Source organism: Brachionichthys hirsutus, chromosome 1, assembly GCF_040956055.1.
Source record: "Brachionichthys hirsutus isolate HB-005 chromosome 1, CSIRO-AGI_Bhir_v1, whole genome shotgun sequence".
In the NCBI taxonomy this organism is placed as follows: Eukaryota; Metazoa; Chordata; class Actinopteri; order Lophiiformes; family Brachionichthyidae; genus Brachionichthys; species Brachionichthys hirsutus.
Genome location: NC_090897.1, coordinates 13,140,902 through 13,709,105, shown reverse-complemented (window position 1 = coordinate 13,709,105; position 568,204 = coordinate 13,140,902). Strand labels below are relative to the sequence as shown.

The window sequence follows — 568,204 nt, the reverse complement described above, 5'->3', positions numbered from 1 at the left end:
CACGGGGAGAACATGCAAACTCTTCACAGAAAGGCCGCAAGTCGCATTCAGAACTGTGACCTTGCTGTGAGGCAGCAGCACTAACCACTGTGCCACCATGCCGCCCGTCAAGGAGTTTTAGATGACAAAAATATTAAGGTATGAGGACAAAGGGAGCGCAGCTCAATTTGTTTTCAAGCGGTTGGGAAGTTGCAGCCCTTTTAAGACTCTGTTGGCAGGGCGCCCCGTAACACAGCAGCCCAAACTGCTGGAGCCTCCCGGCCCCAGACCGGCAGAGAGATAGAGGATCCTGTTGGTTCAGGGGCCAGACGGCGCCAGACGGCGCCAGTCTTCTTCTTCCCTGACTGAGCCCTGGAGGCGTTACGACTGCTGAGTGAGGAGATGGTCCATCAATCCCAGATTCTACGTTCACCACTGGAATCCTCTGCAAAGAGAGTTTTGTCACTCCAAAAGATTGAATCTGGATCTACGTTTCTGTTCTTTTGCTACATTTACGACTCCGTTCGAGGTAAAGCCACGTCGGAGCCACTCGGCGCAGGAATCCGCAGCTAATTGGACTCCACACATCCGTCAGAAACGCTTCACAGCAAAAGCAAGCCAGTGGAATGCTTCTCATTACGCTGATTCATATTTAAGATCCAATGTTTGACTTGATTACAGGTCATTATTCAATCCTTCTTGCTTGGAGGGGACTTTAATGGTTACCCGGGCGCCTGCTCTCCTGTTCAGATCAGATTAGTCTGTAGTCAGTGAGGTTAGTTTCTGAGACCGACTGCTGCATCATACTATCAGATCGCTGTCCTCCCAGTCTCAGCCATTGTCTGTCTCTCCCTAGGTGCGTTTTAAACCATTTCTCCTTGCAGACCAGGCGTTTTTAGGGATGCATTTACCTCATTTCTTGGGACCGGATTTAAAAATGATGACTAACTCAAGGCTTCTTATCGGTTGGAGGCCGAAAACCAGTCAAAACAGTTTGAAAACAGAAAACACAACCTAAATCCATTACAAGCAGTGTCCTCATGAAAACATTCATTCATTCATTTTCCAACCGCTTTGTCCGTTAGCGGGCCAAGCTGGAGCCTATCTCAGCAGTCAATGGGTGAGAGGCGGGGTACACCCTGGACAAGCCGCCAGCTCGTCGCAGGGCAACACAGAGACAGACGAACAGCCACACACACACTCAATTTAGTGTCACCAATCCACCCAAGCTGCATGTTTTTGGTGGTGGGAAGAAGCCGGAGAACCCGGAGAGAACCCACGCAGACACGGGGAGAACATGCAAACTCCTCGCAGAAAGGCCACAAGCTGGATTTGAACCCGCGACCTCCTTGCTGTGAGGCAACAGCTCTATCCACTGTCTGATTGCCATTATATTGCATGGAGTAGTAGAGATTGGTGTTTATTCAAGCAGAAAACACACAAAAAACCTCTAAATGCCTTCTAAAATACCTGCTGCAAGGCACCAAACATCACAGGCGTTGATAGCCATATGCGTTACAGGCGAGATTCAACTTTAAAGGAGGCAAAAAAAAGGTCAACCAGCTCCGGGAAATGTCCAGCACAACCACCGCATCGCGTCGATTAAACCGAGGAGCCTCACCAGGGAAGCTGGGAGGCTAAAGCACATCATTCCCCTCCAGATTGTTTGATGTGCGCTTATCTACTGACTCTGAACCGGAGTCAGGGAGTCGTGCCGCCTCGGCTTCACCGAGACCCTCCTGGCTATTCCCATCACCAAACACAACACAAGGAGCTCAACGTTTAAACCCACCGACAACAGCTTCCAGGTCAGGCCTGAGTGTCTGGGGCGAAACGTGCCAATGTGGGAAGAACAGCCAGATCCCAGGAGAAGAACTCTTTCCCTAATTAACTTGTGTGTGTGTGTGTGTGTGTGTGTGTGGGTGTGTGTGCGTGAGTGTGTGTGAGTGTGTCACAACCCAGGATGTCTTCTCGTTATTTTTGCTTCATACCAACCAGTCACATGACGATGACAGGAAGTAGTTATTAACTAGCTGTTACTACTACTGGACTTTCGCCTTGTCCCGTGAGGGGTCGCCACAGTAAATCAACCTTCTCCACTTCACCCTGTCCTTTGCATCGTCCTCCCCAACACCAGCCACTCTCATGCAGTGTTGCCAAGTCCGCTTAATATAAGCGACTTTGGGCATCTTTTTCTGTGAAGTCGCTCATAGATACTGGTCGTCGCGGGTTGCGGCTTTCTTGGGCTAGTTTCTACAGCGTAGTTACCCTTGCCGAAGGGGAGGCGAGGGTATTGCAATTGGGTCCGTTTGTCTGTTTGTTTGTTTTGTCATGTTAGCTGGATGTAAAATGGGATTGGTTTTGATGCTTGGGCCTATACGATATGAAATATTCAAATCGAGGTGACCTATATCAGGCAAGGAATCTTGGCACACTGCAGGCGAGTGTCTTTCTCTGGTAGCCTTGCTGAGATGCTAATTTGGTTGTCCAAATATATATACACAAGATATATACTGGGGTATATATATATATCTAGAGAGAGAGAACTTTGAGATTTTCTGGGAATGTGTAATTAGAATGTATAAAAGTGTGTTTGCTCACCATGCACTGTGTTCAGGATGTATTGTGCTTCTGTTTTTGGAGTCATGATCATTAATCAAAAAGCCAAAGCAATACTCCCATTAATTCTGCTCCTATAACATCATTCACAGCATAAAGCACATGACCAGGAAATGTTCTATCCAATTACATTGTCAGTTGAAAAGTTACGCAACCAGCCGTCATTGGAATTCACACAGGCGGATACTAAATGTCATTGCACTGACGATACCTGTCATTTAGAAGCATGAATGTCATCGAGGAACTGAATCTGAGCTGATCACAGGCTTGCAGACTCGATCGGAATCAGACGTTACCTTCGGATCAGGACTCGGATACATACGCGTTTGTTACACGTTGGAACAGAGTGACCGTTCTCTACTCCACACAGAAACGACGTGTGCGGCATGATATCACTTCCTGTGACACTATTGGTTGAATGCAGGCAAAACACGGAAGCTTGAGTCTTTCTGCGGTGTGGAAGTATTCTGCAGTGGATGACAAAATCCTTGCGATTGAGGTGCTGTTCCTTTTATTTTAAATACTGTATTTGTATTTCATATTTCCTGTTGCTCTAGTCCAAGCCCAAAGTGAAAAAAGTATTTTATTAATTACTTAAATGTTCAAGCTACGCCACAGAAGTACTCTGTGAATTAAATGCCGAAATAAGATGATAAAATAAAAAAATAAGAGACATCCTGGAACCGTTTCTTCACTTTTCCTTAATAAAAAAAAAAGTAATATAGAAGCATCGGACCGGGATTCGGTATCGGTTCAAAATCAAATGCCTCGGATTCGGGGGGAAAAAAACCTGATTGGCACATCCCTAGTTGTGAGTTTCCGGTCCGGTCTCATCTCAGCTGAGGTCTCCTCTTAACTTAAGGACCAATATTTAAACTCCAGCAGCGGAACAAGGGAAGCTAGAAATTAGGTGACTTCAGGTGCTGCAAAGCAGGATTTCATAATTTTTATAAAATTATTTTCAAAAATCTGTTGATAATAATTTATTTCTATTTAAAATGGGAAATAATGCTTTCTCTGGATTTCGTGACAGACAGGTCTGAATTGGAGTCAGTGAGATCACAGAGCAGCAGCGGTCAAAGCATGAGCCCTATTTCAAGAGAATGACTTGGCTATATTGGTATAAAGATAAAGAGTGTTTGAAGTTACTTGACGATCTTGTTTGATAAAGTTTTAACACAAGTTCAATTTTAAGGTTTTACAGTGTAAGAATGGGTCATCAAAATAAACATTCATTCATTCATCTTCTGGACCGTTTAGTCCGTTACCGGGATGCGGTACAGTCAAATAAACACTTGAACAGATTTGTGTTTATTTGCAATAATATCATTTCAGTCTCATTATTAAGGAGAAATTTTAAAAAGAATCAAAATGAATTCCTATTCCAATGACACTTTTGATTCTGCTGAAGGAGAACTATCATCAGGATGTACAATAAAACACAATAAAACATAAATATACATGTATATGAAATATCACATTATTATTCTTGGTGTAAATGTCTAAATATGTAATTTTGTTTTCAGAAATATTGTCAAACAAAAAGTAATGAGGAGATGAATGTTATTTGTAATTGTACGTCACGTTGAAAAAAATCAGTTTGACATGAGCAAGCAAATTTTCAATTTTCTCATAATTTCACAATTCTCCAAATTGTTCGACTCTCTCAGAACCATTTTTGCAGTCTCAGTTTTATTATGTTGATTTTCAAAGATCAGATAGACTTGAGACCCAGCGGACCCTGATCTAAAGGGACACGGAAGATGCCGCGAGTGCTTTTGAACAGAATGTCATCCTCTCCTCTTCTCACTTCCATCAATCACGAGAACAACTCTGTGCCATGAAGGCATCCCCAGTCGTGACCTTAAGGGCAAAGAGTTATGCTGCATCAAGAGGCTTAAGAGTCGCGGCAGGAGAGTGAATATTAATTAAATCGCCGTAGTCCATGCCGGAAAAAGGTTTGGCAATTTCTTTTTTTCTCTGGCAATTTCAACCTTCTCTCCGAGAAATTAGATTTATATGCAACTAATTTGTAGTTATAAAAGGAACGTAATTGCCTTCTGAATTCTATTAAGACACGTTAATTTGAATAACACTTTACATTTAGGGGCTACAGAGAGTCATGCCTGTGTTCAGGGTGGGTGGTGGATCTACAGGATTCAGTCCCCAGCTGTTATTGCATCTTGACATGTATTTTTATTTACATGTCCTGTAATGGTGGATTAGCAAGGTAAAAAACAAAAAAATCAAAATAATGATTTTTCTATGGTGTAAAAGATCCAATTATACATTAATTTGCATCCATATTAATCAGATATTCCTACATTTTCTTATTTATTTTTACATGTTATGCTTATTTAAGAAGACATAAAACATTTATACCATCTTACATTTATGCTGCTTCTGTTTTGCAAATTTTTCCTTGGATTTTCTATCACTACCTTCTGACGCTCTGTTTTTGAGCGTGCATCTGAAAGTGCTTCTTTTGAAGGGCAACCGAAGGGATAGACGACCACTACCCCTCCATCCCCTAAAGACATGGAACACATCCACCCTTGATGGGAATGCACAACCTGAGAGGCACAGCCTCGTGGGAGGATTGTGTTTCGGCCAATGGCCTTTGGAGATTTGACTTTGGATACTTTGAAGGGTTGGTGGGACTGAAGAATTTTGAGAAACATAAATCCACGCCACCCTCCTGAAGCTCAGATTGAGGTGAGTATATTTTCCAATGCACAGGATAGGGAAACCTCGTTCTGAGCGGTGGTGGGCCGTCAGGGCCAGCAAGGCCTTCTCTGCTGGCCCAAAATAACCAGAAATCATTATCATATTTGTGTCATTTTAAATGTATTATCCCTTTAAAATTATTCTTCATATTCATGTCATATTATATCCCAGTGTGGTATTTTTAGGTTAGAGTTTTTATCCAATCAGAACTCAGCTAATTTCTGTCGCCAGGTTGTATGAAATCTGTCCGAGGCCTTCAGAATGAACAATGCTGACGTCTGTGCACTGTGAGTGAACGGGCAGATATAGCTGATAGATAGTTGCGAAAGCCAATCAGATCAGGAGTTGGCGACAGTAACGCCTTCTAGCTGGCCTCACGTTGAACGTGACATGTACACGTCCTGTGATTGGATACTCACTTGTGCAGCGCTGTTATTGTTTGTTTGTATGTTATTGATCAGATAGGGCGTTTTATAAATGTCATCATCATCACACAATACAACTAGCCTGAAAAGCTGGCTTGAAGGAGGCGCAGAGGAGCAGAAACTGGAGGAATATCGCTCGACTGCAAAAGCACTTAAAGAAATGTGGCAGGCGATATTAAACCTCCAAAAGCCGTAATGCTCTCATCGTGTGTGTGTGTGAGGCCACATCGCCAGATCAGCTTAGCTCCTCCTATGCTTGGTTTGATCTGTAAAGTCAACTCTGCTTCCAGAAGACCGGTCAGTGTCAATATCCACAAAGGATGTGAAAATTATTCGAGACATTCTTATCCGATTGCTGATATGATTGGTGATATTTCTGACATTTCACTTCACAGGACGACTGCCCCCCCCCCCCCCCCCCCCGCCGCCGCCAGACCCTCATTGGCTTGCTTCTTGTCATCTCATCCGACCTCATCCTCATCTTCCGGTCCAAGTCCTCCGTGAAATGAGGACAACTCGATATTTTAAATGGGTTTACTCTAGGCCAGCGACACGTGCACAGCTACCTTCTGTCACTGGCCAACATTAGAGACACGACTCATGCAAGAGAGAAATTGTTTGAACTGTAGTCATTTGCTCCACTTTTCAAAAGGTCACCCATTCTCTGCTGTTTCACCGGCGCAGCATGGGCGCACAGTTTGGCTTCAGAAACGAGACGATAGCATGGAGGGACGAGAGAGAGAGGGAGAGAGAGAGAAAGCACACAGGTATGTTTTATTGATCAAGCACGAGATGGGAGACAGCCTGTGAACACGGGATGAATAACGCATGAAATAAGGGGAAGGGAAACATACGCGACTGACAGGATGAGACGCAGGCCCGAGAGGAGACGAGTGGTTTACTGTACGCAGCGAACAGTCCCCAGACGCCACAGCAATCTGGACCTGGAGGTTGGGAGAGGCCTTTTTCTTTTCTTGATGAGTTTCTGTTTCTGTTTGTCAACAGCCCGACGCTCGAGATGCATTTGACTCATTTCAATCCAGGATCTATTGATCTGAGTGCAGGTGGATTATTAGAGTCCTGAAGCCATGTTGGAAGCGCTTCTTCTAAAGAGAAGACTGAAAATGAGACGCAACAAAACATGTTTATGTCTCTTTATGGTGAGTCTTTGCATGTCTCCTTGTGATCATTTTGTTTGTGTGTTTCTTCATAGTTATTTTGTTTCTCCGTTTTGTTTGTGTTTCTCTTGATGGTCATTTTGTGTCTCCATTTTGTTTGTGTGTCTCTTCATAGTTATATTTTGTCTCCGTTTTGTTTGTGTGTCTCCTGATGGTCATTTTGTGTCTGTTTTGTTTGCGCCTCTTGATGGTCATTTTGTGTCTCTGTTTTGTTTGTGTGTCTCTTGATGGTCAGTTTGTGTCTCCGTTTTGTTTGTGTGTCTCCTGATGGTCATTTTGTGTCTCCATTTTGTTTGTGTGTCTCTTCATAGTTATATTGTGTGTCTGTTTTGTTTGCGCCTCGTGATGGTCATTTTGTGTCTCAGTTTTGTTTGTGTGTCTCCTGATGGTCATTTCGTGTCTCCATTTTGTTTGTGTGTCTCCTGATGGTCATTTTGTGTCTCCATTTTGTTTGTGTGTCTCTTTTTTTGATTGTGCATTTGTTTTTTGTGATCTTGTGTCTGCTTTTAGTCATTTTGTGAATGTATTTTGTTTGTTTGTATACTTGTGTTTTTTTCTGTGTTTCATTTTGTGTGTGATTTTTATTTTCTTTATAAAATCAGATGTGTCCCTTCAGTCTGGTAATATGAACAAAGGAAGACAATTTCCTTTATGTGGCGAAATTCTTTTTCCATCTGACATACAATCGTTTTACATGCAAATTACTGGAGAGATGGTCGAGTGAAGGGCAAGTCACGTAGCAGCACCAGGGGAGCAACTCCTGAGCTTTGGTGCCCTGCTCAAGGGCACCTCGGCAGCACCCGGGAGGAAAACTCGCACTTCTCCAACCACCAGTCCACACTCCACGCTTCTTGGTCACATCCTGGTTGAACATAATCATAATCATCATGTATTTTTGCGTTATGCTACATTTTTTGGGGGGTAAACACCCCTCAGGTCCTTTCTGTCATGGTGATTTGTGACGACTGGTTGTCATGCGTTGTCTTGTGCTCATGTGTCTGCAGCAGTGTTTGCATCATTCAGTCTTTTTTTGAGTGTTTTGCACTTATGTAATGGTCGTCTGAGGCTATGTGCCCTGGGCCGTTAAGCCAAGGAGGCCACATACATTATCTTTAAAGACCCTTTTTCCCAGTCCACATGCACCTTACTTCATCACATGCACTGTAAATAGTTTTTACTGCTGTGAAGGTCAAATTAACCAACGGCGCCCAAGCCTCGTTTTTACTGCCGGAACATGTTCTTGGCTGTTTTATTGCTGCTGCACAGACTCCGTCTCTGCTGCCACATCAATATGCTGTGCCTTATATTGTTGAACGCTTTTGCACATTTTGTCTTACAAGCTATTAATTGTGTTTAATTTGTGAAGTTTTAGTGGCAGCTTTAACTTGTAAGGCCTGGGGTTGTATATTGTCATTTATTTTACCTTTGACTTATACCTTAATAAGGACGCTAATATCTGCCATGAAAACAAAGGTCCGACATCCAAAAAATCAATATGTGAAATGCCGCCAATATGTTGGTCATAGTGAAGGAGGCGGAGGAAATCGTTTCTATCTACCTTGGCATTTTCCTTACTCGGTACATTTCAGGAAAGGGGAGACACAACGCTTTATAAATAAACACAAGAGGTCTTATCTGGAAAAACAATGTACAAACAAAGGAATATAACAAATGAATATATCTGATGCATGCTATCAATCAGTTTGGCGTTCATTCCTGTTTCTCCCACTCTTCTTTCTTTGCATGGCATTTACATTTTTTTTTCAATGTTGTCCTGTGGTTATCTGTCTATTCACAAACTTCTCATGCACCACCGCTTGCTCATCTCTTAATCCTATTTGACCTTTAAAATAGATCCAAGGTGCTGTTGTTGTTCGTTGCGATGGTCTGTAGTGTCCACTTCTTGCTCCTATATATTATTAGCCGGTGAGACATTGATTGTTCGCTTTAGTTTTTGTTGTCAGGTTCGACTCTGTTTGAGTTTTGTCCTTCCATGTAGAACTCAGCTTGTGTGGATAGCAAGGTAGGAATTTCTTGAATTTACTTTTTTTGTTTTATCTTTGCTTTAGATATAAATTTAATCTGTGACATGCTTAATCAGTCAAGTCTGTTGCACAACAACAACAACAACAACAACAACAATAAGGTGTTTGACTGCTGTGACGGGATTTCATGTCCAGGTAACCAGGAAGGATGTGGAAGCTTGTTCTGCTGATAAAACATAAGCTGAAGGCAGAGCATGGATTCCAGTCACTTCTGATTCGGATCCAAGTCTGGATTTGAAAACAGCAACGTAATTTTTTCCCCGTTTTTTTTCTGGATCATCAGGAGTTGAATGACCTTTTTTTTTTTAAATCAGATGTTAGTCTTTAGATAGTTTACTAGTTGTTGTTGTTGTTGTTGTTGTTGTTGTTTTACAGTTGTGCCATAAAATGTGCTTCTTATTTTTACAGCACGATAGTAGTGGTTTTATTTGACCAAATATGTGAATCAACAAACGCCATTTGTAGCACCCCTGTGTCTTCTTTGTGACAGCCAAAGAAGCACTTAGCACCGAGAATAGCACAGTAGCTTTTGTAACAGGAAGAGAAATACACATTTCCCTTCCACCCTGACTGGCCTGTGAAATCTTCCTGGCTGACTTTCGGGGCCACAGGTTTGATTGCTCTGGGACTCTTTCTCTCTCGGGTCCAGAGTGTCTGAAGACAGAAACAAAGAGGAAAGAAAAAAAATCGAACAAATGCTCAAATGAGTTACACAGTGTTCGACCTCAAAGTGCAGTTCTTATGGGGCCATTTAATCAAAGTGTGTCTCCAGTGTACTTATGGGATGGATTATACTTGACAACCCAAGTAGGAGGGAAAAGAATTTAAAGAGTGACAGAAGGACCAGAGGACGCTTCAAAGACTCCAGATGAATCTTTGCCATGGGGATACTGATTGACAGTGGGGGGGTGGGAGGGGGAGGGTGCCTCAGGCCGGACTCAGGGATCCTGCTACTCGTTCATTATTCAGAACTGACAGAACTGTTCTCGTGGTGTATAAACCAATCAGCCACGACATTATAAGCACTGACAGGTGACGCGAATGACATGGAGTTGCTTATTAATGGCATCTGTCAGGGGCGGGACGGATATATGAGGCAGCCAGTGAACACTGTGTCCTCGGAGTCGATGTGATGGAGGCTGGGAAAATGGGCAAGAGATGATCACGTACTTCTTGTCTTGGGCGTGCGAGCATCAGAACTGGACCCCAGAGCGATGGAAGAAGTTGGCCTGATCTCAGGAATCAGATTTTCTCATTTGTGCATGTACATGTCTTACCTGGGGAAGAGATGGAACCAGGATGCACTACGGGAAGATGACAATGTTCTGCTGGGAAATCTTTCCCACGTCATTCATGTCCCGGTCCCAGTGCTTTTCCACCTGGCTCTCCTCCTCCTCCTCCTCTCCACCCAATTGTTCATCATCCTGCATGTTTGCCTTTCCCGTGTATCAGACTGCCTCCCCGGTATTGATCCTGCCTTCTTCAGATTACCCATCCTGTCTCCGTCCAAGATGTTACTTCCCGAGCTACGAGCTTGCCTTTCCTTACCATGATGATTCTGTCTGCCTCTCCCCTGTTCTGTGCTTTTGCCAATTCCTGCGTGTGCGATAATAAAGGTCATCACAGGCTTAACTGCCAGAGAGTCCTGCTTTTAGATCCAAGAGACACCAGCCTTGCAGTCGCAGACCAAGTCCACCCATTCATGGAGACGTCATTCCCTAATGGCAGTGGAAAGGTGGATAATCTGTCCCACCATACTGCAAAAGATTGTCCAAGAATGGCTAAAGGGACACGAGAGGACGTTCGGGAAGCTGGCATGGCCTCCAAATTTCCCCGATTGCAATCCAATTTAGCATCTGCAGGATGCGCATGGAAGCGTAAAGTGATTTGTTTCATGAAATGAATCTGTTTGAGTGTTTGAGATCTTCTTGGTTAGTTGATGAGAGACTAATACCCGAATGCTTTTACACAATGGCTAAATTACACATCGGACCCCTCTGCTAAAAGAGACAAATATCCACTCACGCCTTTTAGTTTAGCCAAAACATTTAATATACATTATCGCAGAAGACATGCACTTTGGCAGCACTTTCACAAGGTGCACCTCCCTAATTGTAGCTCTGGTATTGAAACACACACACAAAACCATAAAATAATTTAAAACAAAGATTCCACTTTCATTTTGTACATGTTCGTAATATCGCATCGCAAAATGCATCACAGAAATTAGCTTCTTTTTTTTTTGACACAGCAATTAATAACAACCAACCCAGATACTTCACTGACACTGTGCTTGTTGACAGCAGAAAAATTTAACTGGTGACTCTTGAGAATAAATGTCAGAGAGAGGGCAAGCATCGGAAAGAGAGTCCATCAGAGGAGGAGGAGGAGGAGGAGGAGGAGGAGGAGGAAGGTTCTAAATACAGCCCTCTGTGATGAGAAACAATCTATGCGCTGAAGAGGTCGATTTCTAGGCGTAGAAGGTCTCTACTTTCACCGACTGACAGAACATTGTCATGGAGAATACCAGACCCAGGATCTGCACAAACACAAGAAACACATGCACCATTTTATAAGAATCATATTACACTGTAGAATAATGACGCTTCTATCCTTGCCCCACCCACATCCCTGTCTTGGGACATGCAGGGGGACATCAGAAGGATTTAAAACTGTCCATTACTTAAATTCTTGAACTGAAGGAGGACGAGGGACCCAGAGAGGGCTGCCAGTCTAGACGAGGGGGGGCAGCAACAGCCAAACCAAAGGCTATCCCAATGGGAGGGTCTCACTTCTCTTTAAACTGACCTCTGAACTGTTCATGCGGGTATTATAAATGCAGCAAAGATACACACATAGGCATTTTACAATCCTTGCATAATTGTACATACTGTATAGAAATGGTAATGGGTATGACATAATCTCATTGGAATTAAACATTCCTCAATTGGCTCGGCTCGTTGGAGTCAATCATTTTGTAAGGATTGTGGTGTCAGATAATGGAAAGTACGTGTTGGACAAGAAAATTGAGTTCGACTACCTTTGGACAGAATTGATCAATTAACCCTTGCAAATCTAAATGCCATTATTGGATTGCATTAGAAAGTGCATCTGCACAAAATCTGTGCAATAATCATTTACAAGACCGCACAGATTGGGGTGTGTACACAGACAATGTTTACATCCACATTATGAAATGCATTAAAGACAATCTAAATATAAAAACATTGGGTTTAGGCTTGTGTAATACAAGCAGGGCTTTTGCACAATGACTTCAGCCAGTCCACAGAGGTTTGTAGGAAGTACTCCAGAGTCCAGTCAATCTTTACTCACCGCATGTCCTTTAAATGCCAATAGAGCTGAATGTACAGCAGAGCTGTTTAACGTTAACTTGGTATGATGCTGAATTTAGAAGAGGTCATAAAGTAAGGATTTCATCACTGCAGCACAACAAACAGCAGCTCGGGACCGACTGGTGAATTTATCGTCTGATTGTTTTAGAGTATTTACCTTAAATAACTCTACCCAAGACGAGTTAGAGTTGATTGCATTCCGCTGTTTCACTGTGAACAAAGATCTCGACAGAAATATTGTGGCTATGCTGCGGTGAAAAAACGAAACAGCGTTTGAACGCAGAGGAGACGAGTTGAGGTTTGTGTGTGGATCAGCCAACGCTCCTGTACCTGAGTCCAAAAAAATTAATATTTGTTCCATTTCATTGAGCTGGCATGATTTTTTTACTCCATACATTTTACACTACGTTCTCTTGGACACACTTCTGTGGTACAGCTGCTTCATGTACTAAGGACTTCAAATGCTTAGTTAGATCCAAAACAATCATATCACAGTTTTTTTTTTTTTTTTATTCCTGTTAAAAGACATAACTGCATTAAAATGGGTGTTTTTCAGTAAAGCACCCTGGGTCTGGAGTACTTTCACTTTATTTCCCCCCTGTTAATGATTCTATTCCATATTTAGCATTAGAATATTGTTAATTTGTCTTTACTACACATTAGACGTGCCTACTGCAGGGCCAGTCTTATTTAATTCAGCCTGTTATTACCTCATCATGTGCAGTATGCAAACATTCAAATGCATGAGGATGATACTTAAGCTTTTACGCCTGCAAGAGCATTCTGCAGTCAAACTGACTGAGCCAGGCTTTACGCTGTCCTGCTAGTGTAAGCAACATAAACATGCATTTTACAGTGAGGGCTGATAAACCACTTAAGCCCAACATGTAAATTAATCATACTTTATAAGTCTTTGTAATGAATCGTGCTGTGAATCAGCTGGAAATAGTCACAGATGCCAAAAGCAAGAAGCCTCTGGGTTTCATATGACTGCATGAAGGCTTTTTCACAAAATGCAATGAGAATCTGGAAGTGACTGAAAATGAGTCTGCAGCATGACGGGGATGCTGCCGCTCTGCTCGGACTGTTAAGTCATATTAAATAACCTTTGGATGGAATGGAGATAGAAAACTGTCCTCTCGAGTCAGAACCTACTATGTGTTCACAAGAGGCTTACATGGACTCCTGCTGCACAGAAGCCTCCTCAATACAAATAATGCTGTAAGTATGTGACACAAGTTTATTTAACACAAAGTTAAGGAATCAAGGACTGAGTTAGTGGCTGCTGAAACTAAAAACCATGACACGGCTTAAAATCGGTAAATACCTGAGTAAGTGCTGTGCATAGAGCAAAGATCCAAAGCGCCACCAGGTTCTCATTAAGCCAGTCCTTCACGCGCTCGTAGCACGGCTGTGGAAACAGAGTGAAAGAGAATGAGCAAACATTTGCTGACTAATACAAACTCCATGTATCCAATCCATACAGATGATGCCGCATTTAATGGGAGGCCTCTGATTGAGAATTGTCTCTGACTGACTGACCGGTCCCTGGGGGGGCAACGACCTTGTCTCCTAGCCTGAACTATTATTTATGGTGAAAATGTCCAGAATCTGAGCAAATCCATCCCGTCCTCTTGTCCCACAGCTGCAAACAGCAGTAATGTGACACAAAGGTACACACGTTTTGACATACGAATAGGCAGAATCATTCTGATACTGGTTGGGTGCTGAAGAAACATTTGTAAGATTGCTCTTACATTCAGCGAGATATTTTCCCCACCAATAACACATTTCAAAATAAATGTTCAAACATTGAAGAATGTCCTTAAGCCACACGAACCCCAACATGTAGAAAGCAGGAAACTGCCAGGTGCAGTGTCTCAATGGAACTGGAGGAGTTTCAGAGCTGATTCCTGGTGCAATCCCACCTCCCCACTGGACTCCCCTGTTACTCCTGCCGCACACTTCACTGCTGTCGTAAAACTGCCATACATGTCCTGAACTACTCTGACATACTTCTCTGCTCCTTCAGACTTCCTCATGCCAGTACCACAGTTCCTCTCTACACACCCTGTCCTAGGCGTTCTCTAGATCTACAAAGACACAATGCAGCTCCTTCTGACCTTCCCTGTACGTCTCTATCGATAGTCTCAATGCAAACATTGCGTCTGCGGTACTCTTCCTTGGCATAAAGCCATACTGCTGCTCACAAATACTTACGTCTGTCCTTGGTGTAGCCTCAACTATTTTTTCCCATAACTTCATTGTATGACTCATCAGCTTTATACCCTTATAGTTTCCACAACTCTCTATGTCTCCCGTCTTCTTGAAAATGGGCACCAGCACACTTCTCCTCCATTCCTCTGGCATCTTCTTCCCCTTTAGGATTGTATTAAACAACCCTGTTAAAAACTCTACAGCTAACTCTCCTAGTCACTTGTCATCCGGGCCAACTGCCTTTCCATTCTTCATCCTCTTCATTGCCTTTCTAACTTCACTCGGGCTAACCTTTTTCACTTCCTGGTCCACAACAGGTGCCTCTACTACCCTTTGCTCTCTCTCATGGTCGACATTCATTCAACACGTTGCCATCTCTACCCTTCATCACTCTAACATGCTGAACACCCTTCCCTTCTCTGTCTCTCTGTCTGGCCAGCCTGGACAGATCCTTCTCTTCCTCTCTACTATCTAACCTGCATACAGGTCATCAGATGTCCTCTGTTTGGCCTTTGCCTTGCATCTCGTCTCCCTGTACTCCTGTTTACTCTCTTCTGTCCTCTCATGTCCCACTTCTTCTTAGCTAACCTTGTTTCCTGTATACACTTCTGCACTTCCTGGTTCCACCACCAGGTCTCCTTATCTGCTTTCCTTCCAGAAGACGCACCCAGTCCTCTCCTACCTGTCTCCCTGATCACCCCAGCTGTTGTATCCCAGTCTTCTGGAAGCCTATCTTGCACACCCAGAGGCTGCCTCACCTCTTCCCACATGACACTCTTCTTTCTTCCCATTTATAATAATAATAATAATAATAATAATTGCAGGTTTTCAAACTATGATTGTGTGCGTGTCATCAAGCCTCAATGCAAGTGTGTCATTTTGTATTGTTTGTTACTAATAAGAAAGTAGAGACGTTTGTTTTATTTAAAGGAAACATTTCAACACAGTTTCAGCTCAGCTCCCAGTGATTAAAAATATTAAGCAAAGCAAGAATCACGAGCTGACACATATAATTGGGTTTTATTCTCACTTAATTCATTAGTAAACTTTTTAAGTCCGTAGTGATTTGTGAGATTTGTTTTTGGAAAGGATGCATCAGATTCATGACATTTTAGCCACATAAAACTGTCAGTGTGCTTCAGGAACTTTACGGCCAATTTTTATCACTTAGATCTCAATTAAACTCAAACTGAGGAGCTAAATTTAGAAATTAAGAATCAAAATGGCAATCTATGTATCTCATAGAAATGTAGTTTGAATTTAAAAAAGCATACAAGCATTAAAAAAAAAGGTTACGGAACTGTTTGTGAACTCTGAAAAGGGCCTTGTTAATTTCTGCCCACCAGAATGCTCAGTGGGATTCACAGGTTCATGTGAGGAGGTAAATGTGCATCATCCTGAAAACCATTTAATGGTTTCTGCAGAAATTATTTTCAGGAAAAGTAATGAAAATACGTTTTCAAAGGTCACGGCTGTCGATTCTGAAATTAAAAAAGCTGCAGCTTGACCAGCGCTTGACCTTTACTTTGACAAATTGACAAATTAAATTGGGTTACAAGTAAGAGGTTAGTTTTTAAAGATGAGCTGCTGTCTGATTAAGCTTCCTATGATGCCCTTTGTCTTTGATAAATGTGTGAAACAGTGTCTCCGACTCATGCAGCCATGACTTTAAACTATAATGATGCAAAAAGTAATACCAGGGTCTTCCTGAGGTTAGCAGTGATTCATTTAGCCTCTGCTAAGGAGCTAGATCACCTTCATTTACAGACCGCTTGTGTCTTCTTGTCATACCTTACATTATTTATAAATATGAAACAGAATAACTGAATAATCCGGGTTTTTTTCTATTTGGATTTCAACGGCAAAGCAGTTCAGAAGTCTGACTGAACTTCCCTTGATCGCCCATTTGTGGAGATTTCATGGAGGTGCTCTCACTCAGACAGCAGGTGGGTGACATGGTGGGAGAAAAGGACCAGCCAATCCAGACATCGCTTCTGTCCGTATCACGGATGCATCTGCTTAATTGTGCAAATCTCCAAGATGTTTCCCCCGCACACACACATATGATACTGTCTGCAGGGTCTAATTTCATTTGTACACACAGATGCAAGCATATGAACACATTGATAATTTTTGTTAACACATTTGGACTAGGATTTTGCATTAATTTTGTCCCACATTTTGAACATGTCTGCCATTCAATGGCAATTCAGCTCTTCCTGGTTTGAAAATGTATGCCTCAGGAAGACCGATCTTATCACAAATACAAAATGTATCATTGAAGAGCATTTTAAAGGTCCCACATTATGAAAAAATATAATTTCTCATTGTATTCCAGCAAAAAAACAAACAAAAAAACCCCCAGCAACCTGTGCCTGTCCTGTCCACAGATGACCCAGAAAAGAGAAAAAAACGCAAGAACAAACACACCCATACTCTCTACTGTTTGCTCCACTCACCAGAAAACATTTACCGTGAAGCAACATTCGAGTTTGCTGTGGACACAAAGTGATCCCAGTGGGGTTTTAGGAAATAAACTTCACATACTGTATGTTTCGGGGACTTCAGGGGCAAATATAAAGTTGTCAATAAGTGCCCTTGAGCAAGGCACCAAACTCTCAAAAACAAAAGTTTGCTCCCGGGGCACTGACACAAGGCTGTCCATCAGTCTACTATCTGTCTTCACAGTTGCATGCCTATAGGCCCTTTGTGTGTGTGTGTGTGTGTGTGTGTGTGTGTGTGTGTGTGTGTTTGTGTGCGGTCTGGCATATACGTGTGTAATATATAGATACTAGAGTGCAAAAATAATTTTCCCACTGAGAATATAAAATTAAAAAAATGTGTAACAGAGATTTGTTGCATGAGGCAGAAAAAATACATGAGTTCATGTGCATTGCTATCAAAGTTCATTGTTTTCACAGCTTGTGTTAGCTGTTAGATGTTCCTCTAGCTGACATACAGTAGAGATAGAGCGAGGGGGGTGGGGGGACAGAGAGAGAGAGAGAGAGAGGAGTACGTCCATCATCATATCTAATCATTTTCTGACAAAAAGAAAGAAAAAGCAACTTAATCTAATGATTCAGCAAATAATCCTTCTTATATTGACATCAATCAACAAAATGATACAGATTAAAATTACAGATTTACTTAACATAACCCAGTTTGACATTAAAATCTTTAGATGACTGAGAATTGTCTTTAAAATGGGTCTAAGTTGTCAAAATGCATTTCCAAAGAACTTCTACTGACTAAGATGAAGTCATTGAATCAGAACTTTACCATCACCAGAAGTAGGTATAGCACATTTTTTAAACAGATGTTTGACACACCGGAGCTTCAGAAACTGTTTCTACAGGTAGCATCTGGTACGTTTGGTGTGATATTTGAAAAGTGCCGATTTACCGTTTTGCAATTCTGAAATTGCTGTGATTGTCTTCCACTATCTTCACTCTGATGCACAATAACGGCTTTAGGACAAGTCCGAATGCAGCAAATGCCCCCAACATGTTTTGCCCTGACATTGTTCTGACATTTATTGTGCATTTCATATCTTCACATAAAAATTGCATTGATCAGCTTTCACGGTTAGCAGAGATGTACAGCAGCTGTTGTGTGGGTTTCTGCAGTTGTGTTTCAACTGCACAAAAATCTCAATGTTCTAAATTCAATTTCCCCAAGGAAGTAGATAAGGCGATTCATTTTCTTTAACAAGCAGAAATGGTTTCTCACTGGTGTCGCTGCACGACTTCATGACGTGACCCTGGGTAAAACATTGCTTTAGGGGCCTTTCCCAACAGTCTACAGGGCGAGAGGCAGGGTACATCCTGGACAAGCCGCCAGTTCATTGCAGGGCCTCCACCAAACCAGTGAGGTTTATTGATTTGATTACTCAAAACATCACAACAACAGATTTTCAGGAGAGGCAGCGCAAGGCACAAGTAATAATCCACTAGAATTTGGAGCCGAACAATGTTTTTAAAAAAAGGATTCTTCACCAGTAAGATTGAATAAGCTCAATTACTATTTATGGTTCTTTGTCCCCCCCCGTCCCCCCCGCACCCCAATTTTACCAACAATGCTTTGGCAAAAACTCCACAATGACATCCGCATAAGATCTGCCGCACATTCTAGTCTGATCTGGATCCAGATAGTTCAGATCTGGTGATCCTGAGAATGTTTGAATTTACTCATGGGGTATTCGCTACTACTAAGATGAATCACCCTTGTTCACTTTGCAGCAGGCAGCTGTTTTCATTGGAAAACCTGACAGACAGACAGTTCAGTCATGAACGCTGTGACGTTTTTAGGAGATAAAGGGATTTCACACAGGAGAACAACGCTAGTAGAAAACTGAATGCTAAACTAACATTTTCCAAGTGGGTGGAAATGTGATGAATATTAATTTTGCTCCTCGTCTGCTGCAGTCAAACGCCGACCATTTGACGTTTTCGTAACCGAAATATCGCCCATATATTACCACGCCTTCATGGTATTTGGAGATGTGATAATTTAGAGGGGACAGAATGCAGAAGAGGTTTTCCTCCCTCCAGCTTTATTCGACGTCTGACTCGTTTTGTTAAGGATATGTTTGTAGGAAGGACGCCGAGCGAACAGGTGTTTTATTTCACACAAGATCTGCTTCAGTTCGGAAATGGTAATGACACTAGTGCAAAAATAAATATGTGCACCAGGTCACAAGTAGGCGGACTGATTTCATTTCTGAATCAGTGTGTAATTAATACCAGCTGTCCCAACATATTAGCGCAGCACGCTCCGTTACCACCACTGCAACAGCCTCCAGTCTTGCAGCACTGGGCTTTTCCAGATCGCACTAATGATTATAAACTCACGTGAAAACCTATATTCGTGCGGCTCGGCAGAAGTGGGAGTGGAAATGGTTGACCTGTGTTACTTATCGTTGACCTTTGGGATGGAGCGGGACCCAGAAGAGGTTCACCACAGGGGGGTTGAGACCTTTAAACCACATTTGTTCAGCCTTTTAAACAATAAATTTCATGACATGTTGAACCCATCCGCTGTTCTCTAGGTTTTGAACAGAAACAATTTGCTGTGCAGCGCACAGAGAATTGTGCACACCTTCAACGCCTTGCAAAGTATGCATGAAATATATTTTACATCGGTCCATTTTCTGTCCAAATCTACTCATCAGAAGACGAGGATGGTGCGAGTGACTCCTTATGTAACAAGAACCGAGAAACTGAGGACTGCCCAAAGACTCTTGAAGGGCGTATAGAGGACAACAACATGGCCTTCAAGCCTCTCATGTGTTTTATCCAAAGAAGACAATGATGTGATTATATTTTTATATCGTCTGCAATTACAACACTAATAGATTCATATTCATACTGTATACTAGAAATCTCACATATTTGTTTAACTAAATGTGTGATTAGTTGGCTGCATGTTGCGCGCTAACTGTACGGTCCATTATGTGATTATTTGAGTGCGTAACCCTCGTTTGGTCATGTTTTTGTATTTATTGAATCCTTACCTGAGATGATACGAGAACGAAATTTCTTTGTAAAAGATACTCCCCAAATACAATCAGTCGGACCAGAGCAGCAAGACTCTATATGCTTGCCCCAGCATCTGCTCCCATCGCTTCACCCAGCTGGGTGGAAATTGACTGTGCAATATTTGTGCAGTATGTGAAAATTTTGCAAAATGACCTTTATCAAAATGCACGACATTTCACGGGCAGCTGTCTGCTTATTTTTATTATTATTTCATCTTACTGAAAACCCAACCGAGGAACAAACACGTGAAAGGTCAGAAAAAATATTCTATTTTTTGGAGGTAGATAAGCGGTACATGCATTAATGCTCTCAGTTCCACATCAAGTAAAGTAGAAGCAGAATTTGTCGGCGGTGTACTTTGGTTTTAATGGTGGAACCTACCGCCGTCCACCAGGTTCCTGGGTTGTCCAGGCCGCAGTTGTCGCTGTACTCCAGGCAGCAGGAGTCCGGCACACGGGAGGCATTGTAGACCTCAAACCAGTCTGTGTGGTTGGTTACGCCACAGCAGCGAAACTGCAACACAGAAAGGTAACGAGTCAAGAGAGACCAGCCTTTTATTTGAAGGCACTGGAATCATTATACACATAATAAAAACGTTGTAATAGAAGCTGAACTAATCTACCTGCCAAGAATAAAATGTACTGGACCAAATAATGTGTATGTGCTGAACACAGATTTCAGCTTTATCATCCTGATGCTGAGCTGCAGCTCGTTTCACGTCTCCTTTGTCTCCTTAAAGTCCTGAAATCATTTTTGAACTTGTCGGCTGCTCCCACGTTATGATTGGGATAGATTTTTGATAAGGCACAGTAGTTTTCACTTATAATTTAATCCAAAAAGGCTTTGTAAAAAAATAACGTGCCCCCCCCCCCCAATGTTTTTTTCATTCTGTGGACTTTAATTCCACACAGGAATAAATGCTGCTTGAGCTGCTGCAAAGAATCAGGTATTGTATGCTAATTTAAAACGGCATCGCTGGCTTAAACAATCGACCGTATTTATAATTTATCATCAGCAACACAACATATTCAAAGCTGACCTGCCTGGCGAGTTGAATAATTTGTGCTGCAGGTTTGAAACTAAAGGAGACTCGCAGACTTTCTCTCTTAATATATCTGGGACTGCTGCTCCACCGTTCTTAATCAGGCAGATGAAACCTGCTGTGCAGACAAAACAGTGCAGCGGCTTCAGGCCCTGACAAAGCATCATCTGCTGGTCTAAAATACTGTGCATATGAACGCATCCCTATTTTGACTGATATTTTTAACTTGTCCGTGGCACAGTAGAGGATTCCAGGATGATCTGAGTCAGCTGTTATTGTGCTCATGCAGAAGAAACCCTAACCAAGCGGTCTGGATAACGGACCCGTTGCGTTAACATCTGTTGTCTTGACACTTTGATTTAGAGCCTTATCAGTTTGCATCTAGAATTAGAATGCGAGTCGAGGATATGGTTTTATTGTGCCTAAGTTCTTGGGGTGTTGGTACCCTCACAAGCCTTCTGTTATTTGATTACACTTCAGTTTCTAATACTCTTCTCGCATCCAGATTGCATGGTGAGCGCTTTTGTAGAAAACTTGAACAATGAATGTACCGGGGGGGGGGGTTAACCCTAACCCTTAACCATTGGGGTTAATGTGTACTGTCTCCACAGCTATTCTCATTGTACATATGATTATATTACCTTTTCTTAGCAGTTTAGATTGTTAAACTTGAACAACACAGTAAGGGGGTTTGATTTCTAAGCATTATTAATTGTGCACAAATGGGACATTTCCTCTCCGGGGGTGCAACATACACAAATAAAAGCTGGACTCTAATGTCACTATAATGAAGGAAATATTGTGCAAGATGCGAATGCATAATAGGAACTGCTTGGGAAGGATGATATATTCTGCCTTAACCAGTGCTTTGCTACTTCACAAGAAACTTGCATCTTTCATTCCACACAGTTGTGGTACAGTCATCAAAGTTTGATGCCTGTATCGCACACGTCAGTGAAGAACATCCTAAGCATGCAATAATGTCCTGGTATGGAAATACGTGTGCACAGCAGGAGAGACAAAGGTGCATACTCCATCAAAATTACTGGGTGTGATGTTCAATGGTTCGAAGAAATCAATAAGGCCAGACCACAAAAGAAAGGCCCTGAGGTTGTAAAGCATCCATCTCACCCAACTAACAGCCTCTTCATATTTCACCCGTCTCCTAAGAGACAACTGGGTTCCAGATCAGGACATACTCAGCAGCAACGCGACATACGCTCAATTTAGGTTTTCACTCAGCAGCAAAGTGGTCCTTTAATATGCACTGAAAGTGGGTCACTGATTGTCCCCCTATTGGTGCTAGTGCACTATTATTGTCTCAAATGTTGGGGTTTTAGCTATTTAAGCTTCTGTTTCATCGTCATTCTTTAAATGGCTCTGATTCTTCAGAGCTCAAATCAATGAGTAGATTCATTTGTCAAGAACAAATCAAAAGCTGAATGTGTACAGAGTCACACTATTATGTTATCGCCTCGAGACGTGTGGCGTGTAATTCTAACTGATTTATTACGCTGGCATTTGGCATCATATGGACATTTTTTTTACTGTTTTCTATTCTATAAGCAGCCATTCATGGCGGGGTTTGCTGCAGGGATATCCGAGTTATCTTTTGGTTGACTCAGCATGTATAAAGACGACTGGGGAGGGAAAGCAGGACGAGAGCTCTCTTTTAATGGTCTTCATCTCAGACAGACTTTACGGGACCCCACTGATCACATGAGAAAAAAAAGCGCCCAAACAGTTGCTCATCTAAGCCGATTCTCCTCATTCCATCATAAACAGAAGAAAACTGCATAATAACACCCACACATGCACACACACACACACACACACAGATCTGCACAGGTCATTTGTACAGCGATGCATTTCTCAGTCAACACTTTTACAGAATAACTATGGATATATTATATGGACAGATTCCAAATCTGTTTTGAATATTGTTATTTTTATTATTGTTTATATGTTGTTGTTTTTTTGCAATGGAATTTAAATATATTTAAACAGAATATAAATAGCAGAATGAGAGCTGGGCTCTTATCTCAGAGAGAGTCTGGGATTTCTTTTGCTGTACATTTTTATTACTTAAGGTATACAACATGTTTTTTTCAGGTTCTGAGTGTTTTAGAACCGGATTTAGATCATCATGTTTTCAATTTCAAGTCTTACATCAGTCTGTACTATCATCCAGGCATTGGTCAAACCGACGTTGCCCTCGGTACCGAACAGCTGGAGGCCCTTCTTCAGATCCCTCTGGGCGTAGTGATCAATCTGAGAACAGGACAAAGAAGATGGTTTGATCAGAAATTAATTTAGATGACTTAAGAATTATCATTACTGAGGGAAGGGAGATGCAGGAGGCGTTTCTGGATTCTTTTCTCCACTTTGGTCAAGTGACAACAAATGTAATTTGACCCGAGGAGATAAATACATCAAAATAAATTCCATTCATATAAAAGTGCAGTCAATATCTTCAAAGTCAATCAACCAACTAATAAATTGCTGCCTCTATTCTAAATCTTATTCATTACTTTAATTTGACAGCTCTCAGCTCAGGGAGGCAGGAATGATTTTGGTTATATGATGAAACAGGCTCAGCAGGTGGGCTGCTGGGAAAAAAGCCTAGAATAGAAATTAATAACACCAAATGAACTTATTTCCCCATGAGGAAAGAATATTTTTTATTTATCTCACCAATAAAAACACACTGCATAAACAGCAATACACAGAAAGAAATCATCAGCAATGCTGCAAAATACAGTTTGACTTCATGCAGCGAACCGAGAGCGTGCAGTTTAATTAATATATATACACCTCACCTATAGAGAAGGATCCCTTATGCATTCTACATGTATCTCAACAAATGTTATAACATTAAATTCAAAGTGATAGAATCCGTACAACGGATGACATGGAACTTCGATTATAATACGATGACAGATGAGTAAAATATTTTTACCGTTACAGCTATTTTAAATGTTTGTAAATATATTGTTATATGAATGCAGATACGCATTTTAATATTAAACTAGTTAATCTCTAAGAATAATTAATACATTTGATTCTATATTTATCATATAATCATTGCTGGTGATTGCAGATCGGTTTTGGTCAGTGCTCCCTCAATAGTGCTGCCTAATGAGGCGTCAGCTAATTTGAGTTTTCCTGTGAAAACACTAGTCAACCCACTCAGAGGCTGTTCAGTGTGAGGTAGTTCATACGAGGACCTCTTAGAAAGCCTCAAGCAGCAACACCAGAAGCACAACACCAGCATTAAGACTAATAAACTGTGATAAACAGTGGAAACAAACACATCGTGTTGAATTAAAAGGGACTGAATTGGATTTGTTTCCGCTCCACCAACACACCGCAGGACAGCAGGTTACCGAGCCACTGTTCAGTAAAATAAACAGGCTACATGCTCATCCATGCGGATTTAGGTTAGAAGCTGCGGTGCAGCCGCACAATCCTAAACAAACGAGATAAAAACATTTAGCGTGATCAGCCTCTCCATGTGTGAACACATTCACGCGATAAACAAGCTTAAATGCGCTGAAGAATTGACGTGACTGAAACTAAAACGCTTTCATTTAAAATCCGACAAACAGCCAGGAGTCGGAGCTGCACGTAAACACAGTCAACACATATCCCACACAGAAGCCTCTCAGCCGTGTTTACATGACGGGGACAGTCAGCCTCATCAGACATCAGACTGATCTCACTCGACCTCATTCTCATCTACGTCGCTACGTCGGAGGGCTGGACTTGTTGGGGGGAAGAACCTGTTCCATTTTGGAGCGGATCCAGAGGAAGAGGTGGATTTTCTTTAACATTGTGACATCAAACATTGCTGAATATGACATAAAGAATATGGCAGATTTGGCCAATACTTGATGCCAAAATTGAAGCATGCACATTTTTTAAAAACCATAACTTTTTTGAAATGTTTCTCAATTTCCTTGAAAATTGCAAGATAAGGGTTGCTGCACCGTTTTACCCTTAAGCTTACTGAACGGCCTGAACCTGACTGGGCATTGTCCAAGAATAAACATCAAGGGGGGGAATCAATGATCATTTTTTTCATCGTGAGAACCCGGACTGCAGCATTTTGATGTCCTGACTGTTGGACAGGGAAGGAATACAATGAAAAGCACTCAACCTTAAAACCATGTGGATGAATTTTTCGGCCACTTGAGGAGAAAGGAAATTAGCTCCCAAACCTGCACTTCTCTGAAATGTCATTCCTATATAACTGCTGCGGCTAGTGTGCACTCTGCAGGAATCAATTATCTACACATACAGCACAGAAGGAGCCTCATTCACCTGGAGTTGTGATTCCTGATGGGTCCAATATTGCCTCCTCAGTTTGCTGTGGTTTGATTCCCATCGTGTATAAAGTGTAACATCTGGGCTTTAGCTATGCGTTCAGTATTGTGTTTGGTGCGCGAAGGAGCACGCTGTCCATATTTTTTAGAGCTAATATCCTGAAAAACTGTTGCCAACTGTTGAAAACAAGATTTGATGAGATATGTGAGAATAAATTACAGAGCAAACGTTCAGACAAATCAAATCAATGTGCTACCAAGAGGCTGTAAAATGTATTCAGCTGCAGCACAGAGAAATGAATCTTGCAGTGTGATGGACCCCTTCCTCATTATGCAAAGCCATTTGACGCCCATCCAAAACCCTTAGCTGAGCTTTAGATATTTTTGCGCAGCCATTTCCACCCAAAGATGTTTATTACACTTACGATTGCAACCATTGCTCATCCACCTTTTGCTGGAGCATCATAGGTGGGATCTCTCCAGGCCAGTGTCATCGCTCAGTCAAAAATCCTACTTTAGGATCTGTAAACATAATTACATAATAATTTGGAAGCCTCAAAGAGAGTGAGATAAAAAGAGAATTTAGAATGACAAGAATGTAATTTACTAAAGAATCGTGATTTCTAAGTAGGCCTGTGCTATGAGCTCCTGCATGAAACCAGAACTCTGTCACAAGGCGACGTACAAGGAATCTAGCACAGGAGTGCGTTCTGTCCCGTTTGAGTGGACCGGATGAAGCCCAAAGTTGTCGGAAAAGGGGAAAAAAATCCAAGTAGGTCATTAGTAAAGATTGTCTCCTGTGAAAGTGCAGCAAGCAGACTGCGTGTAAGTCACAGTTTGCTTTTAGCTCAATATTGATGTTGTCCTGGAGACTTTGTCGCCCTTTAGTTACACCAGGCAAGTCAAAGATGGGCCATCAATTATTTATATGGCAGGGATGCAAGGAAATATTTAAAAGATTTATAGAGAGGAGAGGAGAGGAGAGGAGCAGAGAGGAGAGGAGAGGAGAGATGTAAAAACACTTCAGTTCTTAAAGTGTTTATACAGCACAACATTATAACAGAAATTACACCGCGACACGTTCAAGAGCAGCAGGTCTGGACTGTTCTCTGGAGATAATAGATGGAGGTGGAGGAGAGAGTGGAAAAGAGGGAGAGGATGAGTCAGTAGGTGAAGGGCAGTATGTGTGAAAGAAAGTACACCGTAGGGCAGATGAAGTGGCAGATGATGTGATACGACTCAAAGGGGATTATGTTTGGAATAACAGGGAAATTGCTTCATTTTCACTAACAGGAAATCCATTACCCGAGTCACGAATGAAAGAGGAAGACATGAAGCGCAGGAGATGACGGCATTAGGGAAAAGTAGGATCTGTGATATTATTACTTGCAGATTTCCTATGGAACAGCTCCGTTGCAAAAAGCCAGACATAATAAATGATGGCTCATTTTGTGAAATGGGATTACTGAGTCTTAAACAAAGCAGGAGGATTTCAACATTAGGGATTCATGGATTCAATTGGTTCCTTAATGTCTTGAATGTAACAGTGTGATGCTGGCAGCTGTAAACCACAGCAGCATCCAAAACCATGCCTGTATTAAATGTTTCAGTTGTTATGAAGTTAAGAAGGAACCCGGCCAGAGCTTCCTGCTCCACAGAGCTCCACCCTCGCTACACTGCCTGCCACACCTCATCCGCATCACCTGTGCTGTTCTGGACACCTGCTGCTCATCTCCTCATCAGCGCCACTGCATTTATATTCTGCTCAGTTCCCTCCTCTCTGCCAAATTGTCAGTGACCTGTTCCTACTTTCCGGCACTCGTATTCAGATTTTGCTTTACATGTTTCCCTGCTCGTTTTCTGGACTCCGCCTGTTTGGATTTGTCTGGCTGATAAGACTGATTACCTGGTTTATGAACTCTGCCTTTCTCCTAGAATTTGTCTGCTGGAACATTAAAGTTATGCTTCTGGACTCCCTTTTCCTGTCGTGCTTTTGGGTTCTCCCAGTCTGTGCCCTGACACCCTGAGTTTCTGCCCTCTGCACCAGTTACTGTAGGTCTTCATGCATTCTCACAAATACCTTTATTTCCTACTTCTGAGGGAATCTTGGACCCTGACCCGCTTTGGACATTTTTGGCATTTAATTTGAATGTAGACATGCTCTACCCAACACTTGTGTTTACTTTCCCATTGCTTGCGATATGAGCTTAAATCCTCGGAACTGGTGGAGTGCATTTAGAATATGTAAGCAATTGAGAATTCTCCCCTCCTTAAGAAACAATGCATTTCATTCCCGTGTATCAGGACCCTTAGAGTTTTTTTTTGTTTTTTAGAAACTCCATAACTCATCCTTAAATTAGTGAAATGGGATGTGGCATTTGGCAGTCCTCCTCCGATAATAAATGGGAAGCCAAGTCACAATTCAGGGATTCTGCCTCCAACTTGTAATTCTGCCCCACAGCGCAGAAGTAACATGCTTGCATTATTTAAATTGTGTGACGTTTGTCTTCCAGTTACTAATCTTATTCCTTACATGGGGCAAACCATTTGCAATCCCAGCCAGGGTAAATCCATTACAGTTCAAATCTTCTGTTTCTAATTAGTTCCTGATTATAGCAATTGGCAAACCATGTGCGTAGAAAGTCAGCGCGACTAACAAGGAGGAAGCAGTGAATTAGCAGGATCATGGCTACAAAAGATGACAAGGCCTTCATCAAGGGTCGTGGTAAGCTAAATGTTTTTAGATCAGATGTTGGACAATAGCTCAAGGTTCATTCTCTCAGAGCTGCAGTGTACGTGCATCGTGATTCAGGTCTCAAGGGAAATACAGGTCGTCTAAATCCTGTAAATCGGAAAGACCTCAGTCTGTGCATAACAAAGAAAGCATGCATACCCAAAGTCAGCCATAGAGTTCCCAAAACATTCTAGTTCTATCTATGACTCTGCAAACTTTATTCAGGTAATATTATTATAGGAAATTATCCAACAGGTTTGTTGCTACAGCCCAACACATAATGACTTATTGTTTCCAGAATCACATCAGCTTCCAGCTGAGCAAAATGTGTGAATCATAATTATAATCATTACATACTGACAATAATTCATTTCCTATTGAGAATAGAAAATGTGGCAAGCAATGAAGGCTAAAAAGGGAAACCGGCTGAAAATAGCCTGACTTGATTTCCCTGATATTGTCTTCGCACTACAGAGAGGGTTTAATCTCCCTGCAGAAAACACAAGCGAATATAAGATCATCCAAACAAGGTGGTGTTTTCAAAAAGGATATGTTTGTTTTTCTAAATGAATGAATGCACTGGTCATCACTACCAACAGCAAAGAAAGGGATCGGACTGAGAGGACATGCGGATGCTGGCGCATGCTGCTTTTATTTCTCTGCAATGGAAAATGTCCCTATGATTTCAAGAAGGACTATAATCAGTCAGATTTGTTATCATACATTGCACGATATTGGTAACGTCTGTTCTATCACGGGTAGCTGGAATCCATCAGAGGATGACAGACACTACCGACAGCTGCGTAAGAAAAAACATATTTGACTAATCAAAAATATTCAACTCCACGTGCTGCCCGAGGAATCTGGGATATCGTTCAACGTCTTCATAGAAGCCTTTTTAGGGGCTGCTTCTTCCACCTGTGTAATATTGCAGCAAAACGCTCTTACTTTGGTTAGCTCTTTTTATTATAATCCATAATATATGCTCTAAAGGGTCTCCATCTGATCCTTAATGGTGCTGCATGCGTTATTGTCCGAATCGCTTTTTCACCACGGCGCACCATTCCCACCTTGAACATAAAAAAAAAGCTTTCCTCTCTTTCCTTACACTCTGTTATCCAATTCGGGCTGCGCACAACCCAGCCGATGCCGAGTGGCAGAATTTCCACTCAGGCTTGCTCAGTTTGGAACATTTGACAAACACTAATATACTCTAGAATTAAGGAAGGGAATATGCAGCCCCAGGAGAGAAAAAAAGAAAGAAAAAATAGCAGTCACAGCAGTGACATCAGGCTTCAAAAGGGCTGAATAAAAAATGACTGCTTTATCAAAGACAGCAGGTGAAAGGTATAATACCATAGTAGAATATAATCTTCCCCTCAAGTAAATAAAGAAATCCTAGAAACGAGAGGAAATCACCCTCGTGTTCCTGTTACATCCCTGAACAGACCTCAGACACAAAAAACAGACCCCCCCCCCCCCCCCTAAAAAAAAACCCAAACAATTTATCTCATGTTGTGTTTAAACTGAACTTCAAAAAGCTAATTGTCCAACAAATAAATATTTTGTCCGGTGGCATTTGGAAATTATTGGTTTACGAGATACAGCTCAATGTCACCAAAATCCGACTATGGGGAAAAATCATCCATTTCTATGCCCTTCTTCCCGAGCGAGAAGAAGAACGCACCAGGAACCCGGCGCCACTTCTTCGGAGGCTCAACTCAGAGAGAAACAAACGGCCCGTGAAGCTCACATGCACACCTCTCATCAGTTTAGAATCGCTGGTGCACCTACGGTCACATAGCAGGTTCCTAGATTGCAGGAGGAACCCGGGAGAACTCATGCATGCAGACATGGTGAGAAACAGACTCCACACAGAAATGCCCCAGGAAAGGATTCCAACCCAGAGCCTTGTTGCGAGGTGACAGTGCTAAGCATTGTCCCAAAAGAATGCGCTCTCTGAATGTTTTAATATTAAATGCATATTTAGTGAATGGTGTCTTCAGAAGCCTTAAATGTAATGTAGCAACAAAAGGCAGTAGCGAAGCACAGCACAGATCGTTGCACGTCTATATCGGAAGCATCTTCCCACTATTATCCAGTTTGGGACTTCAACCGATCCAATAAGTGTCAAATTTTCCTCTTGGCCAGTTATTTGTGAGCTGTCAATCTCTCTCTGCTGTTATTCAGCCGTCACTCATCACTTCACTCATGTGCGCCATCGTGAAGTCAGGATCTTAGACAATTTCATTGATTTCTAATTCCTCAACTTAATTAGCAGCGCAGAAATGTCACAATCCCTTGTCACATATTTTCCGAAGCTCTCCCAAATAAATGGCTTGTCTGTTGCTAATCATCTTAATTTGTCTCATATTAACATTACCCCACTGTGGGTGTATTTTAACGATGTGATTAGGTAAGGGTGCTTATCTAATTGCATTTCTTCAGTCTACATGGAATGAAAATTTCTCAGGCTTGTAATTTATTCAGACAGAGCTACCACATTTTCAAAACCTGACATGCTAAAATGTTTGGACGGCCGATGCTTAAACGGTAATGATGTGGAAAAAGTGCTGCTATCAAGCTTAAAATGGGATTTCAGTAGGTCTTGTGTGTTTGTACATCTGCTGGTAAAGATACTTTGCCTTCTGCATGAATGGTTGTATTTACGCTGTTCACCAATGAGTACTGTTTCCATTTCTCCCTCCTGATCAAATTACTTCAACAACTCCATGCTTCATCCAACAACATTGGAGCAGGCTAAAGAAGAAAATGCAGTGAGGTGAGAGAAGGCGGACAGCAGATGCTGCTCTCAGGAAAAATGATGCATGATGGGAGTTTTTACCAGGAGAAATTGTCTCACATTAATAATACTGTAGATTTGCATCTCAGCCAAGATGAGAAAGTTGGGTGATTCTTCTGAGGTCCCCGTTCAGATTATCATGAACAATAATTTTAACTCGAGCTACTTCATCACACTAATGAGGTACAAAATCTATCTATCTATCTATCTATCTATCTATCGTATTTTTGTTTTTGCAGCACATCACATTGTATTTGTAGGTGGATATAGGATAATATAAATGTTGTCCAATGGTGAAAATGTAGGTTAGTTACCACAGTAATGTGTAAAAGTCACAATTATTATATAATGCAAGAGCAAATCCTGAGGATGTAGGCCTCATATCATGCTGTGGAACTAACGCTTGCAAATGACCCGCTGCAGAGGTGATGCGTAAAACAGTTATCTGGCCTCGGAGGAGGGAACTGCAGCAACAAGTTAGGGGCGTTGGTTTGATGAAGAGGGAGGAGCTGGCAAACAGGTGAGGAGGAGGAGGACTGTGCAGCAGACTGTGACTGTATTCATTAAGCCGGCATCATAGGAGCAAAGTTCCTCCTCATTTCCACTTTTTGTTTCCTATCTGTTGGTTGTGATTGGTTGAACTCTAGAGCCTTCTCTCTAGAGTTCTGTGTGTCTGTTGCGTGAGTATCCGGACTGTCCTATCGCTTCACCTGCTACTCTTTTGATCCGTTTGCTTGGACTACCTTCTTTATTTAGCCTTCATGTCTTACCCTCTTTGGCGCATTCATTATATGTATTTGTTCATTTAAGTTACCGAACTGCCCCAGCTCTGCCTTTGTGATCTGCATCTGGGTCTCTCTTCTTGTTTCTCTATCCAAAAATGTGATATATATATATTTTCTAGCGTGTCTGAACATTCTTTTAAACTTACTTTATAAGAGTAGGCAATTTTTTAAGTTTTACAAATTGCACCCTCTCAGAGAGGTACAGAACCACATCTGCTTTTGTAAGGGTGGAAGTCATTATTCATTTTCATGTGTTGGCGGATGAGACCTTTGGTGACGAAATCTGACCATAGATCTTTATTTTTACAGCCGTATTGCCTCACCTTGACTTGTCCCAATGCACACAAGCAGATGTGACATCATCTCTCTACACATGCCCGACACCACCGCTGGGTAGCAGAGGAAATACATCACGCTGCGTTGGCTTAATATACGACATCACTTAGATGTGAGACCACAAATTACCCTGGAAGAATGGCCCAGGCTGAAGTTATGATGAAGCAGCGATTGTCCGAAAGTAAGATCTTAGATAAGAGAAAAAACTATTCTTCTTTTTTTAACAGAATAAAAAGTGAATTACTCTTTTCAAGGGCATTTGAACTACTTTACCTCAGGAAAAAAACTTTCTGTTGTTTCAGTGAAGCATTATGGACATTTTTTACAGTAACAGTAATAACGTAAAAATGGTCACTTAATGATTTAGGACGCACGTATTTTGAGGTTTGCCGGCTTTAACTGAAAATTCCACACCACCATCGATCTCACATGTGATATCAGAATATCGCACGTGAGATTTCTAGAACATTTGATTTTTAGTGGAGCCCTAAATATCTGGTTTGATTTAACAGCAGCAGCAAATATAAAGTAGAGTCTAAGTTCTTGACCTGATCTATGAAAGATGAGCGAGTGCATCCTTGACCGCTGAGTAAACAACATGCCCCTGTAAATAAAGCAAATACATCTATTTGCCTTGTAGCAAAAGCAAAAAAACACAATCGTTACAGCTCCCTTTCTGGCCAACCAACGCGTATGATTATTCAAAATAGAGATTTATGTCGTATTATGATATTTTTAGCAAAGCTCTAAAATGAATTATTTGATTGAACAGAGCCCATCTCACCCCAGGTTCCATTTAGCAGCTGTTCTGGAGTCTTTCATCATATCCTAATAAGGGAACCAGCAAATGGAGTTTTCCCATTTTAGTAATGGACTTGTGGATATGGGGGGGGGGGTTATTTGATCAAAGCACTCATCTTCAGAGTCAAAGTCAGATGTTTCACAGTAATGATCATTTGGAAAAGCAACTACTTTGTAACAGAGGCTGGTTTTACTTGAAGGTCCCTGAAGTCATCACATTACTACCATAAGACCAGAATGGATCTTATATGCATAGAAACGTCTAAAAAAACAAAATGTATACCATAGAAATATTTTTGGAAAATCCTTTCCTTTGAATACAGATATTACGAACTTTTCAAGATGTGGATGTAAATACTTGGGGTAAAGTTTGTACAGCAAAAAGGTGAATGAAAACTGCAGTGAAAAATCACATGGGTGGTGACAAAGAGCAGTTTAAGGGCGGACTTTTAACCCATCAATGTCAACACAAAGCCTTTTTGCTACAGGGCTTTGTTGTGCGGAGCGTTTGAAGTTTAAGATCCCGTTCGTTGCAGGAGGCACTGCTCTATCTCTCTTGGTGTCAAACGAGTATTGAATTTGAATCTGAAATCAAAGAGCATTCATAATTCACGGTTAGATATCTGTTTGATTGATGTCTTCCAAGCTGCTCGTACGGCACAGCGTGAACTGAGTGTGTATCTGTGTCTGAGCACCCAAAATCAAATATAGATCTTTGGCGGATGATAAAACCAGGCATATCAGAGTTAAGCAGTACAAAGAGAGAACCGGTAATACTGTTTATATAAAGATTGCTGATGTAATAAACCATCTAAATTAGTGTACACAGACAACTGTTCAATTATCGAGTCAGTTTTGGGATTATTCATAGAACAGACTCCCAGTCGCTGCTTTCTATGCATCCTTATAATGGATGGCCAATCATTTCCACCACTGGTCGCTATAGAAAGCCAACACTTTTGATTGGTTGGCTTCATACCAGCGGTTATTCCATTACTTGTGTTCCTGTTGAGACCTTTAAAAAAAATCACTACAGGCTGTATGATTAATAAATGAATCTTTAATTTGATCAATTTCCTAGCGCGAGTACCACCCATAGGCAGCATGATAAGTGGAAGGCGCTTTCAGCTGTGAAGAATGAAGCCAATGGAAATGTGCCTCAGGCATGTTATTCTAGGGCCAGTATGGGTTATTAGGTTTAATCATGGGATGTAAGTTGATGAGAAATTGACCTTATCTATCAATTATCACGGTAAACAGATTCTTCATGAGTTAAAATATTCATCAGTTCAGTGTGAGGTTTATTTTGTAAATTATAGCTTGGCATTTCGAGCAAAATTGATAATTAAGCAGGATCTCTTAAAGGACATGGCTGCTTTATCACTGTCAAGACGGTTCCACGCCGTGTCCGTGTCCTCCAATCAATATATTATTTTCAGCTCCACCCTTTTGACCAAATATGGACAGTTACGCCTTTAAAAAAAAAGCGATACCTGCTGTGATATTAAAATGGATGCTTCAACGTGGTCATTAGATTAGAGACTGTTGGAAATATGGAGGCTACTACCAACCAAAAGATGTCTGCAGGTGATGGCCGTGGCCTGAAACCTGTCTGCTTCATCCAGTGTGAATCAAAGCGCATGTGTTTTATGCGGCCTTTAAACTCATCCATTCCATTTCAATGGACAAGACTTCACTAGGATTAGCATTTATAATTTTATATAGCAGCTCTTTAGTCAGTATCTTGTTCAGCAGCCTATATGTTGCATTCTGTTTTTGTCTGTTCCTGCTCTCTCTCTCTCTCTCTCTCGCTCCTTCTCAACCCAGCTGGTCCAGACAGATGGCCTTCCAGCATTAGCCTTAGGTTCTGTCCAAGGTTTCTGCCTGTTAAAGGGACGATTTTCCTTGCCTCCGTCGCCAAAGTGCTTGCTCTTGTGGGTAAAGTTGGGTTCTGTCTTTCCCTGCTACACCTGTAAAGTGTCTTGAGATGACTTTCTGTTGCACTATATAAATACAATTGAATTGAAGTGAATTGAATCTCATGTGAGTTGAGGTAACACTGTCAGGATAAGATAATCAGGGACACACATCCAAAAAGAAATCCATAATAATAACATGGCTAATTTGATCGCTTTCACAATCTGAGCTCGTCCCATTAAAGTTGAATCCAAAATTCAACGAGGAACCACTTTGTGAATATCAAGCAACCGCAAGCTTTAAGTGGCTTTCTGTGTGTCATGTTATCAGTGGAAGAAGAGGCGCCCCTGCGCCCCAAGGCTTCATTATCCATGCATCATTGTTTCACTTCAACATGGCAAATGTTATCTGTTTGGTCCAACATGTGAATATTGAGCCGATGTCCAGGCGGTGCCTAATTGGAAGCTTAGCAGCGTGGGCTGTGAGGCTGATTCAGCGCTCTCACGGAGATCTCGCTTGTCGGCTTGTCTATCGCTTTTTGGCTGCTAGTTGCTCGCATTTCTCTTGTGTAGTTGGTACCGCACGAAGCATCCAAATTAACAGGAAGTTTTTTGTCATTTGTTTTGGAACTCGGGGTCATAAAGGGCGATATTTTATGCTGTTTTATGGATCTAAATTGACATTTTTACTTCATCGCACAGAGTTTAGTTCCGTATGAGCAAGCAACCGAGCCTTAATTACATAGCAGACTGAATGCAGAAAACATATGCTAGTAATCAAAGGCCAGCATAAATATTGTGCTAACAAGCATTTAATTACAAGGTTTGGGGGCTTTGTTTACTCCCAAATTAGCTAGACACCTCTTCTGAAACCTTTGGACTGCTGTCATGTGTTCCAGTTTCCTCTTCCATTCTCACTACTCTTATTGCTCTTACTTCTACTGCTGCTACAGCTACTAATTGAAAATAATACAGATGACACCCGATAATACAAAATGACAACTCTCATTAGATGCAAATTGTTGATAGTTCCTCAATATCGCTGTTGGGTCTGCCGTTGTTATTGCTCTGTTTATGTTTGGTAGGTTAATTCCCCCCTGAGGTGGTAATAACAGACAAGGCTGTAAACTCACGAACAGATGGTATAAAACACCCCTACATCAATTTTCAATATTGCCCTGCTGAGTCAGATTCATTTTTTATTCACGCTGACACTTAGCTTCGCGGTGGCTCCGCCTCGCAGGATGTTTTCATCATCCCGAGGAGCCAGCAAAGGGAAACTGTCTGAACTGAGCTGTGTTTGAAGCTACAGAGCTTTTCATCAGGTCTAAAGCACGTATAATAAACCGGACCACTGATCACGACCATCCCCACAGCCTTGGGTGGAGTTCATCAATAGTCGACTACTGCTGCACGCTGTTCAAGTCATCACCACACGAAGGCTTAGTGCACGAGAAGGACATCTTCAGTTTGTTCTCCGTCTGCAGGAGGGTTTCCTCAGGAGACGGCGGCGACGACCTCCAGTAAGCACGCCGACAGCAGACCCACAATGACACTAAACTACTGTTAAACACATTTAAAGGCTTTTGAGTTTACTGTCCTAACATTACTGCAGTGTGTGCTCTGATAATAATAAAGTCACATTAGTGTGCATGTGCCTTAACTTCCCCTTTGGGATTAATAAAGTATTCTGAATCTGAATAATACCAGCATCACCTCTAAGGACTCTGAAGGTTTTCATTATACGATGCCCTGAACTAAGCAGTAGTGCTGTGTGAGTGAGCCAAGCGTGTCGCGAGCAGTCCGTGTGGTGAATAGCAGCAGGAGTCCCAGAATCTACATTCATCAACATCAAAAGATTTGTTAGATGTTCGGGATTCCCTTCCCACATTTCTTTTCCCGTGCTTTCTTCATGCCTTCAGTAACGAACGCTGCATACTGTATCTTATGTCCAGCAATTATTTCCTCCGCTTGCGTGTTTCTTCCTCGAGCTAATGAGGTGAATAAGGACACAAAGAGTTCATTCGCTGCGACTTCATGGCCCGGAACACAATGAAACATCCCATGAAACGGATTCCCTCCTTCTTTGATGATAAGTGTAAGTTACAGAACATGGGAGAGGCACAGATGTTGTTTCATGTGTTTTTTGTATTGATCCAATTTTGGCTGATTTTGTATCTGTTGATTCCTTTGTTTGGAAGGAACACAGAGACTTTTGTAGCATAAGGAAATTAAGACATGGTAGCGGCATGGTGGCACAGTGGGTAGTGCTGTGACACTCACAGCAAGAAGGTTCCGGGTTATAATCCTATCTGTGCGGAGTTTGTATGTTCTCCCCGTGTCTTGGTTCTCTGGTTTCCTTCTACGTCCGAAAACATGCAGCGAATAGATCACTTCAAATTGTCCACCAGGATTTGTATGTGGCCCCGCAATGCGCTGGCGACTCATTCGGGGTGTGCCCTGCCCCTCGCCCATAGCTAGTTTGGATAGGCTCCATCAACACCCGTGGCCCATTACAGGAGTGAGGAATTCTCTCCTGTAACGTGCAAACCTGAACCAAGTGATTGAAGATGACTTTAACTTACCGGGTAAAGGTTTTTCAAAACATACTCAAATGGCCCAACATTAAGCGTTAAGCAGTTTCAATAATTGCTGGTGCCGTTTTAAAAGACTGGGCCATTTTAGTGAGCACAGAAAACTTTATCTTCGTCTACTTGGATCCAGAATGTCACCTGTAGTAAAAGATGTAGTGAAAATGTAGGTCCACATTAGAAACCTTTCAGTTCATTTGCAAAATGTCAAACAAAGTTTTTACATTTCTTTTGCAACATAATAAATGTACCTGTGGTTATAAATACGCTGATGCTACACTGTAAAGGTTTTGTGTTCCCAGCAGTGATTCAGCATTTACAAAGAGAAGAAGTCCTATTCTGATTTGAAAACAAATATATTTGGAAGTTCTGGCAATGGCCGCCCATTCTTTATCATGAGCACGTTCAGCTGGTGCAGAACATCGAGACCATCAATAACTTTACTGCATTCTGTTGCTAATCGCCTACTGGGTAGACAAAACTGAATTATTCAGAGGTTGAATAATGGGGTGCACCGAACACCAGGGAGCTCAGCTCCTCAGAGGAAAGACAACACTGAGCAGTGCTGATTGGCCAAAAAGCCCAGAACAATGTGCCATTTCACTGCAGATAAACTGAGATGAGATAGACAATCATGCAATTCCACCAGAATTCCAATCACAAATAGATAAAAGCTAATAAAAATTATGAGCAGGTCCCAAGGGCTCTGTTTCGGGTAAAAGAATGGATAAATATCAAAGTAGGTTGTTATTTACAAACGCAAACAGAGGCATCTGCCTTGGTCAAAGTCTCCAGGGATAACCGTCTCTATCCCAACACATGAATAATGGAGCACAATGGATTAAGGAGCTGCCAGTGATTTGTGATGGGGCTCTCAACTGTAAGCCAACTCCACATGCTAGCGTTTGAATACACTGCCTCTGGAAGGCACCCATAGACCGCACACAAAATGAAGTCACCACCTGCAGCATTATTTAGTTGATGCTACTAGTTCATCTCATTTTTGCTTTTCTCAGTCCTTTATTGAAGTGATCTTAGTGCTGAAATCATTATAGATTCTTAAGTTAGAGCTTTGTGAGAAAAATAGCCACCAACATATTCAATCAAAGCAATTTTGACAATGCATGAGTAACTGGAGTCACTTTTATTGTAGAAATGCACAAATATATTTCACTCTATTTGATGCATTGCGTTCTAGACATCTTTGCGTTTTTGACTGAACAAAACAGCTTCTATTTAACGAACCATTGATCAATTAATCTACAAAAAAAAAGCTGAGAAAGGCTAAACTAATTCTAAACTGAGGCTCAGCCTTCATAGGGTTCCTGTTCTGTGAAAGACTTCGTGCGTTGGTCCTGTACCAAAGACGCCCCACCCCAGGAGCCCTAAGGTCAACAGACCAGTGGCATAGACTTTTCAAGTAATGAAGACCCTGGAACGGCTGATCCTGGACCTATTGTCAGACCCTCCCTGAACTCCCTCCAGTTTGCCTACCAGCTCCTCCTTGGAGTAGAGCATGCCATCATCTACCTGCTGAAATGTATGTACACTCACCTGGACCAGCCCGGCAGCTCTGTGAGAATCATGTTTTTTCTCCAGTGCCTTTAACACCATCAGGCCGGCTCTACTGGGTGAGAAGCTGACGGAGATGCAGGTTGGAGCCCCTCTTGTGTCATTGATTACTGATTACCAGACTGGCAGACCGCAGTATGTACGCCTGCAGAGCGGCGTGTCAGACAGAGTGATCAGTAATACTGCGGCACCTCAGGGAACCGTTTTCTCTCCCTTCCTCTTCACCCTCTACACCACAGATTTCAACTATCGGGCAGAGTCCTGCCATGTTCAGAAGTTATCTGATGATGCGGCCATAGTTGGATGTATCAGCTGGGGGGAGGAGCCTGAGTACAGGGCTGTGGTGTCACATGGTGTAAGCTGCACCACCCGCACCACAATGTGGCAAAGACAGAGAAACTGGTGGACCTCAGGAGGACAAAGTCTCCAATGACCCCTGTTTCCATCCAGGGGGTCAACGTGGACTCAGTGGAAGATTATACATATCTGAGAGTCGGCATTGATAATAAAATGGACTGGGCTTAGAACACAGAAGCCATTAATAAGGCCTTTTCCTGGGGAGGCTCAGGTCCTTCCACATCTGTCGGACGATGCTGAGGATGTTTTATGAGTCTGTGGTTTCTAGTGCCGTCCTGTTTGCTGTGGTGTGCTGCAAACAGACTCAACAAAGTTGTCCGAAATGCAAGTTGTGGGTGTGAATCTGGACTGCTTAGAGACATGGATGGTGAGAAAGATGCTTCAGAAACTATGAAACATCCTAGACTACACCCCCCCACAATCAGCTCCTTGTACAAGAAAGGAGCACTCGGACAATGAGACTGAGACCTTCCCCCCCGCAAAAACTGAATGCCATGGAACGTTTTTTCTTCCTGTGGCAATTAAAATATACAATGCATCATTGAAACCTTCTATTGCTTTTTATATTTTTAATATTGCACATTTATGTTACTATTAATGCATATTAATTTTGATTTTTGTTGAGTGGAGCAATGATGCTGATGGAATTTCGCTCTGGGATTAATAAAGTATTCTGATTCTGATGATTCTGACTAACACTCCTTTTCGTTTTCACAGACAAGAGCTCCCCCTAAAACTACAATAGAAGTTGCTGTTCTTTTTAGTGCTTGACAATTTTGCTGAAATTGAATTTAACCTCTAATTGGATTGAAACACGCTTTGGGTTTTGAATCTATTATCGCAGAATGCTCAGGCTCCTTTTTATTCTAAGAATTTAGTTGGGCTCTTAATTCTTTTGCGAACAGTTCTGAGGCAGAAGGAGTTCTGCATTACAAAATAGCATTTAGATAATTTTTAAGGGCTGGAAGCCTGTTCTGAAGGAACGTGGACCACTTTTCAAACTTTAGAGACATTCATTGCATCCAATTCCCTGCAGTGGTCAAACTAATCACCCTAATTTTAAACGTATTGCTCATTGTCAAGATGATGCTTGTTATTCTGCATTTGATGGATGACTGTGGACATCTGTTACCCCTTATATACACAACTCTTCGGGGTATAATATTTGTAATGCCATTTAAAAATAACACGTTGTAGTTCTCCAGCACTCAAACCCTTAATTAAAATCGTCCCTTCAATGCATTATTAAAGATTTGGCTAAACATTGGAAGGAATTAAGAATTCATTTAATGAGAGCGATACAGAAGCTCATTCGCTCCCACCCCGTATCCTTGACGTGTATATTTACAGCAAAATCATCCAAAATGCATGAGCTGAGACAAATTGAGATTTAACAAGGGAGGAAAATGGGAGAAATCACCCCCAAACATTAGTATGAATCCAACACATTACTGTTTTATTAAACCATAATTTACATTAAATGTTTTGCCATCATTTCTTCTGCAACAAACAGCAAAGCTGGTCTAAATTTCAAAACATCCTTCTGATAAGAATCATTCTTCAAACATGACATCTTCTATCTCGTAAATCTAACTAACATGCATTGCATTTAATGCATTTTTAATGCCTATCAGTGTCTCCACTGCCACTTATTATCATCTGCAGCTGCAGAAGATCCAATGATACATATCACACTGAGAGCAATTAAGGTGTCTTACCTCGTCTTGGTAGATAAAGAAAAGCATGATGCACAGAATCTCCAGGAAGAAGATGAGCACAAGGAGGATGAAGAACTGTGGAGACACAAAGGGGGAGAGAAAGGACACCTGCGTGATGCTTCATTTATCAGGGACGAGGGAAAGACCAGGTGGGAATAATAGGCGCCGGATTGTGTGAGGAGGTGAGAGAAAAGAGATGACAACTGACTGTCGAGGAGAAAGACTAGACAAAAGATGGGCTGATTGTTCTGCCTTGATGTTTCAAACTGGGACAGAAGTGGAGATCGGACACTCACGGCAGGGGGGGACAGGCTATCAGAGGTGATACACAATTTTCCACTCTCCACTCCTGAATTAGTTAAAAGGGCCACGTTTTATTCCGTGATATTCCTCACCCAGCCCTCCTCTCTCTGTGGTGGCGGTGAGAAGGAGCTGTTTGATGGGCGATATATCTTCTTCCTGTGGGCCCGTGTGAATGCTTGAAACAGTTTGGCGCTCATCCATCAACTCCTCTGTGAGGACATGGCTCCGTCTCTCATTCAGCCTCATAAGGGGGACATGATTCGAGAGTCAATGGTATAAATGGGTCGTCAAAGTCCTGATGAAATGGCATGAGATTATCAATGCGTGTTTGTGGGCAAATACTTCAAGTCCATGGTTTAAAGATAGGCCACATGTTCTCAGCAACAACTCATTGTGACATTTCTTACATACCTATGATTAAATGTAAAATAAAGATTGGATGTTTTCCTTAATTAAAAAAAATGATATTAATGGGTTGTTGATAATAATCTATATTTTAAAACAACAACTGCTGCCTGCTTGTGGGCTCAGAAGATCAGGTCAGGAGGTATAATGTTCATATGGAGTCCGTTTTTTCCAATCCATGTTTGCTGAAGTAGTTTTAGTAGTTCATGTTTGCTTTGCATTGATAAATGTTCGGTCAAACATCACTGAATTAGTTTCATACTGAAGGAAATGGTTGAACATCCTGATTCACTGCAAAGTTTAGAGAGATTTAGAGACAATTAAATCATAGAAAATGAGGGGAAATATGACTCAGAGGAGGACAAAGATTTCTTACAAAAGCTCAGCTCAAAGAGTGACAAGGGGAGGATTAGCTTCCCCAAATTGTATCTGAATAAAATTACCTTGAACAAAATTATAATTGCTTTAGCTTATTGTGTTTTGTGTTATTGATGAGTATATCTTTATTTTTTTATATAATTTACCTTCATGATTGGAGAGGCAGCCTTCAGTCATTTTAATGTTTCCATGGGTGCAGTTATCTCACTGTGCAAAATGAGTGGGCATTTTTAAAGCTGTATTTATAAGCCAAACAGGACAGTGGAAACTCCACTGGTAATATAATTAAAGATTTAAATTCTGGAAGAAAAAAAACATTCTTCTGCGTGTGATTATTTTAGAATCTTCGCTTTGCTCTTTTTCTGTTTTTCTGATCGCCTGAGTTGAGTGTTGCTCTCAGGCCTTACTGCCAGTGGAAATAATCATTTAATAATTTATTAACTCTTTTTTTACGTAGACCTACGGTGAAAAAAAGAAAAATCAATTCATAACACATTTACTGATTCCTTAAAAGAACAGAAGCTGTATTTCGGAGCCAACCAGGACAGAATCGGCCCTCTATGTTTACATCTTGGTCCTCCTATTCCTAATGTAATTTCCTTTGAACACAAATATTCTGTTCAAAGTTCTGATGGAGATCAGGATTTATCAAGTGCAAGACACGGATGGACACACAAGGGTGAACAAGTCGCTCAATCCATCCAGCTAGAGCCCTGCTGACAGACAGCTACAGGTGGCACCACAACAGAAAGTAGCACGCCAAACACACACTGTTAAGGGAACCTGTGCTGCAGTATTGACTTGAGAACCACATCAATGAAGACAGGCCCAACCAAGTCACTGCTGTGCACATCCCAGGTACCGCTGAGGTTGAGCCTGCACACCTTGCCGGCTGTGATCACCTCTGTGATCCAGTGGGACAGCCCTCGACTGAGATGCTGGTATATCAAGACACTCCTGTGCATACACATGAGGAATTGGACCCTCTATGTGTGTGTGAAGCTCCCACAGATTCACCTGCAGCTTGTCCTCCTGGCTGTTTGTAGGGAGGCTGTTCAGAGGAAGACTGTGTTGCCCCCCTGACAAATAGCAAAATAAACTCCTCTGGCTTGTAAAAACAAATGGACTATAATAAATGTTAATAGTTTATGTTAATTTAACAGGGAACTCACTTGGAACTTTGAAGCAAACTTGAATTTAATGAAGGCAACACACACACACACACACACACACACTTCGTTTCCATATCCAGCTCCGTCGCTGCTACAGAGTCTTATGGAACCATCTCACTGAGTTCAAAGAGATTCCAAAAGAAATGCTGTTTTTCAAAGACGTCATGGCTGAATGTGTCTTATTTGTTTTCCAGGTGTTTACTTCACAGCAGATGCGAGTTTACGTGACTTAAAGGTACCAGTTATCCATCAGGTATTTTTTTGAAGAAGCTTGAATGATTGAATTAGTAACCATGGCAACAAGGTAGCAGCAAACTGAATTTTAAATGAATTTTAATAATGGCTTCATTTTTTTTTTTTTTTGCCGGTTAACTGAAGGAATACAGCACAGTCCACCGTGTATTGAGATTTAAGCCAATAAATGTGTCAAATTATGAACCACATTTCAGCAACCAACCAAAAAAATTAGCCATATTTTTCTTTCTGTGAAATTTCCTGACCTGCTGTTGATCCTTAAAGGAAAGTCTTTCCTACCGCAGTGTAAAAATCGACTTCACAGCTAGAATGTTATATATATATATATATGAGAGTTCTGGATCAGCACCTTAACCTTCCTACCTGACATTTTCCTGCAGTCAATACTTGGCCACATGAAGGCAGATAAAATCTTAGCTGCATTCAGAAAATATTACGTTATTAAAAAGACCAAAGTGAGGCTCTCTGCTTCCACACTGTTCCCCACACTAAACCATGTCATCCTTACCAGCTTACATAGTTGAGTCAACCAGTCTCAGACCTGTGGTCACGTTTACAGATGACCCCCCCTCCCCCCCTTCAGCATCAAGATATCTGTCATTAGATTTTGGACAGGGAGCTTAAGGAAATCTTTTTTTTTATTACAGATGCAGCTTCAGTCATAGACATTCTGTTGCATTAAAATGTTTTCATTTATTGCCCCGTGAGTCCTGTGCCATAGAATGTTAATCTTAAAATATCCACTGTATACATAAGAGAAAAAAGAATTTAACAATTAAGAAAGAAAAACATTTTTCTTTTTAGCATTTTATTTCTGTAACTGGTTATTCTACTCTGCTGTGTTCACTCCAGAGAGTAAAGGGATGAGAAACGGATGCTCACCGTCATTTGGAAAACAAGCATACCTATTTCCTGGGATATTTCCTCATTTATTTGCACTTAATAAGAATAGAATGCCCTTCAGATCAGTCTTGTTGGCATCATTTGATGGCAGGAGACTGCATTTTTGCATTTTTAATATACTACAAGAAAGTAGTTGAATTAGCAGGAGAAAGGTCAAATTACTCATTAACGGAGTTGATATTATCAAAGGCGTTGCAGAAATTAACTGAAAATTATGACGATCCATTTATGAAGCATGTTCAGAGGCGCACAATTATAGTTAAATCGAGTGCAGAGGAATTGTTCTATTTCTTCCTTGATTAAATGTAATTTATCAAAGGGTAAACAACTCCTCAGTTGCGTTAATAAAAACAAAAACAAAAAACACCAAACAGCTACTGAAAATAGGTATTCTGTGACTTCAAAATGTTTAATTGAGACATAAAATTAAAAAAATCTAATTTGCTCCAAATGACTTTGAAAAGCTGTTGACAAGATTAATGACGTATTTGTTTATGTGACAGACCAATAAGAAAATTGATATAACTCTGCTTCGATATTAATGCTAGTTTGTGTTTAAAGTTTTGGTAAAAAGATCGCATATCTCTAGTAGAATCTAAAATTCAAATTTGAGCTGTTTTGCGCTCTGTGCGCTCACTTGTCTGGCCGTGATAAATGATCATAAACAAAGACTCAGATCCCATTACAAAGGGAACAAAACAGACTCAATATGGTGTTCCTGGATTGTCATTATTCACACTGAACTATGCTCTGTTTGGAGCAGTGGGTTTCAGCATCGTAACAACAGGAAAGATTTATAGGACAACAAGATGAAACTAAATAGGACTGTAAGCGGGTCCTCTACAGAGGAAAGAGTTTGCAAACTGTCCATCTTTGATTTTCAAAGTCATTGCTGTGTACTCTTAGTGATGGAGACTCCACCTGAGAGAAAGTAACTACAATCAACTGAACTACTGTACCATCGAGAAAGAGACCCTAACAGCTAGACACAATATATGGGTTTCAATTGATAGATATAGACAAAATATACAGAATGTGTAGACAAATATGCAGATTAAATTAGAATATACATGCCGGTAGGTTAAAGTGCATTAACTTGTACTGGTGGACATACTATATGAATGATAATGACATAATAGCAGGGGGCGGATCATTATAGCTGTTGTTGTCGTAGTTGCATGTCTGTGTCCTTGTTTCTCACTCCCTCTTTCTCTCCAACTATCCTCTCCATCCCCCTCTCCCCCTATCTTTCCTATGTCTCTCTGTCTCTCGTTCTGGCCCCATTGGCACTTTATCGGAAAGTGACAATCTAATCAAATAACTGTGCATGCACATAATAAAAGATGGTACAGTTACAGATACCAGCCTCAGCATCACAAAATCATAAATTGAAAATACACACACACACATTTTCTTTACATTTTGTCACAGTTTGTTCTTTTTTTTTAAGGTTAATTTTTTGGTCTCAGTCTACAAGATTAAGTGTTTTTGAAGGTAAATCATTCTTTGGTAAAACTGCCAACCCCTCAGAAACAAAACGCCTCTGGCAGTGATGCATGGGTCGCAGAGTTGCAGCACTCAATGGCTCTTATGAGAACACCACCCGACCTAAAAAACATTCACTAATCAACCACCCGACATTATCTGGCCCACAAACCACCAGATGTATGAACACAGCAACACACTTGTCAGGTCGGAGACAAGACTAAACACCGTAGGGCTCTGCTGCTTCTCTTTCCATCCATCCATCCATCCATCCATCCATCGCCTACCGCTTTTCCGCTTTGCGGGTCACGGGAATTGCTGGAGCCTATCCCAGCTTGCTATGGGCGAGAGGCGGGGGCACACCCTGAATGCGTTGCCAGCACATCGTGGGGCTTTTCTTTCCACTCTTTCTATTTCCCCACCCACAGCAGTGTGAAGGTCTATGAAAAATCCTGAGCTGAAAGGTTGCCGGTAACAGCAAAATAAATATTGCATGGTAAGGTATTATATATCCATTTTGAATATATTTTATGAGGAGGAGAGAGTATTGAAAAAAAAAAAATCAAAATACAGTCCCTTAAAATGTAATCAGGTGCAACCATTTCCACTGTGCTCTGTGCAGTGCAAGATTCTCAGAAATAAAACACCATATTTGCGGTGCTATCACTTTGATCGCCTCATCAGAGATGATCAACATGACAGATTCCTTTTTGTCTCACTTTTCATCACCAGATGAAGATTTCCAAACAGAAAAAAATAACTCAGCCGTTTATTTTCTTGCCACAGGTCTTCCTGAGAAAGCCACTGAGATCAGAAGCACTGACTCATCATATCAGACCTATAACAAGAGAGCTATAAAACGATGTGACCTCTCACTTCAAGTTGTGCCGTGCCGCTGTCCTGAGGCCTTTTGTTCCACTGCAGTTATTGTACTGTGAAGGACGTTGAGCCACAGATGGTTGGTTTCTAACTGATGCCTTCAGGGAGGAACAAAAACCCGCAGGAGCCCGACCTCTCCAGAGAGCCAAATGGAGCTCCTCAGGGTTGGTTTTTTTTGTTGTTGTTTTTTTAACTAGTTTTATGTTTTCAGCTTGTTTTCTTATAGCAGTGGATTCCACAGCACAGAAAGCTGTTGCAATCAGTCACCATAGAGGCGGATGCACAGTTTACGCTCCGCGGGTAAGTAGACTTGAATAAATCGGAGGCCTACCAGCTTTTATTGGCCACTAAAGTGTAATGCACATTGCCTGCATTATAAAAGATTTGTATAGCACACTCCAGAGGCCGCGCTGTATATATGCTCACGTTATTTATGCTGTGTCTTGTTCGACCAGCGGCGCTGATATCCCTGATTAGCTGAGAATGATGACATAGCAGGGCTTCAGACTGAGAACTATAATCAAAGTGCAGCACAGGGATCGATTCCCTCGTGCTCATCCCATGCTATGATTTCTATGCTGTGATAAAGCTACAGAGGATCAGCCGTGTCAGACACAAAGTCCTCCAGCGCCTCTGAAATCAATACGTTGGGGATCTTGAGTGTGTCTGGAGGGGAGGCTTTGAGGCGATAACCGTGTTCTTTTATGTGGTGCGTCTGCTCATTTTTACAGCCTATGTATCTCAGAACCTCATAAAGCTGCTCGGTTGGAACAATCTGCTTCCATTTACACCGCAGTGATCTCACCTGTCTGACAAATGTGTGGGTGGATTAGGCCACAGACCTGCAGTAGATCCTCTTTTACCTTTGATGTGCATTACTATTGTGTAATAACACATCATTGTGTGAATTTTAATACAAACTTTAATTACTCTATACTCTGATTTAAAAATGATATTTCTGGGGAGATTAAGTGTCCCCCCCGCCCTTATAAGACTTATTTTTAAAATAACAGGAGAGGGTATTGGATTTCATTCCTTAACCTGACCTAATGTCATGACTGATGTGCTAGACTCAAATAATGAAAGGACATTAAAGCACCTGAAAGGCTTGTTTCTCTCCAACATAAGTTTTTGACAAAACATAATCCACCAGGCGATAATATCGTTACTATAAGGCCTTAAATTATATATTAGCCAGGAGATGATGAAGACTTAATTAAATAAGACAAGAGTTGTGAGATGCAGTGAGAATTATTTGCCCATCCATTTAAACATTGCATTAAAGCATAATTGAACAGTTTGGGAAATCTCATTCACTTTGTCCTCCCATTCATCTTTCTTTTAGTCGTTGCTCAGTTACATGAAGCTGGAGGCAGTGGCTGTCGAGCTTAGCTTATTTTAGCAGGGCAACTCAAGACCCGAAAAAGATGGAAAAAAACCTCACTGGATTGGTCTAAAAGCGAGATATATACCCTGCCTGTGGCACCCCTGAACCTACCAATGAAGATGCTGCAATATTTCTTTATTGCTGCCAAAAACCAAGTGCAAAAATGACTTTTGACTTTCAGTCTGGTTTTTTGGACTACTGGGGTTTCAGAACAATGTGCTGCAATGAGCAGTCCCTGAGTTTCCATGCTGGAACTATTTTTCAGCCTCGTACACCGTCTTACTGGGGGTCTCTCCTGGTTGCCTAGCAACCTCAGTGCAATGACAGTACTCTATGGATTTAACCCGAGGTACAAATAAAACTTTCTACAAAATAGTTGTTGCGATATAAGAACAAAACATTTCACCATGCTGACACTGAAGTTTTTGTCAGAATCTTATTTCTAATTTAAATTTCAAGATCAGCTGTCATAATTATCTTTTTCTTACAAACAAAGGTTTATATGCACTGATAAGACATTACTGGCCAAAGTAAGTGATATTTCTTTTTGGCAGATTTGGGCCTTTGGCCTATTCTCAAACAATTGCATGCATATTTTATGACATAGCTGCTACTCTATATGCTGGTGAATCACATGGGGGAGTTTTGTTTATGTCTGAGTGTTGGAAGAACTCCAGCAGTCAACTGACAATGTCTAGAAAGAATACCTTAATTTAATTTCCAGTTTTTGGATAATAAATAAAGTGTTTTAATTTCCACCCCTGCTAAACATCAAACCTGAGCTCCGAGAAGCATCTAACTATGTGATGAATATCTGTTTATACTGATTTCAACATTTATATGGAACCTAACGTGTTTGAAATAAACACGATTGTGCAATTAAAAAAATAAAAAAAGCACTGAGCTATTAATTCAGACCTGACAAATTGTGAAACACACAAAAAGGCAACTGAACAAAACACAACAGTAATTCCTCTGCAGCCTCACATCAATATCTTAATAACCTGTATCCTCCATCAGTGGTCACCATAGTTAGACCTGAAATTTGTCGTGAGAAACATTTCTTTTATGTTCTTTTTTTTCCAATCTCATTAAAGTGACAGCACAGGAATCCATTTGGTCACTGCAAGGAAAATGTCATGGATCACGCTCATGGTCGCTACTCAGACCTGCTCCCACTGAGCTCATCTGAGCCATTTCTCTCATCATTAGTGCTATTTGATTTTCTCTCTCATAATTATCATTTCTGATAAATGCTGCACAGTGTTGGCATGAGATTTCACATTATTAGTGTGTCAAAACACCTATCAATATTTAAGGGCCCTTGGAGTCCCTGTCTATCAGGTATGCCTGAAAAATTGGCATACAAAATACGTATACACAAATTGTATATAACTTAGAGCATCACTATTTTATGTTGAAAACTTCCTGTTCTCTTATTTGCATATTATTGGTTATATAATGATTCCTTTTCCCTGAGCGGATTCAAATGCCAGAAAATCTTCCCAGCAAAAAATATAATATCATTTTCTACAGAGATTTTTGCTGGTTCATTTTTGATATTTTTCATTTACTGCCTAACTCTGTCTTTTCCTGCTGAACAACACTGTTCCAAATAAAATATTAGTGTTGAAATATTATCATACTGACCAAAAGGAGAAAGGTTTGGGGTACTTTTTATAGTCGTTACTTTGTACACACTCTGTGCTTTGAAACGTGTCTGAAAAATGTGAATGACAAATAGCTAGATAATCCAATTATTCTAATTCACATTCAAAATAAGTTACTTTGACTGAAATGAGCACAATAGATGACATTAAAGCAAATAATCAGGAAAGAGAAAACTGCTACAGCAACCATATCAGTGGGTGTTCTGGTTGGGTCCAGGTAGGGCCAGCACGACTGTACCCCCTTAAACCACTCATAAACTGCACTGAAGAGTTCTCCCAGAAAAACAGGGAAGCCACGGATTCCACGCTGAAAATACAATTTTCATTTTATTATCAAGATGATTTACCTTTTTGGCTCCACAATAGCTGCTGTTATCAGAATTCAGCTGTCATTGATAATATGTTGACGCAATATTTCATTGAGTCACTTCCCCTTAGTGAAACAGCAACATATGGGAAATGTCAGAGGGTTTGCATGTTTTAACAATATTGACAAAACTAGTCAAGGGCAGCACGGTGGCGCAGTGGGTGGCGCTGTTACCTCACCGCAAGAGGATCCTGGGTTGGATTCCACCTTGGGCCTTTCTGTGTCTGCGTGGTTTCTCTTTGAGTTCTCCAGCTTCCGCCCACCTCCCAAAAACATGCAAATTAGGTGGACTGGCCACTCTGTATTGACCGTAGCTTTTTGTGTGTGGGTGAATAGGTGTTTGACTTTTATTATGTGGCCCTGCAACGAACTGGAGACTTGTCCAGGGTGTACCACTCCTCCTGTCCTTAGTCAGCTGCAGTAAACTCATGACACATGATTTTGGCTAAGCGGCTGAAGACTGGACGATTGCTGATGGTGCCGTCTTCAGAAAAATGAATGAAAACTAGTAATCTGCAGCAATTGAAACGGTGTTTGACTTGTTGAATGCTGTATTAGAAGAATCAGCTGCCAGGGTTTTGTGAGAATATCTGATCAGCACAAAGACAAATCTCCAGCTGAAAAAAAGCATCACTGCAGCCGACAGTGGTGGAAACAGCTAAATGCTCTCAGTGTCCCTTTATTTAGTAGGAACTCAGTGTCACTGCAGCTACTTGTAGTTGCTTCTTTTATGTAGGATCGACTGCTCATTTGTGTAATGTTTATATTTAATGATACAGATCTGCGTCGACTCACAGAGACTAACATGTGAATGGAACTTGCAATGCAATGGAATTTTCCACAAACTATCAAGTCTTTTCAGTCAAGTCAATGTTTATTATTATTATTATTATTATTATCTGTAATCAGTTTTAAACTCAAACAGATGCAGTGAAACAGTCAATGCTGAGGCTCTGTCATTTAAAGACAAATACAATCTCTTGGCTTTCAGAGTATACAGCAGAGTCTTTTTTATTTTTGTACAGAGATTCTATGCTTACATATTTTTGTGTGCGAATGAGTCATACTTGCTATTACAATAATAATCCATAGTCCTTTGAGACAACTCCCACCATCAGTTTAAGTGCTTGTTTTTGCGACTCCTGCTGATGTCATGGTTATGATGGATTAAAATATGGTTCATGCTTGTTCACGTTACATAGGATAAGGAGTGTTCAATTATTTTTCTTATAAACCTTTATTTATCAGTTATAATTATACCATTGCAGAAGTTATGTTTCAAGCCCTGATTTTGTCCTTTAATTTCTGTGGCAAATCTGCGATGAATATACTGCACAGTGATCGATTGCGCGATCAGTTTTGACGAATACATTGAATGAAAATAAACGTGTCGGAGTTTTCATTCACGCGATTCTCACTCTATTTTCCCCGGTAACGGGGCGTAACACTGACAGTTTTACTCTTCGTACTGACAACACGAACGAGAATGGCCTTACAATGATTGACCTTTCCTTACACAGCAAAACATTTCTCATCGAACCAAAGCCACCGGTCTCATTCGAGGAAACATCTTCTTCCACTGGTGGTACCGGATAACAATGGCTCTATAGTCAGCCGCCCTACACGGGGAGAAATAGGTGACTCGGGCGACCATCTGTATATAGAGAGAGGCTTCTTATAAACTGGTGGCTGTTGCAGCAAAACAATTCAATTTAGCCCTGCATGTGAGTGGAAAACTTTAGATAACAATGTAAAAATAATTACATTCAGTTTGTGTGAACTTTTGACAAACTGTGGAGTCGCATGTTGTCAGCTGAGAGACGTCTGTCACAAGGAGAGACATTTTAGAGCCATGCAGACAATCTAACATCTTAAACCAGATTATTGGTGTCTTAAAGCAATAGATATTTTCAAAAATGTTATTCCATAAAGTGTCTGAGACTTAAAAGCCCATCTCTTTCCTGCCACTTGACTTTAAATGTGGCCAAATCAGCCATGGATTTTTAGAGTGCCGCACATACTAGCATGGAGAGAGTTCTAGAGCCATGCATGTGTAAGCCCGATTCACACTTGACAGTCCAGTGTTTGTTCGATCCATCCGATATTCCAGCTTTAATTGTTTCGATTATTTAAAAAAAACAAATCTTTTACAAAGTTTTGTTGTTAGTGCATAAAAAATAACTTATTCTGTTCTGCTCTTTCACTACTTAAACGTGTCCTTCATATTTATTAGGCTGTTTGACGAGACCAGGCTGGTTCGACTTTGAGTTGCAAAATAATTTTAGTGCTTGGGTTTGTGTTAGCATTCACATGACTTGCACGGCTTTATAAATCCACTTTCATCCATCCCCATTTGTCCCTGGGAGGAATTTGTTCTTCCCCAATAGGTGCACAGAGAGATTGATGCCATCCACTGATCTCATTCAGATAGGGATCAGAGAATGGGATAAACCCCACCTCACCAGCATGCATGAATAGCATACCCTTTTACAAAGTCTGGGAAAAAAACTCCAAACTGCTTAAAATCAAGTTGACTGGGAACCAAATCAAATCAGCACGGAAGAGAAAATCAGTTCATGAATTCATTTCTCGACTTATTTTTCAGGAAAAGACATGAATGCATATTCGATTATTGAGAATGACACTCGCCTATTCTCTCCTTTCTAATGCGTCTTGATCACTGCTGCCACATTTCTAGCAGCATCCGCTCCATTGACAATAAAAGCTAAGAGTCAGCAGTTGTAGCCGATACTCCAAACCACTCAGGATCCTTGAAAAAGCCATTATCTCCCCACCTACACACACTTATAGTGGGGGGGTGATGTCATGTCTATCTTAATATCTTAATGTCTGTCTGCAAGTGTGAAAGGAATGTCTAATTCTCTCCAAGTTCACTTCCTGTGTCCTCTCTGCTTCTACTCTAATCACCATTTCCTCAGCACCACATACTAAGTGACACCAGGGGGAATGAGCATGTTTCAGGATGTTATTTAAACTAATATATAAATAATCAGAATAAGTAGAAATGTTGCAATGATAATATTTCAATTCAGGTGCTTTTCATGAGAAGGCATCAAGAAAAGGGTTAAAACAACACACTGGCGGAAAATTTATAGATGACGGTCAAGTACCAAACTGAATGGCGTCCTATACTGTACACGGGCTACCGAATTTATCATGTGAAATACAACTCGATGAGGGACGAGGGATCTGCTATCGTCACATCAACACAGAAAATAGCGTCAAAAAAGACTGTTGGAGAACGACTTACAGTCAGCAGCAGAGGACGGCTCTCTTTGACAGCTCCAACACATCCCAGACAACCAATCACCATGACGATGGCGCCCACCACGATGAGCAGGTTGGCTGCCGACAGGGAGGGAAGGGATGATGACAGCGTGGCAAAGTTTCCTTGGGTCACTGAGAGCCAGACTCCGACGCCCAGTATGCCACATCCTCCCAACTGCAGAGGAAGCGGAGGCGAGAAGCGGTCAGTGAGTTATCAACACGGCGAGCGAGCCTCGGCTCAAACAGAAACATAGACCGCCGCCCGGCCCCCTTTGTCTGTGTCAGTGACAGCGTGTAAAGAGTCAAGAGAAAGAGACCACAGAGATTTAAATAATGACAATTTGATTTGAATATCAGTCAGTATAAAAAACAAACATGTACAAACATGTCGGAATATTTGCAAAAATATCAGAACTTAATTGAGTGTTGATATTTGTGTATTTTTATTAATTTCTTTCTCACTTTTTTTAGATACTAATGGAAACCTCAAATGGAATCAAACTTGGTCATGCTAAGCTTAGTCTACCGACCCATCCAAGCAATGGATTACATTTATACAGCATGTAACTAATATATTGTACAAATACATTGCCACCATTGCATTATGCTGTCAAACCTGATCAGGCCCAGATTATTTTATTCCCAAGATTCCCAAAGGCAATGAGATTTTATAACCCACCATGATTATTGTTTCCCCCCCAAAGGTTTCATTCTATTTCCACCTTTAACACAAAATCGTATTTAATGAGCTCTTGAATTATAAAGTAGTCCAAGGCAGAAAAAAAATAAAAAATAATAATAATAAATTCACCGAGGCTGGTTTCCATTCACCAACATGACTAGGAGCTTCCAGTGGCTTCAAATTAAAGGTCGTTGGCTGCCAGTTATAACAGACCTGTATTCCGCTCCAGAATATATTCTCTAATGAAGATTGTCCATACTGGGGAAGACTAAAGGATAATAAACACAGTGTTGGTCCACTGTGTTTTATCAACGCAGCCTCTGGCAGGTGAGTTTAGAGCACCTCATGCTGACAAGGGGAGATGTTGATTTCCTTTTCCAGCAGGACCTGGCATCTGCCCCCAGAAATGACTGTGAACTGTTTGTTTGACCGGTTAGTGCTACCGTGATGTGATTGGTCGGTCAAATCACCTGACCTGAACCGTATGGCGAATCTGGGGTTTTGAAGATGAAGAGACGCCAGGTCAATATAGATGAAGGCTGCAATCAAATCAGCCTTTGACCTTTGTTTCCAGATTGTTTGTATTTATATAAGCTATAACCATGCTTAAACATACCGGTAATTCAAACAAAAAGGATTTACATATTTCTAATACAGTATATCTAAAGTATACGAAAGTTACACTGTTTGAAATAAATGAAGGGAAAAATTTACTTTTGTTGTTTTAATTTTCTGAGATGCACCTATAACAAAATGGGATTTTAAATTCTAAGAACAAGTGCATTTTCACTTACTGTGCACCTCTCAAAACTGATGAATTACTTGAGAAAACTTTGCATCCTACAAATGTAAGTGGAAATAAATAATTTAAATAACTGGTGTGTGATGTGAAACTGTTTACTAGCTTTATTCAGACATGACAGGGATGACAGTGACGGCTGCTTCATAACTTTCTGTTATGATCTGGCGCTACAGAAATAAAAATTAACTGAATTGAATTGAATTCATTTCAAACTTAGTTTGGTTTTGTGTGCTTCTGTAATAAATATTGTAATGCTATTGGAAATAATTCTGTTCATACGTTTTGACATATAATTTTAAAACGGTACTACTTAACATTTCCATCTCCAATTCTATTTTTTTCCCCGCATTAATTGCAATTTATTTGTCAAGTTAAACTTTCCAGCACCCTTGATCCAGTCAAACCCTCTGAATCAAAATCAGAGTCGTTTCAGCAACTCTTATATTTCACCAATGCGCTTTCCATTATAATTCAAAATATAATGGAATATCAATTGAAAATACAAACTAATTTAGGCCATTAAAGACCATTGACCTTTGTTTACTATTATTGTAGTTTTCACTTGTGAGTGAATATAAATACTGCATGCTGTTTCAAGAATGATAATCCTGCGTGGCGTAATACCCCCACGTCGACTCTCGCCTCTGCAGGGCAACAATTAATTCAACCTCATCTGCTAATTTATTTTTCTGTGTCTTAGTGCATTTATCTGACACTGGAACAGCTGAAAGCAGCAACAGTCTTTTTTTATGCTCGAGTAATCAGTGTTGAATATTATAACACAGCGCTGGTATCTTCCAACTTTTAATCAACGCATTTTCCAAAACCAAGTTCTTTCATGTCTCAGTTCATCCAGTGGACTTTGCTGCCACTGTGATCACAGTTGGTCCTGATTAGCCGCCCCTCCTGAAAAACAGCAGCTTAAATTGTTACAGTCATTTCAAGTAGTCAGACTGAGGCAGCCATCTGGACTGTCTACTGTCACAGCAGGCTTGTATTTGAGTGGATGAAAAGAACGCAGAGCAGAATATATGTGCAATACTCCTGGGTTTGTGATGCAGAATATAAGACAGGTGGATGCTTCAATTCTTAGTGCCTCGTTGCATTGCGTGCACTCCAGCTGTTTAGTGTAAAGACATATGAAGTTCTTGGGGTTATCTGATATATTCTGTACTCTAGATCTGCACGAGTTTTGCATTTGATTCATGAAAGTGGGAGAAAAACCTGTCAAGAAGACATATTCCTGTTTTCATAGCCAAATGTATTTGGTATACTGTATACATATATGAATATATGTAGATATATAATATTTATTTTACAGCTTTGGTTCTATATGCTAAAAATTAATCAGATTCAACATAAATATGTAACTTCGTTTCTAATGGATGTGCCCACAAGGCTGAAAATTGCATTTGAGTGTTTTAAACTTTGAAAGGTCATGACAGCTCCTCGATTTCATTTTAAAAACCTTGGAGATTAAATAACTTAAGTCAGACTATGTTGGCTAAAGGCACATCTGCATCATTCCTGAGCATTTGATTAATGTATCCTTCATTATTATGAATATCTACCCTGAGCCTCTGCTTCTTGCATCAACCTATGAGAACAAGGCAGAGCTGCCAGCATGTTTCTCTGACCTGTGGCTGAAACATGCTGCATGCTAAAACTTTCTACTGATGCATCACAAGTGAGAAGCAAAGCCTTACAAAAAAAATATGCTACCAACAAATATTTCTCATTTACAAATTAAGTTTAAAGACACCACCTATCAAAGGCTGAAGGGCATTTCCTGATTTTGTTTAAATGAGGTCAAATTATGTTAAGCCAAATGATTGATTGCCACTGAGCCACTTGAGGACGGTGAGTTCAATTCCTGAATCTTGATAGATTTTGTGAGTTAGTGTTGGAAAAAATACACACAAAAAAAAGCAAAACATGAAAATCATCAGGTTTCCGTGCACTTCTCACTTTTACTGCACTAGGAACGGTGATGTAAAAGTCGTCTCAGCCAAAGCGTAAAATTTTCCCTCCTGTTAGAGGGATATATAGCAAATCATTTTGCTTGCATTTTTCGCAATCGAGACAATGTGCCAAAATTCAGTGGCTTCAAATTGAATGGAAAGTCTCTCGCATCAGTGAAAAAAGGACATTTGAAAAACTCACCAGCATCATAAAAAGGAAAATGTCCCACATCGGGGCTTGCAGACAGGCACCTTTTCTAAGTCAGAGACTTTAGAATAAAACATGTCAGATGAAAAGTCCATCGTGAGGTCTAGTTGCTGCTCTTTATGCTTCTGTGCGTCCAGATATCTGTTAAATATCAATGTCTCAGCAGCAACAGGAAAAGCCCGGAGGCCTCCAAATGTTCAGCAATGAAGACATTTGAAAAAAATATTCACAGGATCTTGACTGAATCCTTATTTGTGCTCTGGGCAAAGACAGAATATTTATACTAAGAAGGTGGAAGGAGCCATGCCCAACTCTGCTTATTGGGTTATTTGTTTAGCCATAGAACCACATTCAAGAACTGAAAAGGCTTTGGGTATTTCTCAAGTGAAACTTAAAGCATATTCTCTTAAAAGCAGGCTGTACTGCTCTGCTGAGGGCTCCTTCCATGAATTACAGTTTTATCATAGACTATAGTTTCATTTTTCATTTCATTTTCTAACCGCTTACTCCGTTATCGGGTCGCGGGCCAAGCTGGAGCCAATCCCAGCAGTCAATGGGCGAGAGGCGGGGGACACCCTGGACAAGTCGCCAGTTCATCGCAGGGCAACACAGAGACGTACAACCAGCCACACACACACTCACACCTACGGGCAATTCAGTGTCACCAATCAGCCTAGGCTGCATGTCTTTGGTGGTGGGAGGAAGCCGGAGAACCCGGAGAGAACCCACGCAGACACGGGGAGAACATGCAAACTCCTCACAGAATGGCCACAAGCCGGAGACAAACCTGCGACCACCTCGCTGTGAGGCAACAGTGCTTACCACTGCGCCACCGAGCCGCCCATAGACTATAGTACTTTTTCTTATTTGTCTGTTTGGTGTAGGAAGCGGGTGCAGAATGAACCTTTGTCTGACTGTTATTAAAATCTACAGGATTTAATGTCACGTAAACTGAAATTAAATTCTTCTACACATCCAGAAGATCAGGCACGGTCCAGATTTAGTGAAACACTTAGGAGAGAAGGTTCTTATCATTCCTAGTGTGCAACCAGCAGTGTAAATGGTACATTTGTGAATGCTCTGTGTCTCTAGAGGACACATCTCATGGTCCTGCACTGTTAACTTTAGACCAGCCATTTCAGTTTCCTACTTTTCTGCTGCCTCACATTAACAATATTCTAATAATGTGTCTGAATAACATTGTTTAAGATCAGCACAGACATGCAAAGTGCATTTGCTACCAATATAATGTGTTCCCTTGGCGTGACGACGACTGTTGACAGAAGAGAGAGCCGGAAGGCTTCATTTGGTGCTCTAGAAGCAGAGCTTGCTTATAGTCCTTAAAAACAAGATGAGTAGAGTTGGGCCTGCGAGCTGGAATCCCTGAAAGGCATTTGCACTGTCCATGTCAAGTAAATAAATAAACTTAATTTCATGTGTAAAAAAATATTTGGAATTTAGCGATGGGTAAAATGCTCAAAACAATTTTTGGTGAGGCGTGACAAGAGATGGGGAGAGCTGAGAAATGCTTACATACGCCTGATCGGACTGTTAATAAACAGGTCAATGAGCAGGTGATAGAAGGATGATCGTGCATTTTACAGCTGGAGTTTCAGCGCTGTCCTTCAACTGAGCCACCTTGGAATCGCATCACATTAACACTGGCAGGATGCTTCGCCACAGATAGACAGCATAGAACACAAATCAATGTCATAAGCTACGACACAAGAGCTAACGGCAGTTAGTCTCATTGACTCACACGAGCAAGCAGAAATGAAGTAAAACACACATTATATGACAACATAGACTCACACAGATCCCCGAGGAGCTGCTAGGCCTAAATATCCACACAAAGCAATACACAATGAAATCCAACACACACAGCAGCAGCAGGCCACTGAATCGCAACGTCATCCACAGCAGCAGCAGCAACCGTCTAAAGGAATAAGAAAAAAAAGTCCCATTCCTGGATGCAGTCTGTCTATGGTCTTTAAAAAAAGCAAGAATGTAAATAAAAACAAAAATATGAAGCCTCGTGGCACACGGTTGGATAGAAAAGCAGGGTAAACATCCATCCAACTTATTGAAGCTGCTCATCATTAAAGACACAAACCCATCCTCCTTTGTTTTAGGGGCTTGTACAGGACTTTGGGTTCAATTCCAATAAAAAGTCTTTCCTGATTGCCGCAGAGGCCATCAGCATAAACAGACAAGCTGTGTTTCTAAGTTTAACGTTTTACTGGGAATAACTGCGAAGGGTCTAGATAAAACGCTCGTGATCAATAATTATGAAAAAACGGACTAGTCCATTACTCCGTCCCCCATATGCAATCAAAGCTCAGTGCAAATCATACATCAAAATGATCTTCAGACGCTATCAGTCTGAGCTCATGGCTGAAAAGTGTTCTGTTTAAAGAAACAAATTGTGTTTGCAAATCATGGACGTAGTAACCTCAGGATTGAAGATAAAAAAAAAGGGGCCATCCATATTTTTCATGAAGTCAAGTTGAAAAGCCACCATCTGTGATGTAAGGGGGCGTTTAAGTGCCTGTGGCATGGGTAACTTACACATCTGTCACAGACTTAAAAATAACAGATGTTCACCCAGATGATATGCCTGAAAGTCATCAACTGGAGTTTTTATTATTTTATTGTGTTTTTTTATTTCTTTTCTGGTACAACAAACACAAAACACAGCCTTCCAAGCTTATGCGAGGACATTCCGGCTGAATAAAGTAACTGCGTTGGGCCTCAGGACAAAAAAAATACCTGCCATAACATTTTTGTACTCAATTTCCTCAACAAACCCGTTAAACTAAGTCCCACACCTGCTCAAAAATGTGCATTAACTCTAAAGCTAGGAATATATTGAAGTAAATGAAATTCATTTTGATGTTAGATATTTTTGCACAAGTTTATTTTGCAATCTGACTGCTGGCTTTTTAACGTTGCCTCACAAAAACACGAAAACAAAATCTTCAATCTTCATATTCTAGAAAAATAAACCAAATAACATCCACGTTTGTGATTTTGTTAGCAAGTCAGTGTGTAAACAGGAATCCTGAGGCTTTTTTGCTGCCTTCAGATTGGGAATTTAAAGATGATAAACATCCTTCCTCTTTTTTGGCTACAAAGAGCCGACAACACCAAACTCCCCTCAAGTGCCGTGATCCCTGATTCTCTCAAAACGAAAGTGGAAAGCAACGCTTCAAAGAAACATACAAATGAAGCAGCTGAGCAGAATTTAGCTATATGACTAGAAGATAGTGTATTTATAATTAGTACTGCTAATGAAAGCCTGACAAACAACCAGCTTTAAGGCCGAGTGGCTGAACATATGTTACTCATATAAAATTGTTAATTGGAAATTCTGCACATTTTGTCAGCGAGCATAACTTCCCTCCGAATCAGCAAGGAGCCTATTAACACCAGCGCTCACTGTGCATTTTTCATTTGAATTAATTGATTGAGTATTACAGCAGCGACCATTTTAACAAGCAGTTATAAAATGTAAAAAAAACGAATGGAAAAAGCACATCACTGCCTCACACGACTGGGCCATAAATCAAAGGGCCAATAACGGAGCTGTGCTGAGCCCCCGTGCCGTTCATCTTGATTTTTGCATGATGTGTATCTTTTCCTCTGAAAGGCAGCGAATGCCGTTTTAAACACGACGGATGTCAAATGGCTTGATATTAGTGATATTAACCGGTTTGAGCTTCTGAATATTTGACAAGCATGAATGAGAATGTCAAAGCTTTGTAAACCTTAGACACGTAAGACAGTGAGTTCTACTTTTAAAGGCTCCGTGCAGCACTTTAAAGATTCATATGAAGCTGTTACAATTCATATATTATCTTATACTGGAAAGTACAACAGGCCATAAATCAGCCAGAACTGCTTTGCTGTATGGGGGAGGCTGCAGAATCAGAACTGTGCAGGGGTGCAAATACTTTCTCACTGTACTTAGTTAGAGTTCTCAGGTGTCGGTATACTATTTAAGAATCTGTTCTTCTGACAACTTGAAACATTTGAACACATCTTTCTATCCATTCTTTATTTATAGTGATATTATCCTTTCAAGTAACGAGCAGCTTAAAGCTTGCACTATTATTTTCTGACTAATGCGTTTGGGTAAGTAAAGATAGGTGGGAGGGGCTAGCTGTTACCCCTCTGGTGAAAGGCAGGAGTTTGAGTAGTATTAAATCTGCGTTAATTTAGAAGACTGTAAATCCAGTTTGTGCTGAAGACACTTTAGGTCAAGCTTCATTTAGAGATTGATTTACCAATGGTGTCATGATATTTAAATTCACCTAGACTTGATCTCTCATGCTGCGGGAGACGATTCCTGCAGACGACGCGCATGTATTTACTCTCTGAGGAGATTAGCGCCCCACCGTTTGTTTTTCCTGAACGCTGGTAATTTAACGTCTCACCTCGCTGCAGTAAAGTCAAAGTGAGCTCTACGGTGCAGGACGTTCACCCCCTGGTGAGTTTATTGTTGCAACTGTGCAGCAATTCTTTGATTTTCAGCTTTTTATCTTTGTTTTTGCCGATTCTGGGTCATTCAGATTCCAAATCGGAATTCAAGATTCACTTTGATTTTGCTTCACATACAAAAAATCTTTTATCTGGTAACTGACAACAAGTTTTCAGAGGCACCTTATAAATAAAGGGTTGGATATAGATGAAGCCGCCAAAACAGAACTTAATAAAAACCAGGATGACACCGTTTTATACTTTTATACATTTGCCATAAAGTTTTAGATAAGTGGCTTTAAAATAGAAAGTATGATATCATATAAGATGTGATGAAGAAAACGATTCCAATAAATCACCAGAAAGGACGCAGCGAAGCACACAACACACATCAATGATTAAAGCATGTAGAAAGCCCTGATTCATAAAAGATTACATAATCTAGCTTTCAGAGGAACGATGTGAAATGAGCTTTTCCGATCCCTGCTGTAATGATATGCGTCTTTAGACATCAATGGGGGTGCCTCCCCATTGCGAGCGTAATGGAATAGATTAAAAAAGATGTCTAAAAAATTAAAGGCATTCAGTGTTGCTCTCAACAGTCAAATATCTGTGTGAGCTTTACTTTTTCATCCTTGGAAGGCAACAAACCTCCCTGCCTCACCTTGAGCCTTAAAGGCCCAGGACCGCCTTTTATACAGCCTGATTGAGGAAATCATGTTGCCCGACTGCTATTGATAACACAAAGGCATCAAGGGGGTAATTGTTGTTCCACTTCTGAGATGTAATTAAGCGTAACATTGTGTACTATAAGTGTTATAAATTTGCGTTTAAAACCACAAAACAGTCAAGCAAGCAAAAAATAATTGGGTAACATGTTCTATCTGTCTATCCTTTCATCCGTCCATCTTCTGCCGGGTTGCGGTTGCGGAGGTAACAGTCTGAGCAGGGATGCCCAGAAACCTCCCCTAGCTCTTCCGAGGGGGGGGGATCCCGAGGTGTTCCCAGGCCAGCTGAGAGACATAGTCACTCCAGCATGTCCTAGGTCTTTCCCAAGGCCTCCTCCCAGTGGGACATGCCCGGAACGCCTCCCCAGGGAGGCATCCGTAGTAGATGTCCGAGCCACCTCAGCAGACCCCTCTTGATGTGGAGGAGAAGCTCCTCCCTGGTGACTGAGATCCTCACCCTGTCTCTAAATGTGCACCCAGGCACCCTGCGGAGGAAACTCATTTTGACCGCTTGTGTCTGGAAACGCGTCCTTTCGGTTACAACAGACCGATACAACTGCATCACTGCAACCACTGAACTGATCCATCTGTCAATCAGACGCTCTGTCCTTCCGTCACTCATGAACCAAAACCCAACGATACTTGATCTGCTCCACCTGGGGCAAAGACTCTCCACCGACCCGGAGAGGGCAAACCACCGTTTTCCAGGCGAGAACCCTGTCCTCAAATTTGAAGGTGCTGATTGTCATTCCACTCGTTTCAGGCTCGGCTGCAAACCGCCCCAGTGCACGATGAAGATCCAGTCGCGAAGAAGCCAACATCCTCTGTTAGGGCCCTGGTTGCGCCATATCATGTGACGTCATGGTCGTGCTTTTATTTTACTTACAGGGAATTTTGGCCAGTGACCCAGGGCCTGTTTGTAGGGAGACCCTATTAGAAGTATAAAGCCCCCCCCCCCCCACACACACACACACACCACAATAAGGTGGCAGTTCGAAGGGAAGATCCTTTCATCCACTCCTTATGGAAGGATAATGTGTATCAGTTTTTCTTGGACCCACACGCCCAGCAGACCAAACCCAACTCACAGAACAACTTCAGCATTTTTTTATATGGTACATCCACACAAACTCTTCACCTTGTTTTTGTTCTCTCTAATAAATACAGGACTGCTTTTCTCACTTGACCAACTGCAGTGACCCATGATGTTTTCTTGTAAGCAGAGGCAAAGTTGTCCGACCGATAACCCACAGGATGCACAACTCACGCACAGACACAAAAGCAAAGTAAGTTATCAGGCAACCTTGTGACCTCTGAAAAGCAATTATACTCTCTTTAGCTTTGCTGCAGTTTGAACCATGGAGACAAGATTTGATCCAAGAAGGTTACTTTGTTGTAATGTAAGTGGTATCTGTTGAGCACATTTTAATTTCTATTTCTGAGAAAAGGTTCCATTTCCAAAATGAGAACAAAGAAATAAAAGGTTTTAGATTCCAAAACGCCAAAATGCAATATTTCATATATCAAAACCTTTGAGTTGTTAGCCATGTTATCAAGGGTCCTGGATTTCCCTGTAGACTAAAAGGATAGTGAAGGAATGAATATTTAACGTGGAAAAAAACCTTCCTTCTTTTTTTTAAATCCTTCCCCACTTTGCCAGCATCACTGGTGCCATGAGCAAAAATGAAATGAGATTCAGCCTACATGTCATAAATAATTGAGGGATATTCAGAGACAACCGGCTAAATGAATGAAGGCGAAGGTCTGCAGACTCAAAATAAAGTATCTATCTATCTATCATCTATCTATGATCAGTGTTTAGCCGTTCAGCTAGTCACAGCGGTCGATGAAAGATCATTTGTGTCAAGAAAGTGTGGAAAAGAAAGTAACTCTTTGAGACTTAAAGACCATTTCCTGCGTCCCCTCGAGGCTTCATTAACTGATTTCTACCGAGCGCCGCGGTAAATGTGAGCCAATTGTTTCCTTTTCAAATGAGAGAAAGAAAATACAGTAAAAGCCAATTGGACTTTTCTGCTGTTTGGCCAAAGAGGTTACATTTGAAGGAATATATATGATAAGTTGGATGATGCCAAAAACCACTGAGCATATTTCCATGAAAGTAGCACATTTAGGATTTTATTTAAAACACTTTAAAACGTAAATCATTTCCCAGTGGGGAAACCCAGTGGAAACCAAAAAGGGCCACTTCTAAGGACATTATGGCAAACATGAGATTGAGTTTTGCAAAGCAGTGAGATTTCAGAACAAAGCGAAAGGCTTTGCAATTTTCAATAAAACATGAGAAAAGCATGGAATGAAATGTGTTTTTTGTCGGATAGACAAATATCTGAAACACTAGAAAAGATTGGAAATGACTGGCTGAGTTGTCTTTAATTCCCTTATTATATATTTCATCATGCCAAATGTCTTTATGTCAGGTCTTACAGTAATCCCAATAGTAACAAGTTGTCAGATAAATTGATTGCGAACGCACAGTGTCCCCATCGCACATGCAGAGAAGTGGAGGAGCAATGTAACACTATGCGGAAATGAAGCCCAACACACGCCATGCTGCCTCCCCCTCCTATCGCTTGCGGCCCTCTCTTTAGCAGGCGCCGTGCTTGCAGACTGTACGAGGTCAAAGTGTTGCAGCGTAGGCCCACACTCACCAACGTGGACATCCACTTGGTTAGTGTGGTCAGCCCCACATAAAAACAGTCAGCTGCTGCAAGAAGGTAACGTCTTATATTCAGTGAGATTCACACGCAAACATTCCCAACACAATTTGCCATTATTGAGTGCGAAGCTTGATGCGCTCAATCCGGCTATTACTGTAATACAATCTGCCCTCTAGCTAACGTCATTGCGCATTGATCCCAGATACCTTTCCGATTGGGAGCTTTTTTATTGATTTCCGGTGATGCAGGCAGGATATTAGCGTGCCCACATGTTTCACGTTTGTGTACAAAATGGGAAGTAGATAGCGATCAGCCGGACTTGGTGGAGCTGGAACAACAGCCAGTGGGTTTCTGCAGGAGAGGCGCGTCAGAAAATCAGAACGCAGCTTTAAGAACTAATTGTGAGTGTTTTTGAACCCAGTAATAATCAGGAGGGGGGGGGGCGGATCTCAAAGAATGCGCTGAATGTTGTACATTGTTCGTACTTCGTAATCACAAGCTCAGTTAATTCTAACTGCTGTGTATTTTAATGCATGATGCATTATGAATAATCTTTGATCTATTTTAAATGATTGCATGACTATGGCTTTGTGTGATTGGCTCACCTTTAATCAAGTGGAGGAATGTTGAGTTACTTGTTACACATGTTGATGCCCATGCAGTCAGCGAGATCTCACTTTTATCCATGCATTTATAAAGGCCATTTCTGATGAATGTACACATGCTGTACACACAGTGCAGACTGATGTTTGGTTTTCCCACCTTCAGGTAACAGTCCTGCTCTTTGACTCGTGTCATGCAACCCAACCACCTTCCTGTGCCGTGCATGAATGAGTGTTTCATTCCGTAAAAGCAATCTTATCTCAGGTAATAATCCCAGCAGTGAATACATTTCTCCATAAACGAGTTTGATGTTGCAAATGAGCTAAATATAACTGACATTTTTCAGAGACAAGGTTTCTGCAGCTAAGTACTTTCTTTGTGTTTTGCTGCTTTCCTCTTCGTAATCTGGTTTTCTGCCCTCAAACACAACCAAGTACACACCATTTTGCAGCTTTATATTCATGGGTTAACGCTGAAAACTGCCTCTGGCATCTCAGCATCCCGCTGACTTTGTCTTCAGCATCTGAGGCAGCCCGGCGCGCTCGCAAACAGTCAACAGCATTGCCTCTCCCCGCTCGTATTAGCCACTCCATAACTGGAGAAAAGGGCATGCATGGCACGCACACACTGGCCTACTTTCCCCCAAAAAAGGCCTGACAGCTTCGTCTCAACCTGGAATCCGTCATTCTCCACCAGCAGGAGGAAATAGTCTTTAACAATATGGTGAAGTCAGCAGAACGAGGGAGTTAAAGGACGTCGGAAAATAAGAAGAGCAGAAGAGGGAAGTGAGCAGGAAGTGCTTCTTGTGCAGCGAGTGATCTTGTTATCGGCGATATCAGATTTAAAGTCACTTTCATCCCTCACTCCTCCGACATAGCTCCAACCTTTCTATCTCCATTTAATCATGTTTCCATTTCATCAGAGCTCCTGTCTGTATTTAAATATGTGACACAATGGTACAAAATATTTGACAACAGGAGGCTTCGCATGCAGGATATCACTTTGACCCTTTCTCAAGAGTGAACTGTCAAAAATGTAATGAAATTACATGGGGAAAAAAAAACAGCTGGCATTGCTCTACTTACTTTCCTAACAATGTGCAAGTCAAAATGGTATTTAACCATTGTGTGTGTAGGTTTGTGTGTGTGTGTGTGTGTCTGTTTATCATCCAAATGAAATCTCTACTCCCTAACTGCATTACAATACTCATTACTCAGCACACACAGGTTGGAGGCTCCATACTGTAAATATAGCAATGCTGCAGATTCCTGCTTCTCTTCCAAGAACTATACTAACACATTTGTCCTGAGCAGTGTCTGCATTTGAGTGTTAAGTATATGCATTTTCAATTAAATTAAGCGCATTCATTATTAACCCCTGCTGCTCCGCCGAGGTCCGAAGGCGCGCTCACTAAATTATCTATCTGGGATGTAAACAAGGGGCACACGCAGACGCTGAGTGTCTTTCAGTCTCTGGGAGGGTGCCGTGGGATGAAAGGAATATACCTCCCTTCAGGTGTTTTCATGTTTTTCACACAAGCTAAAGATGAGAAATTGCATTGAGCAGCCTCCACTGTGCTGCGTAGCATCCTGCCGTCTTCTTCCCACTCTATTCTCTGACTGTGACACAATAAAATACTCATTTAGGCAGGAGGCATTGTTTGAATCTGGAATTTCTTTTGGCCATTTGCAATTTCTAAACCTGCAGGGAGTTTCTTTTTTTTATACAGGTAGAAGGCCCAAAGAAGTCCTGGTTTGCTTTCAGATCAAATTATTCGCTTCCTCATGGCTTTGTTCTTTTACTCGCTGGTGATTAGGGGACCAAAATCTGTATTAGCCTGAGACGGATAATCCTCCTCCGGAAAATGGATAGCCTCTCCTGGCATGCCCTCCCAAGAAATCGACAAAATGTTCTCTGTGTAACTGCCCTCCAGTGTGATGGCTTTTTTTTTTTTTTTATCTAAAGCTGCTATCCATCTAAATCAAATCACTGCAGGACATATTAAATTGTTTTGACATTTCACAACACAATGGTCAAGGATTAATGACATGACAAAAACAATTTGGTTAAAATTAGGGAGCTACAGAGGTTTGGATAAGAATGGAGTCTTCATTTTCTTCATCAACATATCATCTCAAGTATACAGGAGGCAATCATCGGCCCATGTTAAAGTGTTTCCTCCATGTGCAGACTTTGTGGCCCAAATACCACATCACCTGAGTTCCTATTGTGTTACGTACGAGAAAAATACAAATCAAAAACACTAAACTGCTGGTGGGCTTTGCCAGCCAAATGTAAATATGTGACATTTCGGGCATTTGCTGAAAGCACTAATGCTGATGCTCATCTTCTCGTGTGTTCAGCTCAGATTGCTGCTTAGAAGAGGATTTATTAGTGAGAGTCCACATTATGCAGCAGTGCTGCCTCTGTGGGAAAGTACAAAGCCACATCCTGTCGAAAAAAAGCCCGTAGCCTTCAGTGAATCTAATCGGGAAGTGCCAAGTCTAAGCAGCGCCTGCCCCTGCGCCTCCGTTACACCCCTAACATCACCTGCAGTCCAACTTATTATGCATCTAAAAGCGTGTTCATCAAATAGCTCAAACATGATTATGGACATGTCAACATTTTGGTGGTTTGTTCACCCATCAGAGCTGCAAGGCATGCCGCATCACGCATTTGAATTTGAATGCCATTCACGCCGCAGTTGTGTGAGACATTACAGCGCGTTTATGAAGGCTAAAAGAATGGGGCTGCTTCACGCAGCAGCTCATGGCCAGTTCTCATTCCGTTATAATGGTATTATGTACTCAATAAGCCTCCCAGAGAAGGCAGGTCACTACAAGTCTGTAACATACTGCAGAGCCAAAATGAACTGGCCGCTACCACCCTCTATAAATAAGATGAACCACAGAGGTGGGAGGGGACAGGGACAGACAAAAAGTAATCAATACGTCCCTTGAGTAGTCTGTCCTCCCCACACACACACACACACCTACATCACAGCAGCTGCCTGCAGGTTCGGTCTCACTATATCGACTGGGATTGGAAGGCCAGTGATTTGTAGCTGCGGCACCCAGTTTGTCAGACATGGTGACAGGACTCATCCAGTCCCAGGGCAAAGCCAGAATGGAAGCAGCAGCTCACACGCAGCGAATACGCTTCATCTTATTTCCCTAATGTCAGGTGCTAAAACTGCCCCATAAATCCGGCATTACACACGTGCACATCCGAAATGTGAACCCAGGTCGACAAAGAGCGAGTTACAATCATGCGTTGTTGTTCCGTAATTCGTGTTTTTCATGAGTAAATATTGTGCGATTGCTTTCCTGCGCCTTCAGCTGGTGATTTGTTTTTTTCTCCCATCCTGATCAGCCATTTTTACATTCATTATGCAGGAATCATCTTTGAAGAGAATGGCTCTCTCAGCCACCGATCTGTGGTGAAAATGTGCCCACATTGAGAACAGGCAAAAGTACATGGAATTCCCTTAAGATATCAGATAGGGGGGGGTACCAATCACACAACATAAAAATAGTGACTCTCTGATCAGCAGAACTAAATAAACAGCTCTATTTATTACTTATGAGGGATAATGTAGGTGCAGTGAGGTAACAAGCATATTAAACAGGAAAGGTCTGTTGGGCAGGATTTATTTTCTCCACCAGGAAAACTCTTTATTAAGTTTTATTTAATTTTTCATACACGAATGTAGTTCAACTCATTTATATCTGCTGAACGAGGAACACACACGGGATGGTATCCAACACAGTCCCACAGGAACCGCTGGTTTTACCTTGGTGGAAATGGGCAGACAAAAAGACAGCTTTGCTGGCCACATGCAAATAATAGCAGGTCCCAGTTGAACTGCATTTTGCTCACACTCACCAAAAAATGTTGGAGTCAACAAATGCTATTGAAAAGATTTGTGCAGGACCTTTTAAAACCAGAAGCAAGCAAAAGCAGGAAGCGGAAATGTGGACAAATGTCTCAGGTGTTACTGACAAAACTGGAATAGAACTAGACTTTTGTTAGTCTAAAAGTGGGAAAAATTAAAGCGTTAATTTGATTTTAAATCAAAGAAAGGTCTCCGGTTACAGATTTTCAGCCAAATGCAAACAGCATCTCAGGAACCATACAGAATACAGAATGCAAGATGTGAATGTAAATCAATAGAAGCAATCAGGCAGCAAAGACATCGTTATGGTAGAAATAGAAATTAAGGATATTTTGCACACAGGAAAACCGCCATAAAGCGAATTGCCTGAACTTCTCGAACGTATCCATACAATAGAATTATTCCAATATAGTGAACAATCCATATTAAAACCCTGAGGGTGCAAAGCATCTCAATAACGTCTCCAATAGATGAGAGAAGGCACGAAAAAAATCAACAAGTTTACTGAATCGCAAAATTACATCTAAAAATTGTTATAGTTAGCATTCACAGCTTAACCTCTATATTAGATCCTTCATTTTAAATGGATATCCTGCAGCCATTGAGATCCCAGGATGCCATACACTGACACTGCTGTGCACTGACAACATAAGAAATGAGATTTCTGTATCATTCCGGTTGTGCAATCTTTCATATCTGTGAGCTGTCAGATCTCATAGTATAGCTGAAGAAATGACAGCTTCTCACCAGGGACTGATTGTCCCCTAAGCACACCTTTGAATTGAACTGGACATAAATGCATTGATGGGAGTTCACGATTGATTTGTCTGCAAATTAAAGTGCACTTTGTGCTATAAAAGGCACTTCACTTAAATACTACTGTACAAGGGCAATCATCTGATCTAAATACACCCACAAAATAAGCACTGGTATACCAGTTCAGATCCCACCCCACCCCCCATGTTTAACAGTGGTGCCATTCATCCATCAATCCACTTCCTATAGCTGCCTGTTGTTTGTCGGGTCATGGCGGTGACTGGACTTTACGCTAGCTGGCAATGGTTGAGAGGTTGGAGACAAGCTGGACACGCTGGACACACCAAATCCACCGATGCAATGAGACTCCATGAGGAGCCCACAGAAACACATAAGGGACCTCATAGAAAAGGCTTAGATCTCAAGCGCCACACTGCCGTGCAACGGCGGAAGCCCTTCTTCCTTGCCAATATAAACTTGTGGATACAAGAATATCTCATCATTTCATGTGAACCGCTTTCACTGCGCTGTGGCGCAACTGACACAACTGATTTCTGAAAGGCAGCCATGTGACGCATCACAGCTCCCTGAGCGGAGCGCGATCGTTGCTCCTCGCCGGCCTGCCGGGGCAGAACAGGCGGCCTCTGAGTGCTCTCAGGAACGACCTGTGTGACCTCACCTTTCAAAACAGCTCATGTGAACAATGAAAGTCAAACGCTTTGATGACGGAGGTATCCACAAGACCCGAGAATATGGCATGACTCTCCTGCTTATATATAGACTGCTGCACAAATAAGAGACAAGTGCTAAAGATGAAAAAAAAAAATAAGTTCCCCAGCTGTATTGCAGTAACTATTTGCTATTTGGGGGGGTCCTTTATCGTTTCATGGTCTTTTTGTCCATTTTGACTCAACTGGATAACATTTAACAGTGATGCTGGATTGCATCATAACTTTCTGACAAAATCCGATATTTCCGCCCTCCAAGGTATTGAGAGACGTTCTGACAGCTGTTGTAATCTCACACGGCAGAAACGGGAACTCGGGCCTGTGGCAACTGGGCTGCAAGATCCACAGCACGGTGGCAGTTACAGTTCAGTATATAAATATTAACGCTCACAGAATAAGCGCATCTAATATAAAAGTAGCGACAAAATTCTACAACAAAAAAAAATCACTGCAAAATATCGTAAATCATGCTGCTAACTTATGTCGCCATGGTGTTCAGCCCTTCCTGCTGTAAATGCGGCATCACACCTGCTATGGGAAGTTGTGAATCTCCAGCACCGCCCGTTTCACAAGCCACCAGAAAAATAGTGTCCTAATTTTGTGTGAATAAAAAAAGACTTTAAAACCACAGTCTTCAGGTGTTCATCTGGTGAGTGCAGGCTCATTGAGAAAGCATCAGGAAGGCCAGTGTCATTTCATTTCTGTTAAATATCTCTGAGCTCATGGGAAGAAGATGAGAGATCATTTAAAGATTTGTGCAAAACTAAGTAGCCCCTTTAGACCTTTAGCGCTTTAAATCTCACAGGTACCAACAAGGGAAACACCTCTACTTAATCAGCTGGAGCCGAGTTTCCTGTCTAACTGCCTGTGACCGTGTAATTAATGGCTTCAGAGTTACACATCCTTTTGTCTTGACATTTCCATATGTTCCTGTTTTCTTTACTCCCTCATACAGACACACACACACACACACACACACACACACACACATGCATCTAATGGGAAACAGGCATTCACGATTTCACAAGCATACACGTATGCTTCCAAATGGGAATTTGCCCTTCTTACATGCCCTCTAGTTCATTCAGGTGGTACTAATGACGGACTGAAGTACCAATATCTCCACCATGTGTGAGACACTGGCTAAATAATTCTTCCTGAACGGACGCATGGACTAAACCGATGCTGCCGACCTCATGCAGCTACTCGACGGAATGTGTTTTCCGCTGATAAAGACGTCGCAGAGGAAAAGCATTTCAGCCACACACTAAGTGAAGCAAATATCTGACAGCTGAAGTGCAAGATCACACAACAAGGGGCGGGTGGAAGGTGAGCGATAGGGTAATAGAAAGTTCAATGGACAGTGACGAATGATACGTGAGCTCGGGGAAGGCAGCAAAACAAATCAGAAGCAGAGGACAGAGAAGTGGACGAGAAATGCCCTGTAGAGGACGGGTGGCGTGAGAAATGCTTGATGTGAGGTAAGAATGAGTAGCAAATAGTGTCCCACGCGAGCTCCGTGACAGGGAGAGAGGGGGAGCAGCTACCAGGAGGAAATGATCAGAGCGGGCCAACACTGCAGACGGAGGTGACAAATAGCCAGTGGCTGATCCAGAGTCAGCCTTCAGAGAGTGGAAGCCGTCCCTGTGAGGCTGCTGCCTTCTAGTGCCTCAGATGCTCCACATACTACAATCCCACCAACACAAATCTGATCCACCTTATGTTGCAAATCACGAACAGATATGCCATCAGGCGGTTTCCTCCAAGTCTTGGTTTGAATCTAGAGAGGCAGCCCTTTATACTCTGCTGTATAGGTGGAACGAAGGGCTCCGGAGGTCGCGCCGATGGAAGCGCACGTCTGACCATCAGAAATGGATTATTTTGCTTTCTTCAATCCAACTACGCGCTTTGTCATACACATGCAAAGTTATCAAAGGTGTTGTAGTGCTTGCTATATATCCGGTTCTGGGGTAGGAGACTCAGGCCGTGGACACACTGCCTGCCTGCGTGAGCAGTGTGCAGTCTGGTGTATCACAGAACCTCTTGCTTTTCACCTTGGCACCCATGGCAACAGATTAGAGCAGCCACACTGCCAGCTTTAGCAGCACGGTTCGTGCACATCTCACTCCTCACAGCAGCACTGCCTCATCTGGATATTTTGTAAACATTCTATTTCCCTTTATTTTACAGCTGAAATGATCTGTTAATCGCCACATCCATGCACAAGCATGCGGCCACAAAACGACGGAGGACATGTCACAGCCTGACATAGTCAAACCTCCTGTGGCCAGTAGCAAATTAAAAAAACGGATCAAGCGAATCACGTGCTATCGTGATCGTAAAAAAAATCATTGAGAGGAGAATGTCAGACGATGATCAGGGTTCACAGCCGGTTTAAGAACTTTGTTTCTCATCTTTCCCCATCTAATGTCCTGGCATCTGTTAAAAAGGCTGGTTTTCAAATCTTCTTTCATTCATACAGTTCTTGCACTTATCCAGTGCTTCATCTGCATGAAATGAAATGTCTTACTGAGCATATTATCACTGTGTCATTGGCATCAGCACTTTCTTCGCTATCATCTTATGGATGTGTCATTGCCAACACAAAGGAGGCATGAGAGGGTGTTGATGAAACACATGAACTTGTTTCCACATATAGAGGGAGGATAAAGGAGCCTTGCTGCTGCTCCACTCTGTTTCCATCACCTCCTCTGGTCCCAGTTGAATCATCTGATAACCATTGTTTCTTAATTGTGTTGCTTTGTTCCCTTCTTTGATACCTTAGACCCCCTACTCCCCCCCCCCCCCCCCCACACTAATCATTAACACCTAATTTTCACAAGCTCCACCCCCCTCTTGCTCTGTCACATCGCAACCTCGAGATCCTCACTTTCTTTCTCCTCATCATTAGCGCCTCAAATCCCCCTCCCTCCTTCCCCTCCTCACTTTCCGCACCCCTACTGAACTCCAGGTGTGAAAGCGATCAGGTGCTTTCTGCAAAAAAAAAATAGACTACCTCTGAGCAAAACTTTGCGGAGTGGTTTTAAAATATATTCAATATGAATTATTTTATGTCCATTAATGTGTTGCTTGCTTTGTAAAGATAACTCGGTGGGGTGCTCTATCTATTTTGTGCTTCCTGGCGACTGCATGACTGATGGAAACTGTTTTCTGTCAGATGTACATTGTGCGTATGAGTATTTTAAGTTCTTATTTTAAGTTTAAGCTTATGTTCTCCGAGTGGTTTTAGTTAGCCAGACTCGATTTCTCCCCAGAGTACTTCTGCTGTGGTTCATCTTCTTCCAGCTTGAGGGAATTGGTGGCTTGCAAATCCTTTCAAGGTTCCCTGCGACTGGATATGCAGGTAATAAGATGGAAGGGTAAGCACTGAATATTTCAAAAGGCCTGTGTATGAAATAGAACAGGTCAGAGCGGGAAACATGAGAGTAAAAAAATGTGACTGTGTGTTGCACTTTACAGAATCAAACGGCTTTGACTGTGCCAGTGAAAGGAAAATGGAGCACTGGAAAGAAGTGGAGGGTTCAAAAGGAGCACACTTTCTAATCAGGCAAGGGGCATGGCCATGGCATGCAGCTTTAATAGTGTTAGAAAAGCACTCTGCTCCTGCAGTCCAGGTGTAGATGATGTTTGTTTAATGCATTAGGGTGGGCATAAAAACTTAAACTAGTTTGACACTTGGCTTAACTGCCATTTAACTGAGAAGTGCAGTGATTATAAGAGTCTAATTTGACTCAGGAGCAGATATATTCCTCAGAAACGCTGGGAAAGCAGCGTCTGCAACAGGTGTGAGATAACTGGAGCCCATAATGGCTGATTAAACAGGAGAAGATCTCAGAGGAAATGAAGCGTGGTGAGGTCTGACAGGATGACAATCAAGGTTTAACTCTCATAACATATATGATGCCAGGACATTCTTAGTGCAGCGACATCAATGTCAAAGGACCAATCAGCCTCTGAGGAAACAGGTTCATGTTACCTAATGAGCCCGTCCCAGACAGCCCGATCACGCTGTCTGTCTCAAGCGAGATCCACAGCTGCAAATTTCTACATTCTATTTATTTAATATCCAACAAATGCACTTTTATGCAAGTCGATTTTCAGTTTGTTAAGGCACGTATGTGGGCGACTTGCAGCATTGCAAGCACCGCAATTTACAACCACCTGTATTTCCACATATCAAATGGGAGAGAACATAAATAAATTGGCATGGCAAGAAGAATAAAAGCTTGATGGCAACACAGATATGTGAAAATAAAACCAGAGTTCATGAAATAAAGAAATAAAAAAATCCTCCAGAAGCAGTTTTTAACTGTTGCCATGAGGCAACAGCAGCCACAAATGGAAAACACCACTTCCTTCATTTTATACAATTTTAGCCAATTTCCATTTTAGACCACAATTCTGGTGATTTTCTGTTTTATCTAAGGGTTAACGAGACACGACATGTTTTAAAATGCTATTAAGGTAATTCCTACATTCCTACTTTCACCAAAAATGTCCCCCCCTGTTACCATTTTGCACAGTAACAGGGGTAAGGCTGATGACCTCCTGCTGTGTTTATCACAAGTAGCAAATGGAATATGAATTGATTCTTCAGGGGGGGGGGGGTTGCCGTTACTTGTAATTTATCATACAGACATATCTGAAATAAATTCTTAAATAACTTTCTAAATCGTTCTTTAACACATAGTGGCTCACCCACTATGTAAAAAGGAGCATTTATTGAGCTTACTTGACATCCAAGGTGGAGAAACTAAATTAATTTAAAAAAATGCATTTCATCCAAACCTGCGGCAATTAGTTCGTTCATCAAAGTCATTAAAATAAAACTATCTCGGCTTCCAGCGTCTATATTTCAGCCTTTTATTTTTTTCATTTGTTCGAAAACACAACAAACCCTTGAAATCTTATCTGCAAAAATGAAGAGGGGGTTGTACATTAAAAGTAATGTCAATACTAATCAGAAGTACCTGAAAATGTCCTATTAGAACCTAATCCAAATAAGCAATTAGCAATTTTAGGCAATTCCCTTAAATTTAGGAATGTCGAGAACCAGAAGCCCTGATTTTATTATGACTGTCATCTTATCTGCAAGAAATATGCAGAATGCAGTTGTCCTACATCAGTCTGGTTTGTGAAGAACATATAGCTTTGTCACCAGCCTTTATTTGTATTACAGAAGATAGTCTATTTTTCATGCTTTATCGCTCACAGCACTGAGCGATTCAGACAAACATGACCCGCATCCTCAGGAAATATGCATATTTTATGAGTACATTTGGGTTTGAGCTTCATGTTTATCTTGTCAGCAGTTAACAAAGCTGTCTTAAATGCTGCTGAACCCTACAGAGTAACTGCACGTCCCAAACGCTCAGACTTGTCCCAGTGCAAAGAGCGGGTGCGATATGAGCAAATGTCCCTCGTTTTCCTTAAAAGATGGAATGTGCTGTGTTTGATCGGTACAAGCCTCCGCTGGGCACTTCTACGAATGACGACAGTGCAGGAGTACCTATTGGAAATATTCAAGCAGAACCCTGCTTTGTCACAAGATTGATTGGATGAGCATTTTGTCTCCGAAGAAAAGCCATTTCTCGAGCTGCTCGGACTGCATTATTGAGTCTCAACGCGAGTCTCTGCTCTTTTTTTTTTTTTTCCAAGCCAGTCAAGTGTGTGAAAACAGTGAGGTTGGAGATAACGCGGATACTTGGGCAAGGCACTCGAGTACTCAGTCATCAGGATGTGTCAGGTGCCGCAAGGTCGAACTGAATGTTTTCATTATGGTTTGGTGCGATAGATGCTGCAAAGGAGATAAATGTGACAACGATATTAATACATTTTTAATATAATCAAAGCCATTATGGACTTTAAAGAGAGGCGGGGGGCATCTTGTAGCCAGTGGGAGACATTTATAATCCAGTATTCCTTTGTGTCGTAAAATTAAAGAGGCTTTCTTATACAAAAAAAAGACTCAATTACCTCCACGGGCTCATGTTAGAGGAACCAGGAACAAAAAAAGACGACCGACAAACAGTGGTTGTTCTTTGTTCATATGCTTTTCGAACTTTGCTTGACTTGTGCATTTTGCTTTGTGAATGTATTATTTGGATGCCTCTTTTGGACTGTGTATTTATCATTTGGACTTCCATGACATTTTGGTTTTTGTATCATGCCTGCTGTGCTCCCTTTGATAAATTATTTTTATCTGAGATAACTTAATCTAAATCTGCATTTGGGTCCTGTTTGTTCAGCTGAACACACTTATAAGGGGTTTTATGTCTTCTGAAATAAACGCGCAAAAATGTGGGATTTGTGGGAATATATCATATTAATGTAGAGGCAAATTAATGTGTAATTGCATAGTTATAACACGTGCATCATGTAAATTGCTATTTACATGTTTTAACACACAATATTCTCACGTGGCTTTGGAAACCAAAATGTTATTCTTGTAAATGAGGTCAGATCTGCCACTTGCTAACGGTGGCAAATCTCACTGTCGTGTGTGTTTGCCAATGTTATCATGTCGAATCATTTTAACTTATATACTCCTGATGCGAGGAGTGGAGGTTTTCAGCGTGGCTCATAGCAACTATTATTGCAAAAGTGGTAACACACAGCTAACAAGAAGAGTGCAGCAGCAGCCTCCATCCATGAAACAGAAGGCCACAAAAGGAACCCAACCATTATTGGAGATAATTGGAGATTTGGGACTTTCGGGTGCAGCGGCTCAATCAGGCTCGAGCCACAGGCCTCAAACAGAAATGAGGTGTCGTGGAGGTCTGGAGCAAAACTGATGGAGACGAGGTTCCAAAGAAAATATTCACATGCCCATCTCCAGCTGGCAAGAATCGTTCTTTTGTTTTCAGTAAAAATTGACTAAATTCCACCACCAATGCCAGGTGAATTGAAACAAAGCAATCATTAGTGACGTCTTCTGAAATATCACTCTGAATTAAGGCTTTTCATCCGATCTATTTTCAGTGCATGCTTGAGTCATTAAAGCATCATCAAGGTGCTCCGTGAAGCAGCCGGCCATTTTTTTCCCTTTCCCCCTAACCGCCTGCTGCTTCCCCACCTGCTCTTCTAACCGCAACATTTCCGCTGCTCCCTCCTTCAGCCCCCCCCCCCCCCCCCCCAGTTCTTCTGGCTTTGTACTACAGCTCACCTTCCTTCCGCACAGATCCCAAGGTGCACAGGGATCCTCGGGTTTTTACACCCGTGCTGCTTGGACCCTGTGCTGCACCACACTGCAGCCTTGCTTGGGGTTTTTCTTTTTTTCCACACTGCTATATTCATGCCTCGATTGCATGAACAAGGGCAAGAGAAACCCACCACCACCCCCTCCCTCGCCTCCTCCCATTGTCTCCGTCTGTCTTTCTCTCCTCCAACACTCTGTGGCAGTTATCACTCTCTCTCCCCGCTCGCCATCTCCCAGCGGACAATCCTTTACCCTCCGTCCAACATCTGGATTCCTCATTGTTCCAACTGAATTTTCTTCTGTTTGCTTTCAATATAATACAGACACTTCCTTCCATATTTCCTCCTTCCACACTCGACTCGTCTCCTCCTCCTCTCTCGCTCTCTCTCTCTGTCAGTGATCTTGCTCTCTTTCCCGTGCTGTCTCTGAGTAGCATCCTTCCTTTTCAAAGCAGCACTGCAGCAGAACTGTCCTGCCCTTTTCAGTCTTCCATCGATGAAGTGACGGAATTTTTTCAGTGCCACTACACACCTCTATTTTCACTATTTTCATTCACTCCTCTTTCATTGTAAGAGGAGCAGGAGCCTCTATGCATTTCCTCACTGTCAATTAATGAGTGTGGGGGGGGTTGGAATCACATTTCAAGTGAAAGTCAAAGTTTTTTTATTTTTATTGCAACATAGAATTACATGGAATTTTAAAGGATGGCCGTAGCTCAAGAAAAGTATTTTAAAAATACCTTGCTGAAAAGAAATGTCAGGGTTATTTTTTCACTCACATCATTTAACTTAAGCATTATTCCTGATTTTTTCTATAATATTTTCTTTGTAAAATGACATTTATCATAGCTTGTCAGGACAATTCAGTTGTAATAAGTATCTTGCATAATTTCCTTACAGCACCATAAATGACTGGCTGCTAAAGAGCTGCACGCAGCGTCTCCAACCGAAAGAGGACGATTCATGAAAATAAATGAAGCAGCAAAAGGAACTTCTGTTCAGCTGTTCCTCAAGACAACAGAGGATCCTAAGGGCTATTTCGTCCTGTCCCATGATGCTCAAAGACCAATTGATAATTCTTAATTATTTCATGTCGAAGTTCTTTCACTGCTCCAGGCCTTTGGCATCAGTTGCGGCAGGATCTGCTCTGAGCAGTGTCCCTTTGTTGTTTATGTATTCAACTTCAACTACCCAGTATGGGCCAGGCCTCATCAACCAGGTTTAATGTGACATTAAAAAAATATATATACCACCTTTACTGAATAAGAAGCACATAATACAAAAGAGTAGATGCTACTTTTACTCTGTGTTGCACATCAATCGGCCACATCCTGCCCACGAGTGTCCTTTATGAATATTTAAAAATGTTCACCATTCAGATCGGTCAGATATGCTTATTCAATATAAATGAATTTTTTGTATAGAGTGTGTATAGAGTGTTTTGTGCAGAGACCTTAGAGCAATACAGCAATTATTCTTTAAAATACTTACTAGTGCGCTGAGTTTTATCTGAATTAAAGCAGGATTATAATGCAAACATTCACACTTGGCTCATACGTTGTCTTTGTTGCCGTGTGACAAGGTTACGTGTGTGTGCAGAGAGTCGTGCTTGAATGATGCAGTGCAGGAAATAATCCCCCAAGATGTTTTTATTGTAGTTCCTGGGCTGGTCTGGAGCTGCAGACGAGCAAACATTTCTTTTGTGACTTAAGTGCAGCTAGTTATGTATCGGTGATTTCTTCAATGTGTGAGTTAGAAGCTACAAATGAACATGTTCCCTGTATGAAGGAGCATATTTTGTGATTTGGGGTTGCATTTTGTTTCTACAGAATGCGTGTTGACACTCAGGAGGAAGAGGTTGATGTTTGCTTTCTTGCATCATTAAGTGAGGAATGATGACACTGTCATGGTGAATAATGTGAAGAATCTTAACTTGGCATTGAGACAGGGTTCATGACGAAACCGCTCATTGATTAGTGCACAATAGATGTTTGCTTAATCACGTGATGGATACTAATAAACCTTATTACTGGCTTGAATTTATCTGGACACATTTAAAAGGTCTACAGAAACACAGATGCTCCTGAAGATCTGCCGTAATATCCAAGAGTTCTTCATCCTGCAAGGACAGGAAGAAATTATGGTGCATGTAAGATGGAAGGTAAACTGTTATTTTCTTGTTTACAAAGGAGGAGGATCCATTTTTGGGGAGTAAAGAGTTAAGTCCATCTGGAATTAGGCATGAGAAAAGCAACCAGCCAAAGCAGACTTGAGATCAATTTTGTTTCAGGTCTCCCAAGTTAAAGAAATCCAGTTCCTGACAAACTTTTTGTTATCAAGGGAATTTTCCTCGATGACTAAACGTTTTTTAAAAATACAAATGAAACCGATATAGCCTTGTACAGCCAGAACCAATTTTCATCACAGAGATATGTGTGGTGAAGGCACGGCCTTAGCTGACATTTTTAATTCACCTGTTAAAAGGATGACTATGAATGTTTAACAACATCCACCCAGTCATTTTGTGTTACCCACTCATCCTGTGCAGTGTTGCGTGGGGCTGGAGCCTATCCAGTCTGACATCTGACAAGTTGCCAGTTCATCACAGGGCCAACACTTAGCGACAACCATCCGCCCATCTTCCCCCTTTTATCCGGGGCCGGGACCCCGAGGCAACAGTCTCAGCAGGGACTTCCAGACTTCCAGCTCTTCCGGCGGGCTCCCGAAGCGTTCCCAGGCCAGCCGAGAGACATAGCCTCTCCAGGGTGTCCTAGGTCTCCTGGTCCTGGTGGGACATGCCCAGAACAACCCCCAAAGGAAGGCGTCCAGGAGGCATCCAAATAGCCAGCCAGCCACCTCAGCGGACTCCTCTCGACGTGGAGTAGCAGCTCCACTCCGAGTTCCTCCCTGCTACCTGAGCTCTCCCCACCCCGTGGAGCAAACTCATTCATGTCCTTTCAGTCATGACCCAAAGCTCATGCCCACAGGTGAGAGGAGGAACCTAGATGGACCGGTAAATCGAGAGGTTTCGGCTCAGCTCCTTCTTCACCACGACAGACCAGTGATGGGGAAAGCTAGAATAACTTCACTGTAAGCCTTTTTTCTGAGTCAATCGAATCCCTGCAGGGATCTATGTGTGTGCAGAGAGCCGCTCTATCTACCATTTAGCTGAATTTAGAAAGAAAGACTTGTAACTATGCTCATTAGTTCACCGCTAACTCCACCAGCACAACCCACGCTACAAAAACGAGAGACCTCCCAGACTTGAGAAACTCGGAAAAATTCAAAATGTCATCACCTCAAGCGTAATATTCTTTTTATAGAGTCCAGAGGTTACCGTTGTTTCCTGTCTCCACAACTTTCCTGTGTCCTCACTGAGGGTGTGACTTTGGAGCCTGTAAGATTTATGCATGGACTCAGCAAAAGCGCTCTGCAGACCTATACCTGCACTGCTCATGCTGTGCACGTCCTCCGGACCTGCTCAGGATCGATGAAGCGCGTGGGAGCGGGGGAGCTGGGCAGAGCTGACAGATCTCAAATCAGTAGAAAGACAATTTCAATTGATCTGGCTAAGTCATTGCAGACAGATGTAACCCATTCTCAGCTCAGTCAACGGATTGGGTTCTGACCTACATTAACATGACAAGTAAACGTCTTCCCTCTGTTCCTTCTGCAGTCTCCCTGTGTTCTCCATCCCAGCCTTACTCGCCATTACACGTGTCTCACCCCCCCCCCCCCCCCCCTCGCCCTCCTGCAGTGTGGAAAAGCTGCACTTGTGCTAACAAGGTTAATTAAAAAGTATCTGCAAATGAGAACTCTTATTTTGGAGCTGTGGGGCACTTTTTCCAGCTCTGTGGTTTCTGCTGAAGACATTTAGTGTTCTGCATTATTGTATTATTATTTATTTTTTTGCTGCCCACTATTACAATTTTATGACTTTCTCTTATAATTACAGAATAATTATTCTTAGTATTTGTCCTGGAGTGTTGAAATCTTCAGAAATCCACAGAAGTCTCTTGCCTTTCTTCATTTACGAAGCTCATGTGACGAGACGTGGCATTGGTTTCATTGGTTTCCACGCTGTAAAAGGTGTGTCATCTGTTGCACACACACACGCACACACACTAACCTACTCGCGAAGACCTTGTTGCTGGGCTCAGAAAAAGACTTGTTTCCAAATAGGGGGCAAATTTCATGTTGGTCCGCCGTACAATTATATATATTATATACCGTATTTTCCGGATTATAAGTCGCGTTTTTTTTCATAGTTTGGTCGGGGGTGCGACTTATAAATCGGAGCGACTTATATATGCTTTTTTTTACAAAATCTGTGAGCGCAGAGACAGTAGCCTACACATTTCTATAACAGGTGTTACAGGGAACTCTGTGACCCATCAGAATCTGTCGCGGTTTCTGGAGGTTCAGAGTTATCTGTCACACCTGTTATCTAAAAACACAAATTAGAAGGGCTGAATGAAAATGGCACCGAAAAGAAAGTCATATTCCGCGGCTTACAAACTTCAGATAGTGAAATATGGAGCCGAAAACGGCAATCGAGCAGCAGAAAGAAAGTTTGGAGTGAGCGAAAAACTTGTAAGGGACTGGCGAAAAGCGGAGGTTACGCTTACTGAAATGAAGAAAACAAAGAAAGCTAATCGCGGGCGACAAGCTAGGTGGCCGCAGTTGGAGGAACGAGTTCACGCATGGGTGCTTGAACAACGTGCTGCTGGGAGAGGTTTGTCAACGGTGCAGTTGCGTCTCCACGCCCAGGTGGTGGCCAGGGAGGTGAATATAAACGGCTTTGCGGGAAGACCTTCTTGGTGTTACCGCTTCATGCAACGCAAACGCCTCTCTATCAGAGCTAGGACGACACTGTCCCAAAAACTGCCAGCGGACTTCCAAGCCAAGGTTGACAGTTTCCGCGCGTTCATTGAAAAGCATGTAAGTGATCACAACGTGACACCGGATCATATTATTAACATGGACGAGGTCCCCCTCACTTTTGACATCCCCATGGGCCGAAGTGTTGCAGAGAAAGGGCAAAAAAGTGTGAATATCGTTACAACTGGTCATGAGAGGTCACACTTCACAGTGGTGCTGGCATGTTGTGGAGACGGATCAAAACTGCCACCGATGGTCATTTTCAAACGAAAAACCATGCCAAAAATCCAATCCTCCTCAGTTGAAGTCGCCGTGAACGAGAAAGGGTGGATTGATCAAGAAATGATGAACTTGTGGCTTACAAAGTGCTACAATAAGCGACCGGATGGCTTCTTTAGAGCACGCAAAGCTCTGCTTGTGATGGATAGCATGAGAGCGCACATCACACCACAGCTAAAAAATAAATTAAATTTTTTCAACTCCATACCTGCCATCATCCCTGGAGGCTTAACCAAAATACTCCAGCCACTTGATATCTCCCTGAATAGGAGCTTTAAGTCAGTTTTGCGTAACCTGTGGGAGCAGTGGATGACGGATGGAGAGCACAGCTTCACGGCAACCGGGAGAATGCGCCATGCAACTTTCCTGGAAGTCATTGAATGGATCGACAAAGCATGGGCTTCAGTGACAACCGCAACCATCCTGTCGGGATTCAGAAAGGCTGGAATAATTGGAACTGCAACTGACGACGAGTCTGATGTAAGCGACGTAGAAGAGGAAGCGGCGTCTTGTCTACCTGCCGAGTTGGGGGAGTTGTTCAAAAGTGACACCGAGGATGAAGATTTCCTTGGATTTCGTGATTCGGAGTAAAACCTGATATTTTGGTAAACTTGTTAGCATGTTCTTTGTGCTATATGTTGTTTGGTGTTGGATTTTATCAAATAAATTTTCCCCAAAAATGCGACTTATCCTCCAGTGCGACCTATATATGGTTTTTTCTTCTTAATTATGCATTTTTTGGCTGGTGCGACCTACAATCCGGAGCGACGTATAATCCAAAAAATACGGTATATATTAATTTGCTGCAGATGCCGCATCCCAGCTGCCTATCGGCAAGAGTCGAGCGCTAAATTGAATTTTCTTCTCCAATGATATACCAAACTTGTTCAAATCTACAGTATGTATTTATTTATTTATTTATTTAAAGTGTCTTCTGGATCTGATCTAGAATGAGGTCAGGAAAAAAGTATTACATTTTAACATTGAAAGCTCCATTTACGGATTCAAAAATCAGTTAAAAATACAAGTCTGATTCACTTTTACTTTTCATGGTTGGTGTATAAAGATACCAAGACCAATCTAGAACCTTTTGATGATGATCCAGATCACCATGTGGACGGTGTATATCCAGTTAGGAGGGGAATGAGCTGCTTGGCGGAGGTCTGCGCCCTCTGAGTTTCTTATTGCCATGAGTTTTTATGTTCGGTTTATTTGAGGTTTTGCACTCTGACTCTGCTGATGAAGCTCTTGGTATTATCTGTCATGGCAACAGCCCCATCGGTGTAGATACTGATACAGTTTTTCCAACTTAATTTCACCTCTTCAAGCTGTTCAGTCATCACATGATACATTTCCATTCTAAATGTGCTATTGCTAATTTCTTTGCAGAATATAAAATTAGGTAGCTCCAACTCAAATTCACTCAGCTTTGGTTCCAGATACATGTTCAGCGGTTATTCCTCAATGGCCGATAGTGGCACTTCAGTGGAGCTGGTCATGCAAAGCTGGCATCAATATATGTGTGACATGTGATGTGGCACACCTCCCAGCCACATCTTGTAATTCATCAGCCACTAAAGATAGGAGTGTTTTCCACCTCTCCTCTCCATTCATTCATTCATTCATTCATTCTCCAACCGCTTATTCCGTCATCGGGTCGCGGGCCAAGCTGGAGCAAATCTCAGCAGTCAATGGGCGAGAGGCGGGGTACACCCTGGACAAGCCGCCAGTCCATCGCAGGGCAACACAGAGACAGACAATCAGCCTCTCCTCTCCAATATAGACAAAAACACAAATATTGTGGTCGTTAAAAGATTTGTCCTGTACAGGATTTGATTTGTGCTGTGCCGGATATCTGTGATATTCTATTGTCTCACTCTGTCTCTCTTGATTTGCAGCATGTGTGCACAGCTGAGTGAGGACTGACTGAACGAGACACACGTGCTCCTCAGTCACACCTCCTCAACTCCCTATAGATCCTGCTCTCATGGCCTGTCCCTGCCACATTATGATTCCATCTCAGTTCATGCAAGTCTTGTAAACACAATTATTTATTTATTTATTTGACATGTGCCTTTATTTATGTAACATATGCATTATTTATTTATTTGACATGTGCTCCTGTTCTCCCCTGTCTGAGTTTTGCTGCATCAGTCCTTCTTCTGACACTTGCAAGTTCTTTTGGTTCGTTTATCGAATACCGGTACTAGGCTGAGTATTTTTGCCGTATTTAGTAGTAGTGATGCCAGCCCATCCTTCGTAGTTTTTTAATCTTGTTTGAGTGTTTTTGTTGTTTATTAGTGACGCCAGCCCGTCCGTCATTGTTTTTTGAAATATATTTTTGGAACAATTTTTAGGCCCGAGCGCCTATCCTAGGCGTAAGGGGCTATTGCTTTTGCAACGCAGAAGACGACAAGTTGACGAGCGCAGCTCGCCAACCCTCGGCATCCAACTTTGCCATGCTGTTGAGGACGACCAACACACTCACGCACACACACACCGACACTCAACAGCACACACACACCCCGACACTAAACAACACACACGCACACACATAGAGATCCTCAAACACGAGTTGACGAGTGCAGCGAGTCAACCATCGGGCGACCAACACACCCACGCCCACACACACGACACTCAACAGAACACACCCTGACACTAAACAACACACACACAGACACACACAAACACGAGTTGACGAGCGCAGCGAGTCAACTCGTGTTTGTGTGTGTCTGTGTGCCCCCACAGACGCGTAGCCCTCGTCGAGACCATTCCGAAAATGTATTTTGTGTAGAAATCGCATACTCAGAAAAAAAGTTATATTGTTTTTGCAAAAATTCTTTATTAGGCCCGAGCGCCTATTCTAGGCGTAAGGGGCTATTGCTTTTGCAACGCAGAAGACGACAAGTTGACGAGCGCAGCCCTCGACAAAGTTGACGAGCGCAGCTTGTCAACCCTCGGCATCCAACATTGCCATGAGGACGACCAACACACTCACGCACACACACACACCGACACTCAACAGCACACACACACACACCGACACTAAACAACACACACGCACACACACAGAGATCCTCAAACACAGTTGACAAGCGCAGCGAATCAACCATCGGGCGACCAACACACCAACGCCCACACCCACGACACTCAACAGCACACACACACACACCCTGACACTAAACAACACTCACATACAGATCTTATGAAAATGGCATATTAGCATGGAAACGTCCCAAATTTGCCACATACATTCTCGCACACATGCCGGTTGAAAAGGCAATGACACCCAGGCTGCATTTTTTACGCTGTTGCCATGACGATGGCAACCCCTCCTATGGGGAGGGGTCCGACGCCAACTTTGTCGGACAGCCACAAAATTCGGTACAGACGTGCGTCATGTCAGGGCAAAAAAAACAAGTATTGTGGCCACGCCCCCAGACACACAGGAAGGCGGCCATATTGGATTGAAACTTAAAAACTCCTGATGGCAGATGGCCATGTAATCCAAATAACGATTTGACTAAACTGTGAGCTACTCATGCAGCTCAAATCTAAACACTTGTGAAGCACTCGGGACAAAAGCGGCGTGCGTCGGCGGGTCAGCTCAACGGCCTGTCGGCCGGCGAGGGCCTACAACGCCGCTTGCGGCTTTAATTCCTTTTTCTTTTTTGAGACAATTTACAAGAAACATTGTCCAGTTTGTGTTTTTACTAGAGCAAATATTAATATTAACTTCATTTGGCTTCCTCCTTGTTTGTTTTATATATATTGTCTTTTTAGTCTCTTTTAATTCAATATTTCCCATATTATCCTTCATGAAAACTATTTATTTTTAAATGGTAAACATGGTGAATTTAGTCACTTTTTCTGATTACTTGTGCAACAAAATACATACAAGTATCAGGGCACAGACAGGAGAAGAGGAATCCAGAAACTGTTCTTTATTAATCACACCGGGGAGTCAGTCCAAGCCAGCAGATGAATCTAACGGGTCAGGCACACAGGCAGAATCCACAGAAAACAAGAAACTGTTTTGGAATCTTGATTCTGTACTTTTGTGTGTCTGTGAATGTTATTTCTTGAAAGGTTCTATATAAATAAAGCGTATTAATATTAATATTAATATTAATATTATTACTAACAATCTGGCAGTGAGGTGTGGCATTAACAGAAGCTAAATATAATACGACCTGACGGGAGATGAGTTGCAGGTGATGACCGTAGCACAGGTGACTGGAATGAACTGATTGCAGGAGGTGTATCTGAGAGGACAGGAGAGGTTACTGCGTAGGAAAACATAGGCCCGCCTCCGGCTGTGACAAGCGCCTAGATGACGCAGCCTTATCAAATAAGAATAAGAATATCATCAAATGATTTAGTTCTGCAACAAAACTATCTTTTGAAATTAAATATTTCTTTGTAAATGAAGAAACTTTTCTTTGATCCATAACTTGCTAACCTCATTTTAAACCTAGACTACTTAACATTTATTTTTGGGAAACTAAAAGCAATCTCCCTTATTTAAGGTTGTTAAATAGATATCTAAATATCTTCTTTGATGCACATGGCGTCTACATCCACATTTTTACAGGGGATGAATATAAAATATTTTGAACGTGAACATTCTGATTTATTTTTATGGTTTCATGAAGGTTGATGATTAAACACAAATAGTCCAGTATTCCTAAAGAATAGTGTTATGTATTTGGTTCAAAGACATCCGTGAATTAATGTTTTGTATGTTTAATCAGATGGTTAAAAGTGTGAACAGGTTCATGCTTCGTCGTATACAAAGCATTTGGATAGTGTTAAAAAAGCAATGTGTAACAAACGTCCCGAGTGAGACATCATCTCAAACGGGGATCGTTTTTTCTATCAGCAGAGCGGGTGTTCTTCCCATACATAGACAATACATGCCGGTTTGCACCACCAGCCCACCCGGGAATCGAACCACCAACCTCTTGATCATAGGACGACCCACTCAACCACCTGCGCCACCATCCCCTACAGTTTTACCGACTATTCTGGATCTGATCCAGATTAAATTCAGTGGTAAGATAGAGGTCCCCCATCCTACATGACTGTGTCAAATTCCATAAACATTGTTAAATAATCAACTGAGATATTGAGGAACACATTTTGAAGCTCCATTGACTGCAATGTTACCAGAAATGTCAAACTGATCCAAACTGGATCATCACCAAAATGTACTCATCTGTTCCTGGTAACATCCCCAACATTTCCTGAAAGTTTCATCAAGATCCCCCCAGAACTTTTTGAGTTATTTTGCTAACGGACGGATGGATGGACGGCTATTTTGACTTTTTGCCTTCTGTGTATTTGAGTTTGACACCCTTGGTCTATGGCATATGTGTCAAACTCAAGGCCCGGGGGCCAAATGTGGCCCGCCACACCATTTTTTGTGGCCCCCAATAGCTTATGTACAGACATTTGTATTTGTAAAATGCTGCATCTTTTACGAGAAGGTACCATCCTCAAAATAGATCCTCAAAACAGTATGGACAAAAAGTTAAGAAAAGCAAAGTGGAGCTTATCAGTTCGCTACTTATTCATTAAAAATGCACTTTAATGTACATGGTACATTGCTTGGGTAGGAGAGGGTAACCAAATAACTTCAAAGCCACTCCACTTTTCAACCTTCAAAGACTTCAAAGGATCAATTCATTAAAAATGCACATTAATGTACATGGTACATTGCTTGGGTAGGAGAGGGTAACCAAATAACTCACAATGTTTTCGCAGAAATACGTAGGGGATCTCTGCTCTCTTTTCTATGCTGTCGGCAGCAACCCGCTTGCATTATGGAGCAAGACTGAGAAGAATGGCTGCATTAAAATGAATTGGGATGAAGTCCTAAAATCAAGGGCATTGGCCATTGAGGGGATGAACGTCAGCAGCACCTTCATGACGTGTCCAGCGGACCCCAAAGAGACATTGGGCATCAATCTCCCAATTCTTGAGATGGTTATAAAGTATTTGAAAAATGATTTCTCCTTTGAGGTCCAGGTGCTAGACGAAAATAACAATCGGCTGAGATTTATAGCTAGTACATTTCAAAAGGAACCAAAAACGTCCGCTTTCCTGTGTACATTGCCGTTGCTGCGGATGAAGGATGGATGGAATCAGATCACTTTCAACCTGTCAGATATGACGAAGAAGCTATTTGGGAAGAATTATAAGGAGACATTGCGTATTCAAATCAACGCAAGTTGTCATGTAAGAAGAGTGTACTTCAGGTCAAGCACGCTGAAAGACAATGAGCTGCCAGAAGAATACAGGCTAAAAGCTCATCCAGGAAAATCCCGGGAGCCTCCGAGTGGCCGGAAGCATCCGAGCGGCCGGGAGCCTCCGAGTGGCCGGACGCCTCCGAGTGGCCGGAAGCATCAGAGTGGCCGGGAGCCTCCGAGTGGCCGGAAGCATCAGAGTGGCCGGGAGCCTCCGAGTGGCCGGGAACCTCCGAGTGGCCGGGAGCCTCCGAGTGGCCGGGAGCCTCCGAGTGGCCGGAAACCTCCGAGTGGCCGGACGCCTACGAGTGGCCGGGAGCCTCCGAGTGGCCGGGAGCCTCCGAGTGGCCGGGAGCCTCCGAGTGGCCGGGAGCCTCCGAGTGGCCGGAAGCCTCCGAGTGGCCGGATGCCTCCGAGTGGCCGGGAGCCTCCGAGTGGCCGGGAGCCTCCGAGTGGCCGGAAGCCTCCGAGTGGCCGGAAGCCTCCGAGTGGCCGGATACCTCCGAGTGGCCGGTAGCCTCCGAGTGGCCGGAAGCATCTGAGTGGCCAGGAGACAAACACTCCTGGTCTGTGCCCTCTGAGTTTCTTATTGCCATGAGTTTTTATGTTCCGAGTGGCCGGTAGCCTCCGAGTGGCCGGAAGCCTCCGAGTGGCCGGATACGTCCGAGTGGCCGGTAGCCTCCGAGTGGCCGGAAGCATCTGAGTGGCCAGGAGACAAACACAGACGGCAAGCAGCGCTGATTCTGAAGGTCTCGGACAAATAGTATTTGCCACTGGTACTATGAAATCCGCCTGGCAACACAAGCTAGCTGAATTCTGATTGGATAAAAACTCTCACCTAAAAATACATCACTGTAATATAATATGACATGAATGTGAAGAATATATATATATATATATACTAGGGGTGGGACATTAACGCGTTAATTACAATTAATTAATAAGAAGGACGTTAATTAATTCAAAACATTAACGCATTTTAACGCAGTTTGCATGTCAAAAAACCCGGAACGTTTGTCAGTTACCCATGTTCTGGTACGCCACTTATACTGACGCACACAGTCCCAGGCTGCCTTGAGGACAATGGAGATGGGAGAGAGTACTCTGCTGGACGGTAAATTCATTTTCAAAAAACGACCGGATGGGAGAATAGACAAAGCCGTGTATTGCAAACTATGCAAAAAAGAGTTTGCCTACCACAGAAGTGCTTCAACCTTACGGTATCATTTAAATGCTAAACATGTCGCAGCTAGCACAGAAATGGCTCGCGCTAGCGGTTCTGGTCAGCAGCAACTTGACCAAATGACGAATGGATTTAGATGGAAAATGAGCAAGTCAACGTCGGAAACACTGACGAATTCACTCGCAAAGTGGGTTGCCAAAGACTGTAGACCACTATCAGTGGTAGAAGACAAAGGTCTACAAGATGTGCTACGGATAGCTGCGTGTGATGAAACCTTTGAAATGCCATGCAGAAAGACTATTTCAACTGTACGACACTGAAAATAAAATAAAATTAGACGCACTGGAGAAGGCTACATTTGTAGCTCTGACTGGGGATCATTGGACTTCTGTCAGCAATTGTAACTACCTCGGTGTCACCGCTCACTTTGTTGAGGTCACAGATGGGACATGGCATCTACAGTCTTTTGCCCTGACTGTACAGAAGACAAACACCAGACACTATGCCAGACATGGGCAAACCCAGGCCCGGGGGCCATATGCGGCCCGTTGGTCTCTTTAATCCGGCCCGCCAAACTTGTCCAAATTATATTATTAAATAAAATTGTATAATAATTAAACCTCAGTCATTTGACCTTTTTCCTGTAATGCTACCTGTAAAAGGCCAAATCCTTTAATGCAATAGCTTTCATGTGTCATTTATATTAGCTCACACAAATACTCCATCCATCTGTTCTTGGTCCGGCCCCTCTGCCAAATTTTAGAACCTATTGTGGCCCGCGAGTCAAAAAGTTTGCCCAGCCCTGCACTATGCAGAGAACTGCGCTGAATAATTTCTTTCTGTGGCAGAGGAATGGGGAAAGAAAAGAAATTAAAGCCGCAAGCGGCGTTGTAGGCCCTCGCCGGCCGACAGGCCGTTGAGCTGACCCGCCGACGCACGCCGCTTTTGTCCTGAGTGTTTAGATTTGAGCTGCATTAGTAGCTCACAGTTTAGTCAAATCGTTATTTGGATTATATGGCCATCTGCAGTCAGGAGTTTTGAAGTTTCAATCCAATATGGCCGCCTTCCTGTGTGTCTGGGGCAGGGTTATTATAGTTCACGAAAACTATAATTCAAAAAACATTTTCGTTAACTAGAACTAAATAAAAACGATAATTAAAAGAGAACACGAAAACTAACTAAAACGGTATTGTCCGTTCACAAAACTAACTAAAACTAATAAAAATTAAAGACACTAATCTCTTCGTTTTTGTTTTTATCGATTTTTAAATTGATTTATTTTGCTCGGAGTTACGTGTGCTGGCCGCTCCGTCCGGCTGTTCCCGTCACTGCTCGTTGAGAATCGGGTTGGTGACGTCACTACCGACGGAAGCCGGCATGAAGCGCCGAGCGCTCCGGCCCCGTGTGGGATTTGTTTATTACGACGGAAAGAAACAAGAAAGCTAACTGCGAGTAGCCCCCCGTAACAGAAGCAGCCCCCCGGCTAGCAGTTAGCACCGCGAAGGAGACAACAATAAGAGACTGCTTTTAACCTGCGCCGACTGGAGCCCCCCCACACACACACTGGGGGGGGGGGCATGGCTCGCTGCATTAATGAGACATGAGAAGAAGATGACCTGCTTGGAGCGAAGCCCAAAGTGAGGAGCCCCCTGATGGAGCCCCCCTGATGGAGCCCCCCTCAGCCAGGAGGCCCTGGAGATGGTCTGGATGAACCGTGGATTGGATTAGAGACGGACGACGAGGACACTGAACACGTTGGTGAGTGGTTCTAGTCCCAAATACATTAGTCTTGTTGACTGACCTTTTATGCTGATATAAAATGTAACAATAATCAGTGTTGTAAACTTTAATTGATATTAAAACCCCATAAAGTCCCAAAAGGAGAGGAAATAAATTATTTATTTTACTCATTCTGATCCAAAACCTAAAATGTCAATCACAAATTAAATGGGTTTTCCTGGGGAAACTAGTTTAGGGTGCTAACAGTGTAAGAAATTAAACATCATGAAACAAGTAACGTTATTATCCCTGCTGTAAAAACAAGGGTTACTACAGACAGTCCTAATTAATACATAATTATTTAACTGTACTATTCTTTGTGTGTTTTACATTTGTTTGTTCTTTTTGCTCAGAGCTTGACCTGCCAGATGGAGAAACCAACAAGTTACAGAGGATTCATGTCTGGCTCTCACCCTCCAGCTCACCCTGAACGCTGCCTGAAGTACCCAAATACTGACTCGCTGATATCAAGAGCCAGAAAGCTCGTCCACGCTGAGAGGAAATCATCAGCGGCAAATTAAGTATTAAGTCCGAGATTGTAGCACGTTAGCAGCTATGCTGCGGACTGTTACGGTTGGTTGTTTAAAATTACTGAATAAATGTTTTATATGTTATCTTTTGTTGAGTTGTATTATTTTATTATATTTTAATCCTGCATCTGACAAATAACTGAAAGTATGAAAAACTAAAACTAATAAAAACAAAACTAAAACTAATAAAAACTAAAAAATCCACTCTAAAAACTAACTAAAACTAACTGAATTAGAGAAAACAAATTCAAAACTAACTAAAACTAAACTATAATTGAAAATCCAAAACTATTATAACCCTGGTCTGGGGGCGTGGCCATAATTGTTTTTTTTTTGCCCTGACATGACGCATGTCTGTACCGAATTTCGTGGCTGTCCGACAAAGTTGGCGTCGGACCCCTCCCCATATGAGGGGTTGCCATCGCCATGGCAACAGCGTAAAAACAACAACATGGTTACAATTGTGTTTTTTGATCGGGACCACATGAGGGAATTTTCTGGAAAATTTCAATCATTTCTGGCAAACTATTTTTTAAATTCCCATTCAATTTCTGTTATCATTCTCTAGGGGGCGCTGTAAGGCTGATTGTCAAAGTTTCCCTAGTGTCCAGGTAGGAAGGGTCAATAAGTGTTTAAAATTTGGTTTGGATTGGAGTGTGTGTATGAAAACGCTGACTCTGCAGTTTTTATGTTTCAATCCAATATGTCCTTTGTCGTCGAGCTGCGCTCGTCAACTTTGTCGTCTTCTGCGTTGCAAAAGCAATAGCCCCTTACGCCTAGGATAGGCGCTCGGGCCTAATAAAGAATTTTTGCAAAAACAATATAACTTTTTTTCTGAGTATGCGATTTTTACACAAAATACATTTTCGGAATGGTCTCGACGAGGGCTACGCGTCTGTGGGGGCACACAGACACACACAAACACGAGTTGATGAGCGCAGCGACACACACACACACAACTATGTGTGTGTTGTTTAGTGTCGGGGTGTGTGTGTGTGTGCTGTTGAGTGTCGTGGGTGTGGGCGTGGGTGTGTTGGTCGCCCGATGGTTGACTCGCTGCGCTCGTCAACTCGTGTTTGTGGATGCCAGTGTGTGTGCGTGTGTGTTGGTCGTCCTCATGGCAACGTTGGATGCCGAGGGTTGACGAGCTTGTCTTCTGCGTTGCAAAAGCAATAGCCCCTTACGCCTAGGATAGGCGCTCGGGCCTAATAAAAAAGTCATGGAATGTTGAGTCACTTTGCAAAAGGGCAAAAATACAGGTAGTCGTGGACTTGGTCCAATTGGTCCTGAGGATTGTTCGTATGCCAATTTGGTCCATGTTAAATGAAATGTTAAATGGTCTGCACTTACATAGCGCGTTTCCACCTTTGCGGTGCTCAAAGCGCTTTACAATTAGACCTCACATTCACTCATTCACACTTCAGTGGGGGGGGGGGGGGCTGTTTTACCCTCAGAACCCCAGCAGTGTCCTGAGGGTAAAACTGGCCCCTCTCCAGCCACCAGCTCACATTCCTCATTGTTGTCATCATGTCAATCTCCTGCTGTCTTGAATGGGAGTATCAGCAGTTATAATGCCAAAGGTGGCGCTTTTCTTTGCTACTCATTATATATTTCCTTTTTGATCCAAACAGAATATGGAAAAACAACAACAAAGCAGGAGATAAAGCTGGAAACTCCTGCCTCGCTAATTATCTCTACGTCTCCTGGAAAAACATATACCGGTAGTCTGTTTCTGTTGAGACAAGCTGATGATCTGGCAGAGCAACGCTGAGCTCTATTTAAAGTCCGTCTGATTCACCCACCTCTCTCTCTCTCTCTGTGTTTCTGAAAAACTAGCTTGCATTTTCTCAAATGTGATGACATGTCATTGTTCTAATCAATGGATATATTGATTTTTGATTATTAAAAGAGGAGTCTTCATTATGTCATCATGTTACCCATGTTTACTGAATTAATAAAAATGTTTGACAGTTATTAAGATTAAAATGTTTTTGGAACACGTTCTTTCTGTGTGTCCAGCTTCTTCTCAGTTCTCAATGCATGTGAACTGGTAAAGTTTTTGCCATGTGTCAGTGTGACTGGTTTGTTTGTCTGCCTATGTGGCCCATTGATGACCTGATGACTTGTCCAGGGTGTCCCCAATGTCAGGTGAGATGGGCTCTGTAGGCCCGTCCGTCACTCTGCACAGGATAAGCAGCTGCAGAGGATGGATTGAAGTCTCAAGTCACAGTCAAGTTGAGTCTTTAATCAATTTGTGTCTGATGCAAATACAATCATGTCACTGAAAAGGTAAATAAAAAAGCAGGCTCGAGACCAATAGGGTGATTTTGTTGTTGTTGCATTTTGGTGAGACTGTGTGTTTCATAAATAGAGATGCAGATACATAGAAGATAAACTAGTTTCTACTGATGTTTTGAGATTTTCCATTTGCCATAATCATTGGTTGTCACTACAATCCAAGCTGGCATGAGCTCTATGTGGAAACTGATCAGTATTTTCTTTTTTTTCAGTCTTATGGGCAATTCTTAGTTTGTATTCAAGGTGAGTTGTCCTGCATTGCAGACTAATGTGCATAGCGTTCTGCCGTCTGTCACATTGTCTTCTCGCGTATAGAATGTGGAGTCATAAACAGTACAACAAATTGGACTGGTTGCAGAGCAGACATTATGACTTGTCACAACAAGAAAAGCACTCTGTGGACTTAATAGCAGCTCAGTTCCATAAGATGTCCCAGTAACTGTGACAATAACCTCTTAGCTGAATGCAGCACATTGTTAACACAACCTAGAATTTCACAGATTTTCTTGCTTTCTCTCTCTTGCTCTCTGTCATTTTGAACGCATATCTGCAAATCGTACATTTATTGCCCTTGGCACGGATTTATTATCGCCATGGGCCATTTTCTGATGTGGCTTTCGTAGTTTATTTTACATTACATGTTTTTTTTTTTCTGTCACAAATGATGTGATTGTCCTACTAATACATTTGATGTTGGTGCTAAATGTTCATTGCTATAGTATAACATTTATTTTTTACTTCTGCACATCAATGAGAGCATCTTATAGTTGACAGTCAGGTTGTGTTATGTTGACTGATCGTTGTACTTTCCTGGATATGTTCCTGTCATTTCAGCCAAAGATGCCATTACTAGAATCATCAGCTCTAAATGCTGCTCTCTGTTGCTGCCTCCTCAGAGATTCCTAAATTCTTTCTCAAGAGAGAACTGCAGTAAACAGAACACTCCAAGACAACTAAGCAAAAGATAACACTCAGAAATGTCTGCATCATATCTATTTATATAATATACGTTAGTGAGAAGGTGACTTTCTGGACGAGACACACTGTCAGACCGTCAAAATTATTGTTGTTATTATTGTTATTGCAATGCCGTTATTTGCCTCCTGGGGCAGCAATATGTTCAATAGTTCTGTGGAGAAAACCAACTCATAAGCAAGGAAGATGTTGAGCAGCATCTTAGATTTCTCCTTGATGCACTTAAGGCTAACTTTAACATTAATGTTCAATATTGATTGATATTTCTATTATGTTTCAGACAAGTTAATCAATGATTTAAGCTTCAAAAAGTCATAAAATTCTGAAGAATGGCAACTACAAATTCCAAGAGCTCAAGGAGTCGAAGACAAACCAAAGTAGACACAAGGTGAACGACTCTCACGCTGATGCTAGCTGGATGAGCGAGGCGCGACAAGGGGAGATGCCAGAATGCACGGCTCATTGTGTTTTACGCATGCAGATCTCGTTCAATATGTACACTGTATTTTATAGATTTTTACTGTTTTATTATTCCTAAGCTAGAAAATGCTTCCTTTATCAATAAAATAATGAAAATACTGCAAATGTAATCATTGATACACACCGCAGAATCCCTGGATATAGGGGGAAATCCACGATATATGAAGTCATATGCTCGACATGAAAATCTGTAATACAGTGACTCAGCGGAAAGTGAACCGCGATGTGGCTGTTCCTGTAGCAACACTGGAACAAAGACAGGCTTCTGAATGGAAGAGCTCCTCTGTCCCTACATGGAGGATCATAACAAAATTGACTTCTCAGGAGAAAGAGGCTCATCGTGGCAATGTAGTCTTTATCCCCAGCGGCAATACACACACACACACACACACACACACACACACACACACACACGCACGCACACAGTCTGTTAATAACACTCCAACACTTCTCTGCAGCGGTTTATCACTGACAGACGATGTGGAGGTGAAGAGGTCGCTCATTCCCCCAGGAAGGTGGCGTCTTGGCAGCCAGATTGCATTTCATAGTTCAAGGCTTCTCCCCATTACCAATCAGATCGCAGGTACGAAAAATCAAAGCCATCCCAGTTATGTAACCTCAGGGGCCAGAATATCTTCAAAAGTCTGTGACTAGTTATAGCGCAATGTGCGAGAGGAGTGAAAACACAGACGAGGCTGAGATCGCATCTAAAAATGTGAAGGGCAACCGTGAACACGGCCGTAAATCCTTCTCAGCACAACGCCGAGTGATCTGTGGTGAGAATATGAGCGTCAGGTTGATAGAGCCAAGGAGGCGACAAACCCTCCACATCCCCACGGCGAACAGATTCGATCGGCCAGATGGAGCCGATTGCCAGCAGACGGGTTGACTGAGGAGCGCTGTAGCGTAGGGACGAGGGGTAGGTGAAAAACTACAGCACATGATGTGCACAAAATACGAGCTCTAACAACGCCAAAGCGTAACCCAGCAAACAAGGCAGCGTACACCCACACTTAGAGTACGAGATAAGAAAGCAGTAAAAGCTGAACTCCCCCACACAGTGGGCTTTGGACGCCTAGTCTAGATGCATGAACTGCCTCTTACGCTCCCCTCTCCTGACTCTCACGGCACAGCCCCCCTCGAAATAACGTTTACAGAAATTGAGACATAAAGAAATATGAATGTCGACAAAGCTTTCTGCTTCTTCAAGGTGGCCAAATTTCACTCAGAGCGCTCAGAGCAGGGCAAATTGAAGATGCGAGACTCACCCAGAAAAGGAGGTTGAAGAAGACCATTCCATATCGCAGGGCCATCATGCAACCCTCAGCCATCCTGCAGCGGCGCAGTTCTAGGAGAAATATGAAGGAGAGGTCCAGGTAAAACACCACATACTTCTTCCCCTGGGCATAGCGCCCCTTGGATGTTTGCGGACCCTTTGTCGTGTGGAAACCAAACGCAAACGGTGGCCGCTTATACTCAAACTCCCCGCTGAATCGGTGAAACCCAGAAGTAAAAGGCGGCGATTCGGCTTTGCTGTCCAGTGACGGACTGCGTCGGTAGGGAGTCTCATCTGTGCTTGAGCGTCTCATTATGGACACCAAATGAGCCTTAAAGAGTCTTTAATAGTCACTCAGGTCTGAGCAGTGAGAGTCCACAGTGAGAGAGCAGAAGTTATTCCAATGAGGGCCGAGTGAGGTTTCACAAGGATTTCACCCTAGCCTCCCCTCCCCAGTTTATCCTCAGATAATTATGACCCCTTTCAAATCCTGGACTTTCTGATTTAATAAAACCATGTGATCACACTTGATCTGACTTAATCTGTCGATGATGATGATAATGATGATGATGACGCGCTGCCATTCACTTGACTGAAGTCCCTCTCTTTAATGCTACGGTGCCACTGCACTCAGCCGACTCTGCATAATCCTGTCCCAACACCTGCGTGACTCTGTGTATTTAGGACACAATCCCAGCACACACGCAAACACATCTGCGCATCCCCGCTTTCCATCTTGGTAATGGCTCAAACGCAGGTGTCATGCTCCAACAGAGAAGCTGGTTTCTAGAGTTTCATCCCACAACCGCTCAATCAGGACAATGGCTGTCGGGCTTCGACTCGACCTCTCCGGAAGCTTTGGCTGAACGAACCACAAAACGTCCTACCTGGGCTCACGACAAATTCCTGTGCAGCCGCTTTTTGGATGGGAGGTAAGGGCAGCCCCCAACCCCCACGCCCGCCGCTGCCTATCAACTTCTTTTGACTCAGAAAGGGCTCTACATCTGCTGTGAATGAAATGCTCCAGCAGAGGGTTCAGAATGCACTTGTGCCTGATGATGCGGTTTTGCTGACATGCAAAAATAAAATAATTTTAAACCTAACAAGATGGGGGGTGTTATGGATGTGAGAAGATGGTTGGAAGGATGAATAATGGATGTGAGTGGACCATGGTTTCGCTTCTTCAATTAGTATCCTTTTTAAATCCCTGCCTTGGCTTCTTTTGCCTCCGCTCCAACTTGTCTCTATGTCTCTGAAAAGTGTCCCGGGGTTGCTCTACCACTCGCCACAGCCTGCTCTGAACACATCTAGCACAGCCCTCCTCAACTCCCTCTTGTTCTCCTACTGCACCTCACTCCTAGCCCCTCACTGAGCTCCGGGTTTCAGTGCTGATGGTGGCTCATTAATTTCCAGAGTCTCATCTGTGAAGCAAAGTGTGTGGCGTCTCCTCTTCTTGTCTCTCCCTCCGCCGCTAGTGCATTTCTTTCCTCTCGTCTAGGTGGGCAAGGAGATCAAGGTGTCCACACGGGTCATCGCCAAACAAGAGAAGATGGAGCAAGAAGGAGAGAAAAAGAAAAGCTGCAGTGTTTGAGCAGTAGTCCGGTCGTGCCTCCTGAAGCGCCCTCCCCCCCTCTCTCTCTCTTTCTCAGAAGCTCCTGCTCGTTCTCCCTCCCCTTTTCTTCACCGCCTTCTCTCACAAGCTCAGATGCTCTCCCTTCAGCACGCACATTCACAAACACCCCATCCCTCCACAGTCACTGCCCTCAAAACCCGGCAGCGCGAAAGACAGGAACAGTCATTCATATTCTGGCCACACCCCAGAGGGAAGCTCAACCAATCCCTGTCTCAGAGCTCAATCCTCCCCTGTGTGTACGCCAATCATACCCCACCATCTACCAGATAACACACGCACACACACGCACACACACACACACACACAATGGACTCACACAGATCCACACAAAAAACCTGGTGTATTGTTAACGTACCAGTGATGAGACGACTGCTGCACTGATGCTTCCTCCTCCTCCTCCTCCTCCTCCTCTCTTCTCCTCTCTGCCGTCAGCCTGGAACTTATTTCTTATGCAGACGCTGTTCTTGCGGCCAAACCAGGCTGCTCTCTGTATGCTTGGCTTCACTTATGTTCCCCTCTGCTTCCCTCCCTGCAGAGCCAGACTTGGGACGTACGGTATCTGTGCAGCCACACTTAGCACAGATTTCCTCACTAAAACAACTCATCTAAAGTGTGCCTCTGCACTATGCGCACACTGCTGCTGACAGACACACAAAATAAGTGCATGCTCACCACAGCCTCGTAGCCGTACGGCTCCGCAGGGACATTTCGTGGCTGCAAGCGCATTGACGCCATTCATGGCTGAATCAACCATTTAATGGATTTCTGCTTTGCCTCCTGTGGAGGTTGCAGCTGATGATAGTGAATGTGACTTACTATATGTGACATTAACGTAAAGGGCACGCTCAAACGCTGGACAAATGGTGCTCTTTCCCGGAGCATTATTAGACATGAGGTCAGCCCAGAGGGATGAGACAGGTTTCGGCTTTTATTTTTGTAAAGGATCGCTGTCCAAAGAATTGAAATCTCATCAGCACGGATGCAGCAGAACAGTCCTCCAGAAATTCTGAGCTAATTCTGAGTCCCAAGGTCATCCCAGCTGATGTACTATCAGAGATGAGCATGAATTTATACCTCAGGCTTTGTTAACAACATCCTAACAGCAATCCTGAAAATACTGAAATGTTCCTCTCCGTCTGTTTTGTTGTGTTTTATTTTACTGCCCCTCTTACGCACAGATCTGCACTTTAAAATGACAATAGTGTGCATGCCCAGACTGCGGCTGGCGGCATACCCACCACAGAATAAGACCACGGTAGCGGTGCAGTGAATCTCCAGCATGCGTATAATCAGCAGAATCTGCACTACAAACAAAACCAGACATTTCAATGTTGTTTATTTGTTTGTTGTTCTGTTTGCACATGGGCGTTAGGCTTTAACCATGAAAAGCAATTATGAAACAAGGCTGTGTCATCATCATTTTGCTAATTGCTGTATTTTGTCCAACAATTATGGTATTTTCAAAAGTTTGACTTTATGACTGTGAACAAAAAAGACAAAAAGAGTTTTCCATTTGGATGTCAACCTATAAACAGCCCTTTAAGCACTTGAGATTAGAATTGAAAGCTCTTGTGGTTTTTACAAGTGGCACAGAACAGAAGAGTGATGTTTTGAAAAAACGGCTGACTGCTTTGGAAAATGTATCTGGATGATGCGCGGTAATTTGCCAAAGAAGTGTCGGAAGTGAAGTGGGACGCTTGTCCCAAGAAGAAGAAGAAGTCACCTGGTGCTCCCTGAACGTCTCACAAATGCTCTTTAGCCCAGAACACTTAATGCTTCTCAACACAAGTCAATCATTTAAAACCTATAACCAATGAGGGGGAAAAGAATGTCATATAAAACACAATTCAACTATTAAGCAGAGTTGTGCAGCTGGTACAGCATTGATATTTATTGCCATATTGTTTTGGCATATCCACATTTTGGTTTGAAACGGGTCCATTCAATCACCACTGCAGGCGCTGCCACAACAGACTGCAATGGCAGTATTCCTTGGAGGCAATTGTCCTCATCAAAACATATCAAAGTCTTTATGCTTCTGACATAATCAGATTATTGCTCTAAATGTGTGACTAGATTATCAGTGGCATTAAATCACTATCGGTATAGACTGTCTGTATCGTTAAAATTGGTTCTAAATCTTTTTTTTTTCTGAGGAAGCAGCTCGTAAAAAGGAATCCCCGCTGAATTAAAGCATCTGCAAAGTTCATCAGGTCCCCCCACCCCTGCCATCCATGAGCCTGCACATCCTTTACTTGGGACGGGCCCCCAGTCTGAGAATCCCTGCTTTAGCAGTAAGCACATCCACCACCACACAAACAGAAGTCTATCCCTGGGTCTTGCACATTCACCATGTACACATGCCCACAATCCAGCATACGAAACGAAAACGAAATCAGTGTGCAGTTGCACCCTGAGGTGGCGGCAGCTTTGAAGTCTTCAGCATGAACAAAAAACACAGCTGGGAGAAGAGATCTTGATAATAGCGAGGAAAACATGATGCACAGCAAGGTGAAGTTCCTCTCTGGTAAGACTGAAGGTTCAAAAAAAAGGACACACATGTCATCCCTTCATGAATCACCCAAAGGACATAATGCTCAGTGAGATGCACAAAGTGCCTGCTCTGCATGCTGGCCTTCATGTGGCCATCAAAGGGAAGGACACCACCCAGCCCCCCCACCCCCCCCCCCACCCACCCACACACACACACACACACACACACACACACTTAAAGCTCTGAACATCTCTATTAAAGGACAAAGCAAGCTACAAAGATAACTTCAGTGAGCTTATAGCAGCATTATGAACATGTGAAATGAATGATTCTATTCAACATGCAATGCATTTACAGCTGATGGTCTGTTCAGATTCCATCTGGCTCTGTCAAGCAACATTAGCAAGAAGAAGTAAATCGAAAGTTACAGCATCACAATTTAAGATTGAATCCATTATATGAATTCTTAATGGTAATGAAAGGACAGAAAGGAAGACCAGATTTGGTGGCAAATAAAGGTATTTAAAATATATTTTAATATTATCTTTAGATATATTGTTTTCTTTTAATCCTTCTATTATTTCATTTTTCCCCCTCTGTATCACAAAAAAGCATGAATTTCACACGTGTTCTGATCCATGATGTCCCCTTCACATACTCTCTGGCTGTTTATTCAACATGAATTACTTAAATGGATGCCAAAATAAGGAACAGTGTATCCACACTGAAGATATCCATTATTCAAGCCTTCACATTTTACTGTTCCTGCTTTATTTCTGGTCATGAATAAAGTAAAGCCCAGAATATGACATCCTGGCCAGTGCTTAATTTCAAAGAACTAAGCATTTACAAAAGCTCAGATGCAATTAAGAGTTGTGTGTGAGGAAGATGAGCTGAGTGAAAGCACATTTTCAGCCTGACAGAAAACGTCAATGAATAATCAGAGCCATGAAATTGAATGAGCTCCGATGAGAAATAAACACGTTTTGCACAAAACACGTTGACTCACAAGATGTTTGAGATTTGCTCCAGTGACAAAATAGAAAATTACGAGCAATAAAGCCAAAGTAGGACCATTAAAATCTGACAAATGTGAACAAGAGTTATCACCTTGTGGTTGTGTGCCACACAATCACTCAGGCTGCCGTTTGTCCCGGGGCTCGATCCTGCATGTACAGCTCTGAGAGATCACTGGAAATGGAGGAATATATTCTGATCAAGCGCTGCATCACATGGAGCGATGGCAGTCACCTGATGCACGTCACTACAAAACTTCAAACATGCATGCTGCTGTTAAGACATTTAAAAATCAAAAACATGCATAATAAAATGAATAAATACATAACAACACTTTACTGCTATTCATCCATATCCAGCCTATTGGTTCTCAAACTTTCAAAGTAAGTATAAAATCTTGATTGTATTAAAATAAAATTGAATGTGTGTGTGATGTTAACAACGTACAAATGCACACACGCACTCACACACACTTAAACACACTCTACCCCTGATTAGCACTATCTTCTGAGATATGATCAATTCCTCTGCAATAATTGGCTACGTACCACAGACTTTCAAAGTAGCTGTAATGAAACCACTTCTTAAAAATGCTTGCCCCTGAGGCCATTATTGAACCCTCCCTTTCTGTTTATAATCCTGCATAAAATTATAACATCCCAGTTGTGTGATTCTCTACAAAATTAAAACTCATTTCAAGTTTTTCCAGTCAGGTTTTGGAAAATATAATTTTGCACAGTCTGCAGTGGTTAAAGCTACAAATGGCCTTTTGCGATGATCAGATGAGGGATGTTTATCAGTTCTTGTTCTGTTGGATCGTAGTGAAGCCTTTGACACCATCAGGTCCTAATAGATAGATTAAACAGTTTTATTGCCATTAAAGGAACGCCATTTCGGTGGTTTAGGTCTTAGTTATCTGCCAGACCTGCCAAGAATGAGTATTCTATTTACACCTTAGTTAGCTACGGAGTTCCACAAGGCTCAATATTGGGGCCATTTATTTTCTTTGTTTATATGCTTCCTGTAGGTGACGTTATCAAAAAACATGTTTTCCCTACTATGCAAATGATAACCAGCTTTATTCATCCTTCAAGCTCAACAACACCAACAGACTAACTAAACTGCAAATTGGTTCATGCATTTGTCACTTTCAGACTTGAATATTGTTACTGCTAATAGGTCTATAGAGACCCTTCCGCTGATCCAAAACAAAAAGAGACTGTATTTCTACAGTTTTTGCTTCTGTGCATTGGCTTCCAGTGAAATTCAGAATAGAGTTTAAGATTCTCCTGCTCACATCGAAAGCACTAAATGGCCAGGCACCTCCACATCTGAAGGAAATTGTAGTTTTAGTGCCTTATCATCCCATTAGAATACAGTGCTCACAATATGCAGGTCTAGTGGTAGTTCCCAAGATTCCAAAATAAAGAAGGTAAGTAAATGAGACTATTTGGCAACTACCTAAAACCCTATGTAACAAAGAAGCAGGAATTTAAAAAAAAATGGCTAGGCTACTAACACTAAATTAGAATCATAAGTTATTACATGAAGTAATTGTTGTGCAGAGGAAAGGAGCTGTAATGCTGGTGGTGTGGCAGCAGATACCTCGCTATTGCAGAGTAACTGGCTTATAGCACAGCATTTTATGTTTACAATCTAATGTCACAGAGTCATCATATAGTCTACACAGAGTGCATACAGTGGAACATTATTAAATTAAATGCCTCTCACTTATTTTATGCCATTCCAATTATCATGCATCTTACGTCTCTACCTTATTTTCTTTGGTGTAGAAACCATAATGTTTGTTTTGAGTGTGGGACCACAATCCTAAACTAGAAAAATGCAACAGCCAGCAGACAACTTCATCCCTGTGACTCCTGCATATGTAAGGCTGAACAGCATACTACTGTTGACTTGATAGGTCGAGCTGCAGTGGAAGACAGAACGACCATTTCTCCCTTTATTTCTTTCATTTGTTACATATACATTGGATATAGTGCTTTGTATGTCACAAGCAGGCCACACTGTATTTAATTAAATACTATAACTTGCTGCTTTACCGCTATCCCTCTTTTTTTTTTAGAGTTTCCAATCGCAAAGGCTTGAGCTGAAGGAGTGTGATGCATTTAATTTTTTTTTTTTACTGTGCAGCAACAGTAATCAAAAGAGCACAGGTGCTAAAGCACCTGACACACCATGAGCATCCACAGACTGCTAAATAGCACCCAGGGGCACCCAGAGGCCCTGAAAGAGCCACAGCAGCATTCAAACAGGGAAGTGTGAATTGAGATTGACGTCTTCTATTCTACAAAGGCATAAGAAGATGTCACATTTGCAATTAAAACTCTGCAAACCTCTTCTGTAATTGTGGCTTTTGTCTGTATGCCTGTGGTCGTGTTATGAAAGTGTTTTATTTTCCTTCATCACCCTATTAATAAGGTGCTACATTTAATCTTAATTTTTCTTTTTCTTTTTAAATAAAGCAGATGTTCTCCGGAGAGAGACTCCAGATGCTGCAAGAGCAAATAGCTCACATAGAGGGATGAAGTGGGACGGCTGCATGACAACCATTAGAGAGTGATGATTGCATGAGGGCCTGAACAAGGAGGAAATATTCACCTTCTCATTAAGGTACACAGCCATTATGAGACTTTCGGTATGAGGTGGTTAACCATCAGGCGAATAAAAGTGTTTTCTTCTTAAGAGCAGCAGGGAAGATTGACGCCATTATTGTCTTCTGTCCATCTTGATTTTTCATTGTTTTGTATTGTTATCAGAGACATGATCTCTGAATTACTTGGAGTACACAGTATATATATAAAACATCCAGCTTGTCACGATGTCTACCCTTCATTCTCGTGACCTCTTTAAATGGGAAATTAGAAATTACATCATATAATAAAATATAGGAAACAACATTAAATGAGAGTAACATTGTTTCTTTCAGTTTAAATAAATGCACTATTATAGTCTGGTAAAACTTTGCCAGTTTCAATGTCAGATTTGGTTATTGTCGACATGCTAGGGTACACAACATGTTCTATTAGACATTAAAACACTTGTTCTATGATTATATTTCTTTTTTCTGGAAATGTATGACATTAATTCATACTTAGAAGTTGGTGTTTTTTTTTTCCCTGAGTGAAGAATTATTAGCATACTGAACTCTGGCGATCTAATAACATGGTTAGATCACCATGGTAACTTATCGTAGGTTATGTTTCAGATTGTCAATAAAAATAAATTTTAAATGGTTATTTTCCCGGTTACAATCTCTATGAGTTGCTATTGGCTGCTGTGTTTTTGTCTTGGTTGTGCTTTGTTGCTGGCCATTGCATCTGTAATGATTGTTATTTATCACAGATAAATGTTGTTTCAAAATGTCCAGAAAATGTCCATAATTGTACAGTAACCTAGTGTAAGACAAATGGCACCAGGATGCACTACAGGGAGAAAGCAAGCCAGTAAAGGCAGTGTGTTGCCGTGGGTAACGTTCTGGGTAACGTTCTACCACCCAAGTGCATGCTACTTTGACATGTGCCACCGACCCAGGTGTTGTTGCAGAGCATGGAAATAGTGTTCCTTGATGGCAGTGGCTTCTCTCAGCATCATTTCATTCCTCATATCTCAATTCAACTGAGCATCTGTGGGATGTGCTAAACCAACAAGCTCAATCCATGGAGGCAGCGCCATGAAACATACAGGATATAAAGGATCTGCTGCTAACGCCTTGCTGCCAGATGCCACCGCACACCTCCAGAGGTTTAGCGGAGGCCATGCCTTGACTCGTCAAAAAAGGGACCTACATGATAAGATAATTGAAACTTCGACTCGCACATTAACAAACAGGAATGAATAATCCAAATCCACGAAGCCCAAGAGTAAAAAAATAAAATAAAATCCACAACACCTTGCTCTCCATTTGTTAAATGTAGTGATTCGATAAATGCGTGTAACGTGATTTAGCATTAATTACCGCCGTTAACTCAGAGACTTAATTAACGTACCACTTCAGCAGGGGGATTTTACACGAGAGGATGCAGAGCAATGGAGCAACCACATAAAGCATGTGAGCGAAGCCATTGTTTATCAAGCCAGATGTTGGATGAGCCCACATGGTGTCTGTCATTGTGGAGCCAATATAGTAACATGTAATTATCCTGTATGGATCACTTAAAGCCAAACAGATATTCTGCATATGTCAGCAGTAGCAGAGACGCTCTGTACAATTTTCTGCATTCATTGGTTAAAGAATTCAGACAGAAATGAAGCCAAATGTTTGCATTCTTACAATAGAGTCCCCTTTGTTGTCTTAACGCACGTTAGCCTCGCAGCCTTAAGCAAAAATCACTCTGCTGGCCTTGCCTGCCACAGCCCTAACAGCCAACACATTGTTCCATGGGACTGAAAAAGGGTCCATTCAGATAGTTTATACTGCTCCTGAGCAAGGACGTTTATTAATGACAATGGGATCATCTTTTGACAGCACGCCAGACCAACAAGTGCTTCACAATGCTCTTAAATATGTACAATAGCAATGAATCAACTGGGCGCTTATATGATGTAAACCAGTAATAAACCTTCGACTTGCTCTTCCACCTGGATAGAACTTTGTGGTGTCTTTAAGCTCACTGGTTTGTTTTTCCAGTCAACAGCTTCACTTTTGGTTCACTCTCACTCAAAGGCAGACACATCCACTTGTGATCCGATCCACAGCGGCCCGAATAATACAGAAGCCACCCGGGTGCCACAAATCTGCTTTGCTCTTCTGTTAGAAGGTTGAGTGTGGCCCACAGTTTGCTGATCTTTGGGTTTGTGCTTTGAAGAATTTCCATTGTTGGCTAAACGGCATTACCTTTGGAAATACCGAGAATTGCATCTGTGTGATAAAATATTATAATATAACTTCCTTCTCAGGTTTTCCCATTTTGACACTCAGTGTACGAAATGTTGAGAGAAAACGGTGTTGGTTATCTTATGGCAAATTAAGAATATGTCGGCTTTGGAAAAAGATATATGAAAATTAAAGCAATACACTATTGTGCACTGCCTCCCCAATCAAGAGTGAAGTCAGTGCCAGTTAACATTAAAGGAGATAGATAATGCTGTCCACCAATCTCAGACTCTCAGATGAGAGGAAGTTGAGGGAAAACTGCGTTTTAATGTGCTTTACCTGTCATGAAACAAAGTACTTCATTGTCAAAGTCATTTCAAATCAAATGCAAACAAGTTATTATTATCATTAAAACTGTGATGGAGCCTTTTTAGACAGGCCCGTTCATTAGAGGGAGACTGGAAGTCTTTGAACTCCTATTTGAGGAGTTTGATTTGTGACGTGTGACATTTGACAAAGAGAACGTGTCAAGAAAGAATAAAAATGCTACATTTGAAACGTTCACTGCATGACCAAAGCATTCTCCAAAGCTCCAGTGGTTTGCTGGTATGCCCCCTGATGACTCAGGATGACTCCTGCTCAAATTGGACCACTTTATTTAGAAATAGCAATAGCCAAGTCGCCGCTCTTCCAGCAGCACCGCTGGGGAAATCAGTCACGCTTCATATGTATCATCCGGCCATTGCCGGATCATCTCTGATCTCTGAAATCCACCTAAATAACTTGAAGTACTGTAAAATACATAATTTGACACCCTAATAGTGCACTCGAACTGCCAGTGACATGGAAAACAGCTGTGCCATGTCGCACTAATATGAATACATCACAATAAAGACTGTTAAAGTCCAAGAACACAATGTCTCACATCTGTGTGCGCTAATTAATGAAAACAGCCTGTGATTAATATTTCCTCTGTTAAAATCATGAAAACTTTGATTAGCGGCTTCCATTATTTACGGGCTGTAGCTCTCGTTAGGTCATGTGACATGCTTGTGCCGTGATCAGGTTATAATTTCTTTCTCTTTACAAATTGACGAGGAAATGAGATTCAGTCCCTGCATTCGTCAGCATCTGACACGGTGACAAAATCTGCAACCCCTCATTTATAACTGTGGATATCTGCATTTATTTGTATTATTATCACCATTGATTCATTAAAAACGTGTCCCCCTTCGGCAGCTTTCTGATTGATTCCGGCCTCTTTTCAGCATCCCTGAACAGTAGAGTGGGAACCTCGGCGCATGCAGAGTGCATGCATATGTGTCACATCTGTCATTTGCATACTGCCGTTAATCCCTTCCAGCAGGAAGCTTATTACCACGCTTGCCACTCAAACAGTGCCTGAGAACAGAAATACATTTTTAGGTGGACGTATTTATTGACATAAAGGAGGGGGGGGGGGGGGGGGGGGGGATTCACCTCCAGAGGTAAGACAAATTACGTTGTAAACACAGATCTCATACATGAAAAAAAAAAAAACATTGCATGTTAGCATGTTGTCAGGGACACTGCTGAAGCATCTGCCACGCCTTCAAACCTTGTCTGCCAGCCAATCAGCTACGAGTCGGCTCATTCTGCCACACAGCTGTTGCTTGTTTCTGATTTACCTGAATATTTAAATACCGCCTTGCTTGCCTTTTATCTCTGCCGGTTGTTTGAGCCCCTGTCTGCTTCGCGTCCCGCCTTTGTAAGTTTTTGACTTTTTGGATTATGACCTCTGGCTGTTTCCTGATTTATGCCTCATCTTTAAATCTGATTACAGACAGTATTTGGTATTGAACTAGACATATCCTAAAAATACCCATCTATTCATCAACAGATTAACAAAATCCTTGATGATGTGGCAAATACAAATTTACTGGAAAATTTGGACGAGATGTATTTTAAGATATCATTGCAGGTTTTTTTTTTTTTTGTAAAATGCGCATCCAGTGGTGTTGAGGGAAGATGTCCAAACAAAGCAGAGTGAAATCTGATTATCGTAGTCAGACTGACACACGTCCTTAAATCTAATTTCAAATCAGGGGCTTAAATCTGATTTGTGGAATCCATGTGCATACCTGATTTCCAGCATGAAATGCATGCCATGCCCTAAATGGAACTTGTCCCGGCTATGATTGTCGCATTGGAATTGCTCATAATACAGAATATATTGTTGCAACTGACTATATTGAATATTACGTGCTTAAAATACGTGTAGGCGGAGGTCTAATCGCAGTGTTTCACGAATCAGAACCATTGAACTGAAGAGAAAATAAATATTATTGTTATTATTATTTGTACTACGGTATTTTTTTGTGTCACAGATAAAAATGTGTTTGGGCCATAATGAATTGCATAAAGCGTCTTTGTGTGGGAATTGAAAACGTCAATTTAGCTGAATGCGTGCATAAAACATCAAGTTTGCTTTTAGCATTTGTGTCAGTCACCACTTTTTTAATCATCAAAAGAAACATTTAAAATAAAAGCACTATAGGATTGTTCCATTGGGGGCACAATTACATCTGTCCTCCTTCATTCCCAGCATTAAGAGAGTATTAAATTAGAACACATGCAGTAAACAAACAAAAACAAAAAAACAACGCCCAAATCCTAGTGTGAATAATCTCTCCAGAAGCGTGTGCAGACAGGTGGCTGTGTGTAGGCAAGTCTGCTTGATCCAGATGACAGCGAGCACCAGAGAGATCACCACTGATAAGGTCCTCAGAGACATGAAATAGCTCAGATCAGCTGCATCAACTGATGCACAAGTGTGTGCGTGTTTGTGTTGGCGTGTGTATGTGTGAGCCTCTTCTTTCCCCAAGAGTCTGGGAACGTTGTGCTACTGATAGCGTCTGACACAATGCAGCTGGCTGCACTGTGAGTGCAAAGGTCTGCTGGCGTTAATGTACTGCTTGTACCCTGATTGGCTACAAGCAGCAGAGCTGGTAATGTTTATTCATGTCAAAACTCACATCCTGCATCAAGCATGAATCCTGCAAGGCGGCTAAAGCGGCTGTAGATGAGACAGTTTGAGGTCTTCTCATCTACAAGACTGGGAAGGCGCAGACCTCCGCCGAGCACCTCAGTGCCATCATATTGTTATTTATACCAAAAAGGATTGTCCGACATTTATTTATATCTATATTTTTTGATTCCTTAATCATGAAAACAAACCTTCAGCAACCTTTAGAAGTTATTTACACAAAGCACACTTGGAGGATTCTTCTGGATCTAGATCCAGAGACACAACAAACCATTTGTCCACTGCTAATTCCACAGTGTCCTGGTAAAGGCCAGCAGAAACAGAACCTCCTTTGCGGAGGTAAGCAGAGAGATATTATTGAGGGTGTCCAAACACGAAATTGTTTTGTTCTGACAATTTCCCCCCGAGTTCACCTGGATCTGTCTCCTCGGGTATTAAAGACAGAACAAATCCGTTGGCATGCTCCGATGTGGAATTGATTCAGCTATAAGAAGACGCTTGTTACAAATCTCTATCTTTCATATTACATGGACAGCAGTCTCGATAATATCCGCATCCTGGATCCCATCGTGATGAAATTCGGTGGTGAGGTAGACGCCCTCACCTAAACTCAAAGGGTGCCCAGTGGTGTGTGTATCCAACAGTCCCTTTTAATCAGATTACACCCTCATCCAAATTCACCATCGGCATCAGAATAGTAACCCTCGGGGTTATGTTAAAGTAAGTGAACAAATAAATAACATGGATCCACTTATTTCCGAGGATGTAATCCACAAATCAGCGGTTCCGCTTTTAACACATAGCCCACTCCTCCACCATGTTAAAATTAAGAATAGGTTGAGTACTTAAAGTGCAGTTGTTAAAATGCTGGTGGGGAAAAGACAAATATATAATGGTAAAAATAAGAGACATCTGTTCTGTTCTGATAACCTTCAAAATGTGATCAACAAATCACAAAAAAAGGGCTCCTGAATTCATTTGGATCTGTTCTGAATGTTAACAGGCTCATCCTTTCTACATGCTCAACCCTTCTATCAAGTTTAATCAGATCCATCTGTCATTTAACATTAAGAGGGTTTTTTTTTTTTTTAACATTTCGAACTTTAATATCACCAATAAAATTCTTGAACCACCAAATGTATCTGAATCCGACAAAACGTCCTGGTTTCTTTCCTGCCTCATTCAGGTTCATGACATGTCAGCATGTAGGATGAGGGACACGTTCTTCAAATAGCTGGTGAAAGGATTCTGACTGCATCTTTTGTCCAACTAGGAACACTAGTATCTGTCCTGATAGAACAAAATGCTGTGTCGGCGTTTAGATGTAACACGTTTTGTCCTCTATGATTCCCTGTTTGTAGTTTCCACATCTTAGCGTCTAAATTCTGGGATGGCAACAACTGATGAACCCTATATTCTGACTGGTGTACTGGTATAATATTAATAATCTTGACTGAGAAGATCATTTTTAAGAGGATTGACTGCACTATCCTGGGACGCTGTCTCGTCTTTCTTCGTTGAGATTTGCAGAGCTCTTTCATGGATACTTAGACAGATCAGGAGCGGAGATACGTTAAATGTACATTTTTATAGCCTATGAATGCAAACTTTTTAAAACCTACAGTTAGTATAGGAAACAATAATTAGGCCTTGATATCGCTCTAGGGATATAAACTTTGCCACGTACAGTACTCCCGGGCGTAATCTCTATAAAACAATGTGTGAAGATGGAATCTGAAGGCCTGGGACCAGATTAGAGCTTTGGTGGAGTTAAAAAATGTTGTTTGGCATCCATCGGCCATTTGAACACGGCATTGATTACATTGAGGAGTCTTTGGTTGTGTGCAGGTTAGCAGTCCGTGTGGCGCACGAAAGAGGCAACAGTATGAGGCCCATGTAGTACATTTGTAATATGCTGAAATATCCATTGAGTAGTTATCAGTTAGATTTATACAGTGTGCATGATAGATAGATAGATAGATTATTTATCGAGAATGGAAATTCTGTTATAATAATAAGGGTTCTTATTCCAATTCTATTATCACATTCAGTTTATGGTCCACACAGCACAGTAACATGTTAGAATCTGGGTTATTTATGCTGCTATTAAAAATATATTTTAGGGACTAGGGTCGTAATAATAAAGTAATTAACGGGTTGTGTACTCAGCAACCACAGTATATTTACAAATGTTGACTTGGCTTGATGAATGATGATCGGAGGCAACAGCTTTGCTATCTGGCACTCCTTGAGGAGTGGATATTCTTGGGCGGTCTGACAAGCACGCAGCACGCCTCTACCAACACAACTGTTGGCTGAGCATTTGCTGTCTTGTGCGAAAGAACTATTTCATTGTTAAATCGTGCTCTGCAGACGCACGCTGCCATGTGAGAGCATGGTGAGTGTAAGAAATAGCAACTGTTATTTGTGGAAAGACACCAATGAGGACCCCCGCATGCTCCCTAGCCGCATTCTTCCTTATTTTTTGATCCAACCTCAAAATTAAAATGAGAACGGAATAGATGAGTGTAAAACTGTAATCAATCATGACAGTCTGGCGGCGTTCTGTCAGCTGCCGGGGACCACCTCTGGAGTTAAATACTTGATGTTTAATCTGCCACACACCCGAGCTGGAACATCCACTCTCCCTCTGAACTCTTGCAGAACATAGTTTAAAATTATAATCCCGTTTGCTGACACTGAAACTGTGACAGGAGCCATCAAGAGAAGGCATGCACCCAGAGCCCAGGCTAAATTCAACCCTTTGCTCCTTTCCAGGTTTCCTGGTGCAATTGAAAACTTTTCAAACCAAATTTATGGTAATTCACTACGAGCACCTGCAAAGTTATGAATTTGCACCAATTCTTGCTGTAATTGAGAATTACAGGAACTGTAGATATACAGTCAATGTGTACATTTACAACAAAATACTGGCCATCGTTACATCAGCAAATTACTGTGCACTTACAGTATATTACCGTATGTGCATTTGAATTTACAGTACGTATCCTAGCAACACTAGTTACTCTTTACTAAGATTGCAAACAGACTGAACTCGAGTGAAGGATTTTCTTGTCTGACCGAGCACATCAGATATTACTACCTGAGTCAAGGTGCCAGCTGCTCATTAGGAACGAGACCCGTTCCCATGACTGTCTTCACACAAGTAGGTCACTTCTCTGCCTCCTGCCTGCCCTCACTAAACAACAGAACTACTAAAGACAGCAAAATATATATATAATAAAGAAAATCATTCATTCGTTTATTAATCTTCTTAACTGCTTAAACCGAAATCTGTGTCGTGGCTAATGAAAATCCTAAATACTCAAAAAATGACTTTTGACTATTTGACCCGCCAGGGGTTGCCACAGCAAACCAGCCTTCTCCAATTCACCCGGTAGTTTTCACACGCTTAATTATGGGTAATGTGTGCTATTATCACTATTCTAGTAATAATCTTGGGTGGCAGGAATGGCCATAAACTAACAAATGGGAATAAAATCTATCCTGACGCCAGCCCAGGTTTGGAAGTCATTGGCTTGGCTCAAAACTAAATAGCATTCTGCCCCATGTTGGCTGCTAAGGAGAGCATAGTTTACCTCCAGCAGGGCAGTCGCTGCACCGTGTGATGCACTAAGAGCTGATTTAAACATCTCTAATATGTTATTAAATTGACGTTAAAGAGAAACCTCCCTGTATAAAACGTTTGATAAAAGTGGAACTTTAGGAATTAAGCAAAAATTAGTTTAATCAATAAAAAGTTTGATTTCTTCAAAGTGCATCAGACCACAGCATGTTCAAAAACAGATGGGAAATGTCTCCTGCCATCGGTTTAATTAAAAACAATCAAATATAGAGCTCAGCTGTGTCATCATCAAAGCGATTTGTGGCTGGCTTCAGGTGGGAAATGATGGCAGGTGTGAAGCTGCTGAAATGACGATGGATGTCCCGACTGGACAGTAAGACTGAGTCACAGCGCCGCTGAATAAAATAAGTGTCTGAAAGGATTGGGAAATGATCATATGATGCTTTATTGATGCTTCACAGATCATTTAAAATTCAGGTTATAGCTGATCTGCAAGACACAGTTCAACACATCCAAATCACTCCATCCTATTAAAAGTCCAGCCTGTCTTTGTTTTACAAGAAACTGCTGCACTTTAGCTTCCCGGATAACATCTGTATTTGGATCAGTTCATTGGCTCTAGTACTTTCTTTCGTAACAAAATAGAAATGATAGAATAATATCAACCTTCTACCTCGGGGGTAAAATTGAAAACTTGCGTACTAATCTGTATCCCAAGAAATAACAATAACATTTTCACATTTGCGACGTAGATCTGGAGTTGTAGTTTCCGTCCCTGTGTATGAGCTGGGATGCCATCCAGCGCTGCTTTCCAACACTCACTGCGGCTTGAACAGTCGCATCAATATTCAGACTTGCAGCCGAGACTTGTTTCCAGTATTGCAGATCAGTGAGCTGATTGTGAGAATGGATGATGTGTTTTCTTGGATGAGTGACTTTTGGAGGGGAGATGAACGATCTGGCTGAGATGCATGTTGGTGATGCAGACTGAAGGAAGAGTTTTGGGAAAATTACAAATTAAAAAATAGCATCAGTAGTGACACTTAAAATGTTTTGTTTATCAACTTGGAGCTGCAGCAGTGACTCTAGTACTGCTATTATCTGCATGGAGGGAAGAGACTCTCCAGCATGAGCTCTACAACAGGTCTCCATCTCAAAAGCAACTAGCTGCTCTCGGCTAATAAAACCCAGACAAAACCACATGAGCTAAAAAAACAGAGAAAGTAATCACAGACATTTTGTTTTCAATCAGATTTGCGGTACTACCAGTTATTCTTCTGCAGCACTCCTACAAGATGGTTTCTACAACATTAAAGGTCCCATATTATACTCTTTTTCCACAAGTTAACGCAGTTCTCAGGCACTTCTATGAAATGTCTGTGACAGTCTTTTGGTTAAAATAGCAAACAGATGCTGCAGGACAGCGTCCCTCTTTTCTGTTTCAAACAGCTCTGTCAGAAAAGCCTCTGAAAACAAAACACAATGTATGTATGTATGTGTGTGCACGCACAAATTGTGCACGTTCCCCCTCTGTGACATAAACAAGGTGATAGATTTCTGCGAGATGCGTTTCAGTAGGTGATTACAGAACTACACAGGATTGACTTGATGGTTTATTTTGCTGTTTTTGGGTTGATAAGGACCCAAAACCACCAAAATAGTGTAGAAACATGGGAAAAGTGAGTTTTCCATAATATTTCTCTTTTAAGGTAAGTCAGAAGTATGCGAACAATCCAAGGTTAAGGCTGCTGCACCCCAGCGTGGTCGGGCAAAGCAAACGTACTGTAGCTCCTCGGGGTGAATTATTCATAAAGGAATCTCAGGTTATTAATGCAAAGACCAGGATTTTCCAGGCTGTTTTAACGCTGCACAGGTTTGGATTTTAACATCTCACTTTTTTTGCTTTTGGGGAATAAATCACAAACAAGGTGTACAAAGTCAGAGCCTTCACATCTCTCTTAACGTAAGGCAAACTTGTATGAGTAGGTATACTCCTTTATAGAGAAAGGACGAGGAGAAGGCTTTAACAAGACATTTATTCTCTTGGCGCTACTGAGTCCCTGTCAAAAAACACTCTTCAAACATTCCTGCACCTCGACTTGCCACTGGAGGAAGCAACACAAGTATTTGGGTAATGTATTTTATTTTCGTTTCAACTTCCAACAGCTTTGTTTCCATGGAAACTAATCTGCAAGCTGTGTCAGTAAAGAAGTACCTTGTGAACTTTTCAATGAGAACAAGTCACTGTGGACTAAGGGGCACCAGCCTGTGAATGCTAATTATAATCACAGACCTACATACGGATACAACAAATAGAGCATTTGGCATTTTGTCATCCATGAACAAGTACCTCTTATTTATTTCACTGGAAACACCAAGCATATACGCGTTGACAGATTATGGGAACTTGGGAAGAGAAATATGAAAGCTCCGTGTCTCTTTCTAATCAGTTTACGCATCCCTTTGTACCATTTCTTTGTTTGCTTTGCACTTGTATTACGTCGTAGCTATTTTGCATCTCCTCGTCATCATTTTTCTTTGTACTTCTACATGTCTTGGGTTATTTTGGAGTCGGCTGTCCACTTCTGTCCGTTTTGTAACCGTATTATCTTTGTGGGTCCACAGTGATTGAGTCTGTTCAGTAAGCCATCCATGTCTATATGATGACGAACAAATCACCATCTGTGTGTGCTTGCAGGTTTATCCCGGATGGAGAAGGCCTGACAAAGGGCACAGCAATCAAGGCTGCAAAGGCTTCTGAATCAGGGTTAATGGCAGTGCTGGGAAAATTATTTCCTAACAGGGGCTAACGATGTGTGGCCTCAGCCACAGTGCACTGATTGCAGATATAATGATAATTACATGGATTATCCTAAAATGGCATTAAAACAAATGTTTTATTTGCTTATATTAGCAGTGTGTGTGTTTTTAAGAAGCAAATCAGGAAAATTCAGTTCTGTTTACAGAAGCTGAGATAACAACAGGCAAAAAAGATGTTAAACTGAAGGGCGTTTGTCACAATGATGATTTTCTTTCTAATCAAGGAAATGCAAAAAAAAAAAAAATCTTCTGAGGATAAAAGTTCAGTTGGCAATAATACATTTCTTCATTTACAAACTTCTGAACGATTAAACTTCACCTGAACAGAAAATTTAAATTTGTTACATTTGTGATCTACTCGCAAAAAATCAATAAAGATTAAATAACCTTTCAAGCGTATTTATTTGTTTATAAATAAGTTAAAGAGCTGAAGAAGAAGTATTGAGGCAATAATAATTCATCTCATTATCTAGATGTCTTTTACAAAGATTTAGATCGATCGGTTTTGCTGACTTCTGTCAACTTGAAAGCAAGACATTATTGTCGAATGAATAACAAAGTATAAAGAAAGAGAAGCGTCTTACATCAGGTCCAACGGAGCCGCAGAGATAATCTAGCATTCGAAATAAGAGTCTGAAAGATCACAGCGGATGGCATCATTACGAGACAGAACTACAGAACTACAAACCCCACAGCTTCTTGTTAGTATAAGATTTCAAAACAAACTAAATGCTTGTGCTTCTGATCAAGAGCACAAGCACAAAGTCTGCTCGATGAAAAGGAAACAATCATTCGAGTGGTGAAGTAGCCATGATATAACTGGAGACTACAAAAGAGCAGATCAGAAATGTGGGTAATAAATATTGTAAGTTGCATTTGAATAAACGGCAAAATTTTTAGCTCACATTTAACAGCAAAATAATGTACAAACTGTGAGCATGACATAAAGTGTGTTTGTGGCATTTGTTTCAATACTTGATTCAATACTTTTAGCATTTCACAATGTTGACAGTCCTTTTTTTGCAATGGATCCAGCCTTTTTAGAAACTTGTCGCTGGTACCAAATTCAAAATGGGTCTGTAGTTTTAAGAATGTTGTCTTTGTGCCATTTTAAACATGGAATTTACATGTTTTGCAAATCAACACATTCTGTTCCTATATTTGTATTTTGCAGAGCTTCCCAGGAAAATAAAAGCACAAGCTCAATTCAATCCTGCAACGGTTGTTCTTGCGTGTTTTCCTGTGGGGGGGGGATATGACGACCTTTCGTTAACATGGCATGGTTGTTAGGAAACGGTCATGAGTTCAAGTCACAACACCATTAATTTGTCGTTCAGCGTTTCCAGTCATAAATGTGATAATTTAACATCTAAATAACTGCAAGCGAAAAAAACAAACAACTAAATTTATTTATAGCAATGACTGGGATATTTTTTACTTCTTGCAGTCATTTAGACGTTATATTATCACATTAGCAGTAGCAGTAGTAGTGGTAGTAGTAGTAGTAGTAGAGCTGTGAACTCGGCCTTTAATTTGCCCCCTCATCACAGAGCAAACATTCACGTTTGCCGCAGCACAACTTTACAGCGAGACTCGACAAACATCGCTTATCAGACCAAAAATGCATTCATTACGGTACTATTTATATTTGCAATCATAAAAAAAGAGATTCTGATTTCATTTTGAATATTAAGTCGTAACACAAAATAGTAATGTGTCTGTCTGTGTGATGTGTGATAGCTGCTCATGTAGAAAATACAAATTGGGTGTCTTAAACAGTTAAAAGAAACTGAAACAGACAAATGGAACACGCTGAATCCATCCTTTTAGCCCCAAATTTAGACACAATTTAAATGGGACGTTGTCTAAAATAAAAAATTAAGAAAGATTAAAGCTGTGTTCAATATTTAATTATGCATACTCTGTGTCGATTGCCAACGTCAAATCCAATTTACTTTGTATTCAAAGTGGCACACTTCAGGAGTTTGGAAAGTTTCACTTCAGATCTAGTAGACGGGTGCTCTCCATTTTCAAGTCATGAATATTGATTTCCACTCAGAGGCTATAGCATGATTCACATCCATAGAGCCAGCCTCAATGTAGTTAGAATAAATCTATTAAGATAGACCGCCAGAAATGAGTCGAGCTCTTATTCCGAGGCCTTACGTTCATTATTATTGGCTGCTCAGATGCACACAAAAAAAAATTGAGTAATTTCAAGAGACACAGATGCAAAGAGAAAGCTTTGGCAGAAAAGAGAGACAACGTTCACCATGCAAACAGAGGCGTGCAGGAAATATTTACTTAGCGGGGTGCCGACGCGGTTAAAGAATTCCCCATGCAATACAAATTGCATGTTATGCGAAGAGCAGTCTGCAGTTGCACCACCGAGAAAACTGCAGACTTTAACTGCCTGCTGCTATATTTATCTCCGACGCAGAAATCTAAGGAGCCTTAACACAAATATATATGGGTTATATAGTTGGCAGTGTCAGTCGGGAGGAGGAAATTATGGGGGACAAAGGCAGATATAGGGTGTGATAAAAGGGAGGAAGCCTTAAGCAATGTAGTGAAGGGGAAACACGTCCCTGCCTGTAATTTTTGTGTGTGAGTGTGTTTAAATGGGCGTGAGACTGGGAGTCAGCAGCGGTGAAAGAGGCGGCTATGGCTTGTGGTTTTCACTCAGCACTAACGTCTCAGCAGGGTCCTCGAAGAGGAAGGAGAGGAAGGGACAAAACAGGCCTTTTATTGTGAGCAAGGTCATGCTGGTGCTTCACATCCTGAGAGGGCGGGCAGAAAAATTAAACAGAGTACGCAGTCAATGAGGAGTTTCTGTTGCTATACCGATGAATGTGAAATACAGGTACACGCTGGTGTTGTCGCTTCCGACGCAGCTGAGCTCCAGGACCACGCTGAAATCAGTGTGTGACACCTTCCAAGAGATCTGCTTTATAAGATCGAATATTGTTGTTTTTTATTGAGATGTGTCTCGAGATAATTCAGTGGTATACAGGATATCCTGCCAGTTGGTATTATTTCAATAAATCTGGCAAATAATAATAAAGAAATATTACCGTATACATATATGTGTGGAAAAACTATGAATACCCAGTGTAAGCATTCAAGTTTAATACCTGTATTTTGTCTAATACTTGTGACTCTTAAGTCCAATAGTTAATTATTAATTATGTAAAACTGGACATCCTCTGCTACCTTAACACGTAATTCATAAACTCATGCAATTCTATTCTACGAGCAAAGATTAGACAAGCGAGCTCAATAAATGGAGCTCCTTTGCACACTTCTCAGTCAAGCCTGGCGTCACTGACTGGGGCATCAGCTGTTCATCAAATCTATCCAGTAACACAGTGACATGAGTTTGGTCTAAATGTGGGCCGTAAAACTTGTTTATTAGTCTGTCTGTCTGTCTGTCCCTCCCCATGCTCTGTACTTCTCCTGTTGCCCCCCCAGTGAATAGTTGTACAGTCTTAGTGCACAAAGGAGTCTCTGAATCTGTCGTTTTTGCATGTGGGGAGGAGCCGCCTTCCACTGAACCGGCCCCTCTGATTGCTGATGACAGTGTGCAGAGGGTGGCTGCCATCGTCCATGATGGTCAGCAGTTTGTCCAGAGTTCTCTTCTCTGCTACTGTCACCAGCGATTCCAGCTCCATCCCGACCACAGAGCCGGCCCGCCTGATCAGCTTTTCAATCGGGCCTGCATCCTTCTTTGAGGTGCTGCCTCCCCAACAGAGTACAGCAGGACGCTGGTGACCACCGACTGGTAAAGCATCAGCTCAGCTCCCTCAGGAAGTACGGCCTGCTTTGGCGCTTCCTGTACAGGTGGTTGGTCTTGGTCTTTCAGTCCAGTTTTTTGTCCAGCCACAGCCCGAGGTATACTTGTAGGAGTCTACAGCCTCAACCCCCTCGAGCTGCACTGGTTGCACTGGTTAGTTCCCTCACCAGGCTCCGGTACTCGTCCTCCCTGTTGTCCCTTATGCACCCCACGATGGCTGTGTCATCTGCAAACTTCTGGCTGTGACACATCTCTGAGTTGTAGCAGAAGTCCGAGGTGTACAGGGTGAAGAGAAGCGGGACTAGCACCGTGCCCTGGGGTGCTCCTATGCTGCTGATCACAGTATCCAATGTGATCTCCTTCAGTTTGACAAACTGTGGCCTGTCAGTGAGCTAGTTGGAGCTCCATTCAACCAGGTCTCTTTACACATAATCCTTTGCATCACCCCATCACCCCCTAGTCTTTATGGATTCACCAACTTCATCATTTCATCAGCCTCAGCAGAGTAATCAGCCATCACCACCACACTTCAACCAGTATTTCTTTAAGGACCAAAGACTTTCACGCAGACTAATTACATCATCCACTTGTCTCTCGTGATTGAAATAGTAGCGGTACCTATGCACAAGGGACCGGTATTACATAAAGCATGTGATTGCAAGCTTCTAAAGAAAAGAGGACTCCAACAAAATGAGGCTGAAGACAGCCAGTATGAAAAATACTGCGGGAACAAAGTGAGACAAGGCCTGCTGAGATCTGGCAAAAAATAAATGGGAAAAAATAAAGAAAAGGAACATAGACCTGAGGGAAAATTGGGTGAGGGAATTTAGAGGAAGGCGCTGCACTCACCGCATGTGCGCACACACGAACTCACACACTGGCAGGCAGCAGTACAATGCAGCCTTGTCACATTCACTTTCAGTGGCGCTACTGTTAAGGCCAATCACCCAGAGTGTTGCCACACCTAGAGGAGACCACGAGCTGGCCACAGAGCTACATTTAGCCAAGCATCGGCTCTAACAACTGAAGAAAACCCTCAGCACCTCCGCCCTTACACATAGTTTCTCTGCTTCAAATAGCTGGATATGTGTGCATGTAAAGCAGGGGCGAGTCAGAGTCCTTCTGAAAACTTGATCAGCAGCGGCTTGACCGCTGTTTGTGTGCAGCTGCCGACCGTCCACAGCCATCAGCGCTTCGGTGCAGGCGTGATGGAGCTGGCGAAATGTGGGAGGACACGGGGAAAGGAAGCTGCCTCTTCCGCTTTAATGTCTCTCAGCACATCCTGGAATGTGTCACGGCAATCTGGCTGTCGCTCCCACGAGTAGTTTCCTCCATCGAGCTACATTTTTCTGTTCCACATTCCCAAAGCTGCTGCTAACAATGATTTCCACAACTGATTAATCAGTTACTGTTGACTAAAAATGTATCTCAGAGGTTAAAAATATAATCAGGAATAAAAAATAAAAAAATGTAAATGCTCATCACAATTATCCTCAATCCATTTCTGCATGTACTGCTCATTGTCAGGGCGTGTTTTATTTAGGGGCCTACAATGTCGCCTGTATGTTGCTTTTATGACCATAATGCCAGAATTCAATCTGGCCCCTGCCAGGGGAGAACAATCTGACACGTGTCTGCTTAGTTTGCTCGGCCAGTGGCCCACAACGTTGCAACGCTTGATGCAAATCAGCGCATTCTCACAATTTCAGTTATCAAAAGATTGCTGTGATTACCGCTGTATCCACACCTGCATCGTGTTTCATACGTGCCCTAAACCCCAGTTTGTGTGTCATTACTGAAAATGCAGGAAAAGATCAATCCCATAATGCTAGGATGAATCTGGGCCAAACATTGACGGGGGTTTATTTTCCTGGCCTCTACGCCTCATCCTATCGGTGATTTTGATGGAAAATTTGTCCATGGCTGCTGACTCATAAATAAACCAAGCAACCAACAACAAGTCCCCGGGGGGACGGGGGGACGGGGGGGTTGGGGGGACATAACCTCTTCAACAAAGGCAAAAAAAGAATAATATCTCTGAGTGTCATTTCTGCTGTTTGTTGTCAGTAGTTCCCAAACTTTTCTTGAGTAAAAAGTTCTGAAAGGAATCTTGTTTTTAGACGTTCTAATTACAGCGGGTGACTTGACAACCAAGCATCACTGTGATACTTATGGAAGGGAGGACCCCTCAAACCCCCTCAAAGACAGCTGAGGGTCATGTATTGCTCCGACAAAAAGAAATTATCTCATCATTTCTTCCTCTCACAAAGCAACAACTAATCCTTCAACCCCACAGCGATCCCCGATGCACAACATAAAAACGTTAAAAATAACTCCGCCCAATGCAACAATCCCACATAACACACAGTCCCTTGTTACATTTTAAACTAGTCAGATTTAGATTTTGTTTTTTTTATGCTGCCTTGTGTAGGTGCTTCTAGTACTTTGAATAATTAATATTTGTAGCAGCAAGGATGAACTGAAGCATAAAACCTTCAACAAATCAAAACGTTTCATTAGAACCAATCGGATCATATAATGACATTTATTTGTGTTTCGTATGCGAGCAGCAGTTCAGAGGACTGGAATATGAAGACCTCGAACTAGTCACTCTTGAAAGAAGGTTTTTTTTTCTATTCATATCGTCAATTTGAATATTTAGTCTTCATGGATTGCTGAGAGCAGTGGCTTTATATGCAGAGGGGGGGGCTTTTCTAGGAGAGTGAAAATCATTTCAGCTTCTTGGTGCGGCAAGACATCGTGTCCCATTGTGGTCACTGTCTGCCCTCGCAAAATGCCAGCTCTCCGTCTACAACACAGTTCTTTATGTAGGACTTTTGAGAGAGTACAACTTTCATTTGGAGAGACATTTCATGAATGCAATAACAAGGAGAAAATTTATGGAAAACCAATATATAGCATAGATTTAAAATATATATATATATAATAATAATACGGCCTTATTGCCTCCATTGAGGCTCAGATTAATTTTTAATGTGCTCTACATGTAATATTGAGCAGAGTCATGAGGGAGAATTTAAGGCCTCTGCCACCCGAACATAAAGGCACGTTGTGTGGCTGTGAATTCCTCTGTGTTTTTAAAATCCGAGGCTTTGAAGAGTCAGTGAGGCGGCTTAAGTTCTTGTAACCCCTCCAGAAGAACAAGAAGATAAAAGGAAAACTAAAGGGAGGGAGATGGTTGAGGAATGTTTGGTATTCTCAAATGTTATTCTTCTCCACAAGTTTACTTTTGTCTTTAATCAAGGGGAAACATTTCAAGCCAATCAGAGAGGCTCATTCAAATACATCGCTATATGTCCAAAAATATACACTGATAATAAAAAATAAATAAATAACTGAATACAACTTAGAAAGTTGGGTTTTGCTGTTTGGTGCTAGCGTTGGGAATGAAGTAACATTCCCTAAGTTCCATATTTATTAACGTCACGTCTTGAAAAAAAGGCACTGGCATATCTGTTGTAGCTACAAAATAGAATAATATCATAGTAAGCACAGAGAAATAAACCAGAGGAGAAAGTCCAAAATAAAGACAAAATAAAATATTGAAATGACTTACCACTCACTTATTTCACACTGTACACTCTCCCTCGGTTGCCCCTCTCCTTCTCTGGGAATGACAAAACTTCCCAAGTTGTCCCAGACTCCCTCTCTCTCCTCTCTCAACGTGGGCGCACATTGACCGCCCGTGGCTCGCGTGACAGTAGAATGGTGCCATCAAGTGGTCAATAAAGCTACAGCACTTCAAATCAACAATATATTCAAAGGGTAAAAAGGACAAGGCATGACAGGAAGAAAAAAACAACAGAAAAAAAATGAGCAAACACGAATCCCATGACATACATAACTCAATATTACAAATCTAAAAATGTACCTCATAAATCAACCGCTGTACTTAAAATAAAAACTTTAAACAGGAGGGGGAAATGAAGGAAATATCGCATTAAAAAGGATTTAAATGCCTTTCTGATCCGTTTGTCCAGTTGGCTTGTGTCACTGGCTTCTATCCTGCACAAGAACTCTAACATTTCACTGCACATGTTGAACAATCTCAGCTTCCTTATCAAATTCCTTCCTTGCTTTGCAAATTGAGCAAGAGGAGAGAAGATGGCTGAAGGGGATTTGAACCCATGACATTTTTGCACGTAACTGAGACAGGAACTGCTCAACTAAGTAAGGAGAAAGGGTAGTCCTTTCTTTACTTTAAGAGATGAAGGTTAGTCAATCCAGAACATTTCAAGGACTCTGAATTTGTCTTGAAGTTCAGTTGCAGCAACCAACAAACGGTGAAGAAACTTCTTTTTGCGGATGACTCAAGTTTTTTATTGGCAGCGACTTCTCTTTGTGATTGTTCTGCACGAGACAATAAAATCTGAACTGAATGACCGACTGATTTTTGCGAGATTCATACCGCAAAGTTTGGAACAAGACAAATCAAAAAAACTGTAGTGTGTGTTTTTTTTTCTCTCTCCTGGTTTGAAGGGCAGCTTTTCAGCTTTTCTGCATCCTCCCTTTGCGGCGCGTTCTCGGTGATGATGCGCGCCCCCGCCTCTGTGACGGCCCCACTTCCCCTCACGTGTTTTCTGTGTATAAAAGGGGCTCCGGTCCGCTCGCCCGTCATGTCTAGTCATTCACCGGACAAACGCAGGAGGATGACGTCGACCCTGGATCAGCTGAGGAAGTACACCGTGGTGGTGGCAGACACGGGAGATTTCAATGGTGAAAAGTCTTGTTTTGGCACAAGCTAATGCTAGCCGGTTAGCATGCTAGGCTACCTAGCAGGGGAAGCTCTGGGCTGACTGTGTTGTTATCACCGCGTTATACGGGGGTTGTTAGCATCATTCTCCGCTTCGGTTAATGCTAAATAAAGTTTTAGGCTAACTACCTTCTGTGGGTTTGGCTACTTTAGCAACAGTTGCTACTTCCGGTTGGGCGCAGTTCCCTTGCTAGCTAACTATTCACTTTTTTTGTTCGGCTCAGAATCGTTTTGAACATTAGCCCCGGTGAGAACGCGTTCTAAGCGGATACAACGCAGCTGGTGTTCGGAGTCGGTGCGTTTTATGTCATGCTCCGGGAGTGTTCCGTTCACGCTACCGGGGGGACAGGTCTCTTACTCCCCGTCGGGGCAGAACGAGGAAACGTGAAATAATCTCGCCGGCAGTTCCTCATCCACGGTTTGCGGTGTCAGGATGACGTGACGGAACTGGTGCGTGACCGTGGGTCCATGATCGGACAAGGCGTGACGGGGAACCTTTCGGCTCATTTTGCACGTCGGTTTCGGTTGTTTGGCATAGATTTAGTTTTTTTAATGTGATAATGTGTCGTTGCACAATCCGACCATTGTAATTTGCACAAAGTACACAGTGAATACCTGTCTGCGTCCTAGTGGAGTAGTGCGGCGAGTATTACACACGAAGCCTAAAGTAACGACTTTAGGCTGTTTGTGTGTTTGTGTGTGTTTGTGTGTGTGTTTGTGTGTGTGTTTGTGTGTGTGTTTGTGTGTGTGTTTGTGTGTTTGTGTGTGTGTTTGTGTGTGTGTGTGTGTGTGTGTTTGTGTGTGTGTTTGTGTGTGTGTTTGTGTGTGTGTGTGTGTGTGTGTGTGTGTGTGTGTGTGTGTGTGTGTGTGTGTGTGTGTGTGTGTGTGTGTGTGTGTGTGTGTGTGTGTGTGTGTGTGTGTGTGTGTGTGTGTGTGTGTGTGTGTGTGTGTGTGTGTGTGTGTGTGTGTGTGTGTGTGTGTGTGTGTGTGTGTGTGTGTGTGTGTGTGTGTGTGTGTGTGTGTGTGTGTGTGTGTGTGTGTTGGTTGCATTTACTTCCATGACAACTTTGTTACTATATATATATATATGTGTTGGCAGTGATAAGATATATATATGTATATATATATGTATATATATATCTTATCACTGCCAACACATATATATATATATATATATATATATATATGTGTTGGCAGTGATAAGATATATATATACATATATATATATCTTCTCACTGCCAACACAAATGTTATTCTAACCTCCCTGTTCAGATGATTTGATGTTGCAGCGTTTAAACCTTTGTAGGTCCCACCGGGCTCTGGACATACCAGACCCCCCCCCCCCCCCCCATCTGTTCAACTGGGTGTCTTGCTGAACTGCTGATTCCTGGTATCGAGTCCGATCCTACAGGATGATTCTTCCTTTCTTTTTTTTGACGGGGCTTGGGAGGAAGCGTTGCAGAACAGAGGCGGGCTTTGGTCTCGGGCTTTATCGCTGGTGGAGCCGGCTGGACTCGACTGCTGCTGTCGAGTGGCGGCAGAGAAACCGCCGCTCACACATCCCAAATGAAACTAACGCAGTCCTTCAAGCCAGCGGCCCCCAAACCGTCACGCCACACATTTTCCGAGGCGTTGACCTTTGACTCTTCTTTGTTTTTCTGCAGAGATCGATCAGTACAAACCGAAGGATGCCACCACTAATCCGTCTCTCATCCTGGCTGCCGCTAAGATGCCCGCCTACCAACACCTTTTAGATAAGGCGGTCGAATACGCCCGTTCAGAAGGCGGGTGAGTCATTCCGTACAAAGCCACTAACCCAATCCCCATCACAGTGGAGCCGCCCTTCAGGTGGATTACATCAGCGGACAAACGTCAGTCTAAATAGGAAAGAAAGGGAACATTTAAAGTGGCCTTGCACATGTTTGCTTTCTCAATGCAGGGGTTGACACACTTCCTTAATTTACTGCGGGCGGATGATTGTCTTGCTCCTCACCACCCAAGCCGGGCAGCTCTTGTGTCTTTTCAGTTAGGGATGTTATTGGACTCGCGTTAAACACAGAAACCGTAACTGCAATCTGCAAATGCTGCTGTCGTGGTTTTGAACAAATGTCGTTTGGATGTGTGCACCTTACCGTTTGAAGACCGGCCCTGTTAAATATCAACCTGATGTCACATATGCTGTGTCCACCGTCATAAATGTCCCTTTTCAACACTGTTAGCCAGCATCCTGATGTTCCCATCCGCTGTATATTTAGGACTGAAGAGGAGCAGGTGGCCAACGCCATGGACAAGCTGTTTGTGAGCTTTGGCGTAGAGATCCTCAAGAAGGTTCCGGGCCGAGTGTCTACCGAAGTCGATGCCAGGTGGGTGCAAACGCGCCGCAGGGCGCTCAAGAAGAGACGAGGGACATTACTCTGCTTCCTCAGGCTTGAACTTTTTCCTGAATGACATTTGTGGTATGAGAACTTGTTAGATTGGATCATTTAACCTTCACCACTGGAATGGTTTCAGGTAAATGTAAGCGGTACATGCAGTACAACGGCGAGTACACTTGTCTCTTCCGTCAACAGGCTGTCCTTCGATAAAGACGGGATGCTCGCCAAGGCCCGGAAATTCATTGCTCTCTACGAAGCGGAAGGCATCGGGAAGGATCGCGTTCTCATAAAGCTGTCATCGACCTGGGAGGGAATCCAGGCTGGGAAGTAAGTAAGCACCGTTTGTCTCGATCAGCATCATCGCGAACGACATGAGATGCCCCCCCCCGCCCGCCCGCCCCGTGAACGGCATGTTTGCATACAAAGTCAATGCAAATGAGCGATAGAGAAAAGAAAAAAAAAATCTCTGCAGGTGGGACAGAGTGTCTGTCGTTGGTATCCGACCAGTCGAGGCATCCAACCAAAGCAAATTAAAAAAACAAATCTGTTGAATGGAGTCGTAGCGAGCGACGGGTTACTGAGGCGCCAGGCAGCCGCGCGCCAGACAGCCGCACGACAAGATGTGGGTTTGGGTGAAGGAATCTGGAAGGACCAGTAGCAAACAAAGGATGTTCTGAAGCCAGGACACATGCTTGGCTGCTTCATCAGCTGAGCAACGCAACTCGACTAGTTGGGTCAGTTTGGGGCCCAAATAAAGCCGCATTAAAGGAAGTTGGCCTCATTTAATGTTCGGGGAGGAAACCGTTTGTGAATCAAAGGTTTGTGACGTCACACTACATAAATATATATTTCTGCCATGATTTGAATGATATTTATAATATAATAGTGACGTTTAAATGGCGTGTCGCCTTGCTGTATGTGATAATATTTTTACAAATCATATTGACAATAATGCAGTGAGTGGATTACTAGTCTGTGATATCAGTGACCACCTGCCAGTCTTCACAATTTACAACAATGGCCGTAGAAATATCCAGAATGACAACAAACCACAATATAGAAACCGTCCTACAGATGTCACCCGAACACGATGAAGGGTGTTGCGAATGTTCCGCCGCTTGCTCTGACAGTCATACGTCATCGTCCGGCCGTGTAATCGCCCCACCCTGCCTGATGTGCGCTCCCACCTGAGAGTTCAGCTGCTTCCGTCAGTTTAATGACTTCTTCTTTTTTTTGTTTTTTTTTAAAGCGGTTGTTTCAGCTAGTAAGTCTGTCGTCTTAGTTGTTATGTATTAGCCCTAAATGAAATTATTTTATTCTATTGACACTGACGCAGAATGGCACAAAATCAATAAGCAGGAAAGACACCCGACAAACACCGTTTTATCTGGATGTTAGAAATCATTGAATGTATATTTTACAAGGTATAAAAAAAAAATATTTAAAGCCTGCATTAAGAAAAGGGGGGAAAATCCGGATTTTGTTGTATCTGGATTGTTCTTAAAGTTTAATGAGATCTAAATCAGACCAAGACCCATCTTTGGATTTTATTTTCCATCAAGTTCCAGACACAGCAGTTTTTTGGTAATCCAGCCGACAGTCAGACAAACAAACGGCATCAAAAACACGAGCTCCTTGTCGGAGGTCAAGTGTTCATGTTGATTGTAGATACTCGGCAGCTACAGATTTTGATTACATGTGGCCATGTTTTCTTTTTGCAGGGAGCTCGAGGAGAAGGGTATCCACTGCAACATGACCCTGCTGTTCTCTTTTGCCCAGGCTGTGGCCTGCGCAGAAGCAAATGTGACGCTTGTCTCCCCTTTTATTGGGCGCATTTGCGATTGGTACAAGATGAAGACGGACCGCAAAAGCTCTGAGCCACAAGAAGATCAAGGTAATTTCATTTACATTTCTGTACACAACAAAGGGGTTTTGGCACCATGCTTGATCATTCACAACTTCAGTGATGAAATGACAATCCAACAAATAGAAATTTGAAATTCCTCTGTACATTACAAATCTGGTTTGTGCCAATACACAAAAAGCTTAATGTATATATTTTTATAAATGTGTATATTTATATATTAGGGGTGCAACAATGCATGTATCTATATCGAACCGTTCAATACGCCAGAGGAATCGAACAATACACAATTTTATATTAATTTGGTAGACTTCTGGCGAGCTGCTCTGCACTGAAGGTTCAGCGTCGAGCGAGCGCAGAGCCACTAAACGGTGACGCCTCTGTGTTCTTGCAGTCCAGGCTGCTGAGACGGAAGCTCCAAGTGATGGTGACTTCTTTACCTGAAATTGAAGGCCCTCTGCCATCCTTCAGATCTGGCGTTCGGGAATAATTTGGTTTTTGTGTCAAGTATGACCCTGATGGAAAGCGTGTTGTGGAGAAAAATACAACGGTATGTCGCAAGTGTAACACGAAACTACGTCGGTGGAAACGCAACAAACACGACAACACATTTGCGCTGACATCACCCCGGTGTGAAAACGAGTGGCACCAGACAAAAACAACAAGAAAACAAAGTAAAAATAAATGTATCGTAGGTATTTTGAAATCATAAGAAAAGTGTTCTTAATTCATGAGAGGATTTGGTGCCCTACACGGAGAAGATCTCAGACGCGCACAAGTTGTTATTGTTTAAAAAATAAAATCTCCTTAAAACGAGCAGAAATTTCAATTCTATTTAGATTTTGATATTATCCAGTACAAATGCTCTCTCCAAGGAAACCAGTTCAAAACGCACGACTGTGCGCCGGCTGCTCTGTGGTTCCACCTGGGAAATGGAGAGTTTGCTTCATCCAACTTTTTTTTTCTCCTCGTATTACAGAAAAACTGATTTAATCCCAGTTCCTTAACAGTGAAATGTGCTCCAGGTCTCTGGTAATGCACGAGAGAGACATCTCACAGTGCTGCCGAGCATTCACCAAGATTCACTCAAGGCTAACGCTAGTTAGCATACTGTAATACGACTGAGATTATTCGAAACCTTGCTGTACTATCAAATGTTGTTCTCAATAAAGGATAAGCCACGTTTCTATTCTCTCATCCGGGCTCTTGGCATGTTTAGTTACTCGTCTGTTACGGTTGTCAAAGTGGAACGACGTATTAAAAGCCGTCATGAGGCAGAGCCTTTGGAGAAAGTCAAAATATTAAAAATCACCCATTTCACCTGCTGATTGCACAGATTATATATTTATTTTTGTGACACAGTTGTTGTGGGAATTGTATTAAATTCAGCCTTAGAATTCGGTCACACATCTGAAATATACTCCAATTGACACAAGCCTCATTCATGAGAAGCTTTTTGTCCATCCATCTGGTAAGTGTGCTTCTGTAGCATTTTGCAAAATGCTGCTTTTTAAAAAATGTATTTATTTATTTTTTGCATTTCCACTTTATTTCCACCTCTTTATCTAAACATTAACTTTTTTTATGGTTTGATGTTGGCTTGTTCAACATGTAATGCTTTCGGGTTTCTCTTCTCTTGCCATAGGCGTGCTGTGTGTGACCAAGATCTACAACTACTACAAGAAGTTTGACTACAAGACCGTGGTCATGGGTGCCTCCTTCAGAAACATCGGTCAAGCGCTAGCCCTCGCCGGCTGCGATCTCTTCACTATCCCCCCCTCGATTCTGGCACAGCTCCGCGATGACCAAAGCGTCGTCGAGAGGATGCTCAGTGTGGAGAAAGGTGCTGTTCCGTGATTCAGAGGCTACTTTCATACCTCATTTACTTCGGTTTTATTGCCCCTCTGCTCAGAGACTGATCGGCACGCTCGTGTTTTTGTGTTATCTGCCCCTCCGTCTGTTCCAGTGTCAAAATGGTTGAGCTCAGGAATGCTTTAATGGAATTTCTTGAACTTTTTGCACTGATGTCACATTTGATGAAAAGAGCGGTTTGAGATCACTTTCAAAACGTATTCAACTGAGTTCTGAAGATAATTACAGTTAAAGTTCACACAAATATCCACCTGACTGTGGGTGAGAGGCGGGGTTACACCCCAGATGCGTCGCCAGCGCATTGTGGGGGCCACACATAGATGGACAGACACTCAGACCTGTGGACAGTTTGGAGTGATCACTTCACCTAAATTGCATGTTTTCGGCGGTTGGGGAGAACCCACACAGACACGGGGAGGACGTAAAACTCAACACAGATAGGATTTGAACCTGGTACCACCTTGCTGTGAGGCAGCGGCGCAACCCACTGCGCCACCTTCACGCAAATGTCCCAGAGGATAAAATGGCGTGCCTTGGGGATCATAAACACTTAACTGATCATTGTTTTACAAAAATTCAAATGTTTTTCTTATTTCATTTGTTGTACATCAGCAGCCCTGCGATGCTGATGTATTATATCCGTAATATTATTAGTTGAGGCGGCTCGGTGGCGCAGTGGTAAGCACTGTTGCCTCACAGCGAGATGGTTGCAGGTTCGTCTCCGACTTGTGGCCATTCTGTGTGGAGTTTGCATGTTCTCCCCGTGCCTGCGTGGGTTCTCTCCGGGTTCTCTGGCTTCCTCCCACCTCCAAAGACATGCAGCCTAGGCTGATTGGTGACGCTAAATTGCCCGTGGGTGTGAGTGTGTGTGTGGCTGGTTGTCTGTCTCTGTGTTGCCCTGCGATGAACTGGCGGCTTGTCCAGGGTGTCCCCTGCCTCTCGCCCATTGACTGCTGGGATTGGCTCCAGCTTGGCCCGCGACCCAATGCCGGAATAAGCGGTTAGAAAATGAAATGAAATATTATTAGTTGAACTAAACAAAGGCTAGACGGGGGGGTATCGTTCACCTCAGTGGCGCCTTCTAGAGGTGTTTCTGAATTCCTTCAGATTCACTGTGATTGATTTCAAACTAATTTGTTTCCATAGCCAAGGCCAGCGATCTGGAAAAGATCCACTTGGATGAGAAGGATTTCCGCCGGGAGCACAACGACTGCCCCATGGCTGTGGAGAAACTGTCCGATGGCATCCGCAAGTTTGCTGCTGACGCCATCAAGCTGGAGAACTTGATCAAAGTAAGGTTGTTTATTCTTTTTGTGTGTGTGTGAAATGTATTTGTTTCCATGCTATTAGTATAGATATTATTTTTGACTAAAGCTGTGTATTATAAGCTCTACAAAGCTCTCGTTCTATATCTGTTTTGTTTTTCTATTGCAGGAGAAAATGCTCAGCAAGAAAAATGGCCAGTAATAGAGGGATTTGGCATCCGACCCAACTTCAGCAGCCCAGCCGAATGAACCTCGTTCTGCTTCATGACCAAACATAGGGATGACTACAGATCAGACTTTACTCTGTTTTACTCTTATACTTATAGAAATCTTCAGCAGAAAGGAAAAATTTAATAAATGAGACTTTCATTATTGTATTTTATGGAAAGGACCAGCAGCTGTACCAACATTCCTCAGTCTTTTTGAATAAATAAAAATCTCAGTTATCACAGTTGTTGTTTTTTATTTTTCCGACACAATTTTTGTTTGCCAAACGACAGAACTGAAACCGGGTCACACACACACTGTAAGGGATAGCTGGTGCTGCTAAGGTGACTAGAGATGATATTTTTGGTACGGGCTTATCAGGCCGGTTTATCGCCATTCCATTTCTTCCCAAGCTTGACTCCACCTCTGCTTCCTCAGCCTTAAAGTAGCAACACGTAGGATGAGAACTCAGTACCTGTTGGGTTCCAGAAAAATATACAGTCAGGCATCGAAGCTCTTAAAGGAAGTACATCTGAGGTAATGGCTTTTCTTTAACTTTTTTTTCCTAGAACATGTTGGCGTGTGTTTTCACATCCTAGGAGATTTTGGCCTTGACAGAATGGTCGGTTTAAGATTTGGGTTTTAATTAACTTGGCAAATAGCAGCGTTTTAAGCATGTCGTCTGACAGACTTGCTTCTGACCATGGCTAGCGTTAAAGGTTAAGCGTATTGATCAACAAAATGGGATGATTTACAACAATTAAACAGCAAATGTAAATTATTTTGTATTTTATTTTATCAGGGTGCCATAAATGATCATTTTAAGCTATTTTGGAACGTAAGGTTTTACACTGTCCCACCTTACCGTCCTCAATGCTCCTGAGATGTGTCCGTGTTATTGTTGAGCCTATGATGGAAATCAATTCACTTTAAAGCTGATCAAGTTGGTTGTGAATGATTGTCCCAGATTAACCTACTAAATGAAATCAGGTCCTCTTCGGCCCATCTGTCGCTTTTCTTTTCAAATGTAAATAAAGATTAACATGAGACGCTTTAGAGATCCAGAACGGTTCCTGTTAACAATAATCTTAATCTTGAAGCAGTTTTTTTTTATCTGTTGAAGTAACTAAGGTGTGTTTGAATGAGCATACATTATTTCTAGATGAATTTCTAGATATATTTAGATTTCTTTTTTCTTTAAATAGAAAAACGTTTTAAGACAAAGATTTGTAGAAAATGAACATTTTGCACAATAACAAAAAAGAACAAATCATGTTGAGTTTCTCATTAAAAAAAACCTTTATCTAGAAACGGCAGAAACAACCTCTATAGGTAACAAAAACAAACAAAGAAACTCTGACGCGCAACTTAGAACGAACGCTATTGCAGGGAACGCCCTGTTTACGTATGTCGCGCTGACGTTCGAGCATTCTTATTTTAAGGTTCGATTGTTCTTACTACTAATAAAATGTCCATGACCAAACTCATAAAACATAAAACATCTTGAATATCATGTAGAGTCTACATGATATTCAAGATGTTTTATGAGTAGCAGTACTCTACATTGTAGACTACTGCTACTCATGTACTGCTGCTCCTCAGCCTCCTGCAATGTGTAGATGTGGGCCTAAATTAAAACCAGGTTTCAGTCTTTACTTGCTGTTTCTACATTTGAAAGAGAAATGCTGTCATTTTTGGTCATTACAGGGTTTTTTATTTTTATTTTACAAGCTAAACAGCACTCAGAGATACAAAAGCATCGCAGTTTTCCCAGTTTTATATAATCTAACATCAGATTGTCAGCTGTTATTTGATCTTAAATTGTGTCTGCAGTCTGTAGCGTTATGATTTGTTTTCTTAAAGATCTTTCCCTACAGTTTTAGTACCTGTTTAGACAAACAAGTCAACACTAATAAAAATAAAATAATAATAAATAAATAAAAAACAGCACCTCCATGTTTCCTGGCCGTACAGCTACGACCAATGCTGTGTCAAACTAACAGAATGGGACAGTTTTCAAAACCTTTTTCCACATATGATTAATTAAACAAAGGCATAACACTTAATCAGCTTCTACAACAACTTCCTAAGTGAGGATAGGAAAAAGACTGAGCGGTGTTTTGCTGTTGTTGTTTATTTATAATGACGCTAAATAGGATCATCACAGTCAAGGCTGGGGCGCGCTTCACCGTTTTATAAAGCTCATGTTCGGAACATCATGTTAACCTACTGGTGGTAAAAAATAGACAGCAAACAAAGCGACAGCGCCGGTTCCTGTCAGCTCGAGTCAGCCAGCACCTTCTCGTCACCTCCATCACAGAAGCCAACAAAGCACTCATTGCATTCTGAACATATCAATGCATGGTCCTGAATCACGCTTTGTTGTGGTTTACAAGCCAAACGGCACCGCCCCATTCCTTAAATACCTTAATGTCATTTGCAAGGAGCAACTTTAACATCAAATAATAAGTCCCGAACATTCTGTGTTTCTGTCTCCCAAAGGTTCAGAGCTGCTGATCTCGAGAAATCACGATGATGATGATCCTGTTGCAAGGCTTGACCCTGTTCTTGTTGGGCCTGTCCTGCGAAGCCACTTCTCTGGGGTTTGCTGTCTATGTTGTGCCCCAGGCGCCAAGTGGTGGGAACATGGTAGCTCTCTGTTTATGTGTCTTTGGGTGGATAACCCTTTAGATTAAAATGAAATATGACTAAAGTAAAGAAGATTAAAGTGATCACGTCACAACCGTAGCATTTTTTTTTCTATTCATCTAGAAATCCATGACCATCCAAACCAGGAACTTCCTCATTGGCACTCAATTTATTTCTGCCCCCCCTCCCCTCATTCAAATCATGCATTGTTTTATTCAAACATAATATTGATATATAATTTTTTGCTTGAAGTAAAACCTATTCAGGAATTCATAAAGCAAATTGTTTTGTTTTGTTTATTTATTAATAAGACTTATTTATTAATTAAACTTGTAGATTATGCTTATGTTTAGTCTACGCAAGACTCAAATGGCTCTTTCCAGGAATAGAGAACCAGAATTCAGTTTGAACTTGAGCATGAAAGCCATTCATTGGCTTCATCTTTCACTTCCCTGTTCCTGGGGATTAATTTGCTATTACGTTACATAAAACATGAATGCATCACATTACTAATAACAAAGTAGAGTATTTATTTATTTATGTATTTATTTGAAAGGATAAAACCCATTGAGATGAAACAATCTCGTTTTCAAGAGGGTCCTCAATCAGAACAACAAATATACAGCAGTGCAGTCATGCAAGGGTATAAGTATAGGAACAAAGTATAGTAATCACTATTCATTCAAAGATGTAATGTTTTACATATGGACTATAAACATCATCAGCCCTCAGTATTTCAGTTTTAGTTTGCGTCTTGTAAAGGATCCTATTGATCACTTCAACTACCGTATATGCTGCAACCAAGAAATCAGATCAGGTCAAAGTAGAGAAGTAGTGAGCGATCGCTCACTCTTACGTGAAGTTCTTAAAATAATCTTACCTGTAAAGAAATTGTTCGGTCTACATAGGTTATATACATCTGAAGAATTCACAATGAGGTTCCCCCTCTGGGACACTGACGCTAAATGTCATGTGTCATAAAAAAAAAATGTTCCTCAATTATTTCAACTTCCAATAGTCCCATAATCCCCATAGTCCCATAATCCAGGCACCGCAGCAATGTAAGGCTGAGTTCAACCTTAGTGTGCTTCACCCTCAGCTGAATTCACAGTTTCAGTGTCGAAATCAGCGACTGCTCCTGTGGGGTCTGACGTGTTGCCTCTATGCTTCCAAAGGTGCGGGCTCATTTCTCCGTCCTCGCTGCTTTGCCTTGCCCACCTTTAGCTGGATTGTGTAGTAATTCCGAGGACTGTGTCCTCCACACTACGTCGAGACCTTTAACTGGCATGACGCCTGGCTGGTGTCTGCGGCAGTGGAATGAAGTCATCCCGGGCACGTACAACAGAACCATCACTTTGGGGTACGAGTCTCCACGAGCATCTTAAGTTCATATCTTTACACCGTCATCTCCTTTATTGCATTTTCCTCAGGTTTTTGTTGGACATACTACTTTGTATTTAAGAGTTAACTGAAGTAGGCCGTGCGTCCTCCGAGCTTCTGCTTTAACACCTGACGCGCTCCATGATCTCTTTGTTTTAACTGATGGGTTATTTGATGAGATCCAGTCGCTCATATCCACACTTTTTCCTTCCACACTCCAAGGTCCAACACAGAGATTTTTGTCACGATAAATGCTGGACCGGTAATTCGGGAAACCACTGGAGAACTCAACCAGCCTCCTTACGTTGCTCTCCCTCCTCCACTACGGTAATTCACCTGCATTATCACCAAGAGACCTCCTCGGTCATGAATGTTCTCTTGAATTTAAATAACATCAGATCCATAGCGTAACATAATAGAATGTGATTTGACAAATTGTGGATTGTATCACGGAAGGAGATGGAGAACAACAGCAGAATAGAAATACTGTGTAAGTTTAAGTTGCAAAGCAAGAAATGTACGTGATATTTATTTAAAGAAGTTGAGAAGAGTTAAAGCCTCGTACATCGACGTCTGAATATATTTAACAGAATTGTTCTCAGAGCTTGATATCTAATAAGTTATCACGATAGAGTGTTAACCACTTCAACAAGTACTTTGACATCTTAAAAGATATGCTAAATAAACCTTGTATTGATTAGGTAATTGCCACTACTCTCATAATTATTAATACGCCAATTGCCATGCTTGTGGATTAAGATGTGTATAAAACAGTAATTAATCTTATCAATATGGGGGGGGGGGGGGGGGGGGGGGTATTTCTTCACCTGAAACTAGAGAATCAGCAAATAACCACCAGATCAGCTGTAATGTTGTCGTTGTTGTTGTTGTCGTTGTTGTGAGTGTCTTTATGACTGAAGGGCTTTGTTTGTTTCTGTCTGACCCCAATGGGATCAGGGGTCGGGAGAACTGCCCTCAGCACTTCGTTTTCTCAGTGAGAGACCTGGAGAGAGACAGGGTGCGATGCCGCTTCGCAAATGGCGACCGGAGCGAGTGTGTTGACTGCGTTCCGCATACTTTCATCGAGCTGGATGAGGTGAGTCTCAGTTTGATTTGAAGTAGTAGCTGCACAAAAACGATGTCATCAATAACAGAAAACAGATCCATTTTTTTAAAAATCCACTTCTTTTAGTTTGATTCTGTAGTTGTTTAAAGAGGAATAAAACTGATATATTGAAGTATAAATACATAAAAGGCCATAATTAATTACAACGCTGGGGAAACTTTATTGTCCATAAATGAATATAAATCTATTTTTACCTCCACCAGGGCAGGATATGTTTTCACACATGCCCGTTTTGTGTGTTGGTTTGTCAGCATGATTATGCAAAAACTGCTGCGCAGATTACCGTCAAACATAGTGGAAGGATGGGTTTTGGATCTGAATCAAATTCCTGTGCCATTTTACCCAAAGGAGCAGAATTATATTTCTTTAACATTGTGAGAAAAAGGTGTGCGTCAACATTTCTTTATTCCTCAGTTAAAAATGGAACTCGCTGAACGAAACCAGGCGTACAGTAAATTGCAGTTGCAGTGCTACCGGTTTCATTTTGAGTTTAACCAATAAAAACCCAAACTACGTAATCATATAATCACAATAACTTTTCCATGTGCCACAGCGACCTTTGCAATCATCTCGAATGACGGCTTGAGTCTAACTCAGCAATGAAGAAAAACTAGATTTGACTGTTTACTAGTCTCTGATGAGGACAAGGCATGGTAGGGTAGGGTAGGGCCAGGGCGCCAGCAGCAACTCACTCAACAGGCCTCGCCCAGAAGTCTGCTGACACCCTCCTCAGGAGGAAGTTAAGCTATGCTGAACGTAGCCTTACTGAATAACTCACCCAAGCCTGTTTTTGGACCTTTTACAAATACATAATTTGGACATTAAAATTCACGCTTGATGCAGACGCTGTACTTTAGCGCTCAAGCATCTGAAATTTGCCAGAATTTTCAAGTCCCACGTTATTTCCCGCAGTCACATGCCGCACGCTCAACAGGAATAAAAGCTGGGTTTTCCCCTTTATTGTTCAACCATTAAAAACTTTATTGTCTTTCAGTTGAAACCTGTTTGAAAAAAGAAGGCACTGGCCCAAAGGCTATGATGTTTTAACATAGTACTAGATACGTGTATATATTATGTGTACTGTATGTTAACTAATATTCGTGCAAATCTTTTACCAGGACAACTGCGAAATGACATTCAATGGAAATGCGGTAGCAGGACAGTATTTCATCTACCTGATTGCAGAGGACCGGATGGAGGCACGCACAATGAACGACCAGCCCCTGAGCGCTGTCCCCGTGCACCTCTCCCTCACTGGTGGGTCACGAAGGTGGCAAACACATAGTTATGGAGAATAAACATAAGACAGCACTGCTGAGGTTAGATGTTGAGTACAAGTTGTGTACCAGGGGTACTTTAACAGGACCGGTCTCGCCTGTCCGCTTTTATCTTTTGAAATCATGCAGACATTTCACCTTTGCGTTCTTCCTCTAGTGGAGGCATCAAGCACCAGATGCAGTGAAGAACCTCTGGCAACCAACGACACCCCTGAGGATAGAAGCACAATTCAAGTTCTACCCTTCGAAGAAGCTACATTTCCAGTCTCCTACAGATCCGTGAAAGAGAAGTGCGTCACGAAATATATATACAGTGTGCTCTGTATTGTTCAGTCAAAAACTCACCAGTGTTAAGTTTGCATTTTGGAAATGATATTTCCAACGTGTCAAAACACCTTTGTGGAATTACCAGGGATGTGATGATGATGAATATATTTATTACAGGCTCTTTCAAAAATACATGGTTAATAAAATAACATTCGCTCCTCTCTTTGCAGTATACAGGAGGCGGTAGTTGTTGGGCCGCCTGAGCTCTACAGGGGCGCGTTAAAAACAAGCGGGGACAGGACAGCGGCGACCATAGGCTGGGTCCGCACCCTGAACATGCTGCCCCGCCTCTTGCCCGTCTGCTTCAGTACCAATACAGAGAGGTATTTTATATATGTATATATATATATATGAAGGGACTGCATAGACAAATAGTATAATGGAAAAGCAGGATGACAAGAGAGGAATGGATTGACATGTGGTGGCAACAGACAATCCCTCTTCCCTTCTCCTTCATGACTTAACAGCTTTATCCGAAATCCGGGTGGTGGGATCCACTGGAGTGAATCCCAGCAGTTTACGAGCGCACCCTGGACAAGCCCCCAGTTCATCGCAGGGCCACGCATTCATTCATTCATTCATTTATTCATTCATCTTCTTTTAGCGCTTTGTCCGTTACCGGATCGCGGGTCTTGCTGAAGCGTATCCCTTAACTCCTAGCAACATGCAGACTCCTCACAGAAAGGCCCCAGATTGGGTTTGAACCTGTGACCCAGCACCAGCTTGCACCAGCACTTCACATGGTACCAGTGTGATTTCAGTGTGATTTTAAATCCAGTCCTTGATGATGATGAGTTTGGCTTCCACTGACCGTTGTAACATAATTTTGTTCTCAACAAATTATACAATAAAGACTGTCAATTTAGATAATTTGCTCATTCAAATTCAGTCCCCTTAAGTTTTTCTTGTGCAGCGTATACTGCAGGACCCACTTGTTTTGGGGTGTCACGGCATCCTAATAAGAGCAGGTTCCTTGGATGTCACACCCTACCCTTGCCCATATTTCCTCCCTGTGTGGATATTGTCTTCTATTCAAAATATACATGTATAAATACTGTCACAAAAACACCTGCTTGAACATCATGAACAAAATCTTTTGACTCTAAGACTGATTTGTCATTCTTGTCTTTCCAGTCTGCAGTCACAGTTTAGATGTGTGTGGTTGGAACAAAGTAAGACCTCAAGCTTCTTAAAATCATCATACATAAATATCCAACTTGTGCTTTGCTACATAGCACGATAGAAGAGTCCAGGCCTCATAGTAGGTTGCTGCATTTTAACCATTATGCCTTTTTCTTCTTCTTCCTCTTCTTCTTCCAGGTATAGCAATGGCACCACCTCCTGGAACAGGTTTCTAAAATACTTGCAACACTTGCAAGATTCATATTTTAAGTCTAAAATGAATATTTTATTTGCATGAAATGATGCATCGTTTCTCTAAAAAAACGCTGCTTGTCTACAGAGCTGCTTTGCAATGACGGAGAGATGAGCCTGTTACTCCCTACCACCTCCATCACTAACGTCAACCTGAACGGACTGCAGCTCAACGACCCCAACTGTCCGGTTACCATCAACGCCACACATGTCACTGCACAAATCCCCTTTAACAGCTGTGGAACAGAGACTGTGGTAAAAAGCTGCTTGTTTGTCGTTCTCATTATCCTATTATCTCTTTTAGACTCATTTTTGCTGAGACAAACGTAAAGTAAGAGGTTTTATTCATCAGGCAACCTTCAAATTCCAATCAGATTTTTTTTTTTTTAAATCATGGCAGTTTGAACATTAAATGCTGTTTACTGTGCTGCGTTCAATTGCATTTAGGTTCTACAGCTTTGGGCGAGAGACACTTCCACCCACCTTGCCTCCCGTGTCTCACACTGGCGTATGAATGTAAATGTCAGGTCGTCATTGTAAATGATAAATGAGAGGTTCTCAACAGACCCTCTGATGGTGAATAGGATGGTGGTTAATCAGTGTGTGTGTTCAAATAGGAAGGGCATGTTCACCAACACAGCAAAAGTCTTTTCTGATTGGCTCATGCGCCATATTGATCCCTTGCCGCTCGTTGGGCATGCCGGTATGGCTGCAGCTTTCTTCTGTAGCATCATCCACTGTGGCATCCATAGCAATGCATTGCCATCTTCATTTGATATGTTTATGTACAAGTTGTGCTTGTTTTCACCCCCGAATCTCTTTCCTTTTTTCCGCAGAACACGAATTCCGAGTTTGTTTACACTAACACCTTGCGAAGTGCAATTCCCAGCGGTCTGATCACCCGCGAGCGCGTCCTCTTGGTTCCTCTGGCCTGCAGGCTATCTCGAGTTATGGCCACGGGCCCCGAGTATGACGTCGGCTTCCCCGCCGAACTTGAGGCCTTTGGTGTAATTACCAGCAGCATAACAGTCAGCCTGCCATCGCCATCGTCAGCGGCTGCCAGGCTGCAGCGCCAGTCAATCAGGATCACTGAACTGGATATCACTGTGACGGCTGACAACGAAGCTCTTCCAACAACTCTTATGGTGTCCAATCTTATAGCGTCTGACCTGCCGAACTTTGCAACAGCCCTATTTATGGTGGAAAGAGGGTGAGTGGCGATCAAGAAGGTTTCCATTTGAAGAGAAACAGATGTTGTCTAAAATAATCTGAAAACTGACTGTCTTTCAAGCATATCATAGAGTTTGGTCACTTTTCTTCTTTTCTTTTCAGATGTTTAAATTCCGTAGCACGATTAGTCTTAACAACATCCAATTCGGCTACTTACCGCTTTCAACTCCCCAGTCAAATCACAGCATCAAAGGTCTGTATCCCCATTTGAAACAGTTCTGCAGTTGCATTGCGTTAAGTTCTCCAACATATCGCTGTGAAGAAACTTAATTCCTCGTATTGTACTCATATATTTGCCATGTGAAAGCGGTCATTTTTATTCCTCTCATGATTTGCTCGGTGGTACTAAATGATTTACTGATCTGAGTGGTTAAAGTACGCCAGCGATAGACAGTTGGTTCAACAAATCCCATGCCAATTATTGCTTGAAGATCTATTTTACAATCGGCTTCTAAAATTACCTGAGATAAATGGCCATAAATCCATGTTTCATTTCATGCTCATGATGGGATCTGTCTGTTGGTTCTGACTGATCTCCAGAATTATCTTTACAACTATTGGATGCATTGCCATTCAATATTGCGCAGTCCATTGTCACATCAGGAGGATAACATTGTGGCTTGACTTATTGTAGAAGCCCGGGTGATTCTTCGGCTTTTCCTTGAGCAAGAAAAATCCAAGTACATTTCTGCAGCGTTCTTTCATCTAGAATCTTGTCTTATGTGATGCATTGTAATGTTGTTCAATGTTCATGAGCTGTCTATTCATAGTTCTAACTTGTATCCATTCATTATGTGTTTTGCAGATGTATTTCAGGGCCACAATCAGTATCTGCTTACCTCTCAACATCAGTGAACCATGCCCGGAGTTGTGCAATGCCACGAATAATCCGACATTGCTGAATAATTACGTTATGTCCAGACTAATGGTCGTCAGCACTAATGGTGTTAATATTGTGGCTGAACCTCCTGGACAATCCGTAAACATCTTCAATTCTTTCGGAAATTTTACTTCTCATGGTAAGATGTTATCTTACAAAATTGCTTTCTATCTATTACATTGATTGACGTGATCCTTCCACCCTCCAGGGGTCTCTTGCTTGCTAATAACACTTTCAATTTCATGCTGGTGCCTCTGGAAATGCGACCATCAGCAAGAAGATGGACTTTTCTTAGTTATTCTTAAACCTTATATATATATATATATATATATAGCCAGGTGGTAGGACAACAGCTGAGTTTTCAATCTTAATCTGCCACTAATGGGTACATTTACCCAGCACTATTCATCCAGCAAACAACTGGTTAAAAGGAAAATCAGTTTTTAAAGATTTTTCTTTCTTCAACTTGCTTCCTAGACTAGACTAAATGTAGATTTTCTTGCACTTATTCTTTACCCTTTATTGCCAAACGGATCATATTTGATACACATGGCCTTTCAAGATTTCTTTTTCCCGCGAAAAAGCTGATAGATGCAAGCCAACACATGCATCTGCATTTTCCATGAAAACAATTTTCAGATTTTGCAAAAGTTACATAAATTAGAGCACTTGTATAGAAAATATGTATTTTTGTTTGTAGACAAATTTGTCCCTATTTGCAATTCAATATGTAAATCAAATAATCTGTGTGCCCTCTGTTGCAGCTCCAGAGCGTGCCTCCGCCATGGCAGCAGGTGTGATTCTGACAACTATCAGCATATTCCTTCAAAACTTCTTCCTTTACTAAGCCTGCTGCTGGACGAAGATCTGAGTACACCGGTGTACAACATATGAAGATCTGTCTGCTCGCTTCAGCTTGGCTCCAAACTGTTTCTAACAAATAAATGCAAAAAATCATTTTAACTATGTTTATGTGTAGATATACTACATGTATATATACATATATATATATATACACACATTTGCTCCCATTTTCTTTTTTCATATGTGTATTGATCAGAAATTTTACCAACTGAAGAAAAACTTATTTTTGCGATGTTACATTTGTTTACCAGTTTAGTTGCTTTTCCTGTCCATTGAAAACCAGGTGTCCCCAAATTTGGTTCGAAATTTTTCCAGCCATACTAAAATTTTGATTGTTTCTTTGTAGGCTGGCAAAAAAGTTATGTGGTTTAAAAAAAAGTTGTTTGGTTCTGAAATGGCTGTCGCGCGAAAAACGTGCTACTCTTATTATGCATTACTGTACACATTAAAGTACACAACAGTATATTAAATTACAATTAATTCATCATTGTTATTAATAGAGAAGACAAAGAAAAAGAACAGTATCCAGAGATGATTGGATATATTTATATGCATGTAAAGTAGTGCAACAATATTTTGAACACCTTATACAATACTTTAACAACATTTTAGCTCATCGCTTGTCATCACATAAGCAAGTATCTTTTCTGAACATACTGGAAATGCAAAAAAGATACTGGCTAAACAGTTCAGAGAGTAATGAGGCTACACCCCCTCAGACCAAAACAAGACTTCTACTCCATTTTCAAAGGTCTCTTTCCAAAACAGTGGTGATGGAGACTTTTCCATCTGTGCAATCTGTGTGAAATCCCCAAAAACTGTTCGATTTCCTACTGAAAACATTTGTTTTTCGAAACCCTTTCGTTTTAATTTAGAGAAATAAAAATGGCACTCGATATTTCCACAGTAAAATGTTTAAGACGATTTGAACATTATTGTATTTTTTTTATGGATTTACATTGTCCAACATGTTTCACACATTGTAATGTGGCAGACCATTTTTCAAACCTTGATGAGGTTTGTAGCAGAGGCCTCACCCTTCAACCCAGTTTTAATCTGTCAAGTATATGAGTGGAAGGTTCCAAAAATAGTTATCCTTCAATGTTCAAAAACATTTTTTTAAATAAAACCCCAAATATTCCAGGCTTAAATCCATTATCCAAATCCGCTTCAATGTTTCGAGGGTTTTTCCTTTCTACATGGCCAGCCTTTGTTTCTAAATTGCCTCATAATTCAACCAGTACCTTTTTGTGTAATCCTGCTATCCTGCTTCCCTGGGAAAAACAAAGACATATCTGTACATAGGACATATTCAAAAGGACTAAGACTATGAAAAACCCGAGTATAATAACCCTCAAATTTGCTCTGCATGTAATCCAGCATTTGAAATGTTGACCAAATCTACTCTAACAGTTTTCCCAATGCCTTAACCCCCAAAATCTCTCTTGAGGCCAGGTGAGGCTTAATGTGTTGGGTTGTGATTCCTGGGGAAGGGATTGAGCTCTACCATATGTCATGCAATATAGTCAACTGAGAGTACCCCTGAGTAAATGTGCGTCAGGAAAAAGGAAAGCTTGAAAATATTTAAAATAATAGTGACTTTAAGATTATTATAACATTACACGTGGAATTATTCATAATTAACTCCAAGAGGAAAAATACAATAAAGTTAGTGCTTGCATTCAATCATCTACTGAATTAATTTCATCTACACTTTGGTTTGTAATTTGAGGACTTGAAGCTTGGCCTCATACATTCTAGGATATTGTCACATCTGCGTGATGGCCATGGTCAAATTTATTTTTAAAGCATATTTTAAAAAAAAGTAAAAGTTAATCAAAGTGTTTTACAGGCTCAGAGGGACCAACAATACAAAGAAATACATCAACAAGAGGGAACGCAGAATAAAAAACATTCGGTTGAACTGGAGTACCGAGCGGCCATTGGTTGGTTCACTGCCGTCACACTATTTGTTTTCATTTGTGAAATCGGACCAATCCCAGTCTGGACTGGGCGGAGAGGACCCGCCTACCGCTCCAGCCACGCCTCTGTGTTCGCCGAACACGGCTCCATACATACAGTGTGGTTAGCGACGTAGTCATTACGTTAATACATTTAATTTGCGACCACTTCATAGAACTTCACTTTTTTCTTTTTGCCACGGCTCCGTGAACACGGGAGTAACGGTTTCCCGGTTGGTTGCGCGGCGCCGGTGTCTCGCATCGTTGCTGGTGGCCGTCCTGATTGGTGAGTGAAGGAGTTAGCTGGATAGCCTGTACCGACGGGGGGGGGGGTTGGTTGTTGTGCTAACGTAGCTTATGGCTGATATATATCCTTATCCACTATACAGCGATGCAACTCCGGTTGCGTTTCTGTGGTAAGTCGAGATTTTATGTGTACGTTCGTCTTCCGACTCGACATTGCGGCTTCGGTAGCGGCTACATTAGCTTGCAGCGCCGACAACTTGGTCAAGCTAGCAAGCCGAGAGCGGCGAATGAACGTTAGCTGGCATGCTAAAGACGAGCCGCTTGATCGTGCAACATGCATATTTGTTGTTAGTTTGTACTCGCTACGCGAATCGGTTTTTGTAAATTATATAAACGTTTCTCTCAGAAAGGTCGTCGGTGTGACGGCGAGACCCTTTTCTTCCGAACTTCTCACCCAACTTGATGTTAATGTTGTGTACAAGGGATGCTAGCTTGTTAGCCAGATCCCATCCTTCCCGAGCTAAACCAGTTAGCCTTGCGCGGCATTTGTTGCCGACTATTTAAGTCTCCAAGTGTAGCGGTTGGCCTTTTGTTACACACCGATCTGACGGCCGCGCTACCGGGCGTGATGAAACGTGGCCGGTTTCTTATCGACGTCTTGCCCGAATCGCCAGCGCGGTGACAGTTAGCAAGCGCGTTGAGCTCGTCGGGATTTTGCAGTAACGTAGGAGGAGCCCCCCCCCCGACCGAGTGACGACAAACCGGCGTACAGGGGCTCCGTCTGCGTGTCTGCGTATTATCCTCGCGTCTACGGGCGATAGCTAATCCGCTCGTCGTAAAACCTCGAGTTCAAACGATAGCCGCCGCCGTCCATGAGACGGGTGAAAGCGCTCGGCTCACGGACGGCATTACGCTCGGTGTTCGGTAGAGAGGGGGAGGGGAGGGGATGAGAGAGAGAGAGAGAGAGACGCCTACATGACTGCAAAATGTTGGCTGTGAGAGAAATGTCAGTACGTTTGTCAACTAATGTCGACTTCTCTCCCGCCTGCTATTTAAGCGTCTCGTTTCGCTAAATGCTACGTAAAGCTGGATTTTTCGTCAGGCGCTGCCTCGGCGCACGCACTGGCGCAAGGCAGGCAGCGGGGCTCAATGGCTTCCGTCTGCCGACCAGCTCGCCTTTACGCTTGCTTAGGGACGGTCAGCAAATTACTTTTCATCATACACGCGTATGGAAGTTGCTGAGAACTCTTAGAGTTAGACAAAGGTTTGCGGTCTATTCGTTATTGTGTAAACGTCATTTAGTTTGTGTTGTTGTTGTTTTTTATGTACTGATAAATTACTCTGAAGGTTTGCTGAACTCGAATGACATTTTTTCATATTTTTTTCCTTTGTCATTTTATTGTTCTCTTGTTGCCACATTGATTAATACTTTTTTATATTCTTGTGGTTCGTATTAACCAAACACGTATTGAATTATGACTTTTGAGTGTATGCAGCCAGAGAAACCTTTTTAAACTAACATTAAATGTATCTATTTTTAAAATGGACTTAAATCAACTCTCCCGATTTCCTGACATTAAATCTGTGAAAAGTTTTTTATTATACTGTCAAATTAATTTACACCTGAAGTATTGGCACCCTTGCCTTAATGTTTATTCCTAAAGATATTGCTAATACATTTGTTCTTAAATAATAATGGAATATTTTCTGAATTTCATGCACTTGCAAATGCGCCACCATCCATTTGCTGTCTTTTTGTGCTTTAGCCCCTTCGAGCATGTCCATACGATGAAAAGGCATGCGGAGGACCAGGAACTGATATTTGTGCCTCAGCAGCAGCAATCGCGTTGCCTCCCCATTCAAGGTATTGCAGAAGGCTTCCAGCACCAGGCCCTCACCCCAGGCCCGACACTGATAGAGGCAGCTGTGGATAACATGCAGCCATCGACTGGCATCCAGTATTCTCTCCCCCAGGGCTACCAGGTAATGTTTTATTCTACGTGATGCAGGAATTGCTCCTATGCTCAGTTGGATATTGCTGAGAAATCTTAAAACCATCAATAAAGGAATTCACAAGACTTGATTTATTTTTCCATCTTTGTTCATGTGGACACTTTAAAATTCATTTTGTCATTGGAAGCTGATTAAACAAAAGTGAAACTGTTGTTTCTATGAACTGAATGTTGATGAAAAAGTGTGAATTTTGTGGCATCAGAATTACAATATTCTGTTTAAAAAAAAATAAACCACGCATGTAATTGTAAGTCTGTGACCTCTGCGAACACAAGCACCCTTAAGCTTTACCAATGTTTTATTTAATCTAATGTCTTCCGATAAAAGGTGCCTACAATGTCGCAAAGCTCAAGTGGACATGGACACAATACATCACCCCTTGTTGGACCCCATCCACACAACCTAGCAGTTCAGTCCCAGGGCCCATCAGTGGTCCAGGGTCACGTCCATCCATCCACGCCCATGACCTCGACCCAAGGACAGCAGCAATTCCAGCGACTTAAGGTGCCACCTAAATTGACTTGCTCAGAAACAGGAAAAGGAAAGCTGATAAACTGGTGACTCTGCAACCACGGATTTATAAATAAGGCCATTATTTTCTCTTTATTCTTCGTAGGTCGAAGATGCCTTGTCCTATTTGGATCAAGTGAAGCTACAGTTTGGGAATCAGCCACAAGTTTACAATGATTTCCTTGACATTATGAAAGAGTTCAAGTCACAGAGGTAAATTCTCCATTGAATTCCTGTGCCAAATGCTTTGTGCGTAATTTCGTGTACCCGGTTTTTTGTTGTTGTTGAATCTAATCCTAAACTGCTGCCGCTCATTGTGCTTCCGCAGCATTGACACCCCTGGAGTGATCAACCGTGTGTCACAGCTGTTCAAGGGCCACCCAGACCTCATTATGGGGTTTAACACGTTCTTGCCACCGGGATATAAGATTGAGATTCAAACCAATGAGCTGGTCAACGTGACAACACCAGGGCAAATCCACTACATCACCCCTCAAGGTATTTCCGTTCATAACATCCCCTCAAGCGGAACATCCAGCCAACCTTCGAGCCACCCTCAGCACCAGAATCTGCCACCGGCTGGCCAGCACGCTGCCGCGAGCACCGCCCCTCCTACCCCCGCCCAAACCGCAGCAAGTAAAAACAGCAAGGTAAAATAGAGGTCGCTATTTTGATCATTTGCATAACGGCTTTTATATAAACATTGATAATTTACCTTTTTTTGTAATCCAAGTTTGAACAGACTGGTTTGAGTTTTTCCACATTGATCCAACAAAGTAAATAAATAGTTTGGTTGTAAGGCATAATCTATTACTGGTAATTCTAGTTACTGTATTACTTTCTCTGAAGTGTTGCTTTCTTTCTTTCTTGTGACTGCAGTGACATTTATATTCTCTTACTCCCATTAGCCGATTCAGTCTCCGGCCCACGCGCCCACCAGCCAGCCCAATCCATCGATCCCATCTTACGCCTCGCCGCGCTCGCCGTCGATTCAGTCCCACACGCCTGTGAGCAGCACGCCGTCCACTGGGCCGTCTCTCCAGAACAACCAGCCTGTCGAGTTCAACCACGCTATTAACTACGTTAACAAGATCAAGAACCGCTTCCAGGGTCAACCGGACATTTACAAATCCTTCCTGGAAATCCTGCACACATACCAGGTAGGACAATATAGCATATAAAGTAGTAATAACCTGTGGATCAATGGGGTTCAGATCAGCCAAAGAGAAAGGGGCATGGTTCTAAACTTGTGAGGATAATAAAGCATCTCGTAAATTGTTTGATGATTGATTTGTGCATATCTTTGCAGCTTTATTTCATTTATGGTTTTCATAAATTGTGGCCCTCACATTCCTTAATGTATGGCGCTTTGGGTATTCATTTTAAGGCCATATCGCCACCCCATTTTACACATTTTACAGAAGGAGCAAAGAAATGCTAAAGAGGCGGCAGGCAGCTACACTCCAGCACTGACTGAGCAGGAGGTCTACACTCAGGTGGCGAGACTTTTTAAGAACCAGGAAGACCTGCTGTCAGAGTTTGGACAGTTCCTGCCTGACGCAAACAGCGCAATGGTGAGTCTCTTAAGACGTTCCTCTTGGTCCTTTTTTATTGGGTTCCAGACTTCTGTCTGGTTTTCTCTTTTGTCAAATCGATCGGCACTCGTATATTTTGATGTAGTGTCGCCGGAACAATTCAGGAATATGCTCGTTTGTTTACGCCTTATTGTACATACGAACGCTTTCTGTGCTGAGAATTATGATCTGGAATGCTCCCCTCAGCTTCTGGGCAGGACCACACCCGACAGGGCTGAGTCTGTGCGTAACGATCATGGCGGCACAGTGAAGAGACCCTTACTGAACAGCAAGCAGAGGCTGAGCCAGAACGGTCTGCCCATCAGGAGACCCGGCGGCGTGGGAGCCACGCCAGTCGTCAAGGTACACGCCTCTACAGCAGTGGTCCCCAACCACCGGGCCGCGGCCCGGCACCGGTCCGTAAGGCGTTTGTTGCCTGGGCGCACAGAATGAATAACTAATGTATACAATTTCCGTTGTATCGATTATTAGCGTCTAAACGTTGTTTTATTTTGACAAACCACCAGATTTTCTCCAACGTAACATCCACCTGTGAATTTTTATGCGTGATGCGTTACTAAAAACAGACGAACTAGTGAAAATTAAATTAAAAAACAAACATCTTTGGAGAGCTTCTTTGGTAAGGGGAAAGTCCAACTGAAGAGGAGGAAGAAAATACATTAATTTAACAGACAAACCCGGAGTCAGACTTAAAACTCTGGTTTATCTACAGCTGACTGGCTTCGTTAACGAGCAATGAAGGGGTCAAAATGGCTTCAGCACATAGAGACCAAGAACCCTGGAATAAAAAACAAGAATGTGGAATTTATGGAAGAAAAAAACCTGAACATGAAGGACAAGCGATTATTGCGACCATAACTAATGGCGAGTAGATATTGGTGTAATAATTGTTAAATAGTTATTGCAAGTGTATAATATAAAGTTTATTGGTAAGATTATATTGCTTTTTTTAAATTTAATTACCCCCCCCCCCCCCCCCTGGTCCGCGAAAAAATTGCCCGCCATGAAACCAGGCCGTGGCAGGAAAAAACGTTGGGGGCCGATGCTCTACAGGATGGGAGGCACGAAGGTCCTTTACCTTACGTTTGTGCAGATCAGGGTTATAATAGTTTTGGATTTTTAATTATAGTTTAGTTTTAGTTAGTTTTGAATTTGTTTTCTCTAATTCAGTTAGTTTTAGTTAGTTTTTAGAGTGGATTTGTTAGTTTTTATTAGTTTTAGTTTTGTTTTTATTAGTTTAATTTAGTTTTTATTAGTTTTAGTTTTTCATACTTTCAGTTATTTGTCAGATGCAGGATTAAAATATAATAAAATAATACAACTCAACAAAAGATAACATATAAAACATTTATTCAGTAATTTTAAACAACCAACCGTAACAGTCCGCAGCATAGCTGCTAACGTGCTACAATCTCGGACTTAATACTTTATTTGCTGCTGATGATTTGCTCTCAGCGTGGACGAGCTTTCTTGCTCTTGATATCAGCGAGTCAGTATTTGGGTGCTTCAGGCAGCGTTCAGGGTGAGCTGAAGGGGGAGAGCCAGACATGGATCCTCTGGAACTTGTTGGTTTCTCCATCTGGCAGGTGAAGCTCTGAGCAAAAAGAACAAACAAATGTAAAACACACAAAGAATAGTACAGTTAAATAATTATGTATTAATTAGGACTGTCTGTAATAACTCTTGTTTTTACAGCAGGGATAATAACGTTACTTGTTTCATGATGTTTAATTTCTTACACTGTTAGCACCCTAAACTAGTTTCCCCAGGATAACCCATTTAATATTGTATATTTATAATGAAGCCCAATATTAGATATGAAATCATGACATGACAATAACGATGATTTCAGTGTGACAATTATACATTTCAGGTTTTAGCAGATGGAGGCTCTAACATTTGTGATTGGCATTTTAGGTTTTGGATCAGAATGAGTAAAATAAAAAAAATATTTCCTCTCCTTTTGGGACTTTATGGGGTTTTAATATCAATTAAAGTTTACAACACTGATTATTGTTACATTTTATATCAGCATAAAATGTCAACAAGACTAATGTATTTGGGACTAGAACCACTCACCAACGTGTTCAGTGTCCTCGTCGTCATCCCCATCAGGGGGTTCCATGAGGGGGCTCCTCACTTTGGGCTTGGCTCCAAGCAGCTCGTCTTCTTCTCATGTCTCATTAATGCAGCGAGCCGAGCCATGCCCCCCCCCCCCCCCCCCCAGTGTGTGTGGGGGGGGGGGGCATCAGTCAGTGCAGGTTAAAAGCAGTCCCTTATTGTTGTCTCCTTCGCGGTGCTAACTGCTAGCCGGGGGGCTAGCGACCTAGCTCTCTTGTTTCTCTCCGTCGTAATAAACAAATCCCACACGGGGCTGGAGCGCTCGGCGCTTCCTGTCGGCTTCCGTCGGTAGTGACGTCACCAACCCGATTCTATACGAGCAGTGACGGGAACAGCCGGACGGAGCCGCCGGCACACGTAACTCCGAGCAAAATAAATCAATTTCAAAATCGATAAAAACGAAAACGAAGAGATTAGTGTCTTTAATTTTTATTAGTTTTAGTTAGTTTTGTGAACGGACAATACCGTTTTAGTTAGTTTTCGTGTTCACTTTTAATTATCGTTTTTATTAGTTCTAGTTAACGAAAATGTTTTTTCAATTCTAGTTTTCGTTTTTTCGTTAGTTTTCGTTAACTATAATAACCCTGGTGCAGATCCAGTCACGTAGCCTTCACCTACGAGCTGTAGGCTCCTCCCACACCGGGAGGCTGGAGTCACCTGGGTTGGGTGATGGTTGTGTTGTTTGTTTCCCACAGTCAGGCAAATCAGGCGGCCCCACAGTGGCGAGAACCCAAAACTGTACTTTTCAGATACATGGATGACACGAAGTGTTCACAAAGTATTCACAAAGGACAGCAACATGCAGCTCACTAGGGGAGATGTCAGGGACAACAGCTCTGTGTTTTTGGACTGCGTAATGCAGAAAAAAGAACCCTCCGCAACGCAAACTAGAAGATATCAGGCTAAAAAACAACCAAAGAAGGTAAAGAAACGCACGAAGAACACACGCCACTGTGTGGATACCCCAACTGGGCCTTTGTTAAAGTCACCAAGACCAAAAACGGACAACAGAGAGAAGGGAGGCCAACGGAAAGATGTTCTCGTACCATATGTGGAGGGGGGGCTAATAACAGATCTCTAATACATATCCCAGGCAGACACTCAGATGTAAAGGTATAAGCAGTTCGGTGCCGCGAGGAGTGAGAAAAGCAACCACTCCTCAAGCAGGCGGTGCAGCAGAGCTCATCAGACACTTCAGGGCGGGACTCGGCACTTGAAGGGCACCTTGAACGGCCATCGTTCAACAGAGGAGGCGGCCTTCACCCATCGGCTGTCCTCTGTGTACAATGCACCCTTGTGCAGCTCAATTTGACCGACTGTGGGAAGCAAACATCATCGAAACGGTTGCCAGGCGACTGCAACCTCCCAGGTGTGGGAGGAGCCTTCAGCTCGTAGGTGGGGCCTACATGACTGGAATTCAACAACTGTCTCTGTGAGGTAAGGACCGCCACGACTCCCTCTGGGTTAACTGTCTGGAACTCCCTTCCATCCAGTCGGCACGGAAGAAGCCTCTCGGACGAGCGGTGAAATGTCTTCAAGCTCTTCTCTGTGTCGGGAGGATTTTTGGTTTTTTCAACCAGATGAGACCTGCAGAGAATCAGTTCATCTGTTTCATGTGAAACCGTTTCATGCCTCTGTCTTTAAAAATTTGAGCGTTTGTTCTCTTTTATTTCTTTGAATGCTTTGATGCGTTTGTGATAGTTTTTCTGACATTTGCTCTGCAGCACGCGAACGCTAATGTCGTCACTTAACAGACGACGTGACAGATGACGTGCTGCATTTACGGGAGAAATAAATGTTCCTTGATCATTTCATGTTGGTCTCCGTTGAGTGTGCTGTCAGAAGTAGCACCAGCATAAACGGCTAGCTAGATAACATTTATCATTGGAGAAAGTGCTCCATTTCCAAAGTAACTTATTTTTCTCCTCTGCAGAAAAAACCCAAAATAATGGGAAAAGACTACAGCATCAGCGACGTCAGCAAACACAGCACCAGCACGGAAACCATGTTCTTTGAGAAGGTCGGCGTTCTTCTGTTTAATACCTGTCTTTTGTTTGTCTGACATGATTACCTTCGCCGAAGGGGAGGCGAGGGTATTGCAATTGGGTGCGTTTGTCTGTTTGTTTGTTTGCTTGTCTGTCTGTTTGTCTGTCCGAGCGCATAACTCAAAAACTAGGAACCCAATCGACTTGAAATTTTTACACAAGCAAGGTTCTGTCCGTGGCTCGGTCCTCCCCGAGAATGGCGTTGATCCGGATCTGGATCCAGATTCTAGAATTACTTTTACATCTGGAATTGTGCCTGTGCTGTAAACTGCCACTTTAAGAGGGAGGGACACAAATGGCATGATGGGAAAAAGAGTCCAGAAGGAGTCTTGTAGTACGTTCCGGAGCAGCAAGCTAGAGCAGGTTTGGCCCCTCTGATCCGGAGGCCCTGTTTACTGTCTCACAAGATCCAATAGTCTATTGGAGGCGAGGGTCTGCAATCCCTGATTGTTGTTTTCTAGTTAAGTGATGAAATCATCTCAAGTGTCTGCTTTTCGTTGAATTTGTTTTTGCTGTCATTAAAGGTAAAGAAGACTCTACGGAGCTCTGAGGCGTACGACAACTTCATGAGATGCCTTCACATTTTCAACCAGGAAGTCATCTCGCGTGCTGAACTGGTGCAACTAGTCCTCCCGTTCCTTGGGTGAGTTTAAACATGCAGACTATTGTCTTCATACAGTTGAGTTCAGAACTAATATTTCAGTAATTATTGTTGTTTTTTAAGACCTAGCATTGTATCGTTGTACTTGTCAGATGTGGAATTTGAATAATATTCCTTATTCAGTCGGGTAAACATGAGTGTTGCATATACTTTGTGGCTTTGACAGAAAGTTTCCAGAGCTCTGTACGTGGTTCAAAAACTTTCTCGGCTACCGAGAATCCAGTCATGGGGAATCGACCCATGCCATGCGTTTGCCCAAGGAGCGTGCGACAGAAGGCATCGCCATGGAGATCGACTACAATTCCTGCAAGCAGCTGGGGTTCAGCTACAGAGCACTGCCCAAGAGCTACCAGCAGCCCAAGTGCACGGGAAGGACGCCGCTCTGCAGAGAGGTGAGTCGCCTCTGTGGACGCCGCGTCACAAAGTCGGGCTGTATCTGACTCGTGACTCGCTCTGTCCAGTTGGATTTTGCCGTTTTATTCTTTTGTCCAGGTCAGCAGCATCCTAAACCATCAGCCTACACGAGTGTCTAGTTTTTAAACTGTAGGACTCGTGGTTGCTGACTTTCTGTCAGCTGTCATGTGAAAACGCATCTCCACTGCCCCCCCCCCCCCCCCCCCCCTCATTTAAGACCTGTTGCTCCTGCTGTGCTCTTTTTATAAAGGACACAGGGAAATGATCCCACTGATAAAGCGTTTTAAGGTTTGGCTGATTGCTGACGTTGTTCTTGATCTTTGCCTGCTGTGAATTCTGCATAATTGCAAAACGAAAACCTTCGCCTGAATCCACGCGCCGCGTTCTGCCGGTCTTATTGCAGGTGCTGAACGACACGTGGGTGTCTTTTCCATCGTGGTCTGAGGATTCTACGTTTGTGAGCTCCAAGAAGAGTCCGTACGAGGAGCACATTTACAGATGTGAGGATGAGCGTTTTGAGGTGAGTCCACTCGCACTGCAGGGAGGGAAACTCGGTCCTTGATTTATATTGTCCCGATAAATACGCTGCTCCAGAGTCCACAGCAAAGACGCCGATTTGCATGTTCATTTTAAACCATTTCCTGTAACCTTTCGTTTAATCAGGCATCAGCAAAAATCCCTCATTACTCTTTTCCCTGTGGCTCCGCCCCCCTCAGCTGGATGTTGTGTTGGAAGCCAACCTCGCCACGATCCGAGCCCTGGAGACGGTGCAGCGGAGGCTTTCCCGCATGTCCTCCGAGGAGCAGCTGCGCTTCAAGCTGGACAACACAATGGGCGGCTCTTCAGAGGTCATTCACCGCAAAGCTATCCAGAGGATATACGGGGACAAGGCCCATGACATCATCGACGGTCTCAGCAGGAGCCCAGCTGCGTCCGTCCCCATAGTGCTGAAAAGGTCTCTTGTCTAATTTGAGTGTTTAGTGAGCAGCTCTTAATTATATGGCATTCAATAGTCACTCTTTTTGTGTTTCAGATTAAAAATGAAGGATGAGGAATGGAGAGAAGCCCAACGAGGCTTCAACAAAATCTGGCAGGAGCAGAATGAGAAATATTATTTGAAGTCGCTCGACCATCAGGGCATCAACTTCAAGCAGAACGACACCAAAGTGCTGCGCTCCAAGACCCTACTCAATGAAATCGAGATGTTATACGATGACGTAAGCGAACACGAGTCGTCGGGGTTGCTTTGGAGATGTTATAAAGATGTTAATAATTTCCATATGGGATTATTTATTAAAGTATTCTGATTAATGGGACTTTGTTTACCTGCTCATGTTATAAAGAGAATGTTCTCCCTTGTCCAGAATTCTAATGTCTAATATTAATATCTGTGTCTGTGTCCCGCAGCGGCAGGAGCGCACATCAGAGGCAAACGCCGCGCCGCCGCCGAGCGGCCCGCACGTGACCGTCGCCTACGACGACGGCCAAATCCTGGAGGACGCCGCCGCCGTCATCATTCACCACGTCAAGCGGCAAGTGGGCATCCAGAAAGAAGACAAGTACAAGATAAAACAGATCATCCACCACTTCATCCCGGACCTGCTGTTTGCACGACGGGGCGAGCTCTCTGATGCGGAGGAGGAGGAGGAAGAAGAAGAAGAAGAGGAGGAGGAGGAGGAGGAAGACGACACGGAGATCGATCAAGACGGTCCCAAGAAGCACAATGGCCTCCCCGGCAGCAACCCGTCAAAGTCCAAGCTCCTCTTCGGCAGCGCCGCGGCCCAGAAGCCGCGCGGCACCGATGACGCCTACAACCTCTTCTTTGCGAACAACAACTGGTACATCTTCTTTCGCCTGCACCACATCCTCTGCTCCCGCCTGCTGAGGATCTACAGGCAAGCCGAGAAGCAGATCGAAGAGGACGCTCGCGCGCGAGGGTGGGAGCGAGAGCTGCTGGCGCTGAGGCGGGAGAAGAGCGAAAATCCCGCAATCCAGCTCAAGATGAAGGAGCCAAGTACGTCGTTTTAATATCTGTTACCCGTAACGTTTGACGTACCGTAATCACCGCGTTGGGAGGATGAGGGTTGGACGCCATTCCAAAGCGCAGCCATGCCGCATCCTAGTTTGTGATTCGCCGACTGTTTTCTTCCCGCAGTGGACGTCGACGTCGAGGACTATTACTCGGTGTTTCTGGAAATGGTGCGCAATCTTTTAGACGGAAACATGGAGCCGAGCCAATACGAGGACTCGCTGAGGGAGATGTTCACGATTCACGCCTACATTGCCTTCACCATGGACAAACTGATCCAGAGCATTGTCCGCCAGGTCAGCGCGTTAATGTGCTTTTGATTTATGTACCGGAAAGTGACTCCAGAGTAGTTTAACGTAAAGGGCTGCGTGTCTTTTCTGCTCAACATTATCTCCGCAAATGAGATTTGACCGAACTTTAAATGTACAGAATGATCATTAAGTTCTTACATTAATACTCAAATATGTCAATATTAGCTTTTTTGTTTTTTAATGCAGTCCAGCAAAAAAAAAAAAGGAAACCAGAACGTCGGGTGTGGCTATATTTAAAAGTCTAAGGTGGACGGTTAAATTGTGTTTTATCCAGTTGCACCCTGAACCTGTTTCTTCCGCAGCTCCAGCACCTCGTCACGGACGACGTGTGCGCCCGCGTAACGGACGCGTACCTGAGTGAGTGCGCTAACAGAGCCACCGGGGGCACGCTGTCCACGCAGACGTCCAGGGCCGCAGCCGAGGGGGTCTACCAGCGCAAAGCGGAGCATCTCACGTCAGACGAGAACTGCTTCAAGGTAATGGCGGGTGCAGAAAGTGTCGCTGGGGGGGGGGGGGGGGGGGGGGGGTCCAAATCTGTCGAAGCTGCTTCCTCTCATTGATTTCATTCAATCTAGCTGACGTTCGCAAAGCGCCAAGGGTCTTTAAGTCTGGCTATGGAGCTGCTGGACACGGAAGAGGAGACCTCTGACGAGCCGGCGGACGGCGAGGTGAGACTCTTACAGCGCTCTAATGTCGTTCATCCACCAGGGCGGCGGTTTATGTTGCACAAACTGTAGGTAGATCAGATGCATTGTAACGGATTTTGTCCTCACAATATTGGATTCGGAGGTATTAATGTAGATCATCTGGGCGTCCCATTGGTTCAGTTTCACCTAAATCAGATCGGGGCATTGTACGGCCCCAGGGCCGCAGACGGCCCTTTGGTTGACTGGCCGGCCCGTGTAAGGTTACCGGTAATTGGAAATTACAAAATAAAACATTTTCTAATCTTATCTCATGCATGGACAGTTCAATGTGATGTGTCTTTCTTAATGAGCACAAAGACAATATTGTGATGTCTTTAGGATGCTAAGAACCTTCACAAAACTTTCCAACAGTATATTAAACTCGAAATGTATTTCAGAGTGAATGTGACTGAAAATGTTCACTGATATGAGTCACAAATGGTAAAACAGTCACATTTATTTTACCATTGTTTTGAGAAATTTAATTGAATGAATGACATTTCATTGCTTAATTCTAACATATACTCTTACATGCTTTTAATGTAAAGAAATACAATTAATATTATGTAGAATTGAGTTCAGCCTTTTGGCCCGGCCCTCCAGAATATTTTCTGTTTCTCATGTGGCCCCATGGAAAAAAATAATTGCCCACCCCTGATCTGAAGGCCGACAGCCCTGTTGGTTCAGCTGACCTGCGAATAAACAGTCAGTAAATGCACAACAGCCTAACTGTTTTCTATCTTCCATCAGTTCTCTCCATCCTCCTGGCCACATGGCGACTGTAATAGTTGTATGATGTAGTTACCGTAGATGTACGTTAGAGGTTAGATGTGCTTCAGAATCTGGATTCTATTGTTATATCTATATTATAAATGTGCTTTTACGGCTCCGTCCACAGAGGTGGTCAGACTACGTGGGCCGATACCTCAACTCGGATTCTGCGTCCCCGGAGCTACGCGACCATCTTGCCCAGAAGCCGGTGTTCCTCCCCAGGTGAGGCCCCCCAGCCATATCTTCCCCCCCTCTTGTCTGCACGGTTTAAGCATCTGTCCCGAGGCGCTCGTCAGCCGGGCAGCCACTCCACCGCTGACAAGACACGCCAGCTGCCAAACACAGTTTCTATTCGGAGACCGAAGCGGCGGCGGCTCCGCGCAAGCCTCGACTGAAAGAGTGTTTGTGCAAGTTTGAAAAGAGAAAACGTCTCCAGTCTGTCGAGAATCCAACGCGACTCCCTCACCGTCTGACCTCACGTGGAAGATAGCACTTTAAATTGCCATCTTTTTAACAAATGGAATTTATTTATTCAGTGATTCAGTTCATTTTAATGGAATATTTTTTTTTTTTTATTGACAGTGAGGTTTTTTTTAAAGAGTTCAGCTTGATCATGGCGGCGGGAGGGGTGAATTTTCTTCTTGGCAGACAGGTACAAGAAGTCATTTGTTGCGATCGTCCGTGTTGTGTTTGAATTATTGTCATTGTGTAACAACTAAAGAAAGACAATTGGATGCCAAACCTGAAAGCGAGACATTTCCATTTGAATTCTGCCATGTCTTTGACCCGAGTGTGAGAGACGGCCGCTCTTGTTTGGACCTGAGGACACAGAAGTCAACGCTTTCCTTTTTCTACCTTCTTATGCTCTTTGCTTGTGACGCTATTCGGTCCTGTGTGCGACTTAATCACTGTTTGAAAATGTACATGTTGAAATGTCCTTTTGTTTAAGTCTGTTCTACTCAGTGTTATGTTTGTAATCATTTTAAGTGCAAGTAGCGCTCTTCCATTGCAACCTTTTTTCTTTTTTTTTGAGGGGGGGGGTGAGATCTATTTTGGGTTCGACACAGATGAGTGCTTATAAGTTTTTAAAAACTCTGGTCAAGCACATTGTCTGCAACACATGTACAGAGGAGCAGGACTTGTAAATAAAATGATTGTCTAAATTGTGTGTTCATGTCAGTGTTTTTCTTTCCTGCCCCCCCCCCCCCCCCTGGCTTTGACCTCTGGTTGGGGGTTGAATAACGTGTCGCTGATCTTACCGAAGCTGGAACCGTTGAAATCATTATTCTAAAGCAAGATTGGCAATGTCTTACTTTTACTGTTGTCCTTTCATGAGACAGTTTTTTATTTATTTATTGTATCCTATGCAGGACTTAAATATGTTTTATTTAAAGTCATTATTACATTTTCACTGCTGTATGGTTCCATGTTGGCCGCACCGCATTTCGCTCATCTGGGCATCCATCGCTTTCGACGCTTCTCTTTTTTCTCTTTGAGATTTGCTGCCGATTCCCACATTAAACATTCCCGGTCTGAATGAAACGCACAAACGTCTTGTTCGTTTCTCTTATTGAACCCGTTGCACATGTTTTGAGAATCGTCATTGGGCTCGCCCACATCTTGTCCTTCTTTTCCATCCAATCTATGCGGGATCATGCAGCACAAAGAGGTCGAAAGACTTTGCAAAATTACTTCCTGTAGCGGTACCGGTTCTGGCTGTTTGTGTTCCACTTGTCTCGTCTCTCCATCTCACGATCGCATCGCTCTACGTTTGTCGGTGATGTGCACGTTGAGTTTTTGACTGGCATCCAATCAGGCAACCATTTTTCTAGTGTTGTTCAGTCTCTACTTGAATTTGGCCTCACTGTCATGTCTTTTAAGTGGAGCCCTGAATGCAAATAAATGCTTCACGGCATTCTGTCCCGCCCACCTGTCCCCTCGGTGGTAAGTACTCCTTTAAAACTTTCATTCAGGTGGGGGGTGAATAATTGCATTTCAATGCCTGCACATAAGGAGGATCAATTTCCAATTTAGAGAAATATTTTTATTTTGCCAAGCATATTTAAATTTGACCTGCGTCTGCAGTGAGGGCGCAGTCTGGAAATACTCCGACTGCTGCTCTTATAGATCCACGTTTCGCACGGTTGATTTGACTTCCTATCTAATTCTGTTTCTTACAATGCATGGGTTTAAATCTAGTCGTTTAAAGGGACAGTCCTCTAAAATTTGACTTTACTACGACGCAAAAGTGGCTCTCTGAGGATAAGTTAAAGTGACGCTGGACGCGCCGACACCATTTTGCCACGCTCGAGTGAAAATAAGACTGGACAGATCTCAGAAATTTGTGCGCACTTTCCCGGTAAACGCTTTGCGTGGACGTGATCGGAGGGATCTCTCTGGTGTCGGTATTGTTCATGGTCGTCCTTCTGCTTTGGCCCATCAGAAATTTGAGGCGGATCAGGAAGTGCCAGAGAGGATGGGAGCAGCTGCGACGGGAGCGAATGACCGAGATGCGGGACGGCGAGAGCGAGCCGAGGATGGCGTGCGCGTTCAAGCTCAACTCCTACAAGATGGTCTACGTCTGCAAGTCGGAAGATTCCATGTACAGACACACAGCACTCACGCGGGCTCATCAGGTAGGTCCCGTAGACGCTCCTTCTTTCCGCTGGTACTTTTGGACTAGCGTTCTGGTGACTGAGCCGTGATGGATGCCTGTTGACGTCTCTTTCAGTCGCACCAGCGGGTTAACACGTACCTGCACAGACGCTTTCACGCCTGGCTGGACGTCTGGCTCAAGGAGAACGTGACCTCTGACATGGCTGCCGACGGCCACAGGTGGCTGATGGGTGACAGCCAGGAGGGCATGCGGTCCTGCACCACCACCCGCCAGCCGGAGCTCCTCCATTACCTCCGCGTGAACAAGTACCGGGTGAAGTACGGGACGTTGTAGTCCTTTATCCCGAGAGACTCTGCCAGGGATTACTTTGATTTGTATATATTCTTTGTTCCCGGACTCCGTTGCCGAAACGTTCTGGAGTCGATCCATAATTGTTCTACCTTTCTTTTATGAATGAGTCCTAATAGATGACAGGAAGTTTGTTCTGACTTTGCTGCCGGTTTTCTGTTGGCGCCACCTGATCATTTTACAGGCCAACAATCAGCATCAGTATTTCTCTTTGTACCCGCTCCGTTAAAACGGGTGCTGTCCGGCTTCCGCGTGTAAACATGTACCCCCCCACCCCCCGATCGTTTCCCATTCTGCTGGTCTATAATATATATATATATATATATATATATACTGTTTATATTCAACAGCTATGGCAGCAGCTGGGTGACATCGATACAACACAGCTGTGTGTGTATCGAGTGCAGTAATTTATGAACGCCCAAACATTTGTATAAATATGTATTTTATTAAATCAGATGTTACTGATGTGTAGCGCCCCCAAACACACACACACACACACACACACACTGTCGATCTTCACCTGAGGTTGTACAGATTAATTGATTCAAGCTCTCATTCCTTCCTGGTCTGTGAAGAATGTGTTTAGTAGAAACACAACCCATTTTCTCTGTGGTTTGACCCCTTCTGTTAACGGCTTCATTCTTAGCTGCGGGTTTTAAACTGATTCAAATATTGCTGAGCAGCGGTTTCGCCTTTTTAGAAAGTATGTTTGGGTAGTTTTTCAAGAAGCCAGATTCATTCTTATGCGTTTTTAACTTAACCGAAAATCTTTAAGCCTGGTATTGACGACAAACCCCGACTCCAAAGTAAGGATTAGGAAACGAAGCCAGGCGATCGTTTCTTTCAGTCACAGCGAATCAAAGCTGTCCGTCTGTAAATCTTTTTCAATTACAAATGTGAAAAGAAAAGCGTGTAGACGTCGCTTCCTTTCTTTTCTCCTCTTCAGTTCGTCAGATCAAACTGGAATTGGCCTTGCAGATATTTTTATTTTCATCAGTTATTTTTAGATTCACTGTGTTTTATATTGACCAGCACAGGAAGACCTGTGGAGTTGATTGTACATACAGGATGTTTGTACCTCGGTTAACGTGACTCTTGTCTGGACTTGATGATATTGTACATTTGAGTGTTACTATGATGCTTCACATTAAAATATCCTCACAAAAGACGGCGGCTTGGTCAAACATTTCTAGACCTTTGGGCAGAAGCAGCTTTTTGAGGGCGACATCATTCACCTGGCGGAGGCTGCACGGTTTGATGTGCGAACGGAAACTCTTTCTCGTTTTCATTATACGGAGGCTAAATGATGATCAGTCACCGCAAATACTTCTGAGCGTTACCAGGATCTGCAGTCGCTCGACAAACACGCAGATTTCTACAGCGTGAATCGAAATCATTTTATTTATTGGAGGGGGGGGGGGGGGGGGTCTAGACAGGAGCTGCCTCTTTTTATGTACCTGCAATCAAATCTAAAGTCTGAAGAGCTTTTTTTGCGTTTGCTGACAAAGTGATCCTGTCAACACAGACACCGATGAAAATATGAGCAGCAGTCGATTTCACCGCCGCACCTTTCAGAAATTAAAAGAAGTAATTCCTTAGAGTCATTTAATTTCCAGTGGTAGAAAATGTGCAGTAATTTTCAATACAAACATGGGATTGTTATGAAGATGCAAAACATGAAATACCAAAATGTAGTTTTTAGTTTTGTTTGTTTGTGAAAGTGTTCACGTTGACGGTTCGGATGCTGGAAGACCTTTCTGCTATACTCTGATGTAGATCCTTGTGCAAATCACGTCATCGGCGCCGAGGATCTGAAACGAGATTGTGCGGAAGAAAGAAAAAACGAAAAAAAGATTATGTGATGTCATCATCAGCAAGTTTCTAAGTCGTCACACTTCACTAGCGTGTTTGACGTTGAGATGAAAAGTCAAAAATCAAATGTTCTGCTTTCTAATCAAAATGAGAAGAGTTTTTCAGGTTATTGTCCTTAGATGTGTGACATGTTTAACTCGGCCTCGTTCATTGTAACCCTGAATCAGCACTGATTCCGTAGTCGACACATCTTCTGCTGCTCCGGTTCATTTTCGCCGGTAATCCCCTAAATGCTGGCCAGCGTGATCCTCATTTGACACGGCTGCCTGCTAATGAAGCAGATGCGACGAAATGATATGGAAATTGGGGAAGAAACACAGGATGCCTCGGGTAAGGGGTGGGGGCGTGTCCAAAGATTTATGAGGGTCCCAGGGGCCTCGCATTATGACCGACTGCAGCGCCACACATCATCATTATCTCTGAGCAGGCCTTCACTTTGAAAAATGGAGCTCAGACGAGGCCATCTGACTCGTGGCGTGCGGCTCCATTGGCATTTCTCAACAACTTGATCAATGAGAACAATTAAAGAGGACGCCATGGCGGCCACGTGGTTTCATCAAGCTCATCATAGGTATAGCCTCTACTGGACTGCATAAATCCAAAAATAAATCAATCCTGAAACGTAAAGGATCCATAGTAGCTCTGCATCCTCAAGATTCGATTAGTTTCCCACCACAGCCTTTTCTTTTTTTTTTTGAGGTGATTTTCTGTTCCCAATGAGGAAGTACCAACAAATAAAAGGCTGAATTAAAATATTTAAACTTGAATTTTGAGTAGATTTTTTTCATTTGATCTTAGAACCAGCATCGACATCTGTCAGCATTCAGCAGCACGTGAACTCGGGGTGACGAGAGCGCCGAGGGATCGGTCTGTCTGCTCCATCTGGGCTCCATCTTCCAAGTCTTTAACGCTTACGTAATACACGAGCGCAGTAAGAAGAGGCGTGAGTGAACTGACAGGACAACAGGGATATCGCTCATCTCCTCACCGATAAAGTCGTGTTTTCTTTCCAGCGATTCAGCCCCACATGCCTTGTGCATTAGATTACAGGCAACTACAACAGAGGGGGGACAGACGAACACACCCTCATCTTTAATAAAAACACATTGAGCCTCTTTTCAAAGCTTTGTTGCCCGGTTTGAAAATCTGAATTCATTTCAAACTATTGCCTGACTGACGGCTTTATAGTATCTCCACCGCAGCCAGACTAAACTCAGCTCTGCTGCTCATCTGGCTAATAAACCCCAGCAGGCCCAGATGTTTGCAGAAAAGAATTATCTTTGTTAGCGATCTCAGATCCAGTGTTTCCAACGGGTGCAGGATCATTGAGGTTTTGTCTGACAGCAAGCATGTGGGAGTTCTCTGTGGAACTCCAGAAAAGTTAATTCTGCAAAAAGAAGCAAATAATTTGTGTTCTTTCCTTGTGATCCTGGAGCCAGATCAACTTTAAATGATTGGGGGGGGGGGTTGATCAGACATCTGGTTCACGTTAAGATCTGAGTGAAAATAAAATGTTTTAGTATGGATGAGAATTCTTTTTGCATCTGAGGTGATAAAGTCATGAAAAGAATCATTCCATCATGATAAATAAATGTCTTGTTTCAAGAGATGTTTATCCACGCCCTCGTTTGGACAAAGAAAGAAACATTAGAAAGGGATGGTGTGTGTGTGTGTGTGTGTGTGTGTGTGTGTGTGTCCCGATGAGAGTTCAGAACATCTCCACGGAGGTACTTTGTATTTTGTTAAAAACATTTGACCGGATAATTCGACTGTTTCACATCCGTCATCAGCAAACACCCGGTTGTGATCTCTCTACTTCGGGTTTCTGCCCCTTTCCTGATTCTGATTTCTGACGTCAGCATTTTCCTTCAGGTTGTGCTTTCGTCACAAATTGAGGATTGTCCCTTGGACCACTCAGATCTCTGATCGGCAGAAAGAGAAACGGTAAAGACGACAAATTCCAAATTTGACACCTCATCCTCTTCCAGATGTTCCAAACATCTGTTGTTTTATCTGTTGGGAGATAATGAGACTGGGAGTCATCCAGCCTTCCTGTTCAGGCTGTTTGGGCGGGGCAGTTTGTGTTTTTTCCGTGTTTTTTTATAATACAGGAGGGTTTTTTCTGAAAAGAAGGACTAAAATTTGTAAAAGAACTAATTTCAAGCCTGGATCTTTATACACCCGAGTCCGGCACTTCACTGTCTCTTTCTGTGTTTGATCTTTCACCATATGTGTGGTTCAGCTTCAAGCCGCTCACCAGTACGAGTTCATCCCCTCTGAGTTCCCGGCTCCAGAAGGTCTTTGGGCCGCTCCCACTCGGGAGAGTCTGTTTGCAGTGGATCTTGTTTTCTGTCTCCCACGTGGCCAGGCTCTGTGGAGGGGCGAGCGCGCAATGAGGTTTCATGTATCTGTCACCTCTGTGCCACCTGGCTCAACGGCACATCAGCAGGAAGGTGAAGTTACAGACGAGACAGCAGAGCGACTTTCTTCATCTCCTGTATCTCCTTTTTTTTTTTTTTTAAAGAAACCGTGTTTTAGGTTTCTGAGCAGATTCTTCATTCCCCTTAATTCCAATAGAATAAATCCCCTCAAGCTTCACACACGATGAGGTTTGGGTGCCCCCCCCCCCCCCCCCCTGCTCCCCCGCCCCCTTTAACATTTTTATTAAATTAAAATAAACCATGTGAATATTTGCAGTTTTGCAGACCAATCAAAGTGATGTGTTCAAGTGCAAGTGGGAATCCCCAAAGTCGTTGCTTTTGTCATGCAGGTAAATAGATAGCAATGAAATGTTCTGAATTCATCATGAGCCGCTCACAGTTTTTTTTTTTTTATTACATTACCTTACACTTTCTCCCATCCACCGTCTCCTCGCTAAACTCCTCCCCTATGAGAAAGTTGATCTCTGTGGTTCGAACCGTGGTGGAGGTCTTGATGTAGAAGTGCTCGCCGTTCTGACTTATCTCCACGTGGGGCTTGGCTGCAGCTGCTGCCGCTACCTTCCGCAGCATGGGGTTCACACCTAGGAGCAGGTAGAAAGCTTCCTGTCACGCTGTGGATGTGAACTGAGCGAAGATCCGCCCCTCTTTCAGTTTGACTGATTTACCCAGGGTTGAGTTATCTATCCCAGGTGGGTTGACCCCAGGCAGGGTCAACCTAAGCAGTTGCTTTTGACACGGTTTCCTGCAGCCACGCGCCAAAATGAAAAGCTGAAAGCAAAGCCTGTGCTCTGATCAGGCGGAAGTTTGACCCATTGATCCCGATGTCAGCCGTGAAATATACAATGCAAGTATGGTCTTCAGTTATTCTGTGCTTCAAGTCTCTCGCATGCGTCTCGGAATGGTCCTCTCATGGTATCGAGCTCAGACCCTGGGTCATTTTAAAAAGCCTCTCTCACTTGAACACAAACCATCCAAGATAAAAGAAGAAGCTTGTTCTCACCCAGCACTTTGAGCAACTCTTCAAAATGGTGGCTGCTTTTCATTTTCCAGGTGCCTTCAAAATTGGGCATTTTTCTTGAGGGGTGCGTCAGCTACGTGTCTCCTGCCGTCTGTCTCTGTCCCTTTCTTCAGGCTGTCTCTCCCTCCATCTGCCTCTGCGCTCCCTCCCTCCTTCTCTCCTCCCTGTGTGTGTGTGGTGATCCCATTCAGCAAACCAAACCTCCTCCTCCTCCTCCTCCTCTTCCTCTCACACACACATTCTTCATGGCTTATTTTTCGCATCGTGCCTCCTAATGAACGAGCTATATTAAGGATCGGGTTCGGTAACAGGCGTGTGATCTGATCAGAAATAAATGTATTTATACAACACAAATAGTTTGAAACCCTTCAGGTATCGGTTTTAGGGGGGGGGGGGGTTAGTGATTTCATAGACGTCCACTGCTGGAAAAGGCTTTTTAATCTACTTCCCTTTCATGTAGAGGAATTTGGACTGCATTCTAAAGGGTTAGTTTACCCTAATAAGCAAAAATAAAATGCATGGAACTGTATTTTATGTTTATTTGGTTTTTTTTTTTGATCTATCCACCTCTGAGAGCTCTAATCTAATCTGTGAATATAAAGAGATTGAAATAGTTTGAGGAGTGGCAGAATCCACATTCTGCATCCTACAAAGTCGTTTTAGCTCAAAAATGAGCAGCTCATATTCACAAAAGACAAAGGGCGGAAAGTTTCTGGCTGCCGGAGCCTCGTGTTTTCGTTGCGACATGCAGAATGCAGAGTTTGAACCCTCGAAGCTTCCAGTAGTTTACACAGTGGAGAGATCGTTGCATGTCCGTTACAAGTTATGTCTGTGTGTGGACATCATCGTGTTATGATAAGGCCGATTTTAAAAGATGTGAAGCCTTTAAATTATTTGAATCGGTGTGAAATAAATTCCCATCAAGCTTCAGTCACACACACACACACACACACACACACACACACCCCACGTGAATGAGAGGCCCTTCCTCTCACCCCGGCCGACTCAGATTTGTTCCCTCGCTGACGGCCCCTCATCACTCTTTTTGACAAAGTGTTTTCCAGAGACTGTCTGATAATTAATGTTTGGAGCACTCCGTCATCCCAGCATGAGCTGTCAGCTAAAAGAAACCCTCCGCCGTCGTCTCCAGGCCCTCCCAGTTGGGTTCATTCATCGGTAGATCCTTGGTCTCGAACTGCAAAGAGAACGTTTGAGGGACAGTCTGAGCGTGGAGCAGAATGTGAGGGACCTGAATCATCTGATGCCCTTTATAAAATACTGAATTTAGGGTGTTGAATTCACAACCTTTAACTGAGCATGTAAAATATGTTCATTACGGACATTATTTTCAGTGTTGACCTTAGCAATAGAAGATGGGACCTGCATTGGGTCGTTGCCTTCACACAGATCCAGCTCGAAACGTCACCTTAAAGTGTTTACGTGTGCGCATGTGCCGCTTAATCCGGCACCACTGATCCGTCCCTCATCAGGCCCCGCTTCAATGGCATCAAATGGATGTTCAAACGTTTCCTGAAAATATTGTTTGTTTCCAAATCTGAAACCTGAGAGTTTTGTTTTACTCCTTGGGCACTCGGGTGACTAAAGTCGTCCTCCGTTTTATACGGCTGAGCCGAATCCGGTCGTTCCTCTGACTTAGAAAACGCTCATCCATACTTTCATTTGCTTGATGCCAGATTACTGCAGTGCAGTTTATTCTGCACTGCAGGCCTTATATATACAGTATATCGTGTATGTTTTTTGCCTGTACAATTCTTTACATTTTGATCAATTATATTTTCTTTCTTTCTATATAAGAATGGCGAAACCTGTCCTTAGATTTAAATCTAATGTGAAGTGGGGAAACTCCATTGAGTGAAACTCGCCCTCTAGTGGCAACATCCTGTAATAGCAGGTAGTCTAAAAGTAAGTTTTACTAGTTTTACTGCTGCTAATACACATCTGTGTATCCACTCTTGATGCTGCTGTTTTTGTGATGTGTTCTGTATTCATGTTTTTTTTTTTACTTTTTAGGGCGTACGCTACCGCATAGCCTTTATTATTGTCGTTACTGTTGCATGTTGCACGACTTCACCGAGAAGCATTCCTAGTCTGTGAACCCTCATTGACAATGGCAATAAACCGATTCTGAATCTGAACTGTAGGCGAATTTACAATTTTATACAATGTCTAGGGCAGGGGTGGGCAAACCTTTTGACTCGCGGGCCACAATAGGTTCTAAAATTTGACAGAGGGGCCGGACCAAGAACAGATGGATGGAGTATTTGTGTGAGCGAATATAAATGACACATGAAAGCTATAGCATTAAAGGATTTGGCCTTTTACAGGCAGCATTACAGGGAAAAGGTCAAATGAATGAGGTTTAATTAGAATACAATTTTATTTAATTATATCATTTGGACAAGTTTGGCGGGCCGGATTAAAAAGACCAACGGGCCGCATATGGCCCCCGGGCCTGGGTTTGCCCATGTCTGGTCTAGGGATTACTTTCCATCTGGAGGCGAGTAAAAACAAATCATGGACCTTCATACAAACACAACATCAGGTATCAGTGGCTGCAGGTTCAGATTATTTTGCATAAATTCATGCCAAGCAAGATGGATTTAGTATCTAGAAGAATAAATCAGACAGGGTTCATCGGTCCTGTCATCACAGACATAGAGCGTTCAGCATACACACTGAGTTGGGTTGTAATTAATATATTTGTTAGATACCACACATTTCATAAAAGTGATGAAGCAGCCGTGCAAAAACGTGTCGTGTCTTTGTCTTAGTTTATTTTTTGCTAAACTAAACTTCTCAACCATCGACCATCCAGTCAAACATGACCGAACGTTCACTCATCAAATTTCTGAACATTGTAAAACCAGCAATGAAACACAAACCCCAGTAAAAGCACAGAGAATTTACTGAATGTTTTATTGAGACGACTCATAACATTTGAGCTCTGAGTTCCCGCTGAAGACCCGTACGCTGTTCACCGACAGTTTCTGACAGTTGTGCAAAGATCAGAAACTCCCGACGCGTGAAAGACAACCACATCAGCCTTTTTCTTTACCCACAGATAAAGACCGCCTCGTGTGATGATGTGCAAACGTGCCACTGCATGAAAGTGTATCAGAGCTTCTCCGTCGTCTAGTGACGGAGTCAAACTCACTAAAAAAGGAAGAAGCAACTGGACTTGTTCCAAGTTTGGTTGAAGACGCTTCACCTCTCATCCAAGAGGCTTCTTCAGTTCAGTTCAGCATCTTCGTTTTGGCTCTCCGTGCTCTACCTCGACCTGGATGACCGAGAACCTACGCAGACATGTCAAACTCTCCTCATTACTATCAACAAGAACGTATTGAAAGAAGGAAACCGCATAAGTCAAACCACCTGAATGTATTCATCTTAAATAAAACAAAAAATAAACCTCACAATGTGAAAGTTTGGTCACCGAGCCCACCAAATAAAGAAAATAAATTAGGTATTACCCATTTCTTTAAATCATTATTCACAGAGTAGACAATTACAATTACAGTTTGTGCAGGAAAGAAGAAAACATTATTGCACTCAAATATTTATGACAGCCCCCCCCCCCAGTCTCCCAGGTTAAACATACATTTCCTGTTTACCCCACAGCCAATGAGCCATTTATTAACCACACAGATTGCTGCAGCGTTTTCTACCATGCCAGACAGACAAAAGGGTTTTATGTTAAAAATGCTGATTTACAAACTAAGTCATAATGCATGGTGGAGGATGTCTGTCGTTTAAAAGCATTTATAAAACTGCCATATTTTTAGAGCCATTTGTCTTCCCACCTGCACTGAGCAAATAAAAGAAGAAGCAGACTGTCTGTCACACCCTAAAGGCAGAAACGTAAAATAAAAACTAAAAACCTCAACGACACAGAGATCAAGAATCCAGTCTGGCGAGGGTGAGGAAACGAACTAGGATTGATTAGTTACTGCCGACGTAAGATTGATCAAAAGCGTTTAATGGCCCGAGGCTGCTTGGCGACTCAAGTTACTACGGTGACCAACGGGTTAGTCGCACAAACTAACGCAGCCTCCCTGCAATCACGCGTTTCTCCACTGAAGATTCCCGTGTGTTAACACATTAACATTTTAACTAAGTACAAAAACAATAACGCTTCCATTTGTCTGCATCATCCAGTGTTAGAACCTCACCCATTCACCATCCATCCCGTCTTAACAGCAACACAATCCAGTGCGACGCTGACACACACACACACACACGTGTTCAGTGTCCTGTTGCCCAGACGGTTCTTTCATCATTCCTTTCATCCAGTGATGTAACAGGATCCGAAGTGACGCCTACGACGGCGTGCGGTCCACGTTTTCCCCCCCGTCCAGGTATCGTCTTACCAGTGTCTCGAGTCCACCAGCTCCGGCCGCAAACTCATTTTTTTTAGGGTCTCGTAGCCAACGACAAGGACGATGGCAGTGGGTATGGATGAAATGATGCGTGCGGATAATCCTTTGGTCAATCCCAAATAACCCTCCTCTGCGATCAGCCGCCTGTACGTCTCGGTGATTGAAGTTTGCCCTTCGACCTACAAACGAATAGATAAATACACATACAGTACATTGTGGTTTGATTTGGAAACACAAACGAGAATATTACTTAAATGTAATATCTAAACTTTGTGTTTTTCACACGGAGGTCCTCGAGTGGCGCCGTGGGAGACGGCAGCCTCTCCAGTTTTAGCTCCTTTTTACCGCTATCTTCTAACTTCTATATATATTACATGGATATCTTTAATATTTATAATCTGGGTGCTTCTGATGGGCTCAATGATTGCTGGAACCTTTATTGCCCTGAGAGTCTCTGTCTGCCTCTCCAAAGTATTTCTGTATTTCTGTACTTTGGGGGGGAAAAAAAGATTAAAACTCATGAATTGTCTCCAAGTATATCGCAATTTTGTTCAACTAAACAACTTTCCCAACACAAACAATAAGCTAAAGAATCCTTTGAAGCTTTCAGCACCATCAGACTTTCCTCTGGTAATATGCCAGCAGCATCTCAAACATTTGATCTTCCTAATTCCCCTGGATTGAGTTTTGTTTTTTTCTCATTTCAGTGCAGAAAATTACCAAATGATTCTGTCTGAGCGTTTATGTTTTAATCTACGCATGTACTTTGTCTCAGCTACGGTTGTTTTGAAGTGCTTTATAAATAAAGTTGAGTCGCGTTTACCTGTACGCGAGCTCTGACCACGTCCATTGGATTCGTGACCGTTGAGGCAGTAACAGCAGCCAGAGGTCCAGCCATGGCTTGTAGAAGCAGATGAGGGCAGTTACTGGGGGCCATCTTAGAGAGCTGCTCTGTAGAGTATGACAAATATGAATACCTGATCAGCCACTCAATACATCTGGAGAAGTCCTTTCAACTCACCACAGATGCGGAAACAAAACAAAAATTGAGTTTGATGTCTTTAGAGACAGTCTAATTAGAGTAATTCTTAATAATTTAAGAAACCAAAAGCTCCTCACCTGCATAGAAATGGTAGAAAGGCCACCAGACAGCACTGTTTGGGATGTAAGTGAGCAGAGAAGCCCCGTATCCTCTGTAGAAGCCCCAGAGACCGTCAGCGGCAAAGATTTGAGCCACAATGTTCCTGGTTTGCCCAAACACTTTGTTTTTTACAGTCCCTGCGTTGGAATCGAGTCGAAAGCGGGTGAGGTGCCCCCCTTGGCCCTGCATCATGAGATGCTGAGCGACAACATCAATGGGAACGGTGATGCTCTGAGCGACCAGAGAGGCCGAGCCGCCGGCCACCAGCGACTTGACCGCGTTGCTCTCGGAGTACTGGGAGACGTATTTCCTCACCAGTTCATAGGTCGTCATGTACGTCTGGCCTGAGATCAGAGTAAATGTATTGACCATAAATCCGCGATAAAGGCCTCGAACACCCTCCGACCGCAAAATCTTGACAAAGGCGTCAAAAGTGCCGTTGTAGAGGGATCTGCCCCGCTGCACCTGTAGGCGGGTTCGGATGAGAGTGGCCGGGTAGACGGTGGCCCGGATGCTCATTGCCATGAAAATACCAAAAGAGTAGAACTTCTTTTTGTCCATGTCCTCCCACTCGATGATCTGGATGTTCCCTTTCTGATGCATTCTGCCAGCAGGGAGGCGTCACCTCACCAGCCTGCCGGCGTAAACAACAACAGTTAAGGTCAGGGGAGGTCAGTTCCCCTGGAAGCGTGCGTGTTGTTATACATACGTCAAAGGAATTGACATCCCCATGACAACCGAGCAAACTTCAACCACTAATAGCATGATGTGACATCATCATTAGCTTTAAAATAATGTGCGAATACAAATCTGGAAGGTCACGAAAGTCACAATAAAACAAATGTTCAAATGTTCATCCTCACCCTCTCTCTCCACAGCGGTGCGAGTTCAGAGGTCACAGAGAGAAAGGCAACATCAATGGCGAGGAATGATGACGTAGTTAACGTGTTCTTACAAATGTCGCCTTTCTGGTCAGGCCAACAGAGGAAGTGGATTCCCCCCCCCGAGCAGTCGTATCTTATGCCCCCCAGTTTAAATCGGTTCAACAACAACAGCCGCTTAATCAAACGTCGTTAGCCAATATTCAGTTCGTCCCCAGTTCGGTTGCAATGATTTGATGAATCCGCATATTCTCGGGCCTACCTGTTTCTCGCTGATGTGTACTTCAACGTCAAGAAGATAAACATGCGAGCATCGGCATTACGCTAGAAGATAAACGTCCTGAAAATAATACACCACCAAATAAACCAGCTAGCTATCAAGTCGCTTCCTGTTTTAATTTAAACGCAAGTTGGGCAACCAATGAGGGAGGAGGATTTCTTATTCGTCTTCTTTTATTACAGTAGCACGAATCATTCCGTTATTTCAGTGCTGCCACCTCAAGGGCCAGCGGGAGAGACAGGACAGGATATAACGCCGATATACGCAGGAGCAGGGCGCTAATACGCAGCAGTTATAACTCATATTTACTTTGTAATTACTGACATATATCATAGCAACTATACCAGCGACAAGGGCGAGGCAGTGAGTGAACTTTACCAGGTCAAAACCGGCAGCATCCTGATGTATTCCTCGTCACAGCCGGTGATTTCATCCACATAGTCCTAAAGCTTTCACTGCTCACATTAAACTGCAAGGGGCCATACAAGGGGAGCCCCGCCGGGGTCTCCCCCATCACACGCCATCATGGTGAGACGTGCAGACTGGGGGGCGAGAGGGGCCTCCCTTGATATCAAGGACTCCTTAAACAGCACAGATTGAGACATCTTCAAGCACGCAGCGTTCCACGACAACCACACAGACATAGAGGAGAATCCTGCCGAAGCTTGCATTGCAAAATGCACAGATGTAACCATCTAACTGGCAGCAACAGGTGCTCAGTCTCCCTGGCATGGCATTCGATCCCTCACAGTTCTGCATTTTAAGGGACTGTACCAAGGAGCTCATGGAAGTCCTCACAGATATTATTTAACAGCTCCCTGAGCTATAAGTTGTTGTCCCTTTATGCTTCAAAAACGCAAACCATAATCCCAGTCCCAAAGACTCCTCGCCTATCCGGCTACAGTGACTCTCATCCAATAGCACAAAATGTGCATACATACACAAAAAGTGTCATTACCTCATTATAAAATGTAGCATTCCAGTGTTAATCCATTATTCTAGATTATCGTTATGAATACCAAAATAACAAATTACATTTACTTTACCTTGCACTTTTTAAATGTACTTTTTTTCCACTTATATACACTTTACCGTAGATTTTGGTACCTTTATTCGAGCCCCTCCATAGAATGGCTGACATTCTGGACCAGTGATTGGTCTTCCTACCGACAGGGGGCGCTACTCGACGTCGCAAGTACAGGAGCGTCCTCCTCCTCAGCCCTGAGCCCTGTGTTTGAGTGAGGAAACGTCAAACGGAAAGTAGTGGAGCTTTCGGGTTGTCGTAATCTGTTTAACGTTAGCCCTTTTCACACAAGGTATTGTGTTAATATTTTACTCTCTACTACAGCATTTTATCATTTCTACACGGTCGCGCATAAGTATAGTCTGACTGTGTGAAATCAAGAGTTTGTCATTGTGAACTAGCTAGCTAGCCAGCATGCTAATCACATAGCTTGCCCAGATATTGCAAATTCATTCAGCAACACTTCGCTTAGTTGACATGAGAACATCTGTGAACGACGCTTCAATTAATGCGTGTCCAGATAAACTATCAGTAATCGACAGTATATAGAGAGCAATATAGTTAATTTATTTTTAAATATTCAATTTACAATGTAGTATGTATGCTAATGCTACAGGCTATTCGGGTTCTGCTGCTTGATTGTGATCTTGCGTATTAATTGCTCTTTAATTTTAATATTAATTTTCAGGACAGTTCCTGTGAAGTGGGAAAATGGTAAGTAGCTGTTGTACTCTCGTGATAGTTTGTCACGTTTTCATCAACTGATGTTTTCTGTTGTTTTTTTGTAGTCTCGTAGATATGATTCACGAACAACCATATTTTCCCCAGAGGGTGAGTTTATTTTTTTATTTTTTTATCGCCTCGTTAACAACAAATGCATTAAAACGACCACAACTCGGGCCACAATTCTAAAATTTGGATAAAAAATATTAACTGTGGAAATTCTAATAATGACAACAAACATTAACAATGAATGTTGAGAGAGATTGTTTATTTGTAATCTCTTTGCAGGACGCCTGTATCAGGTGGAGTACGCAATGGAAGCCATCGGCCACGCTGGGACGTGCCTCGGGATTCTAGCGAATGATGGCGTGCTTCTAGCGGCAGAGAGACGCAACATACACAAACTGCTTGATGAGGTGTTCTTTTCTGAGAAGATCTACAGGCTCAATGAGTGAGTGAAGCAAATCATCAAAGAGCTCGTTCGTTCCTTTTGTAAACTAACTTTGCTCTCCCGCTGGAACATTTCTTTTAGGGACTTGGCCTGCAGCGTCGCTGGGATCACATCGGATGCTAATGTTTTGACAAACGAGTTGCGACTAATTGCACAGAGGTGAGTCTCAAAACCTGAACGGCCGGTTCGGCTGGGATGTTAGGCGTTGTTTACAGACAGGCTTCCAGTCCACCCATTTTTCACGTGTAAAACGAACCTTGATTCAGTGTAATTTGTCTTCAGATATTTGTTGCAGTACCAGGAGCCAATACCCTGCGAACAGTTGGTGACTGCCCTGTGTGACATCAAGCAGGCGTACACGCAGTTTGGCGGTAAGCTGTGCAGCAGTGGTTCTCCTTCGCCGTCGCCACATTACCTATCTCAACGTATAGAATGTGTGCGCTTCAGCGACGTCGACTCAAAGACTCTTTTAAAGCACGTTAGATATTCTCAGTTGCTGTTAAAACTCGGATGTGTTTCAACATTCGGCGGGGGTTGTGTGCTTTCACAGGGAAGAGGCCGTTTGGAGTTTCTCTGCTGTACGTCGGCTGGGACAAACACCACGGCTTCCAGTTGTACCAAAGTGACCCCAGTGGAAACTATGGAGGCTGGAAGGCAACTTGCATCGGCAACAACAGCGCTGTAAGTTTAGCTCCGATGAGCCGAGAGGAGAAGAAATATCAGTTACAAAGTTTCATCCTGTTTACTGGACCAACGCTCCCATTGCACGGAAATGATATGAGATGAATTCAGGAGGTTTTCCTCATCTATATAGAATAAGAACTGCTCACAATCAGAGTAATGGACACCTCACCCGCCTTGTTGTGATACTAATAGGAATACATTTGTCCTTTCATGCCTTATTTTGTCCGGCTTTTGATTTTGCCTTGTTCTTCTAGATTTCTCTAACTATAGCTAGAATGGTTGGTCTACTGAAATTATATATACCAAGGCCCGATGCCAATCACCCCCCCTGAGCCCGAGCTCCTGCCCTCATCCCTCTGTGTTGTGTGCTCCCATGTAGGGTAGTGGGTAGAGGGGTAGTGGCCATCTCGCCTTTCAGACATCCTGCAAACACTTTTTTTTGCAGGATGCAAATTAACATGTAATTGGATTGTTATAACAACCATTAAAAAAAAAAACTTTTTTAAAGCAACATGTGCGTATAGAAATGTAATTATTTCATGTTTTCAAGGTATGTCAGAGCAAACCAGCAGAAAAGAGATGTGCTGCCAAACCGCTGTGGGAGTGACCCGACTGTTTCGTTTGTTTGTGCATAAACGTCTGGGAGTTATCTTAACCGATGATGTGACAAGAGGCATCCTGCTTCCCAGATAACGGTTTCAACCACCACCCCTCATTACTCCGTTTAGAGGGGCAGGTCAGAAAGTGAAGGGTAGGATTAAAAAGAGAGGAATTCGGATTGGGCCCAACTATCAGAAATATAAAATGTTCAAATTGAGGATGAAGGATGAAGCAGAACAGTCTGTCCATCGTGTTTATGCTGTTCCTCTGTGTGTGTTTTAAATACGATGGCTTCTTCTCCAGGCTGCCGTGTCCATGTTGAAGCAGGATTACAAGGAGGGAGCGATGACTCTGTCCTCTGCTCTGGCTTTGGCTGTCAAAGTCCTCAACAAAACCATGGATGTCAGCAAACTCTCGGCAGAGAAAGGTGACCTTCAAAAGTGCATTCTTTGCTTAATTATCATGACGTGGAATTCAATTATCGCTGCAGCTCACGATCTTGACTAGCATTCGCTTACCGTGTTAAGAATGGTGCATCAGTAGTAAACGTCTGAAAATAGCACCAGAAAATACAATTAATTCTGCTGAATGTCTCAGGAAGGAGATTTATGAAGACTCTTCCTTGTAGAGACGTTATTATAACATGTAGTCAGCAGTTTAATTGTCGATTGCCTTGCTGCTCACAATCCTCTGGGTTTAGGTCATAACTCAATGCTGTTTGACATTGACTTGCAGTGGAGATTGCTACTCTGACACGCGAAGACGGGAAAACGAAAATCAAGGTGCTGAAGCAGAAGGAAGTCGAGGAGCTCATCAAGCGACACGAGGCTGAAGAGGCCAAGGCAGAGAAGGACAAAAAGGAGAAGGAGCAGAAAGAGAAGGATAAATGAGCACAAAAAAAATATTTTCCCCTAAATTCCAACAAAATCTCATGTTGTTGTATCTTTTACATTAAAAGTTTTGAAACTGATTCAAGCGTCATCCGTGTCCTTGTAACGAGGTAAAGGGATTTCACGCTTTTATTCAAGTAAGCAGGAAAGCAGTATCGCCAAATGTTTTAGTTCTGCCCTGAGCCAAAAGAGAATCAGAAGACGATCCGAGGGACTTCACTGGTTCAGGATCCAGAAGCATCTCTAAGACGCAGTTCCGTGCGATGCAACGTAGAACTCAGGTAATAAAAGGATTTCAATTCAGTGTAAAATCAATGGTCAAACGTAAGAGACTTTGAAATGCGTGTAATGTGTGCCCTGCTTTTGGTCTGTTGTAGAACAAAAACACTGACCGAGGTGACCAATGTTCACTTCCCCGTTCCACGGTTGTTGCTGTTTGGTGAGCAGAGTGTTTTGTTTGCTGTTGCTGCCACCTGATGGCGCTGTCGCTGCTGTGGATGCACCTTTAAATATAAAAGAACAAAGTCCGTTTTCTCTTTGTGAGCTTTTATCAAGATATTCAGAAAACCTTTTCTTTTTTTAAAGGAAAACGCAGAAGTAGGTTAAACATTTACTTTTGTATAAATTGCAATATAAATAATTTATTAAAGCGATTTCCCTTTGGGATTAAAAGTATTTTGATTCTGATTATTTAATTAAGAGAATAATAATTGACTGTAAATGCAGAATGAGTCAGTACGGGGTCAGATTAAAATGAAACTGTTTGGTACTATTCACCATTTGATGGTGGTGATGTTCCCTTTGTTGATGCTGACGTCATTCCTTCCAGTGGTCGAAAAAAAATTCAGATTTTTAAATTTCCTTGTAGAAAAAGAACATTGATCCACAAGAAACACGTTTTAAGGTTAAACACAGAATTGTTTTTGTCATTTTGAAATATATTCAACGCCTTTAGAGTTTAGTGCTGGTTTAGGTTTTTATTTTAAAACCTGATGTGAAAAATTGGTTTCATCACAAACTAATATTTATCCTTAAATAATTTAGAATTCATCGAAATGACCAGTTGTTTAGTGCCAGTGACTGAAGCAGACATTCCTGACTCTGGACTTGAAAGCACAGCAGCATCAACATGGAGGCAGGGTATCAAAAATTAAAGGTTTTCTGACTGTAATTTCATTTAATTCATTCCACAACTAAGAAATCTCGGAAAAATAGAAATATTTGTGTTTCCCCTGGCATGTTGAGAACAACAAATACACAAACCCATTTAAACCTCACTCGGTGTCACACGCTCCCAGTCGCAGTGTTACCAACATGACCTTGATGTCCTGAATTGTAGCTTCCAAAGACACTTTTTTCCCCACAATGTCACATCCTGTATTCACAATTTATGATAGCAAGGCTTCAGAATATACAATTCTAATCTCATTCACATGAAGATTTAAATTTTCCTGTTGTCTTGTTGCAGGTGATAAAGTAACATCTGTATTTCCCTCTGCATTTTATTAATCAAAGAATATATCAAAAAGGTCTCGGCTGTATCTACCGGTAATCAAAATGTTGCGTTATCAACACATTGGCCTCAGACAGCTAATTTAACCTAATTTTACTGACTGTAGAAACATTAAACTGACGATTAAACAAGCTGCAAACACTCGATGTCAGAAATAAAAACCTGCTTTAATCTGCTGTAAATCAACAACCCCAATTCATTTAAAGGACAGACACAGTGAGATCATGGCCTTCACATGAGCTCTCGCAGCACTGAGGGGGAGGATCTTGGTGTCCCACAGGAACACGGATGTCCAGCCCCCTCCCCCCCTTGTCTTCAGTTTCTCCAAATCTGACAGAATTAGGAGAACGTAATATACTTTCCAGTCTCCATTGACAGTATTTTGTCTGCAGCCTTTTCGATGTCTTTAAGGACAATTCTGAGCATGTTGGGATGTCTCTTGCCAAAAGGCCCACCACAGTCCACTGTGATGATACAGAGCGGGAGAGCAGGGCAATCAGCAGCAGCGTAAACACGGCCCCAGAAAAGCACTGGAATGTCTCTGCAGTGGGAGCTGGAGCACGAGGTCAGCTGGAGGCCAAGGCAGGTGGTGTGCATCAGAATGGAGGCTGACATGGCAGCATTAACTAATCCAAACAAGAGACAGGCGCTGTTATCATGCCGCAGAAGAGGAGGAGGAGAGAGAAGAGGAAGGAGTGAGGAGAAAGACAAAGGGAGGGGACAGGAACGAGGAGAGCGTCTCTACAAGGCAATCGTCTTCTCCACCCGATCCCTCCCCGAGTGCCAGAGGGGGGGGGGGGGGGGGGGGGGGGGGGGGCACCAGTTAGCATCGGAGGCTAAACATGACATGAGACGTGCGCCCATTTCAAAAGTTTGTGATCTCGAGCTGGTAACCGATCATCAGAGTTGTAGCAAAGAATCACTGGAGGCAAAGTCCGCGAGGGTCGGGGGGGGGGGGGATCAGTCTAGACTAAACTGATCCACCATCAGAGTCAAATATATTTTAAAGGATTTCTTGTTTAGTTTATTTGTTCATTCTTATTTAAAGCTGGAGATTTACCGGTAAGTATATTTCATCTTGTGAATGCCTTTAGTAGATACTGGACCGCTAACATACAACACAGTGTGGCTTTACATGATGATGATGATGATAATGATGATGATGATGACTGGTAGTAGTACACCAAGTACACAGTGGTGAGGCCAGCCATGATGGACGGCTTAGAGACAGCGGCTCTGAGGAGAAGACAGGAGGCGGAGCTAGAAGTGGAGGAGATAAAGATGCTGAGGTTCTCCTTGGGAGAGACCAGGTTGGGTCGGATTAGAAAAGAGACAATAAGAGGGACAGTGAAGGTTAGACGTTTTGGAGACAAGGTCAGAGAGAGCAGACTTTGATGGTTTGGACATGTCCAGAGGAGAGACAGGGAAGTAGTGAGGGAGGACATGAGAGTGGCTGGTGTTGGGGAGGACGATGATTTGCTGTGGCTTGTGGGTGATGGGAACAGCCGAAAGAAGTAGTATTATGCAGTATCAGAGTATTTGTAGTGAAAACAATATCTTTAAATAATGAAAACTTTAAACCACAGCCAGGAGACGTGCCAGCAGAGTGGATTTACAGTAAATGTCTTTGACCTGGATGTGATGAGCATCCCTGACTCAGCTGAATCGAGTGTTTGAGGTTTTAGCAACAGCATATTATTATTTTTCGAGTCAGTAATTCTAATAAACCCAATAAGTAATAATGTCAATCATTATCATCCCTCCAGCAGGACAATAACAATACAATGACAATAATCCAGTGTAATCCTGAACCACCAACGGCACTGCATCCACTTTGAGCTTTAATGGCTCGAGGCCGTAATAACACACCGGTTATTGGCTCATACTGGATGGTTCCTGTTATCAAAAGTTACACAAGAGTCATTTTCCTTGATGAGCTACGCTGTAAACTGGTGGTTTGCCTCGTGCACGTCGACGGAGGGAGGGAACTTACCTACTTACCGACGGCACCACTTACCAACCCACTCCCATTGAAAGCCAAGGCCATGCACTGGTGTGTGAAATCTTGACCTTACTGAGAATCGGGAATTAAATAACCTTCTCATCCATGACAGTAATTTTGTGAGCAGCCTGCAAATCCTTGAGATTACAGCCTTGCTGCTGACCAGCAGATCAAGACAGTTCACTACAAATGGAGCGGGCCTGCAAGAAGAAATAATTACAAGCGGTGCTGCGGGTATTTCCTATTATGGAGCGGTATAAGAAGCTGTTCTTGCTGCTGTCACATGACAAAGGCCTCAGTGGAGGGTATTGTGGGCTATGTATTTGCACAGCCTTGATATAAAATGACAGGATTATTGTCAAAGTTGTCTTGAAGTTTAAAGACTCATGATGGTTTGAGGAAAAAGCCATCTAAACATTTATAAAGTGTGATTGGAGTCTGATATGAAAAAAGCAAGAAATGTTTTTTTTTGTCCTTTTTCGTAATGCTTATTTTTTAAATGGACACAATTGTTGCTGCAGATGTGATTTCAAATGGTTCTTTTATTTAAATTCAGCTCCACAGTAAACAAACAGTCACAAATGTGATCAAAAGCAGAAATACTGAAAGCTTCGCTCAGATGTGGGGGAAAAATGAGATCTGGAAAAACAAGTTAAACCTTTACATACACCGAATTACATAAGGAGCCGATACAAAGTGACCACGAGAACACAGACCTTCTCCAGCAGGTGTTCTTCCAGCTCCCTTAAAAATCCGTCTTCTCCTTGTGACCTCGGCCACCTTGACCTTCGCCGGCTGCTAAGAGTTACCCTCAATGGGCCTTTTGTTTTCCCTGCAGCAGCGCCATTGAAACAATACTCTGATTTATTAAACATGTTATATTTTGTTACACACTCACACCTGACACTGACAATGATGTCACATTTTCGTTCATCGTTGGGAGGAGATTTCGCTTCAGATTCTTTTACTTTTTTTTTTATAGGACAAAACGCACAAGGAGTCTGAGCATATGCATGAAATATAATGCAGTGCAACGCCTTTATTCCTCATGCGTCATCAAGGTTCGTAGCTACGTGTGAGCAGTCACATGACATGACACTGACATCACCAAAAGTTTTAAGAAAAACTTTTAGAAGTTGTGTCCCACGCCGCCATCCATTGTCGATGCTGGAACATCTTTCATTGCCCCCTTTAGATAAAACACCCCCCCCAGAAACTCAGTCTGTTACATTTTTGATTCGCGATGAGGTCTGAAAACAGCAGGCAGCCCCTAAATTATTTAACCGTGGGCATCCTCTTAGGGGAAAAAGCAGAGTTGGGCTGAGTTGTCAAAAGTAACAAGCCATGACAGGCCTGTGCATCGTGGGGGGGGGGGGGGGGGGGTATGCATTATGAATGGTGCTAAGTATGCCTTAGCTGGAGGAGATGAGTGGAAGTGATGGAGGTTGCGATGGGATAGCGCTAACCTATTGGCCACCCGCAGGTATCAAGCTCCTCACCCGACGCACCCCTCAAACAGAAAATCCCTTTTCCATTTGGTTCCTCTATTATTGCACCGGCCTTTCAACACAACACCTGCCACAATCCCAAAACGTCCCTCTGAAGTACAGAACCACTTTACCCCCCCCCCCCCAAAAAAAGCATGCAGTCGCTGCAGGACGAGGGCAGAGAACGACTAATAGCTGGTAATAGTCGGCACTTACCAGCAGCAAGGCGGATTTTAGATAACGTCTGCTGACGATGTTTGCAGCGGGGAGGCCGGTCCCCATTTTAGTTTAAATTGAATATAACCGCATGCACTTTATAGGTGTTCTTGAAACGCCACTGGAATATGACCCCCCTCCAAAAAAATAGTAAAACTGCAGACAGCATGAATCCCTTAAATACATTTAAAAATGTGAAATAGGTGCAGGTGTGTTATGTTAATGTAAAGATATCAGGCAATCAATGGCGGGTCATCGACCTTGTTTCCTTGTTTAATGTGTCCATAATGCAACTCGGATTTACTTTTTAAATTCTCTTATTTTCCTTCAAAGGAGTAGCAGTAATAGGTAACATTTTCTTTTTCTTTGCAGCCATTAAAAGTAATCAAACGCATATATAGTACCTTTCATACTAATACTGCCATAGGAAGATAATCCATGGTTACTTCAGATTCGTGATAGCATCTATAACTGTCTCTGGATTCACATAGATGTGTTTCAGCCCAGAATCGCATTGAAAGAATAAAGAAATGAACGTTCCTTTCTCTCACTTTGCCGAAGCAGACAGGTTACAGTTTTCCAGGGTTTAGTGAAGGAGAGTAAAACCTTTTGGAAAAATGCTCTTCAGATGATGAAGTGTTTTTGTCAACTCCAGCCAGACTGGCCTATTAAGGTTCTCTTTCACCATGAGACGAACAATCCACAGCTTTAATTGGATAAAATGTTTTGACTTTGGACCAAGTCAAACAATAACTGAATAATGTAACACCACACTAGTCATAAATAATCATGCTTTTCATAGAACACGCCTCAGAAACTGCATTAATGACCGGCTGTAGGTGAACTCGACACACCCCGGGCCGAATTAGTACTGTTCAATCAAATCACCACTAAATAGATCTGCTCAGAAGCATTATTTTTGCAGACTGGGTCTCACCAGTGGCAAAAGAAGGCAAAACCAGAATAAATTACAAAGATGGGCGGAAAGGGTGGTAACGGTTACCAAACTATTTCCAATGCTGCGGGCCTTCACAGATCCAAAGTGAGACTCAGTATCTACAGAATGAAGGATGAGGACTTGGACAAATAGTGAACCTTCCCAGAAGTCATGGCGGCTTTCCAAAATCCCGCTAGGAGGAGTGCAACAAAGGCTCATTTGGAAAGCCACAAAAGATTCCAAGAAAATATCCGATGATTTGCAGCCTCTGACCTCCAAACAGCTCATAGATGATATTTCTACTCTTCCTGGGACACAAAGGCAAAAAAATAATATATAATAATAATAACCCATAGAGAGGGGCTAGCGGAAGGCGAATGGGGGGGGGGTCCCATTATATCTATTACAAACCTGGATGTTGGCGCTAGCAGCAGCAACATCACCCACCGTCCCTGTCCCTGAATTGGGGTGGGGGGGGGGGGGTCCAGTTCTGCACTGGTTTAGTTACTAAAAGCTTTAAAAGTGTGATAAGAGATTCAATCTGACATTGTGCCACGATTCCTTGCATTCATTGTTTTTGAACGCGGCCTCCAGGACGTCTTTCTGCTGGTTCCGATCCTTCAGGTCTCCTCGTGAAGCTGGCAGGGAACTCCCACTGGAATCAAAGCGCTGCTCAGCTGAGGCTCCTAACCAGGTTTAATATTTGATGAACTTAGTTCCACTCACTGCACGCTTGCTTCTGCTGAATGCCTCCCAAGACCTAAATGGCAACCTACATTTCCCTTCCCAGTTAATGGCTGGTTGTGTTTCATTGCAATGCGTGACAATTCAAAGCTATTTACGATGAACACGCGGTGAGAGACGCTTGAGGAGCCACACCAAAAAGTGGACGTGCAACGACATGCATGAACCGTTGTGTGTTCTGATTGATTGTTGAAACATTTGACACATATCATGTGGTCCGTCAGATGAATGCAACAAATGTTCTGACCGCTAACACCAGCATTCAGAACGCTTTGTTCTCTCCCGAAGCGTACAACAGACCAAAGTTACGGTGACGTCACAGTTTCAGTTCACTAAGCTTCTGAATTACTTTGCAGGCTTATACTTCATTTGATATCCAACAAAATATTTGATACAAGATATCTAATTTACGATGCACTGTGCACGCTCTTGTATTGATGATGGGAGAGTTAGGTCACTGTGCACCGTCTTCTCCAGGACATCCCAGAGATTCTCGGTGGCGTTCAGGTCTGGACTCTGTGGCGGGCGATCCGTGGCGAACAGGAACAAGAACTATTGACACCTACGGGCACGACGTAACATATTTCCCCTACATTGCCTATTTCGGGAATGTAGGAGGTCCCAACAATGAAAGTGTTACGGCGGTTGTCTCGCTGCCTCTGCGTTGTGTTGTGTAACGAATAATGAAGGTCCACACACGGATGGGTTCTCACGTTGACTGGACTGGATTTAAACAAATAAAATGTACATTAGCAGATCTCGGGGACCGCTCTTCCCAGCGTGTTCAGACACGAAGTGCTGGGGGGGGGGGGGGGGAGCAGGACTGAGGGAACTTGGGCAAAAACGTAGGATGGAGAGCCAGGAGGGACAAAATGCTCCAACCCATAAATACCCCAAGATGTACATTAAAACAAAAATGAAATAAAAACAAAACAAGACAAATACATACAGAAAATAAATAAATAAATCCCCTTTATGCAGGATTTTACTGTACTCATATTTACATATTTATTGACGCTTACAAGACTGTCCTCGTGAATATGAGTCACTACTTTGACTGTGGTGGCACAATTTGTATTTCTCATTAAATCCAACTCCCACACCTGAGCTGCAAACATGCATATGGGATCTCTGTTTGAGAAACGGTCGCTACAGAATCTGAGTCTGCCTGCTCATCTTTTTTTTTTTAACATTAACAAAACAGAAGCAGTTCTATTCAATAGGCTGTTAAAAAAAAAAAAAAAGAATAGTGCAATGACTTATAATTATAAAAATAACAGTTCTATTCAATAGGCCGTTTAAGAAAAAAAGAACAGCGCAATGACTTGAAAATAAGAATTGAACAGTGTCTGCCTTCGGAAACTAAGTTTGCGTATGAAAAGAGAACAATCTGAATTCTTTAAATAGCGCCGGTTAAATGCAGGAAGGACTATTTAGATTTCACAGCTCAGGCGGAGGATTAATGGTAAGCAACAGGGGCATGAGGGAGAGTGAAGATGTTTCATATTAGGTGAACACTGACTGAACTGCATCACATCCAGGTACAAAACGTCCTCATCTGCTTCTCTCCAGTGTCATAAATTGGAGCTGTCACCATCCATGCTCAGGTTTCAGGAGGAACAAGTGGAGTAAAAGCCTGATGTTTATGTAGAACTGATTGATTTAGTGTCTCTGAGAGAGCCTGAACTCCGCGCCGCTGCTATAACTGCCATGAGACGAGAGCCATGCCTCAGCACACGGTGCCTTTAATGTGTGTTTGCATTGGAATCCCTTGATTGATGCTCTGTGAGATTTACACATCAACACACGCAAAGGTTGCTCTACGCTGGACACGAATGTCCCTAATGAGATGAGTTTTTATTATAATGCAGTGAAAAAATATAAAGATACAAAAAATACATGCACGTCACTCAGCTTGATATGCCACATCATCCTCAAGTTTCTCTTTTCTCATTTTAGATAAGAATGTCAGAAAAACCTAAAGCACGACTTTAGGATAAAAATTGTCATCCCTCATTTTTGTCAGACTTTATGACTGACAAAAACGTCATTTTTCAGTGAAGGTCCTTTAATGAGATTTGTTTTTCTTTTCCTGCTTATTTGTAATGAAATATCCTCCAAAGTGACGCGTTATTTATACGGAATAAAAGATCGTGTTAACATTAAATCTGAGCATGAAAGAATTTCCCCGTGAGCAATAACCTCCTGCAGCATCAATAGCTGTCAAAGTGTTGACCTGAAATCCAAGCCGCGTGAGATGAGTTTGATTAATTATCTGATGATTTTGAATTTTACATGTGAAACTGAGCTATTTCTATCCATCGGGCTTCACCTTGTCACGTTCCAAGTGGTCTATATTTATGAGTGGAAATCAGGTCGTTTACATTTGATAAAGCGCTGCTCCAAAGCAGAATTACTGTTAGGTGAACAAAAAGCATCCAAACATGGTTGCTGCAGGGCGGAGGGCATTGCAGGCACGGGTGGGTCTGATTGTTATCTGAAGCTCTTCCTGTCATTGAAATGCCTGCGCTGGTTGAATCTACAGGCTACTACACAATATCCTCAGAATGGGGGGGCCAGTATTATGCAAACACGGTAACATAGAGCCCTCGTGTTCATCAACAAGAGAAGCCAGCCTTCTTCTGAACACCCTCAAACGTCCAGTTTTATCAAAGCGTGTGTCTGCTGCACTTCGAAGGCTGATTTACTACAATACCAGCTTCAACTTCGGAGTTGAATTGTGGCGTTTGTGGCTGCAGGCGAAGTTAACTATCGAGTCCTTCGGCTCAGCAGCTGCAGGTTCGTTCAGTCGGTGTGGACAATGTTAAAAACCCTCCATGAAACAGCAGGACTGTCTGTCCTCTGATTATGGCAAAAAAAAATACTTAGATGACATAACTCTTCTGAAAACACACACAAAGGCCCAGTTTGAAAGTGTAACGGAACAGGTCCCTGCAGGTCCAGGTCCAAACAGCTGGGTCTGGGAGGTGGGCAACTTGGACTACAGGTAGCCCAGAGGTTGCAGAAGTCGATTAGCGGTCCTGGAACCAGAACCAGAACTAGAACTAGAACTAGAACTACAAGGCAGTCTTATTGAAAATCATTTGATGAAGGACACAGAAAAAATAAATTACCTACAAATCGTCAATATTCAATGGAACTATTTATATATTGCAGTGGTTGAGTCTGGGTGAGTTCTGTCGTGCAGCAGTTACTTATTTACTGATGTTTAGGTAGGAAATGGTTACCGTTTGAAGAACGTTTGCAGCGTGGGTTGAATGTGCCGCATGGTTAGTGAAAGTTAACTAAGGAGGAATAAAGGTTACACCTGGTTATGTATGACCCCGAGTAGGAGAGAACGATAGATAACCCTGGCTGTGATTGTGTCTCACTAAGTTAACTTATTGGAGTTGTTACCTGCATTAGGAGGCGGAGCTTAGGGGTTCATCCCTCTCAGTGGGATGAACCCCATATTAGATGGGATTCCACAACGTGTTTACATGCCGACAGAACAACAGGGACGCACCACGTTTAGTTTGTTATTGTAATGACTGATTTCAATTGAACGCATCACAACAGTGACATCACACAACACAGATAAACATGGGCTTAGATTGGCTGGGGCAAAGTCCCGCCTTCAGGGGACAGAATGACGTGGGGACGAAGCAGGAAGCATCTTCATTCCAATGAAGCGCGGGCACGAGAGCTGTGTTGGAATCTCAGCGCTGATATCCGAACTAATTTTACTGATCTGTTAATTATATAAATGTCTTAATCTTAACCCACATTCTCCTCATTGAATACGCACCCACAACAGAGAACAAGAACCAGAAGAGGGTTTGGTAAAACCCTACAGTGGTCACTTCTCTGGACAAGTGGGGCTCGGATTGGGCTCTGGTGTTTGAGATTGGAGGTGGGCTTTCTGCCATCCACCCAGTCAGAGTCCAGGAATGATACTGGTGTATTTTATATTATTTTTCTATTGGCTGAACAATAAAATTGGGTGGGCAACACACAAATTTGCTGCTGGCCTCAACTTGTTGGTGTTGGAAGGGTTCAAAAGTCTGAAGCTGGGATTTCTCACATTAATGTTTGCAGCTTGCAGTTTTATTGTTGTCACTCTTGACATGTTGAATTCACAGGTATTATCCTTTATTATTTAAAGTAAAATATTAAAACAATTCTCTTCAAGTAAACGTTTGTCCTTCTCTTGCACATGTTCTGGTTTATAGTATTTGAGGAAGAACACGCTTTGCAGTATCCTGCTACACTCAAATTGCTCTACTTTGTAGATAATTCTATTTTATGAGATCAAATGTTTAACAGCGTAAAAGTTGCTTTTACCATCATTTGTAAATCACGACACGTTTTTGATGCCACTTTGTCAGGAAACTATTTCCTGCATGGTGACTGAGAATTAAGAGATGTAGAAATGTGATGCAGTGGTGTGGTGCTAATGTGACTATCATCTATACAAACAGTTACAGCACATTTTATTTATGGGAGGGTTTTCAGATGTTCCTGTTTGGTTCTGATGAAGGGTGAAGACGAACTGGAGATTACAGCAGAATAAACAAGCGTCACACGGAGCTGAAGCTTCTTTAACCTTTAAATAGTTGGAAGTTGTAGAGATTTGATATCAAACGTGTGCCTCGCAGGAGCACGACGAATCATTCCCTCTGGTTCACGGTCCCTTTTTAAAATGCTCTTTTCCATGATTATCCTGTTTCCCTGCTTTTCCCAGCCACTTCACGTCCCTTGAGATGCTTTCAGCAGACTTTCATATCCCACCATGCTCTGCTAGCTGGGAATCTGCTGCCCTTTGGTTTAAACAGCATGACCCATGTGTCCCATATTCCATAAACAAGCAGGAAGTGAAGACCTCGCTGCAGAGGGGAGGATGTTGTGAAAGTGTTTGTTTTTATTTTGTCCATGCCACCTCTGAGACATGTTTGCTTTTTGTTTTTCACGTAGGTGTCACTTTAAAAGTCTTTAAATCCTGACTTTTATTAAAGGGCCTGTGCTTTATGGGGATATACTTCAGCATTTTATTTGTGTTTTCTTTTTTTTTGCATGTTTTCTCATCTTGAGAGGAATCTCTGTGGAATTTCTTCGTATTTTCTAGTTGCTCTCCATGAGAAAATGACTATTTAAATGCTCCCAGTGGGTCTTTTCTCCAGCATTTCCTCTTGGAAACGCAAGGAGTGGGAGTATTGCATTATTATTGTAGGAAATACTTTGATTTATATCTGTTTCAACAAAGTTACAACATTAAGACCAAGATCATCTTCACCCTGTCATTTCTTGAAGATTCAAAAGGGCATCTAAGAAAGACACGAGTAGCCAGAATAGAATATTTATATATATATATATATATATATTCCCGAGTTGCAAACAATATGTAACACGCAGTCTTACAGTAAAATACTTTTAGCTTCTATAGTTTCTGCTGTGTGTGAAACAATAAACAGTCACTGCTGTTTATCCCAGCAGCATCCCAGACTGCCCAATGTTTTCTAAGGCTTTTTTTCTGTTCAAATGATTCATGCCTGGTTGTAGTCAGCGGTTTACATCATCAGCGTAGCCTCATGCAAGCGGCCTCGGCAGTAAAGCTGTGAGCTGTTTCTCAAAGCTACCCAAAGCGTGACCGATCGGACAGAAAATGGTTTGAAGACGTTCTGACTTCCAGATCGTTATGGTTACTTTACGTTGTGGTTAAGATTCCTGTATTGTTCAACTGGATTGTAACAGACCTTTGCAGCGCTTTGAAGGGTCAACAGGAAATGGCCATCTTGACTAGAAAGCACTCAGGGAGCGTACGCCTCTGCCAACAGGAAGAGTTTCCAGATCAAATCAAAACAAAGTCTTAGAATAATTGTTCATTGGACAAAACCGTCACTGAAACTATAAGCAAGTACAATACCATTAAATCTTTATTTATATAATACAGACGCATTTTAACAGAATACCAGCATCCACACACAAATCTTATCAGGAAAAATTGAAAGCACACTCAAATTACATTTCAAATCATAAACACTTTTATGCATTTCTTAATATTTTTCTGTAAATAACAGATCCCTTCACAGAACACGGTCAGAATGCATGAATAATGTCTTTGGAAATAAAAGACATGTTAATTCGTCAGACTTTGAGACGTGTTGTTTCCCTGTCATGAATGAAGTGGACGTGGACGTCCATCATTCATTTTCCAACCGCTTTGTCCGTTATCGGGCCAAGCTGGAGCCTATCTCAGCAGTCAATGCAAGGCAGGAGGCGGGGTACACCCTGGACAAGCCGCCAGTTCATCGCAGGGCAACACAGAGACAGACAATCAGCCACACACACACTCACACATACGGGCAATTTAATGTCACCAATCCGCCTAAGCTGCATGTTTTTGGAGGTGAGAGGAAGCCGGAGAACCCAGAGAGAACCCACGCAGATTTTATGCTCTAAAGCATTTATTTATTATGTTATCTGGACTTGTATTCAGATATGCAAGACAAGAAATGCAATTTACAGGGACAATTGATGCACATTTGGTCGCTGGACATTTTTTGATGTGATTTTGAGGGCAAAGGCAGAGTCTTTGTGGCAACGAATATTGAACATGTAGCAGCCAAAAAGACACAGACACCCCCTAAATAATCCAATTGGGCCGAGCCCGTCAATGCATGCGTTTTCAAATGATCCTGATACCTGGGTGATGTTTGTGTTGATGCAGTCGATGGATAAAACAAAAACTAAATCTAGTAAAGACTCTCTGGTTTCTGTAACAACGACTGAATTGCTGATGAAACAACTCGGTCACCTCTTCCCTTTTGTCTTCTAGTGAAAGACGCCGCCATGAACGCTCCTTCTTATATATTCTGCAACGACCGTCGCTCCACTCTGCTGTTCCACTCAACTTCTGACAGAACTCAACACATATGATGCGTGTATTTTCGTTCTGGTATATGAGGGCTGATTGATTTCCTGCAGATGTGAGAGATTCCTCACCATCCTTCTGTCCTTGTCGACTCTCACAGCAAGTGTGACAATGTCTAACAAGTGTTAGAAAAAGAAAGACGCAGATTGAACGTGGCAACCAAATGGATCCGGTGCCGTCACTTGGTAATTGGGTCTTCCAGATATTATCGGTTTAAGCTTCAATAAAAATCCCTCAGATCCAGTTTCAAACCCATCATGCCTTTTGAGCGTATAACATACATGCATGCCTCTGATTATCTGCAAAGTATTCATGGAGGTGGCTATTTATTGGGCCAAGTATTCACCAAACGTCACAAATGCACCGTTCCTCCTCTCAGTGTGTGGGTGAAAAAGTTTCCTAGGATCTCCAAATGGATGTTTGACTGGACCGCAGAGGACGGGGGCAACACGAGTTAAGTGCTTTAGCAGCGGGCGACGCTAATATGCTTGGACAAGCTCAGTGTGGCGTGAAGCAGAAGAGTGCTGTATGAGGTGACTTATGGGACAATGGGGCCGCTTTTCACAAATAAAACATGAGGCTTATTCAGAGCCTCCGAGCTCGAGTCTCGGTTTCTGTCAGGTGTTGGTGGGCAGAAAGAGAGGGGGCCGAAAATCTGATTTACCGGTAATCTGAGGTATTTGGACTATCTGGTAGATACAATGATGGTTAATTCATTGAAATATATCACATTATTATACCCAATAATGTCCCGTTTCAACTTTTGCCTCCTCTTAGGCTGCTTTAATGTAGACAAAACATCTGGCGGTTTCATGCATCCGTTATATATATTATATATACATATATATTAAGTAAAATATTAAGGCTTTTTGTGTCAGCACTTCATCACATATTCAACTATAGAAGACGTTCACAAGATGTCATGAGAAATCTGATTTCAATTTGTTGAATTTGAAATAAAAGTAAAAAGCAACGTGAAGGAGAAATATGAGATGGCTGATAGGGCAATGAACTCACAGAGTAATATGTATTATTGATATTTTATCTGAAGCCCATCTCAGGGTCAAGATTAATCGACAGGGAACTGACCTACTCTCTAATTACAACATATTAATTGAACCAAAATCCTCCATGCAAAATTGTGTTCGTTGTTTCAGTTTCTTCTCATATTTGGCTTCAGCTTGACTTTTTTCCCCCGTTTATTAAATCAATTCACATCTTGTTGCCTCTGAAATGAATAAATTGAATTTATTTTGTCACAGAAATACATTCTTTCGTTAAACATGTTAGAAACAACCAACACAGACTGCTGCAAAGCTATTAGCAAATTAGACTATTTATAAAAGAATGTTTTATGCAATTATATTTCAATTAAATGTTCTAACAATCCATCACACATGTCGAGTATCAATTAATCCATCCATCCAGCATAGTAATATAGGAGTACATCCTCACATAAAAATATTTGGCAGGAGTATAACGGTTCAGTGCTTCCTGGTTTCCAATGATTGTTTTAAAGAAATTTAAATGTTAACATTAAAATGCTGTTTAAGTGACATGATGTAAAGCAAACACAACCTAAAGCTCAAAAAGTTCTCATGAGCTTTAAATACAGTTTTTTTTTATGATTTACTTTCTGGCTTTACTATTAAAAAAGAGTAATGACGCAAATATATACTTTACATAAATAATATTCTGATACAATAGGAATTTATTTTGTTTCAAACAAATCCATCATTAGATGTTTACAAAGATGTATTCATATTAAGATGTAAATAGAACAGCATTACTAAAATAATGAATGCATTAAACAATCAAAATTGTATTTCTAAACCTAGCATCAGTGGTATGTGCTACAAATGTGTTCAAACTCTTTATATCTATATGGAAAGTCTTTTGAATTCCTCCGACTTGAACAGATTTTTACATAATAAGTATCAGAATCAGATTTTATCACCCAAAGCCAAGAGGTGCTGCTTTGTGATGGTTTTATTTCTGCTTTGATGTTGTACAGTATTTAGTAGAGAATCTGTGGTTGAAGTACATGAAGCCGGAGGTCGACTATACACGGAAAAATAATGGCACAGACTGAACGAACTGTACGTGCCTCATAAATTATAGTGAACACTCTACAGCACAGTCAATATTTCACGGCAGTGAAACATGGAGTGTGAAATATGTTGGTCCTCAATATTTTTAAAACTCAACAGCTGCTGACTGCAGGCTGGAACTTCAGACCTCGATGCAACAAAGACAGCGTCTCCCTGTCCGGTGAAACGCTTCACACTAAAAAAAACGTGATCTAACAAACGCCAAAAGGATGACACACATGCTGAAGTACATCAAACACAAATCATCAGTGGTCAATGCGACATCATCGCATCCTTTATTTCAGACAGTGGAGGCAAATGAACAAATCCATGAGGAGAAGACATCTTAAAGGCTTTCAGTTTCCCAACATATATACAAACATTAAAACATTTAGACCACAGTCCAGGACAGCAAGACACTGTCATCCTGCATCGCCTCATCTGACCAACAGTCCAAAGGTTAAAATCATATGAAACAAAGAAAAGTTAAATGTTTGACATTTTATTTTTCACAAATTACAGAATCAATCAATCCAAAAAGGATGTGAATACGTTTTAGCTGATTGACAAATCAGTTCATTTTAGTGTGAAGGACTGTAAACTACCTTTTCATGTACCGGTAAGCTATAAAATTACTGCTGCATTAAAATACAATTATGGTCACTAACACAGACATTAAAAACATATATTTATCATTTATAACGCTTTGTCCTAATACCGCTATTCTCCTACATTTACCGAATCGCTTCTTTCAGCATATATTTATTCATCACTTGAGTTCAGTGTGTCCAGAAACAAAGAGAAAACACAGCAGTGTCTCTATTTTTAGATCAATTCACTGAGGAACTTAACAGAGATATGTCCATCCCCTCCTCCTCTCCCTGCAGGCCTGATTGTGTTCGTATACAAAGTCAGGAAACAGTCTGGCCTTGTTGTGAGGAAACGCGCTGCATGCTGGGCTCGGGTCCAGGGCCGAGCCTCACAGCAGAGCCAGAGGCCCGTTCTCCATGCGCCATGCCATTCAGCTCCAAATGATTAAACCACACGCAGGCCTGGTTTATCATCAGCATCAGCATTATTATTATTATTATTATTATTATTAAAGCTTAGAGCCGTTAAAAGGAAATTACATTAACACCAGTTAAATTATTTGCAGCTTCCTTCTCTCTTTCTACACACGTGTGTGTTTGATATTTATTTCATTATAAAAAGCTTTTATTATTATTATTACTATTATCATCGTCAGGAATAAGCTCTTAAAGTATTTGTACAATATAATAATAATTTACACCTTTAATTAACCCTTTTTTTTGGGGGGGGGGGTTATCAAAATGAAATACATTTAAGAGCTACAGAGGAAAACAGAAATAAATAGATTTATTTTCACAGAAAGTGTCCCGCAAACCGCACAGAATCCGGTTAAATTATGATTGCTATTATTAATTATTATCTTGTGACCAGGCTTCTTTTCTTTACCACTTTTTTTTTGGGGGGGGGGGAGTTAGACGACAACAGAATCCTAAACACCCTCAGTAATCGTTCCATAAAGGTGGCCGTGAGACGCGTGTGATCTGACCTCGGCTCCGCGGGTCCCATGGAAACGGCGCAGGGGGCGGGTCCCCCTGCAACAGCTGAGGCGGATCTGCACTTTGATTACTGCAACATAATTGATGACCTAATTGAAAAGCTGGAGGAGGAGAGAGAGAGAGAAAAGTTTGCTTGTTCTCCCCCCCCTGCACAATCCCGCAGCTGATGTGAGCGCAGAGGCTTTCTGTTTACACGCGCACTTCTTCTCCCCCCCCCACCCACCACCCCGCATCTTTCACCTCCTCACGCACGGAGCACGGAGCCCACCTCCTCACCTTTAGTTTAGCGCGTCTTGCATTCCCTTTCGTCTCTTTTATGAATGATTCTCTCTCGCCGTGCTACTAAGACATCCACGGATCCGTCGCCTTCACGTCCTCGCCTCGGCACGTCTTCTGTCCTCAAGTTCAAACGCCACCGGGACTCCCACGGCAGCTCCGGACGCGCTTGGGGGAAACGCCACCCGGCGAGGAGAGCTCTGATTCTCGGCGCAGCAGCAGGGGCCACCGTGGAGACCGTCGACATGAGTCTCAAAGCCGACGCAGAGCCCAATAATAACGTCCCCATCGAAGAGGAGGTGAGTTCTGGGTCGGGTTCAACAGTCCGGCTGAAGAATGTGTGAAGGAACGGCGTCGACGCGTAACTTTTCTCTTCTGAAAGTGCGAGGCAGGAGACGCGACGTTAATTTAAACTGATATTTAGCATTTTCGTCAAAAAACGTCTTTGAAATTGATTTTTCCCTTTAAAATCTGCAGTGACGTTTCGTTAATAATTGGCAGCAGGTGTGCAATGATTACGCACAAGCCAATTTGGGTAAACTGTCTCCCCGTGTTTGTTTGTTTTGTTGTTTAAAATCTGGCCTGGTTTTAAATCAATATCCTAATCCAGAAAATGTAATTTAATTGAATGTTGAAATACCTTAAATGAGCAAAAGGATTTAGAAAACGAAAAATGTTCAATTCGGAATGGCGAGCGCCTTCCCTGCAGGGCTGCCAAATTAAAGCGGCGCGTTTAATTTAGTTCACTAAAGGGTTAATCCCGCCGGTTCTCTGGTCTCAGGTCATAAACTTTAAATTAATAACGTTTTTTTTTTACCCTCACTAAATATTCAGTCGTAAAAAAAAATCTGTTTTCAGTTGAATGACGGAACTATTTATTTATTTTACAGCTGGATGCGTGGCCATCTTTATCTCCTCCTCTAATGTCTCCTTTTGGGGGACACTGGGGGGGGGGGCTTTTGTTGAGCCTCCTTTGTTCCATTGTCTTTCTGGAGCCAGTTGACTTTTCTTTGTCTCATTTGTGCCTTTTATTTTATAATTTATTTAATAACGATCGAGGGCTTTGATTAAGCATGCAGGCCAGATATTTGAGAGATCCTTAAAAATAGACTACTTTGTTTATCACAATTTGTTTTTGTTCTTTTTCTTTAAGAAATTCAACTTCAGTTTCACTGCAGTTAAGCTATTAAAAATAAATGCCTGGACCCGATCGTCTTCGGTCTGGGATCAGCCCGGTTAGCAGGAGGCCCAGCTGGGCCGGCTTTAAATATCTAAGCACTTGTTAAGGGCTGAGAGTTGCTGCTGTGCAGCACCTGAAAAATGCCGGAGGCCCGGCGGGTTTGGGGCTGCAGGTCAGAGGAAGGAAATGGTGTCACGCTGTGCACTGTTGTTCATTGCTGTTCGTCTGGCAGTTCCATTGTACTGAGGGCTTCCCCACCGGCTGGGAACTAATGGGCCTCTGCTTCTCCCTCTGCAGTGATCTGTGCACGGCAAACCCCCAGAAAGCATCTTATGTTCACGGTTTAGCTCCTAACAGGCTAGAAGAATGAGGGGGCGCCTCTAAATTAGCCTGTTTGTAGTCAAGAGCTCTCATTCAATGAGACGACTATTAAATCCTGAGCAAATGTAGATATGAGAGGGCCGTGGGTCCTGGGCCCCGTCTTGAGGTTTAGGGTGCAGAAGGGGGCTCACAAGAAGGTTCAGTGATGGTGAAACGGCAAAGGGAACTCCACCGTGATCGCTCAAAAGCAGGTTTTTCAGATCCGGTTATGATGCATGAAATGTAAACAGAAACTTGTATAATGCTACATTTTAAAAATGTACCAGCGCAAAATGTTCGCCGTCTGGGGCCCGCAATAAGGGAGGGGTCCTTTCGTCTTAATATCCTGCACAAAGTGTTGAGTCTTGAGTTGAATATATCTTTTTTTACACATTTCTCATAGCATAAGGTACTTTAAATATCAAATGCAGGCGTTAAATATGAGGTTGCAATGAAAAGTACACCGCTCTACTTTGCTTTGTTACCGTTTTAAAATAATTCTAAATAAAATCTTCCAAGCTGCATGTAAACTAATATTGTTGCAAGAAGAACAGGCTGTTATCTGGTACAAATGGATGGGGCAGGAAGGAGCCCATTATTGGGTGTGGATATGGATAAGAAAAATCCAAAATGTTTTCTCTCCTTATTCCGTGAACATGACTCGTTCACCTTATGTGGAAGGGTGCTGAAAATGCGAGTCGAATTGTTCGGCCTTGCTGGAGAGTTGTTCTGCGAGGTGGTATACTAGTGCCCCTCTGCCAGCACCGACTTCATCTGGATTCTAAACGTTTCGCACACTGGCCTGTTTTGGATTCAAGCCTCCTTTTCTCCGGGCACGGTCGGTGATCCCCCACAGAGTGGAACGTAGAACCTGCTTCAGGAAGGTTAATATCATCTCGACCATTGAACTACTGGTGAATCAGGGCGTCATAAATGCTGAGTTCAAATGTAGTGGATCATTTAATTATCCTTAAAATGGCATACCTTTTTGCCCTACATAACTAAAACAATCACTTGCCCATAACAATGATTAGGAATGATGTCATTTCCATGTCAAAAAAAGCTTCAGTGTTCAGATGGAGCCAAACAGGACTGCACTTTAAAATCTAAACACGTCTGTGTTCCTTTACTCGTGAAAGGATTTAAGTCCTGTGGGTTAAGGAGGAATGATCAAGCGTTTGTTTTCGGCACATTGTTCAGGTCTTGTCCCACATGCTGCTGCTTCTGATGGAAGAAATCACATTTGTGCTTCGATTGCAGGTCCGGACGCTGTTCGTCAGTGGCCTGCCGGTTGATATCAAGCCACGAGAGCTCTACCTTCTCTTCAGACCTTTCAAGGCAAGTCGCAGCCAAAGTGTTTCTGAGGAAAGCAGGTTATGATGCGTGGATTGCGTGATATACGATTTTGTGATTTGGCTTACTGTAAATAAATGGAATAGACTTGTCAAAGTATTCTGATCCTCCTTGGAAATATAAAGATGGAACCTGGAACAGGATCATGGAAAGTTGTTGTACTAATCTGCGGAGGAAGAACTTTCTACACGTGCGAGTAGGAAATGAGGGGATGGCTGCAATCCAGGGCGAAGGTATTCTTTGGTGAAGCCCTGTAAACTGAAGCTACAAACATTTAATCAGTGCTTTCATTGTAGTTAAATTCCCCCCCCATTAATAGCAGTCCAGATATTTTCTTATGGAAATGAGGCCACATCTCTGTTTGCCACTGCCTCCACTTTTGATTGGCCTCCCGTTTCATAAACATCCCTCCCACCCGTGTCCTACCTAACCAAATTGGAAGTGGTGTCCCTTGCGCATGGATGAGCATGTGGAATGTGTAAATGAGTAGCCCTCGCGATTGGCCAACCGGCCCACACTGACCCAGCTTGCCCACGGTGTCGGGACGTTGTGATTGCCTTTCCTAACAGATGGTGAAATCCCTGAAATGCTTTGTCACTGTAGCGCTACCTTTTGCCTCGGCAGTCGGCAAACATGGACGAGTGAGGAAATGGGGTTCAATCTGATTCACAGAATGGCTGCCTTCAGGATACCAACTGCATACTCTGAATTACAGATGATGGGGGGGGGGGGGGGGGGGGGATCTGTTTTGGATTGTTGCACAGGATTTATCACGGCTAGTGAACGTTATTCAATTTTTCCATGACTGTAAATCAGGATCAGAAGTGATCCCATCTATCCATACTCCAGTCAGGCAGAATTCCCCATCGTCTCTCAGGAATTTGCTCATGCTTGAGCCAGCCTTGTGCTCTTTATCTGTAGAACCAGCGGCCCTGTTGGGAAGTCGTACTTTATCTTTACAATCTAATGCACAAGAAATAACCCTGAAACGCCAAAAGCCTTTTCCTGCTAGAGTTGAGGATACAATGGTCTTGGTTGAGAATGCACCTGATTTGCCTCATTTCAACTAGATGCCGGTACAAATTGTCACAGGAGGATCTGAGATCGAAGGGAAGCTGCGAGCAGGCAGGGTGCTCTTGATGCAACCAAAAGTTCATGCCTGACTTCCTGCATGTGACTCCTGAATGGATAATTGTCTCTTTCTTCCCCGCAGGGTTATGAAGGGTCACTGATTAAGTTAACATCAAAACAGGTGAGGCCTTCCGTGCGTGGAGGAGCTGCCGTAATGCCACGCTAATAGACTGAACGGTTGGCTCCACGTGATGTGTGACGTAAATGTTGACATGCTCCTCCCGGGGGTCGAGTTGTCACCGTCTTTCTTCTCTACCTTCCAGCCTGTTGGGTTTGTAACCTTTGACAGTCGTTCTGGAGCAGAAGCTGCAAAAAATGCATTAAATGTAAGCATCGATTATTTTTCTTTCTTGCTGTTCAATTTCCCCGTTTTTTTTTTTTTTTTTTACCTTTTTACATGTTTGTATTTTGTTCTAACCTTTGCTTAAAGCCAAATATAAAGTGATTGGGGATTTAAAAACCTTCTTCCACGTAGATTCTCTCAAACCCATTTTGTCTCTTATAATTCAATGGCAGGGCCATTTTTGGAAAGAGACCAGAAACCCGTAGCCTTACGGTAGTTTACTTTGACCTTGATACACATCCCTCCCTAGTCTGGTATAGCCCTCCTTATTTTGCATATCACTGCTTTACTGTAATACTTGTTCTCTAGCCACATTTGTAGTGTATTTGGACACATTTTTCAGTAGTGTAACCCCTTATTTTGTCACCCAGTAGCCCACATTGGCAGTATCTAACACTTCTCTCTCATAGCTTAGCCTTCCTTATGAGCATCACCTCCTCCTAGACACACCAGCATTCACACAGACGCACACATACACCAAAATACTACTCACCTGCATGTGGGCACAATGCTTAGGGCACAAGAACACAAGCAGGGTTAAAACCACCCGAAAGGAATTACTCCGTCTCGTCATCGGCCCTTTTCCTCGTCTCCCTCTCCTCCTGGCTCCTGCGATTGGAGGGAACTCCTCCAGTCACCTGTGAGGAAAAAGAGATGCAAGCATGTTGAAATATTTCAGGGGTGTATCCTTGCGTCTGCCCATTTCTCCTGACGGTGATTTTAACCATGAGCTTAAGAGTCTTAAGAGCTGAACATCCCAGAGACGCTTGAAGGATGCATCCTGAGTATTGAAACATGGCTCTAGGAAAGGAGGCCATGTGAGACTACTGAGCTACAGCCCCTCGAACTTAGTCCGTCTCCCTTACATTGCCATTTCCCCCCTCTCCCCCCAGGGTATCCGTTTTGACCCCGAAAGTCCCCAGACCCTGCGCTTAGAGTTTGCTAAAGCCAACACGAAGATGGCAAAGAGTAAGCTGATGGCCACACCGAACCCCACAAATATCCACCCTGCTCTAGGAGCACACTTCATTGCACGGGACCCATGTAAGTTGTACGGCTGCACCACTCCAGGCTCTCATCCACTCTCACCCTCGGCAGTTACAGTACTCGGCTGCTCTATTGACCGTTAACTGTCTAAAGTTATGATGGCATTTACGATAAATGGCAGGGTTCATAGACGGTGTAACTAATAAAGAACTAACTCACCTCCACATGCATGCGTGCGTCATCTCGATTAAGACGGCTGCTCTGCTCCTGTCCAGCTGGGACGCTCCGGTCTCACAGGCTTTAGGCAGTTGTCTCTCTGCTCTCTTTGCCTGAAAACCTGCTGAAGGTTTGGGTTTCGGGTTTGGATGAAGGGGAAGAACTCGTGGGTTGGCAGAAAGCGGGCCGGTACAAGCAATGGCAGCATACAACAGTGGATATTACACTCTGTGGCACTTGTGGAAAACGTCATTATTCCTGAGTTCTTACAGGCTGGTTAGAGACGGGAAGCTATTCTGTAATAAACCTGAAAGCCACGCTACGAACACAAAGCAGCAACAAACTTTATTCCAGGATGTCTTGGTTACTTTCAGCCTGATTACTTGCATGTTGCTAGACCGCATGTTAATGAGGTCAGCGAGCTTTCTTTCCTCTCACCCTGTACCCCCCCCCCCCAGATGATCTGACCGGGGCGGCACTGATCCCAGCGTCTCCTGATGCTTGGGCTCCGTACCCCCTGTACACCACCGAGCTGACCCCGGGCCTCCCTCACGCAGCCTTCACCTACCCGGCTGCCGCAGCCGCTGCTGCAGCCCTCCACGCCCAGGTGAGGGACCCACCGGTGTGTCTACTAATCTCTATTTTTGTAAACCGTTTAGTCGATGCTGACATGGGAACGCAAAGTAGATCACTGCACTGAAGTACGCTTGAAGACTTAATCTTCATTTGGCTGCACGTATTGTGCCCGGTCTTAATTCTGTGAAAGAGGGGACTCGAAGGATTCTACAATCCAGTCACAAAATGTTTCTTTTCTTCTTTTTTCTTTTTGTCATTTTGAAATGAAACTATTTGAACTCCTGCTCGGTCATTAGTGGGAGAGAAGCGTGCATCCTTGCATGTGATGTAGCTTTGTGCTCGTCATCTGGCTGCTGCTGTCTTTTGGCTTCCTTTTAGTGGAGGAGTCTTGACACACAGGTATATATATCTTTCCTTTAATGGAGATCCACGTGTCACTGTCTCCCGAGTGCTGGAGGTTAAAAGCTTCTCTTACTGACAAAGTGGCCCTGTTTTGGACTGCAATGCAAAAAGAGTTGGGTAAATTGAGCCTGCAGTTTGATCCCCACTAAGACTTGTTGCCTGATTCTCATTTAGGCTGCAGCTGCGTTTCAGAAACAACTTTCTTTCAGTGAAAATAAATCGGGGAGTCCTTTATTTCTCAATTTGGTGCATTAACATAAGACGAGTTCCATCTTGCTCGTCTCGGCTATGAATAAACATGGTGGGGGGCCAGAGATTGTAAGTTGACCATTAATAAGCGTCCCACTAGTCCAGTGGGCGGGGCCCTCGGTAACGATAGCGATGGGAAATATTTCTCGTCGGGTCGTTTAAAGTTCATTGTGATTCAGCTTCCTCCGGGGGAGTGCTACACTGCAAGGCAGGCGGCTGCTGCGTGAGCCACTCTGTCAGGCGGCGGAAGAATGTAAGGTATTTGGAGAAATGGTCAGACCAATAGCTTTCTCTGGAGGTGCCAACTTACTGTCCATGTTTCTGTTGGAGCATAAGATGACTGTGTAGCCACACAAAGGGGGGGGGGGGGCGGGCACTTTCTAATTGCAATCTGATGAAAGAGCCATATGTGCCGGGTTCCCATCGCACTGACTCTCGGCCTTGTTTGACCGCACGGCACTGAAATGAAAGCGAGTCTCCCGGTTCAGAGTCTGAACCGGATCACCTCCTGCGTATGGAGCAGTTAATACTGTGGAAAAAGGTACACCGGCATGTGGAAACGCATGGAGAGGGTCAACGCTCCACAGTTCCATGCTTAATTACTCCCACTGTTGAGCGGCTACAACCCGCATTCCCATGGCTCCAATGGCCGCAGCTTAAAGGGACGGTCCTCCCACACTTTGTTTGATGGTCACTGTTTGTTTCTTTAGATGCGCTGGTACCCGACTCCCTCTGAGACTTCCCAGCCTGGATGGAAGTCCCGGCAGTTTTGTTAGATATTTGGTGAGTAACCTTTGATCCCTCAGTGTTTCTAACTTTACCAGCCCCCACCAACTGTCTTCTAACTGAAGCATGACGTAAACTAAACCATGCTTGATGACACCAACCGGTTAGTGACTGAACTTTTTTTGTCAACAAATTCCAAGATTAGATTGGAACAGTGTGTTGGCCCATCTCTCCATCTGACTTCTGCAAAGGCTGAGCGCCATACACACACGTCCATTTATCCTACTAAAGGCTAATCTTTGAAAACAGGCCATGGAAAAAAGAGTTTTAATTTTCATGCTGATGTTTGTAGCAACAGGAAGATGAGATTTCCACCATGTAAACTCCAGCTGTTTGTTTTAATTGATCCAGGGAAAAATAGAGTATTTATTACCAGACCTTCAGGCTGACGCGCAGCTTGTTGGATTTTATTCCTGTTGGAAAACTAAACACGTCTCGAAAACCTGAGGGGCCTTATTTCATGACGATGCTGGGAACTTGAGTTTGAGGCGGGTATTCTGTTGCCATGGCGGGCTTAAAACAATGAGTATTCATCCACAACTGAAAATGGTCCCTGGCAAACACAATTTAATACATTTTCATTCTCCACAGTTTTGAGAGCAGCGCACTGACTTCAGGCTAGAACCACCGAGACGATGGGGCAGTCGAATGTTCTTTCATTGTGGCTTTACGATTAGGACTAACTCCTTCTTTCCATTTCCTTCAGGTCTCTGGAAACCCCACCTTTGTCCGGCTGAAGGGAGGTTTGCCAAGCTCTTCGTTAATTTAATCAGGTTTATTTAATGGACAAATGTGCATTACTATAAACAGTATTTATAAGTTCTCCCAATTGTCTCTGGGGGGGGGAATTTGAGACCATCTTGCTGTCGACAATCTGAGCTTTTCTGTGGCAACAACTGCGGTACCATCTTAGCACGTCAATAAACCCTCATGCAAAGCCCAGTCAAACTCCATGGATCATAATTGCTGAGGAAAATTGAAAAAAAAGAAAATTGTTATCGTTGTTGAGCTAGTCCTTCCGTAGGTGACTGCTGCTCCTGGGAAGTTTAGAAGTGTTAGGAGTCATTGCATGTTAGTCTCTCTTGGCATGAATTCGGAATGCGGAGTTCTTTGTATCCTAATTTTCTTAGTGTTTGTGTTCCCTCTTTACCTTGGCCTCGACAGCAAAATATTTAGTTTTCCTGTAGAACCTTGGTCTTACCTCTGTGAAAGCTAGGCTGTTGTGTAAATGGCTTATCTCGCATGGACCTTGTGAATGCATCCCTACGTGCTGACGGCCCCAGCCCCTGTGATCATATCAATGTCTGTCATTATTTGAGTGGCATAATGTATATTCATGCATTTTTATGCAACTTAATGAACCTGTATAAGTTGGATGTTTAGACGTCTCTTGTGTTTTTGGTGTTACTTTTTGATCCTATAATCCAGTTGTTGTAGTTTTAAAGAGGAAAAAAAGTGCAATTTGTTTAAAGAGGAAGGGGTATCTGTTTAAATGGTATTCTGAACGTGGCTCTTGCCAGTCTGCTAAAAATGAGATTGCTGTAAAACCATCTCTCAGAATGTTCAACTGGACTACAAATGTCAAGGGTTGCTTTGGGGGAGCATTATGAAATGAGAAGCAGAATTAGTGTGATGGATGAATTTAGTTTGTGGTTTCAAACATGTATGTCTTTGTATCTGCTGTGCATAAGATGTAAAAAAACAAACATAAAACCCATCTTATGAATAAAAGTGGTGAACGCATTTGTTTGGGCATCTGTTATTTATCACTGGCGTCAGACCTGGTGCAATCTAAGCAAACACAATGTACACACAGGAGTTGTGGACATCAGATGTTGGAATCAATAATTCAAGGATATTTTAAATTTGTGACACACCACTGCATCGGCCCTGCATCACGTGTGGCGCTGACCTCCACACTCTGCCCTCATAAGCTGGTAAGATGCTCTGCTCAACCATGAGGCTCCTCGGGGACTCTAAAGTGACTGTTCACTACACAACCGGCTGCTTTATAGTGCTGATGGCGTAGACGGCCCCCACAAGGGGCCACAGTTTGAATACAGCAGTGTTAAAATCATGATTAAAGCTGATCGGCTCGCTGATCGTTCAGTAAAACTCGCTTGGCTTGTTATGGGATTGTTCTAATGTCTTCATTCTGTGGCTGAGTGTGAGGTTTAATTCAGCTCGAAGCATTTAAAGACATCACATCACTGGCCTAGAAACAGGCCTTCTCTAATAAGTTACCCTAAGATTAAGTTATAATTTACTATCCAGGGTTGAAACTAAATGTTGTGAAGATCATATTTGTGAAAGTTTGCCCCTTTGCCCTCCAGGACGAAATGGGTCACTACACATTTTATCAGAACTGCTTGGATTGACATAAAATCAATCGAGTGTCAAGATGATGGCTCTACGGCCAGAAACTCCGCTTTCCTCTGCTGTTCGTGTCTGCAGCGAAAGGCTGAAAGACACACCTTAAGAGTATAAAGTTTCTATTTTCCATTTATAAAACACTTCATGTATTTAAAGATCTTTATAGGCTGTGGAGAATCAATGGGTTTCTATAACAAAATTCAGAAGTCGCCATTGTTGTAACATTGGCTACAGAAATTATGACCGACAAACAGCTGATCATGTAATCTGATAAAATAAATATGAGGTCTCAATATGCAATTATATTTTAAAGCATCAATATTGCAAATTTCTAAATAGGAAATAATTACTGATTGTAATTCAGAGAAAGCGGAAAAGTCTTGTAAATGTTGCATACGCGTCATCAAAAGAACAGCGCTGCACTATGATGGACATGCAGAATGTAAGGACCGCTTTATGTTCAGCAGTAAAACGGGAATTTATGAAGACGCCGAGCAGGAGATCGTCTAATGCTGGATTGTGTCGCCCTCTACTGGTTAGATGGCCACACGACCGCTGGAACCAACATCCTGTTGGACACAGTTGACCTTCATGATGACAAATTAAAGGAGGTAGAGGAGTCAAGCGAAGGAATGAAATGAGTCAGAGTGGGAGGAAGAGTCCAAAGATGGGAACACAGAGGCAGTGAATCTGGACAAACCTGTTACATCACTAAATCTTCCCTCAACCACTAGGGGGTCCCCTTCAATCCAACGTGTGTCCTCAGAGCTCTCTCAATAAGATTATAAAATCATTCCAAATAATACTCTCTTTTTTTAAGCATCTTTTTTTAAATGAGGTTGTTGACGAGCATGTGATATATCCTCTTAGGAACTATACCTACTAGACGGGGTGACACCCACAGAACATTTCTATCTTCAAGATCAAATTGCATGTATTTCTAAGAAACGGGTTATTCTAGTGTATGTAAACAAAATTATAGACCTCGAGATATAAGGGATTAAAACCTCGCTTCAACTCCTCCACAGTTGGTTTGACTGGATTTACACGTTTTTCAGAGAACGTTAATCCCTCGTGGTTTTGCTGCCACCAAGCGGACATTCTGTGAATTACCTTACACGTCTCCCTTTCAGAGTAAATCGTTCATCTTTTTTTTTTTTTGCAGTTAACCTTCGTCCTCAATGAACTTAAAATGTGACAATGAGCCAAAAACTTCCTGTGAAATTCGTCTTCTTAATGTAGAGACATTGAACTCCCTGCTGCTACGCTGCTGCGAAGTTCTTCTGTGCTTCATCATGAAATTCAATTCCAACACTAGATCTTGTTAACACTTTTTCCTCAGTGTTATTTTTAAGTTACAAAAATGGGATGAAAGTTTTTATTTTTTTATTGAAGAAATCATAAATGAACAGCAGTTGATCAAATTGTTATTAATTTACGGATTTAGAATTAATAACATAAAAGCAGATTTATTTAACATGCAATTTAGGTCAACTGGTTACTCCAAATTGTCCATGTAGTGTATGAATGTGTGCGTGAATAACCGATTGTCCATCTCTATGTGGCATCGCGATGCGCTGGCGACGCATTCGGGGTGTTTTTTTTTTTTAAATCATATCTCTTATGTGGAGATGATGATGATGAATATATTTATTAGATAGAATGTTAGAGTCGAAGTACAGTCACACAGTAGCATGTATTACAGTACAAGTACAGTTAAACATCCTGTCTCAGAGGAGCATTTCAAAAAAGCCCTTGCGGTCTTTTTTCCGTTGAAAGTCCTTAGTACATAAATCATCGACATTTAACAATACAAATAAAACTAATATTAAATTACTCAATTGATGCAAAATAATAATAAAACAAAGATAAATTACTCCGCAGATGCAAAATAATAATAAATTAAAAAGACACATACTATGTACAACGTAGGTGGACAAAAAGGGGGTGGGGATTGATCCGGAGAGAGTCGTGATGACTATCTCCGTTTCTGCCCCCCTGAAAGGTGAATTTTTAGGGCCGTTTTGAAGGAGGCCAAAGAGGTGCATGTTTTGAGGGCAGGAGTCAAAACATGCACCTCCTTGGCCTCCTTCAAAACGGCCCTAAAAATTCACACCAAGACCCCAAAGCATGGAGGGGGGGGGGGGGGGGGGGGGCTTCAGGAATTGAGTTTTCTCAACAGCAACCCCAAAATGCATTTTTAATGATCATCCAAATCATGTATGAATCATTAATCCTTAAAAGATCTATTAGCTAGAATTTAGGGAACAAGCAGACCCCATGCAGATCGGGTTCATCACCAGCCTCCTATCTGTTTAAGGTTATTTCATCGCTGCACACCTTTATGGAAGCAATATAAAAGAAAGTACACTATGGGTCTTGAATGTTATGAGATGTATATCTGGTACAGAATTGGGGCCCGACTATGAATCTATGAAGCGCACGGTTCTGCCTCTAAACCAAAGCACAACATTTTCTGGTTTTATCCTTCATTCCATGTTACTTCAGAGGGTTTTGCCTTTGTTTGGGATACATTTTAGATACTTAATTCTCTTCATGGAGTTTTTGACTGATGTGAAATTGGGCCCAGGGAACTGTCTAACTTGGTATATTAATATTATTATTATTGTATTATATAATTATTACTGTTTGTTGTGGCTTTCCTGCCCTATCCTGTTACGTGTTGAATTATTCTTCTTTAATTTGATTTATATTAATATTTGCTGGTTTGAGCAGTGACTGTTTTTCCCCATTTCGTATATAACTTTAAATTAAAATACAGTGAGGGAAAGAAAAAGATGTCTTAGTTGTTGTCCTTTAACTACAGCTCAGCTCCTTGTTTGCAGCTTCATCTTGTATCTTAAATGGTGCGTGTAATGGAGGTAACTTTTAGAATGGATTAAAAAATAAAAAAGTTAACATGAACTTTAATTTTGGATCAAACCCAGAAGACATTTTGCATGATAGTGCATATCAATGGAATCCATATTTTACAAGACGAAAAAAAAAAGGCCAACATAAATAAATGGTAAAATCTGGATATATATATATATATCCTTCCTGATGGAAGGAGGGGAACAAGTGTTTGAAGTTCAAACTCTGACGGAATAACAGTCTTTTTAAACGGACACGCGATTTGTAGTTCTGGGTCAGACGCGCGCCCGTGAACGGCCTCGCGCCCGATCCCATTGGCTGAGCGCACGTTCAAGGCATTGAGGCTAATTGGGGGCCGGCGGACTTGATAAAGATGCCCCCCCAGCCCGGGCAGCAGTCGTTGTGCTGGGAACGTTATTTCTTTTAGACTCGCTCCGCTAACATGGCGTTTTCCCTGGTGAGTGAGACGAACATTAAGCCGCTAAAGTGAATTAGCTCCGGCGGGCTACTTGAACTTTCGGTGCCTCCTCAAAGTGCCTCCGACGCGGACTCTTAATTCGACGTGTAGCGCTTCTTTAAAAAGATTCCTAACCACAATTAGCCTCATTTTTTAATTAATTAATGGTTACAAAATGTGTTGATAATTCTACTGCCGTTTGAGCTTCTCCCGGTTGAGCTAAACTTCCCTCTCCCGGTTCCCTCGCAGAGAAACGAGCCCCGTAGGCCGGAGGACCCGGACTCCGAGTCCCCGGCGCTGTCCACCTGCAGCAACGCGGACATCTTCCGCAGGATGAACACCATGCTGGGCAACGCGCTGGACTTCACCGGGGTGTGCACCACCCCCAACAACGCCAAGGGGAAGCCCGACGCGCTGTGCGGTGAGAGCCTCCCCGTCGTTTCACACGGGCCGCACGAACGCGTCTCCCCGTGAGGCTCGAACCCACACCCACGCAGCCAGGTGCGTGTGTGGGTTCAATCAGGCATCAGACGCGTTCACTTACTTTGTGCTTCTAGCCGTGACTACGTCATTATGGGCAGCAGGGTGGCACAGTGGTTGGCACCGTTGGTCGCAGGTTCAAATCTCTCCGGGTTCTCCGGCTTCCTCCCGCCACCAAAAACATGCGGCTTAGGTCCAGGTCGTTACTGAAAGAGATAATTAATTCTCGATTGGCTTGCCTGGCTGGTTTGAATTGGTTTATTGATTAACGGCTACGTGGATTCTGCCTCCGGCGTAGAACCTGCGGCCTGTGAAGAGCTGCTAGCTCTTTATCTCATCACTCGCTGTCCCGCTCGCAGCGTTCCATGTTGGGTAACTGCTTAATTTCGTTGCATCGCCGTGTGTGCTGAGAATAAAGTTCTGTTCTAATCGGGTCGGTAAGCGTCCATATTGGACTGCAGGTTTCCTTTCTTGTAATTTCCACATTTGGGAAATGACTGATGACCTCAGTGACCTTGGTGGTGAAAAGTCTCGTCTGGGTCTAAGCGGCCTCTCTCGCTTTCACTCTGTTGAACGTGCTTCATCATCATCATCATCATCATCCGGATGCCAGCAGCTGATTCATGCTGCGCTGCAGCGCCGCGGTAACGCTGCTCCTTCTTCCAAGCCTAAGACTCCAAGATTTAAGGTCAACATAGCTCCTCAAACGGGAGACAAGGTTACATGAAAATAGTTTAGACTCGCCTCGGCATGAGCTGTGTGTGTGTGTGTGTGTGTGTGTGTGTGTGTGTGTGCGTGCGTGTGTGTGCGCTTGCACGGGTGTGTGTGTGCGCGTGCGTGTGGCTGCTAACCACGCTAAATGCCTGGCGCGGCCTTTGCCCTGCCAGCCCAGCTTGGTGTTGCTGAGTCAGGGCTGAAGCTAGCAGCTAGCGGCTAGCAGCTGGATGCTTTCCAGGGAGGCGCTGGCGGTGCGAATCCCCCGGCGTGTGATTGGTCGGCTGCCTCGGCCACGCCGTTGCTCTGAGTGTCCTTTCCGTCCCTCCTAACTTACAGAGCTAGCAGGCTTGTTTTTCTGGTGAGCATCCTCAAGTCTGAAGTTCCTTTTAGAAATCGAGTCTGTTGAGTCATTGGCTGCCTCCCACTGAGGCTCTGCCGCCCCCCCCCCCCTCCCTCACCCCCTCCCTCCTGTCAGCTGGCTCAGGAAGCGGGGCGAGACGGAGTGAGCTCGTCCTCCACCGACTGAGACGATGCCGTGTCGCGCAGGGAGGGGGGGACGTCCATCGGCAAGCCGCTAGCTCCGATAGGAATTCTTTCATTAGTTGTTGGGCGAGGGGGCTGGGCTGGGGGGGGGTGGGTGGGGGTGAGCTGATGTCATTGGCGGGGGGGTGCGAGTGCATCAGCAGCCATGTCACATGCTGCTCGGTGGGTCAGTGATGCGGACGGAGACGCATGGCGGTCTCACGGAGGACAGAGGCGGCAGGTTAGCTCCCGGCCATCCAGGGTAGGGGGAGGTATGGAGACGAGGGAAGCCGTGTGTCGTCTGTTGAGTTAGATCGTTCATTCTTTAGCTAGTTCGGGTTAACGAACTTGTAACGGCGACTAAGTAGTAGTTCCTCGCTTTCTAACGCTTCCTGTCCCTCTTCTTCTACGCTTCTGATCCGGATCTCGGACCTGGTAGAGTTGGAGCTGGCCGCGGTGGGCAGCAGGAGGATGCTGTTCCCTAACTGCGGGGGCATGCCCGGCTCTGACGAGATGCCGCCGTCCAGGGGCGCCCCCGGCGTCACGGACCTGGGCCTCGGCCTCCAGTCTCTCCGCTTGTCCGGGTGGGACAGACCCTGGAGCAGCCAGGAGATGGACGCGCACACGTCCCCGTCCCATGTCCAGACCAGCTCTCCATCCAGTAAGTACCGGCTCATTGTTCAGGAATAACAGCTTCAGGTTTCTACCGTGATGTCTGAGAGGGGGGGGGGGGGGGGCTGTTCCATCTCCTTTTGATTGGACTCTACAGCAGGTTGTTCCGGACGCGAGACGTTCTAACTTTGTTTTTGTAGCTCGGTTCTTTCCGTCGGAGGGAACAGACTCTGGCGCCGCTTGGAGGATGATGTAGCACTTTAGCTTTCGCTTCGCTCCCAGTCCATCAGGAACAAACGCTGACGCTGCTACCGGGGGTTAAAAATAAACCTGATCGGGTCATAATGATCCCCACTAGTGTCCGTCTGTAGTTATCCATTTAGAGCTTTCTATAACGGGGAATTCCTTTGAGCCTCCGGGTCACTGACGGAGGTCACACAATGCACATGAGTCACCAGCTGACCTGCTTTATCAAAAGGAAAGCGCCGGATGCGTTGCTGAGATTCATGAACGGCAGTAATTGTGTTAAAGGCAAGGATTGAGGCTGTTTGGTGCGTCGATAGCTTTGTCTGGTGAGCGTTAAATAAACTCGTTACTGCGCTGACCTGAATCAGCTTCACCATCCGGTTTAATTTGCATATACAGCTGCAAAAAGAGCAAAGATTCAAATTGCAGCTTCGACCCAGCTCACTGAGGCTCTGTGGATTCTGCAGACTCATCCCGCGTCACACTGGAGGCTAACGTCGCCATGGATACCTGTACAGTTCATTGTTGACTCTCTGCCCCATTTCCCCAGTGCTCGGTCCGCTGAATAGCCCCTTCAATAGTTTCCTTGGGAAGCCGCCGGGCTACCTTCCGCCGGAGCCCTTGAGCATGACGGCCGACCTGCTGGACAAATACCCGAGCATGGCTCGCATGGCGAGCCGCCTGGACTCCAGCTCCTTCCTGGATTCCCGTTCCAGCAGTCCTGAGGACTCTGAGACCAGCGGGTTCAGCTCCGGGTCGGACCACCTCTGTGACATGCTGGTAAGGCCGGGGTGCTTATTCTGGGATGTTTGTCAAAGCTACGTGCATTTCTGTTGTAGGAGCCATAAAAGGATCTCTTGCGGTTGAGGCAGACGATCTGCAGGCTGTAGCTCCGCCCAGCATGCACGGACTGATGGGGGGGTGGGGGGGGGGGGGGTGTAATGGTGCAGTAGCAGTGTTGGCAGAATCATTGGCGTACGCTGGCAGCGAGCCTGCAGTAAATGCATAAATGGCAGATTCTGGGTCCCAAGTCGCTCTTCCAGGCTTTCAGCCATCAGTGAACGGGCTCTGTGTAGGAACGCGTCTCGTGTTTGCTGAGGTGGGGAGGTGGTGAGCTCTATCCGGTAACGGCAGCAGGCGTTGGTGACCTGGCAGGCAAATGTTACTCCTTAGTGGAGCCTCCCTCGGCACCGTGCGGCAGTAATCCTCCTCCTCATGGACTGCTGCAGCCTCCGGACGGCCAGGTGAAGCGGTGAGGTTGAGCTCAGGCCTCAGATCTTGCTCTTGGGCGTGTGCCGGGCCGGTGCCGGTCCTGCTCCTGATTGGCTTCGTCACTAGAGGACGGTCAAACCGCTCCGCCGTGTCCTGAGGTCTGGACGTGTGTCTCCTGCAGACGACCCTGCGGATTTCCCCCCCCCTGCCTTATCTCACTTCCAACATGCAGAAGGATCTGCTGCGTCTGGGCTCTCGACTGGACCCGCAGGACTCCAGCTCCCCCCTGACGCCCCCGCCCACCACTGCCTCCTCATCCGGTCCTCGCCGCTGGCGTTCCGGCTGTCTCTGGGCCGGGACGGACGTGCTTGACCAATCGGACGAGGCCTTCAGCATTGAGAGGGAGGCCCGCCTGCACAGACAGGCTGCAGGTACCACAGAACACCGACTGCTGGTCCGATCCGGTACTACAGTGCAGCTTCGGTGCTCGCTGTGGTGGTTGGAGCGGGATCATTGATTAATGGGTCACATTGGCAATCGTTTCAGTATATTTAAAGGAAGGAACAAACGAGTGCGCGTACCTGAAGTATTTCTGCTGTGTCATGCTTTCGTCATTTGGACATTAGCCACTGAGGTGAACGTGATGCTGCAGGACCAACAATCTGTAGATGATAAATTACAGTCTGGGCAGGATTGATTGATTGATGATTGGCAATCTATGATCCAGAATGCAAAATGATTTCGTTTTTTAGATCGACTTTGGTAGCAGTTTGCACATCAAGATTATCTAGAACCGGGTCTAGGCCGGGCGTCCGGCATCGCGGTATCGTTTAGCTCCCAGCTGATTGGCTGGCGGCTCTGGGACTGACACGACCTCTGAATTGTGACTTTTCAGCTGTGAATGAGGCCACGTTCACCTGGAGCGGTCAGCTGCCCCCCCGGAACAACAAGGACCCCTTGTACTCCTGCAAGGTGTTCCTGGGGGGCGTTCCCTGGGACATCACGGAAGGTAGAAGCACAAACGGAGACCTGAGAACGTTCGGCGGGCCGGCCTCCCCCATGCCGGATCATGAACGCTCTCATCCTCTTTCAGCCGGCCTGATCAACACCTTCAGCGGCTACGGCCCCCTGACGGTGGAGTGGCCGGGTAAGGATGGAAAGCACCCCCGCTGCCCCCCCAAAGGTAACGTTGCCAAAGGTAACCGCGAGCTGGTAGGCTACCGTTCCCTTCATGGTGTTTTGGTGGCACCGGGGGGTGAGCACACGGCGAGCACGGCACGCTGGGTGACGCAGGGGCTTAGATGGGGTGTGGACACGGTGACGGCTGCGGGGGGGGGGGGGGGGGCGGTGACGGCTGCGGGGGGGGGCGTGGTTGGGTTTCTGGTGATCATTACTCATTGATTAGACTAAAGGGACGTCTGCGCTGCTGGAAGGGTGAAACTTTCCCGGTCCAGGTTTCTACCTGCCTCACAAGCAGGATGTTAAACCTCCATGATGATGCAGCGATAATGAAGGTAACCTATTGATCACCTCCACTATGAAATGGCCGCTTTTCCTTGACCTTAAGTAAAACTGATTGGAACCGTTTGAAACTCCCGATTGTCTGGCTTTATCTAACAAACGGCCAGACGGCTAAATGGAAAGAGTCGCTCTAAAGCCCTGCTGGGTTCTGAAGTCGGCCGTTGCCGTGGGAGCCCCGTGATTCCTCCCTGAAGTGTTTTGTGTTTAGGCTACGTGTACCTGGTGTTTGAGAACGATAAATCTGTGCGGGCGCTGCTCCACGCCTGCTCCCAGGACCCGTTTCACCCCGAGGACAGCAGAGAGTACTACTTCAAGATGTCCAGCCGCAGAATGCGATGCAAGGACGTGAGTGGAGACGAGATGGGAGTGTGCTCGGTCATCTGGGGGGGGGTTTGACATCTGAACGGTTGATCGGACCCTGACCCGCTCGTGTCCTCCCGGTCCAGGTGCAGGTCATCCCCTGGGTCATCTCCGATAGCAACTACGTGCGCTCCCCCGCCCAGCGCCTGGATCCCAGTAAGACGGTGTTTGTCGGCGCTCTGCATGGCATGCTGAACGCCGAGGCGCTGGCCAGCATCATGAACGACCTGTTCGGGGGGGTCATGTACGCCGGCATCGACACGGACAAGCACAAGTACCCGATCGGTGAGGACCGCCCGTCTGTGAGGCGTCTGTCCGTCCACCGGCGGTCCGTCTGACCCGGACTCTCTGAACAGGCTCTGGGCGTGTCACTTTCAACAATCAGCGCAGTTACCTGAAGGCCGTGTGCGCAGCGTTTGTGGAGATCAAGACCCCCAAGTTCACGAAGAAGGTGAGGCGCGTTTGTTTATGGCTGGATTAAGGTCGGCATAATCCGACATTGCCAACGGTATGATGGGAAATCTTGCGGCCAATTTTTCGCACGTTGAAAAATCAACAAGTCTGTGTGCATGAAGCACAAAATGGAGAATTTAGTGTGTGATTTAACTCAAATGGTTTCATTGGTCCTCTGGTGGGATCGTTGTAAGAGCCGCAGGAGCAGATTATAGTCTGGAAATGACCCTAATCTGTTAAATGTGTTCAGACGACGCTCTGAAATGTGACTTCCTGTTCCAGTTTAAACTGAGCGCTCCTCTCACCTGTTGCTCAGGTACAGATCGACCCCTACCTGGAGGACTCCATGTGCCAAGGCTGCCTTCGTCAGCCCGGGCCCTTCTTCTGCAGGGACCAGGTTTGTGTCGGAGCCGGTCCGTCCTGCTCGCCGGCCAATGAGAAAGCAGATTCATGCGAGCGCCACGAGATCATCTGGTTGGAAACGGGTCGCCTGCTGTCTTCTTATTGGGCACAATTCTATTGCACATATTTTGAATCCATTAAAATGGGCTGCTATGTTTTTACGTCATTTAGTTTAAAGATGTTTCAAAAGTAGATGAAGGATAATTTGGGTTTATTTTAACTATCATATAAGCAAAAGCATCAACGGCTTGGAGTTAAGCTCACGGCTCCGCCTCAGACCCGGAGGATGTCTGGGTCGTCTGTTCTGATTGGGCCCGCGGCTCCGCGCTGGAACCAGCTTTAATAATGATGCAGCGCTCCCATTCCGGCTGCTGGAGTTACTTTCCGTGTCTTGCCTCCCACCCAGGCCTGCTTCAAGTACTTCTGCCGCTCCTGCTGGCACTGGCAGCATTCCATGGACATCCTGAGCAATCACCGGCCCCTCATGCGCAACCAGAAGAACCGGGACTCCAGCTAGAGGGGGCGGACCCTGACGCCGTGACACGCCGGACAGCGCGCCCCCCCCCCGTACGGGATGAGGCAGCGCGCCAAGGAGCACGAGTGCCAGGCGGCCCCTGGTTCTAGGGCGCCGTGGCGCTCCACCAGGCACGGGGATATCACTGTAGGAAATGTTCACTTTTGCACTTGCTACATTTTTGCTGTTCACAGTGGCGCTCTGACTGTTGGGAGGCGAGGGGCGCTTCACACGCAGACAGGAAGTCGTCAGCCTAAAGTTAGAGGATGGAGATACCTTGTTTTTGTTTTTGTTTACATGTGTTGCATCGTGAAGAGCAATCGTACGAGTCTCATTGCCGTTCGTTGGCTGACGCCATACAGTGCCTTTGGATTTTTATTTCTCCCTCCCCGACCCCCCCGCTGGCGCCGGTTGTTCCTGTGCACGCCAGCTGGTGTTTCTTACTTTTGGGAGTTGACTGTTGGGCTTCATTTAACCGTCGCATTTCAGACATTTTTACGCAGTTTTTTACTCATTTGTACACAAACGGTTTTAAGTCGTAACATGAACATTTTGAACAGAATTCTTCCAGGTGGCTGTTTGTGGGAGAACCCCCCCCCTCCCCCCCTTTTTTTAGTTTTCCTTATCCTCATACATTTCTCTGCCTTATTTTTTATTTGCCCTCCCAAATTTCCACTGAAGGGTCGTACTTTAAACTTGTGACCGTAGTACTGGATACACTTTAGCTGGTAACCCACCAGGCCCCGTTCAGACGAGTGAATTGTGTGTACATAGTTCCGTTTGCACTTTTTAATTTGCACACTTGGGGGTGGCAGTGGTTTTTAATCACTTTTTGTACATCAGCAGGGGGACACGCCCACGTTGGTCCAGCTGCTTGTTTCCTGTTGAATGTAAGAACTTCCACAAGCTGATAAACTGAATCCATCAGAGCTTGAGTAGACACCCCCCCCCCCCCTCCCCCTCCAGTTGGACATAAATGCATAAGCTGCGTGCCAAAGACGACGTCTATCAGTTTGTTTGGTCTTGCTGCTTTTTAGAGTTCTGAAAGTCTACCTCATTGTGGTCTGCCAAGTTTGTTGCTACTTCCAGTTGTGGACGATGTTCTGATTGGGCACAATAAAGGTGTTTAAGCATTACTGGACGTGTCTGGACTCCTTTAGAATCCGGTCACCGAGTGTAATCCATGTTTTCATCACGTTGACCTGCAGCAAATGAATCCTTGCAGTTTCACGTCACTTTCGTACGAGGATACTGGATCCAATCCCGAGTGGGAATGTAGCCTCTCAGATCTCGACACTAAATCTGATCAATGCCTGCAGCGTTTGGACGGCTCTAGAACCAGATTCAGATTTAGGCTCTTGCATCCTGGCGATCCAGGAAGTTTAAAGTCGGCGGGCTCGGATGTCTCGACATCACTCGCTGCAGGTGGATGGCTTCAGTTTCAAACGCGCCTCTTTGGCCTCGCAGTCGGATTAGAACTAAGACGGTTCTGGTAAATGTCATTTAGTGTTTCTGAGGTTGGTTCTAATACGGGGTCAGCAACCTGAGACACACCCGTGTGTCATGTCAGGCCTGCGAGGGCGTCTATGCTGAGGATATTAAGAGGTAAAGTACACTAAATGTTCTGAGATAGTAACTAGACAAAACTTTAATGCCTATTGTAAGTCATTACAAGCTGTAGAAACAGGATTCATAAATGGTCTAAGTGTCTGTACTTTGAGTATATCGTAAGGTGAAACGTTGCTGACCGCTGCTCTGATCTGCTTCAGGTTGACCTGCTGAGCAGCCAGACTGCAGACACGTCATATCTACTAGGTATGGGATAAAGGAGGCCAGTTCATCGTCACGTCTCTTTATTAGGATGATTCTTACACATTAGGGTGACTTTACAGCCCTCGTGGCGTCTTGAAGTTCATCCCAATGGTTGGCTGAGCAACCTGAAGGTTGGGAATACCACCGAAGTCCTGCAAGAGGAAGACGTGTGATTAGAAACATGGCGGTTCTGTAGTTCTATCGGAGCAGTAGCTCCAACTAAGCCTCGGCGGTGACATTAGCTTTTATAAATACTGTTCACGGCGCCTGCTTACCGCGGGTCCAACCCACAACCTCAGCGTCTGCATTAAAGCGATCCCTGCTGAAGAATGTATCTCTGCTGCTACGCAACGCCGCGGAGAACCAAACGACCAAATCTAGAGTTCTCTCGTCGATTTTAATCTCTGGCTTCTTCCTCGCTGTCCTCGTCTTCACTGACGCTGTAAAGGCTGAACGGAGGAGGTGATCGCTGCTAAAAAAATCAGTGCTATACTAAATAGCAGAAGCCGGGTGCCGCAGCCGATTCACGTCATACCCAGAATGCCTTGCGACGTAAACAACATTGGCGGCCCCCAAACGACAGATTTTATATCTTATAAGAGATAATTCTATATTTTTGTCTATGTATTTACGTAGTAGAGGTAAGTTGTGTTTCTAGACTGATTTGTCAAAACAGTCAGGGATCCAACCTGAGCATGTGTGATACATGCAAAAAATAATTCCACTGATTAATGTCCGGCCTTTTCCAATTAAGTCTGATCAACATTTGTTTTAACAGTGAAAATCCAAAAGCTGGTTGATGGTTTGACGCTTACCAGCATCTTGAGCATCTCTTTGGTGTCCGAGTCCACCTCGATGAGCTCCTGGTCCAGAGCAGAGATCTACAGGAAGAGACGAAGGACAAAATGCCTGAAACACCTTTCAGAAATCTAAGTTTGGCAGCAGTGGCATGAAAATCTGAGCTTATTTAAAGCATGACTCATCAAAACCAAGATGCAGCGACACCCAAAGCATGACTAAGGCTGTGCGTTTCTGAACCGAAGACGGAGCTGACCTCTGGGACGTAGTTGTCCCTCCTCTCCCTCTCCTCCTCCTGCAGCTTGATTGAGATTCCTCTGACCGGACCGCGCTGGATCCTCTTCATCAGGTGGGTCACATACCTGAGAGCCAAACAGGAGCACCCGACGCGTCACCAATAAATCCTGCAGGTTATCGTCAAGGAGGGCGGGGCTTCTTAACCGTCCCTGTGATGGGTTGTTCAAACAGCTGAGACATAAAGTTTGGATTAAACGACACGCCTTTCTGCTCGAAGAGTCAAGTGGGTCAAATGTTTAATATGGGTGAACAGCTGCTGGACACTGTGCCTGGTCCTAATGGTGACCCTGAAGGTCAGGATTAACAAAACCAGATTAAACTGCAATCTCTCTCTGCAGCCCCGCGAAAACAGCAAAAAGAAATAATCATGTCTTCCCAATATCACATCAAAGAGATTCGTCAAAAACGTGGACCACGTTGATGTTTTGGTGGCTTTTTCTGAATTAAGTCTTCAGGTTTGGATTTTTCCAGGTGCAAACCCTGAGATACTGAAATACTATCATTCAAAAACAAAATGAGTCTCATTGGATGTCCCTACGAATCAGAATTCTTCTAAATAGCATTTCTGAAAGTTCAACTTTTAAAATTGGAAAATACAAACAAAACAAAAACACAAGTTAAAGTTAAATAAAAATGTCAACATTCAAAACATATTAAACAGTATTTTATATCTGCTCTGTAGAAGAAGAACCTGCAGCCGGGGGACGACAACCTGCAGCCGGGGGACAACAACCTGCAGCCGGGGGACAAAAACCTGCAGCCGGGGGACAACAACCTGCAGCCGGGGGACAACAACCTGCAGCCGGAGGACAACAACCTGCAGCCGGGGGACAACAACCTGCAGCCGGAGGACGACAACCTGCAGCCGCGGGACAACAACCTGCAGCCGGAGGACAAAAACCTGCAGCCGGAGGACGACAGCCTGCAGCCGGGGGACAACAACCTGCAGCCGGGGGACAACAACCTGCAGCCGGGGGACAACAACCTGCAGCCGGGGGACAACAACCTGCAGCCGGGGGACGACAACCTGCAGCCGGAGGACAACAACCTGCAGCCGGGGGACAAAAACCTGCAGCCGGGGGACAACAACCTGCAGCCGCGGGACAACAACCTGCAGCCGGGGGACAACAACCTGCAGCCGGAGGACGACAACCCGCCGCTACAGGACAACACATTTTGCTTACCCTGCAATCTTGTTGCGCAGAGGCTTGCTGGGGATGATGGCGATCTCCTCACACACCCTCTTGTTGGTGTGGAAGTCGCTGCCCAGACGGGTGTAGTATTTCTCAATGATCACCCTGGAGGCCTTCTTGACCGTCTTGGTCCTGACTCGTCCCTGCAAAAACAAAAACGACAAACTAATAATTATATTCAAGAGATCAATATACGTCTACTTAAATAGGATTCCATATTAGCGGTGAAATTGGGAAAGTTTCGAACGGGGAGAGTAATACTTCTGAAAAATGGACTCATCATAACGCAGCTGGAGGCACATTTAGATTTCATCAACAGATGCAGTGATAATATTTGTCTGTAACGAGTGTTGATGGCGCTTCCGAGACTCGACTTCAGAGTAAATAAAAAAAGTAATTCATTACTGCAAATAACACAATTCAGGGACTTTTGTAATAATAATAATGTAAACATAATGTCCATAATTTTATGGGTTCCAGGGATTTAGAAAAATAATAAAACTTATGTCCGACTCTTCATGGCTTTCTTGAAAACGTAAACCCAAATGAGATTTAAAAAGCCGTTCCAGTATTTTAACATTTTAAATAACGTTCTGACGCTCCGGCGGCGTTTCAGCATCCGGTCGCCACTCCGTGCCGGAAACACCGACGGCTGCTTTTGTTTACTGCATTAAATCCCTCCGCAGCGCCTGAAAGCGGAGCCGGAACTATCTCTGATCCGTTTGTTTTCACACTGAACTCTGGAGCCGCATGCTGGGCTGACAGCCAGTGAGGATTGTGAAGGATCGTGAGGGCAGATGACGCGACTCGTCTTGCTTTTTACCCACCATGTTGACCCGGGCCGGCGGAAGAGAAGCACCGGAAGTTCCTGCCGGAGGTTTATAGTTGATGCACCACCTCCGCAGCGAGCAGCGACCACTAGCGGTGAGGCTCGAGAAGTGCGGCCACTCTTGTTGAAATCGAAATTGTGCTATTAATGTATAAAGACATAAAAAAAATATGCCACCTGCCATTTTAATCATATTTCCTGGAAAGCAGCAATTTAATACTAAAGTAATGTTAATTTGTATTCGGGATGGGGAGGTCATTTAAAGCGACAATCTTTCACTAATTGTAGAAATATTGTAAAGATTCTAAAGGAAATTGCGTTATTTGGCCTGGATTTAATCTTGAATGTATGAGTTTTTTTGTTTTCTAAAATGCTTGATTAGTTTTGCTCATAACGTATCTGCTGATTTTTAACCTACAACTAAATGCAGTTTATTTAAATCAGTTAAACTTTCGAGAAAAAGAAACCACTAAATGAATGAATCTTAATCCTTCCTTCAGTGAGTCAACAGTTTCCATTCTGTAAATCACACGATGGGTCTGCAGTGCAATACAATTGAAAAATTACATATATTTTTTTCCAAAAGTTGCCTTTAACAGAGTCAGAAAGCCCATTCTGGCCTCCAAAAACTAAAATCTCACCCCGACATTGTGTGGGGAGACATTACTACGTAAATCACTAACTGTAGGCACCCTTTCTATTAAGATAGAAACCTGAGGCTGTTCAAAATCATTTCACAGAGGTCATCCCCAAGGTGGAGAGATCTTTTATTTTACATAAAAAAGGGTGCAAACTGGAGTTTCCCTTTAGATGTGGAGGGAATAAAAAGTCATTTTATACGTTCATGAATGAAACATTGCATTTCATGAATCCGAAAAGGAAAAACAGGCATCTCAGATAAAAAGGCCCTTCACCGTCCTGCAAATCAAAAATATGAAACCATAAAAAGGAAATGTGGGTCCTTCATTCTTGAAGCCCTTGAATAACTCGTTCAAATACATTTCTTGAAGTGACATTCAATATTTCAACGTAATATTTATTTACAGTTTTAAGATTTCTCTTAATCATAGCTCTGGAAAAAAAAAAAAAACAATGCAGAGGGGAGGATAAACTCTTGGAGCTGTACAAATTGATTTTCCACAGTATGACAAGAAAAAAAAAATCAGATTATACATTATTTCATACGGACTCCCAACAGAAGGAACAGAGAGTAGAATTGTGAACTCTGTACAATTTACATTTTTCAAATAATCACCACAATATTGCAGTAAATATCACCTTAAACCTCTCCCTTAAAGAAAAATATACAGTAAATCCAAGACAATTCTACAGTACAGCAACAAGGGAAAAGTGCCAGAGAACCCATAAACACCTCAGCCGCTCATTCACACGTTAACTGTCCTTTGATTTACACAGCGTCGACACACAGGAATGAGAGTTACGACAATCGAAGCCATCGACACAAGTCTGATCGGAATAACGTGAAATAAAAACGGAATGTCCTGTGAAGACACTGAAAGTTCTTTATTTTACACGAGGACTGGAAGCCATAACATCTCAGTGACTCAAAAGTATAGGAGCCCTACAGGTGAGAAAATTCACCGCTCGCCGTCGTCTCCAGAGAAGCCATGCAGATACGAAGCATACAGAGCACTCCCTATATCGCTCTGCACGAGGCCCAGAGAGGGAAAAGCAAATGCATCAGAGTTCCATACGTCTATCTACCCACTCCAGCCGTCGTGGAGGTCAGTGACCCGCAGGTTAAAGATGGCGCTAATCCTCCAAGGACCAGTCCACAAGCAAAAACTCTGAAACAAACCTGCTCGATAAAATGGTTCCGGTTGCTCTTTGATTCACAACAACAACAACAAAAGGAAACCAACTAAGCACTCCTAACACTTTAAGTCTTTAACAACACTTCTGGTACTCGAACTGAGTCATGTTACTCTGAGATTTCAAAAATAATAGCGGGCACATCAAGGACAAACGGTGGAAAAACAGCCGGTTAAACAAAAGCAAACATTCAACTTCATATTTTCCTGGCACCGGTGGAAGGCATGGGGTCGTAGTAGTCTCAGGAATGGCACTCTGGGATTTCATGGGAACATCAAGGGCTAGATAGTCTGGATATCCTTCTCACTACACAGAAATACTTTCACCATTTCTCAGGCTGGCTTTATGGTGAGAATCACAAGCAGCAGATGTCACCGGTTCGGAGGCTGGGAAATCTGGGAAATCATGGTTTTCTCCAACACCAGATTAAAAACACATCACGGTGAATGTTTCAGAGACAAAAAAAGGTGATTTTAAGCTCCAAACCAACAACGTCGAACTAAACCTCCTCTTGATGGAACCGACCAAAACTCTCACCCGAATGTGGACCCCCCCCCCCCCACTAGCAGAGGAGACAAATATCACCTGGTCCAACACATTCGAATCACAAAAAGCATCTCAAACAAATGAATACCTGTCATTCAAAAAGGCCCGTTTCCCACCATTCCCATCAAATCCTATGCGTGGACTTACTAGAACAATGGCCAAGAAAATAAAACAAAACAGAAAAGGTCCTGTAGATTTTCATATTCAAGTACTATCAAGAACACAATAACTTAGACCCTGGAGGAACTGACACGAGTGAGACGAAAACAAAGGCTGTACAGCGTAAATACGCACAACAAGCAGGTTTACATACTCGTGCTTCAGTTTGAAACGTCTACTCTGGATCTCTAGAGAAGAGCGAGCAGGTCCACAAAATGCCAAATCGAACTAGAAGTGGCTGGTTCGGGACTTGCATGTGTGCGTGCAGAAAGGAGACAGGAGGCGGCACAGAGGGAGGAGTGGGTGAGGCTAAAAATACATTTAAAGTGTATTCCCTGCACACTGTAGGGAAGGCCCAGCATACGAGGCAGCTACGATTAAAGTAATAAGCATGTTTAAAACACAGTATTAAGGAGGCAGGGTCTGAAAGCTGGAGTCAGCAAATGTAGTGCAGTCGTGGTCTCAAGCTTTTTGTTGCCCTTCCTCATAAAACAATGGCTATTTGAAAGAAAAAAAGTTTAAAAAAAGAAGAAAATTTCACATTGACAATACGAACTAAAAACAAACCTCGTGTAAGGTGATTCACACTCTCCGGAGGACAGACGAGGCGACATAAGGATATTGTTTCAAGGCAGTCCTCCATGACACTGAACTGAAATAACAAATGTATGGCCTTTAAGGTTCTCTCTGCGTCGAGGAGAGGATCCGGGGGGGGGGGGGGGGGCAGGGACGCTTCAACACTATTACAGGTTCCACCAAACCTTCCGTTTGGCATGGTCCTCTCGGGAACGAACCTTCCGTGTACAAGGACGCTCGTTATCTTCCACAACTTTTACCATAAAAGGCGACGGCGGACATTTGCCCCCGCCAATCTTTCCAACGCCAACTTGGGTTTTCAACTGGTTGGATGGTAGGGGATTAAGGCATTGGAAGGTAGCGTAGCGAGGCTGCGATTATTGGTTTCTTTTGTCACACTGCACCAACGTCTAGCAGTATCTACGGCCGTGGAGTCCATGTTTAAGCCCGACATGAAGATCAGGGACATTTAAGGCCCTCCTACCCTCAAACACGATTCATTTTGGTCTCCACGTGTTCCTCATTTAAACATTGGTCTCAACTCCCCAACTACGATTTCCTTCCCACGCACATGACAGATTATATAAATGCTCCAAAAAAATCATTTACTCTTCTGTCCATACATTCAGTGTGTATGTTATAGAATTAGTAAGAAACCTGGAACAACCATGAGATAAATAGCATAAATAGCATTTTCGCCCCCCCCCCCCCAAGCTGCTGCTCGTCATCACAAAGCCAACGGGAGCGAGACGACGTGACAGTCAGAGATTGTAGTGTTTTTGACAGCGGCGTGGTCAAACCAAGCAGCGGGAGCAGAAATCGTCCTCAGAGAACGTAGTGCAGGAGGCGTCTCTGGTCTTCTGTTCTCAGGCCCAGCTTGCAGCGCCAGGGCTGACCTCTTTGGAGGAAAATAAAAAGTGCAGGGGCCAAACGGCAGACGGAACCTCTTTGTGCCCCCGTGTGAAGATTGGCAGTTACACTCTTCGCTCCTTGCGTGTTCAGGTTTTACATTCAGTCCCACGCCAGGAAACACCAAAGCGGCTTCGTGTCTACATGAGTTAGCACACAGACCGGGGGGGCGAGCCTCTCTGAACCAGGACTTGACAGAGGGGGGGGGGGGGAAATGAAAATAATAATAATAAAAATCTTTGTAAGCAAAGGTGGTAAGATTCCACAGGAAGATCCGTCTCTCCCTTTGCGAGGAGAGAAAGCAGAGTGAAAATTGCCGTAAAGCTTTGAGAGAAAAAAAGTTGGCCGCCTTGAATAGAAAATTGATTCTTCCCTCGTCAGTTCCAACAAAAAGGTTCCCCGTTCAGATGGCTGGCCTGCGAAACAGAAACACCTGAAAACGGACTTTCATCAAAGACACAAACATCTTTTTACAACTCAAACCATTTTTTTAACGGGTCCCTCAAGAGAACAATTCAACCGAGAGCTTTCAGCTGCCTCCCTCTTGTATTCGGAATGGGACCTTTTTTGATTTCTGAAATCACAATCAAAGGAGCCGGACACTCGGAGCGTTGCAGGTCAGCTGGCGGACGATCATTTGTGCCTTGGCGTGTTCTTCTTCCGTTTTCGCCTGAAGAAACAGCAGCACCTGCAGACAGAGGCAGAAAAATGAAAGCAACACGGAGACGAGAGAGAACAAAGGATCTGAACGCTTCAGTCGGTACGTCGAACGGCAGGAGAACTCGGTCTTCTAAATCCTGACAGATATAAATGTTGCTGATCATGACGACGCGCACGACAGCCGGAAAGAGCTCCGACTTGTAAAACACTAAAACACAGCGGGTGCTTCCTCACCGAGCGTTTGCGTACTTATTCATCTCCAACGTTCTAAGAGCAGAAGCAAGGCAGAGAGGGCAGCGACTGCACGCTGCTGCGCTGTTATTCTGAAGCAATGATTCCCTCCCATGCATAAAACGGATCAGTGCACACACACAGACAACATGGCGAGCCCGAGAGGCCAGTAAAAACATACAAAGACAAGAAACACAGACGTGGGTCATGCCATAGGACAGCGACTGGGTGCGTTTAAAATCAATCACGGTTTAAAGACGTTAGTCTGAAGTAGAAAGTAGCAATGTCTCAGTTCTTACACATACTCCAGGAGCCCACAGAAAGTACTCGCTAGTACCTTCTGTGGGCTGTGTACTGCCTTGTTTATTCACGTTGCCACTAAACATTAGGCGGTGGTCGAGACCTGACATTGCACAACGGAGACTGTTCACTGTAGCACCAGTGGGGTTCTAGTTAACAGCTGTAATTAACTCCACTGGGCCCGGTCTGGGCTGGTCCACTCCCTGTCCCATGAGTCTGATGTGGACTAGCAGAGAGGGACTCACCACAGGTTGAGCATTTTCACGCAGCTACAGAAGAGGAGAGAGGAAAAAGTGTCCAGAGAAAAGTACGATTAGTACAGCAAGACCAAGGTGAGCGGGACCGGGCTCATGCTAACCACACACACACACACACACACACACACACACACACACACACACACACACGCACACACACACACGCACACCAAATCAGAATCAACCACGCAGAGGGAAAGTCAGGCTGGAAAAGTTAAACAGAGGAAGTCCGAGGCCTACCAGGAAGTACAGTTTAAGATAAATAGTGAGATGAGCTTTTAACATCCTTTACAAAATACCTCATTAACACTTTCCAGTCTACATTTTCATGGAAAACAATGAAATTAAATGTCCCAATCCAGTCATGAGAACGATAAACTTAAAACAAGACGCAGCAGACTGCTCTTAATGCTATATTCAGCTGCGTCCTGCGTTGCTGAGCGAGGAGCTCGTTTCCAGCCTTAAATGCACATGAACACATGAAAGATCAGAGTATATGCAGTATTAATTATTAACCTGTCATTCCCTCGTGCTCATAAGATAAATATAAACTGCATCAGATGGATGGTGTTCAGGATTTAGATCACGCTTCTATCAACTTGAGTGGAGAGGCATCAGACTGGCAGTAAACACACCAATCATCCGGTCAAACAATTCTGTGAATGAGATAAGAGGAGGAAGGCCAGTCGTCTGGGCAGAAGTAGAAGGCCGTCGCATTAAAGTAAGTGAACGTGAGATTCCTGAGGAGAAGAGCAGAGGGGAATCGTATTCTTGCAGTGGCTTTGATAAACGGAATATGTATGATGAGCGTTAAGAGCTGGACTAAACCTATCAGAATTTACTGTGATAATTATTTACAAAACAATGGAGCGTATCAATATTTTTTTTTTTACTCAAACCTCAAATTTATACATAAAAGTATTTTATCAGCACAGAGGTAATATACATTTGGGTGTTTAATAAGATTACGGCCGCATACTTGGTTTTAGCATTAAATCTGAATTGTGTGTTACGCTGCTCGATAAAAAAAAAAGGCACATTTATTTTTCATGTCTAAACTAGAAGAATCTCTCAAGAAGAATATAATTTAGTGAGTTAAGTGTTGGGGATACGCAGCATTCATCGCTGATGAGTGACATCGGAGTGACACGTTCTCAGCCGCTGGGGCAGGTGCGCCAGCTCCACCCTCGTCACGAGGCATCATTGAGCATATTTCTGATGCAGCACCACGATCAGAGATCGTCAAACGGCGACACCTGCATAACCCGGACTCATCCCGTGTGCCTCAACATGCAGCTGAACTTAGCAGCCTGAAATCATTAAAGTTTCCACCACGGCCTCACAACAGGGGGCGAACCAGGCCGTCCTCCTTCCTGAGGAGTTTTCCAACATGTTGGTCTTGCGTTAACTGCCTCAGCGTCGGTCTTTGTAGTTTATAACCGTCTGCATCATGGTGCTAAATTCTATTTATGTTTTTATCAAACTAAATTAATCTACTGTCATTTTGCCCAATCCCAAACTGCAAAGGCCTAATGTTCTCCAGTGAAGTGTTTCAGTCTGTTCTGCTGAGTCAGTGAAGGCTACGGTAATCGATTACTGCTCAGTAACGATGATATATTTGCTCTGACTGATCAGGACTTTACACAGGTTTGTCTTTCTAAAACAATTTTAAATGCTCATACTGAGCGCTGGACAGCAGCAAAGATCAGAAGACTAGGGAGGCAGACAGTGAATAAGAGCAGCAGGATGACAGCTGGAGGGGGGGTCACAATTCCACAACATGGAAACAAGTGGGAGAGGTAGAGAGGAAGAGTGGGGAAGAGAGGAAGCGACGGAGGGAGCGGGAGGGGCAGGTGTGCAACACGTACTTGGCCTCGTCGACCGCCTCCACCTCTGCCTGAGCTGTGATCGGAGCGCTGGAGTGAACTGCATTGGGATCGTCTGCATTCAGCTCCCCATTGGTCGAGCTGACCACCTAGAGCACAGACTGCCGTTACTTCAAAACGCTTTAGCCCGGAGCGCAGCGATGGAGAGCTGTTCCTACTAAAGAGAACAAAACAAGCCATGTTACTTTTGGAGCCTCGTCAATGGAAGCGAGTGAAACGGGAACAACGCACGCACAAAACAAATGAAAGTAAATAAATTAAAGCAGATTTGTGAAAATTAAACTGGTCCCAAATGACAAGAACCGACTAGTGTAGATTTAGGATCTAGAAAAGCGTGCACTGTGGTTCAAGCAAAGAGTAGAATCTTGACCCTTGCATTTCCCCTCAAATATCCTCCCAAGACCCAGCCCGTTAGCATGTCCTCTGTAGTGGACATTTGTCCATTACAGAGGACGCACGTCAACGGACTGGGTCTCGGGAGGATACTTGGTACGACCGGAGGTGGAGGTTTCATCTTAAATCGTCCCATGAAGTAGTCAAGAGATCAAATATGCCAAAACTAAGGCTGCCATTTTCTAACATTTCACAATCCGCGGTGGGTGGCACCAGACGACATGCATATGGTGATGCAGAAAAATAACACTTCCCAGCCGGGGGTAAAGGATGTGGGAGAGGTTTATGGTCGTCGATCTGTCTCACACACAAAGCTAAATCCAAGACAAATAACGTGTCCCTGACACGACGTCTGGAATCTGCATTTTTATTTACTAGCCAAAAATATGATGGTAAACTATGAAATCCAATAACATTCAGGAAGTACCAGAAACCCCTGATCGATCATGTTTATAGGGTTGACATGAGAAACATGAGCCCTTCTGCGGAACCAGGAAACAAAATCTGAAAGTTTATAATGTCAAAATGCAGAATAATTTGCGAACGACACAAAACGTTTGGAACGTTTTCACAATGTTTGACTTCATTGAGCATTTTATATTTTATTATTCTGTATTTCACATCTAAACATGCATGTTATGCATCATCCCACGTTCAGACCTATGAGACAGATCTGACTCCATAGAGACAGGGTGGGGGTTGTGGGTGAGGGGTGTATACCTGCACTGAGCCCCCGTGCCTGTCCGCCGCCAGGTGGGAGGTCAGATAGGAGGAGTTTGCTTGGCGTGTGGGCTGCACCTCCCATGCTCCTCTTCGATCTGAGGCTGCTGTCTGCTCAGTAGTCGCAGGCGTTGGTGTTTGGAGGGGAAGAGGTTTGGGGAGGGTGATGGCGGGGGAGGGGGGGGGAGTGATGGAATAATTGTGTTAGGAAAGATGGATCATTGGGTGTGAGGCCAGGTAGCATGCAAAGCAGAACGAGAAATGATGAAGAAAAAAAAGGAGTGAATCAAAATCAAAGCTTCAGCCACAGAACTAAAAAGTCGTGAAGCGCTCACATTCCAAACAGATTCTTGATAGTATTTATCAGTATTTATGCCGATAAATACTAATGTGTACAGTTCCCCTTCGGCATGTTTCATTTTATTGCTGTGCAGCAAGCGAACGATTCAATCGCCTCCTCTCTGGACGCCTCTGCCAATAGAATTAATTTTACTTTCTGATTTTATACATTTGTAATTCATCTGCCTAGTAAGTTTGTTTGACTCAATATAAGATGATTGGCTTAAATGTTGTTGTTTTTAATCATATTGAACAATGAATAATGCTGAAACACAGCTTCCCCTCATTCTCACGTCAGGCTGAAGGTGACATTGGGACCCGAGCCCTTTCTACACTGTATTTTCAGGAGGGCCCATTGCACTATTGCACCTCGCTCTTCTGTATTAACGTTACAAAGACATAATGCAGGGTTGAGGTTTAGGGCTCAACATTTCTGCGACGCGACACCGGCTCTGTTTAAATTAACTTGACTCAGCAATCGAAGATGGGAATGTCTGCTTCCTCTCAATGTCACGGCTACAACAAAAAGGTTATGGCTGCTAAAGCAGATTGGCCATTTGATTATCACTGCAGAATCTCCTGCATCTGACGCGTGCAGAAATTACCATCTCTGAACAATCAGTGAGCCATTTGATACTAATCAAATCAATGTCCATATAAAAAGACCCAGCGAGGCGGCAAGAGGACGGAGATGTCACGTTTTCATGACGCATGTCTGAGGGCTACAGCCGGGTGATTGTAAACCTTGCTAGCTGCAGGGAGAAGCTAACTGATAGAAGAAAACAATGGACCAAAATTGCACTTGGAGCCTAAACCTGACCTTCCAAAGGATCCAGAGGAAGCATTATGCAACAATAAATGCTGGGTATTGCAAAGTTATCCTATGATGTAGGAAGTGCTCTCTAAAAACACCACATGTACTACATGTACGCTGTTTTGCTTGAGAAATGCAGGCATGGCGCCTAAAGTTCAGATGGTATTCCAATTTTCTGGTTTCATTTCGCCTGAATAAAAGAAGGTGGCACAGGGAAGGGTCCTCGGTGGTGGTTTTGAATGATCGCTATGTAAAAAGGGCTCAATTCTTCGATACAAGGCACACGTTTGGACCTGAAACATACATTCTGGGTTGTAGGCCTTGTTCGTCTTCCTTTTACTGGAACAAAAGCCAGATTAAAGCCGCACAAAGTCTCACAGAACTAAAAACAAACCTACCTGATTTCTAATGGGTGGGTGCTGTGAAGGCCGGTCTCTGTGAGGATGGGTCTCTCTGGTGACGGCAGACGCTCCAGAGTCTATATGAACAGACCCCACTGGTGTGGGCTGAGAGGGACAATCATTTGAATAAGGCACCGTCACGCTGCTCAGAGAAACGTTTGTGCTCCTGTGCATTACTTACTATCTGCCTGCCAACCCAGTCATAAGTGTAGTCAAACGTGTATCCTTTCCGCTCAAACAGCTCCGTGAACAGAGTCCTCAGATATTCATAGTCAGGCTTTTCAAAGAAGTCCAATCTTCTCACGTATCGTAGATAGGTGGCCATTTCCTCTGAATTACACAAACATCACAGGTTGGTTTTTTTTTTAGACATAACTAATGTGTGGCTGCTTACGCTTTACAGTACCTGGGAAGTTTTCACAGAGGACCTCGATGGGAGTGTTTCTTTTTGTGTCTCCGATCTTTTGGTACCGTTCTTTCAGCGTGTCGGCCTGCAGGAGAAACAGGAAAGTGCTCTTCAACCACATAACTTAACATTTTAGATACAAAAAAAACAAAACACATTGTTATGTGGCTATAGAGCAAACTGGTTAAAGGAAAAAGAATGACTGTTAGAAAACACAGATAAAGGACGTTGTTATATTTATGCTATCTAATATGATTTCAGGCACTGAGTCAGATCCAAGTTAATGAAAGAAATAATAATTTCTACATAGAATAAACTTGATTTCCTAACAGATCCTGGAACAGCTCCAACGACTCAGCGTACCTTTAAGCCTTGCCACGGCAGACTTCCACGAAGGAAATACATGAACATGTGGCCTAAGGCCTCCAGGTCATCTCTTCGGCTCTGCTCTAAATCAATGGATTCGAAAAGCAGCACTTAAAATATAAACACTTTAACAATAAATTACTAAACAAAAACCACAACTATAAAATCTTACCTTTGCCTAAATGCGTGTTAATGGACATATATCGAGCAGTACCGGTCAAGCTCTTATGCTCCCGGTATGGAATGTGTTTTTTGGTCTCAGGGTCGATGTATTCTTTGGCCAGACCAAAGTCAATGATGTGGATAATGTGTTCCTTTTTATTCCCTTGCCGTCCGATGAGAAAGTTTTCAGGTTTCACATCTCTATAGATGAGGTTCTTAGAGTGCACGTACTCCATTCGAGAAATCTGGGGGGAAACAAACACAACAGATTCAGCAAACACACACACACACAAAAAGATCCAATGACAAACCAGAGGATGTCATCACAACCAAGACAGAAAATTGATATTCAAGATGCCAAACCACCTGATTATAGTGGCTCAATTCAATGGAGGTACTGACTTATGCCCCCGTCCATGAATAATGCCTGCTTAAAACATATACCCCTACCTTGTTTCCCCCCTTCTCTCTCTAATGTCTCAACAGCAAACTTATTAAAGTATCATGGACATTAATGATTGGCCTGTAATCTGGTTTTGTGTGTATCTGATGTTTGTGGACAGAGAAAAATACACAGAAAAAAAGACAAACAAAAGTCTCGACAGTTGATCACACTGTAAAACCCACAGTCCAGAGCATGGTGAAATCTCGATCGGTGCCACTGATGGCAGTTTGGCATTTAGATATCAAATGGTATCTGTATCTTTTTCTAAAAAAGTACTCATAATGGAGTTATTATTTGTTTACACGGACCGACTAATGATTAATTCACCATGTTGTACAGCTGCCATAGAGATCCATTATTAGTTAGTGGTTAGAATCTAAGGCTAATCAGGCCTATCATTTAAATGCAAACTATACTGCAGTAAACAATGCAAGCAACAGAAATTATGATCAGAACAATGATGCATTTATTTTAGAAATCTTAACCAAGTGCTCATAGTGGTGAGCATCCATAATGCGACATGTAACTGAGAACAGCTACACGATGGGAACATGATGCAATGATGGCAGCAACGAGATCTTTCTTGTGGGATTGATCATGAAGGATCTTGACTCCCTGATACCCAGCTCTTTTTTAAGGTGTGGTTTGATTAGGAGCTTTTTAAATAGTTACAATGAAACATCTTGACAGAACTAAGAATCTCAAAGAAAGATTGGACAGCAATCTGAAAATAAAGGCTCTATTGTTCGCTGATATCTATTCAACAAAAGTCACCAACGATTGTTTTAACAAGCCATTTGTAATTGTTTGTTGGTTTCAAACGCATTTTAAAATTTGGAACATCAGTCATATGCCGTGCATCGAAGCTATTTTATAAGAAGCTGATGCGTCATGTGATGCTCTGAACTCACCAGCTGAATTGCAATCATTAAGACAGTCTTCAGTGAAAAGGTTCTGTCACAAAGGTCAAAGAGGTCCTCCAGACTGGGGCCGAGCAGCTCAAGCACCATGGCGTTGTATTTCCCACAGGGTCCAAAGTAAAACACCTGGGGCACACCTTCAGCTGAAACACAAGGCGAGAGATATTAGAACACAGCCCTGTGTGGGGGCGACATAAATCACACATGCACATTTATAGTCAGTCTTTCTTGTTCATCTTTCTACTACTTGTATGTGTAGAAGACATGAAATATCAACAGGTTTTATAATATTATAATAATAATAATTAGTAGATGATGGGCCTAACTGAACTGCGTAAAATACCTTCGATATGTTGCATGTGCTAGTTGGAACCCAGAGAATAAGAGCGGCTAGAATGTTTATTATCTCTGTTACTTTTGACAAACGATACTTGGGGTTCAAGGTGAAGCAAAGAGGAACTGGTCAGATAGAAGTAGAGGCACCACAAGGTTAGTGAGGTGAGAGAGCAGAGGAAGCAGCTAGGTAAATATTAACCCTGAAGTAAAACGACAGCGCTCACAAACAGAACAGGCTAGCTCCTCTGCTGCAGGCTGAAATCTAATCTTCATCCTCGCCTCCCAACTCAATCAGGTCCGGTCGGCTTTTGTCACTTTAATTGCGACACAATCCCCTTCCATCTGTCACTTTGGCTCTTACTTTATTTCGGTCTCTGGACTTTGGTGTGTGGTCAGTATAATGCAACAGTGATAATGGAAGGTCTGATCTTGGAAACCGTGCATGCGAGTTGCTTGTGACATTGGCCATTCGTACGTGTAATGTTTAAACTACTGATGCAAAAAAAAAAAAAAAAAAAGAGTCAGATTTACTGACCACATCCTGAAATTAAGTTTCAAAGAACAGGAAACCAGGTCAGATTGATAATGGCCCCTGGAGGGGCATGATTCAAAGCTTGTCCCTGCCTGATGCCAGTTAGTCCTATTAAAAACCTCCTCTCAAGAGACTTCAGAGAAATGCTCCCACTCCAATCATGCATGCCTCGTTTTATCAGTCTGCTTAAGCTTAGTTCATGGCCTGAAATATCATAATGGGATAGCAACAAAACAAAAAACAAGAGCAGATATAGCTATCCAATAGTTAGTCTTTAACATGGAGCATCTACCAAATACTATTAAAATACTGCAGTGGCTTTGTTTGTCTTGTGTATTTGGAAATTCAGATATGGCAACTCTTAGGAAATGGCCCGAACAGAGTTGAACCATCTTCTGGATTTTGAGCTCCCTACAGAAAGACGTCTGACTCAACGCGTGGGTCTGTGTCCCATTAGCGATCATTACATTTAAAATGCAATTCATGTTTGATTTACACTTAAAGGGGAACATCCGATGAGGTTGACATGTATAGAAATGTGTATGTGAATGAATGATATGCCATTCATCAACACATGGATATAGAGCCCCATACATGTTTAGAAAATGTACGTTTACTTAGACAAACGTTTATTTTTATTGCTTCTTACCCCTGAAATGTTTTCACGTGAAGCATTAAGACTTCAATTTGAATTAATTAGGGTTTTTTAAGCCTTTTGGTAGCTGTGCCATAAATTATAAATGCATCTTAAAAATGTATGTATTAAATGTTCTAAGAAGCCACGGTGAACCCGTTTAGTTGCTTTATTTACATGCTAGTACTGTGTTTTGTCTCTGCATGTCTGTCTCTCGATGCTGTGGACACAACATTTCCAGACATCAGCGGCTAACTAACTCAAAGAAAGTGGTAAGAACGGGGGAGGAAATAAATACCAAAGTTATATTTAGAAATATTTTATTCTAAAAATAAATATATACGATGACTGTCAATGGAAATAGTTTGAGTATTTTTCTTCTTCTCCTGCACACAGAGCATGCTTTCTAGAGTTTAAGAGTCTAATTCTGCTCGAGTAACCAAAGCAGACCGATACTGGGAATGCTAAATTTAAGACTCAGTACGTTCACACATTTGTGTGAATACGCTGCTTTAGGTATTTGACTTGCAGATTGGGCTACACACTGCGGCGTTATAGGTGGTGTAACTGCTGCCAGTGAGCGTATGGACAGGTAGCAGTCATGCTGGTCTCCATCCTGTGTTCCTGTGGGTTGCTAATTGTACCGTAGAAACAGGTGAAAGCCTTAAAAACCCTGTGAGTCTGTGGGAGGCCTAAGAATCTGTTGAACTGAACTTGCTATAAATAAGTGAACATGTTTTTTACATTTTCATTCAAAACAAGGTTGGTCAAGCTTTTTACTCACGAATGATAAGCAGGGATCTCCAAATTATAAACCAATGAAAACGTAACAACCCTCGGGAGAATCTCCGCTCGCTGCCAAATTATACACGACTTGTACAGGAAGACAGAAATAATGAGCAATGCCTGGATATAGTCGCTCGAGCTGGTCTTCAAGTCGTTTCTAAAGTAGAAGTTACAAAGTTGAAAAGCACGAGGAAAAGACAAACACTGACAGGATGCAGCAGTGAGCGAAAGCTTCTGGGTAAAGGAAATACAATTTGCAGGTGTCGTTTTCTAAATGCTTCAGACTATAATAAACGCTTTTGAATGTATGAATACAAAACAAAGTAACTGGAGCTTGCATGTTCTCTTCGTGGTTTCCTTCCACAACCATCGACTCCATCCATGATTCCAAATGTACTCCAAGTGTCAGGGTCAGAGTGTTCTTACAACAGACATCTGTGTTTATCAAGCCTGTGATAGGACACTCACCTGTCCTGTGTGTGCTGTAATGAGCACCTTTAATAAGGGAGTGGTTTCCTGTCGAGCTCTGGGATCAGACTGGCATCAAAACTGAAGGACAGGTGGGGAATCATGTGGATACACAAGATTCCACACCCTGTTCCTGACCAAAGTTCCATTATCTGATAATTACCATTATACTAATGACATTCTGTTGAAGATCCACCTTCCAAACTCCACTGTAGCAGAATATGCTGTGGGCTAGCCTAGCGTGATGAATTCAAGCACTGCACATTGCTGCTTGACTCTGGTAAAGAGTCAACCTGCATTGAATTCCCGAGGCCACCAGCAAACAGCATCGCAAAAAAAGACACAGCCTAACAAGCACACCGAAGCACGTATTTTCTCAATCCAAGCCCAATAATGATTCAGACAAATGTCATTGTATCTAAGGTCTCTCCTTGACAGGTGTGTCTCATTCCTGGGCGATCACATGCCGATGATTTGGGTTGGTAGGCCAAACCCTTCCAGACACAACATGACGTCTGCACTTCACCCTGAAACTGTTTCTAATGGCTTGTAATAACATGAAGGCTTTTCACGTGAAGCAACATGCACAATCCAGAGCATCAGCCAAGTTTGGCAAAGCAGCACAAACCTGATTGTATTTGTATAAGGGCCTTGAGGAAAGACCCATCATCTTACCGGTAATTAGACAGTCAACTTTATCTAGTGTTTCAACTTCAGATGATCCCTCAGTCTCATTCAAAGATCCTAAAACACCAACACAACACACAATTTCTTTAATTGCCTTGAAACAGCAGCAAAAACAAAAACACACACTAAATTTCCAAACGAAAGATTCACAAGTAACGAGCACGGCCTCAGTGCTACGTAGAGCATAGATATTCAGGTTGTAAAACGTCTGACTAATTCCATATCAAAAAAACAAAGGAAATGTAAATCTGAGACTGCTTAGTCACGATGGGACAGCAGCCAAAATAACAAGACATTGCAGAAAGGGAGTATTATCACGAAACACCAAAACCTCCTCCAAAGCTGTCAACATTAAAGACAAATATGAAAGTTATAGCGTCCTATAGTATGTTTTTACATTGTAGATTTGGTGATGTGGAATCAATCAGTGAAATATTTAATAAAAACAAAATCCAAGCACCTAGTAGCAATATTTACTGCGACTTCCGTCAAATGCACATCAACTGAACAACTGACTAGCAGAGTTCACAGGGGTTTGATCTGATTGAGTGTGTAAAACAGTCAATAACAGGTAAAACAACAAGATCCGTTTTAACTAAAACTAAACAATTAAATACCTATGGACATTAAATATTGTCTCAAGATAATAAGAAAGGATGAATGAAGGAGGGATGGAAAATTCCTTGTTCTTCATTTGTGGTGGGGGGATAGTTAAAAAAAAAGAAAAAAAAAGAGGAAGCTCCCTCAACGGCTGATAAGACAAAGGTTGTAAAACTAGGAAAGGTCGATACTAATATGCCTTCTAGTGTCTCACAATGCCCAATCTTTTGGATCGAAGTTCTATTCTTAACACTGATCCACGGTCGACCTTTGGAAGAACAGATATTGTGTATTAGGCCTTTCGTTTACATGTTTGTGAGACCTCGTAGACGTGGGCCGTGTCCCAGGGGAAACGTTTTGTCCCAGGTGTCGTGTTTCCCGATGGGCTCTGCCTGCCAGTGCCTTCAACGGCTCGGTAATGCGCACCCACCCTTGAGCAAACACTTGATTTTGGACACCGTCTTCTCTTCAGCACAGCAGTACCTCATAATCTGTGTCTCGTAAAACCAAACCAAACAAATACACAGTAAATATTTGGAAGGTTGCTTCATTCCAGATTGGGACGCCTTCATTAATACCCAGGGGCAGTTGGTTAATGCGCCAGATACAACACCTAATTAAGGATCCGGGTCAAGCCACATTAATTCATAAAGACTATTGCGCAAACGCTGCGACAAACCACATCGGCTGAGAGGAATGTGGCGCACCACACAGCCGAGATGAAATGAGGCCACGATATCCCATCTGGAGGAGAAGACAGAGGCAGGTTAGTGAAGCAGACCCAGCCTTTAAATATTTAATGACTTTCCGCACAGTTGGCCTTTTCCAGCCCCCGCCTTTGCAAAACAATAGCCATTATATTCAGTCTGCTTATCATATGCACAACCAGCTCCTAAAGGCACATCAAGGATCAATGTATAAAGCAGAAACGTGGCTTGCATTTTCTGTGCCAAACGCTAACATCATGATAAAACTGGTTTGTCAGGAAAACCTTCAATAACTGCACAAGCGGCACGAGCAAAAGAGCTTCAGCTTAACATCACGCATATTTTTATTATAATGAATTTAACCAGGGCAACAAGCAACTACTAAAAATATTTTCATTGTTACATTGCTCCTAGTGTTGACTTGTGACTTTAGACCACTGATAAAACAAATAACCATTAACCAACTAATTATACTTACAACAGAACAGAGGTACAGTAAAAAATAGCCACTCAGTACAACTAATAATGTCCTAAAATGATCACTGGTGGTAATGGATGAAGTAAGATATCAGTTACCGGATACGAGGAAAAATGTTACAGCAGGCATAATAAAATATCATGTAATTTAAGAGCATCTGCTGATGTGGATTAGTGCTGACCTTTGACACCACGACCTTTAAAGTGACAGCAACTTGGCTTAGCTACATGCAGCACCACATCCATGCAACGTAAGCAACATTGGTGCAAGATAAACCTGCACGAGCAGTCCAAAACATGAAAGCATTTCTCCAATGTGGCCGTGAAAGATTATTTTAATGATAAAATGGGTCAAATGACTTTTTTTTAAAGGGGGTCACATGCAGTGATGTAGCATTTAGTGCTAGAAAATCCCCCACAAGTTGATAAAGACTCAAAAAGAGAGAATGAAAGGCCGACAGCACACAGATTCCAAACATCAGCAGCTCTTTATCCCCAGTATGTCCCTGCATGTAAAAGCAATGATTCCATCACAGTCGGAGCCTTGACTAATGCTAGATTTCTTCAGCATCAAAGGCACTAACTTTTGACAAACTGAATCAGAACAGTTTTTGCTATATTTTAATATTAGGTCCGTGTTATCATTTATTTAATTTAAGCAGTGAATTTTTTCTGATCCTTAAAGATTTAGAATCAGACTCATTAAGTCAGACCCTTCCTCTCCTGACAAATTTATCCAAAATCTGCTCGTACACTTGAGAGTAATCCTGCTGAAGATGCATACAGATTCCTTCCAGAAGGGCAGTAAGTACCTCGGCTAACGCCCAAGTCTTCCAAAATTCAATCAAGCCAGAATCACTGATTACTCTGTAACCACCATTGACTTTTAAAGTTTTCTAACAGCCAACCTTTTACATCGTGTGAATCAAGGCTTTTATGTGCATCTCCACCAACCTGTACATATATAGATAGTAAACCCCTTAATATGGTTGATCATTTTAATCGAATGCTTTTTGAGCACGGTAGCGTAAACCCCACACATAAATGATTCCCACTAACGGCCCCCACACCAAAGTCAAACGTGCTCGGCTCTGGCCTAAAGCCAATACTCCCATCAAGCTTCAAATAATCCCATTTGGGTTGAGTAAACCTGCTGGAAATCCAACAGACAGACAAAGGTGAACGTGTGGCTGGAGCAGATAAACTCCAGAACATTAAAAGGACGGACCCCTTGGTCAATCTATTAACAGAGGCTGCATCAGTTTCTGAATATTGATGCAGGATTGTAACAATGAAGTCTGTTCAGTGGACAAGACAAGACATGCATCTCTTTGATTGGCTTTCAATCCACACCTTCCATATCAAAGAGCACTACTGGTATCATCAAAGCATTCAAACAAGAGCCTTGGAGATTAAAATACATTTCCTGCCCGGCTAAATCGCAATATGTAACCTGCGTGCAGTAATCAGTTGTCGTGGAAATGATGAAATCTTTACAACGAATCCTCCAAAACGGCTAAATCACCGTCATGGCGCCTCTCTCTCACACACACACACACACACACACACACAAAAGAAAAAGGCCCAGCTAACAGACAAACGAGTGAGCTTACCTGTAGTTCCCAGCGTTTTGTAGAACCGGTACTCTAAATGCAACTGTGGCGCCCTCGACTTCACCGGTTCCTGCAAAGTTAATAACGCAATAAATGACAGTGATGTTATGACCTACAACAAAACAGCAAAAATAAACGAGTAGAACCGCTTTCCACTCGATTAAACAATGAAGAACAAAAGTGTGGTTTGTAAAAATGTCAACATTTTTCTGATTGCGTAGTATTGCATTTCAGCTAATAGGTCTCTCAGTAGAAGGAAAGATTTGGTTTGATGGGTTCTTGCATAATGTAGGGATTGTCCAATAATCGACCAGGACAAATATCGGTGCCGATATTCAGCATTTTGACAAATATCGCCATCGGCCTCGTTTTAAAATATGGCGGTCAATAAGAGATCAATTTACAACTGACTTATTTTGGCTCTGTCTGCAGTCACTACTCCCACCCACAGCACCATCTGATTGGTCACACGCAGCGCTACGGCACGGGTAAGAGCCAATCAGCAGTGACAGCTGTGCACACACAGCGTTCATGCAGATGGCGGAGAGGAGAAAAGGTTGTGAAGAAACTGTGGAAAGCAGATACTGCATACGTTTCAAAGTTAAAGCAGCAGACACTGTTAGTCGCTCCAGACGTGTCTTTAAATCACTTAAAACAAGATTGCTGATAATATTAAACATGTTTAAAAGCTGTAAAACAAAGTGTCGGAGTTTGTATGATTCAAAATTCTCACACAAATATTTTCCCCACTTGTACTGCAAATGAATATCGGCTCCAAATATTGGTTATCGGCCTCCTAACAATCAGTATTTGAACACTGGTGGAAATACAAGATTTAATGAAAGTACAAAACTAAAACAATAGATTTGCAAATTAGTTGTTTTGACAATTAATGTAGTACTAATTAATTAATAATGCTACATTTTATTGCTTTAATGGGCTATTAAAAGGTCTTGTTATTAACTTCCCTGTGTTAGCAGTAATTTCCTATTTATGCTGGAAAAAAGGTAAATGAAAATTAGTTTCATATTTTAGCCCAACAAATATAATTCTCAATCAACAGTATTGATCCCACATTAAAAGGACAGCACAATGCTTATGCATTGGACAGTGTACAGAGCTAAAGAATCAAAGAAGGCATTCACTTACCAGTTTAATCGCTACATACTCGTTGGTGTACAGATTTTTACCTGAAATAAGAGGAAAATACTTAATATTTAAAAATGTACGCGGTGGTAGTCGAGTTTATTAAATTATAACAAAGCCAAGCATTTTTATTAGGTTTTTTTTTACTCAATTTTGATTTATGTGGTACATGTGGACCAGTTAACCTCAAAATATTCTATGAATTTCTCACCCGTTACAGTAACAAACACAATACTCCATTAAAGGTCGTTCTTTAATGGTGCCATCGCCTCATGCGCTCGCTCCAACTCACACTATGGTACATCTAAAATGCCCCAACAAGAATCACGTACAGTTACTAGAACAATTTAACGCAATCGTTGGCCTCAACCTACCAAGTTTCAATTCACCAAAGTTTCCACAGCCGATCTTCTTGCCCACACGGAAATTAGGCCCCACCATGAGAACACCGGAAGAGCTGGAGGAGCCAGACGGTCGTGACGAGTGCCCGCTGCGGCTTCCCTGGGCGACTTTTGCAGACCTTGTGGGCCGCTCGCCATATTTATCTCTCTGTTGATCCATGGTGTGAGCAGCGCAGGTCAGGTGCAGCCAGGAGTCATGTACAGTCAGGGCTCCTGGGCCGGGCCCACCACCGCCCTGGTCACTGGCACTGCCTCGCTGGTTCAGTCACTGTCATGAGCCAAAGCCTTGTGCAGCGAACCAACACTCCTCCACGTCCTCACCCCGTCACCTCTAGCAAGCGTCGAACAGGCAGATCTCCGTTCAGCATTCGCCACCAGGAAGGAAAAAGGTGAACGATCTGTAACAAACAAAACACGAAGGAATTAAAGACGATGAATGCACACAGAAAAATGTTAGTGTGGCACACCGTCTCACAGCCCTTATTGTTTTTATGAAACGCATGAAAGACGTTGGCTGATCTTTAAGAAAACCCATAAATACCACAAAAACTCTTACATAACATGTCGACAAAATGAAGAGACTCAAAATAAGCCTTGAACAATCGTTTCATTGACTGAATCTGATGTTCCCAGTGGCCTCAGTCTCTGGTATAACAGGGCGACTAACAAATCGCTGAATATTTTCTAAACTTAAACTCAATATAAAAGACGGCACATTTTAATCCAATAAGTGCTTACGAGCAGGCAACGGGGACACGACTGGCTTCCAGTCACATGTTGGCACGGGTAGAGATAGCCATCAAGCTAACGTGGCAAACAGCCGAGTATCAACACCAAACGTAAAACACTTTGTGATTGTAAAGCTGAATGGGATTCCCCACCAGCCACAGCTATAGCCTGCAGACAATATCAACAAGGAATGTTATGTAAACAATTATATATACAGTATACATACATACGTACATATATACATTGTCTGCTCATATTGAAAAGATCTTTTAACTTGATGGAAACAGGTCTCTAATTTCAGAATAACTTTTTTGTTCATCCTAATCCTCCTACTATGGCCAAGAATGATGCAGGTATTACATTCTGTGAATATGAAACATGCAGTTTGGCGAGTAATTTCAATACCACAAAGATAAAATATGCATCAGCTGGGGACTCCCTATCCATCCTCAGCAGGTTATCCGTCCATCTTTTTGCTTCATCTTTATTGCTTTGTGGGTCACGCGAGCTGCTGGAGCCTATCCCAGCTTGCTATTGGCGAGAGGCGGGATACACACAACCTGAGTGCAATGCTGGCGTATCGCGGGGCCGCACAGAGACAGACAACCACTCACGCACACACTCGCACACTACGGACAATTAGAGTAATCAATTGACCTAATTTGCATGTATTTGGGGGTTGGAGGAAACCAGAGAACCCGGAGAAAACCCCATGCAGACACGGGGAGAATATATGAACTCCACAGATAGCGCCGTCAGCAAGAAGGTTTGAATCCTAACCACTACGCCACTGTGCTGCCCTTTTGGTCTACTGAGAATTCCAGCAAGATGTTTTACTGGAAATTATCCAATTACCAGGACAGTGACTTTTCACTCCCAATTTTTTTTTATTTATCCAATTTACTCTGAAAAATTATTTTTTATGCTTTCAATTAAGAAAAAAAACCCAAAACAGCCACTAATGTTTTCATGACAATGCCGTAATCCCTCAGCATAGAAAGGCTGCTGTTGAAAAGCGTGTGTGTGTGTGTGTGTGTGTGTGTGTGGGCAACTGAATGACTCACTCAGTATTACATGCAGATCTACGCATCAAAGACAACTAGTTTGCTCTCAAGGGCAACTGTGCACTGCTGCCATTACATAAAATCAAGAAAAGAACAATGCGGTTATAAAGCATGTTTACAGCAAGGACAGATGGTCAACAATACATTTTCATTGTGCAAATTATAATTTGTAGGCCACTACAATCCAGTTTGCACCCTCATTACGCACCCTGTGTTATCTAAATGCTTTTCAGAGTATTGTTAAAAACGACAGAAGAAAACAGCAGGCACACTTCGGAACCATTTCATGTTATCTAATTTATAAAATGTACTTTCAAGATTTGAATTTACCAGCACAGAACTGTACAGGAACACCTCCGTTGCTGATACGGCTATGCAGAATAAGATGATCAACATTGCAGATGTAATCTGAAGGGACATCATCGTTTCTGTACACAGTTTCTTTCAGCATTTAATGCTGCCACAATTTGTTTTACTACCAGGAAAACATTACCACAGCCACGCTGCATATCAAACATGCTCAGACATGCCAGGCTCGAGGAGAAATAAACATCAAAGTGGGACAAGAATATGTATCCAATAAACGGGAAGTACACTTTATGCAGAGCAGCAAAAGATTGTTTCTTCTATGCTCATCAATAAACACTGTAACCTATTAAAACTAAAGGAAGTGAAAAAGACTGGTTCATGAAGCCATTCTAATGCCTCATTTTGAAATAAAAGCAACCAGTTTATTTTTTATTAACCTTAATGAGGATTGAAACATGAAGAGCGACGTTCAACAATCGTCTGACTGCAGGGGACTTCACTGTGGAGCACAAAGTCTTTCAACATAACAAAAACCATAGACAGCCCATGATTTCACTTTTTTTATATATAAAAAGGGATTCTGAGCAGGAAAAACGCTGCTTCAAGGTTTTTAAAGCACGCATGCTACATTCACCTAAGCGAGGCACAGAGGAAATAATGATTAATAGCATCATCACAAATCACAAGGCCGACAGCAAAAAACAAAACTTCCCAGATGCCTGAACAGAAAATTAATTAATTAAAAGTGTTAATTTGTCCACTGAACAAACACCACCAGACTGATGTGATGAATTTTCTTGAAATTTGCTGCAATTGTCAAAAGTGTAAATATTAAACACTATGAAGCAAGACAGAAATATTTCATTGAATACCATGGAAACTGTCAGTTTCAGTAGAAATTAAACCGACTGATTAATTTAGTACCTCTTGTGTGAGCGTTTGTTGGATGTGCACGTTCCTTTGTCAAGGATTAAAATCATGATTGGAACACATTACCTGCATAGCGGGATGCTGTTTGTGAACATGGCTGAACTAGCCGGACAGGTTTCCTCTTAAGGGACACTTAATCCACATTTCTGACAAACATGGTGTCTGTCCTCAAAGACAAATCCTTACTTCTTTAAGGGGATGGAAATAAATGCTATCCGTCTCGCTTCTCTCTCTTTTCTTCTGCTGCATGGGTGAGTGGTCGCCCCCCCCCCCCCCCCCCCCACCGTGCCGTCTGACAGGCAGTGGAGGAGAAATGAATTTTAGATAATGAGATTGTTCTTCAATTTTAAGTGATTAGTGTTCAGCTTAATTCAGCCTAAAATATCACCTTTGAGAATGTTTTCACGAACTAAAAATTATTATTCCAATGCCAGTTTAGAGAACAGATAAGCTTACTGCTAAAGCAGATTTCCTTCGTCTGACAAAAAGGACCAGCTCATATCTGTAGCCGTCTAATTGTTCAGACCTCAGCAGAGGAGGAGGTTCGACTTGCCGGCCCACTTGCAAATAAAAACGTAACTGAGTCCTGATCTCCAGCGATAACTGGCATCTTTGTAAATGTTAAGTTTCTTCACAAACAAGGTGAAGTATAAAGTGTAGTTTGCGTATAAATGTTTTATTGACTAAACATTATGATGCAATTGCAAAAACGTCTGCTCCATTACGTTGTAAAGACATTAGGACATAAGTGATTAAGTGAAGAACAATTCAAGCACTTCACTGGACATTTCGAGCGGAACATAACCTGCTCCTTTGGTTTTGATGCAATGCAGGGGATTCCCAGTCCGTGGGGGTGCCACAATTCCTGATTGAGCCAAGGATACACACTTTTTGGCATCCTATAAAAATCTATTTCCCTTGGTGTGTTCTCAGGACTGTTTTGATAGCAGGTGAAAATGAAATGAATAAACACGTTATACTCTTATACTCTGATGTAATGTGCCGGTATTAATAAAATGAATGCATATTGTCAGAACTGCACTACTATGCAGGAATAAAAGGAATCAGATCATTCAGTCTTAAAGAAGAGTCGTTATTGATTCTCAGACTACTCCTGATAAAAAAGAAGAAGATGAGCACAATTTGGGCTGTTGAGAATGTTGGAGAAATGCTGACGCTCCACCATGTCAGTGCTCTGGTTTAAATGGATTCCCACTCATCACGCTTTCTTTGAACTACAGGTATAAATACAATGATTTGCTGACGTCATTTTGACGTGTGGACATAATGTAATTCAGTTTAACTGAAGCATCCTTTTCTTCGGTGAGTAGACCACATTACTTTACTCTTTCGTTCGCTGCTAATTCTGCATGAACAATAAATGTGTCATATTACTGACGATGCTCTCAAACCTGAAATTAAAGACAGTCACTTCTGCTGATCTCATGTCTCTGTCATCACAATTTCCAGACAGCTGTATTCGACTATTTTATTTCACAGTGCTAGACTGACTGGAAATTGAAGTAAGAATGTGGCATAAGATGTTTTAATACATACCATGTATATAAAAATATAAATATGTAAAACATATATATATTTAAATATATTTTACCTGCCAACTGTGGCATTAAAAATCCATACAGCCACAGCAGCAAAACAATTGCTTGACGACAGTAGCAATCAAAAGCATGGAGGAGGATTAGGTCGTTCATTCATAGTTTTAATAGGAGTTACACGCTATCAAAATATCTCAATATGAGAAATTGATTTGTTTCTAGCTGATTTGCATCTATTGAAATGACTAATCTTTTGACACCTTTTATTTTTTTCAGAAACATGAAAGGCGCCGAGTGGATTGATTAACCTTCAGAGGAAAGATCATCCTGGGAGGGGGGCCTGCCACTGGCGCAGACTCATACTGTGGCCGAGCCAGCCAACAGCTGCCCATCTACTTACCGCCAGCTCTCATGAACTTAACTGTGGGGTATTTAGAATATCTATAGCTGCTCTTATCCAGTAAATCGCAGATGAATGGCTGCTGTGGGGACCCACATCAATGACAGTGAAATGTTATTAAAACCTCTTACAAATATTGCATGACCAAGACAAAATATTTCAAGACAAGTACCTGTAATAACTAATTATTTAACATCATGCAGTGATGAACTAATGAAGGACAAACTATTGGCCACAGCTTTGTCCACCATATCGTATCTTTTCACCAAGTTTCCAAGATCTGACAACTAATTTTGTGCAATCCTGCTGAAAAACAAACAAAGCAATCTACCAAACAACCAACAGACAAGGGCGAACACATGAGCATGGCAGAGGGAATACGTGCAACACAACCCTTCTCTGCCTGCCTTTTCCTTCAGGAGCGCTCTGAAAAAGTGAATTCAATACCCATGCACTCCATGTTTGTAAAAATGATTAGGTCATAGAATCGAAATTGAACAAATTAAAAGCTAGAAGTGGTTTACACTGCTTTATAAAAGCATGCTACTGTACAGTTCAGATCCAACTATCAGCCACTGTTATAAAACTCAGATGTCTTGGCAATTGAAAAAGGTTAATTTACATTAAATGACACTGGTCATCTGATTAAAAATAGGTTTAAAATCAATCAATCAAAATGTGATCTATTCTAAATCGCAGATGTTTCTGGTTCTCCCCTATCTTGGGCATTGAGGCAGTGATAACAGTCGATATTGCAGGAAGTGTAAAGGCAGCTCAGGCTAACAGAAAGATAATGGATCCTTTGTAAACAGGCCTCCATTTGAGTCAAAGTAGGGGAGCGAGCTAAACGCCGACGTTTCGTGGCCAAAGCCTGTATCGGTAGCGTAACATCGGCGACGGCGTCATCGATCAGGAGGCGAACAAACCTGACTTACCTGCTACAGGGCTAATGTTAGCCGACAGAATCTAGCCAACATTAGTAGTCTGTCTCCAAAGATATGCGCGGCACAAATATTGTCTGGTAGCCCCAACACCGGCCTTGTTCGCGAAGAATAAATAAAGCAACCGGGCAGTTTGTTTGCCTGAGCCGAATAACGCTTGAGCATTCACCGACTGGCGGCGGAGTGACAGCTGGACCGCAACAAGGAAATTAGCTCCGTTAGCAATGAAAATATTAGCTAACAACCAAAAGCCCGAATGTTGGTTTGCTAGCTCACCGCAAACAAACACAACACACCGGACTCACCTTCGTTGGGACGAATCCCAAAGCCCACGGTCACGTCACGGTGCTCGTCACGGGAAACCGGAGGTCAAAGGAAGCGCTCCTGTGTCGGCTTCACGCTAACGGCGGCGAGTCAGATGTGGAAACCTCTCCATTCCTCGCTGTTTGTCTGCCTTTCGCGACTCGCGAAAGGTTCGAACACACCGGATGTAGAAAAACGGCACCGCCCGCTTCACCGCGCACACTTCCGGGTCACGCGGGCTAATAAAGCACGGTACAAATGCAGACAAATGTATAAGGTTCCATAACCTTATCAATTAAAATGATTTATGTTATAATAACAGAGCAACTAGCAAACATATTTGTAGATGATTTTTAAAATAACTTGATCTTGTGTTGGTCGGTGCAAGAAAACCTGGCCTTGAAAAATAATTCAATAGAATTTGAATTTGCTCTATTCTTAATCACTTTTTTTTTTTTTTTTTACAAGATTACCATAGCACACTTTAAACTAAAAAAGTAGATTTGTTTTCTTGATGAGACACCTAACATGGAGTTTTCAGATACACTAATGTGTGGGATAATATCCTGCAGGAGGCTAGGAGTTCATCTTTCAAGTTGTGAACATATTTTTAAGAAGTGAAAAAAATACACATTAGAACTAATACTGTAATAATACTAATACTAATACTGTAGAACTGCAAGATAGTTAATATCAGTCCATGCCCCCGTCAAACTCGTCCTGAACAGCTGGACAAAGCTAACTCAATGTGCTGGGAAGACTGCATTAGTTTGAAGCCACGGTAAACTTTTCAACTGTTTCTGATAATAAAAATAAACAATCATGAAAACACAACCCAAAACTTAGTCAACTGTCTTTATTATGTACAGCTACTCGTAGTGGGAAACCACTGTTCTAATGTAAAGTGGTTACAAAAATAAATCATTCTTACGAATGGCATGGTTGAAAACTACACTTACAAATGCTGATTTAGAAAAGAATGTCTGTGCTTATCTGCATCATTAAGTTAATTTATAAAAAAAAAATACATGGTTACTACTATTGTCAGACAGTAGTGTCATGATTCAAGTATTGAACCTGTGTACATACATGTCTGTTATTCACATGGGCAGTAAACAATCTCTTACAAATGATTTTTCATGCCCGTTAATCTCTGACACGAGAAATCAAAGTACTTAAAACTGTAGTGGACAAAATGCAATATTATAATAAAGCAAGTTTTGCAAATACACTATGATATAAAACACCAACAAAGTAGTAATTGCATTTTTATTTGCGGCTGGTACTCGCTGTAACCTTGCATATCTGTTCATTATGTAACAAGCACGTAATAAATTCACCTCTGAGGTTTATTGTCATTTCAATGATCTAATATTTACTGGGTGATCCACTGTAACAACGTTCTGATACTCAGAGTATATAACCTCATCATAGTGGTCTTTCCTCAAAAACTGCTTTTCAAACACAATGAACAACGATGCAACAAAAGGACATTTTCTGACATGCACAATAGAGACTGGAATGACTTACAACTTCTAATGTAAATTATAGGAAATATGATTGTAGGGTAGTACCTCTGTTAACACTTCAATATAATAGTTTAAGCAAGAAACCATTTCCCAGGGTCAGAAGGTGGGGATTAAAAATACAACGGTTAGTCTTTGCTTCTTGCTTCGTATCATTTTAACAGTCAATAACATAAAGGAGGAATTATGCTGAAGAGATGTTGTGTAAATGCAGCAGTTTATATCAAAGAACTGTACAGGATTGGAGAATACACTGCCATTAAGAAAAAAAAATATGGATGGAGTCTTCCGTTTTCAAAACTGTCCTCAGTTCCTGGTCAAAAGGAAAAGTGTTCGAAAAGGCAGCTGGGTCTTCAAAACGTTTCCCTCGTTATTACGCGATTGCCTTTGCTTCGGGAAGGAATGCCTCCCAAAACTTTATAAGCTGGAATGCAATCATGAGAAACAAGTTAAAAAATTAGGTTGCTATAGCAAACAAAGTACATTTCAATAGTTCAATTACCGGGAATAATAAGATTCATTTCAAGTAACAATTTGGTAGCCATGAATAAAAATGGGGGGGGGGGGGGGGGGAGCTCAGCGGGCATGTTAAAAATAATACTTGAATAAAAGATAAAGTGATTACCCTTTGTTGAGACTGCAGCATTGCCTCCAAATATTTGACGATCTGACTCTTGAAGTCCTTGGCTTTCTCTTTCTGCAAAGATTTACACATCTTCTCACATCTCAGTTTTTGCCAATGCAAAAAATACCTAACTTCACCTCCTTCCAAAGTATAGGGAACAATACAATTTTTAACAAAGCCACTATTGTTAGTTTAACATTGTGTTTGAAATTCACCTGCCTGTCAGTCTAGTTTAGGTGCTCAGAATGCAGAGTCTAAAATCGGTACAGCACAAAGTGATTTGTTGGTAATCTGGTGGAAAATGGGTCCAAAGAGCCAAGTTTTAGGAGTAAAGTAAACCAGAGAGTAACTCAGATGTATCAAAGCATATCAGCTTGAAGCGTGAAGCTGTGTTACATCCATCTATTGTTAAGTTTTTATGCTAAAGAAAAGTCATTCCTGTTCAGAATTCAAACCATACGGCTTATTTTTTTAAAAAGCATTACACATTCAGATTAAGGGCTCCGACGACATTCTCTGATCAATGCAGAAATGCCATCAGTGAATCTGCTTGTGATGGTAAAAAGACATGAAGTTGTGAAAATACCTCAAATCTAAGAACCTCTTTGCGTACGGTCATTCCAACCCTGTCAAAATCTCTCTCGTACTGAGTGGCTCTCGCTTCCCACTGAGGACGTGCATGGGAAAGGAAACCACAACCAGTCAGAGCGTCTCCAGCGCTGGATTTCACATTTTAATGCATGAATCCTCTAAAAACACAGCATGTGATTTCAAAACAAATCTGTTCATGTCCTTCATGAGACAATGGTGAATAATCTCAGCACCCGTGGTTCAAATATGTGTCTGTACGATGCACATGTATTCAAATTAGAATCATATGAGAAGCAGAAAGTGGAACCAGCAAAATAAAACAACAACTCTTGCTTGATGAAAGACGTGAATGATTAAATTGCTTCATCTTAATTGTTATTCTGTTCTCGCCACTGAATTTTGGCTGCAAATAAGAAACTGCGAATATTACAGGAAGGTTATGTAAAACATATTTATTTATTTATTTTTTAAATCGAGTGTAGGAATGAACTTCCAGGTCAAAGCAGATGTTACCTCAGATATCTCCTCTTTGGCCTGCTGGAGTTTCTCTGGTTTGTTAGCCCACAGCAGCTTAGCCTCTGCCTCTCTCTTCTTCTGGAGGGTGCTCTGGGCCTCCTGCCATCGCTGCCACGCCCGCATGCGCTGGTCAAAGCATCCCTGTCAACAACCCGTTTAGATTTGATGACAACAGTCACACAACACCTGGCTGTTACCCTCACTGAACCGCGAAAGAGCCACACATAACAGCACGACGGCTTACAAATGATTGTTAAAGAGCGCCTTTACAGTTTTTGTGTTTCATCTAAAGCCTTGCAAATTAAAAAGTTCAGATTACTTTTTTCAATTTCCAGATTGAAGTCAAGATTTGTCACTCACTAGTGCAGATGGGATCCCGCCCAATCCTTAAAGAAATTAGCGGCTTTATAGATCTAATCGGTTTAAGAAACACCTATGATGGAGGGTGCCCACCTGATGACCCCAATGAAACCCTTAGCCCCTTCTATCCAGCCCTGTGATGTCTATAATCCCTACCCATTTATCAAGGTAAAAAGGATCGTAACATCCAGTCCCATTCCGGTATGCAGTCAGACAAGTTCGGCTCAGGGATGAGGATGCCCCAGTGCACTTTGGGTAATGACACCATATCCTGTGTTTGTAAAACTTCATCTTTCCAAGATAAGGGTGGTTTAAAATTACTTAAAAGATATCAGAACTAGTACAGTTTTACTCTCACAGGCATCAATGCTTCTGAAGAAGCGTCACTTTTAAGTGTTGCCATCAGCAGTTCTGCAGCAGCGAGCTTACCCGCACCGCACCCAGCAAGCGTATGTAATCAGCCAGCAGCTCCTCGAAGGTGAAGAAGTCACTGGCCGCTTGCTCTTGATGCAACTGTTCCATCTTGTCCTCCACCTCCGCCAGTTGGGACAGAGCCCGGGACAGGGCTGTGTTGTCCTCAGAGTTTCCCAACATGGCCATGCTTTTAGCAAACACCGCCGTGTTCCCACACAGCTCTGGGTTGGAAGGAGGAAACAAAAGTCAAATGCACACAGCTGTAACATTTTCTTAAAGTTTTCCGGACATCCATCCATTTCCTTCCGCTTTGCGGGTCGCGCGAGTTGCCGGACGCTATCCCCAGCTTGCTATGGGCGAGAGGCAGGCTACACCCTGAATGCGTCGCCAGTGCGTCGCGGGGACTTTCCGGGCAAAGACGAGTAAAGGAGAAGACGAAGCTCACCCTTCCTGTGATTGACCAGCGTGTCGACCAGAGCGTGAAGCCTCCTCAGCTGCTGCTCCTCACTATCCACCTCCTGGAACTTGTCTTCAAACCACTGAGACACACAACAACAACACAAAATAAAACAGGCCAACTACCCCAGCATAGTAAGAAATTAAAGCATTTGTTTTGTTACACTTTCAAGTAAGACATACTGATACAGATTTAAAACATAAACATCGACCCAAATAATCAACCTATTGAATTTCACTTCCTGCTACAAAATGTCTGTTAAATATTTCATATTCATCTTCAGTCACTAAAAACAATAAAGAGAGGAATAAATTAAACTATTGGGAGATGGAAAAATATCTCTCTCTCCCAATAACTTGAAACAAATTTCACAAGTTGGCCCATTTCTGGGTTAAAGTTTTAGATTTTTGATATTCTGACAGAATTGTTTAACATGGACTGATGCAGGCCACATGGAATGCAAACGGCGTCACCAGGAGGCCTCTTACAGTGTCAGACTCGTTCATCTTGATGGTCATCTTGTTGACAGCATCTGAGGCTCTATTGATCATTTTGAGGAAGCCAGCTCCACTCAGTGTCTTGGTGCTCACTGCTCTGGGTAGCTGAAAAGACACACACACACACACACACACACACACAGCTCAGGGTTCACAGCTGAGACACTTTGGCAAGACGTCATTATGAATCATCTACAACGCATAGTGACATTCCAGATAACTAATCTATAATGAGAATAAAGAGTAATATCGGAAAATAAAACAATCTAGCAAACGGATAAAGCAGAATCAGAAAGAAATGATGAAGTCACGCTTCGGCCTATTGCTACAAGAGGATAAATCAATAGCTTATCGTACTCACATCTTCTCTCTCCAAGAACTCACGGACATCAGGATCTTGTATCAATGATGGGTGAGACACAACTCTCTGAAGATATCTATGCAGAGCAAAGCGGCAGGCAGAGGAAGCATAGATGTGAAACATGCACATACTGCAGGCATGAGGAGAAATATAGTTAAAAGGCCTTGTTGTCGTGCATCACGGATTCGTGTACGATAGCCCTGTATTTGTCTTAAACATAAACACAGTTGTATATAAATGTTACTTTCCATCTCGGCGGTAATGCCACCATATGAAACGTGTGGATCCTTGCCTCTCAAGAGCTGCTCTTCTTCTCTCGACAAACTCCACTGATGACGGATCATCCATTCCCACTTTCACTTTAGTCATTCCTGTTGATCCAGGCGACAGCCATAAGAGAAAACCAAAAGCAACAGACTTTAATACGCATATTTTGAAAAAGGGACATTTGGGCGCACACCTACGACACTTTTCTCGGGTGGCGGTGGAACGATGCAGCCCTGAAGGGACGGTTTGACCGACAGCTTCTCAAAAAGACCCAGGAAGTCACTGTAACGCCTCCTCACAGAGAAGACCCTGCTTCTGAACATGAGCAGGGACGTCTGGAAGCAGAGACAAGGACAACAGACTAAATCGAAAAGGCTTCAGACTTACAGATAACATTGAAGATTGAGGAGCCAAGTTAAAAAAGCAAGCTACTTTATCAATGTAAGCTTTACTACAGACCCTGGTGGATACTTTGTAGGCCACATATGCAGTCATGCCGTCTCCTAGGAGGACAGAAACATAGATACATTGACAAAGAGAATTCATAAGGTTTAAGTACAAAATGTATTTGCTAAAGGATCGGAATATTTCACAGAAAACAAAACGAGGAAATTCCGGCTGCTGTCGAAATTATAACACCTGACTCAGAGATGAATCATGTTACACCATCTTTACCACTGAAATTCAATGAGTATTAAACGGGGCATCTTGAACAGATTCATTCCATGGATTTTCCAGGCCAAATTCCCTTAATTTTTTAAAGGTTTTCCTTAAAATAAAGATTGGCTCCATCTCAAAGACAGCTCAAAGAAAGAGGCTTGAATGTTTGCTCATTTCTCAATAGACCTGTAACAGACAAATCAAGCTACTGTTGGCTTTAGCTTTCTCACGCTCATCATTTGACCTCAAAAGGTCATCCAAATAGCTGAATTAAGATACCGTTAAAAATATCTAAAGAACTTCAGGCTACATTCTTGCACAGCATGTTAATTTAAACTCTCATTCAAGGTTTCCGAGGTCCAATGGAAACCCTGTTATTACCGTTTACCTCCGCCGAGACGGTTACGGTATGTTTTTGATGGTGTTTGTCTGTTTGTTAGCAGGATTGCAGAAAAACTGCTGGATGGATCTCGATGGGGAAAACAAATCTGAAGATGGGTCTTGGTCTAACTAAAGTTTGAGAGTGATCTGGATACAAAAAAATCTGGATGTTTTTCATTTATAATGGAGGCTTTTTTTTGAAAGAAATGAGCTGGCAGCCGGGAATGAGCTGCTTGCCAGAGGTTTTTGTGCAATCCGAGTGCTTTTCTAGTTGATTTTGATTCAATTTCATCTCTAATGTCCATGGACAGGAACTTTCACAAAGCAATATCGTAGATTTATCAGACAAAAACAAAAAACAAAACTCAGACTGACCAACTCTTTCTGGGTTGGTGACAGCAACATCCACATCGAAGCAATCACCGGCTTCTTCCTCTTCCAACTGCAATTTACAAGAACACACGTCAGAAACTTCACTGTGAAAAAGACATCACTTTCCCTAATTACACACGAGACGTAACAAGACCGAGCACGCAATATAATCTATCCAAGTTCCAAAGAACGGGAGCTCAGCCGAGGCCTGTACCTGCTCCAAGGAGGTGGACTGCATGGCTGCAGGGCTCTGAGTGAAGGCAGAGGCAGGACGGGGCCCAGCGGCGGTGGAGACCTCTTTGCGATCAGCGCTTCCAGGCTCGTCCGTGTTCAGCTCCGCGTGCACCTCTAGGTTTAGAAAAAAAAAAAGAGTGATGTGCGAGAAACTTCATTAATTCAATCAAAATACAACAATCTGACTGAACGCTAATTCTATGCCTGCGGTTGTGTATTTTTGGGAGGGCGGCCGGATTAGTCTTGAACTTTTTTTGAACCTTTATTTCTTTAAAGCTCACGTTCTTGCATTTCTTTTTAATCGTTCATTCTACAGCTCGACTTTGACACACACTAGAAGGGTCTTTACACTTGGCTGCTGCCTCTGCAGTCATGAACTCAGGGGGGGAAAAAACCCAGATCACAGATAAAAGCATCTGAAATAATCGTCCTCTGTGGGTGGCTGAGCTCTGCCTCGGTGATAGGGAGAAGAGCGAGGTTATCCAGGGAGCCAGTAGAAGTGGTTAGGGCGCCTCCCTTTGGAGGCTTTCCAGGCAGTGGGAGGAGAAACCTGGAGTAGACCCAGAACTCCTCAGAGGATTTCTTATAGTCAGGCATTAATGTGTGAGTGTGAGTAAAAAGGTGAGACTAACTTATCAGTTTATATTCACTGCTGGACAATTCAATTCACAAATGATTTGTTATCTGATTTGAATTCTATACAAGAGATTAGAATCTGTAAAGTTACTAGTAATTAATGTCAAATGAATGCAACAGAGTTAAAAAGTATATAATAAAGTTTTGATTTCAAAATGATGCAAACTAACAGAATACCCACGTATACACAGGAAATTACTGTATTTAATAAAGTACACTAGTTCAATCACAGTATAATTAAGTATAGTACTCAAGTACTACTACTACTGTACTTCCGGCTTGTCCCATCAGGGGTCGCCACAGCAAATCAACCTTCTCCACTTCACCCCGTCCTTTGCCTTCCCGTTCTTCATCCTCTTCATTGCCTTTCTAAGTTCACTCGGGCTAACCTTTTTCACTTCCTGGTCCACAACAGGTGCCTCTACTACCCTTTGCTCTCTCTCATGGTCGACATTCATGCAACACGTTGCCATCTCTACCCTTCATCACTCTAACATGCTGAACACCCTTCCCTCCTCTGTCTCTCTGTCTGGCCAGCCTGGACAGATCCTTCTCTTCCTCTTTACTATCTAACCTGCATACAGGTCATCAGATGTCCTCTGTTTGACCTTTGCCTTGCATCTCATCTCCCTGTACTCCTGTTTACTCTCTTCTGTCCTCTCATGTCCCACTTCTTCTTAGCTAACCTTGTTTCCTGTATACACTTCTGCACTTCCTGGTTCCACCACCAGGTCTCCTTATCTGCTTTCCTTCCAGAAGACACACCCAGTCCTCTCCTACCTGTCTCCCTGATCACCCCAGCTGTTGTATCCCAGTCTTCTGGAAGCCTATCTTGCACACCCAGAGGCTGTCTCACCTCTTCCCTGAAAGCCACACAACACTCTCTGTTCTCTAACATGAAAAACCTGACTAATAATGTTTCTATATTCCAACACATACATGAACTAAAATGACCCCGACATGAAATAGACGGAAGGTTCCCTTAAAATGAATGCTATGTAGCATGACCAAAATATAAATCAAAACCATCTCACAAGACTGGATTATTTTCAGATAGTTTTAACAGTGTAAAAAACATATTTTAAGGGTTAAAAGGTCAACAGGAAATGTTTGCGAACCAGCAAACAGGTCGTTGTCCTCGTCAGAGTGGACTCCGTTGGGTTCGGCGGGCGTGCTGCTCGTCTCCTCCTCACGGATCCGGTCCGGCTGAGAAACGCCTCGGCTCACAGCGACAGGGGTTCTCTGGCGTTTGTAATGAGACACAGACATATTCATAAAGATGAATAGAGTCGTCGTGGCCACTTTAGCATTCTTACGGACTTCGGATGAAGGCAGGTCGGATCAGATAAAGAGGCAGACAAGTGGCTCGTTCACTTAGAGCTCATTAGCTTCACGTAACTGCACGACACGCGGTGAACGTACGTTATTGACGAAGATGTCTTCTCCTTCATCGCTGTCTTCGTCTGCAAAATTAGACAGCCCTGCTCCCGGTGCTTCTGTTGCAGGGAACGGAGGAGGATTCCGGTCTGAGCTGGCCGCCATATTCCTTGTTGTGAGGGGGGACTGACGTAGGCGGAAATGGATATAGAGACAAGCGTGAAACCCAATGGTGGCAGCGACGCCTGCTGGCCACTGAGCAACACGACAGATAAAATATCAAAATATTTACAGTACAGACCAAGTACAAAAGATTGACCATTTCTGGACTGTGTGTGTGTCCTTGTTCAGGAGACCCTTTGCAGTTTCTATGGTTTCATTCAACATTAGATTAACATGTTAACGGGCAGGCTTTCACCAAAGCCTTCTGCAGCTTTTTGTTTGGTCAAACGACTAAAATAATTGCAGGAATTCAACTTGACATTTTTCTTGTAATTAGTATTTTTTAAAAGGTTGGGTTTATTCTGCATCTGCCAAAGAATCAGCTTCAAGTTCAGGAACGATAAATAAGAACAAACCAACTGATTTATTTTGTTAGGAGATTAGCTTCAGCGGGTTCCCCCTGTGGACAGAAACGCTTCTTTGAAACTTACCTGTGATCATGACATCGAGCAAGTCTCGGTTTATTCTCATATTTCATTGGATTATTTATTAATTAAATGTTGAGGTTCATTCAAATGTGTTCCAACCTCATGTGCCAACAGATCATTGAATATCACCAAACAGCTGCTCATCAGTCACCAAGCTAGTCCAATCCAGAACCGGCTGCTACTTGCTGGAGGACTTTTCTCTGGTGTTCCTGCACCGTGTACCTAAACCAGCCTGACACACATCCAAACCAACATCTCATCGGGACTTACATCTGTTAATCAATCAATCATTTTGAGCTATAAAACATCAGGAAATTCCAGAATGTAAACAAAAACCAGCAAAAACACATGTATGAAGTAAATATGAACCATTGTTGAGTATTAGGAGGATTTTTCCCACTTTGAATATTCCGGATCAGCTTTATCCGTGCTCTGCTGATGAATGTTTGCAACTCATCCTGACCACCGATGAAAAGAAGACGAGTAGAAACATTTAACTTTGTTAGTATTCATAATAGTTTGTATACACAATGTATAGGAGCACCAATAAAAAAAAACATATTTTTCCCACCAAACCTTTCTCAACATTTTCTTTTTAAAAAGCCACCGATTTTTTTTTACATCCCCCCCCCCCCCCCTACAGAAATCAAAGAAAGCTCTGTACATGAACAAGCAACAACAGAATTCCGCCGCTCAAATTCATATCATCTCTGAAGCAGAAAAATAAACATAGAAAACAAGACCAGCTGCCGGCTGCTTACCTAGGACACTACGATACACAAACAGCTTGTCATACTTTTAACACAAGATATGTAAGAAATGTACTTGTCAAAAATTGTGAAAAAGTGCAACACAGGTTCAACTGTTTACAACTCAATAGATTATTTTCCAAATGGAGTTCGGTCCTTTTTCTCTCCCACCCCCCCTTTGTTTTCAGTGTCCCCCCCGGAAATGCGTTCCTCGTTTGTGTCCATACTTAAATCCTCTTAGTTATATTGACATTCATGACGATGCACATTTATGAGAAACATGGTATTCACAAAAGTAGAGCAAATCACTATGATTGCAAATGACGAATTCTTTGGGTAAGAGGGTAATGAAAAACTAGTTTCTGAAATGAACCTTTTTTTTTTTTTTTACATCAGATATTGAATACAGAACAAACTTCTTTTTATTCTCTTTCTTTTTCATACAAAAACCAACATGTAAAAAAAAAATAAAGAAAATCTGGGAGTCCCATTCAAAAGGCCAACCTCTTCGCGTCCCTTAAGATTCGCAGAAGACCCACACGGCGTCCGATGAAGAACAGCAGGAAGATACGGCAAACACACACTCCGCTCCGCCGAGGGGAAAACACACACACACGGTCCACAGGTACGGACGCCTGAAACCAAACACCGGTGCTTTCGGAAAACGACACACATTCCTGGTATAAAAGATATCCGTCTGCTGCTGATGGACTGATTGATTGACCAGGAGCCATGTGAGGTCTTTTTTTTGTTTTTTTACGAGGGGTTGGGGGTCAGCGCCCTGAGTCCTACTGTATTAACCCTGACCTGTGAGGAGACACGACTCTGTCGTCGTGACTGCCCGGCATACAAACACGCTGGTAAGGCTTTTAAAACGGAGCTCCCACAACAAAGAACTGAAAATGACGAATGCACTGTGGAAACACTCGAGGTTTCTCTCCCCTTTCCAGATGAACGCTGCGCTTCAGGGCTCCTTTTTCATCCCTAATAATAATAATAGTAATGATAATAATAATGAAGTATGGGAAACATCAGAAAAATGAGCCAGTTAAAAGAAAAACACACACACCGTATGTACATGTTTATGAGGATACGTGTGTAAAAAATAATACAATATCTTAGAAAGTAATAAAAACGGCACAATACATGGCACAAGGGGGTAAAAAGTAAAATAGATGACGGCCGATGAATAATGTAGGCTTGTAAAAGCAGGGCTGATATCTAATGTTCATTTCACTGAAACGGCCCAGTAGATATACAAAATGCACAAAGGAGGAGCCACCGATCAAACCAACACTGTGTGGACGGCGCCGCAGCAGCGCCAACATCAGAACCAGCATATTGCTGGACTTTCTCCTTAAAACCCACAGCACGGATGTTTGTTTGTTTGTTTTGCTGAGGAGGAAAAAAAGACAAAAACAAAATTTCACAATCTTCCGGTTAAAAGCGACCCATGTTTTAACGTTCATCGTCTCTTGAGAATGGTTCTTCATAAAAGAGGAAGCCTTTTCCCTCCCTCTCCTGGCAATCTCCTTCCTGAGACTGAGCAAGGGAAGCTGGAAAAAAAGTTCCCAAATGTCAGTCGCTCGTTTATCTGCAGGGTGGCGCGAGAGTTTTCTGGGGCGTAACAAGGCATTTAGCGTCCATCAGCCTCTGCCTCCCCGGGTTTATGTTTGTGTGTGTGTGTGTGTGTGTGTGGACGACAGAGTGTGTGTCTGTGTGCGAGATGCTCATGGCGCTGTGGTGATGGCGTTCAGGTCTTTCATCAGGCCCTCGAGGTGGGCCATCTCCTCGGTCAGCTCGTCGGGCTCGTAGCTCTGAGGGAGAGGAACAGGGTTACTGCGAGGGGCGGGGGAGGGACAGGGAGGGAGGGAGGCAAGCACCTGGAGGGAGATAGGAAGGGAGGGGGGGGGGGGGAGGAGAGCAGAGGAAAAGGAAAGGAGGAGAGGGTCAGTCAGGGATCCGTCACAGAGGAAAGGGGGATGGTGGCTGGGATGAGGCGAGCCGGGGACGGGTCAGTGGGACTGAAGAGCCGTGAAGGAGGCAGCCGGCAAAAAGCAACACATCCAGAACCAAAGAGAAGCAGATGTCAACAGACGGCCAGCAGCCAATCACGGATTAGGAGGCAGAAAATGTAAATAAAATCATTTGGGTTAAGTGGCGGAGAATGGTTGTTAGGTGGAGTGATTGAAAGGCAGCCGACAATGACACAAACACACAAAAAAAAGGTGAGTTTGAAGTTGGACAGAATAAAGAGAGAGAAAGAACAAACAGAAAATGTGGTTAAAACCAATCCAAATTGTACAATCCAGTGCCCAAAGAAAACCTGACATGGATTCGGAAGGAATGTGTGACCGGCAGAACTTTACAGCACAGCGCCGAGTAATCAATCGCAGCCTTGAATAAACAGAATGCAATGCTACCGGCGGCCAGCGTGGGGCGCTATACTCACGCTGTCTACATCCTCCAGCATCTTGCTGGTCTCTGGCACGTCAGGGGCGTTGGGAACCGTCACGATCAGCGGTGATCGTGTTCTTCCTAGTGTTCCGATCGAGGCCGTTTTAACGACGTGGGGGTGAGAAGGGGGCCCTGGAGTCAACAAACACACAAATTCACCACAGTCATTGAAGGCAGCACAGCTTCATGACTGAGACTCTTCGCCTGTCCTCTTCTCAAACGAAGAACCTAATACTGATCTTTACTCCTGAGCTCCCAGTGAAGCGTGCGTTTCCTCTCACCGGTCTGGGCCAGGAGGGGCGTGCTGGGGAGGGCGGACGACTCGTAGGATGGATGGCTGCCGGCTGGGATGGCAGGTACGGCGAAGCTCTTGAGCGGGTGGGCGTGGGCGTGAGGGTGGGCCGTGCGGAGGGGTGGCAGGTTGCTGGAGTAGCTCGGTTCTTCCTCTGTGGTGGTGGAGCCGTGATAGCTGCCCTCGGGGTCAGCCATGATCTCTGAGGGGCAGGAAGCCTGGGAGGAGGCCACGGCTGGAGGGAGGGGCTCTGAACTGGGGGTATTCCTCACCGACTCTGGAGAGAGGGCAGAAGGGAGGGATGAAGGAGGGATGCCGAGCAGATGGCTAAACAGATTTAGATTCATCCAGTCCTCGGATGGTGATGGATCAGTATTCCGAGTCTGGGATATTCCCAATTCATCCCTAAGAGCAGCAGCTTTGAGCTTTTTCTTTTTTTTTTTTACAGGCTCGTTACACTTACAATGAGAATGCAGCAGAGCTCAAACAATCAGGAATCAATCAAAGAACATTTGATAATGGTTGAAGTCTGTTTCAAGACAAATTCATTGATTTCAGCTTCTCAGATGTGAAAGTATTCTTTGCTTAATCTGTGTATTTTAAAATCTGTCAACAGGTTCTGGGAAATTGTGAGGGAAATTTTCACAGGTTTTATATCTAATATATATAGAAAGGATAACCTCATAGATATTGGGGGTGCAACAATACATGTATCTGTATTGAACCGTTCTCGAACCCGTATCTACTTAATTTAAAATGTACTTTTGAGTTGAAACAAATTGTGGTAATTTCAACAAACTACAAAAAAAAAGAAAAAGCATGGAAATGTATCTTTTTTGTATCAAAAAAGTATCGAACCGAACCGTGAATTTTGTGTATCGTTGCACCCCTGATAGATAAGCAGAAGCCATCACCATTTTACAGCAATAGAAAAGGACATTTCACTACATTGATAACATGTTTAAAATGACATACTTTGTAACAATGAACCAAAAAAAAAATCTACAGAAGTGATGCTCTCATTGTCATATTATGAGGGACAAACTTTAGCTATTGCTATGCAGTGCAGTCAAATGATGGGGAAGCGGCGCTGCACAGGCAGATGCACTGCGGTCTCATTTACATATAAAATAAAAGAAAAACATGTTAAAATGACTGAAGGCATCCGTAGAGAACAAAATGAGCTACGACAAAAAACAAGATTTATTTTTTTGGTCATCCGAGCCCTAATCTGTCTCTGCAATCAAACGTCTTCAGCATTGACCGTAAAACTGGGGACAAAAATCAGTTTCACTTGGTCAAAACTGAGCCGAGGAGACTTTCCCGAGGGCAGACAGGCCAGAGAGGAGTGGTCAGCGGCATTTTGGAAAATATGGGCAAGATGGTAGCAGCACGTGAAATCAATGAATGAATACAGCCAGACGCCGCGCCGCTGCCCTGTCCCCCCCTGTGCATTTCTCCTGTTGTCCAGCAGGGTGCAGCGTCTCACCTGCGGAGTCCACCCTGTCTAGATGGGAGATGGGGGTGGCACAGGCGTGCGGGCGCGTGTGCCCGCCGCCCTGGTGGTAGAGGTAGCTGCGTGTCGGCGACGCCAGGCTGCCCACGTGATAATGGTGGTGATGGTTATCAAGAGAATGGATGGGGTGTGCACTAATCACAGCTGTGAATGGATATGAACATGAACACGCACGCACGCACACACACACACACACACACACGACATGAAGTTAAATCAGTGTAATGATGAACGGGAGATAGACATACGCAAATGTGTGAGATAACAAAGAAAAACAACGCAACATGGCCGAAAGGACATTTAGAACAACAGAAAGTAAATAAAATATTTTGTGGGAATAATAAAATGGACTCCGTAGAAATCGATAGTCATAGGAAGGTGCGGTAGCGTCCAGATTTCACGAGGAGATCACAAGCACACACTTACGCTGAGGCGGCTGAGCATCGAAAGGCATCATCATTTTAGGCCTCATCCCTCGCCGGCCTGCTAGTGCAGACATGCTGTCCTCTGACTCGTGGCCTAAAATGTATAATGGAAACCAGCCAATCAGAGAGAGAGAGCTGCAGCTCTATTATGTCTTGCGGACGATTCATCAGTCGCTCTCGGGATCAATTTTCCGTGATTGATCTTTTTGTGTTCCTGAACGCCACACTCAGCATTCGTCTCTTGTGCTCTAATGGCCTTCTAGCCGTGCAGGAAGACGCGGCGCTGGCAGGGCGGGACAAAAATAATGGGCATCACGTGTGGTAAGCATGAAATGAATCGCATGAGAAACTAACAGCAAACAAACGTGTTGACATGTGAAACAAACAGCCCCCCCCCCCCGACATTTTCCTCCCGTTCAGCAAACCAAACTGTACTTTCCTGTCTGCCAGCCAAACTGCAGAAGTTTGTGCTCGGCAAGGGTGGGGGGGGGCATTTCACTTTGATCTCTGTTACCCGCGGCATCAAATCTGAAGACTTTCCCCTTGGGGAAGACTGACCACGGTAGGAGTTGCGACGCTGTTGCAGGTGGGGGTTGCTCTCCAGGCCGCTGTCCGCCGGCGTGATGTCCTGAGAGCTACGAGGGATGGGCGTTTCAGTCATGACCGGGTTGGGGTCTGGCGATTTGTCCATGGGCTTGAGCTCCAGCCTCTCGTGGTGAATCCACAGATCGGGCGGCTTTAGGTCTTTGGAGTTTCCCTTGTATTTGTGGGAGCCGTTCGAGGACTTGGATGCCGCCCGCTTTCTGCGGGAGGGAGCGACAAATAATCACGACACAGCGACGCAATTCACAGAGAGGAGGCGGCCAAAGTATAAAGGTGTTTAAAAAACAAAAAAAAAAGCTCTTTTAGGAAAGAGGCTGGAGAATGAAAGGCCAAAGGGCCGAAGCGTCTTACTTTTTCTGGTGGGATGTGGTGCGCCGAGTGCACAGGAAGGCCCCCACCACCACCACGATGATGGTGAAGGCTCCCACAGAGATGATGATGACTATGACCAGGATGTGATTTTCACTGTTGCCTCCCACCCCTGATTTACCTCGAGAGGAGAAAGACGGGATAAGACTAGATGCATTCATGAACTGCCTTCCTTTGCCAGGTCTGTGAAGGTCTGTGATTTCCATCCCTCTGATGATGGCTTTAGCTGCTGCTTAGGCACCACGTGGGGAAATCTTACCAACTGCAGCTCCAGAGTCGTGTGGATGTTGGCTTCCTGGCAGTCCCGGCTTTGGTGGAAGGTTTGAGGCTGAGTGGAAATATATAAAAAAACATTGTTCAACAGTTCTTTTACGACCTCTTTCGCTGCCAAACGTCTTCCTCTGTGCCGAGACGCAACATAATCTGAGAATGTCTACAGGCGTGGATACATTTTGCCATCATGCAGTGCAACTTTTCATTGGCCCACAAGACGGGAATCTTTACAAAGAGGATGCATAAAGCACAGAGTCAGCAGTGAGAGATGAAAGTGTGGAGACGGGAGGGGGGGTGGAGGATTTACCTTGGTCATTAGCCATTTTGTCTGAGGACTCAGCTTAACAGGCCAAAGCAGAACAGGGAGTGAGAGACAATAAAAAGAAGAAAAAAAACAGGTTAGCTGAAAGGAGCGGCGAGGGAGGCAGAAATGGCACACGGGGACGGAGAGATCGAAAGAGGGAAGTGCTGTAGAAGAAGAAGAAGCAGTTAGAGAAGTATCAACCAGCCTTGTTAAAAACAAAGGACACATTCCACCAAAACCAGAAAATGCACATTTGATTTTTGATGCAGCCGGATGAACACAAGATAAAGTTCATTCACTTCAAACTGACACTATTTTATCTTTGCAATTTAGGTTTGGAGCAAAACGGCCAATGTCCACTCTGTCCACGTCTCTGTCCTGGAGAGACTCCCGCAGAGAATCAGCACCAGGAGAGTTCTTCCAAACCGGACAATGTCAATAAGCTTTAAGAACTTCCAGCAACGTGTTAGCCCTCGTCATTCTGGAGCAAGCTTTCCTGCTATCTCTAGCTGTTTGACTCACTTTTTGGAGTGCGGAAATGCACGGCCTCGGACATGGGGCCCATGCCCTTTGAGTTCCGAGCCTGGATCTTGAAGTAGTAGGTGGTGTCCAGCGTCAGCTCCTGGATCTGATGGGTCAGCCTGTTGCCCACGACCGGCTCGATCACCCAGTCGTGGACCTCGGCATTCACGTCTGTGCTGTAGTAGATGATGTAGCCTGGAGCAGGAGAGGTCAAGGACAGACGCGGGTCCATGCAGGTTCAAAGTTCAGTCGATGCAGTGCAACATGAAATCAACTGGAATCATTGCGTTCTGATTTCAGCCTCCGGTGCAGCGATCAGACGGAGACGCCGCTTCCTCTGCGACTGATACGGCCGTAGCGCAAATAACACACGTTTCATTTTGAACTTTCAGTTGATTCACTCTCCCGACATTTCACTGAGCGTCAGAACAAACGGATCTAAATTCTTTAACCTTGAGATAAAACAAATCTGAAATCTGCACAGACCATAAAAAGCAAAGAGTCTCCTTCCGGATCAGGAGAAATCCACCCCAGCTAAAGCTCCGTGAGCACGGCACGCGAAGGAGGCTCACCCGTGATCTTCCCGTTGGCCTCGGAGGGAGGCTGCCAGTTGACGATAATGGTGCGAGGCTTGTTCTCTTTGCTCACCACGGTCACGTCTTTCGGGGAGGAGCTGGGGACTGTGAGGGGGTGGAGATAAGTCATCTGCATGTCTTTCCATGCACAGAGTTGAACACTGCGTGTGCACATTTCATGTTTCTGTGACGTTTATGTTGTACACATCTCGTAAGTGCTCCTGCTGCCCTCAAAAATGATGACCCAAAGTTTATTCCCTGTTTATAGATGTGTGTGTGTTTCTAGTTTACGGCCGCATATAGACACATATTCGCACACAACCCCCCCCCCCCCCGGTTAAAAACAGCAAAGCTTCCCAAGTCTTTTTAATAGTATAATAAATCTCAATACAATAATGCTTATACAGGCCTTGTTTCAAAGAAAATTGGCTTTTGTTTTTAATGCTTTATTGTCAGGCGACTTTATGATGAGCAATTACAACTTACAATGTGGTGTGAGCGCCGACGCTGCGCAGCGGCAGGAATCTCATACGGACGCTCAAGGGAATTATATTTATTCAATAGGAATGACCGAAGGAGTTTAATGCACCATATGTCACTACTAACACCGATAACGACAACAGGAAGTCGTGCAAGAGTTTAAGACTAATGGGAAAACCAAGCAAAAGAAAAATGTATTTTTGTTCCATCAACTTGAGCAAGAAGGTGAAGTTCTGTGGCTCTACGGCTCCTCAGACCCAAACCTCAGGCCAAAGGTCTGCAAATCAAGATATAAGAAATACTGAATGAAAACACGAGTATTAGTATCACGATGATTAGCATCATTGTCATTATACAGATTATTATTATTATATTATCATCAAAGCTGTGATTATTATTATTATTGTCACCATCATAATCCTTATCAGCATTATTATAATCATTACCCTTATTCTATTATATAATTAGGATAATTAGTCTAACTGGCAGGGAAGCATGGTTAGTCCATCTTACTTGCGGTAAACAGCAGAGCAGAGCTGAAATTATGTTCCCTCATCACCCGATTGGCTGCAGGTTTCCATATCATTTAGATTTAATGAGAGATCTTTTGATGAATACCTTTTTTATTCTATCAATTATACTAAACTGTGCAGTGACAGCTTCATTTTCCTCAGCTGTGTCCTCTCCTTCCCTCTGAGCTGCAAAAAGCCAAAAGTTACTCCCGGCCAGCCGAAAGCTCGCTACGCTGGACAGGTTGGTCATTTATTCATTGTGTGTGTGTGTGTGTGTGTGTGTGTGTGTGTTGGCTCCTACTGGTCTCAAAGGTGGTGCCCTGTGCGGTCATGCTCCAGGTGCTGGTGCGGCGGCCTTTGGTCACCATGACGGAGAACTCGTACAGCGTGTTGGGCTTCAGACCCGTCACCACGTGGTTCAAGCTGGTGGTGTTGGCCATCTGTTGCCGAGAGACCGGGAATCATAAACAAACACACAAACAAAAGGAGAGATGCGTTTTGTTATATTGAAGATCAGATTCATTAAACTCTCCAGCGAGACGACAGTCTATAGGTGGATTATTTGCCACACCAGTAAAGATCGCTCTGCAAAGGGTTGAATGCTTTAAAATCATTAAAACATATAATGAGGCTGTGTAATTATTCTAATTACTGCCGCTGTGACTCAAACCAGTTTGAGCATCCACTAATGCCAGCAAGACCTGCCTCGTGTGTGTGTGTGTGTGTGTGTGTGTGTGTGTGCGTGTGTGTGCATCCTGAGCTCCACGCACAGAGAATGCATCGTCAGATCTATACCCTCCGTTTGCAGTTTGCCTTGTCCTTGTTGAATAATTGATCCTTTATCTGAGGTCTGCTCGGTCACAGGTTTGCACACACGCGTACAACCATGAAGACAAACCCAAACAGCACACACAAATCACAGTCAAAAACAGTATTCAAGGATAAATAATGAGAATTTAGCTGCTGGTCGAGAATCACCTTTAAAAATCCCAGCAAATCAATGTAAAATTCCACCAACTCCAAAAAGCCAGCATTTGAATGCATTAGCCGAGCAACCTAAACGTATCGATCGGCCATCATCCTTTCCTTCCTCAAGCAAATATTTACTCATTTCTGTCCTGCTGGTGATTCTGATTACCATTTTTCAATATCTCCTGGGATTTTCTGGACCGCACTAAATTCTCCAAAAGACCTCCTCCATGCATGCATGAAGACGACTATAGAAAACCTCAACAATGATTCTGAAATGGTTTCTGCAGTCTACATAATAATAAATACATTAAAATCGCACCTACTACAAGTCCGGAGTCCAAGAACATGCAAATATTTGTCATAAGTCTCCAAAACTCTTCCATGTAATGGATCAGGATTCGCCCGGATGCCAGTGAATGGAAACCAGATTTTCACCGATCAAGCCAATCAAACTCCATATTCAATGCGTCATCTCAGGTGTGATGTCATTCCCAGGTAAATGGGTAAATAGGTAAATGGATGTAATAATAAGATTGGATTCATGAAGCTGCACATCTTTGATGGTCGCTCGTGGCCTGATGGAAAAGGGCCAATCACTGACGCCGTTACTAAAAAAGAAAAAGAAGCACGTTTGTTTGTTTGGCTGTGATGGAAATAGATTCACCAACTGCCCTCTGAGGGGGGGCTCCGGCAGGAATCAAAAGGTTGGTCAATCCCAATAACTGTGAGAAATAATCAGGATTATAACTTCAAGAGATGATTAAAATAATCCTAAATGGCATCTTAACTGCTCGACACCCCGTTCAAAAGAAGACCGTTCATTGCATAAATTAGCTGAGCCAGCAGAATGAAAAACGGCATTCTAGTCATCCTACAGCCTCAAGATCAGATCAAGCAGAAGCCTTGTTATTATGCAGCTCCTCACTAATTCAGATTTCTGTTAACTTTAACCTCTCCACCAAGTGAAGGGAGAATTTCATCCTGCAGAGAGAGAGTGTTTCTTTATGATGCTTTGAATGTGGGTGAAAATAGGTTACAAATTGTAGCAATATACTCCCGCTGTGCTTGCTAACACTTTGCTATACTGTAAATCCTTGCATGATATTGGCTTTTATTTCCGTCAATAAGTGCGTCAATCATTTCTCTGGTAAGTGTAGGTGAGAGGAGCTGCACAAAGTCCCACAGCAGCGAGATCGTCACCGAACAAAAGACACAACATGTGTGTTTGATCAGACTGGATAAGGATTTGAGTTGTCCTAGGCTGAAACTTCAAACTGTAAATACACTACTGTAGTTTTAAAGTGCTGATTTTCAGTATTACACTGTGTATTGGAATGTAAGAATACATTTATCATTGAAGTACTAGCAGAACAAAATGTGATCTTCAATAAAAAAAATATATCCAAATGCAGATATTAAGTACCTGGGAGATATTTCAGAATCAGAATACTTTATAATCCCAGAGGATGGCATTCAGTTTTTGAAGAGGGGTTGTATATTATATTATTATTATTATTCATTATATTATTATTTATTTGTGTATAAATATTATTCTAAAATACATTCAATTCTTTTTTTAGGTTATTATCTGGCATGACGAGTTCAAACTCCCGCTTTGTAATAAAAAGACTAATTCTGAACTTTTACGAGACATGAAAGGAAGTTGGAAGATTTCATGGAAAAAAAAACACATTCATCTCAGACAAAGTAAGATAGCAAATACAATTTTAGAAATTCTCTCACTATAAAAAGAGGTGCAACTTCTTCTTTCCTTCGTATTCGCCTGCATATGTTGTGTGCGTGTGTGTGTTCAAAAAGAAAAACTAGTCTTGAATAAATCAGCCGTAAATGAGTCCTTTTGAACCAGGAAATGTCAAGAAATCTCCATCCTGAATGAACGAGCCGAACAACGAGGGCGTGTGAATCACACAGGAATCACTGACCTTCACTTTCGTGTTCGCAGGGATGTTGGTCTTCCAGCGGACCGTGTAGAAGCGGTTATCTGTGATCTTCTGGTTCTTGGGCAGCGAGTTGTCAGCCCACGTCACTTTGATGGTGTCGTGGCTCAGTACGGAGGCCTGAACGCCCACGGGAGGCATCATGGGAGAGGGGTCTGGTACTGGGGTGTATGGAGCATGGAAGAGTTCGTAGAAGTCAACATCGGGGTCAATGGGGTCTGCATGCCAGGCAGGAAAACCCGCACGCATGCCCACAAATTAAAATGACCAAAATGAAAACATAAAGGAGAAGGATGGTGTGGAGGATCGGACAGGGGATTCAGAGCAGGGTGGAGGGAGGAGCCAAAAGGAGGAGGATAAGGTTAATGAGGTTAAATGAAGGACGACGACGAGGGAGGTGGGGAAAAAAAGAGGATGGGATTGGGAGGGGTGAAGAGAAAGAGAGAAGACTCTATTAGAATAAATCAGACAGACCTCTACAATAAGATCTACAGAGGCGTCGATACAGTGTGTGATGTTCTACCAAAAGCTACTGTGTCGCTACACAGAGAGAGGAAAAGGCAATATCCATGAGAGAAGATTACAGCAAATGAAAACTAGAGCGCAAGCAGATACCCACAATCCTGCAGACAAGCACGTCAGACTGGCACATTAAAGCACCGAGCTCTTCTATTCAGGCAGAGGCAAAACTGAATAGTGGCTAAACTGAAGAACACAGAGTGAAAACATCTGATTGGGCAGTTCCACAGGTAAAAAAGGCTCTTTTGTAATGGAATCATCACAAAGTATGAAAGGCGTATCCTTAACCCTTTATAGCCTAAACTATGAAATAATTGTCATAAAACTAAAAGTTTTGGAAAATAAGGTCTTAATGGAACCTTCTGACAAATTTGTCAAAAAGTAAATAAATAAATAAAAATCTACTTAAATTTGTATAAAAGTGCTCTAATCTATAGAACTTTTGCTAAATCCGGAATCAAACTTCTGAAGTAGAAGTCTCAAAAACCCGAAAGGCAAAATATGATAGGTTTGGGCTTTAAAGGGTTACATTTCCACTAATGCATGAGCACATAGTTCAATAATTAGAAAACAATTTCAGTGTGCAACCCGAGGGAACTTGATTATTTACGCTACAGCCCATAATATCACCTAAGGATCCAAAGAACTTGGAAAAGTCTCTGCAGTGAAAGGAGACAAAAACCAACAACAAATATCTGTGGAATTTTACCACATGAACCCAGGAAGAGTAGAGAAAAACATTCTGTTCATCTCCGTAGCAACAACGTTAAGACGAGAAGCAGAGATTCTAACGACATCCATCTCTTCTGGGTCTCAGCTCAACCCGGGATGGACTGACTGAAGTGTCCTGTGGCCTGACGAGTCCGCATTTCAGATCGTTTTCAGAAGTTGTGAACATTGTGTCCTCCAGGATATTTATGTACTGACATTGTGGTAAACAGACATTTATCAGTACTGCAGTACTGACCTAAAAAACCTGTGAAAGAAAAGGGGATGTCGCAAAACTGTAAAGCATTTTAGGAACGTCAAGGCTTCAAATTCATTGTTGATGTCTTCTGTTTAACTGACATTTTAAATAATTGTTTTTTTTCTTCCTGGGGTTTTATTATTTTATCGCGGCTTGAAATTTAACAACAAAAATGCGAATGAATAAAACAATCCGATCAAAATATATTTCCCAAGTCAATAGAAGTAGAATAATATCTGATGATTGAACTTTAAGAGCCCAATAGAAGATTGAACGTAAATAAATGCTATTTGTCATGTTACATAACAAAAGACTTCTTTTTACATTATGTGTCTTTACTGTGTGTGTTTACATGGAGAATGTTTGTGTGTAAGCTGCCTGCCCATCAGAGCGCACAATGTGTGTGTGTGTGTGTGTGTGTGTGTGTGTGGCGTTGGCTCAAACAAGCAGCTTCTAGCCAACATACTAAAGGGCAAATACTTCAAGACGGCCTTCTGGCGACGAGCTCCTCCATTCTCGGGTCGTTGAGATGGAAGACAAATAGCTTTGGTCGGTCACCCGCAGTGACACTCCTCCATGAACGCTTGTTGGCCTCTTCTCCTCTGCGCCGCGCTCCATTTGGCATTCCTTTGTGCAGAGCTGTGCATGTTATAAGCTCAAGCTGAAGCCTCCGTGTGTGTGTGTGTGTGTAGGTAGAGCTGCATTTCTTTGTCCCGCTTTAAGAGTCTGTGTTGCTCGAGTTCTCTGCAGGAAGGATGCTGACATGCCCTTGAAAGGTTTCTTTTTTTTTTTTTTTTTGGAACAGATTCAACCTCTCATTTAATTATTTTCAGTTTAGACATCATATTGTGATCTTTATCCGTTTGATCGAGTCCTCTCTCAGCCCCCCCCCCCCTCCCATTCACTAAGTTTCTCTGAGAAGTTTAAGTCCTATATAGGTCAGCTCGTCTTTTTTTAAAACCCGACTTGAACAAACTGGCAGGAACGGAACGAGCCCCGGAGGATTCGGGCGGGCTTTGGTTCTGCTTTGAGAGGAAGCGTTTGGATCCGACGAAGGGCTGCCGATGTCACCACGGGGGGTCTGCCGGCGTGTATGTGCACGTCATGATGTGAAGAAGCGGAAGCTGTGTAGAGAGTGTATGTCATTGTGTGGGTACGTGACTCCGCCCCCCCCCCTCGAGCTCAGCGGTGGAACGGCGCTGATGCAGTGGAGGGATCAAGGCTGAATGGGGAGGTGGGTAGGTAGATGGGGGGAGGCCCACATCCCGGGACAGCCGAGGGAGCACGGGCCGGGATTCTTCTTCCTCTCGTCGAGATCATCTGTCAGATCCCACGTCTCGTTATTAACAGAGCAGCCACGTGAAATTTAAAAGCTACGACTGACAGCTAAGCCGGTTTGTCCGACGCGTCGTCGTCTCCTACATTTAATCCTATTGATGCCCTCTGGCGAGGTGGCCTCTCTTCAGATACACACTGCCCGATCACATTGGTCCCGACTGACACAGGCATTGATGAAAAACCGATCGGGAATTGGGAAGCCACAGTTTTCCGGATTTCAGGTTAGACAGAGCGCAGATAAACGCTGGTCCGAGTCAACCCTACCTGACTGCGGTCTGGTGATGGCGCTCTCGTACACGGGAATCCCCTCACCCACGTTGTTGAAGGCCTTCAGCGTGATCACGTAGTGGGAGCTGGGGTCTGAAGACAGGAAGGTAAAGGTTAGGAAGAGCGAAGGGAGAGAGAGACAGGATCAACCGACAAAGACGCAAAATCGATCTGAAACTCTCCAGACTCCAAAATGAATTCAGATCCTAATCGTGTAACTGATGCGTTCACTGACAGAGTTGGCTGCGTCACCCCCACCGGGTGTTTTCACTGCTGCAACGGGAAACGCCGTGATCACACACTGTGTGAATTTCAGACAGGAGAAGAAACAGATGGCAACACAAAGGCTGTCGCTATATCTATTGCAAAATACACAGGTCTCACTTGAATGTTTCGGTTTTTAGGAAATAATATTGTTCTGAAACACGTCATTTAAATCAATTTTATCGCATTTTGATACGAGAAAATCACTCAGAGAGCGCAGACCTCCGCCAAGCAGCTCATTCACACCGTCCACATGGTGATCTGGATCATCACCAAAAGGTTCTAGATTGTTCTTGGTATCTTTTTACACCAACCATGAAAAGTAAAAGTAAATCAGAGGTTGATTTTTTAAACTGATTTTTTATGTTAAAATTGTATGTATTTTCCGGATCCGGATGGAATTTGGTGGCAAGATAGAAATCCCCACCCTACATGACTCTGTTAAATTCCATAAACATTGATCAATAATCAACAGAGATATTGAGGCACAAATCTTGAAGCTCCATTGACTCCAATGTTAATGAAAGTTTCAAAGCGATCCAGAATCCAGGATCTCTTCTGGGTCATCAGCGAAGTCGAATCAACTGGTCCTGGTAACAAGGTCTAGATCTGTCTGTAACGTTTCCAGTCATCTTTCTAACAGGCAGACAAACCTACGCCGGAGGAGGCAAAATGATTGTGTAATTACTGAAGAAAATGATCAAGATGTCCTTCCTCTTCCATATCGCTCACCTGCGAATGAAAGTGAGTGTGTTTTGTCTCAACACTTCTGGCCTTTAATTATTGCACCTGCTTCAGTCTCGTCTGTGTAATTAGCTGCTCGGGCGCGTGGCGGAGACGAGCTCATTAGTTCTCTAAATGCTCGCAATGAGGTGCAGATGAATCGCTCATTAAAACCGGACTTTTATTCAAATAGACATTTGTAGCTTTCAGCACGACAACTTTTCATAAACGCGTCTCCGTGGTTTCATCAACATCCGATCGGTGTTATCTGACAATCAGACGACATCTTCAGTTCAGTTGGAATTCAGTTGGAATCAAATCAACGTGTCAGTCAAAAGATGGAAGCACTTGCACGCGCGTACATTCCTACGTGTTCTTACCGAGGCTCTCGATGGTGTAGTAGCGCTGCTTGTAGTCCACCTTGATGGTCTGAGCATGAGGGCTGCCGATGCCGTAGCCGATGCTGTACCCGCGCACCACAATGTCCTGGTTCTCTGGTGGCGTCCAGCTGACCACGATGCTGTTGACCAACGGCCGGACGTGGAGAGAACTGGGCTGGTCTGGAACACGTGATTCTGAGGGAGGGGGTGGGGGGGTGGGACAAAGATCTCAGGAACGATTCATCAAGAAATGAAAGTTGAAATTGGAAACCAACTGACTGCTTCTCGCCGAATCCAAAGGAATAACAAAAGCTGATGTTTTTTACCATCCAGGTCGCTCTCGAACGTCTCCGCTACGGTCCACTCGGTGGCTGGGCCCGTGCCATTCACCGTCATGGCTGACACCCGAAAGGAGTACTCCGTCCCACGCTCCAGACCTGGACGGGCAGCACGAGAGTCCAAGTCAAAGCATGGGAATGTAAACCGAGCTGAACCGAATCTCAAGCAGCAATAAAAACATTCCACTTTAGCCACAAGCCCCCCCTCCATATAAGAAACCTGGCTTTAACATGATCATTTTCCGGCACGCTCCGCTTGGCTAGTTCGGACTTGCAGACGCAATCAATCCTTTGAAAGCCCAAAATATCTTTAGCAGACGACTCCTGCTTCTGCACAGTTTAAGGAGAAAAATCCATACCCCCCCCCCCCCCCCCGAGACCAGGGAGAAGGTTCTCGGTGCTGCAATTAACTTTATTTTCCACTCGATGTCTTCAGAGAAGTGATTGAGATTCATTTTTCTGCATTAGATTTTGTTGGGTCTAAGATTTGTTTGGCGTTGACAACTTGTAAAAAAAAAAAAAAGAAGACCGGCTAAAACTTGTGGAGTCCGGACTCGGCGCTTTCAAGCCTGCTTCAGAGGAACCGTTTCACCGCTGGGGGGGGGGGGACTGCTGCTGACAAATGATGTGCTGCTGTATTAATTTTCATCATCATCCTATTGTCCCATTTGCACGCTACATGCTAATCCTGTAGTCTTTTCTCGCTGTACCCACTACTCTGGATCACCCTTGGGGGGGGTGGCAGCTTCTGAAAGCTGTCTAACTATCAGTGCCTCCAAGGCTACAACATCTCCTTCTAAACGCTTTAGAATCAACAAACACCCACCCCCCGTTTGCCCCCCAGGATCATCTCAAAAATCCACTTTAAAGTGGGTATTCTCTTTGATGCGGCACACAGCATGAGGCAGAGCCATTTGAAAGTCGCTGAGGCAACATCCAATATTAATCGCCATCAGTGTGTCTGGTGATGCTGCGCTTTCTTCAAGCAGTGGGAGTGGGTGAGATTCAAGGACAGGAAAAAGTATCACACCATCTGAAATCAGTTCTATAAGAGGCAGACGTGGACTAAATCAGCAGCCAGACTGACTCCAGATCAGGATTTTAAATAAAGCAGCCCCCAAGCAGAGATGAGGTGGCTTCTGAAAACATGGTTTCAGAGTATAATCACCAAAAAGGCATTCAAACAGCGCTTGCTTTGTGGATCCACCGTTTAAAACAAACTTCATAATGGAACGTAAAGCGTGTGACCTTCAGACAGGTCGTCTTTTAAGTCAAGGGCACAGATGGGGCTGATTTGATGGAAGTGGTTTTGCCTTAAACCAGATCAACAGTGTGAACGCAGCCCAAAACATACATTTGGTGACGTTAAAATATCAAAACCTACCTCAGGTTTCACAAACAACACTGGTTTATATAAACTGTATGAAAAAGTGAGATAAGACAAATAACATCCTGCCTTATTTCCTTTTTTTTGTTCCCTTCCAGTTTTCAAACACACCCCGCGTTCACCTTCTGGAGCTTCACACTGAATACGTGGGTGTCGCCGAGATCGACATGAATAATGCTCGACGCAAACTGCTGTTAAATCTCATCTCCACCCACGCACACATCTGCAGTAATAAACACGCCGCAATCCCCCACAGTGGGCCGACTTTCTGAGAAACTGGGTTGAAAGCGAGTAAAAAAACAAAAAAAAACAGCTAAATAATCATCATCCGTCACAAAATTAGTCACAGAAAGCATCCGAGACTGATGAGGCTTCGTGTCGAGTTATTGTAGCCCAGCTGACTGCTGAGTCAGCGGCCATTACCGCTGATGATCTTGAAAAGCTGGGTGCCTCCAGTGATCTCGCTTGCTTCGCTCCTCCTGGATCCTTTCCGGTATCGGATCTTGTAACCAGTGATCTCTCCGTTCTGGCCATTCAGGGGCGGGGGCAGCCACCGCAGCATGATGCCCTGGGGAGAAGCACAAATGCACTTTTAGTGAACGTGTCGCCATCTGCTCTTGGGACGGCAGGTGGACGGGCGAGCACATCTGTGAGCAGGTAGCGTCGTACAGCTAACAGACCCTGGCGTGAACGCTGACGCCAACGTAACCCAGAAGGTTGATCGCTCTGTCACCAGAAACGGTCTCGCCTGCCCCTCCCTGCAAGACACCTGAGCGTGACTGACAAGGAGAGAAATGCACGAATAGCATCCCGACGGCTGCGTGTGGGATCAGAACCCGGCAGAGACACGCAGGCAGGGATATAAATGCAGGAGCTTTGCTGGCGGGCCAATGCTGCACTGCTGCGTGAGTTTAAAGAGGCGGGCGGGTAGCCCAGCGTGGGAGAAGAGTTAATTAACACTTCTCCAGTTTCACACTGATGCACAAACCCTGAATACATGTAGAAGGGTGCGCGCGCACACACACACAAACACACACACACACACACACTCCTCTCCGCAGCAGTCAAGGGAACGGCACAAATTAAATCTGTGTTAAGTGTGTTTAATTATTCACTTGATCTTATCACGTTATAGATCTGGACTCAATGTGTGTTTTGCTTTCCTCCCATCTTCTCCCTGATCAAGAAAACCTGTTTTGGAAAATCACAGGGGATGGCAGCCGGCAAAAGTAAAAGAAAAAAAAATACAAATTAGATCCCAGAAACAGGTTTCCTTGCGGGTATTTGATGTGGGGCTTCTGCTCCAAGAGGAGACAGAATATGAATCACATGTTAATTAGTCCCCCCCCCCGCCACCGTTCCTTTCAGCTCGGCGCATCTAATGTCTAATTGTACGACTGCTCTGCAGCTACACTCTTGTGCAAGAATTACCGACTTAATGACATTTACATTCAGAATCAAACGCTGTGACAACAAAGGGGGGCGGGGGGCGGGGAGACAACTAATTTTAATCATGTTTAGGAATAAAGAGACCAGTTGTTTGTTTTCTACTCTTTAATGGGCTTATCCGGGACTCGCTGGGAAGGGACGGCAGGTTCAAAAGACAATTCTGCTGCAATTCCCTCACGTTTAACGTTTGCGTTAGCGTCTACTCGCCACAATCCTCAGCCTAGGATCCCTCGGCGTGGGTGGCCAGCGCCCACTCAAGCTGGGAGTGCATGATATGATTGTGCACAAGTTATTTTTCGACTTTGCTTTGACAGCTCTCTCTCTCTCTCTCTCGCCACATCCAACAGCAAAGGGCTAAAAGTGCCGGCTCTTCCACCGAACGCTCGCACATCCCGAGGTTTTCTGCATCTTCTGCCTTTTGCACTTTTCTGTCTCAAGTGTCCACGAGTGAGAAACATCTTTTCATCGAACTTAATCCATCAGTCGGGTGGAAATGCACGGCAAACAGGCCTACAGCTGTCTGTTTGAAGATCAAATGGGCGAACGCCGAAGCTGCCGCGGCCGGTTTCCCCTTTGAATCGGGAGTCTGTTGTGATGCCTGCAGCCACCGCAGCAGCCTTATCTAATGAAGAATGTCATGCAACAACAACAGCGTGTTTACCGGGGATGAACCGGATTCAACAATGGAAGTTCAGGAGAGCACGAGACACGAGCGCCGCCCACTGGGCTTTGAGAAATGAAAGCAAGGTGAAATTAATCTAACATCTTACCTCAGTCTGCCCCCCCCCTCCCCACCCCACCTGCACCTATTTACAGCAAAAACTACTCAACACATTTGCCCTGAAATTTACTGGGAAGATGGAGAACTATCAACTTGCACCCCCCCCCCCCCCCCAGAAAATATCCTCTTTCAATATCGATCCTGGCTGTGTATTCGATCCGTTGTCCATTTCTAAGTTGTGTGTGTGTTGTTGTTTTTTTAGCAGGAATATCTGAAAACTGTTCAGATGCCACGTCATGGCGGGATGGGTGATGGAACTAAACGTACACGTGGGGCGCTCAGCCTCGGCAGAGATACTCCATGGGCTTCCCCGGGGGCTAATCCAGTCATCAATTTATGCTCCAGAGCAGAACATGCTGAGAATTCAATGCCGTTTACATTTGCTTGACATGCAAATCAACAAGTCAATACTTCCTTTGATCTTCAACCAGTTATCTAACCTCATTATTCTTTTGTGCTTATGTCGCCAGGCACTTGGATATGTCTTCTTGTCCAGAGTTTGGACGCATGGAGGATGATGAAGATGAAGACGCCTGTCTAACAGATGAGTCTCCTGGCTACAAGCGAGTGGACGGTGCCTCTCTGTGTGTGTGTGCACGAGTATTTATGGTTTTGTAAATACAAATCCATGTGCAGGCACTTTTGGTGAGTAAGTGCTTCTAAGTCCTCAACAGTAAAGCAGCGGATTCAGGTCCACTGGGTCCGATTCGGTCCGGAAAAAAAGTCTCACCTTTGAGTTCTGGACCTCCAGGGTGAGGTTTTGAGGAGGAGAACTTGGTACTGCGAATAAGCAAACAGACGAAAACAGGTCATTTCATTTCGTCAGTGTAAAACAACCCCCATTAAAATGACAATCTACCGTAGAGCTAAACAGACTAATCGATTACTTGATTGGCAGAAATGGAATCTGCGTCTTATGTGAAAGCATAATAAATATTTTCAGAAGCTGCCCTGCTGGACTTTGTCGTTAAAGCGACTGACCGTCGGACAGGGTTCGAACCCCGACGTCCCCGGTGGAGACCCCTGAGCCGTGCTTGTTGATGGCCACCACGCGGAAGCTGTACTCCGTGTTCTTCTTCAGCCCAGTCATGGCGTACGCCTGGACGTCTACGTCCACGTCCTGAAAGAGACGGAAACGTCATCATCACGTCCCATAACGCCTAAAAGCGTTCATGTGACTCCCAGTAACTGCAATTAGGTCTGCAAAAAAAAAGCACCTTTTAAAGTTTTGACAGTTTTCTAAGCCCTTCTTGTAATGTGAGCTAGAAGAAAAAAACTATTCAACTTGTCAAAATGAAAACATGTGATGCAGGGAAAATGTTTTACTCTCACAAAGAATGAAAGCAGACGTATTTCACTGCTGACAGCATGTTAATAAATGCAGAAACACCCCCGACTGGAGCATCGAGTTTGGCTCCAACTTGCTGTAAATAAGACAAGATCCAATTAATTTACAACCCCGCCAATTTCTCAAATACAGGAGCGCTGCAAACTGTGACGCCCGATCCATCCTTTAATCACACTAACAGCTCCATTTGTAATTCCGTGTAAGAAATCTTCCACTGAGATGCAAATGATACCTTCTGTGATTTCAACTTTTTCGGCTTTTCAAACTGGCCACGCTGCCACATGCCCAATTACTTCAAGCCAATTTGCATTCAGCTCTTTGCTTGTGACTTTTTGGAGTTATAAAAAAACCCCCGGCTGAATCTAATCTCGCTTCCAGAGCGGTCCAATCACAACCGTCTGTCTGTCACCGCGTCCTCCCTGACACGGTTTGTCCCGGACTTCCTCCTGCCCCTTAATATTTCCCCCTTTCAGTATTTGAGGTGTTTTCCCTTCCTTTGCCCTCTTCATCCCGCTCTTCTCGTCTCACCTCCTTCACCTCATCTCTGGCTGTATTCGCCAGGGAGCCGATGCACCGCGACTCAGTACCCTGCCGGCGGATCATCTATTATCATATTAAGGGCTTTTTAATGCCTCGCTGGCTTCCTCGCCGCTGCTGCAGGGGCTACCTTGGTATCTAGCCTGTTGGATTCCACTCATGTGACACAGTCAGACCCCAGAACTGGGACAACTCATATTTTACATTTTAATTATAGAACTTTGCGTCTGATTTATTGTCTGATGTCCTGTTTGTTCTTTGTTGATGCTGCTCTTTGTGCCTTTTAATTGCCCCTCTGGGATAAATAAAGTTTTGGAATCTGAATTTCTGCTTCTTCTTTTTTTGCCCAATAGGTATTTTCAATAAAGACGTTGCCAAAATGCAGAACAAAGAGCGATTAGGAACCCCGTCCCTCAACAGAATTTACGTTTGACTCTGCCGTCACATTCTTATTACTTTATCTAATGAACCCTGCAAAATCAAGTGTCAGCTACATCCAGCGTTTCCCTTACAAGATCAATTATGAGGAGTGCTGGTGATGCAAGGAAATGCGGTGAAATGTCAAAACACACATTTCTTGATTTCTTTATCCATTTGTTTCATTTCTGGACAGTTCGTCTTTATTTCCATGCAGCTCGGTGTCTTTGGAAATGTTTTTATTGTAATTGAATAATGTGTCAGAAACACTGGGTGGCTTTTCAAAAGCTTTCTGAAAGGATTTGTGATGTGCCGGGTCCAAGATACCGGTAATCTTTACGGCTATCGCCGTCACGCCGTAATGTTCGGTAAGCGTTACGAAGGCGAGTGAGGAAAGGTGGCAGCCTACCTGCTCGGGGCCGGCACCTTTGTCTGTGTAGTACAGCTTGTAGGTGAGGATCTCTCCGTTTCCCGTGATGGGCTTGTCCCAGCTCAGCGAGACGGTCGTCGGTGAGTTCGGCACCACCCGCAGGTTCGGAGCAGGCCCAGGGACTTGGACTGATTAAAAAAAACGAGAGATTAGAAAGCCATCAGTCCAAACCGTTTTTATTATCTCTGCATCCGGGAAGTCGGGCGAGCCGCGCCAACCGACTGCAGCCTCGTATTATTCTACGCCGTGCACGCGCTCCCTGTGGGTTAACTTCAGCTCAGCAGGCTGCAGCTCAGAGGAGGCCCATTTGTCCCCTCCGGATAGAGCTGCCAGCCATGTTGATTTCCTCACTATTCCCCCCTGACAAATACACTGAAGGTATGCTTCAACAGACACATCACCGTGCAAGCCCGTCTTCTGACAACATTTGCCTCGGGCTTATATTCAGTGTTCACACATTTTATTTCATTGCATATGGTTAAAAGAGACAGGAAGCGGAATGTATTAGGGGCCTGAATATATATCAATATGTACTCTGATTACTTGCTATGCAGTATGAATATCTGGGCAAAAGCTCTTACACTAATAAAAACACTTCTTTTTTCTTTCACCATATATATTTAATACAAAAGAAATACAGCGAGAAAACGGACACATCAGTTACTTTCCAGGGTCAGGATGTATGTCTGCAGTCGACTTCTCTGAATGCACAGGTAAGACACACGCAGTTCACCTGCCGCTATCTATCAGTATCAGGAGGAGACCCTTCCTTTGCCTCTAACCGGTTACGCAGCCAAGTCTACGCCGCTCATCTAGAACAAACGAGAGCGGAAGGTAAAGCTGACAGTCGGTGCGTTACCCTCTAATGGAATACATTCAGATGTGTGTGCCGGGAGATGAAGCTACAACGACAGACTGTACATCACTGATCGTTCCTGATTGTGCCGTGTTGAGTCCTGCTCACGCAGAGAGAGTTCTTATTGTTATAGTCCGCACTGGCTGTGTGTGTGTGTGTGTGTGTGTGTTAAGCCTGTCTCACTAGAGACGTAACACAGGAGCAGCGGCACACACACACACACACACACAGCTCAGATGGAGGTCAACATTTTAAGCCTCAACTCACAGCACATTGTCACTCTATAAGTACACACACACACACACACACACACACACACACACACCGATATTCTCAGGAGTGAATGGGCAGACTGGCCTTAAGGTGTGCTGTGTGTGTGTGTGTGTGTGTGTGTGCATGTCTATCCGTCTACCCTCCCTCAAAGGACACAGAAGAACAGCAGCTGACCTACAAAAACTGACAGAGACTGAGCCGCAGCCGAGTCTGGAGGTGAGGGACATCCACCCCGACAGCGTGGCGGGGGGGGAACCCCCCCTCCCTCAAAGCGCCTTCTAATGTGGGCGAAACAGAGCAGCAGCCACGGGCGGGCTCAAATGAAGACCACCACTTTGTTGGCCATTCTTCAAATCAAAAAGACTAAATTAAAATCTGGAACACTTGTTTTAAATATTTCTTACACATTAAGACATGGCATAAAAGCCCCCCCTACCCACCCACCCACCCGATCTCTGCTGGGGAGGAGGGTTGACTGGCAGTTTCAGCTGAAGCTTGAAGCGACAAACAGAGGGCTTATAGAAAAGGCTGGAGAGTAAAGAACGAGTTATTTATAGGAAGAGACCCCCTGCCTGTCTGGGTGGTCTGACTGAACAGCATTACACAGCGTGTGTGTGTGTGTGTGTTTGCATCTCTATTTGAAGTCAGGCAGGGCTGCATGTGAGTGAATATTTATTTGCACGTGCGTGTTTCCTTCGAGTGCATCCCTGCTCGCCTCTGCACCGCCGAGCCGAGCCCGTTTCTCACCGGCCGGCTGGAGTTGGGCTTTGTGTTTACCGAGCAAACAGAAATGTACTTTGTGTGCGTCTTTACCTTCAGCCTGGGTGGCCACTTTGAGCGCTGCAGAGCTCTCTCCCTGGCCGTTCCCGTTGTGAGCCACAACCCTGAAGCGATATTTGGTGTCTGGCATGAGGCTCTGGATGGTGACCTGCATCTCCCCGGGACGGCTGGTGTTCACCACTCTCTCCCTGATTCACACACACAAGAATTTTCATTCAACAATAAATTCAGTTTCTTGGATTTATAATAAACCAAAAATCCTAAAATGTGGTTTTATTGCAAACTGTGTGTGTATAGGGTGAAACCCGATTTACTATGACGGTCCGGACACACAAAAGACTGATGGAACATCGGAAAACTGGCTCCCACTCTTTATTAGCTTGATGTATTTCACTAAAAATAACTGAAATTCTTAGAAAAGACGAAACGTTTTCACATTGTTCATTGGTATAAACTACACTAATGTACTTGTTTTCCTTTTTGATGACGTGACAATGACTGAACTAAAAAAAAAAAAAAGAAAATCAGATAAGCTAAACACTATCTAGAACAAAGTTGAGCACATACACACTTGTGTATTATACCGAAACTTGTATTTGTGCTTTCTGGTACTAGAATGTTAATTGATCTGCTCACTAACAGAAACACCAGAAAACAGCGTGGACGGTGAAAAACATCTGAGAAGCTGGACTCGATTCGCGATCGTTGCTTTTACTTTGTAAATGATTAAAACGACTCATTTCTGCATGTTGGCTAGCGTTTTAGCACCCATCTGTCTGCAGAAGCAGTCGGATGGCTCGTTTCAGAAGAAACGTGTGCACAACCACACTCGTGAGGGCTGAAAGTATTTGAACGCTTCATGCACTTGCACGTTTATTCACGTTTAAAATGGTTTCATGCAGAATAAAACTTCTCTGGAAGTAACATGAAGCCATTTTTGAAAGGAAGACAGCAAAGAGAGTGGAAACTCTGAGATGACATTGTGGGACATCCTCTCCCTGCGTTATCCATTTCCTCAGTTATATTTCATTAATCCTCTTCAGAAGAAGCCGAGGAAAATGTAGTGCAGCGCAACTTTAAAAAAAAAGTTAGACATGAAAAGGCAACGCTCTGACAAAGGAAGCTTGTTTCTTTTATTAATGAGCACTTACTGCTATGATAACTGCTTTCATTTGATATTTTCGGAGTCGGGTGAGATGCTTGCAGGAATATACTGCATGTATTTAATGCCCTGCTGACTCCAGCAGTAATGTGCATATATTAACCCCCTCCTGGTAGAGCCACAATGCAGCTCAGCAGGTGCTCTACCTGTTAGTCCCCTCCTGGCTGTAGAAAACCGAGTAAGTCAGCTCCTCTCCATGGGGTTCAGCTGGAGGGCGCCAGGTCAGCTTGATGAAGCGGGTGGAGACCAGAGATGCCACGACGTCTCGGGGGGCAGAGGGAGTGGGTCCTGCAGCACTGGCTACACCTCCGGAGCCTGGCGTTACATGGTCAGCAGTGTTAGGAGTCAGTGAGGGGGGAGGGAAAGAGGGCAGGGTAACGTCTTTTGGTCGGGAGGGGGGAGAGAGGGAGGGAGGGATGGGCGTAGGGATACGGGGAGGGGCAGGAAACAGTGGCAGCGTAGGAGGGGATGAAAGAAATGTAACGCAGAAAAGGACAGGCCAAGGAGAAGAGAGAGGTTGAAATGGAAATGACAGTGGGACGAAAGAAAGGAAGGAAACAAAAAAAAGGGAGAAAAAACAAAATAACAACAACGTAACAAAAAAGACTGTTGGCGTGACAAGGAACCACAGAAATAAAACACTTCTACTCAAAAAGCTAACAAAAGCACAATACAAGGGGGACTAGACATGCAGATCTACACACAGCTCTCTAATGCCAGGGTGGTGGGAGCAGAACATAACGTCTTCCTGCCAATCATTAGCCTTTTGTAATGATTGGTGCATTTATTTTTGTAGCATAGTGATTAACCACAATAAAATAAAAAAAAAACAGGACAGCAATGGAAAGCTGCCCGCTCTGACTGGAAAGGTCACCTTCTAGCGTCTCACATGCACACAAGAAAGCTGTCTTTGCTCAGTTAGACTCTTAGTTCAGACACAGTGAAACACACTGAGGAGAGGTTTCTTTAAATCCTTCTGCCGTCACATTCCACAGCCCAGCCACAGAAATGTTGGCGATTTCATTTGGTGTGTTTTTTTGGGGTTTTTTTGCATTTTGGAGGAACAATCTACGGTGAGAGTCTGTGAGATCTGCTTTCCATTTGCCTGGCATGTGCACAGAAAAAAATAAAAACCCAACAACATACGACGTTCCCATTTGCTTGGAGCTCAAGGAAACGGGCTTGAGGGTGAGGTTGAAGCTCGGCAAAGAGTATAATTACTGGAGGTAATTACTGCTGACACTTGTCTGGCAGTGGACTGAGCAAACTTTCCCTTCAACATGTGTTTATATTTCAGAGTTTATCACTGGGGTGATGTGACAGACTCACAGCTTTCTTAATTACATGGCACACACACACACACAAACTCTTTCATCGTTATATGGTAATCAAAACCTGAATTTGACTTTTACATTGAAAGTTGTTGGTTATAAAGGTGTGTTTACACATCGACGGTCAGCATCTTGGATTCAAAGTGAAATGAAATGAAACATAACCATCCGTCGGGTTTGGTTGAACGTTAATCTGGTTGAAAGCTTCACTGCAGACATGAACAGGTTTGTGTTTCAGACGAATCTGGCAATACGACCCAGATCACGATACGAGAGCTGCGATTCGATGCGTAACAAAAGATCACAACGGCGTAAGAAAGTCAGTGTTTCATAGGTCCGTCATTTTGGGGATTAGAGATGTGAAATGCTCCTCTGTCGATGTTTTATCTTACGCTGCTGAGTGGAGTGAACAACTCAAGCACCACGCAAGGAAGTATATTCACAAGCAGGATACCACACGTGAGTATACTTACAGAAGTACGGTAGATCTGGGCACACTGGAGGGAAAGAGCGATACAGCCGAAGGTGGATCTCAACACTGACATCTAGTGGTTGGAGGTTTAAACTAAACCAACATTAACTCGAGCCACAAGCCTTTGCACGTAAACCATCCATTAAAAATCGCTCCAACATTTTTGAGGGAGATCTTACAGTACCAGAAAGGAAACTATTGCAACACTCAAATCCACAAATATGTTCTTACACCACGATAATATCTTTACTTCAAACCTTCAGTAAAATCAACTCTCAGACGGTCTGATTAGACAGAAGAACTTGTTCCCGTTTCTGCATGTCTGGGTGAGAAAAAGGTTACCCTTCATTCAGTCACTATGGATAGTGACAGCCTCCAACAACCTAATTGATGGAGGTCAGCGCTTGAATTCCAAAAGCAATTTTAAATCCACTTAGCTGGAATAGAGCCAGAACCCAATTTAAACATATCATAGTCTTAACACTTTGTGACGGCAGTGGAAACAAGCAGATGTTGAACAATTATCCTCCTTCATAAAGTGATGCACACGCAAAATATAAATGTCTAACACCACAGTGGTGCCGAGGTCATCGCAGCGTCAACCTTGAAGGCCGTTTGTGGACGAGGAAGCACTTCATGCATTAATAAAAAAAAATGTGAACACACAAGAGAAAATAATCCACAGTGGATTAAATGCAAAAAGAATACGCAGCTCATATCGGATGACAAGGTGGTCAAGGAGACAACGGCCAGCAGACCACAGACGCATAAGAACCCGCATTAGACACAGAGGAGCCACAAAAATACAGAAAACAGACGTAATTCATCAAATATGGAGCAAACAGGAAGGACAAGGATGAAAAGACTGAACATTGGACGAAAGCCGGCCTCTTTATAGAGCACTGGATCCACTCACATAAATGACTCTATTAAATAACCTACATCCATAACCAAATGCTATGAAGTTTATAACGGCAGCAGAGCCGGGGAGGGAGACTACATTCAGACGCTCACGTAAAATGTCCTGCACGGACGCTCATAGTTTATGAATGAATGAAGAGATGAGAGAGAAGATAGAGCTCTGAAAGCGCTGAAAGCAGAAATGAGTGACTTCATTTCAAAGACGGCTGTAAGAGAACTGAAACTGACAGAAAGAATAACAACGAATGCAATTATTGATTTACTTGACTGATCTTTGATCAGATGGGCATCAGTTCAATCGGCCAATCATATCACGATGGGTTTAACAAATATTACATAAGACATTCTTTTAAAAGGCGTCCAGAGTATCTTCAATGCCTGCCAGTTTTACATCACCTTGAATTCAGCCATCATTTCTCGTATGACACAGAAGAAGGCCTGAGCTTCAAGACACAGACTGTGTGTTGTCCTGAAAAGTTACATTTGAAAAGAGCACTTTTCCTCAATGAAATAAACTGGTGATTCGGCCGGGCTGTGCTTTTTACGCATAAGGCTTAGACTTACACCTGAAGACATAAATGTGATGGAACAGACGGAGCTACTGGAAACGGGCCGCCTCACAGCTTTGCTTTAATTCTCTGTGCAGCTCTCGGAGAAAAGAAACTGAAAAGAGAGGCGAGATGTTTCTGCTTTTTTTGAAAAGAAAATACAACAGGGAGTGTCAAATGTCCGGCTAAAAATACATTCTGAAATCAGCCTGGTGAGAGATGCACTGAGGAGGGGAGCTAAAAACCCACTGGCATGCTGGGTAGTTTCCTGCGTCTTTCTGACAACCTGTCTCCCGCATGCATGCGGGAATTGTTACAGTAAGGAGGAGTCACTCACTCACTTTGGCTGCCAAGCGCCATTCATAGCTGATTAATGGCATCATTAGTCTCTGTGCTGGAGGTAATGAATGGCTGGCATTAAGGCATAACGAGGAAGGTTACTCCAGATCTGCGTCATAAATCTGAGTAACCAGCACACAAAACAGTAAAGACACAGACCGGCAGAGCAAAGCATCGATCTTAATAATCGATTGAAGTAAAAGTACGTTTCTAAAATTAAAATAACTGGAGCAGAGTTGGAGTTCTGATTAAATCCTTGAAACTTTCATCTTCTGCTGGTAACTGAGTGAAGCTATTCCAAGTAGTTTTTTTTCATCATCCAAGCACACAGATAAAAGAGTCTACCTCACTGCCTCAGACCATCCACCTCCATCAAGAGGGGAGATCTAGCGCATGCAGATTTCAGCAGTGTGAACACGGGTTTTCCGAGGGGATCGTCATGCAAAATGGATTTCCTCAGCATTTGTCTCCCCGTCTAATTTATCTCAGCAATGACGACGGCATTAATGCACAATAGCATTGCGAGATTGAAAAGAGCGAGAAGGAAGAATGTGTAAATAGCAGAGTGCCAAGCCATCTAGAAAGCCAACGCAGAGACCGAGATGTGGACTTCTGAACTTCCGCAATTAATTACAATGTAACGATACTGTCAGCAACGGGCCAGCACTTCAACTGATGTTCTCAAATAAACGCTTCCGTAGAGCAGCCACCGACCACTAAGCGTAATTTCCTTCCTACATTTTTGTGCCTCTCACCCGCCTTCAAGGTGAGTCTGCAAAGATGAGAAACCCCGGCCGCCCCTTCCTGCACGGAGTGATAAAGACGAGACAAATGTTTCAAGTAAAGACAAAGTGAGATATGAAGGGAGAAATGGGGCGAGCGAGGAAAAGGCCTGTGCTCTTTTTGTGTTCTCATTTCTTTTTCAGCAACTTGCCGGCGGTAATGAGTGAATTTTTTATTTTATTTTTTTAAACACAATTTTCAACAAAGACAAAATGCTTGAAAGGCAATAAACCAATAAATGAAAAGCAGTTTCATAAACACAAAAAAAATGTGAACGTTCAGAAATAAGCAGATAAGAATGTACTTTGTATTGTGTACTGGCTTATGATTGGATGAGGAGGAGAACCGGATTGATGAAGCATAACAAGGACCGCCCACGTCCTCCCGCTGGGCTAATCAGAAGCAGCGGAGATTAAAGCTGCAGCTCAACTTCACAAACCAACCAGGCTTAACCGAGCACTGATCGAGACCGACTGTGCCTCTGATTCTCCCAAATATTTCACGCAGAAGCTCCTCGTCCTCGTTTTCTAGGGCATGTTTGAAAAGGTGCTGCCTTCCCCGCCGAGCAGAATATACTTTAAGTCATTTAAACACATTTACATGATAGTTCCAAAAAGGAATTCATGTCTAACTAATTAAATCTGGAGCTGTTCAATTGAACGTGCTGATGGCGTGGCCCGCGGGTGGGGGTTGGGGGGGTGTCTTGGTTAACGTTTTCACATTTACGAAGCTTGTGTGCCTCAATTATCTCAGACCATGACAGCGGCTATAAAGGGTTTGGAGTGGATATATTCCTCCACGCTCCCTTCAGTCCTGCGGTGGCAAATAAAAGTGGGCTATGAGAGGACCCTGCTGATAGCACCATGGTGAGGCAGCAAATACTTAAGCAGGGGGAGCGTTTGTTCTTCCGAGAGCAGCCCCTATCAGGCAGCTAAAACCTCCAACAGCCCGAGCACGTACTTGTTCATAATCCAGAAAAGGTGTTTCTTTGAAGCCCTGGAGCAAGCTCCTCCTAAATAGCACAGTTTGTTACATTTTACATTTATCTATCTGGCTTTTCACATATAGAATTAACGTTCAAAGTCCCTATGGTCTCACACAAGCAACAAGAAGAGATCTGTGTGTGTGTGTGTGCGTGTGTGGCTTCCATTGGAAGTAACGGTGCGCACGAGTTTCCATCCACTCCCGGCACTCCAGTTCTTTCTTCTAGTATGTTCCGGGTAATTTGGTTTTCATGAAAGAGTGACAATCCATACTCTCAGTAGTCAGAATAAATGCTAGGGAAGGTGTTTAACGTGTGTAAAAAGGCATTTACATTCTACAGGGACAGAAAAGCAACCCGATGTGGAAATGACTAGAGCAACTGTACATCAATAATTAATCATCCATTGTATACACATGCAGTATCCCTCCATCATCATGAACCACTAGTGAGTCAGTTTGGGTGTGATTCCTCTGATCCCCTGAACTCCTTGCTTTAACGCTCTCACAGAAACATGCATCATCATAAGCAAAAGCTACTTGCCCAGGCGTGGTTTAAAAATGGCGTTCTATTATGCTAAATGTATGTATATATATATGTAATGCCCCCTAGCTGCCATCAACACTTTCAATCATACTGTACTATCACATGCTCCATATGCTGGTCGGGGGGGGGGGGGGGCTCCTGCATCTGTCTTTCGCACAGGGATGTCGCACATTTCCAGAGCATTTCAGCACGAATGCCTCAAGCCGGAAACATCCGTCTGTCTGTATCGCCCTCTTCTGTGTCTTTTCACACCAGCATCAATACATCAATACATCAATACGTCAATACATCAATACAATTCAACCTTTCCCGGGGAACAGATCCTGGAATTAAGTCATTGATTTCAGGGTAGCTTCTCCATAACATTGTCCGCATGCAGTTACATTTCACACAGAGTGCACGAGCAGGACAACCGGTAACATGCTGAAAAGGTCAGCTAGTATAGCCCCCCCCGCCCCCCCCTCAGGTGATTCCTGCTAATCAGACCAGTAAAGCATTCACCCTGGGTTTGACCCGCTACAGCTCTACGCACGCGGGCAGCAGGGTGCCCTTAAAAAAACTGACGTTACTCACTATTCCACTTTTAGATAATGGAAACGGGAGCCTCAGTGGAGAGGAGAGGGTGGGGGCTAACAGGAAATATAAAAACAAAAAACACGTTTGGTGGCGTCTTTCACAGGGGTCATTTGCCAGGAGAGGGAGGAAAGGGTGTGAAAGGAAAATGATGGTTTTTACCATGTGGGACTTCCAATTACTGCACCCAGAGGACCGTCCTTGGCCCACAGCATCAGATCCTGGATGTGTGTGTGTGTGTGTGTGTGTGTGTGTTGAGGTGAATGGTGTTACATGCTAAATGAGGGTACATATTACAACAGTGCATAAAACAGACAGGAAAAAGCAGATCTCTCATATACTTGGGCCTAAAACAGGAGTTGATGACAAGACTGACCTTTAACCCCCCCCCCAGCTCTGACGCAGGGACTGCGAGCCATTTTAATCCTTCATGGACATTCTTCTTTGAAAAACAAGTGCAACAGAGGCGCCATAACATTTTTGCATTCAGCATTGGGGCGACAGACCATTGATAAATGAGCTAAAGCGTTTCACCACGGTCGAGTAAATACAGGCCATAGAAAAGTTCAGCCCTTACTGTGCGAGCCTCATCTTGTAAACACACACACACACACACCATCCCTGAGAGACATACACACACTTTGCCATCAACACCCATACAAAACGGCAATTTGCAGGAGGCTGATTTCAGCTCTTAACAATCAATTTAGGTTCCAATCCCTCTGATCGGCTTCCTGCAGCACTCAGCGGGAGAACAGATTTACTAATCACCATCGCTGACACGGCGCGTGTGCACTATCCAAGATAGTGCACGTCTTTCAGTTAACACGCTGTGCACACATTTTAGGGCGTCATCATGAGATTTGAATTTTAATGCATTTTGTTTGAGGCGAAATCCAGTGGAAATACGTCCACATTTACATATGATTCATTAATATTCGCCATCAAATGCCCCCATTTGTGTTTCTGTTGCCTTTTCAGAACTGCTGCCATTTATAAATCCAACTCCAAATAAAACAACATTATCATACTTGTCCAATCAACCGTAATCCACCAACAGAATACGATACAACGCTGCAAGTTAAGATAAAGCATTTATTATAATAGCTCCCACAGTGAATAATACCCCCCCCAGCTATAACATCTAGATGGAGAGAAAAGGTGAACTTGCTGCTTATTAATGTTTTTTTTTTTTTTTAAGGAAAGGAATTAAATGACTTTTTAAGTTAATTGTATCCCCTAGCAACACACTCCTCTCCCTCTTGAGGGCTCTTTGTTTCTACTGCATCATGCAAATGGACGCTCAAGAATAATTTTGTAAATACACTACAAACAAAAATGGTTGGTTTAAATCAAGAGATCTCCATTAGCAACTAAACACCGCAGTAGATGCAGGATGCCCAGTACTAATAGTGTGTGTGTGAGAGAGAAAGAGAGAGAGAGACTGTGATGTAGCAGGACAGGAACTCTGCGGAAGCAAGTGACAGATACCTTGACGTGCCGATTGCAGGCCTGAATGAACAATGAGCAGCAGGCGGACCAATCACAGAACATGATCCTGGCGTCCCTGCAGACCTGCCCCCATACGGGGCACGAGGCGTGACCGTACATGTGCGCGTGCGTGCATTCCTATAGCATGATTCGCACCGCTGCCTGTTGAGGGTGAACTGGCGGCGCAACGCCACGCCAGCAGCAGCAGCAGCCACGCCGCAGATCAACACACGTTCACCGCTGGTGGGCCGGCCGTGACCCTGATACCACATGACGGAGCGCACCACAGTCCCAGAAGCGGGGCCTGGGGGTTTTTACTCAGTTCTGGTTGGACGGAAAAGGCTTCCTGCTCTCACCTCCTGATTCGAAGAGGGAATAAAGGCGGCGTGTCGATGCCAGAGCGGGATCCTGTCTGAGGTTTTATCTGCTCCATGTGCGTTTGGGGATTTGCTGAAACACTTTTCACTGCTCGACCAACAAGGACTTGCAGAAACTCTTTTGTTGTTGAATCAGGATCCAGTTGCGTCTTATAATATATATATATATAATTAAAGTGTCTCTCTTCTTTTGCATTATTTTAAATACAATAACAACTTAAATAATAATATTAACATATTGCGTCAGAAGAGAAGAACAAAAAGAGCCTTGGAGTGTGCACATTAAACCATTTGGGCTCGCCTGCCGCCACACAGACAACAGTGGATCTCGGCTGCCGTTTCCCATCCCCTCGTGTGTGTCGGTCGCTCGGGTGGGAATTCTTGCTGCTTATGTTGAAACAGCGCAGCTTCAATGTTTTGTGTGTCTGTTTGCGTTAAATGTTTGCAGCAGATTGCAGCTCCATTTGCAGAATTCATCTCTAAGGAGGCTCCGTACAGGAATTTGAACATGATGCGGGAGAGTTTGGAGCGTTCTGGTTTCTTGTTGGTCTCGCATGCGAGTAGAAACACTTTTAGCAAGCGGGTCTGTCCAAAATCATTTTCTTGGCCCGAGTTGTGTTTAGTTTATAGTCAGCTGGCTACAATAGTTTTGGTTGACAACTTTGAATTCTTAGCTTGTGGGTGTTTCTTGCACAAAGCTTTCCGATGGGTTTAATAATATTTTGGTCCGATTCTATTACTCCAGGATGGTAGAATATACCTCAGTCATGATTAATTGCTGACAATGCACTCAATTATTCAGTCTGAGTCAGGCTCAAATGAGACAGGATTTAATGACGGCGTCGCCGTTAGCCACTAAAGGACATCAGCACTTTTTTCATTCAGTCGTCACCAACATTCATGATCTGAATCCATTGTTTAACGTTGTTGAACACCTCAACAGAAACACTGCCAGATGAAATCTTTCACCCGGTCGCTGCTGTCGTACAGAACCGGAGTCTGCACGCCACCGCACCGGTGTAAACGGGTGACATCTAAATAAATCCTGCGGGAGGTTTCCCCACACTTATGGATCCTTCTGAAGGCGTAATCGTTATCAGGCGTTAGGTGTCTTGGCCCTGATCATAGCAGTACCTAGTCGTCTCTAAATACGCCCGGAGCCTCTTGGGTTCTGTGTCGTTTCACACGGCGGTCTGGAGTCTGCCACACTTCATCGATTCGCTAATGAAGTTTCATGTGCGACTCGCCAAACACACCCTGAAGTTTCTCCCTGTTCCTGCCAGTTTGCCGGGCGGGCAGCTTTGGGAACGGCACACTTGTCCACCATGGCAGCGCGTATAAATACACAGTGATGGAGAGAGAGAGAGAGAGAGGAAACCCAGGAGGCACAGGGAGCACTCAGGCAGTGATGAGGCATCTCCTTTTCTCGCCGGGGGGGTTGGATCCTCTAATACGAGGGGAGGGGAGGACTCTTCTGTTAGCTGCCACACAACTATGAGGAGGGGAGGGAAAACTAATGGCAGCATGGCGGGATGAAGGAAGAGATGAAGGTAGAGGAGGAATACAGACAGAAAGGGATGGAGAGAGAGATGAAAGTGACGGGGGATTCAAGGACGGCTTGTCTGTTCGAGCTTTGGAGTTAACAAAAGAACTGAGTGCAAACGGTGCATTCAGTGCCTGAATCTGTCCTCATAAAATCACCTGAATAACAGCGAGAAACCTTTAGGATGACGGATGATGGGAGGATTAAGACGACAAATGGATGCAACAGCATCAAGCATCAAGCCTAGGGATGAGAATTGAGCTCTACTAGTCCAATTCCGTTTTGGATTCTGTTCGTTATCGATTCTCTTATTTACCCTCATTTGGAAGAAAGGAGAACAAACGGGTGGATTAAGCACTTCCAGCGTCTGAGCCAGTCAGACTCGGTCTCTCGTCGGCGTCGTCTAAATGTAATGCGTGAAAAGGGTTTTCATTTAACGTTAACAGTTAGTAAGAGCCGGTTTTTCCAATCAGGCAAATGGCGCCGACATGCTGGGCAGCGTTAGTTACCTGCAGGAGAAGATGTGCTAAATTTGCTGCAGCTGCTGGCTTTAGAATCTCTCCGGAGCTGATCAAAAGCGACACATTCGTTCAAAGTGATCGCACGCTGTGAGAGCAAATGCTTTTGCATATTGCTAGTGTTTCCTCCGTTTGATGTTGGATCCACTTTGCATGTTTTGCAAGTTGCTCTGCTGTCATCCTTTCTTGTGAAACAAAGCAAATCTTTGGAGCATTTGTGCCGCCGAGATGACATTTCTCCTCCTGCCTTGGCTGGTGAGGGACAATTCCAAATTGAAACACTTGGAACCGGTCCTCAACTTTTCGATTCCCACCCCTAATCAAGCCACCATTTGTGTTATCTCTTACCTGAATTCAGTGAAATGCATTCTCCACATCCTGCCATCTTAAACAGCAGATCACGACATCCAAACAAGCTCTCCGGCTCTCCAGTGAAGTATCGGATCGGGCACGAGGAGGCAAAATGTCTAAACGTCATGCAGGTGAGCCGAGGGAGTGGAGGAGAGAGCGACGACAGACACGTTTCCATTTCGGGTCCAGCACGACGTATGGAGGCAGCAAAATGATGCGTTCACATGCAAACGCAGCACATCTCTTGAATTTATGCTCAACATAAAAAGCAGCTGGGAGGGCAAACAGCAAAGCGAGCGCATCCACCTCTGTTTCGTTCGTTCATATTAAATCTATCTCTTATTAAGCTGTTTCTGAGGGGACGGCATGTAATAACAGTTCATAAGCCGGTTTGTGCCCTTGGGTCTGTTAGCGTTAGAATACAAGCAGGAACCTTCCTATGATGCATCCGTTTCTAAAATAAAAATGGTTCATGCATTTCTCCCATCTTTGAATACAAAACAAGCTAACCTAAAAGCAAAGTATAGATGGAACTAAAAAAATAATAAATAAAAACATGCCATCTTAATAAACCTTCAATATAAAGCCTTGATTTGCACACAGAGAACTGAATAAATAAATAAATAAACAAAATGGGCCCCGTCTCCTGTAAATCTAATGGAAACTCCTGTGCACTGAGAACATTTAAAACAATGAACTGAAGTAAGATTAAAATCTGTGTAGTTTCTGTAAAAATAAATAGATGTGGAGCCGGAGCCAATCCCAGTCCAGACATTGGGGAAGAGGCGGGCTGACCATTAGCAAGTTGCTAGTTTCCAAGTACACAAAAGAAATGTGTTTAAATTTTACAGTGGGGGGGGGAAGTCGTGCCAAATTACACCGCTTTCCATTTTTGTGGCTCAACGTAATGACTTCCAACAGAAACTAGCTCCACCGCACAAACTCGAATGTGGCGGTTTAACAAGGGCATTATGAGGTAACTGAACAGGCCTGCATTACACGGTGTAATTAGGCTCCCTCGAGATCCACCTTTGGCATTTCTGTTCCAATTTAGCCACATCTGTTTGCAACTTTTGGACCCAGACTCCACACGGCTTCGGAGTGAGCAAGAAAATTGTCTGAGATCCTATTTTTGAACTTCACTCGCCCAGTAAACTATGTTTTTCGAGCGAACTGAGGCGAAGCTAAATAATGCGCAAATTAGTCATTGGAGATCAAAGACAAGAGAATTGACACCAGGCATATAGTACTACAAATACCTGTTTGAGTACTTTATATATGTTAACAGTTGACCTTGCTCCATTCATCAGTGGCGCCGTATTTAACTGCAGCTGCCAGTGACAAGATGCAAAGATTATAAGCGCTAATGAGTATTAGCCAAATTGAAGATGGCTGAGTGATTTCCCTGTCGGGTGAAGACAACTTTACCCCTGTGGCAAGTCGCTGGCTCATTTCCATCGACTGCGAAGCGGCCGTTAGACTGACAACGTGCTTCCCGGGCTCCGTTCCAGGATTCAAGGGGGATACCTGGCTGTGGCGAAACACACGGGCTGCAGCAGAGGAGCAGGAGGGGTGCGAGGAGAACGTGTGAAAGTGGACAAAGACAGCCAGCTGGATGGTGGGGGGGGAATTTAAGGGGAAATATTTCAAGGCACAAAGGCCGAGGCAGTGTGTTGGATTCTTAGCGAGCAGGTGGCCACGAGAGACAAGGGGAGAGGAAGTAGCCTAGAAAGATCTCAGATTGCTGTAGAAGTGTATACATAAACCTACTCCATGAAATACTAATATCCCAAACTAAGGCATGTCTTTATGTGTATAAAACCAACTTAAATTTTCTTTGAGAAACGACATCCCACTAATTATGAGCTAAAAAAAGGATCTGTGGTCACACGACTAACCTCTTAACAACAGTGTCAAGCAACTCATTGAGCTGCAGGGCATCATGTCGTCCAATCAGATGAGGGGCGGGGTCAAAGATTATGGCTCAAGAGTAAAAGGTGCCTTTATAATGCCTGTCATCTTGCTGTTTTACCGTCAGTGCCCTTGTTGTTTTCATTGTTCCTCCATTATCTTGTTTTTTAGGGTTATTTATTACATTTCACTAAATTGAATTTACCTTGAATGTTTTGTAGCTTTCTATGTTTTTAAGAGGTTTTTACTTTACCCTGTAGGCTGGATTAAGATTATTATGACGCCTTAAATGATCTCAGCTCTAAATTGTGTGGCGTTTTATTTAACGATCAAAGGTAATGAAACAAAACTACCTCAACCACGAGGATAAAAGAATCACATTTTCCTCCAATTCCAGGCATTTGTTTTCCAGTGCTCCTGGCCACAGCACTTTGTGTCTGCTTTTGTCCTCCCTCTGAAGTCCACCCTGGGTTTAAGAGTTAAAATGTCTCCCTTTGGCTTTAAAGGAAAAACATCCAGCGCTACAAGGCTGTGCTGGGGATCTGCAGACGTTACCAGAACATGTAGTAGTCCTGTTTAGGATAAAGCCCCCCCCCCTCCTTTGGAATTCAAATGCCCGCAGACATTGTTTGGAAGAGCTTTCCCCAAAGTCGCCACCGTATTTCTGAAACAGGAGATGTGGAATGGACCTTGTGCATAACCAAAAATGGTTTGCCCCAAATACAGGCATGCAGCCTTTGAGTCCCGCGTGGTTTGACAAGATTCCAGTGGTTTCATTTCACTGTTGACTGCACGCTCATGCACTCGTCACACACCTTCACACGTCTTCTAGAATCCAGCCAGGCCTTTATAAATACGGCAGACTGTATCGAGAGCAGGAGACCCACCCTCTTACAAGCTGGCTTGTTGTTGTTTTTTACAACTATATTTTTGCAAAGACTGTTTCTTTTTGTGATCTTCATAAAAAATCCTTAAAAATATATTGGACTTTTCAGACCTAAGGGTGCCTACTACTAACGACTATTCTTGGAGTTAGCATTTCTGGATGTTGCCGTATTGAGAAAGATAAAACAATGATCGTTTTGTTAGCTGTTAACGACTCCAACGCTGTAATTGTGATCGCTCACCATGATCCAAGATGATGAGCTGAGCGCTGGACTGGATGTTGCCGACATCATTTTCTGCAAGGCACTGGTAGAAACCTTCATCTGACTTGACCAGACCCAGAACCTGCAGGTTGTGCTCCTTCTATAAATAAAATGGACGCTAATTAGACTTCTACTATTAAAAACAGCAATAATACTTTTTTAACTAATAATCATCTTTATTGCATATCCCTTTTTTAGAAAAGTCATGCAGCTAAAAGTGATTTACAACAAGGAAATGCATTAACGCATTAAGTGCTTACCATAAAGACGGATAGAATTTAAAGTCAACTCTATAATACTCTATAAAAGCAGCCGTGCAAAGAAACAAGGATATTTAACAGGAATAAATTGAACGAAAATCCAAAATTTAAGAACAAAAAATAACTTACAATTATTTTGAAGTAGTCACTGGGGATGACAGCGTCTCCATTCTTGACCCATTTGACAGTGGGGGCTGGTGACCCTGAGACCTCGCAGCCAAACACAATGTCCATGGACTCGTGGGCATAAATGTTGGTCGGCCGCTTGACAAACTGGGGCGGAACTGGGGAATCCAGAGAGGGAGGAGAGGCAGAGGTCATAAAAACAGGAAACAAGAACACATCAGTGATGAGTGAATCTAAAATGTTTGTGTCCAGGGATATAGAGGATGAAAATCAATCTGTGCTGATGAGGACAGATTATAATCTCAATCAGAGTGAAAGCAGCTCGAAAGAGACACTGCGTTCAGTCCTGTGGGTTTTGAAGACATCTGAGACGATACTCAGGTACATAGATATCTGGATGAGGGAACCCGACTGCCCTAAAGTCCAGTTAAAAAACCCCGCAAACAGTGGCATCGAAGAACACTTCATGTAATCATCTTCCCCAGGACTGTGACCTTTGCTAGGCAACACTGGAATGGTTTGATAGGAGACGTAACAGCCTGTGTCCTTATTATACCCAATGAATGGGTGAAGACAACGGCTGCACCCAGCACAGTGTGTACGCATGCTAAACTGAGAGCTCGCCCTTCTCTCTTCGTCCTGGTAATAAGGGGCACAACGGAGTTATTTGATCTGCTGAAGCGATACAGCACCTCATCAATCCGCCCTGGAACGAGGTCACTGGGAGCGCGGGGGCCAGGCCTCGTCCTCCCGCTCTGTAATTGGACTGTATGTGCATGTGAGGAGAGACGGCATAAGACAGACATCGTGTGTGTGTGTGCGTGCTCTGCTTTCGTGCACGCTCAGATAAACGGCCAACCTGGTTGACCACGGTTTAAATAACGGCATTGTTTGTGCGCTGCAGCGCGCTGAGCTTCACCGCCAGCCTTGCGCCCCACCCCCCCGTGATGGCGAGCGATTAGGACGCTCTGGCGGGTTTCCACATGGGCTGATGGGATATTAGCCGCACACAGTGGTTCCTGCTTCTTTTTCTGGCTTCATTCAGCAGGTTGAGAGGTCGAGTCTCCCACATCTGCTTAATGCAGTGGGTGGATCTTTCATTCTGACATCAAATTGATGTTTAACAGATTATGTCTCATTTAGTTGGGGCGACTGTCAGCAGCAGCTACGTCATCTTCACTTGCAGTCACGGCCTCAGGGGACACCGCTTGGTTGTTCTATGCTAATGGTACTAATAAAAACCTCATTCATAACTTGTCAGGGAGGCGCAAGTACAGGTAGACATCCATCTCCAGATCACGAGCAACAGATGATGCTGCGCCAACAAATAGCTTCCTCTGTATCCTGATCGAAAAACCTCAGGGGCAGAACTTGTGTGTGTGTGTGTGTGTGTGTGTGTTCTCAATGATGCAATGGGATTGTGCCTGGTTCCTGAAAGGTGTTTGAACATCGAATCTCAGGATAATCACGTTAACAGCGTAACTTTGGGAACACAATCATCTAAACAGTTGCAGCAGTGGAGGCTGCAATTGAAACAAAAACCTCACAATTAGCAATAGAAAATTAAACTTCACCATTCAGACATTGCATGGTTGAGGCTTTGAGCAAGGAGTACGCAGAAACACAGCTACGACACATCAAAAGGCTGCGTTTGGTTGATATTAACCTTGCAATGTGCAAAGTACGGAGAGTGCAATGGGTTAAATCATTGATTTTAACCTCTATTAAGCCCCCCCCCCCAAAAAAACCGCAATTATAAATGGCAGTTATATTTATTGATATCATTAGGAAGGATTCAGCCCCGGATTCCAGCATGAGAGCTCCGCCTCATCCTCTTTCCTCCGGCTGAGAGCGGCGTCAAGCAGCACTTGATGCAATCCGCAGCGAGAGGGAAGAGGGGGGTTGGGGGGGTGCGTGAAAGCACTGCAATTATTTGTGTGATCGCTCCACTGATGGCACAAAGTTTTCATCCCTGCTGCGAATTTCCCAGTTGCCGGATCTTGGGTGTTGTGGTCGGCTTTCATTTCCCAGAACTCTAGAGTTATTGTTGCACGGCGACAGAGGAGGGTGTCCCCAGCAAGAGGAACCACAGACAGCCGAGCAGGATCTCATCTGTAGTGTTTCATCAACTTTTCGTTCAGTGCCTGCAGAATTTTTCTTCCATCTTTATTTTTTTCTGCCACTTTATCATCTGCTTAAGAAACATTTAAACCTCCTACAGTTCCTCCAAACACATTTTCACCACGGAGCCAGCTCTCCGAGGGATGAAGATATTTTGCGGGTAACGTTTGTCTTTACCAGGATCCAGTCGCTGTCTTTTTATGTGGGAGCTTTAAATATTACAGACCCCCGGACTTCAACTCGTGTGCTGAAGTTCTAGACTTGGCTCATGGTTCAGTTTCTCATTTTGTCAGCTTGCTAGCTGCATTCAAATATTCATAGTTTAAATTAGGGATGACACGATCTGTTTTTTTTTTGTCCAAGTCATTTGACTTTGAAACGATACCGATACCCGATTCGATACTTCTATAATAAATAAAGAAAATAAAGAAGAGTGAAGAAACGGATCCAGGATGTCCCTTATTTTTTATTCTATTCATATTATTTCAACATTTAACTCTTAAACAGAGCACTTCTGTAAAATAGTTTTTTCACTTTGGACTTGGACTAGAGCAGCAGGAAATATTAAATACAAATATTTAAAATAAAACAAACAGCACCTCAATCGCACGGTTTTTGTCATTCACGTCAAAATACTTCCACACCGCAGACGTACTCACGGGACAAGCTTCAAGCTGCGTCCCTGTTTTACACCGGATGACGCTGTTCAACCAATAGTGTCACAGGAAGTGACGTCACGCTGCACGCGCTGCCGTTTCTGTCTGGAGTAGAGAGGTCTCACTCTGTGTCACCGCCGCCGCGTAACTCCAGATATGATAGAAAGTAATGAAAATAACGATCCATATATATCCGAGTCCTGATTGGGAAGCAACGTCCGATTCCGATCGAGTCCGCAAGCTCGTGATCGGGCCCGATTTCCGATCGCGAGATCGGATCGGGACATCCCTAGTTTAAATCGTAAATGGCTCAGATGCCCCGACTACAAATGAATGCTTCAATCACTTTATTTTTTTCTCCTTCATTTTGCTTTACAGTGTGAAATGTCACTAGACGATGCCCAGTGGTCTTTGAGTAGCTGCAGACTGTTCTGTTAAATAAAGCTCTGTATGAGGACAGCTGGACAGAGCCAAGCTTTTCTGTTCTCTTTGGCAGGGACACAGCCTGCCGCACTGCCTTTCTGTACCTGTCTGTAGTTTCACCGCCATACAGTGTAGCTGAACATGTCGAACAGCTGGATTGTACCCAGAAACCTTTGCTCCCCTCGCTTCGTCTCGACATTTCTGGCCTCTGCTGAATAATGATAAGTCAGAGCAGGATGGAAATGAGGCTAGCGATGCTTGTAGACTCGTTAACTGTGTGATTGTCAAGACTGCCATCACCCTGCTCCGTGTGTTGATGCACCTGCGTATGTGTGTATATACAGAGTGTGTGTGCGCAGAGTGGCGTTCCCTTCGGTATGTGAGCTGTGAGTACCGGTAACCATAATAATCACAGTGTGGCATCTTCTGGTCTTTGCCTCTGGTAGAAAAAAATATTGGGTTTAGTTTTGTGCGTCAGGTCCTGGGTGTTAAGACACCAGTGAACTAGTGTGTGTGTGTTTGTGTGTGTGTGTGTGGATAAGTCACGTTTAAATATGAATAATTTTAATGTGGTTGGGTTCATGTTTCTCTCCTTTATGACTGGTGCCACATCTAGATGTGCTAAGCTGCCCTGATAGAAATACAGTATGTGGATGGATTGAATCGGTTTGCATAATACAAGTGCGTGTGTGTGTGTGTGTGTGTGTGTGTGCACCCGCGCATAAATGCCTTCTTATATATGCAAACATATGCCTCATCAAATCTATGCTCTAAATTTGTGCATGTCTGTTGTATTCATGTGGATTTTTGCATATTACTCTCGAATGGCTCTCTCTCATATATATATATATATATATGGGAAAATATTGTGTGTGTCTAGTTTGTGTGTGTGTTGCTGGTGACAGGATTTGACAGTGAATGCTATCCTCCAGCTCTCTTTATCTCCGTCTACATTTCACCAGTCAGTTGAGCATCGTTTCCCCTCAACTCTTAAAGGGGACATATTGTGAAAAACTCACTTTTCCCATGTTTCTACACTAATATGGTGTTTTTGGGTCCTTATCAACCCAAAAACAGATAAATAAACCATCCGTCAATCCTTCGTAGTTTGCGTAGGTCTGTAATCACCTCCTGAAACACGTCTGGATGAAATCTCTCCCGTGCGTGCGTGCATGCTTGCTATGAACGTACTTTAGCTTCCGGGTTTGGAGCGTTTCTGGCAGAGCTGTTTGATACAGAAATGACGGACTCTGTCCTGCAGCATCTATTTGCTATTTTGACCAAAGACTAGCACAAATATTTCATATAAGTGTTTGGGAACTGCATTAACTTGTGGAAAAATGGTATAATATGGGACCTTTAATCTTCCTTTACCTCCCTGTCTATCTCTCCATCTTGACCGCCCTCCCCTCGCTCTATTCCTCAGGGCAGAAATGTACCATTTTGTCCAAATGGAGTTCAGACATTTGGAACATATTGGACTGGGCAATGAGTAAACACCTAAATATAACCAAGGAAGGTTGGCCTAATGCGAGTTAAACATGCAAAGCTGAACACGACTTTCAAAAAGATGCAGATGTGCGCTCTCTAGATTTCAGCTCTTGGTAAAAACTGAAGCAAATTTCTGCAAATTGACATTGTGGATTTTATAGATAGTGGCGTTTTCGACCACTAGCAGTGGTGCACAGGAACATAATGAGCGACAGGCTCCAGCATGTTTGGATGTTTTGTACATTTTGATGTAAAGCATATGTCCCTCTTATTGCCTCAATTCTAATCCTAGCATTCTGTGTACTGCTCGGGGGGGCAATGTGCACGCAAAAAATGTTCTGGTCCTATTCAGCCAAGCTGCTAATAATTCTATATTTAAAATACAAACAAAGAAATATTCAACTATTCAAGCCATAATAATTTTTACTGGAGGCTTTTGCTTTAAAAAAAATATAAATCTTAAAAACAGCCTTTACCAAATTTGGATGTCCTGGGCTGTAAGTGGTGATGAAAGCCAAATCTAAAGCCAAGACTGAAAATGTCCCTTCATACATATATGGGTAATGACTCCAAACAGAGCAATCTGAAACATAAATACTGCTCTTTACAGAGACAGAAAAACAATAAAAGTAATGTAGTGGTGTAACAGAGGGAGAACAAAGCCCATCAGAGATGAAAGAGCCCAAAAGACTCTGACTCCACCCCTTTGGGGCTGGTGTCTTCTGTTTAGCCTGTAGCTTTGTAGAAAGAGCTTTAACACAGACACACACTGACTCCAGTGAACTACTGAAGAGGGCCAACAAAAGGTCATGTGTGCATCTCACTGGTAAAACAAAACACCATAAGATCCATAGAGGGATTCTGGAGAGATTAGTTAAAGCTTCACTGGTCGGCAGGACAAAAGAAACACTGACTAGGGACAGAGAGAGGAGGAGAAACCAGCCTCCATCTGCTGCTGCTGAGAAAACGCTGCATCTTCAAAGCACATCGCCGTTGAGTTTTGGGTTTCTTGAGTGGAAAGTTGCATTATAAGATGTTTGGACAGCCAGCAGTCATCTCGGTTTCAGCGATTTGAGCAGAAGCTGTTGGACAGTCAGGGTTTACTCTGAGGCTAGAAATGCAGCAGTTATTCAGTTTGGTTAGTGATAAGGTGTTTGGTTTGGTTAGTGATAATATTTGTGGTTAGTGATAAGGTGTTTGGTTAGTGATAAGGTGTCTGGTTTAGTTAGTGATAATGGTTTTGGTTAGTGATAATATTTGTGGTTAGTGATAAGGTGTTTGGTTAGTGATAAGGTTTTTGGTTTGGTTAGTGATAAGGTGTTTGGTTAGTGATAATATTTTTGGTTTGTGATAATGGTTTTGGTTAATGATAAGGTTTTTGGTTTGTGATAATGGTTTTGGTTAATGATAAGGTGTTTGGTTAGTGATAAGGTGTTTGGTTAGTGATAATAGGTCTGGTTAGTGATAATATTTGTGGTTAGTGATAAGGTGTTTGGTTAGTGATAATGGTTTTGGTTAGTGATAAGGTTTTTGGTTTGGTTAGTGATAAAGTGTTTGGTTTGTGATAATGGTTTTGGTTAATGATAAGGTGTTTGGTTAGTGATAATGGTTTTGGTTAGTGATAAGGTTTTTGGTTTGGTTTGTGTTAATGGTTTTGGTTAATGCTTCCCGTGTAAAATGTTTCTGGGCAGAGTCAAATTCTCAGCTCTAAAAGATAATTACGTCTCAAACTCCAATGTCAGTCATTGTGAGACACTCCTGGGTAATCTGTGAACCAATGACAGGCATCAAGTTGTTAACCACTTTAATCTCAACACAATGCGTGACGGTTTGGGTGTAATAACTGATGTATTGTTGAGTGTATACAGACTACACAACTAAATTATTGTAAGCGGAAATGAGTAAATATTGTTTATTTTTACTTCAATGGGTCATCAGCGGCTTTCATTTGGACAGACTGAGCGTTGTCGATCGGCAGCTGCTGCCCATCGCCTGTGAAGGTGGGTGAAGGTGGGACTTAGTGTTTAGCACAGCAGATGTAGCAGCACGGGAAAGACAAACAGCAGCTCTGGTGAAAAACAACAGGAATACACACAGCACTTCTCAAATAGTACCGGGACATCTGAAAAAACAGCAGGCTGATGACTCTAAACTGATGTTCATGGGAATCAGGCCCAAACCTCCAAACAGAGCCTATCACAAAGGCTAAAGGTGTGTTCCTCTGGGTGTACTGACTACTTTTAATACCTAAATGGAAAGTTTCTTTTTATGTCACCCATTAAAATAACTGCTCCATGACGCTGGTGGGAGGGCAGGGAGATGGGGCAACGGCAGACTAAAATACCCACTTCCTCCGATCACACGTGGGGTTTTACCACGTGCCATTCATCAGTCTATTATTGCATTATCAGACTTCAAATGTGTTTGAGTCTCGCATCTTTTTCTCTCCTGGTAGATTAGTGCAAGTCGCACGATGCCTGCAGTTGTGACACATGGTCGATGTCAAACTATATTCAATAACAAAGGAAAAGCCCTCCCCGCTTTGTCCGTTGTTAGAAATCTCAGCCCACAGGAAAGAAATGCAACTTTTACAAGGGGCGGGGCTTTCCTGCACACAAGCAAAGCACATGGAGAGAACAATTAAGCTGATGACATTATAGCAAGACATTATAGACGAGGGCTACAGACTCTGTGAACCCAATAACGCTGGAAACATACATGTTTGTGGAGAACCTATTTATGTCCGACACACACACACACACACACACACACACAGGTCTGGCCTCATTCCTCCTCTTGCCAGCTCTAATAGAGGGTGAGATGTCGCAGCAAAGCTGCAGCGAACAAAGACACCGATTCACCAGAACGCGCCGTGCACTCCCAGTTGTGATGTAAGTGGAAAGGTAAGCTAAATGCTACCGTTAATAATATTGTTTAGAGCGTGACGTTCTTTAAAACGGCATGTCTGGAGCTCGGCCGCAATAAAACAAGTTTGCCATTTGCGTCACTGCACTGCCAGATTGTGCTCGCGTTTACATAAACAAAGGCTGAAACTGCGCCGACACCACGGATCCTTTTTAATAAAAAGATATGGAATATGCTGCTGCTGGATGCAGGACTGCTCGTTTCTTTTGCAGCTGCTGACATTCTCTCCTCGGCACCGGTTCTGTGCATCATTTCACCGCTGCACAGATGTAGGCGTGTTTTGTACACAGATAAAAAGCTTTGCAGGCGACACAATGAACATTAAACCACTTTTATAGTTTCAACGTGTCCAGATTGTTCCGGGGGGCCTCAGAATAATTGCTTAGGGCCTCAGAAGTGTGTCATAATAAGGGGTGTTAAGCTCTTATCATTAGGGTTCATTGCTAAGTTACCTTGAAACTGACTTTATTCATGTGTAAACGTCTAGATCAATTCCAGGAAACTGTTCCCCCTGAACAGATCGTACCCTTCTGATTTGTCGTGGAGCCCAGGACGGCTACAGAGCGTTTAGAAAATCTGCGGTGAAAATGGCGCTTTCTGAGGCTTACGTGAGGTAGAGAATTATGCTCATTTATCGATGTTTTTTGTATTCTCACACCATCCATCCTTCAGCGGTTGTGATCTGGCTTTCTACCACGTCTTTATTAGCTGTATGTCAGCAGAAATGCTTTATCCTCTTCTGTGCCTGCCAAGAGTTCGTATTTCTTCTCTATTGTGCCGCAGTTGAAAAGGTCACATGACTGCAAGAATTTGGTTTAAAGTCATGAAATCCCGTCTTATCTCTTCTCATGTAATGAAATCTCAAAGCACGTGGGGAGTAAACGAGGCGCCACGGTCCGATGAGCAGCTCGCCGTTGCAGCTGCGTGAAATCGAAGCTGTTGAGGACTATTTGTTTATCTTTCAATGTGTCTATTTTGGGATCTTGGAGGAATTCTACCATTTAAATGAATAGACTTATTGTTTACTGACATTATTGTTGATATGTTTACAGGATGAAGATCATTTCAATAATGTCCAATTGCTGTGTAATGGCATGGTGGGCCACTTAGAGCGTAAGAGAGGCTGAGCGTGTGAAAGTGGGCAGTGAAACTGTGCAGCTACAGACTCAGATTCATTTCAGAGTCAACGAAGCAGGAACAATCTGAGCACACCAGACTCAACCTGAGGCCCGTTTCCTCTTGGCCTGGGTTTCTGGTACAAAGCTGCATAAACTCAGGGAGTCTGAGTGCGTGTCATCGTTTCATCTCTTCCCCGATGAACCGTAAACTGAAAACACAATGTCTGGTAAAAATCCGGAGGAACATATTTATTAACATCTACAGGAAGGACAACAACAATTTTAGTCTTCAACAACCGATTCCTTGCTATACTGTTACAAAATAGGACAGCAAAGCTGCAAATGAATTCTGAAACATCAGTGTCTATCTTGGACACACTGACTCTAGCCTGGAGGTAAAAACCTTCTGAACTTAATCTCACGACTCCAACATTAGCTAGGTGGAGGCTGAATCATCATATTAGCTGTATTTAGCTAAAGGATAATTAAATATACAGTAATATCTCGACATATGAGTATAATTCGCTCCTGGACTGAGCTCGTAACTCAAATCGTTCGTATGTCAACTTCATTTTTCCCATATAAAATAAATGAAAACAATTTAATCCGTTCCGGCCGTCGGAAAAAACTCAAATCAACGGTAATAACGATGGAAAAAAACTTATGTAATTGCTATATAGACACACGTGCACACACACAAAATTATATAATAAATGATGTTCAGTATTACTGTAATATAAAATGTGAGTTTTACCTTCAAGACAGACAATAGCAATAACAGCGGTGAGCAGAGCGAGGAAGAGGAGGGAGAGTTGGATGATGCGTAGACACTTTATTCCATAATTGTACCTTACACGCACACACACATACACACACACACACACACACACACATAGACGTAATAGTTGTACCTTTGTGTTCTTAATAGCATCCTTCTGTTTGAGGATTGTACTTATCGTCGATGTACTCCGCTCCTACTGGCGTCCCAAATCACTCACGCGGACACCAAGGTCAGGTTGATCGATGATTTCATGCTTCATCTCCATCGTCATCATCACGTGTCTATTCTTCTCACTGCCATCCTCACCGCTCGCTTTCTTTGGACCCATCACTTACAAGGAAAACTCACAGATCCAGCCAAAATCACGTTGATAATGGAAACGCAACACGGGAGACGCAGGAGACGAGCACGGAAGGAGGTGAACGCCTGAACTGAACGACTGAAGCGCGCTCGCAGGCTCGCTCGGATGTCGAGGTATTACTCTATTGGTTATTAATCATTTGTCTGTACATATTATTTATATTTTTATGACTTGACTGTCTTGATGTCCGTCACCTGGTCTACAGTTTGACAACTAATAGCTAAGATTTAAAATTATGCATGAGTGAATACATGCATGCTGTAGAGTAGGTACACACGTGACCTTCCTGCATGCATCAGTGTGTTTGCACACACACCTGCGTGCCTATGCATGTCTCTCCCCACAGACAAACACCAGCTGCATCACAAACCTCCAAGCAAACTCTGAGCGAATCGTAATGATGTTTCACCACATCACATCCCATCCGACTCTACGCATCCCTTCATAAGCACCGTCCGGTGTTTATGAAAATGTACTGGCTGTAAACACACAATGCCCTCCAGTGTTTTACATGCCTACAGTTATATTAATATGTAACTACGTATGTCTAAACAACAGATAACACATAGAAGTGTAGATAAAAAAAATGTAAGCATAATAAAGGTTAATTTTAACAATTCTGTATCATTCACATGCCGTTTTGGCTGCGGTGTGATGACATATGTGGATGCATGTGGACGGAGGGAAGGGTTGTTCCTTTGAAAGGGAGTCCCTCCTCCATAAAACGACTGGGTTAAAACTCGTAATACTTTTGTTCAGCTTCTGATTCATTTTAAACTCCATTTTTGGGGGGGTCGAAAACACAGAGTCCTTCGAGAACTGAGGTTCCGCTGAACTTCCTTGTTTAACATATATTCAACATTTCCTTGTTCCACCCAGGAAAGCCCCGCCCCTCGTAAAAGCTAACAAGGTAAACACGATGGCCGACAATGCCAATGTTGTCAACTTGATTTTGGCAAAGCCATTTTATCGTCTTCCTTATGAGGAGAGACGTAAAGTTAAACAGATCATTTCCTTGAAAGGAAACAGAGTGCAGAATTTACGGATAAATAAATTGACACATTTTATGATGTATGCGATATCTTCCCCAGCAGCTGCCACTGGAATCCAGTGATTTATAGGTGCGTTTTTTTACGAGCATTCTACCTCTTGAGGGGATCGATTGACCTTTCGGGTGTCAAATCTATTATGGGAGCAAATCAATGTCACAATTTGGTTTCACCATGAATCTGGATGAAACAAATGCAATTACACCCGCGGGTCTACAGCACGCCACCTAATCAAACTGCTGCGCCGTATTAAAATGACTGATGTCTGGTGACAACAGTCAAAGAGCGACAATCAATCCTCCACAATCTTGTCATGCTGGACATGGAGGCTGGCTGGGGGGGGGGGGGGGGGGCACGCTTGAAGACGAGACGGGTGAAGCCAGATGTTGTCCTATGACCTGATCCGATTTTCCATTACTGTCTCCTTTAATCATAGACGGTGACAAGAAATGATGAAAGGGTGGTGGAGAGCTGATGAAAAGATGAAAGGATTTGGGGATGGAGTCACTGCACGAGGTGCGTGAAATGCAACGAAGCCTCGGGGGGGTTCTAGTGTTATTTTACAGCAGATCCTGTTGACGCGTTTCTCTTGGGGAAATCATTGTAACAACACGCAATGCTAGTGCAGGCTTTCTGTTTGCTGCTTCACCTGTGCCAAGCCTGGCACTCGTTTTCTTTCATCCTGACTAATGTGAAGGCATGCCCAGGCAATGTTCAAGCGTCGCTAACCGTTAGCAAATGTTCAGCAAAACAAGAGACCCTGCTCAGTACCTGGACTCCACTGAATTCATATATTTTACTCTTACACCTTTACTGTGTTCTATGGGGACATTTGACTGCATCTGACCCCTCCCTGCCAGCAGCCCGGAGCAAGTGCTGAGTGAGTCGAGATCAAAGTTTGAGTCATCAAATATCTGCTGAGGAATTTATTAGGATTTCTCAACACGTGAACTGACAATAATCAATATGATCTCTCTTTTTTTTTTTTTTACCAAAGTAGTTTGAGCTACTTCTACATTGCTCAAATTGACCTGCATATGTGGTGTAATTTATTTTTAATCTATTGTTATTTTCCATCTGTGGCGTTTAATTTTTTTTTATTTTATTGGTATTTTGCATCAATTGAGTAATTTAATATTGGTTTTATTTTTATTTTTATTTGTATTGTTAATTGTGGATGATTTATGTACTAAGGACTTTCAACAGAAACAAGACCGCAAGGGCTTTTTTGAAATGCTCCTCTTAGACAGGATGTTTGACTGTATTTGTACTGTAATACATGCTACTGTGTGACTGTACTTGTACTCCAACATTCTATCTAATAAATATATTCATCATTATCACCTACATTTCTCTGAATTTCTATTTGAATAATTAAAATTGTGGTTTTCATTAATACTAAACAAAAAAAAAGACAAAGCTATGCTTTCATCTAATTTATCGAAATTGCTTTGCACCAGAATGAGACTGATCTGGAATCTGAAGTGTGTCGTTTGTACGTTGGTAACAAGGAACTCTTAAAATCTGAGTTACCAGTTTTTGGGAAGGAGGAGGTCGGCAAAGAAATGTGGGAAAAGATGTGTTGATCATTGGTTCCATTTTTACATGCTGCATGCAAACACATTACTGAGCTTAATCATAGCATTTATTATAGAACAGTCCTGAACAAATGAGCTTCTAACTTTCAAAGTGGGGCTTTGAAAGCGAAGATTAGTCTGCATTCACTCGGGACGTATCAGCTGGTGCCAGTGAAAGTGTGATAATTAACACTCATTGAAAAATATGTCTTAAATTCAATACGCCTCAAATTCAAATGTGCTCATCAACGCTGACTTTCAGAGTTGCGACTGCATCAGCCACCGTGCTCTTTTACAGATTGACCCTAATTAGATGAAGAACGAACATGATTTCAAGCTGAAGCCAACGAGCAGCGGCATCTTTTAACTCTTTTAAGATGCCTTACAGCAGGAACAGGCCTGATAAGTTCACGTGACTGCATGTGAACGCAGCACAGGGGTGTGCTGGGGGTCTATTTCTTAGTCATTAAAAGACTCCCAGCTATTGTTTCCATCTCATGTCTTTCTGTCTTTTGCTTGTCCCCTTGTGCATTCAGCTCAGATCTTCCTGCTATTCCTGTGTAGGGTGGGGTTACATGTAATAGGACACACACACTCACCGCGTGCTGCCTGCACACACTAAATCCAATGCTCCCCCCCCCCCGTAAACACTGTAGAGCTGAGGCCGTTCTCTCTTTACATTGTTAGCACGCTGGACGGAGTCTGCTCATTTCATTTCGATCTGAACCGCCTGGGCTTTTGTTTCAGGTTGAGTTGAGGGGCTCTTAGGGCACTTTTATAAAAGCATACCCAAACAATAGCAGATGGAATCAGACGATGGAGGTGGAGTGACTCATCTCTGCATCCTCACTATTCTCGAGTGCATTCATTTTAGCTTATGCGGTTACTTTGTTCCTGATTTACTCTGGAAAGCCATTAGTAGGAACTTTGATTGGCTGCCTCTCAACTGCAAAAGCTTGTTTTAAATCATTTCACTGCGCTGGCTCTGTGTCTCCATAAATTCCATCTATTGTGCACCCCCCCCCCCCCACAAAAGGAAGCAGAAATTGAGTTGGCGCGTACCTTTTAAGGTGAGCTGGGCCTGTGCTTCAATGGTCGCATTGCCGTTATCCGCCATGCAGGTGTAGATGCCGGCATCCTCCTTTGTGAGGTTAGAGATCTGAAGGCTGCCTCCTCCCAGCACCTCCATACGACCCTCGCTGGAGACAAGGAGGAGCAAAGAGGGTGGAGTAGGAAGAAAAGGAGTTAGTGAAGGTGCAAAACTGGCCAAATAGAAGAGAAAAATGATGCCAATGAATTTTAAAATGATGTATCGCAACAGACTGAAGCAGCAGCGGCTCCATTTACAAGAACTCAAACAACTGCTGAAGAAATTAGAACTTATTTCTTTCTTATCCATTTAATACCAAAACCAAAAATAGAACCGCCCATCTTTATTTATAGTATCTCCATGAACCAGAGACACCCCCCAACCCCAGCTTTGATTTTCCCAATAGGCCCCGGGGGGAAACAATCTGTGGTCAAACGATCACTGGAGCATGATAGTAGGAGGAGGCTGAGAGGAAAGGAGGCAGAAATCAATAGCTGAAGGAGAGCAACAGAGACGAGGAGGAGCAACGGGTCAGTTGAGGAGGATGAAATCCAAAGAGGCCCGCAGGAAATGTGATGCAACCGAGGAAAGCGGCACGAGGGTGCGATCAGACCTGCAACTATGATGCACCGCGGAAGGCAGGCGGAGTTTGAAGCAGCCGGCTGACAAGCCTCCACCGAGCTCCTGCCCCCCCCCTCGATTACTCCTGACTTTTGGCAGCTTTGGCCTTAAAGGCCATCTGCATGCCTGCGTGAACTGAAGCAGAGCATTCGAGTGGCACTCAACCCGATGTCTGCACAATGGCATCCCTGTTTCCCTTCAAATCACGTCTGCTTGGTAAAACTAGATGTTTTTAAGAGTGTCAAACCATTGATAGTGAACCCGTGTGTTCACTGCAGCAGGCTCATGCATTCGGGTCAAACAAAGCTCTCGACCACTTAAAAAAAATCAACGTTTGAGTCCTGCCTCAGTTGAAACTTGAGTGTCAAAAATCACAGCGTCCATTCTGACAGCAGATTTTCCACAGAGGAGTACAGTATAGAAGGCCTGACAGAGAACACTCTGGATTGCCAAGCTGCAGGAAACCATATTGATAAAGTCAGTAGGTGAATTTTTCATTTTGGTCTGAAAGTACCAGATGTCTTGCTTTGACACCAACTCGATAGAAAGTTGGTTCTGCTGTGAGGCTCTGCATGCAACATTCCTCTAAATGACACCCTGAGCTCTCTGTGGCAGCGATCCCTGCAGCTCGTCTCCACACGACAGCTATTCATGCTGTGGACTTTATTGCAGCATTGACAGCTCGTCTTTTACATGAGAGAGGAGCGTACAGTACGGATCAGCCGACCAGCCAATCTGTCGTTCGGGCTTCGAGCAAAGCCAATCTGCGCTCTGATGCCGGCAGCTTAAGTGGCCTGCAGAACAAGAGTCTGTTTCTGTTTACAGGCCATGAGGGAGGGAGATGGAGTCAATTGGTTCGAGCTGAATGGGCTCATGACATCTAACGTGGTTCCGAGGGATTGCCATCCCACTTATGGTTCCTTTCAATTAAGACCAAGCTGTAAGGATATGGAGGGAATGGCAAGTGTGACGCCAATTAAAACTGCAAAACGTAGAATGCATTCGCCTGCAAGGAGCTGCTGGGTCACCACTGAGCTGGGACTCTGAGCGATCGCTCTGACACCCCTCAATGAGATTCAGTCTGTTCCCAGGCTTGGGCATGTGTGAAAATAAAGAAACTCAGTCTAAACGTTTTTCATCATCTCCAAGTTTTTTTTGTTTTTTTTAAAGGACATCAACATCCTTCCTATGATGCTCTGCTGTGTGAAACTGGCCCAAAAGAGTTGTTAAGCCCATCCTGAGGTCTTGAACATAGCTTTGCAGCTGCCAAAGAGAGGCGTTTGATAGGAAAATAACACATTTGGTACGTGCGAGCGGCGACTCAGCCGTCCGTAACTTTGGACTGGTGGCAAGGTCAGTGCACCTGGGCAAGGGGAGACGGCAGATCACTCAAGAGCTGTGGGAATGTGCATGCGTTGATGGAGGAGGTGCAGAATGCTGTCACAAAGCAATCATTGGTGCAGTGACAAACGCTGGACATGGGTCATGCCAACTGAAGCACAAGGGGGGCGCATGTGAAGACAGAGAAGGCAGGGGACTCATTAATAAAGCATGGAGAGGGAAGGTCTTTCAGGATTGGGCTCTCTTTGCTCTTTCACGGCTGACCCTCCCACTAGCTGAACCGTTTCTAGCTGCTCTGTCACGTATCAGGACATCTTGTTGTTCTGTTTGCACTGCCGTGAGTCAAAGTGGAGGCAATTTGAACAATGCACCTTTTGACTTTGGTTTAAAAACTTGGGCACTGGGATCTAGCTATCTAGAATCTGAGGGAGCAAAGGACTAATAGCAGATTCAGGTGAGAAGGAAGCGAGCGTTTAAAAGACACGAGCCTTTATAACATTTTGTTTTTCCTCCAGCTCATGATGGAAAGCCACATGGTCCCCGAGACAGAATCAAACTCTGACATATATGACTATATTTGCTTTTCTTTGCCTTTCAGGGTCCTAAGAAAATCATTTCATTAGTGCATCTAAAATAAAGCCTGCAGCCTGAGCTTCGTGCTGCGTCATACATACGCCATCCGGTTGAGCCGAAAAACCAACTCGGTCTCGGTTGACTTAAAAAAAAAAAAAAAACATAAATCACAATCAAGCATGCGCACAAATAACTGTACTTTCGGTTCCCGTTGCCAACAACAACAGTGTGTTCATTGCGGGTAAGAGAAAGTTAAGTAGCCCAGTATGGCTTTACTTCAAAAAAAACTCGATAAGAACGACACATTTGCAACATGCAAATTATGCCCAGGACAAAACAGAAAGTTGCAGCAGAGTATGGCAACACAGGCGAACAAACACGCCACATCGAATTGGTGCACCAGATTGAAGCGATGCAGCTGAAAAAAAGCTCTCGACTAGAACGCTCTGAAGCATAGGTAAGTTCTCAGAAAAAAAACTCTCTCAACACTGATGTCCATATCGCTAGCGTTAGAATTTATAGTTTGGCCGGCCACCATGAGCCTTAGGTCCTTTTCAAGGTTTCTGTCTGTTAAAGGGAAGTTTTTCCTTGCCTTCATTTCCAAAGTGCTCGCTCTTGTGGGTCAAGTTGGGTTCTGTGTGTCACCTGCAGGTCTTTGCCTGCAACACCTGTAAAGTGCCTTGAGATAACCTTCCGTTGTGATCTGATCTGGCGCTATAGAAATAAAATTGAATTGGATTTAATTTCGGAAGTTTCGTAGAAGTAGCTGTGTCTTATCGAAGTCAGCTTTCCAGGGAATTGTGTTTTATTGAGATTTTAACACGGTTATCACCAGTCGTCAGCGTGTAACATAACAAATAACAGAATGTATTAGCAGGTAATACATTCAGCAGGTAATACATTCTGTTATTTGTTATGTTACACGTTTCTCACAGGTTGTGAGCCATTTACAAATGTATTATTCAATAAAACCAAAACCGAGATGCAACTCTCTAAGAATTAACCAAACTGAAACCGAAAGCGAGGGCCAATTCCCACAACATATGTCAAAGAGGACAAATAGCATATATCTGGTAACGTGCTGCAGATGAGTCGTTTCATGGTAGGACAGGGTTAGTCCAGATCCAGGGCATCCGTATATATAGAATCATATTTTTACTTCCAGTTCAGTTTTAGCATTCAGCGGTAAGTTACAGTACGTGCTACGAGTAGATTTCTTGGTATCACCCGTGTTTTAGAACAAGCACAATAAGCAGCCGACTTGAAATTCAACCAGCGTCCAAAAGCCAATTTATTCAATCTTATCCTCAATTCTCTCTTGACAATAAAAACAAATGACCAGCATATGGAGAACAGCATTTGTTATGAGAGGAGATTGTGTGTTTGTGATGTGGTGGAGACTGAGACGTGTCCTACAAGATTCCAGAGGCTTCCCTTCAAGATAACAGTGTTGCTTGTCTCAATGTCTCAGGCCCCAAATCCCTGCAAAGCATTAATCATTTCACTGGCGTTCTGCAAGATGTAAGCAGAATTCTAATCGTTGAGCCCTCCTGTGTCTCTGGATGCCTAAACTATACCAGACTCTCTCAATGTCATCAACTCAGCCCACCATTGTTGCCTCATTTCACAATTCACATGGTCTAAACATGCATTTCTTTTAATGAAAGCAGAAAAAAAAGAAGACTCATGCAGAGTTGTGTTCGTGGATGTTGGAGTTGCTCTAATAATAACTGACTACAATGATATCTCAATGCTTGTTTCAGTAGATATTGGTGCATTAGAGTGATATAGAGTTTAGCAGTTACATTTTCATTCTTCCTTTTTATTTTATTTAATTAAACCTCGGCCTGTGAGAGAAACCGCCCAGCATGAAACCGATCCTTGGCAGGTAAAAGATCGGGGACTCCTGGCTTAAGCCACCGCCGCCTGTTAATGCAAAATCTTCCTGACTGAATGATGAGTGAAGAAACACCAGCAGCCTCACCGCCAAGCTCATTACAGACGGTTCCAACGCATCATCCTCACCTGTAGAACCTCACCTGATGCTCAGTCGCCGTTAGAGCCAGCTCTACTGCCAACTTGTTTCGCCATCAGTGAACAAGTTACGAACTGTTTCTGGAGTCAGCTCGAGCCAGCCAAGTTACCAACACACAAAAATGCACCCCAAAAAACACAAAAATAAGTGCGTCACGACAAGAAAATCAACACAAACTGTCACCAAGTATTGCAACAGATGAGAATTCTACTTGAATGCTTCCACGTAAACACGTTGTTTTAGTAGGCACTATTTAATATACCGTAGTAATAATGCTGAGCGGGAATCTATTTAAAAAATTTACCAATATTTTTTTATTGAAAGAAAATAGCTAAAAAATAAAGCTCTAATTTTTGTCAGTATCACAGACTTCAACCAGCTTCATACTTCCATTCTGACATCCTAGACAAGTGCTCTGAGTACTCGTATTATTTACTAAGTACATTAATGCTCTCTCGTATAGTAATACTCTAGTAAACTCCACTAAGAACTGCTTCCATTCGCTGCTGTTGAAAATTAGTCTCAGCCGAGGATCAGATATTAGCACCGATAGGCTAAATGCCCATTCCCACGGTTTTTAATAACAACAGGAGCTATTCTCTGTGCTCTCTGACATAATTGTGCTCGATGTCTTACCACCGGCTTGAAAACAGAATAAAAAAAATTAATGACAGAATCAGACAAAGCAGGCGTTAATAATGTAGCTGCGCATAAAAGGTCGGTTTAAATTTGAGTGCCACTTTGTGATTTCACACGGAATTACAGGCAATTACTGACAACAGCATCTGAGTGTGCCGGTAGAGACGAATGTTGAGATCATTTGCTCAGCCGTCTTTTTCAAGAACAGCGGAACCAATTCCAGAGCCATCACCAATTTCAATCCGTGACAGGAAAGGGCTGATTGGCTGAATTCCACGTCGTTGCCACACCCTTTGACATCGTAATGCTATTTCTGTGAGTTGCCAATGTTACATTGATACATGGTAATGCCTAACATTACAGTAATAATACATGAAGCTTCCATGTTGTGATTGGAACAGTTTGCTGCTGGCAGTGCTCAATATGAGATTTCAAGCCTACTGTACGTTCCCACTGCTAAACAAAAATCCACCGAGGCCTACATTTTATAGGCACCAGGTTAGAATGGTAATAAACTACCGTATTAGCTATAAATGTACACATTTCCTTCACTAATTATTGTGTGCCAACTTAAAAACTAAATTTAGCAAGGAGGGGAAAGGCAATTTGGACTCTGATCAGAGGACCAGAATAGAAGATTAAGAACTCTTTACTGTCATATGTACGCCACACATCAGTGCACACACACACACACACACACACACACACACACACACACACACACACACACATGAAATGCCATTTACACCCTACTACCATTGGGTCCCAAGTCCCAACCAACTGAGCCCACTGCCGAGATGGAAAACTAACAAGCACCGGTAACTCTTATTATAAAATATATATACAGGTAACAGGATTTCAATTCCAACCCTCCACCGTTAACACTGTGCCATGTTCTATATGGTTAAATGCTATTTTATGGCAGCCAGCAAATAAATAACACAATGAGATTTTTCTATTTTAAAACGTTCATTACCTTTTCTTTTTTTTTGCACCTACAGCTTGAGTCTATGTGCAGATGATGTATTATTCTACAGCTCCAACAGGATTTGCCATGTTAAAACCCAGACCTTATCCCCTTTCCTTCGAACGCTTGCAAAAGATTTATAGCGACTTGTAATCGTGATGGCTTCCTCTGATAAATAACCTCCACACCGGCGAAGGCACGTTCGCTCCTCTCGTCAACGCCGTGGTGCAGCTCGACATCACGGGCGCGACGACAACATACGTCCTCTGCCTCTATTGATGGACGGCAAACCATCATTCAAGATGTATATCGCCACCTGCAGGAAGGAGCTGCTGCCTCTGCCAATCAGGTTTCATCATATAAACCCAATACAGGATTAAAAAAAAAACTGATCTCAGAATGATGACTTATCTCGAGTTTTTTTAAATCTTCCACGTGGTTAAAGCTCCAGACGCTACAAAAATCACTCACCATTCACAGGTGTGCGTGCCTGTGCATATACGTGTACACATGTGTGTGCGTGTGTTTGAATGTGAATGATATTCCTGGTGGACCTGTGTGTGTGTGTGTGTGTGTGAGGAGGGTTTATTTCCCACACCATGCTCCTCTCTTCATGCATAAGTAAATGCATATATACACAATCATATTTAAATGAGGGCGAGACGACAAGGAGGAGCAGAGATGGATGACTTGGAGGCTTAGAACGGAGGTTGATTTACATGCTCTGTCAATCCCCTGTTGCTAGACGACATACATAATTCATCCGTTTTATTGACTGCTGGAGAATTCTATTAGGTGATAGAGCGACACTCCCAAGAACAAAAAAAAAAAATGACTGTCATTTCTAGTGTCTTCAGGAGCAGCATGTGTGAGAGATCCGATGTCCCGCCTCTGTGTCCACAGGTCCAAAATATGCTGAATCATCAAACTTTAACAGAAAACAAAGGCAACATGGGTGAACACAAAATTAAAATCATTTTATTTAATTAGATGTTAACTGGATATTGCTGTGGTGGAATTTTAATCCACTCTTCTATGCAGATTAAATGCCTGAACTACTCAATTGAGGTTCATGAATCACGACCGGCTCCGTTTCAGTTACTGCTATTTCTTTTCGCATAAAACTGTACTAATACTACTACACCTGCATAGCTTTGACTACAACTCATCAAATAATCAAGTCGAGTTCAGCCAATGTTGCTAGGCAACAGACACTGCGCTTCATGGGTATGGATAGGAGGAGCTGGGGGGATGCTCCGTAGACCACACCCTTCTCATTTACATTTAGCAGAGTGTAGTGAGCTGCAAAAAATAATAATAATAATAATGCTTGATTTTATATACCGCTTTTCTAGGCACCCAAATACGCTTCACATTGTGCATTATTCATTCACACCATACTTGGTGGCGGTGAGCTACTACTGTAGCCACAGCTGCCCTGGGGCAGACTGACAGGAGCGAGGCTGCCCATTTGCGCCATCGGCCCTCCTGACCACCACCGACATTCACTCGCTCACTACATTCACACAGGCAATGTGATCTCACAGATCAAAGGCTTCAGATGCAATCTAAACAGATTACTGTATACAACACATACTGTGCATGTACAATACATACTATACATGTATACAACACATACTGTGCATGTACAATACATACTATACATGTATACAACACATACTGTGCATGTATACAACACATACTATATATGTATACAACACATACTGTGCATGTATACAACACATACTGTGTGTGTATATACTATACATGTATACAACACATACTGTGCATGTACAATACATACTATACATGTATACAACACATACTGTGCATGTACAATACATACTATACATGTATACAACACATGCTGTGCATGTATACAACACATACTGTGCATATATACAACACATACTGTGCATGTACAATACATACTATACATGTATACAACACATACTGTGCATGTATACAACACATACTATATATGTATACAACACATACTGTGCATGTATACAACACATACTGTGTGTGTATATACTATACATGTATACAACACATACTGTGCATGTATACAATACATACTGTGCATGTATACAACACATACTATACATGTGCTGTATGCCCATGTATATTCAAGGAGAAAGACAGCGCTCCAGTTCCCACCCAAGGGGCGATTAAAAATTCCATCATTATCGTCTTTATGCACTTGAACATCTCTCTTTTCAATCCCTGCACCTGTTTCCCAGTAAGAACTGACCGGGGTGTCTACAACCACGTTCCAAAATCACATCAAGGATTCCCGATAGTGGCCGCTCAATCGGACATTGTGGCTATTCTAAAGGACGAAACATTGTGCAGTGTGAACCCAGCTTACATTTAATGTTGGCGTGCAGCGGAAACGTCCTGGAAATGAAGACAGCAACACAGAAAGAAGTCAACCTTTCATCAAGAGAAAGTCTGACAACCACCTGTTCTAATTTCCATTTCCAAGTCTTTCTCTGTTTCCATCTGTCATCAAAGAGTCCTAGACAGCGGTATGGACAGATGATACAAAAGAATCCGCAGAGCATTTCTTCTGTCGGGTTAACACACTAAAGAAACACTTTGAAGACTTCCCGAAATTCCTTATACGACACATTTTCAAAACGGTTCAAAGCATTCCGCTGTGCCTTAGAAAACACCTTCAAGTGCATCAGAGAAGTCAGTCAGGAGGATGAGGCAATCACGAATCATCTGCCTAAAACCACCATGCAGTATCTGTGCCTTTCTGCCGTTGTGATAGCGATAGAAGGGGAAGAATGGAGCTGAGGCTTGTGTAACAGGGGCTGAATGTGATTATCCCTTCCGTCAACGAGCCACTCTCTGCCTTCACACGGACGCTTTGGAACGAAAAATCTCATCCCCCCGTCTGTGGCTTGGGCACGCCCACTTTCAAGGCCCTGTGTGTGCTTTGTACCGAAGATCAATTGGGCTCTTTGCATGCCACACCAATCTTTAATTGACAGCAGCTCTTCTGTCTCTCGTGCAACGCCTGAGAGGGACACGAGGCTCTCAAGGAGAAAAAAGAAAGTTCTGTTGCTATTCTTACTAATTGTCAATGCCGCATTAAAATCAAACCAGCGGCCATGGTAATGTATCCCCCCCCCCCCCCCCCCCCCCCAAGATCCATTCCTGCTCTGAAGGCAGGAGCATGGAGGTCCACTTCAAATAGGCTAAAGCATGATTGCTAATTACGAATGAAGCCACCCTGGGGGAGGAGGTGGGGTCTTATAGTCTTTTGTAATTAATATGCGTAGGTTAATAAGGAGCTTTTAACCAGCTCTCATTGGAGGTTAGAGCTACTCAGATAGTGTGTGAGACATTTAGCTCGATACGAGGCGCCGTGCTTCGAAAGCTAAGGTTGGAAAGTGTAATGATGTTCTCACTCACACCACTCTGAAGCCTCGTGGCTACCGATGTGAGATTTCATTTCACTCAAGGTAGAAATCCCATTCTGGGGCTGGAGTGAGATGAATGAGTCCGATTTAGGCTTCATTTTGTTGACCCCCCCAGAAGATGCAAACTTATTATTCTGCAGGAGTTGGGCAAACAATGTGTGCTCTTAATTGGTAAGAGTCAAACTTCCCAGGACCAATGGCCATTCTCACTCCAAGGGATTTGAGCGGCTCTGGCTTTGGTAATTAGAGTCAGGAGCTGTGACAATCTCTCCTGACTCTTAATTTGTGGACTTTGCCTTTGGCTGGCAACCCCGTTGCGGTGTTGTCTTGGGATTGATTAAAGATAGAAATAAAGGATGAACCCCGGCAGAAACATTTTCTTCTTTTACATCTGAAATGGAGCAAAAAACCAACGCATGAGAGTTCATGTTCGTACCTGTCTTCTATCAGCTTGTCTGCAAACATCCAACGGACGTGCGGTGCAGGGTAGCCAGTGGCGACGCAGGGCAGCAGCGCGCTGGTGCCCACCACCTTGTTCACAGATAGCGGCTGCACCAGGAACTCCAGCTTCCTCTCCTCTCCAGTCTCTGAGATGGGAGAGAAACAGGTCAGGGTTCAGGCCGGGGTAGGAGAGCAGTGACCTTGGGAATAATGACCATCGTCTGAGGGAGCAGAAGTCTCAACTCTTCAGAAGTTCAGTGATCCATATATAATTCAAGCTAAACTAAACGCCATAGTAGCACATTGCAAATTATAGCAACATGTAAGAGCCCCCCTTCAGCAACAGAATGACAAACCGCCAGCCTTTAATCATTCTAGGATTCTGGATGAATCCTGACTCCGCCCCTTTTGCTATCCCAACCAGCCGAGTGGAAATCTATGCAGTAACTTTTGCATAACCTGACAAACCACCCAAACAAATAAAGAGACCGGTGTAAACGTCATCGCCTGGAAGGCCAAGGTGACCAAACACACTTCACATTCAAGCTGCTTCATTTTGATTTGGCAGAAACGGAACCGCCCTAAAAGCAACTCTGTCATTTGAAATCTGGTAGCGTCCAAACAAAACGTTTGGGCTTTAAAAGTTGTCCTTCCTGCTGGATGCGTCGGGCCTTTTTGCCACTCCACCACACAACCTTGGAGGCGAGATATACCCCCCACCCCACTGGGGTCTTGTTGATGTTGATTTATGACCACTAAGACCTCCTCTGTGCTGCCAGGAGCCTGGTGCTTAACAACCCAGCAAATAAAACTTCTACAGGGGAGAGCTGAGAAACTGCCACAATGGAATTCAGCCCTCTTTGGAGCTACGGCTGAGTTACTGTTTGCTTCACTGATAAGCCCAGTGGGAGTCCCATCATTCAACCGTCTCTGACAACACGACAGATTCCTTCGTGCCGAAGGTAATGAGCAACCCAAAGAAGAGAGCATGTTCCACAGTAATCATCTGATGCACTGAACTACGTTTTAATTTCAATTTACTGCACAAGAGCTTTTACAATGGAAAGATGATTACACCATGGCCTAACAACTCAAGGATGTGAACATGTTTGATGAGCAGCAACAATTAAGGCGATGCAGGGATAATGCTTTTACTTCTGGGTCACAATGGGAGAGCAGTGCAGAACAAATGAGCAATCGTTACCTGGCGCAACCTGGAGCTGAGCCTCATCGCTGGACTTGGACGAACCCACATTTTCCACCAGACAGCGGTAAAGGCCGGCATCTCCCTCCGTGGCGTTGCTGATCACCAAGGCTCCGTTGGGCAGCTGGATCAGCCTGGTGCTCGGCTCGAGCAGCTGGCGGTCTTTCTCCCACCGGATGAAGGGCACCAGATCTGGGAGGACCTCGCATGCCATGACCTGGCAGCTTCCGAGATGCACAGTGGCCGGCGATGGCTGGCTGGTGAACCTGGGCGTCCCTGAGAAAAAAAGGATTCATGGTCATGATCAGAATGAGCTTTCCTTCTCAACACCTGCAAACACCTCATGCTCCCAATGCAACGTCTACATCGTGTGTACAAATACACAGTAAAACATCCTCATCAGCATCTGGATCAAAATCAAATGATGCATTGCAAACTGTTTGGCACCTATTCATTATTTTAAAATAAAAACCTTGCTGTCAGTCATGGATTTATTGTGAAATAGTTAACGTGTAGAAAGCAGATTTTCAGGAGCTGCAATACAGACGTTATAGAATTAGCTGAATTTGAAATGATCATTCATTATTCAACTTGAACCTAAGTACTCAACTGTATACATTTTCCTTTGAAAGTACTTTTTTTTTTACCGAACAAAAATATAACAAAAAATATATCTATATATATCCAGGCTGAAGTACACAGAACTCAACATCCTGCAATCCATAATCAGGAGTCGAAAGGGAAAATATAATCCAATCTCCAACCACCTCCGACCTTCTGCGTACAAAGATCTCCACACACACCCAACCCCCCCCGACGGAAGGTCGGGTAACACAATCGCTCATCCTCAGTGGAGGATGCTAATTTCCCCACATAGAGCAGGAGATGCGCAGAACTCATTTAAAATGGCTGGAGCCACAGGCTGTTTGTGCTGCGGCACCCCGACTTTCATCTCCGCGCAAAAATAATTACTCCCAGCATCTGAAGCCATTGATCAGAAACCAACGCTCCCCGGCCCGCTCGGCACAAACAGTAAACAATGGCATCAATTTAGAAGAACTTGGAACGTGCAAACGGTATTCTTGGGTTTATTAGTCAGGGAGGAAGAGTTGTTGGTTTTTTTAGACTGTATCCTTCTCCAGTGTCGAGCATCATGCCGGCTGCCTCTGGAGGGTCCGTCTCCTTCGTGATGTATGAGCGTAGAGGAGAGAGGAAATAAAAGACTAAGGGTGAACAATAGGCTTGTTTCAGCACAGGTTTATATATTTATGAATGCGATTGCCTGTTTTCAGTGTGTTTCTTACACAGGCAGCGATGCTGAGGACTTGTTGAGTTACCATCTGCTCTCTCAGCAGCGTCTCACCCTCATTAAATCCCCTACAAAGAGCGGCTCTGCGGTAAATCGCACTTCAAGACGAGGGTCCGGCAGCACCAGACTCTCCTCTGACCCGGCCCAACACGCAGCTTTGCTAGTCGATGCCAGTGCTGATATGTTTTATATGAAAGCTGCCAGTCAAACCTCTGTGGAATCAGGGTAGGGCAGGGAAAAGAAAGCCTCGTCTGAATCACGTTGCATTCAATCGTTGGATACAACAAACATCAGGCATTCAACTCAGCTTTATTTTATTTAAAGGTCCCATATTATGAAAAACTCACTTTTCCCATGTTTCTACACTATTATGGTGCGTTTGGGTCCCTATCAACCCAAAAACAGCAAAATAAAACACCCAGTCAATCCTGCAGAGTTCTGTAATCGAGTACAGAAACGCTTCTGGAAGAATTCTCTCTTACTGTGACATCACAGTACGAAAACGTGCACAAGATATGTGTGTACATGCATGCACATTCATTGCACGTGCGTGCACGCAATTTAGTTTTCATTTTAAGAGTCTTTTCTGACCGAGCTGTTTGAGACAGAAATGACGGGACGCTGTCCTGCAGCATCTGTTTCATATTTTGACCAAAGACCGTCACAGATATTTCATAAAAGTGTCTGGTAACTGCGTTAACTTGTGGAAAAAGAGTATAATATGGGATATTTAAGAAAAAAAAAGAATTGAATAAAAGTATGAAGTGAGGTTCGCTGTCATAATGAAGCTTTGAATCTATCTTAGACGTTCATTCACAGACTCTCTGTGCAGCGAGTCGGCTTCGACGGAGTGGTACTCAGCATTCTTTTTATTTCCCTTGGAAAATTTGACACTGGCCCAAAGTAGACTGTGAAAGTTACCTGCGGACACGCCAAGAGACAACAGACACAAACAGATGGCATATTTTCAGAGGACGGGAATCGCCTCCTAACTCGGGCCCAGATTGTTATGAGGACTCTCTGACTCCGACTCATCCTCCGGCCTTCCGGCCCTTCAGCCTCATGACACCTCCACAATCTCTGAGCTCATCCGCTTGCCGTGTCCTCAGGGTGAATGCGGGTGAAGAGAGGTTCGCAGGGAACCGCAAATGCACGACTTATCGTAAGACGTCATTCAGTGCTGACGGAGAGGATGCTTCGCATTATGATGTGTTATGTATGGGAGTGTCGAATGATGTGTGCCGCGATGTGGAACTAGCTGAACAACACAAAGGCAAGCAGATGAGAAATCTCGAGTGCCCGTGCCAACACTATCGATTGCAATTAATCACAATTCTCCATTTGAATGGACTGGCTGGGAGCTTCATTCTCCACGCCCTTGCTCAGCACCATCGACTGAAGTACTGTAGTGCCGATCTCAACACTTATCACTCGAGTGTGATGAGGCCAAGTGTTTCAAAGGAAGCAAAAAATAAATAGAAATGAATGAATGTGTCCATCAGTGGACGGGGATGAGCAGGAAAAAGAAGCAGCGCTGCAGAGAAGACCCAAAAGGAGCAACCGTCTCGCCCACCTCAGAGCAAAAACAGATGCAGTCAAATCACACAGTTGGGTTTCTTCTATTCGTAATTAAAATCCAGTATAGAATAACAATGAGCAGCCTAATGAAATATGCAGAAGGCTTTAAGAATGTCCCTCAAGATTCAGCTGAATTAGTAACCGGCTGCCTTTCACCTTGGACCAGAAACACGACTGTGCCACATGATTCCTATTTTCAAGACGAGTCGGTCGTCATAAAGTAATTATGGAATAAAAACATCTTTATATTGTGAAGGAGGACAGAGAATTATACCTCGATTTAAAGAAGACTGATCGTGTAAAAAAAAAGAAGTAGACCAGAGTGGTCCCGGCTAATGCACCGGAATAATCCCATTACTTCCAAGCATCCGCTTTGTTCCGCAGGACACCTAAAAGCCTGAAGGACAACAATCCGACTGAATGAGGCACTTTTACTGTCAGACACGACAGTTTATTTGTTAAGCTTTAATCCTTTATTTTCTATTACCATAGAAATCGCCCTATTTGCGTGATAAGAGCTGAACATGCTAGCAATTTCACATTAACACTTTCAACGTAATTTAAATATTGCTATTTTTTTTTGCAAATTTCCAATGTGACACATCATTGAGCCCTTGAGCTCTGGCGGTGAAAGAACAGTCAGGAAGTCATCGGCTTTACGACCTATGCGACTGTTCGACTTTACGGCCGCACTGGTTACGACAGACTGGAAAGCAAGCGAATAGAGTTCTCTGGAATCAGCGCCAGCATCCCGCGGTCTCACCCTCGCGATGTCTACCAGGAGGAAACTGTCTTCATTCCACAGTTATAATATACTTAAGGTGATTTAACACGGGCCCACTTACGACCAGACCCTCGGAACCGAACGCGGACGTACGACTACCTGTAAACTCTTCAGATGCACATCTTTACATTGGCAGCTAAAATCTTGAATGTCAACCATTCCTGTTGCTATTGTAGGGTTTTACCAAACCCTCTTCCGGTTCTTGTTCTCCGTAGTGGGTGCATATTCAATGAGGAGAATGTGGGTTAAGATTAAGACATTTATATAATTAACAGATCAGTACAATTAGTTCGGATATCAGCGCTGAGGTTCGATCCTGTTTCGTGTGTGAGTCTCAGGTCCGAACAAAGGGCCGCTCTCCGCGTCCGTGTCTTTCTATGTCCATGAGTCCGTCCCCCTCAAGGTGGGGGTCCCGCCCCAGCCAATCTAAGCCCATGTTTATCTGTGTTGTGTGATGTCACTGTTGCGATGCGTTCAATTGAAATCAGTCATTACAATAACAAACTAAATGTGGTGCATTCCTAGTGGTGTCGGCATGTAATTACTTTGTGGAATCCCATCTAAATACGGAAATTCCCTACACTATCTAAGAATTAAATACTGAAATAATCTAAATCAAACTTTCATGATCCTCAAACTATCAAAAGACACCTCGTTCTTTTGAGGAGGATAATAAGATAAGACTTAAAACATTTATTGATCAGTTCGATAGTCATAACTTTAGAATATATATACCGTATTTTCCGGATTATAAGTCGCGGTTTTTTTCATAGTTTGGTCGGGGGTGCGACTTATAAATCGGAGCGACTTATATATGCTTTTTTTACAAAATCTGTGAGCGCAGAGACAGTAGCCTACACATTTCTATAACAGGTGTTACAGGGAACTCTGTGACCCGTCAGAATCTGTCGCGGTTTCTGGAGGTTCAGAGTTATCTGTCACACCTGTTATCTAAAAACACAAATTAGAAGGGCTGACTGAAAATGGCGCCGAAAAGAAAGTCATATTCCGCGGCTTACAAGCTTCAGATAGTGAAATATGGAGCCGAAAACGGCAATCGAGCAGCAGAAAGAAAGTTTGGAGTGAGCGAAAAACTTGTAAGGGACTGGCGAAAAGCGGAGGTTACGCTTACTGAAATGAAGAAAACAAAGAAAGCTAATCGCGGGCGACAAGCTAGGTGGCCGCAGTTGGAGGAACGAGTTCACGCATGGGTGCTTGAACAACGTGCTGCTGGGAGAGGTTTGTCAACGGTGCAGTTGCGTCTCCACGCCCAAGTGGTTGCCAGGGCGGTGAATATAAACGGCTTTGCGGGAGGACCTTCTTGGTGTTACCGCTTCATGCAGCGCAAACGCCTCTCTATCAGAGCAAGGACGACACTGTCCCAAAAACTGCCAGCGGACTTCCAAGCCAAGGTTGACAGTTTCCGCGCGTTCATTGAAAAGCATGTAAGTGATCACAACGTGACACCGGATCATATTATTAACATGGACGAGGTCCCCCTCACTTTTGACATCCCCATGGGCCGAAGTGTTGCAGAGAAAGGGCAAAAAAGTGTGAATATCGTTACAACTGGTCATGAGAGATCACACTTCACAGTGGTGCTGGCATGTTGTGGAGACGGATCAAAACTGCCACCGATGGTCATTTTCAAACAAAAAACCATGCCAAAAATCCAATCCTCCTCAGTTGAAGTCGCCGTGAACGCGAAAGGGTGGATTGATCAAGAAATGATGAACTTGTGGCTCACAAAGTGCTACAATAAGCGACCGGATGGCTTCTTTAGAGCACGCAAAGCTCTGCTTGTGATGGATAGCATGAGAGCGCACATCACACCACAGTTAAAAAATAAATTAAAAGTTCTCAACTCCATACCTGCCATCATCCCTGGAGGCTTAACCAAAATACTCCAGCCACTTGATATCTCCGTGAATAGGAGCTTTAAGTCAGTTTTGCGTAACCTGTGGGAGCAGTGGATGACGGATGGAGAGCACAGCTTCACGGCAACCGGGAGAATGCGCCATGCAACTTTCCTGGAAGTCATTGAATGGATCGACAAAGCATGGGCTTCAGTGACAACCGCAACCATCCTGTCGGGATTCAGAAAGGCTGGAATAATTGGAACTGCAACTGACGACGAGTCTGATGTAAGCGACGTAGAAGAGGAAGCGGCGTCTTGTCTACCTGCCGAGTTGGGGGAGTTGTTCAAAAGTGACACCGAGGATGAAGATTTCCTTGGATTTCGTGATTCGGAATAAAACCTGATATTTTGGTAAACGTGTTAGCATGTTCTTTGTGCTATATGTTGTTTGGTGTTGGATTTTATCAAATAAATTTTCCCCAAAAATGCGACTTATCCTCCAGTGCGACCTATATATGGTTTTTTCTTCTTAATTATGCATTTTTTGGCTGGTGCGACCTACAATCCGGAGCGACGTATAATCCAAAAAATACGGTATATATAATGTGCTACCCAAAGGCACAACAAAATATTATAATTATAAATAATGTATAATCCTATCGGTTCTGTATTTTACTGGATCCGACGGCCCCCCGAGGCAAAAAAGAAAAGAAACAATTTCAGGTGCCTCAGTGATAGCTCTATCCCTGGAAGAAGAGTACGTCGGAGTGTGAACACACCCAATCAGTGGCAATGAAACCTTGAGCTTTCGGGTGAATGGATGAGTGGCAGAGTAATCGGGTGGTGCAACAAAAGACAATAGCGCCTTTGAGATGCGATGGCTCAGAGAAGCGTGTGCGTAAGGTAAGCTCTTAATGTGTTCCCTGCTTTTAAAGTCCCTCCATACAATATGTACTTTGCTTTGTTCGGCCGAGCCGATCCGCTCTGCTCACGCTCCCTTTGCAGGCCGGCTGTAGCAGAAGTGATAATTAATTCCTTAATTGAAGGTTTCATCGCTTCAGGGGAGAATGTTTCTGAGGTCACGCTCCATTACAGCAACGCGCCGAACGTACACACCAACAGCGCATTCTTTACAGCAACAGGGTTCTAAACGTACAATTAAGGCTCGTCTCCAAAGAAACTGATAAGTACAGATCACTTCATTAAGTCCCTCCTTCATTACAGGCAAACCAATAATCACAGAAGCACCACGTCCCTGCAGCGATGTAGAGCTTAAACACATCGTTGGCTCGGTTACTTTTCAATGGGGATGTCCCGATCCGATCACGTGATCGGAAACCGGGCACGATCACGTGCTTGCAGACTCGATCGGAATCGGGCCTTAGCTACCGATCAGGACTCGGATATATATCAATAGTTATTGTCATTACTTTTTATCAGATCTGGAGTTACACTGTGGAACAGAGAGACCTGTCTACTCCAGAGTAAGACCTCTCTACTCCAACAGAAATGGCAACGCATGCGACATGACGTCACTTCCTGTGACCTCATTGGTTGAATACCGTCAAGCGGGGCAAACCACGGAAGCAGCTTGAAGCGAGTCGTGCCAGTATTTATGCGGTGTGGAAGTATTTTGAAGAGGATGACAAAAACTGTGCAATTGAGGTGCTGTTCGTTTTATTTTTACTATTTGTGTTTAATATTTAATAAGTCCAAAGAGAAAAAAGTATTATATCAAGCTACGCCACAGAAGTGCTCCGTTTACAAGTTAAATGTTGAAAGAAGATGAATAGAATCAAAAAATAAGGGACATCCTGGATCTGTTTCTTTAATTTTAAAACTAATTTCATTATAGAAGTGTCGGATCGGGACTCGGTATCAGTTCAAAGTCAAATGACTCTGACTCGAGGGCATGGAAACCTGATCCGAACATCCCTACTGTTCAATCTGTGGTTAGTTGAGATGATGATGATGTTTTTTGCCATGTTTAACTTTTCTTTCATACATTTTGGAATAATAAATAAAAAAACAGCAGCATTTTTTGGAAAAACAATAAAATACAGCAAAAAAATAATAATAATAATTTCTGAAGAGAGGAAAAAGAATCACACATAGTTTGACCTGTTCGGATTATTTCTTTTCTGTCCTTGTAATGTTTTCATTTCAAAATATTCTTCATATTGAAGCCGCGAAAAAATAAATACAGGATTTATTTGACTGGCCAACATCCAATTTCAGAGTTTGAATATTATTTTTAAAGCTAAGGTAAAAATACAGCATTCAGGATCTTAATTGATTTCTAAGAAATGACTGCAGGATGAAAATGCTGCAATAAAATGGCAACGCTTCGGCCTCATTTATTAATAGACTAATGTGCATGTGCAGGTCTGTGGGCATGAGCACCGGCTACACCCTGGAAAGAGATGGGCAGTAAATAACGCATCAGTTCCATAAAAACAAAGTGCGGTGCTGCTACTTCTCCTTTGCTCTGTGTTGTTAGACTTTAATTACGTTCTTTTGCTGAACCCATTTGAACAAATTCCCCCCGAACAGAACAAAGACGACTTTGTTCATCCCGTTATAATTCTTAATAAAGGCCCTGCAGGGTTTATGGCATGCCGAAAAAAAGCTGATTCTGTCAAATGCAGCCAGAAAGGGAACTTTATCTTTGAGGGGCGTTTCTATAGTGATGCTCTTGAATGGCTATGCATGTTATATGAAAGCCACAGTGTGGATTCTTAACTTCACATGCCAGGAAAGAGTTTACTGTTGCTACTTTTGATGTAATATGCATAAGGGATGTGGTCTAAAATGAGGTTGACTTATGGATCCCACACTGTTTACTGACGGTTTGCATCGCCAGATGTGTGTGGGGGGGGTATGTATGTAGTAGTTTATGAGATACTGTGGGTGCTCATCTATAAATGCAGAAAAACATCCAAGATGGATATGTAAAATCAACTCAGAGAAAAGGAAATAGTTCACAAAGTGGACTGGCACGAAATCATTCATGACCACCCAAGACGTTACCTCCTGACCTGCGAGCAAAACCCACCAAATTCAACAAGGTAAAACCAATATTGACTTCGGCAAGCTGGGAGACGGAAGCTTGGAAGGACACAGACGGTTTTGAGCTTTAAAAAAACAAAGAAGCTTAAAGGAAGATTATGGATGTTGACCCTACGGAGACAAAGACGCCAGTGAGGAGGTATTGTCTACTCCCGGCATGGGCAAACCTTTTGACACGCGGGCCATGAGGGGTCCTAAAATTAGACACTGGGGCCGGGCCAAGAACAGATGGATGGAGTTTTTGTGTGAACTAATAAAAATGACATTTAAAAGACATTACCTGAAAGGATTTGGCTTTTTACAGGAAGCATTGTATGAATATGCAAGGCTCATTGCAAATTACAGGGAAATGGACAAATGAATGAGGTTTAATTATAACAAAATGTAATTTAATTATATACGTTTAATTATAAGTTTGGAGGGCCGGATTAAAAAGCCAAAAGGGCCGTATATGGCCCACGGGCCGTAGTTTGCCCGTGCCTGGTCTACTCGAATCACTAAACAACTATCAAACTAACTTTCAAAATGCTTTCCAGGCAAATACCAAGAGTTGGACAAAAAGACGATCAAGTAGACAAAAGGACAAATAGACATTATGGCTGAAAAGCCATAATTGGAAGAAGTCCAATAACACGTCAAGAATATGGAGACGCATGCCCGAGACCGCATGACTGAAAAATACGTGCGCATGAATGGAATACTAAACCCTTCAACGAATCAGTGGCAAAGATATGTAGGCTACCAGAGTGTTTGTCTGGCGAGCAAATTTAAAATGAATGGAAATAGAACCAATTAACTGCCTCTGTGACTGCAGACCTACTGATACGCGTCATAAAGAAACTTAACACGAGATTTAAAGAGAGAAATACTAATAATTAGTGCAGAGGGAAGCATTTGAAATGGCAGCTCGGAGGCTCCTGAAGACGTTCGCACTGCCCTGAAAGGCAACAGCAATCCTTACCCTGCCGAGGGGGGTAGATTGACAAGAATGAAATCAGGGTTAATTGCTGACCGTGTGTTTTCGAAACGAATAAAGAAGTCACAGGAGCACTTCATCATGCAAAAAGCCTGACGTGCAGAACAGATGAAGTCACGCGCAGTCTGGTCGTATCGACACACGAGGTCGGCTTATTTCGCCAACGTGCAGAGGTGTCTGCCAGACCCGGCACGCTGGCGGACCGTTAAATCCATTCAGATCTTCACTTGTCAGATGTGTTTGCTCCTCAACATCAGTCTACTACTGCAGAGCGATACAATAAGCAATCAGCCCATCAGAGGACAGACCGAGGCTTCAAGGGGAGTCAGTATTTACACTCGTCAGACGGACGACGGAAGATGGATGGGAGGCGGCCCCCGTAAAAAAAAAAACACCTTGCGGTTCCGGGACACAGCGGGGAGAGCCTCTCCTGACCTTGGAACCGGAAGAGAGAGAACAGCAAACACCTAAAGCGACAGCTGGTGGCCCAAAATGACAACCTCGAGACAAACAACGGCAGGAGGTTGGCATAAAAAGAAAAAATAATATGCTGTGTTGTCGTTGAAGACAAAGAGACCAAGACAGAAGGTTACTGACGGAGGCAAGCCCAAGATAACGCTGCACGGTGAACATCTCTGATAGCTGAAGAGTAGTAACACCTGCTGAGCAGTTCTGGGTGCAGGCCAGATGTTGGAACCCCCTCCCAAACATTTACAGTTAGAACCGGATGGGCCGGCTTGGACCTGCGGAGATTGCTGCTTTTCTCTCTCTCTCTTTTTACCATTTCCCAGCATTCTTTACTGCTGAATGTCTCTTCTATTTCTATATGTTAATCAAGACAAGCCCCGATTAAATCAGCAAACAATGCGTCTAGACGGGGAAATGTCACGTCAGGATGAGGCACGGTTTGGCAACAGACGGAGTACAGCGAGGCCGATGGAGGGAGACGGAGAGAGACAGACACATGACAGAATCAGGCCAGCGGCCACGGGAATGTCAACCACCGTTCAATTCCATAACAGCCTCTTATTTTGTTCGAGTTCAAGTCTTGTCCCAAGATTTTAAAGGACAAATGGTTCGGAAATCCAAGTTTCTCCTGGTTCTCGATGCTGGTGGTAAAATCCCAACAGCTCAAAATCTAGTCCAATGCTTATTTACCATGAACACGCCATTTGATGTCAAGTTGCAGGCAATGAATGAAAGAATCAGATGCAATAATCATTTATAAATGATCTGCCTGAGAACTGGCATAAAGTTATTTTTTCTCACCAAGAAGAATTGTCATTAAAAAAAGCTAAAATTAGAAAAATATTTTTTTGTTTTTTTTAAACTACGATGTGATTGTCAAAATTGCAGGTTAATGCTCAGTCCGTCAGATGACAGGCAATGTTTGTCCTAGAATGATTCTTTCTATGGAAAAAGTCAGTTTTATTCTGGCCATGTATTTTTTGTTTGTGTCATGTTTTAATGTAAAAGTCTATTCTCTGGGAAGACAAGCTCCGCCTACCGCTGCCGGCTCAGCTCGAGATGGGATCCCGACACCGACAGGAGGAGAGGCGTTTAGGGGGGAAACACATTTTAATAAGCTTAGAAATGGAAATGTGTGTCACGTTTCCCTTATTTACATTTTAGCTACAGCTTTTCCGGAATATGAAATTTGCACGTTTAATCTCCGTGGTGGACAGTAAACAGTTATTTTATTTTTGTCGTATAAAATGAGGACCTTGCGAGGTTTCCGTTTCCGTAAAGGAGCAAAAACAAACCCTGCTGTGCTTGGATTCATTTGTTTTACTTGACACGGCGTGCGCTGCAGCGTGACTGCTACACTGAGATGTCCATGCCGAGCCAGTGTAACGTGCAGCCTTAGTCGACGTGTAAGCATTTAATCTCTGCTTTCAGGGCATCGCATTCCTGCTTCCCATGTGCATTTCACCTGTTCACAGTCAGACCTCGGCTGTTCTCAAACCCCACAGAGAATTCCACGAGGGAATTCCTTTCATGGAACCGAGCTATAGCTGAAACAGAGCTGATCGCATTCGGGCCCGTTATCATATTAAGGTGTTTTAATATTGCTCATTCCTATTCCATACGAAGGCGATGTCAATCAAGTCCAGCGGCGATGGCTGCCACAGAGAGCGTCCGTCTCTGGCCTGTCCTCACGTCTTTCATCGAGTGCTTGGCTCCGCCTCTACTGGAATGAAGGGCCTCTCCACCCCTCTACGAACGCAACAGGCCATCCAGATAGAGGAGCCGAACACACCACTGTCCTGCTGTTAATGGACGCGAGCTGAAGGGGCAACCTCTCCATGTTCACCTCCCTCCCCTTCACTTTCTCCTGCCCCCCCCCTCATTTCTCCTGCCCCCCCTCCATTGCTGCATCCGCCTCTCCGTCCCAGCCGCTGCGCCGTGTTCTCATTCCCTATCCTTACTCTCCCGAGTTGCATTCATTCACTTCCCAACCTTTTTTTATTTTATTTTTTTATCACCCATCCTCTTTCATCCTCCATCTTCCCACCACACATTTCAGTGTGTGTGGGGGGGGGGCTTTATAGTGTGCCGGAGCGGGGCATGCTGCTACTGGTTCTTATCTGCGGGATGTTGGCGCATCTGTAAATGCCATCAGCAACACCGTTGCTCTGTTTACGCTCCAGCCCTGCAAGGGCAGCTAAAGAGCAAATGAGACGTATGGAGGGTTTGGACCAGAAGAAAATGGAGTGTCATCCCATGTAGAAGTAATGGAGTGAGGGGCGGAAGGAGAATCTCTGGGAGGCGTTTGAGGCAAATAAAACCAAGCCCTCAGAGAGACCTTTAATTTTTCCACAGCAACCAGCAATTCAACGGGATTATTGAGGAGCGCTGGCATCTATCTCATCAGCATGGCTGGATGACGGAAGACCAGCGGGTTAAACCGCCTCCCTCACCGGCCAACGAAAGCATTCCCTGTGGGAGCGACATCCCAAGTTTCCTGACCTATCATTTAAACTTATAGTGATGTGACGCGGGTTCGAAAGCATCCACTAATGCTTGGAGAACAGCAGCACGGGTTTGGAAGTTTTCTGACAGGCGCGCTGATTGGCTGCTGAGACGGACGGCCCTCTCTGACGCCTGGATATGCATCTCTTGCACATAAATGTGGGGCCAGCTGCTTGTTAGCAGCAGATGTTTGTGCATGCTCAAAATGCGGTGCAGACTGATGATGTCACTCGACATCGCCACGGGCGTTCGTCGTTGCTCGCCACGTCGATGCTGTGACGGTAAACGAACCTTACAACCGCACAAACGCGACATCCATGGCAGTGCTACGTCAATAAAGGGTTTAAACGCGGGATCAACAAAAGGGCAACGGCGCCACTGATGAAACAATAAATAGAGCTGGATCAAATCTGAGGAACTGAAGGTTCAGAGAAACATGGCAGACTGAGGATCCCCTCGGGGATCCGAGTAAATGTCACAAATTCTCATCAGGATTAACTACCTTACCGACACCTTGACACCAGCCCAGTCGACGTCTCTCTCACCTTCAATTTAAGAGGCTGAAACAAGTAAACATTTGACATTTTGCCTGAAAAACGGCTGAACTGATGAACAGATTATAAAAAAATAAACTGCAATTACTTTTCCATCGATCAACTATTCAATTAATAATCATTGCACCCCCCACACACACACACATGAAAAAGGCAGCAGGAGGCAGCGATCCGCGCTGCATGACCATCCTACGGTGTGCAGCGTTTACTGCGTTGCCCTCAGTGGTCGGTTCTTGCTGCACACGAAGTAGATTTATTCACTATTTATTAGCAGTGGGAAAGATAAGCTGAATATATTTATGGATGTGCAGAACAGCGGCGGTGGATTGTCTCCGAAGCAGCAAAACAAATACGGTAATGATTGTTTCAGGAACAGTGAGGAGAACGACAACAAAGTAACAATAAAGCTAATCTAATCAATGGTTCGGCCCTAATAGAACAGGATCCAACGGATCTCCGGAACACCTGGAAAGTGCGCCTGTGTGGCGTCGCAATTACTGCCATCCAGCGGTGAATTACCTTTAAATGAAGCAGATGCTAAACAAAATCAACCTCTAATCAATCTTAATTGTAGATTGCAAGTGTGATCATTTGCGTGTCGGGATATTGTGTGTTGTCCGACACGGAAACAAGGGGCTTGTCTCAGATAATGTGCGTCAGTGAACGTGCAATCGCCGTTTCCGGTGGGCGTGTTTCCATCCTGTAAGTGCACAAAGCTTGAATTAACAATCAGGCCGATATTTATCTTTGACCTTAGAGCACAAATTGCTCCCTAGCACTGACTAAAAAGCACACATCCCCCACAGGATCGCTTCAGTTCTACAGCTTTCATTTGCATCTGTCAGATCTATCGTAAAGGAAAGTGCCAGCCGGCCGTCTTTCCTACGTGAACCGTGCAGACAGAAAGAAATAGACTTTGAGGACGTTCTCTCTCTTCGTTGACGGGCAGCCTGTGGCTGCAGTTCAAACGTTTGGGAACCGTCCTCCAGGAAAAACACTGACTAAACAGGAAGAAACTAAAAACCCAGGAGTTTAAATGTTGAAAGTTCAAACACTCGCGGTGATACTTTTCTCTCTTTATATATGGAGTTTAATGTGACTTCTAGTTCAGCTACAAATGACCTAGAAGTCAAAATTAGCACCACTCTCTAAAAGGGTCTTAACAAAAGACACGTCACTAGGATGCAGTGAGATTGAATGAACAACCTCCAGGAGACGCAGGAAATGGTTCTATGCTCCAGACGGACTTCAGGCTCACGCTCAAAGCAGCCCAGAATGAATCTGTGTTTGCCAAAAGGCTCTACATCTTTTATCATTTAATGAGTCGGCAAAGTTTCACGAAAGAAAACTCTTTGACTGACTAATTAAGTTTGCACACAGACAGAGTGGCGGTGATCAATATGTGGATGGGGGGGGGGGGGGGGGGGGGGGGTAAGAGAGGCCATTGGGGGGCTGCTGAAGCCGGCAGAATGACGAGCTGCAGAGGAGCGACTGACTTCTGACCGCTCGTATCGGTGGGGCAAGTCTTTTGATTTGTTCCACCGGCTCGGCGTGTCGCTGAGGAGGGCAGGAAGTCGCTACGGCAACGGTCCAGGAACAGGGACTTTATCTTCTGTAACAGCGAACACAACGCAAATCGCTCACTACCAGGCTTATCTAAACACGTTACTGGAGCTGGAGGGGCTCCTCCGGCACCGTCGGGGAGTTAATCCGACTAACTGATAAACAAAAGAGGGGAATCGAATTCATATAATGATTAAGTGTTAGTTTACCTGACAGTCAAACAAGGGCAGGGAATGACTCAGGCCCCTTTATTTAAGCAGACATATCAGTCTGTGTCAGCGGAAGTATCGACGGCTCGAGTCCTCGGTGTGAACCGTTCAAGGTTTTTATTCCAGGGCAAACAGGAAGGGGTTCCATTCAGCTGCCAGTTCTAATTTCCTCAAGTATATCCGAAAAACAAGTTCTTTTTTTACAAACCTTTCTACTGAACAGTCAAGTAGTAAAGTTGGGCCTTTTAGTTATTTTAGGATTATAGTCGTTTTGAAAGCTTCCTACGCCGTGATTACAAGTTTGCTTTGTTTCTGGAGCAGATTTGAAATATGACTCAAAATCCCCCACGTAAGTGGGGGATTTTACTATTTGGGAACTTTCATTGCCTGGATTTTTTGTTTGTTTCCATGGTTACAAATTGACTTTCGGCCCATTCTGCAGGTGGGGTTTCATCGCCTGTGTAGTCGGGAGATACAGCTTTTGAACATTGAACTTTTTTGTCAGATATGCAATAAAAAAGAATCTTTTTAAACTGCACTCCGGGCAAATAATTTCTTTCTGACTGCGTCTTTGATGAATTGCTCCTTCAAAGGGTCATTTTACTGTTAGAGTTGGAGCTAATTACTGTGCAGGAGCACAACTGAAGATTGCTTTCATTGATTTGCTTCTTTCACTTCCTCAACTAATCAATTGCTTAGTTTGTAAAAAAAACTTGTGTTCTTCACAATGTTTAAGCCATGATAACAGAACAACCGTCCCATCCCATCAGACTAGGGGCGTAAGGGTTCTGCATATTCGGTTCGGGCCACTTGCGTACCTCTTTTTACGGTTTTATGCATTCAATTTATTAAGTGATTTTTTTTCTGCCTTTTTTGTACCGAAAATTTACCGAACCGAGCACCTCAGGAAACCAAACCGGAATGACATTTTAGCGAACCGTTACCCCCTACATCAGACACATTAAAGCTGGGCTCTGTGCCGCTGCAGGACGGGTGAGGGCGTCGTCAGCGGGACGAAAGGCAGCTGCACGATAGCGCGCATCAACAAGAACAGCATCATCGGCAATCAAGACTCCTCAGGCTGAACCTCAGTGAGTCAAAGGCCTCCACGCATCCCTGAAATCTAGCATCAGGGCGCTAGCGCCAACACACACACACATGCATACACACACTGAATTTGACACCACACAGCTTGCAGCCATGCATTAAAGAGTGTGAGGGCGCTGTACGGTGTGGATGTGAGAAGTCTGAACACACACACACACACCCGACGGCTGCTGCTGGACAGCTCAGTAAGGACGGACACACACACACACTCTTTCATAGCTTCTCTGCATTCCCTGCATAGCTCAACAGCACAGACACTTTCATGTTTTTCTAGAACACTTGTTTGTCTGCCCTCCTCGTGCCTTACCTGCATCACGCAGGCCGGCCCAAGCAGCTCCACCAACACACTTTATTCCAGATAAAAACACGCAAAGCGCTCCATTCATTCCCAGCGTTCACTCGGATCCCGGTCGCAATGCAAAGAAGCGTGAAGCAAAGAAAATAAAAAATGGTTCCCATTTACATTTTCCCACCAGTAAACGAAGCCTGTTAGAGAAAGTGAAATCCTTTCAACCTGAAGAGCAAGTGAAGAAAAAAGAAAGAAAGTAGAGGAAGAGAGAAATGCTTTTTGAGGCGTCACCTCTAACATCACTCCAGCTCATGGTCCGATCGCTCCACAGAAGGAGCCGTTAGAATCAAAGATGCTCTCGGAGCACTTCATGCTTTGGTTTCTTTGGTGCATTCCATCTGTGAGGCTCTCATTCAGTACAGAATGTGCAATGAAACACAGCTGACGCCATATTTCTGCAGCCCCAGCTCAAGCTGCTTGGAGTAAAAGATGCATTTTCAACATATTTTATTTACATCCGAAGGAGCTGAATCCATTTGCTTTTCTGTAACCCTGGAATCGCACATTTCCCTCTCAACAGCTCCACGGAATATCCCTACAAAACGGCACATCACCGAGTGATGATGCCTCAGAATTCAGCAAACAAGATAGCTCTTAACAACATCAACATAGCAATGCTTTTTGCTACTCGATGTAAATTATTCTCAAATAATAAGACTTGCAAAAATCTGGATTACAAATGTTCAGCTTCGCTTTTCATCCAACATTTCTCCGAGACACGGGAAGCCATGGAAAAGCCAGAGTCAACTCTCTTTCAGCGTTTCAAATGCGCCCTAAGACGCCCCCTTTATCTTCGAGACGTGGGTGCGTTTGAATACGATAACCCAAAACAGCCTCGTGCATGCTCAGACAGGCACTGGTAGATGAAAGGGGAATGTGGAGGAGCACAATGATCCCAAGCTGTGAATGTATCCCTATCTGGGAAGGAGACGAGGACGGTGGCTGTCAGTCAACACTTCCCAATGCACAGGGAGAAAAACTGAGCGCGAGACTCTCTGTTAGACTAACCCGGATTTGGATAAGAGGCTGAAGACAAAGGCAATTACAGATTGTCTGACATTGAGGAGCTGAAAACCAGTCGTGACAATCACTCATTCTAACACGAATCATTTTTCGAAGCATCATTTTCCCGAGTTTGTTGCTAATGCAGGCAGGAAACCCGTCGAGGGTTCAGGTAAGGAGCAGCGCTCTGCTGACCAGCAGCCTGATTATGAAGTATACCAAGTCGTCATGTATCTATGCATCATTTGAATTCACACAAAATTACCAGTATTAAGTCCATTCGAATTGTGCAACCATAATAATAATAATAATTAAAAAAAAAAAACATACACTTCAGTGAATCACACAAGCAGCAATTCTAAATTAAAGGAAAGCCCAAAATCATGCTACTCACGCACAAGTAGATATTTCAGAGCAGAGTAAAGCACTTCTAAAAGACAAAACACTCGGGCTGATTAACAAGTCGTGCCGGCAGCCTACGATTTACGATAGAACTGATACACTTTTGCTTTGTTCTCACCTTCATGGCCAAAATTCAGCTATTAATAAAATAACACAGCGGCAAAGAGACCAGGTCGACCCTGGGTTATATCCTCGGTTCTTATTCATCCTGGGTTTCACTGTTGGGGGGGGGGGGGGGGGGGGGGGGTAATATTAGCCCACAGCTGGAGATGAAGCGATGAAATTGTGCACAAACATACATGCACTCGTGCTCATATTGAAGGGCGATATGTCGCAGGAACTAGATGCACTCGACGTTCGCATGCAGGCAACAGGCGCTGAGCAGAGATAGGCTGCCTCCCTCAGCCTCTGCACCCACCCAGAGGACCTAATCAGACAGTGAATACACATAAATCGGAGGCTGTCAACCCCCCCACCACCCCCACCCCGCCGCCGTCCTCCTGAGAGAACAAGAGATGGATCTTTCTCTTCAGCTCCGTCCACAGATTTCCCACATCCTATTTTCTCAGCCATTCTGCCGGCGAGTCCTTCACGGCCTCGTCTCAGCAGCCGTCTCCAACAGCTCGCATCAGTTTCTTTCTTTTTTTACGTTACATGAAACGTTTCCATTTTTCAGCTTTGTACGTGATTAATGCGCTTCAGTCTGAGTGCGACTTCAAAACAGCACCCCCCCCCCCATCCATCCCTCCTCTCGTGTACCACGGATGGATGGAGATCAGGACAATGGAGCGCCTCTGTAACCCCCGACCCTGCTTCTGGGTCAGAGCCATTTGTCATGGAAACAACCAATCAGCAGCCAAGCAACAAGTAATTGGCCGTTCAAAGGAAGCGCCTGCACCTGGATACGTGCTGCATACAGCACAGACTGAAGCAGGGAGGGTTGGGCTGAAACCTGCTCTGAAACATCCTTTGTTCTGGTGGAGGGGGGTGGTGTGGACACATCGGGGACACAGCCAATGAGAGACATCCTGGAGCAGCCACCCCTCCGCCTCCTTTAAGGCTAATGCCACCTCCAGTTCCTGGTAACCTCCGATTAGGGATTAACCAGTAGCTGGAATACATGTATTTTCAGAGTTTACCATATAGTCCAACCTCCTCATGTCTTTTTTAATCCCCTTCTTCCACCTTCCCGATCTTACTAGCTATACAACTTTGTCTCATTTTGCTAGATGCCCTTTGTACCGATGACGCATTGATGTGAACACATTGCCGCACTATGGTCACGTCAAACATGTCATCCTGTGTAACAAGTTGGGCATCGGCCTGTAAAACGACTCCACAACCGATTTAAACTGTTTATAAACAATCTTTAAAAGTGTTGGATAAAAAGTCAAATATGTATCATCACCGTCATATATTAAAGAAACATGGGCGATTAAGCTGGGACAACACTGTTAAACACATCGATGCAATCTTGATTTACAAAATCTTCCATGGCAGAGCACCTCCATTACAAGAATGTGTCAAAATAAACTCAAACACATCAACAAGAACAGGCTCTAGAGGCGTCTGTGTTGTTCCATTTAGAAAAAGTGCCTTTGGTCAAGCCACTTTTTCTGTTCGTGCTTCTCACACTTGGAATTCTATCCCAACCACGATACGTGAACTCCCGACTCTGATCTCTTTTTCCGAACAATTTAAAGCATGGCTATTGGAAGAGCAACATTGTAGCCACACCCATGCCGAAACTTATATATTTGTTTACCGTTGGCTAATTGTTGGGGTACAATCCGCAGTTTTTCTGATAGTCATCATCCTCATTATTATTTTGTACTATTTAGTAGAACTGTTCTATTTGTTATGACTGTTGTTTTATTGATTTTGTGGTTTTATGTTGTTGATGTCAAAGGGACTAAAGATGGAAATTAGCCATTGGCTATAATCTTACATATTTACGTGTAAACGTTCATCAATATGTATTGTCCCTGTTTTAAATAAACTCAAACTCAAACTCAATCATCATTATGTGCTCGTGAGCACGTTTTCACAACATAAATATAAACAGCAATTAATATCAGGGACATGAATGTTATGACAACCTGCGCCTGGAATAAACTTCTCCTCCTAACGTCACTGTGGCAGAGGTTTCCCCGGTGAAAGGAGGGAGGCCTGGTTGTTTTTCAGATTTAGAACGGTTTGTTTGCCATTTTTGTACCTTTTGACCTGGAAGCCGCCCCTGTGGGGGGGGGGGGGGGGGGGCAGAAAAACAAGCGTGAGAATATGATGCTGGGGAAATAGGTGAAGATGGCATGTAACCAGGATCAGGTTCAAGTAAACAGCTCTTAAACTAGAATGCTCCATCACTAAAACCGGAGCGATCCGATACCAGCTTCAGGGCTAAAAACAAATCCTGTAACTACTGGTTGTCGGAGGTGATGCTGCTGCTTCATGCCAAACTAAGTTACCCTCAATGGCCTCGTGGAAACACTCCCAGAATTTGGAATCATATGTTTAGCCTCATGAGGTATCAACTAAAACATGATTTTCCATCTGCATATAAATCCCTATTTTTCACAGATGAATGAATGAATGAATGAATGAGTCTTAATCTGCCATATCTCAGCTTCATATTGGTGGCATTTCCATACTGTGACATTATTCATATTCCCTCAATCCAAATGCATATTTTAATCTCCCAGATCCAGATTATGATTTATATGGGATGGCCATGCTTCAGTATTTTTTATCCTGATTGGCCTATTAGTTTTAAGTAATGGGTAAAATAAAATAAAAAATAAAAAGGGTCATATCTTGCAGTTTTGAGAATCTGCATCCGTACCAAAATCCATCTTAAAATTAAAAGGAGCTTTTGCAAAAAAGTTGACAGAAGCAATCTTTTTAAATGCTTTTGAAGCCAAGGATTTCTTATTTCCAACAAGGGATAGAAGAAGATTAAATGCTTAAATTCACAAAACTTTATAGATATACAGTTCACAAGTAAAAAAAAGTAAAAAACAAAGTTGTAGCGCAGAAGTTAAAGCACTATTCATACGACACAATTCAACAGCTCCACAAACTACGAGACTCTGATACAACCCCAACAACAACAACAAAACACACACTGGTGGGCTGAATATTACGAGTCTGTGATGGTACAATTTATCGCACGGATTACGTTTAGCTCACAAAACATATTTCACAGGCCAGGCAGAGTTTGTGAGTCGGAGGACACCCAGCGGAGACACATCAGTCTGAGCTTAGAGACAAGCATCCAGCCGTCTTTTCAGACAACATCCGATTAAACGGTGTTAATGAGGGGTCGGCGTGGAGCATTAGACCGCATTTGTCTAGAGATCGGCCGCATTCCCTTCGTTTGAGTCACTAAAAACTCAGCTGCCAGTCACAATATGAACGGAAGCCAAATGAATTAATCAGCAGTATGACCAACAAAATATGTCTGACGACTACACACAAAGACCGTCCACGCAGCGGAGACGCAATCCTGCCTTTTCAGATTCAAGCTGCCATGCCCTTGGGGATTCAGCCTGCAGCCAAATAAAAAAAAAACAGATTAAAACACATCAAAAAGGGGATTAAAGAATCTGCTGACACCCGCAAATCCTTCAAAGGGCGTCTGACGCTATCAAAGGATGAGCCTGCTGGAATATGAGGCGGCACACACACACACACACACACACCTACACAGGCGCAGCAGTGTTGGGTTGTTAATTTCTACAACCGTGAGGAGGGAGAATTTAGACATGGGTAAAATTAAACTATCACTCTGGTCGTCTTTACATCCCACAGATGCCCAAAGGTGAGCAGCAGATGGATCGACGGAGAAAAACTAAAAGACTCGTCTCCGTCCAGAGAGGTCAGACGGCACGGAACAGACTGCAGGACAGCGGGAGGGAAGGCAAATGTATTCCAGTTCTTCTTCTATTGTCTCATTTAGGGCTTTCCCCGCCAAGCTGTGGCGAGGTGGGGCTCACCTCAAGCAATTCCTGAGGAGTTCAAAGCGTGCCGGCGGGAGGAGGGACAGCTGTGTGGGAGACCGGTCGACACTTAAGATGGGATTTCTCATTACCCGCGTCTCGCTCCGTGTCCTGGCCATCACCGCCGCTCCCTCTACTGCCTTATCATTTTTACTCCTCCTCCTCCTTTAGTCCTAGAAAGACTCAAACAGAATACATAAAACAGGGCTCCACCAGGCCGCCCCCCCTCCCATCTTTTTTTGCCTGTGTTTCAACAGTGTGTGACTGAGCACACAGGCGAAAGCATACAGTCTAGATGTATGACAAAGCAAGAACAAAGAAAGCACGAAGGAGGGAGAGACGGCGCCGTGGATGCACGGACGTGACTAAAGGCAATGATCACACACACACACACACACACACAGATCAAATATTCAGCGCTCACTGCAAAGCAACGGGAGGCAGTTATTCTTTTAATCTCTCCGTAATGAAAACTGTGGCAGTTTTAAGCCGGTTTTCATGAATGATTTCAATATCAAAGGTTTCACAATTGTTATTTTACATATTTTCAATGTTTTAATGAGACAACACACAGCTAGGAGCGACGCGCCGCACGGCGATGTGACCGCACGGCGTCTCACAATCCATCCCAGATATTACCCTGGTATTTGTCAGATATGGTCCCTGCCACGCCAGCCAACCGTGACTCATTCCATCATTACAACGGGGAGGTCACGCCCACGCCTGAACCATCGTTCCCGGCTCTGACGGCGGCCTAATGGCCTGCAATTAACCTTTTTATTGGCCTGCTTTCAGCCAACTAGAGATACAGCAACGCGCGTGTGTGTGTGTGTGTGTGTGCGTCAAGGGATTAATGGGTTCAACATGAACATAACGGTTGAAGCTTTCATGTCTATGAATTTCCACGAGTAAAGTGTCCCCTTCTCCCCTCTTCAAGTAGAAGCGGATTTATTCTAACGTCCCATCGCGGCTGACCGGGGCAGATCCCGCTGGCTGTGAGGCTGGTTGTGAGGCTGGTTGTGAGGCTGGCTGTGAGGCTGGCTGTGAGGCTGTCTAATGGCACAACCCTTCTTGACAGAGAAACGAAATAAGTCCCAACTGTATTCAGCTTTGGTGGCAGGTATTGATGAAGTGCCAGGATGGACTGGGTGCTGTCAACGTGCGGTCACAAAGACTGAAAGACAGCAACGCATATGCAAAAACGTCAATTTGGATAAGGTGCATATGTCAACATGTCGACCAACACTACTCCGAGGATCAATCAAGCAAGAAGTTCCCCCGATAAGTTGCCTCAGTTTCACCGGGAAGTTTCCAAAGCTCTGCGCTGCACCATCGTCCTCAATGGCTGCGTCTACATGGACAAAATGTCTTTAATCCGATCAGAGTTCGGATTAAAATGATGATCGGATGCACTGTGTTCATGGACCCTAAAAATATTGATCCGATTAGGATCATGCATCACACTTTCGATTGGGTAAATCGAAAGTGGGTAAATAATGTCAAAATTATTTTGACATGCGCAATTTATACTAAATATACTGGAAATAGTAGAAGAAGAAGCCATAGCGACTTCCGCTGTAAACAAAACATCCCTCCGCCCCTTTTCTGCTGGAAACGTTAGCGTTATTTTGTGCATTTTCCCCGTTTGCAGTGTTAGTTTCCTCCTTTATATCTCCGGCAACGTGTTTGTCTCAGATATTGGCCAGTTCTGTCTTTCCCTCGCTCTGCTTCAACTAGCTTCCGGGAATAACAGAAGCGCGTAAAGCTGACATCACAGACATGCGGCTTGTATTGAAACATCGGAGGAAGTGTTTTCATGCGCCCAGATCGGTATAAACCACCCCTCTCCATCGGGATAGAATCTTGATCGGATCGAGCATGATTGGGTCAGACTAATCCGATTTGGGTCCGATCAGGCTTTTAATCCGATTAAATGTCAATGTAAACGCAGCGAATTATTCAGGGAAAGCATTTCGACCTCGCACATTTCTGTAGCTAAAAGAGCAACGCTTGAAAAAGATGTACCGGCAAAGTCAAAGTCACGTTCTCTCTGAAGTAGCACACTTTAGCTCGAGACTCTAAACGCTTCATTGAGTCGCTAAAATACAAAGACGGCAGCCTTAAATAGGGTCACCTCTCTCAATCACGAGACTAATGTGTAGACCTTTTGTTCGGGAATTGACCAATGAAGCATCATTTTTCTCACTCCCTGAGAGAAGAGAGAAGAGAGAAGAATATTCTCCATATTTCCAATGTCAACACATCGGTGGGACGTTCGCACAGGCACTCGGCCCCCGAGATCGCTCACACCGTGCCGTCTCCTCGTCGATGAGAGGCCTTTCCAGAGCGTCTTAAAATCCGGGCCGAGCCCACATCAAATGCATTCTCTGGCTCCTCCAGCTGCAAATTGAATTCCGGGCCATGACTTGACTCAAAACACCTCATAATCATCGCGTCGCTGGCAGTTATCAAACTGAACAAGGTCACATTGTGGGATTCGTATTGGGGAGAGCCTTTTAAAAGCATTTAACTGGTGGGACAAGGCACTCGGGCTTCCCGGAAGGAGCTGGAATTTATAGAGAGAACAAAAGGTTCGGAAATTCAAGGGCAAAGAAACAATCAAGGTAAAAAAAAAAAATGCAGCAGGAATGTCTTCTCACGTCCGCAGACATCGTGTCGTGCATTTTTGATATGAAGGAGAAACATTTAAATACAAAACCTTTCAAATACAAAGGAAAGATTGAAGGAAGAACTCCTTAAAATACAGGACTGTAGCGTTGCTTATATTGCGTCTCAAAAGGAACGGCTCGCTCAGAAAGAACAAACGAATTACTATCCACTCATCTTCCTGCTGACATCAGCATTTCTGGAGCTTCTCTGTGCTGCAGAATGTTTCCTCCACATCTTAAAAGTGTGCAAAAACAACCAGAAATCAAACATAAACTCACTTCATAGAGCTGAAACGGCATAATCCAAATCTCCAGAGGCTTCAAGGTCCCATAATGATTTGAAAAGATCCCCCCCCCCCCAAACTGCTCAACAGAGACAGATTATTCACACCATTATTGGTAAAACACCACAAATGTACCGTATTTTCACGACTTTATGACGCACCTGGTGATTCGGCGCAGTCTCATTAACAGCTGATTTTTTGGTATTTCAAACGTACAAAGGGCGCGCGGATCAAAAGGCGCCGGCATGATAGGTGCAATAAAGCAGGAGCAAAACTGAGTTTGGTACTCGCATCTTTAATCATCATCAATCAAACAAGCATACAAGTGCGCGTTTTGAAAAATAGAGCCGGAGCAAAACAGAGTCATTAATCAAACCCATCAAAGTCCTCATCCTCTGTTTCCGTGTTGCGCTAGATCTCCGTCAAACATGCCGGGCTCCCTTTCTTCATTGTCAGTCATTTTCCGTGCCGTGAAGCGAACAACAATGCTAGCAGACAGTTAGCCGAAGCAGCTACAATCCAGTCAAACTGTGGCGCTGCGCTGCCTTCCACTCTGAGTGGAACTGTGTTCTCCTCCTGTCGTCCAGCGCTCCCACGCAGCCCGCAGTTTAACGTCGCGCGGTTGGAGTTCTTTGGTTAATCCACCGGGGATGACGATGATAAGATAGCTTGCTAGTTAGCCCGTTAGCTTGCTTCACTCCGGTTTAGACCGTATCGGTGAGATCGGCCCGCACAGAGTCGCCGATCGCAGGAGCCGGGCTGCTGCAGGTCTTCTTCTTGCTTCCTCCTCTTCCTCCATGGATTCATTAATGCTGGATTCTCTCTCCGCTGCTCTATTCCCATGTTCTGCTGCGGGACCGGCAGCCTCGGCAGCCACTTCCGTCAACACGCCATAATAGTTTACTATGGTGAAGAGCGTATCACTCCGCGAGGCGCCTGACTGAGTCCGCCTTACAACAACAAATAGGCCGCGCGGACCAATGGACGCGCTGCACATTTTGAAAAAAATCTAAGACTTTTAGGCGCGTCCTATGGGTGTGAAAATACGGTAGTTTAACACCCGACAGAACATCTTCTACTCCAGCAGAGAGCTCTGTTGCGTGACCCAACGTCCGGTGAGCAGTTAAACGCCGCGTTATGCAGGATCGTCCAGCGGCGTTTAAAGAGGGCATGGATAACGTCCTTTCACATTGGCGCTGCTGTATGAAAGGCACGGAGTAATTCAGCCATGGACGTTCTCGACTGTCACTAAAATAAGAAAGGTCAGTGGACTTTGTGGCAGGATGGCAGTGAGAGAATAATGACTGGATTTAAATAATTGACGAACTAGTTCTGTACACCATACTGTTAGAAAGAGCTTTCATAGCTCCCATAATATCACCTTAATTTGCACACACTACATATCCCTACAGTCCCTGTGCTTAATTAGTCAGAATCAGAATACTTTATTAATCCCAGACGGCAATTCCATCAGCAACAAGACACAGCAATACCAAATTGACAGTATGCACATTGTGCATTTATAGAAGTAGTAAACTATAATAAACTATAAAAAAGCAATAGAATGTTACGATGATGCATTGTATAATTTAACTGCCACAGGAAGGAAAGACTTTCTATGGCTTTCTATGCCCCCCCCCCTCAATTTTTGAGGGGGGGGCTCAGTCTCTTTGTCCAGGTGCTCCTTTGTTGTACCAGGAGCTGATGGTGGGGGTGAGGGGGTGTAGTCAAGGATGCTTCGTAGTTTCTAGACTAGATACCCTCAGTCTGCTGCCCCAGCACACCACAGCAAACAGGATGGACTAGATACCCTCAGTCTGCTGCCCCAGCGCACCACAGAAAACAGGATGGACTACATACCCTCAGTCTGCTGCCCCAGCACACCACAGCAAACAGGATGGACTAGATACCCTCAGTCTGCTGCCTCAGCGCACCACAGCAAACAGGATGGACTAGATACCCTCAGTCTGCTGCCCCAGCGCACCACAGCAAACAGGATGGACTAGATACCCTCAGTCTGCTGCCCCAGCACACCACAGCAAACAGGATGGACTAGATACCCTCAGTCTGCTGCCCCAGCGCACCACAGCAAACAGGATGGACTAGATACCCTCAGTCTGCTACCCCAGCACACCAGAGCAAACAGGATGGACTAGATACCCTCAGTCTGCTACCCCAGCACACCACAGCAAACAGGATGGACTAGATACCCTCAGTCTGCTGCCCCAGCACACCACAGCAAACAGGATGGACTAGATACCCTCAGTCTGCTACCCCAGCACACCAGAGCAAACAGGATGGACTAGATACCCTCAGTCTGCTACCCCAGCACACCACAGCAAACAGGATGGACTAGATACCCTCAGTCTGCTGCCCCAGTGCACCACAGCAAACAGGATGGACTAGATACCCTCAGTCTGCTGCCCCAGCGCACCACAGCAAACAGGATGGACTAGATACCCTCAGTCTGCTGCCCCAGCGCACCACAGCAAACAGGATGGACTAGATACCCTCAGTCTGCTGCCCCAGCACACCACAGCAAACAGGATGGACTAGATACCCTCAGTCTGCTACCCCAGCACACCACAGCAAACAGGATGGACTAGATACCCTCAGTCTGCTACCCCAGCACACCACAGCAAACAGAATGGACTAGATACCCTCAGTCTGCTGCCCCAGCGCACCACAGCAAACAGGATGGACTAGATACCCTCAGTCTGCTACCCCAGCACACCACAGCAAACAGGATGGACTAGATACCCTCAGTCTACTGCCCCAGCACACCACAGCAAACAGGATAGACTAGAGACCACAGACTCATAGAACATCCTCAGCATCCTCCGGCCGATGTTGAAGGACCTGACCCTCCTCAGGAAATGGAGGCTTCAGTGTTATGCTGGTAGGATGAACTGGTTACACTCAGGTGGCCTCTTTAACTTGTCAATCTGCCAGATGCTATAAAAACCCATCCGTTCTATAATGGGCTGTAAATATGGGATATGGGCAAATGCCTTAAATAGCTATGCTGATAAGTGGAGCAGCCCTTACCTGCTACTGAGAGGCGGGCCGTGCGGCTGGAGACGGAGCCCAGGTTGTCGATGGTGGCGACGCACTGATAGGTGCCCTCGTCTGGCTTGTTGTGCTTGGAGTGGACCACGTGGGTGAAGAGCAGCGAGCCATCGGGCAGTATTTGTCTCCTCTCGTCTGAAACCAGGCTCATGAAGGTGCCGTCTTTCTTCCACTCGATGCGCATCGCCGCCGCCGCCGCGTCGCTGTGAGCCGAGCAGTTGAGCAGTGCCGAGTTGCCCCGGATGGCCAACGTGTCCTGGGGCTCCACCGTGAACCAGAAGGGGCTGAAGGGCTGTGCTGCTGAACCTGCAGGGGGGAGGGGTGGGGGGGGGGGGGACAGATCTTAGCCGGACGCTCTACAAAGAGATATGAACACATTCTATTGTAATACCTTCACGTGTCTCCTTTGCTGACTACAGGCCACTTTATTCTAAACATGGTCAAGTCTTTTAAACACGTTCTTTTTATATTTTCTTTAGCAGTCATGAGTCTGTAGAATACAAGGAACTGCAAACATGGCTGCTTCTGCAATTCAACCACATGGGAAGTGAGCGTAAATTCCCATCTCCTGAGACGCCATCGTCTTCGACGGCCCAGTGAAAGGACACAACAGGAGAGGAATGTTTCCAGAGCAACACATCCTTTTTGTCCACGCTATCTTTTCAGCCGCTGCGCCCATCCCAGAGTCTGCAGAAGGCTATTCATTACGGAACCACAGGCCCTGTTGGACTGGGACGAGAGGAACGGACAAATTTAACCCAGTCTTAGCCTCACTGGCAAGCAAATGCCACATCTTGCTTTAGCCTAAGTAGAGAGCGGGCGGTGAAAGCGTAAACACTGAGCGTCACTGTCATTTCCTGTCATCAAGCATTAAATGACAGCGTCGCCCCGACGTGGATCGTGCCAAAGGCAGAGTAAGTGCAGCGGCTTTGCATTCGTCCTCATCCATTATTCATGCACCCCCGCCCTAATAGTCACACAGTGGCATTGTTTAGATAAATAACTCCAATTACCAGTTCTGCAGGGACGGAGGCGAGCTTGGGAAATAATTAAGAGGGAATGAAGGCATTTTAATAATGCAGCAAAGGGAGAGAACTAGAAGGCTGAATGTTAAATGCACTTTAAAATATCCTCGCTCTCTCCCAAGGAAATGGAAAGTCTCCAGGGGAGAGCGAGGAGCGAACGGAGGGAAGACAGAAAAGGAGAGACGATGTTATGTCGATGGTTCAGCTATTTAACTACGAGAAGGTAATTCCTCTACCTTGCGGCACCGAGTCCCCGTGTTGCCTGGTCCATTATAGGGCTTTGCATTTAGTTCTCTTGAGAGCACAAACATTTGCACATTTTGAATAAATAGTCTTTTTTTTTGTTTGTTTCTTCTACATTAGGGAGTCAAGTCAGGACAACACGCTAGTCTGGCTATAATGTGAAATTGTCTTCTTGTAATCCATTGATGAAGACCGGAGTAGGAAAACAGGAAGGAGCGTTCTCCTTCTGCACCGATGGACACTGATGGATGTCGGCCACTCCGGCTGGACTATGAAGGCCCGGCTTCGAGCCGCCCCTTCACCAAATACAAGATCACTTTTGTTGCCATTCAATTAAGGGACCTTAGGGGGAGGAGGTGTGAAGCCTTTATTATTATTACAAGGCCTTCAATGGTGCATGTACAAAACAGCCACCTTGAGGCTGGTCCAGTTTCCGCTGGATCTGCTGATGCACAGCGTTTATACACACAATCCCTTTAGGCACAGAGCTGGCTGTGAGACTGGAGCGACTACGGTTATAAAATACTCCACGCCCTCAGCCAGAAAAGCCCATTTTCCACTGTAAATCTTGGAGGTAAGTGAGTACTTTTAAATTAGACTGGAGCAAAGCAGCTGATTTCAGGAAATCAATAAATTCAGAGCTGCCTGCTCTACACAGCGGCCCGAATATGAAAACCGCCAGCAAAATGCATTCTCACTGATGGAGTACATGACAGACGGAGGGAGACCAGAGTGGAGTAGCAGTGGGGGGGGGGTTGTCAGTCCTGCAGACCAGAAGAGCCACGGCACGCTCAATCATCTCTGCTGTACTGCTGGAGCAGCGGAGTGCGGGTCGGATGGAGCTTCCAGGCTCAGCTTCAGCCGCTTCCTCCATCTGAGCAGGAAGCGGAACAAGCTTGAAGGTCCTGACGTCCCATCAGAGCCGAAGCAGCTGCCTTCCGCAGCTTTTCATCCCCTCCATAGGAGGCGGTAGCCTGGGAGGGCTTAGCTTCGGTGCTAATGTCGGGCAGAATGGCAAACCATCTGCTTGGAGTTGCAGGAAAAACACCAACAGTCAGTCGAGCAGGGCAGGGGCAAGGCGGGGCTGGGCGTGGGAGCAATGGGAGTGGCTTGAGATCAACTACAATTCCAACTCTTGTGACAGCTTTTTGTTTTTTTTATGTGCAGGTACGGCAGAAACGGAAACGCAACAGATTGTACGTCACGGCGTTACAGCGCAGGGAACGCCGCGCTGTGAGAGGACGCGCACAACCGAGCGAGATCCGATTCATTTCCCCCACGACGTTTCCCTCTTGTAACGAATGATACGGTTATTGGTTACAGAGCGCACAAGAATCAAATGAATCATCGTTTGAATGCTGCGAGGAGAACAAACGCATCTTTATGCCAGAATTCATTATGGGTGAACCCCACTGCAGGCTTTTAACAACACAGCTGCATTTAAAGAAGGAAGAGTGTGTCAGAAAGCACATTACAGTGTGGGAAGTCTAATCTCCTCAGCCCCCCCCCGCGGTGCGAGAGCCCCCCCCGTAAAATAACGGCTAAACCAGAGAAGAGAAGAACAACGGCCCAGGACAGGGAGTCATCTACTTCAGGGGTCCCCAACCACCGGGCCGCGGCCCGGTACCGGTCCGTGAGGCATTTGTTACCGGGCCGCAAAGAAAGAACAACTAATGTATACAATTTCCGTTCTATCGATTATTAGCATCTAAAAGGTGTTTTATTTTGAAAAACGACCGGATTTTCTCCAACGTAACAATCGCCTCTTGATACGTTGCTAAAAAAAACAGCCGTGAACTCGCGAAAATTAATAAAAAGAAACAAAAGTCTTTAGAGAGCTTCTTTGCTGAGGAAAAAAGTCCAACTGAGGAGGAAGAAGAGGAGGAAGAAGAGGAGGAAGAAGCGGAGGCGTTGACCTCCAAGAAGAGAAACGAGGACTAAGACTTAAAACTCGGGTTTCTCGGTAAAACAGCTGACTGGCTGACTGGCTTCGTTAACGAGCAATGAAGGGTTCAAAACTGCTTCGGGACATAGAGAACAAGAATCTGGATTAAAAGACAAGAATGTGGAATTCATGAAACAAAAAACCATGAAGGACAAGTAATTATTGGGACAACCATTTATGGTGAGTAGATGTTGTGTTATTGCAAGTGCATAATATAAAGTTTATTGGTAAGATTATATTCCTCTTTTTAAATGTAATTATACCCCCCCCGGTCCACGAAAAAATTCACGGCATAAAACCGGTCCGTGGCAGGAAAAAGGTTGGGGACCACTGATCTACTTGATGGGTGGAACCTGTTACCTCTGTCCCAAATCCACTTTGTCCAACGGGCCCGTGAGTCCGGCTGTGCACGCTCCCTCATTCGCTGCCCGTCTCTAACACCCCTCGTCTCTGAGATGAGACAGCAGGACAAATGGAGCTGTAACTCAGTGCATAAAGCACATTTTCAGATGCTGCAGGGCTTCCTGTCTGGTAAGCTGCACTCAAAGTCAGAACAGTCCAAATCACTTGTGGGATGGGGGGGGTATCTTTTTCTCCACACGGTCAGCTTCTGATTCCTGCTCTAATACTGCAGAAAAGGCAATGCGGAGGAGTGGCGAGGGTCAGCTCTCCACACAAAGACCCCCTGTTCTCTCCTATTCTACGCTTGGCTCAGCAGCAAGCCTCTTCCCCTCATTGAGCCGCCGTCTGGAGCCGCCATATTGACTACCCCCTCCTTATTGAGTCACAGCAGGCAGAACAGACCACTCTCAAAACGCAGTCCCATTTTAATCAACAGAGGCCCTTCTGTGACTCGGACGGCGGGACGTGGAAACCTGGAACATGCTGAAAAGTAAACACGCTTAACCTTCATTTACAATTACTGGAACACGGCAATTACATCGCTCACATATTACTGAAATAAAAAGCTGCATTTTGCTCTTTGCTCCTGTTGCGTAAGGAATACCCAGACATCAGAACTGAAGACGCTTATAAAGTAACGAGGAAGAGCATGAGGCCACTATCAACCCATCACGGATGGATGGATGGAAACCTTCCATACAGATCAAGATGCAGGTGGAAGGATTGCAATATCTAAAACTAACGTCTGCTTTTTCTGGAGAAGATGTGTTTGAGAGCTGCAGCTCCCAGAGTAGCGCAGTATGAGGTATGTGTACTGTATCTGTATGCACACTATTAGTTGAACATCTATAAAATGAAAGGTTGAAAACTTAAACGGGACATATGAAAGACAACAACAACACTTTCCCCAAGTTCCTACACTCATATTTTGTATTTTTGGGTCATTGCAAACCGAAAAACGACTAAATTAAACCATCCAGTCAATCCAGCGTAGTTCTGGAATCAACATGTCTGGTTGCATTCTCCCCCCGTTGTGATGTCACAACGGGTGCACGTTCACGAGATGTGCGTGCACGCTCCCCGTGTCTGCGCTGCACACGGCCACGCTCTACCTGTGGCTCGTGCATGAATCCATTTGTCGCCCTTCCATCCTCGGCATCAGCGTTAATGATGCTAATGCAGATAGCCATCTCTGCCTCGCTACTTCCTGCCACAGAGTGTTGGACGGTTTTCAATGGACAAACTGATTTCACCAGCAGAATCGGGAGCAAAGCTGGTTTTCAGAACTGCTCGGTTAACACGCCTGAGAAAAGACTAAACAGCAAGCTGAGGGGAAAATAAAGGAAAACTAAAAAGTAACACGGATAAAGTGAAGCAAGGCAGAAAAATCGGGCCGGTTCCAGCCGGCGTGTCCACTTTAGGAAGCCTTTGAGCGGCGATGCCAGATATAATCCCCGACATGCCTGTGGGAGGTCACTATGATCTGGGATACCACAACCCACTGACTCTGGTATTCCCAGCATTCCCAGCAGCACTTGATAAAATGAGTGTTTGAGGGCAAGCCATGAAGCGCTGGACAAAATGTTTGGGCTGCCCAGCACACACTGGGCCGTCCTGCACTGGCACCCGTTCAACTGGGAGATTTAAGGGGGGGTCCAATTTTTCAGCTCACAGCTCTTTGTCATCCAGTCTGCTTGCTGCCTTTGTAAAACTCTGGAGGCCTGGAAAAAGCTTGACTGAGTCGCTGCAACGACATCGGCTTCGGTTTCTTTTTAAATCAATGCAGATAGATCCTTCTCAAATTATTTACTGGTTAATGGGATGAGCAGAATGATTGTCTGGAAATCATCCAGGATCTCATTTCATCTCTTCCTCATCCGCTTATTCGGGGCCGTGTCACGGGGGCAGCAGCCCAAGCAGGGAAGCCCAGACTTCCCTCTCCCCGGCCACTTCCTCTCGCTCTTCCGGGGGGACCCTGAGGCATTCCCAGGCCAGCCGAGAGACAGTCTCTCCAGCGTGCCCTGGGTCTTCCCCGAGGTCTCCTACTGGTGGGACGTGCCCTGAACACCTCACCAGGGAGGCGTCCGGGAGGCATCCCGAATAGATGCCCGAGCCACCTCATCTGGCTCCTCTCGACGCGGAGGAGCAGCGGCTCTACTCCGTGCTCCTCCCGGATGACTGAGCTTCTCACCCTATCTCTAAGGGAGAGCCCAGCCACCCTACGGAGGAAGCTCATTTCAGCCGCTTGTACCCGCGATCTTGTTCTTTCGGTCACTACCCAAAGCTCGTGACCATAAGTGAGGGTAGGAACGAAGATCGACCGGTAAATGGAGAGCTTCGCCTTTCGACTCAGCTCTCTCTTCACCATGACGGATCTGTGCAGGGTCCGCATCACTGCAGAGGCTGCACCGATCCGTCTGTCGATCTCTCGCTCCATTCTTCCCTCACTCGTGAACAAGACCCCGAGGTACTTGAACTCCTCCACTTGGGGCAGGATCTCCTCCCCGACCTGGAGGATGCACTCCACCCTTTTCCGGCTGAGAACCATGGCTTCGGATTTAGAGGTGCTGATTCTCCTCCCGGCCGCTTCACATGCGGCTGCAAACCGATCCAGTGAGAGCTGGAGGGCGTGGCCTGATGAAGTCAACGGGATCACGTCGTCTGCAAAAAGGATGTCCCTTATTTTTTATTTTAATTATCTTATATCAACATTTATCTCTTAAACAGAGCACTTATGTGGCGTAGCTTGAACATTCAAGTAATTTAAAGTATTTAAAATAATATGACCGGCACCTCAATCGCAAGGTTTTGCTCATCCACGTCAAAATGCTTCCACACCGCAGACGTACTCGCGCGACTCGCTTCAAGCTGCTTCCGTATTTTGCCAGCGTTCAACCAATAGTACCACAGGAAGTGATGTCATGCCGTACACACTGCGGGCTCACTCTGTGCCACCGCATAACTCCAGATCTGGAGCTATGCGGTCCGATTCCAATCGAGTCCGCACGCTCGGGATCGGGATCGATTTCCGATCACGAGATCTGATCATCCCTACTGCAAACTACAGGGATTCTCATTCCTCACACCACTGCAATCTTTCTATTCAGAATGATGGCGTACGGTAATATAGCAGTAATTAATTTACAATTAATTAATACGCCAAGCCAGGGAAAATGTGGAAACTAAAAGTCAGACATGTCTCATCTCATGGTGGACTTGAGGAAGACCTCTTCAAATCCACCATGACCTGGCAGACAGAGAAACAATTCAATTCTGATCGATATTTACTTTCATCAAAAATATGTTCATGGTCCAAGAGGCCAATTGAAATGCTGATAACCTGAAGCGTCATCAAATCAAAGGTCAGTTAATAGAAAGACTGGATGAGAAAAATACTGAAAATCCCACCGAGATAAAAAATCGAGCCTTTAATTCAAAAACCCAGGACAGGAGATTAACCTCAGACGGATGGTTGGGCTGCGACTTAAACTCGTAGCATGCCGCGTGTTGAGCAGACAAATGGCTCCCTCTAACAAGCAGGGAAACGGCCCTGCATCGCTTCGTGACTGATGTCTCGCACTCACTCATTAGCGCGGCATTAATTTTTCATCAACAATTACAGCAACATTCGGAACCCGTGTTTCTAAAACATGCATATTTGTATTCCTCTGTCATGGCTTTGCATAAGTCTCGATTAAACCGCTTCCGAGTGGCGCCTCGCAACTCTGGCTAAACTCCGCTAACGTTGCTCTTATGTAAGAGCTTGTCCCGTGGATCATATGCATAATGTATATTTGTTAAGGAAAGAAGAAAGAAAATTTACAAGAACACAACAGCAGTGTGTCGGAGGAAGAAACAGAGATCCAGGAGGGATTGGGCAGATGGGGAACCCCCACCCACACACACACACACACACACACACATCTCCCCAGGTTGTGACAATTAACCAGCACTGATTGAGGCTCAAATTCCCCCTTCTTATCAGGCTCCCCACGGGGCCCCTGATGAAGGATTGCCCCGCTGAGACGACAGCTACAGAGATGCACACTGTGAGAACTGGTTCTGGAGATGGTCCGTGGGTACGGTGTGAGGGAACGTCAAGAACATCGCCTCCAGGTGCATAACTGGAACGTTAAAGAGCAGCAAACTAAAAGGTTAAAACATCGCCTAATGACAGTTTCTGTGAGCTGGGCTGACCTTTGCTGTTGGCAAGAGAAAAGTCAACTTAAAAATATCACGGCGCAGCAAAGGTGAGGCTTTAGAGCGGAATCAAACTCTCCAACCAACCAGCAGAACGGCCAGAAAACGCAACACGGATCAAAATAAGTTCAAAATCCAGCGTAAAACTTTCTGATCTTCACGGCATTACCGAGTTCGGCCGTGCAGGGATAAGTTATCCGATACGGTGGTGAAACCAGCCATCAGAGGGCAAACACGGCCAGGAAGTAGTTGACATCCGGGGCAGATTGAGCCGAGTTCCTCCTTTCTCTCTGAACAACGGATGAGATCGCCATCGGAGACAGGAAAGCGCATTCATCTTGCCACCCACCAGCTCCACCCCGTCCCCACTGGCCCTGACCCCAGAGAGCATCATGTGGCTGGAATGAGATCTCCTATAGACTTTTTAATGTAACACAATAGTCTATTCTCTTGCCCCTAGTTCTCGCTAACACACACACACAGACAGAGAAAAAAAAAATCGATATAATCCGCTATGCCTTGCAAAGTCAAACACCCAGCGATTTTTCAGGATTGGATTTCAAAGTCTGAGTCGCTGCCTATTTCCTCCTTGGCTGCTGTCATTTTTGTGGCTTTTTTTTTTCTTAGATCCCATATTATACTCTTTTTCCGCAAGTTAACGCAGTTCCCAGACACTAAATATGAAAGATCTGTGACAGTCTTGGGTTAAAATAGCAAACAGATGCTGCAGGACAGCGTCTCCCTTTCCTGTCTCAAACAGCTCGGTCAGAAACGCCTCTGAAACCAAAACTAAACTAAATTCATTGCGCTTGCAATGAAAGTGCATGCATGTGCACACACACCTTGTGTACGGTTTCGTACTGTGACATCACAGTAAGAGAGATTTCTTCCAGAAGCGTTTCTGTACTTGATTACAGAACTCTGCAGGATTGACTGGATGGTTTATTTTGCTGTTTTGGGGTTGATAAGGACCCAAAACCACCATAATAGTGTAGAAACATGGGAAAAGTGAGTTTTTCATAAGCAAAGAACTATCAAAGTTGAATGAAGCGCAGCTCCACTCCCACAAGGTGGGGAGACTGGAGCCCAGCGTCGACCCAAGGAGCTGGAGCTGAACATGCAGCACGTCCTGGAGGTGGCGTCCAGCACCCAGCTGATGTCAGCCTCCGACTCGGGCTGCTTTGAGCGACCGAGCGTGTCCAATCGGCCTCCGATAAAGCTCGCTGCCAATTACAGCTCCAGACACAAAAACATTTGAAAACGATCTCAATTTCCGTCCTTGTCAAGATAAGCATCTGCATGCAAATGCTGCTAATTACGGCAAGAAAGGCGAGTCAGCCCCTTTTTAAAAGCCTCAATGAACAATTACAGACTATTACGCTGGCCCATAGCGCTTACAAGTCTTCCTCTTCAGATGGAGAAACAGAAGGTCTCGACATGTTCTCCAGTCTGTGGTCTCGCCCCGGCAACGGCTCGACATCAGAGCGCCTTCCTGCCTTCGACCCGGAGCACACCTCCCCTCTTTAAAACAGACTTATAGACGCTGCACACCCAGCGTCTCTTGGTCTCTACACGGCGAGCTCGCAGCTTCAAAGCGGTCGGTCGGCGAGGACGTTACCGTTAAGCGACCTCCTGATAAGAAAAGAGCAGCCAGTCGTTGCATGTTCGCAGCGATTCTGCACAAAAAACCATTTAACACTGGAGAAAAGGAGATGAAAGGCTTCGAGCAGACACTGGAAGGAGACTCAATTACTGCTTTACTTGAGACGGGATGACCCCCCCCCCAAAAAAAGAAAACCTTAAAATAAATGTCCCGAGCTCTGTGGAGAAGCTGGAGCCCAGGAGGGAGCGCTATCTGAAGACAGCGATAATGGTCCCGTTAAATGTGGTTAAAGGGGTTAAGCGTCGGCACCAAGGGCGTAGTTAGACTGCGAAATGAAGAGACCGCCTTCAGGTCTCTGACACGTTAGAACTGTGGCCATCGAAGCCAGAAAACAGTTTGCTTTGTCTCGAAGGAAGTATATTGGGAAAAACAAGGATCTTGAAAGTGCCGTTTCTGAAATGGTAGAACTTTTTTTTTTGTTAAGGATCTTTTTGTTTATTTTTTATTTTCTTTGTCAAGTGAGATAAAAACTGCCAACACAACTTTTTACAGCATTATGAGTTACACGGCCGGCTAGTGTGTAGGTGTATTTATCACATGCTTTGTGTCACTGCTCCCCTCATTTGTAGCTATTTTGTTTTACATTTAAAAAAATATACAAAATATAATCTGACTCTTGACTGATATGAATTTAAAGCTCTCTATTGGTTCTGCTCATTATTTACCGGTGTGCTCGGCGCAGTGTGGCGCACCAGCGGCACCAAAACTAAAAATAACTTGGACATTGAGATGAGCCTAACCAGATCATTTCCACTATTCAAATCTATAAAAAAAAACGACAGAGTTTTGAAGGCTGGCATTTCAGTAGAATAGTAAGTGTGTCTGTAAATCTGTTTATACCAAACACTGAATGAGCCACAAATCTAAAAAGGAAAGGTCTGCTCCTCCATTGCATTTCTTTGTTCGCACCTTTGTTCCATTGCAACCAGCTTTTCTCGTCTTCGCCTCGCTGGCGACTGTGGAGGCCTGCGTCGGTCTCTGGGGGTGTGGCTACAACAGAAGAGCTGGCAGGACGTTGTGGATTTGGGAAGGAAGGGTAAGCGACGCATGGCGTGACCCCCCCCCCCCCTCACCTAACAGCAAATTGGTCACGGAGGCTGATTCTGACATAAATGCATGTGTGTGACCTGCGCTGAGATTCCCTGATCCCGTGTGCGACGCTCTTCCTGCCGCTCCATCGAGGCCGAACCCTCATTATGGAGGGAGCTTATCTCCGCTCTCAGGCACAGACAGAAGGAGCTTCCCAGCCCGGTGGCAATGCTAATGCGGATCATATTGCAGGTGAGGAAGAGGAGCAGCGACAGCAGCAGGGGGGTGTTTTTTTTTTTTGTCCAATAAAGACAAACATTTGGAGTAGGACACGGCGTGGTGAATGTCGCCGTATTCCAGCGTGCCTCTGAAGAATTCTGGCTTCAGTCCGCCTGACTTAGATGAAGTCTGAACGTCCAGCGGCGGCGGGGACAAATTCACTCAATCAGTATGGGCATCATGTCTGTCCATTCGTCCAACATCACAGAACACAGCTTACGTTCTTTATAGATTTGGACCATCCATCCATTCCTTCCTGCATCCATCCATCCATCTTATCCGAGGTCAGGCCATGAGGATTAATGAACAATCATGGAATCATTCACCCCGACTGTTTATTCCTCTCGGTCGGTGTGAATTTCCGAGCTACTACAGACACATCGGTCCTTTCAGGTGGAAGCTCCACCGTTTGTTGCTGCCTTCTGTTTGTCTTTATGCTTTAGACTAACATTAGACTAACTGGCTCACTCCAAACCAAAACAAACATGCGTCCAATCGACGAGCGCCCCTTTCAACCACGTGATGCTGCTCAAAAAGTTCGCTTCGCATTAGAAACCACAGTGCGAAAGCAGACATTTCAATAAATTATAAATGCAACAATGTTGGGACCTTCAGCTGCCCAATCAAACCGAGTCCTCTTGGGCCAGTGTGAAAACGACCCGAGTGTCCCACCCTATCCACAACCAAAATGCTGTGGCGTCAACACGTAACTGGAGGCCTTTGTTCAGGTCACAGTAGCCAAAAGGTCTCTGAGGGATTCAGTCATAGAGAGGCTGAATTGTCAATCTAATTGTGTCATATTTGTGAAAAACGCTTGCAATACCGGTTACCTGTGTGATTTGGTTTCTGCTAAATAGACTATTTTGCCAATGCAAAGAGGGTTGAATAGTTATTTTTCCAACATGGCCTCCAGCTGTGCGTTTCAGAGATCGAAAGGCCTCGGAATGAAGACAACAGAAGCATTTCTGGTTTCCTCTGCAGCAATCACACGGCATCATTAGAACCGAGTTGACAGTCCACAACAAAACAGAGATATCTACGCAACAGCCAGCGTGCCTCAACAAGTCAGATAGATGAATCCTGTTTCCTGTGCACTGACAGATTGTATCGCGGATCTATCGTGCAGTGTGTGTGTGTGCGTGTGTGTGTGCGTGGTGACTTAGCCCATCAAAGGGCGTCCCCCCTCACCCCGTTCCGTCTTTATCCATCTGCCCCCCCACCCCACCCCCATGAAAGCACAGGAAGCAGAGACTGCGAGTGTTTGACACAGACTTGTGTCGTGGCAGATTGCATCAGAGCAGCCGAACTTCCCTTTTGAGTGTTCGAACCTACAACCCCCGGTAGATCTAAGCAGATCTATGCGATCTCTGCTGGAGCGCTCTGGTCCCAGTCGCACTCTGCTGGTCGACTCTCGTGTCCAGCGACCGGGCAGAAATCGCAGAGAGCTCTGGGACTCTGACAGCTGGAACGAGGAACGATCGATGGAACAACTTGAAACAATCAGGCGGCCCCAGATTGGTATATTTTTTTCCGCGACGTCGTCCCCACCTCCTCATCTCATGGCCTGCATATGAAGTCATCTCACCAATCTGATCAGTGAGCCCTATATCAATAAAATATGATGTCATTCTCCCATATTATTCTGCATACACTGTGGCCTGGCGGTACATAAATAATTCACTGGAGATGCATTGGATCGGATCGGGGCCCGTGTGTTGCTGAGGCAACACTTTTCTGTCACAAATAAGCCCACAGATAAGCTGTAAAAACTTTATTGAGACCGGGCTTTGAAGTTGCGGTGAATTGTGCATAGCGCTGACCCTTCTCAGCACATCCCTCCCCAAACAAATGCTCCCCCCCCCCCCCCCCCGCCCACCCCTGACGTCTTTCCTCCGATCCCGATGCGTAATGAGGGGGATGTGTGTGTGTGTGTGTGTGTGTCCGCCTGAGTGTCCGAGTCTCCGAAAAACGACGCTGGCGAGTAAATAAGCAGCGGAGTGGCGGCGACTGATGAGCAGTAATGATTTGTGCTCAGTGACTCAGCAGCCGCCACGCCGGCCCTGAACCCTAATCTCCTACACAAGAATAAGGCCCCTGTGTGAGTGTGTGTGTGTTTCATGGAGCATGCATCAACACGCTATGAATGTATAAATACACAAGTAGCTGCCGCCCCCCCCCCCCCCAGTTGGCTCTGCGTGAGCAGGAATATATGGCCGTGTGACAGGTTAAATAGAGAACACATCTGCTGGGACGTATTTGTTTCAGTCACGCAGCTCAGTCATTAGCAGCGACGAAGTGGCTAAACTGCACGAAAAAGATATTAATAGCAATTATATAAAAAAAAAATAGTGGATTAATGTGCAGCTGTGTAAGTTACACAGTCAAAGCAAACACACGCGGCTGCAGCCGGGCGGCAGCGGCGTCCAGACTCCATCTTTGTCGAGCAAACAGCGGAACGGCGGCGGCGGCGAGATGCAAAGTACGCAAAGACTTTAATCTGTAGGAAAGCAGAAATACTATTAGTCACCACAAATAGTCTGGGTATTTAATAGCTTGCCTCGACCAGAGTGCTTCTCGATGGGCTCCCCCCCTGCCCGCTCCATCACGTCCGAGTGTTTCATTCCATTATTAACGGCGCCCTAGCAGGCTGCAGGTTAGCCGAGAGGCAGGACGGTCGTTCCCGGTTCGCGGGGGCCGCCTCTGCCCCGGTTTACACGCTCGTGAGGATTGTGATTGAACGCTCGCTTGGTAATCGCTCACAATTATTCCAGTCGTGCTGACACGGTTGCTTACAGATTTGCACGTGCACCCGGGTGCCTTTAAAATGCACATGTATTCATGTGTACGAACAGAACACAGGCGTAAATCCACGTGCGGTGGGTGGGTGGGGGCTAAGTGGATTGGAAATTCATGGCTGTGGTTGGCAAAGAAAAGGGGGGTGGGGGGTGGGGGGGGGGGGGCTGTGATTAAACCGAGCTCTGCAGGAAAGCCGGAAGAGTCCACATTGAGACCTGCTGTTGTGCAGCGATACGAGGAGCAGCGCACCCGCCGGAATTAGCCGGGAACACAGAGCGTAATTATCTTCATGGGCAGGTAACGGCTCTACTGTGGGGGGGGGCTGCCGGTGTGGGGGGCGCCTCAGACCAAAGGAAACAGGAAGAGAAAACAAACAGCGAGGGAGGCGAGTTGGGCAGAAATGATGGGACTGCAGGGAGCCGTCCACAGACGCGTCCCGGTGGAGCGGTATCAGCATTAAAGCCGTGAGGAGCGCCATTAACAATTAATTACAGGTAGCAAGAATTGGTTTCGCACAGCCCCCCCCGCGTAAAGTCCTTTTAATTGCTTCTTTTGTCCGACCAACGGAGCAAAACTCAAAGGTTTGTCCTCACTGAGGATTCAGGACTCATTCGGCTGAAATTTGTTCAAGTTACGGTTTCCCTACGATGCATAAGAGGAAAGAGGAGGGGCAAAGTTTACCTGCAAATGGATCCGCCGTCCCCCGAGCGTCGAGCCCCCGGACAGGTGCAGCTGCTTCTCTACACTGAGAACGAATCGAGTTTAGGCCTTGGCGTTGCGCCGAGTCTTTGATAAAAGGATTTAAGAAATGATAGAAATATTTGAACAGCTCGTTGCTAAGTGTTTTTAAGGGGGGGGGGGGGGGGCTCCGCGATGCACAGAAGGAGCGAGGAATGAAAAAGGGCTTTTAATGGCTTCATCTGACTGCCGACAGGACTCTGGGTCGACTTTAATGCACGGTGGGGGTCCAGGGAGCACCTTTGTTCAAGCGCTCAGGCGCCGGCACTTTGGAGAAAAGTGAAACTATGAGAGTAATTTGGCAAGAGCGGTGTGTGTGTGTGTGTGTGAGTGCTTTCAGATGGAGAGGGGGGGGGGCACGGGGACTACTTTTATCCACATCCATTTAGTTCCTGTCATGAGCGCAGACAGCACAAAGGGCGAAGAGAAGACCCCCTCTGACTGGGGGGGGGGGGGGGGGGGGGGATTATGGTAATGACGGAGCAAAGCTAACCGCCGCTGCTCTCGCCCTGAATAACATCAGGCAAAGAAATAAAGGCATAAATAAAAAAAGACAACGCTTCACAAACATCACCTGCAGGCACAGAATGCTGGTTTCCAGTCTCGCTAGTCTTTCCAACCGGCGCGAACCTGTTCGTGCGACGCCTCTAATTATCTCTTGACGCTCAGTCTATTTTTGGGACCAACCGAAGTGGCGGCGGCGACTGCGCGCCATGATTGCTTAATACTGTATACATGAAAGGCCTGGATGAGTGATGAATCCATCCATTAGCGTGGGGCTGCTGGCGTGCTACAAGGAGCCTGGGCTGTTTGCTGGGAGGAGGAGGAGGAGGAGGAGGAGCGCCTCGTGTTGAAAGGCAGGGGCGATAATTGCTTTTGGCTCTTTTGATGTGCAGACAACGCCATAATCCGTCCTAACCATATTAAAAGGACCCCCATCTTGGCCGGGGAGGGCCGTCCAGCCCTGAACCAGGGTACACGTAGTGCACCTTTGGTCTGTTTCGTGCCGTCAGGAGACAAAAAGCTACCAGTTTGATTAGCATTAACCAGGTAATTGCACTGTGGGTTTTTGCACTTTTAAAGTTCACTTTACCCGCAGGTCTCCTCATGTCTGATCTCGCCCCCCCCACCCCCACCCCCTCCCCCTCCCCCTCGGCGCTCGTCTTCGTCTTCAGCGGTGGACGCCAATCAGAGGACTGACATCGATCATGGAAGTGAGAGGCTTAATGAAAAGGCTCAAAACAGTTCTTGGAAGCGTTGCGGCTTGTCAGGCGAGCGGGAGGACAAAGGACTGAGATGGGGGGGGGGGGTGACGCCATGTGTCCACACCCCGGGGGTGGGGGGCCCGGGACAGTGATCTCACCGTCCACGGAGCCAGGCACTGGGCGCACCGTCGGAAGCGGTGTGGCCATGTGGCAACAATTGGACTGTTTAGCATGCGATTTGCAAGTTCAGGGCTCTGCAGCAAATACTTCAGATGAGGTGCCCGACCTGATTTTAGAGAGCAAATTACAACTTGCATTTGTGTTTCATCAGCTCACAAGGGGGGGCGGGGGGGAAACAGCTGGCTTGATGCGAGTAGTTGGTAATCGTGGATTCAGACACCTGGAAGGGAGTTTGACATCAAACGGCGCTCAGTCAGCTGATTGAAAACTGAAACTGTATCATATCAAATGTGAAACGCTCGCCTTTCAAATTACAGTTGTTAATTCTGAACAGTTACAGAATCTGACTGCGTCTATGGGGAGTAGACTACAACCCCCCCCCCCCCCCCCCCCAACAGTGAAGCAGATGAACACGCATGCTCCGCGTCTGATGCCGAAGACAATCACGCTGCCCTCCTTCTGTGTTCTCTATTCTGAGACACACACACACACACAGGCAAACAAATCAAACATTGATAAAACACACACACTTCATGTTCTGACATCTTCTCACGGCAGCGCTAACAAACATTTATGCTGTCAGAGGAACGGCTGTCTGATGCAAAGCGATTCTGTCTCGAGCTAACACATTGCTGACGATACTTTATTACAGCTGTAAAGCTGAGTTTGACTGGTTGGTGTGTCGTCCTCCCCCCCCCCCCCCCCCCCCGTGCATCCCAGCAAAGCGCCTGCAGAATGCTGCCTCTGATTCACGCGAAGACATGAGAGAGATAGTCGCCGCAACAAATTGAAGAATAGAATGGTATTGCCGAATTTGGATTTCCGCAATATAAATGTGTGTATTTTCACGAGGTACATGCACTGTGACCTTCACGCCTGTAGATAGGTGCATGTCACATTCACTCGCCGTGCAAACGTGCTCGCCTGCCAACATGCACATCCCCCTCTGGAAGCGACGCGACATTAGCATCCAGTCGCGTGCCGAGGTCCTCTGGTTCAGGAGCGTGTCGCTTGATACTAGTGGTATCAATGAGCGTTTAACGAATGCACAGACATTTAAACATTTAAACATCAGATCCGCTTTTAAATGTGCGCGGCCATCGTCTCCGAATCAAATACGGATTCACAACGTAATCTTACAATCACACAGGTCTGGTGTGTGTGTGTGAAATAGAGGAGGATGGGGGGGGGGGGGGGTGGCATGCTGGCAGTGTTGCAGGAATCGAAAAGCGTTGCCATGGTAACCATCTGGCAGTGGAATCCTCTATGCAGTAACCAGAGAGTTACTGCACCCTCCCCTCACCGCTCTAGCCTCCGGCACGTTTGTGCAAGGATCCAACTGGGGTGGGAGGGGAGGGGGGGGGGGGGGGGGGGTCTGGCGTCAATTGGAGGGGGTGTCCTTTGAACAGACTTCCATAAGCAACCAATAGACCCCACGTCAATTAGAAAGCCCCCCCGCCATCTCAAAAAGCAAGTTTCAGTTTTCATCTCCGAGTTTGCCTTCAAACCTCCGTGTCAGACACAATGAGCCAAAACAGGAGCTGGAGCCTGTTGACAGACGGGGGGGGGGGGGTATAATGAGTAGATGCGTGTGTGTGTGTGTGTGTGTGCGAGAGCGTGCACATGTACACACACCACCCATTCTCACAGCAGCCCCCTCCTCCGTCGAACACAGGTGGGTATTGTCTGCAGCGCGGGGCGCTGATGGCAGCCCGCCAGCCAGAGCAGCTCATTCACCGGGCTGGCCCCGCTCCGGGCCGGCTGGCAGGACGGGTCCACCCTGGCAGAGCAAACGCTTTTAACCGTTTCCTGTCCATCACGGCTGATTGTGAAGACTTGAGCATTCACACGAGTCTGAATTAGACTGGGATCTAATGTTGCGGGAAGCATCCTCAACACACCTCTGGTCTCTGCCAGGTCATCACCAGAAGGTTCTAGATTGTTCTTGGTGTCTTTATACGCCAACCATGAAAAGTAAAAGTGAATCGGCGTTTGTGTGTATTTCTAACCGGTATTTTTGAATCCATAAATTGGGTTTTCAATGTTGATTGTTTTTTACATTTATTTTCCTGACCTCATTCTGGATCGGATCCACAACACACTTTTCATGATAGTCCATACCGGACCCCTTCATGACTGTGATTCTTGGTGAGTGAATTGAAAACATATTTTACAAGATACAGTGTGGTATCTTGAAAACGCCTCCATTACAAGTAAATGGGAAAATCCTGTTTTTGTTGTTGTTTTTGTCCAGACGGGTATCAGAATCGCTCTCAAAATGTATTGAGCTCTAAATTCAACTAAGATCTTCAGATCTTTTTTTTTCATCAAGATCCATCTAGCAGTTTTTCCACAATCCTGCTAACAGACAGACAAACGGCGTCAACAATACGCACAAGAGGAACAAATAAAGCACGTTTTAGTCAACAGAAAGGGTTACTGGATACAAACAGATCAAACCTCCTCCAAATCAAATATGCTGGAGGTGCCATGTGTCAATGCCAGACATTCTTGAGGGGCCCAAAGCCAATGAAATAAATACCAGCTACTGTCAGACATGTAGTAAACAGCAGCACGCTGCTTCACGCCACTGAGGATACACACACATTATCCTAACGGCTAACAGAGATGGAGTGTTCGAACACAAGTACATTCATTTACAAAAATCACAGTTTAGAACGAGACTTAAAACGGCCACAGATCCGATTGCTCCCTTCTCATTCTCAGACGTGGTCTTAAAATCGGTTTGAGAATATTAAAGTCAAGGTCGCCTCGGAAATGAGCAAACCGAAGCATGACCTGCATCACTTTCGGATCCTTTCTGCTGGGTGAATTATGACATTTATACTTTAACGGCAGCACGACGCTTACAAAAAGGGCAAATGCGGAGTTTAAGATCCTGACAACTGAACTCAGACGACTGTCGGAAATGTAAACGCGCACCGACGGGGGCGCAGCACAGATTTACTACAGAACCTTTAGACCTGCACGCGGCAGAGCCGGAGATTCAGGGGATTTGTACAGATACTTTATTGATTAGCTGTCAAATTTAAATGTTAAAGGTAGTAAGGCCATCATTTCAGATCAATCAGCAGGACTCAACGTCAGCCTCTGATGTCTGTTGGTACGTGGGCAGCATGGCGAGGCTGCAAACTGCTCGATGGGCGCTGCTGGAGGCGTTTTAAGATTAAGAGCAATGCAGCAAAAAGCTAAAGTGGCCCTTCTGACATGTAGCTGGGTTTTAAGTTTAAGCAACATTTGATGCAAAAGCAAATAATATGGAGTTCGTTAGATTCACTATTCACCGGCCCTCAGAGGTAAAGTGGTAGGTGTGGGAGGGCGGCACGGAGATGGAAAGGCCCCCCCCTTTTTGACTCTTCCCAAAAAAATAGAGGAAGGAAAAATAAGTCTAGAGGGAATTTGGAGTCCCCCCCCCCCCAGCTTTAATTACAGGCCTCTTGTCAGACAGATCTCTCTCCAAGAGCTATAAATTGGAGGGAGGTGGTTGGAAAAGAGGCTGAGCAACTCGTTCCCAGTCTCTAAGGCTCTTTGACTTTTCACTTCGCAAACACACAACAGGCTGGAGCACATAGAAAGCTGTGAAGCCATTCACATAGCACTTAAAAAAACATAAAAACGCTCCTTGAACTGAAACGGCAGAAAAGCTGCTGCTTTACATTCAAACAATAATTCAGCAAGGAAAATACAAACCACCAAGACGAAGCTCATCCAGCTCCTCGTGGCGTGCACCCACAAATAGGAGTAAAATACCCCCCGACAATAATGAAGGTGTGTGTCATTGGTCTAGTAGCATAATGCGTAGGCCTGAGGGCCACGCATCAAATACAATAAAGTCCTCTGTGGAGAATAACAAACACTGTTGACATTCACACCGACGCGGCTGCGATCAAGACAAATGTCCAGACTCCTTTGCAACATTTGGCCCCCGGGGACCCGTGGTGCTCGTCGGCTCGCTCAAATAAGGGCTGCAAAATGAATAACAAACAGCCGAACGCTGCAGTTCAGCGATTTACGGCGACAGAAACGGAGCGACACTAAAGGTCTGTTCAATTTTCAATTACCCCAGACGCCAGCGTTCGGTTTGACAATTCCTTCCACAGTAATCTTTGGTACGTGAATGGGCCTGCTGTCCAGTTCAGAATGGAGAGGCGGGTGGAACGGGAGAACTAATATCCCATAATAACCAATTCTGAGTGACCAACAGCAGCTCAGCTGATAACATACAACTAGTACAGGTTTTACTTTACAGTCACCTGTAATTATTACTTAATTCATTACATTTCCTAAGCAAAGGAAAATGAAAGCAAGCCAAGACCAACAAACCGTCGCTGCGTTGTGAAATGCTGAAATTGGAACATTTGAATTGCATGTCAAAAAACTAAATGCACACAGCTCTGAGAAATGTGTTAATGCTTCTGTGTTCGGAAAAAGGTATGAACACACTGAGAAGAGACTTGAATCTTTCATTTGGTAGCTTTGGTGTTTACATTGTATTTATTTAAATATTGTGTACTACAAATTGGTCAAAATGCTGGAAAATGGCCGACACTTAGGGGATGGCTGGCATTGAATGAGTTAATGAGATCTGATCTGATGCTGCAGTCGTGACGACGAACGGTTTACATGCACAAATGATGGTGCATGTCTGCTAAGATGGTAGGGGGGCCCTTTGAAGCCCACCACAAGATTATGTTTGACACTGCGTGCCGCAGTCCGTCCTCTGAACGCCCCCGTCTGCCGCTACAGCGCGTCCCAAAGCGCCACGCTGCCAGCCTGCTTCTCCGGATGCATGATGGCCTCTGGAAGCCAAAGGGCCCGCCGCCCCATTACAGCCGGGGTCTGGCAGATTGGACCAAGTTCACTTTGGCAGCCCACTTGAACGTCAATGTGTCCAAAACCAGAACCGTCAACAAGTCTTCATTCCGGTGAAATAATGAAACAATGAAATAATTGAAATAATTAATAATAATAAAAAATAATTCAAAATAGCTGCTGCTGTCCACCAGTAAAGATCTTTGTATTGAGAAACATTTAGATTTCTTCCAATAAGAGCACAGACGTGTTGACACGGGCAAACCTGCGGGCAATAGTTTGCTTTGAGACACTAATAAATCTGAGCTACGAGCAGCTTCCAGCTCGGTCCTCGAATAACTTATACTCGTGTCTCAAAGTATTACTGCACAAGAAATGTCACTTTTTCACATGCACAACTGGCTTCGTACTGAGGGTGCATGGGCAGCATTGAAACGCACGTGCGCCTGCATTCACATGCACTTCAGCATCATTTTCTTTTCGTGCCTAACCTTGCCTCATCCTGTGGTGTCCTGCTTCACCGACACCCTTTCTCCTCAATCATCCACTCCTTCACGCATAGAAAGTCAGCATCCCACGTTGAACAGCCCGGTAGCCGGTAGTACAAGCCCTCAAGTCGGGAGCACAGCGAGCCCGTTTTAAAAGCGTAAGGTGTGACAAGCACTCTGAGCACTTTTCCACCGATGTACTGGTGTACCGGCCTATTTTTTGGGCAGGAACACCTTTTGGCATGTCGAGGCGCTTCCTACTGTGAAATCTCTCTTCTGGATTTACCGCCTAAGAATGTCCTCACATGCATCGCCCGTCCCCCTCCCCGCAACATGCTCTCCGGTGTGCTCGAGGTCCCCAATGCCCCAAAGCATGTTCATTTGCATCTCATTACCTGCTGTAGAACAAACACTCTGCGTGGGGGTGGGGTCTCAAAGTGGGAGCAAATTGAATATGTACAAGCAAGCTACACCGCCTCTTAATGAGGGCTGAAGCAACTGTTGCCCCAATGATCACAACGTTGTCCTTCGGCTTTGTGGGGTGTATCGGGCGGCGGTGAAGGACGCCCGTCTTTCCTCTCTTCATCCAACCCCCCAGGTCTCGTTTACCTGAGTCTGCATCGTGTCTTTTCACAGCTTTTGTCCTCTCTTTGAGAAGGAGGCTCTCCGACTGAGAGGCAGCGCTATGCATACAAACACAGACAATCAGACATTAAAATAAAATACGTGCTCTGAATGGGAACGCGGGCAAACACATGTAGCCATGAGCACACGTGGAACGGGAAGCACAGGGAAAGACACGGATCCGGGAATGTGTCGAACGGCTCGCCGTCCTAAACCGTACACCAGACAAGGTCGCCCCTTTGAAACATTTGCACAGACACACTCCGGCCTTCTTCCTTCCGGGACTGTGTTTCAATCAAGGAAATAATGTTGGATGTTATCCAGGGGAGGGGGGGGGGGGCATAGCTGTGTGAATGAGACTGACTGTATGTGTGATATTCACTTTGACCAAAGGGAGTTGGAGTGAAGTATGGCGGGCACTTTGCACGCCGGTTACACGCCATACAATAAGGAAAAAGGCAGAATGGCGTGTGGGGGGAGATAATCCACCCTTTTGCACAAACAGCGCTGCCCCTCTGGCTTCCGGGTCCTTCCTCTTGTTGACAGGGGCCACGATGTCACTCAATATCCGACCTGACAAGCACGGCAAATCACCGCGACGAGCCGAGTGTCAAGAGGAAGTGGGTTTATTTGCTTGCTGAGCCGAAGCGAGCCAGGTGGGAGGGGAAGGCAAGAAAGGGAATGCGAAGCCGGGCAGATGGAGACTCCAGTAGAATAGAACGGGGAAGTGGAGGGAGTAACGCGCAGTAAACGTAGGAGCAAACAATGGAGGCGATGAGGGGGGTCTGAGAGCTCGCAAACAAACCAAAAAAAAGATCTCAGCAGTGAGGTGTGGATGATCTGAAGAGCGGCAGCTGATACCCAGGGAGGTCTCTGAGTCGCCGGCTGTCGCCGTACGAGTGGGCGTGCATGAGCTTCACGAACAGGGATCGCGGATGTCTTTGTCACTGCAGGGTCCGGAGCTCTCCATTTCACATCCTGCCATGTGAAAACCACAATCTCTTCAAATACCCAACCCGTGCACATTCTCCCTGAAAGGAAAGGGAGGCGCAGCGGAGGAGCCGAGCAGTCTGCACGCCGTTGAGCAAGTTTCTTTGTCTCCACCCGCCAGTTTAGTTCCCCCACAGAAGAAGAGTGTTGGTTTCGAACCCCCAAAAGGGACGCTGGTACACTTTCAACGAAGAGTTCTGCAGGCTGCTGTTCTTAACGGCCCGTTATGGCAGCCCCTCACACAGTCAATTAACCAGATTCATTAGCCAGCTGATGTGTCTGGTTCCAGAATCAATTTGGCCCTCGTCTCTCTGTGCCGGTTTGAGCCAAATAAAAGCGCCGCATAAAAAAAGCTGACACTAATCACACATAAATAAATGGCTCGCATTTCATGGTCTGTGTCAAACCATTCATTTCCTCGTTTCCCTGGATGTCTATGGTGGCTTCCTTTTTTTTTATTCCTCATTCCGCTAGTCAGCTCCGAGGGAAAAGATGGAACGTGTGTGCACTGACGGAGTGCGAGAAGTGCTCAGCATCCCCTTCCACTGGTGCACATCACAGAGGAAAGACTTTAGAGAACAGTTACAAAAGTTAATTAATTAGAGATCCGAGGAAAAAGTTCAACTTCCCAAATTAAAAAAAGGCTTTAAATTCCCCAAATTTCAAAAGGGCTCATCTCCAGTAAATGGGAGATGTACTGGATAAATTCTGAGTTGGCTTTCGTGTACACGGCTGAAAAGCATCATCGGAGAGAAGACGAAGAAAAAACACTCACACAATGAGCCCGAATTCTTGTAGACGTGGAAATTTAAAAAAATTAAAATTAAAAGAACTTGACACAAATTCAGCACTCGATTGTTGTTTGAAGAACATTTTGAAAAATACATTTGAGCAATGCTCCAAAAAGACAACGTGATGCACAGATAGAGGGACAATAAAGACCCTCAGTAATAACTCCTACTACTACTACCCCCCCCCTTCACTCCTTCCTCGGCACACGTTTTGAAACTTGGCAGATAAGAGTGCAATGATGGAGCCGTTGCTGGCCGTAATGTGATGATGGGAGTCGTTTCCAATTTGATAAGCATTTATCACCCCTGATATCCTCACAGCTCCGTCTCAGCACATTCACTGGATTTACTAACGCATTAAGAGTGTTAAACAGAATATCAAATATTCCCAAAAATAAAGTTACAACTGAATTCACATAAATAGGAGCGCAATCACAGAGCCAGTGAAGGTTAGAGGATAATGTGCTGATGCAATAACACCCAGATTTGTAGCATCACATTACAGTAGCCCTGATTGTGCACCAGTGCAATCTGTTTAGCCCACATTACCTTGTCGAGGCTCAGAACAATCCTTTTCGAGGATTAAAACGAGGCCTGCGGAATAGCATTAATCTGACCTACGCGAGTGGAGCGCCATCCTGCAGACAGAGTGAAGGAACCAGAGAGAACCAGCAGCAGATTATAATAATGCCATTTCTCTGAACTCCATTTGGCGCTGGCCTGCAGGGCTGAGGCATACTGCGTAAGTTATGCTGCCATCATAATGAGAAACGCTGCAGGGCCAGCCAACTTTGAGACACTACATATGGCTTGCGCACAGAAAGACACACGACCGGGCCTAAACGTGAGCCCGTCCCCAAGCAAGCAAGCCAAGAAGAGCCAGTGCGCTCGGGTTCTTGTTTCCCTTAATAGCAACAGGGTCACCTCGAAAGCTCCGCAACGCCAGCATCCTATATTTAGCCAACTGCTCGCCGGTGGCCAATAACATATTAATACAACCCTGTTGAAAGCCGGTTTGCTTAGGTGTTAAACTGATCCTCTGAGGGGCTGTTTTCATTTGGCATCAAGGCGGCTCACCGACAGCCATGCAGGTGTCCAGCAAGCACTAGGCGAAGAAGAAGAAAGTCCACGAAGACTTCCAGGCATTGCTTAGAAACTCAAATTTAGTGCATTCGTTTCCCCATTCGGTCCTGTCCAAAAAAATGTCCACCGTCTCTGACTAGTAAATCAACTTCACTGCTTGTTCATGCTTTAAATTTTAAAGCCAAGCATTAAGAGTTCATCCAAAGGCCCCTTTAAATGCATCTCTCTGCTTGGAATAGGCAGCAGCCGTGGCCCCACCGGAGAGGAAGTGTGTTCTAGGCTAAGGAATAAGAGCAGATGCTTAGAAGTGAGACATTAAAAGTTCCCCTTTTCAAATGAAAGTCTTTAACTTGCTTAGCTTTGAAGATAAATGGTGCCTGTGTGTAATTTGCCTCTAAGTCAACTGTTGAGGAGTTGGCATGGATAAGCTTGTTTCCCGTGTGGAATTAAACATGGAAAATACACAGTTGTTCATGAAGTAATCGGGAGGGAGATGGGATGTATATATATATATATATATATATATAATATAATATAATGGCTGCAGACGCAACAATGGCTTAGATCCGGCACAGCAGCAGCACAAAAGGCAGCCTCCCTCTGTGTCAAGATAGGCTTCCCTTTTTCCACAGAATGAATGCTTCACAACAGTAATGTCCACCGTTATTATAGCCGTAAACATCAGCCTACACGTCGCTAGCAATGGAAACATCATGCTCATTATCCTCTCCCGTGGCAGAGACAATAGTGCAATGCAGGGAAGCAAGGACGGAGCATCCTATTTTCTGGCAGCCTATTACACGGGACCGTTTGCAGCTTGTTGATGAATAAATCATTTCAATATGGCCAATTAGACGCTGCAGCTTTGAGCTAATCAAATCCAAGACCCCACCCCCCACCCCGCCTCCCCTGCATCCATTAGAACGGGTGAAGAGCAGAGGGCGAGTAAGCGATGCTAAACATCAGTGACCTCTGCCTTCCCGCAGCCACAGTGCAAGTCTGTTCCTTTGACTGCCGCCTTTGGTTTGGAGCAGCGCTGCGTTCATTCGTTCGAGCTTCAGACATGCAAGAAAGAACTAGAGCTCCACTGGATGAGCCCAGGAAGTTGAGCAAACAAGTGTTGCTGTAAAAGACGCTGAATCTAGGCGGGCTACCCCAGCTGACCAGGGGACAGAGTCCACCCTAGAAAACCTGCTAGTTCATCCATGCTCACGTTCACATCTGATTTCCGGGGAAGCGGTCACAAGTCGATTGGGTCGTACAGTCGGCCCATGTTTGTGCTTTGGGAGTAGATGGGGACAGATACTAATGCAGCCGAGCTAGTCAGGCTTTGGAGGCTTGAGCTGAGGAAGACGAGCGGCTGAAATCATGGCTGATCAGGAAGACCACTGACCACATCTTATCAGAGTTGAAATCACAGGCTTTCATTTTCCCTGAGCAAAAAGCTAATATGTAAAGAAAGTAAAAGAAATTACGACTGCAAAACAGTTTAATCCCTGCTTTAATCCAGTTAAGTGAGCATGTAAACACAGGATAAGACATTTATAAGACATCAGAAAAATGCTATGCTAAGGATATTGTTTAAAAAATATATATATATATATTTCTATGACCCCAGGCGGGCTCAGAGTCTATTTGTCACGCGGCCCAACAGAAAAACAGCCGCTACATTCCTTCTCAATCTGCTACTTGTCTTTCTTTACACCATCTTCCATCCCTCTGAAGGAAAAACATCCCAACTACCTCAACGAAACGTGTCTGTCGGCGTTCAGCAACCCACAACAGAATTTATCTGACACTGGCTGGTGTTGATTTCCCAATCTGGAGGCAAAGCTTCAAGCACCTCTCACCGTCTCCTCAGCCACCTGCCTCTTTCCATCGCTCGAGTCTTGGCCTTCGTGCCAGCTCAGTTAGCGGCGGTGAGGTGATTGGTATTAATAATCCCAAGCCTCATCAATAAATCAGAGGAGCCGGTACTTTAAGAAGGCAGGCGATGGTCCATGCACACTTCTCAAGATCACAAAATCAGCATGATGTGAACGTTGGGGGGGGCAGAGAGAAAGAGCTGTTCTTCAGTGATGAGGAGGGTTGGGGTGGTGGCCTCTTCAGTCATCACTGTAGAGGAAGGGTTTAGATGCAGGGATGAGTGAGGAAAGACAGTGAGCAAGACCATTAGCCAGAGAGGGGGGGCTAATTCTGAGGACTGATGGAGACTGCACAATTGTTGAAGTAAACTATGCGTGTGGCCATGTGTGTCTGTGCGCATTATCACCCCCCCCCCCCCCCCCCCCCCCGTACCACCACTATCACCCCCATCCCTAACATGCACACACTCCCGCTGAATTCCTAAGCAGGGGGGAGTCTGCCTGCCCTGAACCAAGGCCGTGAATTATTTATTGTAGGCCCTCTGCAGCGTGTCAGCATCTCCATGGGACGAAATGATATTTATGGAGCCCCCTGGGCAAGGGTGAGGAGGGCAGAATAAGGGGTGGGACAAGGGGAGGAGAAAGGCACTAAAACACACACACAGGTGAGTTTATATACTGTCTGTAGTACACAGAATGTGAATGGTGACAGAATAGAGGCTACAGTCGAGTGCAAAGGTAAAGGAAGGCACCGCTGAACTGCACTGAGCGGTCACGGAGGCTGTGTCAGACAGGAAGGAAGTGGCAGCTATCGCCGCAACATCGCAATCCGACCTTGAAGAGGACAAGCATTCCCCGTTTCCTTCCACCAAGGAAGAAGCACAAAGCAAGAGCTAATAGGATGGAGGGACGGTGAGGCCGCTCATTAGGGCACAGCAGAGGATGATTCTGCAGCGCCCCATCAGGATATAGATTACTAATCCACCGGTTTCTAATGAGCCGATCGCCTTGAGCGCTGAACTCCTGGGGGGGGGGGGGCTGTATGTCATAAGGATCAGCGCCACTCGACCACTAATATACTCACCTGAGCAGAACACACCAGCTCGTACGCCGGCATTGCACTATTTTAAGGACGATGCAGGAATGAGGTAAACAACATAGTTATGTAGTACACAGTACGCAAACACAACTAACCCTTCTCCGAGGCTGGAGGGGAAGCAGAGCGGCAGAGGGACATTCCAAAAACCGAAGCAGAATCCACCAGATTCCCCAATTCAAACTCTGGAAGTTTGAATTCTCCCGGAGTTTGCCCCTTTCTGCCCCTCAGCCAAGAATATATTTTTCCCACCGGACGGAACGTCACAAACAGACTTCTTGGGTTTCCAAAATGGCGTTGGGCTACTGCGCTGCAGCCCGCTGTGGCGAGAGAGTGACGGAGACAGATGAGGGTGAGCAGCGGGAGGGAAACCGGTATCAGGCATGAACCCAGTAAGCAGCTTCACCACTGGTCCCTGTGCAGCCCCCGCAGGCTGCCGAGCAACACGGCGCCCAGTGAGGAGGTGAACAAAGACATAACACACGTGTGTGTGTGTGTGTGGGCGCGGACTCCAGCACCAATCGAACCTCATCTCTCCGTTGCATGTCCTTTATTCCATGCACCCCTCACTTAGCATCTGCATCCCATCCATTAACCCTCTCACCAAATCCACTGGCAGACGTGGAGGATGCTCAGATACTCAGAAGCGTGGGTTGAAGCTTACACAGGGGTTGGGGGTGGGTGGGTGGGTGGGGGGGGTTACGTCAATCCTTGGGTTGTAAATGGATGCCAGCGAGGAAGGACGCAACTGGCATTTGCGTTTCGCTCCGTGTGTTGGCGGCGTCTTCCATCTGCGAGGGTGAGGCGTCGTGGCAGTGGGAGTAATGGGATTCAGTTAATGGCTAAATTAATGGACAGTCTGACACCAGGTTGTTCTCTTTGTATGCGCGTTTACTGTATTTGTGTTTTGGTGTGTGTGTGTGTGTGTGTGTGTGTGTGTTAGCCTAGCCAACAGGAGGGCGGCTCCTGGGTGATAATAGCCTCCCACAGCCTTTACGAAAACAGTGAAGAGAGAGGACAGGAAAGGTAAAGCAGGGGGGGGGCAGGAGAGAGGTGCAGACAGGAGATAGAGGGAGGGGGAGGATTAAGAGAATGGGACAGTGTGTACATGCATGCCAGTGAGAGGCTGAGCACTGATAGCGCCTCTGGATGAGTCGTGGGGGGGGGGGGGGGGCAGACATACTAGAAATCGCCACCATGCCACAGAGGACAATGCCTCCCTCAGCAGGAATGTCTAGAACAACAACAACCCGGGCCCGGCTCACTCCTGGATCCGCTGCATGTGGGCAGGGAATGCCAGGAGCCGGAGCGGACTTTGCCGCGTTCTTGTTTCCACTGACCCCTGAATGCATCGCGATGTCTGACATGTAAGAATGAAAGGACATCTTCATTCTGAACTGGCTCATCCGTATCATCATCACTGCTGCTCTGCAGGTCTGTTTGTACCCATCTTCATATCAGACCGCGGAAGTCGTCTTCCTCTTGGTGGTGGGTGGTGGTGGGGGGGGCAGTGTTGTGTGTGGCTTGCTAACCCGGACTGAGGAGCGCAGCATGCTTATCAGGAGCAGCAACACCAGCCCTGATAACTGTCTTTGTTTGGGGGCCACAGACTGCTCCTTTGTGTTGTGTGTGTGTGTGTGTGCATGTGTGTGTGTGTGTCATGTTAAACTCTACGCCCGTCAGCATTACTAAAACATTACTAAAGCATTTGTTTCTATTTTTATTTGCAGACGGAACTGCTTTTGTGTCTGAGTGTGTTCACGATGCGCACAGAAAGAGCCATTTCCTTGAGGAGAGCGTGGGGGGGTAGTTTGGTCTGCTGGCACTTCAAAGTCGCCGTGGCTGGCTGATTGGCCGGCTGATTGGTTGCCTGATTGGCTGCCTGGCTCATCAGTTGCTTGAAAATTCCCTGAGGGTGCACAAACCTCACATTTGATTACAAACCCAATAACGCGAGCTTCGTATGAGCAAGGCGAGCGGCGTCCATGGTGCCGTTACACAAGTGATTACGCTCGTGCAGCCATACAGACACAAGTCAAGCGGCTTGAGGAGGGGGTCGACACACGGGTCGAGGGAGGCGACGTGCAGAAGCGGCTCTGCGGTCTGTTATTCCATCCCTGACTGGTTGAAGACGGACCAACGTGAGCAGAAACATCATCCCTCCCAACCATCCCGCTCATAAATCACTTTTCAACCATATCTGAGCGTTTCAACGTCATCCTGTATTCATTTCCCAGCCCCAACAACCCCCCCCCCCCCCCCCCCCCCGGGTCCTGAGATGCATGTATTATGGCTACATTCTCTGCCAGGTTTTCTCCAGCCAGTGGGATGACCATTAATTATGGCCTGCTAATGATCGTCTGCACCGACCCCCCCCCCCACGGCCTGGGTCGCCATGGAGACCTGTAGCAGGGTAGCAAGGAGCCTCTCACTAGGAAGTGGATGAGGATAATGATTGGGGGGCGGGCCTGACCCCTGTGCCTCCTGTGCCACTTGACTAGGCATAGTGCTTATTCATGGACAATATCTTTGGTGACTTGATTCACTACCAGGTCCGGGGGGTGGGGTGGGGGACACAAATAGAGAAACCTTACCAGGACACCCCAGGTTCGTGTCTTGGGGCACATTATGCTTCTCTTGTCAGAAGGCCTGGTTGAGCCGGTGGTTCCTGGTAGGTGCACCATCATCCGGGACATTTCCATCCATCCAACGTTCATTCATTTAGAGTGAATAATCCAGACAAGATCGGATCAGGCCCGGAGGATCAGGCCCGGAGGATGCTGCAGCAGCCTCGTTTTCTGCATTCTTGCTGCTTCTTCTTTTTGTTTTCAAGTCTCAATCTCTCTGGGATTAAACACCACAGGTACTGATGCAACAGGATATTGAAGGGCGACCTGTTGCCTGCCTGCTCATGTCAAACTGAAATGGAATAGTTTTGCAATGTGGGCTATTTTATTATTATTTTTTTACTTCACCCACCAGCCTGAGGAGGGGATTTCTCTCCTTCTTATCTCATCACTTCATACAAACACAAATGATTTGTGCTCAGCTGCCTCCAAAAAGGAAATGATAAGTCCGACCCTAATCCCACGACATTGTCGGGAGCATATGGCAGACGGCAAATTCAATATGAATGGAAATGAAGCTCAAATTGGAATATACACTGGAAGGGGGGGGGGGTATTTTCCTTGTGAATAGGAGATATGCTTAATTTTCAGAAGAACAATTGAAAAAGCGTCGGAGGGCGTCGCCTGCTCCTGCAAAGGGAGTGTCTGCTGCTGAGAGCTCAGCAAGGCCACTTGCTGCACAGAGAATAAAATCCCCCCCCCCCCGTTTCTATGTGCCGTGTTCTACACAAGGTCAAACATCTCCAGCACAGCTCGGGGGCTGGCTGCAGGGAGATGATACGGCAGCTTTATTTACATTCTCATATCACAGTGTTGTTCTGGGAGTAGAGTTTTCATAAAAACACGCTCGTCACTTTAAGTGAAACAGTTTGTAAATGAAAAACAAAATACGGCACTCCAGCTCCGAGAACATAATTCCGCGTTTTGATGCATCCTTCCCTCCATCCCATTTAAACACCTTCTCAATGTCAGACAGCCTCTCCACTCTAGTGCTGCAGCCGTTTCCCTCTTATTAATGGCCGTTGTAAGGTGGAAATAGGATGACAGGAAGACAGATTACCTTCGGGGGGAAAGGGGAGGACGCTCCCATGCGGAAAAGGAAAAACAAATCCCAGTGGGCAATGATCCCACGTAAAGAGCCCACCCCACACCACCAAATCACACCCCCTGCGTGGTGCGTTGTTACAGAAGCCTCGGCCACTTCTTCAATAGCCACTGGTTGGTTGCAGCTCAGCACAGTTAAGGTCAGATCATGCGGTCGGGCACAGGGAGCCTGAAACGCCATCACCCCAGCAGGAACACATTTCTCAATAGCATTTACAGCCACGTTAATCTACACTAACAATATCACAAACACCACAGAGCAGATAAGGATAACCCAACGGAGGAGGACGGGAAACATGATTTGTCCTTTGTGCTGTAAACCTGGTCTTAACCCGTCAACAGGAAGTCCCGCCCCCGATTGATTTTTCTTATTGGTTTGACCGTGACGACGCGTGACCGGGCCGAGCTCCTGATGCCATGAGCCCTAAAGCCTTCCGCAGCATCTTTGAAAGAAAATATATCACAAGCTACAGAGAAGAACAACACGACTGAGCGGCAGAGTCGCGACCGCCGCCACCTAGCGCCAGGATCAGGCTGTCGGCGCATATATTTTCTGTATGGTGGTGAAAGGGTTAGGGTTAGGGCGCCATTAGTAACTTGGGTAAATGTACTGCGCTTATATTATCCATGCTCCTCCCACACACGTGATGAACAGTCGTACGATTTCCATCCAGGCTCACGGGGAATGAAGGACGGCTGCAGCGACACAAGAACACAGCCGATGAAACAAAGGGAGCTGCTCTCGTGTCTTTGCTTGTTCCAATCACTTTGAGCAATGGGTCCCGCAGATGCTAATATAAACAGCTAATAATAACACGAATTAAATCGAGATCGCGTTTGCTCTCCGCAGTATTCAGAGTTTTACCAAAACTACTCATGATATTTCTGCTGGATTTATTGTGTCATTTGTCCCTGACTGCTGGTTTCTGTCAAAAGCCAACGCCCACATCCAAACCCCAAAAATAAACCAGCTGCGAAACGGAGCCCGAACACCCTCGACCACCGGCGGCTCCTCGTCAGACAGGTGGATCCGTCTGTCTGGCGACGGCAGCCGGCGCCGCAGGCTGTGTGCCCAGCGCCGCGATGATGTATGGACACCTGCCACGGCTCCTGGCTAGCTGAAACTGGGATGGGGCGGGGGTGGGCAGATGCTTTGAGGGGCAACTCTAGGGGGGGGGGGATGGGGCAAATAAAGCAAAAGAGCCAGAGTGCTGTATCTATTATTTATGGCAGTTTGGTGTACGAAGAAAGAGATCTAATGCGGCTGCCGAGGTTGTAATGCGTGCGTAATGGACAAAGACAGATTCCCTCACTGCGCCTCCTCAGCCCTTCCCGTTCAGCGTTCCTCCTCTGCATCGCTCCTCTGTTCTGTCCTCCCACTGCTCCTCAAAGAGCAAAGAGGTTGCAGCTCGTCAGCGGACAGGAAGCCATCGGCGGGGCGTGGTAAACCCGGCAAAACGGAACCGCGGCGTCCAGATGAGGCTTCTACTAATGCGCTGACTCAGAAGGGGAAAACGTGTTTGCAGTTGATTTAATAGAGCCCGAAACACATTTATTTGTCAAAAGGTTGAATTTGAACATTTTAATTTGTTCTTCTTCTCCCTCTCTCTCACACACACACACACACACACACACACACACACACACCTAAAGAGATATACTGCGTCACCTGCGGCTGCAATAGAAATGATTATTTCCCAAATATATTCACACTGAATGTGTTTCTCCAGAAATAAGATGATAATGAGGGTTCATTTCACAACGTGGCTGCGTCGTGTGTGCGTGCGTGTGTGTGTGTGTGTGTGTGCGCACGTGTCCTTTTACATCGACCTCTCAACAGGCCTATTGTGGGTTTTTCCTCTTAGGTGTAAGGTCAACACTTTGGCCTCACCTGATGTCAGGAACAATGGGCCAGCGGGGGGGGGGGGGGTAAAGGAGTAAACGTTCCTCCGGGTAAAGGAGAACCGATTCACCCAAGTCTCTGTAAGGCCATTTGGAAATAGCCCTTTGGGCCAAATCAGCTGGGACGGGTCACATGACAACACCACCATGACGAATCCAAGACAATTACTCACGTGGTGGTGTTTGGGGAAGGGGGGGGGGGGTGTGACAGAGAATGATGAAGCCAGCATCAACACAGAGCTGATAAATGGAATACAAGGAGCAGCTGACCGGAGGAGGAGTCAGAGGGGGGGGGGCTGTTATTGATTGTACTGCCTGTGTCCTCGTGGTGGGGAGGATGCCATGGGGAGGGGGGAGGATTTGTGACGGATGGAGGGCAAGGTTCGCCCCGCGGGCAGCAGTTAAAGCCATGTGCCCCCTGAGAATTCACCAATGAGCCTCCAGTGGGTCGACCTGAATATTTGATTGGCACACACGACCAGTTACTGCGCCTCCAAGCGGATCCAAGCGGATCCGATTCCCCCCCCCCCCAACCCTCAAATAAACACAACAAAGCATCTGGGGCTGATTGAAATTCGAAAGCCAACGTCGGCGCCACAGGCATAGATCATGATGGCGGGGGGGGCAGTTGCTCGCCGGGGTCCTATTAAAAACAGATACTGAATCCCTTAACAACTCCTAAATTAGTTGCTTGGAAATCTGCTGGGAAACGCGGAACCTACCGGCAGGAGGACGGGCGGCGTGGCACGGAGGGCAAGCAAAGATCACCATCCGACAGAACACTCGGGCCGACCGACGGTCCCACCAACCAATCCGACGGCGTCGGGTGCGCGTCTTTGTTCGGCCGAGGCAGGATTTATCGCCACCTCTGATCTCATTTCCTTTTCATATGCCACTAAACCCCAGGTAAAGCAGGGATCTGGGATACAGGGCGAGTGGCAGGCCCACTCAGATTGGACCGCTGGAATTAATCTGGGGGGGAAAATCCTCAAAGCTAACCTGCTTAGCTGTCACTTAATCTGGGGTAAAGCAAATATCAATTACACTAAGCCCAAAATGTGGGCCGAATAACGATGGGTCTATCGCCCAACAATGACATAAGAGTTTGACTGACACACACACACACACACACACACATTGTCTAACGAGTAGAGGGACTAGTCGGAACCCTAACCCAAGTCCCGACTACACAACCAATCCCCTGCGAATGCAGGTAATCTGAAATGGACTTAGGGCCCAGGAGGCCTTCTCAGGACACAACGCCTTGCACAGGACTGCGAGTCGTAAGCAGGCCGACATCGGCTTCGCACGGCAGGGACGGGTGGCTTACGGTTCCGCCATCGCATGCTGCGTGTTAAACGCAAGTCTACATCTAGCAGCCATCAAACAGAGAAACCGGCTCGGTTACGACTGTCGCCGCAGCCCAGGAACCAGCATTACGCACTGAAGCGCCGCTTTATTGGCGCCTTCCCGACCACGCCCACCGCTTGCTGCTACCTTGGAGCTATTTTTGACGAAGCGAGAGAAAAGTCTGCTCCTGTCAGCCAGCCTGGTTTGGTCCATTAGGAGCACAATGAGCATCCTGCGCGAGTCCAGTTCAGTTCCTGCCTTTATTGTTGCGAGTGCTGGCCTCATTTAAAGGGGGGGGGGGGCCCAGACACTATTTACTCAGCGGGGAGAGACACCAGTCCCTCGCTTCCTAATGGCTTCCTGCATTTCACACAATTGTTTCCCCCTCAGGAAATCTTCTCCGTGCAGACTGCTGGCCAGGAAAACCCACAACGCAAGGACGCCGCGTGCTAATCAGGCGTCTGTGAAAATGATTTTTAAGATGTTAGATGTGAATTCATCTAACATTGTGAGTTTCTACTGGGCGGCGCCGTGGCGCCGGGAGCTTCTTTCAGATGTCCTGGCCTCCTTGTGCATGTAAATAGAGAGGATATAATATTAGGAACACTCAATACGCCACTCCAACAACAACCTCCATAATACGCGTGCAGCTATGAAGACTTCTGATCAAGCCTCCCCCCCCCCCCATCATTGCCTCTGCTTTGGATCACAGCAGCCCCCCCCTCCCCCCAATGCAGGTGTGCTGAAGCGGACTGCAAGTGTTAAAACACAAAGACCACAAAGCAATGCATTTAAAAGACACTGGAGCATTCTGGGTCCAGAGCCCAAACGCTGCTCCAGTTCACCGGCGTTCAGCGAGACAGTCTGGGGCGTTCTGGGCAGCGAACCCGTTACCTTCCAGGGACACCAGGCATTTCCTCTCGCTTCTGACCTCGGCCATGACTTATGCTACATGCGTCAGCGTGACCTTTGTGTATACATTGATTTGATATTGCTCTAGAGCAGGATAGGCTCCCACAGCGAGGCAGGACAATAATGGAACCAATCTCCATTGCAGATCAGGTTCCACAAACACAAGTTGGTACATTTCATTTAGAATCTTCTGTGTGTGTGTGTGTGTGTGTGTGTGTGTGTTTCTGATGCTGCATATGAGAGGGGGTTAACGCAGTTAAGCTTCTGCAGCGTGCATCAGCCAGCCGCAGGCATGTGTGGGACTGGCAGAAACAGCCCGTAAAACCAGCCCTCACCCTCCGCCGAGCATCCAAGGAATGTTCTCTTTGCACTTCCCCGTCGGCGTCGAGCCAGGAGGGGCTATCCACGCCTCCTCTTTGAAGTCTATGCAGGAGAAGGGCAGTAACAGTTCCCCGGATCCGAGAGGCGAGCTATTGGCAGGTAAGACAATTTCTTTCACGTTAGAAATTGATTACAGACGCAGCCAGAGTGGCGGCCCGGCCACTGCACAGCTAGGCAACCCATGCATCGCCCCGCGGGGCGCACTTGAACCCCTGACCCCTTCCACCATGGTCATTTGGGGCAAAAAAAAGGGGGTGCGTGACATGGCCTGGCCCAGAGACACTGCCCTGCCAGGCTGGGAATGCAGTGTCACCGTGGGGGGATCGGGAGAGGGACAAAGAAAGGGAAGAGGGGCTGCACCGCTTCAGGCCTCAGTGGGCCTCAGCTTCATTATTAAGTCGTCCCCCCCCCCCGTCACTCTGCAACAAAACACGCCCCCACGGACTCGCAGCAGCCAATAAAACCAGAAGCCTTCTTTTGAGAAGGAATAAAAGTGTGGAGCTTGGTCCCCGTCTTAATTAAAGTACTTTCATCTGAGCGAACTGCTGCGTCCCGTTGAACAAGGTGGCGAGTGGAGCCGGAGGCGGAGCCGGAGCGAATAGAACCGCTGAACGAGGGCCAGCGAGTCGAGCCCGGAGCCGGAGCGAATAAAGCCGCTTTCACACATGCTTAAATCAATGACGCTGGGCGAATCTTGAATTTGAAGTCGCTGCATTTCACTGCAACATCAGACGGCATGCGGCACAGTTGCACAATGCATTTCAGTCATTTGCAGTGTGTGCATGTGTGTGTGTGTGTGTGTGTGTGTGCGTGTTTGAGTGCCCTTTGAGTGAATTTGTTGAGCAGGTGCCCTGAAAGCTTGAATGATATACTTATGCACTCAACACTAATTCGAGCCACTCCAAGTGAAAAACATATAAAAGAAAGAAAGATAAATATTTTGCTTTCCTCCCAAACCAATAATTTGATTTGGTTGGTGCAGAAAAGAGACACAACAGAATTAAAGGCTTTCATTAACCCTTTGAGTGCCAGCCATTTTCAGCTCAGCTGTGTGCTAAGTGCCCCAGTTTTCGCTCATTTATTGGCCGTTGAAGAGAGGCAGATTCCAATGTCAGGGTTGGCAGTGAATGTTTGGGTTCTAAAAAAACATCTCTAGACGTCAATGGCATTGAATGAGTTAAGCAAAGAGGTAAATAAAATAAAATAATACAAAAAAAGAATTCCTGGCTCCTCTTTCTTTAATTTGAGGACTTGCTCCTTTCTAAAGTACACTTTTTGGTTTGTCATGGGAACGCAAATGAAGCAAATGAAAGAATCCACTGAGGGATTTATGACATTTAAGATTAAATAATGAACCAACCAACCAGAGGACCAGAACAAATAATCAATTATGGATATAACCGTTGTTCTAGTGGCAGTTTTGGTTACAGAAAGTGCATTTAATTCAGCCCTGGAAATAAGATAATTACTTCCTGCCAACCAAACACGACATTCACGGTCCCAGCACGACAGAGGAGACGAATGAGCAGACGCGTTTAGCTGTAGACATTAATGTCCGTCTCCTTGTGCTCTTGATGGGACGCCTCATTAAGGAGCTGTTGGTAGCAGCTGGCTAGCTATCCTGTCCCATTGCTGCTGCGCCATGCCAAAACCTCTGCCCCCGGCACGCCCAGCCCTCCCCGCTCAAACACGTCCCCCGTGTCTCGTATCACATCTGTGTGTCGGGGCCCTGTAATGGAATGCCGCTCGCCTGCTACGCCTCCGCAGGTGCTACCTGCTGGTCGCCCCCCCCCCCGTCCATTCACGAAGCCACTCGGGCGTTGGGGCTGAGAGGCGCGTCATAGGCTGAGCTGCAAAGGTGGGAGGAGTCAAGGTGAGGAAATCCGAAGGCAGCGATGGGAACTGGCGCAGCCGCTTCAAGGTGAGAGGATATCCTCACCTCCAGGAGCTCGAGGCCCTGCTCCCCACCTGCTGGGTTCACCTCGCCAAGATCAGCCTCCTCCTCTTCCTCCTCCATGTCCGACAGAGGAAGGTCGCGTCCGTATTTAGACGGTGCTCAAGAGACTCCCGCCCCAGATGCTGCTTTCAGGTTGCGCGTGGCGATTGCAAACCAACTGCAGGCCGCGGCGTGATTAGGCACGATTAGGCACAGTCATCCCAAGAATGTCATAAAACCGCACGCGTTTCTTAAACGGCCAACGATTCAACAAAGTCACGATTGTACAATATTCATCCTGCATTGTGCAAGCCTGCCAGTTCTCTCACCGTCCGCAATCTTCACAGTCAAAGATTGTGAAGTGAAGCCTCGTCTTTATCAGACGCCGTAAAAATATAAAGACAGACGATCGTCTCCCACGAAGGTCAGGGACCACAATCTGAATCGCTACTACTGCTATCACGATTGCTTTGGTGTAATCCTAAGAATTAAGAGCACTTCTAGTTTTTCAAAGAAATGTCTTATTGTGAAAAAATAAATGCATAAAGAATGAAAACATATTCACAACTGCATTTTAATAATAAAAGAGGCCCCCATACATCATATGCAGTTTAATCACAATGGCTGTATGCGAAGGGATAATCAGCCATTTGCACGTCGTATTCCACTAGAGACTTTATATAAGCACCTCATCATCTTTTCTGAGAAGGGACGCAAATGTTCTAACTAAGAGCCGGAATCGAGAGTACAGCCAATTCCATGACATCACAGCAGCGAGTTTACTTTAAGCAGCACTTTCATAATTCATCTGGATCTTCTGACCGCCGTTAGATTCAGATGTGCTCGGAGCTGAGGAGAAGCAATAACGCAGCGAGGGGTCTCAGCAGTCGGCGGAGCGCCATGGCGACGCACAGGAGTCTCTATCCGACGCTGAACTTTTCAAAGCATCGTTTCACCAGCAGAAAACACTCATTAATGCCGGGAAGCTTTTTTTCGAGGGGCAGCCACAGCAGCAGGTGAACTCAAAACAGAACCTGGGAAGCCGACTTAAGATCGGAGACGTTCGCTGAAATATTCAACAAGCACCGAGCTCAACTCTAAATCTGAAGTCGTTTCAACTTGGGGTTCAACAATCCAGAAAACTGCTGCGCCATGGAAAAGTACTGCGTGGGGGCGGGGGAGTGAGACGCCAACTTCTATTCTATTCTTACTGAGTCCTAAATTGGGTTCTCTTATTTCCACTACAGAACCCAGACAAAATCAGCGCATGGATTGAAATAAAGCCCAAGAAACGCAGAATCACTGTGATGCTAATCCTCAAAGTTGCAGCAGCTCATTATCTATTGAAAAGATGCCTTAATTAGAAATCTTGGCTGGATCATTGGTAATTAATTGGGTTGCTTAGCATTGCCCCTAAAAAAAGTGAGAAAACTCACTCAACAGACTTCAATTAGCTGCAACATTCCTCGTCTTTATCTACGTGCAACGAGAGAATTCCGAGATCTTTGACAAACCGCACACGGGTGGCAAAGTTTTCCAATCCAATGATCTCCTCCAAAAGCTGTCATTTTGTTCTGCTGCAGCAACTCCAGTCGTTCAGTGATCAACCCCATGATTTCACCCAAATGTTCATTAAACACGTTCCACAACAGAATCACAAAGTGACACGAGGTTGCCGACTGTCCCACGGAATGCGCCGGCGGCTGAGCGGTCTCGCTGCTCCTCGTCCTCAGAGCAAAAGGAGGCGAAGGTTTCTTTTCAGCCTGGGATTAAGTTCAAGCCGGGGAAACTCCCTCAACTTGATAAAACAGCTGTTCAACCCCAGATGGGTGGCATTCAACTAAACAAACACCCACCCAAGCATTCACACGTCCCACCAGGTCAAAAGCTGCCAAGAGACGCGGGCAAAAGCACAAGACGACGGCGTCCGGCGTTCACAATCCTCCCTCTGTGACCGGCTGCGCCGACACCCGGCCCGGCACATGAAAAGTTCCTTTGAGCGAATGCCGGCTGAGAGGGCTCTATGTGTTTCTGAGTGATTGATAAGTTAGGAGTTAGGGCGGCAACGGGAAAAGGTAGTGACTGAATCCGACCTGAAGGTGGAATCCTGGAGCACAAAGGATCCATTGCAGGACTGGTTTGGGAATACAAGAGTTAAACCAGACCTCTTTTTAGGAGGCAATGTAGCCAAACAACTAACATATAGAGAGAGAGAGAGAGAGAGAGGAAGCTGCAATAAATGGTTTGCTTGCATCCTGTTTGCAGCATAAGCTACTCAACGAGTGCATTACACTGTGATCTTCACCATTAGGAAGGCTCTCGGGTTAATTCATCGCACGCTGGACGTCCTCCAAAAAGACGCCGGAGAATAAATTCATGTCTGAGAGCTGCAGAATGTTGGAGCTTCCAGCAGGTACAGCGTACGCCAATGACGGTTATTCATCAGCCTCTCGTAATTAAATGACTATGGCTGCTGCCCGGAAGCAAACTCGCTGTTGAATTATATATAAATGGTGTATATTTCGGGCTTTTAAAGCTAACCGTTTAGGAAAGGAGTCAAATTTTAGGGATCCGTAAAACATCTGCAAAACATTTTAGTCTGCTAATTGTGACGTTTGCCGTCGCTCGAGTTGTTAATCGGTCTTATTTCAGAGTTCATACTTCCTGTTGGAGTCATTTAACTTCATTTAGCTAATGAATGTTGTTCCGTTCTTCCTTCTCTCAAGTGCAGCTATTTTGTCAGGCAATGCCTCGGTGGAAAACAGTCCAAGAGCTCCCGTCTTTCACGCCAAGAACAGAAAATCGTGCAGCTCTCCTTCAGAATGACTCCAACTCCGACTTGTGTTGGTGAAAACAAAAAACCCGACCGAACTGCTCAGACCCTGATTTGGAAAATATAAACATTTAAACCGTCGGTGTCTTGTTCTAAACGGAGATGCTGGCCCCCGGGGCTGGAAGAAGCAGTTCCGTGTCTAATAGAGCCTTCCACTCATTAGTCCTTGACAAGCCCAACTTGCACTCGCCATAATCCTCTGCAGCTGCCGCGGCTGACAGCGAAAACCAAGACGGGAGCTCGCGGAACCAAAATAGCTGGAGTCTGAGGAAAATTTGCAGAGGGGAGAACCTCGTCACTGTGGTCTGGCTGGGCCATTCTATCAAGAGTTTTCTCTGGAGGCCCGGGGAACGGACCTCTTTGCTTACAGTACGCTACTTAAGCCTAACGTCAATGCACTTGCTGCGGTCACGCTGCAGTTAGGAAAGACAAGCACGGAAACATGGCATCACGGCTAACGGAGCTTTCCTGTACGCGGTGAACAATGTCACACTGTCCTGGCGAGCGTGACCTACCGGTACTGCGGTCCAGCGGGTCATAAATATTACAGCATGAGTCATGCGTTCGTGCAACCTTTGCTTGTAGGTCTTCTTGGTTTGCACCTCTGGTTTGTGCACCGGCCGACCCGCTGCAATGTTCGACACGCCCACAGTCGAACATTAAAACACTCCAAGACATGCACGCAGAAGGTTTTAGGTCAACGTTTCCATTAGCGCTCAATCTGTCCGTGCTTTGCTCACGTCGCCCAGAGGTCAATAAGCTTGAGCATCATTCAATCGCAGCAGAACAAGGAAGCATGGAGAGCACGACAAATGACAAGTTCAGCATTTGGTTCTATTAGAAGCTTCCAGTGTTGCATTTTCAAAACCTGAGCCAGAGGAAAAGTACAAACAGGCGAGATGGGCTCGTTTCCCAGACACATGTCTGGACATCAGTAGGAATTGTGTTGAGGTATGGTCCCTCAGCTCGCTATTACGTCTCAGAGGAGTCCTCACACAAGGAAGTACGGACAGCTTTATATCCTCTTGACACAGCAACTTTTCCCAGAATGCTGCTTTCAGCTTTTGTTTGACATGAAGGAAGAAGAAAAAGAGAAACGGAGCAGCCGGATTGCAAAGGTACAGCCCTCAGCGTGGTTTTAGTCACGGCAGGGGCCCCTCCGTTTACGCCGCTTTCCGAAAACCGACCGCTCATAACATCAAATAGGCAGGCCTTCAAAGCACAGTGAAAACTGTTGGTTCAGGACAACATCGAGTCTACGCTGGCATTGCACCACATTAAATGAAAGGGTTTCCCTGTGTCCAGGGAGCAGGGATTCCCCAAGGAAGTTTATTAGTGGAAGTCTTTATTCTCTACCAGCACAAACAATATGTCCAGATGGAATCAGTTGGACCATGAAAAGCTACTACAAATATGAAGATGTGCTTTTTTTTTTTATATATTAAACTAAATATAGCCAGGGAGATGAAAATATCTACAAAGAAATGTTCTAATTCACAGACAGCTCCAAAACACTGGAGCAGAATAATCCCCAGAGTTAGCATCCACTGCTAAGCGCTGTGCTCCTCCTTCAGCTGCACATGCAGCAACTGCATGGCTTGCTCTTTTAGCTGGAGAGCTAGCTGGCCGGACTGTAACTTTGGATGAGGGCGTCGTCATGGACACCAGATAAGCCGGGTTCACCAGACCGTACCTATAAACATTTCATCTTTTATCACAAACTTTATAGAAACTTGCAAATATATACAAAGGAAATGAAAGGAGGGTGCAAAATAAAGGCTCCATTCAATATCGCACTGAGCCTAAACGAGCCTTTAGCATCACATTCAATCGCTCACGTCTATTCCTTTGCCATTTGTTAGCAATATTTTAAACTAGCATTCTTTGCAAATTGCATCGTTGGAGGTCCACAGTGGCTGTGGCTGTGGGAGAAACTTAATATGGACCCCGGGAAGGTATTTCAAGGCCCAGCATGTGTGGAGAGAGGCTGATATACAGGCTGCAGAGAGACACAAGGAAAGCTTACTTGAGTAATGCTTCTCTGCACCAAAGCAGCAGAAGCAGCTCTAACGGAGGCAATTTCATCTTAGCAGGGGGACGGCAAAAGCCATGGACTCGTCCCCGATCTGCTATTGGTTTTAAACCATGAACCTTTCGTTTCTTTCCACTGAAACAATCACAACTTCAGCGGCAGAAGAATAACTGACCAGGGCTATGTCTGGTGTTTAAGGGTCTACTTAACAGCAATCGATAGGAAAGAGGGGAAATAAATACTTGAGTCAAATTCATAGCGTTTGGAGAGCAAATCTGTGCTGCTTCACGCCGGTGCGGCGCCGAATACAGAGACGAACGCGACTTTGTTAACGTTTGATTGTAGTGAATGTCCCAGCTGGGCATTAGTTCCACTGTAACGTGAGCAAATCGGCAAAGCTGAGAGCCTCGTTTGTTGATCTAGAAGCCAATCCTCCAATCGGTCTGGCACGAAATTCAGCTGAACTCTAAAGCGGCTGAGTCGCTGACTGCCCCCCACCCTAATCCAACGCCCCACCGCCAGAGACATGCAACAGGGGTATCGATCCGTCTTTCTGCCTGCCAATTATGTGTGATAAACTGCTCTGACGGTTAGGTCAAATTACTCCAATAATTGCCGTCGCTTCAGACGCTGGATTATCTGCGGAAAAGCAAGCAAGAAAACATCAGAAATGAATTGTTGTTTTCTAACCGTCTAATCACACACACACGCACACACAGGAGAATACTGAGCACCGAGTAGCTGAGCCTCCATGGGCATCACGCTACATCCCGATGAGGTGGGCTTCATCAGTGGAACAGAGGAATCAAATACTGGGCCCAGTGTACTATTATCCATATCTGGGTGAAGTGGGGTGGGGGGGGTCATTAGGACTTCATGAGCGATTGGAGGACATAAATAAATGATCAGCAAGCAGCATGTATCCATTCAGCAGAGGCCGCCGGTGACCCTGCAGGACAGCAGCTCTCATCTCGCCGTGAGATGATCGGGACATCTGGAGGTTAAAAACTTTACAAATTTCCAAATGCCTTAAAAAAAGAAAAAGAAAAACACACACAGAGTCAAATACCGTCAAATAATGAGGGTATTTATTACCTTCTCCCCTAAATCTGGGCTGCAGGACCACCAGGGCTTTCCAAAACAACAAACAAGGTGGCGTGTTATGTTCTTAGCAGCAGAGTCCTCGGAGAAACCCTTAAAAGGCACCGAAGAAAACGGCAGTTGTTTATAAAGCCGGAGCAACCTGAGGTGGTCTGTGAGGATAACCCCCTCACACACACACACACACACACACACACACACGGTCTGAACAAGAGCGCTGCCAAACGTTTACGCAACTCAGCAAGTTATTTGCATTGTCCGGAGGGAGGCTATCAGCACAGTTCCCTCCCAGGTGGGGGGGGGGGGGGGGATTAGAGATAAGATAGAGCCCAAATGGATTTACAATCCTCTAACGGGCACAAAAGTCAAATTGTTGAGGTCTTTTTGTTGTTGTGTTGTTGTTGTTGTTGTTGTAATAAGTGTGGAGGACGAAGCGGCGAAGGAGGGAGCAGTTTGGCTGAACTTCAAACCAGCCATAATATCCGTCCGGGGGGGGGGGGCCGCCTGAAAGTCTTCAACCGAGGGCCAACTTTGATACGGAGACGTTCTGGCCACAGCCGGGACCTCGGAGAAATGTGTTTTGAATAAACAGATATTTTCAGAGACGGGACCCCAACAATTAGTAACTTGAGACTCTGCCTGTGGGTCCCAGTCCAATTCTCTGGAATCAACCAAAGCCCCCCCCCCCCCAAAGGAACTCCCTGGTCCCCTTAATCTCCTGGTTTTATTACTTTCCAGACTGTCGGCCTGTTCCACCCCCCCATCTCTCTCTCTTGTACTGATCTCCAGCAAAGCCAAGGAGGGGCTTTCTTCTCTCTCCCTCTTCCACCACTGCGCAGAGCTTTCCACGCAGGAGAGGCTCCACATGCACAGAGAGCCGGGGCCGTCACTCCGGGGCCGTCACTCCAGGGCCCTCACTCTGGGGCCGTCACTCCGGGGCCGTCACTCCGGGGCCGTCACTCCGGGGGGCCTCACTCCGGGGCCGTCACTCCGGGGGGCCTCACTCCGGGGCCCGTCACTCCGGGGCCCGTCACTCCGGGGGCCCATCTTCTTTTCAGATTCATTCATGTTTTTTTGTTTTTTTTGGTCACGCAAAACTACTTTTCACATCACGAGCATGTCGGATAAACTGGGCTGTGTCCGTGATTTATTTGTTCCACAGGCAGATGCTGCATCCGGTGTCTTAAGACTTAAATGATGAAGATCGTTCGCGATAAGAGCTGGAGCCATGCGCGCTGCTGGTTGCTCGAAAGCCCCCCCCTGTAGTCTCACCCACGCCACGGAGCGACTCGGAACATTTTGTGTTGCTGATGCAGACACAGATATCAGTGGAATTCCTCCCCATCAGCTGGAATAAGAGGGACTGGATGGAGCGCGCGCCCCCCTCCTCACCTCAGAAACAATTAGCAGGCTCCGGTTTCCCCATCAGCTCCGCGCGTAATGACGCGACGTAATGAGACGTTGTCTGCAGGACCGACGATGCGCGCGTCACACCTGACTGAAGACGCCGGTGTCTTTAATTACGAGCACGGACTCGGGTCAACACGTGTAAATGCGCACGATCCGGAGACGTGCGCGTGAAACAAACTAATAGTAGGAATTGGAGAGAAACGTCCCGCAGCAGCCCCGGAGACAAAAGGAGGGCGACTCTTCAAGTTCGCCTCCGAGCTCCACGTCCCGTTTCCCCAGAGCCGGCTCCGTAAACGCTCGCAAGTTTACCCGATCGGTGCGTAAAGAAGCAGGCAGCCTTTACCTTTGTCGCCATGCTTCGCCGCGGTGAGGAGAAAGGTGAGACAGAGGAGAGAGAGGAGCGACAGAGCTCCCCGCTCGGCCATCACTTTTCACGAATTAATCTTTGCAGTCTTCAGGAACCCCGGAGAAGCCTTTTTGAAATAAATCCTTAGAATCCACCTCCGGAGAAAAAAAGACGCGCAAAAATAAAAGTTCAGAGTCCTCGAATGCGCAGAAAGCTCCGCAGCCAGGTACGTTTATAAGCGGCCGGATGAAGCATGGAGCTTGGGAACGAGCCGCAGGTTATCCAGACTGCTTCTCAACTTGGTCGAGGCAAGAGGTGCAGAGAGAGAGAAAAAACGCACTGAAATCAATCCATTGCTGCGGAGCCGCTGCGCAAGGGCCAAAAGAGCAGCAACGCGCTTTTACGCGAGACTTCACTCCTCCGGTATCTCTCGGTAAGAGCAGAAAGCGCTCGATCGGAGTGAAGGTAAAGTCCGACCAGAAGGAGAAATCTCCACAACAGCCAAGCTCGCTGCTCACAGACGGGGCGTAAAGGAGCAGCGCGCAGAAGGACCGGAGCTCCACCGGCTCCCCGGAAAACAGGGCGTGGAGTCGCGCGGAATTTGGATCCCGGCTGCCTGCGTGTTCAGGCTAAAACTAAAATATGGTGTGGGATTCCAGTCCGAAGGAGAGAGCTCATCGGTTCCGACACAGGCGCGCCACCATTGCGCAAATTGGATAAATTTACGCAATGGCAATAAATAATCAATACACCCCGAAAAAATAAAACGCGTATAATATTTTTGCATTTAAACAAAGTTACTAGTTGTGATATTAACACTGACTTAAATATAATCTACCTTCGTTTCTAATTAAGTCCAAACGCCGCCTTTCACCTCTGTGCCCTTTTATTTTTCTTGTGGTTGGGGATTCTTTGGTTTAACTTTTATTTTTTTTACTTTAGGAAAAGATTTATTTAATTTGTATCTCGACATCCCCCTCAAAAAAATCCTCAGTTCCCAACTGAAACATTTGCACTGGTGACGAGTTCATACCACCCTGAAAGGTAAATCAGGTAAGAATCTGGAGGCCCCCCCCCCCCCCCCCCAAAAAAGAAATATCTGGGAAAAGAGGATCGCCACTAATATCCGCTAACTCCAGAACAAATACCTCTACGACAGTCAGAGTTTGTTGACCAGGGACCCCAAACTATGGCCCGGCTCCCTGAACGGTACCAGAGAGAGACAAAAATGAAACAAAACAATATTTTTCTTATTTTCCTTTCTATACAACACGAGTAGCCGGGGGGGGGATCAATAATGGTATTCGGTGCATTTAAGAGGGTCATTAATTCGATCTTTTGTTTCCTAAAATAATATTGATAGTGGAGAATATATGAATATTCTGAAGAAAAGCATCCTTCCTTTCATTTGGGACAATTTTAATGATGATCACATACGACCAGAACGTTAATGTTCCATGAACGTTTTTTCTGTGACGAACCCAGGAAGGGTTATTTAGTTATTATTTATTTTATTAATAGTGTTATTATTTATTTCCTGACTTTTCTGTGAAAAAAGGGCTATTTAGTTATTTATTTTATTAATAGTGTTATTTATTTCCTGACTTTTCTGTGAAGAAAGGGTTATTTAGTTATTTATTTTATTAATAGTGTTATTTATTTCCTGACTTTTCTGTGAAGAAAGGGTTATTTAGTTATTTATTTTATTAATAGTGTTATTTATTTCCTGACTTTTCTGTGAAGAAAGGGTTATTTGGTGGCTGTCTGGAAAACAATAAATGTTTAGGCACCCCTGCAATCGTCACACCTTTCCTGTACAAACTGACCCCGGCCCTCCATCAGAGAACAATGAGAATTCCTGTGGCCCTCACAGGAAAAGGTTTGGGGACCCCTGCTGTTTACCATCTATGGAAAACTTTGAAAGTACTTTTCTACCAAACTCAGAAACAAAGGGTCAACAAACACGTCCAATCAGTTCAAACTCTATTATCTCAATATCACGAGGTAATCAGTCTGTCATCTCATGATGGGCCATTTCTAAATGATCATTCATCTCATTATCTACAGAAAATCAAAAGCCTATTTCTGGATGTGACAAGATCATTTATCATAATATTCCTAGAACAGGCCTGCAGCATGTCCACACATCCTGCTCTGTTGGGCTGGTTTGGGGTTTTAAACGTGACAAAGAATAAATGTTAGATAAGATTCAGACATTTGCTGTACAAATGTCTTCTCATCTGCTGCAGTGTTTCTGTCATCCGTGAGAAGACAGAAATGTGCAGCACGATTTATGGGAAGAAAACCGACAAGCCAGTGCTTAATGCAGCTTTAATGTGTTTTTCAAGGTTGCCTGGAAACAAGTCATTTTTTTTTTATCTGACCTACAAACTCACTGGTCAAATCTGTTTCATCTCCCAAATAAATACAAGATAAATTGGATGGTGGATGATGCAAGATAGGAAAAGCTGCAAAACAAAATGTACTTCCCCTCTAAAAAACTCCATTACTGGTAACTTTCTGACATCTTTGTTGACAATGAATCACAAATAAACTGAATTTAATTACCATCAGGTTTAATCTCACTGCACTTGAGTATTCATGAGACGCGTAGCTGCAGTTCACTACGTGGACTAAATGGTCAAGAAACAGCTCTCGTCCAGCTGTGGACCTGCTGCAGGGATGCTTCAATGCCCAGGCAGCTGCAGAAATCGAGACAAATGCAGAGGCCAACATCTGTAATTTGATTCTGACAGATGATGTCCTAAAATCTGAAGTTGGGATTGAGCCATTTGAATTTAAAGTACCTTAAACTAATCCCCAGGGCGCCGAGTGTCGCCATGAGGAATTGGAGAAGAGGAAATTAATCTGTTTTTGCGAGCGCATTAGAACAAGGTGAAAATCTCGTGACGTTCACATCACTCTTTCCCTGGGCTTGTAGAAAAAGTGAGGGATTATATATTATTCAATGGAACAGACTCACAAAAGCAAAGAAGACAAGTTTGTAATCCTCCATTAGCTTGTGGCAATGCTTTGAGAAGGGGACAGGGTGTCCCTTTGTAGATGGCCCAGTCTTTCACACAGACCCATAGAGCAGCTCCCCCCACTGGTATGAGTGAACCATAACATATTAATGATCAGGCACCCCCGTGGACGCCACAAAGTCTTTCTGTGGGCATTCAGTTCAATTTATTCATATTGGAGGAAAACTTTGCAGCGATGTTACCCTTTAAATTGACGGAATATAATTCCGTGAAGTTAGAAGCAAAAATCTTGTAATGGTACCGATCCTTCAATGGTGAAGAATCCTGGACCATTAGGATCCGGATCTCCACCAAAGGCTAATGGAAAGTTATAATTTTCTTGTTGAATGTAATAAATCAAAGTACTACAAACTGTATGCGAGTAACATTTTGGATCCGGCACTTCTTTCAATAATAATAATTTAAAAAAACGAATCCACAAAATCCCAAACTGTTTCAGAGAAGGGTTTGACTTCTGGGAAAACCCAGAATGTTCTGCCTTTGATTGCTTCTTTTAAATATTAACAAGCTGCTCAATGATCTTAAAGATTTGAAAACGTGCTCTCATAGTATATACATTTTCTTCCAAACTGGTTGCCAAATTTATGCAGATGTTCCAATTCTAATGCAAGGTCAGGTAATATCAACATGAAGTAACAGATTACCATAGGGCTGTATTTTAGTTGAGATTAGTAATAATAATTACCAGTTTTAGCTCCTTTATAAACAACCACACAGCTGCCAGGAAGCCAAACATGTTTATTCGGACATAAATCCATCACAGATTTTAGAATCAGTCTGTAGCCGCTGGCGTGTTCACGAAGCTGGGCTCAAACAAGGACCGGTTCTCCTGCTGCCTGTTGCTAATTCTAGAAGCATATTTCTTCAAGATTAAAGAAGAAGGTCATGCCAAAGTCCAAATCTCTGACATTAAAGGGCTATTCACATCACGAATCAACTAATGGCAGCCAAGCAGTCAAGGAAATTGCTATTAGATCACCACACGGAGAGGACAGTGGATGAATGTGGATTTAAACTATTATAAACAGTGTAATTCAGAGGTCACCGCGTTGCGTGGATGCCTGTGACCGGCCATTACTTTCGTGTTTGCAGACAAATAAAGACAGCTGGCACAGATTAAAATCTACTCACACACGGAATCTGTTCTATATCGCTTGTGTATTTACTGATTACTAAGGAGAGGACGTATTTGTCAATATTATCTACCGGTAATAGCAACCACCAAGTCAGCCATCCTGCTCCTGGCTGGTGTGGATTACCCACCCTGGCATTGAGCCGAATGCGATCCCAGCATGATCTCGATCTTATTTAAGAGCAGATTAATAGACGTGAGGATTCACTTCGCAGCACAGCCGGACAAAACGGGCTGCATCCTGAAGTAAATAAAATATTTAAAATGAATCAGATCTTTTATCGAAGGGTGTAGGACAGGATGTCGATGCAGGATGCGATGGAGGCTGGAGCTGTGCTTTAAATCATACGCAGGCGTTAGCGTCGACACACCTTAAGCTCCTGGGACCGCCAACCTCACACATGTCAGCGCTTTCTTTCTTGACTCCATGTCTTTCCCTGGACGCTGGCGAACACTGCTTTAATGGCCTCTCAGTGTGAAGCTGATGTATGACAGTCCACAGCGGCCTGACTGAGGCGTGTGGAGAGGATGAAGACGGGGAGGGCTGGGAAGCAGAGCCACGCTCACGCTGATGCAGAAAGCGGGGGGGTCAGAGCTCTCCTAGATTAAAGTAATAATGTGGACTTCTTTTTTTTCAACATGAGCTGAACCCAATGTTAAATCCCCCTGAGAAATATATCAGCACTAAGTGGGAATGGCAGTGAATGAATTGAGTGAAGCGGAGCAAATTTAGTCAAAAAGATTTGTGTGTGTGTGTGTGTGGGGGTTACATAGAGGTTATTCACTAAAGCATGCTCTCTCTTTCTCTCTCTCTCAAATGATGCAGGCTAATATTAATATTTATTTAAATAGAGCCTTAATCAAATCAAACTTGTAGCCCCGGAGCTGTAGATGCTAGCTACGTGTTTCGAGCTGGATTTCTTGCTGTACATCTGTACATACCCCCCCCCACCCATGAAAACCAATTTAACACCTATTGATTTCTTTTCATCTGCATCAGTCCACACACACATCACACACACACTGAATTTTCAAGACCCATGAATTGCTCTCTGAGAAGTAAAATAATATATTACTCTAACCCGCAATGTTGATACAAGTGAACTAAAACAAGCAGACCCTGGTTCCACCCTTCACCCATTCCAGTATGCGTTATCTTGCTACCAACATTCAGACGTGTGTGTCTGTGGAAAAAGTAGTCCCTTGCAGAAGTTACAAAAGTGCAAAACGTGATCAAAGATTTATGATCATCACAAACCAATGCTAATAATAATAATGCATGGAAAAGGCTGGTGTGCATCATCCATGCATGCGTGTTGAGCTTCATCGATCGAGGCTGCGTGCCATTTTATTAGGCGCCATAGTTGGCAGCTGTGATTTGAAAGGTGGACACGATATGGAATAGAGCCAGATGAAGGGAAAGGTACGGACCCAGTGCAGAGGCGTTGGAGGTTCTGACACTCAGCACTTTCATGTTTGAGTCTTCAAATCGTGAGCGCCTGACTCTGGCCTCGGAGAGCGGGCGCATCTCGGCACGCCGCTAATTCGTTTCATAGTTCAGCGTCTATGGATCCGTTTGACTCTGACTGAATATTCCATCTTTTGCTATGCAGATAAGGGTCAGCACATGGCAGCTGCAAGGCAGAATCATGAGCTGAAAGTAAAGAGCAGGGGATCTGAATCATACGGCATTAAGGCGGTTAAAAGGCAAGTGACATCAAAGCAGACGCAACCCTGCCCTGTTTGCAGTGTTGATTTGGATGCAACACACACCTCCCTCATGAGGAACCTTTAATCTCGTCCCTGTATGTCTTCGGGACAGTGACATCTTAGTGTTTGTTTTTTTTTTCTTCAGCATTAAACTATAAATTGACTTTTGACTATAACTTTCACCTCACATGGAATCGTGTGGATCTTTTCTGCACGTTCATTTGTTTTTTTTTTCCTGCTTCCTCTTCTATGTCGTGTTTTAATTAGTTGGTTCAGTGCTACAGCAAGCCGGAGACAAAAAAAAAAAAAAGCGTGGCCTTCCGTCTCTTCCAGGAAGACACATCGCTCGTCTTTTTAAAGGTCAGTCGGTGACAGCAGCGTACAGGTGTGCTTCAAATGTCAATGGGTCCTAATGAAAGGTAGAGAAATTTAAATCGAAGCCATTAAGCCCGGCTTTGCTCGGATGAATCTGCCCTGCCTGTGGCTGCGCTTCCTCCGCTGGCAGGCGTGAGCGATTCCGTCTCTGGTTCATTTACTGAGGACAAACAGTGTCTGCACAGTCCAAAGACGCACGCCTGCATTCGCAGTGCTTGGAAGAGAAAAGGCATTTGCGGCGGGATATTAGGCTGACGGGAGGGAGGTGTAATTTGTCAAATTCAAAATAGATTCGACAGCGGATGATAAGGTAGCCTCGAGCGTCTTCCCGGTTCGGGCGCCATCTTGTGAAGGCAGGGGCTTCATCTCAGCGGGTTTCCGTCACTTAAGTGAGGCTCGGCTACCAAACTGAGACGTGTAAACATCGGCTTCAAAGCGAATAGTCGATGCTGTGTGGGCTCTGCCACGGCGTCCTGCCATGAGCTGAAGCCACTGAAACACGATGTTGAAGGACGCCGACTGTGGAGGAGTCTTTGACTTCTGTTTGCTCAGTATTCCTTTTGGCTTTTCGTATTCCGTGTCGGACCCCTGTTTACGCACTGCACTCATTTTGGCGCCAAGGAGTGATGCATGTAGAAGTTAAAGGCCACTAAAAACATCGGCCCCTCCGCCGGTCACGGCTTTGTGCAGATCTCCATAAATTCTGCAAGTCTGTGTTGAGACCCTCTTATTGTCTCTCCAGATGGGGGTTTGTTTTATACTGCTGCCCTGAATAGATGGCTTTCTATTGCCTGTAATGAGCACCATTGAGATGAGGTGAAGTCACTTAAGGGGCTGTCTGGGCAAGATGTACGACCGCAAGCTGCCTTCCTCCTGGCTCACCTCCCACCTCCTCACCCCTCCAGCACCCGGCTCTTGTCGGTTGAGGGCCGTCTTTCCTGCCAGTGGGGGCTGAATGTTGTTCTTGGAATTGCCTCGGCCACTTACAGGAGCCCTCTCAATCAACGCCGACGGCACTTCTTTAAACGGTGCTCGGAAATCGCTAGAAAATGCAAAACAACAAGCGGCGCCTAACCTTGCATGCGCCCCTCACTCCAGAAAAATGCATCCAAGTCCACCATACAAATGAGGTAGGGGTGTTTCCGTTTTGATAGTAGGCATTCTGGCCACGTGGGGCGTGGCGTAATTCTTCATCCATGATGGATGATCGCACACCTTCAGCAGGCAGGTGGGCAGCGGCTGGACACAATGCGAGCCTCTGCTGCCCCGACGGAGAATGAAGAGGAGGGTGCCACGTTGCAATAATAGGAAAAAGGGGAGGAGGATGAGGAATATACAGCGCTCCAACCAGGAAGCAAAATACCACAATATGTTCCAGCATGCCAGATTGAAACGATTACAGCGAGAGGAATACTCAGGTTTGGGATTATGCCTGGCTTCGCCACGGTGCACGTATGCTCTGAGCAGAGCGAGAGAGCGAGAGGACACAACAAGGGCCAGAAGCACGTCGACATGTTTGGAGCATCTTAGATCATGACTGGTTTTATGAATTACATGTGTGGAGAAAGCAACGATTAGCATTTTGCCCTATTTACCCTTCAGAGGCTACTTTTAAAAATCGAATATTAAAAATCACATAAGAAAAGCCGACCAAACAAAGATGGATTCCGTTTCAAAAGGTCAAGAAGGAAACTTCAAGCCCAAGAGCTTCAAGATGTTTCCAACCACAGTTGAGTTTCTGGGAGGAACATTATACTAAGGCAGCAGTTATCATCTGTTTTTGTGATCTGCTGAGAATTAAACAGCCAAAAGACTTTAAATCAGTTTTATTTAATGCAAAAAAAAATAATAAAAAAAAACAACAACAGATGCCAAGGTACCTTCAGGGACACTGCAGAACCTTTACCAGCAGTTTAATAACTTTTGTAAATAACTATAATTATAAACAGCATTTGTAATTCAGTTTATGAAAGACAGGAATCAGTGTGGCTTAATGAGTTTCTAACATGTGTTCCCGTGTTAAAAGAAAATGGGGGGGGGGGGGGGGGGTGATCCAATTTAAAGTGTAAAAGAACGATGTAATCCAGATGGGTTCCAGCTAATGTCTCTCAATAACATTTGTGCAAAAGTAAAAAAAAAAAGTCACATGACACATTGTGGTTTGATCCAATGTGGTCTCCAGTTAAAGCAGGAGGGGAGGGGGCGGTTTGAGGCTTGGTGGCACCAAGGTGAGTTGCCGTTTCTTGTGACCGTCCCGCCATTCAGCCATATTTTGAATTTCAACACCAAGATTAATAGTAAATGACCCCCCCCCAGCTCAAATACACGTTTTAATTCACCGCCTTGAAATATGTGGCCAAACTATCCTGGCTGTAAATCTAAAGCATTGCAGAAGCGGTTTTGCGAGCTGATCTGGTGGCGTCGCAGCAGCAGGCTGAAAACATCTTGATGAGCAGAGAACCTCGGCGAGAACCGAACGTCACAGCGACACATCGGGGAGAAAGATGATGCCTCAACTCCCCGAGGCCCATCACAAAGCATTACACCACAGTGCGCCTTTCTCCTCTCCAATAGTTATTCATTCCTGCCCTGTAATTAGGCCGGCCTGCCGCTAAAAAAAAAAAAAGTCGATTTGTTTACCCCGATGTTTCTTTCTCATTATGTCTGGAATACATCCCCCAGAGGATTACGCTGCGTGCAGCCTCCAGAGCACAGGGTTGTTTTCTGCAGTGAGGTAAAGCTCTTCCTTTGTTCTTGCCAGGAAACAATGTTCTTTTTTTTTTTTTAAGTATCAGTCATGGAACTAAGGCATGGCCATTTGCTTGCGTTGTTAGTGCACTGCCTGACTGTGGTTATTAGATGCATTTTACTTTTGGAGAATGTGAGTCAGTGTAACGCTGGTGCCGCGTCTCGTTCCCTAGTCACAAGCGTTGACATCAAATGGAGCCAAATATGTTCAAAACCGGTGAAGCAGAAATACAAGACCAGACAAGGATTTATAGAACCTTTCTCCTCTGATCACGTTTAGACGAGGGTCTTCACGCTGAAGGTAATTTCACAGCCACGAGCCGACATGAAGTTAAACCGTACAAGTAATCCAATGTTAACATACATGCTAACTTGCTTGAAAACAGCAAAGAGGCTGCACGCACGCACACACCTAAGCTGCATTTAGCCTCAGTGGTGCTCTAAGCTGAAATCTCACCTCAGAATGTCTATAATTAAATTGGCCAACATTTACCACCCCCCCCCCTCTTTCTCACTTCAGTGTGCTAACTTGGAAACTTAAAGCTAATCAGCACCAAAGCCGAAGCTGATGGAAAACAGATGGAGTCGGTTTTTCGTCATGCGCCAGACAAAGGGCCCACGTCGGATTATGATCGAACCAGGTGAAGTTTGCTTTTGGCGCTTTTCTCAAACTGCAACGGCCAACGAGCTGCAGCTCGTTTGAATTACAGAGAGTGTCAGCCTTTTATGGCGACGGGTTTGAGAATTCAGTCAAACGAATCGCTGAAATCCGCATGTCACGGAAGAGAACGGCTGCAACAAACAATTCTAAGTGTGGGATAACGAGAGTGTAAGGGACACATCGTATTTAGAGAAATCAATGAGGCAGTCTATTGACTATTATGTTTCCTGCTGCCAACGGAAAAAAACGACAGCATGATGCAAAAAGATGCCCAAAATCTATGCAGAATCAGCCCATAGTCTACAAGAACTGAAACAATGAACACCCGCTGCAGCGCTCCAGCTTTCCTCCGGTATCGCATTCAGTATAATACATATAATAAATAGAAAGCGATATACAGATCACCAAGTGTCTGTCACAAGCAGGTCTTCCTTGAAATCACACATCTCCATGCACTGTTGCTCACAACTCGTCTCAGCAGGCTCCTTGTTAACAGGATAGCACCTCCCAAATCTGCTCTCCCAGCACGGGTCGTTACTGCAGAGCACAACCGCTGACGCTCAATGAGATCATAGCACAAAAAGCATCTTCTCCAATCAAGCAGCAACGCACCGAGGCAGGGGGGGGCGGCACTTCCATGTGGGCAGAGAAAGCGTGAAAACAATAGCCCTAAATACGTTGAAGGACTGGGGGGGGGTGATGGCACCAAGACAGCAATCGTTATCGCATGGACTGCAGACGGGTGCATTTGCACTGATACTATGAACACACCCGAATCCACGTGTAACCGTGCAATTATGGCACATTTACTGCACCAGCTGCTGCATAAATCGAGGCGTTTTGTGCAGTGTGGTGTGACAAACACTCCCAGGAGACGGACTGGTTTGCTTTGACGGTGAAATATAGCAGGAATATATTTACACCTGGAACTGAGAATGTAAAGTCACGGCTACAACGACGCAGGGATTGTAAAGGAAAACGCATCCGGTCTGAGACTCTGATGGGAGTGATGAATCTCCAAACTGCTCTACCCTTGCTCAGTGTTATCGTGCGTTTGCGGCGGCATTAACGTGGAACAAAATGCAACGCATCGTTACACATTTAAGAACAGCGTGTAATGTACAGAAGACAAAACGGAGTTTGCTGAAACAATCAATGCTAATTGATAATTTGCATTTCCCCGAGTCTGCGCGACTCGGATGAATGCTGGTGTGAATGTGTGTTAATGCAGTGACAGACTGTCGATCTATGTTGAATGCATACGGCTCACCCAGTGTGTCCAAATGGACTCTGGTCTCCTGCAGCAATCACAACTTTCACCTGAGATCAGACTGCAGATGAAACTGGGCTGAATCTGATGCCTCTTCCAAAGCCAATGATCCCACTCCCTGACACCATCATAAACTAAAGCCTCATTATGGGGTTAATCTGTAATAAATTAGGGGCCCAGGTTTTCTTAGTCATATTTTCCTCCAGAGCGACGCGATTTGGAAGTAATTATGCGCCTGTGATGGCAGGAAATCAACCTAGAAGGTTCTCTGAACTGCTCTGCTGTACAGGAAGTCTCTGCCGACATTGTCAGGGCAGCGAGGAGTTTGAGCTCTTAGTCCTGAGATTCTGTGTGACATTTGCAGCACTCCTGCCAAGTAAGCCATCCACAACCTCAAAGATAGTCCGCGTGGCTTCGAAATCTGTGTTTTCTGTGTCTAATTTCTCTGATGAACGGAGGTCTTTCTATTCCTCCTGTAGCATCTTAGCAGGATCACAATAAAAGATGGAACAAAAATCCACTTCAGTAGAGGAGGAATTCAATGATTTGTTTTTCTATTTGTACGGCGCCAGATCGTAACAGAACGTTATCTCAAAGCACTCAAGAAGAGCTGCTAATCCAAAGCAGATGCATTTTTCAGCACAGATTTGCTAATTCATGACCTGGAAGCGCTCAATTATTGAAGTGACTTCCAGTGAAAGTCAGAATCACACCATGGGGGAGAAGTTAGCAAATAAACGACATGCATGCAAAGCAAAAGAAATATTTTAGCACGCCAATCTGAGCTTTTAAGAAAAATGTTGGGGACTACTGATCCAAAATGGATGATGGAGTCGAATCTGTCAGCGACATAAATGGACCGGCGGTCCTTATCACACGGTGTCAGTCAAACGGAGGAAAGGGACTTCGTGTTTTTCCATTATCTGCAGGATATAAGATTTTATTACCGTAAATGCCAGAGTCCAAAAGCACTCAAACCACACGCTGTAATATAGTTAATGTTCTTTACACTGATATTCATGAGGGGGACTGGAAAAGCTGAAGTGTGTCGAGTGTGATTAAAATAACGACTGTTTGCTTGATTCTCTGTCTCATTCTCTCTGATGTGTATATATCTCGTTGTTTTAAGAGAGATTTTGTTTTTCGTTTTATGTCCCTATGTGTGCCTTAAGCCGTGGGCCTTCACACAATTTTGTTATGTTAGCATAATGACAATAAAGAATCTTGAATCCTTCTCATGTCTTTTTTTTTGGACAGCTATAAACAAGCTAAATCATCCGTGCCAAAAGCATCGCTAAAAAAACGACAAATTATTTAACATGCCAAAGAGAAACTGTAAAATCAAGACAACACGCATATCCAATAACGTCACGGACCAAGGCAAGGTAAGAACCCAAACACGCAACAGTAGCAGGGAAATCCAGAAACTGAGACGTTATTGTTCGTTACCGGGTAGCCAGTCCAAACCAGCAGACACATCCAGGCAGGGGTGGGCAATAAGGCAGCTCCAAATATCAGGCAGAGGTCACAAACCGGGTAATCCGAATAGGCAGGCAGACAGATCCTAAGGGGCAGGCAAAGAGCCGGAATCCGGGAATCCGGGAATCCGGGAATCCGGGAATCCGGGAAACCGGGAATCAGGTAGGAATCGTCTCTAACAATCTGGCGAGGGCGTGATGTCTGAGCTGAGTGTGTGTAGAGTCAGGACTGATGAGTGATTAGATGCAGGTGAGCCTGGGAGCACAGGTGAGCGGAATGAGCTGATTGCAGGAGGAGGATCTGGACGACAGGAGATGTAGAGGGACAGCGAGTGCATGGAGAAGCAGAGGCCCGCCTCAAGCTGTGACAAATAAAGTGAATTAACAGAAAGGCCTGCGTGTGTGTGTGTGTGTGTGTGTGTGTATTAGCTGGTGGAGCAGGCATGATCCGGCTGAACTGCTCTTGATGAAGTCCTCTTTCGTGTATGTTTAATTGCGTGCTAATGACAGGCCATCGCTAAATACTCGTTAGTTCCTTACTGAATAGAAAAAGGTTGACTATCAGTTAACAGCAAACAAAAGAAGGGATCCGTTCAGCTGCCTCAGTTTGGATCCTGGTATGATCAGGGCTGATCACTGGCTCAACTTATACCGAGACGAGAAAAGAAGAAGCAATGCTCACATTAATATTTTCCTGCTCGTGAAAGGCCTGGCAGAACTCACCTCGTAGAGTCCGCTCGAGAAAATAACAGAACTCTGTTTGTTCATCATGCATTTTATCTTAATGTCTCATTATGATATTACGATGATATTGACTTCTGCCTGTTTTGAAGGCTTATTTGTTTGTTTGATTATGAGCAAGACAACAGAATGGCTTCCCATGACACCTGGTTTGAAGTTGGGGCCTGAACAGACCTTGGTGTGGATTCAACTAAAGGGGACTGTTTACTTAGAGTATTTGTGTTTTTGTGCCACAGTGGGACGAGTGGCCGTTTGAATCTGGGTGACATAAGGTGGTCACTGGCGGTGCACCCCAGGGCCCCACAGAACAGGTGGAAAAGTCCCTCTCTGGCCACACGAAGAGAAGGACGACCACAATGATTGGAGGGGCCCCCAGTTGGCTCAGCCCCATCCCTCCCCTCAGCCCTGCAACCAGGCGATGTGCCTGGGAGATGGTGTGTTGTGTGCCAAGGCAGGCAGCCATGCCTCTGACGGCGGTGCCAGGTGGGGAGGGGAGGGGCCCAGGAGAGAGGGGGGGGGGGGGGGGTTAACGGTGTGTCTGTTCTATTACAGGACACAATTGTATGAGAAACAATCACACAACAGATGCACAGGCAACAGGAACACACAAACCAGCAGCCACTGCTGGAACAAAGCCCTCCCTTACACACACACACACACACAGTTAAAGTGAAAGAGGCGGTCATCAGTCACAATGCAGGATATAAAACTACTTTTCCTCTCGTCAATTTTGCCTTAAATAAGCACTCAGTCATCGTAATTAATGATCTGCGGTCTTAAAGATGCAACATCATCACAGCTTAAAATATTACACTCCCCAGACGAGCATCCAACTCTGACTCTCATCCATCAGTCAGTCAGCTTCACTGCAGCACTCATCAGAGCCATGAATCAAAAGGAAACCTCAGAAGCGCTGCCCTCTGCTAGCATCTCAGCGGCCATCAATCTAGCGCCCGGGCCATTCAGCGACGCCAGCCTTAATCATTTCATAAGTATGACTGGAAATTGGTTTATTTGGGAAGGATTTATACCCGCTGATGCAATCAGATGCTAATTATGGAGACTGTCCAAAGTCCGGTTCACGACAATAAAGTGCTGCCCCCTGCTGACACGTCATCTGGACACCAAGGACTCGGTTGGCAATGCCATTTATTTGACCGACCGCTCCAGTGAGCTCAGATTATTATTCAGAGAGGCACAGACACATATTTAAAATCACATATAAACACAATAAATAAAAAAAAAAACCTGTAAAGTGAATTAGTTAAGGCTCCTTAAAAAAAGAAGAATGAAAATACTGAAGGTAGCAAAAACAAAAAGAGTGGAATAACTTTAAAATTCCAAGAAGCAAGATTTTAAAACATGGAATTTGAAAGCACGGATTTATGAAATAACCAGACCTTCAGTGACAGACAGATTTAACACAGATATAAAGGATGGTCAAACAACTGGCACATTTTACCCAGTAGAGAACATGAACATTAATGTCATCCTGAATTATAGCACTCGATTACATTCATTTAATGTCTCAGCTTAATGAAGCAACAGACACCTGCGAGTCCAAATCTGTGTAAGCTATGTTTCTTTTTTTTTTTATTAAATAGGACTAAAATAAATGACTGTCAAGCCATTTTTTGTGTTGAAGGATACCACAGTTTAACCTTGGCATTATTATTCTGAGTCAGTCTAAAGTTTAGACAAGACAATATTAGCTCAGTGGCTGTTTTCCTCCACTGTGTCCATATTACTTTGTGGACAAACAATAAACGCAAGGATTACTACAGAAGCGTTTTATTTGCATGCTCTTCAGGAACTCAAAAGGATTTCTGCTGTCTTTATTACCATGAAATATGTGGTGTGGTGAGAATATGGGTGGAGGGGAAGCTGATGAACATATTTCAAAGAATGAGCAACATTCTTTGGTAGCGTATGAGAGTCACTTTTAAAAATAGAAGCATTGTGATGCCTCTTTAATCAATGTATGAGCATCGTCCTGGGCATCAGATTTAATCCCAGAGCAACAATCCATGCGCTTCAAGTTTAAAACCCAGCAGCTTTAAGTTTCACAGGGATGAGATGAGAGATGAGCCGGTGGATCTGTTGGTCTTAGGGAAGGGGAAATGTGCTCCTCTAAAGGCAGACATGATGATGGATTGGACTCTGGCAGACCAGTTGAATATGTCATCAGTGTCTGGACAGAGGGAGAGCAGCCAGTGTACCAGTTTCCTATCTTTGTCACCTTCAGATTAACTAATGATAGCCCAGGGGTTATGTAAGGTATGGCAACACATTATTACAGGTGAGTTTGTGAAGGTGTTACATTGTGTTACATGGTATTACATGGTATTAGATTGTGTTACATGGTATTAGATTGTGTTATATGGTGTTACATGGTATTACATGGTATTAGATTGTGTTACATGGTATTAGATTGTGTTATATGGTGTTACATGGTATTAGATTGTGTTACATGGTATTAGATGGTGTTATATGGTGTTACATGGTATTAGATTGTGTTACATGGTATTAGATGGTGTTATATGGTATTAAATGGTGTTACATGGTGTTACATGGTATTAGATTGTGTTACATGGTATTAGATTGTGTTATATGGTGTTACATGGTGTTACATGGTATTAGATGGTGTTATATGGTGTTACATGGTGTTACATGGTATTAGATGGTGTTACATGGTGTTATGTGGTATTAAATGGTGTTAGATGGTATTAGATGGTATTAGATGGTGTTATATGGTGTTACATGGTATTAAATGGTGTTAGATGGTATTAGATGGTGTTATATGGTATTATATGGTGTTACATGGTGTTAGATGGTGTTACATGGTATTATATGGTGTTACATGGTGTTATATGGTGTTACATGGTGTTACATGGTATTACATGGTATTAGATGGTATTAAATGGTGTTAGATGGTATTAGATGGTGTTATATGGTATTATATGGTGTTATATGGTATTAGATGGTATTAAATGGTGTTAGATGGTATTAGATGGTGTTACATGGTATTAGATGGTGTTAGATGGTGTTAGATGGTATTAGATGGTGTTACATGGTATTAGATGGTGTTATATGGTATTAAATGGTGTTACATGGTGCTACATGGTGTTACATGGTATTAGATGGTGTTACATGGTATTAGATGGTGTTATATGGTATTAAATGGTATTAAATGGTGTTAGATGGTATTAAATGGTGTTACATGGTATTAGATGGTGTTATATGGTATTAAATGGTGTTACATGGTGCTACATGGTGTTACATGGTATTAGATGGTGTTACATGGTATTAGATGGTGTTATATGGTGTTACATGGTATTAGATGGTGTTACATGGTATTAGATGGTGTTATATGGTATTAAATGGTGTTACATGGTGCTACATGGTGTTACATGGTATTAGATGGTATTAAATAGTGTTAGATGGTATTAGATGGTGTTATATGGTATTAGATGGTGTTATATGGTATTAAATGGTGTTACATGGTGCTACATGGTGTTACATGGTATTAGATGGTGTTACATGGTATTACATGGTATTAAATGGTGTTAGATGGTATTAGATGGTGTTATATGGTATTATACGGTGTTATATGGTGTTACATGGTATTAGATGGTGTTACATGGTATTAGATGGTGTTATATGGTATTAAATGGTGTTACATGGTGCTACATGGTGTTACATGGTATTAGATGGTGTTACATGGTATTACATGGTATTAGATGGTGTTATATGGTGTTATATTGTGTTATATGGTGGCACGGGCATGCTTTCATGCCACGTGCAGGATGTACCATAATGTAAATGGTCACACACATAGTTTTGTCAGTATTTGTATGAGACAAACACGCTCTTTCATGCTTTCTACTAACAGGAAATGAAGGAGTGTTTGCTTTGACAGAGTGGGAGTGCATCCGTCAATGTAATTTCACGAGAAGAATGCAAAAAGTATTCCAGTGTTTTAACATTTTATTGCCTGTCTGTGTTCAATGATAATCCTCAAGCTGTCTTACTATCCAAAGCTTGTTGGAATACTTTGATTTATTGTCTTATTCTCGTCTTAAGTCTTAATTTAGTATTTAAAGGCTGAAATGCATTGAGACAGGATCTATCCATGGTTCTTGGTTGCTTGGTTGCTTGGTTGTTTCATCAATAACCCAGCAAACCCTGCAAACTCCTAACCCTGCCACCAGACGATGCAAGTGTGCTGCTATTTGTCTTTTACATTTAAGGCCAGTAAGGCGTCAGATTTGACATATTCTTAGTTTAGATTTCTTTCAACATTTCTGAACGTGTACGTTGTAGATAAAATAACAATCTGCCCATTTGGCCCTTCCAAGTCCTTTTGTTGCTGACATTTGTGATCCTCCCTCCCCCAAAATGACTGAATCGAAAGCGGCCGTGTCGTCAAATATGCAACGTTAACATGATGACTCAATGAGTCTGCGTCCATTGTTCTCTCATGCTTCCCTTTCATTATCTTTCTCTTGCATCTTGGAGGCTGATGTCTTCTGTCCCCTATTCTCTTTGCGCTTGAGATGGTTTTTGAATCTGTCTCCATCCTTACACTGTCTGCTCTTGTATTTGAACAAGACTCTACTGCATCCTCCTGAATGTCACACCCCTCCTTCCTATCATCTGTACATCATAATCCTCATCAACAACATAATCATCATCTGCTTCCCAGATTCACTTCCCTCCTGCTGCATCCTGGAGGCTCCTTGTGGCCTTGTGCAGCATGTTAGTGTTCAGTCTCATGGGCAGTTCAGACTGTCTTATCTCTGTATACTTTAATCATGTATATATATATAACATCTTTCATTCAGGAAATGCCGCTCAAAACATTTTGCAGCAAAGCATGGAAACAATCTCTAGAATGAACATTAAATAACAGGATTTGATATCAGAGGTTAAAATAAATTAAGATCCATAACAATAGAGATAGAATATTATAATGAATATAAAATCTGACAGAGAATAAAACCCACTTGACAATAGTAAAAAAATATGAAAAAAAAAAGGATGAAAATAGAATACAGAGAATACAAAAATAAAACAACTGAATGATAATAATAATACAGTATATGTTAAATGATGTTGTTGTTTTTTTAAATAGCTCACATAAAATACAGGTCTGAATGCCTTGTTTTTTGCACTCTACGTATCTTAGCTGAGCCAAACAGGAAGTAACAGCAACTCTATGAATAAAGCAAGAGATCGAGCGAGCGAACAGAAAGCCAAGAAAGCGACAACAAATACCACAAAATAACATTTCAAACCAACAACAACAACAACAGAAAACATGTGGAAACATTCAGTGGCCCTTTAGTAAAACATATGACAGGACTGGCAAAATGTCAGCTTGTTTTCAATGACTAGGTACCCATGGAGCCATTGTCTGCCTGCCTCGCAGGTGGAACCACTTCTCATGTGGCGTAGGAGACCATCTGGCAGCACCCATTTCATGAAATAAGCCAGAGCACATTTTTTGTGCTCCTTCCTTGGGCAGTGAACTAAATAAAGAATACTGAGAATTTACGAGCACCATCAACAGGGTGTGTGTTTTTTTCTTCTTCTTCCCCCTTTTACTTGTTTGGAAGGAAAAAGCTTATGGGATGTCATATGAAATGATTGGGCTATTGAAAACCGGAGCTGCAACTGGCCAAACGCTTGACCAAGCAAGAACCCGTATCTCAACTTCCTATCGACCATCTGGAGGTAACTCAAGACGAGGCGCAGAGCCAACTCTAAACAGTCTGGGCCGGTGGGCTGACTGATGAGGTGCTACGCTGCAGCCCTGACCCCGATCAGCGCGCTGCTTTTTCCAATAACAACATGCGCTCACAGTGGCACGTCTGTGCTGCAACAGAGCATCGCGCCTGATATAACTGTCTCCATTACACAACATGTCACTGCCGCTGTATGAGTGTGCATGCATACGTGGAGCAGGGAGACTGTTATGGTGCATTCCAAAGTGAGGCCAATTGTGCAGAGGCCACCGGGCCCATAATAAAACCCACGGGTTGTATAACATGACGTTTGACAGTAGCAGGGTAACCAGAGAGCCGACTCCGGAATCCGGATCTCATGAATGATATAGCTACAGTAACGGCTGTTGTTGGTTTTAGCTGCTTAAAGCGGTAAAACAAACACTCGTCCTCATGCTTACGTTATATCTCGCACGCTATATAGCAGTGAGCCGTTTTCCGTTCTGTTATATTTCATGGGTCACCAAAGCTCCAGTGGTGAATTTGAAATATTGACGTCCTTTCTTAAGCCTACATTTCTGACCTGTGCTTCTCTGTTGCCCCCATATTTGCCTTGACCTTAACAAAAGCTCACCTAAATCTGGTTCACATTACCCTGGCTGACAACCCCCATCTACTCTAGCTTCCAAACCCTGTTTACTAGAATAAATAAAATGCTAATATGCATAAAGAGAAGGCAGCACCAGTCCTAATGTCAGTCTGGAGGACTGCCCCCCCCTCCCTGCAAGGATTAACAGCCATTTTATGCAGGGGAATCAGCCAGGAACCGAGGCTGCACTGATCCAACAACATCCACGTCAGATAGATTACCTGGCCCGAAATCAATGACACTAATGACACATCCACATCAGAAATACAGTCCAGTTGAAGCAGATAAAAGGGTTTGACACGTGTGCATTTCTTTTTCTTTCTTTGTAAAGGGGTCAGGATAAAAATGAGGGCCCACTTCATCCAGTTCAAGTCATTTGTGTTTGTCAGCCTGAAACATCAACTGTCCATTAAGAGCCCATTATATCTCCATCCATCATTTGTTTGAACAGCTTCATATCACCTAATTTCTGGCAGGTTATTTTGGACCCCCCCCTACTGTCTCAGCTTTTTCTTCCCTTACGGCTCCCCGCTGCCATAATGACAGCGACGCGTGGAGGTGTACAAGCTGCAGCATGCGTTTCCGACGACTTGCTTGCTGGCAATGGTGGAAGCATCTGTGTGATAGGCAGAAAGTGATTAACGAGGAGTCTGAATGCAGCGCAAGAAATGTTCGCCGTTTCAAGTTGCAATATTTCTGGTTGCTGACAGAAATAAAGCGGTGCAAGAACGATGCCCTGAGGGACTCCCCACTGCTGCTTGCAACAGGGCTGTTGGATCCTGTTGATAAACAGGTGGCTGTTTCCAATAGATGGATGTCTTCTTACATAACTCAGCACTAATGCAAGATGCATTTGGCCCTCTCGCGTTAACAGCAGTGAGCGCTATATTGCATCAACACCCCTCTGTGACACCGTTAGCTTTGTCATCAGTCATCAGATAATTACTGCAGCCATACATCTTCACTGGGTTCATTCATGCTGCTACTGCTGGCATTCTGCTAATGAGAGGATCACCTGCTGATGATGGTTTCAGCTTAGAAATTCTGTTTGTCTATATGATCAGTGAGACACTGTCTGTAACCTCATGTGTGTTTTTGACTCAGACACTATTTCTGTTATGTATAATAGACATATTACATGTATTTCACATATTTCTAAATATTAAAATTCTATATATTAACACACCATTATGACAAACTGTATTACATTTTAGTTTAAATGCAGGTCACTTTGCAAGGAACCTCTCTCTCTTTCTTTCTCTCTCTCTCTTTCTCTCTCTCTCTCTCAGGATATTAATTTTCTAGCGCTTTCCCGCTTTGCGTGGCACGGGTGTTGCTGGAGCCTATCCCCGCTTGCTATGGGCAAGAGGCAGGGTACACTCCAAAGGTGTCGCCAGTGTATCGCGGAGCCACACACAAAGACGGACAACCGTTCACGCACACATTCATACACTAAAAATTGGGGTAGCCAATTCACCTAAACTGCATGTTTTTGGAGGTGGGAAAAGTGGAGAGCCCGGTACCTTCTTGCTGCGAGGCTGCAGTGCTTACCGCTACACCACCGTGCCACCACATATATATATATATATATACTCAATAGGATGTTTCTAATGTGCAGGTGTGGTTTAAGTAAAGATTACTCTGTTAGGTGAGATCTCTCGTCACTTCACAAAAATCTTATACTGCATGAATGTGTAACAACTCACGTGGAAAACCCAGCTATGCCTCCTGCTCTTTCCCTCTTCTTTCTGTGTTTTTATACCATAATTCCCCCCCCTAATGATGATGTGCATGCACACACACACACACACAGATGTCAGATTCATCAGCGTACCTGCTGATCTCAGATTACAAAGCTTTTGCTGTGGTAATGGAAATGCCCTTCAGGAAAGCCACATGTGAGGTAGTGTTCCTGGCTGCTGGACCTTTTTACTCCTCTCTATGGGCTGTAATGAGCTGCAGTGAGGCCAGCAATAGTTAATAAAAATCTAAAAGCCCATGGGAAAGAGTATTTTGCTCTGTTCCCATTTCATCTCCGTGAGGTTTTCTGTTTTTAAACATGTGGGGAAAGATTTGTTTGCATGGAGTTCTGAGCTCTTTGTTAAAATAAAGCCTTGTCTCGCTGTAGCAATGCTGAACACGCCATGTGCAACATGACTCATAGCATCGTCCTTCTCATCTAGAAAGTGTCTCCATGGCAATAATAATAAGTGTTTTGGTTACAATCTGTCTTTACTCACAACAGATGACATCATCAAAACAGAATTCTCTCTCTCTTTCCTTGTTAATGCGTGAGTAAATATCTCAGACCTCAAGAATACCCATTAATCCATGTGTTTGAACATGCATGTGGGGAGGTGAGGTGATTAGAGATAGGGCGCTGCAGACAAACGGAGAAAAATGTGACCCTTGTGGTTCAGACTTCCTTTCATCAGGATCACCCGACACCATCAATCACTATCTACTAAGCAGCATCCTGATGACTAAACTCTGCTGCTCCCCTGATGAAAGGTGCTCAGCAAAGAGAGGCCGGAGCGTTGCGATGCAATAACAACTAATAAGTAGCCAGCAACGTAACTATAGCTACTTATTATTCGGTATATTATTATTTAAAGGCATCATTTTGTGATGAGTGCATTTAAAAAAAAATTAGAATAAAGCCAGGAGATTTGATCTGCCGTATCACCTGAAACTGCCCAAGGGAGAAAGAGTTTAACATTAATCAATCAAAGCTCGTGGGCATAAACATGTGTGCCTAGAATTAGAGGTAAATCAGAGATACGTTTCCAGATAAACAGGATGCAGGAGCAATTTGGACATCTGCGACTGGCCGAGCCGATTCTGAGCGTTGTTTGATATACGGCAGGATGTTTGCAGGGTTTTTGCCATGAACCGTGCAACACCAGTAACAGCTTGCTGCATAATCAAAACCATTATGCTCACATGGTTCACATTACTCTCTGGTGGATGGATGGAGCTCGCTCATTTACATTCGCTCCATGCCTGGGTCACCTCTGTTGCTCTGTCCATCTTTTTTTTTTTTTTTACAGGTAAAATGAAAGGATGTTATTTTATTCTGACATTCTGAAGTGTGATTTAACACCGTGGCCGAATGCCCCCATGGCGATCACTTTGCGGGCCCAGCTAGCTGTACTGACAGTTAGGTTGCTTTGCACAGATGCTAACAATAGCAGCAGGCAAGCAGGGAAAGCAGAGACTCATCAGCAGGGATGAGAAGATGTCTGCAGCCCCCCCGTTTGCCGCTTCACTGCTCGGGGTTTAATACCTGTTGAGTGGACAGAGATTTAGAGTTTCAGTGCTGCCATCCCAGCTCAGTGTTGTACAGGTGGATTGCTTCTCTCAAGTTAAACTCGCCTCAGGGCAGCTGGCAACATTAACGAGAGGAGATCCAGCCTGTTGTAGACAAACACTGTGGAAAGGGAAAAGACGTCTCCAAGAGGAGGCACCGAGAAACACCGGCAGAAATGTAAGGAAATCAGAGACACTATGATGTGTTAAAACATCAATAGCGTCCCCTAATCTGCAATAAATAAATTTAAAAAACCTCAGGGGAATAAATTAGATATTTATTCTCGATCTATTTCACATTAATAATAATATTAACGACTAATGTGATCTATGCAACTTTAATATGCATCATAATGCTGCTCACACTCTCAGAGACAGCCGATGTTGTAGTGTTTGTGCTCGTGCTATCAAACAGCTGAACAGCCTGCTAATGGCTCCCCCCAGAAAATAAAAAATAGTGTGAAAATGTGCCTCGCCGGAGATTTATCTCTGCTTTGGTGTCAAGTATCCGGCGGGCAGGCAGCTCACAACACAGGATTTAATATTATTTTCACACATGAAGCCCTTTGGGCTGCGTTCATGTTTTCTTACAGGATGGCTGCGTCCCTGAAAAAGCACGTCATAAGGAAATAAATGGGAAAGGTTCAGGCCAGAATGAGAAAATGATCAGTTTATTGTCTCGAATGGCATCGATAAGTGCAATGTAATTATTGCCCAATAGTAAAATATTTATTCAATCATGTACAAACTTAAAACCCATTAACACCCGTTCCGTCGGAGCATTCAGGATAAGGCTGACTATATATTTTTTACCTCCATCAGAGGACTTACTTTCTCTGGTCTGTACGTTTATCGCTGCCTCTTAGTCGCTGCCGAACACTTTTAAATTGCTACGTTTTTTTGAGGATTTAGTGTCATATTGAGTATTTATGGAATGAAGGCGGATGCACTGTGTGTAAAACTGATTCGTAATGACCAGAGTGTGAGTTGTAAACAAGGAATAAAAGACCTATTTGGCTTTGGACACATTTGGAGTCTTGGACACTTTCTTCTCCGATCAATGCATTTTCTTTGTATTGGAAACAATGAGAAAAATGTGTGCGACATACACACCAGAACCTCACACTTTGTTTGTCTTAACATTATTCGAGGATGATGATCTTGTCAGCGGCGAGCCAGACTCTAGATTACGAGCTCTAGAAAGCATTTTTGGGGCTGGATGGTATTCCACAGCTCGTTGCTCCACAGGTTGCAAGTATTTGAACTTTCTCTCTTTTCCTCTGACTCCAAGCTCAACGTTCATAATTTAGGGGTATTAACGGGTGATGCCCTTTCAGACTGTTTTGTCTCCATGGTTACAAACTGGATTTTGGATCATTTTTGTAAATTGGATTGGTGTCAGTTGAGGGTTTCTGGGGTTTCTCGGTCAAAAAACATTCAATGTTTTCTAACCAAACTTTGTGTGTGCAATGCATCTTCCATACACTGGGGAGGTGCCTTTTAATATCTACAGAATTTTAAGCAATATCTTTTTTCTTTTCTTTTCTGAAAGGAGTTTAGGAATCCGAGCTAACGGGGATAACTTACGCAACATCACTCGTTACGCACACGTGTTGGAGAATCCTGAGGATTTTGTGCTTGTATACTAGAACACACTTTTCTCCCCGATCCAGGATGCTGCTGCATGACTGTTGGCTAAGTCCGACCCCCTGGTGGATCAAAGCACTCGTCAGACCTCTGCCTCCATGTCTGACCTACTTTTGTGTGACTCATGTAGCCCCTGACTGATCATGAAGCTTGACTTGTGATAAATATTGACAACTAATTTTGCTGATCAACATAAATGAAATAAAATGAAAGGGATGGACGTCCGTCCATCCTTCTCTCATCACAGCTCACCAGCTACCCACACTTGTGTACACACACATTCTGTCTTTCCAACCTTCAGGCATAAAAATAAATCATGATAAATAGTTTTGAGTTTTCTGTACATCTTGTTCATTGAGTTTTTCAATGACAAAACCTTTTTTGAAAATAACATCTATTATTTAATGTAAATAAAAGTAAAATAAAGAGAAAAATAACTTCTTATTTTATATATATATATATATATATATATATATATATAATAAATAATACAGACTCATCACGACGGCCGTAAACATTCCAGGAGTCCAGGATAAGATCCCGCCAGAGTTACCATTGGTGTTGTGTTTCAAGAAAATAGCTTCTCTATAATTCCCACCTCTCCATGGGCTCCCTGTTTTTCCAGCCTTGCTCTGGACAGCAGTTTGAAAAAAAGTCAGACTTCCTCTGCAGCGCTGTGTAAGGGAATGGAAAAAAGGCTATAACCGCCGGCTACATTGCAGCGAACAGGCCTTCACAGTTTGACCTCCGAGTCGTGGACGACAGCAGAGAGACCCTCTGTTGGCAGCAGCAAAGACGTGGGCTTCACAAAGTCAGCCGGGTTATCGGGTTAGTTGTTAATGCTCTGCCTGGCGACGCCGCTGAGAGACGCTTTCATCTCTCCAGGCTTTTCAGCCACAGATGTAGGCAAATGGATTAAAAGCCTTCCCTATCTGAGATAAAACAAAAGACTTTGGGGAAAGCCATGACTCTTTCACCCGTTTGACCTCTCGCTCTTTCTCTTTCTCTCTCTCTCTCTCTCGTCTCTCTGACCTGACCCCTCGTTGCCCTCTGCCCGTTTAGTGGAGCTTCCTGACTAATGTTTACACCGGTCCTCCGGACCCTAATGAAAGGCAGCTTTCACGAAAGGGCTGCATCTCCTCTGTCACTGCAGGACACACCTGAGAGTAAGGAATACCATCACCCCCCCCGTGTTCATTTCTGACATTTCCATGAGAAAATGCAAAAATGCACACACGATTACTTTTTGTATCCTCTAAAGGAGAACACAGGATGTGTAATTTACAGCTGATAGGTAAATTTTGTGCAATAAAGCAAATTACTTTCAGAAGGCCCTTGATGAAGCAGCCCACTGAGACGTTGCTGCTGCGTTCTTTTTTTTTTTTTTACATTTCTGACAAGTTGTGATTATAGTTCAGGAGAAACATTTTCCATTTGACACCAGAGAAGTCCGTTCTCCTGCTTTGGCCTGAGCTTTCTGGTGTTTACAAGTTTACACATTTAAAGAAGTCGCTCTTTGAAGATGGGCCACTTCAGTCTGGCCAGCAGCAATCTCCTGCACCACTTCTTTTTCTTCTGTGGCTTGTGTTTCCCGGGACGGGGCTCTGAAGCTCTTCCATGGTTTTGGTTTTGTCTGTGTGCTCCAGCTCCTCTTCATTTTCTGAATGAAGCCCCTGCTTGCTGCTTCACACAGTTCAGCTCCTTGTTCTCCTGCAGAAGATGAGCTTCAATGCAGGATGAGGATCTCTCCTTGATGTTAAGATGGGGTGTGGAGGAAATCTCTTTCTCCAGCAGGTCCTGCTCCGGCTGAACGTTTGTCTCTTGAAGAGGAGACAACTTCTCCTCCTGCTCCTCCCAACGACGTTGCAGCTCCTTCAGAGCCTTCTTAGCAGAGTTTGTTTCCAGAATGCTTGCCACAATCTCCTTCACTTTCTGACTTCTGGATGACTCCATCTCTTGTATCAGGGAGTTCCTCTCCTGCTGGAGTTGCTGCCACAGATGATGCGAGGCCTTCAGATCAGCTTTTAACGCATCAATTCTATTCCGCTAACAACGTGGAGGATCTACAACAAAGCCAGACGTGACTGTCATTTCTATTTCTCTTTCGTGAATTCATTGCGAGGCACAGAGAGAAGGAGAATACCGCGCCGAGCTTTTCAGCGGCGGACACAGAGACATTCTTTCACATAGTTAAATAGGTCTCAGAGAGATAAAGGTTTTCTGGGTGAGTTCTGTAACGCAGTCGGTGATATGATCTGCTCAATTCCAGGGACTCGTAGCCTATTCTTTGCTTCCAATAATGTCCTGATAATGTTCCGGTAATTGATATTCACACTCAGTTCCACTAATATTACAAGCAAGATAGTATTTAAAGCTGTAATAATGCATTTTTCAGGGTTGAACGCTGAGCGGCACATTCAGAATAGTGAATCCTGACTGTACGCTTCTACGTTTCCTACGTTTAATGCATATTTCTGCATTTAACCCTTTCATGCACTACAGTGTACTGCTAATTTTGATGATGCTGTTGCATAACAGTCACTATTACATAGTCTCATATGATGATATCCAGTAGAGAGCCATTGCTAGTAAATAAGAAAAAAAGAGAGTGAGACCATGATGGCCGACACTCAGCTGAAACGGCTAATTTGCTCATTCGATTGCTACTTTTCCCCAGTATTGATTTTATATTGATAGAAAATGATGATAACTTCAATGCCCACTGAATTGTATATCACACACCGCTAATTATATTTAAGCTACAATTCATAGGTTACAATTAGTCTGTTCTGCAGTTCTTGAAAGTTCTTCATCAGTAGGGACGTCTTTGGCCTGGAATTCAACTTGTTTGAATGTTTTTGGAATGGAACTCCAGACTTTTTGTTTACAGTATTTCTATATTTTAAAAATATGTTTTTCATAAAATATGGATAATTTTTTCAAGGTTCAGAGGCCTGAGCGGGCCTTCATGGAAGAGTCCTGTAGTTCAGTGGTCCCCAACCTTTTTCCTGCCACGGACTGGTTTCATTCCCGGCAATTGTTTTCACGGATCGACGGGGTAGTTAAATTAAAAGAAGAGAAATATAATCTCACCAATAAACTTTATACTATGCACTTGCAATAACTATTATACAAGTATTACACCAATATCTACTCACCATCAGTTGTGGTCTCAATAACTGCTTCTGTCCTTCATGTTCATGTTTTTTGTTTCATGAATTCCACATTCTTGTCTTTTAATCCAGGGTTCTTGGTCTCTAAGCCGTTTTGAACCCTTCATTGCCTTGAGGCAGCTGTAGATAAACCCGTGTTTGAAGTCTGACTCCTGGTTTGTCTGTTAAAATAAGTTTTATTTTCTTGGAGGTCGTCGGCTCCTCTTCTTCCTCCTCAGTTGGACTTTTCCCCTTAGCAAAGATGCTCTCCAAAGACGTTAAAAAAAAAATATTAATAATTTTCGCTAGTTTATGGCTGTTCTTTAGTAATGTTTCACGTGACCAAGAAAATTCCCAGGCGATTGTTACATTGGAGAAAATCCTGTCGTCTTTTTTTAGACGCTAATAATCGATTCAACGGAAATTGTATAAATTAGTTCTTCTTTCTGTGTGGCCCGGTAACACATGCCTCACGGACCGGTACCGGGCCGCGGCCCGGTGGTTGAGGACCACTGCTGTAGTTCATGGAAGAGTGGCCACGCTGGGCAAGCTGTAGCGGACATGATGCGTAACAGGTGTGAGGCGGTTAGGAGGGGAGACACCCACAGAGGTTCATGTAGACACCAGTCATGTCCTCCCCCATCTGCCTTCCCCCGGCATCCCACCAAGCCCCTGACAGCTTGTGTGTGTGTGGGTGGGTGTCCCTGATTTCTGCAGCCAAGTGTCATCACCTTTCTATCCAGCGTCCCAGACCACCCTCTCCCTTTTCAGCACTAATCCCCTGCAGGTGCCGGGATCCTGGCCACATGTGGCTTTACCCATGTGTCTATTCAACACTGAATTATCATGCTTCGCTTCTGCCAGAAGCGATCCGGCCTTCATCGCTGCTCATTATGCTGCATAAGATTTAAATTATGTCTCAAATAGCATTCTGCTTTCAGAGTGTGAATTAAAATCACTCGGAAGGAGAAATGATGAAATTAAATGTGCGCTGTTACATCAGACTGCTCTTTATGTGTTTTATGTGTCTGGGCTTTCATGGTGGTTTATTAAGTCTCTTTGTCACACAAATGTTAGATTAATTTTATCCAAAATTAATTTGGAGCATTATCCGCCTGGCTGTGGGTTTTTCTGTGAATGGAGGTCGTATATTATTTGCCATGCTTGCACAATGAATGGTAATGCTGCGCTGTCGTTCAGTCACCACTTTGCTTCACGCTCAGATATCTTGAATGCTATTAACTAAATTATTAAGTTTTACTGCGGGGGGGGGGTGCACACATTTTTGAAAAGTAAAAATAAATCATTTTTTTTTAATGTCTCATACAAAACCAGTGCTATTCCATTAAACTCGAATAAATGAACTGGATCATTTATCCTTTAAATGACAACAGTCTCCTAGAATCCAATAATGAAGCGTTATGTTATTAGCAGCGTTTTAAAAACCTGAGTCTCTGACATCATTATTATCAATCACTCATTTTCCACATGAGGAATGCTCTTAAACATGCGTGTTGTCTCCGTTTGTGTTCGTATTGTGGCAAGTTTATGTTTTCTACTCCGTTTGGAGTTTTTGCAGTTATAACAGAGAGGCTCAACATCTGGTCGCAATTACATGCAAATTACAAACGTTGGAGCAACAACTCAGCATTCCTCCCAGCAAGGGAAATATCACATCACTGCCCCTCATTTGTCCATCATTCAAGAGAATCTTGTGTTTTCCTTACCTTAAGGGCTTCCTGATGTCTGACAAGATTTTGATGAACACTTTAAACAGGTAATTATATCTCGAACAGAAATCCATTACAGCCGGTGACAGATTCGTAAAGGAGGTTTCTTGTCCATGGCATCACAATCCCCCTCCAGGTAATCCCGAAATGGGATGTCACGAAAGGAAAACGAATCCACATCTCCCTTCAATAGAGCGACTGTGATGTCGAGGTGACCCTCAACATCAGACACAACACTAACACACATATGAAGACACACATTTTGGGTAGTGATATTTAAACGTTCCGTCCATCCCTATCCTGCTGCCTGGGACAAAATGTCATGACATCCTCCGAGTTGGAATCCATCGTTCTCTGCACTTCATTCTAGTTTGAAAGCAAAAGGTGAAAGTAGATTTGTAGAAGAAGGGAGTTCTTTGCAGGGAAAACCAACGAGGGTTGTGCGGTTCGGTCAGACGATTGTTCCGAACATTCTGTTCACATATTCCTGATTGACCGGCTCCTGGTATCGTGTGAAATAATGTCTGTTCTTCTTCTTTGACGCAACACTAGAGTTGCCTTGAAAATTATTGACGTGGATTTTTAATGTTTAACATGAGGAGATGTTTATTTTTAAAATAACATACGGTTTCATGGAAGACAAGAAAAGACGCATGATGACGATGGAGATGAAGCATGAAGTCATCGATCAACGTGATCGTGGTGTCGGCGTGAGTGATTTGGCACGCCAGTATGGCCGGAGTACATTGACGATAAGTACAATCCTCAAACAGAAGGATGCTATCAAGAACACAAAGCCTTCCAAATGCTAAACTATTACGTCTAAGTTTATGTGAGAGTATGTGAAAGGTACAATTACGAAATAGAGTGTCCAACTCTCCCCTCCTCCTCGCTCTGCTCACCGCCATTAGTGCTATCGTCTGTCTCAAAGTTAATCTCATAATGAAACCGTATTTTATAGTAATGCTGTATATTACCGGTATTTATGAGATCGTTGTGTTTATGTATCTCTATAGCCAATAAAAACATTTTTTCCATTGTTATTAGTGTTGAGCGTTTTTAGACGGACCATTATTATTATTGTTGTAGGTTTCAAAATGGACCTCTAAAGCAGAGCATTATTACCAGCATGAGCTCCCTGACTAAAACCCTTACGGCACATTGTCCTTCCTCAATGATGTGTCTGTGAGAAAGATGAGGGGAAGAAGAGCGATGAAGGAGATACATTGTGTGTGTGTGTGTGTGTGCTCGTAGGACACGCATTTAAAAGACTGAGGCAGATTGACTTTGTGGTGCTGATGTATGAAACATAAGCCTGAGGTCATCTGTGCCAACAAAGACTCCAGGCTCTCAGCCCAACTCATGTATGCAGATGAACCAATAAGAATTGCAGGGTTGACTTCAGAGGTTGCAATCTCGTTTGTCTTTTATGCAGGCCAATGAGGGCCAGCTTTCAGTCTCTCATATTGACTCGGTGGAGAAAAGGCAACGCTGACGGGACAAGAACAAAGTCAGGCGGAAAATAAAAAGAAATCATGACAGGAAGAAAAAAAAACCCAGAGACTCCAGCTAGCCAATTAGTTGGAGGTGAAATGGGATGTGGAATATATCGGATGCAATGTCCAGTGCTATTCTTTAGCAGAGTGGGGAGGGGGTGATGGAGGAAATTGGGTGGGGGCTGCCGGATTAGACGGAGATGAGACGAGAAGCTTTGCATTGGCCTCACTTCCCAGAGAGCTCATCTCTGCTAGCTGCTGGAGGCTGGCAGAGAGAAAATACTCACCGGGGGGTCTGACTTCAGAAAGTTGCTGCAGCGCTCCGACTGAAATATCTGACCTCAAAGCGGAGTTTACTTTTCTGCTGCTCACTCTAGTTAGACGTGAAAGAAAACGTGGCAGCGCAGAGATTAATGTCTGTAATCTGATCACATTCAGCAGCCATGAGGCCGTGACTGTGAAGCGCTTTAAACAAAAGGGGCATCTCCATAAACCTTCCGTTGTTAGAATCCGACATGTGGCCTTTCTGTGAGGAGTTTGCATGTTCTCCCCGTGTCTGCGCGGGTTCTCTCCGGGTTCTCCGGCTTCCTCCCACCACCAAAAACATGCAGCCTAGGCTGATTGGTGACACTAAATTGCCCATAGGTGTGAGTGTGTGTGTGGCTGGTTGTCTGTCTCCGTGTTGCCCCTGCGATGGACTGGCGGCTTGTCCGGGGTGTACCCCGCCTCTCGCCCATTGACTGCTGAGATTGGCTCCAGCTTGGCCCGCGACCCAATACGGTAAAATGAAAATGATTGAATGTTTCCGCAGGTGATTACAGACCTACGCAAACTACAAAGGATTGACTTAATGGTTTATTTAGCCGTTTTGGGATTGATAAGGACTCAAAATCAACATAATGGTGTAGAAACATGGGAAAAGTGAGTTTTTCATAATATGTCCCCTTTAAGAGTATTCTTTGAAATGGAGCCATTCTCTTTCATACATAGATTATAACCCCCCCCCCCCCCCCCCCCCCCCCCAGATAAAAAAAAAAGCTCAAAACCATGAATAAATATTGGACCATTTCAGTTCTCAGCATCAGGCCTAATTCCAGTAACATCTTCTCTGAGGGATTGATTCCGTGAAGAAGCATAATGCTTATGCTTGGCTGTTCACCTTGTATCAAGGAAGCAATTCCAGCACCACCAATAGCCTTTGTAACTGGGTTGTTTTAAATAAATAAAAAATACTCACTACTAGGAGGTAGTGTACTATCATGCCATAGCAGGGAGGCCTTTAAAACAATGGAACGACAGCCAGGGGGCCAGTTAAACCCAGGTCAGAGCTGATTTATCACCCAGTTCATGGACATGACCAATATAATTGCTGGCATGTATTATACATGTCTGCATGCACACGCCACTGCTGAGAGATCAGCATTGGCATTTTCACGCTTACGCCATGTTTACCAAGGACTTAAAGGCGTGATGCATTTAACACGCCAGAGCAACATGTTGTCGGTATCGGCTCACAAGCGTTTTCATGTCACATGTCTACGTGAGCATCATCATGACTGAGTACTCATACTGTTATACGCACATAACAATATGTGTAATAAGCAAAAAGAAAAGGTGTGCATACTTATCAGCGGCAGCACAATTGATGCAGGCCTGTATGGAACCACTTCAGCAGTGAATTCAGCTGTGATATGTGCAGCAGGAAAAGCATGCACATTTTATCAGCAGTACTTAAGAGGGGTTTAAAGACATTTTGAGATTGCATAGTCTTGATAACTGCGATAAGTCATTTGATAAAATGCTATACATTATAATCAGAGTATGAAGCTGTGGCTGTTTCCTGTGTGATTCTTCCTCCATCACGTTCAAGAAGAAAAGAGTTTCGCTGCAGCCAGTATAGAAGACATATTATCAACAACCCGATGCACAAACAGGCAGGTTGATATTTATTTTAAGGTTGGCTATAAAACACCTTGAACCTGTTCAGCCTTCACGCAGAAGGTTGCAGCCAGGTGTTAACTTGCCCTCCCCCTGAGCCTGTTCCACTCTTTTAGAGTTGCTCTCTCTGCATCTCATCGTGAGCTCTGTTCATGTGAATAAAAAACTCTCCTTGTAGATCCTGCTCCTTCAGCCTTTGGCTTTGAGACCGATCAAAGTAGAGTAATTCAGCGCATCATAACCTGTGATCTAAATTTCTAAGGGGGTTAAAAAATCCACAACCCCCCAGCTACACCTGGGTGCATCTGAAAAAAACAGCTCACCTGAGGGTAGGGGGGGAAACAGCCCTCCATGCTAATTACTCCGAAAAGATGCATCAGGTTTCATGACTCCCAGGGAGCATTAGCATTCATAAAGAGAATGCTAATACTCCTGGGGAGTCTGATTGCCTTGGTGGTTTTGGTCACTTCTTTGTTTTCTGCTCCAACAGGTGCTTTCACACTGCACCAAGAGGACTCGGTTTGTTTGGGAGCAAATTCTTGCATTCATAATTAGTCAAAAGGTCTGCCTTCACACTGCGATTGCTTCGCGAAATGAACTTTCGGAGCAGCGTCACGTGGCTGAAAGGGGCGCTCGTCGATTGGACAAAGTACAATCATGCTTGACTGCGTTAAAGCGCCGTGGCGCTGCAGAGATAAGTCGCCTCAGTTACCGGTGATAATTAGCTGATTCTGAACAAAAGATTAAAGTATTATAATGCATATTTAGTCAATGAAATATACACACAGCGGTACATATTTCACCACTTTTAGTTTTTTTTTGGTGATGATCATGATTAATATATTTATCAAATAGAATGTTAGAGTACAAGTACAGTCATGGGGCATTGAGCACAGTCACAAGTATTTTTTAGCACATACTTCATTCATTCATTTTCTTAATCGCTTTTATCAGAAATCCCAGTTGCTAGACCTGCTGGCGCCCGTCCCAGGAATCTTTGGGCAAGAGGTGGGGTACAGCTTGCACAAGCCACATGTTCATCGCAGGGCCACACATAGACAGACAATTTAGCATGACCAAATCACTTCAGTAGCATGTTTTCAGATGTGGGAGGAAGACAGAGAACCCACGGAGAACATGGTAGAACATGCAAAGACCTCACACAAAGGCGCCAAGCTTCATTTGAGCTGTGAGGCAAAACTGCAAGCTCCTGCACCACCGTGCCGCCCTTGGATTACATGCTTTCCCATCAAAAACCGGGTTCCACCGTGTAACCTCAGCCCTTCTAAAGTTTCAATCCTGCAATACACTTGAACATCCATGATTCTTTGGGATTTCTTTAACTTGGAAATTCAGTACAACTCTTTTCTGCTGGGGATCTTGTGGCTCGTTGGTCTAGGACTATGATTCTCGCTTAGGGTGCGAGAGGTCCCGGGTTCAATTCCCGGATGGGCCCTTACATGACAGCCACGATGCCAATTGAGAGCAGCTGTTATCACTCTTGTCTGCATGGGGCACAGTCACGAGTATTTTAACAAAATCTTTAGCACATACTTCATTCATTCATTTTCTTAATCGCTTTTCAAAAACCGGATTCCACTGTGTAACCTCAGCCCCTCTAAAGTTTCAATCCTGCAATACACTTGAACATCCATGATTCTTTGGGATTTCTTTAACTTGGAAATTCAGTACAACTCTTTTCTGCTGGGGATCTTGTGGCTCGTTGGTCTAGGAGTATGATTCTCGCTTAGGGTGCGAGAGGTCAATTCCCGGACGAGCCCTTACATGACAACCACGATGCCAATTGGGAGCAGCTGCCATAACTCTTGTCTGCATGGGGCACAGTCACAAGTATCTTACAAAATTTTTAGCACATACTTCATTCATTCATTTTCTTAATCGCTTTTATCAGAAATCCCAGTTGCTTGATCTGATGGCGCCTGTCCCAGGAGTCTTTGGCTGAGAGGTGGGATACAGTAACCTCAGCCCCCCTAAAGTTTCAATGCTGCAATACACTTGAACATCCATGATTCTTTGGGATTTCTTTAACTTGAAAATTCAGTACGTCTTCTCTGCAGTGAAATTTGTGGCTAGTTGGTCTAGTAGTGTGATTCTCGCTTCGGGTGCGAGAGGTCCCGGGTTCAATTCCCGGACGAGCCCTTACATAACGGCCGCGATGCCAATTGAGGGCAGCTTTTATCACTCTTGTCTGCATGGGGCACAGTCACAAGTATTTTAACAAAATGTTTAGCACATACTTCATTCATTCATTTTCTTAATCGCTTTTATCAGAAATCCCAGTTGCTTGATCTGATGGCGCCTGTCCCAGGAGTCTTTGGCTGAGAGGTGGGATACAGTAACCTCAGCCCCCCTAAAGTTTCAATGCTGCAATACACTTGAACATCCATGATTCTTTGGGATTTCTTTAACTTGAAAATTCAGTACGTCTTCTCTGCAGTGAATTTTGTGGCTCGTTGGTCTAGTAGTATGATTCTCGCTTCGGGTGCGAGAGGTCCCGGGTTCAATTCCCGGACGAGCCCTTACATAACGGCCGCGATGCCAATTGAGGGCAGCTTTTATCACTCTTGTCTGCATGGGGCACAGTCACAAGTATTTTAACAAAATGTTTAGCACATACTTCATTCATTCATTTTCTTAATCGCTTTTATCAGAAATCCCAGTTGCTTGATCTGATGGCGCCTGTCCCAGGAGTCTTTGGCTGAGAGGTGGGATACAGTAACCTCAGCCCCCCTAAAGTTTCAATGCTGCAATACACTTGAACATCCATGATTCTTTGGAATTTCTTTAACTTGAAAATTCAGTACAAGTCCTTTCTCCCATGCATCTTGTGGCTTGTTGGTGTAGTAGTGTGATTCTTGCTTCGGGTGCGAGAGGTCCCGGGTTCAATTCCCGGACGACCCCTTACGTAACAACCACGATGCCAATTGAGAGCGGCTTTTATCACTCTTGTCTGCATGGGGCACAGTCACAAGTATTTTAACAAAATCTTTAGCACATACTTCATTCATTCATTTTCTTAATCGCTTTTATCAGAAATCCCAGTTGCTAGACCTGATGGCGCCCGTCCCAGGAGTCTTTGGGCGAGAGGTGGGGTACAGCTTGCACAGGCCACATGTTCATCGCAGGGCCACACATAGACAGACAATTTAGCATGACCAAATCACCTCAGTAGAATGTTTTCAGATGTGGGAGGAAGACAGAGAGAACCCACTTAGACAATGGGAGAACATGCAAAGACCTCACACAAAGGCGCCAAGCTTCATTTGAGCTGTGAGGCAAAACTGCAAGCTCCTGCACCACCGTGCCGCCCTTGGATTACATGCTTTCCCATCAAAAACCGGGTTCCACCGTGTAACCTCAGCCCCTCTAAAGTTTCAATCCTGCAATACACTTGAACATCCATGATTCTTTGGGATTTCTTTAACTTGGAAATTCAGTACAAGTCTTTTCTCCCGTGCGCTTTGTGGCTTGTTGGTCTAGTAGTATGATTCTTGCTCCGGGTGCGGGAGGTCCAGAGTTCAATTCCCGGACGGGCCCTTACATGACAACCAAGATGCTGTTTGAAAGCAGCTGTCATCACTCTTGCCTGCATGGGGCACAGTTACAAGTATCTTACGAAACCTTTAGCACATACTTCATTCATTCATTTTCTTTATCGCTTTTATCAGAAATCCCAGTTGCTTGATCTGATGGCGCCTGTCCCAGGAGTCTTTGGCCAAGAGGTGGGATACAGTAACCTCAGCCCCCCTAAAGTTTCAATGCTGCAATACACTTGAACATCCATGATTCTTTGGGATTTCTTTAACTTAAAAATTCAGTACGTCTTCTCTGCTGTGAATTTTGTGGCTCGTTGGTCTAGTAGTATGATTCTCGCTTCGGGTGCGAGAGGTCCCGGGTTCAATTCCCGGACGAGCCCATACATGACAACCAAGATGTAAATTGAGAGCACCTTTTAGCACACTTGTCTGCATGGGGCACAGTCAAAAGCTGCTATGTGAAATAGATGTGCGAGAGTCTCCATGATGTTTGGGTGTTTACATGATGTTTGGACACATTCTAAGTGCGTGTCGCTGCCGCTGCCCAGCTCTGGAAGCCGCTTCTTGTTCTTCCTGATCCCGTTGGCTTTCAAACTGTGATATAATAAGTTTGCTTTGCAGGCATCACTCTACTGCTCTCACCAACAAAAGCACGTTTCCCCCCGACTCTCTGTCGACGGATTCTGCCTGACTGGCTTAACAGCCTCTTTTTCTGGCTTTCTCTTCCGACTGAAGCGAGACTGTGGAGCTGTAACGCATCCCGCTGAGCCTCCTGATCTCCAGCTCTGTTTATCAGCCTTCCAGATGCCGGCGCGTGGACGCCTTTGAATCTTCGAAACTTTGATGTGCTCTGGTTGATGGTGATTTATGCCTATCTCGGATGTATAGAAAGCAGGTTTGATGTGACAGCCACCATATTTAAACTGCATTCGACTTTGCCTTTTAAAATGTTCAGACTTTATATTGTGTTAAACGGCAGAAGTTCTTTTTCAACAAGCCATTATTACGTTTTTGAGCATCATGCCGCCTTCATTTTGAATATTCTGGGTCTCAGCTGAGGCCACTTTCACTGAAGCCTTTGATTTTATTTTTGCTATTCACGTCTCCCTGCTCTCACTGTCGAGGACATTTTGCCTCTGATTTCCAATTTTGAATTTTATAGATGACACTAAGTCGGCCTTTGAAGAGCTCCAACTTTGATCAGTCACTCCAATTCCAGTAAACTGATATAAGTTATTATTTAGCTGTACTGTATTCGTTCCAATGCAGTATTCTGCACCAAATCTGGGGGTCAGAGTCTTACCCAAGGACCTGTTGACCTGCAGGGGCTGGGCTCAAACCACATAATCTAATCTGGTTTGTGATCCAGAAGACTTTCAGTCCAGTTGATCAAACTAAATCAGATGAAAATGAAAACTGTTTGAACGACAGGGCGTGCGTTTGCATCTGTTCTCAGTGAGCTCAGAGAAGTGCGCCTCATTGGATGGCAGAATGACATGGCTCTGCTTTACAGTCACGACTACCTGTTTGTGCGGACCCGGCGTGGAATACGCCCAAAGGCTCAGGCAGATCAATATCACCAGGGAGGAATGACATAAATAGTCTTCTTACTGGATTACTGCGCTGACAGAGCGTTGCTTCGGTGAGTAAAATGTATTCTCTTAGGCTGCAGGTGAGAGAGATGTGGAAAAGAAAAATCATGAAATGGAGAATATGGAATCTTGTAGGGTGATGATACACAGACAGGAATGGATTTAGGTCAACATGGGGAGGGGTTAGCTTGAGATATACGCCCAGCACCTTTTATATGATGCCATAAACCTGATTCATTTGGTGAAAGGACAATATTCTACCCTGTAACCAACTCATCAAAAGAAAGGCTGTCTTTCTGAAGCAGTGGGAACTCTCATTCTCTCAGTAGGACTCCAGTTCAATTTATTGGACTACAAAGACACATTTGAGTCTGGTGTAATGAGGACTTTAGAACATTTCCCATGTCTTGTACCCCCACCCTGCAATAAGTGGCGCCTTAGTAATAAGTGCGATAAATCTTTTGGCGATTCATTTCCACAGTGCGGTGGCGCAGTGGTTAGCGTTGTTGCCTCGAACCCGACTGCGGCCTTTCTGTGAGGAGTTTGCATGTTCTCCCCGTGTCTGCGTGGGTTCTCTCCGGGTTCTCCGGTTTCCTCCCATCACCAGAAACATGAAAGTTAGGTGAATTGCTTGCATTAATTGTCCAGAGGTGTGTGTGTGTGTGTGTGTGAATGATTGCCTGTCTGTGTGTGGCCCTGCGATGAACTGGTGGCATATCCAGGGAATGAATGAATGAATGAATGAATGGCTCCTACTCCGATCCCATTCCAGCAAAAAGGAAATGGTTGCTAAAACAATCTTTGCCTCACAAAGCAAACACGTGTGTTAAATTCTGGTTTCTCGTTACTATGTGAACCAGTGCAGGACAACCGCCCTCTCTTCTGGCGACACCAAGGTTCTGTGAGGCTCAGATAAACTCTCTTTTCATTCGTCTTTAAAACGATCCCCCCCGACTACCGGTATGTGGATGCTCACATCCCCAAGACTCAAGAATCTCATGTTGGTTCCCTAAACTCTCATCAGCGGATAAATTCTATTGATACTAAAATATCCAGTCTCTTCAAAACTTTAAAAACAAAGATTAAAACAAAGATTGGTCATAATATTTAAACGGCACTGATTGGAGATCCGTGCGTTTCTAATTGTGGGTACATTCTTTTACACTTGTGGTGAGAACATTGCTTCTAGCTGTGTGTGCACACCAAGGATTCACTCGAAGCGGTAACAGAAACCCTCCCCGTCTAAATGCCTTCAACCGCTGTCAGCAGGCTTCCCTCCTGCCTCCTTGTGCGTATTCATTTACATGCACGCGGGGCGATGTGGAACGAAACAGGGAACGTTTGTTGGGAGAACCGGTGGCGACGCTCTAATGAACGGCCCTCTCATCCCTGAGATGAGGCAGCCTTGCAGCCTGTGGCTGACGCATTGGGGCGCCACGATGAAGACGAGGCTTGTGGAAAGACGGCAGAGCAGAGAGCCCAGATGAAGCTCCTCTGCTGCGCTCCCAGCAGGGGGTCTTTGAGTTGTCTGCGGAAGATGGGGCGGAGGGAGGAATTTTGGGAGGCAGAGCTTTCAAGTAAACAGTATTTGCTGGAAAAACAACAACAACAACAACAGCACGCCCTACAATCAAGTGGCTTTATTGAAATGCAAAGCCTCGCTCCTTCATTTCCTGAAGAAAAGCACATTATACACACCATTACTCCACCTCAATTACATGTTTAAACACCAGCTAAGATTTAACAACACCATATAATTAGGCATTATTAGTGTCATTGTGAAATATGGCACGAGCCCAGTGAAGCTCGGCAGATTAATTACATGAAACAGAGCCTCAGTCAGAGGCGCTGGATGAGAGGCTCCTCTCTCCCGCTCGCATGTTTCTGTCTGTGCTCTAATCCATCTATTGGCGCTCTAAATCCCAAACACTGGTTTGTCTTAAGCCAAATGGATTTATAAAAGGGCAACCCCTGCAGGAAGTCAAATGATTCAGAGATTCATTTTGTTTCTTTTTAAATCTCAGCAAAGCATCCTGACTGCAGCGCTACGCCCTGAATAGCAACTTCAGAGACGCGTCGACCTTGAATGCTGTCGAACAAATCAGCTGCATACTTCACTGCCCTGTCAACGGAAACTAAACCTTTCAGGACGACATGAATGCCAGCTATGCAACGTGCTAGATGAGAGCATGAACTCAGCGTTCTGCAGAGTAACATCAGGAACACGTATCAGTTGTGTTCACCATCTTATCTACCGAAGGGTTAGGGATGGCCAAGGGCCGTGCAGGTCACCAGCCGAATGGTCTGAGCAAGGACTGACAGCAACAGTAAAAGAGTTGTGTTTTCTACCTCGCCTAACTAATTGTATCAGTCAACAATAGGAACAGACTCATTTAGAGGACATCATGATTCTAGAAAAGCACTCCGAGAGCGCAGACCTCGAGCAAGTGGATTCACATTGATCATCATTATCAGTGTAGATGTTATTCACAACAAGCACACTTTCATTAATGATGGATTCTTATGGATCTATTGATCCAGGGCTTTTGAAGATACAACAAATCCTTTTGTCCACTGCTAATTCCACAGTGTGTTTCTAAAGGCCAGCAGAGATATTACTGAAAGGGTCCAAAAAGTGTTTTTTGTTTTTTTGTTGTGAACATTTACCCTGATTTCAACTGGATCTGTTTCCAAGCAAGCATTCCACTAGGAATCGCTTCAATGTTTTACCGTTGCTCGTCTGACACATGTTGCATAAATCCAGAGTCGAAGCAGCTCAGGCTGCAGCATGCAGGAGTCCTATTGGAAGGACATGGCAATGAGGAAACACAAACATGCTTTGGGTGAGTTTAATTATCTATTGATGATCATTTTGAGGAAGACAGAAAAGATGATTGCTCCTGTCATATACTGCAGCAATCAAATGAGGTTTACATTTGAGAAACATTTTGTGCAGAATATGAAAACAAGATCAAGTGATTCTGCTCTATTATCCTCTAGGCTTTAAGTAATATATGTATATATGATATTCATTATTGTACGTTATTATAGTTTATGCCCCCCCCCCCCCCCCCCCCCCCGTGTAGTACATCGGTGTAACAAGCAAACTGAACAAATAATGAAGTTTCTAGTCGGTTTCATCCAAACTATATTTAGCAAACTAAGAATATACTTGATCAGTCAGCACATTTTACCAACTTCAGTTATTCTTAAAGCTTGCTGGAAAGTATCAGAATTATATTTGATCTTAGCGTGTGTGCTGGAGAAAAGACAAGATCACTCTAAAACAGTTTGACATAACTCCCCCCCCCCATGGTGAGCTGCATGCAGGCTGCATGAAGCCTTTGATAGAAAGTGACCTAAAATGTACTCTCTTCAAAACAAGTGTAATCGTTAATAAGATTGATTGGTTATGACATTTTAATTGATTCCTCAGTTTCTATCACATTATAGCACAAAGGGTGCAGAACAGAAACCTGTAAAATCATCCTGATGGAAGCTTTAATGCAACCCCAAATGTGGTTTGTGTTAGATGGATGCAAGCAGGTTTTTTAAAGCGTAGACTCAGCTGCATTCTAATAATTCCATCAGTCAAGCTCATGTGAAAACCGGAAAATTAAGCTACCGCTACAGATTCATCACTTTACTCCGTAGATGAGAGTCTAGGAAGGTGATGACTGCAGTATAAGTTTTTATTTTTTTATCAGAACATACATTCAGGATATGGAAACAAAGTGGGATTAATCCCATGGAGAAACTGGTTACTCATCATCCCTCCACCGTAGCAGGTGGATGAGGTTCCATAGTTGCATGGCGAGTCTGCAACCAACAAGTAACATGCAGTGAGACAAGATGGAAAGAATCACAGTCATGCATAAATGTGCAAAAAATGTAAATTGTTCAAATTCATCAGATCTGTGTAGCTGCATGCTAGCGTCACAAGACGTGCTAATTGTAAGTGAGGTGAGAATTGAAGAATAAGTTGTTTGTTTCACATTTGATGTTTCATTCAAAACATAAACTCAACCCAGACAGCAAGTCTGGAGCCAAAACTGGCCTCTCTGTGAGGCTGTCATTTCACAACGACGAAGAGTTAAGTGCAAATGCCAATGTTTGCATGCAAATAAAATATTTCAGTGGAAAGTATGAAATGACATCACTCGGTCGTAGAGACACGCCTCCTCAGTGGACCCCTCAGAGTTGCAGCTTTGCAGCCTGTAGAAGGGCAAACAGCAAGTAAAGAATTAGACCTGTAATCATCACGATCAGGGCTACTCATTAACTTTAAACTATGTGACTCTGTGACACATCACGACCAGGAAATGTAGAATTAAAGATAATCATTCCTTGGAATTACCTGCATCTCAGTGCCCCCATTGTTTAATGTCAAGACCTCATTAAAAACCAGGTCCTACCGAGACTTGAACTCAGATCACTGGATTCAACGTCCAGAGTGCTCACCATTACACCACAGAACCAGCGTGCAGCCCGGGGATACGCAACGGGGACACACCAAGACGTGTGTTGCAGCGGCCGTACGACAGGGAAGGTGTGGGGGAGCAAACAGGACAAGTGTTCCTCCAAGAAACAAACGGTGGAATGGAAATGAAAAACAGAAATCTACCAACCGAACGGCCTGAAATCTGGAACAGAACAGCATCATTCCAATATCACGTTTTAAAAACAAACAAACATTGTAATAACAAAGCAATTCATTTCCGGAAGCGGGGATTCAATCCCACGGCTCCAGTGGAGACTGTGGCCAGAACACACAGCCACTCGGACCGCGCTGCCATTCTGACTGCATGGAGGAAAATTCACTTTGAAATATGTCATTCGTGTCAGCATGTAATATATTTGCTTTCTCCTTCTAAATTTACAGCTGATTGTCTCGATGAACGGTCCCGTCTTGTTGTTGGCAGGATGCTGGGACATGCTGGACATTTGACACTCGCGTGTCCAGGTGTGTTACCTGCAGCACATGTCCTGTCGGATGCCCTGTAACCTGTAACAAGGTGATTAAGGAGAGAATGGAAAAATGCTTTGTTTATTGTTTGTAAATGTCATCATCCGCATTAAAGTGAAGATAATTTTTTTAATGTATATTATATATTATCTGAATGGTTACACACAACAATTAGTTGCAGCACAAATCAAAGTCGTTAATTGGGGGCGGGTTGAAAAGAAGCTCTGCACTTGATGAAATGTCAAAACAAACATATTAAAACCGAACTTCTTGATCTGTTTTGCCTCAGAGCCGCCACAGAACTGCTCATGTGTATTTTGTGACATCATTTTTACAAGCAGGCTGCAGGTCATTGCAGGTTGACAAGACTTTCAATTTTGGAGATCACATTTTGCCAACATCATCCATGTTATGAGGCACAAAGGTACTGGAGGAAGAAGGAAGTTAAAGTAATTATTGCACACATACCATAATGGCTAGGGAGAGTTTCTGAAGCTATGATCATCCTGTAGCCTGAACGGAATCTGGTCCTTGTAACTGTTACACCCTATAAATGAAAAGAGGCCGGTTCCACTGAGACTCGAACTCAGATCACTGGATTCAAAGTCCAGAGTGCTCACCATTACACCATGGAACCACTTGCACCAGACGGACACACATGGTGACAACGTGATGTCAGTGATGGAAGACGACGCGTGATTCCCGACTACCAGGTAGGAGGACATGCGAGAAAATGCCTCTCAAACTGACTTCTATCATCCATCCATCCCTTTTCTTGTCGACGAGAGAACCTCAATCGTTTCATCTACAGGCGCTTATCTGACATGTGGGGTTACATGTCTGCTGGAGCATATCCCAACTGGCTGCGGGCGAGAGGCGAGAGGCGAGGTACACCACGGATGAGACGCCAGCTCAATCTTGAACGAATTCTTAGCAGTAAGCAATCACCATCAAATGGTATACAGTGCCGAAGACAAACCAAAAAGAACAACCACAACAAAAAAGGGGGGTAAAAAGAATCATCTGGACTTGCAAACAAAGGACCAGAACCAGCAAGGCAGTGAGATTCGTTAGGAGTCGTTACCGATCATGAGGGCGTTGTCCCGCCGACCCTTAAGTGGGCAGCACAGACGATTGTTTGTACGTGATTCGTCAGCATTAGAGCTTCCTCCTGTGCATTTGCCCACAAAAAAGAGTGAAGGAAGTAGAAGTAAATGCTGCGCAGTGCACACGAGCCCCCCCCTACACCGGGGATAGAACGAGTTTCAGTCGCTATGATCGCCCTGCAGCCTCCAGTAGTTGTCAGTCTGAATGGAAGCTCATCCCGGCAGCTGTTAGACCTCATTTAAAACTCGGTTCCACTGAGACGGCGTCTCCTTTGCAGCTGATTTTATCGATGTTGTGTTGTTGGCAGGCTGCCGGAACATGCTGGACATTTGACGCACGCGTGTCCAGGTGTGTTACCTGCAGCACATGTCATTTCCGATGCCCTGTAACCTGTAACAAGGTGATTAAGTAGAGTTTGTAAATGCCATTGGCTAATTTTAGCTGAACTACACGGGTGGTTAAAAGACGAGGCAACAGAACTGTAAACAAGAAAATGGGCACAGAGGCTGTAGACATCTTATTTCAATCCAGACAATCCTCAGAATCTAAATTAAAATCAGAAAGAGTGTAAAGTAAAGGAAGTAAATATTTATTCTTTGCCCCAGACCTTCAGCAGCTCTGCGTGTGCCAGTTGAACATGAGTCACCACCACGCGAGTCAAATCCCATTTACCAAAAGAGAATAAAGCCAAGTAAACATTATCTATGACATTATTAGATGCATTACTTTCTACTTACACAAGCACATCTCACCACTGCTGAACCGTTACTGCTTGATTGAGGCCTATTGATGTGTCTCATCCTCAAAATTGTATGAAAAATAAGAAATCAAGATTTAAAAAAGAAAATACATAATTTAACACTCCCTGGAGCCAGAGAACTTGAAATGAAACACACTTGATGTTCCTCCACGGGCAATTTGAGTGGCAGGAAAATGAGAAATGGAAAATTGCTCTTCCACAACCGCGCTATAAAATTACAGCAGGAGGAATAATTTTACAGGCCATCAGCCGGCCTGCAAAATAAAACCACAGCCAATCTAGGAACCGACTGACAAACGGGGGTCTTCTCTTGGCTTGCAGCGCCGGTAGATGCCGTTCTCCATCGTGAAAACGAAACAGCAACGCCGACTGATCAGTGACTGCTGCCGTGCGTCTTCACGGGTCAGACGTGGCTCGGATTCCGTTCACTCTCCAAAGGAGACACGTGGTTTGGTAAAATGTGTCCGCTAGAATATTGGTGAAAGATGCCGTGTTACAGAAAGTTAAAGGGAGCGTCAACCCCCCCCCGACAGTCAAATACACAAACAGATGCTGGCAAAGCAACCTCCCTCACACGTAGGTTGCTTTTGTGTTTTCTTGGCATGTCCTCGTACTTGCACGCCTATCAAATCAGCATTCCCGTTTTTCATTTTGAAGACGCCGATGCGTTGATGACGACCCGACAAGCTGACGACCTCGGGAGGCGATGCGTCGATTTAACCTGATAATAAAAAGATGGATTGGCTGCATTCACTCTGACCTGAGACAGAGGACAAACAGGACTCAACCTTTGTCACCTCAGTCTTACGGCTCCATCTACAGATGGAAGTGAAGTTAAAACTCAGATACAACAAAATATCTGTCCTAAAAAAAGTCTGATTCTGTCCCCCGAGGTCTGTGAGGCCCATGCAACAGGATGGCTAATAATTATAGATTAAGTTCCTTTAGATGAAGAGCCACATTCCAACCTTCTAAATGATATTAATACAGTTCCAAGGAGAGTTTTGAAGCATCGGTGTGCAGAGACGCTACTTCATCGATTCTACTGCTGACGGTAAACAAGTAAATAACGACCGAATGGAACCATTCATTTGGAAGTTATGGCTCCGGTTTAGAACACAGATGGGGAAGCAGGTAACAGGACAGCGTGGTGGAACGATCCTCTCCATGTTGGTCGAGTCTCACGAAACCGAATGACGGGAGAAGGAAGCACAAAGAGCAACACACCAGTTTAAAGTTTCTTCTTTAATAGGAAATACATCACCCTCTATAAACATGGCATTTATTCACAAATAAAAGTATGTACAGCTCTATATCACAAAGAGCATCCTGTTACCATGCAGGAGCCCCGCCCTCTGAACTCAGGCAGCAAAGAGCATCCTGTTACCATGCAGGAGCCCCGCCCTCTGAACTCAGGCAGCAAAGAGCATCCTGTTACCATGCAGGAGCCCCGCCCTCTGAGCTCAGACAGCAAAGAGCATCCTGTTACCATGCAGGAGCCCCGCCCTCTGAGCTCAGGCAGCAAAGAGCATCCTGTTACCATGCAGGAGCCCCGCCCTCTGAGCTCAGGCAGCAAAGAGCATCCTGATACCATGCGGGAGCCCCACCCTCTGAGCTCAGGCAGCAAAGAGCATCCTGATACCATGCAGGAGCCCCGCCCTCTGAGCTCAGGCAGCAAAGAGCATCCTGATACCATGCAGGAGCCCCGCCCTCTGAGCTCAGGCAGCAAAGAGCATCCTGTTACCATGCAGGAGCCCCGCCCTCTGAGCTCAGGCAGCAAAGAGCATCCTGTTACCATGCAGGAGCCCCGCCCTCTGAACTCAGGCAGCAAAGACCATCCTGATACCATGCAGGAGCCCCGCCCTCTGAGCTCAGGCAGCAAAGAGCATCCTGTTACCATGCAGGAGCCCCGCCCTCTGAACTCAGGCAGCAGCGATTGTCGCAGCATTTCCTTTGTTTATTTATTTATTGGTAAAGGGCTGAATTCATGATTAACCTGATTGCTAATCTCATTTAAATATTAACTAGAACTGCTCAAATGCCCATAATGCCCCATTTTGCTGACTGAGTTCTCAAACGGCAACATCAAATGGGCCGTATGGACTTACAGCTGGACTGAGATTCACTCCTTTGGAATAAAATGACAAGTACAGAGCAAATCACAATGTACTTTTCTGTGTATGTTACATTCTTGTAGCAGACATGTGTAAAAACCAGAGGCTTTGCTTTTCACTACGAACAACCCGGTTGCTGTTGGAGAACCTCAATGTTCCTGCACAGCATGAGTGGTTAGAGCTCCCAAAAGAATTCATGCCTCCACCTTGGACTTCCTCTTGGAGGCTCTGGCTTTGGCTGACTCTGCAGGTTCTGGGGAGCCTGGGGGGTCGGTGGGAGGGCTGGGGGCTTTATCCAAGTCAGCTTCTGGCTCAAGGGGCATGGAGAGGCTTTTGGAAACTCCTGACAAGAATGAAAGTAGAACAGTTGCTTTTCATTACGTTTCACCTCAGGTTGCTCCGTAAATGTTCCCGACGATCTCCACAAATAAAACCCTTCACTGGGGGGGTTATCTTACAGTACTGCCGTTCCCACCTCCCACGCTGACATACCGACGCTACACGGAGAGGAATAGAGCCAGGGTGTCTGTAGATGGGGTGCATGCTCACACTTCCTCTCTGACGGCACCCGGTTGTCCCAACTTGAATTTTGAGCCAAAGGGCTTTAAGGCACGAATTTCATTCTAACAGATTCTTTTCAAACCAAAACCAAGTTTAAGGTGAACGTCGTAGAGCATCTGAATTTGAATAATAATCAGCTTTCAGATACGGAAGGTTCCAGCCTGTCATAGATAAATCCTGATTGATAGATTATCTGCTTAAACATCGATACCCTCAGCAGACACAGCTCTACAGCACGGCACATACTGTACTAACTCCTGAGTGTGTTTACAGGCTGCATTTTGACACACAAGTCGGTTGTTAAATGCTGGTTGGAGATGGAGCTGTATAAACATGTAAGACGCGGAACTCGAAACGCAGCCCAAGAGGAGTGGAGGAGAAGCTAACAGGCTGCTCTGTAGAGCTGGAAGCTGCAACAATCGTTTCAGAGCACCCTCCAATTTATTGGCTTACCTTTATTAGTTTTCCACCCCACTGACATGACATTGTTGTCACGAATTTATACTGGCCAGGGGTTAGCTTCTCATTTCAAATATTCCATTTGGCCTTGGCCTGTATTTTGTCTGCCACAGCGGTTCATGAGGCGGTGAACAGGACGGCTTACGTTCCCATTCACAATAAACGAAATAACTCTTTGGTTTAATGACGGGGTGGAGATTAGGACGTTTATCATCACCTGCGTTCGCCAGAATAATGCTGTAACGTTGATGATCAAAAGGAAATCATGACTTTACTGCAAAACGGTGTCGTGCCACATGCCAAGCTTTAAACTAAGGCCGCCACCAAGCTGGCAAAGTGCTTGTTAACACCTTCTAAACTCGTGCTGGAGGTCCGTACCTGTGGCTAGCTTGTTGTAGCTCGCAGCAGAAGACATGGCCTGGCCTAGAGCTTTGTTAGTGCCCAGGGGAGCTCCGGGGGCTGCGGTGGCCGCTGCAGAGTTTGCTTTTGATTTGGACTCCTTGCCCGGCTTGGTCCACACCAGACTGTCGGTCACCTGCAGGGCAGCTCCCATCTTCTGAGCCATGTCCATGAGCTGCCGGTGACAAGTTGGTAAAGTCTCAAAACGTTTGTAAGCGATCGCTTCAACAGCTGACTCTGAGAGATCGATGTGAACCGGATCGGAACAGAACAGGAAGTACCTCAGAATCGAATTCAAAGTTGCTGCTGCTGTCTCGAAGGAGGTTGACTTTCCTCTCCATCTCCTGATACTGATCAAGAGCTGCCTTCTTTTCACCGTGATTGTAGAGGAAGATGGCAAAGTTCAGGTTGACCAGGGGGTTCGATCTAGAGGAAGGAAAATGCTACATGATTAAACAGCTGAGTAAAAGTTCCAACGTGCCGCCTTTCATGTAGAAAGTGTGACAGACTCACCCATCTATTGTCACAGCGTGCTCATATGCTCGGCTGGCGTTCTCTACGTCCTCCAAGTTGGTCAGAGCCACTGTATACAAAGAGCACGACAGGTTTAATCCGGTAAAGGTAACGCTGATAGATGTAGAGGCTTTGAATGGAAGCACAATTCAGCATGTAGTATGTCCTACCGGTATATAAAACTCAGAGTACGTAATCTTCACAAAGCACCAATTTAAATGTTCCCTTTAAAGTTGCGATCCGGCTCTGACCTGCCAGCAGCATGTAGAGCTCCCCCATGCGTGGGTTCAGATTGATGGCTGCGTTGAGGAAGTGGAAGGCTGAGGCGTACTGCTGCATGGTCAGGTGGACCAGGCCCAGGTTGTACAGCACCTTCCAGTCAAAGGGAGACAGGTAGTGGGCACGCTTCAGGCAGCTGATCGCCTGTGGGTGAAATTCATTCAGGGGAGAGGAAGCCAACCGCTGAGTGGACTGGTGGGAACTTAAATAATGTATGATTTCCTACAAGCCTAAGAAACATCTCATTCCATGATACAGAATAAAAGCTCAGCAATATATCAACCCAATGGAGTTTTCCATCCGAACTTACTCGAGTGAAGCTGCTATGAAGTCTGTCAAATCCAACTTGTGAACTCTATTATTTTGTACAATAACCTCTGCAGGTCGATAACACTTTACTGTTGCCCTGAGACGTTCACAGAGAACGGCATTCCTCTTGCAGAATGGCTTTACAGAGATATCTTTCATCTGTGAAATAAACATGGCGGAATCTAGAACTGTTCAGAACCAAACCTGAAGCACAGAATTGGAACTGGAGCCAGAATTGTTACAATCTAAATGATGCCAACCCTACTGAAGAGGAATGCAAGCTAGTCCAGGTTTCACTTTATCTCTCTGTGACTCGATTGTAAACGTTTTCATCCTAAACTGACTCATGAATCATTTTACTCACAGCTACGTATTTCTTTTTTCCAAAAAAGCACATCCCGATGTTGTTCCAGAGGGGGGGGCTCTCAGGTACCGCACAGGCCGCCACTCGGTACTTGTTCATGGCCACATCAAAGTCTCCGTGGGCCTGCATCATGCTGCCTGCAGCCAGGATGGCCTGACAGTAAAAAAACGGTTGGAGCCTTTAGATAAGGAGGAAGCCTTTGAAGCTATTTACGATGAAAGGTAAATGAACCGATCTAAAAGAAGTTCAATTAACTCTCCTGAATCAGACTAGTACTTAAACGCACCTTGTAATTGTTGGGGTCAAAGGTCAGGGCATTTCCAAGGTGCTCAAAAGCTTTTTGATATTTCCCAAGCTGGCAAAAAAAAAACATAGAAAATGATGAAATCCACTATATTGAGAGAAAAGTATCTATAGTAACAGTGTAGTACTCGTACTGCAAAAAGCTGCGAGAGTAATCTACCTACCTGTAAAAACAACAGGCCGAGGGTAGTCAAGAGTTCTGTGTTCTCTGGAGAGAATCTGAAGAGAGAACAAGACAAGTCGAATGCGAAATGTCACTTCAACTGCGTCAGTAATTACATTTAACGGCTGCACTTCTTCTTAAGCAAACATAGTTGATATTCAAGGAATCTGCTGATTATTCAATCACAGTTTGACTAAGCATAATTGTGGAGTACTAATTATAACCTATGGGGGGGAGGGGGGGTGCTGCGGCTCGCAGAAGAAGAAGAAAACGAGGCAGGGCGTTAGAGCTGCATTAAAATAAGCTCCACAGCAGGGCGTCTCATTAGAAGAGAACTAGCTTTGCAGCATTTTGATTAATTCATTCAACCCCAGCAGCAGGTCGCCTCTGTGAGCTTTATTACAGACACTGATGTAATTTCCTTATTTACTCTGTGAACTAATGTTTAAATGGAGTTGGAGTTCTGAACCGAGAAGGGCCTCGGGCTAAAGTGTGGCAGAATCAGCAGATCTGAGCGGGGGGGGGGGGGCACATTTCGGAAGGCAGAACGTCGTCGGATAACGCAGTAAATACTGCTACAATATTTGCAGAACCATTCTGGAAGTGGCTCACACAAATAACTGTAGTTTCTACTTATGGTCACAGAGCATTGACAGCATCCTCAGCTCCACTCACTCCACTGCCCTCCTGTACACTTCCACCGCCTTGTCAGTGTCTCCGGCCAGCAGATGAAGCTTCCCGAGCATCATGGAGGTCTTGTCGTGCTTATTTATTTGGAGAGCTGTGTTCAGGTGCTCTTCAGCCTGCGACAGACAAGATCAGAATAGTTGGGATGCAGAAGAACAAAGTACAACTTAGTACTGTGCAGCGTTTGTAAAAAAGTCCGCTTACTCACATTTTTGAAGTCTTTGATGAAGAAATAGCACAACCCCAGATTATGGCTGATCTCCTGAGGTGAGAAGGCACCACATTACAGATACGGAACTGCTGCTGAACAGGGCTGGATAAAGACTGAGCTGCATATTAATCAAAATATAAAGCTGGTTTCAGAAGACAGCTCTGTGGAACGCGGGTTCTACAGTACCACTAACAGCAGAATTAGAGGGCGCCGTTTAAAATCTGAAGCACGCTAGTGTGCGAGATTAATGGCCTGGCCTAGCTGCGCTCCAGAGAGGAACGGTCCTGGTTCACTTCAGTGTCAAACCACCTTGAACGAACGATTCACCCTTGAGAGAAACGGGTTCAGTTTGGGTGTTTTCCTAAACGTGAGGAGGACGGTTTGGAGAATGTCATGCTGTGTGTTCGGGGGGGAGAGATTTCCAGCTCCTCTTTGCTTTAATAACTTTGAGACAAACTGAAACTCGGAGCCAGACTTCTCTTTTCCTTTACCCAGTCTTTCTCATCCAGCCTTGACGCTTCATTGTAGTATTCAATAGCTGCTTTGTGCTTTCCCAGGAGAAATCTAGTGGAAGAATAAACAGAAATAATCCACATGAGAAACAAGACCAATCATAACAGTTTGAGTGCTCAATGGATATTCTTACAATCCCATAACAACAGACACTGAGGTGGATTAATTTTCCTCTGCTCTCGACTGGCTAACAGTTTGAATGTGTATTTCTGTTTCTCTCTTGTTGGGTGATGGCGAAGCGCCGACAGGAGACTCACAGAGATCTGGCCACTTGCTTTAGATTGTCTGTGCTGTTGGGATTAAGGATGGCACAGCTCTGGAACAGCTCCAGGGACGGCTGGATCTTACCCTCAAGACGCAAGATTAGTGCTGAGGCAACAGAGTAGAACACAAAAAAGGAAGGGATCTTCATCTAAAGTTAAAATTATGCCGGCGCGCAAAGAGAATCGGGGAGCTAAAATGTCGACTGCCATGCATTTAGCTTAAATATTAACGCCCGTACTGCATGTTAGATGAGATAAAACTAGAACTCACCTTGAACATAAATGGCGTATTCACACACTCCATTCGTCTCCTGCAGTTGTTCTTTGATGATTGCCTGCAAGGAATGAGGTGGTTGTTATTTTCTATGTGTGATCGTGGCTGCTGTTGAAAAAACGGTTTCCAACCCTAATGAAGGCTGAACAGATAAATAAGTGCATCACACCCAAGTCTCCCACCTGAACATCAAACACTACCGTCGCGTGCATGATTAGACGTAGTCATGTGAAGTGGGACTGGAACAATTAGATATTCAAGACAAAGAGAGAAGGAATATTCTAGCAGTATACAAGTACAAGCTTTTTCTCAGAGACGTTGTCAAGCATCCACTGATTTAGCGGAATGCATAGTAAATACTGTTTACTCTGCAATAAGGGAAGAACAGAAGCCTGCTCATGCAAGAGATTCATCATCTTTGGTATGTTAAAATATCAATCGGACCAGCGCTGAACCCCGGCGCAGGTCAATGCCCGACTGAAACGGGGACGGCGGTGGAAAGGGGGCTCCTCACCTTACACACGTCGTAGTCTTTGCGGACGTAGTGTTGGTGGATCAGCCAGTTTCTCCTCTCCACAATGGGAAGCTCTGGAGCTGGAAGGAAGGGCACAACAAAACAGGACTACATCGGACAAACGCCGGGATATCTTAAGATCACGCCTCAGGTAACAGTCATTAGCACACGCCTGATCCGAGAGATAACACATATGGAACACGCGTGAATCCACAGACTAAGTCCGGCACACTGTAAAGAAGATGGTCCAGTGAATAAATAATCCATCTCTACCGACACGTGTTTTTTGATGCACTTGAGAAAAAAACACCGGACGGCATTATGTTCAACTAATTCACCATGTGACTCTCAATTTACAGCAAGGTTTTCTTTACTTGAGATATCCTTCCCGTTGCCAGGGAAACTATGTCAGGTGCTGGTGACAGAACAGAGACACAACGAGAGGGGGGGGAGGCTGGAGCTGTGAGCAGTGAAATACAAAGCCTCGACGTTAGAAAGGGTTAGGCAACCGAAAGAACTCAAGCGCGTCGCTCCAAGGCTTCCCGCCAGAGGAGTTCAGCGTATCAAGAAGCAAATGCTATTCCAATTCCAGCGAGTTTGATTCCGCTAATCCTGTTATCACGCACCTTCTACCTTCATCTGAGGCTAAGAATAGAAGCATTGAGTCTGCCACTGACACGGAGGGTATCACTGTTGAACTTTCTGTTAACAATACATGGCGACTTACACGACAGCTCTCCTCTATCTTTAACTGCCGACAATTCAAACGGTGCTCTGTGGGTTTGCTACTAAAACCGGATCCTCTTCAGAGACACCCTCTTCATCGCTGCGTGTGAAACGGCTTCATACATTTGTGCCGTTAAGATTCGGAATGCCCCTATTTGTAGCACCCTAATCCGCTTTCTTCCTGCTGAGACAGCAATAATGTTCTTGTCTCTAGCTTTCAGATGGGGTCCTGTGGCGCTCCAGCCCCCCCCACATCCACAACACTGGCTTGTGTTCAGTGAGTTGAGACGGGATACATGTGTGACATGACATGAGGAAGAACACAGCATGAGTATAGTTCTGTCAAAATTTCATCACAAAAAGGAAGGAATTTTCACAGCTATATTTGAGCTGGATAATTTTACAATTAATTTGCCTCCGTTAAGAGGGGGGAAAGACGCACGCTGAGATCAAAAGACACATGGGGAGAAGATAATGGAAAATACAATGAAATTATTCCAATTATTTTGTGAAGTTTTGCCAGAGGAGAATTAAAAAACCCAAGTCTTTTCCTCTCTTATTAACCTACCAACACTTGAATGAGCGTCGATACCTTGATAAACGACAAAATAGTTCCGTCATGAAACTGACGCTTCAAGGCCGAAACATTCTGTGACGGAACGGTGAAAGAACCTCCCGATGGTTTAACAGGAAATATAAAAACATTTGTGGGTGTACTAATTTTGCTAACATTTCCAATATAATAACTGCAATGCACAAACAATAACATAACATAACATAATAAGCCTAATTACATTTAATGATGATAATTACAGAAGTATGAATTCAGTAGTTTATGGAGACAGCTGAAGTGAAATAACAATCAGTTCCACTTCTCAACTTAATGCATGTAATAAAAAGTGAGTAATTGTCACAAACGTTTCCCTTGGAGTTGGATTTTATTTATTGTTTTGTTTCTATAAAGCATGATGAAGTCACAATTTGCTTTAAAAGAAGGAATGAAGCCTCACGGATTTGGACATCATCTAAATCCACGGTTTTTGTATTTTTAACTATTTTCTCAGTGGTCTGTGGACATGAATATACGGACATGGACATAAACAAATATCTTCAATTACAAGTTATAATGCTGTCTATTGTGTGGCTATACCAAATGTCATAGTGTCTTTTTTCTAATATCTAATATTGGGATTACATCATCTAAAACCCATGATTCATTACTTAATTACATTGAGTTGATGCCTTCACGGTGTTGACTTGATTTGTTGTCTAATTCTAGTCTACATGCTAAACATTTGCGTTTCAAGTCAAATACATGAGAATATAATAACATACATTTAGACAACAGAGCATATAATTAACTGCTCTCGGATTAACATCTAAAATGCTTTGCTGAGAATCCCAAAAACAGGGCATATTAAAAGAAAATCTCTAATCCACTACCAGCAGCATAAAATGGTAAATTCAACCTGAATGATCCACAAATACTGTCCCACAGAGAGAACTGCTGCGTTCACGGCCCCCTCCTACGGTAGAGAGAAGGCCGAGGGTGACCTCTGCAGGATTATTCATTCTCAACTCACCGGATTAGGTTATATATTTTTTATTTTACAAACTGACAGAAATGAAGCACAAAACAAACAGAACTCCGATGTTTGATGAAAGATCGTGGAAACGACCACAGGTACCTTTAGGTGCACGACGTTTCCTGGCTTCAGTAGCGACTGAGAGCTGAAATACAGGACAAACACAAAAACAAAAACAACAACACGAGTAAATAACACGCATAGTCCATGTTACCATAACCCCAACCGTAACGTGTCTTCTGGAACGGAATGCTTCTAATTTAACTCAAATAAACGCGAGGTATTTTTAATTAGATGAACATGTGACTGTACTGCTCGTATTCTGAACAGCCTGCCCTCCTCACAGACGATAAACGACCGTGTTAGCAGCGAGTTCTCGTCCGTGGGCTGTGATGTGGGTCACAAGCATTAGCCGTGTCGTGGATTGGTCTCTAAAGCGGTCCACGGCGCGTATTTTTTTTTATCGTGACGTCACCGTTGCTAAGTATTTCTGTTGTTAGTGCCCTAGTAGCTACTTGTTAGCACTGGGATTAAAGACGCAGTGCTAAATTACCACTGGCTCTAGCTAGGCTAATCAGTTTAGCGCCGACTCTGAGGGGGTTACCCAGGAAGCTAACATTCAAAATAACCCGCGTTATCCGGGTGATATCCTCAAAACCACCGCTACGTCCACTCGGGTTGTTATGACCCACACAGTCCCTCCATCTAGCATGACGTGTGTGCTTGCTGTTGAAAACAAAACTAGCTTTAGCTTTGAACTCACCGTTGTGTTTTTCTCTTCGTCCGCCATTTTCGGATGAGCGACGCGTGAAGCTGTTGCCATGGATACAGGAGCGCGGCGCGGAAGCGCTGCTGGTCGGATGGACAAGTGTCTGTCAAACGTTCATTTCTCTGTATCGCTCTCAAAACAAAAAGGAGTACTGTTAGTTTTATCAAATGTATATAATAACATTACTACACTGCTGAAACTGTAGCGCGCCCCCTAGGGGACATGGGAACAGCCTTATTTATTTATTTTGTCCCAAAAATACAGTGCAAGGAACAAATGTGAAAATCCGAGTCGACAACTCGGACTCATTTGGCGGTTACACAATAAACAAAACGAGGATTAAAGCGCAATCCAGAGTGTCTCTGACTGGAAAATGGAGAAATACATCACGGGAGCAAAAAAGAAAAATAGGCAGTGACAAGCAGTGCTAAAATAAATGTCTTCAAATAAAACACATTCTTCTGAGTATCTGTTGATTTTGACTCGATATATTTACATTTAAATTTATCCGGGACTTGATGATCGTCTAGCCAAGCACCCCCCCCCCCCCCCCCCCCCCAAGAGACAAGAGACAAAAATCACTCACACAAAACTTTACTACAAACAAACAATGAACAAGCATTCCTTAAGTCGTCACTTTTTAGCTGATGAACTGGAGGACCTGCAGCAGCCAGAATTCATTTAGGCTCGACCCCGAAGGTGGAGCACACTAGGGTTAGAAGAAGGATCAGGGAATGTCCTCCTTTAGGACAGCGACAACCCAAAATCTGCTGATTCCCACTCAAACGGATTCATCGCTCCACAGATGGCTGTGCTGTGCATCAGTTACAGAAAAGCAGAGTTGCGCCCATGCATGATTCACCTAAATCTCAATACTAAATCTTGGTGCGATAGACAGAAAGAAATCTGATGAGTGTGTTGGTTAATTGACCATGAAGCAGCAAATCTGTCCAGCTTCATGCTCCTGTCCTCTGTCTCTTTGTCTCACGCAGCGTGCTGCTCGGGCGGCGAATGTTGATGTGAAAGGGATGCCAGCGTGATGAGTGTGAGTTTGTAGGGTCGATAACCTCCTTTTATAAAACACAAATTTAAAGTGACTCCTCGGGTTGTTTTATTCTTATTTAGTCAGCATTACGTCATCGAATGCTTGTCCACGTCCAACTCTCAATCATATACATAAATGTTAAATATCCTGCCGCCTGGTGGAAGGACACACTGCATGTAAGGACTAGTTTGGCCTTCCTGTGTGCCGCCTTGATTTAAAGCAGTTTCAGATGACAGTTTGGGCTGTTCCCATCATTCTGCTTTGGGACTGTTAGAGGCATCGCATTAGAGGATACTTTCACTGGAAATCGAACCCATCGCCTTTTATATTCAACATGATATTCATTTGAAATCTAAGTGGGCTGGTTTTCTGGATGCAGAGTTTGTGCTGCTTGAAAGCAATGAAGATAAAAGTTCTGATCCTGCTTTAGTTTTCAACAATCTGTCATACATTTCCTGTCTTAGATTGTTCCTGTTCCTATCAGCGTTCCTTCAAGAGAATATTGATTACTTATTTATAATGTATTTACGTTACGTTAGCATCTTCGCTACCTCTGCCTGTGGGGTGATGCAGTGTTAGTTTGACCGCTGGCAGCATCGCCGAGTTAAAAACAGACTTCCTGGATGAGGCCCACAATGCGTAGATGGAACATTCCACAATGACGTTCCTCGTCTCTGCATCCAGAACCTTTTTTAATTTAAAGCTCGTGGAAAAGCCCCTGCCGAGATAAGAAATAATGAAGCAGTCTTTGGCAAATAGCCGATTGCAGCTGGCAGTTCTGATTCAGTCTGTCAGATATTACACATCTGCAAACATTGCTGAGCAAAATGTGATGGAAACGTCAGATTTACGGGATTAAGCACATGGCGAAAAGCAGACCACTTGCAACAAATAAAAACCAAATAATAAATATTACAATTCTGTCAACTAAAATGTGACAACACTAGAATTTATTAGCTCAACAGACAATGTAATTCATATTTGCTTTTGCGAGAACATAACACAAATACCGCCAGTAAACGCTGGCCCTTATCCCATAAACATTCGTAGCACGTAGTGTTTAAATGTTTCGGACTGAGAGAGAAAAAAAAAAGCATGTCACGAGAACAGATGCAACAAATCGTCAGGGCCAAAACGAAGATGCACATTCTTATCGTCACTTCTAGTTCGTTTAGAACGACCCTGAGCAATAACGTGTAAACATTCCTACATCGCTGCAAGCTAGGAAAAGGGATGAAAGGAAAGGCTGTGCCTCCCATGTCTGCAGGGCGCATCCTTCATCACCACCAAATACATATATACAGTGGACTAGATTCATGCTGCTGTTTACATATTGTTCTCTGCTGTGCATATAAGAAACAAACACAACACCAGTGACTCATTCAAGGATCTTGAACATTGCTTTGTCTTTTTTTAAACTTGCTTCTATTAAAGAGCAAGATCGAGACTGCAATAGGAATATATGTCACATATAGTTACAGACTGTATTGACGGAGTGCATTCAGAGGCTCCAGCAGCAGAGGAGCAGTTACTTTGCGTATATTAAAAGGAAGGAACACGCTATGGAAAAGACAAAGGGCTGCTCTGAGATAGACTCTGGATCAGTCTGCACCACTCGGCCCTCTTCTCACTGATGTAGGCTGGTGTGATCATTTGCAGAGGAAGGCGGGGTGTGTCATCCAGCCTGGCCTTCTCGCACAAGGCCTCGGCAATACAGATAACATACATGCCACAGTCATAACCGTTCTGCTGTGATGGGCAGGGCTCCTCCACAAACAGTGCCATTCTCTCCGCACCCAAAAAAGGCCCCAGCTTGGTGGCGATGCGCCGCGCGTGCAGCGAATTGACGCCGCATTGCGAGTCGTAGTGCGCGAAGCGGTTGGTTTTCTGATGGTAAACCAAAAGGCTCCAGTGAGATCCCCCAGACGTTTGGCTGGAGTTGTCGTTAACGGCTAGAACGATCCAGCGACGAGAGGCGAGATCCAGAGGCTCCAGAAACACGCCCAGCTCATCGGGGCAAGAGGAACACTTGATGAACTGTGTAACCTGTGGGCAGATGAAGATGATGGACGTCCCCAAGACTCTGAAGCGGCCGGCAGCGAAGTACTCAAAGGCAAAACCAATGACTTGGTCGTTGAGCCAGTAAGGCCCTTCCAGTAAGGACACATCCGAGCACCGCAAAAGGCTGTCCTGGTAGCTCAACACGACGGGGTCCATGCTCCGACAGTCAGTCTGAAAAATACAAGGAAATACATTAGTGATTATTTACTTAATCTATTGATCAGTACAACAGAAGAATATTAATCAAGTATTTTGGTAGCTTTACCAATTTATCAAGTCAAACAGCAACGTTCCTTTATTCTACTCTAAATGTGTGTGCATGATTAGCTTTTTAAAAAATGTATCTCAAATGTTTATCAACTAATTGCCTTCAAGTTTTTGATTGTTGTTGGAACAAAACAAACAATTTGTAGATGTGGGTTTGGGGGAAATAAGATTGAAAGAGGAATTTGTAACACCTTCCAACAAATCAACGTACCCCGTGATTTATCACCCCATAAAACATCATCATCTACAGCAAAACAACAAATAAAACGGTTCCAGATGTGTTCAAGTAAAGTGACGTCATATCTGGGCGCCGTCACGCAACTTTACCTTGCTGATTAAAATAATACTTTGTCTTCACTGGATGATTGTCTGAACTAATAAGCTGCACAGATAAATTCAACATAAAAAAACTACTTGCAGTAATAGTTCAACTTGAGGCTACCGGGGGTGGACCGAGTTCTGATTCGAGCTTACTTTGAAGCTTCTACATGGCACTACAGCAGAGAACATCTGAAGATCAAGGTTTATGGTTCACATCTGAAAAACGTTTTTCTTTTTTAAACATATAATAAAAGTGCGGGTGTGATATCACGGCGATGCGTTCAGTTCTTCAGTAACTGCTGGGACGCTCTTTAGCTTTTAGCAGGAGCTAGCTACAACACTTTCACACGCAGCAACGCAACGCAACGCAGCTAAACAGTCATTTTAAGGCATATACTTAATTTAAAACACGCGCGGTTTGCTCGATACCCCTACCTGAAATGAAACGGACTCAGATTAAAGTGCTGCTAAAACTGTAGTGTTGTCCCTCATTGTGGCGACAAGCGTTAACCGTTTAACGTGGTGAAACAGAAGCCGTGCGCAGTACCGAAATATTTATTTATGGATTGTTTCATAACATGCAAAGATGGAAAAAAAATCTAAAATTTTCAGTCATGTAGAACACTAATGTATAATATCTATTCTGCCCGAGAAAATAAAAAAATACTTTTGGTTTTATCATAACAAAAAGCCTGCCGGCTGTATTTCCTGTTTACTTCCTGTGTCGTCACCGATTCGTGAATGCACAATTCCACTATGGCGACCCCATATTCTACGCAAATCTGCCTCTGATTGGCTGGAGGCTGTGTCGTCACCGATTCGTGAATGCACAATTCCACTATGGCGACCCCATATTCTACGCAAATCTGCCTCTGATTGGCTGGAGGCGACGACTACATTTGTTGCGCAGTCGCAGTTCTATATTTGAGCGGCTGTATTGTTGACGTCATCATCATCTCGAACGAGTCAAATTCAGAGTTGGGGGCGGGACCATGGCGTCGCCATAGTAGGAAGAAAATAGGGGCCTCTTCCCTTTATTATGAAAATCCAAACCTATTTAAAAAAGGTATATCTGCTATTTTTCACGCTTAATAAAATAAAATAAAACAGTCAACGATTTTTAAAAAAGTGCACAGCTTTCAGTCTGCAGACACACCCACTAAAATATTTTATAAACTTAATGAAATAGAGTAAATAAGCGTGCAATTCCTTGTACGACCACCACGTCAAGACGGCTCCACACACAGCGCGTCCCGTGGGTTTGCGTGGGTCCTCCCTCTGCGTTGCGTCGTTTCTCCCCGCCCAGGAGCGGAGTGAACGCGCACCGCTCCGCGACTAGAGCGGCGGCACTGATTAGCACGGTGAAGTAGTTTTCACCGATTAACGAAGGATTGCTTTTTTTAATATATATATTCCAAGAGCCAACATTTACGGATACAAAAAACAACAACAACAATTATTCAGCGCGGACTCGAATTGAAAGGAGTTTGTCCGGAGGCGAGCGGCCGAGGAGGAAACCCATTAAATCAGTGGGAATGAAGTGCGTTAAATAGAGACTCGTCTGCCTACAAGCGTGCGCGTTTCTGCACCGCATCCAGAGAAGACACGGGAACACCTAAACGTCTGGAGGTAAGAGTGTGACCTTTGGGGTCTGCCCCAGAAAAGAAGGGGCTCGGGTCTGGAAGCAGCCAATGAAATCACGCAACTTGTTCTTAAGCTCCTCATTTACACGATGGGGGGGGGGGGGGTTCACTTGCCTTTTATATTACGCATATTTGCTAAATGAACAGTCTCATCGAGCGCTGCGTGGGAGCCGTGGGAGCTCGTGTAAAGTTCAGACTGCTGCAGATCATCTCTCCGAAAGGCACCAGGATGGTTCTTATCATGAACCTGGAGAAACGTTTGATCCAGGTTGGACGTCTTTTGTTTTATTCAGCAGCATTTATTAGAATGCGAGCGCGTCACATTCACGGGCATTCGGTTATTCTGCAGTCTGACCTCTGTGAAAGTAGACAAAGAGCCATAAATCATGAGGATATGTGATACAGCACATAGAAAAAAAAACCCAGACACAGAAAGACACTGACATTCATGCTGAGGAAGTCGGGGACGTCGGCTGCAGCAGGGTGGGGGTGAATGTCGTATTCAGTGGAGGTCATCGGGGCTAATAATGCAGCCAGGACCATCAAGAGTACGATCAGCTGTAATCACAGGGGTCTAAAACTGCTGAGTCATGCTCAGTGAACATCCTCAGACAAACTCCACACCTGGAGACGAAGCATTTAATGGACCTCAGGACGCTTTAGCTGTCTTTTTTATTCTCTGTCCTACTTTGTGTCTTTGTTGGTGATTGGTCTTGTTGTTGTTGTTTTTTTTTTTTGGGGGGGGGGGGGGTCTTATTACAGAGGTGTTATGATAGTATTGCCCGGAATATGAGGAGAGATGAAACGGATAAAAAAAAACGTGTCTCAAATTCCTCGTGTGGCGATTATTTAACGCTCTTTACTTTTTAGAAGAGGTTTGCCTCTGCGTTTTTGACATTAGGGAAACATTGGGTTTGTCCCTTTGGATCAGTATCCCGGCGTCCATTCATATGTGTAAAAACAAGAACCCGACTGTATCTGCGAGGTTCCCTCCCCTCCGATCAGCACAGGTGATGAGAGTAAAAGAGTAAAGGGGGGCTTGTCCTGCAGGAATGTGAGGTCTGAGGAGACGCAGCTGCTGTGGCACGACGGACGGACGGGCGGACCGGCCCGAGACTCCAGCAACTGCTCCTCGTCGACATCTGACACCCGGCGACCTGCGCGGTCTGCTATTTCTAAAAGATAGCCCCCCGCCCCCCCCCCCCCCCCCGTTTGTGGTGTGCTTGATATCACCGACACCACCTGAGGGACACGCTGAATGATGGGGCGAAGACTCGCATGTTGCGTTTCTATATGAACGTGAAGAAGACCTGCCTTCGTGATTGCGGCTTAAATACCCGGTAGATCGTCGAAGCTCCGGCCACCATTAAAACACGAAGTTTCAGCTGTTAATCCTCGCATCTGAACAAATCCGGGATTCATGAGTATATGATATACACACCGTATCCCCTCTGTCAGACATTTTGCCGTTTATAGTAGGAGTATAGCATTAAATAGCTGGAGGGATTTGACTGGACCACGATGGCGAGTGGTACTCTGGTCATAAAGTACACGGAAGCAGTAAAATAACTGTCTGTCCTGGTGAATACTGCATGGATGAGGTAGACCTGCTGCAGCTGGGGCGGCTGACTTGTAATGCATCTTTATTGCTTCCGCCGGGGAGGTTAGGCTGCTGAATTTGCAGACGTTGGAAGGAGGCCACGCCAGAAACCAGAGCCTGCATCCCAGAAGTCATTATGTTGCTCCTTAAAAACATAAATGCAGCGTTTGAAAAGCGGTCCTTCAAACATTTTGTCCTTGAGACAGCCCTTTGTGGGGCGACCGGTCTCTCCGCAACGGCCCCTGTGAGCGTTGGTCTTCCAGCTTTGAGTCTAATGTAAAAAACCCAAAAACGGGAATGGCTCCATCGCAGGCCTGATCCGGATCGTGGCTTGTGTTTGGGCCTTTGGGGAGAGTCCCGTGCTGCACGCTCACATGATCGGGTTGTCCTGATAAGACTCGTGTGGATGTGGCTGGCGCGCACACACAAAGTCGTTCAAGAGGAACCTGGTCACGTTACGTAGAACAAAGCGGGCCTTTCTTCAGCAGAGCCGGGTCTCAAAAGGGCTCGGCGTCCCTGCATTTAGCGTTTCCTCTCATTCACCCGCTGGTACCGACGGGAGCTGGAGTGAAACGGATGAAAGAGAGTGCGTTGTGTTTATGCCATATAAGCTTAACTTTGTTTTTAAATAATCCCGTTTTATAAAGGGAAGATGAGCCAACTGCAGTTCTTATCCATCTGGAAGCTCTGTTTTTTTTTTTTGGTCCCCTTCAATTAAACTTTATCCGTCGAGGTTTTGCTTTGGACACGGAAGCAAGTGTTCACCCTCTTTTCTGAGAGGAACCCCCCCCATAGCCACACGGGGGGGGCTCGATTTTGAATATCCTTTTTGAATATCATATACAGGTATATATATATATATATATATATATATATATATATATATATATATATATAAAAAGAGGCTGCTGTAAGGCCTCGAGTTTCTCTTCCCTGCTGTGGCGGTTTTAACGATCAGCTCCTGGGTCCATGATTCTAAAGGCGTTCATGAATAACATGAACTTGGATTTGGGATGCTCATTTGGATCTCGGTTTGCCTTACGTCAGGTGTTTAACTTAAAGTGGGGGCGGGGGGGGGCTGATAATAAAGGGCCGCTCCCCGTCTTCAGGTCTACCTCGTGTAAGATGCTGCCGTGTTAATGGTTACACACGAGTCAATGACAGGAGCCCCATTGCTGCAGCGTTTGAGCAGTGGTGCACTGCAAACAGGAATGTGTGTGTGTGTGTGTGTGTGGTGGCACAGCTGTGACAATAGCTGCTGGCCCCCTACAAGCCTCATGGTACAGACAAGCATAGGGCCAGTGGCTAATCCTCAGCTATGTGCTGTTGTGTAAAGGTACACAATAGTGTACTGAGCGCCTCCATGAAGCCGCTCCTACCATCAGTTGGGGTGTGTGTGTGTGTGTGTGTGTGTGTGTGTGTGTGTGTGTGTGAGGGGGGGGTGAAAACTGGAATTAAAGTTAATAGAGGAAATATACTATTTCTTTTCATAAAGCTGAAATGAGGAAAGGATGGTGGAAAATCTTGCATGGCTGGAGTTACGGGTCATCCCGTGTTGTTTTGGTGTGTGTGTGTGTGTGTGTGTGTGTGTGCAGAAAAATGGTTTGTGTCTGTGGTTTCTGCTTCACTTTGACCAAAAAAAGTGCAAATCTAATTTAAACATTTAGATCAAATGCAGTAGGGCAGACCTTCCATCATTTAGCCCCTCCTTCGCTTTTAATCTGTGTGGCACATTTTAAAGGTGGATGCAGAGTAGAGTTTCTATTTCTAGGAACTGGGAGGAAAAAGAAGGCCTCGATATATCGACCTCCGTTCTGGAAGAGCGGCGGTTGAAAGCTGCCGCTGCTGCTATCTGAGGTTCATCCCGTGGGTTCCAGAAGTCTGCGCTCCGTCAGAATGAGGGCCGGAGGGAGGGGGAGCAGAGATAGCGCAGTGATAAGGTGGGTTCCACTCAGCCCACTAAGAGCCAGACTCTCATCCACGCCGGAGCCGTCGGTGGAGGAAGTGAGCAGATGGTCGAGGCCTCGCTCTATCTGTGGAATGATTGGACGAAATGAGCGCGATGGAGTAAATGAGGATCCTCTAAAAGTAAATTGTTGCAGCTGCCCCCCAGCTGACGGGATGCTCATCCGTAGCTTAACAGCGAGGTTAGTTTTATAAGGTACAGACCAAGATGTCTTCGCCCGCAATGGTCGCACTTTGGGCTACGTAGCAGGAAGGGGAGGGGCTTATGATTCTGTCCGAGGAAGCGGCGTAGACAACAAAGAACTACAGCGAAGTCTATTTCATCGTTTCCTGTCGACGAATGAAAAAGCAGGAATGCTTAAAAAGTGATGTGATGTTTGGGGTCAAAGGTTGTGGTTGCTTTTTTTCTAACAAGTACGCGGTGGCAGAATTAGATTTGAGACGACCTCGATGCTGTTGGCATTCACACACTACGCAAATAAGTATACTTGCAGGCAGAACACTTCAGTAGAGTTGAACAGAGTTTAGTGATTTGGGACACAGAATTAGGAGAGGGGGAGATTGTGAGAAATAATACTGGGAGTGTTTGTCCAAATGACCATAGTTTACCAGACATCACCGCTCCACAGGCGTTGTGTGTGCAGTATACCATGAGGTCATAAGTATATTTATTACACGCAACCTCTCCTGAGACACTTGCCAACATTTTCGGTCTTTCTTCGAAGCCCGCCACCAAAACTTGCATTATCATGACGCCGCGGCTCGTTCCGTCTCTGACTGCACCACCAGCTCACATTTCAAACGGCCTGCGGTCTGAGAGAGACAAGCAGCCCCCCCCCCCCAGAAAGGACGGCGAGAGCCGCTGCAGCGCTGCCCTGTAATTACAGATCGTGTTTTTTCCTAATACGCTAAACAGATGTGCTGAACAATCGGAGCCGGTGGCTTGTCATTACCATCAGCTGGTGAAGCTGCTTCTGGTTCAGTTGGTTCCTGGTTTGTCGGACTGCCGATAGATGGACGGGAGGAATTCAGATTTTCACGGAAAGTTGGACTATAAAAAGGCTTTTTTTTTAAATAATGCGTGCTATATTTAAAAGCTGAATTGAATTGGCGTCCCTGGAGAACTCCTAGAATTTGAGACTACGTCTACCCCGGGGGGGGGGGGGGGTTATATGTTCTTGTGTGACAGAAGGTCCCGCCTTCTAGAACATGCGAGCTTGTGAAGTCCGTCTGTCTGTGGTTTGCATTGATTTCATAAACCGTATAAAGGAGTCAAAGCAGTGATGGGAATTCCTTCATTGTAAACATGGAAATGAAAATGCGCTGCAGGGAGTCGGCGGGTCACATCCTGTTTTTTGGCAACGAGCGGGCCAAGACCCGTCTGCTCGAGGGGGGGGGGGTTCAAAAGAATCGCTCTGCGTGTCTTTATCTTAAAGCCTTTCCTTTCAGGTACATTTGGAAAGAACCCGTCCGCCATGGCTGGTGGCGTGTTTTCTGAACATGATCACCAATGTTATGTTGGATAAATATTAATAGGTCCAAGTGGGCGCTTGGTTTGCAAACAGTACCAGTACACAGCATGAACTATATACGTTAGAATAAATGCAGTATGTCACACGTTACATATCATGAAGTGAGTGTGACTTCATCCAGTCCAATAGCTTGCTAAGGAAGCCCACGAACAAATGTTCTGGGATCTGATTGGACCTCTGAGGGAAAGTCTTCCACCTCCCTGCTGGCAGAGGTCCAGACTCAGGCTGTCGAGGGTCCGCCAGGATGCCCTTTGCCTTTGTCCACGTCCATGAGTGTTATTTTCATACTGCCCAAATCTGATATATTGTATTTAATCACTGTTTGTGCCATGATTCATTGTCATTCCTTCAAAATATCTCTTAATGTAGGCGTTGAATGGCTCCGGGGGGAAAAGTCTTGCCTTTGTGTTGGGATTGTGATGGAACGCTCCTCAAGAGAACCCTTTGGCAGCTGATTTGATCAAATAGCTGCAGTTAATTGACCATGAAGACGAGGAGCCCTTGGGCCCAAGGCTCTTCCTTTTCTGCTCCGTTTTTGTCGGCATGCTTATTAACCTCATCAAAGGTATCCAAACGGGAACCAGCGTTGTTCTCCCAGTGAAAATGAAGATGCGTCCGTGCAGTCGGAGGTATCTCGACACGAAGCAGCTGCAGTTGTTGCTGCTCATCACTGAGCTAAGAGAGACCAGATCAGTCCTTTTGGCGCCAGAGTCTCATGAGACTGTGTTTGCAGACGAGCTCCCAATATCTGTTAGACATCTGGGTACACGCAGCCCACCTGGGGGACGGTTGGTGGCGGGTAGGGATGTCCCGATCAGGTCCCAGTCATTTGATTTTTAACCGATACCGAGTCCCGATCCGATACTTCTATAATACATAAAAAAAACAAAGACGAGTGAAGAAACACATCCTGGGTGTCCTTTATTTTTTATTTTAATCATCTTATTTCAGCATTTAGCTCTTAAACAGAACGCTTCTGTGGCGTAGCTTGAACATTAAAGTAATAAATAAAATACTTTTTTTCTCTTTGGACTTGGACTAGTCAGTGCAACAGGAAGTATTACATACAGATATTTAAAATAAATTGAACAGCACCTCAATCACACGGTTTTTGTCCGCCGCTTCAAAATACTTCCACACTGCAGAAATACTCGTGCGACTCACTTCAAGCTGTTTCCCTGTGTTACACCGGTTGGCGGCGTTCAACCAATAGTGTCACAGGAAGTGACGTCACGCCGCATGCGCTGCCATTTCAGTTGGAGTAGAGAGGGCTCGCTTTGTGTCACCGCGTAATTCCAGATCTGATTTAAAAAAAAAAAAAAAAAGAGATTTATTTTAGCTGTGGGTGTGGGTGTTGATAAAGTTAGCACGGTTCAAATCACCAAGCTTCAAACAAGGTTCTCTCTACTGCTCGTTTCTTTTTTACTTAAACATGGATTTATTTGTGTGTGCGCGTGTGTGTGTGTGTGGTGCTCTTTTCCTATTGCTCTGGCCAAAAGTAGCATCATATCTATATTTCCAGAGCTGGACTGCAGACTGAAAGAAGAAAAAAACATGCTCCACGCTCTAAAACAACAAAGTGTAAATATGGGCTCATTCCAAGCGCTTGGGTCAGGTTCTAATCCTCCAGTCGTAGGAGTACAATGCATGACGGCGAGCAGCAAGCCTCCTCGTGAACCGGCTGATTTTAAGCTGCCTCGGGTAGAAGGATGGGCTCGGTTTAGTGCCCGTCTGGTTCCTAGGGCAGCAAAAGAGGGAATTAAATGTGCAGCTTAAAACAATGGATATTAGTGGTAGAAATCTGGTCTTTCACCCGATTTGCACCAGCCCTCGGAAACCTTCCCCTTAACACGTTTCTTTTTACTACATGCTGTATTTCTTTGTCATTCTGTCAATATAGCTGTTGTTGTTGTTGTTGTTGTTGTTTGGGTTTTGGAGGTTAATGTTCAGTCAAATGCAAACAATGGTACAATGGAGCTTATAATTGTATGTGGTGCCACGTTCAGTTGTGTTTATGTTGCGACTCTCGGCTCCATACTTGGCTGACCGGTTTTCTCCACGATGGCTTTAAGGTTTGTATCCGATGAATAGTCAGTCGAGGAACAGAGCAGCTTGCAAGCTTCAATGCCAGTATGACATCAGAAGCTGCACTTCCTGTCTCTCCCGTCATTGTCCCGGGAGTGGACGCAGGAAGTGGAATTCTCCATGGCGACAACAGAGGGGTGGTGCTGTGTGCTATTTCCATTGAACCGCAGCAGAAGACTTTGTTACGTGATTTTAATGCCTGTAATCATTGTACTCATCATTATTTATTTAAATGGTTTCAGCACATAAGGGAATTCCACAACCAGCTAAGTCAACATAAAAAATAAAAATGCTTGACACCTTTAAAATGTTGTTGTTGTTTTTGCTCTGTTCCATTTTGATCTGTCATCAAGCTGTTTTACAGCTTTTTGATTTAACCTTGTGCTTTGGAATTACTGTTCCTTTTTTCCACTGGACTTCACTGAGCTTGGAGGGAATAACACCCTTTGTTTTGTTGGTATTGATAAAACACAGAATCAGTGCAGAGAGCTGAGGAAGGATAGAAGTTGCAGTACAGAAACAGCCGAGACTAATCTCAGAGTACACGGTAGCGTGCTCCGTGTACTCTCTTACTGCGTTGTCCTTGGAACGCCTGCTGTATTCTGGATTCATTTCCTTCCTCCGCTTTCCCCTCTCCTCGCGTCTCACACAGCAAAGTTCATTTAGCACAAACATCACAGCTGCTTCTTATAACCTAAAGAACGTACACAGGCAGGTACAGATCAGCTAGACATCATTATCATTTTGTCCTTCCTCCAAGTTGCCATTGATTGATAAATCAATCAAATAATAAAGTTAATTAATGGAGTGTGCTAGTATTGAGTATAGTTTTAGCCCCTTCGCTGCAAATCATTGCCAAAATGGTTGCCCTGCAAATGTAGAAATATGGATGCATTTCCTTTACTTTTACAGACTAATGTCAATTTCTGAAAAATCTTTCTCTTTGAAGCATTTTTGAAATTGTTAAAAGTACAAGTTACACAATGAAATACTTTTCATGCAAAACCAAAGTGAGGTAAATGAAGCTAATGCCCTAATAATGTAACGGCATGGTTTTACAATAATGCAAAGTACTTTTAATGTAAAGTACTTTTTACGAGGGCTCTAACACTTATGCATCTGCAAACCTTACTGTCGGTTCATTTCGATGGAACTAGTCCATCTGCTGATTATAATCTTTGGATGGCGGGAAGAATGCGGAGCAACTGAAGGGAAAAATCAGGGAACTTCAAGGAAAGCGTGGGCAATGTCCCAAAGAAGGAACCATTCAAGTCTGGAATCAGTTGAGATAAAGGGTGGAACATATCTTTCTTAACTTTGTTAAACATTTTGACAGTCTTGTTGGAGGAATGCACCCTGTTATATCTATTCTTCCAGCTTTCATTGCTGCTGAAGCGCAACAAACGGTCCCAACCAAAAGACACAAGGCAGCAGTTCTGCTTGGCCTGATGGAATGAAGTGGTAGAAGGGACGTGATTGGAATCACTCCTTATGTCTGCCAGTAGAAGCTACGCGAGCACTTCAACCTTGAATGGTACTGTGACGACGGAAACAGGATTCAAGGGAGGTGAATTAGTATTATTTTACTTTGACTTTAAGAGTCATTAAGTAGCAAATATTAAGTGATCAGTTATATGTAAAGTTGATGCAGAAGCTGCAGACTAATAACAAGCAGCTCAGTAGTGTTTAGTGTGGCGTTGAGTCCATCTCATTTGCATCGCATCAGAGTAAATGTACATTGTGGTAGAACTGAAATGAGACGTCTGGCGTCTGCTTCCTGAAGTTAACCACCTGCTGGACGAATCCCTGAACCCGTGTTAGTGAGGAGCTCCAGTAGAGACGGACAGGTCGATATTCCTTTCATCTGCTCTTACTTTCCCACAATTCCGATTTCCTGAAACTGACATCCTCTCCTCCCTCTGACACTTCCCCCAATCAACAGCCTGTTACCTGTCGGTTCTCTCTCTCTTCTCTCGTCCCTGTTAGACCTCCACACCCACGATGCGACTTCTCAGAGACTTGGCGGAGACTAGAGAGACTTGATAGGCCGTGTGACTGAGTGCTCCGTTCACGTTTCAGGAAGTGAGATGTGAAGTGCCTGACGTCATGTTACTGTCGGTATGAGAGACAAGCGTATCTTCCTCCAAGGCCTTAACCTGCTGTTCACATCCACGCCCTCTAGTTCACCTTCCTGCACAATTCGTCATCGGAGCGGTAATTCTAGCTCAACGACATAGAAGGTATTTTTCTGATGTGCCTTTTTATAAACTTCTTGTTTTAGTTTATTCAGTCTGAGCTTTTTGTGTCGTAAGATTTGGTTCAAGAACCTCGATAGATCCGACCAATACCACCCCCCTCCATCAAACACTTGAGACCTCCTCATGACAGGTTCAGCCTTTAGGCCGTAGGTGTGCTCGTACGACAACCAAAAATAGATTCTGATTGATTGATCAGATTGATTAATTTCATGGCTTGGAGAGGCGATTGTCAACATCCAACGTTTTGTAAGAGAACGTTTGATTTGTGGGCAGTATCGGGACACGTAGCGAGGTTTGAGGTTTTGCTTCCGGATGTTCCGAACAAGTGACTGGTGTTTCAAATCAAGTCCAAGCTTTGGAACAGTGAGCTCAGTCTACACGTGAACTTTGAAGAAGCATTTACATGTATTAACTGTTATATTCTGAGGGGGAAAAAATGAAATAAAATGAATCTTTGTGACAGACGGATGGCGTGCTGAGCTCATTGCTAACACGTGAGTAAGCTGGAGAATCAGCCAATAGCACCTGTAGCAGATAAATCTCTTTTTTTAATAGAACGGTTAGCTTTCTCCAGCGTTTAGTTCCAGGATTGGGCATGATTTGATTTATTGCTATGTTTTTAATGAAGACAAAAAAAGCTTTCTGAGCAACCAAAGCTAATCGACAGACAATGGGTGACCCCGGGGAATCTTTGAACGGCTTTGAGTCCATTTATGTGATTTTTTGTTTTTCTTGCGCTCTAAAATGATCGTGAATCCAAAATCTGTTCATTTGAGGGACTGATTAATGGTTCATTTTCTGATTTGATACATTTAATCGAGTCCAAGGGGCAGGAAGGTTGTTGCTCTCTGCTTGCCGAGGCCGCCCCGCGCTGCAGCTTTGCCTCCAGGCTGAAGGGAAACTATTTCTGCGAGGTGCTGCAGAGGCATCGCAGCAGAGTTGTGTTCCTCTTTCATACGTTTGGGGGCACAGAGGGGTCACGTGTGTGTGTGTGTGTCTGACATGTTGGCACTCGTATGGCGCATTCGTCACCACATCAATCAGCGGGCCCCTCTGTTCCTTTCACACTGAAGTAGGGGGGGCTTCTTCTCCTGCAGGCTGGAGTCCTGATGCATTTGATGAAAGCTGCTAACAGCTGACACGTTTCAGTTTTTCAGGCAGCGTTTGAAGTATTTCGCTGAAGTGCCTTAACGGCCGGGGGGCGTGGCTATGACCATATTGGCCTAACTTTAAGTAAGAAGTAATGAGAAATCTGGCATTCATTCCAGATGGTAGGACACAATAAAGTCGTTTATTAGTGGCAGGTCCATCCTAACACGCTCGCTAAAAATTGCTGTGGATCTATTGACGGAGGAATTTAGACCGCCGTGGATCTTCTCAGACTGAAACATTAGAAAACCCCCAACCAATCCAGGAGCCAACGTTCAGTCCGTTTCTGAAGCGCTTGCAGCATCCTTGAAACTCTTTAAACGCCTGCCGGGCAGCGTTCATACGCTCAGAACGCCGTGCTGGAACGCATCCCTCAAACCACTGCTGGTGTCGAATCGCCGTCTCTCCAACGCCTCCAGAATATCCACCCATGTGACAAAACAAAGCACATTCTTCAGCGGGTTCAGCGCCCACAAGCAGCTTATGACAATCCCTGCTCTTTAGTTGGCTTTACAGCTGTGCGCTGCGTGGCGTTACTGAAGGGCAGCTTCCCCCGTGAGGGGAGTCGGGGCCCGTTTCTGAAGGCCAAGTCCCGCTGAAAGCAGGGAAACGACAGACACTGGCTTTCATAACTTTCCTGTAACGTCGGCTATTTTTAGCAGCTGCCTCACACGGTCTGCCTCCAGGAAACAAAATGCATTCCCCGAGAATCACACCCTGTTATTACGAAGAGCGCTCGGTGACAAACCTCAAATAACGTAAAACTGAATTAGAATGTTGAAAATTATTATTATTATGTTGATGATTTGTAAGTATTTATTAATAAATATCTATTATTACTGCCAGACAAGCCTTAACATTAAAACTAGCAAATTTGAATGACTGACGGATCAAGGGACCAATAGGAAGAACGACTGACCCGCAGAGAAAACAGAAGTCTAGTAAAAATGTCCCGTATGCATGTTATCGGCTTTAAATTGTTTATTGTTTTGCATATTGAATTATTTGCATGAGAAATGATAAATATCTTGGACTCAAATCATCCGATTTGCATAAATGTGTGGACTTAAATGAAATTTGCGTCAACATTAACCAGGGTGGGCGGGAGCTGAGAGTGATTCCTATTGGATCCCTGAAAGATGTGAGCCTTGGAGTAGCGGCCGTTTCAAACCAGTGGCCCTCACCTGATGAACACAGCTGCTACATTTGGCACCACAAAGCTTTAGTTTTAGTTTTACTAATGAACATACAATAATTTCATAATCACACACTGACTCGCACAACTTGGTGCAAAGCGCTTAAATTTACAGCAGCTTAAAGGTTTAATAGCTGCAAACACAAAATCATGAGCCTTTTGCTACACAATCTGAGCCCTGGTTGCAGCGACACTCACACACACGCACACACACACACACGCACTCACACACACACGCACTCACACACACACAGCTTTTCCTGAAGATGACGTCACATCGCAGAAAGCCGACCAAACCTGATTCTTCACTCTTGTACAACAATGGCAGCCATTGAGGAGTCTGGCTCACGTGGTTAATCTCTCAATGGCTTCCTGTCAGAAGGATCTGCCACACATCTCTAAGAAAATGTTCACATTACACATAAAGCAGAGCATTGCCTTTTTTATATATATTTTTTATGATAGACATAATGTGACATTTTGATTCATTCAGGCAAGAGGATGCTTTTTTTTTTCCTGAATATCCTTTTTTTTTTTTACTCTGTTTAGTTTGAAGCCTCTGGGCCAGCATTCTCTTGGGTGAAGCGGGATACGATATGACCCGAGTTTCAGCTTGTCCGTATCGGATCTGTCCCCATCGGGGGGAAAAGTCCCTCAAACAGATTTGACTCCAGTGAGATTCCTAATCTCTGGCCGTTCAGGTGATGTAACTGGATCTGTCACTGGTTCAGTTGTTCAGCCCGGCCTGCGTTTCCACCTCTTCTTGCACCGACCTGAGCTGATCTGCATTAAACCTTTAAAGTGCCGACAAACATGAACAAGGATCAGGTCAAATGATTCACGCCTCATTTTCTCATGTTAGAACTTTTTCATCCGTTTTCATCCACACCTTTTTAAAGCTCTATGTTTGCTGCTTTGATGTCATTGTTTCACAAAGCGAGCGATGCTGCCAATGCAAACAGTTTGTTTCGCTTGTGTGCTCCTAGTTTGCTGCTTTTAGCTGGAGGGGGGTGGAAAAAAAAGATGCAACAGTTGCAAAAGTGTTTCTAATGTGATATTTGGCTTTGTGTTAGTAGCATTTTTTGGGGTTGGGAGCCCAGAACACAGTGTGCTGACGAAGAACACAAGAGGAGCGTTTATTAAGACATTTTTGTGCAGCCTTCGGTCAACTCGGTGTGTGTGTGTGTGTGCGTGGTCGGTTTCAGCGGCTGGGTTGTTTGTTTGTCCTGCAGAACCTTTACCGAACCATCCAGAGGCCTGATCGTAAGACTAGCTGCTGCTCGTCTCCATCAGACCGACGGCTCCTTAAGGAAATTGTTGCTGTCGGATGCAGTTGGATTTTGCACCCTCTGTTGCAGTTCCACTCGTTGTGTCTTCGTCCATCCGTCTGTGTTAAACGTCTCTAAGTCTATCAGGCGCATTAGACATTTTGTTCGCACGCTGATTGTCCTGTAACGGTAAGCAGCGAAGCGGCCTGCAGGGCCCCATCGTGTCCCACACTGACACAACCCTAAATCCCCCGCTCCCCCTATCCTTTAAACAGCGAGCTGACCATCTGTTCCAGGCGCCGCCGCCACGCAGAGTACAATCTCTGGAGCCACACAAACGTCCACCGCGGTAAACGCCTACCATTGGATACAAGCTCTGCGGTGTTTTCAAATACAGTCCTACGGGAGCATAATAATGTGATGTGTGTTTTTGACTTTGTCGTGCGTGTGTGTGTGTGTGTGTGTCTGTCTGTGTTTGCTGATGCGACACATGGCAGGAGAGATTGGATATGGGGCGACAGGAAATGAGCAGGAGGGCAGCGTTGTGTGACTGCGCCGCCGGAGGGCTTTTATTTGTGATCCACTCTGCGCTCCAGCTTTATGTGTCCCTGTTCCATTTCCTGTTTCCTTTGTTTAAACAGCATTTCTTCTGTGGTTCTGCTGCTCATGCAGTTTGAAGGTTGAGGACTCGCATCCATTCTCAATTTACAACGATTCCTCCCAAATGCTAAATGGGTTTGATTTCTGTAGGGCGGCTGGGCTCAGCGTCAGCAATGGGGTCAGGTCACAACCAAGCGGGACGAGGCCCGAGGTAGAACCAGAACTCCTCGTGAGGTTCACACGCAGGAAAACATCGAAAAGAAGAAGCCATTGCACTTCTACGATGTCTCAATAACGTCTTGAAGATGAGCGAAAAGAGAGTGGTCATGAAATGAAGCACGACATTCGCATCAAACCCAGAACCCGAACCCATAATGGTTGTTCCTGCTGATCAAACACTAGCCCTGAACGCTATCTGGGTCAGACAGCAGGAGGGACTCATCTGATTCTTTCTGACTGCTGAAAATAATGTTCCGATCATCATCATCATCATCATCATCATCATCATCATCCTCTGAAATAAAACAACGTTGTCTGTGGAGATTCTCCGTCCTCCAGGTCTTGGTAGATCGGTGCCTTGGATCAAGTCAACTGGAGTTTGAGGAAACGCTTGAAGACATTGTTCACATCTCATCTGCGTGGCTTCGGTCCTGAACTCAAGAAGCTAACGCAGCGTCCACACACAGACATTCACACGGGCGTCTGCAGATTAGCAGACACGACGCACATTCTGGGCTGACTGTCTTTAAGTTAATGTGTTGATGGCAGGCGTGTGTGTGTGTGTGTGTGTGTGTGTTACCACTGACCTCACCGCTGAGACCATCTGAGGCTCATTTAGACTCAGTTCATCAGGTGTTTGTGCTGAAGCTCATTGATGGCGCTGAACCCGCGGAGGAGCAGCTCAGTCATCAGTCCCCTCTTTCTCCCTCTCTCTGTGGCCTCCTGTCCCTGTTGCTGCGTGTTAATGAGGGAACTGGTGAAAGGCCCGATTGTGTGTTCAGTGAAGAGGACGCCAGCTGTCCATCTTGGCGTGTGTGTCTGTGTGTGTGTGTTAATAGTAATCCCGTGGATCCTGATGACTTGTCCTTTATGGGGTTGCAGCGGAATCGCTTTGGCCTTCATCACATTATGTAACAGCACACGATGTCTGTGTCATAATCTCACATATGTCGTAATCTGGATTGCAGAGGGCTGTGGCTGGTTTAGATGCAGCAGACAGAGGTTCAATCTGCCGCGGTTTCATTTGCTGTTGGTTTTGTTTTCAGTCGCGCTTGTCCTGCAGCGAGTCGTCTTTTTGAAATGGTAAACCAGGAACTGACCGATCTCCTGCTTGTCTGCTTTTCAGAGGTGATGTCTTGAATCGGTGGTTTTCCCCAGCCCACCAAAGGACGCGCCAGTGCCAGGCTGCTGCTCATGGGAACGTCTGCTCCGCCATGAGTAATCGCGATGGCGCCGGCGGCACGGGAACCCTGGGCCGGCGGCAGCGCTTCGAGAACTCCGAGTTCACGGTGCGCATCTACCCAGGCAACTTGGCTGAGGGGACCATCTACTGCCCAATCAGTGCTCGCAAGACCACCACAGCCGCCGAGGCCATCGAGCGCGTCATTGAGCGCCTGCTGCTGGAGCGCACCAAGTGTTATGTCCTCGCCGAGGTGAAGGAGTTTGGTGGGGAGGAATGGATTCTGAACCCCGGTGACTGTCCCGTCCAGAGGATGATGCTCTGGCCCCGGGTGGCACTGGAGCACCGCTCGCTGTCTGGTGGCGAGGACTATCGTTTCCTCTTGAGGCAGAAGAACCTGGACGGTTCGATCCACTATGGCGGCAGCCTCCAGATGTGGCTGCAGGTTACGGAGGAGCGCAGGCGCATGGTGGATCGCGGGCTGCTGCCACAACCGGATTCCCAGGGTGACCATGCCGATCTGTGCCACCTGCCGGCTCTCAACGAGCGCTCGCTGCTGGACAACCTGCGCTCGCGCTTCCGCCAGGAGAAGATCTACACCTACGTCGGGAGCATCCTCATAGTCATCAACCCCTTCCAGTTCCTGCCCATCTACAACCCCAAGTTCGTGAAGATGTATGATAATCACACCCTAGGAGATCTGGAGCCGCACATTTACGCTGTGGCCGACGTGGCTTATCACGCCATGCTGCAGAGAGAGAGCAACCAGTGCATCGTTATATCCGGGGAGAGCGGCTCTGGGAAGACGCAAAGCACAAACTTTCTCATTCACCATCTGACGGCGCTCAGCCAGAAAGGTTTCGCCAGCGGCGTGGAGCAGATTATCCTCGGGGCGGGCCCCGTACTAGAGGTAAGGTGTGATTTTTCAATGATTTCTTTGATTCTAAATGAATTTGTTTGAATATGTGCTCAAGACGGGCATGTTTTTAACCACTTCCTGTTTACGTTTACCCTTGCTAACACGCTCGAGACGACTAGTTGGCTGCACAACTGTGCTGAGCCCTGTCTGTTTCTGGTCGGCCTGGAGTTGCCCCCCCTGTGCAGAGCTCTATTCCACTTCATTCCGGCTCTGTGGGTTTATCCAGCCCACAGAGCACCTCTCTGTCTGCATGCAGCCAGTGGCCTTTCAGCGGTCACACTCGTGTCCAGTGACATGTGGCGAGGTTCAGGGCTGGTGAGGCATTGACTTCATCACAATGAGATTGACAAACCCGCGAACCCTACAGAGTAGCTCGATTCACCATTTGATATGCTGTAGCTAACTTGTTATGTTATATAATCAGCATTCTTTACACATACAAACTGTAGCACACACAAAAAAAGTAAGTTTAATTATTATTGCGGCCTTGCTTTTACGTTTAGTCCATGCGCTGCTCTTTCCGAACAAAAGCATTGATAACTTGTTCATGGATGTTTTCCTCGTCTTTCTTTAGTTTGAAAAGTCAAATGAACAAAGTAAGTCACAGCGAATGCAGCTTTAACTTACTCTGTAGACGGCGAGTCACATCCCTGGGATCGCTGCTCCTCCTACCACGAGGCAGGAAAACTGCGTGCCTCACCTGGTGCCTCTTTTCTAGCCGTTTTATGGTCGATCAGCAAAAGACATGCGTTACACATATAATCAGCTGAACTCTGGTAATTTAGTTCATATAAAGGGTAGACACAGAAATACGGGCATTCCTTTTTCAGATTTCATCACTTGGGTAGTCTGGACTGGTGAAAAATGCATTGGACGTCCTCCCCACAAATAATTCACGGTGTCTTTTACTACCATACTGGAGTCGAAACTCCATCATTCTTTTCAGATCCACCCTTTTTGCCACCCGTTTGTTCTCGGGATCAGTGTCCCAAAGTTGAAGATGGCAGCTTTGAAGTCAAGTTCAAAGGTAAAACAGTAAGACAATGGTCTTTGCAGCCGGTAGCTCCACACCGGTTTATTGTCCTCGGTCCAGCAAACAGAGCTCTCAGGAATGCCATTCACTGGTTGGTCTGCAGAGTTAATGGATGGCAGGCGGGGTTAATTTTGGATGCACTAACGCGAGTGAGTAGCTTTGAGTGCAGAGGAGCAGCCTTTAAGTGTTTACACAGGGAGCCCGCTTATCAGCCCGCTGGGGATTGATGCCTCGACCTGCGCCGTGGAGAGAGATAGAGGAGAGGAGTGGAGGAGGAAGAGGAAGAGGAGTCATTACCGCCATATGAATACTCCATCTTTATTTCCTGTTCAGCTGTTCATCCAGGGAAATGCGTGAAACAACGCGAGTTACATTTGATTCATCAACGTAGCCTATTGATTTATATATATAAGAGTGATCACCTCCTCTTTTAAGTGTGTGGTTTAGGGATGTCACTATTTCACATTTTTGAGTCACGATTATTGTGAGGAAATATTGCGATTATACGATTATCGACATTACGAAAGGAAACGACTGAGATTAAACATTCACTTCTTAATGTGCGTCCTTCGGCCATCCTCTTCACTAGTGAGTCCGCGGGCTTTTCCACGGGTTCCGTATATATACGAATTACACACACACACATATGCACATGCTACGCTACCTTACGCAAGTTGCGCTGCACCTCGCACTGACAGTTTTCAGCGGTAAACTGTGGGTTGTAAAGTTCTTACGAATGGCCTACTGTGACTTTTTATAATCGCGATAATCAACACCGGCGTGGATCTATTTCGGCATGAGACTTTGTTGTTGATCAGAAGTTCCGTGCCCTCAGAACAGGGAACGGCGCTCTCCTTTACCTGCGTTAACTTTCTCTTCGTCGTAACCTGAAGGCCGATGAATTCAACACGGCCCTTTTAACATGAGCTGTTTGCCAGCAGGGCCATTCCTTGCCCTCCCAAGTTGCTTGTGTGTGGGATACATTATGAAACCTTTAACGTCTCCCCTGCGTCTCCCGTACGCTGGCGATGGGCTATGGATGGAGGATGTCTGGATGCCATCTTCAGATGAGTGTGTAATTAGCTTAAGGACCAGCCAGACTCATCGGTGAATATTATCTCGGGAGTTTGGCTGGTTGCTTCCCAGGCTGCCCTAAAGTGGTTTATTTAATGTCATTTGGAAACTGAAACGCAACTCATCTCGGACTTAAGGGTAATGGTTCTGTGATTTTTAAGCCAATGAGAGATTTGATCCTTCGCCCTCAGGTCAAACGAGAGCAGAGCGCTTGCTGTCCGTCGGGTGTCAGGTGCAGGGTGAAATTCACCCGGAGATTTATCACTTACGAGAGGCCTGCTTGGAAACCAGCCAGCAGCTGCAGCTGTGCATTAAGGTCCTGACAAGCCTAAACTAAAGTGTTCCAATGAATAAAAGTCAGCCCAAAAGGAGGTGGAAGCATAAACCAAGGGCACATGGTGTGCCGTTAGATAACCAGGGCAAGTTACAGTAGCAAAGCGTGATCTTAATGTCGGGTAATCAGAGATGAGGTCCGTGCTTACAGTTGGAAGGGGAGCTTGGTTCTGCCTTCAACAGATTTGCCATAGTGTGTGTGAAATATGAGCAATCCTCTGTTGATTCAGCTCTTATCTGCTTGTCTGTAATTCCTCACCTTGTTTACCTTCGTGTGCCAGATATGACTGGAATCGGCATTGTGCCATGGATTCCTCTCGCTACATACTTGTGTGTTATCTCCTTTTGCCTCCAGGCCAACATGGAGCCTGGTATGTCAGGAGGTTTGACCTAGTCCCATGATCGCAGTGACATTCATATGAAATGCAAGCTGCTTTTCAGCACACGGATGCTGCCTTGCAGCAAACGGCGACGTGCATGAAGGGAACGCCTTCAGGGATGCTTCTCTACCTGACCTCCGTTTGTCTGATCTTGCTCATCGGTGTTTCTAGGTTTCTGCAGGAGGCGGAGTCTTTGTGAGATGCCAAAGCTGCATTAGCTTTCCTTGTGATGTGTGCGGCCAAATGACTGTTGGATTAAACACCGATGATTGAAATGTCTGTATCCGGGATCTTTCGGAGATGGATCCTTCGTGTTTTTCTCGCACTACCTCGTCGCCATCTGCGGTCTAATTTAACTACCGCCCAGGCTTTCAAATCCAGATGTTAGCCTGACAAGTCTCGGGCTTTCAGGTACGCGACATTTAAAACTGATTGACGGCACAGCCGGAGAATGAACGTCCTAAATGGGTATGATAATGTGGCTAGTTTAGGGTTCTTCACGCGGAGTTCCTGTTACGCTCCTCCGTGTTACCGGCTAAGAGAAGCTCTCCTCGTGTTCAGCGGTTTCACCGCGCTCCATCGCCTCCATGCTACCTCATCACAAACAAAAATGCACTCACATTTGAACATTTATCTCCCCAGATCCCCCACGAATACGGACTGGAGGAAGTGAATATTATGAGTTCCCACTAGTGGGTGGGGTCAAACGAGATTCTCTCTGCACTCAAAGTGTTGTTTTCCACAGGCTGGGGTGGAAAATCAGATGAGCTGAGAGGGATGGGAAATGGTTGAGTGCCATTCGCATGCGGTGTCCATTTGGCGTCCGGTTACCGCGCTGTGTGTTCTGTGTGTTTGAGAGCGCAGCGGGGGCCGGTGTGGATGTGATGGGCTGGAGTCGAGCGGCTGCGTTCCCTGGCGAACATGCCGGGGTGTCTGCACGGCTCTCAGTACAAACACAGTGAAACATTACACTGAGAGGTTTACGGCACGTATTCAGTTCTGTTCTGTTAAACTAGCATCTGTAGGAATGGCTGTTTGTCTAAAAACTGAAATGCTCCAGGTTGCACCGCATTATGTAATAACACCTAATTTTGTAATAACTTGCTACAAAATATTATGTGATTAGAAAGCAGATGTCCTTGTAATGAATACATCCATCAGCCAGTGGAACAGACTTTAACAGTCACTGGCTGCGTTTACATGGACAAAAGTTAATCCGATCAGAGTTCGGATTAAAATGATGATTGGATGTACTGTGTTCATGGACCCTAAAAATACTGATCCGATTAGGACTGGCGTGTTTATGCAGAATAAAGAATCGGAATAAATAATATGGACGTGCGCAATTCTACCAAATATAACGGAAATAGTAGAAGAAGAAGCCATAGCGACTTCTGTAAACAAAACATTGCTCCGCCCTTTTCTGACATGTCAGCCATTAACAAGCTTGTGATGCCAGTGTTGTTTGGGGTTCAGCTGAAGGATGACGAATGGCAGCAACCCCAGCTGTTTCTTTTCCCCTCGTTTGAAACCTGGTGCCAAGCTCTTACTTTTCTGGCGAACTTGCATCCATGACGACGGGTACCATGCAGCGGCCGCATCGGAGGAGCGCACGCTGTTCCTGCTTTGTCAGCTATCGAACACGTAGCGTTGATACAGCGTCTCCCTCGGGCTGTAACGGTGTGAAGTCAGGGGTCACACGGAGGTCTGGGGGAGACATATCGGCCTCCAGCCGGTAGGAATGTTGATGTTAACCGAGCAGATCGCCCAAAAATGAGTGGGGGGGGCGAGCAGATCATTGGTCGGGTGACGTTTCTGAGTCCATAAAAAGGTTCTGGAGCGTTACTGCCAGACAGAAATGGAATGAATGGATCTAACGGAGGCAGTCATCGCTTCAGCCGTCTGATGATGCAACTTCTGGGTGGCAGGTAAACTCTGAGGTCATCAGACATGGTCGGATCCTTTTGCTCTCGTGTGTGTGTGTATGTGTGTGTGCCGTTAACTTCAAGCCTCTGAAGATTTAATTCTACACGAGATTTGAGCCTTTCCATCTCTGGGCTCCTGGAAACCCCGGATAACACCAGTCAAGCTGCGTGAAGATGGTTCGTGTTTGTTTTGTTACGATTTCAATCCTATTTACTTTAAATGCCGTTTTTAAATCCAGAAATGTTTTATGGAGTGAAAAACAGCTGACTCTGGATTCGTGTGGAGCGTTCATAGATACGCTTAGATTTTTCTTCTTCTCATTTTTGGGTGAAATATTCCTTTTTAAAGAAACATCAGATAGAACCCGTCACGGCCTCGGCTGCAGCGCATCCGTACGGAGCCGCTAATCACCATAGAAGAAGAATAAAGTCGTGCTTCTTACAGTCATCTGGTGAGTCTCGCTGCACAAGTCAGTCGTCAGCAGCCGATGACGGCAGCAGCTCACAATGTGCCGGTCTGTGTCGCCTCACAGGCTCTTACTGATGCTGGTGTGTGCTTGAGTTTGCAGGTGCACACACACACACACACACACAGCCAGCTGCCCTCACTGCGTCCCATCGAGACTGAATAGAAAAGGCTTTATGGAGCTCATGGGATGCCTTTCTGTTCAGGTTTTTACATTTTCTAATAAAAACTCTCACTAGTTTCTGTTGATTAATTACTTTGTTCATTAAGTTGAGTGGACATTGAATATGCGATTATTTTAATTATGTAATAACTTTGCATGATGACGTCTCTTAAAATAAATAATTGTTGGTTTTCTGGTATAAATGAAATCCGTTCTAGTTCTCCGGAGTCTCTCACCAAAATCTCGAGATAAAAACAGTGTGATGGGCGGCTGGCCTGATTTCTTCATCTTCCTTAGACATTATCCTCTAAAAAGCCCTGCTTTGAGCCCGCCCCCCCACCCTCGGATCCTCCTCTGTGGGAATCTCATCAACAGAGAGAGAGTAAGCCCTTCCTTTCATGTCATTTTACACTTAGCAGCTCCACACGTGTTCAAGTTCATTAGAACAGCTCGAGGACAAATGTTTTAAAGCCGACTCTGAGACAGTCGCAGTTAAAATGTGAAACCTCCTCTGACCTCCCAGCAGGTTTTCCATCCTCATGATGTAAGTGTCAACGATGTCGGTTACATAAACGGCGAGAGCTCGGCCTCCTCTCCTCTCCTCTCCTTGCTGGAGTTCCGTAAATCCTTGCAGGTGACCTCTGGGCTCCCAGCTAGTCATGTGGCGGTGCTGGTGGTGTGTGTGTGGTTTGTGGTCATCCTGTGCTTCCCGTGTTGTCCAGATGTGGTTTGATTAATCCGGGTGTGTAAAGTGAACACATCTGGACGGCAGTGGAGAACACGAGGGATGTCACCCTGGAGCAAGTCGCTCATGGAAACGATCGCCGCAGCCGGCTGCTCCGCTTGTGCACTATTTTCCGGTAGTTAATCTCGGATTTGTTCCGGAAAGTTGGGTTACATTTTTCTGTGAGCGTCTGATGCTCCCCTCTTCTGGCTCATGAAGGAATAGATTGTAATGATTTAGAAAAGAGATGACCCGACTCTCGTGGCCCTGTTATTATCATTACTGGAAATGAAAAGCAACTACAAGGAGCCATCACCTGCCGGTTCCTGCCAACAGTACTGGTTGTTCTGCTGGTCTCTCGCCCTTCCCAGTAGGAAGTAGGCGTCACGGCACACTGAGATGATGGGTGCAACGAGGCCATATGCTAATAGCCTACTTAGCCCTGCCTTAAATGGCGTGTTAGTGAAGCAGTGGGGCATCCCGGCTTCCTGGATTAGATCGTTTACCGCTTAATTCCAGCCAAAATACAGCAAGTTATGTTTTTAAGACCTTTAATGCAGGAAATGCTTTCAGATGAAAAGAGCTTCAAAAAAAAAAAAAAGGCAGTATGAATATCAAACCACAAAATTCACGTAAAACGTGGTGCGGTGGATGGAAGCCGTCAGGCCTGAGGATCCTTCAGGATCTTCACGGGATTGGACAGAGCCCTGATCCTTGTGTCTGTCAGATTGAACTAATTGCACTGACCTCCTTTCTGCTCCGACCACGTGGTTTAGCTGTGGTGCATTGGTGGCGCCACGCCGCTCCTCTCACCTGCCTGGCGCGGCGTCAGCCTAGTGCCGGCCCACTAATGCCTGACATGTGGCCTACATACGGGCGCGTCGCCGATGAGACCGCCTGTCCAGACTTTGCTCCAGCAGGGTGAGCTTTGTGGATGGAGCTTGGACACGTCTGACCTCGGTGTCGGCTCATGACGGGGAGGTCACAGCTGCCGTGTCCAATCAGACGTCGCATGTCAGCCGAAACCCATGTTTGGTGAGCTTTTCTGATTCCTGATGCCGGCCAATTGTAACGAAATAGTTTATTAATAACATGTTTTATATCAGAAACGCTGATGGAGCGCTCTCATCAAGATCTTTTTGCCACTGTGACTGTGGAAGGAGTCGGAGAATCATCACTAAATGTGCTGCTCTCTGCAGATTTAAGGAGCCTGGTGGAAGTCTTGTCACTCTGTGGTCACTCGCGTCTCTCCGTCTGTACGTCGGTCGGCTCATCTGAAATGTTGACACACATTTTGTGTGATAACGATTTGGATCCATAATATGTAATACGAGATAACTCGATTGGAATGAACTTCTGCTCACTTTCATATTAAGACAAACTCGTAATACAAATCCTGGATTAGATTGGATTTGCCTCAAACTCGAATCATCACACACACACCCCTTAGTGGCCCCCGTCCCCTCCCTCCAGAAAAATGTCATCCAAAGTCTGAATTAAATCCATCTGATCTGCAGGCTAACAAAAAAACGGTCTTGGTGCTCCCAAAAGGATTTTATCTCATTATTTCACTATTTTGTTTTCATCAAAATCTCATTATTTGTCTGTGTGTCTGCCAGATATTAAGATGTTTGTGTTTCCGGGTTTATATTTAACAGCCGTTCTTTCAAGTTGCTGCTGGTTTGTCTGGGTTTTTGTTTTTTATTTAGACAGAAAAAATCTTTTTAACAACATAATTTTCTTTTTCTTTTTTTAAAGGTAACTGACAGAATGTTTGTGTGAACCTTTTGTTATCGGCTTTTATTGTGGTTAGGGTTGCAAACTATTTCTAATTTAATGGCCGTGGCGTTGGCGGAGGCAGCCACTCTGACTTCCTGTTCAGCTTCAGTCAGTCAGATCTCTTTACTCACAAGAGCAGCTAAGATTCAAACAGTGCTGACACTAGATTTAGCATTTTTAAAGCCTCTGGATGTAGAAGAGCCTCAAAGTTAAGGCAGATATTTATAAACTCGCTTTGATTAATGACAACCAGCCTCAATGGAATTCATGTAAGAAGCAGCTTGAATATATTTTAATAAGATCTAACATCGTACGTAAAATTTGAGACCAGGATGTCTGTCTTCGGTCTAGTTAAAACGCGGTAAACTACAGATGCCTTTTATGTGAACGATGTCCTAAATGCATTCCGGCTCTGGTGCCGGCTCTGGCTCTGGTGGAGCAGGAGCCTTCATTCCTGTGTGTTTACCTAAGACGGAGAATCTAAGCTCTTCTGCAACCTCTGCATCTCCAAATAAAAGAGTCTCCCGCTCTGAAGATAAGACGTGGGAGCTCTGATGCCGCATCACCTTATCCAAGCAGCTTGTTGGCGCGCTGTAATTTCATATTGACACAGGCTTCCGGAGTGAGTGGGATTAGTGTTTGCTCTGAAAGATAGGCCTGTGTTCATAACCACTGAGCACATTTACTCAGCTCTTGTCAAACACATCCTATACAGGGAGGCAAAATGAGCAGCCACCCCACCCTTCGTCATCATCATCATAGCCCAGCGCTGACAGGAGCCACAACAGATCTGCTTTAATGTACCTGAAATCGGGTGTTGCTGGGTCAAACTGTCCCGATGAGAGGTCCAGCAGCAGGGGAGGCTTTAGGAGTCAATATAAGAACCGCCGATTGATCATGAACGATAACAGACACTTGGTTAGAAACTGGTTCAGTAAATAAATAAACTGGTAAATGATATCGGACTCAAATGGATAAGAATAAATCTGGAGCTGAATTAAAGTAATGAATAATTACTTAACTGGGAGTGTTCTAAGTGATTCTAGCTATTACCTTTCCTCCAAGTCAGTGATTCAGTTCAGGGCCGTGTCTCCTCATGATAGACTGTAGGCAGTGAGATTATGTACAGCATTAGCACCGGTGCTAACGGATCAATGGTGTCCCAGTTTGAAGGACCGGCTTCCAGAACAAATCCAGGAACACACTCGTTCTGAAGGAATGCTAATGTCAAGTGAGATTGGTTTTACCTTTCTATTTATTCACTAATGGACTAATTAATGTCTTTCTACATCTTTTTTGAAGGGTTGAAACCAAAATTTTCTTCATGGGTTGATTCTTCGGTTTGGTTTGAAATCTATCAGGAAAAGTATAATACCAGTATATAATTTTAAACTTCTTTCTTTCTTTTTCTTTCTTTCTTTCTTTCACTGGAACGATCTGACTGCAGAGGAAGCGCCTGGTTCCTGTAGCTCAGCCAATAGCTGGACTCGGGGGCGTGAACTCTGTAGCATGGTGTTCACTAGGATTCAAACCCTCAATCTGGCGATCAATCAGAACCCCCCCCCCCCCCCCCAGGGTGTGAAAATGACCGCCTGTGATGTAATTCATCATCTGCCTCCACCCAGTCTTGTGAACAAACACGAACTCGGTGGGTAATGAGGGCGCGGCTGCCGGAGAGTGGCGTGCTCAGGGATTTGTCTGTTACATCACCAGAGAGCGAAAGCTTGAAATCCCGCCTCCTGTGACCGTCGCGGCGACACAGCTCGCACGAGGGCGTCATCGTTGGCGCACAGTCTAACCTTTGGTGATTTAAAAGTGGTTTTGAGGTAAAATAAAAATATGCAGAATAATCTGGTTGAGGATTCTCAGATGAGCATCGTCATCAGCTGCTGAGTTGTGATGATGTCAACGCGCGTGAATCACTTTGACTTTGTGCAGTCTCACGCCGGACGTAGTGAGACTGCACAAAGTCAAACATTTCGTTTCCCGGTTCTTGTGCGCCAGGTCTCCAGTGTCTGGATTATTTTCAGGTATTGATGGGAGACCTTCCTGTGAGCCACGCCCGTCTCTGAAGTGCTGCATCGTGCTGGCAGAGATTCAAGCTGAGCGCTCAGTGTGTGTGTGTGTGTGTGTGTGTGTGTGTGTGTGTGGTGTGACATTGTTGTCCAGCTCAGGTTAGCATAGTTTCTTGTGCCAGTGAGAGAACGTTTGTGTGTTTGTTTGTCATTTTAACACAAAGATCACAGAAAAGGTGCAGTGGTGTCATTGCAGGTGAGATTCTCACCTCCTGAAGCTCCAGAGGCCTCGATCGTACCTGTGACACTCGATGTTTGCACCGAGCGTCGCTGTGGAATGGCGCAGCAGCAACAGTCGTTTGCCCTCTCGGTCTCATGGGTCTGACCTTGGTGGATTTTCTTGAATGGATGATGTGAACAGTTGTTTTCAGGATCAGCTGCTTGTGGGCGTTCTGTGTTCACTTTAAGCTAAGCTGCTAGTTTACTGACGAGTTTAAAAAATACATGGTGAAACGCAACGGGGGGGGGGGGGGGGGGGGGGGTCTGTTAGTTAAAGTGTTCGTGACAATGAGACGTTGGTACAGCGAAGTCTTTACTGTACTGGGAGTACTGGTCGGTTTGATATTTGACCCACAGGTCATGTTTGGTTTTTCCGCACGTTTGGCGGAGTGATTGATGACATCAGTGTAGCCCCCCCCTCCTCCCCGACTGGGAGGAACGACGCCATGTCATGACCGTCGAGCTTCAGCTGCTGATGCCTTGGGCCGGGCCCAGGTCTGTAGACGGCCTGTCTGAGGAGGGCCGGCGATGAAGACGGGTTTTACCCACGTCTTCATCAATGACTCTGACTAGATCAGACCGGGTGTGCTGTTCAAGATGGCTGGGTATTCCGCACAGAATATAGCACACTTATATTTTATCTTACTATTATTAAGCTAGTTTACAACCGGCCGTCTCCGGCGGCACCAGGTGAATTCAAACATTTAGATCTCCAACTTTGTCTGTCAAAATCCAAAGATGGTTCTGTTGCTGAAGAATTGTTACTCTTTTATCAAAGTGGTGAACATTTTGTTTAGCTCCAGGCCACATAATGTGTTTTTTATAATACTTTCATCTGTTTGGATTATTCCTTGTTTAACCTTTATATAAACTGAACACTTCCGTAATGCCGGGCCAAAAGTTCAGTTGAGGGAAAGTTTCTTTTTTCTTTTCTTTTTGTTTTTTTACTTTTAAGTTGTCACGTGGCACACGGAGCAGGAATAATGAACAGAGCAGACACTGTTTCCTCGTGTGAGAAATGACATTTCATCAAAGGCATCCTGACAATGTTTGAAATAAATCCAGTCAGGCAGCTGTGCTTTGCAGAGAAGAGGCCTCTGCTGCAAACGGTGATCCCACACAGGGAAACGGGGCTCGATCGTTAAATATGGGAACGAACAATGTAACTAAACATGGAGGGAAATGTTTTATTATTATTATAATGTAAAATTCCCTTTTTTGTTGTAAACCCTTAGAGAGAGGTTACATGTCTACTTGTGTTCTGCATGATGCAGGTTCCCATTGGCGGACTGGAGTCTCTGTTGTTGATCGCACCTTCATTGATATCCGGGTAGTCGTCCACTTACGGTTTGACTGGTTAAGGTTAGTGCGGTGGCGGCATATCAGGAAGCGAGCGAGTGAATCGAGTGTGCGACAGTCTCCCTCCCAGCTCCTGGCAGCGCCAGCATCCCGCAATGTCTGACCCACAATGTCTGCCAAGAGGGAATTTGTCTACCTGTAGAAGGGGTTGGACAAAGTCATAGAAAGCCTTCAGCGCCCTTGAGCCCGTCCCAAGTCCGGATAAATGCAGAGGGTTGCGGCAGGAATGGCGGCCGGTGTAAAACTTTGCCAGAATCAAGCGTGTAATCTACTATCGGGTCGATTTGCTTTGGCAACCTCTAATGGGACGAGCCGAAAGAAGAAGAATGGCGTGGATGCATCAATATGAGACTTGAGTGAAAAGGAGTCGTTGTTTAAGGCGTTCCTCTGCTGCCTGTCTCACTCCCTTCCTGTTTGGTGTTACGGTGCGGCGGACCTTTAGCTGTGTTTTTTGTTCTGGTCGATCCGTCCAACACAGAGATATTGTAATCTTGTGTGTTTTGAAGTATTCTGACCCTCCAACTTCGGCTCTGATGGTGCAAATCCCCCTCCCAAGAGTGAAAGGCCTGTTTATGTGCAACACCTGTATTTGGATTCTTTCACCATGAAAACATGCAGCCACCCGTGGTGCAGTGAAAACAGCTGTTCCAGAAGAGTCGGTATGTCTTGTTTCACTGGGCGGATTCGTCCAAACGTTCCTTCACCTGCTCCCATCCCGGATATCTATCACCAGTAGCAGTCATGCAAGTCTATCTGTGACCTTTTCAGATAGAGGTCTGTCCTCAAGGTTATGCCATTGTTAAAGGAAGGGAGTATTCATGGTTCACCTCCAAGATTCAGTGGTCTCTGCCCCCCACCGGTGGTCTGCAGGGAGACCCTCTGAGCGGCCGCCAGCGTTGGCTCAAGGAGGAGAGTTTCCGTTTTTGCATGACTCCAATTGAAGAGTCATTGGTTGAGAACATTTTCCGACCCCTGGGCTCATGAATTCTTTCTAAATCCACTGCTTAACTCGAACAACAATTAAGGCTTCTGTCTGGGCTCCTGGGAACGGCCGTCTCCTTCCAGACTACGTGAATGCGCAGACTTTTTTTTCTACATCTCTCGGATCGTTATCAGCAGGAACAGTAAAACAAAAAATAAATACATTAAAGTACGCAGAATCAAAAATGCACGGTTTATTGTCATTGCTCCATCTCCACAGTTTTCCTGGCTGATAAGGCCCAACTTTTTCAGTGCAGTGATGGAGAGAGCCCTACCCAGGCCAAGGATGTACATCTGTACCATTTTATGGTTGTTGTTTTTTTACTTTTTCATTAGCTTCTTCTGAGCGGCCTTTGGGACTCTTTGGGAATGTTTGCTGTTTTTTCCCACTCATGCTCCGTAAGTCAGAGAGGCTTATCTCATATGAGAGATGTTTCCGAGAGCTGAGGAGCCCCAGAGATCCGTGATTATTTTTCTATTTCGCCTGGCTTTCATCTCCATCCCTGTGACTAATGCTCGCTTCCTACTGACTAACTCGGAAGGACTTTCTGATTCCGCCCCCAAAAAATATATAGTTTCACTAATTATTAGGGTTTTCTTGTTTCTCTCTATCTCTCCGTTACACGTATTTGTCATCCAGGAATTCTTAAACTCTTTACATTTGTTATGACAATGTTCATTTTTATGCATATAGAGAGAAAAAAAACTTTCCCTTTTGTTACACACAATTTACAACTTGAGCTCTAAACAAATTATTCGTAGTTCCATCCATCCATCCATCCATTTTTAACCGCTTATCTGGGGCCGGGTCGCGGGGGCAGCAGCCTAAGCAGGGAAGCCCAGACTTCCCTCTCCCCGGCCACTTCCTCTAGCTCTTCCGGTGGGATCCCGAGGCGTTCCCAGGCCATCCGAGAGACAGTCTCCCCAGCGTGTCCTGGGTCTTCCCCGTGGTCCCCTCCCCTGGTATTCGTAGTTTAACAACAAATTCAAAAATATGTCCAGAATTGAAAAGTCTTAAAGATCTTAAACGGACCAGAGTTTGTTTCCTCTGATGGTTCGCTTCGTTTGGGCAGGTGTGAAAGCTCATCATTCTTCACATTCTGTTGAAAGCAGTAGTTCATTAATTCACAGGTTTTTGCGTAAATTCAGAACATATTACATACACTACACGATTAAACCAGGAGTTATAACTAATGGGCTGGTTTAAGTTAACTTCTGTATGTTAAGCCCGAAAACAACCTGCTTGATTCCATGTTGGAGTCCACATCGGCTGAAAGACGATGGCCGTTCATTCACAGATGTAGAAACGTAGTGAGAGTTAATGGCACGATTGTTATTTTTAGTCTAGACTGCAATATGTCAGCGATTATTGGATGCATTAACATAAAGGTTTATACAGGTAATGAATCCCCCCTGACTTTTGTCTTACGTTTCCTAAATTGCACCGAGGTGTACATCTATATATAGTTCTGAAAAAGCATAACTTTAAAAGATACAGACTTAAACAAAAAAAAAACAGGCTACATCTCCCAGTCTCTGTTTAAACTGTTTTCAGAGTTGAGCGCAGAAACAAGCCGACATATATTCAGTACTTCTGTTGCACAAACAAAAAACCGAAAGGGCCCTCAAACACATCTGAAGGCCCTGTTTTGACAGAAGCAGCCACCGCCAGAACCCACATCCCCACCCGTGCTTTCACTGAGCTGGAAGCCGTGACTGCATGACTCTGATTCAACACCCGCAGTGACCGCAGTCCGCTCCGTGCCAGCGTGATCCGAGCTGTGAGCTCACAGGGGGGGGCCATGGCTGCACAATACCCTCTGGAGAGCGTTATCTGCCCACTCGCGCTGTGACATAACTGTGATAAATGTCAGGCCCTTTCACTCCATTGTCGGTTCTTCTCCACCACAGTGCCTGCATGCTGTGGTGGATGAGTGGGCGTGGCTGTGGACTTGGAAAAAGGAGACGAATCCAGAAAGGTTAAATGAGTAATGCCTCCTTCAGCTGCCAGTGAATCACACTTTCAGTTCTCCTTGTAATGCTACGATGAGTTCATGCTGTTCTCGTTAAGCATGATGCGATTCTATTTTACAGTGGATGAGTCAGATTACTCAGCAGGCAATAATCGAGTTATCTCTTCGCAGACCAGGGGTGTCGAACTCACTTTCTCCGAGGGCCACATCTGCGTCACGGCCGCCCTCAAAGGGCCAGTTGTAAACCGTAACGCAGTTTAAATGCAACTAAATGTAAAATAAATGTAACTACTCCTTAACATGCTGTTAAATAACTGCATGATTACTTATTTAAGTTACCAACATTACATGTGCAATTGCACAGTTGTAAAAAAAATATATACGGATAGTTTATTGCTGTTATAACATAAAAACGTTCACGTTAAGAAAACCACATGACTCCATGGATCAGCAATCAAACGTATTCAAGTAAATAACAAATAAAGCAGTATATCATCCAGCACAAGTTATGTTCCAAAGTTCTAAAAAGGATCATCTGGACAGTTTGGTAAAATGAGGATGGCCAGAGTACTTTATTTGATGAAAACATCCCCGTCATCCTCTCCGTCTGTGCTGGCCCGAACGACTTTGACCAGGCCAGCAGACGGACACGCTACGCCCAGAACACGCTGGCACCGGCTCAAGTCTGTCACTGGCCTGCCTCTGGCTCAGTCTGCAGTCTGAAGCCAAGAATAATACAGTTGACCTGCCGGAGTGACTTCAGTGATCTGAATCCCTCTGCACAAACAGTTTAGCTCCGGTGTCGTTTGAAGACTTTGTGTCCGTTTGAAGCAGGAAGACGTCCGCGGACAGAACCTCCCCCCCCCCCCGAGAACTCTCAGTTTAGCGTTTCACTCCTCTGCTTTACCTCGACATGCCGGCTCTGCGTAAACTGGAGATATAGTGACTGATGCTTCCCAGAATAAGCACGAGGAGCAACTGCGGTTTACAGTCGGTCCCTGAAAGCACCATTTATTTTGTCTACTTTGCATTGAAGTAGATTTAGTGTCACTTTGAGTCAATAATGGCGATTGAAGTTCTGTTCAATCCACTTATGGTGGAAGTCTCTGTCTTTTGTTTGACACTGATTTGCTAATTATTACGATTAAAGTTCTCCTGCATTATGAGACACTCCCACCTGCTCAAGAGGTCCGTTATGGCACATTGCATCTTCTGTAGAGACATTATTGGGGTTTTATTCCTCCTGATGCAGAGACGGCCAAGTTTAGAAAGAATAGAAACTGCCGTTTACATTATGCACTCGTTCATCTTATCCAGAAGGTGCTTATCGTGTGGCTATAAAAAAATGTCTATTTCCCGTGCGTCTCTTTTACACAGACCAGGTGGAAGGAATATATGTTTCCTGCGCATAAATCAGTTCCCATGCAGTATTTGAGTTATTCCTCATCCTGCTTCCTGCTGGCCCAACACTACATGCTGAGTGTCAAGCATTTTAATAAAATATAAAATAAACCGGGGAAAGTACATTATCTGGCTTGCGTGTCCTGAGTTCCTCACCCGGTCTGTGAGCAGGTTGTTTTTATGTGTTTCGATTTTCTTGGCTGCCCATTCAGGAAGCTCTCACTGCTTGGGGACATTGACTGATGGTGGGGGGGGGGCTTGTCTGACCCATAGTTCCTGCACAGGTTACTCAGTTCACAGACTCCTGGACTGGTGAGCAGACTACCAGCTCCTCTGGGAAGACCGAATCAAATGTTTGAAGGTATCACATTTTAAGTTTCGATATGACCTTATATGCTTCGCTTTGTCCAGACGGTGGAGTGGAATATATTTTTCCTCAGCGTCTGCCCACTTGAATGTTTTGTTTAGCCTGGTGAGTCATAAGAGTTCATTGGAGCGATCCAGTAGTTTGAGCCGAGCTCAGCCAGAAGTTGATGAAGCTAAGTGTCCTGGATTCTTCTGGGCTGTTACTCCCAAAAAAAATCTTTTTCATAGCATGATGCTCTTTGCCCTTAGACTTACAATGGAAAAGGGCTCATCAAAACCATATGAAGCTTTTGGGAAACTTTCAAATACTTTCACGTGCTTTGCACTGAATGTTGGTTCTGATTTATGTACTTGTAGGGCTGCAGGTTTTGAGAAGTACTACCCCATGTACCTTGCGTTTTTGATATTGCAAACCGTGAAACAGCTTTTTGAACTTTGTTTTGCTGACCGTTTTGCCTTGCGGAGCTTGACTTGTTGCTACAGCTGGAAAAGAGAAATATGTTTTTCTTCAATGCTGCATTTGCTTGAAGCACAAACATCCAATGAGATTAAGATGAAATTCAAGCATTGCTTGACATGTTTAATAAGTTCTGCCCCTCCCCAGTTTAGGTTTTAGATTTGTTCATTCGCCTAAAACTCTTTTAAAGATCTCATATTATGCCATTTGTTCCCAAACACTTGTATGAAATATCTGTGACAGTCTTTGGTCAAAATAGCAAACAGATGCTGCAGGAAAGCGTCCCTCTTTTCTGTCTCAAACAGCTCTGTCAGAAACGTCTCTGTAAATGAAACCGAAAATACAATTCATAGCGTGCAGCTGCACGCTGCCATGGTAACTGGTGAGGTGATTTTTTTTTCCACACACTAAAACATTTTGCCCAACTTTTGCCAGAATATTACCACCAAAAAAAATGTATCCACTCCGTTCTTGTTAGACTCCTGCACGAGCTACACGTGGACGTGCGGTGCGCCGACACGGGTAGGGTGCACACACATCTTAACGTGCCCCCCGATGTGACATCACAACGGGGGGGAGATTGCTGCCAGACATGTTTCAATACTTGATTACAGAACTACGCAAACTACGCAGGATTGACTGGATGGTTTAGTTTTGCGGTATTTGGGTTGGTAATCACGCGAAACCACCAAATATGTGTGTAGAAACTTGTAGGAAAAGTGATTATTTTTCCATAATATGCCCCCATTAGCCTTCTCCGAGCATCACTGGAATGCGTGTTGTACTAGTGAAAGGTGTGGCCAGTGGGGGCTGTATCCTCAGTCCACAGACACAGGCCTCGGTGCAGCTCTGTGAGGAATCTGTTTACTTGTGGCCGAGCTACAAATAACTACGGGCTTTACAAAGGCCAAAAAAACCCAACTCCCCCTCCAGGCAGCCGTACGACATAGACGAGGTTGCGAGGGGAAGCACTGGGCTGCCTTATTAAAGCACAGCCATTACACGTGTTGCACATGGCCCACATGGACCCCATTACTCACTGACAATATCTTTCCCATCAAGGCCTACCTGGCCTACCCCTTCATCCTCACTCTCGCAATTTGTCTGACTTAAATAGATCCTAAAAGCAAATGCTTAATTTGAAAATGATGTCAGTGTGTCTGACGGATAGTTCGCTCCATGTCTAGAGAGCTGACGGTCTTTCCAGGCATTGTTTGGTTCAAGGCCAAGATGATCTGTGGACTTAAACCTGCAAACAAAGGATCCGCTCCTCAAGTGGACCGAGACCGGAATCTGGCACCAACATCTTTGCGCCGTATTGAATCTGTGGCCTAATCCCACTTTTATAATATGCATTTGTCTTGTGCTTATCGGATCTTCTCTTTCTCTTTCAGGCATTTGGCAACGCTAAGACGGCCCATAATAACAACTCGAGTCGCTTTGGCAAGTTCATTCAGGTGAACTACCAGGAGAGCGGCACTGTGAGAGGGTAAGGAACCAGAAGCAAATGATTTTAGTTACCAGAGAAAGCTCATGAATTGATGTTAACCACTTTATCTTCCCTTTTCTTTTCTTTTTTTTTAGAGCATATGTGGAGAAATATCTCCTGGAGAAGTCGAGGCTGGTTTATCAGGAGCACAATGAGCGGTGAGCCCTTTTCAGAGACACCTTAGACCTACTCTTCTGACTATTAAATACCAAACCCTCAGATTATTATTTTAATTTTCTTTACAGTTTGATTTGGTTACAGATTTGCACTTTTCTTGTTTCCTCATTAAACAGTAACACAAGTACAACCTGAACTGTTCCAAGTGCAGACAGATCCAACTACATCAGTCTTCACATTGTTGAATCTAATTTAAAGCTAAACTCGCTGCTTGAGTTTGTTAAAGTGTGGCTCATGAAGTGAACAAGGCTTGACGCTAATGTGTTGGACATGATGAACCGTGTGGTGAGGGTTAACCCCACCGGGGGGGGGGGGGGGGGGGGGGGCTTTCAGCGGGACCCCTGAGCTGCTCGCCTCTTAATGAGATACCAGAAAAGCTTCTGGGTGTGTGTATTCACAGAGGACCACGGTTGCACAGCAGCTGCTGCACACCTTTGACCTCTGACCTCCACTCTGCAGTTGGATGCATTGAGCGGAAACGCACTTGTTCGCATTCTAGCGACGCAACAGAGATGTGTGTGCCGTCATTACTGTTTGGTAGCTTCGACTGCGGTTTCAGCCTGATTAGCATTTATGATCAAGGAAATTAGCGCAACAAATCGATCGGGTCAATAGTACATCATCAAGTATTCGACTGAGAAACAAATACCCATAGTACCCTAATGACATGTCTCGTTACCCCGATATGCTAAATATAAGAATGTTTCTAAACTCAGTGTTTGCATGATAATAACAGTAAAGCTTCCTTTTCATACAATGTTGTTGTTGTTGTTTTTTAGGAACTACCATGTGTTTTACTACCTGCTGGCAGGAGCAAGTGAAGAAGAGAGGAAAGCCTTTCACCTCAAAGAGCCTGAAGAATACCATTACCTCAGTCAGGTGGGCCCCACGCAATATCCCGTCTGATGGCGTCGATTTTATTTAACGACGTGTTTGCTCATTTCCTGTTTGTGTGTCTGTATTGGTGTCGTCTGCCGGTCTTCATAATATCCCAACAAGCCGAGCAGCGTGACAATAGCTCTGTGTCCTCGCCACCAGGAAAGGGCTCAAAGGGAAACGCATTCCACCGTTCGGTGGCTTTCAGAGAAGGGGCGCTTTATTTGAAGCCATTCTGTTTGTACTGGCTTGAGTTTGACGGGTGTAACTGTATATATACGACATACTAAGTATTTAGTATATGAGCATATGTGTCGTACCTAAATGAATACGACGTGAAAAACCACACCCCTCCACATATGCTCATATATGCATCCGTATAACACTGTCAAGTACACACACACACACACACACTGACAAAAAACATAATTTGTCATTTGCCTCTGTAGCTTGGGTTTCCCACTTTCTTTCAGAATTGTTATTACCCATTACCCACACACACACACACAGACACACACTATGCTTGTGCAATGGGGATGTTGTGTCAAACGTGTTGCATTTCTTCCCGTGGGCTTTGACAGTCTCACCAAGAAAACCAGTGATCCATCCCCTCCTCCAAAATCCTTTCGCCTCCGCAGAAGCAAGCAGGGAATTCCTTCCATTCCTCTCGGCCACTGATGTGCACATGCAAATACTCCTGCATACATGCAGGCAGCGCGTCGCTCTCCTTCCTGCTCTGCCTGGCCGTTCTTCGGTCACACGTTTTGCATTCTGCTTTGACAAGAACATCGGTGGTTTTGTATCTTTTAATCAATCGATTTGCATCCAACGGGCCGCTCGCATTGGCTGTCTGGATTATACATTTTATTGCTAAATTAACATTAATTTGCAAAAGAAAAAACATGTAGATTAAAATATTAAATCCAGCCAGTACAGCCAATAATTTTTTTTTATCATTTTCTCCCAAAGTTTGATTCTTATTCATATTTAAGAACTTCACTCGACGGAGATGAAGGTTGTGTGTAAAAGACAAATCTGATCATCTGAATGTTTGACATCTCGGACGTAGAGATCATTTTAGAAAGGTTCTTGCACACAATCAATGCAGCAATTCCTTCAAGAGATCTGTAAGTTCATTTTGTAAATGATCACAAGCTAGTTTTTTAATGGATGAAATCATAAAAGCTTCATCAGATATGATGAAAAGTCAAAGTTGCTTCGTAAACGTGCTTATTGTTTGGTGTTTGTTGGTCTTTTTCCATCAGTGTATACTAAAGGAAAAATGTTTAGCCTTCATCGTGTATTAGCTCACCGGCAAAATAAATATTTATCAGCTGTTAAAATCACCATTTATATTTTTTCTTTTGTTAATTCAACACAAAATGTTGTTTTACATTCATAAGACTTCATTAAAACGTTGTTGTTGTTGTTTGGTCAAGGCTTAAATTCGTCCTAACATCTTCACCACTGAATTAAAGCACCTGAAACATGGGCTCAACAGCACAAAGCGATGACACCGATGTTTTGGAATGAAACTGATGCCAGAGAGAACACCCTGCCCTCAGTGAAGCGCGGGGGGGGGGGGGTGAAACCGGGCCGCCGCTCGGCAGCACGTCTGCCCGTTGCCGTCGGCGACCAGTGGAGAGCTGCTGTCTAACGTAGCCTCGTCCTCCTGTAAACTCTGCCTTAACGTTTCCAGATGAAGTCGAGCCACCAGCTGCACTGGGACGGTTACGCTGACAGTGAACCGGTCAGTATGTGTGTCCCGTCCGTGTGTCTCACCAAGCCACAAGGCCACCTGAACGCTCACGCCACACTTTCCTTTCTCACCCCTCATTTTACTCCTGGTTTAGTTTGGGTTCTTTATTTTACTGTGTTTTTTGCTTTTCCCTGTTGTTGCTATGCCTCGTCGTATCCTGGCCGCTGTAGCCGCCTGTGTTTCTGTTGGACTTTTCTGATCATTGGCAGCGTAGCAGTTCTGGTGTCCGTGCTGAAGATAGGGTTCCTATTAAAGAAGCCTGGCATGTGAAACTTCATCAAGTCCGAGTGCGAGTCCTTACTGTGTAGAGAACACACAGGAAGAGGACAGAGACCGTTCGGGTTGATTTTCATCAGCGTTTAATGAGCTGCTAACGTCTCCTATTTGCTCTAATCTGGCGTCTTCCATGAATTAAAGTTTATTTAACTTGGAATTACAGTAACTCTATCAGAAGTGCTGTGATTCGAGCAGGATGCAGTGCGGCTACATGGCGTTGGAGTGCGTGTAATCACACACATGCACGCCTTTTGTTCATACCTTGTGGTTGCCGCAGGACGTTTGCCCAACGACACACCCTCACCTCTCAATCTCTGGAGCCGACCCGAACCACACTCTTCTCTGAAGTTGACGAGGTGTGAATAAAGTTCAGTGATCAGAAAAGTCTTTGATTTCCTTTTGATTTGTCTTCCTGTTGGTTTTGTGGTGGGCCCCAAATTGCTTGTTTTTATGTAAACACAAATGTCGCAGGGCATTTTTAATTGCTGTTTTGTGTTCCCGTCCTACTTCAGTAAATTAACTGTATATATATTAAAAAAAGAAAAAGCTGGGGATACTGCTTAATGTATTATTTAGCGCTTACATTATTAACTAGAATTTACTGTAAATATAAAGTGACTTTTGATGTGCAGCTTTTCCTCCTGCAGCCATTTAACACCTGAGTCACTAACAGGTCAGTGTGTGTCTCCACCGTGAAGGCAGAGGGCAAGGGAGGCGAAAAGGAGGCCCTCTTAAGTGTTAGCCTCATGTTTGGAGTGTTTGTCTTTCCGAGGCTTCGGTATGGGATAATTATGGCAGCCATAGTGGAATCACCCCACAAAGTAAAGAGCAGGAATGCAGTAAAACAGCTATTAAAGTATTGATTCCTCGGCTGGGAGGCGATCTCCCTCTTGTCCTCTGAGTTTAATGCAGTATTATTTCTTATTTAGGAATGATTCTGCTCTGCTTGTCAGTTACATCTTCCCCGTGTACTGTCTAAAACAGGGGTGGAAAACGCCATCACACGAGGAGGCGGAAATTCAACGGATTTGACATTGAATGAACTGCGAAGCACCTGCGATGCGTTCTGCTGCTACCTGGAGCTGCTTTTCCCCCCTCAATAAATGAAAGTGTTGACTCTTCTGGGCCGTTGGTTGGACGTTTGCTCTGAAACGTGCATCTTGCTGTGTGAATTTGTTCGTATTGGCGCCTGTCTGCACATTTTGTTGTTGCCTCCACCCCGATGGGTTTTCTTGTCATCCATCACTTGATTGCAGGAAATCTTGTGGCTCTTTTATGTTTTTGCCAATTTGACTGGTTTAAAGGGGAAGTTTTCCCACTGCACGAGCCGAGCCTGCACAACGTTGCTGTTCTGAACGCAGCGCGGCCGTTCTGCTGGACAGCCATGCTTCTTTATGATGCCTGATTTTAGTATTTAGTTTTTTTCTCCTTCGTGCTACTCTCTTTGTTTCGGCTGCAGAGTACTCCAGACTATTTTAAACATCTTTGTGTATTCTTGGTGTGTTGTGCGTGTCGCAACATCTCCTGTTTGCCTGATAATGTGTGGCCGCTGCTTTTTTCTTTTCTTTTTTCTCGCAGGATTGCTTCACTGTAGAAGGAGAAGACCTCAAGCATGACTTTGAGAGGCTTCAGCTTGCCATGGAGATGGTGGGGTTTCTTCCTTCCACTCGCAAACAGTGAGTCCCACACACACACACACACACCTGCGGAGAGTGTGTGAAAAATCAAAAGCATTTGCTGTGCCAAGAAAAAAGCACTACAAGTAGGAGTCATGTGCAAACAAGACCCGAAAAGTCTCTTTCACACCTGTTTGTCTCTTCTTTTCATCATCCCCACACATTAGCCTGATCTGAAATATGTGTACACAAGAGCTAATAGTTCTGAGACTGAGATTAACAGCAGCTCCAGAGGATCCCGCTGCGTCTTCCGTCTCTTCAACATTCTGCCGAACCTTCGTTTAGGATCTTCTCCTTGCTGTCAGCCATCCTTCACCTGGGGAACATCCGCTACAAGAGGAAAACCAACAGGGACGACTCCATCGACATCTGCAACCCAGAGGTGCTGCCCGTCGTCTCGGAGCTCCTGGAGGTACTGTATCGTGTTGATGGGGGGGGGGGGGGGGGGGGCTGTGTGCAGCTGTGTGTTTGATGACGTATCTCACCTGCCCTTTAGCTTGTGGATGTTTGTGGGACCGTTTTTCTGAGGGTGAATTTTGCTGCTGTAGATCTTGGAGCGCTCGTCTTCAGGCTGTCATCATGCACACTCCCACTAAAAACTGATGAGTGATAAATGACTGGGGCCACGACCCCTTTCCTTTCTGTCTGTCTTCATCGACCAGGTGAAAGAAGAGATGCTGTTTGAAGCCCTGACGACACGGAAGACGGTAACCGTCGGAGAGAAGCTGATTGTTCCGTACAAACTTGGCGAGGTGAGACTTGTATAGCAAATATAATGCTAAAATGAGTTATCAGACTGGTGCAGTGATAAATACTGTATCTATACACACACACGCGCACACAACTGACTACATTCCTGCTACAGTTTGTGGAGGAGTGACGTCTGGGTCTTGTTTTAGCCTTGGAGCTACACACGCCAGTGAATGCCTCTCTGATTTATAGCGTAAAACAAATGTTAAAAATCCAAAATGCTGCTTGGCGGAGCTCAGTAAATCTTAAATAGTTTATTCTCACAGGGTGGCTTTTACCAGACCATTATGTCAGTCCCTTGATTCTAAGCTGGTCAGGTTATCGCCCTCCCTCACCGTTGTTCAATGTTCTCTGAAAACAAGCACGCCCCATTCTGCAGAATTTACAGTGTAATGATGTCTAAATATTCCACAATAGATGTTGTGTATTTTCTTTACACATGCAGTTGTTTTGATTAAATAATCTTATTTTACAGTAAAGATTGCTCTGAGCATTTGCTCTGGGAACTGTTTCAGCAGCATTTCACCACAATCTCTCCCAGAAGACGGTGTCGTCTTCGACCCCCCACAAAATGACAACACTCAAATTGCCAGTTCGATTTTAGGACACGTTTCAGATGAACAGATTTTTATTTTTTGGAAGCACACTGGGTGGTCTCTGTGTAAATATTTCTCTAACGGCCCCAACAATCTATTTGCTTCAGACTTTTGAAAACTCCAAACTGAGTATCGCTGTGATGAGTTTTCTTTATTTGGATTTGGGTCTGTTTCCCCACCAGCTTCAGTAATGTGCAGTCATACGAGTTGCGTCAGAATGCATGGAGTTTAAAATAATGTGTCCTGACACATGGAAGCATGCTTGATCTGAGGTCTCTAAAAATATCCTGGTTAAGTGCACCAAAAGGCAGGCATCTTTCATTGGGTGGTTACTTCATGGTTTGTTGTTTCTGAGGAGCACGGCTCACCTTTGCTACAGCGAGGTTAAATCTTTCCAGCGGATAGTTTCTCAACAATAATTTCACCAGGTTCTACATCCTGGGTTATGCAAAGTTTATGAATAAGATCCAAAGCATTGTGATGGAAGACGACAACTTCTATATTATCCGCTTTGGAGCAGCCTGCACAAAAGTTTTTGCAGGGTCATGTGTTCCTTGGAGCCAGACGGCGAGCTCTAGTCTCCTACAAAAGTATCACAATCCAGCAGCTCCCATGAACGTAATAGACTTGTTATATAAAGCTTTTAAAAATGTCACTTCAATTGAGATGGAACATTTTAATTGCTCACAAGATGTGTTACAGTGCACACTACAAAGATTTGCCACAAGACATGCAGCTACGCTAATATGCTATTAAATAAAGCTGTGAAAACCGGCCAGATTAGACCAGTACGTCTGGTAGTACTTGTATCGCTGCCATAGAAAACCACTTCCTGTGCCGATGCTTGCATTTGATTCCTGTTTGTACTCAAATCAGATGACGTGTTTATCTGTGGCTGTGGCTGTGACTTACTCGATGCAGATGTCACAGCTGTTCAAAGGCTTCACTTTAAGTAATTTACAAAAAGCAAAATAGGAGTTTCACAGGGAAAGCGTACTCCTACATATGCACTGCATCGCTGTACACATGGAGTCATTTCTATTGCTTGTGTTTTCCTTCTTAATGAAGGAAATGTTTGTAGAAACATGAAGTAGATTGTGTGTGTGTGTGTGTTTCCCCCTGCAGGCTGGTACGGTGAGAGACTCCATGGCCAAGTCCCTGTACAGTGCGCTGTTTGACTGGATCGTCTTTAGGATCAACCACGCTCTGCTCAACCTCAAGGACCTGGTGGAGACGACCAAGGTAGAGGACGACACAAACGCACTGCCTAAGCATCAACATTAAAAGTACAAGTACCTACAGGAAAAATTCATCTGGAGTTGAACATGCAATTCTGGAAAATCAGTACTTTTATGAATCATAGTCGGCATTAATATCACAAAGATTTTAAATACGGATCCTTTTTTTTTTTAAGGAAAAAAGCTTTCTTACCTCCTTAATTAAAACGATTGGGTCATCATTCTGTCTTTCCATTATTATTTTTTGTTTGGAGCATATTGTGCAAAATATTGATTGTGACCATCAAATTTATTACATTTATTAATCATAACAGCTTTACATTTTATGCTAATAATAATTTTTTTGGCCGTTTTCATGGAAATATGTTCTTCTCTGGTCATCTTGTGTGGAGAATTATAGTTTAATTATAGTTTGCACTTCCAATAAGTTACGGTGGAAAGCCTTCATGATAGAAACATTAAAAGATGGAGGTCTACGAGTGGGACTGCTTGTTGTTGGACCTTCTCACCATCTTCCAAAGTCTCTAGTTTAGCTGATGTTTTTGATTTCTCTCTCTCAGATTTTGTCCATCGGCGTGCTGGACATTTTTGGCTTCGAGGATTATGAGAACAACAGCTTTGAACAGTTCTGCATCAACTTTGCCAACGAGCGTCTCCAGCACTATTTCAACCAGCACATCTTTAAGCTTGAACAAGTAAGTTGTGTCGTTAACGTTCTGTTTTTAATTCTCAGCCGTGGGCTCATGGGAGGGACGCTTCACATCTAAGGCCTTGTACTTTGAGCTGATGCTAACTCCTGCATCAGATCAACATTTTGCACCTTCACCTACTGACATTCTTTAGCTGTGACTGTTTCAAAGGAAAAGCGCCGTCCTTATCGGGGCACACAGTGAACATACATTACAGTGACTCTTCAACAATGGAGAAATTCTTAATCACCATGTAAAGAAGCTGAAGGCAGCATGACCCCCCCCCCCCCCCCCCCCCCCGCCTGCCTGTGGCCACCAGAATGGAGGGTAAATGTTCTGTTAGCCGCCTGGTCGTTCTTGTTGGTTGAACTGTTGCTTTGCTTCAGCATGGCTGCGCTTTTCAAAGAGTTCATGAGTTACACCAAGACATGACCCCCCCCCCCCCCGTCATTAACCAGTCAAGAGTAATCATACAGATTTATGTAATAGAAAAGTGACTTCAAACGCTTCTCTCTTCCGAAGGTTAAAAAAAGTTACATTCAGAATAACTGTTTTGTACATTAAGTTTTTTTCTCTCCATAAAATCTGATGGATTATGTAAGTAATGACAGATGAATCAGGGTTCATAACTACACAATGAAGTTGTCCTTCATGCATCTCTTGAAGCAGATGTTTTTTTTAAAGTTCTAAAACCTCTGAATAAGAGTTGAAACGCCGCCCGTCATTTCTTTTAACTAGTAAAGTCCTTTCATTCCTGGGATGCGATTCTTCAACCTTTCTTATAAGCATGTCTGTTCCTGAATATTTCCATAATCCAGTAAAGACCATTACAAAAGTCTCAATCTTTAATATCAGTAAGTAATTCGCAGTTGATTTTTGGGCATGTTAGGGATCACAGCCTTGCAATACCTTCTTTTCAATTTTCTCACTGACTCCAAGGGTTTAGCTTCCAGTGTTTGTTCATACTTTTTATAGTACAGTGTACTTCCTTTGCCGCTGGTCGCTGCACTAAACCCGATCATAATAGATCCCGCCTCAAGCAGAACAGTTGGCAAAGTGCTCCTTTCTCAGAATGCAGCCTGCAGCATCCTCTAAAAATGTAGTATTTTGTGAAGATGATCATTACAAAAAAAATTATTTGATTTGTTTTTGTTTTTATAGTATCTTTTTTTTGCAATTCCTGTAGAAATCTAAACGAGCCAATCAGGAGATAGCTTCTCCTCTGCCCCAGTCCCAAAATCGTACTGAGCCTATCTGCATGAATGCAGGCTTTGTCATTGTAGCAGTCAGTTAGAAATGAATATCACTATTGTGTCATTGAAAACTGGGAAAATCGCACCAGAAAGCACCACTGCTGCAGATGTTTGTATGAAACAAAAATGCATCCCCCAGTGGGTGTTGAGGGTTGAATAGGGTGAGCTCTGGAAAGCTTTCCCAGAAGCCCCGCAGGCTCGATTCACTGGATCATCTGGCGTCATAACAACAACAAGCGTTTTCTGAGAAGGTTGAAACTTTGCAGTAAAGAATATTTTAATCAGATATGGACAGATCTGTTACCTGATGGGTAAAATGATGCTTACATACAGGAAGCATGTAGTTGTCTGGTCAAACTTAAAGCAATCTGGACAAACCTCAGCAAGACTGATACTTTAAACTTGTTGTTGACGGTTCCGTAATTATACCAGCGGTCGTACTTTTACTTGCATTTTATCATCGTTATTTTGCAGGTGGTGATCACATGCACGCGACTCTGCATGTGAGAATCTATCATTAAATATATTCTGGCATTCCTTTATGCCAGAATTCTGTAGTTTTTATGGCACTTTTTTTTATCAGATTTAACAGCCTTGGTAGTATTTTCTTTATCACATTAAAAATAAACCCCCAAAGTTTTATTTATTAAATGTTGTCAGTTTTGAGTATAAAATGTAGACAAGTTATATATATTTTCTTTTAAAGTAGTAATAAATAAATACAAATCCCTTCGATTCTATACAACTTGTGAGATTCACGCTGTTTTGAGGTGATGAGAGGAAACTGGAGCGGATGGGAAATACGTACACGCTGGGTCTGGCACTATGTGAGCGTGGACAAATCAATTTCAACCATTGAGGAAGCCCAAAGCTTCTTAGAATTGTTCCCCCAGCATAGTTTGACCAAAGCGCTGTTCTTGGTATTTCTCCTGAAGCCTATTTCACACCCTGGTCTACAGTTACATTTAGTATGTTTCCATTCAAATCAGTCGCTGCTGGAACAGTCGGGGGGGGGGGGGGGGGTAAATGCTCTGCTTCAAGGCAAACCGATGCTCGTTTCAAGTGGCAATCCGACTTATTTTCCTGTTTTTCTCCCAACTCTCTAATCGCTTTGCTGAAAGACATCCGATGAATGCTAAATGGATATTTACAGGAAAAATGCAGCACTACGATTACGTGAAGGCAATTCAGCGTGCCAGTAAAGAAACAAGTATTCATTGGGTCTGCCCTGTGACTAATTGTTAGTATAGGTAACCAACTCTGGAGGTATATCTTACACAACTTTAATGCAGGCTCACCTGCTCAGGTAGAAATCTGAATTAGACTTGACATCTGCAGCCCGTTGAGAGCCGGTTTCTGATTCTGCACATTTTTAAGACTTTTAGGACACTTTCTGTTCTTCTTATTTTGGTCAACATGTGAGTGAAGCACAGCAGCCACGGGAAGAAGGTTTAGTGGGATGTCGAGGGGGCGGACGCGGCATCCTGTGTAATGTTAGGCAATCTAATACAATAACCCCTCAAACCACAGTTCAGTCACTGCAAAAGGTCGAGTCAGCACCTCATACAAATACTCAGCAAATATTCCAACGTTAAATCCCGTTTACTATCCCAGTGCTGCTAAACTCTTTATTTCAACACATTAGAATGTCTTCACTAAGTTAGTTAACTATGCTTTGAGGTCTTCATATCGCCTGAGGGCGTTGGGACAAATGTGTCCTTAAGCTTTTTAATTGCATTAGAGGAAATTTAGTTTGCAGCCAGATGGAAAACGAAAACCTCCCGAGTCCACGGATGACACTGAACATGAAGCAAATTAGCTTCCTCTTTCCGTATGAGTATTTAGACAGGCGGTTATTGTTTCACAGAGTTGATGCTGTCAGTTCTCAAAACATCTTCTCGGTCCCTTTGTAACATATATGATGCAACAACAGGACATTTCGGCCTTGGAGATGTTTAGTTACATTTTGTTCACTTTTTGCCATCAGAGCTTTGGATCATTTTGGTTGTTTGTTTTCACGAGGCTGCGACCATTGCAACGGAAGAATAACGTGTTGCAGAATAAAGCTGCAAACTGCTGTGAGCTTAATAAAGTATCAAACTTTTTCCTACACGAGTGTCCAGAAGTTTTCATCTCCCCTTTTTAGAGTATTCTTCTTAATAGACACTGTCTTCAGCACATAAAGGAAAAAAGCAACAGTAATTCACTTATTCCAAGCTTCTGACTTTAAGTCAGAAATTAAGTTTTCAGTGGTTTATCTTTCTTTTCTTTTTTTTTTTTTTTTATTAAACCTTTTCTAGATTAAGGTCTTTATTGATAAAATCACTTTCCCAGGAACACTGGAAAATAACATAAGGGTAAGGACTGATAAATGCTCTGAATCCTTCTCTCATTATTAAACCGCCGAGCCTCCAGGCAGGATCTGCAGAGAGTTTTACGATGCGGCGAGACAACATGAAAGCCTGCATGCAAATGACATTGTTGCTTTGAGTTAAATAGTTAAAGGCCAGCCCACCTAGAACCCGTTGCCTGTTTTTAATGACACACTCAACATTTTTTAGAATTGACCGATGTCTGCAGACATTGTCTTGCACATTCGCTGCATTGTCCTAAAACGTAAATGCTGTGTAGAAACATGCTGGATATATAATGATGGGATTAGTTTTTTAATCTGACGCGTTTATGCGTTGAAATCAGATTGTAAGAACCGCATGTGTTGCTGCAAAAGAAGCGCTGCAGCTTAAAGGAAAGGCTGCAGTTCGTGCATCAAGGTAAGGAGTCTGGAAGCAGTGCGTCGCTGGAGGCTCTGACCCTGAGCTCTCGCTTTGTCTTTGTGTGCCCATGCAGGAAGAATATAGGGCCGAGGGCATCAGCTGGCACAACATCGACTACATTGACAACACAGGCTGCATCAACCTGATCAGCAGGAAGCCCACGGCGCTGTTCCACCTACTGGACGAAGAGTGCAAGTAAGTCCCTGAGTTCTGCGCTCCGTTTTGACGAGTGCAGGACAAGCTGAGGACATTTGTCACATGTCATAGTCCTCCCTCCTGTCTGGCTGTAATGTTGTCATCTGCTATCTAAAAAGCATTGTGCTGTTTGATAGTATAGAACAGCACCAAAGTCACCGTCTGGAGAAAAATATGAACACACAGTATCTAAAGAACCAAAATAATTACTCACTGAAGGTGAAGGTGAGACGAGTGCAAATCCCGAGGCCGACGTATGCAGCACCATAATGTATTCCCACTTCCTCTGATGCTCCATGTTAATGAGGCCGTGTATACCAGCTCTGAGGACCAGAAATATGCAGGATCAGGCTCTCAATATTCAGCAGCAAAAGTCCCGCGGTCTACAGGACGGACGCAGAACTTTAGTGCCGAGCTCACAGCTGCTGCGTTCACCAATATGAATGCAAACAAGCAGGATTTAACTCTGAATGTTAACCTTCTGACAGGTTAAAGGAGACGTCTTGCTCTCCGGCCTCCCTGGACTATCTCCGTTATTAAAACCCTCCATGGGAGATTGTTAAATATCCCTGTATTTCTATTCATGTAAGATGGCCTTAAATGTAAATTGAAGTGCATAATGAATGTAAATCTGCTTTGGTTCATGGCTGATCTGGGACTGTTTATGTGAACCGCATGTTCTCATTTACTTCCTCTCTCCTTTAGTTGAGCACTGAATCAAATTCCTTCACTTGGTTGAGCTGAAAGTTTTTGGCAGTGCTGCCTCCGTAGATCAGATCCCCCCCCCCCCCCCCCCCCCCCCCTGGTGTGTTTCTTCCTCTTCCTGTAAGCTGCTGATTTTCTGCATATTGAAAAACTGCAGGGGGAAGCTGATCCCAGATCATCTCTAATTGATAACTCGGTCTATGGCGACGGGAGATGAAATGTTGAGTCATGCTATGTTTCCAGTACTTTGGCAGTAACTGCTGCCGTGGCTGGATGACAGACTGGTGGGAGAAGACGTCTTCAATTCATTAGGTTCTCTGTGGATGATTAGAATAGGAATCTGTTGAGCCCTTTCATTCATCCTGATGCAGTTTAGAATCATTATGTGTTTTCATGTTAAATAAAAATTGAAAAAAACATTTGTTCTTCAAAGTATCCCCCCCCCCCCTCTTGCTTTCAGTTTCCCTCAAGCCACAAACCAGACCTTGTTGGATAAGTTCAAGCGACAGCATGAAGGCAGCAGTTATATCGAGTTCCCCGCTGTCATGGAGCCTGCCTTCATTATCCGACACTATGCTGGCAAGGTCAAATACGGGGTCAAGGTCGGTGTGAGCATCACTTCCACACCTAGGCATTGATTTAACAGAAAAGAAAGGAAGTGTGGCCAATCAACTTACATTTTTAGAATGTTATACTTTAGTTGAGGAGAAAATGTGCATGTTTTTTTCCACATAAAAAGATAATGTACAACCCAGATCCCTAAAAAAAGTTCTAACGCTGTGTTAAACCGTTCAAGCAGACGTTCTTTTCCCCCGATTGTTCATCGCTCGAAGGTTTCATGCTCGATTTCATTTCTGACATTACCCTTTCCAGTCATCCTGTTTACTCTCACCCAGCGTACACTAGTTAATATTGTCAGCAGATAAATTCAACTTGAATATAATATAATAGTGTAAAAATGTCACTTACACAGTGGGTTTGAGAAACTTCTGTAAAACAATGCTAATGTGAATTGCTGCTACCTATGTTAACCCGGCCGCTCCTGCAGAATAGATTTTAAATCTCAATAAGACAGCTCCTGGTTAAAGAAAAACAAGGTGCACTGCATTCAACTTTATTGGTTTTGTGTCATCATAATTGATCTTGAGTCAATCAATCAGTGCTTCTTTTGGAATTTGCTCTTAGGGTTTGGTTTCTGTCCGGTTAGGACGTATTTCTTGCTGGCCTGGCTCCTTTACAGCTGCAATGGCGGAATGTTGTGGCAGTCACAAAAACAAACTGAAACCCACTCTTTTTCATTTGTATATTCCAAACACAGGATTTCAGGGAGAAGAACACCGACCACATGCGTACGGACATCGTCGCTTTACTGAAGAGCAGCAAGAATGCTTTTATTTGTGGGCTGATGGGCATCGACCCGACGGCCACTTTCCGTTGGGCGGTTCTCCGCGCCTACTTCAGGGCCGTCGTTGCTTTCAGGGAGGCTGGGAAGAGACGCACGCAGAAGAAGAGTGGTGAGCTCTCACACTGATGGAAGCCCCCTCTGATATGCACATTGAAAGAGGAGACATAGTGTGTTCTGATGTGGGACGGAAATGATCTCTGAGGTTAGGAAGTCTTATGTAATAAATAGCATTTTATTGTCTCAGCATAACAACTGATGTTTGTTTGATGCAGTTATTTTTTTTTTATGTTACTAGGCGGCTGCAAGATTTTAACTAATTTCTTACATTAGAAACTCCCGAGTAGAATGGCAAAGTACTAAACGGTTTAAAACATGTATATTTCCTCCCTGTTGAAGCTCACGCCATGCAGTTCCAGTGTTGTCCTCTCCGGCCTGTATAGTTGGCTCTGCCTTCATCTCATTTTGTGTTTCAGTACTCTGTTCTGTAGTTTGTGTGCGTAGTGCCAGTAATGCTGCCGTGTATTTCCTGTAGCTCTTTCTCAGCTTTGGCTTTCACGAACGCCGTCTCCTCCTTTAGACTCCCGCTGAACATGCAGTAGACGTTACCTCTACTTTCTGTCCTGCCGTCTCATGAATCAAATGTTGTGCTCTTGCACCTCTTTGATGCGTCCAGCACATTTGGTTTTTACATGTGCATGCCGTATGGAAACAGATTTTCTGCCCGTTGTGTTACTGTAGACATCAATTCATCAATTTTCTTTTTTATATGCCAGCTCTTCAGTTTATTTTTATGTAGTTATTATGGAAAACAAGATAACGACCTTTAAATCCCCTCACCTTGTCCAAGAGGGGGAATAAAAGAGTAGAATCAGGTTCCTGAAACACTTCTAGGAGAAATAAACTTTGGGGTTTGAACACCTACACACAGTTTGAAATGTCAATCGTCTTCTCTTCAGAAGTCTTGCGCGGGTATCTCTCCAGTAGACGACTGCATCTCTTGATCTCTTCTTCTTCACTGTCTAATCTGTCGATTATCTCTCTCTCTCTCTGTCTGTCCCCCTTCTCTTTCATTCTATGTATCTTCTCTCTTCCCTCGTTCTTTTTCTCCTGTTTTGCTTCTCCAAGGGCATGATGACGCTGTTTCCTGTGCAGTTTTGAAAAGTGTGGATAGTTTTAGCTTTCTGCAGCACCCTGTGCATCAGAGAAGCTTAGAGATTCTGCAGAGATGCAAGGAGGAGAAGTACAGTAAGGCTTCCAATACAAGTAACAACTGTTCCTACTTTCATGTTAAACCTTAATAGGGAAACTGTGGGGGGGGAGGGGGGGGGGGCAAGGCTGACCAGCATCTCTAACCTAAGCGCTCTATACTGCCCCGAAATGAGGCAGCAATGGTCAAAAAGACAGGAATATCTAACTGGATATGAGTTGCCGTGTCACTCGGGTGTATTTCCTGCCTTGCGATTTGATTTAGAGGTTTTCCCGTCCTCTATTTTTAGACTAGATGCTTGTTGGTCTGTGCTCCCGCCTCCCTCTTCCTCCTCGCTCACACACTTGCATGCATTTGTTCTTAGTCTTGTCTTGCATGTCGTTCACTAAGCATGCCTCGGTCACTCTGTCTCTAACACTGTGCCTGTAAAAGACTAGCCGAGAAATCAAATGTCTCCTTTTGGTCGGGGGGGAAATGACCCCTGGGTTTCTATCAGACTGTCATTCATCCAGCCCATCTGTTGGGCAGAGGGTGTTTGTGCAGCGCAGCACACATCACTCATACCACTTAGGCTGGTGGTGGTGATTGAAATCGGTGTATGACACCAGCAGATAACGGGCGACATCACACATGGTGCTGGACATCACAGCCGACCTCTCTCTCTCTCACACACACACACACACACATATACACGCTTTCCTCTGCAAACGTTTCATGACACTCTGTTGTGTTTGTGCCTTTTTGTTTTGTGCCACTCTGCAGCGCCGGACGAGAGTCAAAATGTTGTGCAAAGTGATGAAACTGAAAATGGTATACTGTTAACGGTCACCTGATAAAGAGCTCTTTTAGAGTAGGCTAACACGCACTGTAGCTGTCTCTGATGCGTCGCCCCTGTGACCCACTGCAGGTTCAGAGGAAATGCAGCCTCAAGTGATCCCATTCTGCTTGGGGGTGTTGCTATTTTTAACTGTCTTTAGTTTGATCTATTTGGCATAATTATTGGCTAACTTGATAGAACTTAATTGATGATGGAAAAATGTGTTTCGAATACTAAATTTGTGCAACAACGCAACCTGCAGTCCAGACATAACTAAATAACTCTTCAGAATCATCTTCCATAATTCGACACTAACAATGAAAGCTCACCATTAACCTCACAGATCTTTGTGTCAACATTAAATCATCTGCGGTAAATAATATCCATCTGTTTAAATAAATAGTTATAATTAAAAAGGCACATAACATTCACTGCAATAACTCTGGAGTGTCAGAAGTGGGTGTTCTTTATTTCTTGGGAAGTGTTGGCTTTTGTTCGCGTTTGTTGTGTGTGTGTGTGTGTGGGGGGGGGGGGGGGGGGGGGTGTTGTTCTCTTTTGCGTGATGCTAACTTGTGTTTTCGTGATCAGGCGGGACCAGAAGGAATCCTCGTGCACCACTGTCAGACCTGCAGGGAAGCAACACCATCATTGAGCGTTCACCACGGTAGGAGTTTGTCTCATTCGTTGTCACGTGTGTCCAAACACACATCGATTTGTATCAGCATATTCTTTCATAAATGTAATCTACTTATTTGTGTGAGTAGAACTGGGAAGAATGAACTCTTTATACACTTTTTGTTGCATTGATTGCTTTTAACTCCACTTAATCCGTTTGTCATTGAGTTGAACGTAAAGTGAGGGGATGAAAGCTCTAAGTCTTCATCCCCAGTGCATCTTATAACATTGTTTTTGTCCTTCTACACGCGAACCTCTAATGTTTATCTCAAAGGTTCTGCCATACTTTAAATTGATGCAGTGATATTCGCCTCATTTTTATTTATGAAGCCCAAATTTGCAAATGGCCGTTCCTCGGCGGCCTTTACAATCTATGAATCTTTGCCACTTCTGTATTTAGACCTTTGCTTTGAGTAAAGGAGCCCTCCAAAAAAAAGGAAGACACTCTTTTCTCGTGTCACTTCGTGGATGCATGACATTCTCTGTTCTGAGAATGTAACACATGAATGGGGGGGGGGGGGGGGGGCATGAGGTTTAGGACCCCGGTCCTCCACCTCCTCTAATAAGCCGTGGACCATGAGATTGGCAGACCGTGACTGGAAGCACTAAGCAGCTCGTGCGAGACGACTTTTGTAACACAGCAGCTCAGTCTGGGGCTTTTAAAATCCCTCCCTTAATGGGATTTTCAACCTCTGCCCCCCCCCCCCCCCCCCCTCCCCCTCTCTGCCTATCACTCACACACACTCCTCTTCTGGATGCCGGGAGAGCACTAAACCCATGCAGCTGCTTCCTATGTGATGTAAAGTCAGAGCTATGCATTTGAGAGGAGTGCCCGGGGAGTGATAAATAACCAGTCCTTCTGGGGTGCTTATCGGCAGGACGGGGGGCTTTTTAGGGACTTCGTGGCACAACATGTTCCTACAAGAGGCGTATTGTATTATCGCATTTTACTGAGACCATCGAAGATCAACCAGGGAGACCATAAACCCAGAAAGGAATACAAATCCAAAGACTTTGATTTTAACAACCCGGAGCTCTAGAGACATTTGTAATATTGTCATTTGTCAAGTAATGCAGGACTGTTGTAGAACTGTAAGTATTTGAAGTAATCCTCTGGGACCGTATACCTGACTATAATGAAGGTTGTGGAGCCAGTGTGCTGGCTGTAAGTGGGAAGCATCCCACAGGTCTCTTCACAGCCTCTAAGTAAAAAGGGCCAGTAACAGATCTTGTTTTAGTGCCTTGTTTCTATCTTTAGATTGAGTCTGTAATGCATTTAAAACTAGAAAATGACAATCAGAGATTGCAGACCCTCGCCTCCAATAGACTATTCGATCTTGTGAGACAGTAAACAGGGCTTCCGGATCAGAAGGGCCAAACCTGCTCTAGCTTGCTGCTCCGGAACGTACTACAAGACTCCTTCTGGACTCTTTTTCCCATCATGCCATTCGTGTCCCTCCCTCTTAAAGTGGCAGTTTACAGCACAGGCACAATTCCAGATGTAAAAATAATTCTAGAATCTGTATCCAGATCCGGATTAACGCCATTCTCGATTGGGTTCCTAGTTTTTGAGTTATGCGCTCGGACAGACAAACAAACAAATACACCAACGCACCCAATTGCAATACCCTCGCCTCCTCTTCGGCGAGGGTAATCAGAACCATATTTCTGGCCAAGTACGTCTAGGCATACAATAAATTTGACACTCTGGACACAGTTGGTGTGGGCCCTGTCCAACCTATCAACGCGTAAACGACCAGATGAAATACCAGGGCGTGTGCTGATCAGTTGGCACGTTCCTTATCTCCCTGGACCAGACAACAGCAACATCACCCTCATCATGAGACACATCAAACAAGGTCATTGCCTGAATCCAGTGCCCTACCTGGATAATTTGGGCGATGGTAGCTGCAGGTTGTCCTATGGTTGGCGGTTTGAATCCGGGTTCCTGCACATGTGCACACTGTCATTGCGTCCTTCTGCAAGATACTTCACCCACATAGCCTGTGTGAAGATTGGTGGTGGTCCGGAGGGCCAATGGCGCAAATGGGCAGCCCCGCTCCTGCCAGTCTGCCCCAGGGCAGCTGTGGCTATAGTAGTAGCTTCACCACCAAGTATGGCGTGAATGAATAATTCCTCCCAGAGGAAAATGTGGAAACCGCTGCTCCTGCTGGTGACATTCATCTCAGGAAAAATATCCCCATTTATATTTAGATTAAGGTATTTTTTTGCAAAGCGATAAAACACTCACAACACGTTCTTAAAAAGCCAAAGAAATTCCCTGATATTATAAGATATTTTATTAAGAAAATAAAAAGAAGTAGCTATTACAATAACTTGTTAAACTAACTAATCACAATGTGTGAAGTTTGGACTTTCATAAGTGAATGACGGTGTGTGTGTTTTAATCCCAGGGGGTCTCCAGGCCTCGGCTGGAACGGACGTGCTGGTCGACAGAACCGCTTGTCATCCGGCGTTTCCACCACAGAAGAAGACGGCATTTTTGTCAACTCGGCCAGCAGCAAGCTCCTTGAGAGAGCCCACGACATCCTTATGTCAGTAGCAACAGCAAAGCCCTTTAGTCTGTTTTAGAAGAACTTTCTTTCTGATCACAACACAAGAAGATCCTGAGGTCTTTATTAATTGTTATTGTGGTCAGCAGCATTTCCTAGAGACATGATGCTAATGAATATATTTATTAGATAGAATGTTAGAGGAGTACAAGTACAGTCACACAGTAGCATGTATTACAGTACAAATACAGTCAAACATCCTGTCTAAGAGGAGCATTTCAAAAAAGCCCTTGCGGTCTTGTTTCCGTTGAAAGTCCTTCGTACATAAATCATCGACATCTAACAATACAAATACAACTAATATTAAATTACTAACTTGATGCAAAATAACAAGAAATTAAAAAGACACAATTATAGGTAGGTGGACAAAAAAATAGGGGGGGGGGGGGATTGATCTCCATTTCTGCCCCCTGAAATGTGAATCCTTCAAAGAAAGAACCAGACAGGTCACATTGGGTTGAACAGATATCCGCTTTGCTAAAGTATCCTTCAACAATCAATACATTCTGACCAGCTCTGAGAGTTCTGATCAGTAGTTCTAACCTCCCTCTATGGGGGGGATCGTCTTTACATGGAGTTGGTGATACGATCCACCGTGGGAGAATTAACTCAATGCTTTGTTGACATTTTTGCTGGACAGATGATAGATCTTCCCCTTTTGATTAAAAGGATTTATTTGCTCACAATAAATTGCCTTAACTTCTCTGTTCTCTACAGGAGGAATAAAAACTACAAATCTAAGCCTTCTCTTCCAAAGGTACACGACAATTAATTAATATCCAAATAAAAGCGATTGCCAGCATTGCCAACTGACTGCAGCTCCTCCCATCTGCAGCATTTATTGAATGTGAAGTCCCTGAAGTACCTGAGCCACCTGACACTTCCTGACCGCATCACCAAGTCCCTGCTTCACCTCCACAAGAAGAAGAAACCACCCAGTATCAGCGCACAGTTCCAGGTCAGAGGCCCACACCCACACCTAGAGCGCAGTGATTTTCCATCTGGCTGCTCTCGCCATAAAAATAATCTGATCACCCTGAGCCCCGGACTGTGGAATCTCCCTCCAGCTGTGGATATGACAAGAACAAGGCGTGTCGGTTTACAACTGGCTGTGGGTGGAAGCATCCATCTCTGAGTCCGTTTGCCTGCAGCCTTCACTCTGCTCTCGTATATCTCCATATTTGTTCTTAGTGCTGGTGAAGTCTGTTAAGCAGCTTTCACACACACACACACACACACACACAGCAGTCTTTAAAAGTTTGACATCATTTCTGGGGGTTTCAGCCAAAAACAGAATAATCATTTCATTAAAAAAAGAAACAGCGAAATGCTTGATCTTCCCTCGTTGCTGTTCAGTTGCTGAGAGAAGACATGAGGTGACTTCAGTTCCCACATCCTGCTGCATTGATTCCTTTAATGTCACATGGAGGGAGGGAGGGGGGGGGGGGGATTAGCCCAAACCCACTGACGCACGTCGGCACACAATAGAAACATGCATAATGCTGCACACACGGTTTCTTATTTCCATTCCTGCAGACGCATCACTGTGTTCACATCCACGGGTTTTAATCGCGGAGCAGCACAATCGCTGTTTGTGGTTTGTCTTGTGCTGAAGTGTTCCTCTCGTCTCTCCAGGCCTCCCTCAATAAGCTAATGGAGACTCTGGGTCAGTCTGAGCCTTATTTTGTCAAGTGCATCCGCTCCAATGCTGACAAGGTACGGCGTGCTCCCTGCTGTTTCCGTTTCAAAGTGTTTTGAAAGCTTGAGCATTTCTTAAGCTGTTTATCCTCTCCTCTTCTTCTCTCTGTAACTTCTAACACCTGTCCCTTCTCCGTCTTCTACCAATCTCCTCTTCTTTCACACACCCCCCCCCTCCCTCCCTCTCCCCAGTTGCCCTTAAGGTTCAACGATAACCTGGTCCTGAGGCAGCTGCGTTACACAGGGATGCTGGAGACGGTGCGCATCCGGCAGTCGGGCTACAACGTCAAGTACGGCTTCAAGGTGAAACGCAAGGTCGCGCTCTTTGACAGATTTTCAGTGACACGAGAAAAGATAAGTTATTTTCCTTCCACCGAAGTGTTTGTTCCTCACATCGTCTGCGAGTGAAGGTGGGGCGCCTGTCGCTATAATTTCAAGGATAGAGCCAAAGCGCAGAGAAAGAAGTCGATGACCATTTATCATAAACGAATGATTAAAATATTTCAAATATCACCTTGTCTGAATATTTCTGCCGAAGTATTGTTAACGATGTTAGTACCTTTACAGCGTTAAAAAGGGACCCGCCTCCTCTACTTCAGGCTGCCCATTCTTAACCAGATCGCATTAATGCGTTCCTCCTGTGCAGACCTGCGCAGGCCAGGAGAATGATTCCTGATGTCTGACTGCTCGCATCCAGAACTCGGGTTTCCATTAGGGAAAGGTGAAAGTGATGGCCGGAGTTGCTTGAGCCAGCGTTTCATTACGTGTGGTGTCGGGGAGGGAGTGATGTGGGACGTGAGATGGCAGCCATCTTAACCACACTGGTGAGGATGAGAATGACGTCGCTGCTGACAAAGACTGCGGCTAATAAAGCCGGGCGTGGGTTTTTTTTTATGCCGATTGGAAATGAGTCTTTGGATAGAAACCTCTGGGAGCGGCTCTCCCGCTCCGGTTTCGTCTCGCTTTAGTTTCCACTTTGTGGTTTTTAGTTTTTGTCTGTTCCAGTTGTCACACCGGGGTTTCTGCCAAAGACTTGAGTCACTGTGTGTAAATCACGGTTTGTAAATCACGGCTTCTCTTCCCATCAAGCCGCAGCGTATCTAGAGGAGCTGTGCCGCAGTGTTTGGGTTTATTTACTTGTGCTTTCGGCTAAAACGCCTGCTGCCTCTCAAATAAACAAATAAATAATATATTCAGCGATGAGTTGAACTGGAGCAAAACAATAGCAGTCTCTTCAGTCGGTTTTCCTGTTCTATCGTTTTACAATAGATCTACGCTTCCTTTGAAGTGCTGATGAAATGTTTTCTTTTTCCTATTCCTTTGAGATGAACATTTTTGCACACGATCCTACAAGCTGGAAAACATGGATTAATCCACCATGAGTTTTGGTCCGCTCTTATTTTGTATATTTTTTCAGTGACTTTGATGAAACTGGGTCGATGACTGGGTCATGTGCCCAACAGATGAGCCACTGGGCTTTGATTGGATCCAACAATTCCCGCGGGCAGCTATTTTGATGGTGCACGTGTCTTAATGGAATCCAGAACTTTTGCGCCTCGGCGGACGTATCCGCCTTTCTAGTTATGTTAGTCTGACAAAATCTTCGATATCAAAGCGAAATATACTTTTAATATTTACTATAAAAGTAATCTAATAGTCACGTTTTGCTAGCCAGTGGTAACTACATATAAATAATTGCTGAATCCCTCCCTGTTGATGTTTGATCAGATATTCTAGATCCACGCAAATACAGAACGTAACCGGGTTCTTCCCTGTCGTGCATTCGACACTCGGGATTCACGCAGTCATCTGTCTGGTAGTTGTTTCGTTGCCCTGCCAACGGACCAACCAGCAGATGCGGATGAACTCGTGACCCTCCCCTGCGAACTTCAAAATGTCCCTTTGCTCTGTATTTAGTCGCGAGTGATGAAGCTGGAACTCTTCATCATGACTAACTGTTGAACCCATTAGACCGTAGCGTCAGACATTGTCATTTCCCAGAAATCTGTTCAAACGTATTTAGTACTGCGGTCAGCACTAATGAGAAATATCTTTGGCATGGTATCACTCTGGAGGACTGCTGATTCCTGACCCTTCAGAACAGAGCCTCTCCATTGTCCTCCGGTCTCCGAAGCACTCCCCATGCTCCTAATTGTATAAACACAGCATCTGTTTCCCTATCCACCCCCCGCCCGCAGCCCAGGGTGCGGGGTGTATTGAATTCGGACAATGAGCTTCAGTTTGAAGAGTGGGAGTCGAGCATATTTAAACCATGATGTTTGAACCCCTGCAGATATGTGCAGGATGGACTTCTACCTGAAGCCGCATGCGCCTCGACCTCTTGATTCACCTCGAGATGCTGCAGGAGTGAAATCGAGGCCACAGTGTTGGCAACCAGGCAAACTAATGTTAGATCAGCTGATCTAACGCTTGGCTCGATGCATTAAAGGATCGAACACGCACACACAGTCCTCGTACGCCCCGAGTGCACGGCCTCATATCTCATTTCCGTGTTCTTTCTGTAGGATTTCGTGCATCACTTCTGTGTTCTGCTGCCAGAGGGCACCAGAGCCACCAGAGAGGGCATTCAGCAGTGGTTGGCCCAGCTGGACCTGCAACCAGACAGGTGCCAAGTGGGAAGGACGATGGTAGGTACCGTCTCACCGTGTGCTACGCCGCAGGGCGCTGAGTCTTTCAGACTTGAGCCTGGATTTCAATTATTAAACAATTATTTTTCATTTATATGCTGAACTATTGAACCTGCGATATTTGTGTTTTGTTTTGTTGGGTATCATCTTTACTGAAGCCAAAGACCAGATTCCTTTTAGGCATTAAGTCTAGGACTGGGTATTGCAGCAAACATTTGTATTCCGATATATTACTATATTGATTGCTACACATGTTCGTTCAGTGTCTGTGCTTTTGTCATCAGATGCACGTTGCACACAACTTTGTTTTGAGGAGCTAACTTTCGTCGGCCGGGCCAGAGGCTTCTGGTTTTTTTCGCAGACAACAATCCAACTTAAATGAGTGTATGAATCTATAATTATCCCATTAATGTGCTCATAATTAAAATAAATGTGTATTAGGTTTAATTGATGGACCAAAGGTTTCCACTGACTACCATACAGCTTGATACTGAATTGTGTGTCAAGCTATTGATATGAAACTGTGCGATCCGGTGGTGCAGCCCTGACATGAAATGGTGCCTGATTATTATAGAGCTTTGGAACATGCTGAAACCATGAAGCTGATGTTGAAAGCTGTTTCTAGTGGCTCCTGCGATCAATCAATGAAACTCTCACACCGTCCAGCCCAGATGTAGAATGAGCGATCGGGTAAATCCCTGCTTTAATCACTGCTTGGTGACATACACAGAGGTTATTTAGTGGCGTCTGTTATTTGCTCAAAAATAATATAGGAGATTAAATTCCTCTGATAGTTACACAAACTATAAATAGAGTCGGAGATGTGGGGGGGGGGGGGGGAGGACTGTTTGAGGCGACCCTCATATTGCCTGAAGAGAAGGATGTAATGAAGGCAGTGGCCCATATTTGGGGAAATGGGGTGTGATGGAGAGCTCTATTACTTTGGGATGCTGTCTATATAATTACAGGATCATACCTGACATTCTTGTGTCTGTGTATCCGGCCAGGGATTTGAGTGTGTGTGTGTGTGTGTGTGTGTGTGTGTGCGTACCTCTTTGTGTGCGGTCAGCCCATTCTACACGACGTATTAAGCCTCCATCGTGGTCCCTCCCCTCAGGTGTTTCTACGGGAGGCCGAGCGTCAGCGCCTCCAGGCCTTACTCCACAGGGAAGTTCTCAGACGCATCGTCACGCTGCAGCGCCGCTTCAGAGCCCAGCTGGAGAGGAAGCAGTTTGTCAGAATGAGAGCTGCGGCCATCTGCATCCAGGTACGGGACGGGGCGCGGGGTCCTCGCCGATCCTATGCCCATCGATTGCTGTGTGATTTTTGTTTTAGACGCTCCAGAGAGTTGTCATGGTGACATGATTATATCGCAATAGTTTTGCTGTTCAGATTATGGGGATTTGAGCTAATTTTATCCAAAAAAACTAACCAGCCAAGTATTTATTTATTTGTTTGTTTAGTGAAATCACAAAGACTAACAGGAAAGTTGGTGATTGGACAGTTTGTTTAATTGACAGGAGGATAATTAAACTCTAGTCATGTTTTTCTGTGTCACAAATACCTGAACTGAGAAAAACTAATGTCTGTATTTTAAGAACAAAGGCATGTAAAGAATATCAGCGGGTTGTTGCGTCGATGGGACAAATGGCAGCTTCAGCACCGTTTGCCGTATTTATATACATGCTGACCTGCAAACCTGATAACATGCTGAATGATTGCTCAATGATTAATGTAAATATACAGATCAATAGTAAGAATGCTCCTTGAACACATCATGATCAGCAGATGGATTTGCGATCATCTGCCACGATGGCATTCTGTGGTTGGATGGTTTACGGTCGCTCCTCCACCTAAGGTTTGATATGAAGTCCACCAAGACCCACTTTTACCTGCTCCGGTTATTCTGAGCCCACATGACAGCCCACATGACCTGCAGCAACTTGACAGATGGTCCAGAATTTTGTTTTAACGGCACCAAATGTCTCAGGAGTTAAAAGGCCGAGATAAATTTGAGTCCAAGATGCTCTCTCTTCGGTAAACGTGAAAACTACGTGGTGAACATAAGCAAACAAAACCAGTGCCATGAAATAATTAATTAATCGTGTCCTCGCAGAAATGGTGGCGTTTGTATCGACCCGCCGAGGAAGACGAGGTAGAGGAGTATGATCCCTCTGGCCTGGAGGCGGCAGCTCTGTGCCTGCAGAGCCGCTGGCGAGGCTTCAGGGAGCAGCGGCGGTTCAGGCTGTGGAGGGAGGCTGCTGGGGTCCTGCAGAGGGCGTGGAGGTTGTGGCTCTCCCGGCGCTGCACTGCGGCTACAGTCATTCAGACGGCCTGGCGCTGCCATCAAGCCAGACAAGCCTACCTGCGCCGGTACGCCGCCGTGGTCCAGCTACAAGCGATGAGCAGAGGCTGGCTCGCCAGGCGGAAGTACGTGCACGACCTTTATCCTGAGCAGTAGAATGCTAGAAAAGTATCAAGTTTCATAAAATAGAAAAAACCTTTTGAGGATTATTTTTTTAAATAACTTCAGGTTGCATGATGATTTCTTTTTTTTTTTTTGCTCAAACTTGTGACCAATCAGATTAATTGGCACACAGAGTCTGATTCAGTGGACTTATTAAGAGCATTCTATTATGTAATCAGTCCAGCCCAAAGCAGATCAGTCAGCTGAGCTCCTGAGAGCAGAGCCGAATCAGACGAGGCATTTGGTGCATTCTCAGAGTTCTCTGTGTGACTCTGTGATGAACGACTGTAGCTGTTTATAAATGCGTCTCGGTTCTAATAGACGAAAGCATTTCGATGTCTGAATTGTAACCACGCCTTCTTGATTGTCAGCTTTGACGAGCAGAGAGAACGGAGATTGTGGGGGAAGGGACACCAGGAGAAGCTGCTTCAGCTACAGAATGGCAAAGTGAGCCGAGTGTCCGAAGGCGAGGAGGACCCGTCTGAGGAGCGGATCGTGGGATTGGACCTCAGCACCTGGGAGGATCGTTCCTATGCGCGGCGAGAAAAGAGCCTCCAAATCCTCAGCGGCCTTGAAGGCTCAGTTAAGGAGGACGAAGGACGGATCCGAGAGGGACCCCCTGAAGCCCCACGTGAGTCTCGGGCCACGGTGGTGGCGCGAGAGAGGAGCGCTGTCGATGAGTCGTGTCAGAAGACCAATCGGGCAAAGCGAGAGAGCCGGCGAATGCGAGAGTTGGAGCAGGCAAAGTTCAGCCTGGAGCTCCTCAAGGTGCGGACAACCTGCGGCGGGGCCTCGTCGCCGCCTGAGGAGCGCCGCTGGTCCGTTGAGCTGGTCCATCCTTCAACCCCACCTCTTCTCTCGCCCCAGGGCACTCCTGACAGCCAGAGCTCCAAAGGCAGCTTTGAGCTCCTCTCCATGGACGAGGAGCCCCCCAAAGCTGCAGGGGAGGCGACGGACAGCGAAGAGCCTTCCCCGCCTCTCCCTCCCGAAGCTTCAGTACCTGAGCCTGTTATTTCCACAAGCCCAACGCCCGTTGAGGTTCTTGACCATGTTGCCCAGCCGGGTAGCCAGGATCAGACCAAGGGGGATGTAGCGGCCCCCTCGGCCCCCACAGGTCAGAATAACCTCCCCACATTTTATATTCCTGCCAGTGAGGGAAGCACGTCCATCGCTCATCGTCCTGCTGAAGAGCCCGTCCCTGCAGCCGCCCCCACTGCTGTCAAGGCCAACAGAGAACGGCGTGAGTCGGCGCGCCGGCCGGTGGTGGTGGTCATCAGCATGCAGAAAGAAACGCCACTGACAGAAGAGCCGGGTGGTCTGGTCCGCCCCCCCGTAGAGATCCGCGGTTCTGCAGCCCAGACGGGAGAGGTGACTGCTGCACCTCACGGCCCCCTCCCCGTTGCTGCCTCAGTACCTCTGGCTAACCAGGCTGTCATCGAGAAGCTGGTGCGACTGAACGAGGAGAAGGAGGAGAGGAGGCGTAGTCAGCAGCAGCAGAATGAGAGGGAGATGATGAAGCAGATCCGGCAGCAGAAAGAAGTTCTGGAGCGCCAGCGGCTTTTCTTCGCCCAGTACGAGCGAGATTTGTTCGAGAAGCAAAGAGGGGAGGCTCTGCAGAGGATCCAGCAGAGTCGACGAGAGGCTGGTAGCGCGGCGACCGCCGGCAAGCCCCCCAGGCCCAGTTCCCTTCTTATCGAGAGGACACCAGAGACGACGTCTCGCACACGGACGCAGTCGTACTCCACCGCCCCCCCGGGCCACTCTCCCCTGGAAGTAGACGTCCAGGGCCGTGCCCCTTTTCCCCAGCTTCCTCCTCCGCCGGCCTCTTCTCCCAGACAAAGACGCAGAGCAGCAGCAGCAGAAGGCTGGGCGCCCAAAGTCCGACTGGAGTCCAAAGATGGAGGAGGAGCCCGACTGAAGGCGACGAAGAAAAAGCTCCCCATCAACCAGGCCGCCGGCGTTAATATGACGGACAAGCCAGGCAGCATCTTCTTCTCTCCAAACGACAAGGTCACATTTACACAGTGAGTCATAAATACGTTGCTGCTTTCTGTATTCTGTGTGTTTTTGATTTCGCCGTCTTATTCCTTATGAACCGGTAAGAAAAGTTGAGATTCTTTTTATCCTTAAAGAATTCTTTATGATCGACTCTTTGCTTTAATGCCTCTTTATAAGTGCTGCCCTATTTAACCCTCCAGGTTTGACGGCGACGGCTCCAAAGGGGCGCCTGTAGCCGCAGAAGGGCCCACGTCTAAACCAGCTAAAGGACCCAAAGCGCGGGACGTAAGCGGCGATCTCTGTTCTTATGTTGTCTCCCTGCGGTACAAGTGTAGCATGCATTTGCAGGAGTTAACTTTTTTGGGGGGTGAATGAATGACTCTCGGCAGGATGCCGCCCAATCGTTTGACTGAAAACCGAACTTGTGACCTGCACTCAGAGCCTCCGCTGCAGGTCATTGAAGGGCAACATTTAAACATGCTGTTATCACTCAGGTTGGCAGGGCAGGCCAAAAAAAGAAAGCTAGAATGGCACGGACCCGCGCCGACTTCCTCACCCGCACTCCCATCCTCTCGGTTGGGGGTGATTCAGAAGAGGATGACTATGATGGCGACAGCCCCCAGAGCCCCCTTCATTGCCCTCCACGCCTCTCCGAACAGAGCTCGGGCTTAGGAGAGTCCCGTTTCAGTGACTCAGACATGGTAACCGGCGCCATCGGAGCCAACAGGGGTCCCCTCTGCGTTCTTAAGGCGTGGCTTCTCTCTCATTTCTAACCCAATCGGCATAAGGAACACAGATGCGAGTGTCTAAAAATATACAATAACCCCAACAAGGAGTGGAAGACATTTCAAAAGTACTTCAATAGCTGCTAAAACTGTCATGGAGTAATATCCTTCACAGAGAAGCACCAATATCTGTGGATTTTGTATCGATAGTGTGTTAATAACAACATGAATGGATACCTGTCAGACCGAAGCTGAGCGCTAACTTTACTTCACATGTCACAATTAGATCCTGGGCTCACTTTTGAAATGTTTTCCCTTTGGACGTTTGCCATCGCTGCTTTTCTAACAGAGGGTGGCTTTTCGTCTTCGTTCTTCCTCGCCAACTAACAGCATTTGCATGCCGCTTGTTTATTTTTCTGTCAACACATAGCAGAAGGAAGAATCTAAACCTTGGAGATCTCAGAGGATTGTTGTATCTTGACTTTCTTCATCGCTTAACAAACTTCTACTCTCTTTAAACAGGGCCCCCCCCCTCTGGGGAAACTGATTTCATGTCCTTGCTTTATCATGTCCTTCATTTCTCAAGTGGTTTTTGTTTCGTTATTACTTTGTAAGGGCAAGATGGCAGTAAATACTGTCCACTGTGATGTAATGCTGCCATCTGCTGGCTCAGACTTGTATCATTTGCATACTTCAGAGGCTAGGCTTTGGTTTTCTTGTAAATTTAGCATTAAATTCATCTTAATGTGGTTTCAGCCTTCAGGCTTTGAAGAACAAGGGAAGGCACACAAAGACATGTCGCCAGGGGATTTGGGTAAAGTGGATTCGCTGCGTAAGAACTCACAAGATGGAAGGTTTGTTTTACTTGTTTCGATTTTATAAATGACAACATTTACTTGTGGTATCATGTTTACTAAAGGGTTTGGTGCTTATTTAATCTTCAAATGACTGTATATATTTCATTTTGTATATTGTAGCAGGGTTCGTGGTAAGATGCGTTTCTGGAGCAAGACCAAAAACGGAGATAAGAAGACTTCCAGGGAAAAGCTGATCTGTGGGGCTGATTCCCTGGAAGGAGACTCTGGAGACGCCGGCCCATTACTGGGGGAGGGTGTGTTAGCATAAATCCATTGCATCAATTGCAAAGACGGCCACATGATGGAGTCTAAGTGGAATTCTCCTCGCAGCAGGTCAGGAAAACATGTCGCCCCCCTGCAGTCCAGATCGGACGTTGGATCGGGTCTTTAAAGAACCGAAAGAGAACAAGGCGCCGTCCCCCAAGGTGAAGCGTAGGCGCAGCGTAAAGATCAGCAGTGTGGCTCGGGAACCGACTCAGTGGCAGAACGATGCTCTGCAGATCCTCACCTGCACCAACGACTACAGGAGCATGAACGACTTCCTTATGAAAAAGGTGCAGCCACACAGAACTCGTGTTTATCCTCCTGATGCATGACGGTAGCGATCATTTTGCAGCTTAACTTTTAAAAGTCACCCCAAGGAAGGAAACTGATCAAGAGAATGCATTGTTTACGTCTCTTTCAAGCTTCTCGTGTTTCACATTTATGCTGCGCTGACTTTGGTCTTTTTGGGGTTTTTTTAGATCAGTGATTTGGACACAGAGGACAGCAAGAAGGACACCATGGTGGACGTCGTGTTTAAGAAATCTTTGAAGGAGTTCCGTCTAAACATCTTCAACTCTTACTCTACAGCCCTCGCAGTAAGTCCTTGATCATTCAAAATAACCTTGTTTTAGAGAAAAAAAAAAAAAAGCCTTGTAGATATAAGTTGTAATCCATCCTGAATTAATAGTGGTCAGAGTAGAGAAATTAATTCTGCGCTCCCCTGGCCTCATCCCGTTCCTCCCCAGATGGATGATGGCAAAAGTATCCGCTACAAAGACCTCTACGCTCTGTTTGAGCACATCTTGGAGAAAACCATGCGGCAGGAGCAGCGAGACTGGAGAGAGTCGCCCGTCACAGTGTGGGTCAACACCTTTAAAGTCTTCCTGGATGAGTTCATGACAGAGTACAAACCTCTGGACACCTCGCTCAGCAAGGTGAAGACACACGATAGCTTCCTGACTGCTGAGAAAAACAGCCACGGATGCACTGCCCTGAGATCGTTTATGTTAGTTTGAATAAATTCTGTGTTGTGGTATTGTCTAAGAAAGACATGCACATGACTCTGGATCAGATTAAGGTAGATGTGTGGCATGCTTTAAACATAAAGGACACTTTACTTGAAGGATCTGGACAAGCTTTGAGTGCCACTCATGGATGGTATACATCTTTCATATGATTTTCATATCCGACGACATCTAATAAATACAAAGATATATCTGTTTTGTATTCACTGTTGCAGCAGGTGGCAAAACCTGAGCGCAAAAAACGGAGGAAAAAGGACACTGATATTGTAAGTGTTTCTTCATTGTAGCTGATAAATCTGTTTACTGATGAGAATGCCAGGATGTAAAACGTAACAATTGACGCTGAGCGAACCTTCACTCTGCTGCCGTCTGAAGGTAGAGGAGCACAATGGCCACATCTTCAAGTCCACCCAGTACAGCATCCCCACGTACTGTGAATTCTGCTCATCGCTCATCTGGATGATGGACCGTGCCTGTGTGTGCAAACGTAAGTGTACAATAAATATCACACTCGGAATTTTGCAGACTTGGACAATCTCTAAAACACAATTGTCTCTGAAAAATAGCTCTGTAATGTTGGTTTTTTTGTCCTGGCAATTCTTTTTCCATTAATTCCAAATATTTTCTGGTTTTATCTTCTCACATGTGAAGATGTTCCTCTTTTCTCTGTTTCGTGTTGTGGTAAAATTAACATATTTGCGCTTTGGTCAGACAAAACAAGAGTTCAGATCTATCACATTGCAGGTTTCACCGAGTTGTTCAAAGTGATCAATTGGTTATAAATCTTGAAATATTCAATGAACTTGTGTGCGCGCACACAGATGTATTGTTTGTCTTTATTAATGCAGGATGTTTTTTTCACACCAGGCAACGCTGCTAGTTTGTCTTTTGCCCGGTATTTTGCTGAATAATGAGGAGGCGCCGTCTTTCTGTGAATAATGGTGACGACCTGCTTCATTTCTCTGGCTGTGTTTTTCCAGTGTGCCGCTACGCCTGCCACAGAAAGTGCTGCCAGAAGACGACCAACAAATGCAGCAAGAAGGTGAGTCTGTTCCACCTGATCAGCAAATCATGTCGAAGAGGTGTTATGTGCAGCAGCTCATGGGATTCAGCGTCTCGCTTTTTAAAGAAAAAAAGGAACAAGTCGTCAGTCTTTATATTTTACGTATCATGCGCTTGTGTTCTTTGACGGCGCTGACGACTTTGTATTTGTGTCGAGCAGTTCGATCCGGAGCTTTCCTCCAGACAGTTCGGGGTGGAGGTCTCTCGCCTGACGAGCGACGAGAGGACCGTGCCGCTGGTTGTGGAGAAGCTCATCAACTACATTGAGTTGCACGGCCTCTACACTGAGGGAATATACAGGAAGTCCGGCTCCACAAATAAAATTAAGGAACTCAAACAGGGACTTGATACAGGTGACTTCCGCTTACACGGCGCGTTAACACGAACTCGTGAATTATGAGTGTGTTGGGAATCGTTAAGCGTGATGGCTCAGCGCCTGCTGTCTCCACTCGCCATGCAGATGTGGGCAGCATGAATCTGGACGAGTACAACATCCATGTTATTGCTAGTGTTTTCAAGCAGTGGCTGAGAGACCTGCCCAATCCGCTGCTGACATTTGAGCTATATGAGGAGTTTATACGCGCCATGGGTAAGAGGTCGACGTCAAGATGTTTCCCTCCACAGTTTAGTCACCTTTTATTACCAAAGAATAAACGGCTAAATGAGATTTGTACTGTGGAATTGTCTCTACAGGTTTGCAGGATAAAAAGGAAATGACCAGAGGGGTTTATTCAATTATCGACCAGCTGCAAAGAACTCACCTTAGCACTCTGGAGCGCCTCATATTTCATCTCGTCAGGTAATCGAAACGTTAGATTGGGAAAAATCCTCCCAGCGGATTATTCTAAGACTCCCGTCATGTTTTCAGCATAGCCTTGCAAGAGGAGACGAACCGCATGTCGGCCAACGCCCTGGCTATAGTGTTTGCGCCCTGCATCCTGCGCTGTCCGGACACCACTGATCCGCTGCAGAGCGTCCAGGACATCAGCAAGACCACTGCGTAAGACTGTACTCCATGTCTGTCAGGCAACAGTGATTCAGACAGCAAAATGACGCTCCTAAAAATCTAAAAGCTCGAAGAGGAGGTCAGCCAATCTGAATCAGAATCAGTTTATTTCCATTGTCAATGAGGGTTCACAGACTAGGAAATGTTCTCGGTGAAGTCGTGCAACATGCAACAGTAATAGAGTTGAATCAAGTCACTCATTGCATTGTAGATGTCAGTAACATAATGTAAACTTGTAGTGAAAAGCCACGTGGGAAATGAGGTTTATATTATTTTTTTTCCAAACAATATCTTTAATTGTTTTAGACAGTGTATATATATATATATATACATTGTTGACATCACCAAAATAAAGTAAACACGAAAAATAGAAATAAAAAAATAAAATAAGCAAAAAACTAAACGTCTGAGACTAACAAGACATTTCTCTACAAATTACATTTCAAGAGGAATATCAGATTGAGGGTATTTACTTCATTTACACAGTTTTAGGCGTATATATTTAATTAAATATCTTTGCTATGACTTTGTTAAGTATGTTCGGTGCGTCTTAAGCTTGTTTCTTGCCCCTCTGTAGGTGTGTCGAAGTTATTATTTGTAGACAAATGCACAAGTACAGAGTACGAATCAAGGACATCAGCAGTCTGGAGTTTGCTGAGAACGAGGCCAAGTGTAGACTGACTTTCATCCGACGCTCGATGGTAAGTTAAAATGTTGTATTGCATTCTGCTGCTGAAGAGCAAGTGATCTTTAGCATTTACGTGATGTAAGTCTTTCATGTTTCCCCTGTAAGAACTGAGAATGACGTCCAGCTGCAACATGTTCAGTGATCTGCCACTCTGCTCGAATGAACTTCAACCCCTACTCCAAAAAAAAAACAAAGTTCAATTGCTGAAATAGTTCTGTTAAATTTTTTTTTTAAATAAATACACATAGTTCTTTATTTAGTGATGTATACATTAAAAATGGGGCTATTGTATTATGTCACATTTCCCTTTCTCATCAATTTGGGAAGAGATGACCCTGAAGTTTAATTCTGTCCCATTATGGTTTTATATACAGCCTCAATAGCTCAGCAGTTTGAAGTTTCTGTCTTTGGTGCTTCCACGCATTAGTGAGCTGGCAGGCGATGTCTTCCTTTGTCTCATTAGACGGGGACGTTCCTCGTAAAAGTCTTTTGATTTGCAGCTTGTTGTTCCGACACCTGCATGTACCATGTTATGGCTACAGACACCTGGCACAGACAGAGAACATGTTTGTACAATGAAGCACCAAATCGGAAGCTAGAAATGAGCGACACATACAGGCCTGACTGATTCCTCTTCTTTCTGCTTCCCATTTTTGCTTCAAGCAACCAAATGCTGTTAAAAAGGTAAAGTTCTTACATCATTGTCTGTGATGTTGGTTCCGATCCGTCATTTTAGTGCTGCTGTATTGCTTTCCGCTTTGGTCAGTCAGTCTATGGGGTCAAGCCTCTGCATGTGTATATAAGCAGCTGTTTGAAAAGCAGATGAAACATATAGATAGTGGCCAAAGAACTTCTTTCATTTTATGGTGATCAGCCGCTTTTTTTGTGCATCACAAATGTCATTTTCCTATTATTGAGAAGTCTGCCCTTGATCTGTCTCCTAGGGAAAGGGCCGTTTACAGCGCCTGAGCCACCGCACTCCCTCACCTCCAGTTAGCCCACGGCTGCCATCTGCTGCGGATGAAGAAAGCGCAGATGAAGAGAGAGCTGACGCGTTAGACGAAATTCCTGAGCAACAGCAGGCCGCCATGCAGCAGGAAGAGAGAGTGCTGACGGCGCAAATTGAAAGCCTGCAGAAAGAAAAGTAATACGAGTCCATGGAACTCAAAATGTTCAAAATATGTGGCTTGATTTGTAAAACACTTGAGAATAGCGGCATCTAGACGCATGACGTTGCTTATTTGTCTCACTGTATTGCTCAGCTTGTGCTCATCGGATTATTGTTGCTTGCTCCTGTAGAGAGGAGCTAACGTTTGAGATGCTGACTCTGGAGCCACGAGCATCAGATGATGAGACCCTGGAGTCGGAGGCCTCTATCGGTACCGCCGACAGCTCAGAAAACCTAAACATGGAATCTGAGGGAACAATTTCTTACTTCTCTGGTATGCAATTAAGCAGGAAAGCGTACCTTTTTTTTTTGGTACATTTGTTAGGAAACATTGGTGGGAGAAAAGGGAAAAAACATCTCCTGGCTTTGTCTTGCAGAGAGAGATCCATTGTTGACTTCTTGGCCTCTCAGATCAAATGGGAAAGGTCCTCGACGCCGCGCTCTCCGTCGACAGCCTCAATCCTTGGACTCCGTGGACTCCTTCTCCAGTGTGTCCTCCTACTCTTCATCCTTCCTCCCTTCATCCTCTTCTTCCTCTGCTGCTAGCCGTCGCTATCGTTTTCAGGGCAAGCCTCGCTCTGTAAGCTCAGGCCTGGCCCAGGCCCAAGCGATGAATGCATCTCAGACACGCCGATCCGACAGCGTCGATGGCAGCCCGACAACAGATCAGGAAAGCATCTTTCACGAAAGGCCCCAGTTTACCAGCCGAGGCACCTTCAGTCCCGAGGGGGGAAAACAGAGAATGAAGGGGGCCAAACACTCCGCCTTGAGGCACACCAGAGAAAGCGATGGCCACAGCAGGGACCCACCAGACATACCACAACCGCTTGTGTTGTATGGAAGTAATGAATTTATGGTATGAGAGACGATGGGACTCCCAACTCGACTCCCTGCGAGGCACATATCTTTTCAGTGGGTGGTAGCATAATGGTGTCTGACCGCCATTTCTCGTAGCACTCTTGCTCAGCATTTCTTTGCTAAAATCTACAAAGTGTTTCCCAAGTGCCACGTACAGTGTTTCTGCCCCCTGAGTGTGTGTGTGTGTGTGTGGGGGGGGGGGGGTCACCGATGCCCTTACAGTGCCTTGGCAGCTCCGTATTCGAACAGAAGTGCAACAGAAGCAAGAGGACAGAGAAAAGGGACCGATGGAACCTGCAGAAGACCACTTAATGCCAGGGAGCTGAAGCCATGTACGACAGTAAATCAAGAACAAATCAAGCAGCGTCACAGGTGTTACATTGAATTAAATGCTCACAATTATTAGCTGCTTTACGAGTTTACAGTTCATAACAATGCGTATAAGCTGTTATTGCTCTGTTATTATTACACATTTATTTTTCCCTTATTTAATAAATTTTTAACATGTTTATAGCATATAATATACAGGTATAAATACTGTACAAAGCTGGAACACCAGCCTCTGCTGGGTGATTGAAGTCATATTTATCTCATCTTGGACAGAGATGTGTGGAGTTTGGGAGCTGAGGATTTGCTTGTGTTTGCTATGCACCAAGCGCTCTTGTGACTGTATGAATGCGGGACAAAGAGGAAGCCACTTCGTGTGTTTTAAGTTTTTTTTGCTGCTTTTTCCTCCCCTCACAAGGAGAGCGCCATCAAAGGGACCAAGTTCAGCTGGTGTATATTCCAGCCAAGGGATCCCGTCTCTGTAAAGCATGTCAGATGTGTATAAAATGTCTGCATCCGTTGCTTAACAGCCATACAACAATTGTTATGTACAGTACAGGTCATTTGTACAGTATAGTGGGCAAATGCCATTCTATTCTTGAAATGTATTGTTTGCCCCTGCTCCCAAAAATGTCCTCACTTTGTCTCTAAATTGTTTGCTGAATAGCAACCAAACGAGAACCTGAACTCAGAATGTCTTGTCTTTATTGTTGAGAATGTTTCTTTAATCTTCCTGTTATCCTCAAATATTACGTCAATCTGACTTCCGGGGTATTTGCCTCTGGAAAATCATTTACAGAAAATTGTTGACCAAGTTTTTGTGTCTCGCACTTTGCTTATTTGTTGACGACATAAATAACCCATTGATAATGAAAATCAGGGAAAACTTTAGAATTAGTTTATCTTGAAAAGGAAACAAAAATCAAAACTTATGCTGCAGAAGTCTCAAAATTCTTAAAGGTCAAGCGCATCGAATCTGATAGATTGGGATTTAAAGGGTTAAGTATCATTTGTAGTCACTGACTTTTTAAACTGGGATGGAACCATTGAACATCGACCAAATAACTGAACACACTGATGAACACCAACGAAGCTGGGACTGCCTCGTGACCTAAAAAGGAGCAGATGTTCCTTTAAGATCTGAAGATGGAGACACGCTGGTCTGGAAGAGAGAAAGATCCATCTTTATATGATGGAAGCAGGAAGTAAAGGAACAACGAGAGGAAACAATGTTGCAGGAGAATCATGGAGCCCTTTGAACCGTTTGACCTTCACTACGGTGGAAACAAAGTAACTGAATGAACCGAGCTACTGCAGAACAATAGAGACACATTCATGTGTGAGTAATAGGACACGTGCACGCACACACACACGCAGCTTTGGGTCGAATTGACCCCAGAGGAGCACCAATGAGTGCAATATGTGTTCAGAACATTGAAAAAATATAATTCTATGCTTAATTGCACCCATCAAATTAGAAAAAATCACAAAGTTTAGAAAAATTAACTATTATTTTTTAAATGATACCCATTGAAAGGGATCAAATTGACCCCAAGGATAACGGGGGTTCAGTGTGTTTTGATAAACCAGTATGATGTACCAGTACAATCAGCTGGTTCATGGTTATGGGGACAGAGACGAGGAGATCTGCTCACTGTCTGTCTCAGAGCACTTGGCAAGAAATAATATTCTTCTTGCCAATGAAAGGCAACAGCTTTGCGTAATTCACCCAGTGAGTAATTTACAGCAGCTCTTATTGGAAAAAGGTTAATACAAGTTTTATGCAGATCATTTTGTCTTGTGCCACCATAGATTCATAGGCTCCCTTTGAGGAGGAGGCTGAATGTTGTCCATTTCAAACATAGAAGTTATTGATTCTAAGCCCATTGCACAGCAGCACATTTTAAATGCATGTATCTTTTTTTGGGGGGTTTGTACCCAGTCAGTAACCAGGTTACAGGGTGATTTTACAAAAACTATTTAGTGTTGTACCACTGAGGGTGCCGTTGCCCCTCTCAGATAAAGGAAATATAAGATTTATTCCCTTTGGCAGAACAGATGTTTTTATTTCTGGCTTTTTCTGCATTAGTCCTTCCTTCAGGTGCTGATGCTATCCTGGAAAGTCATTTGACTGTTGGATTTGAGAGAGCAGGAGTCATGCTTGGCCCATTTTTATTGTCACAGAAATGGCAGTCTTTGCATTTAATTTACACTGACTGAGTCCAAGTCAATGTTTCATCACGAGCAATAAATATATGTAAAAACAGGTATAGGGGGAGCATATGCAGCAGCTGTAAGTGGTAGAAAAATGATATGTTTCATAGCAAAGTCAAATGCCAACCTGCCCCCTTATGGATCAGACCAACAAGTGTTCTCCAACTGTAATGAAAAGGATAGAAATGACAGCACTATAAGAAGTGCAGTTCATGATGTAAGCAGTTATAATAAAAGCTATAACTTTAGTTCCTGGGCTGAAGTGTCAGAGTAAAGAGTATAAATACGCTTAAATCAAAATAACTTTTAAAAGGTATCTCATGTTTGCCATCTCTGCACGGATTAGCTGGCATTTGCTGAACAGTTTATTTTATTTATAGGACACTTTTCAAACAAGAGGCAAAGTCTTTTACGGTTTTAATATTAAACGGTGACCACACGCAATGTTGGATGGATTAATTACAAACCGTTTATTTAAGAAAAAATGCATCAACGTGTCTTTCAGCATAGAAGTAAAAGCATTTCTCTTCACAATTGCATTATCATTGTCATAAATATGTTGCGTGACCTTAATTAGTGATGCATTCAGGTACACGTGAGTTTAATGTGTTTTGAGGCTGAATCTAATTCCTGAACTGCTGAACGGTTGAACCTCTGATATGATATTATAATCTATGGGCTAAGTTATAGTTCTTATGTTATCTAAATGTGCAAAGCTATGAAATACATTCAGAGTAGTAGCAGCTGTAGTTTGCTGTTTCTTGTGTCCGACGGTCCTTAAAGGCAACTTCAGAGCCGGACCAGAATAATTATAACTTTGAACAACAAATATTCAAACAGAAGGATTTATAAGCGCGAGCAAATTACTTTGATATTACTTCCAAAAAAAAAAAGTGAAGTCTATTCGATTAGATATTATTTTGGACATTCGCCGCTGACGCGTCGCGCGCATGCGCAGAGGCCCCGTTTCACGGGAACCACCAGAAGCAGCCGCTGTCGCCGACGGAACGACGGGAGCCGTCCTTTGACTCCTTTCGTCTCAGAACGCACTTTCCTCCAGCATGTCGGGACATGACGTGAACCCCTTCGTGGACCCGGTGGACGTAAACCCCTTCCAGGTGAGCGCGTCGCGCAACTTTATTCCCTTTTTGCTTTCTTTCTCTTTCTCTTCTCCGGAAGGTGATCTCTGACTTTCTAAGCTCCGACTGAACCTGTTCGGTCGGTTTCTGGGTTTGGCCTCGGCGTTTCCTGATAATTATCATCAGTGTTACGCAGATTAGACGCCATAAGGTCAAAACACGCTCTTTCAAAGAGACCATCGACACAACTCGCTTAGATTCGCGGCGGTCAGGGGCTTGAGGTGAGGTCACCTGCGCAGGTGAGCGAAGCGACGAGCAGGTGCCCGCGCGCCCCCGCGCGCCCACGCGTCACCGCGCCTCTGATGAAAAGGCAGAATGTTGCGTTTCATGGCGTCTTTGTGGCTTCACGACACCTGTCGAGCAGGTGCGTTAGTCTTCCGGCTGTTTCAAACCGTCTAGGGAGTGAAGATGAAGATGATGATGATGATGATGATGATGATGATGGTATGTTTACGTTCGCTAGAAGCTCCTTGACACGCTGCATCGCTCCTGAGACAAACCTTTAATAGTCGGCGTGTGTCTTCCTGGATTGATCGGGAACCACCGGATGTATAATTATTGTTTCGCACAGACGGAGTTATTCTACGTTAGTGACAGTTCCGATGCGCTTTTACGCGCCCGACCTGCACAAGGGTTTGATTAAATCATTTGTGAATCAAAAACATTTCCCGATTAAAGCAGGAATTAAAGTTTCGTTTCTTAAGTCGACGCTGCCTTCTTGAAGGGTAAGCGACAAACTGATATTTGCATTGTCGCCGGAATGAAACTGCTTTTCTGATAGTTTTCAGTTTTTCCTCTAATATTTGGGGATATTTGTTTTATTTACTGGAGCATTAATGGAATAAACTGTACTTACGAAGCACCTTTCTGGTCTGACTGACTGGAAACTCTTTGCAGCACAAGCCGGCGTTCACACGGGTCCGTTCAGTGGTGGCAGAACCTGCTCTGCGAGGCGCCGCCTGCTCCTCAGGACCTCGTGGGGATTTCTTGCAGCGTGTTAGGAGGCGCACGTCTGCTATTCGTGAACTAGCTGACATGTTTTAATCAAAGAACTGGACATGTAGCAACGGAAGAGCCCATGAAGGGGAATATTATCCCATTCCCCATGTGAGGCTGCTCTACCTGCGCGCTACTAGAGACTCAAACGCGTCATTTCAGGTGTGGACGTATTCAGTTTCAGCGGAGGACATGATGATTGCGTTTTTAAAATGCGGTTTTCACAAACGATCATCTTTTAACACGATTCTCACGAGAGCGATGGAGTCTTTAGACATCCGTCTTGAGTCGTCACGTCGTTGCCGTCTTACCTCGTGCTGGTGGGAATAAACTGGATCGGTACCAGACATGAGAAGCCTTTCATCACCTGCACGGGTTGAAGGAAATGCGTGTCGTGCATCTCTCGTATCGTAATTGTTTCATGCTACATTTTGAACCAACGATATTCATCAAAGGTTGCATCTGATCTGTTTTCCAGGATGCTTCGATCACACAAGCCACCCGAGGACTGGACAAGATTGACGAGTACAACCCTTTTTCTTCGCCCGCGGTCAGCTGCTGTGCTCTCTGTGATTGTATGGCCGTAGGGTCATTGAGAGGTCATGCAGTTGATTAAAAAGCTGCATTGCTCTACTTCATAGGGCAAACACTCCGACACGACCATCCCCGTCTCTGAGTCGTCCTCTCAGCCCGCCATCCTGCAGACCTCCGTGGAGCAGAGCCCAAGAGTGAGTGAGTGAGTGAGTGAGTGAGTGAGGATTCAGGACGAGCACATTTCAGCCACCGGCACCTGACCCGGGCTTCGATTGTCCAGAATAATGGGAGAACAGCAGTTCGCTTGTTTTTAACTTATTCTGGAACAAAAACATGGACAGTAGACTTTTTCCAATATATATATATTTGTATATTTATATGGCATTGTACGTGTTTGTGTGTGGCTGCGGTGCTGCTTTTAGACTAAGGCAAGAAGGAAGCAGTTATCGACGACTCCACTCGGGCCATCAATTTAAAACCACACAGGTTGACACATACCGGGAATTTGTGTCTCAGTAAATATTAACCAGAAAGAAAACAAGCAGCACAAAACATGATGTGAAATTGATTGTCTTGTGAGACTGGCCGATATGGAGTGTTGTAACTGGTCTGTGATTCAGCCGAGGTTGGTGGTTTGAATCCCGCACCAGGTCTTTGTGTGCTTAGCAGCAGCAGCAGGAGCGAGTCTGAGTCGCCCATGCAGAGGATTCCTCTGATGTTGAGCCTTTCTTGGTTTGGCCAAAGACTCTGCTTCACTCACCTGTTCCGTACTTTATTTATTTTGTTATATATAATATTCACTTTATTATGTTGACCGTTGTTCTGTTATTGATTTGAAAGGATAAACTTTCTCTGGTCTCCTCCGTCATCAGCACATTGATCTCAGTCAGCGCTTTCCTTCTTCCTTCTCTTTGACATGTACATAATCTCATGCATGGATTTTTGTTATGGGCTAATTGTTTCTCTTTTCAAACAAACAAAATGTGGCTTAAATGGGTCGTCAATAATCTCAAGGTTGGCGGTTTGAATCCCGCGCCATCCTCGTCATTCTCCTTTGTGGCTCTGGGAGCAAGGCCCGCCTTGCCTCCAGTGTCAACTGGCCTACATGCTAAAATAAAATCAATCAACCAATCAAAAGTCTGCAGGAGGCCATCACCGTTGTTTACCGCGGGGCTCCCTGTCCGTGATGTGAGATTCCTTTGAGTACTAGCATTTCTTGGCAACCTTGAACAGCCTGTGGCCCGAAGAGATGTTCTTTTTGTGGATTTGGAGAAAAATGTGGCAAAATATTCTCCACTCATTTAGCAATTCATAACGGCACCAGAGTAACCTCCATTTTATGTCTGTGTCTCACGTTTATCCCTGAAATCGTAGCCCAAACTGTAACAGACTGAGCTTCTCACCGCTCAGAAACGTAACAAAAAACAAAACAATGAAGCGCTCCTGAGTCGGCATGGAAATCCATGACAGTCGGGCACGACAAGCAGTAGCAGTTGTTTCATCCGCCTGCCATCCGAAAAGGGAAGCAGCCTGAATTTATCTCACTGTTTCATCACCCATCAGGCCACTGCAGCTGCCGCCCAGACCGACCTGATCAGGAAGCAGGAGGAGCTGGAGAAGAAGGCAGCTGACCTGGAGAAGAGGGAAGAGGAATTTCAAAACAGGACCACCATCGGTTCGACGAGCACCGGGAGTAAGTAGCTGTAAGCTCGTGTTACACGTGCAAAGAGACGGCGTAATCCAGACTGACTCTTCCTGCTCTGTCAGCCAAAGAGAACAACTGGCCACCTCTGCCCCGCTTCTCCCCCGTGAAGCCGTGCTTCTATCAGGACTTTGAGGAGGAAATCCCGGAGGAGTACCGCAGGCTCTGCAGAAGGATGTATTACCTCTGGATGTGTATGTACCCAAACCGGAATACAGCAGTATTGTGCTTTTTCAAATAAATGAAAATGACAAGGTTTGAGTTAGTTTGTCCTGTAGATAGTTATTTTATTAACTAACAAAACAACCCAAACCACCAATAAGGTGTCCTGAGTTTTAAGTTTTCTTTCTTTGTAGTGCAAAAAGACAAAATGCCCAAATGCAGCAGCTTTGTGATGATGATGAATATATTTGTTAGATAGAATGTTAGAGTACAAGTACAGTCACACAGTAGCATGTATTACAGTACAAGTACAGTCAAACATCCTGTCTAAGAGGAGCATTTCAAAAAAGCCCTTGCGGTCTTGTTTCCGTTGAAAGTCCTTCGTACATAAATCATCGACATTTAACAATACAAATAAAGTAAAAAAAACAATATTAAATTGCTCAATTGATGCAAAATAACAATAAATTAAAAAGACGCATAATATGTACAACGTAGGTGGACGAAGGGGGGGGGGGGGGTGATCCGGAGAGAGTCGTGATGACTATCGCCGTTTCTGCCCCCCTGAAAGGTGAATTTTTAGGGCCAAAGAGGTGCATGTTTTGAGGGCAGGAGTCAAACAGTTCCACCCTTGGGGGGGCAGTATTATAAAAATATGATTTACCCATGTTAGTCCTGTAGGAGGGTGACGATTTCAATATAAAATAACTTGGAATAGCTTACAGGACATAAGCTCCTAAAAGTCAAACATTCAATGTTTAACATTTTCACAAGTCAACGGGTAAAAACAAGAATGAACACGGCACAGGTCATTTCTGCTTTTTCACCAGACGGGTGTCTTTTCTCATCTACATGTCCAGCCAAGCTAAACGGGCGCTCGCTTTCAATGCAGCAGGGGGCGGAGCCATAGGCTCGGGCACGTCGGCGGGGCTGTCAGTGAATTAATGGCAGAGCAGAAGGAGACAGCGGCTGACTGTCAGACCTTTGCTGCGGTAGAAAAGATCGGTTTTAAATGTAGAAATTGCCCGATCGCCGATCGATCGGTGCTTCCCTAATTAATACTTGCAGATTTCTAAGATTGCTGAGGAGAAACACACCCAGCACATTTGTGCCTCCATGTTTTGTGAGATGATCGGCTTCCTCTCTCCGTCCAGTCCACAGCGTCACCCTCTTCCTCAACGTCCTCGGCTGCCTGGCTTACTTCACTGCAGACGATAACAGCGGGGTTGACTTCGGTCTGTCCATCCTCTGGTTCCTCCTCTTCACCCCTGTGTCCTTCATCTGCTGGTACAGGCCTATCTACAAGGCCTTCAGGTTAGCCGCTTCAGTACCCTTCAGCCTGATGATGACGTTCTATTCTACTTCCAGGGATGGGTTTAACTGTTCTGCAAACTGTAAAAAAAAAAAAAAATGAAGGTTCACATGCAGATAAAGTAGTTGGCAGTGTTTCCCTTGTGTACTTGATGAACAGCCTCATCCTCCAACTCCGCTTGGGGGGTTTTAAGAAGTACATGGAAGCCACTGTTGCTCCTCAGCGGCTTCCATTACTCATATTTAAAGGTGCTCAGCCTTTTCATTCCTTTCAATTTCAATGCAGAGAAGCAGCACTCAGCCCTCGACTGGCCTGAAGCTCCTGTTAAGTAACTGACGTGTGTTTCTTTTCCTCTCCAGGGCGGACAGCTCCTTCAGCTTCTTCTTCTTCTTCTTTGTGTTCTTCTTCCAAGTGTCGGTGTACATCATCCAGAGTGTGGGGATCCCACGTTGGGGGAACAGGTCAGTGGGGAGCCAAATGCCTGTGGCAGGTTTTTGCAGCTAACTAGAGCTTTCTACTCGCGTCAGTAAGAATGACGGTGAGCTCTTGCTGTGCTTTGGGTAGATTCATGGGCCTGTCTTTCTTTATTTACTTCCTCTCTCGCATCTCTTTGACAGATTCCTGCTACCCTAACTTGTCTGGGTCTCTTTGGGTTACTTTTCTAAATCGTGTTAGTATATCAGGATATTCCTTTTCCCATCATTTACTTTTTCAACTTTCTACAGGATCGGGGTTAGTTTTTCTTTTTTTCCCCATGTCTCTTTATTCATGTAAATGTCATAGCTTATTAATACAAAAATATCCGTATTCTGCACACAGTCGAGAGAGAGTGAACCACTTTGTATGCTTCTGTTGTTGACAGTGGCTGGATCTCATCCATCAGCATGATCAGAGTGAACTTGGCTGTTGCCGTGGTTATGATGGTCGTGGCTGGGTTTTTCACCGTTAACGCCATCGTGGCTGTCATCCTACTGAAGATGGTATGTTGATGTAAAGCTCTTCACCATGTTTTTGTACCTTTTATAATCTGGCTACCGTATGGATTTCAACCAGTCAACTTAAATTCATCATGAGTTCTTTGCCATGAATCCAATTGAGCTTTTTTAAACTTTGATTGTCAACACATTCTGTTTGTTGTAACATTAAATGCGGTGATGTTAGGAAACCGTCAGAGAAGCTCCACCAAGCCTGTCTGATACTTATATGTTTGGGAAATTTGCTTCTAGCCGTAAATCTAAAAATACTAGCATGGTATTTCGTTCAAGTAAGTATTTCTTAAAAACCTTTCAAAGGTCTCTCATCCCACCTTTGAATAACTCGCCAAATTTCATTGACTGATTAAACCAGAACTGTGCACATTTATAAATGTGTGTATAATTTCTCCTTGTGGATGGCTGAGAATTGTTAGACTGAAGGAAAGCAGATTTATTAAATGTGTGTTTGACGAGGCCATTTTTACTGGGAACAGCGTAAACCTTCCTTCCTGTCTGGGATGGAAGACAAAGAAAGAAAATATTATGCAGCGATTTTCTTTTTTAGTTTCCACTTCCTTGTTCTAGTTTATGTGATGATTTACTTTATTTAGTTTCATTCTAGCTTGTTTGTTTTTTCTTTTCTCACTCTGAAAACCCTAACCCTAAAAGTGCAGGTTGATCTATTTTGTCCGAACTTATCTGTTCAAAAATCCCCAACTTCCCTAACATCTCTGTATATCCTGTTTCATCTTTTCCCAGGTCCATGCTAAGTACAGGAGGACCGGTGCCAGCTTCAACAAAGCCCAGCAGGAGTTCTCCCATGGAGTCCTGTCGAACCGGAGTGTCCAAACTGTGGCAGCAGGTGCAGCCACCTCTGTTGCCCAGGGGACCCTCGGCAGGAGTTAGGCTAACTGGACTGTTTCCCACCTTCCTGGTGCCTCAGGGTAATCTCTCCTGTGACCAACATATCCAATATTCCTCAGTGGATTTAAGGGGCAGGGGTTGAAAATATCATAAAAAGGACAAAAAAAAAAAAAAGTAACAAGGGCAGAGAAGACATGCGTGTAAGGATTTAATCGTGTCTTTCATTGTTACTGAAGCCTCATCAGTGTGTTCTCAAGGCATGCTACCAAGTAATTCTGGGAAATGTAGGAAGCAACAAACTGAAGTTGAATTAGACAGTGCAGAAAAGGAGGTGCAGTCAGAATGACAGACGTGGACGTCAGACGCTTCATGCCGGCAAATCTCCTTTTGACACTGATGAAGAATGCAGACCTGATGTGTGAGCAGGGCTGGGGTTTAGCAAAAAGTTCAGGTATTTGAATTCCGTCTTTAGTGAAGTCACTGGAATTAGTTTTTCTATCATGGCTAATATAGCATTAACATATATTGTCTTCAAAAAGAAACTGCACAGCGTTGGGTTTTATAAAATGCATACTTGATGTGAGAAAGTTGCACCAGCAGTAAATCCTGGATCCATGAGATTTACAGATAGTTATCATTTTCTCTTGAGAGCAGCTTCTAGATTGTTGCAGGTTTAGTACTATTAACCCTTTCCTACATGCAGTACATTTAGTTACGAAACTCTAACGGCCGTTGTCTCAGGCAGTCGGGCTGGTTGCCCTGGAGAGCAATGGTGCACCTGTTGCTAGTTACACTACTGAAGAACATGGCTGCTGTTTTACTTTTGTTCCCTTTGGATGATAATGTATAAGCTGGTGCCTAATGAAGGTGAGTTCATTGATTTAAAAGAAGAGAAACGTAAAAACGTCTGAGGGCAAACTTAAAGGAGGTTTAAGTAACTGGAATAGCACATTTTTCTTCACGTCATTTTGTAATGAAGACGATTATGTTTTTATGTCGCTTTAATGTCACTACAATGAAAGACCGGTGCATAATAGTAGGCGTAGTATTTAATGATTTTAACTTTAAAATGTATACATGAGCAAAAAGAACACTAAAACGGTCAATCAGTTCTAATAATACATTAGACAAACGTCACTGAACATCAGCAGAGAGCTTCATTTGCACCTACTTGTGGTTAGGGTCAGTTTTTTGTCAGTTTTATTTGTGAATATTAATATTTATCTATATGCTGACCAGTTCTTTTCTTGTGTTGCTTTAACATTACCGCCTTAAAACGTATGTGACCGACCAATCTGAGTGGGGAGTTACGTGGAATTCTGTTGGTTATTAGTGATTTATTCGATTGTATTTTTGTCTGTTTGATTTTATATATATATATATATATATACAGTATATATTGGTGACTTATTTAAAACCAATTTACTGGCTGGGTATTTGTCTTCAATATGTCTTAATGTTCATTAAACGGGGTTTTCTTGAAAATGGGATCATTTCTTTATTACATAATGTAAACATAAATGTAAGGGCACTGATTTCCTCACAATATCAGCTGCGTGGTAAAGGAGCTGGAGATGTAATTAATTTAGCTTTAGCTTTCCAAATATGTCACTAATATAGTGAACTTTGTCGTGACTTCATGCATGTGCCTGCCAGCGTTTGAACATCCGCGCTAAGACTTTCATCCGGGAGAGCCGCCGAGCTTCACCGTTTGTTTGTACACATCTCCACAACACCCAGTACCTTCTTGCTGTGAAGCAACAGCGCTATCCACTACGCCACCGCACCGGCCAAAATCAGACTAGATCATCAGCAGTATGATTTTGATTTTTGAAAAATGTGCCAGTTTCCAACCTGAGGAGCAAAAGTCAGAATCCTACTCGGATACATTGTTTACTTGGCTGCTTAGTAAAAGTACCTTGTGACATACTTGCAGTATGATGTGTAAATATGTCTGCTGTAACTCCAGTTCTCTTCATATCAGATTAAGGATTAGTACATGGTTTCTCTGCAGGATTAGAAGCTTCTCGACTTCATAAAGCCTCAACGAACCCAATCAGATTTCAGACATGAATCCTCTCTCCTGCATGAGTCGAAGAAGAAGAGCAGAGTGGATAAAGTACAGTTTTTTGTGGTAATATTCCGGCAAAAATATTTTGTGTGCGCTGTGAACTGCACACTCCCGTCCCTCACCGGTTACCATGGTAGCGCTGCTGCGCGCTTGCTCGCTATGAACGTACTCTTGCTTCCGGGTTTGGAGCGTTTCTGACAGAGCTGTTTGAGACAGAAATGACGGACGCTGTCCTGCAGCATCTGTTTGATGTTTTGACCAAAGACTGGCACAGATATTTCATACAAGTGCCCGAGAACTGCGTTAACTTGTGGAAAAAGGGTATAAAATGTCACCTTTAAGCCATGAAACTTAAACTGAAGGATGTGGGAGGAAAAAACCCAAACCTCCTCCATTGTATTCAGCAGGAAGTTTGTTCCGCTTTTATATTTCAAGCTGAGTTGCAGCCGCTAATGATGGTTCAGCCAAAACAAAGGACAGAAAAAAAAGCATTTCAAGACACAAATCTTTTTTCTTTTTTTTTTAAACCTACATTTCATTTCCAATTTAATTCAAAGGGATTTCATAAACTGGCCGAGGACTACATTTCACTGTCGCGTGTTCTAATTCCCACCAAAGATACAACACATTTCACATTTTGATGTCTTTGGTGATGTCGCTTAGAACACAGGAAACACCCTGGGACGTCCTTTCACGCAGCAGATTAGCACAACTAAAGACAGAAAGGATGCAGGCTACCTATCATCTCATTCACATTCTAGCTTACAGGAAGCGTTATTGATCCTGTGCATGACAGCCAAACAACAGGAAGCATCATTCAGTGACTGCAGCCATAATATTACTTCTTTCAACAAACAGCTTCTAAAATGACAACCGGGTACCTGTCAAAGCAAAATGGATCCAAACTCCTCAAACAGTTCCTTTACATTTGAAACAACGTGGACACATTTTAAAAGTGCATTGCTATGGCTAGTTGTAGCCTTCCTACTGAGGCTGTAATAAGCTCTCACCAGGAGGAAAGGTGACGGGGTTTAATCCTCGTCAGTCAGAATAGGGCAGCTATTGATGAGGAGCTCTCCTGAAATATCTTTTCAAGTAATGGATACAGTATATAGAATTATCTCTGACCTTTACAGCCTCACCTCTAGTCTCATTCAGTCATTCTCCTGACCGCTTGTCTGTTACCAGGTCGCAGGTCAGGCTGCAGCCTATCCCAGCAGTCAACGGGCGCGAAGCGGGGCACATCCTGGACAATTACCCCTCCCAAACAGCATCACTGCTCAATTTATGGAACAATGACAGTCACGCGATTAAAGATTAAAAAAAAAAACTTCTACGGGAGGGACTCTTTTGGACAATCGTAATCTACAGCAACATGCCATTTAAATTGAGAAATAAATAATCTGTGTGTTTGCATAGTCTGTAAGTGATCACGAAACACGAAGCCCTTCAGAGGAGCGGAGGGCCGTGAGATGCTCGGGTCCATGTTGCGTCTTCATGGTTGGTCTCGACTGGGGTCTAAAGCTGGTCCTGGATCTGTGCAGGTTACTCTGTGCAAGTAACCAGCAGAAAATCTGAGCAGAGGTTACCTGGAGGAGGAGAAGTAAACAATGTTAGAATACAGGGACGGTGTATCTATGCAAACAGTAAATCTATCAAAGTAACTGAACTTGAGTCTTTCCATTTACTAAATCAAAAACCTTCAGAGAGAATAAAAGTGGTGCATTAACATCAGATAACATATGTGGTGCACCAGATTTAACTCCTGCACTTATTAACATGCCATAAAACAATGCAATACTCATAAACACAACTATTGGTACACATTCCAGGGCTACCTCTCTCTCAGGGGCAGATTTGGGTTGCCGAGGAAGGACAGCTGCTGCTCCAGACTGCACACACGGAAGGCCAAGTAGCACGAAGATAGGATGAGGAGAATGATGCTGGTGACAGAGGAGGAAAGGCACACGTCAGCCTAACGTGTGGGATAGTGAGGGTGCAGAGGAGGAATGGCTGCAATGTCTTTAGATGGCCACTGGGAGGCAACATGTGACTTCCTGTCAGCATGTTAAGGCACAAAGATGTCCTTGACCAACCCAGTTTACAACTGGCCATGCTTGCACTTTATATTACTGTGGTGCAACCGTTGTGTGTGACGTTTTAACTGTGTGTAACCGCGTAAGATGCACATAAAAATAAAGTGCACTATGAACTGTGTTAAAGGTCCATGTGGCATCATCCTTTATGCATTCATGCGTGATGAGCATGAGCTGAATGCCCCTCCTATTATGGTGGTTTTGGGTCACTACCAACCCAAAAACAGTAGAATAAACCATCAAGTGAATCCTGCATAGTTTGCATAGTTCTGTAATCACCTACTGAAACGCTGGCAGAAATCTCGAAAAGAGGGACGCAGTCCTGCAGCAGCTGTTTGCTATTTTGACAAAAGCCTTCACAGATATTTCATATACGTGTCTGGGAACTGCGATACCTTGTGGAAAAATAGTATAATATGTGATCTTTAAACATTACATATACTGTCATATATGTTCTGACTTCATATGTCAAATGGATTCGTAATTTATCTGTATTTACATTTCCGCTACATTGCCGTAGGTTTTTGCCCCCAGTCTTACAACATATACATAGATGAAGCTGAAACTCTGCTCGTTACACTACATTCTCAAAACCCTTGAGGACAGGAAAGGATTCATTGCTTTCTCAAGGACACCGGAGCAGAGCAGCTTCACACCTCTGGTTGAAGGACTGTCTCCGCGGGTCGTGGTGTCACGCTGCTGCAGGTGGGGGGCAGGTGGGGCAAGAGCAGCGTGATGTTCACGAGCACAAATCACTCGGTGCATGATAATCCTGATAATTAAGTCTCACGGGGGCAACTTGTCTTTGGATGAATACAAGAAGTAAGGCAATAACATGCTAGTGCTGGAGGGCCTGATGTTCGGTTTGACTGTCCACTATTAATATCTCCACATTTCCAGTGCGTGTGTGTGTGTGTGTGTGTGCGTGTGTGTGTGTGGAGGTGAGGTGGTGTCGTTGGCGTCTCTGCGTTCCTCTGTATACTCACAGCAGGGTGAAGAACTTGAGCAGCTGGTACTCCATCTGGCCCAGCTCTGCCACCGGCTCTGATAGAAGACCTCTGTCTGTTTGCAGGGCTTGCTCTGTAATAAACACACACACACACACAAACACGCTCAGAACATAAAGCCTTCAACGGTTCTTTGCTGTGATGTATCTTCCACGGCTGGTCCTCCAGTTTATGTATCTGAATGTGCTAGGACTCGTTCAGCACTGTCAAACCGTTAATGGCGTGCACGTTGGCGCTGAAAATCCATCACAGCACTGAGCAAATATTAGAAATCATGGCTTGTTGTTGTTTAGACTATTAAAAGCAAGAGTCTATGAGCCTCGTGAATAGTCAGAGGTGACACTGTCACATGTGAATTTTATATTACTTTACTTTGATAATTTTACTGTAATTAATTAAGCTCTTAATTTTGATGTAATAATTATTGGAACTTTGCTCTCAGCTTTGCTCAAAGCACTCAGAGAGGTCAGACCTCTGCCAAGCAGCTCATTCCTCTCCTAATTGGGTTTACACCATCCACATGGTGATCTGGATCATCATCAAAAGATTGTTCTTGGTGTCTTTATACACCAACCATGAATAGTAAAAGTGAATCGGTGTTGATGTGTATTTTTTTTAACTGATTTTTGAATCTGTAAATTGAGTTTTTAATGTTAAAATGTAATATTGTTTCCTGACCTCATTCTGGATCAGAACCAGAAGAAATTTTGCATGGTAGTGCATATCGGACTCCCGTCATGACTGTGATTTTTGGTGAGTGAATTCATATGATTTCTTTTTGGTTTCTTCTTTGAAAAAGTCTCCATTATAAGTAAATGGGAAAATCTGGATTTGTATTATTTTTTGTATCCAGACGGGTCTCCGGATCACTCTCAAAATGCAATGGGCTTCAAATTAGACCAAGACACATCGTCAGCATTTTTTAAAATCAAGACCCATCCAGTAGTTTTTCGGTAATCCTGTTGACAAACGCCGCCAAATCATAACCTCCTTGGCGGAGGTAATGATATGAAGTCTGGCGTCACCGCCACTAAACGGCCCTCAGACGTGCTGACAGCAGACTCAGTTTGGCTAATCTCTTCGTAATCTGCATCCTCGCAGAGCGTTTTAATTCAAGCCCAGTTAATCTATACTTAGGGCTTAATGCGTCCTTGCGGTTGAGAGATTTTACCATCCTAAAGTGATTAATGTGTGTCTCACAGACACATCCAGACTGGGACTTTTGTATCTTTGCATCAGCATGATATCGAGGGGTGGTCTTTATCACCTTCCAGCAACTGCTCGGATTTCAAGGGTGAATCCGCTGGGCTCAGGCTGCTGGTGGAATTCCCCAGCAGGTCGGGAAGGGAGGAAGACACGGACACCACCAAGGGTTTCCTTCGCCATTTTAACACTGATGGGAATTCGTCGACCACCGGAAACTCGTCTGTAATTGGAAACTCGTCCTTTATGACACAGAGGAAAGAGAGAAAGAAATATTGATGTCATGTTGGTGCTGATATTACATCTTCATGTACATCGGCAGGTTTAGAAGCTGCTGTGACCAATGTCCAATGCAGTGACACCTCCATACGCAGCCTCATGAAGCACAAAGTCAGGTACTGAATCCTACAGACGGAACAGAAAACACGAAGGTGTCCTGTATTTATCAGGACAACATCAGAGCCTTGTCTACATCAAGTGTCACAAGATCACTGGTTAGTCATCAAGTGCTGACACGGCGATCCACAGAGCTGCACTGTGATGATTAACTTTTATGGCAAAACATTTTCAAAGCTTTAAAATTTCAAATCTATCATTACAGTTTGCTAATAAGTCTCAATTTAATAAAATAAAAGAGGGAGTTTAAAGTTTGGATGAACCCTTTGAGCTGCTACTGCTTTAGGAATGCTTTCTGGATCAGTCTTAGTTTTAGTATTTGTGACTGCAGGCTGTGTGTTTATTATTCAGTCTGACAGCTGGGAAGGAATCAAATGATTTAAGTCGTCGTAGGGATTTCTTAGCGACCTGGCAGCTCGTGATTTCTGTTTATTAGTAAGAATGTATAAAGGTGTTATTAATGACTTGCTGGAGTAAATTCATGCAAACAAGTATTGCCTGCTAAAATCTGCTAAACACCTAATTTCTGCAGAAACTGTGTAAAAATATTTTGCCGATGTTTATTATAGAAATAGCTGTGAATTCCCATGAAGCCTAACTCAACAGCTGTTATTTATGCGCCTTAGCAGTACGTATAACACGACGGCCACGGTAGCTGTGAACAGTGTTTAACTGCTTCAGTGTACTTTATATATTTTACAGACTTTATTTACACCCCCTTGAACTGCCGCCTTATCGTAGTTTGAGTGCCCGAATGATCCCAGGGGCCATGTTGTCAGGAGGTTTATGATGCAGGTAGGGTCTCCCATGGCAAACAGGGCCTGGGTGGCGGGTCAGACTAAGAGCGGTTGAAAAGCCCCTGTAAAAAAGTAAAAATCCAGGACCGGGATGCCGCCCGGGGCCCCACCCCGGCGACGGCAGGGGGCTCGACGATCCAATCCCCAGACAAAAAACACTCTTTCATCTTGTACTTTCAGACTAGATTACAATCTAGTGAAAGACATGCATGTCAACAGCACTGAATTATCTCTAAGGACTACAGCGCACAAGGTGACTTCTCTGAAGGCCTGGACACAACTCGGGATAACTCCCTGAGGATTAGGGATCCTGTCTGTGTGAGGAGGGAGGCCACCCTTCAGGTCAGGTGTTGCTTCTACACGAAGGCTGTCAGAGCCTTGTAGGACTGAAACGCTGACATCTTGATTTAATTATGGTTTTAAAGCGTCTCTCTGTGTCTCTCTCTGCGTCTCTGCTGTGACTGACCATAGACAAGGCCGGCTCCTCCAAGAACTGCTTCAGGCTCAGACTCTTCCCGTTGACCTGCAGAAGAGAAGAAACCGCCCGTTTAACAGCGGCGTGCAGCAGCACAGCGTGTCGAGAGCACGGGTAGCAGGCGTGCATGTACCGAACCTGTAAGTGTGTGCAGATCCGGCGGAGGACGTCGTACACGCTGTCTCTCGACAGCAGAGACACAAATACATACTGAAGACAGAGAAATGTTGACATTGAAACGGATCTGAATTTAATGCGTCAAAGGTTGAAACGACGCACAATCAACCTGAGAACATGTACATGAATAGAAGCTAAAATCAATATCAGAACTGTGTTCATGAAATCCAAGTTAAACGTGTTGAATAATATACAATACATACACATTTTTTCTGTATATATACAGAAAAAATGGCTGCCTAATTTGTCAAAGAAAAATGCACTTGAAATTTGCTTTAAAAATCTGATTAAAAACAATTGTTGCTATGAATATGAAATGGTAAAAGAAAATATAGTACTCATATATTCTTTCTGGACAATAACGTCAAAAAGGTGTATTTGCCATTATAATCACGTTTCATGAATTGAAGAGTTTCTGAGCTGCTCAGAGAGACAGCCGGATGCCGGTGGAAGACAAACACACTGGCAGTTGATGCTGGGTGTATTCAGGGATGTACACATGTGTGTACACCATAACATCTGTATTAGCAAAGATAGAAAACTATATAAAAAAATACACAGACTTTAACAGCAGAAGTCTTTGCTAGAAATAGTTTAGATAATCAACACCTGATGGTTTCCAAAGCTTTAATGTGGAATATTATTTTTTGTATCACATGTTATTATTTGATGAATAACTCTAAGTGATTATCTATGACAGCTTACGCAAACAGCTCTCTGGCCTACATACATAAGTATCACTCATTTCAAGACATTTGCTGTTTGCTGTGAAGCGCCGCCGCCGCCGCCGCTGCTGTGTGTGCTCTTCGGTTCATTAGCAGTCCTGTCGTGTCTCTCCTGTTGGCGAATGAGCTGGAACAACTACAAACAGAACCCTGAACTCTGTTGTTTCATTCAGGAGCTGCGAACCTTTCACCCCCAAACACAAGAGCACACAGTGTTTGGGGGTGGCACTGAACACAACCGGATACATTGCACAGTAATAATATGTACTGTGCAATGATATTATTAAACAGATATTTCCCTTGGTGCAATATGGGAAATCCCCCTCAATATATGCTTTAAGCCAAAAGCTATGGCACTCTTGGGTTGTATTATATAGACCAGCTGAGTTAACAAGTGACCTTGAACAAAGGTCGCTTAAAGACAGACACCATCTGATTATTCATTAAGTCACAAATGTAGAATGCACAACTTCCCATCAGCCTCAGATCGATGTTAGATTCAGTGCTAATGAACACTGGATCTGGGTGTTAGTCAGCTAAAGCATTTGAATTGACAGGAACTGTGGATGGAGGCGTTTACCTTCTGGCCAGTGTCTGTGGTAATAGCCAAGCCATTGGGCACAAGTCCTGCTGTTTTGTGCTTCTTCACCAGCCTCGCAGAAACAACAGGGATAGCGACCTGGAAACGACAGTGAGTTAGATTCGGCGTTGGACATGAAACGTGTCTTGTTTCAACCAGAATGTGAAGAATGCAGTCTGAATAAGAAGCTTATTGTCACTCCGATGTCAAGAAGAAGGAACGATGAACGACATGAAAGAGAAACTCTCATCTCCGGTTGAGATGAAAGATTCAGTGAGTCCAGCTGCTCCGCGGTTGGACCCGGCGCATCGCCTGCATTTACACAGACGAGTCCTCCACTCAGTTTAACGCCATGAAGCGGTCTGTCTGTCCGCCGTACCTTAATGTCCTTGCCAAAGAGGTTGGCATAGAAACACAGCCAGTTTCTGGAAATGTATAGCCGGCCTTGCAGAAGGATGTCTCTGAGAAGAGCACAGGAGTACACTGAGGAAAGCAGAGACAAAACACGTGTCCTCATCCGCTTTCAGCAGGTGGACAAATGGACAAACGAGCTGTACAGGAATATCTCTGAAATGCACAATTCTAAATCGTTCATCGTGTCTGAACAGGAGTTTTGGAATGCATGTACAAATACCACATGCTTAATAACAAAACTGAAAGTCATCATTCTAAATCTTCATGCCTGCTTCAGGACACTTTAAAGACGTCCGGCTTAATTTAAAACAAAAACTATACAGCATGAACTATCCATAACTTAAAAGGTGGGGAAAACTTTACACATTTATTTCAATAGGCGACGAATCATCTCAGCTCTTGAACACTTTCACGTTCAATATCTGGTAACACGGAGCTTAACAAGGAATCGGGAAAACGAAACAAGTAGAATTCCAGAACAGGTTTCAGTGAAGCCGAAGTCTTACACCCAGGAGCAATAGCAAGTTGAATAAAGATGATTCAGCAGCCAGTACCTTTCATGAGGATCTCATCCGGGGGCACGCACTGGAACAGTTTGTGGTACTGCGAGTTGTACTTGCTGACAGTCTGTGCAGAGGGACAGGGCAGAGTCATGAGCAGCTCCTTGGTGGGCCGGCCTGCATGCGCAGCAGCAGAACCCCTGGCCCCTCGGGCTCGGCTCGCCGCAGACACCGCCCTCTCCCTCAACGGACGAGAGCTCTGCACCAGGCTCAGCACGTTGGCGCCGTACAAACACACACACTCGCGTACATCCAAGGCCTGGAGCAAGACGCTGCAAGACACACACTGTCCCCCTGCCAGTCAGTATCCCGGGCCGAGATGGAGGACTGCCTCCATGCAGCTACCGCTAGTCACACACACACACCTACACACACACACACACACACTATGACAGAGTTACAACAGTAATGCCTCAGTTTACAGCCGCTGCGTCTTTCTCAGAAAACTCAAGCCTCTCTTTCTCCGTCTCGGAGGCAACTGTACAGGACCCAGTGGACACCCCCCCGCTCCTCCACACACACACACACACACACTGGCACCTCTGTCTTTCTCTGCCTGTTCCTTCTCCTCCTTCCATGTGTTGGTTGTCTGTCCAACCTCCCGCCCTCCTGCCTGAACACACATTTGCTCTCATTCATTTGCCCCCACCCCTTCCCTCCCAGTTCAAACACACCTCCAGGTCTGAACACCTTGGTAACCAGATCCTACTTGCCTGTCCTGCCCTGTGTTTGATCCATCTTTACCCCGACTCAGACATGCTCAGTTTGCTGGTGCCCGTCTTTGTCTTTTTATATATAACGCATAATAAAGCAGCGTCTGTCCTCGGGTCCGAGCCACTCAAAGAGTTAATATTATCCCTAACAATTGCCTTGAAGGTACCTAGAATCACCAGCATCAGAAGTCATGTGTGTGAAAAACAAATGTCCTCTCCACGCTAATGTAGACGCAGTATCACAGTCTAGAACAGGCATGGGCAAACCCAGGCCCGGGGGCCATATGCGGCCCGTTGGTCTTTTTAATCCGGCCCGCCAAACTTGTCCAAATTATATCATTAAATAAAATTGTATTATAATTAAGCCTCATTCATTTGACCTTTTCCCTGTAATACTACCTGTAAAAGGCCAAATCCTTTAATGCTATAGCTTTCATGTGTCATTTATATTAGCTCACAGAAATACTCCATCCATCTGTGCTTGGTCCGGCCCCTCTGTCAAATTTTAGAACCTATTGTGGCCCGCGAGTCAAAAGGTTTGCCCACCCCTGGTCTAGAATGACGGCTTTTTATTATAACAATGTGGGCGGGTCCTGCAGTTCCTCTGAACATAGAACGAATATGACGTTATTAACTGTAAAACTGCCAATCAGATGTATTTATTCTTTCATGCAAGGTGACTCTTACTGTTTGTGATTAATACCAACACTGCTCTGTCTGGAGGACCTGCAAGGAATGCAAGTCTGTTGCCCCCAAACAGCAAAATGAAGACGTGTTAAACGTGCCATGTTGTGCCATTTTTAACTACGTTACATGAGAGAGAGGCTCAGAGGCTTCATGAAGTCAACGGTGATGATGCTTGACATTGTTTATGTACCAAATCTACAAGTCAATCAACAGAACGCTGCCAAATACTCTTCTAATCACTCGGAGGGCGATGTTTAAAGACTGAGTGCTGTTATTGTTGAATAAACACTGAGGCAGAAACTTGTGGGATTAACAATAATGATCAGATTAAACTCACCGATCCTCGATAACATTTCTTCACGTCTTCGTAGGACAGGTCTTCAATCAGCTGCAACCTGTGAGGGAATGAAACACACAACAAAAATTGACACAACACTTCTTAAGAAACATGTTTAATAATAATAATAATAATAACTCTATTATGCATCTACAAGTCCTCTCAATGTGCTACTGTGGACAAAACAATGTTGAAGGCACCTTCATCTGTCCAACATGACACGTCGCTGTGTATGCACCCGTCTCTGTGTATGCACCCGTCTCTGTGTATCCACCCATCTCTGTACATGCACCCGTCTTCATTGCATGATAACCGTCAGGTTGAGTCAAAGCTCCCACATGATGAGTTCATCTTAAATGCATAGCTGAGACACTGGCGTTACCTCAGGAGGAAGAGCCGTAGCAATGCAGCAGACGTCACAGCATGATACGCATATCTAGCGCTAATTCAGCGTATAAAACACTTTAATAATCAGCCCTTGAAAGAAAATGTCAGAAAATGTAAAAAAAAACAGCAGAAATCTGCTGTTCCAGTTAAGAAGCTGAAAAGAAAAAGACATTCAGTGACAGTCTGAAAGGTTAAATGTTTTGAGGGATTATAGCTTCCAGCAGTCTGCCCCTTTCTTCCTTTATCTTTTCCTGCGTGCTACTGGGAGTGATTGGCAGCGAGGAGAGCCCAGGCTATATCAGGGCACTGATACGACAAAACAGATGCTCGGCCAAAGCTAAATTGCTGCTTCACGTCTCCTGTGATGGATTATCTCACACTGTGGCATCCATTTCTCAATGGCAACGGAGGCTGAAGGAGGAAAGCGAGTCCGACTCCTGACACCTTCAACTACACAAAGTCCATCTGATGTAATGTGGAGGATAAAAGCAGTCAGGTTGGGAGCTAAAGACACTGTTTGTCAATCACAGGAGAAAGCAATGTTTTTATGGAAACGCTGACCGACATCAATATATATAGTGATGTACTTAGTTATCTCCATTGATCAATAGTTCTCCTCCAATGTATTCAGAACCTTTGCCGTCTGAGTAATACGTCTCATTATCAGACAGCAGAAACGGTTGATCCATCGTGACAACATGAAAAACCTCTCAGCAGGCTCAGAAATAGCATCCACATTATCGGACACTCTGAACGCTGCGTTCTGTACAAACACTATCAGTCCGTGGTAGTGATTATATGAAGGAAATCAAAATGTTTCAGTACTTTATCCAAATACTACATATAAAACTAAAGTATCTTTACTCTGTACTAAAACAGATCATGATCCCTGTCCTCGCCGCGGACATCATGTGGTCAGGATACTGATTGGGACGTGCAGCTTTGGCCTCCGTCTTTTAGCGCAGCATCACGTCTGTGGCTATCCAAATCATCCAAATGTCCAATGTGCAGGATGTAGTTTCATCCGTTGGCACTGCAATGCAGATTGTAGCTAAATGAATTCATCCAATAGCAACAAATGCAAAAAGAAAATGCAAAAGACCCTCTCTAAAGCCAGTGCTCGGTTTGTCCTTTCCAGACTGCTGTATAAACATGGAGGAGGACGCCGTGGACAAAGATCTGCTGCCTCTGGAGATAAGTTATCCTTTTAGAAACATGAATTGTTTGAATCCTCGACACAAGAGCTTTTGCATAAACTTCTCTTTTCAACATGAGTCAATAAGCAGTTCAATAACAGCGTCTTCAGGCCATGATTAATGATAAAATAAATAAATCCAAAGTATTCTCCTTAAACATCGTCCTTTCCTCCACGGAGCAGAGAACAATTAGGTTAAAATATCAGATCAGGTGAATCAGGGCGGTGCAGCTGTGACGGGGAAGCAGCTTCTCCTGATGGACCGGCCGCACACATCCCTCATTCTGCATCACGTGACCTCCGTCAAAACAGCCGCAAGACAATCTCTGCAGCCATCGACAACCTTTAAATCGGCCGTGCACGCCTGCCCCAGTCGAAGGGGACACTCATCATGTTTTTCACTGCAGCAGAAATATGTTGTGTGAGATTTCATTCCAAAATACACACACACAAAAAAATCCCAAAATCAAAACGTATCTGGAACGTAGGTCTGCGATGCATTTAGTATTCACAATGATGTGCCTAACGTCACACAGCGCCACCTGAGGTGTGTTCTTACAGCACGGGGGGAATGCAGGATGCCAGATGACTGATCTATAATCACTCTGACCTTCAGGAGGAATCTGCAGTCAGCAGCTACCTTCTGCTTAACGGTATTTTAGCTTGACCTGCACAGATTGATGCTTGTCCTCGTCACAGTCAGCCTCCTCCAAACGTTGTGAACAATAGCACGAGGCTGCCTGCTGCCTGCTGCCTATAAATAGGACTCCCAGTGGCTCTGCAGTCCCAGGTGGACAGAAGAGAGTGATTATTAAAAACACAGGCAGCTCTCTCGTCCTCCATCGCTCCCTCTCTCTCTTTTACACACAATCCAGGTCTTAATCAATACGGCTGCTACACCGAGCTGAGAGTCAGGAGAAAACAGCTCCAGGCAATTCCCTTCACGCCGTTAGGAGATCCGTGTCGAAGAGTTTAAATGAGGCCACGCTGGGAAGTAACGGCCGCTTTCTACAAACAAATAACACGGAGATCTCGCTCGCGAAACGTCACTGGAGGTTTATCTTCGACTTTATTCAGACAGTTTGGAATAAATCCACAGGCTGCAAGGGAATCGGCACATTTTCCAGAAGTACTGAAGTATTTCTTGAAAGTTTTTGTTGGTACTGTATGTGGTGTTTCCATGTGCTAGGAGGCAGATCACAAATACATAGTGGACCTGTCTAAGTCCTCACATTCCAAATAACGAGGTGTGATAACTCCAAAATGTCCCCGGAGCAAAGCCACCTCTCTCTGCTTACCGGCATCTCAGGATCTGGAGATTGGAAATAACTAAAACTCTGTGTGTGTGTGTGTGTGTGTGTGTGTGCGTGTGTGTGCGTGCGTGTGTGTGCGTGCGTGTGTGTGTGTGCACGCATGCGTCTTTGCCCGTGTATCTCAGTGCCCTTGGCCGTGAGGCTGGATGGTGAAGCTAATTACCAGCACAGAATCCTAAATTGAATCCTAAATTAGAAAGCAAACACCTCCCACCGGCGGCCGGTGTGGAAGTGGACTCCGAGTCAATAATTCAGCTGGAGGAGAAGACACTGGACCTCGAGTTCAGACAGAAGTGGATCGACTCACTGAAAGACCTCAACGTTTGGGTGAGAAAACGAATGGCGTGAGCAGAGAGGAAGGGGGAGTTTCATTCAGGCATCTTCCAGAACGCTTTGTCCGTTACCGGGTCGCAGGTCGTGCTGGAGCCTATCCCAGCAGTCCACGGGCGAGAGGCGGGGCACACCCTGGACAAGCCGCCAGTTCATCGTAGGGCCACACAAAAACAGACAATAATTCACGCACACTCACAGCTACGGACAATTTAGTGCAACCAATTCACCTACATGTTTACGTTGGTGGGAGGAAGTCGGAGAACCCGGAGAGAACCCGGAGAGAACCCGGAGAGAACCCACACAGACACGGGGAGAACATACAACCTGCTCACTGGGCCACCGTGCCGCCCGGGGGGGAGTTTAAAATCAAAGTATTACATTTTCCGTTTCAAAGAGCAGCTCATAGAATGTGAGAATGACTTGACACGGCGTGAGGAAGATGCTTTGAAGTTCAAGGTCAAATATTGGAGCCCTGCATTCCTGAGTCCAGTTGTGTGTGTAGGTGTGTGTGTATGTGTGTGTGTGTAGGTGTGTATGTGCATGCGTGTGTGTATGTGTGTGTGTGTGCTCATTTCCTCCTGGCGCTCCTGACACAGAGTTTCTCTGTGTAAATGTGTTTGCTGGTAATAATATTGATCGTCTTTCAGCACCTACTTTTGGTTTTACAGCCCATTCTTTACAGGCAGCCACTGACTGTCTGTTAGACCTAACAGAGCAGGGATCAGTTTAAGAGCTGCACATCTTCATGCTGCTGAAGGAGCATAACAGCAGCAGACAAAGGCTGGAAGGCTGGTAGGCTGCTTGGCGTTCTGTCCTTGAGGCGTCGTTGACGCCGACGGGGACGAGCTGTTATCATTTTAGAAGGAATTACATTGTAATCATTTTCCTGACTGCTTCTTCCGAAACCCGGGTCGTCTCATCTGTCTATGGGCGAGAGGCGGGGTACACCCTGGACAAGCCGCCAGTTCATCGCAGGTCCACTAAGACAGACAATCAGTCACACACACACACACCTATGGACAATCTAGCGTAACCAATTCACCTAACATACATGTTTTTGGGAGGAAGCTGGAGAACCCAGAGAGAACCCAGAGAGAACCCAGAGAGAACCCACGCAGACACGGGGAGAACATGCAGACTCCTCACAGGCAGTCGGATTCCAACCTGTGACCTTCTTACTGTGAGGCAACAGCGCTAACCACCGTGCCACCGAGCTGCCCCCCCCCCCCCTCACAGTGCGGCTGTTGTTGTGTAACAATAGTTTCTGTTTCACGGTAAAACCTTTGTTGTGTAAATGCCCCGTAAACAGATCACAAACTTCCACAAAGGGTAACAACCCCCCCCCCCCCCCCGCGCAGACGTGACCAAGCCCACACCGAGCAGCGTCAGTGTAGCCCACCTAACAAACAGAACGGACACAGTGAAGAAGACTCCAAAGCTCAAAGAGCAGCGGTTGTGTCGTCCGCTCACCGGCCGGCCAGAGGCCTCAAAGGTCAACCTCAAAGGTCGCTGGCAGCGGAAGCTCCTGCTCTGCTTAGAGCTGAGTCGTAGTCGTACATTAACGAACGCAGCTTCACAGCTTCTGTCTGAACTGCACAGAGACGGCGAGGAGGTGGGTTCCACGCTAAGGGGGGGGGTAAACACTAAAAACACGCTGGTTAATGAATGCTCTGAGTTCAAGACTGACGTGAGCAGAAAGCTTTCAAGCCCCGCCCATCGAGCGAGTCGACTCACAACACCGTGCTTCAGAGCTAACCCCCCCCCCCCCCCCAGCAGATTCTCCTGGATTATCGTGCTCCTGCCAGGAAACCTTCTTATATAACACAATCTCAAACTAATGGTGTCTGCAGGGGCTAAAAAACAACCACAAACAAACAAATGCTGCAAAACACGGAAACGCTTTATTACAAGTTGATGTGCAGCAAGTAAAATGTTTGGGAGTTAAACAAAAATGTCCTTTGTAAGCCTCTGTGTGTGTGTGTGTGTGTGTGTGTGTGACTATTGTTTGACATCAAATACAGTTAAAATAAAAGGACAAAATAAATGCTGTGAAAATAAATATTCTAGGGCCGTACCCGGGACTCTGCACAGGATACAGATGGTGTCTGTGTGGGAGTGGGGGGGGGGGGGGGGAGGGGGGCGTGGGGTGACAGTGTGTGTCTGTGTGGGCGTGGGGTGACAGTGTGTGTCTGTGTGGGAGTGGGGTGACAGTGTGTGTCTGTGTGGGAGTGGGGTGACATTGTGTGTTTGTGTGGGAGTGTGGGGGGGGGGGGGGGGGGGGGCGTGGGGTGACAGTGTGTGTCTGTGTGGGAGTGGGGTGACTGTGCGTGTCTGTGTGGGGGTGTGGTGACAGTGTGTGTCTGTGTGGGAGTGGGGTGACAGTGTGTGTCTGTGTGGGAGTGGGGTGACATTGTGTGTTTGTGTGGGAGTGTGGGGGGGGGGGGGGCGTGGGGTGACAGTGTGTCTGTGTGCGTGAGATTTGCCTGAAGTGTCCGTGTGCGTCGTCGTCCTTGGGGGGCTCCAGGTCCGGCGTGGAGAGCCGGCCTGTTTCTTCGCTCATGCTCCTGGCCCTAGAAAACAAACACGCCGTGTGTTAACAGCAGGCCGCTCTCCACGGGGCGTTCACGTGCACTCGGAAAAACCATGTTTGTTTTGGTGTCCGGGTTTCACTTCAAACGTGTGCGTGACGTATTCCTAATGAACTGAGCCAAACAGGTGGACTCTGTCTTTAAGTCAACACGGCGATGATGCAACATTCAAAGTCTGTTTCTGCCGGTTTACATTGAACATCTCCCCTCACAGCTGCGTCCTTGTGTAAAAGGGTTTGCTGTCTGCTCTCACGCAGATGTCTACAGAGAACTAGAGCAGCTCGGGGGGGGGGGGGGGGGGGGGGCAGATGGCTGACCTGATGTGCTGTTGTGGGCTGACTCAGACATTCTTTAAAAAATAGAGTTCTCAGAGCCAAACATCGACTGAAACAAACGACTACAGGCCGAAGAGAAGAAGAACGCCACCGGGAACTGTTCAAGGTGATGCCTTCAGACTAACACTCACGTTGAGGAAGGAACGCCACACACAAATATGGAAAAATATGTGCCGGGTTATGTGGCTCGGGCCGCGTTGAAGGCTTATGAGGGCTGTTTTGCATGAAATTTGAAATGGATAGCAGCGGGCTTCCTGTGGGAGGGAAGGATGCAAGCCTTTACATCTCCAGAGAGGGAAAAACAAATGAGTGGTCTCCATCTATCAGCTACAGCCGCACGGCCACAGGCCTGGACGATCCAGTAGCCCTCAAACATCGTGTGGCAAAATGGATTTTGACTCGAGGCTCAAAATCGATTCGAGCCGCCACCGTCCATTAATTTACTTTCACTGAGTAACTTTAGCTTCCAACTATTTCATGTGTTGCGCTTTTTTTGTTGTTAAAGAGATTTTAATAATTAGTGTTATCCTTAAACGTTGACTCATTATTCCAGATATGTATTTATATGCATTTAACTAATATGACTGCTTAGTTAAATGCATACAAGTAATTGAAACTTTTACTGGTTGCAGTTTATTTTTTATTTAATTTAATTCGGATTTCATCATTAAAACATTTTCTTTTTTTACAAGAGCTCTGTTCAAGGTGCAGCCAGTTAGTACTAATGTAGCCTGTTTATGTGATTTATATATTACATATGTATACTACACTAATCTTATTAATAGTTACTTTCTATATTGATCTAATGCTTTCATTGATTGAGCTGCACACGTTTAATTGATCTGAGATGATTTCAGCGACAGCCTTTATCCATTATATTAACAGCATTGCGTTTAACAGCTGTCTCAGGTTGGGGGGTGTCCTACAACCTCCATCCTCCATGCCATCCGACTCTTCACAGAGCTTCGTGATAATCCCAGATTATGGCCTTGGTTGGGGATTATCGATCCAAATCAAGGCCAGGCAGAGAAGCGCTTGTGCTCCAAGTCCTTCCAGTTTTTAACTTTCCGTTCTGCTTCCTCCTCTTATCTGCACATCCTCGTCTTTCTTTCTCACATGCAATCCCCCACTGGGCCCGCCCATTATTTTCCTCAGGGAGAGGGGAAGTTGTTACCACCTGCTCTGGTATAATCACAGGTGCAATGTGAATAGGCACCTGCACCGGTGAGTGATCCCTAATTGGCCAGAAGCTTCGCCTCACCTGCTGACCTGTTCAAACAACAGCGCCCTTGTGAACCGCGAGGTTTCCCCTCTGACTGTCTGTGATCACAGAGGGCTGGGTGGGGGAGGTGAAAGGTCAATCACAGGACATGAGGAGAGCTTTGTCGGAGCCGCTCACCTTGAGGTCGCGGTTGAGACGGATCTCATCCCAGCTGTGCGGTTTTAACGCAGAAAGGAGCCTTGTGGAAATAATGTTCAAACACATAACGCCCCTAGCACACGTTGGCGGCCCCTTTATTTGGGATCATTTGTGAGACGGTGTTCAGTGTTAGCGTTCAGGCCTCCGCTCCATTCACTGTGGGCCATCGTCCTGAAATCATATCCCTTTAAATGTTTGATCTGGTGTCATTTCAACAGCCACACCAGCCCTTCACTGGACAGCGAGTCAACACTCGTGGGAATGACGGCCTGATATCTGCTACTTATCCCAACTGGAAGGCCGCTCAATAGAGCGCACACGTCCACCAAGCTCCAACAGTCGGACCTCAATATAAATACCAGCACGGCATGTGCACCAGCAGAACGACCGCTTCCTGGCTTTCGTTAAAGTAAGAGAGAGAGAGAGAGAGAGAGAGAGACAAAAAAAGAATCTATACCTTGCATCCAAATGTACTCTGAAAGTTTCATGATGTGGTTTTTGTCTAATCCTGCAAAAAGTCCACTGATGCCAGTAAAAACCTGAACTGCTGTTGGAGGGAATAAACGGCAATGTCATGTGTGGCTTCCAGCGTGACGCATAAAGTCAGGTTTATTCTTGATGTACATCAACGGTGCAATTTTCCCAGGAGAACGCGGCACGGTTAACAAGTGAACACTGACTTTATGTGAGGACAAGCCATAAATGTTAATGGCACATAAACTTCACCGCCATCAGAACCTCCCTCCTGCTCCGGTCACACGCCTCATCACAAACCTCCTCTCCCCCACATCCTTCTTTATCTCAGGAGAGAAACATTTAGTGGCGTCACAGGACAGCCTCCAATCCAATAAGCTCTAACCTCATTAAGTGTGCTGGCCTGGATCGCTGCTGAGGAGACCAGCGGGCATTGGAAAGGAGGCCGGGTTCACCCCGGATAAGAATATGTTAAATGTTTTTGAAAATGTTCGCATGCGTTGGTTATAATAAGACTGTGCTTCCAAAATAAATGCAGAAAAGGATGAGATTTTCCAGGCACTTTGAGGATGTGGAGAAAAAATACATTGTTTCATGAAGTAGCTGTGTCGTCATATCGAGATGCAAATAAATTAAGTCTTTCTAACAGTTTAGTTATAGTTCAAAAACTTATTTAAGCCATCTTTCAAATAATAACCCGTGAAATAACCTTCACATTATACTGTACACTTTCAACTGGTAATTTGATTTCTGAAATTCATGCAGATAGATGGTATTTATGTCAAAAGAAGAAACAAGCGACGACATTGTCAAAGGAGACCAGGTACAGACGCGGAACACGCGGGATTATTCCAGAATAAAAGCAGAATAACAGAGCTCGTTTGGCAAGAAGCAGTTGTTTACAGAGGTTTATGGTTTAGTCTTGAATAAGATATTCATATTCATATTCTTATGATTTTCTTTTCCAACACAAATACTTACGTAACTGTGTTTATGAACGTAATTTATTTTTAATGTATTGTTATTTTGCATCAAGTTAGTAATTTTATATTAGTTTTATTGGTATTGTTAAATGTCGATGATTTATGTACGAAGGACTTTCAACGGAAACAAGACCGCAAGGGCTTTTTGGAAATGCTCCTCTTAGACAGGATGTTTGACTGTACTTGTACTGTAATACATGCTACTGTGTGACTGTACCTGTACTCTAACATTCTATCTCATAAATATATTCACATTCATCAACGTCAGCAGGAGCCAAAGACCAAAGACCACAGGCAAATGTAAAACAATATTGTGCAAACATTGGCTTGCCTGTTTATAATTGTTTGCAATTTGCATAAAGCAAATGACATTTTACGCCTCCAATTTCATCGAGTGCTTTTATTTTAAACAGCACTTCTTAACTAATACTCTAACCAGAATTGCGCTTTTCACAGGGCACTGCTAATCTCGTTGTAGATCCACTACGCAATGACAATAACGATGACGTCGCCGCCATGCGTTTTACATTGAAAGATTCCCCGGAAGCGCTGCACTTCTTCTCGCCAGCTTGACGTCACCGTTCGTCTCCTACCTGTGGCGCGACCTTTCCCGCCGCGTCGTCGCCCCGTAACTCCGACAGACCGTTTCAGGTCTGCGCTTCGTTTCTCGGTGAGATCATCCCGCGTCCTTTATCCACGGAAAACCGACAGGAACGAATCCGGTTCGTTCCACACGGCTGACGGGAAGGCAGAGAGCGGAGTGGAGCGGCGCGTCCTGCGCCCTGCGCTCTGCGCTCTGCGCTCTGCGTCCTGCGTCCTGCGTGACGTGGGCTGAGTTTACCTATCGCCCAGTGCGGGCTGTTTGCGCCGCTGCAGATTAAAACGAGGCTATTTCCTCCTCATGACGCCCAGAATAACAACGAGCGGGTTCTGTACTGTCACTCTGCTCAAATAGGGAACATCAGTGAGATGTATTTATATTTATATTACTGGTAGAGTAACATTTAACATTTGGCTCAGTATTGTCTAATAGCAGACTACTGCATTTCTTATATATGTATGTGCTACAAAATCACACCAGCTGTTTAATCATATTTAAATAAAACTATGAGCAAATCAAGCAGTATTAATTAAAGTAGTTGCAACTGCATCATTGGTGATGGATTTACCACTAGTAGTAACGTCACTAGTATTATTCTAACTGCTCTTCAGTAAAAGTTCCACATCATTTTCCATCATTAGGTTTTGTATGATGAATCTTGTTGATCTCGTTTTCTTTGGCAGGATTTTGCCATCTATGCTAAACTGACATAAATTGTAATCATGTAATTATACTTAATTACTACTTTACTTATAAAATAAAAATAAGAAACTTCCAATTTCCCAAGTGCAAAACCCCGCTGCTCCACTTTTGTTTTATGAACTTGAACATCGATGGGCTCACTTCCTGTCTAAAGTAAGAGGAACTATCAAACACAACAACGGGCTCTGGTTAGCTGTGATTTATTACATAATAAAACTAGTTATAATATATATTATATAGTTATAAAAAATATTGGATTTAAGTAAATAAATTAAAAAGTACTGCGGCGTGTGCTGAGATGGGAGAAGTACCGAGATCCTACATGCAAGTAGAAAACTAGGTCAGTAAGTATCCCGCGTTTCAAGTGTACTTAAGTGAGGATGTCTCTCGACCCGAAATACTTAAACTAGTACATGTACATGTAGCTAATGAATCCAGTTACATTCCACCACTGCAGGTACGAGCAAATAAAAGGTGTGCATCCCATAATTGGTCTCTTCAGTTTGCTTCTCTAAAAAAAACCACACATTTTTAGGTACATTTGGACTCGGCTGACTTTCCCTCGAGGCTCATGATCCTCGAGGGCACAACGTTTTCCACAAAGTGGGACATCTGTGTCTTTAGACATAAACGCAGACACATTGAATGTAAAGAAAAGGGACAAAGTGGACGTCTGAAGTTAAAGTTGCTTCTCCTTGGACATCCCATTCGTCCCAGTTCAAACATCCATCTCTGACAGATGTTTCCTCTTATTGGATCAGTTGGAATAAAAGCTATACCGACTACCCGTGGAAGGAGCGCAGCCTACCTCCGGTAGCTGCAGGGCTGACTGACCTGGCTCTGCTGGCTGCTATCCTCTGACTGCAGCTACCATGAGCGTGGCGACAGTGAGGGAGCTGGAGGTATCGGTCCTGGCCTGGGGCCTCGTCAGCGGGCAGGGCCTTGGGGCTGGCTGCATAGATGGTGCATCCCATGAACACCTCCTGGAAATCACCCTCGGTCGTCCTACAGAGAGCGGAGAGGAGCCGTCCTCAAGGTGTCTTTCCTCTGAGCGGCCTGTCCTCTCCTGATGCCAGCCAGCCGCTGCGTGGAGAAGCCATTGGCTCGGCACTTTAGCACTCCTAACCCCTCCTTCCCATCTGAATCTCTCCCACAGCCAGCCTCGCTCCGGCTTGCTCCTCAACCCTCCTCCCTCTGCCGAGCTGAGAGCACAGGAGATAATCAGATTTCACATTTACACTCAACAAAATCCCCCCCACATAATCACTTGCTGTCACTGATGTTGCATTATGCTAATGCCCACAGCGTGGCCTCAGTTCAGGGGCATTAGGGGCAGATAAAAATATCCCGACTGACTGACGGAAGCGAGTTCCACAGCAGATGCAGACAACATTTGAACAGGGTTTATGCTAAGTGACGTACCCAACAGTTCAGACATTCAGAGCGCCAGCTGACACTTCATTTGTACAAAAATGTGCTCAACACATTTTTCAGAGCCGAAGACAGACTTCAAATAACTTCATTTGTTTAAATAAAGGTCCTAAAGTACACAAAAGTGTATCGAGCTGGAAAAAGAAAAGACTCACAATAGAAAAACGATTAACTGGATCTGTGTAAACACAAACAGAACTAATCCATTCATTCATTCATATAAAATTATTTCTGTTCCTCTTTGATTAAAGAATGTAGAGGAACAATTATTTTGTCTGGATGGACAATGCAGAGGGTCTGATTTGTGTCCATTCATGGCTATTGCGTTTTCACTGGAATCGTGTTTTGCAGGTTTAAAAGGATGTTTTCAAGGCCACCAAAAGACAATTTGAAGTTGTGTGAACAAGCAGCTGGGCGTTTTATCCTTCATCTGAAGCACCTGGACTTCTGCTGAGGCTCTGAAGAAGACGTTTCACCTTCACCCACGAGTCGTTACACAACTGTTCACAGGTGGTGAAGCTGACGGGCTCATGGCTCACAACACCCCATTAGACAAACGAACCGGTCTCTGATGACTTTACTCACCCATAAGATAAATGTCAACCTTCAATGTGCACCTTCAACAATGTGCATTCACGGTATCTAGATCGCCCACCAGTAAAAACCTCCACCAGCAGTGCAGCTTTATACACAAAGATTAGTGTTTTAGACACTGAGTCATGGTATAATAATGCTGCCATTACATTTTCAGGCAGCAGAGGGCAGCAACACATCTGGATATGCTGCAAGGCATCATTAGAGCCATAGAAGAAGACGGCAAGCAAATCTAGTTGTATTTTCCGTAGCCAACGTTTTCTTTCAGAAATGCCACACATGACATTTTTTACAAGATTTTCATTGAACCAAGCTATTTTATTACTTCCATTCAACCTACAACTAGATTCCATTTCACACTAAAACACTGCTCAGCAGTAGAACTAACGCGTGGCCTCTCCAGCCGCTGCTCTCCTTTGTCCATGTCAGCTATTTCTATATTCTATTGTACATTTTTAGCACACTCCTGAAGGGATTATGAATTTAAAAGCAGCATTGGACATCGGCTTCCTGGTGTCTTAAAACCAGAAACTACAAATCCTATTAATATTAATGACTTGCCAAACATAGAAATGAGTTAATGCTCCATAACGTCTCTTCCCGACAGTGGAGGTTGACTATTATTGATTCGAGGATGAGACCTGCACAAACACAGTGGAACATTTGATGTCGGCTGAAAGGAGGAACGCTGCACGGCAAACCGTTATCTCCATTCCACAGCAGCGACAGAATCCATTCCGTAGTCCCAAGGACAGATTGTCTCATAAAAAGATTTATTTTTGTTCCAGCCCAAATTTACAAAGGCAAGTTACAGAGTATTGTATAAAAAAGAACCATGATAATGTACACTTTACACAAACTCCTGACGGGTGGGAGACGGAGGAGGGTGAAGAGTTCTGAATTTTCTCACACAGAAAGAAAATGAAGACATTTGTAAACATCCTTGCAAGCACCAGATTTGGTACTTTTTTTTTGGGGGGGGGGGGGTTGTGTGACAGTGGGTGGGTCAGCAAAAGACAAACAAGCAAGTGTCTGTTTTTTATAGAAGGTTCAACTAAGCACCAACTAAGACAACTGCTGGCCAATAAATATACTCTTCACCATGAAACAAACACAGTCCTGCAAAATACAAGAGCCAAGCACTTTCCAATATGTTGATAGCAAACATGACTTTTCTGGCTTTTTATACACTTTAGGATATATGAATGTCACCGGGCTTTGCTTACTACTGAGATAACATTACTCGCCTCAGGGAGAGAACAAATGCACTTGTCACAATGTCTGATAAAACTATATGTACTGTCTGCTGGTACTAAACCCACCGACTTTAATGACGACATCACAGCTGCCTAATAACCCCCACAGATCAAGTACAAATTAACCCCCCTTTCAGCTTATTCATGTCAGCCATTCTTCTTTAAAATGTGCGAAAAGTCAAAAGATTTCTTGAAAATGTTCCGTTGGATGAGAAAACGGGGAGCGTTCAAGAGCCTCAACGCGAAGATTCGCAGTTTGGTGGAGTCGCTTTTCCAACCAAGCGCCGACATCCACCTCCCGAAGGTGTTGAATGAGATGAGCTGGTGACTCGCGGATGTGAACACAAAGTATAAAAGGCGGAAAACAACAAGAACAATGGGAACATTCAAAATGATTGTAAAACCAAAATCAACAGAATGTAATTTAATGACAAACATGGGTCAATAGTTTCCTCATCATAGAGCATCAGAGAAGCATGAAGCCCGACCCACAACAGCACGGGATGACGTGAAACCGCTCAGAAGTCCCATCCTGAGCCGACGCGTCGCTTCTGGACCGACCTCTGCTCAGAGCAGGAAATGTGCTTTACTTCACACCCATGAACCGATTTCCTCTGAAATCAATGCAAACAGCATACGGATAGAATTTCACTTACAACCCCTGAGGTATACCAGAACTGTAATTTAAAGCCAGGCCATGCTGACACTTGCTTTTGTGTGTGTGTGTGTGTGTGTAGACTTAAAGTTGATCCGACTTTTTTGAATTGACAGAGAAGCGGCACCAGGTTAAACCCGGCAGAGCCTCAGAATCCTGCTTCTTGTCAGCTCACTCACCGACACAAGACCAAGGCCCAGTTTCCCACCTTCCATGAAAAGTCTACATCTGATTGGCTCCGTTTGTTTTAACAGGGGCTTTCGGGTCACATCATGCATTTTTCCCCTCCATGTGGCCGTAGTCAAGTTTACAGCGCTCAACCGAACCATGCAAACTGTGGGATCCGACCCAAAGCCTGCCACTGGTAGAAAAACCATGACCCGACTGAGCGAGGTGGATGTGTGTAGTGATGAAGTCACACAAGCAAGCAAAGCACCAAATCATATGTTAGAGGTCAAATAAAACAAATGGGGGCGGGCTTAAAGGACTCTGCAGCCTATAGGAGCGCATCATATCAAAACGCCGTGAAAGGCTGCACGCCATTTAAGTGTGTGACAGTTTTTAGACAGTTGTGTACTGCGATAAATATAAACATTTATGCACACAGAAGTAGCTTAAAGTCTATATTACAGCAGCAGAACATACACTTTGAATGAAATTTCACATTGTTTACAGAAAACAATCAAACCTGACGAGCTGACTGAGCACAATCTTAAAGTGAAACCACCAACGCGTTCAAACAGCCCGATGCAGCGATGCCAACGCCCCGTCAACCAGCGCTTGCTTATGTGGCTTCATCATTCTGAACGAGTGTAAAGACAGACGAGACTCTTTCAACGCGAGGGACAACAGGACTCCTACCAGCGTCAGACACAGTCAAGGATGAACACAATGATATGGAGTAAAGCATTAGTAAAAAAAAAAAACATGATTAGTGTTAATTCTCCAATGAGGTGTGTGCGGTCCCTTCGCAAAACATGAAAACATCATCCCTGAAACAAGAACCGAGGGTTCCAACGGGATGGGAATCAACAATGATGGGAAAATAAACAACCTTCAGTCTCAGGCTCTCAAGTCTCTGAAGAAAGCAGCTGCTGCCATATTCCCTCTCCCCAAGAAATATAGCCAAACATTTGTCAAGTTAAGGATATACTGTTGTTTTGCGGCATACATTAAGCCAAAGACGTGAAATGATGAATCGCACCAATGCGATTCGTCTCTTTTCAGTCTTTAATTTAGTTTGACTCCCCTGTCCCATCAGTCACCCAACATCTCCTGCCAATTTCTTTCTGTGTGTGACAAAAAAAAAAACAATGCCGACAAAGTTTTTAAGAAAGAAAAAAAAGCTGATGCAGCAGTCTAATAGTCTCTTTTTGCATTGTATTTGTTGACAGTGCAAAGACTAGATAATCAGCGGGTTGGTGTTTCCTCTGCGTGATGAGGCAGAGCGATGGCTTTGAACCTGGGTTATTATCTGTCCTGTTACAGTCCGAGGTCCAGACGATTTTGGGTCACTTGCAAGGGGAGGAAAACAAAAAACAAACAAAAAACTACAATCTCCCTCCCCTTCAGACAGAAGAAATAAAAATATTGATAGAAACACCATTCAACTGATGTCTAAAAGGAAACCCCCGGGAGATTCTGTCCTCATGTGAGCCAGTCACATGAATCTTTGAAGGGTTGAGGTGTGACGGTCAGGTTTCCCTGCAAAAGAGACAACAGGAAAGGCTTGTTAATTAGCAGATCAATCAAACGGTGCTGCTCACACTTTGCAAGTAAAAAGAGAAACTGTTTACACATGATTTTATGCTTTCATAGTAATTGAATAAAAATACATACAAACACTGACACTTTCAGAACAGATTGATAAAATATTTAAACAGAGGTTTGATATTAATATTTATACATAGCTTTAATATTTCTTCCACCACTGATAATTTGACTTTTCTGGCCTTGTGTCTTGCACCCAGCAGACGTTACACCGTCTAATTACACTGCTCTACTTCCATCTAGGTTCAGAACCAAATGGTAACTGTTCATGCGAGTATTTACAGTCACTCAGCTGTATTTCAAAGAGCTGCCACTAGATGTCAGTGCA

The 568,204-nt window shown here is 44.3% G+C and overlaps 18 protein-coding genes, 3 non-coding genes and 1 pseudogene across 24 annotated transcripts; 11 read left to right on the top strand and 11 right to left on the bottom strand.

Moving 5' to 3' along the window:
* Positions 1-11,421: 11,421 nt before the first annotated feature.
* Positions 11,422-98,532, bottom strand: tspan4a (tetraspanin 4a). The gene is made up of 7 exons (XM_068760287.1): positions 98,212-98,532; positions 53,536-53,727; positions 41,061-41,135; positions 23,292-23,393; positions 20,462-20,593; positions 13,654-13,737; positions 11,422-11,512 (listed from the first exon to the last, which is right to left on the bottom strand). The coding sequence occupies exons 1-7, from the start codon at positions 98,530-98,532 to the stop codon at positions 11,444-11,446; spliced, it is 975 nt and encodes a 324-aa protein (XP_068616388.1). The 3' UTR covers positions 11,422-11,443.
* LOC137894854 (cilia- and flagella-associated protein 20 pseudogene) lies at positions 89,205-90,401 on the top strand (annotated as a pseudogene).
* A 27,481-nt stretch (positions 98,533-126,013) lies between the features above and the next one.
* On the top strand, positions 126,014-134,019 carry taldo1 (transaldolase 1). Of its 2 annotated transcripts, none has more exons than XM_068760743.1 (8): positions 126,014-126,161; positions 127,863-127,986; positions 128,454-128,561; positions 128,769-128,900; positions 130,295-130,467; positions 132,083-132,280; positions 133,456-133,601; positions 133,744-134,019. In XM_068760743.1, exons 1-8 carry the CDS (start codon positions 126,062-126,064, stop codon positions 133,774-133,776), a joined length of 1,014 nt encoding a protein of 337 aa, XP_068616844.1. In that variant the 5' UTR covers positions 126,014-126,061; the 3' UTR covers positions 133,777-134,019. The 2 variants fall into 2 exon arrangements, with proteins under 2 accessions (XP_068616844.1, XP_068616851.1); XM_068760750.1 differs by lacking the exon at positions 126,014-126,161 and adding an exon at positions 126,572-126,648.
* Positions 134,020-134,268: 249 nt separating this feature from the next.
* On the top strand, positions 134,269-146,551 carry LOC137896295 (uncharacterized). The gene is made up of 15 exons (XM_068741803.1): positions 134,269-134,318; positions 136,284-136,430; positions 137,606-137,790; positions 138,033-138,137; positions 138,768-138,906; positions 140,055-140,193; positions 140,371-140,503; positions 140,711-140,863; positions 141,675-141,712; positions 141,861-141,890; positions 142,003-142,169; positions 142,751-143,124; positions 143,247-143,337; positions 143,950-144,163; positions 144,789-146,551. Exons 2-15 carry the CDS (start codon positions 136,314-136,316, stop codon positions 144,869-144,871), a joined length of 1,968 nt encoding a protein of 655 aa, XP_068597904.1. The 5' UTR covers positions 134,269-134,318; positions 136,284-136,313; the 3' UTR covers positions 144,872-146,551.
* A 491-nt stretch (positions 146,552-147,042) lies between these two features.
* LOC137901781 (paired amphipathic helix protein Sin3a-like) lies at positions 147,043-163,201 on the top strand. The gene is made up of 21 exons (XM_068745857.1): positions 147,043-147,135; positions 148,862-149,078; positions 149,436-149,612; positions 149,725-149,831; positions 149,947-150,268; positions 150,527-150,778; positions 151,040-151,192; positions 151,400-151,555; positions 155,268-155,354; positions 155,904-156,022; positions 156,207-156,432; positions 156,858-156,974; positions 157,171-157,409; positions 157,488-157,671; positions 157,862-158,468; positions 158,610-158,779; positions 159,097-159,270; positions 159,370-159,462; positions 160,379-160,473; positions 162,695-162,887; positions 162,983-163,201. Exons 2-21 carry the CDS (start codon positions 148,884-148,886, stop codon positions 163,199-163,201), a joined length of 3,885 nt encoding a protein of 1,294 aa, XP_068601958.1. The 5' UTR covers positions 147,043-147,135; positions 148,862-148,883.
* A 1,624-nt stretch (positions 163,202-164,825) lies between these two features.
* LOC137915700 (cellular retinoic acid-binding protein 1-like) lies at positions 164,826-168,705 on the bottom strand. The gene is made up of 4 exons (XM_068758858.1): positions 168,533-168,705; positions 167,935-168,113; positions 167,349-167,462; positions 164,826-165,030 (listed from the first exon to the last, which is right to left on the bottom strand). Exons 1-4 carry the CDS (start codon positions 168,600-168,602, stop codon positions 164,980-164,982), a joined length of 414 nt encoding a protein of 137 aa, XP_068614959.1. The 5' UTR covers positions 168,603-168,705; the 3' UTR covers positions 164,826-164,979.
* Positions 168,706-172,934: 4,229 nt separating this feature from the next.
* Positions 172,935-174,691, bottom strand: slc25a44b (solute carrier family 25 member 44b). Its single transcript, XM_068741856.1, has 3 exons — positions 174,067-174,691; positions 173,771-173,898; positions 172,935-173,126 (listed from the first exon to the last, which is right to left on the bottom strand). The coding sequence occupies exons 1-3, from the start codon at positions 174,689-174,691 to the stop codon at positions 172,935-172,937; spliced, it is 945 nt and encodes a 314-aa protein (XP_068597957.1).
* Positions 174,692-176,467: 1,776 nt separating this feature from the next.
* Positions 176,468-179,701, top strand: LOC137899901 (proteasome subunit alpha type-4). The gene is made up of 9 exons (XM_068743975.1): positions 176,468-176,565; positions 176,962-176,987; positions 177,062-177,104; positions 177,285-177,447; positions 177,529-177,606; positions 177,730-177,818; positions 177,998-178,128; positions 179,035-179,158; positions 179,467-179,701. The coding sequence occupies exons 2-9, from the start codon at positions 176,985-176,987 to the stop codon at positions 179,619-179,621; spliced, it is 786 nt and encodes a 261-aa protein (XP_068600076.1). The 5' UTR covers positions 176,468-176,565; positions 176,962-176,984; the 3' UTR covers positions 179,622-179,701.
* Positions 179,702-197,549: 17,848 nt separating this feature from the next.
* LOC137893171 (RNA-binding protein, mRNA-processing factor 2a) lies at positions 197,550-206,722 on the top strand. Its single transcript, XM_068738620.1, has 8 exons — positions 197,550-197,702; positions 200,204-200,281; positions 201,510-201,548; positions 201,691-201,753; positions 202,664-202,814; positions 203,432-203,580; positions 204,911-204,983; positions 205,693-206,722. Exons 1-7 carry the CDS (start codon positions 197,649-197,651, stop codon positions 204,974-204,976), a joined length of 600 nt encoding a protein of 199 aa, XP_068594721.1. The 5' UTR covers positions 197,550-197,648; the 3' UTR covers positions 204,977-204,983; positions 205,693-206,722.
* A 3,953-nt stretch (positions 206,723-210,675) lies between these two features.
* Positions 210,676-217,732, top strand: cpeb1b (cytoplasmic polyadenylation element binding protein 1b). Its single transcript, XM_068755585.1, has 12 exons — positions 210,676-210,690; positions 210,940-211,111; positions 212,849-213,070; positions 213,818-214,047; positions 214,661-214,910; positions 215,375-215,488; positions 215,573-215,677; positions 216,209-216,345; positions 216,447-216,645; positions 216,717-216,811; positions 217,130-217,210; positions 217,622-217,732. The coding sequence occupies exons 1-12, from the start codon at positions 210,676-210,678 to the stop codon at positions 217,730-217,732; spliced, it is 1,731 nt and encodes a 576-aa protein (XP_068611686.1).
* A 1,833-nt stretch (positions 217,733-219,565) lies between these two features.
* Positions 219,566-222,735, bottom strand: LOC137904506 (small ribosomal subunit protein eS17-like). The gene is made up of 5 exons (XM_068748732.1): positions 222,657-222,735; positions 221,821-221,972; positions 220,596-220,701; positions 220,357-220,422; positions 219,566-219,693 (listed from the first exon to the last, which is right to left on the bottom strand). The coding sequence occupies exons 1-5, from the start codon at positions 222,657-222,659 to the stop codon at positions 219,616-219,618; spliced, it is 405 nt and encodes a 134-aa protein (XP_068604833.1). The 5' UTR covers positions 222,660-222,735; the 3' UTR covers positions 219,566-219,615.
* A 4,579-nt stretch (positions 222,736-227,314) lies between these two features.
* On the bottom strand, positions 227,315-243,598 carry csnk1g1 (casein kinase 1, gamma 1). Its single transcript, XM_068742229.1, has 13 exons — positions 243,342-243,598; positions 242,971-243,011; positions 241,822-241,891; positions 234,973-235,124; positions 233,627-233,861; positions 233,452-233,537; positions 233,089-233,173; positions 232,864-233,012; positions 232,680-232,787; positions 231,129-231,239; positions 229,998-230,104; positions 228,118-228,141; positions 227,315-227,369 (listed from the first exon to the last, which is right to left on the bottom strand). Exons 1-13 carry the CDS (start codon positions 243,526-243,528, stop codon positions 227,315-227,317), a joined length of 1,410 nt encoding a protein of 469 aa, XP_068598330.1. The 5' UTR covers positions 243,529-243,598.
* A 7,257-nt stretch (positions 243,599-250,855) lies between these two features.
* Positions 250,856-259,039, bottom strand: snx1b (sorting nexin 1b). The gene is made up of 15 exons (XM_068757165.1): positions 258,920-259,039; positions 258,616-258,739; positions 256,842-256,975; positions 256,631-256,697; positions 255,674-255,717; positions 255,408-255,549; positions 255,240-255,318; positions 254,948-255,023; positions 254,578-254,691; positions 254,078-254,171; positions 253,648-253,853; positions 252,856-252,999; positions 252,338-252,418; positions 251,752-251,823; positions 250,856-251,550 (listed from the first exon to the last, which is right to left on the bottom strand). Exons 1-15 carry the CDS (start codon positions 259,037-259,039, stop codon positions 251,500-251,502), a joined length of 1,548 nt encoding a protein of 515 aa, XP_068613266.1. The 3' UTR covers positions 250,856-251,499.
* A 2,308-nt stretch (positions 259,040-261,347) lies between these two features.
* Positions 261,348-424,416, bottom strand: neo1a (neogenin 1a). Its single transcript, XM_068741802.1, has 29 exons — positions 424,155-424,416; positions 352,544-352,870; positions 324,815-325,090; positions 323,606-323,756; positions 313,532-313,668; positions 299,971-300,125; positions 299,561-299,681; positions 285,894-286,128; positions 284,619-284,773; positions 282,656-282,804; positions 280,926-281,064; positions 280,675-280,724; positions 278,138-278,282; positions 276,316-276,426; positions 275,990-276,184; positions 274,620-274,715; positions 271,517-271,749; positions 268,903-269,041; positions 267,607-267,714; positions 267,035-267,229; positions 266,516-266,548; positions 266,195-266,263; positions 265,918-266,056; positions 265,522-265,766; positions 264,965-265,057; positions 264,512-264,682; positions 263,012-263,299; positions 262,726-262,862; positions 261,348-262,156 (listed from the first exon to the last, which is right to left on the bottom strand). Exons 1-29 carry the CDS (start codon positions 424,414-424,416, stop codon positions 262,004-262,006), a joined length of 4,707 nt encoding a protein of 1,568 aa, XP_068597903.1. The 3' UTR covers positions 261,348-262,003.
* An 8,831-nt stretch (positions 424,417-433,247) lies between these two features.
* On the top strand, positions 433,248-433,319 carry trnap-cgg (transfer RNA proline (anticodon CGG)). The gene has a single exon. It is a non-coding gene; the product is annotated as a tRNA-Pro (tRNA).
* A 1,325-nt stretch (positions 433,320-434,644) lies between these two features.
* Positions 434,645-434,716, top strand: trnap-cgg (transfer RNA proline (anticodon CGG)). The gene has a single exon. It is a non-coding gene; the product is annotated as a tRNA-Pro (tRNA).
* Positions 434,717-441,459: 6,743 nt separating this feature from the next.
* Positions 441,460-441,531, bottom strand: trnaq-uug (transfer RNA glutamine (anticodon UUG)). Its single transcript has one exon. It is a non-coding gene; the product is annotated as a tRNA-Gln (tRNA).
* A 3,538-nt stretch (positions 441,532-445,069) lies between these two features.
* On the bottom strand, positions 445,070-453,789 carry bbs4 (Bardet-Biedl syndrome 4). Its single transcript, XM_068741801.1, has 16 exons — positions 453,763-453,789; positions 453,102-453,144; positions 450,688-450,767; positions 450,171-450,234; positions 449,894-450,005; positions 449,615-449,687; positions 449,121-449,174; positions 448,901-449,028; positions 448,227-448,281; positions 448,046-448,114; positions 447,760-447,912; positions 447,059-447,230; positions 446,808-446,877; positions 446,576-446,720; positions 446,274-446,469; positions 445,070-445,218 (listed from the first exon to the last, which is right to left on the bottom strand). Exons 1-16 carry the CDS (start codon positions 453,787-453,789, stop codon positions 445,070-445,072), a joined length of 1,590 nt encoding a protein of 529 aa, XP_068597902.1.
* Positions 453,790-455,752: 1,963 nt separating this feature from the next.
* On the bottom strand, positions 455,753-458,019 carry senp8 (SUMO peptidase family member, NEDD8 specific). The gene is made up of 2 exons (XM_068741842.1): positions 457,898-458,019; positions 455,753-457,045 (listed from the first exon to the last, which is right to left on the bottom strand). The coding sequence occupies exon 2, from the start codon at positions 457,028-457,030 to the stop codon at positions 456,374-456,376; it is 657 nt and encodes a 218-aa protein (XP_068597943.1). The 5' UTR covers positions 457,031-457,045; positions 457,898-458,019; the 3' UTR covers positions 455,753-456,373.
* Positions 458,020-474,190: 16,171 nt separating this feature from the next.
* Positions 474,191-530,413, top strand: myo9aa (myosin IXAa). Its single transcript, XM_068742240.1, has 44 exons — positions 474,191-475,066; positions 493,178-493,272; positions 493,368-493,430; positions 494,229-494,328; positions 496,025-496,075; positions 497,939-498,036; positions 498,322-498,448; positions 498,699-498,788; positions 500,508-500,624; positions 501,181-501,315; positions 505,410-505,531; positions 506,697-506,838; positions 507,555-507,750; positions 508,767-508,886; positions 509,611-509,658; positions 510,254-510,329; positions 512,755-512,895; positions 513,631-513,670; positions 513,749-513,871; positions 514,549-514,629; positions 514,804-514,914; positions 517,137-517,259; positions 518,377-518,526; positions 519,376-519,689; positions 520,098-521,750; positions 521,925-522,009; positions 522,219-522,425; positions 523,206-523,303; positions 523,430-523,560; positions 523,640-523,860; positions 524,050-524,166; positions 524,317-524,505; positions 524,811-524,861; positions 524,971-525,082; positions 525,576-525,637; positions 525,818-526,010; positions 526,118-526,246; positions 526,351-526,456; positions 526,526-526,657; positions 527,241-527,364; positions 528,015-528,035; positions 528,296-528,495; positions 528,651-528,793; positions 528,897-530,413. Exons 1-44 carry the CDS (start codon positions 474,191-474,193, stop codon positions 529,379-529,381), a joined length of 7,998 nt encoding a protein of 2,665 aa, XP_068598341.1. The 3' UTR covers positions 529,382-530,413.
* A 2,503-nt stretch (positions 530,414-532,916) lies between these two features.
* scamp2l (secretory carrier membrane protein 2, like) lies at positions 532,917-541,069 on the top strand. Of its 3 annotated transcripts, none has more exons than XM_068744810.1 (9): positions 532,917-533,036; positions 534,532-534,600; positions 534,695-534,781; positions 536,151-536,262; positions 536,355-536,483; positions 537,606-537,765; positions 538,123-538,224; positions 538,626-538,743; positions 539,497-541,069. In XM_068744810.1, exons 1-9 carry the CDS (start codon positions 532,980-532,982, stop codon positions 539,641-539,643), a joined length of 981 nt encoding a protein of 326 aa, XP_068600911.1. In that variant the 5' UTR covers positions 532,917-532,979; the 3' UTR covers positions 539,644-541,069. The 3 variants fall into 3 exon arrangements, with proteins under 3 accessions (XP_068600911.1, XP_068600835.1, XP_068600756.1); XM_068744734.1 differs by having other exon boundaries at positions 534,532-534,603; XM_068744655.1 differs by having other exon boundaries at positions 534,532-534,603; positions 536,151-536,280.
* A 2,437-nt stretch (positions 541,070-543,506) lies between these two features.
* gramd2aa (GRAM domain containing 2Aa) lies at positions 543,507-563,144 on the bottom strand. The gene is made up of 10 exons (XM_068741795.1): positions 563,005-563,144; positions 551,840-551,897; positions 550,097-550,169; positions 549,508-549,611; positions 549,129-549,227; positions 547,785-547,856; positions 547,638-547,694; positions 546,043-546,220; positions 544,755-544,848; positions 543,507-543,615 (listed from the first exon to the last, which is right to left on the bottom strand). The coding sequence occupies exons 1-10, from the start codon at positions 563,142-563,144 to the stop codon at positions 543,507-543,509; spliced, it is 984 nt and encodes a 327-aa protein (XP_068597896.1).
* Between the last annotated feature and the right edge of the window lie 5,060 nt (positions 563,145-568,204).

What these genes read in the sequence shown, in the direction of transcription:
- tspan4a (XM_068760287.1), bottom strand. Translation starts at nt 98,532, where the DNA reads ATGAGACGCTCAAGCACAGATGAGACTCCCTACCGACGCAGTCCGTCA. An exon ending in TCTTCAACCTCCTTTTCTGG is followed by an intron (nt 53,728 to 98,211) that starts GTGAGTCTCGCA and finishes CTTCCTCTGCAG; the next exon opens with TTGGGAGGATGTGGCATACT. An exon ending in GCCGTCCTCTGCTGCTGACT is followed by an intron (nt 41,136 to 53,535) that starts GTAAGTCGTTCT and finishes GTGTCTCCACAG; the next exon opens with TTCTTCATCCTCCTTGTGCT.
- taldo1 (XM_068760743.1), top strand. Translation starts at nt 126,062, where the DNA reads ATGTCTAGTCATTCACCGGACAAACGCAGGAGGATGACGTCGACCCTG. An exon ending in TCTACCGAAGTCGATGCCAG is followed by an intron (nt 128,562 to 128,768) that starts GTGGGTGCAAAC and finishes TTCCGTCAACAG; the next exon opens with GCTGTCCTTCGATAAAGACG. An exon ending in GATGCTCAGTGTGGAGAAAG is followed by an intron (nt 132,281 to 133,455) that starts GTGCTGTTCCGT and finishes TTGTTTCCATAG; the next exon opens with CCAAGGCCAGCGATCTGGAA.
- LOC137896295 (XM_068741803.1), top strand. Translation starts at nt 136,314, where the DNA reads ATGATGATGATCCTGTTGCAAGGCTTGACCCTGTTCTTGTTGGGCCTG. An exon ending in GTCAAATCACAGCATCAAAG is followed by an intron (nt 143,338 to 143,949) that starts GTCTGTATCCCC and finishes TGTGTTTTGCAG; the next exon opens with ATGTATTTCAGGGCCACAAT. An exon ending in CGGAAATTTTACTTCTCATG is followed by an intron (nt 144,164 to 144,788) that starts GTAAGATGTTAT and finishes CCTCTGTTGCAG; the next exon opens with CTCCAGAGCGTGCCTCCGCC.
- LOC137901781 (XM_068745857.1), top strand. Translation starts at nt 148,884, where the DNA reads ATGAAAAGGCATGCGGAGGACCAGGAACTGATATTTGTGCCTCAGCAG. An exon ending in GTGAGGATGAGCGTTTTGAG is followed by an intron (nt 156,975 to 157,170) that starts GTGAGTCCACTC and finishes CGCCCCCCTCAG; the next exon opens with CTGGATGTTGTGTTGGAAGC. An exon ending in GTCCCCATAGTGCTGAAAAG is followed by an intron (nt 157,410 to 157,487) that starts GTCTCTTGTCTA and finishes TTTGTGTTTCAG; the next exon opens with ATTAAAAATGAAGGATGAGG.
- LOC137915700 (XM_068758858.1), bottom strand. Translation starts at nt 168,602, where the DNA reads ATGCCCAATTTTGAAGGCACCTGGAAAATGAAAAGCAGCCACCATTTT. An exon ending in AGAGTTGCTCAAAGTGCTGG is followed by an intron (nt 168,114 to 168,532) that starts GTGAGAACAAGC and finishes ACCTGCTCCTAG; the next exon opens with GTGTGAACCCCATGCTGCGG. An exon ending in TGGATGGGAGAAAGTGTAAG is followed by an intron (nt 167,463 to 167,934) that starts GTAATGTAATAA and finishes GCCCCTCCACAG; the next exon opens with AGCCTGGCCACGTGGGAGAC.
- slc25a44b (XM_068741856.1), bottom strand. Translation starts at nt 174,691, where the DNA reads ATGCATCAGAAAGGGAACATCCAGATCATCGAGTGGGAGGACATGGAC. An exon ending in TTTCTACCATTTCTATGCAG is followed by an intron (nt 173,899 to 174,066) that starts GTGAGGAGCTTT and finishes CATACTCTACAG; the next exon opens with AGCAGCTCTCTAAGATGGCC. An exon ending in TGGTCAGAGCTCGCGTACAG is followed by an intron (nt 173,127 to 173,770) that starts GTAAACGCGACT and finishes ATTCGTTTGTAG; the next exon opens with GTCGAAGGGCAAACTTCAAT.
- LOC137899901 (XM_068743975.1), top strand. An exon ending in AACCATATTTTCCCCAGAGG is followed by an intron (nt 177,105 to 177,284) that starts GTGAGTTTATTT and finishes ATCTCTTTGCAG; the next exon opens with GACGCCTGTATCAGGTGGAG. An exon ending in GGCGTACACGCAGTTTGGCG is followed by an intron (nt 177,819 to 177,997) that starts GTAAGCTGTGCA and finishes GTGCTTTCACAG; the next exon opens with GGAAGAGGCCGTTTGGAGTT.
- LOC137893171 (XM_068738620.1), top strand. Translation starts at nt 197,649, where the DNA reads ATGAGTCTCAAAGCCGACGCAGAGCCCAATAATAACGTCCCCATCGAA. An exon ending in TTCTCTTCAGACCTTTCAAG is followed by an intron (nt 200,282 to 201,509) that starts GCAAGTCGCAGC and finishes TCTTCCCCGCAG; the next exon opens with GGTTATGAAGGGTCACTGAT. An exon ending in CTTCATTGCACGGGACCCAT is followed by an intron (nt 202,815 to 203,431) that starts GTAAGTTGTACG and finishes CCCCCCCCCCAG; the next exon opens with ATGATCTGACCGGGGCGGCA.
- cpeb1b (XM_068755585.1), top strand. An exon ending in GAAGCCCGACGCGCTGTGCG is followed by an intron (nt 211,112 to 212,848) that starts GTGAGAGCCTCC and finishes CGGACCTGGTAG; the next exon opens with AGTTGGAGCTGGCCGCGGTG. An exon ending in CAAAGGTAACGTTGCCAAAG is followed by an intron (nt 215,678 to 216,208) that starts GTAACCGCGAGC and finishes TTTTGTGTTTAG; the next exon opens with GCTACGTGTACCTGGTGTTT.
- LOC137904506 (XM_068748732.1), bottom strand. An exon ending in CTGCGCAACAAGATTGCAGG is followed by an intron (nt 220,702 to 221,820) that starts GTAAGCAAAATG and finishes TTTGGCTCTCAG; the next exon opens with GTATGTGACCCACCTGATGA. An exon ending in GGGACAACTACGTCCCAGAG is followed by an intron (nt 220,423 to 220,595) that starts GTCAGCTCCGTC and finishes CTCTTCCTGTAG; the next exon opens with ATCTCTGCTCTGGACCAGGA.
- csnk1g1 (XM_068742229.1), bottom strand. Translation starts at nt 243,528, where the DNA reads ATGGATCAACAGAGAGATAAATATGGCGAGCGGCCCACAAGGTCTGCA. An exon ending in AGTATGTAGCGATTAAACTG is followed by an intron (nt 241,892 to 242,970) that starts GTAAGTGAATGC and finishes TTAACTTTGCAG; the next exon opens with GAACCGGTGAAGTCGAGGGC. An exon ending in CAAAACGCTGGGAACTACAG is followed by an intron (nt 235,125 to 241,821) that starts GTAAGCTCACTC and finishes CTTGTGTTTCAG; the next exon opens with CTGAAGGTGTGCCCCAGGTG.
- snx1b (XM_068757165.1), bottom strand. Translation starts at nt 259,039, where the DNA reads ATGGCGGCCAGCTCAGACCGGAATCCTCCTCCGTTCCCTGCAACAGAA. An exon ending in ACCCGAGAAAAGTGTCGTAG is followed by an intron (nt 255,319 to 255,407) that starts GTGTGCGCCCAA and finishes CTGGATCAACAG; the next exon opens with GAATGACTAAAGTGAAAGTG. An exon ending in CCAAAGAGGAGATATCTGAG is followed by an intron (nt 252,419 to 252,855) that starts GTAACATCTGCT and finishes GCACGTCCTCAG; the next exon opens with TGGGAAGCGAGAGCCACTCA.
- neo1a (XM_068741802.1), bottom strand. Translation starts at nt 424,416, where the DNA reads ATGGAGTCATCCAGAAGTCAGAAAGTGAAGGAGATTGTGGCAAGCATT. An exon ending in GGCCCGCCTCTCAGTAGCAG is followed by an intron (nt 325,091 to 352,543) that starts GTAAGGGCTGCT and finishes TTTTTTTCTCAG; the next exon opens with GGACGCCCAGGTTCACCAGC. An exon ending in AGACAGGGTGGACTCCGCAG is followed by an intron (nt 263,300 to 264,511) that starts GTGAGACGCTGC and finishes CCCTCTCTCCAG; the next exon opens with AGTCGGTGAGGAATACCCCC.
- bbs4 (XM_068741801.1), bottom strand. Translation starts at nt 453,789, where the DNA reads ATGGCGGACGAAGAGAAAAACACAACG. An exon ending in ACGAAGAGAAAAACACAACG is followed by an intron (nt 453,145 to 453,762) that starts GTGAGTTCAAAG and finishes CCTGTATTTCAG; the next exon opens with CTCTCAGTCGCTACTGAAGC. An exon ending in GCTCTACATGCTGCTGGCAG is followed by an intron (nt 446,878 to 447,058) that starts GTCAGAGCCGGA and finishes CTTTGTATACAG; the next exon opens with TGGCTCTGACCAACTTGGAG.
- senp8 (XM_068741842.1), bottom strand. Translation starts at nt 457,030, where the DNA reads ATGGACCCCGTCGTGTTGAGCTACCAGGACAGCCTTTTGCGGTGCTCG.
- myo9aa (XM_068742240.1), top strand. Translation starts at nt 474,191, where the DNA reads ATGAGTAATCGCGATGGCGCCGGCGGCACGGGAACCCTGGGCCGGCGG. An exon ending in GAGAGCGGCACTGTGAGAGG is followed by an intron (nt 493,273 to 493,367) that starts GTAAGGAACCAG and finishes CTTTTTTTTTAG; the next exon opens with AGCATATGTGGAGAAATATC. An exon ending in GAAAGCCTGCAGAAAGAAAA is followed by an intron (nt 528,496 to 528,650) that starts GTAATACGAGTC and finishes TTGCTCCTGTAG; the next exon opens with AGAGGAGCTAACGTTTGAGA.
- scamp2l (XM_068744655.1), top strand. Translation starts at nt 532,980, where the DNA reads ATGTCGGGACATGACGTGAACCCCTTCGTGGACCCGGTGGACGTAAAC. An exon ending in CCGTGGAGCAGAGCCCAAGA is followed by an intron (nt 534,782 to 536,150) that starts GTGAGTGAGTGA and finishes ATCACCCATCAG; the next exon opens with GCCACTGCAGCTGCCGCCCA. An exon ending in GATGTATTACCTCTGGATGT is followed by an intron (nt 536,484 to 537,605) that starts GTATGTACCCAA and finishes CTCTCCGTCCAG; the next exon opens with TCCACAGCGTCACCCTCTTC.
- gramd2aa (XM_068741795.1), bottom strand. Translation starts at nt 563,144, where the DNA reads ATGGGATGCACCATCTATGCAGCCAGCCCCAAGGCCCTGCCCGCTGAC. An exon ending in TCTTTGGCAAGGACATTAAG is followed by an intron (nt 549,228 to 549,507) that starts GTACGGCGGACA and finishes TGTCGTTTCCAG; the next exon opens with GTCGCTATCCCTGTTGTTTC. An exon ending in AGGAGCCGGCCTTGTCTATG is followed by an intron (nt 546,221 to 547,637) that starts GTCAGTCACAGC and finishes TGTGTCATAAAG; the next exon opens with GACGAGTTTCCAATTACAGA.